The 576716-nt window shown below is 43.4% G+C and overlaps 7 protein-coding genes across 8 annotated transcripts; 2 read left to right on the top strand and 5 right to left on the bottom strand.

Moving 5' to 3' along the window:
- Positions 1-31671: 31671 nt before the first annotated feature.
- AFF3 (ALF transcription elongation factor 3) lies at positions 31672-364932 on the bottom strand (the record flags this gene model as incomplete). Its single annotated transcript, XM_082488937.1, has 21 exons — positions 31672-31793; positions 33143-33357; positions 33478-33527; positions 38229-38322; positions 40741-40812; positions 42854-42990; positions 45619-45682; positions 59421-59545; positions 62256-62457; positions 66116-66240; positions 68825-69877; positions 78846-79011; positions 111239-111279; positions 125937-125988; positions 158562-158613; positions 163798-163834; positions 169355-169441; positions 214513-214557; positions 308927-309739; positions 315066-315186; positions 364880-364932. The coding sequence occupies 21 exons, from the start codon at positions 364930-364932 to the stop codon at positions 31672-31674; spliced, it is 3726 nt and encodes a 1241-aa protein (XP_082345063.1).
- A 67428-nt stretch (positions 364933-432360) lies between these two features.
- LONRF2 (LON peptidase N-terminal domain and ring finger 2) lies at positions 432361-465822 on the bottom strand (the record flags this gene model as incomplete). Its single annotated transcript, XM_082482281.1, has 12 exons — positions 432361-432562; positions 432921-433070; positions 435056-435218; positions 438253-438411; positions 439235-439356; positions 440031-440145; positions 440514-440610; positions 442621-442846; positions 443315-443476; positions 444405-444527; positions 447849-447967; positions 465021-465822. The coding sequence occupies 12 exons, from the start codon at positions 465820-465822 to the stop codon at positions 432404-432406; spliced, it is 2397 nt and encodes a 798-aa protein (XP_082338407.1). The 3' UTR covers positions 432361-432403.
- Positions 465823-491541: 25719 nt separating this feature from the next.
- On the bottom strand, positions 491542-509881 carry CHST10 (carbohydrate sulfotransferase 10). 2 transcript variants are annotated; one of them, XM_082482448.1, is made up of 6 exons: positions 509755-509881; positions 504504-504638; positions 501637-501734; positions 498650-498884; positions 496010-496115; positions 491542-494136 (listed from the first exon to the last, which is right to left on the bottom strand). In XM_082482448.1, exons 2-6 carry the CDS (start codon positions 504613-504615, stop codon positions 493599-493601), a joined length of 1089 nt encoding a protein of 362 aa, XP_082338574.1. In that variant the 5' UTR covers positions 504616-504638; positions 509755-509881; the 3' UTR covers positions 491542-493598. The 2 variants fall into 2 exon arrangements, with proteins under 2 accessions (XP_082338574.1, XP_082338575.1); XM_082482449.1 differs by lacking the exons at positions 501637-501734; positions 504504-504638; positions 509755-509881 and adding an exon at positions 499462-499796.
- Positions 509882-530265: 20384 nt separating this feature from the next.
- NMS (neuromedin S) lies at positions 530266-545024 on the top strand (the record flags this gene model as incomplete). Its single annotated transcript, XM_082492501.1, has 9 exons — positions 530266-530338; positions 530534-530589; positions 530985-531035; positions 532112-532171; positions 534958-534993; positions 535433-535474; positions 536667-536697; positions 542828-542864; positions 544937-545024. 9 exons carry the CDS (start codon positions 530266-530268, stop codon positions 545022-545024), a joined length of 474 nt encoding a protein of 157 aa, XP_082348627.1.
- An 8526-nt stretch (positions 545025-553550) lies between these two features.
- On the bottom strand, positions 553551-553961 carry LOC309679331 (histone H2A-like; the record flags this gene model as incomplete). Its single annotated transcript, XM_082492614.1, has 1 exon — positions 553551-553961. The coding sequence occupies one exon, from the start codon at positions 553959-553961 to the stop codon at positions 553551-553553; it is 411 nt and encodes a 136-aa protein (XP_082348740.1).
- A 3755-nt stretch (positions 553962-557716) lies between these two features.
- Positions 557717-558136, bottom strand: LOC309679422 (histone H2A type 1-H-like; the record flags this gene model as incomplete). The annotated part of the gene is made up of 1 exon (XM_082492732.1): positions 557717-558136. One exon carries the CDS (start codon positions 558134-558136, stop codon positions 557717-557719), a length of 420 nt encoding a protein of 139 aa, XP_082348858.1.
- Positions 558137-563259: 5123 nt separating this feature from the next.
- Positions 563260-570831, top strand: PDCL3 (phosducin like 3). The gene is made up of 6 exons (XM_082490796.1): positions 563260-563354; positions 565247-565376; positions 566064-566154; positions 566830-566973; positions 567845-568053; positions 570436-570831. The coding sequence occupies exons 1-6, from the start codon at positions 563349-563351 to the stop codon at positions 570576-570578; spliced, it is 723 nt and encodes a 240-aa protein (XP_082346922.1). The 5' UTR covers positions 563260-563348; the 3' UTR covers positions 570579-570831.
- Positions 570832-576716: the final 5885 nt, after the last annotated feature.

Below are 576716 nucleotides of genomic sequence, written 5' to 3' on the forward strand. Positions count from 1 at the left end.
CTGGGGCGCCCTCTAGCGGCTCGCGCCCAGCGGAAAGTCGCGTGCGGCGCCGGCGCCGCCGCCAAGAGGGCTGGGGAACGCTGGCGGCGGGCACGTGACAGGCGGGGCGGGGCACGAGCGGCTCGCGCACCTCTCCGGCTTCCACCCGCCCGACCCCCACCGCCGCCTTGGGTGGGCTGCGGAGGGCGCGGGGTGGCAGCGCCCTCTGGCGGCCCGTGGGGCGCGCTGCAAGCGCCAGGGCTGCTGCAGCGGCGGCACGGGCGGACATTTCACACTGGGACGGGACGGGGGTGGAGAAGATCGTTGTACCGAGTGTACCCCGGCCCTCGAGCTGCCGGGAGCCATCGTCTGGCTGGCGGAGGCGAGCGCCGTCCGCCCGCCCGTAGTGGCGGCCGCGTCTCCTGTAAGCGCAGCTACGCGGCGGCGGGCAGGACACGGTGAGGGCGGGCGGCCTGCGGGGAAGGTTTGCTGCCCCCGGTACAGGCCCGCCTGGCTGGGGCCGTGCTGGGCCGTACCGGGCCGCGCCGCGGCGAATGGGGGAAGGCAGAGCTCCGGCGGGGGGCAGCGCCTCCCTCCACCCCCCATCCTTCCGCCCCCGTTGCCGCTCTCGGGCCGCCGTTCGGGGAAGGCCCGAGTTGGGCTGTCGCGGCGGCGGCACGTCCGGCAGGGCCTGCGCTAGGCCGCCCCGGCAGCGTCCCCCGCCCGAGCGGGGCCCTCGGAGGGGGTGGCGGGTCCCGGCCTAGACCTGTCCTGTCCCTGCCTTGGCCGGGTCCTGGTGGCCGAAGCGGGGCTGAGCCAGGTCCGGGCCTCGCCAGCCTCACAGAAGGGGTTTGTCCCGCAGGAAGAGGGCCTGCGTGTTCCCCTGACTCGCTGGATATGGGAATAACACCCACGGGCTCCTCGTGGGTGATTCGGCATGTTTAATTAGGTTTCTGAAAGAAGTGCAACGGTGCTACCTGCTCTTCCTTGGTAACTGTAAAATCCAGTGGCCGTTTCAGCCCAGTTTGACAAAGGGATCTCAGCCTCAACAATATGAAGCTTTACAAGTTTCATTAGAAAGAGCAGCAGTGAGGCAGCATGAGAGCCCAACATAACTTAATGGCTGAGCTTTCAAGTGCCAGCCAGCACGCTCCCATGCCAAACCAGTCACAGCGTGTCTGGGCCCTTCTCCAGTTCTTCCCCAGTTACAGCTCATGGGAGAGCATTGGGGATACTGTGAAGTGCGTCTGTAGGCAGGCTGGGAGGAAGGAAAGATCAGTTGTGAGGGACGACATAGGATATGTAGGGATCATTGTATAGGAAAGTGGGTGTTATTGTGGTACGGGAATGTAGGGGAAATATGACACAAATCCTTAGGAAACCAGGCCTTATCAGTTGTGCTACTTACAGAGAACTTGTTTGTTAATGAGTTACCTGTTGTGTTTATGCAATTTGTTTTATAAATAGGAAATACCCCCAGTCCTACAACTGTATCCAGTTAGATGCTATCTGCTAGGAGTCCCCATTGATACTGGGCAAAACTCAAGTTTGGCTATATGCACATCATTCTACCCACATGGCCTCAGTTCCAGGGATGAAGCTGTACATGTCTCTCTCTGTAAGACAAGTGTTCATGTGGAACCTGCTTTTTTCCACCTGCATTGCCAGAGTGGAGGAACAGTTGTCCTGTTCTGTGAAAAATGGTACAATTTCAAGTATTTTTGTGCTCTGTGCTGTGTGATAAAACCAAGACCTTTATGAATGTCCAGAGTTTTCCCCATAGCTAGTGACATACTGCTCAAGGTATCCAGGTAGGATAAGGAAAAGTCAAGTCCAGGTCTACCTAGGTCAGATGACCATCAGCTATTTTGGCCAGGGTGTTATTTCTTCATGTCACTTAGAAAAATAGTTATAGGAAACCCAGCACCTTCATGAGAGAACCACAAATATTTGGCTTTTTCTCAGGATTTTAATGAAACTCCTCTTCAAAATGTGAGTGTTTCCTGCCAGAAGGAAGCACTAACTAGGGTTTTGACCAGCTTTAACCTGTCAAATTATCATAGAATAATAGAATGGTTTAGGTTGGAAGGGACCTTAAAGATCATCTAGTTCAACCACCGTGCCATGGACAGGGACACCTTCCACTAGACCAGGTTGCTCAAAGCCCCATCCAGCCTGGCCTTGAACACTTCCAGGTATGGGGAATCCACAACTTCCCTGGGCAACCTGTTCCAGTGTGTCACCACCCTTATAGTGAATGATTTCTTCCTGGTATCTATTCTAAATCTACCCACTTCCAGTTTGACGCCATTACCCCTCCTCCTATCGCTACATGCCCTTGTAAAAAGTCCCTCTCCACCTTTCTTGTAGGCCCCTTTCAGATACTGGAAGGCCATTATAAAGTCTTCCCAGAGCCTTCTCTTCTCCAGGCTGAACAACCCCAACTCTCCCAGCCTGTCTTCATAGGAGAGGTGCTCCAGCCCTCTCATTGTTATGGAGACATTGTAGCTGGCTGCTTTCTGTCTAACTTTCATCAGCAATTATATTACCTGAAAAAAAAAAAAAGTTCTCAAAAATACATTGTTCAGACAAGTTATGTTATCTAAACTATATCCATTTCACTGGGCCAGCATTTTCCAGTCTTGCTGAGAAACACCTCTACCAATCTCAGTCCTTGCCAGTCTGGAGCAAACTAATGGTTAAAAGTACCGTGTGGCTGGATGTGTGTATTATTTTTTCCTCACAGAGCTATATCTCTAGGGGGCAGTTGTGGAGTAGAAAGGCAGAAAGACAAGTGGAATGAGTATTAATTTAGGCTAGCAACAACAGCTTTAAAATGGCTAGTCAATTATTATATTTTATTTTTAAATAGAAGGTGACATATAAGCAAATTAAAAGAGGAACCAACAATTATTTAGAGAAGCATGTGGGGACAACTATTTTGTTTTGTGAAGAAAAGCTGGGGTAAGAGTTAACAGTAAAAAAGCATGAAGTACTATATATACTTCACTATGGTACTACTATCAGCAAAGATTACATATAATTACTTAAAATAGGTCAGTATTAGTTTAAGAAGACACAGAAAAAGGAAAGGAATTAGCCTTAAAAAGAGGATAAAAATAGGAAAGTTTAGGAAAAAGAGCCAAATATTGACAGGAGTAAATGATCATCTTCTATGTCTTGCAAAGACCTCATGCAATTCATCTGCACGAGCAGTGTCCTGAGCTGACAGAGAAACATGTTAGGTTATAGTAGCCAGATTGGGAACCGGGTCATATGCTTATTCATTGTGTAAATATTTACAGGGTGAAGCCTGGCTCAAAGTGTGCTGACTTCAGTAAAAGCATTCTTGCTGTCTTCACCAAGTTTGGAATCAAATCTGGGGCTGGGGAGAGAGGCGGTATTCGGACAGGCCTCGTTCAGTGGGACTGTGGTCTTAGCTGGGGCACCTCAATGAGGTAAGCGTTATTGTTGAACAACCTTTACATATAAATCCTGCTTTCCGAGTCAAAATGTGCTCCAACATACAAAACGTACATCTGATGTAATTCCAGTAACTTCAGCACAAAGGAATTTCCAGGTGAAATAGGAGAGGCTCAGTGTCATGCTATTTGCAGCCTTGCACAAGAGACGTGACCAAGCAGTGACTGTGGCTGCGATGGCCTCTGAAAGCTGCTGTCATAAATATAGAACAACTCTGGGTCTCTTATTGTCAGAAGAGGCATGCAAAGCCACCCATGGAAGACCTCTCCCTGTGCTCATGCTTCTCTGGGTACCTTCTAGTCTCACACGTTTCCCAGAGTGATCTTGGGCTGTCATAATATGTATAAACGCGAAGGCCAACAGATAATCAATCCTTTGCTATTCCACAGAGAAAGGAGAAAACTTAGCATTGGCTATTCCATTGCTTGCTATTTTGCTGGTCTGTAGGTAGTTGTGTTTAAGGGGAAAAGTACTGCCAATTGCTTGACTGTACTAGAGCCAAGCTGATCATATAGTAAAAGGAGGCTCACCACCCTCATCCCACATCCGAACAGAAAGTCTAAATAACGTGAAGGTGACAACCAATTGCTACTCTCTGATTTTCCATCCCAGTCACCAGCCTGCAGCTTCTGTAGCTCATGTTTCGTGGCAGCGGTCCCCCTAGGGGCAAATAACTGAGGATGGCTGCAACGTGACAGCTAATGGACTTTTTCATTGTCATACGTTAGGTATATACTTACTTCTCACTCCATAGTTCTCCTGGTCAAGGAGCTCTTGGAAGAGTCACCTGTGTTCAATTCATGCCAGGCGGGGGACTTCCCAACACAAGTTCAGTTTTCAGCAGTAAACGCAGGGGTGATTTTTATTCTGGCAGCATGGTGATGAGAATAGGGGACACCAAATTCACCTCAAATTGTTGGCTGGGCTCTCTGGACCCATTAATACCAATAGGTTCAGCCTCGTAATTCTGCAGTTTGATCCACCCTCATCCCCGAGATGTTTTTCTGCGCGCAAGCCATGCGATGCTGTTCTGTACAGATGTGCATAATTCTCCCCAAACACCCCCAAATACAGCAAACCTGTGAGTCCTTCAGGCCCTGGCCGTCAACGTGGCGCTGCCTTATGGGCAAACACATGTGTGTACCCACACCCCCTTCCTTGCAGCAGCCAGCTGCACGCAGCTGGAGGGATTAAGACGGTGACGCTGCACCGATTGACCCCCAGCCAACCCCGCCATCCCCGGGAGAGGACGAGGCAGAAGGCAGGCTCCGGTCCCAGGGTACCGCGGTGCAGCACGGAGGGCTGCGCCGCCGCCGCCACCTGCCTGCCGGCAGCAACCCCTAACGGGGAGGCGGCGGCGTTGCAGGGCAGCCCGGCCCCGGGCGGTGCTGCATTGCGGGCACAGCCCGCCCCCCCTTCCTTTCACCAGGGCCGCCTTTCTTCCCCGGCGCAGCGGCACCTCAGCTTGCATCCCCCCCGCCCCGCCGGTAAAGTGGGCTTGGCAAGCCGCCCCCTCGGAGGGGGCTGGGGTGGGGTGTGTTCCGGAGGAGGGGAGGAGCCGGGGACGCGGGGAGGCAAGCTCCGGCCGGGGTGGGTGTGTAAGGCGCTGGGGTTGACCTGATGTCCTTTACTGATGCTGCGGGGGGGTGGTGGTGAGGGGGGGGCACGGTTAAACAGCCCCGGTGGATCGTCAGTCAGAGAGCCGGGAGGGAAAGGAGAGCACGTCTGTCTCTCGCGGAGTGGAGGTAATTAGGAACGGCAGGCACACCATTTCACAGCGCCTGCAATGCTGTAGTAACGCAGCCTGCTGTAGTGAAGCCCTAAATATTGACATGTAAAAGCTGCAGGATTATTGCAGTAGTTTCCTGACCGAGTACTATTGTTTCATGGTAACCGGCAAAGCTGCTGGTGTAAAATCTCATCTGCAGCATTTGGGTCTAGCGTTAATATGTTACAGAAGGCCTGTCGCTATGTGCACATACTTTTTAGCCATGATGCCAATTCTTGTTAGCTCCTAAAACACAATGCAGTCAGATATTTTTTAGGCAGAATATATGTTTTATTACAATCGTAATTAATCAGTTCTGCTAAGCAGAGCTGCTCTTGCTCCTTCAAGAATGAAAGAAGCTAAGGAAGGTTTCTAGCCACGGGTAGAAGCCCCTCTCTCTTGCATGATTTTTAAACACCGCAGAAGAAAGGAAACCTCTGCAGGATAATTTACACTTGCAAACAATCCTTTTATTTTTTTCTGAACAGTTCTGAAAGGATAAGACAACATAAGATCAAAACTTGCGGAGAGCAGCAGTCTACATTTGGGCCTGGCGTTAGGGAAAATGGCTGTGGGGGTCTTTGCACAGAAGGCGCTCTCAAGACAACAAAGATCTAGGTAAAAAATGGTGGGAAGCGAAAAAATTACAAAAACCAGGAAAACTTGGAAAGGCTGTGAGAAAGAATCAGAGCCAACAGTAGGCTCCAGGCATTTTGCTAACGATGGAGCAATACGGCTGTTATGTTACTGCTGCAGTCCACAAGTCCGGTGGTTGAAGGGAAAGGTATCACCAATGGATACGTCTCCTGTGTCTTCAAACTGCCCAACTACAAAAAGCAAAAATGCTGGCACGTGAGCCTGTTCTGATGGCTTTATTTTACCAACCTACTTTACCCCCCAGTAGTCATTTTGGAGTGGTGCAAAAGTGGCCAGAATGGACCAATGCATCAGGCCTATTTTGCACAAAGTGTGGATTTACTGAAGAGTCTAAAGATCCCTCAATCCTCTCCTCCCCTTGCTCGTTACCATTGATGGGTGCAACTCTCTTAACTGACGCAGATTCTGTGGCCACAGCTGAATGGTGAGGAGTCCTCCCCCAGTCATACCTCAGGGCTATATCTGCTCTTGGAACTGAGCAGACTACATAAAAATACGGGGGTTTTGGTTAATTTTGTGCTGAAGCAGTTTAGGACACGGCAGTAGAACTTATTTTTGATGAAAATTGCACATCTGCAAAGATTTCTACATCATCCTGTGTGAGAGACTGGAATGTCAAATAATTGTCTCAAAGTTGCTTGTGTGTGCTTTCCTGACAAAACATGGCAGAACTGGGAAACCCAGTGACATTGCAGCTTGCAAAGAACTTGTGCAAACTTGCTGTAAGCAACACCCTTTCACTTATCCAGCACCACCAAAACTGACCGTTATCTGGGCTGGGCTGACAGCCCACCAAAGACCTGTACTGTTTACCACCGAGAGTGTCAAATGAAAGCTGTGTTATAGACAAGACCTGAAGCACGTGACAGGTGAAAACAGAGGCGCATGAACGGCGCATGGGACATATGTGCATGTGCCAAATCCTAAATAAAAGACCATAGAAGCAAGCCTCAGTGCCATGTGGCCACCACCGAAAAATAGAGAAATGGGGACCAACAGGATGCCGCTGGATCCCTAGTGGTGACTATCTTGCGCTTATCTCTCCAAATGCCTGCTTGATTTCTTCCTAATGTTTCTTGTCTTTTCTATTGCTCTACTCTCCCATAACTATTCAACAAAACGGCATAATGAGTGGCATTTGACCTCGTTTGTGTCTTAATCTCACTCTTGGGACCACTATGAACCTTCCCCGAGCCTGTAATTGGATTGGGACCTTACAATCCTGATAGTGCTCTGGCACCTCCATTTCACTGCTCCCTCAATGCAATTTTGGTTTTGTGAAGAGCAAATATACATGAGTGGATTGCCACCTGCAGCCCTGTTTTCAATGAATCCAAAACCATGACTCAGTACTCCAAGATACTGTTAGGTAATGATATACTATCTATATATAGATATAATATAATGAGTGCCTTTATGCCGTTGACCTTTTCTTTTCATAGTCTTCCTAGGCTAACATTCACTTATTGATTATAAGTTCTGCATCTCCACTTCAAAGAGAAGTTGAGATGGAGTCCTTGATTTCAATTGCTCTGTTTCTTATTATAGTTTCTTCATTATTTCCAACTGAGCTTGGAGTGGTTTTGGACACAGATATTCTTATGGAGTTTTGCCAAAAGCAGGTGCTTGCTACAACACAGGTTGGTCTATTCAAAACAACAAAGTCACTGTTAGGCAACTGGAAAAAAAACCCCAAACCAACAACCAAACGCTAGGTAGGCATGTTGGATCACTATAATAAAGCTGTGTCTCTCACCTAACTCCCCAGTTTCTCTATATTCAGAAACATGGATCTCTTTTGCCAGTGACCAAGCAGATGGACACCCTGTTGACTGCAGGACTTTGCAGAGCCTTGTTGGCCTGTTTGCAGGTTGCGTGGGGGGGGGCGGAGTTCTTACTCTCTGAAATGTTAGTTCTCTGCTGTAGACTCCAGGTAGTCTGTATTTGTGTTAAGGCAGGGGAGGGATTTTTCTGTTACAAGGTCAGTTACCCCCAGTTCTTTTTTTCCCCTTTTCTGCTTGGAATCAGTGTCTTTCTTTTCCTCAGAATTTTTTGAGATCTCAGTTATATGGAAATCCATACATTTTACTTCCATTCAGTGCTGCCAAGGGTTTGGGTTTGGGTTTTGTTTTTTTTTTTTTTTTTTCATTGTGAACAGGGATTTAATGGATGCCATTGGCAGCATTCAAACAGACTTACATATTCTCTTCTCTCTGCACAGACATCAAGGTATTATTGCTGGGGTTCTTCCTCTATAAAGCCACAGAAAAGCTCAGCTTCTCAGCGGTGGAAATTAGTCAATACATTTGTTCTGTCTCTCAGGGTTCAAGGTACCTGAGCAATGGTAGTGCCACATTTGGAAAAACAAGTTAAGAGATTCTATTGCAACTTCCAGTTAACAGCTGAGAAGGATCCTGATGTAATTTGGAAGACAGAGTTTCACTTTGGCATATTTTTGCATTATATGTCTTGTGGTATCTCCAAGAATGCAAGTATTGAAAAATGCCATTGACATCAGTGAAGTGGATGCAGTGGATTTAGTGAATGCTGACACAGAAGATGGAATTGGAACCAGAAATGAAGGACTGAATAGATTTCTCCTACAGCTGAGGTAGCCTTGAATGTACCTGTTTCCACGGACTGTAAAGAGATCCTAGGGTGACTAGCTTATATGTAAATGTCTGTGCTCTGGAATATTTGATATTAACTAAGATGAATCTTACTCATAAAAGTCAGTCTCTATATATTCTTCTCACTTTTCTGCCATGCATCACAGTCTTCTTACATGAGGTCAGATTATGGGCTACAGGATCAGAACCTGTCTCTGTTGTATTTGCAGAAGATACAGGAAAAGAAGGGGTTAGGGAGAAAAGAAACAATTGGATAAGGCAAAACAAATATCCTTGCTACAAATCCAAGTATCGCATATAATGGCTACTTGGGAAATGTTCTGTGGGAGAAATTAATGAGTCTGAAATGAGAAAAACTTGGTTAGTAAGACAACATCTTCAAACTCAACTCTGGACAGTCCTGTGAATCCTGCAAGTCTCAGTGCATCGAAGGCGCATTAAGGACAATAAGGACCATTGATAGAATGGTTTTAGCTGCTCTGAGCTGTGGGGAAACCCACTGAGAGCTCCCGAGAAAGCAGTCTCTTGAATTGGTCAGGCCTGCTCTGGTTCTCAGCCCAGTGTGGATTCCCAGAGAGAGACAGAATTGCCACAACACTTAAGGAAGGGATAAGCAGGTAGAATGTGGATGGTAACATGAGGAAAAGAGGACAGCATGTCAGCAGGATGACATGGCATGAACATTACAACCAAACCAGCAGTAGAAAGTAGTAGAAAAGAAAAAAGTTTGTGCTGAGGCTAGAGGTAGGAAAAGATCTGGAGGATGTTTGTGAGCCAGAGGAAGAGACTGATCCATACAAGGTTTGTTTTTTTTGGGTGTAGGCAGGGGCCTCTGCAATGCTATTGGAGAGAATTTGAATTGCTTCAGATGATGAGATAGGGAAAATCATACTTTCTTTGAGGGAACATTGGAATCCTTCCCTTTTTGCAAGATTCCTGTCTTACTTTCACTGGATGCAAATTTGCCAGAAGGGAAAATGAGACTGAGGTGCCAGGCTGTGTCTAAATATTGTGGTAGAAGAGGTTTTCAAAAGTTCCAGTGAATCAAATAATATTACAGATGCATGCTCAAATCACACCCCCGAATTCCAGGCAGTTCTATGAGTCTGCGTGCTGCACAAATCATACAGCTGCGATGTACAGGAACAGGTCTGAACCAGATTGCAGGAGTTTTATTGTTCAAAAAGGCTGAATACTGGCTTTCACTCTTCTCCCAGAATGCAAACTCTTCAGATGTGAAACTAAGTGAAATTTGGCTTGGAGCTTCATTCTCTTCTTAGAGACCTGAGGCTAAGCGGAGGGCTATGAAAAATATTTCCACTCCTGCCTGTGATGATTTCCTCTGGCTTACGTATTAATAAAGTGTAACAGAATGCCACCATGAATTAGCAAAACTCTTTTTTTCTACTTTTTTTCCTAGCAGAACAGAGGATATGAGCATAGTGTGGAGCAAATGCTGATTTTTCCATGCTCAAATAGAGGTAAAAATTGTTTTTCAGAAATGCTGAGTACCTAGAACTCCAGCTGATTTTAAGTGTGTGGAAAGTTTGGGATGAAATGTAGTATCTCCAATCACAATTATAGACAAAGACAAGTTAGGCTGGGTATGTGGTTTCCTGCCCAAGAAAGGCACAGCACAAATTATTTCTTCTGATGTTTGTAGCTTATTAAAGATTTATCCATGTTTTGCGCTCCTAACTCAAATCACCATGTAAAAACACTATAAATGGAAGCAGCAAATGTTTGAAGTCAAGCCCAGTCTATCTGAACTTGGCATTCAGAAAAGTCAATGCACTTTAAAGGAAAAATAGATCTTTTTACATCTGGACCATAAAACAGCTTCAAAATCTTAACTTTCTGAACTGACCCCTCTGTGGTCATTTTCCACATAAATAAATGATTAGAAAATTTGCAAGAAAATGCATGAGTTGTCTCGTTCTCTTACCTGAACATATCTTGGGTAGGCAAGTGATAATGCCTCCAGTGTGTGCAATGCTTTCAAGGGAGGACTGGAAAAGATCCTCCAAAAGATTGCTCACTCTGGGTAATCTGAGAAAATTTTTTCCTTACATGACAAACAAAATAAAGTTAAGGCAATAGACCAGCAAGTCAGGCTTGCTGTTGTTAAGACAGAAAAGAGTTTCCAAGAGAACGCCATGTGGCATGTGCATCAGCACAGCGTAAGACTTGCCCATAAACCCTGCTTTAAAATCATCAGCTCTTAGCCTGCATTATTCTGGTGGTCAGAGGTAGGAAAAGGGTGTGTGCCCCCAGCTGACCCCTGCTTCTTCCACACACATCTGACCTTCTACACATGGGACATTTCCTGAGGGGATTCAGAACAAGTTCTTCGTGCTGGGTTTTCAGAAGTTTTTTTAAAAAAAAAGACTGCTGAGCCAGTCAGTCTCACCTCTGTCCCTGGCAACATAATGGAGCAGATCCTCCTGGAAACTCTGCTGAGGCACATGGAAAATAAGGAGGTGGTTGGTGGCAGCCAACTTGGCTTCATCAAAAGCAAATCGTGCCTGACAAATTTGGTGGCCTTCTGTGATGGCATTACAGTGTTCGTGGATAAGGGGAGAGCAAGAAATGTCATCTACCTGGACTTGTGCAAAGAATTTTACAGTCCTGCACAACATCCTGGTCTCTAAATTGGAGAGACATGTATTTGACCAATGGACTCAGTGGATAAGGAACTGGCTGGATGGTTGCACTCAAAGAGTTGCAATCAATGGCTCCATGTCCAAGTGGCAAGCAGTGATGAGCGGTGTTCCTCAGGGGTTGGTACTAAAACCGGTATTATTTAATATCTTTGTTGGTGACATGGATGTTGGGATTGAGTACATCCTCAGCAAGTTTGCTCACGACACCAAGCTGTGTGGAGCAGTTGACATGCTGGAGGGAAGTGATGCCATCCAGAGGGACCTGGAAAGGCTTGAGAGGTGGGCCCATGCAAACCTCATGATGTTCAACAAGGCCAAGTGCAAGGTCCTGCATGTGAGTCAGGGCAATCCCAAGCACAAATACAGGCTGGGAGGAGAATGGATTGAGACCAGGCCTGAGGAGAGGGACTTGGGGGTGTTGGTGGATGAGAAGCTTGACATGAACTGCAATGTGCACTCGAAGCCCAGAAGGCCAGCCGTACCCTGGGCTGCATCAAAAGCAGTGTGGCCAGCAGGTTGAGGGAGGTGATTCTGCCCCTCTACTCCGCTCTTGTGAAACCCCACCTGGAGTACTGCGTCCAGCTCTGGGGCCCCAACATAAGAAGGACATGGACCTGTTGGAGTGGGTCAAGAGGAGGCCCATGAAGATGATCAGAGGATTAGAGCACCTCTCCTGTGAAGACAGGCTGAGAGTTGGGGTTGTTCAGCCTGGAGAAGAGAAGGGTCTGGGGAGACCTTATAGCAGCTTTCTAGTATCTGAAGGGCACCTACAAGAAAGCTGGAGAGGGACTTTTTACAAGGGCATGTAGTGATAGGAGGAGGGGTAATTGCTTCAAACTGCAAGAAGGTAGGTTTAGAATAAATATGAGACAGAAATTTTTCATTACGAGGGTGGTGAGGCACTGGAACAGGTTGCCCAGGGAAGTTGTGGATTCCCCATCCCTGGAAGTGTTCAGGGCCAGGTTGGATGGAGCTTTGAGCAACCTGGTCTAGTGGGAGGTGTCCCTGCCCATGGTAGGGGGGCTGGAACTAGATGATCTTTAAGGTCCCTTTCAGCGTAAACCATTCTATTATTCTATGAAATGGCACCGTTGGGCTGAGAGGAAATTTATATTTTTGCCTATGGGGCTATAGTGATGCTGGTTTCTATATGGGTTAAGTCTCATTTTGTTTCCACATTCCTCTTTCCTTCTCCCCCTTCCCCATGTGCACACATGTGCTGACACACACACAGACAAATAGGACAGGGTGCAAAGAGGAGGTGTGGCAGGTGCCTCTCCTTCCAGTAGTAGTAATGAGCTGTGAGGTGGGGAGTGGAGTGCGTGCTGTATCTTTGTGTGGACAAACCAGATGGGGTCTCTGAAAGCTGCAGTCGCCTATCCACCATCTTTGGGATGCCTGGTGTAAGACACTGTCTTGCACTGTCTTCCAGTGCAGGGTCTGGGCTTAAAGCCATCCTTTATCTCAAGCAACCTGAAGCATATTTTTACCAAAGTGGCAAATCCAGGTGGGATGCTCTGACCAAGGTGTGAGAAGATCCTGTGGATATCCCACGTCTCTGCTCCTGTGCCTCAGCTGAGCTCTGTGTGTGTGAAATCTCCGCTGGTTGGATGGTAAAACTGGAAGCACAGAGAAGCGATAAGGAACAATGCAAGCGGATTCAAAAGGGATTTGGATCATTTAGTTGATGAGCCAGCAGATGGCAAATGCTGCTTGGTATAGAAAATGAAAAGTAATTAGTCTGGGAACAAAGAGCAAATGTAGGGAATGGGTGTTACATCCAACACACTGATCAGAGAGAGAAGGGGGTTACTGTAGAAAAAAATCATAGAAACCATCACTTCAGTGCACAGCTGCAATAAAAAAGGCAAACAAGACACTAGACCGATGGAACAGTGAGCTATAATGCACCACAAAACAGGCAATACAGTCCTCTGGAAGATGGTTATTAGGCCCCTCCAGAATACTGCACGGAGCATGGGTCACTGTCTCAGGAAGGTTATGTTTGGAGAAAGGTGCATTATAAAGCAACTAAACTCTAATGGTTTTGATGATTTCAGTTCTGAGGCAAAGTTAAGAGGCTCATTCTGAGGGGTCAAAGAGACCTTAAAGAGATTTAAAAATTATAGTAATGATCAGTACAGTTACCAGACAATACTTATAGTGCTATGAGATTATAAAAATTAAGGAAGCGGTAACGTGCAGAGAGCAGCAACTTCACAAACTGCTGCACACACACACACAAAATATGGTTACCTTCTGCCTTCACCGAGTTAGCTAAGGGTGAATACAGCTTCAGGAACACACAACTCAGTCAAATGAGTGATGCACAACTAGAGTGTGTGGAACTGTCCTGTGAAACAAGCAGGAGGACAGTAAAGGCCCAGGTAAAAATAGCAAAATGATTTAGGGGAAGAATCCTTCACTAGTGTTTTAGGGTTTGTTTTTATTTGGATTCGGTTTGTGCAGGTTCCTAAACCGTATCTGTCTGCTAATAGAAAGATCAACCCTTGTAAACAAGGCATAATGAATGTGGGTCCCCCCAACCCACATTCAAAGAGGAGAAAAGGGCAGGGGGAAGGTAAATGTTGCCCTGCCCTCTTGATCCTTGTCAGGATCATGCTATGTGAAAATAAGCCAAGGTTTAGTTGAGAGAAGAGTTATTGTGCTGCTTCTGAGAAGATGGGACAGCAACAGGCTGAATTTGAGGTCAGCGGGTAGTTTACAAGGCTAGGGAAGGAGGGGAAAACTGGAAGCATGTGTACCTGCAAAATGGGATGTAAGCATTTAAACTGCGATTAAATAGGTTTCGGGCACCTAAGTCTACCAGAACTATGCAGAGAATCTGTGCTTGGTTGTGTAGGCATCAAGAGAGGCACGGGAAGTAAATTTACTGCCATGTGCTGTGGTGCAGATACGGAACTGCTGCCACTGCAGCTGGGCTGAACTGGATGGAGCCTGCATCTCCTACCTAGCCCTGAGGTCCTTAAGCTGGTAGATATGGTTTTGAGCGTATGGATTAACTATACAGACCTTGATGGAAAGCCTAGGCTCCTTTCATTTAGTGCCATGGCCAGAGAAGAGAGTGTATCAATTCTACTAGAAAAGGGTAGTTCTTAGGGGTATATCGTCAGGAAACAGGAGGTTCATATGCACAAGCCTCCTACCAGAGAGCTACTTGCTGTGGGTTAAGCTTAGGTTGTGATCAGGCTTTGCCCTTTCTGTAAAAGGGAATGCAAGACAGTGAAAAGGAGCAGGCAAGACTGAGCTTGACTCTGGGGTGAGGTGAGGAAGGGAGTGAACTCTCTCACTCCATGTCTATAAGGCTGCAGCTCCACAATCATAGCCACCCTATCATAAAGGAAATTGTTGTGACAAAAATGCCTTGTGTTGATTTACTACAGGTGGTGCCATAGCTGTATCGCTAGCGGAAAAATGCAGGTTTCAATTTGCTGACATTGTTGCAGCTAGACAGAGCTTTTCAGTGCCTCTGAAGCTGATGTGGAAGTGGGAAAATAGAAATTGTGTAGTTCTTGTAGACCGATGATCTGGCCTTAAAGGGACCAGCATCAACTGCTTGCAAAGATAGAAGGACCTCAGAGGGAGATGTAGGATAATCTACCCCTGTAGAAACCTAATTTTAATTCTCCTCTAGTCAGGTACTGGCTTAAACTCTGAAAGCCTGTCTTTATACTTCTCCAAAGTTTAGCATAATTGTTCTGACCGGATATTCCTGTGATCCATATGGCTGTCGAATCCTTCTTTGAATCCTGCATAGTTCTTGACCTCAGTGCTTCCTGTGGTGATATCTTCCACTGTCCAATTACACATTATGTGAAAGAGAATTTCCTTTGATCAGCTTTGAATACATGAGCTCTCATTTCATTGGATGTTCCTTTATTCTTCTGTTATGCAGCAAGGTAGAGAGACGTGTCAGATACTACTGCTCTAGAGTATTTGGTATTTTATCTTACTGTGTCCCTTCTTATCTCTCTCCTTTCTGAGATAAACAAATCTCATTCTTTTCAATTGCTTTCTGTGTTAGTCCCTGCCTCTACCTCCACTCCCCACTTGCTTATTCTTATTCTTACTCTTTGACCTCTGCTTGTTTCTGCAGGATCTTTTAGAGCTTGGGGAGGGGCATGGACAGTATGCCAGAGGAGAATTCAGCACTGATTGGTATAAAGGGAGAATATTTTCTGCATTGTTCACCATCTCACTCACTGAGTACCCAAACATCTTGTTAGCCGTTTGGATTGCAGCTGTACCCTTAGCAGATGTCTTTGTTGAGCTGTCTGTAATGTTTTTTTAGGCAGTTGGTGCTGAGCTCATCACCTCAGACCTTAATTACTGTAACCAGCTCCTCTTTGGCATCTCTAACATTCATGCTGTCTCACTTCATTTGGCAGATATCTTGCTGCCCAGGAAGTCTGCATTATCCAAGAACCTGACCTTATCTCACATTCTTGAATCCTTTTTTTTCTACCATGTCAAGAAGAAAGGTCTTACCTTTATTTTATAAAGGCCTTTTTAATGCTTCCTTTTGCTATCTGTCTGCTTTTATGCCATCCTCAAGCTATTCATGGCTTCCTTTTCATGTATTAGTAGTTTTGACATGCTTTGCCCACACTGCCCGTGCAGTTTTGATGGTAAGAACTTTTCCATGCCATACAAGATTTCTTATTATTACCAATTTGTAGTCATTCAGATCATCCTTAAAGTCTAGTTTTCTGGTAATACCTCCAAGACACAGTGAAGGGCGGTAATGCAGGGTCATCTGGAATTCCATAGTATGCCTATAGGCCATGCTTGGATGTGAAAGCACTTGCAGCACAACGAAGGTGGAGCTCCCTTGATATTTAGCAGGAGGTGTATCCCTTCCAACCCAGTGAGCTCAGGTTGATCCATGGAGTTGTAACACAAGCAAAGACAATGTGAGCCTTCCCTGTCAAAAGAACCACAACTATTTTAACATGTATGTGTTTGCCTGAAGGTACTAAATGCTCTGACAGTGAGGCACTCCGTTTTCTGGCTATTCTTCCTTGCTCATGTGGATTGCTCCTTGGAAGGTCACAAATGATTCATGTAGGATTAGACAGTGACCTCCAGGGCTGTCAGGGGAGCCAGGCACTCAAACGCATCTCAGTTACACAGATTATCCCACTGCCCATCCTGTCATGACTCAGTGCGGCAAGCTTTCTGGGAGTTTTGCAGCTGAAGGCGTCTCTCCCATGCAGCTCTTGTAGGCTGTGTTTTTTCGTATAGGAACCTTCTTTGCAAAGTCCTTTCTTCTAGTGCTAAACCCCCAAGCATTCTTGAAGCAGAAAAAGGAATTGACTTTTAAGTGTTTCTTGGGTTTTTTTGAGTCTACTTCGTACTATGGTGCTGTTTTGCTGTGTTGGCTAGATAAACGAATGTGTCTTTCATATTAGTATGTAATACTGCAAATGAGTAAATTCTCAAAGGTAGAAAGTTTGGAGCAAATTAGAAGTTGACTAAGTGAAGTTCAGAAGGTACCAGAAGAATATTACCTGGGAAAGTGCCACTGAGATGATTTAGTGCTGAGGTTGTGATACATTGTGCTGAAATCCACAAAGCATTTGTTTCTGCAGTCTTACTTGAAAAGGAGCAGTAGAGATATTAGGATCTGTCCAGTTAATTTTAGAGAGGGCAACTAGGATGGTGAACAATTTGCAACACTACTTAAAATTAGGAAGACACTGGTTAGTGGAGTCTTTTTATTACTTTAATAAATGCAATGCAATCTGAATGTCATCTCTTCATTATGAGCCAGTTGTGGCTGACCCACATGTTTTAAATTGGCACTTGTAAGGCAAATGGAAAGGTGAATAGAATAGCTGAGCTGAGGAAGCAAACCCAGTTGGGTCACTTCTGTTTCTTTAGTGTAAAATTTTCAGAACACACACACAATAAAGGCATAATCAAAAGTGAATTTTGGAATGCTTTCAGGATTCCAACTGCCTTCCATCTTCTCAAAGCACCTATTCATGCTTTCACATGAGCTTTATGAAAGCGTGTGAAGTGAGTATCAATTTACCCCTATCTTATGCTTGGAGACAGACAATATAGCTTTATCCTCTTCTTGTGGCTTTGTCTGGATGATGATGAGTTTTCTGAGACTTTCCTAAAGCAGCAAGACAAGACAAAATAAATTCTTGGTGTACACCTCATTCACTGAGTTTAAACTTAAATCCTCCACTCTTGCCGTGTTTTAACTCAAACAACTTAATACACAGCAGAGGATACTTTGTCCTGTTTTGATTAGAAACTATTAGCTCAAGTTATATAACAGGACCTAAGCCTAGATCCTTAAATACCTTCCTAGTCAAAATTTATGTTCTGATGAAGCAAGAACAAGTTGTCTGCTCCATCTAAACCTTTTTGAAGCTTTTACTCCATGCAGCATCATGAAGAGAGCTATAAAAACAATCCACTGAGTCCAGATCAGCCAGTTTGGTGCCACTTGCCAAAACAGATGATACCTTGTTTATTGTTTTGTGTCCTTGACGTTTAAAGAACTTTTATAACTCTTAACTTCCTCTTGTTTCAGTTTATCAATGAGTTTGGGATGCCAGTAAGAACTACTCTATTGATCACCTCAAAGGACCATTTAGCCTAATGAATTTTTTCCTGACTGCTGCCAGTATGGGATGTGCAAGAACGGATGTAAGGATGGAGCACACATGTTGTGGTGGTACATATCCCAGGCCCTTGGCAGAGGGTGCACTGTGGTTGGTGCTGGGACTGTGGAGACTGTCTTGGGAGTGTGAGTTTCTACTGATTTGATTTTATGTAGTCATTTTTCAAACACCAGTATTACAAACAAGCTATAAGCAGCTGAGGTTACATATCTCAAGAACTATGACTTAATAGCACATATGCCTACATGTCGTTTAAAATAATGGAGAACACAATCCTACACATACAGATGTTTCTTTTTTTTTTTTTTTTCCTGTTCCCCAGAAAAGAATTTCTCAGGCCCAACAGTGCTATGGACAGCTTATGATTTACAGATCCCTCCAGGTGAACCAGAAAGTGGAGACTAAGCACAGGGAGTATATCCATTTTGAAAAACAGCTGGGGAAAGGGTACCCCCAACTGTCAGGAGTTGCATATATGGTCCTAGGAGACACTATAACAGCACAGCTCTACATGTTTGTAATTCCTTATAGTACAGAAGATTTCAAGCTAATAAACCCTATCCAGACAGTTATGTAGCCTGGTTTTCATTTTAAGAAACATCCACACATACTGCTGGTTCATATGCTTAAACTAATGAAAACCTGAGTCACGTTATTATGAACGTGAGTTTGATGCAAATGTGAAAGGACCACGATAGGGTCTGCATTTCAGCAGCGCTTGTTGCAATGTTTCCTTTTGTGTTTTGTCTGTGGGCTGGCATGTCTAGTGAACAAGATCACAGCCTATTCTATTTCAGAATAGCAATTACTACTGTCTACACATTCTTTCCTCAAATTAAGAGCAGAAACTCCCCTAAAATGCAAACTTTTCCCCATAAATTCCCCCCCTTTCTTTCAGTACACATATTCCATCTTCAGGTTTTGAGTTTTCTTCTTTTTTCTGTTTGGCTTTGCAGTTGGCTTTCATACCATTCAAAGTGAAAGCCCTGGGGCAGAATTTTTAGCAAGTAGCAGTCCAAGACCTGTGGTAAATTCTTCATTGCCCTGTGTCTTTAAATCAAGGCTGGGCGCCTTAATAAAAGGTTAGGCTTCTCTTCATCTACTTATTAGCCTTTGATAAAGGAATCCCTTGATGAAATGTTATGGCCTGTGTTTTCCTGGGAAGTAAGACTAGATCATAATAATGGGCCCTCCAGGTGTTCAGCTTGGTGGTGCCTGACTTCTTTCCTGACCTTGAATTACGCTGAGAAGAGGAGGTTTTGAGGAACAAGTCAGGAAGTAAAATTCTGCATGAATATTTTGCAGGATTACTGTCAAACCACTGAGGCGTTCAGGGAGAGAGGCAGTGCTGAAGCAAGCAGGTCCAACCTAGCAGAATTTAATGGAGCTGTGTGTGCTGTGTAGGACTGAACCGGCACTGGTTTGGGAGTCGGCAGTGGTCTCACTCAGAGCCTTGGTGGTCTCAGAAACACATAACTGTAGCTCTGGTATGTGGTATGTCAGCTTGTCAGCCGCTGCAGGCGATGCCTGGGGAAGCTGTCTCCATCCTTCGATGATGGCAGTGCCTGGGGAGACCATTCATTGCCTCTTCTCCTGTCTCAACAGGAGACTCCGGGCAGTGATGGAGAGCAGCAATGTCTTGTGTCAGCCCATCACGAATCATGTCACATCATAAACCAGAGGTTGTTCCTGAGCTACATTCCCTGCCCTCAGTAGCAAAAGCTCTCCATTTGTGTGTCTCAATATGCGATCGATGGTTACAGTCCATAAAAGGCACATGTTCATGTATGGTGGTGAGTCACAAAAGTGCAGAACAGTTTTGGGGAAGCTTGTTCCTTCTGACCTGCCCCGAGATGTTCAGCCAGTTCCTGCCCTGGCTGTCAGAGGCTGCTTGGGAAAATGTGATTTCCTGAGCAAAAAGTAGGAAAACATTCAACTCCCTGCTCTGCAGGTATTAATCGAGCAGAAAAGAAGCACCAGTAGCCACCACTTGCAAAACAGTCATGTTAAAACAGCAGCATTTAGGTTTTGGCCCAAAAAAGCATGCTGGAATAAATAGTTCTGAGAGATGGCAATCCTATGTGGGAAGAAGCTGTAGGAATTGGGAAATAATTGGCAAAAAAAATACGTGTGTGTGTGTGTACAGGGGAAGGCAAGATGGAGAGTGACTCGGTACTGGTATTTCTTGTGGTTTTACCATAATACTGGCCCATAAATTGTGAACTGCTGCTCTGCAACTGCTGAGGTCACCGCTCTCTTGGCACTACCTACAGATATTAGTGGTCTTGAGATGCAGGGGCTTCTCTTCTAAATATAAATAAAGAAAAGTTTGGATTGGATCTGTGCTCATCCTGTGCCTCACTAAAAGGTAGCAGTGACTCTGTTCTCCTTTCCCCAGAGAGCCACCTCTTTTCACATCTGGTTCTGTCAGACACCCCAGTTAAATCTGGTGCCTCGTTAATGAGACCTGCTTTGACGAACAAGCCTTTCCTCTTTCCTTGTATAAAGGTTTCAAACGAGCTCACCTGTGAATGAAGTGTGGAGAGGGGTAGGTGGCTTAGGCAGGAGCACAGGCGACTGTGATAGGACCCAAAAGCTGTAACACAAAACCAGGCGATTTTTCTCCTCAGAAAAAGGTTTAAGAAAGAGACAGATGAGGCGTAATTGAGACAGAAGGATGTTGATTTCATGGTTTATTGTCACATTAAAAAAGTAATCTTACTGATGAATTAATATTTGCTTTTTAATATAAAAGTGCTTATTCTTACAAATCCTTAAGGCTCATTCTGTTACATTACAGTAGGATTTTTCACCATCCCAGAAACTGTGCTACATGAGTTTTATATGAACTCTGGACATAGCAAAATCTCCAAACAGTAAAACAAGTCATTAATAATTTCATTGCCTTTGTATGCATGAACCTGTTTAATTGTGTAACATAATTTAACATGAAAACCAACAAAAGCAAAATTTTCTTGTAATTTGTAGTTTGACTCGGAACTGATCCCCAAAAGATTTCTATTTTGCTTGAGTGAATGGAACAAATACACTTGGTGTTGAATCTCAGTTTTTCACTCGTACAGCAAAAAGAAAGGAGTGAGACAGAGGTGTGTTACAGATGTAGCGTTTACACTATGTGTCTTACTAAAGAGAAGAGGAATGACTACCAAGCACAAGTACTGTTCATACGTGTTATATTTATTTTTGTAATGTCCCTATGTTGTACTTTTACTCAGGTAAAGCTCCCACTGAAGCCAATGTGAGTCTTGCCTGAGGGAGGAATAAGACCAGGGCTCTCACGGGGAACATTTTAGATTAAGTAGTTTATTATTTTTTTGTTTCACAATGGAAGAATGAAATAGGTGAAAGTTAGTAAAGCTCTTGCTGTTTGTATAGATCACAAATGGAATATGATTTCTGGCATATACTATGATACACAGATAAGAGTATACCATATTTATTTTTAATCATAATCAGAGCTATATTACTTGGATGGGCAGTGAATTTGCTACTTCTACTTAAATTTTAGATATCTATTTACTGTAAAGACCAATTTTTTTTTTTTTTTGTCAATAATTGGGCCAAAATGCAGTAACTAAAAAAATACCTAATGCAAAAGATAAAAATAGTTTAAAATATTCTGGAACAAGGGGGGAAATACTAACCGATCTAATAAATAAGGCAGTTTAAAGCATTTGTGACTGCTACCATGATATATGTACATACTTTACAGCATAAATTACTGTACAGAATACTCCATTTATTAACCTGTGTAAACAATATTGCCTGCTGTATGGGGACATATTGTGGGATTATGCTCATTGGAAAGATAAACCGCTATAGCTTTGGCTGGGTGGGGGAGGCCTTGGATAGCACACTCTCAGCGAGAAACATGAGCGATATTTTACGAGCTGCAAATAAAGCCATCCTGACTCGAATAATTTTACAAAAAAATCTGCTGACGTTTGTTGCTATAAACGAACTATGGAAATGAATCTGTGTGTTTTGTTACCAAAATAATTCTGGTCATAAGCTGATCTTTGAGTACCTCATTTGGCCAGGGATCCGCCCTTACAAGTTTGCTGTGTGAAAGGGGAGGTGGGGAAGAGTCCCAACGCGGCAGTATCCCGCCCTGTGCCATCTGCACTGCCAGCGCGCCCGTCAGGAGGACGGTTGTGGCTGGACCCCACACTGGGACCACCACATTGCCTTTTCAGCCACTGGTGCTAGGCACAGGATGGGAAATGGGGGAGGAATTAGGACTACTGCGATTATTTCAACTGGTTGGAGAAGTAATGACAAATTTAAGCATCCTGTTATTTTTGCTATCCTGTACTGTCTTCCCCACTCATTTGTTTCCCTCACCCACCCGCAGAGTGGTTTGGTTTTAGCTTCTGCATGGTGGCAACTCTATGGAAGACAGTCTCTGTAGGATGCCTACCGCAATGTGGCCCTGGTCAGCGGACACCACCACACACAGTCCATTTTTCCATTAATAATATGCCCAGGAAGGTAGGCAGTTGCCGCAAGCAATAAGTGTGTGTGTGTGTGTGTGTGTGTGTGTGTGTGTGTGCAGCCGTGATTTGTTACACCACTTATCATCTCCATCTGCCATGGTCAGCACGGAGCGATGTCCCTTCACAGGAGGACCAGGGATTAGCCTCGGGCTACCTGGAGAGCAGCTCTTACACTGCCTGGCTCCTCTGCCTCGGCTCCTACTCCGCCTGTTGCCATCCGTGGAAAAAATACAGCCTACCAATGGCACCTCAAGCACACCTTAACCCGGCTCCTCTGAAGATCTCAACACAACACCGCTCTTTCTGCCTCCACCGACAGCAAGGGACGCTGCCCAGCCAGCCCTAGGAGCTGCTATGGGACTGCTGGTCTGCAGGCAGGCCACAAGCTTTAGGTGGCCCCAGGTGGCCTATAGGCTGTTCCTTGTGGATAAAATTGCCATTTTCACATAATGAATTGAAAAACACTGTTGAATTTCCATAAAAAAGAGTGATATTGGCCTCATGTGGGCTCACAGCCAATCTCATCTCTTTCACCATCTACAGAAAAACTGTTTCTTCTGTTTAAAGGAAGCCAGCTCTACTTCTAGACAACATATGGAAAAAATGCCTGCGAGTGTTTAGTAAACTGTAAAATAATTTTTCTTGATATTTCAGTAATCTTAATAGAAGAAAGGTGCACATTCAATCCTTGAAGAACTACTTCTTTGGCTTTAGGCCCAGTGAATTAGAGAGTGTGCAAGAGATGGCCCAAGTCTAAAATGTATACTTTAAGCATCTCAGAAGTAAATGTATTTACCGCATACCTATTTTGCTGCATATCTGCTCCCTCCAAATGTGACCTCAGCCCTATCCTGCATCAGCACATCCTAAGATATTTACCAATTTCAGCAGGCAATCTCATTAGCAACAAGTATGATTGTAAACCTGGGGTGGGATTTGTAGGACTTCTATATCTGAGCTCATCACCTAAATTCCCTTTGTAGCCAGTGGACAGAAACAAGCACTTTTAGGGTGTGATTCATTGTGTTTATTTTAGACCTTTAGTACAAGATGAGGTGAAACCCAACTTCTGTGTTTAAATCAGGTCCTTTTTTCTCTCCTGTTCCACTTTCTCTTGCTATTTAACCCCAGTGAATTGTTACAAGGCTGATTGTGTGTCCTCAATGGCCTAAGAAAGGTCCTTGCACATGTGTGGGACCACCAATTCCTGCTGGTTCTATTGAAGGCCCATAAAGCAGCAATGGTCATTCAAACAGATCAGTAACACAACGTCAAACAACAGTGCTGGGCCAGGAGATGCCGCTGTAACCCCTCCCTCTACACTGCTGTTTCACATGGGGTATTTGGGTCACCAGCGCTAAGGGTTTTCAGTCCCCAGATTACTGGTCTCTACCATCCGCCTTCTGATGCAGAGCAGAAAAGCTGGTCAGAAATTGTGCATGGAGACATCAGCACTCACTGCCTTTACCTCAGGAGGGAACCGAACTCTCTTGCTAGGAATAGCGGGAGAAGGTGGGTGCCAGTCCCACAGGTGGGATGAGAATGAGAGGAAAGCAGAAGGGTCCTGAGCTGCTCAGAGCAGCTCTGCATTGCCCTCTGTCTTTTTTCCTGTGAGTAATTTCCGCTCTACCTTGTCCTGTCCTATATGTCAGAAACCCAGGCTGGGAGATGGGGTTGAGGAAGAAAATGTCTATAACTGCAGGAAGAGCTGACTGTGGGACCAGGAAGGCAAAATGAAAGGTCGAGGAGATAAAAACCAAATCATTATATTAATCATTACACTAGTTAGCTATGTTTGAATTTGCTGGGGAAAACCAGAAGTCCCCATCTTCTCATACAGCACCTTATGCAAATGGAAGACGGACTTGTCTGTCATGGGTGAAGGCAGACTCCCAAAGGGACCTTGACATCCAGAGGGACCTCAACAGACTTGAGGAGAGGACCTGGCTGAACCTCAAGAGGTTCATCAAGGCCAAGTTCAAGGTCCTGCACCTGGATTGGGCCAAGCCCCAATATGAATACAGATGGAGGATGTACTGATTGAAAGCAGCCCTGCTGAGAAGGACCTGGGGGTACTGGTGGATGCAAACCTGGACATGAGCCAGCAACATGCGCTCGCAGCCCAGAAGGCCAACCGTATCCTGGGCTGCATCAAAAGCAGCGTGGCCAGCAGGTCAAGGGAGGTGATTCTGCCTCTCTATTTCGCTCCTGCGAGATCCCACCTGGAGTACTGTGTCCAGCTCTGGGGCACCCAGTACAAGAAAGAAATGGATCTGTTCAACTGGGTCCAGAGGAGGGCCACGAGGATGATCAGAGGGATGGAACATCTCTCCTATGAAGAAAGGCTGAGAGGTTTGGGGTTGTTAAGCCTCAAGAAGAGAAGGCTCCGGGGAGACCTTATAGCAGCCTTCCAATCCTTGAAGGGGGCTTATAAGAAAGATGGAGACTTTTTACCAGGGCCTGTAGTGACAGGACGAGGAGCAACCATTTTCAACTGAAAGAGGGTAGGTTTATATTGGACATAAGGAAGACATTTTTAACAATGAGGGTGGTGAGACACTAGAACAGGTTGCCCAGAGAAGTTGTGGATGCCCCGTCCCTGGAAGTGTTCAAGGCCAGGTTGGATGGGGCTCTGAGCAACCTGGTCTATGGGAGGTGTCCCTGCTCATGGCAGGAGGGTTGGACTAGTTGATCTTTGAAGTCCCTTCCAACCCAAACCATTCTCTGACTATGATTCTATGACAAATCGAAACTGCAAATGAAAACATCCTTTTTCAATACAAATATTTTCCAAAATGGAAGTGAGAAAAACACTAAGAAGGGTCCGTCCTTTGGTAAATGTTATCTATGTCCAGCTTGTTCCTGCAGGAAGTGTTTCCTTTCATGTCTGTTGACAGGGTGAGAATTCCTTATCTAAGAACGCCAAGTGGAGGAGAAAAGGATAACTAGTGCTAAGGAAGGAAGGATTTGTTAGTATTCCCTGAACAACAATAGAAACATTTTGTTGATATGACTGGTGTTCAATTCTTGGTGAAGTGCTTTATCGACGACTTCTAGACGTAATGGCTCAGAACAGAGCTGGGATTTTGACCCGGAGATGCTGGCTAATAATGATGTGATTTGGGAAGGTAACACCCTGAATGTTGTGTTCCCAACATATCTCTGACTTTCCAGCTCAATTACTGGTAATGTGCATCAGACAGACACATATTTTGTTATGAAAGGGACTTTTTTTTAAATGTTTCATTAAGCGACTAGTCCTCCCTGCAATGCAGAAGAAAATTTCCATTGATTTGAAGTTATTTGAAGCTGGATTTGGAATAACAAATTATTTGAATACTCCTGAAGCTGTTATGAGAAACACTCATGGTACAACCAAGGAGGCAAATTTCTTTCACAGAAATACAAAGTGGCTCAAAGACATAAAAAGATATGAAATTCTTAGGATGGCTACACAGCACTTGGTTAACCTATGCTATTTATCCCATTATGTACTGTTGTGATTCTTGCTCTCTACCAGGATCAAAGTTATAGATACTCTGGGAATGGCAATTTCACCTAGGCTGTGACTCCCATCAGTGCTAAGTACAAGTTTTATATACTCTGGCGCTTACACTGAGAGCTTACATGGTATTTAAGGATTTTGAGGGTCTTGTAGCTCTGGACTCAGGGGTGAAATTCATCCAGTGTAGTTAGCAGTTTTTTCCATAGCTCTTCTACAGCACTTTCCTTCTGAGGATACAAAGTGATTTGCAAACATTAATTAATTCTCATAAAGCCCTATGAGGCAGATAAGTGTTAAGTATCCCTGTGTTAGTACATATGAGAAACATGAGACCTGAGTGCCTTATGATCCATGCTGTTCTCAATATTCACTCCCAAAAAGGAATATGTGCCTTGGGACAGGGGAAATCCCCATTTTTTTGTCATTCGTTTGTTTTCCTTGGACCCTCTGGAGTCTTTCAAGGGCAGCAGGGATGAGGCTGGGATTCAAGCTACAGCATGTGAGATTCAAGCTACGCAGATTGGAAAAGAGAGGGAGCCTTGCTGTAGTTGCTGCTGGTTTTGTTGGGGAAAGCAAGGCTCTTTATGCAACCTGTGGGTTACTTGCTAGATGCTCCCGCACCCCCTTTGAAAGGTGGCTTGGGCTGCCAAAGTAGAAAACATCCCTGAAAGTCCAGGCATACTTGAGGACTACCAAGAGCAATAGAGCCAGATGGCAAGTGGAGGCAGAGGAAGTACTTGAAGAAAGAGCCCCAGCTGAATCCCGCCCATCTCACCGAGGAAAACCAGTCTTTTTGAAAGAATGACGGAGCCTTGGATGCTCCAAATCTTAATGTTTTTCCTCTATGTAGCTTTAGTGAGTTAAGCACAAACAGGGCCTAATATGACTTTCCCAGTTTGTTAACCTTAAAAAGAATTTACAGCATGGCAACCAGTAACGCTGGAAATGGAGTCTTGGCCTTATTGAGGGCAAATGGCAGCTTTATGAGAGACATCGAAGTAACCAAATTTTCATGCTAACAATATTGGGTGAGAGTCATTGTTCTCCGGTTTTCGAGACAGACTAGACATAAGATCGTCTGAAAGCATTCTGACAAATTTATCTACGGTTACATGCCTTCCCAGCCCTTGGTGCACAGCACATAAGCTAATGTAACAATTATAATTATGATAGTGATCAGACCTATCAGGCCTTTTTAAGAAATGAAAAACTGACTAATTCTCTAGTTTCAAACACAATGAGTTCAAATATGTGATGTAAATGCTAACAGAAAGATACCAAAATGAGAAGCATGTTAGGTCTGCGCCAGCCAAACTTCTATTGTTATCTTAACACGTCCATATTCTTCAGGCATTGTTTGTATTTCTATTGTGCCACGAGATTTTATTCTTTAGTTTGAGGATTCTCCCTGAATGGGGGAGGAAAACGTTGCTATCGCTGTGAAAAAGAAACATTTCTTTCTGACATATTAAGCATTAAGAGGATTATGTAAAGGCAAGGCATATTGCAGAAGGAGATGTTCTTAATATAGCTTTGACCGTGAACCCATGACCCTCCACAAAATTTAGGAGAGTTAAAAAAAACCCTATTGCTTTGACAATCTTTTCATTTAAAAAAAAATCTTCTTGTAAAAAGATCAAGGAATTCATCCACTGTTATTTACATAAAAGTCAACCTTTCCTCCTTAAAATCATGAATCATTCAATGTCACATCTGCAGGATATCCGAGGCAGATGCCATTAATCCAAGTCATTTCACAAATTCCAATTTCATTTGGATTAAAACCTACAACTAAATCAGCGAATTGTATATACTGTACATGCGTTAAGGCTGGTGACTACTAAAGTCTCTTGGGTAGATAAACTAAGCACAGATTAGCCAGGTCTAAGTATATGTCCTCGCATAGGGAAAAAAATATCCTGACATTTCAGTGATGTAGATTTGAATCAGTAGCCATGAAAAATGGTTGAACATTTGTATTACAAAAGAGATACTATGGCACAGTCCCAAAGGTGCATTTCTTATAAATTAATTAGCTGCACTAATTATTTTGATAACAGTTACTGCACTTCTGAGGTGATATGGCTACTCAGTGATGAGTACTTGATGATCAATGGTAGGCACTAGTAATATCCTTCATGCTGAGTGACTTTTATTACTATTTAGATTTACAGTATATACATATGTCTTTGTATCTACACTTAGGGCTTGATCTTCTTAACCTCCTTTACCTAAGGTTCTCTGTTCACTATAATCTCTTCCTTTTGAGCCCTGTGATATTTGGGTAAAATAAATAGGCAAACAAGGGGTTTGGGTATCCTGCCATGCGACAAGGAGGACTATGCTTGGCCTTTGGCCACTCTTGAACCTCTGCATATGCTTTGTCACTCATGCCACCATGGAATACTATAAAGGACTAAGGCCAAGGGGTCTGTATGATCTTGCTGTCTGTGAGGATCCTATAGGCTGCTATTTGTTGCATCCACTTGCAATACATGGTTCCTTTGAATTAATTCCCTTTGCTTTACCAACCCTGGCTGATTCAGAAGCCTCTGTTTGTAAGCAAACCTCTGCCTCCAGGCATAATCCTTCTGGATTTGCACAAAATAACTTCTTACTTTCCCCAAATGAACCCAGACATTGCTATGGTGTAAAGGAGCCTGCATGTTCCTGGACTTTTACAACAGATTAAAACAAGACAGTGTCTTTCATGGAACATCAAAGAAGGACAGTCTGCTCTGGTCCCATCCAGAACACACAGAGCACTTTCAACTCATGGTGAAGTGCCTATGACTATTCAGGTTCTTAAGGTGGAGCATATGCTTAACTGGACCAGACCCAAAAGCCACATGGATTTTTCCAGAGCAGGCCCTAAGAAATGAAATGAAGTATTCGTTGTCGCCATGCTACATTCAGTCATCTAAAGAGCATCAACCATATACAGCAAATAGTCTGCACTAAAGATTATTCTGAATAGCCTCACCAAAATAGTATAGTTGCAAGAAACCCTATGGAGATAAGGCCAAAACCTCTAATCCATTTATATGTCTAGTTGGTTTAAGTGGCTGCTATTTCATCCTGTTACACCACCAGAAGTTAAGGCTCAGCGTGCTCATCAGACAACACAGATGATGCCAGCACAAAAACTGAAAACCAGTGTGTTTTTCCATGGAAGCAATGGGTATTTTAGCTGGAATAATTCAATATAAGAACAATTTACAAGAAAGGACAATCATCTACAAGAGATCCTCAGTACTTGGAAATGTTACAACAGGACAGCATTAATTCTTGCTTTTCTTGACATATTACATCCATACAAAGAGTTCATTGTGATTAAGAAAAATATCTCAATCTTAGTAAAATAAACATGCTTCAAAGTTCCGTATTTGAAACTCAAATGCCACATGTGCAATAAAACTAAACTCCATTTAAGGCAAGTAATATATGTCACTTCTAAAATTTCTCAACATTAAATAGAAGTAAGGGCTCCCAAACCCCCAAACTTATCTGAAGATAAACATCATAGGCACCGTCAAAGAAAAGAGAAGCTAATCTAACTGGAATTTCACTTTCCTGATCTGAGGAGAAATCCCACAGTACCTTCATATGGTATTGAAGCAGCTGACAGAATCCGTTGCTACTACTCTAGTAAATCACGACAGACTTCCACAGCCGGAGATCAGGCAAGTGATAAACAGAAAGGCACCGATCAAGTTCTCCACGATACTTGTGACCAAACAAATTGTGTTCCTTCTGGGGTGGGTACCAGCCAGAGTTAAGAGTGATGGGAGGACTTGGAGGATGTGTATTTTGTCATTTAAAGGCAGGTCTGTATTCACTCTTAAAGCCAGCCACAACGGAACACTCAAGTCTGTGCTAAGAGGTGACCACAGCCTGAGCTCAGGACTTCTTTTGAGGGGGAAGTCTCTGAGCACCAACAGGCACATAAATCTTGTCCCAGGATGGCTTGGGGCTGAGCAGTCCCTCGGTAGCTATCCCACTGAGCTGCTTCAAACAACAGGGTGAATGCTCTGAGTTTCAGCAACAGCTGGAGTTATGGTAAGCAGCCTTGACAAAAAAATGCAGGCACGTGGGGCTCAGTGTGCTCTCAAGCTCACTCTTTACCACAGGGTACATACAGCCTGTGTTATCAAAGATGTTTTACTAACAAAACGTGCCGCATTGTTTGGTATCCTTTTTTTTCAAAATGCAGGTCTTCAAAAATGGGGGAGGAAAAAAAGGTAGTAAGGATCAATCAATCAACCATTGATATCAGTAGCTATTTCTACTTGGTTTTTCTATTGAAAGAGTCTTTTGTACTCACATTTCCTTAATATATAAGTAAATTAGATTAGAAAAAACCAATCAAGGGTCCAACTAGTAACTCGGGCAAGAACAGTCCATTGAAAGTCACCAGAGCTCTTGACTTGAGTAAAGGCTGCAAATCTGATTGCAAAAAAAAATATATTTCCAATACAGAAAAAGAAAACTAAATGTGTGAAAACCCCTGAAAATGAACAAAAACGCACTGAATGCAAGCACAGTTGATATGAACTGGCCTTGACCTCAGCTGACCCAAATTAAACTCCAATTATTGTGGGATTAATTCTTCTGGCATGAAAAACACAGCCTGTCAACAGGAACTGAAAACATCCCATAAATCAAGAAACGTTAAAGCCTAGTTGAGGATTATGCATGAAGAGTGAGAGGATTATGATAGGAAACAGTTCTTAGCCTGATGAGCAGCAAACTCAGCTTCCTGGATAAAGGAAATTGCATGTAATTCTCCTGTACATTCGAGAAGAAAATGCTGCAAGCTTCTGCTAGATGAAAAAGATATGAAAGTCAAAATCTGTGGGATGAAGCCTTCCCATGCAAAGCCAACAACTGTTATAGATATCTCTCTGTCTCTCTGTGTGTACGCAGCTGAAATTAACACATTTTCTTTACTAAGTGGATTGCAGTCTGCCATATTTTTTTCATTTATCTATTTACTGTCAGTAACAGAATGCAATTTTCCACCATCTCTTTTAAGTTCTTGATATCAGCATATCTGTTTTGTTTTCAGGCTTTTTGTTTGATACTGTAGGTTATACTGTTGGTGAGGAGCTGAGCAAGAGGAAAAGTTATTTAAAAAGACAGGAGATAAAGAAATGCATGCAATTTGTTGAAACTTACTGCACGTGAAGGAATGCCGTCTCTCTCCAACTTAATGTGGACTACACAACTCTTCTGTGTGCCCCAGTGGGGAAGTAACAGGGAGATGGCACGTTAATATTGAAACGTCTGTGACGTGTCCGTGCTCGCAGTAAAAGTTCTCCATGTCTATGATTTGCCCTCATTCATTCCAGTTCAGGAAAGCCCTTGTGTATGTGCTTAAGCTTTGCTGAATTCAACAGGATTTCAGTACAAGCTTAAAGTTAAGAATCTGTTGAAAGCTTTCCTGAATAGGGATCTGTGCTTATTGCACTTGGTTCAATCAACCCATGAGATTTTGGTTTCTGAGTTTTTCAGCACAAGAATAGAAAGGGTATGTTTTGTGCATTAAGATCAGTTCTTTCTAGAATTTCTAGTGTATGAAAATGTTTGGAAAGTGGTACAGAACAATTCATTCTGGAGAGACATCATTGTATATTGCACATATGCACACGTACATGTCTACACTCAGAAAAAATTTTGCTCAGTATTGGAGAAATATTCACCTTTGTTTGGATCAATGCTGTGGTTGACTATTTCTGTAGCACAGTGTCCAGAATAACTGAATTATCCATGAAAGGTATACTGTCCATGTGAATGGCACACAGTCATTATGACAAGTGAGCGCTATTCCGCACCCAGTGAAGTCCTTGTTGAGTGTACTGAACTAAATGCTCCATACTGCTGTGCAAGGTGATAGGTCCCATCAATGCATCCAGGTCGTTAAAAAAATCTACAGGGGAAAAAAATTCAGCATCAGAAGCGCAAAGCTGTATTTGCTACTTGTCACCCTTTAATAGATTTTATTCTCTTGCAAATTGAGTCAAGCTGAACATTTCACGAGAATGAAAGTTTAGTGCTGGTGAGATTAATTTTAAAGCCCTGTGGTTCATGATGTTACAGGCTGATGCACAACAATTTTCTTTGTAAAGAACAAAACAGTGAGTTCTTTGGCTTTGCTTTTCATTAATTTCCATTGAGTCTTGATAAAGCAAACATAAGATGGGCAAGATTTATTCTGAGATTAAGGACAACTAAATCAAAAGGTTTACACACTAGTGTCTATCTATACACATGCTAGGTATCTACGCTACAGCGACAGACAAATAGAGGCCTGTACAACACGGTCATCCCAGCTTAAAGAGTAATTTGACTAACTAGCCACTAAGAACTAAATTCAATTGCCTACTTAGAGACATGTAGTGCCCATTTAAGATGCGTTCAGGCAGTTGATACATACAGCTGGGCAGATCTAACACAGGACATACAGGAGATTTCTGGAATGCCAGTGTAGGAAAGGATACCTTAAGTGGCATTTGGCAGCTATGGTTAGGCAACTGAATTTTATCCCTGTGTCCCCTTCAGGGTGAACTGAACAGCTCCCTGAGCTCTGCTGTTTGCATGGAACAAAGCTCCATCACCTGCAATGGGAGATTACCCGCCAACTCACATACACACACCTATGCTTAGGTGTCCTCATTTTGATTTTAATCCTGCCCACGTCACTGCCTTAAATACATAAATTAGCCTGAAAACCAAGGAATACTTTATCGTCAAGTCAGATGCTGAGGCACTTGCTCATGGAAACCAGTTTAGCTGAGAGAAGTTTGCTTTGAAGAGAGAGCGAGGCACCTCATTCCCATCTGTGTCTGCTTGGATCAGGGCAGGGCTAGGGGCTGTTCATTCCTTCTGCAGAAAGGAAGCATGCTCCTGCTTTGTGATACGGTCTGGCGAAACACATCCCATCCAGCTCCATGACTTTGGGGCCAGGAAGCTGCCTTGCCTCCCACAAATCTTTGTCTCCAGAATGACACAGATGGCAGTGAATGCTACCCACAGCTTTGTCTGTGACCTGTCTGTCACTGGTTCTGACCACCCAAATAAAGAAAAAAATTACATGCTTCTGAGCGAGACAGCTATCAAAATTGCCTTTTGGGGCCGTTTTTGAACAGACGTGGAGCAAACTGAAGAAAAAATCACCTCTGCAGTTCTACTTTGCAGAGAGGATTCCTATCAAAATAGGTCTTTTCCTGATCAAAATCATGTGACAGTCTTCCAGAACAGTCCATTGCCTTGACTCACCTCTGTTTTCCTTGGCCAGGTTGTCAGCCATCTCCCAGTAGTCATAGCTGTGCAGGATGCTGTTGGTGATGCTGACATGGTTGGCGGCCATCTGATGAATGCGCTGCGGGATGCTGATGATAGGAGATGGGGAAGGGGCCCCTGTGCTCCCCTGGGATCCTACAGAGCTGACTGGAGAAGGGCTAGGTGACATGGGTGATGGAGTTCCTGTGCTCCTGGAAACAGATTTTAATACATTTACTTAAAAGGTGTTGGGATTAAAAACATGACAGTATCAGAGCATAGTGCAGGTAATTTCTGACTGCCAATCTGATGTAAGTTTCCGTGCAACTTACTTTCCACTGGCACCCCAAGGAGATGGGTTCTGGGCAGCTTTTGATGAATTCTGCAAAGGAAAAAATAATTCACAATGCATAGAATTTGTATAATACTATGAAATGAAGAACATTAAATAGTACAAAAAGGAAAGAAATATAAAGAAAAAAATTGTGCAGATAAAAGTATTTGAGTCTCATGATGCAATAAACCCACTCAGCCTAGGTTGGTGTTGTGATGAAGCAGTGCTGCAGCACGGACTCAAATCACAGTCTATTAAACACCCCGGGATGGGGGATGATTAGGAAAACATGTTAGTTGAAACTGAAACTTTTCACAAAAATCCTGGGAGTTCAGAAGAATGTCCTGCCAGGACTCTTTGTGAGGTTTAGGCTGGAATTTCTTGTAACAGAGAAAACCAGAAGGATTGGCCAGCAGGTCAAGGGAGGTGATTCTGCCCCTCTACTGTACTCTTGTGAGACCCCACCTGCAGTACTGCATCCAGCTCTGGAGCCCCCAACATAAGAAGGACATGGACCTGTTGGATTGGGTCCAGTGGAGGGCCACAAAGATGATCCGAGGGCTGGAGCACCTCTCCTATGAGGAAAGGCTGAAAGAGTTGGAGTTTTTCAGCCTGGAGAAGAGAAGGCTCCGTGGAGACCTTAATGCAGCCTTCCAGTACCTAAAGGGGGCCTACAAGAGGGCTGGAGAAGGACTTTTTGCAAGGGCATGTAGTGATAGGACAAGGGGGAATGGCTTTAAACTGGAAGAGGGTAGATTTAGATTAAATATTAGGAAGAAATTTTTCACTATAAGGGTGGTGAGACACTGGAACAGGTTGCCCAGAGAAGTCGTGGAAGCTCCATCCCTGGAGGTGTTCAAGGCCAGGCTGGATGGGGCTTTGAGAAACCTGGTCTAGTGGGAGGTGTCCCTGTCCATAGCAGGGGGGTTGGAACTCAGTGATCTTCAAGGTCCCTTCCAACCTAAACAATTCTATGATTCTGTGATTTCCTCCCATTCTCCTGCCCCCAAAGACAAATGTCATTCTCCAAAGGAACTGCGGGACTGTGCAAGTCTGCTCAGCCTGGCTGAGGGTCCCTCAGCTCAGGTGGGTATTTTAACCACCAGGCTCAAGAATCTCTCTCGTGATTGCTCCTGTTGGAGCTGTTCCCCTTGGTCTGAATATGGCAGCATTCACAGGGCCAGAGAGACTGCCCTTGAAGACTGGTGGTTTTTCTAGCTGAAAGGTTCCCCAGAGGGGGACATTAGGTCATTTAGTGTGATCTCTTGTACACCTGCAGCCATTAAGACTCTCTCTGGTATTCTGTGCTTAGGCTAAATAATTTAATTGCTTGAGGAGAAACTACTTTGTACAAGCGTGACATTTACAGAGCAGGACACATTCAGGTGTCCACAATAATGGAAACTGAATAGCTGAAATGATTCTAGTAGTCAATCTACAAGAGCTGGTGGGAATTTACTAGCAGGTTCCTGCCCATTTGACCCGTGGAAAAACTCCTCTCCTCTCCCAAGTGCAGTGACTGATTTAATCCCAGGCCTGTGAGAAAGAAGGATGCAAAAACCAGAAGTCTAAGAAACAAAACTTTTCTGGTTCATCCCATCTGCAGCCTCATATTCAGCAATGGTCCGTTTCTAATTCTTCAGAGGCAAGTGACCTCCTCCCAGCCTTCCCTGAAACCATACATCCAGATAATTGTGTGCTGGGGAACAGCCCTTCCTTCTTGACAACCACAGGAGACCCAGTGAAATCCTGCAGCTCGAGATCTGTTTATGGATATCGTTTAAATGCAAGGCTGCAGGTGTTGCAAGATGCAGGAGTTATGAGCGTTAACAGCAGTACAAACACTCTTGGTCTCCCATGGTTTAGGAAGGAAAAATGATAAAGAAGGGGCTTCAGAGCTTCACAGATTTCAAGGTCAGGAGCAATCCTCCAGGACGCTCAATATGCAATTTCTCTTTTTCACCAATCATAGAAGTTTCACCAGAAGCTAAATTAATATTTATTTTTTAAAAAAAGTATAGCTAGTCATATAGAAACCCTAAGATGTTATTTATTCTCCTGGTTCTCCTGTGTCTAATGTTTAGCAGGCCTCACAGTTAGGAAAATGCATTGTATTTCAGGGTTCCAAGACTTAATTTTCTTAACTTCAGTGCTAGCTTTTGCATTTTGGTGGTCCAGTTCTAGCAATACTGCATGCCACCTGGTATTATCAGCTGTGTTTCCACATACACAGTGATCACATCCTCTCTTAACGTGTTCTGCAGTAAGCTGGACACATCTCCTGAGCCTCTCTTCAAAAAGTGTGTTTTCTCAGTTTTGACATGTCCTCTGAACTGCTTCTTGTGTTCCCACATCTTTCATGAGCACACCAACGATGGCTGTATTTTAGCAGTGATCACATCAGTGCAGTGTGTGCCTGGGCATTCTTCCTGCATTTGGACACTTGGCCTTCTACATACCAGGTAAGAGGTATGAAAAATAAGCTTGGGAGTGTCCCACAGGGGATTGTTCTTTGAATGGATTTTCTTTTTTTTTTTTTTTTCTTTTTTTGGCAGGAAAGGCTAAGGTGTGAAAGGAAAAAAATGAAAAGTTCTCGTTTAACATGCTAAATAGAGCCAAGCTGTGAATCCTTGGCATTTGCTCCTCTTACAGAAGATTCTTTTTTTTTTTTTTTTTTTTTTCTTTTCTGTCTCAGAACTACTGGCCTTCATCTTTCTAGTGTAATGGAAACTGAGTACATGTTATTTACTTACAGAGTTGGAGGCAGGAAAATAAGAAAATCGAAGTGGAGTCAAGGATAATTCCACTGTAAATGTAACAGCAGCCTCTGCCTTACTGTATAACTTTGTACAGATTTATTCTCCTGTTTTAGGTATATTACTCCAGCTTCCTCTCAGTTCTGCACCAGAAAGGTAGGGGTAAGGATTCTAAAGACTGTAATGTTGTAAGGAACCATTTCTTATCCCACTTTGCTTACTGCTACCCATTCTCCTGGTTTCTTTATGCTCTCAAATGGGTCTGGCCCCTGAATACCTGTGGCTTCTTTGTAATTCTCTGCTGCATTATTTTTTTTTTTTATAATGGAAATAAAATACTTAAAAGGAGATTTAAATAATAATTTTTTTCTTTTCTAAAAGTGTGTCTAATTTTCCCTGCAAATGTGTGTGACAAGGTTTAAAATCTTTCTTTGATTGATAATATATGTGGAAGTTCTTAATGCAGTCAGCATTTCACGTCACTTGGTTTTGAAAGCTTTTAGCTACCAAATATGAAATGAGTGGAGAATTGGCTTGTTTTCCACTGAAAATTATAGCAAATGGATTTTTTTCCATTTTTTACTCTCAAAGGTGAGAACACCTTCTAATGTGAAGCTACACTATCATTATATCAGCAGGAGCCCAGCAAAAAACGAAGCTCATCTTGGCTATAGCAGAGTATAAGTCCATTTTATGTTTGCTGTGAAACAGTTTCTGTCTGCTCATAGGAGACATTTTACATGGTTGAAAGCCTGACCATCCTGTTCTTAATGCAGGTATTCTCTCAACTGGTAAAGAAAAATAAAGTGCTGTAATAGGCACATATTTCTTTCCCCTGAAATCAAGTCCTTGTTAGAGAAACATAACATGTTGAATTATATCTTGCTAAATTTTTAGAAGCAATTACAGTGACTTCAATTTCAGTTTGACAATAACAGATCTGTCAATTTCTTTCACTGTCTTCATGTGTTTGGAATCTGGTCATGAGCATTCATGCTTGTATTTGAATTTTACGATTAACAAAATGTCAAAGGATGTTTTTCATTTCATGGTACCTCTCTCTGCAAAAAAAACCCCAACTGTTCAAAGTTGTCAAATGAAACCCTCTGTTCAAAGACAAATGGCTGTTTAGGTCTCCCAAAAGAGTTTGCCTTAAAGCTTGTACTTTGTAAAGCTTACAAAGCTTACATATTATTTTTTTATTCAGAGTGATAAAGGCCAGTTTTGTGTTTGGAGATGAAATACTGGATGGACTGACTGCTAGGTGAGCTCCACCTGAAAGGTTTTGTACCTGAGCTACTTTCAGAGAGAGGATGCCTGTCAAATAAAATATATTAAAATACTTTGAATGACTTCCTGTCTTATTCAAAATAACCAGGGTTTGGACCTGGCAGAGAGTGGAAAACGGAAGCAGTAGCAGGCAAAGCAAAGCAGGATGGGGGGGCCAGCAGTGCTGTGTCAGGTACATGGCAGGCAGTTTGGCTGCCCTCTGACGCTTTCATACAACTCCCGCTGAAGTCAGCGTGGGCTGTTTGCCAGTTCCTTGGGTAAGAACATGTCCTGACGCACTGTCCTACCTATCGATGCTGCTAAGTGGAAGCCCTGCAGCAGAGGACTGATCTAGATCAAAGTCTTCAACTCACAGGTAGTCTAGTGGGAAGTGTAATCCTGGAGGGGATTCTTAGAGGAAAATTTGCAAAACATATTTGCAACAGAGCTGGATAGCACTAGACAAATGACCAAGAATAATCTCAAAATACCTGTTTGTTAGTACAATAAATTTCTCATCCTTAATGAAGGGACATGGTGTGTATTTTGCAAAGAGGGGCCCTTGTGAAGACAACAGATCTGACTAGAGATCAGCTGTTGCTGTGGGAGTCTATGGTAAAACTCTACACAGGAAGAAGTAAGCCCAGCACAGCTACTCTTTCAGTAAGATGCTGTATTTCCCATAGTGTCACACTGATCTAAAGACCTGTCATAAAGAATGCACCTTGAAATACTCAATAAGCGCTTTTGAATACTTGACCGCGTGGTCTCTCTTGAGTCGGAACATCCTCCAGTACAGAAGGGCCAGGCAGCGGTAACTACAACAAAAGGGAGAGCAGAAGGTAAAGCATGCCCCTTGAACGGAAATCCCAATTAATTATCTTAAATTCTCAAACTAACAGAGTGGAAGGCTGGCATCACCTTGCTTACGGTTTTTATCACCATTGGTTTACAGTACTTCCCACTTTGATTGGATTCACGAGCAAGGCTAGGTATTACAGCCAGGACAGGTCACACTGACAAATGCTACCAGTGAGGTACTAAACAAACTATGCTCAGAAGGGTTTGCAGGGTTGGGTTCCCAGGCCTTGATTCTGACTTGAAGCCTGCACGCTTGACCAAAGGCCTCTTCTGTGAAAAGGTCATTGCAGGCCTGGTACCAAACGTACGCATTTTTTTGTATCTCTTTTTGTAAATGCAAAGGCAGCCTTTTGGGGTACCTTATCCTGGGACTTTATTAGAACAGCCTGGAGCCTATATAATGAACGTGAGTATTAATGGGTGTATTTTGTGTACACCCAGTGGTCTCTTCCAGCAGCTCGAGATAGCTGGGAAACAGGGAAATCTCTGACCTACCCAGATTTCACTGGCCCAGCTCCTCTGTGGGAAAGCAGAATGGAGTTTTTGTTGGAGCCTGGGGCTATTCCTAGGCCACCTGCCTGATTTGTTCCCCAGAGGAAACCAGCAGTGGGCTGAAAAACTCAACGTGCTGTACTGGAATTGTCTGCCCCCGTTAGTCTGCAGAGTGCCACACACCTTTAATGCTATGTAATTAAATGAGAGTAATAGCTATTAACTATAATTATACATCACAATAACTGTTAATCAGCATTCAGGACACACAAACTCTTTTCTTTGCTATTGGCTTTAGGTGTACCGGTCTTTTTTCCGAATCAAGAATTACCACCACCTCTTCCCAGCAAGCTTTTTGATCGGGAGGTGTGGGATTGCCCCACAGTAACGCAGCTTTCAAAGCAAAAATCTAGCGGGTTTTGCTTTTCCTTTGGCAGCAGAAGCCTTATTTTAAAAAGCGGTATTTAGTCTCGGAGCCAACGTGAAGCACCAGAAGCTGCCTTGAGTTTGGAAGCGCAGGGCGCTCCCCATCTGCCCGCGCCCAGCAGCCGCCCAAACCTCGGCAAACCCCTCGAATTAGCAAATTGCTCTTGAAAAAAACCAACCCAGCCCGGGTTTCTCAGCCGGTTTGGCATCCCGTCCTGAAAGCAGAAGGTGAATTTCTGTCTTTGGCCGCTGGAGGACAGTCTCTCCTTAGGAGAAGCGGAGCCGGGTTGCGCCGGCAGCCTGGCAGCCCGCCCGGCGGGCGCTGGGAGCAGCCGAGGGGGGATGCGGTGGCCTCGCAGCCACCATAACTCTCGCTCTGTCACCTTCACAGGTACAGCACATATGCAAATGGTGTCAGCTCATCTGCTGGCTGGCAGACGGTGAGTTAAGATTGCTATTCATCGCCCAGAGAAGGCACCGTCTGCTTTCCCCCGCGCTGACCTTTCTGCTGAAACAGATGCAGCGGCTCCGTGAATTTGGATGCGGTTCCGCACACATGCCGAAGCGCTCCGGCACTTCATAATATAGCTTTATTTTTTTTTTATTGTTTTTTTTTTTTTAACCGTTCTTCCGTCATTTTCCCACCTAAGCGTTTCTTGAAGCAATTCCCGTGAATGCATCCCGTGCTCCTCCGATGGCACAGTACACCAGTGACAAAGAAAGGGCATTTTTTAAAAAAATTGCATCCCGGAGTATTTTGTTCTTTTTTTTATACAACTAATTAATTAGGACTCCTTATTTATGGAGGCTAAAGATGCATTTCATTTGGATTTTTAACAGATGGCTAATAGATGTTAAAAACACACTTGCTGATTGTAAATGTCCACTTACTGAGAATCAGTAACCATGTAATAGGTATTTTATGTATTAACTACAAGATATTAAATTAAAATTTGATTTTAATAACATTTTAGTATTTTACTAGCAATCAGCAACCATCCTATAGGATCTAAGGTGCGTGCATATATATCTAGAAATCTCAATTTAAAAGGTAATCCAAGAGGCTTAATTATCACCATCACCGTATCTCCCTTCATATAATGTAAATATAATTTATGATTATTGAGCCTAAAATGTCAGCCACAAAAGAAATTACCAAGCTATTGGTACAAAAGTACATCACTCATAAAAACAACAAACCATCAGGCATTTAAAAATTAATTACGCTGACGTACCATAGCTGACCTGTCACAGTCAATAAGTATGAATTGCTTATTTACAGAGACAGAATGCAGACCTGGTACAGTGATACAAGGGCTGAAACTTCCTGGAGCAGAAAGTATTCTCTTAATTTCAAAAGACAACATAATCCTATCTGGCCGTGTCCAGCATCTGATTTTTCAAGAACCGGCTCACCGCAGAAAAGAAGCCTTTTGAGGAAACCTTGATCTACTAACCATAATGCTGCCAGCTGTTTGTCTTCTGGAGTGGCGTTGGGGCCTGAGTGGGTTTTTAGTCTCACTGCATACCTTAAGCAAAAGGAAAAGAGCCAATGTGAATGAACCGAGACAGCTTTATATTACTGATCAGAGAGCTAAGCTGGCCAATGTCATTCGATCTGCCCCCGTATACATATTTGCTGAAGTAACCAGACACACACCTGCTTTTTCTGGTTGTGTTTCAGAGCTATCGGGCTGTTAGCGGTGCCTCCCCGTACTCTCTAAACAGCAGTAACTCCCTTGAACCTCCATCAGTCCAGAGGGGAGCCTAGCTGGCGAGGCGATGCTGTCCTACCAAAATAACCTCTGCTGCTGTGGAGACCCAGTTACACAGAGTTCATGCAGAAAGGTTTTCACAGCGTTTGAAGGGAGATGACAGCCTGCCTTGAAGCTGGTGCTGCCCTCACCCTGCCAGTTCTGAGCGTGTCTACCCAGATTTGCTCCTCCAAGCAGAGCACAGCAGAGGGGGAACATGTGGCTCAGAGCTATTTTTGGTCATATGACATTACATTCAAATTCTATAAATATTAAACATCTACAGAGGTAGCACTGCTGTTTCAAGAGTGTATGTGCTATGCAACCACAAATTAGTTTCTGGAAATCTCAGCTTCCAGCTGAATACCTGAACAATGGACAAGGTTAGGACAACACACAGCACTTCTGGGCTCACTTCCAGAAAAATACCTGTTCCCTATAATTAGCTGCTTGTGTTTTTTTCTTATCTTTGCTTTCAAACTTTAATCCGGGTATCTGTGCAAAGATTTGGTGTGACCGTTTTGTTGCAACATGCATACCTAGCAAACCACTTATTTTTCTGAGATGCAGCAAGTGAGATCAACAGCAATTCACACTACAACACAACCACAGCTACACACAATATTGAAAGCTACGGATCTGCAAGCAAAATTCATTTCCAGAGTTAGGACCATATATTTACTCTCATGAGAAAAGACAGGGCAGACAAAGAAAGAGCTTTCTGCCTTTTGAAAAAAAGAAGGGAAGAATTGCAGAGATGGGAGGTACTAGGCGCTTACTGAAAAAAAAAATAATTGATTTTGTTTAATAACCTTCCAGTTAGAAAGCTGGCCTCAATCCACTGAAATGCATGAGAAGACAGCCCTCAGTGAAATAAAATGCCAATGGAATTGTTAACATGCGAGAAAATCTTCACATCAACACTAAGTCCAAAAGAATGCAATTGTTTTAGAAGCTTTGCTTTATTACGAATAGGATTAAAAATTAAAATGTTTTACTTCCTACGAACTTAGTCCTGATGAGAGCTATGTGGTTGACTGTCCTGCGGAACGATGCCATGGTCACCGACAGTGCAGCTTTCTCCGCTAGTGTGGCTGGGCTCGCTCTCTTGCGGAAAGAGTCACTCAGCTGCTGGGATGATTTTGACCTTTGTGTTTTCTACCGATACTGTCAATAATGTTAACTATTCATACCAACCATAATGGAGAAAAGGATGTAGCAGCCAAACTTTCTTCACAGGGACTGCAGGTGGGACTGAATTCTAGAGTGTCCTGTTTGGACAGCTGTGAAGGTGACTAAATGTAGGGGTAGCTTTAGTGTGAGCTGGACTGCTTTGGGGACTCCACTGGCTACAGCAGGAGCACACACACCAAATGGGCCTTGTGCATCCATTTTTGTATCACTGTTCACATCTCCTTTCAGGTAACCTTTAAACTGCAGTCTTAAACACGTTGCAACATTTTGCAAACTACCACTTCATGACAGTGTTTTAGTACTATGTATTGCTTTTCTCCTTTGAGTAGCATACGACTTACATCATGAAACTCTTGAAGTAATTTGCAACTCAAGCAATGTGAAAAGCTTTGGTTTCTGTGTTTTTTTTTTTAATTTTTTTTTTTTTTTTCATTCTACACAGTTTCCTGATTTAATTTCAAGAGAAATCACAGAGAATACATACACATTACATATGACTGACCAGGCCCTTGGGAGGACCTCACTTCTCCCCTTTTACTGTATCTAGGGAATTATATGATAGTGTCGATGAGCATGTTTGCACAAATGGAGTAATCCTTGAGGTCATTTCCTCCCTTCCTACCTGATGAGTTCAACTGTTTCTGAATACATTGTATAAGGGGATTTAGATTCCATTGGGCCTTGTTCCATTGCATTTCCACACTCAATAAACGATAGTGCTGCTTCTGCATAATTCAGTGCCTTTCCAAACTTTTCCACCTAGAGGGAAAAAATAAGGACACAGAGAAATAGTGTAATCATCAAGATATAGTTACATTTGATGGGTTTTTCTCAACATGAATTGTAAACTTGACACGAGTTGGTATATCTTCAGCTGCACAATTTTTCCTATGAGAAAGCTAAAACCCATCAAACCCTGTGCATCAGTGAAAATCATATGATACAGAAAGTAGAGCTGAAAAGGCTCTGAAGATGTTATTTGGTCCACGCTGTTGTGTCCAAAGAAGGATCGACTCTGCCTAGGACGTTGCTGACAGATGTTTATCAAAGCTCTTCCAGTGCTGGAAATTCCACAAACTCATCAGGCTTTTTGCTCCAGCTTTCATTAAAAAGGGTTTCAGACATCTTTGCAAATACAGTTTTTCATCACTCAACAAAGAAAGGTAATGATTATCTAGAACTAAGAGAATGAGCATTAAATACTTTGACTACTAACTCTTATTCAAAGGCTCATCTCGGTTCTCATGTCTTCTTTATCCCTACCATTTTCAGCACTGCTTGACCACACTTTCCTGTCAGGAATTTGCTTTCTATATCCTCCTCCTCTTTCAGGGACTGCTCTGCTCCCTCAGTTTCTTCTGCCATCCTCCTTCCTCGCCCCATTTCTTCTCCTATTTTCAGTACTTCTTTGACTCTGTGTGTATTTGTGTACTTACATGGATATACGTGCATATATGTCCTCAGTGACAATGTATATGCAAATGTGCACATAATGTTCATATGTGTACACTTACATACCACTTATCTGCTCTCAGAATTTCATTTTTGATGTGGATAGGGATGAATCATACTAATACCTCTCTGTCCTGACTTCTCTCTCCTTCAGCCAGAACTCCTGCGGTACGTAAAGCCCATTAATGGACTGGATGCATTTGGTTGAAATCTGATGCACACAGTGAAAGGTTAATGGACCTTCTTCTTTTCCAAGGGATAAAGATTTTAAATAGTAACTTTGGAATGCCACACTGGCTTCAATCTATTTTAGGTTCTTATATGACTCCCATTGTGATCATACCGGAGAACTTCACAAACTTTTTATTATATTTCTCTCCCTGACGCTCTTGTGCGGGTGGAAGCACTATTATCCCAATTTCACAGATGGGGGACTAAGGAGCGGAGAGACTTAGAGTAATTTTCAGGCTGCTCACTCTAAGTGCCTATGTTAGGTATTGCAGTGCCGAAGCAGGAGGTATCGAGCCCAGCAAGGTGATTCAAAGTACCTGGAGGCACTTTGGCAATATGGGAATTCCTCCAGGATCCCTACACGGTCCGGGGGGGAGAGGAAGTACCTGCAAAGGGCGATTTACAAGGTGTAGGTAAGGTGCTGGTCCACTGTGTAGGGAAGCTGAATGTGAAGGATATTTCAATCACCTCATGCTGATGGGAGGTTATTTAAACTTTGCCTAAGTGACTTTCATGCAAGAAACTTGTGGCAGAGCAGAGAATAAAAACATTTCTCTTCAGGCTAAGAATTTCCTTTGCATATTAAGTGATCTTTTCCATTCTGTTTAAAGCAACACACTAAAATGCACCATTTGTACTTCTCCACAATGTTTTCTGATTTAAGACTCACTTTGGAGTAATATGGAACTGAATAAACCATGGAAATTTGCGCTAATAAACTCAGGTAGGGTGTAAAACTCGGTGTAAGTGCCCTAAATAAAGGGCCTGCTTCTGCTTCCTTGGCCTTTTTACATTCCGCACAGCTGAGAAAAAGAGGTGAAGAAACAGAGGCTCTGAGCCACCTTTCTTCTTTCCTGCTGCTGTGACAAGGAAGTGTCTGTCTGACAGAGCAAGGCAGGACTGCAGCTACTCCCACCTGTGAGAGAGCCATATTACCGCAGGGTCCCACTCCATATATCATGTCTGCCATCCCAGACGCCTGATGTTTTTAAGGCTGTGCTAGCTTATTCATAGTGCTGGACAAATGTAGCCTTGGAGAAAGCTGAGAGATGGCCAAGCGGAGCTTTTCTGGAGCACTGTGTACTTCGTTGCACCCATTTGTTTGGAAAGACAACATCTCTTTAGTGCTCCGTATAACCACAGATGCCCTTTTTGTTACGGGCCACACTGTTAGACAGGTGAAAGCAAGGCCAAGAATCTGTTTGTTGCAACAGTCCTTTGTGTGAATGGTGTTCCTCTAGGGTCCCGCAGGTGCCTCGTGTGCTTCTGATTATGTTAGGAAACATCTGCTATGAAAACGGGATTCTTTCGGCACTGAAGAGCAAAGGCTCTTTAGAAAAAGTACAAACACCTCAGCCACCAGACCAAATTTGGGGATACAATTATGGAAACTAGCCAGCTAGTTAAACTGAGAAGATAGGTATGTGGATCCCTTAAACAGCCTCCATTACTATAGTTACTAATTAAAGCAAAGGAATAAATGGAAAGTTTTATTTATCCAGGCCTTTATCTCAGTAAGTCATTATTTGTTAAGTCATAGTTTATTGGGCTATGAACATTTGATTATATAAACATTTCTTAATTTAACAAGCCTAGCCATCCTTATAATAGATTTTATAATTACCCCAGCAATACTGCACTGATGAAGAAACTGCATTACAAAAATAATTTGGAGCAGCATAACTGGAAAGAAAATGTTCTCACCATTGCATCTGCTTTATGCTTCTTCCGTTTAGCTTCCTGCATAAAGTAATCTGCATTGCGTGGCCTACCAGGGAAAAATAAGAAGACATTTTATTATTTTCTGAAGTGCAGAATATTTTCAAGTTATTTTTCCCTTATTTTAAACCTGATTTGCAAACATTTTTTATGAAGAAAATACACTTATCATGTAGCCATGCTTCTTCTATTTCCAAATTGCTGCCTGTGGAGACAATAGCATTTATGGCTGTTCTCATTCTTTAGAACTCAGTGATTCAAGGCAAAAAAAAAAAAGAAGCTAATAAAATGCGTTTTTATGGATTATATAAACTGCTTCCCAAATTAGCACAGTTTTGATCTGCAAAACGGATGCAAGCATTAAGCGGAACAAGTTATTCCGTCTTCTCCTCTCCCTGGTGCTTGCTTACCTCTTTTTCTGCTCCTCTCTGTACATTGTCATTTGCCTTGGCCTCTTCCTCCTCTCAAAACAAGTGTGTGTTTAATCTCTCCCCTTTGAAAACACACATCGAACCTGCTTGCCTCTGCAACTACCATCTCATCCCCCTTCTCCCTCTTATCTGTAAGCATGCTGAGAGCGCTGTTTACTTTTGCTGCCTGGAGTTCATCTCTGACTCAGTGCTGGGCTGCCTGCTGCTATTCCACTGGCGTTGCTCGTGCCAATTTCTCCATCGATTTCTCCTCAAACAGATTTCCGAGACTCCATCCCTTCCTTAACCTACCTGACCTACTGACTGCAGGGCACAAATTCAACTGCTGCCTCTGTGCTGAAATTCACAAGTCCGTTTCTGATCCAGACTTAATCCACTTCCATTCAAAATGAAAACACAAACTGCTATCTCCTTGGCAATGTCTGGTCACCACCTCAGTGAGCTCCTCATGGCTGAAGCAAATTTCTTCATCTCCTCCTACAAGCTCTCCCTACTGCACCTTTCTCGGTCACTGTGGAGAATAGACATTTGCCATGTCATTTCAGGCCATAACCTTGCATCTTCAGGTGTCGCCTCTCATAAAAGTCTTCACATTTCCTGATCTTGCAGATTCTCCCAGTCTCATATATGTGGGACATGGCCCCTTTCTTTCTCTACTCAGCTAAAACACATCCTGGTTCTTCTCAGCTTATACTGTGGTTACCGCCATATCCTCGTCTCTCTCAGAGCAGGAAGTTTTGCCTTGCAAAATAGTTTTCTTAGTATTAGAAGAGTGTCGTCCCTTTGACCTTATCTAATGAAAAGGAGATATTCCTGAGTAGTGAGAGTATGAATTCTGATGTTTTTATCATTCATGCTTTTAAGTGCTTGGTGTTGTAGATGATATGGTATTATTGCCACTCAGCAATATGCTGTAGGTTAACCCTGGTAGGCAGCTCAGCCCCACACAGCCGCTCGCTCACTTCCCTCCAGTGGGATGTGGGAGAGAATCAGAAGAGTAGAAGTGAGAAAACTCATGCGATGAGATAAAGACAGACTAATAGGTAAAGCAAAGCAGAATAAAGAATTCATTCACTGCTCCCCATCAGTAAGCAGGTGTTCAGCTAGGTCTTCATCGCGCTTAGCGGTGACTTGGGCAGACAAACACCATCAATCTGAACGTCCCCCCTTTCTCCTTCTTCCCCTAGCTTTTGTTGCTGAGCACAACATCATATGGTGTGGAATATCCCTCTGGTCAGTTGGGGTCAGCTTTCCTGGCCGTGTCCTCTCCCAGCTTCTTGTGCACTGCCAGCCTGCTTGCTGGTGGGGTGAGGTGGGAAACAGAAAAGGCCTTCAGGCCATGCAAGCGCTGCTCAGCAATAGCTAAAACATCCCTGTGTTATCAAGCCTTTTGGACATGGACCCAAAACACTGCACCGTAAGAGCTACTGTGAAGAAAATTAACTCTACCCAGGCCAAACCAGTACACCATCCTAACTAGTTTTTCTCAGTGCGTTTGTTTAAAAAATGTTATGTGTCAGGTAGAGAAGATACAGATCTGAAAACTGAAGTCAGGGGCACGGATGAGTAAAAATTTCTTTCTGATAGCAGTAAGAACATGCTCAGATCCATAACTGAGATCAGTGGGAGCAAGGGGGAGCCTCTTGACGGAAGAGAACAGACTTATATACTTTCTTGAGACCATAAGGCTATTTGGCAGTGCATTTACTTAGTCTGTTTCCTTCTATTTATGTGCACGCAGTTTCAAGGACATTTAATTGCATCATGGAAGGTTAGCCAACCTTATTTTGATGAGAAGGAAGGCTAAATATCACTAGATGGAAATAAAATTCAAAGTCTGGGTGATTTTGAATGACCTCTGCCCCCCAAATTTTGTTGATATGCAGAAAAGCAGTTCATTTGCTCCAACTTTCTTTAAAATATTATTCTGCCTCAGAGTGGAATTTCTCCCCAGCTTACTCTACCCAGTAGGTTAGAAAGGGGACTAAAGACAGGCTCGTGCCCCAGTATCTCATAACCTACTGCAGCTGCAAATACTTCTTGTGCCCAGCAAGATGCTAACGTTATCTTAATAATCTGAACCATCTGGATTTGGTCTTGTTCAATTATGAAATATTGGACATTGAAACAGTGTTAGCTTGATATAGAAAAATAACTATGTTTTCAGAACCACTGAAAGAATTCTTAAAAAAATGTTAAGTCCTGTCTCTCTTCTCGTGCAATGACCTAGGTAAGATGGTTTACTATGAAGTGCCAAAAAGCAAAGCAAAGCAAAGCAGAGCAAATCAACAAAACAGTGGTCTCTTCTCTCTGAAGTGATCAAAGTGATGAACCTTTACGTGATCCTTTCAAACTCAGGTCATTAAAATATGTCCTTTGCAACATTCCCCCCCATATATCACCCAACACTACATGTCTAATTTGCTTGTTTGAAGCATGGTAAGAGGCTGTAAAAACAAAGTGAGATAACACAATGTAATTATGGTCTACTTATTAAATAAGTTAATTATAAAATGGTTTTCAACTTGTAGCTGGATTTATTCTCCTGAGTTCTGATTAGCAATGAGGGTATTAGCAAGGGGCATGCACATTACTGAACCAAGAAGCCTACTTTGAGGGCCCTGCTATGGGGTGGCTAACCAGAATGCAAGGTGCAAAAACTGAAGTCATTGGGTTGTACTAAGTCCAATTGTTTTCTGTGAAGCCTAATGTAAAAAAGAAACAATTAAAAGGCCATTTTAAAGCAAAGCATATATATTCTCAATGTGAATGTTTAGGTATTTCCATAGGAAGGCTACAAGATTGATTTACAAATCAGGGGATGCCAAACAGAAATTAAGATTCATTGGGAAAAAATGGATAGGGTATGTTTTCTTCTGGTTTCTTAAACAGAGCTTGTTCAGTAGCATTAATAAACACGCCAAGTCAAATTCTGGTTTCTTTATGCCATCTATGGCAGAAAATAAGTATTATGAAATACTATTCTTCAATTGATCACTACATGCTAATAAACTTCCTATTCAGATTACTAATGTGCATGTTGGGTGAAAATGGAAAGCTGAAATGTTCTATAGATTTAATGTATGTTTATGTACATTGCATACATTTCTGATATCATTTTTGTAACAAAATAAGGATATGCTTGGATTTAATTATTTTCTGATTTTTTAATGAGAAAGAAAGGTTTCAAATTCAGTTTTGTTTAGGTTCCCACTGCACTTGAACATAATTTGTCTTTTTAAATCCAGTATGCTAGTTTAAATTATTATGTTGTGAAGTAAAAAAGGGTCCTTGAAGATAACAGGTTACCTCAGCTCATGGACACATGAAGACATATGAGAAAGCTGATGCATAAATTAATTACTCAGGATAGCTCTTTTTCATACTGCACATTTCGCATCTATGAAGTTCACAAAAGATTGTTAATCATTCTGATTTTACAGACCCTTAAGTTATAGTGACTGAGAACCCTTATCCGTTACAAACGTGAGGGTTCATCCAAATTTCCTCTGCACTTTGGCCTATTTAGTTACATTGGTGATAATCTCAGACTGGAAAATTTGCAGGTAATCTCATTGGATGCTAATTTCAGATACTATATGTTACTGATGAGAGGCATCTTGAGGAGAAGCAAATCTATTTTGCCACTGATGAGATCCAGAAAGATCTGTGCCTAAACCCCTTTTCAGGTCTTTGGTCTAAAGTTTGTAATCCCTCTGCAGACCACAGCTTCACTACAGCCTGAAAAGCCAGAGGATAGAGAAAATTTCTACAGGTTTAGAATGGTACCAGACTACTGGTTGAACTGGAGGGGATGTGAGCTGCAGAAGAAGCACTAGAGTCTCTTTGTTAGGCTTACTGGTCGTGTATGTAAACTGAAGTCCCAGGGAAAGTTATTCAGTGACTTCTGGTTTTCAGATAATTGAGTCAGATTCTCCTCTTAAGTTATTTACAACGGTACATATCTCTAGGTGTCAGCACTGTCACTCCAGATTTACAAACAGAATTCAGGCCTCTTTAAAAAAAAAAATTAAAGAGAAGTCTGACTTCAAATTAACAGGTACAAACAAGCGGTTTATCTCTATTAATAATCTTGACTGCACAAGAAAGTCTTTTGTTTCTGTATATCTGATTGTTGGTACTTTTAGAAATATAGTCTTCTTCAACAAAGCAAAAAGGAGTTCTAATACACTGCTCTAATGCATCTCATATATCTCTCTGAAAGGCAAGAGAAAGAGCGTAAAGCATCAGTGCCAACTAAGTCAGGCCGCTGGTGAATTCTCCCTGGGATCAAGTGTCATTATGTGAAACTGGCTGCTCTCGAGGAGAATTTACCCTACTATGTTGATTGGGGAAAGCAATCAAGTACCGCTGGAACCATTTCAACGCATTCTCAGTCAACACTAGCCAGTCACCTAGGCACTGCAACAGAATCCAGCCTTTTACAAAATAACCCCCCCATGGCTAGATCTGATAGTACAAACAAGGCCAGGCTTCCTTTTCAGCAGCGGCATTCAAACCATTTATGACTTTGACAAGGGCAGCCTCAGTAGCATGGCTGTGGCTGAATCCAGGACGAGATTTATCAAACAATCCGCTACTGTCCTGAATTTCTCACTCGCCTTGCCACCACTTTCTCTGGGAGCTTGTTGAAAAACAGCAGGAAAGACAGCATTGCCATTGCTTGTTATGTTGGGCGGGATCCCAGCGTGAGGTGAGATGGCTGCGGGCATTGTAATTACTCCCCTTCCAGAAGCAGCCTTTCAGAATTTCCAGGCTGTTGAGCTCCTACGAGTGGTGTTACCATTACCCAGGTGAAATGCTTGTGTGTGTATGTTTCTCTCATCCTATTTAGTTCTATGCCATTACCGCACATCTCTGCCACCTTTGTCTTTTGCTGCCTTCTCTGAATTTAATTTACTCCAGTTTAGCAGATAATTGCAAGAATGTAAACTCGTGCAGTAAAAAACAGTGAAGAGAATGAAACAAAGTGAATCAATAAAAGCCTTACTTCGTACAGTAATTTATCAGCATCTACTGCAACATAATCTCCTCGGAACTCAGCAACCACTGGTATTTACAGAGTATGGTGTAGCTTAGACTCCAATATCCAATTTTAATTATAATTGCATTCAAAACCACATTTTTCATCTAATTTTTATATTTTATATGAACTAAATACTAAACTATAGCATTTTCTGCTTCATTTACATAATCTACCACTTGTACATTATTTCTTACTGTGGTATGGTGCTTTATGAGGGTATATTAAAAAAAACTAATAAAAGTTCAATTAAACATCATAAATGTAGCCAAGTGCATATTTTAATACCCTTCAGAGATAATGCTGCTGAAGTGTTATAAAAAAACTCACTAGTGCTTCCTCAATGTATAACAACTGTGCGTAATAAAAGCAGCTTAAATCATAATTCTAAGTACAGGACCAGTTTCACAACTTTAGTAATCTGGACCCTAAAAAAGTGGGTGTGCTTGAAAGCAGTTCAACAGCAAAATGAGCGACTTTACAATTTGATCAGGTCTACAGGCAAGTCAGAAGAAACTGGCGTAGCCAGGGTTAGCCCATGTCCAGTTTTGAAGCTCTGCCAGTAGGCCCCGAACTTTCAGTCCAAGTAGAGAAGAAAATCTTGTAAGATCAAGAAAACCACATAAAGTGAAAGGTAGGTGTATACAGCCCTGTCTATTTGCTGTTTCATACCGGGACATGTGTCAGAAGCACGTCTGACATGTTGGGTCACAGAAAAGGGTGGTCATCTTCCAGGAAAGTATAGAGCTGAACAGGTATTACTGCACAAAATAGTGTTCTCCCCTGATGTATTGTGGCCTCCTGCCGATTCCATAACTTAAAATAAATGCTGGTTTATGGGACATGGCACTGCTGTGTCTGGGGCATGGCACACATGGCAGCACACAGGGTGGGGGAGAGACCATGGCACTGTACAAGGTGGGTACGCAGTTATGGGAGTCTCATGCTCACCGTGGCAGAACCAGCAGGTCTGGGAAGTTCAGCAGAGGAGCATACAAGTGGAGAGGGCAAAGAGAGCATTTGTGACCCATTTAAATGATAGTGCTATAGGCATTTCAGAAAGACAGGAACAAAGGAGTCAGGCCAAATGCAAGAAAAATTTACTCAATCACACAACTACAAAACTACTACCTAGTTGGGCTTAGTATAACTAGGTCAAAATCTTGATTAGGTGAATAGATGAGTACTATAGATACCTCGAGAAGGAGCTACTGTTGCAGAAAACAGCAGACAAAATTGAAGCCCAGCACCTAATTTGAATGAAATGAAGAAAGATAAAGTAAGTGGGGTTTACTATTTTGGCAAAAATGCCAAATCCCCCAGACTAACCATGTCAATGTAGTGAAATACAAGAGACCATGAGAAAGAGTCAAAATCTACTACAAATTCCTGGCATCACCCAAATTCATTACTTCAAGATATCCATGTGAAATCAATAGCTAGACTAAAACATGCAAGGGCAAAGCATGCAAGCAAAGAGAGGAATGAAAGTAGTATTAACAATAGGGACTTGAGCTCCTGTATTAAAAGCAGAGGGAGAAAACATTACATCCTTGCAGATAAACTACAATTGTGTCTCTTTCAATGTATGTTAAATAGATATTCTGAAATGAACTCATTTCAGTCAAAGGTGGGGTGAAAGCCTTTACAGTCAGACCTAGGGAGAGAGGGCAGGATCACGGCAGTCCAGATCTATATTGTTTTAAAATACCATGGAACTACCCCTTCAATTCTCAAGAGGCAGCTGAAAACCAAAGGCAGAAAAATCTTGCTGGGAGAGGGACCACCTGGCAGCCAGCTCTGATGTTCCCAGCTCTGATGAGTGAGAAGCCAAGGTGTGGGTGAAACTGTTGAGTGACTGTACATGTGAAACCTGAGTCAATGAATGGGGTATCTACACTGAAAGGACCAAGCAATCCTGAAACAAAGACTCTGTCCAGGGCTCTGTTCTGTAATGCCTGTCTAAGAAACATCAGCAATCATAGGATTTGAAAGAAATCACAATCAGGCACTAGAAGACCAGGAAAACATCTGATAGGGATTTTGGGAATTCATATTCCTCATATGCATTAAGCCATCACAGCCCCTCTCCAGCTCCATGAGTCATTGTTGGTTCTCAAGATGAACAGGGTACTCCCAGGCTAAAAATGAGTTTGAACAGTTTACCTGTGATTCTCTAGGCTAAAGTGGTTATGATCATTTGCTAGTGTGGTTCGTTGTCACTGGAAGATGAAAATATCCTTTACATGTCTAAGGAATGATCAGGAAAGCTCCCAGGTTTCCTTCAGGGATCACAGCCTTTGCTCCCTAGGGCCATTATAGTGAGCCTTCTAGTCCAAAAGGGAAACTTCTGGGTAATTATATTGTGGAAAATGGACATGAAGCATATTCTTCAAACGTATATAAGATATTTTCCACTGCCACAGGAACAGCAAAGCCGACTTAGGAACTAAGCTGCAAATAGAGGCATTAGAATATCTCTTACACACCACACCTGTGAATTCTGGCATTGAGGGTGATGAAAACCCACATGGCTCTGTGATCCGGCACAAGAAGACAAACCCTGAATTACACTGGATGGACTCTTAACTCTTTAAGGAGAAACCAATGTTTGCCACCAAACGTGAGGAAAACAAGCTCTGTCAAGAACCAGAGCTGTGGCAGAACAGTAAACACCATGGGAGGTTAGATAAGCCTTCCTCATTCAGCACAAGACCTAGACTAGTCACAGAGCTGCAGGGTTTGGAAGGTGCTCATCACCTGCTGTAAGCATCTGCTCATTGCTGACCAGTTGCAGAGGTGAAGAAAGACTAGGAGAGACTGTCTTCCCCTATCTGACACATTCAGCTCTGCTGCTGGGACCTGGAGGAGAGTTCGCTGAGCCTAATTAGAAGACCCTTGTCCTGCCCACTGTTAGGATTCATTGTGGACTAAAGATGTTTTCTAGTCAAGCTGTAGAGTAGGAAAAAGGCACGTCAAAATCAGTTGATGTAAACAAATCCTCCTTCCTGAGTGGCAAAATTCAAATCCGAGTCTGTCAATAAAACCATTCCTTGGCTATGTCCGCGCAAGTGAAAGGCAAGGATACCAACTCTATCGTTTGATCATCCACGCTGTTTAATTGCTACCACTCTCCCTGGCATAGTTTTGAGCTTAGTCCCAGACAATGCCTGGGCACAGCTGTGGGACAGCACAGGCCAGGGGCTGTTCTCAGGAGGCAATGAGTGTTCTTTTTTTGGGGAGTGAAGACAGTTTAATCATATAAACATAAGCAGTGCTGGACCACTTGCCCATAGGAACAGGGGCACTGATGTAGCTTTTAAGGTCAAATGCAGTCCACAGCTTTGGCTTTTCTTTGATGACAGGGAATAGTGGCTATAAATTCTTTACCCTGTGAGAATCTCCTGCTAGAGCTGATTAAGCATCTGTTTCTCACCAGACCAAGATCTCACAAAGTGTCCCTAAAAAGAAAGAGGGCAGGTGGTCTTGCAGAGAACAGGCAGCTTAATTATCTAATCATGGGAGGCAGTGTCTCCTGTCTAAAAGTCTAACGTTATTTTCTCATGGGCAGTTGTCGTGGTTTAACCCCAGCCAGCAAGTAGGGCCAGGCAGCCGCTCACTCCCTCTCCCCCGTTGGGATCGGGGAGAGAATCAGAAGACTAGAAGTGAGGAAAAACTCATGGGTTGAGATAAAGACAGTTTAATAGGCAGAGCAAGAGCCGTGCACACAAACAAAGCAAACCAAGGAATTCATTCCCTGCTTCCCATGGGCAGGCAGGTGCTCAGCCATCTCCAGGAAAGCGGGGCTCCATCACGCCTAACGGTTACTTGGGAAGACAAACGCCATCACTTTGAATGTCCTCTGCTTCCTTCTTCCCCCCACTTTATATACTGAGCATGACATCATATGGTATGGATTATCCCTTTGGTCAGTTGGGGTCAGCTGTCCTGACTGTCTCCTCCAAACTTTTTGTGCACTCCCAGCCTGCTTGCTGGTGGGGTGGGGTGAGGAGCAGAAAAGGCCTTGGCTGCCTAGCAACAACCAAAACCATTAGTGCTCTACCAACGCTATTCTCATCCCAAATCCCAAAGATGGCACTACACCAGCTGCTAGCAAGAAAGTCAACTCCATCTCAGACGAAACCATGACAGCAGTGTATGCATGTGAAAATTCAGTGCCGCAAGTAAGAAGGGAAGGAGAAGAAGAACGAAATGGTTAGATGAAGTCTTGAAATCTCCCAAAGCCAAGAAACTGGGAGCAGTCCAAAGTAAGCATATGAACTTGTGAGGAACTTAGTGTAGAAGATGTTGGTCTAAATGACCAGGGATTGTTTAGATTGCCGATGAGAAGAAAGAGGAGCCAAACTCTATTCCCTAGCCGTGGTCCTGAGGATGTGCTCAGCACTACAAAAGTCTCTCTAAATACTTCAGAAGACCAGGAGTCTTTAAGGCATTTTAAGCAATACAAAGTGAGATGACTTCCAGATGTTGTATAGGAGTCACAACCCAAGAGCAGATTTTCCTTTCCACTATGAGGCAGAAGAACAAGGAAGAGAAGACTGAAAATGAGAGACTTGGAGTTCAAGCCAAAACAAAGAGATGTGCCAAGAAGTTATCTTTTGAGCTCTTTATGAGCTGTATGTATAACAGCTTTACAGGAATATTTTCTGGGTATATGGTTTACTGGTTGACAAACACAGTAGTGCTATCTAGCAGTAGGATATGTCCCTTGGACAATGTAAAGCTGGTGGGTGTGTGTAGCACCTAAATCCATAAAGGTGGAACACACATTCAACAAAACAGGAATTTAAAAAAAATTGCTGAAGAAGATGTATTATCTTGCTCCTATAAGGCCAGAAAAAAATGAAAATAAATGTAAGTGAAGAAACCCACATCCCAAGTTTGAAAGGGTAACCCACAATGCAAATGAGAAAATAATCCTGAGAGGCATGTTCTGATTTAGCCACGAGGAAAACCAGGAAGCTGGGTATGCTCGTACGCTCTGTTCTTTTTTATACTACACATGCAGTATTTTGAGGAGGGTGTGGGACTGTGCCCTCAGGCACCCACAGCATGTCTGTGCTTATCACTTCAAGGACAACAGACTTTGTTCCTAAATGCGGTTATTGGGAATTCTCTCGTTCAGTGAAATTACAGCAGGACTGAATTTGGCTTGAAGCATTATTACGTAGCCTTGAAAATGTTCTCTTCATAGAGTCAGAAATGGCCAAAAATCCAGGAAATCTTGTTAAGAATTAATACTGGAAACAGCATTGATGTCACTTACACATGTGGCATGCTGGGTACCTCGAAGCATATTTAGAGCAGGCAGTAAACAATGGCAACCCAGGGGAAGTAGGATTTTTCCTGCCTTTTGAAGACTGTTGGCTATATTTACTTTTATGTTGCCATGTATGTGTATACAGCACTCTGCCAAGCAAGATATACTTTTTATTGACCTACTTGTGTTCCAATTTATTGCTAGTGACAGCTGTTGTCAATGATCTGGAGAAAATAAATTGAGAATAAAGCAAAGAGACACTGATTGGTCAAAAAAAATTAGTTGTTGTTTTAAATCAAATATAAGGGATTTAGTCTCTTAAAAACTATAGCATCTGATTAAAATGAAGACTTTAAAGCCATGGCTGGATTACAGTAATTCAGAACTTCATGGATTATGAGATGAAATACTTCATAGGCATCATTTTGGACAAATGCTGCCATTAGGATTACTACATAATTTTAGACCTACTGTATTGCACTTCTTCAGATCCTCTGCTGTGGTACTATACGAATTTGAAAGACACTGGCTGCCATGTTTAATTTAATCCTTCTAACATGTGAGTCAAATTTGTTGACATTTAACATTTGCAGCCACTCTAATCTGCTACATTTCAGTGACTTCTCTGCACAGTAATTTCAGAATCAAGGTCTAGTATAGCTCGTATTCTGGTGGTGTTTCCTAGATACAGGTTGTGGATGACAGCTGTAGTACATGAAAATCTCCCTCCTTTAGTTAGCACAACAGGCATTTAACCGTTTCTGGTTTTTAAGGGCAAATTAAGACATATTTGATTCTGTGTTTTATCTTATTTGTTTTTTTAGATTGCTTTTTTTAATGGGCCACAAGTTGCTTGGGGACATTCTGCATGGAAGGCACTATACAGGAACAGTTTAATTGTGTCTCTCTCTGAAAAGGTGAAACAGTTTTATTGAACATGCCTGCCAGAGAAATCACACGTATCGCTAATGGAGAAAGCAAGTGATAAAAGCCTTTTAGATGATAGAGATGGTGAAAAAACCAGTTTTCTTATGACAGTATTCTAGGGTAAAACCAAAACAAACCAGTCCCCCTGTTTTTGATCAGCGTCTTGAGGGAAAATTGGATGAAGATACAATAGTTCTGTTGTAGCTGTTTCTGAATGTATTTTTTCTGATCCAAACAGATGAGCAGTCCTACATTTTTGACTTTTATCAGGCACACTGATACCTTTCTGCCTTGAATGTACATGTTTAAACTGCAGAAATACTGAGCAGTTGCAAGTAAATTATAGATTATGAGGTATTTTAAGAGAACAGTTTCAAATTTCCTCAATGGAGATTGTTGAATAAACGTACTGGAAGAGTTAAAAGCATGGATAGAGGTGGAGAAGGAGGGAAAATAAGGATATATACATAGGGGAGAGTTTTTTCCAAAAGGGGCAGAAAACTTGATTACATTTATTCAACTTACATCTCCTTATGACTGCCATGAATACACACAGAAATTAATCTCACCAGCCTTCTTTTCTTGACATATGAAAAAGTTGCATCCTTTTGAAGTCTATGGGAATTATTTACCCCTTATGGTAGGAAACCTGGACTCTATGAGAGGCTGTTGTCCCTCTAGTTGTCCCTGAGACCAGATAGTGTGAACAAACCTTCATACTACTACTATTACTATTATTATTATTATTACTATAAAAATCCCAGTTTTGGTAGAAAGCAGTTCCTGAGGAAACAAGGCTGTTATCCCAGGGTTTCGTTTGGTACCAAAGAGAGATGTTGTCGGTGAAAGTCAGGGAGTACAAAAGGCTTGTCAAGGTCACACAGTTTATGGAGCTCTAGGCAGTCTGAGGCATAGCTTGAACAGAACCTCTTCTACACCAGCCAGAAAAAAATCAGTATTTTCAGGCCAGAACATTACCAAACAAAAAGAACCTGGATTTTCTAGATACCAGGATTTCAACCTTCAGTTTCACTGTTATACCTTATCTAAATAATAGCACATCCTAAATGACCTTGGGAAACAAACCAGCAATTTTAATTCACCAAAAAGAAAGGAAAGACAATTACAAGCTTAAATTACTTTCAGAGGAGGACAGCAGGGGATGTTTGAAGGATGCAGTGGAGGTGGGGAGGGCCAAGTATCCCTCCAGGTACTCACGCTAACCACTGCTGCTTCCTACTTGCCCTGCCTTTGTGATACCTTTTTCTGAGCAGCAGCAGCAATGACAGCAGCAGCTGTCAAGGCTCCTCTCCCCTTGCTCCAAAGGGTGCACAAGTAGGGTGCCCTCTCACACTGCCTTGTTCTGTATTTATTAATAGTCTGATGCGTGCATAATAAATGCCAGAGCCTTGATGGTACCAATAAAGCCTTAATGGCCCTGTCCTGCCTCATATGAGGCCTCCACCCTCTGCCCATGGCTGAAAAGAAATCCATTTAAGCTTAGCTCTGGGCCTTCACTCCCTCTCCAACTCATTGGAAGCGTGCCTGTCTTCAGCCCTTCACAGCCATGGTTGTGCCTGGCCATGGCATCCATTGATCTGGACCCTGACCTGGGGACTGTCTTCCTGGCTGGACCTCAGAGTTGCCTCGTCACTGTGCGTGCCTGGCAGTCACTGGGCTGTGTCTGACCCTCACCGGACCTGATTCTGACCTGACTTCCTGGCCTGACCTTGGACCTGCCTCATCACCATGGACTTGCCTGAGGATCAACGCTCTTGGTTGAACCTGACTCCACCTTTGGGCCTGCCCTGCTCACCTTGCATGGGTGTTCTGGGACTGGACCCCTGCCTGTCAGATGTGTTCTGCCCCTTGGCTCCTGGGTCCCCATCCAACAGCCAGTCCTCACTACTCCCTGATGACTGGAGGCTTAATTTATGATGAAAAATTAAAGTGTTTATACAGTACATCTCATTCATGGCTCAATTACAGTATTACTATAATACTTCTGGCCATGATTCAGCTCCCACTGGACAAATTGTATTGTTCTGTCTTTAAATGCAGCAAACCACATTATTCTCTTTATTTTAAAGTCATCTGTACTTACATATCATCAAAGATAAGCTTTGTCCTTCTGCAGTCCCTGGGTGTGCTGGACAGAGGTGACCAAGACTCTGTTTGGGACTGGGGCTTATTGCAGAGAACATTTTCTGAATTGATGTGAATTGCTTTCTAGACAACAAACAGCAGAGAAGACATTGAGGAATTGGCTACTAACTTCAAAAAAACAGCTAATAAACTACAGAGCATCTTTGCATTGTGTTGTATATTGGCAGTTACTTTTCCTCCTATTTCATCATGGAGTATGTATAACTATCCTGTCACTGATAGCCACAAATTCACAGATATTGCTCAGAGCACTTTGTAAAGGGCTCGAGTTTCAGTGTGATATACAGAAGAAATGGAGCTGAACTGTTAGTAACTAGCAAAACACTCCGAAACACAGTTAAGTGACATGATGAAAGAATAGATCTGTTGTGGTCATTTAGAAGACCAAGTTATATCTACAGTCTTCAGCTTCCAAACTAGCATCATACCTTGCCTTGGAGAGCAAGGCTCACTTCTTTGACTCGTTTCACGCTGCACTGCTGATGTGCCTGTGTGGTATGAATTTGTAGCCCAAGGTCCAGGTTTCTGCCAGCTGTAGGTCCCTGATCAGCTTGAAAGATCACTGCTCTGCACCACAGTGGAAGCACAAGCCTTTTGGCAGGATCTCATGCATTCCCTCAGCTGCAGCCCTGTTCTTCATGTGGCCTCGTGAGCCCTTTGTCCGACCGAGTGACCTTCTGTGTGGGCTAACACACACTGGCACACTGCAAAGCTGAGGGCCCCGGGTTGCTTTTGGTTGATAACCACTACCAGAAAACACTGTTCTTTCTCCGTCAGGTGACAGACAGAAACGCAATAGGGAAATGGTGAAAAAGCTCAAACAGATAAAAGCCACTTGCTGGCTTGCGGTCTCTGACAGAAATTCGAAGGACCACTTGGGCATGCCAGTTAAGTGCCAAATGGGAAGATGGGATACGACAAAGCTAACTTTAGCATTTATAGTTCATGAGCTCTCAGCTTCTGTATGGCACATCCAGATCAGTTCAGCAGGCTAAAGTTTTCAGATGAATAACTGGATACATAAGAATTTTATTGCAAAGGTTGTTAAAATGTTGACCAAATGGTGCATTGCTAGGCTATGCAGAAAATCTCAGTGAAACGCATTTGCTAAGGGTGTGGATCATAAAGCAATCACCTTTTACTTTTGATTTCCAGCACATTTGCCTGTGAAGGAATTTAAATTGTTTTCAAGATACCCAGTGAAGAATCATATCATTATCATTCTGAATGGGTTATAAACATCTAGACTTATGTTTTAGAAGTTAAAATGTTTAAAAATTTACATGACTATGATATGTTAAAATGCCTTTTTATTGGAATATTTTTTCTGTAATTAATTTTATTGCAATTTACCAAAAGCATGGGAGATATTATTGAAGGACACAATTTATGATAACTTGTCTTTAAAAAAGTGTCCAAGATTAAGATTGTAGTTACTACTTCCCCCTCTACTCTCAAAAAATAAATATATTGGAGATATACATAAGTACTTAACCAACACCGTGGGGCTAGTTATCCCCACAGCAAAAGTGTCTGGAAGAGAGCACTGCTACAACTCAGGTAGTTTGTTTTCCTGAAAGCTGCTTAGGCACTAATACTTAGACTTTTGAAGCCTCTTATCTATCAAATAACAAATACAACAAATAGAAATAGGATAAAATTTATAAATGGCTTTTGTAGCAAGGAGAGGAGCATGGGCCTTTCTAGCAGCAGCAGCAGAGTGCCCTAACACCTTGACTAGATGCTCCAGCAGTGGACATCAATATGATGGTACCCAAATTGCTTCTTCTAGGTATTTCACACAAAGCCGAACAGCTTCAAAGGGAGGATGTGACAATATTCTGCCCTTGATCTTCTACCAGCAGTGTCCTGTAGGCTGGAGGGTAGGGTATGATTTTGAGAGTCGAGAGAGAAAGAGATGTGCATTCCCTCAATTAGGAGACCTAACAGGACCTTTACTGCAGCATCCTAATCACAGAACTCATGCATGAATGGGGCAGCATCTGCTCCTCTCTCTCCATGTTCTGAAGGCAGTGGCTACCTCATGGTGTAGTGATACAGCCTCATCTGGAGGGGCGCTCCGGACATATTAGTGTGAGCAAGACTCTCTGATAAGTGTCGCAATACCTGGGCACTGATGTACCTGAATTGTGAGGCTGGTGCTAAGCTGTTCACCAGTGTCAAGGGTAAGTAGAATCGTCTGAGAAAGCTGGTGGTAAGATGTGTAGGAGAATGTTTTCCCTGTCCTTGGAAACATTCAAGGTCAGGTTGGACGGGGCTCTGAGCAACATGTTCTAGTTGAAGACGTCCCTGCTTATTGCAGGGGAGGTTGGACTAGATGACCTTCAAGGGTCCCTTCCAACTCAAACTATTCTGTGATTCTGTGATTCTATGAACTTGTCTGCAGGCACATTCATGGTTAGGCAGTGGCTGAGTAAAGGCCTTGTCCAGTAGAGGCCTTATCCACCACACTTTTGGATGTAGGGGGCTTGCATTGTGCCCAAGCAATGCTCTGGAGGCCTAAAGCCATTCATTTTGGGGCTTTAGCTTTTACCTTTTGCTTATGTAGCCTTTGTTATTTGCCTTCTTTACAGCCTGCCCTCTTTCTTTTCTTCTCTGCCTTGCTAAACTCCAAACCAGAAAAACAGAACTTACAATACAACATTTATTACAATTTTTTTTGCATAACATTCTGCAAAACTATCACAGACTGCAATACAAAGTAAAAAATATACAGCTAGGCATTATATTGTGAACAACAGCATAAACTTACATTTAAGTCTCCGGGATGTGGCTGTGACTGGATTTCACCCTTATGTTTTTTGCTGGAGGAGATGGAAGGTAATAGACTGCTGCCATTAGGTCTGCTGGAGGAAGTTAAATCATCGTTGGAGTATTTGTGTTTTGATGCATCAGAGAGGGGAGAGACGGGTGACCGAAGCATTTTCTCATTTTTATTTATTGGTATTGCCAAGCTGGAAATGGAAATTACAGTAATGGTGTGTCACAAAGCTGGCTTTGAGAAAGGTAAATGTTTTATATATTACCAAAACTTTGAATTTAAAACATGCTGGCAGGATAAAGTCTATTGGTATCTGGAAACAAGCTTACAGTATTGGGACCAAGAGTTCATTTAGAAATTTGTATCATGTTTCTCCTCTTTCCCTTCAAGGCAAATTGTAATTCTGGAGTTAATATAAAGTCTGTATCAGAGTACTTGAAAAAAAAATACAGAGATAAATGGCCACTTGCTCACCATTTCTTAAGGGATAGCTGGAGACGAAGATTGGGCTCTGAAGTGTAAGTTCAGGTTATGGAGCCCTATTTCACCATTACAGGTGACAATTTATAAGCCATGGCAATAAAACCATATGTGAACTAAAACAGGAAATGTGTTTAAAGATGACTGGCTTGTCTTTGTGCTCAATGCCCAGCCTTTGGTAGCACTGTTTATACTAATCTAATACAGATTTTGAAGACAAAGAAAGATAGGCTGGTAGTGCAGACAAAAGGAAACATATGCAAGCAGTAGACGCAGAGAAATGTGAGCTGGTCTGTCTTCTAAAGAAAACTGTAACACAGACAGTATCTTCAGCTTTCATTTATCTGGGAGAAGCTTTGGATGAGGAGAAGTCAGACAGACCATAAAAATATGCCCAGAAATAAACTTCAGATGCAGTAATTTGAAGAAAATATTTATCTGAAAATCTTAAAGCAGCACACACAAAATAAAAGTTTTTTTTAAAGGAGACAGTTTGCATTAAGACTAAAACTGTGATTAAGGTCAGACCGACTACTTTAACACAATACCTTTCCCTGTCACATTCCCCTTTATTCAGCCTATTACTTTTTATGGACAATTCTCACTTCTTTATAGTTACTGTATCAGACAGTATACACTTAATGGAATCGCAAAAAAAGAATATGGTACAAACTATACTTTATTTCTGCACATAATTTCAGGGAACAGAGCTAATTAAATGTGCTCTTATCATACATTTGACCATTTATCTGGCAAGTCTTTAAAAAACTGTGAAAGAGGCATGAATCGTAATTCAGAATCTTTCCCGTTTCCTAAAGTGTAGTACCTTTAAAACACAACGTGAACTGTTTTGCTTTAATGACTAATGCTGTTTACGACAGCAAGATTCAGGGTGTGTAAGATGGACAACTATGCCCTTCTTCTCGCCCTAAGAAAAATAAGATCTTCAGCACTTATTTTGAACGTGCACTCTGATGCTGTCATTTCTTCTTTTCAAACACAAACCCATGCCTTGGCTACACATCACAGTCAAAGTGTGGGCCTAAAGCTTCCAAGAGAAGCCTCTTTGGAAGTGCACCCAAGCCTCAAAAGATTGGCCCAGAGCTTGCGAGGAGTAGCTGCAATTTCTAGTGCTGCAGGCCTTCTATGTGGCCTTCGGCATAGTGCCTAGGGCCCACCTAAACATACTGTGAGCAGTCAAACTGCAGCAGCACAATCATCTTATACTGAGAAGCCATGCAGAACGACCTGCAGTGAGCTGTCATCTGCTGGGACTGGGCAGGTTGTCCCAGAGTGGACAGTGAGGTGGGAGTTGGTCTCTTTTTCCCAAGTAATAGGCAATAGGACAAGAGGAAATGGCCTCAAGTTATGCCAGAGTAGGTTCAGGGTGGATATTAGGAAAAATTTCTTCACTGAAAGTGTTATCAAGCATTGGAACAGGCTGCCCAGGGAAGTGGTTGAGTCACCGTCCCTGGAGGTGTTTAAAAGACGTGGTGCTGAAGGACATGTTTAAGTGGTAACATGGCAATGCTAGGTTAATGGTTGGACTTGATGATCTTAAAGGTCTCTTCCAGTGGTAATGATTCTCTGATTCTATGAGTGTGGTATCCGGCGTAGGTGCAAGATATTTGGGATATCTCTGCCTGACACTACAGCCTTTCTTGTCAAACGGGGCCTTGCTTAGTCTGTGCCTCAGACTATAATTCCACAGTAGAAAATGTTCATGTCTGAAGGTGGTTTTGCTCCTCTCTTTGCTACCAGCCCTCAGCTGTGCTGAAAAAACTGTCTGTGTGGCTCTGCTGGGAGCTGAATAATAATCACCAGGCAAAAAAAAAAAAAAAAGAAAAAAAAAAAAGAGAGAGAAAAAGAAAGACTTCTGGTTTCAGACAAATTTCTTGAGTGAATTTACAGGAGACCCTCACAGGTAACTATGGTGGCATAACTGGAGGGGGAATATGCCAGCATGAGCAGCCACTGGTTGCAAGAGGGACAGGAGGTCCTGGTATCTGCGCTGCTGGTTTAGCTACAGCCTCAGTAGCCCATCTGCAGATGTGGGAATGTTAGCATTTGGTATCATGTCCTGCAGTAGCATAAACCACAGAAACGTCTTGGAAGCAGGGCAGACCAGAGAAGAATTAGGAGGCAAATATACATTTAAGACCGTCTTCTTTGTTTCTTTATTGTACAGTTGCTACCAGGAGTACTGAATATAATGTCAAGCAAAACACAAATTATTGTCCTGCTTCCAGGAAGCACAGAATTAACCCTGTGACATAGCAAGCTATGACAGCCATGCTATTCTCTGAAAATGAATGCGACGTAAAACATATGACACTGCGGTAACAGGAATGGCATGCCTGCATGCAATCACCCACAATAAAACAAACTGTTCTGTGTATTGTTTTCACTTTATGAAACATATGTGACATGTCAGGACAAAGAAATTGAATGCATATTTTTGAATAAGCACTATATATATTCGTTTTCTCCATGACTTTTTTTCCAGTATTAATGACAAGAACTGCTCAAACTCATCAGTGATGAGTACAATAGAAAAGCCTACTACAATAAATACAATTATTCTTTAATTTTAGTAGTTTCACCCTGATACTACTAGAAAATGATTTTTTAAAAAAATACTGATGACCAGCATGTACTAAGCAGCATGCAGCTGAACTCTGAAAAGATGCATGTCTAAGTTTGACTGCTGGAAGCCTCTAGAGAAACTCAGTATGATTGATCCAACATTGCTAAACCATGCCAGCAAATGCTAAATATTCATCATTTGTTTCATGCCCTGCATCCTTTGAAAATCTCATTGTTTTTAAAGTCTGAGTTCCTTGTCCTAAAATACTTCGTAATTATACAGAATAGATTGCTTGTAATCTTAAAAATATTGGATCTCAAATATATTCTGGAACTGAGTATTGCAGGCATTGTTATGAATATTTTTCTCAATCTTTTCCATAGAGTTTACAGATAATTGTATTTATACAGTCAAACTTTAAGTCTGAAACTCGTAACACTGTAAGGCTATAAGATGGTTGCCTATGTGAATTGGTACCTACAACAGAGTGTTTGGGAATATGTCTCGGACAATTGCACTGCTGTAGCTATAATTACTCATTCCATGAGCCTCACACTTGAACTCAAAATTTTTTTGTGCAATAGGACAAAAATGCAAGTATATAAATGTGTCAGGAGCTGCTAACTTGTTCATAAAACCAGAAGAAAGGAGAATGCAGTGGGTAATTTTTCAACATAAAATGTGGTAATTAAAAAATAAATCCCATTAAAGGAAAAAATAACACACAGCATTAAACTGCAACTAGTTGTACGACTCAGTGGTAAATAAGAAGGAAAATGCTTACCTATTTTCATTCATATTGCAATGATTTGCTGTTGTGATGCTGTGGGCTGAGGCAGCTAATCGTGAAGAACTCTCTCGCTCTAAGTGAGTCTTCTTGATATCTCTGCACTCTTCCTCATTCTCACACTGTATGAAGAGAAAAATAATAATCTTGTCGGTTTTGGATTTATTACAGATCAAAAAGTATTTCAACAAGTCAGGGGCTGGTATTTTCTGGTATTTCGGTATTAATGATGACACTTTCTTTGAGCATATACCTAACACAGATCAGAGGCGATTGGTCCATGTCTTAAAAAAATAAAATCTAAAGAGGCAGTGCGTAAACAAAGGAGTAGAATATAAAACTTGAATTGTTTCTACCACTTCCTGACTTGCACCTTGGCATATTTTTTCTTTGTATTGCCCTCGTTGCCCGTCTCGTGTGCACTTTTCTTTTACCTACTCCTTAAACCTCATACCTCTTTTGTCTCTCCCTCTCTTTTCTTGGCATCAGTCATGATGCTTATACTAGTAAATACAACAGATCAGCAACTGGTCCTGAGGCCAACTGGCATGGCACAGCCCAAACCCATGCACTCATCTCGCTCCTTCTTCAAAGCAGGGTATGCCACATTCAGATTGTCTTTTGGGAAGGGACCTTAGTCCAGTCCTGAGCGAGGACCAGACACTGTCTGGAAGAATAGAAGCTAACCCAGGCCAGAACCACATTAGCAAGCATGCTAACAGTTAACAAAGTGGATGACTGTGACACCACTTTGGACTGTGCCCTGGCCCTATCTTGCCTACTAGTATGAACATAGCCAATATTTCCTGCCACTGTTTAATTTCGTATTATGTTCCTTAGGTTCTATCTTCGGCTCCCAACGGCTCTTCTTTACCAACCTCCTGCAAAGTCCATATTCTTTTTCCACTTCCAGCACTTCTCCAATTTCCAGTGCTGTCTGAGTTTTACTTATATGTTGATTCTGCTGTATTTATTGCCTTGCTTCATGGCAACAACATTTTCTGTGCTGTCCACTGCCAGTGTTGCTGCTGCTATGGGGTTAACATTGTAGCTTACACTCCACAGGACTGAAGATCTTGCACCTCAGCGCCTAAACATCTTTCTCTGTCTCTACTTTGCCCATCTTCTTGAGATCATGACAGAGGTGGAAATGAAAAAGACCTCCTTCTAATTTTGCAGTTGTGTCTGATAATCCATTCTTATTAGTTTTATTCATGAAGTATTTTGGGAAGAGGGATCACATACTCTGAGTTTGCATAGCAGCTGCCCCATTGAGGGTCTTATTCCAGGCTGAGGGGCAATTTGGTACTCCAGGAATGCCTTGTATTTATTATATCACTAAAACCACCAACAACAGCAGTGCTTTAAGACAGAAGAGTAAAAGATAATATGTGCGACAGAAAGTCAGATTAAGCATTTCTAGAATGACTGCATTTATTTTGCTCTTCTATCGTGTCCTTCTGTTTCCTTCTGGGTGTGCAGCCTGGCACTATCACACTAGCATCTCCTATGGCTTAAAACATAAATATTTTGCTTCTGCCACTCATTCTTGACCTGTTCCCCATCATTTTGTACTGTGCAATTACTTCCATGCTACTTCCTAAAGAAAATGCAGACAAACACGTCCCAAAGCTTATCAGGGCTCTCTGTTATGGCTCTCCCAGTGGCCAGAGCAGGGTTGCCACCTTTCAGATACTAAAAAAAGAACCAGAAAATGCAAAAAGATAAAATGGAAAGACTGCTTTAGATAAACGATCCTCAGAACTATACAGATTAATCTGCACATGTACAGTAGCTCTGAGGGCGACAGATAACTGCACAGTAGAACCGTCCCAAAATTGGGCAGATGGCAATTCTAGTTCAGAGTGACTTTTGGGGTCAGATCACTAAAAATGGACCAGAAAGCCTCTTTGGTGGATAGCTTTGGCCATGGGCTGGAGGGGGCTTTCTCCTTGGCACCACTGGCGGCTCAGAAAGCGTGTGGGAGAGGCAGGGTGGAGGGGTGGATGTGACCAGAGGGCTGTGCCCACCTGGCTGCTGTGATGGTGCTGCTGGGGAGGGGGCGGATAATGGACTACACTCCCAGTTCTACAACTGTCTGAGAGCCTTGAGGTAAAAGGGGGCTACCGGCGTGCGAGGGAGGCAGGTTGCAGAGCCAGGCAGGTTGCAGAGCCAGGCAGGTCCCAGGTCTCTGCGAGTGCATCCCCCATGAAGCCAGGGCTGTCTGCTGGGACTGAAAGGTTTGGCTATTGTTGACAATCTGAGGGCAAAAAAGATGCCACCTCTCCTTTTTCCATACATGCAGTGATACCGTGCAGACCGTGACATGATAGCTGATAGTCATCCCTTTGCTGACCTAAGCATCACCTCCAAGCGCTCAGGTTTTGAAAGAAGCCTCAGGAGAGAAAACTATCCTACTAAAACGGCAGTGCCTTCACTAAGGCATGGAAAACCACGTGCCAGCAGTGAACGCTGTCTCCAAGCGTCTGTGATCCCTCGTGGCCAGGAGTTTCATCACCTCCTGGGATGGCATTTTCCCTGGGGCTTGGCTGATTCCTACGCGGCCAGTGGGGACAAACCCCAGCTCTGAAGTACTGGACTGGAGAAAACACCACCATTGAGCACTGGATGCAGGTGCAAGCGATGTTTGCTTCTCACTTGCCGGAGACCCCCCTACCCGCACTGATCGGCCCCCCCGAAACTCACCTTGCGTTTCCTTCTAGATTTCGGTAAACCCTTCTCTGCGGGGGGGTCAGCACTACTACCCTGCGGGAGGCTGGCCACCTGGTTTGCTCCGGCGCTCATGGCCAGCGGCTCTTCAGGCAAACGCTCTGGAATCCTGGACAAAAGAGCCAAGTCAATGTTGACCCACAGCGACTTTACCTCATCACTGTCTTTCAGAGGAGACAGGAGCTCATTCCTACCGAAAGGAACCAGGGTGTAAAACTGTTCCTCCAGCTCCTTTGCTATTTCACTACTAGTCCTGGCATTAATGGAGCCAAAGGCACTGCAGCCACCGTGGGGTTTGCCAGCGGCGCTGGTCCCCACGTCCTTGGCACGCGGCTCGTTCCCGGCCGCCGCTGGCGCCTTGGGCAGCGGGCGCTCTTCCCGCTCTGACTCAGAGCCCGAGTCAGAGGAGGACGACGAGGATGAAGACTCAGTCTCGATGAACTCCTTGGATTTGGGCGCCGTTTTGCTCGGCCCCCGGGCCCGACGCTTCTCGCCGGTCGCGGCTGAGCGGGGCTCCCCCCGGCGGTGCCCGGCTCTGCAGCCACTGCCGCCGCTGCCACTGCTGGGCCGGGCCCTCGGCGCCTCACCAGCAGTGCTTTCCAGAAAGCTGTGGCTCCCGGGGGGCTCCTCTGCCCCGGGGCAGTGGGGGCCGTCCCCAGCAGAGGTCCTCTCAGCCCGCCGTGGTGCCTTCTTCCCCGCTGCCCTCCTTGGAGGCCCACCTTCAGCAGCGGGGGGTGACTTTTGCCGGCTGGCCTTGCTGCCTGGGGCTTTGTTGGCAGTCCTGGGCCGCGGTCCGTCCCCGACGGTGGTGGTGGTGGTGGTGGTGGCACGGCCTTCCCCGCTGCGATGCTCAGCTGGGCCGGTGGCTGGGGTCTTCTCGCTTTCCTGCCGCTCTGCCTTCACACGGCCGTAGTAGGCATGGGCCTCCAGCGCCGTGCCGTCATGGTGGGTCAGGATGGGTGCTTTGTGCGGGGTGACTTTATTCAGCCACTTGTCCAGCTGCCACTTGTTGGACGAGGGTGGCTCGGGCTGAAAGGGAAACAGATGGCAACTAGCTTAGTGCTGAGACCCTGCTGCCCTCGCTGGGGGGGGCTCCCTCAGGGACACCGAAATGCCAGGTCCCTCCTGGTACCACAGAGATTTTGCTCTGCTCAGGGAGCCACCCCCAAACTGTGGCAATCCCCTGGCCCTGTGCAGTGGGACAGGAGTCGTGGGGCATGTCATGCAAGTGGGGATATTTTTGGTTTCTGAATGAGGTTGTGAAGGAGGACGGCTTCCGTGATTCATCATTTCTAAGGATGATTCAGGCAGTGTTACTGGCACTGGCTTTACTGGGAAATGCTCCCAAGTTTCCAAATAGAAGAAAATATTCTTCTATTTGAAGAATAGGGAGGAAAACAAGGCAGGAAAACAGGAAATACAGGAAAACAAGGAAAACAAGGAAAACAGGAAAACAAGGGAGGAAAACAAGGCAGGAGTACGTCTGAGGCTAAGGGAGGATACCTAGTAGGAAAGCTAGGGCTATGTATTTTGTGTCTTGTGCCATTGCAATAAATATGAAAAGTATTTTAAAAGTATACAAAGAGGTATGTAGTGGGGAGCTGGAGGGCTAACCTGGCGGTTAGTGTAATCTCTCTGCTATTGATGTTGCAATCCTGTGAGATCCCACAAACATTTGTTTTGTGGTGGTATTGTCAAGTGCTCATTTTGTGAGTATTGTGCGGCTGTTAGTTTTTCTCTTCATTCTTGTCACAACACGATCAAGTTATAAGACAGCATCTAAAACATAATGGTGTTTGGACAGTGAAGAAGTGGGATAATTATGATTTCAAATGTAACCACAGCTCAGACAATGTTATTTCAGAACAACGTGCAAGTGTTTTCTAGTGCTTCTTGCTATCAGTAATTTGAATGTAATAAAATGAAGAGGAAAGGCAAAAAAAAAACCCAAAAGAAATAAATGATGGAGTAGGTGGCCAGCCATAACCTAACGCCATAGAAGCCAATGTGAGAAGTCACTTAATTTCCTTAACTGGAAGCAAAGTTTGATCCACTAGGCTATTGCATATGAATAATCAAGAAGTGTGTCATCAGTCTAACATGGAAACCATCAATGCTCAGGAAGAAAGTTTGCTCAAGAGAGAATATCCACAGTCTCTAACTTAAAAGAGTCTCTTACTTAACTCCTTATTTAAAATAGCTGCCTGAGGGCAACACAGGTTTCCTGCATAGTGTCTCCAGAATCACCCACCGAGGGTTGTATTCACTCTACATGGAGCAAAGGCTCCTAAAATAAATAAAAAAGTTAAGCATTGGAATTCATATGATACAAATATTCCTTCTCGCAAAAGTGTCTAATTTACTCATTAACGAGCTAGCCAGCACCTATGGGAAGTTTGCTGTTTGCTGAATTGCCTTAAGTTTACTTTTTCTTAAGCGTACTCCCTAATATCTTACATGAGGAATTTCTTTCTTGAGCTGTAAATCTCAAAAATGGATGGGCAGTATTTCTCTTGGATGAAGATATAATTTTACAACTCTTAAGTCTTTATCTAAAATAAACAGCACTTTTTTTATTGCTGATGAAAATACAGATAGATTTGTTTGGTGCTGTTCATTGTGCACTGAATTTACTAGACATATAGTAAAAGGTTCACTATACATGGAAGCCTTCCCACTGTTTAATCACAGAATCACAGAATCATCAGAGTTGGAAGGGACCCCTAGAGCTCATCTAGTCCAACTCCCCTGCTAAAGCAGGATTGCCTAGAGCACATTACTCAGGACTGCATCCAGGCGGGTCTTGAAAATCTCCAGGGAAGGGGACTCCACAACCTCCCTGGGCAGCCTGTTTAGGTGTTATTAAGAAAAGGATATACATCAGAAGCATGTGGAGAGAAGTATACCTCTGCCCATAAGTATAGGTCAGCTTTAAAGTTCAAGAAAAGCTTCCAGCTTTTCTGTTGCATCCCATTCTGCCTCTTTATGTACCTTGTAATTCTTGAAAACAGTGGTTCACAAAATATGGATTTCAAGGGAACACAGTAAACCAGCAGAAAACAGTGATTAACTGCTACAGTGTCATAACTTGGCAATGTGGTACTTTCCCACAGTATTATGTCTGCTATTTAGGCAGAATAACTACAGCCCCACCAACCTATAACCAACTATGAAGCCTAATAAAATGATCAGCAATGTTGTCAGCTTTACTAATTCTGTCAGGACTTTCAGGACACTCGTTATTTTTTCTTAAAACCTCAGCTTTCAGAATCATGGGCTTAGATGCACATCCGGGAATTATTTAAATAAAAATTCAAAACCTTGTGGCTGCTGAAATACCGTTAAGAAATGTCTGCTAAGAAAACCTTTTAAGATGCATCTGCTGAAAGCAAAAAGCCTGCAGCACATAAGGTAAATTAAAAGAACCCAAATTTAAAAGATCAGAATTTTAAAACTTTTCTCAGTATTTTTGGGCCCTGATACAGTTTTGGAATATTTGAGATTTTCAGTGTCCAGGAGTGATGCCTTTTGGTAGTAATTTATTCAATTGATTGCTCTAATACTTTGAAATCACTTACAAGGTACCTTGCAAGACAAGAAAATCATCCCAAGAATGAGGAGCAGGCCTAATAAAAAAAGGGATTGGGAAAATTAACTTGAAAGTTTTTGCCAGTCCACTTTACATATCTAACTGCAATTATTTGTGGGAGAAAAAGAAAATCCCTAATTTTCCACTCCATACCACCCCCCTGAGTGGGTCACATAACATTCTATGGAAGAAAAGTTGGTTTGCTCAGTGGGACATTTTCAGCAGCGTGTAAGGATGGAAATATATACAAATATATATCCAGAGTGATCAGGTAGCAGAAGGGTCTCTGTTCCTTAGTTTTTTTGTGTCGTGGAAATATGTTGCCCTCCAGGCCTTGAAAAGAACTGGGCAGTTTTTAATTGGGGTAAACCTGGTGGTGCCCCTATGGGCAGTAGCAATGGGAATAACAGCCATCTGTGGTGAAGCTGACTTGCAATGAAATATGGGTTGGGCATGAAAACCCAAACCAGGAAACTTTACCAGACAAAGATAGTTTCAGGGACCAATGCATCACAGGCGTACACATGTTCCAGGCTTCATCGAGAAACAGAAGGATGCGATACACTTCCTTAAAAATTGTGGGTGGATTCATCTGCACAACATAGACACCTATATTTGAGCTAGTTAACGAGTTCCTTCTCCAGTCAGTGGACTACTCTTCTAGGGTGTGAAACGTTCCCTCTTGAAATAGATATCTGAAATAGGCCTGATGAGCCGGGCCCTAAAAACATCTATTCCTCTCCACCGACTGTAAAGGGGAGGCTGAGGTGATGAGCAGATGTAGGTATCTATAGTACAAGTGTCCAAATCTAGGTGGGATGACTCCCACACAGCACATCTATATATCTCAGATTTCTTCAAGGCTACAAGTGCAACCAGAGAGCATGCATCCAGAGTGCAACCACAAGTGGCATGCATCCAAAAGAAATCTTTGTCAAAATATTACCCAGAAACACTTTCTGGGGTGAAGGGCTGTTAAACAGTGGAAGTGTAATGGGGTCAGTCTACGCTTGTTATTAAAAAAAGGGACGGAAGGTGTAGCTAATACTATGGTAAACTTGAAGCATGACACTGCTTCCATTGAGAGATTAGATAGCCTATAATATGTGAATGTACTTAACCAATTGTGGGGTGGGACTGAGCTACCAGCCATCCCTGCAGTACACTCAGCCTGTTGTAAATCCACATACTAATTTACCCTTACGATAACTTGCTTGTGCTGCCCCGCCGTAAAAGACTTCATTTAGGGCAATCCCCATACAAATGTGATGCCTTTTCATTGTATTTAAGGCATAGATGATGATGATGATGAAGAAGAAGAGGAGGAGAAGGAGGATTATTATTTTTTACTACTATTACTACTTTATTGCTACTGTTAGCATTGCTGATAGCGTTTTATCAAATTAGAACTGGTGATTCCCATGTGTTAGGCACAGCACACACAAACTGTAAGAGGTGGCTCCTGCCACAAAGAGTTTTCTGGAGGGAAGGGTGAGTTTAGTTTGTAGTTATTGCCAAAAATAGTCTACAGGACAGCTAAAGCCCATGAACCCTATTTGCAAAGGTAAAGATAGTTTCTGCAGTTGGTCTAGTGATAGAATCTCTTTTTTTTTCCGAGTGTATCAGGCAGGAAATTGAATCATGGCTTCAGTTAAGATCGGAAGCAAAAACTTTTTGGAAAACGAGACAGATGATAGAGAATACATACCCCTCCCACTCCCAGCCCTAAAACTACAACTCTCCTTCCCCTGTCTCCCTAATGAAATCTATCAGTGAAGAAAGGCTGGTGAGGTGACAGGAGCACGCTCACCAGTTAGCTAGTCTGTTAGATACACACATTGTTCCTGTTTTCCAAGCTAAAGAGAAGAGAGCTAATGCCACACAGCATCTGAGGGAACAGCAGGGATTCACAAGTAGTGTCTCCTCAGCCACTGGTATTGATGTCCAGGCACTTGAAAGACTTGATGCACAATGGTCAGGAGGTGGCTCTCTGCTGATGAGAGAGGAAGGTGGGGAAGAGCATAACCCTACAAATCTTCACTTCAGTTTTGACCTGGTCAGTCACAACACGGGGACTTGCGGTGAAAGAGTATATCCTGTGATGGCGGAATAAGCATGGACAAAAAGTATATTTGAATCCTTGAAAAAGAGGAAAAAACTTTAATGGCTGGGAACTAGTCACAACAGCAGAGGCTGTAAAGGACGTTGCATCTGGTGTGTGGGGCTGGCGGGGGGCAGGACAGGACACCTCTCTCTTCTGGCCTGCTTACTGTTGACTAGCCGCTGATGCTTTGTCCCATGCGATGGCTTGTCCACATCCTTCCTGCCCAATTCCCCCCCTAGTCCTCCCTGCGTAGTGGGAACTCCTGGTTGTCTAACCAGCCTTATTAAAGGTCTGCAGCATAATTCAATGGAACAAAGAACAAGAAAACTAAATTCTTAGCTTTTGAAATGTAGCTCTTCCCATGGACTTGACACCCAAGGTTTTTTTCTACCATCTGAAATAATTGCAAGGACAAGATGTCATTGTTTTTCAGAGTCCTCATTTATGACGTTAATTAAGATCATGCAAAGAATTCATGACTTCAGCAAAGAAACAGGAGATAGAAGCCTCAGTCCCTTGTTCATAATTTCAGGTTTGGCAGTCCACAAAACTGTAACTATTCACATTAATGTCTGAGGCACCTTAATTTGTCCACCTCACTGAAACCAGTCTGAATGTTGTCTCCTGTTCTAGCTCAGCCATTATTCTTAGTTTACTGCAGACATAAAGTGTAGACAGCTGAGCTAGTCACTACAGGCTCTAAACAGTCAATGGAAAGAAACAGACACTTTTAGGGTGCAATTCATCTAATCTATTTTATATGTATGCTTTACAATGCGCTGATTTTATACTCTAAGCAACTGCATTTAGACACCTGAGAAAGATTTCAAAATGAGATGAGGAAAAAACACAGAAGAAATGAAACAGCAAGTGAATTTCTGTATAACCTCAAATGCAGAAGGCACACTGTCCTAGAAATAAAAATCTTTGAGTATATGCATATAATATTTCAGATTATGAAAAAAAAAAAAGAATGAAGGCCTCATAATGGTCTGCAGATTTCCACATCAAGTTACTCCCAACCTGGAAATACGGATATCCTGCGTAGCATTGTGCTGGAGTACTCAAGTTCGTTGTACCTGAATTTATCAGTGTATGCTAAAGCAAAAGCAGAGATGTATTTGCTTTTTCTATCTTATCCAACAGATTATATTCAATTTAAGACTGGCATTGAGTCCACTACTTAAATTTAGGTGTACAGGTCCTCCCTTTAAAGAGCTTCCAAGGACCTGTCTCTCTCCATTTACCGGGTAAGAACATGGCATGTACTTTAGAATGATGGACAGTGGGATTGAGTGCACTCTCAGCAAGTTTGCCGATGACACCAAGCTGAGTGGCACGGTCAACACACTGGAGAGAAGGGATGCCATCCAGAGGGACCTTGACAGGCTGGAGAGGTGGGCCCACGCAAACCTCATGAAGTTCAACAAGGCCAAGTGCAAGGTCTTGCACCTGGGTCAGGGCAATCAAGCACAAATACACGCTGGGCTGTGAATGGATGAAGAGCAGCCTTGAAAGGAAGGAGTTGGGGGTGTTGGTTGATGAGAAGCTCATCATGAGCTGGCAATGCATGCTTGCAGCCCAGCAGGCCAATTGTATCCTCGACTGCATCAGAAGTGTGACCAGCAGGTTGAGAGAGGTGATTCTGCCCCTCTACTCTGCTCTTGTGAGACCCCACCTGGAGTACTGTGTCCAGCTTTGGAGTCCTCAGAACAAGAAGGACATGGAGGAGCAGGTTGGAGCAGGTCCAGAGGAGGGCCACGAAGACGATCAGAGGGCTGGAGCACCTCTCCTATGAGGAAAGGCTGAGAAAGTTGGGGTTGTTCAGCCTGGAGAAGAGAAGGCTCTGGGGAGACCTTATAGCTGCCTTCCAGTATCTGAAGGAGGTCTACAAGAAAGCTGGAGAGGAACTTTTTACAAGGGCATGTAGTGATAGGACGAGGGGGAATGGCTTTAAACTGGAAGAGGGTAGATTTAGAATAGATATTAGGAAGAAATTTTTCATTATGAGGGTGGTGAGGCAGTGGAACAGGTTGCCCAGAGAAGTTGTTGAGGCCCCATCCCTGGAAGGGTTCAAGACCAAGTTGGATGGGGCTTTGAGCAACCTGGTCTTGTGGGAGGTATCCCTGCCCATGGCAGGGGGGCTGGAACTAGATGGTCTTTAAGGTCCCTCCCAACCTAAACCATTCTATGATTCTGTGATTCTAAGATGGCTTCACTGGGTGCATAAGTGTAAGTTAAAGCATTAATACAAACCAGACAGGACTTCCAGTCAGAGACATCTTATAGACATATTTTGAACATCAGTCATATGATGGGCGTGGGAAAGCACTGGCCCTTGGGGAAAGCACAGGTATCCTACTTCCCTGGGACACCCTGTCCCTATTCACATGTGGCCTCTCCCATATCCCATCAAGGCACGACCTATGAAAACCACTGCAGCCATCACACTTTTAGTCATTTACATTTTTGTATAAGCATGTTTCATACAGCATGTCCTAGAAGACAAGCCACACAAATATAATGCAAAGAGACAAGCAATCTGTTGGAGCAGTGCAGCTGTTTCGTGACAATGATCACTCAGGCTCTGTACAAAAGTAGTTCCACGGATCTCAAGAGGATATGTATAAAATGCTTAAGAGGAGGCACTTCCTCCACGTTTCCATGCCTCTCAGTCCCTTGCTCGACTTCATGAAGTCCATGACCTGCCTCAGTTAATTAACTTCCTGCATTCCCTGAGGAATGGCAGCTCTCAGGTCCAAGCAGCATAGGTATCTGCCTATATAGTAAACACTTCCCTCTTCCTGGGTACTATGCTTCTCCTCTTTTTATCTCGTATTTCCTTCCCCCCAACAATGATTCCTTCTCTTTCTTCTCTTTATCCCTTTTCTTCTACCTTCTGAGATCCCGCAGGGAGAGGAGAGACCGAGCACGAGATCTCTGCACTAATTCCAGCAGGGAACTAGGCAAAGAGAGAGAACAAGGTCTTAACAGGTCAGATGAGAGAGCTCAGAATGGGAAATAAGACATGGGGTAGCGCAGGGAGGGCAACAGGGAAAGAGAGTCTGGCAGGAAGAGAATAGAGACGAAAGGAAAGAGAACCAGGGAGAGAGATTTCGGAAAGAGACAAAGTGAGAGGAAAATTTACTGGAAATGGATCTGAAAGTACTGTGAAGGAAAGACAGAAAGGAAGTGTTAAATAAGGAAAAAAAAGTGACAGAACCTGAGAAAAATACATTAAGGAAGTTTCTGTGAGTGATGCATTTTGCCTGATAGGAAACATGGTCCCCCAAAGAACCGAGCAAAAGATGAGGAAAGGTTTGCTGGTCATTCAGGATAATTTTTCAGGGTGAGCGAATAGGGGAGGCATAGTTTTGTGGGGAGGAGTCTGGTGATTGGATGCTTTATGTGGAGTAGGAAAATACACTGACTGTATTTCATGTGTGTTTACAATCTTGCCGCTAGATTTTTGAATATTTTTACATACATTAATGTGTGTGATGTGGCTGTGGAATTCATGGTTTTATATTGACCAAAACATGTAAAAACAGCAATCCTGGTAGAAAAGCAGAGCAGAAAAAGCAGCCTTGTCGTGCTTGTCGTGTCTGTTGAGCACTCTGCAGAGGTGAAAGCAGAAGGTGGCAGAGCACTGGCAGCTTAATTGTAATTTGGCTAAGGCTTGTCTACATGTGGAAATTTTCAGTACTAGCTTTCCAGATGACAACTTCGGGCTTAATGTTTTGCACCGTGAGTAATTCAGTTTAGTCCATTTTGGAGGTGGAATAAAATAAATCACACAAAGGCAGCAGTAGCAGAGATTAATTCACTTAGAGAGTGAAGTGAGAGAGGTGCGTGAGTGAAAAACAACTGTTTTGCTTAAAAATCCACCCTCAAACTGATTTTATAATAGCTCCCCTGTGTAGGGAAGCCTTTCGTTCCCCTGCAGTGCTGGGAGCCCACATCAGGACTTAGGCACTACGCAAGCCATTGCTGTGGAGGCAGAGTTGCATAAAACTTCAAGCAAGCTGTGAGCCTTGCAAGGCGCTCCACTCATCTCCAATTTGAGGAAAATCTCACAGGGTTATTTCCTTCTTCATTTTTGTTTCAAATGCTTTAATCTGCCCCAGGATCCCCTGCCACTTGCATTTCACAGCATGCCAGGAGGAGGATCCCTGGGCTTTTCTCTTCCATTTTTTTTTTGTGCATCTCCCCACAGCCTCCTTTTGTTGGCTTGGCTGGAAGAAGGTCTGAGTGGGTGTAATAACGGATTTCTGCCCTAAATAATAAAGAGCAGAAGCCCTTACCTCTGGGCTGGAGTAATGCGAGGGCTTGCTGCCGTCACTCTCGCTGGAGCTGCTTTCACTCTCTGAGTCAGACTCTGAGCTGGTCTCGGATTCACTGGAGCTGCTGCTGCTCGACCCCTTGCTGGAGAGTCCCGAGGCTCGGGCGTTGGACGGTGGCACCACCAGGCTGCCAGCCCCACACACAGCCCACCGGGGAGGGGAGAGGGAAGAGAAGAAAACAAGAACATGAAAAAACCCGCATGTAAAAACCATGGCATTTTAGGGCGCGTACCTATCCGAATGCCTGTGAGCTTGTCTCTGCCGCTAATGAATGGTGAAGTGAGTTCATCATGACATTATTATAATGGGGGGGGGGGGGGGGAATATGGGGTCACCCTCATATCAATTTAAATCCATAGCCTTTGTCATCTCTTCATCATCTGAGGGAGGGTGAAATTTGCACTTCAGCTTGTCTCTTTTCTCATCCAACAGACATTTTAGGATATATTAAAAATATCAAACGTTAAAAACCAGTATAGAAAGCAGTGTTACACAGTCTAATGAACACTCTGCACAGAGGTGAGAGCAGGAGATGAAAAAGGTGAATGGTTAGGAAACAGAGTTGAACTCCACACAAAGTACCAGTCAGCTGTAAGTAGTAATAGCAATAGCAATAATAATAACAACAACAATAATACATCCTCACTGGATCTTCTGACCCCCATCTTTTGTTCTGCACCTACCCGTAAATGATGTGGTTACCCGTGTATACCATCTTGATATTGACAACTGCAAGATCTAAGACTCTGATCCTGCAAAAACTTGAAGAGCTCAGGCTTGTGTTTTTGCATGTCAGCAGTGCAGTGCTGTCAGCAGAGCTACTTGCCTTCTTAAAAGTTATGTTTGCATGCAAGTGTTTGCATTATCAGGCCTGACAGCAGAAGAAATGTATACTTTCCTGAAATAGTTGACCATGCATATTAAAAATATCACAGTCATAAAGACTTGAGTGTGAAATGTCCTATTAAGTCATCCAGCTTATTCCCCAGGCAATGGAAAATTGTTCCCTATAGCAGGGTGCATTTTCTAGTGAGTTGTCCAATTTGATTTTAAATGACTTGAATGCAGCTTTTACGTTTACCCCTGGGAAACTTCTCTGCAAACTAACCCAAATTCCACTGTCAGAAATTTCTCCCTACATTCAACCTGAAGTTGCCCTTTTTAAATTTATTGTTGTTACTTATTATTTCATCCTATTACTAATAGTTACTATGATAAATTATCCTCCTCCCTTTTTGCTTTCACGTATTTGAAGACTGTTTTCCTGCCCTACTTCAGTCATCTTTCAGACAAGGCCTTACACATTTACTTCTTCTGATCTTTCTTCATAAGTCATTATCTCCAGGGATATGGGATCATTTTTATGGCTCTTTTCTGAACTCATTCCAATTTGTCTATATCTCTCTGATAACAGGATGCCCAAAACAGAGCGCAGCATTATAGATGGGTTCTCACTAGAGCCCTACAATGAAGGGCTATTACCTTCCTGCTCCTTGATGCGTTGCTTCTGTAAACATATACCCGAGCTGTGATGGAATATATAGTCCATTAACACTCCTACAGCTCTTTCAACACTGCTTTCTCCAGAATTCTTCCACTGATAGCTACTTTTTAGATTATTTCCTTGCAGAGAGATTAGCTTGCTTTTTTTCTTCATACCAGATCTCATTTTCTTCTTTACCACACATGCTTCTAGCTCCTTTTGATTTATTTCTCTGCCCTCGGAGGTGTCTGCAGCAACTTCTAATTTAGTATTAAATGCAAACTTAATTAAATGGTTATTCACTTCCTTTTCCAGATCATTAATGAGACTGTTAAATAAACCCCACATGAAGCACACCAGTACCCTAATAACCGTCTCTTCCCAACTCCATTCACTGGTGTTTATCATTACCCATATTTATGCTCCATCAGTCCAGTATTGTGGCTAATGCAACGTGATCTTGGAGATGCATTTTGTGAGAAATAATGTCTAATAATTAATTACAGTTCTGCTATGTTGCACCTAATGAATTGTCTTTACCTGCTAATGGTGCCTTCCATTCGGGAAACTGGTACCTGACACCTGACACCAGCCACATATGACAGGCAATTTCTGGGGCTTTGAAAAGAGGCCAGGCCATCAGAGATGTGGTTTCAACTCCACGATTCCCCACGGCCACGTGCTTCCTGGCCCCATCCCTGCTTCCCCTAGCATATGCCAACCTTTTCCCACTGGACCATCTGTCTTGCACAAGCCAGTACTCCCACCACATCACCTTTACTTATAGCTACACCCCTTGCCTTTTGCTAGGAAGCGGCACAGCTGCCCATGGCTTTCATCGTGCCGCTGTTGGAGAGCTTTCTGCACCCTTCGATGCACAGCGGGGCCAGGCAGTGCAGAAAGCCTCACCTGTGATCTCACCTCACTAATTAAAGCAAGTAAAATAAACAGGAGAGGGAGGAGCTGAGAGCCGTTTACAGTTTTGACCCGTGTTTCCATCCTTGTAACCGTCAGGCGGTAGAGAGAGGCAGCAGTAAAAGCTCACGCTCCGGCAGGGCGGCTGGCCGCTACACGCATGTTCGCAGAAGTGCCTGCCACGTCTTGGGAGGCAAGAGGTCTGTCATCATGCATAGCTATTAAAGGTACCGACTACAGTGAGTGCCTTCAAAAACTCGCCCTTTGCTATTTTTGCTGTTATTCATGATGTTTCTTTGTCTAGCCAGGTAGGTGTAGTAAATACAAGATTTTCAGGCAGCCATTTGTATAACAGCATTAAGGCACTGAGGTGCCTGAAAGAGAAACAGCTTATAAGCTTGTAAGAATTTTCCTTCGTGGAGAAGGAAAATTGATGTTTTGTGCACCGCTTTGGGACAATGCAGTTTTCCACTTGTTGCCCAGCAAACTCTAGATATAAGTTGCTCACTTATATTAACAGGTTACAGTCAATCCCTTGCTAATAAAATAGTGAGAGCTATACAAAGGCCATTTTGAGTAGGTTTTCTGGGTTTGATTTTTTTTCTTCTTCTTTTTTTTTTTTTTTTCTTAAGGGAATATGAAAAGGTAACTGCCTTTTCTGACAGTGTAGCTTAGGGAATGCTTTTGACAGTGTCCGACTCTGATGGATTTCCAATCCTCTCCAAAACAGCATTGTGACTGTTGCCTGAAAAGTTCTTCAACATCACAAAACATCTGCACATTTATGTCCTGCCCCTAGTGACTGTGGTTTTAATTTTTAAACCATCATTTTTGTTTGGCATTGACTGAAGTATTCAGAATTGCTATATAGGGGATGAGGGAGAAAAAAACCCCACGGTAATATTTCTTTCCTGTTGTGACAGGAAATGTTTTTCTAGGCTGCTGAATAGGAATTGTTACTACAGCCATAGATATAAAATATAACTGTTGGACTCTTCACAAACATCTGGAAATCTAAGTTTGCTGCTCTAATGGTAGCCAATATACTACAAAAATTTAACATTACAATATTTTCCCATTTTTGCTGATACTGTTGAAGTCTCCTGTCCCCCTTCTACCTTTTCCATTTTTAAATATAGCATATTCGTATAAGGATCCTCATTATATTATAGTGACCAGGGTGAAAACAGTTACGTGTTTCTTCATGCATTCTTATTAAAAAACGACCATTATTTTAAATTGGTGACTTCCATTTTGGACTGTTCTTTCTAAAGTATGTAAGCAAGCTCATGCAGTCAAAATAAACGACCGATTTACATTTTAATGACTGTGACACATAACATTCATGCATATTTTGCTAGTGGCTTATGCCCCAGAATTAATGACTACATCATAGATATGATATTTTTATTTTAAGCAATTAAACAACAATTTGGGTAAGAACCACTTTTCTTTAAAGCTGTTGTGGTTTAACCCCAGCTGGCAGTGAGGACCATGCAGCCACTTGCACAGTTTTCCCTCTTCCCCTGAGAAGGGCAGGGAGAAGAGGGGAAAAGGAAGGGAAAGGGAAAGGAAAAAACTTTGGGGTTGAAGTAAAGACAGTTTAATAGAACAAGAACAGAAGAGGAAAATAACAGTAACAATAATAATGACACAAGTTGCTCTCACCACCCATTGAATTGGTGCCTTCCCAAGCAGTGATGGCAGATTCCGCCCCCCCGTCCCCCCGTCCACCCCAGGCCAACCCCCATTTTTATAGTGAGCATGATGTCTATGGTACGGAATATTCCATTGGCTGTTCCATTGTTCTGTCTATGCTTCTTCTCAGCTTCTAAGGGAAGCTGAAAAGAGTCATTGAAAAGTATGAACATCACCAATAATATGCATTATTGACAGTCCTTTCACAGCAATCACTGGAAAGAAAATTAACTCTTTCCCAGCTGAAACCAGGACAAAAGCCCTTGATCAGAACATGCAGGAGAGAGAGCAAATACCTTGTAAAATTTCCAGAAGTTCAGCAATAAGATCACTTAATAACCAACAGACCATCTGAACTTTCTGATCAGATGTCTCCCATCATCCTGGCTACGTGGGACTTGGGCACCTAAACACCATGCAAGTCTCCAACAACCTATTTTCCAGCACTACCTAGTGAACAAGTCACCCTCCTCTGAAAAACTGCTAGATACCTTGTAGCCTCAATTTTTCTCAGATGTGCAGGTTTAGAGACACAGTGATTTGGGGAGATTAATAGTTCTTCCCTGCTCAAATTAATTTGTGATCCAAGTTGAGAGGTAGTCACATCAATCCCTGGAGGAGCCTGAGGGGTCAGTTATGGTGGGACCAATTATTAGCTTTATCCGACTGCATGGCCACGGCCAGCCTTTAAGCAGCACCGAGGTGGTTTAAATACTTGTGGCGGAAGGTGCAGGCATTTGCTCTTCAGTCAGTGGAGAGAGATTCCCAAATCAGATTGCCTCAGTGGCCCTCAGGAGACCTTTTGAGGTTAATCATGCCGGATCTGAGTCCTATCTGCTGCTTACAGCTGCGCTACTGTCCATGATAATAAATCATGGCGTTCAGCATTGGCCACAAGAAGTCAAGAAGTTCCCAGGCAGCTAAGCATATGCTGCGTTGCAGGAATTCAGTCTCAATGTTTCAAAGGCAGACAGCATGGATGTCTGATCAAGGTACAAGTGAAACAGATGCAGTTCTTTACCAAACTGCAAGTATTTGGTAACAATATTAGAAGGATTCAAAAGAGAAAAATCCCTCCTGTGGTGAAAAATTTGTGATCCCAGTTCTTCCCTGCGTTACAGTTTGAAGGCACTTTATTCCTACTTTACGCAGGTATGAATAATTATCAAGAATGCAAGGCAAGGGAGAATTGGGCCTTGAAGAAAAGACTATGCAAATGCTCATGCTTCCAATTTTGGAGTACAGTCGGCATATGCAATTTCACTTTTTAAGAATTGTACCCAGAGCCTTCTTATCAAAAAGTTCAGTAACACTATCAGACACTATCTGCTGTATTTGTTTCTGTGTCTGGAGATGAGACAATACTTAACCACTGTCATCTGCATAGATGTGATCATCTAAACTACTTTTCTTCTAAATCTCACCCTACGGTATCACGCTCCAAGCACTGTGCAACCATAAGTGGCCCAGACTCTCCATAGGAAAGAGGAACTAGTGTGAAGAGCTGACTTGAATAAACAGACAACACTGTTAGGCATCACTTTGTCAATATCGAGAGGTAAACAAGGAAGAAAGTGATCTGAATTTGTTGATGTCACAGGCATTGGAGAAAATCCGAAGAAAGACTGTATGAATGCTTGCAGTACTTGAAATACCCAGAAAATCTATCACTGTCTGGAAGATCAAGGCCAATGGTGGGAAAACAGTACTCTGAAACAGACACCCATCCCTTGGCTGGTATAAACTGTCATAGCTCCATTGACTTCAATTAGGCTACACTGATTTAAATCAAACAGTAAATCTGACCAAGACTCTGAAATGATATTTCAACCTCAGTGATGAAAACATATTCCACGGTTTAAAGGAGCCCTGTTGGCAGAGTCCCTATTTTTATTCTAGATTAAAGTATATGAAACACCACTTCCTTCTTCTCTTGAAGCCAACTGAAATCCCAGCAAAGGTCTTTTACGGAAAACTCTTTATCCCTTTGTTGCAAGCAGCAAATTCCACATGGTGCTTCCTCAAAGCACAAACTGAGAACATTGTGCCAAGATCTGTATAATTATCTCTGCTGCCTGGCACTGAAGATATTGCACGTCTCCCATGCGCACAGTAGGGAATTCCTGTGTCGATAATTGTGAATGAATCACAGAGGCAACAGAAATGCCCGCTTCTTGCTGATGCCCCTGTGTATTTTTCAAATTTTGTTTCAGCAAAGACATCTGAAGCATGCTTATCACCGAGGTCTATCCTGGACTTGCAGATCAGGCCATCCCAATGTTGTAACAGAACATACGGGGATATTTTCTGAGGCAACTGTAGAACGCCAAGAAATAGCACCATAAGGATAGCCTACAGAATGAATGTGGACGTCATCCATTCGTTTCAGGCCAAAATCATGCTGAGAAAAGGGAGATGATAACATAAATGCTAGAATATGCACCCGCTTGAGGACAGCCAGGTACCCTCCTGGTTTAAAATACGAAGGCTGGTTCTGTATTTAACATACAGACGTTGAGTATAAGGAGCCTCTGCTCTAGTTTTAGCTCTGCCGTGTCAAGTCTGAATGACTAAATCAGCCAACCCTTCCAGGGCTCTGGTCACCATCCCCATCATACACAGGGATGACCGAACTTGCCTACCTTCAGTTTGTTAGAAGACGTCCTTCATTATTCTTTAAAAAGCACTTGGATATCCTTGTCCTGAACACAGTACAGAAGTGACACAAATTTATGTTTTTGTACCTTTGCTAACTGAGAGCATGAAACCAATTAACTGTCTGAGTTCTTTACAGTTACTGATTGTCAAAACCTATTGTTCACTAACAAAAAAAGCAGCTAGCCCTGCCGTGGTTTGCTGTTCGGGCCTGAACACACAAAAAAAATGAGGCTGGGCACTTCCCTTTCTCCAGGTAAACGATTTCCCAGGAGTCTGTTAATATCTTTAGGAAACAGAGAAATGTTTTCATACCTCATTCCTATAATGGATGAGGTATGAAATAGGAGTCATGATGAGTGAGAGTCCTGGAGGTTGTTCGGCTTGTCACAATATATAATGCTTCTGTGAAGGCACTGCATTACCTTAGCCGCACCACCTTTGCACAGCACAACTAATAAAGCACAGCTGCCAAGAACAGAGTTCATAGGCTCCACCTATATTTTAAGACTGTCCTTGGGAGTTGCTTAAATAGTTTGTGCTGACAAGACTACAAGTATCATCCGATAATGCAAACCTAAGGTAAATCAGGTCTCTTCAGAGAGTCAGGTGTGCCCTGTACGATTGCAGCTTAATTGCCAGAATGGTCACCAGGGAAAAAAAAAAAAAAAAATTGTTAGAAAAGGCTGTTTAGAAAACCAAGCCATGAATCTCATGCACACACACATACAAAAAACCCTCTGAAAATTCAGTCTGGCAAGGGGGGCTATCTACTGAAGGCTTGGTTGGTACTGGAAGCAGCAGAATGACAGTTCCCACCTTGAAGGAATATGGTAGGAAAGAGAAAACCACTGAAAAAAAAACTTTGGCTAAAAAGCCCCTCCTAAAATAAAATGCTAAATAACAATTAATAGCGACATCTCTGTATAAATAGCTCTATCAGGAGGAGCGTGGACGGGGTATCTGAGATGAAAGGGTCCAATAGACCTGGAGCAGCATTAGCGTGGGGTGAAGTGATTAGTCAGCAGGCTGACAGCTGCGCTAGGAGCCTGGTGCCAGATTCCAGTGTATGCTTTCCACTGCTGCCAAGTGTTTGCTTGTCGCTCCAGATAAATGGAGCATCAGCAGTGTTTTATTTGACCTGCTCACAAGAATAATAAAGCAACTTTGACTTCCTCGGTATGTTTGTCGTTGACCTTGCATCAGCTGAATATGAGCAGAGAGATTCCCTGGTCAAGGAAAGTTAACTCTTTAGTAAAAGAGGAGTGATAGAGTCTTGGTAGTATAATTAGTCTCTTAACGACTCAAAGTATGGTGACTTAAAAAGAAGAAGTGTCAGGCACAGCCTATACTGCCCTTGGAATATGCCCTTGGACCAATGGCCTGGAGAATGATGAACAGCTTTGTGAATAGTCTGTGAACAGCCACCCTCCTGCCTCCAGTGTGAAATCAGGAAAACATTTCTACAGAGAATTTTTGGTGGAGTGGGGGGGCAGGAGTAAATTGTAAGTGGACAAAGTTGGAGAGAAGATTTTGATTTTACCCTGAGACCAAGGGCAATGGCTTTTGTGTGTTTTCCTTCATACATACCCCAGGAGTTTTATTTTTCTCCCTTTCCTTCATCAATTTGGTTGTGTTAGGAACTTTCTATTTGAGATGCTCTCTGTTGTCTGGTCGAGGCCAGCTTCTGCTGCTGGGTGGAAATCAGACACAGTGTCTTTGAATTACACATCTGAAAGGGAACGTAGAACGTATGCTTTTTTTGACCTTTAATGCCTTTGATGTGTGAGGGTTCTCCTTCATGGTGGCTAAGGTGCTACAGAGTAACAGCCATACTCCAGGAGCAGCATTACTCAAAGGACTCTCTTGGGACATATACCCTTTCCTCTTCTCCTCAAGGAATCTAACCTTCACATCAGATCTTTTTTTTTTTTTTTCCTTTTTCTCATTCCAAAAGGCCCAGGGAACCAGGAAAGGAGTAAGAAACCTAGACAGACTTTGCAAGACGGAAAAAGGACTCCTTTGAGCACTTGTAGATATATGGTACAAGTGGCTGAGACTGTGGTCAGACATATTTTTTCCATATCCAATAATACTGAAGCTCTGGCTGTCTTCTGGCACTCATTGTTTCCTTGTAATAACTGTGCTCTTCTGGACACTGCTACTTTCCAGTCTTTCATCTTTTCCACCTGTCTCTCATCCCCTCCTCACTTTGAAGAAGTTCCTTTCCTGGCAGCATCAGGAGGTGCTGCATTCAATTGGCAGTGGTCTCCAGAGAGCATGAGTTCATTTGCCCAGGGGATATAAGAAGAAGGTAAATATCACTAGAGATGAGCTCTGTTCCACTTCCCATGATGTGAGTAAAAAACATGCCTGCGTTTCATTGGTTTGCATGACAAGCCAGAAATGGATTAGAAGCTCAGGGCTCAGCTGTCAGAAGGCCTCATTAGAGTGGGCTAATGGGAAAGTAAAGACGTCATAAGGCTCCGCACAAGTTCTTTTGGCCACAGGGAAGTGCTTGAGATGCCATCTGAAGAATGACTTCTGGACCAACGGCCCTACGAGAGAGAGGGAGAACTCCATAGGGGCCCCTTTGTCACAAAATCTTAATGTCACATATGACAGTAGGAGGGGAGATCCTTGTGCTTCAGCAAAATAAGAAATCAGGAAGTTACACCTGAAGTCAACGAAAATAGGAAGAAAGGCTCGAATTTGATAAAGGGTGAATGGAAATGTGAAGTGTAAAGAGTGACAAGGACTAAGGACTATTTATAAGTCCACTTGCAGGAGGACACCTGAAGACTTTAACCAAGCCAATTTTCTGACTTTGTGAACAAATAAGTCATGTGACTCATACAGTCAAGACTTCAACTATTGTGCAGGGCTTAAAAAAATTACTAACAAAGAATGTAGCTGAGTTAAATCGAGGTGGAATTGGAACCTCTTGGTCAGATCTTGATACAGCTGGACAGTGAGGTAGACGATAGTGGGTGTGTAGGCATACAGTTTTTCTGCCATTAACTTATGAGGGACTTAACTACCATCTAACTTCAGCACTCAAAAATGCCTTCTGGAGATTGCTACCTCTTTTAATTGACTAGAGGGAGTCTAGGATCCTAACCGTCATTTAAACAGTATGCCTGGCATGCCCAACACCATGCCCATTGTGATCTGGACGGGAAGCAAGGGGGATTTAGTTCAGACTCTTCTTCACAGTGTCCCTTTCAGGGTTCAGGTATCTCTCTCTCCACTTGTCCTAAAGATCGGGAGTGGTATGCAATATGAAGACCTATATCCACTCTCAACTTAGTACTCCGCTGTTTCATTAGAGCACTATTAAAAGCTGATCCCCTGTCGGATTCAACGATATCAGTACTAACCATCTCAGGAACAGACCCTTGATTAACAGTTTGAAGGTGATTCCAGTGGCTTGGTCTTTGGTGAGCTAGGCTTCAACCCACTGGGAGAGGTGTTGCAAAGATAAAGGTAATAAAGCACCAGAACAGATCATCAGTGAAGATGTGGAACAGCAGTCAGAGTAGTTTCAGAAACTAGGTTAGGCAAAGACCTGTCTGAAAAGGCTTAGGCAGGATTGGTCTTGTCTAGGTTTAAGAAAAAGGATTAGATGGGCTTGGATTTCTGTGGGTAAATGTAAAGATGAGGTTGCTAAGAAGCACACGCTTTGTGCTTACAGGTCAAATGACAAACATCAGAAAAGGGTGCCAAGTACATAGGTATCAGAATAGTCATAGCAAGGAGCAATGCAAAACGTTCTGTGGAAAACGTAGAGTGGCATTAATCCACCATCTTCAAAATGTCTCATCAGGAGAATTTGATACCAGTTCCCTGGAAATTAACCTGGGTGTTGCTTTTCTTGTCTCATCTATTTCCTAAAGCACGAAGTATAGCTGTATTTCTATCCAAGAAAACAGCAATTTTTGCTTCTGAGCGACAGCTTCATCAAGCTGCAGAAGACAACCACCACAGTGCAGACCAGGAAAATCTTCATCTGCATTGGTCTGCCATCACCTTATTCCAGAGTTACTGTTAACATAACACATGTTGTGGCTGGCCATCTAAACGCACAGCCTTTTATAATTTTCAGACCCAGTTGTACCTCGCTTCAGCACGGCAGTATTTTGCCTCAGTCAGCAGGGGCCTGGGTATGGTTCTGCCTTCCAAGACCTCTCGCTAAGCTCTGAGAGTCCAAATACAGATGAACTTGTGCAGATAAAATTACTAACTACCGTAATGGCTGTCCAAATGGGTGCAATAAATTTCAGCGTGAGACAAACTCTCTCAGGTTTTACTGACTCTTAATGTTGCTGCTGCCAGCTTTAGTGTTACTCTTTGACTCGAGCCATATTCTGTTGTCTCCCAAAGGTCTTTTCGGCCCGTCAGCTCTAATCAATATGCTGCCTTGAGAAGGAGCTTGCTTTAAGTAGGTTTGCTCACCATAAAGAACCATATAAAGAAAATTTGACTTCTACTCCTTGTCAGCATATATCACTCCCTATGCAGAGCAGCATTTAGATGGTCTGTTAGTGGAATCCAAGTGCTCTCTTTTATATGTTTCAAGAAATGACAAATGCCTGGAAAAAATGCATAGTTGTTCTACAGAAGACATTAGGCAGACTCAGGAATGGCAAGCAGAACAGCTAATAAAGCCCAGAATTATAGCAGAGAGGATGTTAAAAGCTAATTAGTTTGAGATTATTTGAAGACTTGTAAAAGGTTCTTCTGTTCTCCTTTCTGATGTAAGTACAGCCTGTTTGCCAGCAACATGCAAAACTATTTTAATATGTTTTTAGAAAGAGTTGCCCAGGGTTTGCTGTTTACCTATTATTGCCATACTAGCTCAAAATAAAGGATGCTTAAAACCAGTTTTCAGCTGTTGAATATTTGCCTGTGGTGAAGCCATAGGTTTTCAGGGGTCTGAGCCACTGGGAAAAAATACTTCTCCATTCTGACCAGGCTCAGGTTCTCGATCCCTTATTCTCAATAGCATCACACTTTACAGCTTGAAATGGAGTACCCAGAAGTCCTGAAGAGCAGGGATGGTCTGTCTAGTGAGGATATCAGGATGTGACCCACTGTAACCCAGCAACACAGGGTGCAGACACTGGATGAACGATTTTAAAATAGAAAGCAGCCCCTACTAGTAACCTCTGCTGTGTTTTCCTCAGGTATAATGCGGCCTGTGAAAAACAATAAGTATGATAAGCACAAATATATAAATCTATGTTAAGAAAGATTTATATAAATTGCCCTTTACAATTCAAAGGAAAAGTCAAATGTGAATTGTATCCTTTTGTTAGATGTCGTCCATGGAAAGCAAACTTGAGGTTTGTTCGTGCACACACAGATGATGAGGGGAGGCAGAAATAAATTACAAAGTAAATATAATTTTATTTGCTTTATTAGTCTAGAATATGGTACCAATGTGTCTGGACTCAGTGGCTCCCCAGCTGCACCATCCTGCAGGATGTTATCAATCCTTTATTTCTCTGAAATGTGCTACCAACTAGTAGGAAAAGCACTAGAACTGTATGACATTTTAATAAAAAAAAATTGGTCTTACACCATGCTGTGTCCTGATGTAGTTAAACTTATATCTTCCAATATACTTTTCAATTCCTATCTCATATGTTTTGCTGTTCATTAACTGCCATGCGTCTTTCCAGGTTTCTTATGAATTTACAATATCACTAAGGCGTGCCTAAATACCTTTGCCTATTCTTCAATGTTATCTTTTGTTCTCCCTGCCTCTCCCAGGGAGGCAGAAAGGAAATGCACACATGGCAGTGGGGAGAGGGCACAGGAACAGGGAGAAATATTGCTCATTGTTGCTGCTTCTCCCTGCCAGTGGCACAACAAGCTGTTGCTGCCTTCTTCCTCTCTCTGCCCCCAGGCTAACAGTCCCTTTCCGGCCTTCTGGCCTTACTGTAGTATCTCAAACACTCCTCTGACTGACTGAGGTCCTGCATGGTCTAGGACACGCTGCATGAAGTGGTGGGCCTCTTCAGAGCATGAATGTACGCTTAGCAGTGTGATCCAGCAGGGAGACTGTTAAGGGCGTAGGAGTCAACATGTGTTGCGGCTAGGAGTTTAGGAGTTCAGTGCCCAGCTGTGAGGATATACATTCAGTATTTCTTTAAAAGTGTATCAGGTCACCTGCCTGCAGCTGGGAAACAGCTGGGGGAAAGCGGAAGATTCTGCACAAGAGCTTTGCAGAGAAGATTTGAGACGGACAGATAGATTTCCAGGAGAGTATGGTTTTCCATAGTCAGTGTAGCAAGAAAGTAACTCTTCGGGATTTTTTTACCATCCTGACATGACTCTAAACCCTGCTAGTCAAGACTCAGCTAGGGGAAAAAGATCAAGTGTTGGGTCTTTGCCATTAGCTTAGACACTAGGGGAAAGAGCCAGATGACTTTGTTGATAACTAGCTTGAAGACCCCAGCAGGCCTTCAGACAGTTTTATTAATCATAAAAGTCATTAAAAATAGCCAATTCCTCAGGGGCAAAGTACAAACAAAATCTCAGAAGAATGAATCAGGGCAGGCATCTCCCGTTCCTAAGAGCACTTAGTTCGCATTCTGAGCAGGGAACTGAAAGCGAATACTTAGGAGTGAAACTCCCAAGCAATATAACCAATTGCTTTCTCAGGGAAGGGGCAAGCACTCTCTTATGGACTTAGACTGCAGCAAGGAAAGATATTGATGGGCTTTGTGTACAGTTCAGAGGCACTGAACTTTCAGACAGTTGACTCCGAGGCTTGCGTGTCACATCCAGAATCAGCAAGATAGTTTTCCCCTTTGCCTTTGCGCTTGGCCTTTCTTCTTTCACTTTTTTGCTTTCAGCTTGCCTCTCCCTTTTTCCCTTATCTTTCCCTTTCCCCCTTGCATTACCTTGCCTTTTTTAAATAAAATGGAGAGAGTTAACATGTATTTGCCTATATGCCACTGTCCAGTGCCTGTGCTCTATCTCAGCAGTCTTTAGCTGCCTTTGCCACATGAACCTGCCAGGCCCCTGAAAATGTCTTACACATCTTAGGGCTTCTCAAGTGACTTGAGATGCCTGTGGTAAGGTACCTGAATCCGATCTTAACTTTGTCACCTCACAGTTGTGAAGAAATCCTTTCAAAGCAGCCTGAATGTGAAACAAAGCATTGCTATCTTCCTAGGTCTGCAGACAACCAGAATTGATTCTAGTTTTATTTACTGATAAAAGGTATAAACTTTCCCAAACAAAATTAGCTTTATAGGGATGTTGCCCACAAAATGCAACAATAGTTTAAATGTAAGCATTCATTTTTACTGGAAAGATTTCAATGGCGAAAAAAACTGTAAATGAAGAACTGGGACATAAAGCAGGCAAAAAAAAAGAGGACGGAGGAGCATCATAGGCGGTGGGAAGGAGAGGAATTTTGCAGAGCCAGTTTTTCTGTGGTCTGTGGGGCTGGTGACCGAAACATGTACAGTAGGAGAATGATGCAGATCTGCCTGAGAAGGTGCATCCCTGCAACACTAGACATCATTTTTGGACTTCTGTGGCCCAGGCTTGGGAAGACTTGGGTGAGACTCCACGCACCAGTATAAGCAAAGGGGATCAGCTGTCTGGAAAGCAGCTTTGCGGACAAGGCCCTGAGGGTCTTGAGGGACACCAAGTTTACCATGAGCAAGCAATGCTCCCTCGCGGCAAAGGCAGCCAACAGCACCTTAGGCTGCAGTAGGAAGAGTGTTGCCAGCAGGTGAAGGGAGGTGATCCTTCCTGTCCACTCAGTCCTGGTGAGACACATCTGAGGTATTGGATCCAGGTCTGGGCTCCCCAGTACAAGAGAGACACAGAGCGACTTCAGCAAAGTGCCACGAAGATGGTAAAGGAATTCAAGCACCTTTCACAGGAGGAGAGGCTGAGATGACTGGGAGGGATAAATACTTGATAGGAGGAAGTAAAGAAGAGACAGGCTCTGCTCAGTGGTACCCAGTAACAGGACAAGTTGCAAAGGGCACAAATTCAAACATGGGAAGTTCCATTTAAATATAACAAAACCCTTATTTTCTGCTGTGAGGATGATCAAACACTGGAATACGTTGCCCAGAGAGGCTGTGAAGTCTCCATCCTGGGAGATATTCAAAACCCAGCTGGCAGCAGACCTGAGCAACTGCTTTAGCTATCCCTGCTCTGAGCAGGGGTTGGCCTGGATAATCCCCAGAGATGCCTTCCAGCCTCGGCCATCCTGTGATCCCGTGAGACTAGCTCAGGTACTACAAATTATGGTGCCCTCTGGGAAGACAAAACTCAGTGGGGTATGAAGCCCACCCAAGAAGATGGATAACTACGTGGGCACTGAATTGTTCCTGAGCTCCATTTGGCCGTGAGCTTCCTCTTGTTGTGTGTTTAAAGTTCACTCAGATGGCTGCATAAGTCATCGCCCCAACTTGACTGAAGTGTAGACTTGGCCTCAGGCACCAACATGACAGCTGAAACCACGTGCCAGCTGCATATTACATGTTGGCAGCTTTACCCCCTGCTCCATCCTTTTGCAGGCTACTCCATGCTTTTCAGAGTAAAATGGACTCTGGGGTTGTTATTAGGTTAATTTGCTGCATTTGGTGTATTTTACAGCAGGTGGAAGATGCAGCAGCAGCAGCAGCCGTGGGCTGGAAAGCTTCCTTCTCCTTCAAACGTTTCTGGATCTGTTTCTGAATGTGGTCAGCAATGTCTGAGGCAGCCTATCAGGTCATGCTTTATTTATTTAACTGTACTTTACAGCACCTCCCTCCTTCTATAAAACCTTGCTGTTAGGAGACTGCTTTACTTTTTTTTTTTTTTTGGAATATCTCTCAAGTGCAGTAGTCTAGCATCACTGCCCAGAGCAGCTGCTGATAATGCCAATGCACTGAGAGCTGCAAAATCCTTCCTTTTGAAATCAAGAATAGAAAAGATCATCATGAAATAATGGACTAATGTGGCCATTCTATCTACGCTGCTCATAAATTAGATTTTGAACCTGGCAATTGCAGGGTAATTAGGAGGAGAGTAGTTTTCCTGCAGGAACATATATTTCCTATTCTGCCTGCCTGACACACTCCAGTTTAATTTTTCCTTTGTTCACTCAGCTCAGAGAACGGCAATTACCAAAGGTGATAGCCTAGTGGCAATTTTTGAATCATGAAGAGACTGAGCAGAGCAATGAGAAAAAAAAAAAAAGACAGGTATCACCAGTAATTAAAATAATTTTGAATTAAAGGGACTATTTCAATAATTGCTTTTGTACTATAATCGTCACCACATAACCTATCCTTATGAATTACTAGTACAGTGAAATAACGCTACTGTGGAGAGTGAGCTTAAAAAGACAGCTTTCCTAAACATGTAACTTCATCAGTGAGAGATAAGCAACGTTTGGGCAGAAGTTTCGGAAAGGTAGGTGATGCCATGGCTCTGATCACTAACAGCCATGAGATTTTTTAAGCCCTCATTCCCCCTTTGGCCCTGTCAGAGAGGCACGGGAAACAGAGCAGGAATTCCCATCTCGAGTGGCCAGAAGAAGGTTTCACATTATTAAAATAGATGATTTCCTTCATCTAAGAGCCTCTGAGAGGCATAAATTACAAACAACATCAAAGCAAGTGAAAAGTTTTAGAGCAGACTGTCAAAGAGACTGCTGGGGTTTCCTTGGTAGATTTCCATTTTTAAGGAGTCTCAGCAATTTACTTTCTTTCTCAAAACAATTCCATATGTCTGTGGATTATTTACGGTTGTTTTGATTTTTGTTGTCAAGGGCTTTAAAGAAACAATATCACAATTATTTAACATGGGGAAATAAAGTTAGACAGACAGCGCCTGCAGTAACAAATTACCGGGATGATCTCATGGACTAAAACTTTGCAGACTCGTTTGGTGCTCTCCAGGGTTAGACAGCATGAGTCTAAATACAAAGAAAAGCAGAATAGCCAACTGGAAATAAGTCTGATGGCCTACCAGTACAGCAACGAATTATTCATGTTGCCATCACTTATTTTACAGGATGAAACACCATGGCCAGTGTGGCACAAGAATAAGGGCTGTGAGATACGCTGGCCCAGATTTGAAGTAGACCTGAGAAAACTTTGTTTAATGATTATTGGAATTCATCTGATAAAAAGCGCAAAGGCCAGCTGTGGTCTTAGATTAAAAGTCACCAGGGCAAGCTGTGAACGGATTCATATTAGCTTCCTAACTATGGTAAAGAAGTGACTATTATTAGAAAAGGCGTGGAGAGAATGTGTGCTGACGAGGTTATTAGCTAGTCCTGAGGAGGTGGCTCCCGCTCAGTGTGGGCTATAAGTGCTTTCCCTGCAGGGGAAGGTTGTCATTAGTCGCTGGGACACGGACCACGCAGGAGACTGGTGTGTCACACCTCAGCCTGTAGTTCCTGCCTGCAAGGCCACAGGTATATTCAGCAGCGCTCTACAAGCTAGATGCCATGCTGTATTGATCACATCCAGGAAATCAGGATCCATCCACACAATGAAGTAAGCAGGAAAAAGCATGGGGCTCTGAGAAGCATTGCCGCCTCTCTGGATCACACTGAGGAGAAGCGTTGCCATGTCTCTGGGTCACAATAAAGGCTGCGGAGGACCTGACCAAAGAAACCCTGGTCCTTGGGGCAGAGGCTGACTACAGAGGGATACTATCCAACCAAGTCAAATACTGACAGTGTGTGACCAAGCAGGAGATGCCAGTTTTAAGCTCTGCCATTATGTGGGCCTAAGCTTCTGCTGTATTGTGATAGCAGCACGGAACCAGGCAAAATAAAGATCCTTAGGAAGAAAGCACAAGTTTGAACTCTTTAGGTTCCTTTAAAGAAAGGATACCTCTTTATTTCACATGTGCAAGAACGCATAGGTGTTTGGCTAAAAAAAGAAAAAGGGAAAAAGGTTTTTATTAAATGTTTCCAAGCCTAGCAGCAAATGCCAGATTCTTGAATCTGTCGTTTACTGCTGGTGAACTATCCCAAAAGTTATTCATAATTCTTACCTAGTAATTCTTCAAAAAGTATTTTCATAAATGTTGCATCAATAATTTAAAACTTGCAACTGCATATGATTTTCAGAGTGACCTCCGATTCAAGTTGATGACCAAGAGAGGTTAAGAGCAGAAGACTAATCCTACGTGATAATCATGTCACATGAGAAGGAAATGCTAAACTGTGCATTGCTAATGAGTTTGCTCTGATGAGTGTACTTCCTTGGGCTGAACAGTAACAGCACCAGCCCTCCATGCACCCCTGGCAAGGACTGAAGAATACAGTCTTTGATTGCCTTACCCAATGCCTTGCGTTGACTTGAACGCTTGTGAGGAGCCTGGTTGAAACATGAGCTGCCGCCTTCTCAGTTTTTTCTGATGCAAAACTAACTGGATGTAGTTCCATCTCATGTCAAGCTTGTAATTTGAAGCTGATTACCTTCCGCATTGAATGTGTGTGTTTGATAACTCAAAGCTCTGATTCGTTGGTTCAGGTCTTGATTCTGACCTTGATTTGATAACTGTGTTGTCCACCGTTAATTAGTTTGTTGTGGTTCTGCTAATCTGGTGACGTATTTTACATTTTTTTGCTTATTTTTAGTACACAGGGCTGGTGTGTTCAGTCCAATTGTAACATGAGTCATATTAACTACATGAGTCTTATTAACTAAAGTTGTACGTAACTTAAATAAGATACTTCCCAGCCATGTGGCCTTGCAACCAAATACATAACTCTACCCCCTCCAAGATGGTATCAAGTTTAAAACGAAGCTACTAAAATGCTGTCTTAGTTAGCAATTAAAATAAACCCCCCTCAAGGTTGCAATACTACCTTTAACAAGCTTTTAACCAGGTGCAAGACAAACCTAAGGCAATCGCTTCCTAACTAAGCAAATCTTGTTTACATCTCAGCTTCGGAAACATATGTTGTTAATTTTTAGACTTTCAGTTGCCATGTGAGCTGCGTGTCACTTCTAAAAAAAAAAAAAAAGAAAAGTGCGACTTTTGGGGGTAATTATTTTTTCAGCACAGGTGCAGAAAGTGCATTTGAGCGCCCTAAACATTCACACAAGCTAAGCTTTGACTCAGTCAAACTGCAGCCTATCACAGCCTGAAAACAGTGTCATAAAATCTATTCTTTCAGGTGTGGTATGGCCTTAATAAAAAGTAGCTCAGAATTTCTTAACAGACGCTCATCTTTTCTCCTTCCAGATTTCACCATCCCTCCATGATCTCCCTTTTTACATTGGCCAGACTACCCACATGTTTCGCCACTTCTTCATCCTTGTAGCTCTTGGATTAACTGGAGAAGTGACTGGCGGGTCCGTGCAGCTGAGAAGTTTGCAGTTACCAGTCCTTTTAAGCTAACTTCCCAATTCAACAGCTGAACACTGGTGCATGATATCCCCATGCAGCTGAACTCCAAAGCCGCCAAGGAGTATGTTGTGCCACTGTAGTATGTCTTCTCCACGTGGAGCAGTGGGAATTCATTTGCCAAATGTTTCCTCATTTAACCAGAGAAGGTATACATACAGTTTGCTGTAATGTATTTAAAAGGCTGATGTGGTAAATTACTGACATATGAACAATTCAAACCAGATCCCCAATTTACTGCTGCTCCATGGGGATACCAGACTTTTGTCCATAAAAACAACCCTAATAATTTGGGTAGGGCTACTCTAAGGTAATTGCTTGGTCTAAGCAACCTGGGAGAACTTACACAGGCAGAAGAGGACAGCAATGTACAGGGGCCAGTGAGAGAAATTTGTCATGGCTCTTGCAATACTAACAAATGGTTAATACTACATTTTGACCAAGTGGAAGAAAAGAATAAAATACATTTGTTAGAAAATAATGTGATGTTGACTCAGATTAGCTAACTATATCGAATGCTAAGGCACTCGTCTGCTTTAACAGTGCCCTTTGGCTGCACAAATAAAAAGAATATGCATGGGGATAATGCAAGGCTCCAGGAGAGAGGCAGATATCCTTGCAACACAAGGGAGAAATTCCTGGATAATCAGGTGTCAACCTGGCCTTTTTCATCAGCATTAAATCCCTTATAATTATTTAGGAATATACATACATTTTTACACAATACTTAGAAAATATCAGCATTCTGAGGTTAAAATTTGGTGGCAGCTGACAAGCAGATAACATGCTAATGCAGAAAATGGCATAAAAAGAGAAGTTGAACCAGAGGTCACAGTACATCTCTGTACCAATTAGTGATAATCTCAGAGGAGTGTTTAGGTTTTGCTGTCTTCTCAAACTGTTCTCTGGGTTTGCACAGCCGACTTTGCAGTTGTTGCTTTCCTCTTCAGCTTTAACAGAGAGAGGTGCTGTGCTGTGAATTCCTCCAGCAGGAGGAAGGAAGCTGAGGGTGATCCGGCGGCTGGGGGACCCCCAAATAAGGTTCTTCTGAGAGCTCCACCTTTCAGCTTCCCTATTTCAAAAATGTAGGCTACTGCTTTCACGTTGGAAGCCCAGCACTCTTCTTTTCTGTACAGTGTACCTATTCCCGCAAGTCCTGGGAGGTGTGTGCATGAGGGGGGGTTGCACCAAAAAGTTTCAAACTGGAAAAATGAGTGTGCTTGTTATCAGATTCAGCAGACTGGGATTCTGCCAGGCTTTTACAAAACTGCTCATTTTCTAAGTCTTAGCTCTTTTAGCTGTTATTTTTTTTTTCATTGAGCAGAGGACAAGCTCTATCTTATTAAGTGAAAACAATAGAGTGAGAAGTTGGAAATTGCCAGGAAGCCTGGGAAAGACTGACACTCAGCCGAGACTTTATTCCATGTTTTCCTGTTGACCTCACAGGCTCTCGACACAAGAGCTCTGAGTACATTAAAGAAAGGCCACAGTCTCATTTGGTCCCGTGAACATTGGCAATATGTTATGGGGACAATATACAAGCTTGAAAGGGAAAAACCGCAGCAATGTCCCCATGCCCTGGAGGTTTTGTCTGGTGCAATGCTGTTTAACCAGAGCACTGTGAGGCTTTAAATGGCCATATAAGATTTATAGTAGGTCATGACCAGATCTCTTTTCAGGGCAAAGTTTGAAAAGTCCATTTGTCTCAAAATTTAAAAAAAGAGTCTGGTAATTCTCCAAGGTTTTTCCTCTTCCTTCAGGCAACTATTTTTGCCTGCCCAGAGTTCCTAAACCCTCCCCAAGAGCCCTTTTAATGTGGGAAATATTGTCATAGTGTCTGCTATCAAAGGAATAATACTGAAGATACAAATATTTACAAACCCACTCTAACTCCACATGGTCAGTATCAAGCTTATTAAGTTTTAGAAAAAGGGACATTACGACCTTAAAAGAAGTGGCTTCAGGAAATCAGTATTTGAGGGCATTATTAGCAGGGAAGAGTGATGGTTATTGTGGGAAACTGAATGGAGAAGACTCAAGGTGCAGGCAGAAATCCCCCGTGTCCGGCTGATGGCGTGGCCGCTCCACTGCGGGGCTGGCAGTTGAGGGGGAGCCCTGTCTGGGTTTTTGGCACTGCTGGCCAGCTGGGCTTCATCCCACCACGTGTCAGCAAAAGGCATACGCTGGTGTCCGTGGGGCTGCAAAACAAGACAATGGGCTGGCCCCCCACCATGGCTGTTTCTCCTGTGCAGCAGGAAGAGAGGTTGTCCCCCTCTGATGATGGGGGCCATGTCAACCTTTTGGCAGAGAATGGTGCCTGGGTAGCCTCTGCCAGGCTTCACACATGGTGCTGCATGCCAGCAGGACTTGTCTCCCTCTGCGTGGTCCTGAGACTGGGGGCAGCTGGAGGAGACTGGTGGGAGATGGGAGTCCCAGGGAGGGCTCCAGGCACCCTGATGGGGTCAGGGTGGTTTTGAAGAATGGAGAAAGGGCAGATTGGGCAAGCAAGATGGCAAGTGGCAACAGAGGCTCTGGGACAAGGTCCCCCTGGGAAACATGGAGAGCCGAAACTGTGGATATCTGGGGCCAAGTGAGGGAAGATGCCTGTGACAGAGGTTCTGTGTCTGATTTTCCTCTTTACTCTCTAAAGGGGCTGTAGGAAGGAAGAAAAGGAAGATGGGAATGGCAAGCGAAGTCCCGCAGGGCTGCTGGGAGCCAGGCACTGGCTGCCCCCTCTCCAGAGCCTGCAGAGCCAGCAGCTATCACTTGCCTGGGTATGAAACGACACAGACTTCCCTGGGCACACGCAATGCCAGGGCCAGTGCAGATCCTCGCAAAAGCATATTAAAGTGTCTTAAAGGATCATTGCAAAGCAAGAGATTTACTTGGCAGGCCTCTATGACTTTTCTGGGGTGATTTTTATCTGTTCTGTAAATCAGACTCATGGGATTCTTTAACCCTGCTCCCCTGTTTTTTTATTTGACAAACTGTTTGTTCATTTAGAGCAGTTATGCTTGATTGTGCCAGTAAATAATAAGTGAGAGCTATTTGTGAATTATTTGGCTGCTAGATTTCCACAGAGAAGGGTCTATTCTCTTCTATGTGAATGTCTGTGTGAGAGGCAGTCCCTCAGCATGAAGAAAAGTTATGTGCCTGAGTCAAGAATGAAAAAGGCCTTTAAAATCTTTATAGTGCTCTAATACAGAAGATACACTGGTATGCAAAGTAAATTTCATTAGGTATAAAATACCTACCTTTAAAATAAATAATTTTCTTTTTGCTAAAATGCCAGAGGATTGCAGACTGTATTAAAGATAGCATGTGTCTTGTTTAAATCATACCCCATGGAAAAATACCTAATTTAATTTAAGTAATTTCTATTTATTTCTGCCTTTCAAAATGATATCATTTTCAGGTTATAAAAATGTAATGTCTGAACTTAGACTCTCTACACCTAGTTTCAAGCAAGACCTAATTTTACATCTAAGTTGAAAACACGTGAGAGCCCACAGTCATAATATAATCTGGCCCCTCTCTGACTGCAAAAAGGGCAGCCTTCTATAAATAGAGTCCTTGAGAGAAGGAAAGTCTTCCATTTTAAGGAGGATTTTGAAATTTTGTGCCATTCCAGTCTGGAACAAAGCTCTCCAATTCTGAATTTTCCCATGAAACAGAACCCCAAAAGAAAGCAGTAATAATGATAAATAAAGCGGAAAGTATTTGTTCTGATCATTTGCAAAGAAAATGTCACCAGACAGACCTCCTGGAAATGCTGACTGAGCAAAAAACCTTGCAACTTTGGAAAATGAGCCATTTGAGATTTTGGGGTCTTGGTTTGCATCAAAAAAGCTCCAATGGTTCAGGAGCCTGACTGCCTTCCCTGCAGCCCTGCTCATCAGGTTGCCAGCAAAGGTATTGGGGGAGCTGGTAGATAGTCAGGCTGAGTTGAAGTGGAACCGTAACCAGATCCTCATATCTGAACTGCACACTGAGTGCGTTCCTTTAAAATAATTCACTTGTGCAACCTTTGGAAGAGCAGATAGGTAGTGATGTAATTTTTAAAAGCTGGAGGTATTTCCAAAGTGCTGAGGTCAAATCCTCAGCGGGTGAAAACTGGGATAATGCTACTGAAATCAGTGAAGCTATTTCATTTTGTACCAGTGAAAATCTGGTCACTGAAGTTTAAAACAGAGTGCAAAGTCTATGGTCAGCATATAGTAAGAATCATTGCTAGTGTGCACTGATCAGCGCCATTGATGAACCATAAAGAGAATTACTGTGGGACTCAAAAGGTTAAAAACAATTACATGATTTAAGCTTTCATTTCATGCAGAAAAAAATCTCTCAAATCAAACTAAACCAGCAACTTGTCATTTTTCTATTTACTTTTCACATTTACCATGAAAAAATGCTCCCTGCTGCCACAAACTACTTGAGTAAACCGAAAGGTTTGCATGCAAAGCCAATTTGTCAGCATTGGCTGAAAAGTGTATAAACATACCTCCTTCTCCTGATGTCTGCATGAAAGACTTTTCACATGCATGGAAAAAGTATTCCTTTTTAACCAGCTCAAGCCCTACACCTAGGTATAACACTCCTTGTTCGCCAAAAACTCCCAACAATTTTAATTTAGCTTCTGGGTATATCAGGAATTTGAGGTCAAGTCCATACTTTGGAAGCTCTGCAGGGCATAGAAGTTCTCTGAATGTGGCCTTGCCTTAGTGTTTAGATTTCAATGCACTGCACAGAAAGGAAGGAGTTGGGGATTTTTGTTTGGTTGGTTTTTTTATTATTATTATTTTTTATTTAAGGAGGAAGAAAAGAAAAAATTCCTTGGATGGGAATAGTCTTTTGCAGCCATTAGGACCACCAGGATTCTGGGAGTAAGACCGATGGGGGTCTGTAACGGGGCTGTGGAAGAGTATCCCCTTCAAATACCCCCTCCAATTTTCAATAGGAATTTGGTTACAAGTATATATGGTGGTCCTCAGGATACTTAAGTGGTATTTTTTTGGACCAAAATCATGGGTAGCCATGATATGGCTGGCATATATCACCCAGCATGCACTGATTCTTTCTGATAAGGGAGGAAGATGAAACCATTGCTAAAGGAATAAGAGTCTTGGAGGAGACAAAAATAGTTTTGTGAATGTGATCCTTTTCTCAGAAAGTTCTGGATGTGAGTCTTTCCCAAGGCTTCCTTAGCCAAGGACTTCTCTAGAGGTATTACCAAACACGCCTGAAACCTTTCAGCTGCGACATTTTTCGAAGTAAAGAATTTCTATGACATTTTGTGGATCACACCAAGCTATAGGACCCTACTGGACTGCTGCTGTACCTTCACACCAGCACATGTGAAATAGATAAGTGGGAAACTGCTCTTCCATCCTCAGAGCTCTGTCAGATTTCACAAATGTTCCCATTTTTCTCTGGGAGGAAACCCAGGCTGTTCAACAATCACACTTACATTTTCTTGCACTGAAATGCAAGAAACCTAGAACAGTGTGAACCCTTCCTCGATGGCAGAATAAATCCAACTCTTCTCCAAGAAGAGAAGAAAGGATAAAAGTTTTCCTGCAACCTACATCAAAATTGAGGAAGTTGTAAAAAAAAAAAAGAGGGGGACACCTGGATGGGATAGCATGGGGGAGCAAAGTATCTCAGCCCACAACAATGTGATCGCCTGGCAGGAACGTCTCAGGCCTGATTCAGCCACACACTAATCCCCACTGGGAAATCCCAGGGCACCTCTTTCTTTGTATGTACTCACCTTTTTTTTTTTTTTTCCCTGCAAAGAAACTGGCTATGGTTCTGCTTCTGCGTAGTGTTCTCTTCACCCCTCAAATAGCAAAGGGCCAGCCAAGGTACAGACCCACTGAGGCCAATGAAGATGCTGTACTGAGGAGTCCCTTGCCCACCCTGGGCACAAGCACAGCTCTTTCGTGGGACTGGCCTCCTGCAGAATTTGTCAGCTCCCCCTCAGGCAAACCAGGGCTCCCCTTTCCTTTTTCCCTCTGTTGTTGCCAGGGTCAGAACAAAACCAAGAGCAAGGAGAAAATGCTCTTGAAATGAAAACTAAAATGTACAGAAGACAGTAGGCAGATAGCCTTACCAGTGACAAAGGCACACCCAGAAGTTCAGCTGGGTTTTCTAAACCACCTTCGCAAGAGGCAGGAAAAACCGACTGGAGCGAGCATGTCATCCATGGAACTGATGCCAAAACACCCTGTTGTGCCTGGCTGATTACTGAGCGATTAAAGCTTGAAGGGGGGAATCTCCTTCCATCTGCTGCACGGACTACTGCCTCAGTGAAGGGGAACAGAAATTTCTCCTTTGCGTTTCTGCACCCGCTCTGGAGACTCCCTGAGCTACAGCTAGGACACAATTCACAAACACACAAGGGTCAAAAGTCCCAAGCTAATGTCCTGTAACTGAACCAGGCTGAGGTGCCGCTGCTTGCTATGAATTTTCAGCTTTTCTTAAAATAAGGTGGTAATGAAAGTGTGGTGATTTGCGGGAACAGTGTGGTCCCCTGATTCCTGCTATCGGGTCTGTGTAAACCTGAGCTCTCTTTCTTCAGATTGCCAGGAAATAGATACAAATGTATTTATAAGTTTTCACTTTTGTAGCATAGCACTAAAAATAGCATAATACATCATTCTTAGTACAGGTCTCTATTCTTTTATCCCACTGCTGAAGAAAGAAAGGCACAATGTTATCAACTAACTGTCCTCCTACCTCTTCCAATAAAGCTAGTTTCAGCTACTGGAGTTACTACCAAGGTTAAAATCCCCTTTGTTTTACACCACGTTCATTGCCTAGGGGGACTGTCATTGCCCAAATGGAGCATAATGTTCAAGTCTCATTGAAATATCGTAAGTAATATCAATAATAAGGAAAACAGAATTCATTAACAAATTCACTGCCCATAGCTATGTACTCGTGATATATGGGAGTGGTGTTCAGAGCATCAATTCAACAATACTTTAAGTCAGTGCTCCTTTGACCTATGCTGATGAAGATGGACAGGTTAGACAAGATTATGCCTCCAAGGGTCATAAAAATGTAGAAGTTTCCCAACTGCAAACTGATCTTTCAAAGACAATTACCCTGCACAATTTAACCAGACAGCCATTTATGCCTTCCAGGTTTCATATCATTAATGTTTGTTTCCTCTTGGATTTTTGCTGTTTCTCCTACTCGCTCTTTTTTTTTTTTTTCCTCAGATACACACGTTAAAAAAGCACTCTCACACTTCTTGTCCTATGTGATTTATTCCCAAGAAATTAAATTACATTTTTATAAGCTTGTGTTACCGCAAATGATAGCTGAAGATTTGCTGAAAAAATTAATTCCTGATCTGTTGCCGTGAAGCGTCCTCACTAGCACTGTACTGACTCTGTCTTTCAAAACCAGATGGAAGCAGTCCAACGGTATGATTAACTTCTTAGTCCCTGCAATTTCCTATTGCTATACTTGCCCTAGATTTCAGGATTGACCTCCTGCCTCACTGCAAAATGCACAGTTGCTCAGTTTGATAAATCACATGAATACTTTTTTGATCACAGTTATCTACTATTTACTACATACCCAGTGAGGTTAATCATATGCTGAGGCACTTCATATGCTGCACACATATACACTCTTCTTCCCAATAGCACTTTGCATATTCTTCATGCTGCCACCCAGCAATGGGACCTGCTTTCTCCTTACTAATGTGTGAAAGACCCACAGACCTGCACCTTGTCTCTTTTTCCCTCCACGTTAATTCTATAATTATCCACACACCGTTTCTTAAAAAACCAAGCAAGCCAAAGAAAATACATGAGATATTACTAGTCAGACCTCGAACAGATCATCTACCCTCAGGTATCTTTAGGGAGCTATTGAGAATGTGTGGGGTTGTCCACGGGGAGGTGGGAAATGTTTGGCTGTCATGATAGCAAACGCTATCACTTCCTTGAAGAAAAAACACATCTTAACTTTTCTTTTTCTTTCTCTAAACAGCAAAGGAATTTCAGTATTTAGTATAGTTAGCTGGGCTCAAAATTGCTAAAATTCCCTGGGGCAGCTCTGCTCCACCTTCTCATACATCCAAATTAAATCTCTGGTGCTATGGTAGAACAGCTCTAAACAAATACCAGCAAGAGTCAAGGTATGTGAAAACATCCAGTAACAAACAGATGAGTGCTGCCAATCTTGCTCACAAATTAAATAAACGGAAATGGAGTCCCAGTTTTACGGAGATATCTATTCCTTTTCACTCCAAGCCTTCCACACAGGATCTTCTTTTAAAGTTCCTTTTCACTAATTCACAACAGTATCCAATACTAGAAATACTGTCCTATATACAATACATATCATTGCTCTTCCTCCTTCAAGTTCTAAAACGAGGAGAGCTGAGGCACTTTAGACCATTTCTGCCACAAAACGTAGCAGCAGTCGCCCTTTGCTACCCTGTGCCATGTGGGAGGGCTGCAACTGTGGGACACCAGCATTTCCAAACAGCCAAGCTTTCATGTAAGGCATAAATAATAAATCCATATCCCTTGTTAGAGGTATTCTCTTTTTCCTCTCAAAGTTAACGCAGAAAGTTTAAACAATGTGCTACCACCGTGAGAGCTGTGTGTTTGTTTCTGTGGCAGTGAACACCACGCGTATACACTCTTCTCCGGCCAACCTTCGCCTCCTGTGGAGCCCATGATCTCAGTTCCGTCATTCTCTGCTGGGATCCAGCTCAGCTGTCCTGAGCCAAGGCTTCCCCTCGGCTGTCACTGATTACCCAGACCTGTCACATGAAGCCTTTCCAGCCAGCCAGCCAGCTCAGCCACGCCGCTGATAAGCTGACCATGTAGCTTCTCATGTGGAGAAGGTCTCACGGTGTGAAAAGCGATGTTATCGAAAAACTCCATCCAACACAAACATAACTATGTGAGTGACACAAAGCACATGAGTATTTTTGCTAGCTGTCACTGGATTATTTACTTACTTCAGGGTATCACAAGTTTAACTGCTTTGCTTAATCATAGCTCAAGCAGATACTTGAGAACAAGAAATCTTTGGCTCCGTCCACTGAAAATTTTAAGGCTGCTTGGACAGCTGCCTTCCCTGCTTTAAGCGATCTATTAAAAGTCTAAAAGTCTAAATTGCCCCTTATTGTTGCCTTAATACTTTACAGGCAGTCCCTCCCCAGGACTCCTAACCCAAATGGTGTATCTCAATGTGGCTTTGTCTGGAGGAGAAGAGCCATGCTACAGATCCCACTGGACGAATCCTCAATTCTGTTGTTGCTTACAGTTTCGGGGAATGGACTGGATTGTCCCAGGTCAACCTTTTCTGTTTGATTTTCCTTGCAGCGGAGGGCTAAATGTGTGCACGCACCCATGAGAGGCGGTGCAGCAGCACCTCTGCTTGCAAACGTCCCTCTCCCCACAGATGTGGGGCTTTGCTGCTTTGCACGACCTGCTGCTCACCTCCCCAAACCCTTTACACCACTCCAGAGGACAACAGGGAGTATTTGTTTGCCCTTCAGGATCTTAGGTGCAACTGGCCGGTCCCATTACGGTACACCAGCTCATGCCTGGCCCAGCCTGCATTTCAATGTCCTAACCGTGATCAAGCACGGATGGATGAGTCATGGTTACATGGAAATGCAAAATACTATCCCTTCTGCCTGACAGGAAGGTGGACTGAAGCTCAGACAGGCTGTGGAACTCACCGAACATCACGATCAGGGCTCGTCTGCACTGCCAAATGGATGTTAGCATTGAGACACCTTGTCTATCAACAGCCCAAGGTGGTAAATCAAAAAGGGTTATCATAGCCTGTATTTAATGGCTCAGGGCTGGATGACACGTAGATAAGTACCCAGGTGCCGAGCGTAAGCTGGTGAGTTGGACCCTTTACAGGACTTATCAGCTGGGATAGGCAGGCTCGCCAGCACGGCCATATGGCTGCTGGGCCGAGCGGGTTCAGCTCTCCCTCTGCCCCACATGCCTGTGCCGAGGTTCATACGGGCAGAGCTAGCAGGGTCTACCTGCGTCCTCCAGCTTAAGAACAGATAAAGGAGAACAGACCGCAACTGTGAATTAAGCGTGTCTCCTAAGTCCCACCCAAGCACTGCGGCGAATGAGCTATCTTTCCCTTATTACAACGAGAGAGGAAACTCGGCGGTGGTACGAGGCTTTCCTCTAAGCGTTCAAAACTACTCAGCAGACCCACTTGGCCTACACTGCAGCACAGAGAAATAAAAGCAGCTAAGGGAATAAAAGTGCCCTAGGACCACCGTAAATCTTTACTTCATGGAAAATCTTATCTTGCACATGAATATGAGCTGCGAGTAAATTTAATGTGTGGATTAAGTACTGTGCGGTCTCCCTCATGGTGGGCTTTTCAGCCTAAAAAGAACAAAAGAATAATAATGAGTGTTGTGTTTGGGTATGATTACAAACAGCTGTAATTTACAGCTGGACATTCTCCATTGCAAACGTATCCAGCAAGCAAGTGCTTCTGGGTTAGTGAAACACACTGCAAAAAATTAGCTTTTAACTTCAGCCTTAAGGTCAGAGTTCTGGGGCCATGGGAGTCAATAATAAAATCTATTTAGCTCAGCGGGATTAAGCAGGTTTAAGACCTGGCTTAACCACACTGCTTACTGTTAAATAACAACAGAACACACTGAATATTTTAGTTACAGACATTTTTCTTCATTTGAAAGCTATTCAGGCAGTGGATATGAGTCAGACAATTGAAGATATGCTAGCGCTATACCATTAAGGTATATGAGTTACGTCCTTGCTCTTCTCTGTCCCAGAAACTGAGCAATCTGTATAGTTAGACCACTTTACTGAAGAACACAATAAAATTAAAACCAAGCTGTGCTGTATAAACACCGAGGGCTTTTCACGAGAGAATGAAAAGCTAATGGGGCCAGTGCATCTTTCCTGACAAAATAGTCGGTGCATGTGCAGAGCAACCTGTCTTCTGGAAGCAGAAAAACTGTTTCAGTCAAGCTTCTGGGTCACTAATCTTTGTGTTTGCACATAAATCTGCTGGGGGTTACTGCGTCATTCTGAAAACAAGACTGAGTGCAATACACTAAAGAAATCAATGGCTACAGGTTTAAAAACTCTCCTTCCCCCCCCCCCCCCCCCCCCCCCCCCCGCTTCAGTGTAGCTAACTGATACCTTTTTATCAGAACCTGACAGCAAAAACTACAACAAGAACTGCTGGAGAATATAAAAAAAAAAAACAACAAAAAACAAACAAACAAACAAACAAACCCAAAACCACAAATGGGCAAAATTACTGAGAGCTTTATTTAAGCTGCCATCTCCCTTGGTGCTGGGAAGTGCTGGTGTGTGACCAGGAGCTCTTAGTTGCTACTGGGACACAAGTAATGAGCAGCGATATCACAGGCATCCTCACTTTAGCCAAGACCAGACAGAAACTGCCAAAACCCCATCCAGAGGGAAGGGAGGAGGGTGCCCCGATGGCCGAATGTTTGCAGAGCAGGTGGGAAAGCTAGTCTCCAGGCATGCTTTTAGGGGCAGAGAGGGGAATATCTGAACATAAATACTAAATCAGGGGTGCCGGGCAATGTTTTGGCCCTTTTGCCCTGAGGATGAGGGCAGCCTGCGCCCAGCTGCCTCACCACCCACGATGAGGTAGGGTCCATCTATCCATCACCACCACTTTTCTTTCTAGTGGGGACAGAAAGCGCACTGCGGGGTTTGTGGCTTGTCAACTACCTCCAGGGGCAGTCCTGCAGGAATGCTCCTCATTCAGTCCAGGGGAAGGATGCTGAGAAAAAAAAAACCCACCACATTTTCTTTGGTCACGCTATTGTCCCCACCAAGTGCAAAAGCTGCTTTGCCTCAGGGGCAAGCCTGCACACCTCCAGGGGAAGGGGCATAATGCTGACTCTGACTCCTCTTTCTTTTTGCATTTTTCCCAGTTACAGCAAATACTTGTGTGCCCTAAAACTGCGCCAGCCATTTCACCCGCGTCCCATACCTTTCAAGTCGGGAATTTTTTTCCTTAAGCGGGGGAAAAAAATTTCTAAACAAAACTGTGTTTGTAAACTTGGGGGGGGGGGTGTGGAAGGTCGATAATTTTGGCGGTCTTAGCCTCTGAGCAGAGAGAAATGTTATTCATCCATGCACAACATATAATTCAGCCTAAGTGACAGGCTCTGCTCTGGAGAAATCCTGGCCTGAGCTGGCTTCCAGAGTCAATTACCGCTTATTCCCAGGGAGGCGGGGGGCGGGGGGCCAGACGGAGCAGAGGGGGCTGCCAACAAGGCATGGGGAAATTTACTTTGTGTCAGCCGGCATGACACAGTACCTCATTTGTGGATAAATGTAAATCTGCTAGTTCTTTTTCACAGGCACTAAAATGTACAGTCTCTCCTCCCCCTTGCCTCCCCCCGTTCCCAAAACTGGAAAAGAAATCAGGACCGTCTTAGAAAGCTACCTTATATTTCAATCAATCCTCTTTCATAAAAGTCATTTAAGGTAAATACCTGTGCAGACCTACGGCCCAACTACAACATTTACTATGGCCCAAATCCTGAATTCCTCACTTGGGCAAGTTTCCCACTGAAGTTAATGGAGTTCTGCTTGAAAAAGAGCTAAGTAAAACCTGAACACTGTCTAAGGATTTGGTCCCCTGCTTATCTGCCTGGAGCACCGCTGCAGTTCCAGAAGAAGTGAAAAAATGAATTAAATTCCTCCAAAATACCAATCCCTCAAAACTTAAGGGGTAAAAAAGGGCATTGTTTTTGTGCATAAAATGTACAGAGAATCTCATCAAAAGAAGACTAATTCCCGGGGAAAGGATTCGGAAAAAGTCAAAGGAGAATATCTCGGAATAAATGAAGTACTTATTGCTGAAAAATGAGCTCAGATATATCTCAGCAAACTCTACAGCTCAGAATTTACTGCATCATTCATGCCTTCTCCAGTAAGTTTCTTATCTCTCGTTTGGTATCACAACAAGGGATTCTGCATACTCTGTATGAAATACAACAAGACTGTGATTTTTGCAGTAATAAACTCTACACATGCATGACAAATCCAAGCATGCAAAATGTTTAACATCCCAGTTCACAGATACTTTGGGGACAAAATCCGATTATGAGTTATATGCCACAATAAATAGGGCTCAACGTTTCATAAAGCAATTTATAGTTCATAAAAATGACAAAATGTACCTGTCAGATAGAACGCGGAGAGCAGATCTCTGTGCTGCCTGCTGGAAGAAAGGGCAGAGATGTTTATTTTATATTCTGACTTGAAAATTACGAGCACAATCAACACTTTAAAAAATGCGTTACACACATTTTTGTCACGTGTCCAAAATGTTAAAGTACGAGCAAAGTAGCAGAGAGTCTATAGTCAAATGGACATTCCAGCCTAGTAAACGTAAGAACACTTTGTTAAGTATGCCATAAACCAGAAGATTGTCAAAGCACCGCACGGTATTTGAGGTCTGAACTACTCTATTTAGATGATTTTTTCTGCGGGTCTCTGAAAACTCGGCAGGGCTCGGTTCTCTGCCTTCCCCTCTCCCCGCTTCCGCACTCCCACTCCCTCTCCTTTACCATTAGTCTCCTCCCATTCTTCCACAGAAACAAACATCACATATTTGGTTCCTTTTGCGATGAAGCCCGTAGCTATAATTATAAATTCTGCAAAGCTTGCCAGAGCTGCTGCAGACTTTTCATGAGCGCTGCCATATTAATCTGCTGGCAACTTTTGACTACACAGTGCAGAATTGACCTGTTGCTGGTTTGCTCCTCAGTTTTTGCCTAGTACAACGCTTTGGATGGGGTGGGGAAGCATGGTGCTTGTTCTTGTGTTAACCAGCAGTTCTGGGAATAGAAATCATAGCCTCTCAAGTTTAATAGGACTCCCAAGCCTATCCCTGAGCTAGTTTGCCACTTTATTATTATTATTCTTTCCCCTCCTTCAATCACTTCAAGTAGTGTGATTCATGGCTTCGGCACAGTAACCAGCTGCGAAGCAAAGATGAAATCCATAATGTTTTTTAAATCTACTCTAAAGCCTCCATTCTACTTGGAGTTGTCCTGAGTGTCCCCTCCCAGCTGTACCTGTCCAGGCTGTGCCTCACCTGGCACAGAAGGGACACAAAGCTAAGCAGTATGGAGAGTCCAGGGGCAGGAAGTTAAACACTGGTTTCCTCCTTGCAGTTACTGGTAGATATGTTTTGAAACCATTCTCTCTGGCTCCTTAGGCTGCTGGGGGGCTGCATCCTTACCCCTGAACAAGCCACGCGGCTTGCAGGCATCCTGCTCAGCACCAGAGGGCATAGAATCATAGACTCATGGAATGGATTAAATTGGAAGGGACCTTAAAGATCATCTAGTTCCAACAGCCCTGCCATGGGCAGGGACAGGGACACCTTCCACTAGACCAGGTTGCTCAAAGCCCCATCCAACCTGGCTCGGCATGGAGGTAGCCTTTCTGGCTAGTCAAATTGCTGCTGACAGGCTGCAAAGCAAAACTTGATAAAACCTGACTTGCGGTTGCAGTTACAGAGTGTTTCACAGAAAGGTGTGAAAAGAACCCCCGGGTGGATCCCTGCAGATCTGACAGGAGTGCAGAAATGCTTTGGGAAGGGTTTTGACTTGATTTTGGAAGCAGGATTTCTGCTCAGGGAACTTTCTTGGATAATTTGGGCCTCCTGGGTTCCCTGGGGAGAAGCAGTTTGCTGTGTATCACATAGCAAATTGTCAGGAGACAAGGGCTATGCTGCATCCCCTGTGGCTGGCATGGCTCGCAGGAGAGGTTTTTCCTTCGCATTGATGCTCTGCAGTGGGAGTAGGAACGTGCCCATGGCATGAACGTGCTGGTTTTAGTGTTAGGAAAACAATATGGGGAGCCTGGTATTTTTCACTGTCTCCAGTAGGTCATCCTATTTGCATACACTTTGGATACAATCCTGTCCATGCCGTCCAGGCCACTGGGTACAAGGGCAGGCCTAAATGGGAGCAGCCACTCTCCAGTTCAGCGGGCTGGCACCACCTTTATTCCCTCCTTTGCAAGGGCCTCCTTGCGACATTTTCATCCTGCTTCTTGTACACAAACACAGGAGAGACCCAAAATGGAGGTCTTATGGCTTATATCTCATTTTTAATGCCCTGGGCCAACGCAAGGTCATCTCCTCCCATGTCTAATCACCATCACTAGCAGGAAGCTACGTCCATCTTGAGTTTCGAGCTGCCCAGCTTCGATGCTGACCCCTGCGCTGTGTTATGCCTTTGCCTACAAAACTCAGGAGCTTCCTCTCACTATCAGAGCCCTTTTCCAAGGCCATGTTGTGTAGACACCATTCAGGTCACCTCTCCTTCTTCTTTCCTGCCAGCAGTCAGGGCTAGGCTTTCCCTCACAACCAGCCACTACGTGGCAGGGCCGATTAAGCCACTTTTAATGTTTCCCACTCTTGGCTCAGGTCACCACTGGTGCACATGTGGCTTCGCGATGCAACAGGTTGAGAGACTGATCCAGCTGCAAAATAACACTTTTTTTCCGTCTTTTCTTTTTCTCTCTCCCTCCCCCCCCCCCCAGGTTATTTGCAAACTGGATCTCTTCTCTGAGCTGCTTCCCCAGGGAGAGGGTGTCACATTGCAGGGTGTGGTGTGAGAACAGGAAGGGGACTGTGGGGACATCGTGCAGCTGAGTCCCTTGCTGCTGAGATGTCTGGCAGTGGGGTTGCTTTCACCTGACATGGTTCTCACTCCCTTCTGGGGAGCTGCAGAGCACTCCTGGAGCAAGGTACCTGGTGGCTTCAATAGCCAGAGGGCACTGAAGGACACAGGCCTCATGTTCCTTACAGAGACCTCAAGTGGTGACACTAAAAGCCCCTAACATGAGGATGTGGGGTGCATATCACTCTTGTATTTCCCTAAAATCCCTAATTTTGAGAGAGGGAGAAAAGCTGGATACTGTGTCTTCCAGTATCAATGAAAGCTGCCCTCAGGAGGGAAGAGGAGAAGACTCATCCGTGCTAACCCAGCCAGGCCATGCAGTGTGGGACTATGGCCTTAAGTATTGATCTTCAGTTTCCATCTTGGTACATCCAGCTGTTGACAGCTTTGAAAAGGTGATCCACTCTGGGCAAGAAAGTGGGTTCAAATGACAGGCAGGCAGCAGAAAGAAACGTGCAAGTGCTTTTCACTGAGATCGTTCTACTTTTTCAATTAGCTTCTCATTTTAAGTCCTTTAATGAACGTCCTTCTTCACCAGGATGCGATGCAGATTGCATGGGGCACCTGACTCTTTGCTTGGTGGTCACATATTCTATAAATGAGACTATTGATTTCTTTCTTACTTGGTTTGAAAATACAACCCTGTTTGATTGCATATTTGTGCGACCCCCTGAGTTGGTAATGGCCCAATTTCTAAATGATGGGGGAATAAGATCCAGTCGCAAGTTTACTCTTCCTCCCTGGAGAAACAGATCTATTGCCTGCAATGAAAGGCAGTTAGCAACTATCCGCAATTTTAATTCTTGCCTATATTGCTCCCCTCTCCTGGAGAAAGTGAGCTGTTGTAATTAAAAGTAGTTAGCAGTTCCCTAGCAAGTATAAATACTTGCAGCCACTAATTACAGTCTGCTCTCTTGTTCCCCTGCTAGAGGATTGGGCTGCTCAACTTAGGGGGAAATATCTGCCCTTGCTTCTTGCTAACAGTTTTTTTTGTGACCTCATTCAAACTCATTCATGAATCCCCATAGAGGGTCATGACCCATAGTTTGAGAAACTCCGGGCTAGAGAAACAGCTTTCTGTGATTTATTATGTTTCTAATATGCTGGTATTATCTATGTAACAATGTAAGCAAAAGGGTGGTAGTTAGTATCATATACTGCCTGCATGACTATTTTTTTTAATAGCTTGATTTTGAATGTGCTATTTAATTTGCATTTTATTTTACATCGTTAGCAACTTTACTAAGGCCAACTCATCATCCATCAAGAAAGATGAGAATATGCTCTACAGTCTTTATTATTCCTGGAAGTAAGTGACTATGCTGGTTATAGAAATTAGGGATAAGAAATAATTTTGAAGTTTGATGTTGCTGACAGAATTTAAAGATCTGCAAGACTCACCACTAAAATGTGCTTTATGGGAAGCTTAATATTCTCTTGATAGGTGATTGAGTTATACTTCAATGTGTTCACCAGTAATTAGTACAATCCTGAATTTTCAGTTCTTAGAATCAGTGGCGTTACTGATGGAGGAAGGTTCTCCTCAATATGAACGCGGATATTGGAGGTCAACCCACAACATAATAACTTTAATGCTGAGTAGGAAGCAGGAAAAGGGGAAAAAAAATCACTTAGGTGACTCAGGTACCTGGGCTTGAGAAACCAGCCACAGTAAATGAGATGAATTACTCCTTTTCACTACATCAAGAGTTGTAAATTACAGGATACTGGCTGGTAGACTTCTTTGCCCCCCACCTGAGTTGGTTACAGATACATTTAGGCCAGAGTTTCATTGATCTGCATATAGTTCATTAATCATTCATGAAATATTCTAGCTGTACCCCAAGACTACCGGGACAAAACAAGTTTTCAGCCAGCAGTTATCATGTTCAGGTTCTCAATCTCCAGAGACTGCATCTCCTTTCTCTATCCTTTATTGCAATGAGCCAGAGCTTGGGAACATAATCAGCAGATATTCAGGTTTCAGTGTGTGTTAAATGAGCTACCAAAATTACTTAAAGTGTCACAAGTTGCAATCTGTTGTTGAAGGGAAATCAAAGAGGAAATTAAATACATTCATTGTAATTGGGACTGAGCAGGGAGCAGAATGGGTTGAATACAGCTATTGAGCTGGAGATAGAGGTTTTAAGAGTGGTCCCCAGAAATCCCTCTTTTTTTTTTTTTTTTTTTCCTTTTCTTAATCTGGTTTGAACAGAATTGCTTCATGAACTGCTGGGCTTGCAGGCATTTTTGGATAAGAAGCAGATGAGAACTACTGCAGAATGTTCTGCTGGGCTTGGAAGAGTGTCTTGGAGGCAGAGGCTGCAGGCTGACTGTAGATACATTTTCCTATACCTCACCCACACCACACGTCGGCAAATAAAAGCCAATAAATTGACCACTGGCAGATTCAGACATTTTGTTTTCCACTTTTTCTGTCCTGTGGATTAATCGCTGTTATCGTGAGAGAGCTCAGTTACAGCAATTAGATGGAGTTACACCAGTTATACCAGAGACTTCACTGAGATGGCGCAAGTGTACATAAGGTGAGAATTTGAACCATTTCTTCGGTGACAGAGTAACAATGCATCCTACCTGTGCATGAGTAAATTGCATTGCTTCTGGAGCATCTTGTTTGTCTTCCTCAGGTGGTAGGTGTTGCCCTGGACCTGTGCAGCGAACCATTTATGCTTTAAGTTAGCACCTCCCATATTAGCAACCACTCAGACTGCTGGATGTCACCCCGTATTGGACTGCAGTTAGTGAGCTGTAGGTGCACTTTTTCCAAGCCAGGGTTAAGGAAAGATGTCATTAGTCTATACTGCCATTTGGGAACTGGACCAGAACAAATAATTCTATACCTGTCTTCTTTCATGCTTCACTCTTCATATGCCTTCCATGTTGATTCTCTTTTAATTTCCTAAGGTTTTGTATGGTTTTAGTTTAAACACAGTGAAGCCAGGAAGAAAACTTTGTGAAGGGCACAACTTTGTGAAGGGCACAACCTGACTGCATGCCATATCTTGGGCCACAGGACTCTCCACAGCTTTTTTTCTGCTTCAGATCTGGGAGCTGTTGTGGACCTAGAGCAAAACTTCTGGATAATCCTCTTTTGGTGAACCCACCTCAATCCAACCACAGGCATGGTTTTTCACCTTCTGTGTTAAGCTGAGAGTTTAGTCCAACTCACTTTATAGGCACCTTTGTGCGCTGGAAGTTATACCTTTGCTCGTGAGACGGAGATGCCTTCCAGCCTCACAGCTCCGCTCCCTGCGCAGACATTTACAGCCTGTGATCAAGCCGGCCACCAGTCCTGCTTCAGACAAGCTCAGTTCATTGCACGGATGTCTGTCACTCCAAGGCATGTTTTCCGAACACATAAGGCATCCTTCTCCCCTGTCTTGAAACCCTCTTCAGTTCTCCTTGTTCTTGAAAAGTGCAGAGCTGCATAGTGTTGCAATGATGCTCTCATCAGGGCTCAAAACAGAGGTAATGAAACCTTCCTGCACCGACAGACTTGCCCTGTTTAAATGCCCGTGAGAACAAGAAGTTGCCCGAGGAGCTCAGGTCAGGCAATTTATCGTAAGTGATTCCTAATGTGCCTTCTCTCACTGCATTATTCTGTACTCCTCACTGTTCCTAGGGGCTTTGTTGGAGGATTGCTTTCCAGTGTGGATTTCTGAGGGATTTAAAATCACTTGTAAACTGCAGCTTGAGTGTTTCTCTGTAAATTTGCAATATAAATGTGTGAATGTGATTTTCACTGTCTGGTTGATATTTATTTAAGATTTACAGGCTGTGAGACTTAAAAAGGTCTCCCTTCCTTCCCCTTTTGGAGTTGGTTATCATCAGAGCCACATCTTTTAAGAAACTATAGAACTCTTTCTGGATGTCATGATTTCTCCAGGCCTTTCAACACCTCGGTATTCATTTTTCACCCTGGAGTTTTTTTATTATATTTCTGGCGTACATTGTTCTTTCTCCTCTGCTTTGCCCAATAATCCTTATTAATCTTCAGGGGCAGCACAGCCTAGTGACTTGAACATGGCACCTGGGAGTGAAAGACCCAAGCGCTAATCCTGGCTTTGCAGCTGACTTGCCATTGGCTTCAAACAAGCCACATCTCAGTCTCGGTCTCCCTGTCAGTTCTACAGAGATAATAATTCTTGCTTAGCTCTACCTAAATACCTCTCAGGGGCATTGTATTAAGTAGTTAATACTTGTTAAGTGATTTGGATCTCCAAATTACTGTATAATCAGCACAGGTATTAACCATACAGAGAATTTTATATATCCGTAAATGTTGAGTCTTCTGTCCTGCATCTGCTCAGATTTCTCCTGCAGTCTGGCCCCAACAACAACACAGGGTTTCAAAGCAGATGAGCTTAATCTTTTTCAGTGGAGACGAGCAGAAGGAAAGTCCTTCATGCTTTACATTAATAAAATGGTTAATTTCCAATAACACTGGAGGAAGGTCTCAGTCATTGCAAGCGAAGCAGCGGTCACCTTGGGAAACTTCCTCTGTCTCCACCAAAGTAGTCTCCTTTTCCAGGAAAAGGTAACTTGGGTGAAGTGCTGCTTACACTTAAGAAATTGCAGGTAAAAATTGTCAGTGTTGTGCCATAGGCTTTACAAGATTTACTGGGAAGTCTGAAAGCTCAGAAATTAAAGTAGAATTTTTCCAAAAGCCCATATATGTGAAAATAGGGGAAATACAAGCCTAAATTCCCCAAATAGTGGTAACTCTGCACAGGAAGGTGCTACGTCAATTGACTATGATGCATTTGCTACAACCCAAGTATCTACTTGGATTGTGCTAGGAAATAAAAAAGAAGACAGGGGATAACATCCTAGGTTGATTGAAATCAGTGGCTAGAGTCCTGCTGACTACAGAGGAGAGAGATTTCATCCTAGGTGCAGGAGAAATTTTAGCAATGGTTCCCCGGTCCCTTTTTCTTAAATGCTAGTTTTGATGGATTGACTGCTGGCTGTTTTTCCTTATTCCTTATCGTGTTCTAATATAGCTGCTACTCCCTTTATAATGTCCTTTTTCCCCCAATTTCTTTTCTTCATTAATTTCTTTTTTTATTCCCTTAATCCCTTTCCCTTTTCATGTTCCTTTTGTTTTCTGACATGCTCTCAGCTGCCGCTTTCTCTGTTTCTGCTGCCATCCATCTTGGTGCGCCACATCTCCTTCCCACAGCTCCTCACGCTGACACCACCTCAGCCCGAGCTGAATGGCCAAGGGGACCGCAGTGAGCTTGACCTTCTGCCTTGCAGAGAGCAACAGGCAGCTCCTAGAGAGGCTGAGAGTCTGTGCTGTGTGCGTGCACACATGTGTGAGAGAGATGCAAGCGGGGTATGTTCTCCTCTTACAGCTTTTAATAGCTGCAGTATTACAAACGACACTAATTTGTGCTCTAAATTATTTGTGACTGCTGGTTATTTAACCGTTCTCTTACAGGCACGCTGGAATGAATTTGCCTGAAGGCAAGCAGACGCTTTGCAGCCACGCTTGAGCAGGGCGAAGGCTCAGGCATGGTGGCTGGCTTCAGCGAGGGCTCTCTGCGGCGGGAGGAGCGACGCGTGGGCTGAAGGGCGCACAAGAGAGGGACAAGGGAAAGCCCCCTGGAGGGACCTAATCCATCTTTACAGCCCAAATCAGCCGCCACTGCTGAATTGATTGCATTGGGATATGTTCCCACACCAGTCAAAACAGATGTTCATACAGTAATTCCCATTCACGAGGGGAAAAAAAACCTAACCAAAAATTTCAAGAAGATGGGATTAAAGAAGTAACAGTAGATACAGAGAGAAACTGTTGGACTTGGGAAAAGGTGATACCAGTGGAAAAGGGCAAGTTTGGGAGATTCGCTAGAGCTAAAACTTAGCTTAGTCATAGCATCCACATGAAGAGACAAGGAAGATGCCCTTGTCTTTTAAGTTTATTTTCCAGTCTATTTTTAGAGTTTTGCCATTGAGGATCAGGGAGATCAGAGTACCGGGTTTGAATATCCCCAAATTTTGCACACGTCCAAGAGCCAAACTGATCTCTAACCTTTTTCACTGTCATTCATGGTGGTGGCATTCAAATTTAGAGCTTGATCCTGCCTGCCAGTGCATGACAGACATTGAATCTGATTTTGTAAGATAGGCAGTGATGTGAGCCAGGTTTGGCAGGACAAGACTGAGCTCTTATTTTGTTTCATCTGACAGTTTCAGTGAGGCAATCTTGGTCTTCTTGTCATGCCTTGTGAAAGTGCAAATTTAGATGTCACAGAGATTTTAAAATCAGAGCTGGCAAACCACAAAAAAAAAGCTTGGCTCAGCTGGCTTAAGTCTTACTCTGGATTTTAGTTAAGTTGGATACTGAAAGGATTGCTTCTCTAATACACAGGAAATAATGGACTTAGCTGAGTTCAGTAAGGCTGTTACTGTGGCTACTCCTCCAGTCTGAAAACGCGCTCATGTTATAGTGACAGAGGGCTGCGCAGAGCATTTGGATTAAGTACGAAACCACCTAAGGTTCCAGCCATTCCTTAACCCAAAAGTTAATTTTCCCACATTTGCTTATCTCTGCTTTGTGCAGTTTTGGTTGCAGACTCACACCTGGCCAGACTTCATGAAATAAGTTTCCTGTGCTCGGTGGAGTGAGAGACTTCTCATCAGAAAGATTTTTTCCTCCCCCGAGTTTATCAGGGCACTTTTTGAGAGAGAAATTAATTTGCAGCAATGATGCAGGCTCTGTGTTTTTTTGTTTTTGTTTTTTTTTTTTTTCCTGGGCTGAGCACTCTCATCTCCTTTTCCACTCATTTTCCCTTCTGATCAAGCATCATGTATTGCAGTGATGAAGAGGTGAGCACAACACTAAAATGACTTAATGTGGTTAAAATATTCGGACATGGCGTATGTGAACGCAATTAGCACTGCCTAAAAATAGTTCTAATGATGAACAGGGCTATGCAGTGGCATGTTGTAATTTGCCCAATATAACTCTTCTCTCTAGATGTACCTGACTGCGCTCTGCTCGGCTGATCTTCGACTTCAGAAAGCGCTGTCCTAACAGGGGAGGTCTTATGGAAAAAAAGCTTGTAGCCACTTTGCCCCTTTTTCAATTTGTTTCAAAATTCATTACAGAATGCTTCAAATTAGCTGGAATATTACATTTCATATGCAGAAGTACTGCTTATATAAACTCTATTAAAATTATTCCTTCTGAAAGAGGGTGTACGAATCACCATTCATTTCAGGATAATTTTTATCTCTTTGTTGGTTTTCTGTCTATACCCAGAAATGAGAGAGAAAAGTCCTACAGTTTGTTAAAAAGATTGTCTTTAAATACATTCTATCTCTCTTGTTTCTGGCTACTGTTAAAGAAATGAAGTATGATTTTATGACTTAAAAAAAAGAAATCATTTCCTAATGCTATTTATGTAGGGACACGGCCACACCAATTTGCATTGGCCACATAGATGGACTTTCATCCTGTTGCAGTGACAAGATGGATCTGGCTGGCCCTAAATTCCTGTGCTGCAGACAATCCTGCCAGAAAGATGCATTTCCAGCGCTAAGCCCTGTCATCCCTCAGCACATATGTGACAAGGAGGAAACATAAGCACGTATGTCCCCACCGGAGCTGTGGGTGCACCATGAATTAGCTTCAAGCTTCCTGGCTCAGCAACAGCCAGGGTGATACTGGAGCATCAATGGGTCTCCTGGGGCCAGCAGCTCCCCCTGGCTGTCCCCAGGCTGCTGTGGGCAGGGGACAGCCCCCGGACCCCCAGGAGGCTGCCGGGCTGGGTGGGCCACTGTCACCCTGTGGGGCTCTGGGTGGTGAGCCAGACCAGGCTGCCGAGACTTTTATTTTACAGTGCTGAATCTGTTTGTGGTGAACTTTCTCAGGGCTGCTCTTCGCCTGAGGTCTCCTGTGAAGGGACATGGCTTTCTGTTTGTCTTGGCTTGCCTGCAGTGGGGCCGGTTTCCCTCACACTGCTCAGAGCCTGCACGGCCAGCCTGTCCCCATGCCTTCTTAAGGAGGGCAGCCACTTGCAGGGAAACGCTTCCTTCTCTCTTCCTCTGGTGCACGGCACGTAAGCACAATTAACGAACCCGAGAGGATTTTTCGGTGCCTCTCTGTGCACTGTACGTGGAGGGTGTCTTCAGCCCCCGCATTTACCTGCTGCGGCAGGGGGATAGTCATATGGTTATTTAAAATAAAAAATAAAATAAAAAAAGTACTAAAGTTGGGTCTTTCCTTTCGAGATACAGCAGGGGCTGGAGTGCGGAGCCATGTCCCTGGGAGTGTGTTCTGATTGCTTCTTCAACTTCTGTTTATACAATTTTACAAAATTTTGGCAGGAATCAAGAGCACATACCAGGGTGTTGGCTTTTATGAATCCCATGGGATGTGAAAGTCAAGCTGACTGGATGAACTTTGGTTACATATTCCAGACAAGCACAATGACTCTATTTATTCAGACTTGGCAGCCAGAATGCAGATTGACTCTGTGGGTAATAAATTTTCACAGCCACAAAACTTCAGCGGCAACCAACCTGATCCCGCGCAGAAAAAATGCATACAAGGAAGCAGACTTGGGTTGCAAAAATATGTTAGATTATTATTCCATGTATGCGTACCAGTCAGTTAATTTATTTGGCTATTGATTGACATGAATTGCACAAATGATGCCAGGGATCTTTTTCCCCTTAAAGGAACTACTTTCTATTAGAGAATTTTCATATTGTAAAGGGACAAGTGGGGGGGGGGGGGAGGGGGACGGGGAGAGAATTGTTCGTATTACAACTGACAATCTCCTTTTAATATTTCACCCAAGACTGATTTAAGTTATCCAGTGACCTCTACGGAGAAGAGCAGGGTATTATAATGGGGACCGTTTCATGTGCTATGCCACACTTCAAGGAACCAAAAGGCAATAACCACTACAATTCAGTACTCTGAACAATCTTAAGTACAATTTTGACATCTTCATGCTACAAAGCTTCAGATGCTTTCTGGGAGAGATGATGATGAAATTATTACTCTATGTGTTATAAATCAAAATGAATTGGCTCTTTAACTTGCAGATTTATGTTAACTACCTTGGTATCTGTTAATTGCATGCTCTTCAGATATTGATTGGGGATTAAAAAGTATATTTTCTTCAATCTGTGTGATGTAAAATATGCCAACAGGAAATTTTCCCTTTGCATATTAGATCCTATGATCACTGCCTGTAAAATTAAAATGATCAGTTTAAATGGATAAACTATGCTCATTAAAGAGGAAAAATACATTTATGTAATTAAAATTAAGAGACTAATAAGTGTGGATAATGTAATTACTGTGGGCGCGCACACACTCGGCTCGAACCCAGCCTCTTTTGCCTCTCCTGGGTCGGTGAATCTCACTCCCTTAATTGCTGACGCAGAGGGAAGGGTTGGGAATGCCTTGCCCGCTGTGGGTCCTGAAGCTCTTAATCATGCCTCTGTCTTGCATTTGGCCTCCCTCATCCATGGGTCACATTCCCTGGGTCAGTCGCAGCCCTCCAAATGCCAGCCCCGGGAGTGCAGGAGCACCTGTCCCCCTTTGCACCGCTTCAGAAGCTCTCCGTTCGCTGCTCGGCGATTTCAGATACAAACACAAAATCTCCCCCGAAGTTTTCAAAGCCTTTCCCCTAAAGTTCCTCCCTGTTCAGAATTTAGCAAAATGAAAAGCTTCCCGGTTCTTGTACCACTCACCCTCAGTTCTTTGAGAAATTGGACAAAAATGAGTCTGATTGCTCAAAGGTTAATTTATTACATAAGGAGTATCTGGGAATCACTCATGTACTGTTCCTATGCCTTCATCTTTGATTTCTTTCTTTCCTGTTCCTGAGCTCAGGAGGAGATCTGAGATTAAAGAGCCTCAGAATTAGGAAGTAAAAGGAAATGGGTTCTCCCACTGACATTTAGACACAGATCCATGTTGTAATCTGTGCATTTATTGGCAGAGAGGGTCTGTATTATTCTTTTTTTGGGCCTATTTCCTGCTAGGTGGATGGAAACGTAGTGTTTTGTTTATCCAGCAGGCACAGTTATTTAGGATTGTTCATTAAGCAAACCTGCAGGTCTCAGCTGAGGTTCTGCAAAGCATTTCATGTAGCAGGAGCCAGCCCTTGTCTCCAGGAGATTTTTATCTGTACAGTCAAGTTAGAAAAAAATGTGACAAGGAAAGGGGACCAAGTCACAAAGTAATTGCCGAAGGCTGCTCACGCCAGAGCCTGTGACGATTAGAAGTGAGTAGTGGGATCTCAGCTCTGCTCTTTCCTGCATGGGTGGCAAACTCAGTCTTGGCTCTGCAGAACTTGTTCGAGCACCGAGGCGAAAGACCCAGGCTACATCTGCTGTACCTTAAAGCTCCAGTTACTGAGCGAAGACCTTGCGTAGCACACATAATACTGAGCAATCCAAGCGCATGAAAGATATTAATAGTCCTAAGTGGTAGCGCTAAACCGAAGGTACCATGTGTGCATGCCGGAACCGCAGTACTTTTCCACTATCCCTTCTCCTCCTAAATCTACTAATGTTCTTTCACTTCCCGCACAATATACACTTTCACATGTCTTTTTCTGCTTGTTATGAAGCAAAACAGTTTCAGCGCTCGGGCTTTACCAGCCTCTTCCATACTGATATCCATTACGCAGGATCACACCTCCCTTCCTACCCAAAGGACAAGCCATCTCTCCAGATTGCTGGCTCTCCCCTCCTCTACCACCCAGCCCCTCGCTGCAAAACCACGGCATCTTGGTGTGCTGTTGTTATTCTTCAGACATCCCTTCTGTCCCTCACTTTACTTTGCCCTATGCTGTCTATGCACTGTAATTTAAACTATCTAGACAAGCAGGAAGAGTAATTAAATGTGAAGTGTTTCAGGATGAAATACATTAGACAAAAAGAAAACGTATAAATATGTAAATAATCGAATCTATGTGCTGAATCTTCTTAACACCAAGAAGCTTTCCTCAAAATAGATGAAATAATTGTTTAGTATAAATATTAAAAGGTTTTGATTTACCTGTTGTTTGGAATATATTGTAAAATAGAGACTTCTACTGACAAGAGTTAAAGAAAACCCTGGAAGAGCTTCATGTCTACATACCTAGAATTATTTGTCTCAGATCCTGAATTTCAGAAGTCTAGATAGCTCCAGTTACCCTTGACTGAAATAATCACATTTGAAACCCATGTTATATCCAGGTCTGGATCCATTGGTGAGATGCAACCAGGGGCAGTACTGCCCTCATATGCCCCAGTGAAGGCACAGGACATGTATTTTAGTGCAATAAGGAAGGGAAGCGGCTTTTGCCCTCTCATCCCCAACCAAATCACCCATGCCAGTATACTGAGAAGGAGAGAGCGTGGCATAGCTCCGCTTGGCCACGAGGCACTCAGCCGGCCATAGGAAAGTCAAGATCCAGCCCTATAGTAGTGGGTACTTAACTATTTAGACAAAACACAGCAAAGTTTTAAGGAAAAATTGGGAGACACCTTCCCCCAGCCAACAAAACCCAGCTCTCCTGACACACGGGAAACTTTGGCTGATGTACCTGCTCCCGATCAGGAAGTTTGGGGTCGCTAAAACCCAGGCAAGTGCCCTAATTGCTGTGCTATGGAGGGAACCAAACGCACAGCCAAGGCTTTCTCTCAGCTGTCCTTAGCTTTCTTAGCACGCATGGGCCACGCAGAGACAGGACCGAAAATACTCAGAGGAGAGGCGAGGGCTGGGGGGATGCCAGCGAGGCTCTAGGCAGGTAAGACCTAAGCAGCCCAGCGGCTAATCCCTGGGGCCAGCTCATGATTGCAAGGCTTGACCCAAACCCGTAATCCAGAATTCCTGTTTCTCCCCTCCTTGGCCTCACTTTAAAACAAAACAAAATCAAATCAGAAGCAGACTGATACAAAAACCTTCTGGGTCGCATCGAGGTAATAAATCAAGAGCGCTGCAGACCGTTCCCCACCAATCCAGCAGTTAGCACACGCGGGCTGGCTCTGAGCAGCAACATCTGTTACTCCAGTTACAGTACTGCCATGTATTTTGATAACCTTTATGTATGTTTTGAAAAAGCATTAGCAAAATATTTGCAGTAGTTCAATCTTGACATGAAACATGCTACAAGTGACATGTTAGTTGTCTGGTTCTTACCTGGTCATTCTCCTCTTCATCGCTGCTTAACTTGAGGTCATCTTCTAGCATTCTGGAAAGCAAGCAGTAGAATAAATTAGAATTTACCAAAATGCTTTCGATCTGATGTTTTCTCTGAGCTACTGTAAACATTTAATAATTTAAATAGAAAGGAAATATATTTTATCCCAGTAGATGTGACATTTTATAATTTTTCCTTATCCAGTTGCTATCAACTAACTTCTTAATTCATTTCCTACTATTATTGCCTAAGGGAAAATGTTTACCAGAGTAATAATGGATTTTGCAAGGATTCTTGTTATTACAATCACTGACAAACAATTTTTATATGCTAAAAATAATATTTTTGATGCTGACAGGTCAGTAGTCTCTCTGAAAGGAAAATTTTGCTCCATTTGGCTTTGAGCTTACAAAACAGAAGTAGATATTTACACTGGCAGTACTGCAGCACAAAATAAGTTTCAGTGATGTTTCCCAAAGGCCATTTTTACTTTATTGTGTGTTTGATGTAAAATTGACATTGACTGAAACAATTAAAACGAAAATATATTGTCTCAGTGCACAAGAGTCCCCACAAGGATTTCACTGTCATATAAACATAGAAAATAATGCATCTTTTCTAATGGGGATTTCATGCTCCTTTCCCATATCCTTTCCTCAACTTGATTCAACTGGCTCACGAAGAAGAGTTTGTTCTTACCACCGCGCGTCTTTTTTTTACAAGCCGGGGTTAAGTAACCAGCACTTAAAGGAGCTGAAGGGATGCAAAGATTTCCCCCGGTGCTTGAAAGGTCTTGAAGAATGGGACCTATTTTTAAAAAAAACACCTCCGTAATAATAATAATAATTCAGAAAGTTGCTAATTTTTCTTGCATTCTGGGAAAAGAGAATCTGTAATTTCGTCTCAACTCCAGAAGAAAGCTTGGTGAGCAGTTCTAACACATCCTGTGATGTGGGTGGTCCCTGGAGTGTAAATATATCAAGAAGACATATGTAGTAATTTCAAACCACCTCCTTGTACTTGTGCCTAGATCTTCCAAGAGCGTGCCTGAAAAGCGTGATTCTTACACGGGCGACATGGTGTGCCGTGTCTTAAAAGAGCACCGAGCCTAACCACCCTCTCCTCAGCTCCTCGCTATATGTACAGTCTCTGCCTGTTGCTGCCGTCACAGCTGCTTCCCTATTTCCTTGCGGCACCTTTTGGGGAACGTAGGTGTATAAGAACAGGATTGGGGGTCAGAGCAGAAACTCCCACTAGTTCATCTCTTGAAGACTCTTGTCCTGCTTTTTTCCCATGTTTCCTCCTACTTGTGCCAAGATTTTTCCCCTGTAAACCTGACATATCAAATTCAGCAAAACCTCATGGCAATGCAGACACCTCAAATATATATAGGACACCCATTGAGTTAGAGGGACTTGACAATCTCACAGCAAGACTTGCCCATGTTTTATCCGGAAATATGTCCACAGGCAGGAAAAAGCTCACTCTGCCATCTCCTGAGTCAGCAACTACTCTGGTGGCCATGTCCACGCAGCCACTGGCCCAGCTAACAAGCCCTGTTGACAAGTGGGCAAATGACATGGGAAATAGCTCCTACAAGTTAAACTATGTCAGAGGGGCAAAGCTTCCTGTAAACATTGCAAGATCCACATTGGCTTTGGATTCCACCACTTACAGGGATCCAAACAATCTTATAATTGCTCATTTTGTTTTTAGTTAGACCTGTTTAGGGCATCCCTGAGAAAATAGTGCTTGAAAACAGAAAGCTCAGATCTGGGATTGGGCGCTATGTAATTAAATGTGACGAAATCTGCACTGATAGTGATTTACCAGAGAGATGTGCTTGTTATGTGAAAAGCAGAGCACCCAGGGGGTCCCTGCCTGCTCTCCCTTGAGTTTGAGAGCGTGAATTTCTGCTGGTGAGGTGGTAGCTAAGTACATTATTTAAGATCGAGCAATTTAAATGGAAAGTTGGAAAATCAAAAGTGTATAATGAAATTTTCTAGGCAGCTCTTTGTATTTATGAGTGTCCTGGCTTTTTGTATCAACATAAAAAAAAAAATAAATGTGTATTGTGAATCTGTGATTAGAAGCAGCTATGATGCTTGGAAGACTTCAGGTTGTGTGGAGGTGTGAGTGAAGCTAAGGTGGGGCACCAGGAGTGCAAGAATGAGGCGTCCACGCAAAAGGAACAAGAAACCACAGCGCTGGCCCATCAACCTCTCCTTGCTTGTATGTTTTAGCCCGTCTTTATTTTCCCTGTCTGTTTCTCATTTCAGAAGCGCTGCTCTCCAAGAAAAGCACTGCCTGCCTGGGGCTCGTGGCCCCTTTTGGAACTACTGTCAGCGTACAAACAATCTCCTAATGCTGGGGATAGGAAAAAACAGGTCATCATAAAATGCTTGCTTGCTTACTTGCCTGCTTTTTTTTCCCTAGAGTGGGATCTGGCCTGCCTGATCCATGTTATTTGTCACAAGGTTGTATCAGGTTAAGACAGCTTGCCAATGTAGAGGACTACCTTGTAGAGGCAGGAGCTGTGCAGGTATAACTCCCATGCCTAAAACTCTTCACTGGTTCCCAGACTGCTTTCACCGTTAGGTGAGGCCCTCAGACCTGACCTACAAAGCTACAGCCAAAGCAGGACACACTGTCACCATTGACTTTAGCTTCACCCACCAGCAGACCTGGAGAGGGAGACTCTTCGGACACCGGGCAAGCGCTCAAAGCCCAGGCTGAAGCACACCCTGGGTGAGGAGGTATTTGTGTTAGAGGGACTCCAGTTTGCAGTAAGCGTCTTAAGGAAGCTAGATCAATTCTGAGTCTGGATGCTTTTGAGGAACACTCCTCCTCGACAGCTCATCTCCATCATGACAATGGTGAGGGTTAAAAGAAAAAGTCCATAACTCGACCAGCAGACCCCACTTGAAGAGAGGGAGTAAAGAAGAGAAGAAAAATACTTTAAACCCACAAGAAGCGTTACGTTAATTTGTAATTTATCTGAATAGCACTTTGGCACAGATTCAGCACAGAATGAGCTTTGGTACACCCCATGTTAGCAGAGCACTTCAGATCATGTTTAAATCAACCCTTGCTCGGGATGGAATTTCTTTATGTATTCTGGCAAACTAGTACAAGGACGGACGGACAAACACATAGAAGCTCATGTGCAAACACAGCCTTTTCAACACAGCCTATCTATAGCTATTCTATATGACACCTTTCACTGAATATGCCAAGTCCAGGCCAGTAAGTGACACTGTCCACGGGCTCAAAGATTTTTCTAAATGGATTCAGCTTTGATGTAAAAAGATGAGTAAATATAATTTTGTAAACAAAAGCTACAAAAATTAAGTGGTACTTGAAGCGGCTCTGAAAAACACACACCACCACTTAGGGCTCCTGCACTTGAAAAGAGCGGGTACGGTCAGAAAGTTACTTTGCAGAACCTAATTACACATTTTTAGTGAAATCTCCACGAGGTCATGGAGGCAGCGAGGGGTGGGAGGCTCGGGCGGGAGCGCTTGCTGCACTCTAATTAATGCATTTGTTCCTTTCTCCGCAAAGGACATGACAGGTAGAGACGTAATGAAAGGAAATGAGGATGAGTTTGTGATATCGAGAAATGCCTCAGCAAGCCAGCTGGTTTCTTTCTCCAGTAACCAATTAAGGGGTTTCAGCTTGGGGGGCTGGGACACTCAGTTACCGTGGGAAAGGAGGGAGATGGGAGGCTACTTACAGGTAATGGAAAATAGACAGAAAGTAGAGGGCATCAATATCCAATATCTCACAATTCCAACGTGATTACATGTCCAAATCTCCTACATAGCTTATTGGAAAGACTGACCTCTTTTATCTGAGGGGTGCTCACTGCATTGGTGTAGTAGGCTGCTGGGGGGGACACGACCATGTGGGGCACTGCAGAGGGACACTGTGGGACTCCTGCTCATCCCAGCATGTTGAAGGGCCAGGAGATGTTCCTGGTCAAAAGTACATGGGGTTTAAGATGGGACGTCATCGAGAGCTGCTCAGGAACCACCTTGCTCAAAGGGAATTGTTAAGTCGAGATGCAGCTTCACTGTTTTCTCTGTCTTTTTTTCCTGATTTGTTGTTGCTGGGAAGTCAAGTCCTAAGCAAGAATTATCTTCAGCCCCAGCCAGAGCCCAGGGGATAGCAGGAAGACATCTAGTTTCCCCTCTGGGAAGTAACATCAAAGTAACATCAGGTTTCAAGTGTGAGGGTAGAGCCAGGACCCAGGTCAGAAATTTTGAGTTTGAAAGAAATGGATATGAAAGAGCTGCTGGGGAAAGAGATGTGGTGGTTGAAGACCACCTCTGGGGAGGTGGTCTTCAACAGCTCGTTGGGTATCAGTTGCAACTTTTAATGTCTGGAGACAGTCTAAGACCCTTCCAGTATAGCCTTACTTAGGAGGGTATCTATTTTCCTCCACAGTGAAGACACAGCCCCACCCAGGAGATATCCTTCACATCTGCTGGTGCACATGAAAGAGTTACTTTAACCTCTGATATGTTTCACATTCCTTGGCCTAATTAATTCTTTCCTTCCCCCCTGCAAATTACTTATTGAGCTGTAAAACTCTCAAAAAATGCCTCTGTGCTTTTGTTTTGTGATTAGAGAGATTCCCTTTTGGCACATAAATCAAAGGACAAGAGAAGAGGCCCTGAAGATTCTCAAGAGAGGTTATGAAAATGAGGGGCAAACCCCTCCTTGTCTCCCTCTGCGAATGGTTTGCAAGCCCTGCACATGAATGTACGTATGTTGCAATTGTCATTTAAATAAATTCAGAAGGCACCATCTTTGCAATTTGTGAAAGATCTCATGAGTGTGTTAATCTGATCAAGTATATTGTTCCATTTTGATGCTAGGCAGCATCTCAGTCAGAATACCGTCTTTATTACGGACTTTTGTGATTTCTGCTCATTATGTAGGAAAGGAACTTCAGTAGCGGAAAAATGCTTTGATTTTAGCTGAAGAGGAACCCCACAAAGCAAAGAGTTGTGATGAAATATGAAAATCAGATAACTAAGTGCTCATACCACAATGTTTCATCTGAATGAGATTGTTTGGGAAAATTATCTTATTTTTTTAATGCACAATATTGACATTTAATTTTCTTTCCCATAAATGCATCCTGACCTTTCAAGAACTGGACATTAGTTTCAATATTACCAGAAACCCAGGAAGAACACAGATATTCTTCGAAGCAGCGGTATGCTAGAAGGCTCTCAGACTGGCTCCAGATGTTTAAAGTCACAACTGATGCGCTGATACAGAAGAAGAAACGTATTGCTTCACATTGTAGAGAAACAAAACAAAACCTTCCTGGAGGCACAACACTGTGCAAGACCTTTAACTCTTGTTCCCAGCAAAATGAGAGAGAATGCCAGGTGGGAATCTGCCATTCCTATCCAGACTGTGCCCTTATGTTACTGGGATTATTTCAGCTATGAGTGCTCACGTACGTGATATGACTTAACCTCTGATAAGACAAATGTACTTTTGGTTTCTGGCTGTCTTTGGTTGCTTTCTAAAAGAAAAATGCAAGGAAAAATGTGGCTGGTAAGAAGTACAGAGAATTCATAAGAAAGAGATAAACACGTTTCCTTCCTTAAAAAAAAAAAGAAAAAAAAAAAAAAAGGGAAACAAACATTGTTCAATTACCTTGGTTACTTGCACATAACAGATGGCCAGTTATATCTGCTACTTACCTACAGCCAAAACAGGTATTTCAAATAGCTTTGTTTACTAATCCTAAATAGAAGAGTAGCTGTTTTTATACAGTAGTAATTTTTAATTAATTAGAGTTTGAGTGCTGAAATTATTTTTCACTTTAGTGCCATAACTGATGCAAATGTTTCACTTTAAAAAAGCTCATGCATTTATATTATCTGAAAAGTGTTGTATTTATTCATGTTTCATATGAAATAAAGTCAAAAGCTTATGGATTGAGGTAAACAACTAGATCAAGAGGATATTTTATAAATGCTGTAATAGAGCTTTCAGCAGGCTTGTAAGACCTCTGCAAGCACTGCTTGCAGCATCTAAAATTCACTCTGAATATATGATGTTTAAGTTGTAAAAACCCCTCAACAAACAGTTTGTGCAAGTCCTGCTACACAGAAACATGTAGGAAAACACGATTATATAGAATACCGTCAAATCTAATTAAAAACAGAGAAAGAAGGCCAGTAAAATCAGGCTGGTGAAATATTAATGTACTTAATGCTGGAATGAAGCGTATATATCAATGTGAGATTTAATTCCAGAGTGTGGAATTTAAATGCCTGAAAAACAGACTCAGTCTATAGAAATAGAATTAGCAATTCCAATAAAAAATAGATGCTCTGAAGGAAAAGTTTTCTGTCCTTGGCTTGAATCCATCTAGGCTAGTCTACACCGCTCTCCAAAACCATTTAAACCGGCTAAATGCTCTGCTAAATTCCCATTACACTGATGGTCTCATTAGAAATGCGAGGCAGTCCTCTCCGAGTGGTACAGCCATTACTCTCTCCTACGAGCAGAAGTTGAAATAAGGTTTCCTCCACAGCAGCTGCCCCGGTGAGGGACTGCGTTTGCCCTGGTGATATTTTTCCCCCTTTAAAGAAAGGGAGAACAAATGCAGTTGAACCATATTCCGAATTTTATGACTCCTTGGCAGGGTGGCACGAATGTGCCCTGCAGTCCACAGCGCTTCCTCAAGACCAGAGTTTGGGCAGAAGGACACAGACGACCTCCTTAAAAATGGGAGAAGTTCTTCAGAAAAGCAGGGAAGCAAACCCGCATGAGCCCACTCCCCAAGGAACGAAGCCGCCTAAAAATGCAGGAATACTCAGAGAAAGGAAAGAGTGATGAGCGATGCACTGGCAGCTCATGCCTAAGCGCCAGCCTAAGTAGTCCAATCACTCTGAGGACTTAGCAGAGTTTCATGGTTAATCATGCTCCATGTCACAGGAGGAAACACATTCGTGGAATAAAAGTTTTGAATGCGCTGCTCGCAATTTTCCAATCCATTTCTTGCCTCCCTGCCCCTGTTCCCTCCAAGCTCTCTGGGTGCGATTAGCAGTTATTTACTAACTCTCTCCCTCTGATTTCCCAGCGATTGTGGATGCTGCCATCTACAAAATATTAATTTCAAATGGGAAATGAAATAAGAGTGCATGAACTGCGCTACTGCCTTGTGTGTCAGCTGTTGTGGCAGAAATCTTGGGGAAGTTAATGTTTGAGGCAGAACTGCCACTGACAAGTCTCCCTGCTGAAGGTGCAGCATCTGATTTGGTCCTTAGTGATTATTTCCTTACAAATAGCCTCTTTCTGCCTAATCCCCATCTTTACAAGCATCTGTCCTCATGCTGGAGTCATCATCCCACACATTTTTATTCTCGTGCTCCCTTGCAGATGACTGCAGTCATCCGTATAACGCTGACCGTACATTTAGCAACGTTCATAGCCGAGGCTGCGGTGGCGTTTGTTCCTGTCTCGCTGGTCGGCCGAGGGAAATGAGATCACTCAAGCTAGAGGTTCTCAAACTTTGCTCAGGTACTGCTGTGCTGAAATGGGAAGTGTCTTGTATCATCCAAGCGATGGGGAAAGCGGCAGCCCCGTGTCCCTGTGTGATGCCTTGGGCTCTGCCCTGCACACAGGGGGCTGGCGCCGCCTCCTCCTGCCGGGGTATCCCGCTGGCACTGACTCCCAGCTGACTGCTCACCTCCATCTCCCAAGCGTTTTCAGAGTTACAGTTTCCCAGGGTAGAGTCCTCACTTAAAAATGGAGTCAGGAGGACATCCCTTCTTCTGGGGTATACAACTTTGTGTTGGTTTCTTTCAAGCCTCCTTTGTTTAGGTGAGGCTGAATTATTAAATTATTCAGACTACTTGGTAACCTGCTCCATCCTCACTGTTCCTTTCTCTGTCATCCTCCACAAAGTTTTACCATCGGTGCATATAATTTCCTACCGCGTCCTAGTTGCCAGCTCCTCACAGAATGAAACCAGCTGTGGTTGATAAGAACCTACATTTCCTTCCTTCAAAGTAAAATATTGAACGCAAATAATTATGCTGTTATCCTCCAGTTCCTTAGAATTAAAGGAACCCTGTTTGTGCTCCCCCCAGACTTTGTGTTCAGGGAGAGGTATCGGGCGACCTGTCCTTAAAACTTAAACTTTCACACTCAAAGAATCATAGAATCACAGAATGGTTTAGGTTGGAAAGGACCTTGAAGATCATCGAGTTCCAACCCCCCTGCCATAGGCAGGGACACCTCCCACTAGACCAGGTTGCCCAAGGCCACATCCAGCCTGGCCTTGAACACCTCCAGGGATGGGGCCTCAACAACCTCTCTGGGCAACCTGTGCCAGTGCCTTACCACCCTCACAGTGAAAAATTTCTTCCTAATGTTTAATCTAAACCTGCCCTCTTCCAGTTTAAAGCCATTCCCCCTCGTCCTATCGCTACACGCCCTAGTAAAAAGTCCTTCCCCAGCTCTCCTGTAGGCCCCCTTAAGGTAATGGAAGGCTGAAATAAGGTCTCCATGGAGCCTTCTCTTCTCCAGGCTGAAAAACTCCAACTCTCTCAGCCTTTCCTCATAGGAGAGGTGCTCCAGCCCTCTGATCATCTTTGTGGCCCTCCTCTGGACCCAATCCAACAGGTCTATGTCCTTCTTATGTTGGGGACTCCAGACCTGGATGCAGTACTCCAGGTGGGGTCTCACGAGAGTGGAGTAGAGGGGTAGAATCACCTCTGACCTGCTGGCCACACTTCTGATGCAGCCCAGGATACGGTTGGTCTTCTGGGCTGCAATCGCACATTGCTGGCTCATGTTGAGCTTCTCGTCAATCAGCACACCCAGGTCCTTCTCCTCAGGGCTGCTCTCCAGCCATTCCCCGCCGAGCCTGTATTTGTGCTTGGGATTGCCCTGACCCAGATGTAGGACCTTGCACTTGGCCTTGTTGAACTGCATGAGGTTGGCTTGGGCCCACCTCTCCAGCCTGTCCAGGTCCCTCTGGATGGCATCCCTCCCCTCCAGTGTGTCTACCTTGCCAAACAGCTTGGTATCATCAGCAAACTTGCTGAGGGTGCACTCAACCCCACTGTCCATGTCGCCAACAAAAATGTTGAACGGTACAGGTCCCAGTACCAACCCCTGAGGAATGCCACTCGTCACTGGTCTCCACTTGGACATTGAGCTGTTGACCGTAACTCTTTGAGTGCAACCATCCAGCCAGTTCATTTTAGACACTGTTCAGCTTACTGCCTGTCTACTAGGCACCCTGCTTTTTCTTACATTAAAGTATATTTATTGACTCTAGTATTATTAACAGCTTTAATATTTCCAGCTAAGAAGGGGCTATTGCTAGATTTTTTTATTTTTGTTTTTCTTTATATACTTTAAGAAAACCCTTATTCTCATTGTCCTCAAACTTTCCTCTGGTATCCTCCACTCCTTTTATCCATCTTCAGTATTTTATGATTTTTCTTTCAGATTGATTGTTATCTTCCTCTTTCATGTTACAGGTATTTTATACTTCATCTCTACTGCACAGGTTGCTGTTTCATTTCTAATTGCTACTTTTACTTCACCCCCGAAGCTGAGCTAGCTTTCAGAAAAATCGGGGTTTTCCTTGATTGTGGAAATCGAGCCTTTTGCTAACCTAACAAGCTCTGCTTAAAAAACCACAAACTTCCTTGTTTCTAGGTTTTTCCACTCCATCAATTTCTGGACAACAATTTCTTCCACTTTGGGATACCGGCCTTTTCTTGTTGGGACTGTCCTTTATTTGTCCAGCTCGGACATAATAAAATCATGATCCAGTTAGCAGGCAACCACGTGCTTCCCATCCAGTGACTGATTTATCAAAGCAGGGGTGAGTATGTCTGGTGAAATGACCTCAGTGCTAGAAAAGTGCCACAAAGACCATCCACAACCTTTATTTTAACTTAATGGCCAGCCATGCCAGACCTCTGGTGATACCATCAGAACGGTATCCACCTGAGGAATCTGCCTTTGTTTTACAGACGGGTGCCCATGGAGTAGCTCTGTCCCCTCCTGTACCTGGAGCTGATATTCAATGACATTCTGGCTCTGGGATAAAGAAAATGGTTATTCTCTATCCCTAGCTGGAGCTTTTCATGTCAATGAAGGCTAGAGGAGGGGAGGAACACGCTAATTCTGTTCCTCCCAATGGCCCGTGCCTGACAGGCAGATACAGAGAGGCTATAGCAGAATATATATATGGCACTGAGCAGTGGGACAGGAACATATGGGAACTATACCTCCTCCATAACCTCCTGAGCTCCAGCCAGTAGAAGCACGGCTGTGAAAGACACACCAGGACCCCCAAAGTCTTCAGCATTTCCTTTTAAATACTTTTCCTAGCCATTTCCTGGAAAGCCACTATATGTATTTTACTCAATCCCGTCTGCAATACTTATAGCTTCATTTAGTTTTAATATAGTTATAAATGGGCTGTAGCGGCCTGCTTCTTTTAATAACTAAGTAAATGAAACCCTGTCTGTAATAATAAATGAACCATCCATCTGGGAGGCCTCCAGTAAAAATTTCAACAGGTATTTATTGCTCCTTTATGTAAACAGTACTCTGGACAATACAAGTGATTATACTCTCTGTCAGCCCTGTCAGGAAGGAGACAGTATAGTTTTGGAGAAAGTTCCATAGCATACACACTGAATTTACACGTTTATTTGACTAGATGGAGACAAAATGATTAAAACAAGCAAACAAACAGAGAAGAACCCAGTTGGCTACTGTGAAAGTCAGCCTACTATTTCATTTAAAGATATGGGCTGCAAGGATAAAATATAGAAAATTGTTAGGTTTGTGGTGCAACAGACTCCTCACAACCGCAGACGCTTCACAGACACCCCCCCCTAAACAAACCCAAATCCCATCCCCTGCAGAATTGGAAGAGTTTTTACTGTAAAATCAACACTTTATAGAGACTTTAAAATATATTGTGCCCTCATAGGTTCTCATGGTATAGAAGAGCAGGAGAATCCCCAAGCAGGGCACAAGGGGTACAAAAGGCACAAAGGGCAGAAAACTGCACTATCCATCCCTGGGGGTCATCCCTTTCACTCATGGACACTGTTGCTCGTACACTGGAAAGGGCAATAGCACATCACTTTTGCAGTAATGAAATTTTAATTAAAAAAAAATCTCATTGCCAAAATCATCTTCATACCACTATTACATTCTGGCTCCTAATTACATACCATTACATTCCGCTATTGTTGAAATAATACAATGTCAGAACATATTGTCAAATAATTAATTCAGTGTGTGGCAAGAGGGAAAAAAAAAACAAACAAAGAAAGGGCAGGAAGACCTGTAAGCTCACGTATGGCCAGGTTGATGTGCCATCATCACTTGATGCTGAGGAGTGGGCTGCAGAGAGTTCTGTGCATTAAATATGAAGGGGCTGCTGTGATTTTTGTCAAAATTTCCAGCCCTCAAATTTCTGCAGGAACAGGCTTAAACCTCTCCCATGAGCAGGTTTCTCAGTGCTTTTCATTTGCAGCCAAGCTAGGCATAGGGAAAACGCATTTTCTTCCTCACCAGGCAGACTAAAAAAGGAAACCAAAGGTCTCGGCCAAAACGCCAGGCAGCATTCTGCCCCCCGGGGGCGAATGGGTCGCTGCTCATTACGGACACCTGCACCCTGCGTGCCCAGCTCAGAGAAAGGGGTAGTGCTGCTCCCAAAAAGGCTATCTCAGTGGCCGGGGCGTTACCAACATTTCTACTAAACTTGACCTGCTAACAAACCTATCGGGAGACGGTGCGTTGGTGATAGTCTTCTCTTTTGTCTTCTCTGCTTCTGTTTTGATCACAAGATGCTGAAAGGGGAGAAGTTAATCCCAAGGGGGAAGACATCTCCGCATTGATAGCAGCCCCACCAAAATACAGGAGGGGTTGTCAGGTTTTCCTGCGGATGGGCTGAGGGAGGGAAGGGGCTGCTCCGGCAGCGCCGGGGCTCGGGGCAGAGGTGCTGCAGGGACAGGGGAGCTGGAGGCAGCAGGTGGCCTTGGACTTCACTACTATGGGGGAGAAAAACACGTGCGATCGGTGGGAGCAGTGGTCGGATAATCTCTTTGCTCCACAGGGAGCTGCATTGATGGGAAGGTTGCTCATGTGGGATCCTGTTAATTCAAATTGCGTCTGTAGCTCTGGTGGAAGTTTGCGCCTGGGTTGTCCGTGGGCTTCCTGGAACAGAGCCTCAGCTGCCCTAGGGTCTGGTGGCACCAAGCACCTCGGGACTGCTTGTTTCACTTTGAGATAATCCCTTCTAGGAGTCAAAGAGGGAAATTCCTCTTCCTTAGAAATAATCTCCTCTGGACATTGCAACAGCAGAAATAATCAACTGAGGGCAGCTCCTTCAGAGAGGGGAAGGGCTTTGCTCCCACCATTCATATCCTGCATGTGCTGTGCAGAAATACACCACCTGGACTGCAATATATATATTAATAAAAAAAAAAAAGCGGGTATTTTTTCTTTAAAAACACTTTTTGGACAAAATTATGAAGTTAGCTCTCAAACAGTAAACCATACTATATCTCCTTTCTAATGTCTCTTTTTAAATATACACCAGGGAACAACTCTCATAACTCACTCGACACACACTATCTTATGAGTTATAGGTCAGTCTTCTACGTACACAATGTGTGTTGCACTTCTACACACCATTATGAATTTTCCATCCCTCATCATTCATATCGTGTCAGAATATCTATTACAAACCCCTGTTTGCAAGAAGGGCTTCTATTTTCCCCTTTCATTTTATCACTGCTCTTAAATTTTCCTCTGGACACCAGCTTGGCAAGCTGGCAGTACCATGCTGGCAGTTTTTAAGAAAAAGTCACATTCAAAAATCATATGTCAGGGCCGTAATGTCACTTCCAAAGAAATATCCTTTTTTAACTAATAGGAATAGTGTATAAAAATGAATTAGACACAATTGTATTCTGATTGCCAAACTCTACCAACCCAGCTGCTAACTACTGCAACCATCCTGTAAAAAATAATAATCTGGAAGTCTAAATGATGTCTGATAATGCTTTTTGCCTTCCTAAATCTTTGGAAGTGTTGAGTCATCTTGAGAAAAACGACGACAATCATTATTCACAAAGGCTCGAGTGTGGACGAGGCTCTAACTAGAGTCTTGTGTGAGGGACTTAGAGCTGAGGGGAATTTTCTGACAAATAGTTCAGCCATCAAGAACAGTGTGAGGACTGGCCAAAACGCTTGGCAATTGCTAGATTTGAGAAATGCTTTCCCCTAAATAACTAAAAAAATTTAATTTCTATGTAAAATGACTAATTTCAACATTTCTGAAATGCTATGGTTTAATTTTCGTCTTTCAAAAACACTATTTCGAAATATGCTTGTATCTAGTGCTGTAATAAGCTGCCCAGGCACTTTCCGGAGCGAGGTAAGCTAAACGAAACGATCAGCCCTGAAAGTATTTTTTTCATTTAGCTGAGAAAATGAATGCAATTGTCTTTTTTTCAGTTGACCCATATGATTTTTTTTATTGTATCAAACAAAATATCAATTACCCACACTGATTCACAAGTTAATTTAATTCAGTTTGCAAAGCACTGGAACTAGTCTTGCTTTGAGTTTCATCTGCATCCACAAAACATACTGGCTTCTTTCATTTTTTCCCACTCGTTGCCTGTTAATTGAAGTTTTCTGTGAAATACTTTTTTCTGTCATCAGCTGTCAGGCTGCCATCCGTAGGAGCAAACTTCTATATCACAGCAGTGTTGTAAGGAAGTGTTGGCATGAACCAAGTGGGTGGGAAATGGATTCTCAGATTCTTACATGACTGAAATACAAGGGTTGGTTTTGGCTGGTTTTTTGTTTGTTTGTGTGTTTGTTTTTTTTTTTTTATTTTGGGTTGGGTTTTTGTTGTTGTTTTTTTTTTTTTTTTTTCCAAAATCAGATTGGAATTAAAAGCACTTGCTCAAATCTGCTCCATTATACAACTGGTTGGTTTGAATGTTTGAAATTTATGATTATCTGATAATGAGTTCCCAGGAACTGAGTTCTACATAATCTCCTACAGGATCTACCTACAGCTTCCACCTTTGAAAAAATGGCATTAAGTATCATTTAACTCATTATTTGATGCCAGATTGAGTCCAATCAAAGCAATCATTATTTCAGAAGTACTTTTGGGTGTGGAAATAAAATATGCAGGACATAATATTGACAGAGCTGTGGGTAATTATCTGTTTGATATTTAAATAAGAATAAGCTCTACAGATAATAATGTCTTAATTTAGTACAACTGCAAATAATTTGTGTCTGTATTATGCAATATATATTTAAAAAGTCATATATGCGAGGACACAACTTCTGAAGAATTCAGTTTAGTAGTAACAATGTTAATGGTCCAAAAGTGGATCTCCTAAACTAAATATATTGGGTTAGTTTCATCATCGGTGTCACTCTAATAAAACCAGTTTCATCAGCAATTAATTTAACCCACTATATTACCTTCAAGGCAAATGATTTTTTTACTGATAAGAGAAAATACTTCAGATGTACATGGTGTATCAGGCACGTAAATACTTCTAGTGCACTGAAGACAGCCAAGATGGCTGATGAAAATACTGAATAAAATAGGCAAAAATGTAGGAAATTGACAATAAAGAGCTTTGGAATATGTAAATAACTTTCCAGAACCTTTATAAACCTTTAGACTATCTCCAGCAGAGTCTTTATTAATCTAAAGAAATCATTCTGTATTTTTCAGTGTACTACTATCCTCACACGAAGAGCAGAAAAGTTTTTACTGTTCCAAAGATGCAGCAAACAGCCCTCACTACATATTTTTATAGATGTCTTGTGCCTGAAGTCTATATCCAATTTAAAGTAGTGCCAGGGAAGAGTCAGGATTGAACAAAAGGTCTGCCAGAATTTTCTTACCGATACTTTCTCCAACTCTTCCTCCTAGCTGAACACCAAAGCTCAAGGACTTACCTTATTACCAGGATCATTAACTAGTATCAAATGGGACCCATCCTATCAAGACAGGTACCAATTTATTATTGGGCTGTATTCTATCACACTATTTCCTAGTGAGAGATGTCTGCATAGGTACAGCGACGTGAAAGGAGGTGGTAGTGAGGTGGGGGTCGGTCTCTTCTCTCAAGTAACACATGCCAGGACAAGAAGAAATGGCCTCAAGTTGCACCAGGGGAGGTTTAGATTGGATATTAGGAAAAATTTCTTCACTGAAAGGGTTATCAAACATTGGAACAGGCTGCCCAGGGAAGTGGTGGAATTGCCATCCCTGGAGGTGTTTAAAAGAGGGGTAGTTGCGGTGCTTAGGGACATGGTTTAGTGGTGGTTTTTGGCAGTCTTAGGTTGATGGTTGGACCTGATGATCTTAAAGGTCCCTTCCAACCCAGGAGATTCTTTGATTCTATACATTTGCTAACACTCTATGAAGTCAAAAGTAAACAAACCCATGATTATTCCCATTCAATGGGAAAGGGGAAACTGAGGCAAAGAGATTCAGTTTTTTCCTAAACGCCACTGTTCAGTCACATTCAGAACTGGGGAAAGAAACTTCAGGTCCCAACTGGGAACCCATTGGCATTGGGTCTCTAAGGTGACCCAACACCTTACACTGTTCAGCATCTACTTCACCTTTGGAGCCTGTACTAGGAGGAAATTTTAAAGGAAAGAAGGCTGAAGACAAAGTGGGAAGGTGAAAAGGTGCTGAAACAGTATCCTTCTGTGTACAACAATCTCTCTTCTGTCAGGCACAGCAGAGCTAGTGGAGCAGAGTAAGTCAATGCTTAAGAGTCTGTAATTCTCTGGCAAATACGCACTCCTGCCTGAAACGGGACAAGCGAGTTCTACGTAAAGAGCGCATTTATTCATCTGTAAAATGTTACAAATAAAAAATAAAATTGGACCGGACGATTTGAATTTCTTCCAGAAGAACCCATAACATTTGACCTGTTTTGGTGTTTTAAATCAAAATTTGATTATTTTAAGCTATGTGTGAGAGATCATTCATTCCTAACAAGGATTTGTTATATTGCTTGTTTAGAGTAGGATTAAATAAACTTTTGACGTGCTGGGACTGCTAACTCTTGACGTTCTTTACTGCTATGCTCATGTACTTATTAACTCCTAACAGTCTTTGGTCTGGGCTGTAGTTACTCCTTCCCTATGTTCTCATGAGATCTGAAACTGCACTCAGAAGTGCCCTTTAAATACTTGGTTTTGGTGGAGTTTTTCTCCCATCCTTGTAAAAGTCATGACAATTCGCTGCTAATTATTTTCATGGGACATTAAAAAATACATTTCAGCAGACGTATGAAGCAGCGTCAGACAGATGCCTCCTGCACCCCTGCCTGGGACCACTGTGGCTGCGCATGGGATGCCAACCCCAGATAGGGTGATGGTGCCCAACCATCGGTCATCTGGTGAAGGGGTGTCCTTCATCACAGCGAGAAGGGGCGGGTGAGAATTGTTTTGGAGGAGTGCTCGCACCCTCTGGGCTGCTCTGGGGTCTGGTGGCTTGAGGATGAGGGGGAGTGGTGCCCGTGGCTTGCAGCAGCAACCCTGCACAGGTCTTGGGACTACTTTGGCTTCTGAAGCTGCTGAAATACCAAGTATAGAGACTTTTCCCAGCAGCCTCAGCTCTGAGGCTGACGAAGGCTTAACTGGGGACAAGCAGCAGTTGCTCCATTAGGGGTCCATCCCTGAGGAGTGCCAGGGCGATGCTTGGGGCTGGGGCAAGGGACACAGTCACACATGGCCTGAAGAGTAAGTGGCAATGACACAGGGGGCTTGAAAAGGTTGAACACCTGGGTGAAAGCACACACTGAAATGAGTGCCTAATAACAAACATGGATATTTCGGATGGAAACCCAGGCCATAGCCCTATTTTGGGGGTTCAGGCACAACATGAACCACTCAGGAGCAGGGCTCTCCCGCAGCTTTGCTCCGACACCATTGCTGAGGTGTGAATGTCCTCCAAAACCCAACAGCAAGAAGAGGTAGGCAAACGTGGGACACCCCACGGACCATCATCCCTGCACACTGGCAGAGTGACAGCAGCCATGCTGGCCCCCAGCTGCTCTCTGCTCTCTGCTCTCTGTCCTCCAAGGACTGTGCCTCACCTGCTGGGTGAAGATTGAAACCCAGGAAGGAATAAGGAGGAAAGAACTAGCAAGAGCATACTTTGTGTTTTTAATTATTAGCGTCTTCGGTGCTCTTCAAAGACAGTGATGCTGCCATGTCGCATTAGTTCCCTGTATAGGTAATGAATGGGAGCTGCATACTGTGAGCATTAGAGCATCAACCTCAAAGAGATTTCAGGGGAAAAAAACGAAAACGTTATAAGCACTGAAAAATAAATATATGCGGCCTGGGACATTCAAGTATGTCTCTTCTTCAGAATGCCGATTAATGTTGTATCAACTCATAATAAAAATAGCCCCTAAGGCTCATTTTCCTATTTGTAAAAGGGTAATAACGATTAGCTTCACCAATATTTGTAGCAGGCTTTGAGGGGGGTTGTGCGTTCAAAAGAAATACTAATGACCTGAGGAGGTCATTAGTTTGGGGATATTCTGCTAGACCGGCATCAAATGTCCTATGACACTTTCTGCCTAACAAATCATGCAGCAAAGAGTGGACTTTCATCTGCACGAGCTTCAGGCATATTTGAAACTACTTAAATGATTATAATTGCAAAGTAATTTTATTCCACTGTTTTATAGCAGTTTCCGTGCTCCGCCAAAGGCAAGACCAGGGAGCCCTCAAAGGACAGGAGGCTGCCGAGAGGGTTATGTTTTGTCAGGTCTTCCCCACTTTCCTGCACCAGAAGACTCACATCACCTCAGCAACCACCCCCATCACACAGGACCACCACCACAAACCCCACAAGCAGGCAGCGAGCCCCTAATTTATATCACTGGCACTTGGTCTCAGCACCTGATGAGGTGCTAACTATTGCAGGTCTGTGTGACATGACTATAGTCCTAGAGGTAATTTCCTACACCTTATTACCACATAATAATGGCCTCTTAACAACCAGACTAATCAAGAATTAATGAGGCACTAAAACATTTTAAGGAACAATGAAGGATTTAAAAATTTCTCTTATGTATTTTATTTAAAAAGCAATTCATTTAACAGTTACTGCCCCTACTTCGGAATCACATAAAAAGTCTTGGTACTTTTCAAATGTATAAGCTGAAAGGTTTTTTTCATTTATCAGTTATTTACTTATGTGGGGCTGCACATAACTGCAGAACCAAAGGAAACTTAAAGGTGGCAGAACCAGATTTGGGCCCTGTACGCTTCCCTCACGTCCATCTGTCTGTCTGCTCAGGCGCTCCCCTGCTCTCACATGGGAAGCCTGTGCATCCGACAGTGAAGTGCAACACCGGTATAGAACAAAGTCAACCCTAATTAATACAGCTGCTAAAAGGGGATTTTGCAGTATGTCTGGAAAGCTAGGACTGGCTTTTTTTTTTTTTTTTTTTTTTTCAGAAAGGGAGGATGCACTTTAATGGAGGAGCCGTCCTTGATGGAAGTGTTTGAGAAACTGAGAGTGAAATAAGCGGGGAAAAAAAAGTAGGGGTAATTTATGCTAGTAAAGGATTTCGTATCAGTGACTCAACACTGAATTAAAGCCTGAAAATATGTGCCTTTACCATCAGACTGGAAGGAATAATGAAAACCAAAACACGTTCAAATTTGACTTATTTTTTAAAACTTCCTTCTCTGGTGAAAGGGTGGGGGATATATCCTGGTTTGCTGAGAAAATCCCCAAATAGATCATTCTGTGACAGATAACTGTTATGATTATTAATTCCACTGCTGACATTGAAATTAAACTGATTCCCAACATAATGGATGAGTAAATAGCACATCAGAAATTCTCAAATGCTTCCACATTTCCTATGCAATCAAAAAAAAGAACTCCCTCATTAAATAATACACTGACAGAAAAGGCAATTTGATTAAATAAACCTATCTGCCAATCATGCTAGAAGTTATAAAAGGAAAGCATTTTGTAGCTAAGTAAAACTTTTTTCCATAATAATCTCTCTCTCTTTTTTTTTTTTTTTTTTTATTTTGTGATTCTTAAAAGAGAAGTAATGGAAAACTATGTACCCCAGAGGAAGATCAGGGCAATACCTGGGCACCTGACAAAGGAATTAAAAGTTAGTCTTCAGGCCAATGGTTTACCATGAAGAAAAGATGACACGATGGAGGAATCAGGGGACAAAGGAGAAAGCAGCAGGGGATGGGCATGTGGACTGATCCAGGAACCCGAACTGCTGTGGGTATATTTGTGTATCCCTTGTTACACACATCTCTTTCTTTCTTTTCAGTTTTTCAGGAGACATGGGGATGTGTTTTGTGGGGCAGAAGTGGAGAAGGGGAGGGCCATCAGAGGTGAAAAGCAAGGAGAAATGCGGCTGCAGGTGATGAACCTGACAAAACCGTGGATGGGACTGTAGGAGAGCAGCAGAAAGGGTGCAACAAGAAAGAAAAAGGAAGGAAAGAAAAGCAGAAGGGGTGGTGGATGGTGTGGGATGGACATCAGGTAACAAGGCATGGAAAGAGAAATCAGAGATCATCCTGTGCATAGGGTCTGAGGTGCCTGAGGATACATGGAGAGCGGGCAAAGATGTGGGGCTGCAGAGGTGCTCTGGGCTACCGGAGCACCTCTGCAGCACCTCTGTTTGTGCTACCGGGCTCCCCTCCGCCCCGTTCACAGAGCCCCCTCTCCCAAAGCAGCAAATGCTTATTCTCCTGTAGCAGCAAATGAGGCCACACGTTACCCAGATGCATTCCAACAACAGTGGGGTTAATTTTCCATGCTATTTAATTTCACCAACTCTGTGGTCTGGGGAGAGTGGAAGAGTTGTGTAACACAGTGTGATGGGTGGAAAGTCTCTGAACGTCACTGTGTCTGGTGGCCAAAGATGGGAACGGGGCCTGGCAGCTCCCTCTCCTTGGCTTTGGGAGGCAGCAGCTTCTTAGGACATCAAATACTTAATTAACTGAGCTGCAGAATTGCAGGACAAGTTTCATGCAGTTGCTTCTCTGTTGGAAACCAAGAGTGTCAGTCTGGACCGCTCTGTTTTTGGTGAGTCTTTAAAGCTAATACAACTCATATGGAAGATGTTCTTTGAAAAAAAACAGAGATTTATTTGGATAAAACTGTGAGTGGATGACAAGTGCATGCAAAGAAATAAGATGAGATTTTAATTTTTCTCAAGTGGAAAAACATAAGCGGCTTGAGCAAGAGGTATGTGCTTTCCAGCTAGGCACCAAGGCTTTTATGTTCTTCAGGGCACAGAAAGAGTTGTTCTTCTCATGGTGAATTCATAGCTCTGCAACGTCATTGAGCCAAATGGGATCATGCTAAAGATGTACTTGGCCACTTCTGCGAGATAAAAATAAATCAAAATAATTTCAAAAGGAGGGCTGTTGCTTTTTATAATCTTTCCATAACGCCTGGAGATGATGGTTATTAAGTCATCCATCTACTGTGGTCTTAAGGAAATATACGCAAGTGGGGAATAATATCGATATTTTAGGTCCTTCTACCAATTTAACCTTCCCTATCCAGCTTTGTGCCCACCTCTCACTGTTTATGTGTTATATATATCTTTGTATTTGTGTAGTTTTATGTGTTACATGTGATAATGAAACTCCTAAAATCCTATCTGGCTGACAAGTCTTCTGTAACTCTACCTCTAATTTTCCCTTTTCTCTCTTTTTTCCACTGTCTCCCAAGCTTCGGAGCTGGAAATTTGGTTCCTGACTCCTGGAACCACTCGGCAGCAATGACAGGAGGCTGCTGTGGGTGCTGCAGGGCTCCTTACGCTGGCACGCTTGCTGAAGAGTGGTATCAGCCAACCACTCCTAGACAGCAATGACACCTACGGGAATGGCTCAGGGAGAGGTTTCTTTCTCTCGGACACAAGGCCTGAAAAGGTGAAGCTCTGCAGAGGGGGCAAGGATGCCCTTCTTGAGTGACCATCTGTCTCCTGGCCTCGGTGCTGGACTGCTCGCTCACCGGAGCTGCGCTGGGATTACTGTGCCGTGGGACGTGAAGGTCAGCGTGCTAGTGGCAGCTGTGAGGGATGGGGAGAAGAAGACAACCTCTTCCCGGACAAACACAGGTTTCCCCTTTTTTTTCCCCTTGGTCTATCCAGGTGCAGTCACCCTGTAGCAGGTCACTTTTTTGACACACGTAAGTCATGCCGCTTTACTGAGACTGCTCGCAGTAAAGAACGTGGCTCACAGGGAAATGTTTTTTAACTGAATTGGAGATGCGCAGCACAGCATAAACATGAGCCTAGGTACTCACAGGAACTCTTGGTCTTTCAAACAATAATGCTGAAAGAAGTCCTGCTGGAAAGCGTCATGCTTGTCTCTAATTATTTGCGAGATCAAAACCTTACTCTGTGACAGAGGAAGAACCCAGGGTTTTTCAATAGCTTGTGGCAAAGGCTTCATCCTTTCTTCCACAGAATTCTACAGAAACGGCTGTTGCTTACAGTGATTGCAAGTATTAAAGTTTGTGTCTCATATTACATTTATTGTATAAGCTATGGGGAAAACATGTGGATTTTACATGAGCAGCCACACGAATTTTTTCCTAAGTCCAACAGTTAAAAACAGTGCAGACCAGAGTGATGACAAATTATTTTTGAGGTTACGTTCTGTGATGTTCTGGGGTTCCCATCTTTGCTGTACTGGACCTCTGTCTGAACTACGTCAAGGCAGGTCGCACGCCTGGGTTGCCTGCCTTATATCCCTCGGGGACTTCAGGACAGAAGGCCCCCTCCACCCCCCCCAAGCTTCAGCCATTATAAATGGCACAAAAATTGGTCATCAAACAAGGTACAAAAGGGTAATTTGCTCATCCTTTGTCTGTATCATGCTATTAAATACTTCCAAGATATTATTTGTGCTGATTTGTCTGCTTTGCTTTGATAGTAGGAAAGCTGATTGTGAATGTATAGGATTTTCACCCATAATTGCACTAAATTCTAATAAAATTAAATAGATGGTAAGACCACATGCTTATCAGGTAACAGATCAGTTCTGTGTTAATTTAGTATACCTGATCTATTGCACCTCCTGGAGTGTATCTCTGAAGAAATATGTCAAGAGATTCCTTCTCTCTACCTACAATTGCTTACAGTTTATGCCATGGAAGGGAGAATCAGTATAAATGAATCCTGACAAAATATCTTACAAAACTAATAAAAATCAGCATGCAGAAATTCCAGCTGTAATTGCACTATTTTGCCATAAAAGGTCTGTGGGCCAATCAAACCATGTTTTTTTTTTTTTCTTCGAAAAACTTAGCTTTTATCTTTGTAAGTCAGTGGTACAGTTGCCTTGATTTTGGAATGATCTGTAAGTATCACCCTTTTGAATCTCAGGAACAATGTACCTCATCTAAACCTTTGTCCTGATTCATCTCCAGCTTTGATAGCTTCGGTGTGTCACCCTGCTTGCTTGTCAAATCTATCATCAATTCTAAATTGCCAATAAATATATTCCACATCTCTTTTGGGAGATGAAGCTTGTCTGCATGCTAAACAAAGACCAGAATGCACAAAGCTGGAGATACACATCGAGATATAATATTCTCCCTCTTAAAATACCGCAGGTGAAATGATAATGTGGAAATATTCTTACCCTGAGGAAGGCAGACTCCAGTTGTAGCTTAGCAAATCAAAGACCAGAAAACTTGCTTGCAATAACATCCTAACAAAGCCAAAGATTTTTTCCCTCAGTTAAAAAAAAAAAAAATCCACACTCTGACATCTAATCCAAATCCAGAGATTAAGGCAGAAAAACTTCAATAATTTGTTTAGTTAGGTATGAAAAGTAATTTGTCGTGAAGCTGTCAGCTTGCTACTATAAAGGTTTAAAAAAATCATAGCTATTCATGGCTGAACAGTAGGGCTTTTCCACACAAGAAAATTCATCATCATTTCAGGTTTCAGTATCTTTTTGTATTTTGCGTGGTAAATAAAAAGTTGTCCACCAAGCTTGAAAAATCCCTTTTTTTTTGAGTTGGTCACTCTGTGGGAGAAACAGGCATTCCTCTAGATTCCCTTAATTTGGTCTTCATAGTTGTAGAATAAGTTAAAAGCAAAATGAGGGAGCTTCTCATTCCAAAACCCACTTTCTTGTAATTAAAAAAAATGTATTTGTGTACCAACAAAATAGAAAACTAAGGCACTTCAAATTCAAAAATCTTTCCATTCCTGGACGAGCTTTAGTGTTCAAATGTTAATAGGATGCCTGCATTTAAAAAAAAAAAAAAAAAAAAAGAACCACCATAAAAAAACTTGGCCTGTGTTCAGGCTCAAGAGTCTGTGAAACAGACTTTTTCCATACTATGACCTCAGTCTTAGGATTTCTCTTTTGCAAAATGTTAGTTATTTTTCTTGGCAGATGGCCAGAACCCTGTATCTCTCTTTCTCCCCCTCTCCCCACCCTCCAGGCACACACACCCCTCTTGTCTTTTCCATCACCCTGAGATTCAGCCCCGGGATGGGGTAACCCCCCCGCCCTTTGGCTGACAGGTCGTGGTGACGGTATGCAGAAAAAAAAATCAGATTATGGGAGCCTGGAAGTACCGAACGCTCCTGATAGCCTTTCTCATCTTTTGGACCCGTTCTATTCATTTTCCCTGCCTAAAACCCCTCGGCGAAGCCAGCAGCCCCCCGCACCCTGCAGTGGTGGTGCCCCCGCCGAGCATCAGCCCCGGAGGGTTTCAAGTTGCAGCGGTTTTCGCCCAGGGTAGAGAACTTCCAAAACGTGTTACCCCAGCAACCAGGAATTTTAGCCCGGCAAAAACACCACCACGCACATCACGACTCCAACGTGTGAGACGCGGAGCTTCCATTTATCACTTTCTTCGGAGAAAAAATACGGAGCAGGGTCATTAGTGCCTGCCTTCCTGGCGGCATCTCCGATGAAATAGTCTTCTTCCCAGGTATTCGCATCTCCTGATTTTCCTGGCAACCCCTCTTTAACCACCGTATTCAGAGCTAATATATAATACATTCAAAGTTCCCAATTAGTCCCTTACAAATGACAAAGTCCAAGGAAAACAGTGCCTAAGAGAAAAATAATACGCTTTCGGTGCAATACAGGAAAATATTTCCTCCAGCATGACAATATTTTAGCCAGTACAATCGGTCAGTTTTATTCTAAGTGACGTTAAATGTTACAGAAACATTTTTTTACTTGGTATAAAATTAGAAACAATGCCCAGCACCACAGTAATTTTGCCAGCGGGACAAAAGCTGGTTGGTGTTCCAAAGCGAGGGCGTCTCTCGCATTCAACCACTTTCCCCTTCAGCTTTGGGCCAAGGGTGGCATCAAAATGAGGGCAGCTTCCCTGGGCTAATTATTTTTCTCTCTGGTATGCAGAGTACAGGTAGACAGTAAAGGTGAAGGTGCTAAACAAGAGGGCCCGCATCAAGAGGACTTTATAAATAAAACTCTGCGCTGAGCCCGGCAGCGATAAGGGCGGTTATCTCAAGCTGTTGGCTATATCTGGTAAAAGAGAGGGCGAGCGTTTAAAAACAGAACAGGGAAGGCCCTATGTCACCCCATGGAAATCAATCACAAAACTTCCCCGGACCTCAGGGGTGCTTTTATTTAGCATTCGTCTATCCCCATTCCTGTTGACATCTCAGATGAAGCTTTTTTTTTTTTTTTTTCTGACTCGAACTCAACAGAAGCTAAATTTTGAACCAGGAAACCCACAGCTGCAAAGAAGGTCAGATTGGTCTTCCAGGTGTTTTATTTCTAAACCAAACAAACAAGCCCCATCTTGCCCGCTTTCATGGACATCATGTTTTTAAGATATTTTTATGTGAGTTTACATGGTTTTAAAAGATTTTTTTACTTGTATCTTCTTTGACTGCTATGCAGCTATAATTTTTACAATACTAATCCATTCTTCCTCCTTAACTTTGCTAAACCTCAAAGAGAGATTCAGTCAAGACCTGTGTGAGCAAGTATCTTCCAAGAAAATGTCTTTATAGCATTTGAAGAAAATAGATTTGTTGGTATCAACTTACAATAGTTTGTTTTGTGAGCTATCAGCAGCATTGTACACCACAAATCCAAAAAATCTGTCTGCAGAAAAGGTTAGGAATTGGCAGAAACGGTTCACATCAGCATTGTGACAATACCACAGTGGCTCTGATACATCCCACAGGTGAAATCACTTTGTTTCTTGGAGCGGGAAGTTATGGTGGAATTGTATTTTTTAACGGTCTATATATTTAATACACAGAGAAACACTCTGTATGTGGGTTGAGGGTAATTCATCAGGGGGAAGGGCAGAAAAAAGAATTTTTTCACAGGAATTTGAGAGCTGGGGAGTGTGTTTTAAAATTTTAGCTGTTCTTGTTGGACTGGCTGAGCAGAGGGACAGTCTGGCAGTGTTAGAGGCTCGCTCTGCAAGCCGAGGCTCAAGTAAACAGGTGGAATAGTGTAATGAAGCCAGCCTTCTTCTTCTGCCAGCAACTTGGTTCATGGATAAACACCAGACTTTCACTTCTACAGTTTTCAAGACCTCCATCGCTCTGAAAAACACTGCCTTCATTCATCATAGTAAGAGCTTTTTTTCTTCTTTTTTTTTTTTTTTTTTTTTTAGCATGGATTACAAGACTTCTCTCAGAAACATCACAGATGTACATTAAAAGCTATTGATGCACTGGTGTTTTCAGAAACAATACATCTTAAAAATTAACTTAAAGGATGTCACTTCATATTGTCTATGATCCCTTGCAAGTTGTATTTCTGGGCAGAGGAGGTTAATCAGGTTGGGGGCTGACCTGCTGGAGAGCAGCTCTGTAGAAAGAGACCTGGGAGTCCTGGTGGACAACAGGATGACTATGAGCCAGCAATGTGCCCTGGTGGCCAAGAAGGCCAATGGCATCCTGGGGTGCACCAAGAAGAGTGTGGCCAGCAGGTCGAGGGAGGTCATCCTCCCCCTCTACTCTGCCTTGCTGAGGCCGTACCTGGAGTACTGTGTCCGGTTCTGGGCTCCCCAGCTCAAGAAGTTCAAGGGAACTGCTGGAGAGGGTGCAGCATAGGGCTACCAAGATGATTAGGGGACTGGAACACCTCTCTTAAGAAGAAAGACTGAGGGAATTGGGTCTCCTTAGTCTGGAAAAAAGACGGTTGAGGGGGGACCTGATCCATGCTTATAAATACTTAAAGGGTGGGTGCCAGGAGGATGGGGCCAGGCTCTTTTTGGTGGTGCCCAGTGACAGGACAAGAGGTAACGGGCACAAACCTGAGTATAGGAAGTTCCACCTAAACATGAGGAGGAACTTCTTTACCTTGAGGGTGGCAGAGCACTGGAACAGGCTGCCCAGGGAGGTGGTGGAGTCTCCATCTCTGGAGACATTCAAAACCTGCCTGGACGCATTCCTGTGCAACCTGCTCTAAGGTGGCCCTGCTCTGGCAGGGGAGTTGGACTAGATGATCTCCAGAGGTCCCTTCCAACCCTATGATTCTATGATTCTATCTGCGGCTCATGAGCAGGTTGATACGCTCATGATGGCCCTCAATAGAGCCCATGGAGTTACTAAAAGAGATGTCACCAAATCATTGGCCAATGTTTCTGCTGCAGATGTCCTTGCCTTCTAAAATGCCCACAACTTGAGCTGTGGAAGACTGGGAAGTTGTCCTGGCAACTTAATCTGAAAGCTAAAAGTGGATTATACTCCATAAAAGTTTGGGCAGCCGTTTTCTTGGAACTGACTTCCACAGTTGCATGGATTTCACCCTTTCCATTGTCCTCCAGACCCATCTGTTAGCTATTTTCTGGTTCAATTGACTTGACCCATCATGGTCCTTTTGGCAAATAAACAGAAGCATATCAAAGATGTACTGCTGGAGGGTTTTTTTCCTCTGCAGCTTGCATGCTTTGCCCCTTCCCTATTTGCCATCCCTCCCTCTGGTTCAGTGAGAGAAAAGCCAAATCCTTCTGATTTAAATTGGGTGGCCCCTGTCCCAAGATTGAAACTCTGGGGGGAGGATGGGGATGTGGGGATGGGGCCAGGGCTGCCCGTGCTCAACGGGTCTGCGGGCGCTTGGGAGAGGCAGCAACTCCCGCTCTTCCCTTCTCCCTACACCTGGCACTCCTCAGGACATTTACCACTTACTACCCAAGTCTGCCTTTAAAAACGTAAACTATCGCTCATTTCCTTTACTGTTCTGGGTGAGTAATCCTTAGCCATTTTTACAGAACATTACATTTTTCAACACTTTGTACAAATATTAATGAGATAGTCTTCATGGCAGCCTAATTATTGTTTTAGATGGGGGAAAGCCAAGGCTAACTTTAAATAACTTGCACCAGGCCTTTCGGTGAAGTGAGGTGGTATTAAGGCTGTTCGTCCAACTCCGGTGCTCTGGTTGCAGTTGTTGCCTGAGAGACTTAAGGTCAAGACCACACGTCAGCCAGATGTGAGAGGCCAAGCTCCCTGGGGGCTAAGAGCGGGATGGTGCATTGGCAGCACTCGCTCAAGCTGATCTCCTGTATTTGAGAATGGTTCTCTCTGTTCTCTGGAGGCACCTTGTAACCCCTCTGCCTCGGTCTTCCCATCTGCGGAAGGGGAAACCAGCAGGAGGTTTTGGCTGTTGAATAACTATCTGTGAGTCACTCTGAAGATACAAGGGGCAAGACAGAACAGAGGAAGAAACAGCAAGAAGCCAACAGGCAACGCTCGTGCCAATACAGACGTAGGTTGCATCAAGCAAGAACAAGTGACATTGCTCCAAGTACCCATTTCCCATTTCCTTCCTCAAGGAGAATCAGGGTGATGAGAACGATTAGTGGCTGCTGGATGGGCAAGAGACTGTAGCGCTAATCTCTGCAAATGGGCAGCTTGGAAGCTGCTGAATTTAGTACTCTTAATGAAGATCCCCCTGAGCAAACTATTCTCCAATTGATGCTGGGGACCGGTGCAGGGAAGGAACAGAGCCAATATCTATTTCTTGCCTGGCAAAAGCAAACAAGCAAACACACACACACACATCGAGATCACTGCGATTTTCAGGGAGTATTAGTAAAGGACAAAACTTGCATAACTGCCATAAATTATAAAAGCCTCCCTCAATCTTGGTTAATTCTCTTGTAAAAAGGGAGGGGAAAATCTGGAGCAGCTCAGCATGAAAACAATTGTGGGAGGGATAATAAAGAGACAGCACAGAGGTACCTAGTTGCTAGCTCTGATATCATTAAGTAAGTGCACTAGAAATGTCGAGGTAAATGCATCGCAGTGAATCACAGTCAGGCATGATTAACCTTGGGTAGTCTGAACTGGAAATCATTCACAAACACAAAGGTACTGAAGAACATCACAACAGACGGCACATCGAAAGTCATCCCAAGAGCGGGAGTCTTGCCGAGTGCTTTGTGTTTTTGTGCCATTTTTGAATTATTGTCGTATTTTGCACGTGGGAGGATGGAAGACCTCAGACCCTCGGCTTGGGAAGGAGTTTCTCTGGCACCGCAAGGTCCTCTGAAACATGTGCACTTGTTGGAATCGTTTCTCTTTGCACAGAAGTTTTATAAAATTGAAAGTTTTAAGTGCAGCGTTCCAAGGTTTACTGAAAAGATCCAGTTTTTGCCAAAGAAAGACTAAAATCCTGTATCTGGAAATATGAAAGATCAAAAGCCACTCTCTCCATTCCTCCCCCACTCCTTAACACAGCCCTTCAAACTATAACTAGTAAAACTGGGGAAGAAATAATTTTAATAAAAATCAGGTGTTTTTAACAAAATCTGTGAAAGTTTTCTGACCGTGGAAAATTGAACCTTCCATCAGAAATACAAAAGAACAAAACATTGCTGGATATTTCTGAACAGTCCTAAAAGTTTAGAAATGTGCAGCGAAGCTGTAACCAGATGACCCATAGAGAGCTATAAATATTAAGACTACAACAACAAAAAACCCCTTCAAATCCAGAATTCTCATGGCTTTAAAAGCATTCAATTACAAGGAACATGAATCAACTTGGAGGGGGGGGGCGGGCTCCAGACGGCTTAACACCTTTGTAGTGCTTGCACCTTTTATTGCAATTCTTCAGTGCCAGTTCAGGTGATTATTGTGCACGCCGAGGAGGTGAAAGCCATAGGAATATTGTGCAAAAGGATACAGCTCTGCTCAAACTTCCTCCCTGCTTTCGCATCATTCGCATTCTCCTACATCCATCTCAGTTATCTTTAGCATTGTAATAACTGCCCTTATTTATCTGCCTCATTAGGATGTTGCATCAATTAATGTGTGTCATCTAATGCATACCGGTTTCTTAATGTTTAATATTATTATCAGTGGAGAACTATGTCATACCGAGTCTATCTAGGGAGTTAATGCATACAGGAAAAAACCCACCCTGTTCATAATGCTATTCAGAATGATGCACTTACTGTACCCAAACCCCCCTGAACAGACAACCACGCGTCCTGCGCTCTAGATATTTATACTCTTGGAGGTTATGGGTAGCACCTTTGGCCTCAGGGCTCCAGATCACAATGCAACACCTATTTTTGAGGCTGCGGAGCCCAGTGGACAAGGCAGGAGGAATGTCTTGAAGGGAGACCTCATGTAAAAGCTCAGTTCATGAGCGCCTCACTGCCTGATTCAGGAGGGTAATCAACCTGTCCTTTGAAGCTGCATAAATAATGTTTGGATGGAGGTAGTAAATCTGCACCAAGGATGAATTAACTGCCATTGAATCATATAAGCCTGGCTTGAGTGTGTGGCTTGTAACATGCCTGAGGAAAATAAAAAAGACATTTGCAAGAAAGAAACGTTAATTTGCTCCTCCCCATCTTTTCTGTTATTTTTATCTAGGCCAGCATGACTTGCTTTGTGGGTTTTTTTGTTGCTGTTTGTTCCATTTTCACAAGGAAACACTGATTCACAGTGAAATGAATCCACAGTTTCTCCTGGTCAGGCCCAAACGTGCCACCTCTCCTACATCAATGTCACTCCTTTCTAGCACTGCTGCCAGGAGAGGCCAACTGGACTCCTTCAACACTCTCAGCAGAGAGACACCTGGTAAGAGGGTGAAGGGTTTTTTACCCACAGGGACCCCCAGCAGCGTCCATGCTCCCTCGCAACACCTCTCCCCCTTGCATACTCCCACTGGCTCCCAGCTGCAGGCCTGGGCACTGCCAGGGCCAGCCGTGCCATGGCACGGTCTTCTCCATGTACGCAGGGGAAGAGCATGTCCATTACTACAGATGGAGCCAGGCACGCGTGCTCAGGCATCCATGTGCACGCACACCCTGCAGGTCTTTCTGGTTGTGCACCTTGTGCTACATCCCCAAAAGAACAGAAAAAGTCTGTAGTCACAACCGCCTGAGAACCAGGGATAAAAATCTGTCCTAGAAGAAAAGAGAAGAAACCTGGGGAAGGCCAACAGAAAGTAGCAGAAAGAGAACCGGGACATCAGTGTGCACCTACACATCAACATGAGTTAATTTACTTCACTGTAACACTCAGGTATTCAGCCCCCTATTCGTTACAACATACATTTTAGGTTACTAATAGCTTTTGCTTGTATTGCTCTCCCTCCTTTCTCGTTTCCAGTATTTGACCTCTGGTTTTCTCTTCCCCTGCTCTCAGTTTTGTACCTCTTTCTGAAAATGTGGCGTCTACAACTCCTTCTCCTCCTCCTTAGCCATACCCCTCTCATTTTCTTCTTCCTCCTCCTTTGGCACAGCACTTGCTGGTTCCCTTCCTCTCATCTCCTCCTTTCTCTCCTGCCTCCTTTTCCACACAAACAATTTCTCTAACTAGAAGGGTCTCTGCTTCTTGAACGCAGTCATTTATCAGTAGGAACCAGTCGTTTCTACTTCTAAAAATTGCTCTGGGAACCAATATCTGCCGTGGGGTAGCCTTAGCGTAGCGTTACACTTTAAAGATAAGCATTATAAATATACTATATCTAGTAGACAGAACAGTTTCAGAAGGTTGTACAAAGATCTCTTATTGGGCAAGGAAGTTTTCACACCTAAAGAGATTCTGAAGTCTGCTGTAACTAATACAGCACACTATATGACACAGTATGTAATCTCAAACCAAAACCATAAACATATTGGGACGTATCTCTGAACCCATATTCTGGGTTCCGAGATACCCCTATTGTGGGTTTAGATATCTTATGGGATTTTAATCCGATGAAGGAGAACAAAGAAAAGTAAAGAACATTCCTCACGAATAAAATACCATTGAACTAGAAAAACCACTTTGGAGGACGGCTTATGTTTTACATATTGCTAAATATCAGCAAAAATAAATGTGTTCATTTCTCCAAAATACCTCCAGATGGCATTAAAACCCTTCTTCTTTTGGTCTTTATTGCAATATAATTTTAAAAATGATAATTATTGGAATCATTCTATTAACCATTCCCAGCAATCATACTATCAGAAGGCATAAGGCTGTTAATGCTTAATTCATTTAATAAGTTTGGCTAAATATGCTCACATACTGTAATTACATTCCACAACACAATCTGCAGGACAAGCCATTTCTTACACCATGTCAAATCTTTTTCTAGATTCATTTCCAGAAGATTTTTAATGTGTATTTGCAGCAGAAATCAAAACATCCCACAATAAATCACTGTTATTTTACCTCCTTCTGTGACTACTTTTGGCCATGTAACAAATGGTGACACCTTGCGAGATTTACACGATAGAATGCTCTGAATTTAAATAACAGGAATCAGAAAACATAAATTATGGGCACGATGCACTCTAAAATTCACATGACTGACTGCTACAAGAACTTCCCTCCCTCAAATGGGATTAAAAAGGTGAATGGTTTTGCAGAAATTCATAATGCTCCTGCCTGGTAGTTATTAAAGGAATTCACTTATCCAGCTCCGTTTGGGAGACTGATGCTATTTATTTATTTTTTTTAACTTGCAGCCCATCTGTTTCATAGACTGGTTTATGTTGGCAAAACAATTCAGTCCTTTGTATACTAGAGTTAAAAATGGTAAAAGCTTCTATTGTTGCACTAGAGTGAAGGTGAACACTGATATATTACAAGTGCCTGTTCCTATCTATTTCTCGACTTCTTTTGTTAATTCAAAAACATCAACAAAATCGTGAGAGACCAGAGATAGCTGTAATTGGATTTCAAGTAATTCAGAGGTGAAGCTGCAGACTGCAGTCTTTTAAAATTACATCAGTACATCAAAGGCATATGTGACATGATGTTTTTTAGCAAGTGTGACAAACTCCGGCAGCATTAAGGTGATGTTGAAGTCAGGTTGTAAAGGCCAACTTCACACACCCACAAAAATCAGCTCATATCTATTCAGTGTGATATGGAGCCATTTCACTTGCAAAGATCTCTGACTTAGTAGCGTGCAGAAGTTCTAGGAATAATTAATGTTTAGTCATTATCTAAGAATCAGTGAAAGAGCTTTATCTTAACGAAAACAAACAAATTCTATTTTGCCCAACAAATCTGATAAAAACACAGCTGCCTTCTCCAATCTTAAATGCAAAAGTGACTTACGATGTATGGGTTGCGCTTTTCTCTGGACTCTTTGGCTCAACATCACTTTTCCCTTTAAAAGAGAAGAAGAAAACGACATCAGAAATGGGTTAATATGGAAAATGCTCACATGTGACATATGAACCCTTTATTCATTGCTAACACCGGCCACTCTTGCCACAGGTGCAGACCGCTGCCGAGGCAATCACAGGGCTGCGGGGGCACTGCCGGAGCATTTGCCAGTGGGGAGTCAACCCTGACTTGACTTTTCTTGTTGCTGCCACATGTGTTCTGGGAATGTCAGGCAAGGGAACTCCACGAGAGAGGCTGCTTGAAGGACACAAGCTTTACCAGGGACAGCAGACCTTGGAGCAGTGGAAAGGATTTCCCTAGGGTCCTACAGCTCTGCTATTGAGAGTGTACCCCATCCAACATGCACGTGCTCCAAAACCGTACACAAGAAAAGTAATTATTTCATACAAAGCAAAACAGCATCAGCAGGAGTTAATAAGGCAAAGATCAGGACACAGCTCTGCCAACAGATGCTTTTTTGGTTCACATTCATTTTGACAGATTAAGGATCTGTTCTTCAGCTCCTGTAAGTGGGGCTGGGGAAGCCCTCTTTGCTGCGTTGTATATTTTGGCTTAGGCACTCAAGCCCAGGAGAAGTCAGGTACCTAAAAGCTCGATAAGTATCAGAGGCCCAAGGGATGCCTCTTCACACCTCCCTATGACTCACATGGGTCCTGGCATAGCACGTTGGCTTGTGACGATCCCCCTCCTGGGTCCAAAATTTGTCCAACACAACTTAGTTACGTAGCAGACACTGGGGAAGCAGGCTGCTAGCTGATGGGGTGGTACTGCTTCTGCTAAGTCAGGCCAAGTCCTTCTCCCTCCTTTCTCCTGGCCCCCAAAGTAAGGCTGATGTTTGCTGTAATTATTGCTCTCTGAGTAACCTGAGACTGCTGCACTTCAGCGTAAGACTTTTGTTTAGCTCTACCATGGATGTACAAGGTATGTCACTCCACTTGAATCACCTTGAACTTGAATTCTGGACCTAGTGGCTGTTCAGCTGCTGCTCCTCTTGTCTGTTGCTGGATGCTAATAGCTGTCTACACATGAGTTTATGCTGCCTATCAGACAAGGAAGCGCAGAGGTTGAGTGTGACCAGTTTACTGATGGCTGTGTTTTTCTCCATTACCTTTTAATGATCTTCATTAAAGCAAAACCCACCTGTGTCTTCTGAAAAACATGTGAGAAGTGCTTGTTTTGGTCAGGCTGTTTTGGTGTTCTCTGATTTTCTGCTCATTGACTTGAGTTGAGTGGGTTTTGGATCAGCCCCCAACCTATTCCATGCACACGAGCAGTACGTATCATCCATTGGCTGCTGACGAAGTCCTCAACCTCAGTTTTCATACAGTGTGGGGGTGCCAGCAACAGCTGTAAGGGGCGCCTCTGGAAAACTTGCTGTGGCCTTCTGAAGATGCAGGATTTTGCTACCAAGGTCCTTCCACTGCTGTACAGAAGCAAGCTGAAGGACTATAGACAGTGACCTTCTGGAAGTGGGTATCTTGTAGAGGAGGTTCTGGGTATTGCTAACACTGTGCCGTGGTGCTTTTAGACCTCATCCTCCTCTCTGGAAGGGTTTGTGTCTACCCAACTCAGGTGCCTAAACTTTAGTGAAGAGGATGGGGGAAGCTCTGGATGACTTCAAAACCACCAATGCCTATCTTTGGACCTCTATGGAAGCTAAGCACCTACTGTAGGAGGGCAGCTAAAGGCACCTAAAATTTAGGCACGAGTGGGGCATCCACACAGGATGGAATACATCCACTACATAATCTCTAGGTCACTTTTCACTTTTAGCAGAGACCTCATAAAGTATATCCAGATGATGAACTCATGGGCTAGAAAGCAGTTGCTACAGTATATGTTTGTCAGCCTTAGGGTGCCTGGAGTCCTGGAGCTCATCTGCATTATGATAATTTGGAACAAGAAACCAATAGTAACAGTTGGCATATATTCAAAGATTTTCTATTTGTAACTTAGGCTTTTTATAAGTGATGAATTATTACCATGAACACTGGTTTGTTTGAGTGAGTGTGAGAGAGAATATGGATTCCTGAGTGCTTTGCCAGCAGAGTTCACATCAGTTCTACTTTCAGCAATGTATGTTAATGCAGCAACAAGGGAAAGAGCATAAGTACTGTGAGGAAAGAGAAAAAGGAATCTCTGTGATTTAGCCAAACTGGATATTAATGAATTACCCTACAGTAAGCATTTGCAGCTGCTTTTATGCTAATTGTCACTTAACATACTTCTGTGCAGAGCGGGAGGACGAAGCCTGTACAGATGGTAGAAACACATCAGTCCAGCCTACCAGAGTAGAAAATCTGGCCATTAATGCTTTATCAGTTCTCACCAACTTTGTTCTCACTTGACTGAATCATAAAAATTTTAAAAATGTGTATAGACTAAGCATAGTTGAATGTCACAGATACGGTACAGATAAGATTTTTGGGTAAGCATATGTAAAAAGAAATTACAGGTCACAACAACTTGGTTTTTTCACCTTCACTCTCGGTCAGACTAGGATTTGATTTCCATTTTCAATGTAACCTGCCAAATGCATGCAGGTACCATTGTGGGAGCCTGGCATTTGCCGAATTGCTAAATCCTCTCTAGCTCTGGCTTCTTCTTACCGGCAAATTTGTGTTGTCCTTTGTTTTTCTTAGTCTTTTTAGAACTGACAAAGAATATGCTACTCACCTCACTATTGGACTGCTGTTAACACCCTTTATTTCAGGTGCTAAGCACTGTGTATGTCTCCCGAAATGGGTGTGGACGTGCGTGTGTCTGTGTGTTGGTGTGTTTGCATACACGCGCCTTCAGAACCACATAGTGTTTCTGAAGATCCTCAGTCACATCAGTCCTCAGATCCTCAGTCACAGAGCTGGGAGTTCTTCGCTAGTTTCTACCTCATCTCACACAACTCCTTTCCTAATCTTTTTAGATGCAACCAGAGAAGACGTGTACAGATATCTCCCATTTCAAAACAAATTCCAAATGAACTTTTGTAGGATTTCCCCATTGAATAGTGGGTGGCCAGAGAAGGAGTTCTTTCCTCGGAGTTGGAATTTGGGTGAATCACCCAACCTAATCAGGCCAAGTTTCCCGTTCTGGGTAACAGAGATAAATAATATTTATTGTGACAGAGCAGTATCACTTCAGCCATTATGGGTTTTCAAATGCTCTGATTTTCTTATGGGGCAAGGATGAGAGAAATGCAAACGTTATCCACGAGAAAGACAGTGTTTGCAGCTGGAGTAAAACCATTGCAAGGCACAGGCTCAAGAGCCACTCCAAAGAAGACACAGTGCAATGGGAAATAACAGCTAATCGGGACTCTGAAGATGTGCATTTGGATAACACAGTACATAGACATTAGATTTCTTTCCCGCGTAGAGTCATTTGCTAGCTTTTCCTCACATCCAAATCCTTTTTTTTACCTGAATTTCCTTTGAGTTTGATGTACAGGATCGGTATGGTCTATGTTTCATTCTAACCGTGTCTTATTCGACATCTTATTCCAGCACCTCGACAGTAATCCTCACAGATACAGGTCTCAAAGACAGTCAAATTCCCTGTGCAATGTTAGGAAAAGTGTCTGGGTCTCTGACAGCGACCCTAACTTCTGCCACCAGCCAGGCAGTACAGTACCAAATGCAGCTCCAGCCCAGCTGAAATATATGCTGATTTTGCTGAGCAGGATGAAGGAGGAGATAAGAAGAAGCTGGAGGTGCTGTGGTGTGGGAGGGCAGATGGGGAAACTGGAAGTAAAGTGAGGTCAGAGACCACTGGAGTAAGGAGCAGAGGAAAGTTGTAAGGGGGAAGGACCGATTTCCTAATCCACGGGAAAGCAGATTTCATTAGATCTGCAGGACAACCTATTTTACTCAAGTGCTGAAAGAAGGAGATACTGAAAATGAAACTGTGACCGAAGCTGGCCAAACGCTGTGGCCTCTGATGTCATCGCGAAGCCCTCAGCTCAGCTGGTGTGTTTGTCATGCTCGTGACTCTGCGTGTGTTTGCATAGCCCTCTCTATTATGGCCCTTTTGTGCTTCCTTCTCTCATTACTGTATTCATTATTTTCTGACAGAACCTCATCCCCTTTGCCTTTTATTATTTCCTTAGTGCTGGTGCTCGCAGCAATATCAAACCGGTGGCAGCAATTAAGTGACACCACTGCATGCTTCTTCACAACATTGTCTTCCGCGTGCCGACCTTTCCTCAGCAAAGAGCCGCACTGTTTTAATAGCCTACATCTCGCAGCCTTGTCTCTCTGGATGTCTTCTCCCTCACGCAGTGGGTGACCAGCCACTGTCAAAGCCCTACCTACCAGCTCAGGGCATTTTTCATCTTCAGTTACAGCCCCGTAATTTGCAAACAGGGCTCTGTGCCGGCTGACCGGTCAGGAAGCTAGCAAAATAGTTCTTTTGGTTGAGAAGATTTTATGTTGGGAGCAGGATAGGATCGTGTCTTTTTAATATGCAAGACAACACTAACTACAGTCAGAGGTGTCAGGGGAGAGGATTAATATTTTGTTTCGCAGAACAATTCAATCTTTCCTTTCAATACATCTGCTAAGTTTTTTACTGTAACTAAACGTAATTAAAGTGCTGCTGATCTGCACCATGATTTGTAAATTGGAGTCCACGGAAAAACCCCAACCAGGAGCCACGCGAGCACACATCACTCCCCTGCCCACGCTGCTAGCCAAAAAGACCCAAGGCCATATGATCTTTGAGACTTTATCTGGTGTTAGTTTGGCAGGATTCACGTAGTTTATTACTGTGCAATAGCCACAAAATACACCATTGCCTATGAAAGATAAATGATAACAAGTCTTCCTGCAGAATTTTCTGGCAGTCTGGATCTGGATGTGCAACTGGGTCAGCTCTTTTCCGGCTTCCTAAAAAAGCCACTTTTTTGCCCTCTCAGTCTTTCTCATCTACATAATGAAATGGCCATAACGAAATGAATCCTTTTTGTTCTTCCCAGTCCACCAAAAGGGCTGACATTTTGATGGTCGCTCTTCAATTCAGTTCTCCACATTTGGCCGTAGCCCAGTACTGCCTGCTGAGGCTCTGCACTGTCCCAGTCTGCTACTGGTTCCTTACTCTATCGGTCACTTGCTTTTCGTAGTCATTGTCATCCCCTCCACCCAATGCAGCCAGAAAATGACTTGGTACTTACTTGTATTGCTGTGTCCTGTAGATCCCTGTTGCGACTCCTATAATAATAACAGAAAAAAGGTACGGTGTGTTATTTTTACAGCAATTTTTAGCTGCAATACTTGCTTGAACGTTACCTTAACAATCCAAACAGCATTGTTAATTGTTCATTCAGTTTCAAAGTAATTTTCAATTACAAGAATAAATCCAATATTTCTTTGAAAATCCATTAATTCTAAGGCTTGTAAACTTATTTCACAACAACCCTTTAATGGTGCAATTCCTTGTATAGCTATTACGACTCTCCTGCTCGCTATTCATTTATTGATCAGCCAAAACTCGTCTATTACCTTCTACAAGTTTAGACGAGAAGACAGAGGGAAGACCAATATTGTTTCATGGACCATTGGATTCCTGAGGTAGTAGCACAGCTGGTCTTTCCTTTTCACATGTTGATATTGACAGCACCAGAGAATGGAAATACAGACTTTAGTTCTGGGTCCCCGAGATTACAAGGTCAACCTTGTATCACAACTGCAATATCTATGAATACGGTGCAATAAATCAGACAATTTTTTCCTCACGTGCAAATGTTCACATATTTTACTCACAGAATTTGTTTGCATTCAGAAAAATATAAAGGAAGCCTATAAATAGAGGGGAAATACAAATATAAGCTATAAGAAAGAGATGTTTAAATTAAGGGAAAAAAGGACACTTTGCTATGGATGATAGCAGCGAAGGAAACCTGCATTTAACTCTGCTTCCGAATAACCCAGACACGCACAGGAATACCACCTCATATTCAGACTGCTCTCACAATTGCAGTAAAGACTGCTCGGAGAGGCCAGGCACCCACAGCAACACACGTGGTCATTTTTGGTGACGAATCGGGCGCTGGACAAGATCCCCGGTCCGCAGAGACTGAGCGATGAGCCAAATGCACAGCTCATCAAGAAAGGAGTTGCAAGGCCCCAGAGAGCTCAAGGATGCTCCGACTCGGCCGAGCTGAGATTTTGCCACTGAGCCGCTCCAAAGCACGCCTCAGGGGTTCGGGGCCCCAAGAGTTTCTTGGCATCTCTAAATGGAGGTTGGCTGGACCGCAGGCACTGGGGTCTCAAGGGCTTGGGTCGACCTGCACCATTTGCTGTGGAGTCAAGGCTCTCCAGACTGCATGGCTTTGATCTGTAGTTTTTACGCTATAATACACATCTGCAATTCACTGCCATCCTACACACCTGAAATGTGAGACATGAAATTTTTGGGCAAGCCCTAAGAGTTTCTACCTTCAGCTGCAGTATGAAAAGATCTGTACCGTGTTTCACACGCCCACAATAATTTCTCAATAATTTGAAATTGTCTACTTTTGACAAATTGCCTCAGCTTTTTGTGAATGCTTCTGATGAGGGGATATTAAAGCCTGTTTTTTTCTGGTGACTGCATATAATCTTAAGAAGTCAGGATCAACTTGCAGTGGTGATGTAGTGACACGTACACTTGAATTTAAATGCTATTCTAGTAGCCAACCAGGCTGCCAATAAAAGTAGGCTATCAGAGCATGTTCAGTTCCCAGAATAGTGAATTTATGTACCTAGAGAAGTTTGGGGGAATACAATAATTTTGGTGAAAATACCCCCGTGTTCAGAAAAGTGTTTGAAACTACTAAACAAGGATCGCGCTCACTCTTTTACATTTTCATTAACCTCAGGAAGAATGCACCCTCCCCTTTAACTGCCTAGCACAGTATCTTACCTCTGCCATTGGCTCTGCATGGTCTCAAATTTCACATCAGTAAAACATATGAGCTATAACATTTTCACTTTTCCTTTTAATTGATTCTTTCGAATGTGTCTCGATTCTCAACAAATTATTCTTAATACTAAAGGCTAATATAAAAATCTAATAGTGAAAAAAAAGAATGCTTCCACTCAGGTAGGAAAAAAGTACAACTTTATGCAACTTAAGAAGCTAAGGTGAAGTCTTCACTTCTGGAGACTATTTTCTAGTGCATTTGTTCCAGCTTGTTAAAATCAACAGGAAAGGAAAGAGTAATTAATTGAGCACTTAAAGAATAACACCGCTATGATAACTTAGCTTCTGCTGAGAATAATCACCCAATAGCTTTGTGACAAGACACCAGTTCTCCTGGATTGGATAAACTAATTCTCAAGTAAGAAAATGATGGCTGATCCCATAATATCACATACACATAACTAGAAATCAAACACCTGATCAAACTTTCAAGACATGAAATCACAGTAAAAATGAAGAAAGAGAGCAAAGCAGGCAGCAGAATTAACAGCATTTTTTCCAGCACAAGAGTAGAAAATTAATGCCTGAACATGAAAGCTCATTCACACAAGCATCAAGTGAGCTCTTATTTACCAAATTTAATTATTCATTTAAAGTTTATTTATTAAGATGTTTTTAATAAAATTACAATCAAATAATGCCTGATCATTTGTATGTAACAAAGCGTGACATACATAGGAGTAAGGAAAGCACACACAGCCCGTCACATCACACGCTGATTCAATTATCCTTAAGCTTTGAGAAACAAGAAATAAAGAGACTGTCATTGCCCCTTCCTACTAAATTCAAGAGTACAAATTAATTCCACAGAGAAAGAAAATTCAAAGTTAAGGATAAAATGTAACTTTATGCCTTCTATTACATAAAGGATAGTTCCCTAAATGTGCTCTCCCAGGGCGCTGTGCTGGGAAACCTACCGGGCAGTGCTGCACGTGTCAAACCTGACCTGGACTTTCCTTCCATTCATGTGCATCAACGCAGACTTCCCGTGTTAATGAGGTTTGATTTCATATACAGGTAAAGCATACGCACATACATCCCCCCCCTGTCCACCAGGCTCAGTTACATAGATGGACACATCCACACACGCAGTTTCAAATATGCAATTCTGTTATATTTGTGAAGTATAAACCTCAGTTATTTAGCTTTTATTACCAGGCTGATTTCAAAAAACAGTCTAGCTGTAGTTGCTGTGGCCTCTGCAACTTTAATAGCCTAATTAATAAATTTCAAGTTTCAAGCTGTCAGATCACTAATTACTTGAGTTGCAGGTTAAAGGCAGTGTGGCATGTATTGGAACTAATGATGCTGACACTCAGTTTTTCTAGACAGAAAAGTAAGCATGATTTACATCCTTGCAACAGGGCAGGAGTCCTACAAGCTTCTCTTTTTTTTCTCATTCCCAAAATGATGAGTATCTTTACACTTGGGAACTGTCTTCTGTTAAAAAGGATTGCAGCCTACTTGCTTCTCTGGCTGGAAGAGTCACTGCAAATGAACTGAACTGATTGCTCAACACTGCCATAAAGACTGAAAATGAATTCATGGTACCATGCATCGCTTGGAACTAGGAGATGAAGCTGATGCCCTGAATTTAGCCTCTTAGCCTCTTTGCTGGCCTTGGCCACCACTTAACTGGCAGCCCCATTTATCTGAATAGCGTGCAGTCCACAAGAGTTCGGTGTAGTCCTTAGGTTTTAAAAAGTTGGGACAGCTACGTAGCTTACCTGTGGGAAAGCTTCCTGAGAGTTATGGAGACATCCCCTATGAGCTCCAATAAAGATTTTACATCACACTTTGTGAAAGGCAATAGCTAGCTTACGAATGTTTCAAAAACATGTTTGAAAAATTAGGAAACCATTCTTTGCATTTTGGAGCTTGAAAAGCAGATGCCTTCTAAAGTCTGAGACTGTACAGATTCAGAGTAAGCCACAGAAGCAGCTTTTAATTAATTTTAAATATTTTAAAATAGAGGTGGTGTCTAACACTAACATGATCTATGGCCAGTAAGGCAGAATTTTTCCAAGAGTCCGGTGAGTTTTGTTAGGTACTTCTTCCCCATCTCACACAAAGCTAATTTCTGACCATGCAAACCACCCAGGCCACAATACAGTTGTGATGTTATTATATGTACAAAACTATGCTCATATATTATTAGATGAAATCTTGTTTATCCTAGGCTTAAATAAAATGGAAATTCTGCTTTGGTAAGAGAAAAGGAAACCACCTAGAAAAGGCTCTTTAAAAATGAATGGTAGATGTCTGAAATGGCTCTGCAGTTCAAACTATTAGAATATTTCCCAGAGAGATGGATGAACAGGCAGAGAGAAGATGAGAAAGTCAATATCAACCATTATTCACATATCTTTGCCCTATGGTCTGTGGTTCTCCTATTCCTATATTTATCACAATACATTTAGTGGTGAGGAAGTGCATTCACGATGGCCACACAGTTGCGCTGACAGGTGCATACCTTGCCCCTGCACGTCTGCACACGTGCCATGCAAGCATATCGCACGGTGATAATTATGGCAGAAACTGAAGAGCTGCAAGCACCACTTTGTTTTTGTCATCCGTATCTGGGCACTTCCCCGGCTTGTAAGCTGCTGTTCCATCTATCTCCTACGGGACTTACTCTAACGTAACAAGCCTCTAGCCCACCTACCATCTTTGATCAGCTGTCTACCCTCAACGAGTGAATTATTTCCTTCTTTTTCTTTCATAACAGGCCAGAGATGTTTTGGTTTACACCCTTGGTACTTCAAAATCATTACTCTCTCATCCATGGAAAAGCTGTTCTACTGTAGGCAAATCTTAAAGCTTTCTTGGCTTTGTGGTTATAATTATTCCCTGCACTAAATTTTGCAGAATGGACTTAAAAGTTACCAAAGGAGCTTGCTTTAACTGGAGAAAGGCTATAAACAGCATCAATACCATCTTTCAAGCTTGAACACTTCATGAAATCTGCTTGTGGCATATAAACAGCATACGGTGATGCAATGTGAAATTTTTTATTGGCTCTTGCATAGGATAGCTGATTTCATTCCCTCCTGACTTACCAAGTATAAATGATGTGGTTTCCCCAAGCTTGTGCCGATGAGCTTTACCATGCTGCACTGCATCCTCCCTGGGGTACACACAGAATAGTGGAGCCGGTTTCGAGGCACCATCAGCAGGACCACTGGCCTTGGTCCCTTCAGGGATCAAATACTTCCCTGGCAAATACTTCTGTGGCATCATGGCTGCCTGCTTCTCTGGCAAAGCTGCCCCTGAAGCCAGGTTGGTGGCAGGGGATGTATGCCGGCTCCGCAGCCTCTGACTGCAGAGGCCAATGTGTTAGTAAAGCCCATCTCAGGCCTCACTGCTTTCAACAAAAATCTCAGCTAGCAAAGCCAAATGAAGCAGGAGCAATGGATGCGAGTGGCAGCTTCTTCAGTCGCTGCAGCTGTGTATGCCCTGAGGTATCAGTCAGGAGCCTCAGCAGGTGCCCACAGAAGGCACCACATCTGGACACCCAACCAGGGACACCCGCAGTTTTGCCTTGTGGTGAGGAACCCATGACAGTGCTGCTGCCAGGAGATCTGCAGACAAGACCATGTAGCCCTGCAGAGGCTGTGAGCAGGGAAAAGGCAGGGGATACTGGCACACACAGGGAGAAGGTCGTCAGCACAGCATTAGCCTCAGTCCAGAGACCTCACACACTTAGGGCTTATGTAGGACATGCTTTGAGGTGCAGGAGGCATGGTTCTACATGTTGCGTGTCTTACCTTGTTTGGGAAGGGAAACTTGCTTTGTTCTGCCTTTCCTGGTGTGTGAATAGCTGAGAGTGGCGGAGGCCATGAATGGGTCATCTCCTGAAAAACAATATTGTACAGCAAACTGTTTAGAAAGTCAATGGAATAGGAGACGATGACAGTATATCCGTAGCAAGAGTGCCTGGGTAGTGGAATATTTAAGTTACTGCAGCTTCTAGGAAATGCCCAGTTTACATATAATCTAGACAATACATGAGCTACATTGATTTTTATCACAGACTCTTGAGAGCAGTTCTTAAGCACCGTTTCATTTTCCTGAATAGTTAATGCATCTTAAGTGCAAGGAGTTTGACTTCTCTGACAATCTGCAACCACATTTTAATCATGCAATGTATTCTGGCTGGTGAGACTAACAAAAGACCTTTTTTTACAAAAACCCAGAAATTTCAGTTCATGATCAAGTAATGGGGTACACACTATGGACTAATCACAAAATAGATTTCATAGACAGGGTCAGAATGATAAATGCTTAACACTTCCTCAATGGTTAATTCCTCAAATTGCCTTTGTCATTGTAAAGGAGTTGAATAAATTCCTAACTGCAAGGTATTTGTGCCTTACAGGACACAGACATGTGGCAAGCCCTAAACAAGGTGTCCGTACTCCACCTTTGTCTCCTTCCTGTGCTGTTTTGAAGGACATTTTTTAATATCTAAGAGACATACGTAGCTTGACCTGACTTGTATGCAGTCATCCTTAACACAGCTTTAGGTAGCAGGTAGACACACCTTCAATACTGTTATCATTCAAGCCTGAATGAACTGGTCTCCAAAGCAAGGCTGCTTTTGGGGAGGTGTAAATTAAAAACTTCAGGCAAGAAGTTTGTCAAGAGAGAGGTTTTATATTCCTCTCCAGTGCAGGCTGTTAAAGGACGGACATGTTTTTTGACATCTTCAGCACCAACAGCCATAATATTTGGTACGCAGCAACTTAACAGAATTAATATGAGAAGTAACACGGAGTGTGACAACCCTGAAGAGTCGGCCTCTAAGTTTCAAGAGCTGAAAGGCAAATAACATCCTGCCTAAGCAGGGGGCTCGCTGACATTATTAAGAGTTCGCCTGGCAGATGCTTTGCTGGGTTTTGATACCATTAGCTGACTGTGGAATTGTTTCACAGTGATATTCCAAGGAGTCGTGCTGAGATCCACGGTCAGTCCCAAAATAACACTGGAGTTATATCTCCATGACTCATTCCTTTTTAAAGAGAAAAGAAAATGTTCTTGCTTGCAAAAAAGGTGCGGGTGAGTCTCTTGCCCATCCTTCGTTAGCGCTGGTGGAAGTGCTTCCTGACCTGGCACGGACTGAGCTGGGGCATTTTTTCCATAGAGGAAAGTCTCCAGCTGTTCTGCCAATGAAAGGATCAGCCCTTTCAACATAGTTTATTAGTAATAAATGTCACCTTTAAAGCATTCTTGATAAACAGTTTATTTCCTAATAAAACCGGCATTCTTTTATTTTATTTGGGGCTAAAAAGTTACGTGATTTATTACACTTCTGTAATCTACGTGCGTGCCTCTAATCAGGGCATCATCTGGTTTGCAGTTTCAGGATCAGAATTGCTTTGCTTTTCAGTTCTTTGAGGCAGATTGTTCATCTTATGACTTCCTTATCTGATAAGTGCCAGCAATAGCAGTATATAGGAATGTTTAATTTACAGTAAGTTCTTTAAACTCAGGCAACAAAAACCACAGGCAACCAGATTGCCGTTTGCTACAAGTACCTGGCATGCGTGCTATTGTCTTCAAAAGATTAAGGAATTACATATTAGGAAATATTCCAACTGTAAACATTTATGACAATAAATTGATGAAAAGGAGATTTGCAATGTGGACACTTAATACTAAGGCTGTGATCTAAAAAGGTATTGCTTTCTCACCTGCTTTTCTCTGCTTTTCCCTTACAGGACCATTTGCTTACTTTCTAGAAAATGGGATGTTGTGCATATAGACTAAAGGTGTTTCCACCGGTAAAACACCGTTCCCAAACAAACAAAATGTTTTCCCCTCCAAGTTGAGGTGCTGAGCCCCAAAGTACACATAGGAATGAACTATGTGGCCCTTTCCTTTGAAGGGCAACACTTTACGTTATCTCTGTCAATTGAAGAATCAGGGCAGCCAGACTGGGAACATCTGGTGGCTTTGACCTAAACTTATCCTACTTGTGAAATAAGCTATTCAGTACTTATGATTTTCATTTGCCCAAGAAGCAGTTCCTCCAGGTTATACGGTGGCTGACCCCCACTGTCACCTTCAGGGAAACATCTTCTGAGAAGTCTGCTATATGCCACGCAGAAACCAATCTGTTACAGCAGCAGAGCTCTTCCCTCCCACCTTGCCTGCCCCAGCCTGACAATGATACCTTCATCCAGGGAAAGGACCAGAGGGCTGATTAAAAATAAGGGTGACCTTTTTTTTTTGACATGTCAAAATCTTTCATTTCTTCTTTTCCCCAAGATTATTTCTCATCCACACTTCAATGAAAAATGGCCTTAATGGTCTTTTTTTTTTTTTTTTCAGCTAGCTTCTCTTCTCTCTTTTTACTTTGAGTTGTGGTATATAATAAAGCTTTCTACATAATTTAAATTTGACGTAACCCTTTCTGACACAAAGATTTAGTAAGACTACTGATATTTGCCAGGGTTAATAATTGCCATTTTCATGAATATCTGAATGGGAATTTGCTAGAATAATATTTTGAGTTGTGATCATATGGTGTATTTATCACTACCCTTTGGAATTCAGATAATTACAAAATGAAATCAATTTAGAAAAAAAAAATCAGAAACCTAACACGAAAAATATTCCAAACTATAGGTTGTCACCACTGAGGAGTGGTAAGATTTAAACCCAGTAAAATATATTTTCATAAGAGAAACATTAAACTATATGTACAGCCTCTTTCTGGCTGCCAAGAACAGAATCTCAAAAATCAGGAGAAAGGATTTGAGTGTCCAGCAAGTGTCAACGCTTTGCAAGGTCAAGCAGAAACAAATCCAGAATATGTCCTTGTGCACCAAATCTCATGATTTTAGACTCTGTCTGAAGATATTTGAGACAGATTAAAAGAACTACTGGTGACATATGATTATATCAAGGTCTTTTTTTAGTACACGGTGTTAAATCTTTGAAAATGTAAGCGCAAAAGGCAACTATCTCACTAACTCAGAGGAACGGACTCAACTTTTATTGTGAAAATAAACTTTCATGCACAGCTTCTCTTTTCCGCCCAGGTAACTTGCCTGCCTTTGGAGTTTGGGATTGGCAGTATTGGCGTAAAGTACCCACTGGACTGAAAACAATGCTTCAAATGGATTGATGAAAATATAAATGTACTCAAGATCCTCTGCAACTTCAAATTGGTGTTAGAACATTGATTGACACAAAAGATTTTTTATATTAGAAGGAGAAAAGAGCAGGGATTTTTTTTAGCATAAATTGCACAAAAAATATGTCCGAAACACCTTGCACCAGAAAATGTTCCACCCACTACAAGATAATGGTCTGATTTAAAACCAATTTAGATACTTCTCCAAACTTGATTAAGTTAACCTTAAAGTCCTGAACAATGTTAATTAAAGGAAGCACTGAGAAGCAATTTGTGATCCAGAAGGGGGGAAAACAAAAATTTCTGGATCAAAGAACAAAGACTGGACTAGACTGCTTAAAAATACATGTAGATAAGCACATGTGCCCAACTGCAGGACAGTTTGTTTGAGATGATGATGACTGCCCTCCTCCTCCTGCAGGCAGATACACAAGACCTAGGGGTGGCTCTGAGACCCCCTCTTTTTTTGTTTTTTTTTTTTTTAACACACGTTTCTCCTTGTGAGGGTTGCCTCTGTGTTGTTTCAACATGACATCTTTGTGGCGGTGGCATTGGCACATTTCATCCACATGCATATTGTAGCTCTGCAACCACACTCGTCCCTGCCTGTAGTAAATCAGTTTTCAGCGGTTATACGTAAATGTCCAGTTTTACGTAAATGTCCAGTTTTACAAGCTATAAAAGTCCAGGCCTAGTTAATCTTAGTCAACATGCCAACTTGGCTTTTCTTTTTACTGAAGAGAAAGCCTTCAAATAAAGAAATCTATAGTATTGTGTATCCTTGCTCCAAATTCAGTTTCCGCAGCAACAATTAAGTAACAAGACATTTCTTGTGGATTAATGACTGCTTGGCAGTGTTTTGTTTGGGGCTTTTAACCCTAGCTTGTAGGTAATTTTTCAGGAAAAGTACCACGCAGAGGTAAATAATAGTATTCTCTCTAGACTTAAGGCAATGCTATTTGTCTATTGCCATCAGTCTTGCTGTGTGGCACATGATACCAGGAATGGTTGAACTGATTCAGAAAAATGGTAATTAATAAAAAGTAGGGAGACGAGTACCATCTAGATTTAAAGTCTAGCCACATGTATTACCTTGCTGCTCATTCGCTGCCAAAACCAGGACTTATCATAGGGCCATTAAGAAAATTGACTGTTTAATCCTTCTCTTTGCTTGTGCTCACCTAGCCAATTTTTGATTCATGATATTTTGTCTCTCCACAGATGATGATTTAAGAAATGTTTGTAGCGTCTCATAAAGGACCCTGTCAAACACCTTTTGAAAATTATTTTAGCTGGCTCAACTTCATCCACTGCTCTACTGACATGTCGCAGGAATTACAGGAGATTGATGAGACACAATTTTCCTTTGGAAATACTCTGCCGGTTAGCTCACGGGGACCGCAGAGTCTCTCTTTCTTTATAGTTACCTACGTTTAAATGCAGATTTTAGGGAAGCATTAGATACATTTATTCAGCTGGAAGTCAAGGCAACACAAAGCTAACACAGAGCTTTCCCTTTAGCAAGTGATCACAGTACACAGTTTGAGAACCTCTAATCCAGTTACTCTCTGTCTTCATAAAATAGATTATTTTTTTTTTAACACAGGAGACTCTCTTTTTAACTGCTGTCAGTTGGCAAAGATCCCTTTCAGTTCAGCGAAGCTACACTGCCACTAGCTGACAACATGGCTATGACTTTAGTGTCAAACATCCAATGCAAAGAGTCTGACACTGAAACTTTTGGGGACTATGTTGAAGCTGACAGCATTTCACTATGATAAGGTTCTCATGATGTGAAAAGTAAATTTTCTTTTTTCAAAAGTGATTCCTCTAGTATCTGTTATTGCTGCAACTTTTCTAACCCAAATCTCAAACATACATCTGTAAAATAGGAAGATAAAGCTGTTTCCTCTTGCTTCTTTATGATGTCGCTTATCCAAACTACATCTACTTAACTCTTTTTCTTCTTCCTCATAAGCCTTGTAGTTTCCTTTGAGCACCTGAGAATTTTTCTCTTTCCATTTAAGCAGCTTTTATTTTGTCACTATCCTTTTAGTAAGGTGTTATTCAGAACCACCACTACTCACCAAAATATGTTGCCATTTTCCAGCTTCTGTTGTTTCCTGGTTTACTTCCTTCCCATCCACTTATTTGGGTGGGTTTTAATTTATAGTTAATATTTATGTCACATATGATGCAAGATGCTTTCTAAACTTGAGATAAGTGACAAACGTGGTTTCACCCACCCACTAACTGAAGGATGAAATAAGGGAACTACTATGAGCTCCCTGTCACGGAGCTGAAAGAGCCGTACGGACACCATTTACGCTGAGCTGGGTGCCAGTTCAGCACTGAACCTCAGTCACTAGTTCTTCTGTCTCCCCTACTCCTGCTAAAATGATTTCAAGGAGTGACTTTTTTCATAGCAATCATCTGCTGCAAAACACATTCTACCACATTTCCCCTTTGGCTCCAGTCCCAAGACCCTTCAAATACCTCATTGCTTTCTGTAATATGAATTCCTTTCAATAGGCTTCACCAGTATAACATCCAAAGATATATGACAATCCAGGGCAGAGCGCTTGTCAAGGAATTTTTTGTTCTAAGCAAAGAAATAAAGGTAAATGGGTAGCTTTTGACTGTGTCATTTGTGCTGTGCTTTGTTCTTCAGACCTACACGGATGGGCATCAGCTGAAATTGCTTGACAGAAACGGGACTCTGTGTGTGCGCGCGCGCGCGCCTGTGGGCTCGGTTAGAAGGAAAGAAAAAAAAGAGAAATTAGGCCCTTGGAAAGGGAGAAGGTCAGAGATTTTGCAGACTGCAGCATTAAAGAATGTGTTCAGCATTAAATCTCCAGATGTTTGTTATCTACAGAACTAAACCATTCCAAATCATGAACATTTGCAACGTGATCTGTGGATCAATTCACTACAGCAAATCACAAATGCCAGTGCAGTAAGTTGCTGTTTGGAATACGTTATCTCTGCTTTAGTGGAACCATCCTGCAAATAACCTGCAACGATTAGTCAAGATTCAGCAATCTAGGACAGATAAATGTAAAAGAATGCCACTTACCAAATTGACTTATTTAGGTCCTTCATTGTATGATTATAATTCTTTAACAAAGAGTCTGGCAAATTTTTGTTCATTTGGGGGTGACCAAATGTGTTGATAAGCCCATAAGAAGCTACAGATATCCAAGAGAAATGTCAGATTCTAAGAGCAAGTGTTAACTAGGATATTACTCATACCGTGCTCTCTCATATCAGAGTTTAAGATAGAAAGATTTATCTCTAACTATCAGGAAAGGAAGAAGGTGTACCTTTACATAAAGGTAAATCATAGAACAGAATTTAGATGGTTTCCTTAAAATTTTTTAAATATTCTTCACCGAAATGAAAAAAAAAAAAAAGGATAAAATATCTCATTTAGTTGCAGTGATGAATATCTGTTCTTAGCTAAGAAGCTATGTTTTTAGATGAATGCATTGGGCCATATGATATGACAAACCGTCTGAAAACCAGCTTTGCCTGGGCAAGCTGAGATGATGTGGTTAATCAAGGTACAATCTTTATTAGTGCATTAACCTCCTGCACCCAAGGACTGTGGATTCTAATTCCTGAATTGCCATGCAAGACTGATGCAGCTAGTTTTCTGGTCTCAGTTGGCAGCAAGCTAACAGAAGTGGCTAATGAAGATGAATAGCTGCCTCTTGGGAGTGGGGGGAGGAGAAAGAGGAAAGGAAAAGACCTAGGATACTTCAAGGTCCAGATCTCTGCATGATTTCAGATAATAATGAAAAAGTGCATACAGCTGACATTTTCCGAGATCGTAACAAGCACGTTAATTCTGCAGGCTGTTAACAAAGCAATGGTAGCGGCCTCAGGATTACTCTGGAAACATTACAAGAAGCTAAAACAAAGGCTATTGAAAATAAAGACCAAGACACTGGGCTGGGTCTCACCCTGTTTTTGACGGATGATTGTATTAATATGGACAAAGGAGCAGACAAAAAAATGCCCAAAGCTACAAAACAGACACATTTACTGAGGAAAACATCTGCGGTTTGGAGAAGACAAAAATACCATCACGGTAAATATTTAGCAATACTGAAATATTTTTTCCACAAACGCATGTAATGTTCTAATATAAACATTCCTTTATTCCAGACAAAATTATGCTGCTAAATGTAAGGAGGTCATCAAAGCAAGATTTGTGGGGAAGAAAAATCTAGGTTTTTTGAAACTAGACAAAATTTTCAAGTTTCTTTTTTTGTGTGAGGCTGGAAGCTTTCTGATGGGTACGTTAGTAGTCCTGGTTCACCCCCTGGACAGAAAGTGAAATAGCAGGTCATCAGTTTGGCCTAATTTGTTCTTAGTTCCAGTCTTACTCCTGAAGACAGTTTAAGAGGGCTGAGGGTATCATAAAGACTTACATGGTTCCTGGGAACCCAAGGGCTCACACAAAGAGGGCTTTTGTGCATCTACAGTGGAGATTCACTGGTGGGTATGAATTGATAATTTTAGCTCAGCTTGTTCAGCCAACTGATTGAGTATTTCAAGCTTTGTCGACTTATGGGTAACACAGGAGTGCCTGTGTGCTCTGTGCACAACTTACAGGCAGATATTACTTGAAGTAAACACCTTGTGCTCTGGGTTAAGGTTTAAGGTGCTACCAGAACGCCTTTGGCTAATGTAACTGCAAAGGCTGCCAACCATAACAAGAAGAAAGAAAGCTTCTGTTCTGTGCTACTGCAACAAACTTCTTGGTCAGCGTGAAAAGAGATAGGGAGGGTAAGAAAAGACCATAGAAAGAAGAGAAGTCAGAATTAAAGTATTAGAAGTTAAATTGCTGCCAAATGTAGCCCTATAAAGCATAGCTCCAAGAAGGTTTGCACTTGTTTCTTAATGATATTAGATGAAATGTGCTCAATTTACAGGTGAAAATGACACCAGGCTGGCATCTCAGACTGTGGAGCTGAGCATCAAGGCAAGAGGCTCTCCTTCCTTTTTCCCTGCTGTAGCACAGAGAGGTTCTGCAAGGCAAAGCTGCTTGTAAATCCTTCCTGGACAACCTTGCAGGGATGTGGCTGAGTGCAATTAGCAAACAATTTTGTTTATGATGCTCTGCTGACTTGGGGAATCTATTCACATATAAGTCATTTATTCTGAATGAGTTAAGAAATCAGTATAGCACTCCATGCTTCAATGTATGTGAATTCAACCATCTGTTCTGAAGGATGCACAGCGTGCCTCCTAGATCTGAATTGACAGAAAGATGTTAAATCTTGATGGTTCATATTCTAGAAGGAGTACAGTGGCGCAATGTGATGGCTGAAGACAACAGAGACCAGTTCAGCTAAGAGTACAGATGTGTACAGAGTTGAAAACAGACAAACTCATGTCCACAAATGAAGAACACTATATATTCCTGGTAGATTGGGACACTGGACCTGGAAAGGATTTAGAGATCACCAGAGGACAAGCGACTGAAAATAATGTCGCAACATCTCATGCACTGGTCCAAAGTGCTTGCTCCGTCATTGTGTATTTGAAAATGGAGAAGTAGCACAGTAAAATTGGTGAGGCCAATGCTGGAGTAGCCTGTTTCTTTGTCCCCATTTCTTCAAAAATTATGGAAATTCTGAGAAGGTGAAAAAAAGAACAAAAAACCCCACAGATATTTCGAGAGATCAGCCCTGTTAGACTAAGAAGTACTATGCTTGATCTGCGTAAGTATCTTCACGGGGGGGAAAAAACTTCTAACATGACTTTTAGAAAACTTATTTGTAGCCAACTGTCAATTGTCCCAAGGTAAAAGGTAGAACCTCTACTGAGCACCTTCAACAGGATTCACAAGAGATGACTGAAAAAATCAAGGTTGTTCATGCTTAATAGTTGTCCATGTACACAAAATTTCCAAATAGGTCTCAGTAGAAAATACCGTCACTTCACAATAATAGAAAACGATGAAAACCACTAACTTCTTTTATCATAAGCCAATGGATAAAAGGACAAAAAGGCAAATTGGAGTTAGGCAAAAAAGAACAACTTCTCATGAGCTGGTGGCTCACTGCTGGAATGCAGTGCTATGGGAATGACTGTCTTCGTCTCTTGGAGTCTTAAGATCAAGAAAAGACGCTTTTCTGAATGATATGCTTCAGCCAAATACAAGATAATGGGCTCAAAACAGGGGAGAGTGGCTGCAGTTATCTGGCTTATTACACAGGTCAGAATACTAGTCAGACTGGCTGATAAAAGACACCATTCAGACTCACATCTAAATGTACCTAAGTGGGATTCTTGTTCTTTATTTTTGGAGCTTCTTTTTCAGTCCATCAAAATCCTTACCATTTCTAGCTCTCAATACAGGCTTTATAAATCAAGAAAACATGTGAACCATTTGTATTCATGTGTGAACGCCAGGTACTGACCACAAAAGCAGTGTTTAAGAGAAAGGGATGTTCCATTGTGTTTTAGAAAAGATAGAAACAAAAGTTTGCTCTTTCCTTGTGTAACAGTAATCTATCACCCGTAATTGTCCCCTGCTGCTTTTGATTGTATAAGGTCCAGGTGCATTACGCTTAACCTTGGGGATTTAACTAAGGGGTCAACAATGTGAGGGCATCTGCCTGACACACTTGCTATAGTCAGCGGAAAAGATAAAGATACCAGCGTGGGGCACGTCAGCGGACCTAAGATCTGGAGCACCCTCTGGAAGTGACTTTCTATATCGTCTATAGATGCTGTACTCAGTCCTAAAGTGCCTCAGGCTGTGGGGGTGTGTGTGTGAGTCTGGCCTTGTGCTCCTTGGAGCAAAGCTTTATTTCTTACATGCTTGTATGGCACCTAGCACAGAGATTTTGATCAGTGCTCTCTATTTGCTATAGTAACACGTATAAGTTGAGGGAGAATTCAGAGATGACTTCCTGGCAGGGCTATTATTTCAGCTAGGCTGCCCTGACACTTTTTCTTAGACCATCTCTTAGGTTATGTCTCTATCTCCAAACCTGAGAGTGTTACCACGCTTCCTATCTTGGCCATCTGCATAACAGGATGAGAGTCAAGCATGCATAAGACTTTTCTTCCCTACCCTGCGTTTCTTGAAAACATAAATACTCCACATTACCTTTTAATACCTTCACATTAAGAAGACATTGCTGTTCCAGAAAGGTCATCTGTGATAATCTAAAATGTCTTCCTAAAATATATAGACAACACAGTATTAGGTTTTCCAGTTTTAACGTTGAGGGTAGTGAGAAGGCTAGACAGCTGCTATCATCTTTCTTCTAACAAGTCACATTTGGATTTTGTCTCATCCTGAAAGAGCAGTTGGATGGCAGAGGAAAACCTAGAAGCTATGCTAAGGCACGTGCAGGACAGTGAGGTGATTTGAGAAAGCTAGCATGGTTTCACCAAGGGCAAGTCTTGCCTGACCAACCTTGTGGCCTTCTATGATGGAGAGACTACATCAGTGGATGAGGAAAGAGCTATCTGGATTTTTGTAAGGCCTTTGACATGGTCCCCCCAAAACATCCTTCTCTCTAAATTGAGGAGAGATGGATTTGATGGGTGGACTCTTCAGTGGATGAGGAATTGGTTGGATGGTCGCATCCAGAGGGTAGTGGTCAATGGCTCAATGTCCAGATGGAGATTGGTGACAAATGGCGTCCCTCAGGGGTCTGTACTGGGACCAGTACTGTTCAATATCTTCATCAATGACAATAGACGGGGGATTGAGTTCACCCTCAGAAAGTCTGCAGATGGCACCAAGCTGAGTGGTGTGGTTGACATGCCTGAGGGATGGAATGCCATCCAGAGGGACCTGGTCAGGATCGAGAAGTGGACCTGTGTGAACCTTATGAGGTTCAACAAGGCCAAGTGCAAGGTCCTGCACCTGAGTCAGGGCAATCCCTGGTATCAATACAGGCTGGGGGATGAAGGGATTGAAAGCAGCTCTGCCGAGGACTTGGGTGTACTGGTGGATGAAAAGCTGGACATGAGCTGACAAAGGGCACTCGCAGCCCAGAAGGCCAACCCCATCCTGGGCTGCATTAAAAGCAGTGTGGTCAGCAGGTCAAGGGAGGTGATTCTGCCCCTCTACTCTGCTCTCGTGAGACCCCATCTGGAGTACTGCATCCAGCTCTGGGGTCCCCAGTACAAAATACACATGGACCTGTTGGAGCAGGTGCAGAGGAGGGCCACAAAGATGATCAGAAGGATGGAACACCTCTCCTATGAGAACAGGCTGAGAGAGTTGGGGTTGCTCAGCCTGGAGAAGAGAAGGCTCCAGGGAGACCTTATTGCGGCCTTTCAGTACTTAAAGGGGGTCTACAGGAAAGATAGGGACAATCTTTTCAGCAGAACCTGTTGCAATAGGACAAGGGTCACTGGTTTTAAACTAAAAGAGGGTAGATTTAGACCAGATAGAAGAAATTTTTTTATGATGAGGGTGGTGAAACACCGGCACAGGTTGTCCAGAGAGGTGGTAGATGCCCCATCCCTGGAAACATTCAAGTTCAGGTTGAACAGGGCTCTGAGCAATCTAGTTGAAGATGTCCCTGCTCATTGCAGGGGACGTTGGACTAGATGAACTTTTACGATCCCTTCCAACCCAAACTATTCTATGATTCTATGATTCTATGAGCTGAGGTGCCCAGCCTTGATCCCTGGAGTTGGGACCAGGGTGTGCAGAACAGTTACAGCAGATCCATGTAGGCACAGCCACTACTCAGGGTTGCCCTTTGTCTCTTGTTGTCTACAATAACATACATGACTTCCTTCCCCTGGTAGGCATAGAGGAAAGATGGTCTCCATACTACCAACCTCTCACTGTGGGGCTTGGGGAATAAGCCCTGCCCAGAAGTGGGGGTCAGGTGCAAACATCCTCCTTCTTCCTCCAGGGCTCCCTGGGCAAACAGCCCCGGATTCCCCTGAAGAATCAGCCATCCATGCTAGAAAAAATCCAGTGAAGTAGCAGAGTGGGGCTTAGTGCTAGAGCCAGAGGCTGGTGGGCCTGCTCCAAGGCTCTCCGCAATGTAAAAGGCTGGATACATCCTCCTGCACTTGGAAAAGTGAGTTAATAGCACTTCCTTTTCCCCATGTGTAGTCCCATTCCTATATGCATATGTGGTTATAATCTCTCTGGGATGAGCACTACTTTGTAGCATGTATGTGTCAGTATGAATACTTAGGCTGTGATTTTGCTCAGAAGTTAGCAGCAGCATCAGGTTTTATTGACTTTTACAGTGGTAAAAATCCCAGCATGAGTGGGAAAAGATTTGGAGGACCAGGCTAGTCGCTCCAGATAAATTACTGGATAACTTTGGAACTTAATCTGCAGTAAAAAATTCACAAAGCTTGCACAGTATAATAGTAGAGGCTCTCTACTGGGGATATTTTATCCTCTACCAAGGATAACACGTGTAGTTGAACCTCCTCAAAACTCATACTGCACATTGAACTGCTGAATTTAGCGATCTGTGAATTGACAGAAACTTTTGTGGACAAGATCATCTTACAGTATTTTAGACGGGTGAAGTGATTTCCTTTTCTTTTTGACATCTTCCAGTGTCGATGTTTGAACGATTTTGTCCAAATATGTGTCAAAAGCATATGGGAGAGGAAAAAAGGAAGAAAATATGTACTGGAAGACTCCTCAAAATAGCTGAAGAATTTAGCAGAGAAGTCTCACTTGCTGTACTCTCCATCCAAAGTCACTCAAGCACTTCTGAGACCCCCATCCACGCACACTGCGACCCCTGGCTAATGCAAACGGCACTCAACAAGGCTGGAGGTTTCATTGTTGGGAGCAGAGGCAAAAATAAAGCCTGGAAAGTGATAAGACCCAAGTCCTGCTGTTATGTTCCAGTCTTTGCATGGCTTATTGAGGCAACAGCAGATAATCAGGGCCTTTTTCATCACAGTAAGGTTTTGGTAAGCAGGGCACACCGAGCTCCGGTTATAATGATTTTCATCTGTTTTGCAGAGTCAAAGCAGCCAATCAGCAGGTACAAAGAGACTATTTTTCACATTAATCTGTGGGCTGGTTTTGATGTTTAGGAGAGAAGGCCTGTGATGGGGCCAAGCAGAGCGTGAGTGCACAGGGCACTGCCCCTGCTTGTAGAGCGGGCACAATCACAGTCCCTGCACTTCAGAGGCTGCAGGTTCCTACTGCGGCAGCCTTGGAAAATAGATCCAGACCTGCACCCTGAAAACACCGGCAAGGGTGGGGAGTATTTATCAATGCTTATAAATACTCAAAGGGAGGGTGCCAGGGGGACGGGAACAGTCTTTTTTTCAGTGGTGCCCAGTGATAGGACAAGAGGTAACGGGCACAAACTTGAACATCGGAAGTTCCATCTAAGCATGAGGAGGAACTTCTTTACTTTGAGGGTGGCAGAGCACTGGAACAGGCTGCCCAGAGAGGTTGTGGAGTCTCTGACCCCGGAGACATTCAAAACCCGCCTGGACGCCACCCTGTGCAACCTGCTGTAGGTGACCCTGCTCTGGCAGGGGGGTTGGACTAGATGATCTCCAGAGGTCCCTTCCAACCCTGACAATCCTGTGATTCTGTGAGAGGGCTTGAGGCCAGTCCCTGGCTGCTGTGTAGAAAAATGTTAGGCTTGCCAGCAGCACAGTTCCTCTGGGAGCCTGTGCGAGGGCATTATGCATAGGCAGGGAGCCTGCCCGGGCTGCTGCTGCTCACCATCGTGTTCTAGGGAGCCAGTGCCAGGAGCACGAAACAGCACTCACCACTTCTCCCTGCTACCTGGGATGGCCTTTGGGAAGCTGCGGAAGGCAAGGAGTGACCCTTTGTCCCTGTTGTCCCTAGGCAATCTGTCATTTCTTGTTAAAACTGATTTTAAATAGTGCTTCACTCGCTGCAAATACACCCACGGAGCAGTGAAGGAGACCTGTTCCTTAACTGTGCAATTCACTCTTATCTAGCATTTATATTAAGAGGGTTCTTCAAAGCTATCGTTGTCTCAAGCTCTGTCTGCTTTAAGCCCTGAAACAATAACATTTAGTGCTTATTGTACACACTGGCTTTCATTTGCAAGGTATTCTGCAAACTTGAATTAAGCATCCCAGCACCCTTGTAATCTCTGTAAGTACCATACTATTATTACGAGGTAAAACACATAAAACTGGAGTTAAGGTTGAAAGAATCTTGAGTCAGAAAATCCCATAAGAAAACCCTGTTGTTTCCCTGTCCCAGCACAAACCGTACTGAGGATGTCAATGCCATTCTGTGACTCCACTTGGAAAAAATAGTAGAAGGTACGAAAATATACACTGAATCCTTAACTCTGTTACTAAAGCACATATTCTGGCTTCATCCACTATACTGTTCATTTCATTAAGAAGCAGAGTAACGCTGGTATCTTATTCATTATCGTAGGCATTGTCTGCATAAGAAATTTGCATCTATTTAAAAAAAGCAACAGTTTTAAACCACTTTAACATAATGCGTGTTAGAGATTGTATGACTGCTTTGGTTTTAACTAAAACCAAATACATTTAGATTCATCTAAATTGGCTAACGCCAAATTAAATGAATGGAAAGAATAATAAACAGAACTTTGAAACAGTTTGTAAGTAGACTTGGTTAGGAAACAATTAAACTGATGAAACACCCCTATGCACACAGAAAGCCTGCAAGGACTCGTGTATTCATGCTGCCTCACCGTTTCTAGGTATTCTCTGTCGATGTTGTACCAGACTCTCAGTACGACGACAGCTTGGGTTTACAGCTAGAATGTTATGAAAAATGACGCTAACAAAAGTTTTTACAACTCTCTAAAACATTCCTCAAGATGTTTGCCAGCAAACAGTAGGTGATTATGAAATTATAGGCTGCATCGTGACAGAGGCACACAAGGAAGTAACACGGTTACAAATGCTTGTTTATTTTTGAGCTCTTAACTACACGTGATTTACTTATCCACTTTACAGCAAAATAAACATCCTTTTGCTGTCACTTGAACAAATGAGGATGTATATATTTTCTTTTTTTTTTTAACCTCATAGAAATCGTGTGGAAAAATTAAAGTAATACATAAAGAAAAAGGAAACAGGTCACACCACTACCCCTTTTTAATTATGCTACCTATTTTTTTACAGAGCACAGAATCAGGAACAACTGCCTTAGCACTGGTAATCTAAAATATTAAAAGTCACGAAGGTTTGTTTTGTGGCAGAAAAAGTTAATTTATTTTGACTTCTCTTCATAAGAACCATCAAACTGCAATAAGAAGGTCCACATAATGTCTATGTATCACTTAATTCCTGCTTAAGCCTTCAATGATTTCCCTACCCAGGGAAGGATTTCACCCCTGTTGATTAAAGGTAATCCATTAGGTCAACTTTTTTTTCACTTTGAAAAAGTTTCTTAGTAAAACAAAGCAGTGGATACATCTTTCAAAGCTTTAGTATATGTAGAATCCCATTAGAAGAAAGATCACAACATAGAGCTTTTTTCCCTACCAGCAATAAAAGCATAAACAAGGAACACCCTCAAAATGAAACCGAGACAGTTGGAGATTACTGTGATGGTAAAAGAGTACTGTAATCGTGAACATTTCATGCTTTTCATGTGAGAAAAATGGGATCCTGGCATTATGCCAGGTGGCTTAAAATAATCTGCACGGGCAAAGCAATGGCATCCAACCGGTGTATGTTTCGAGAAGAAATGATGATCTAGAGGTGACTCGACTAATGCAACTCCGTGTTCAGAATACAAGACATAAAAAATAGCAGTGGTACAAACCCAGTCCATCCCCAGTGCTGAATTATGTCAACCAAAGGGACCTCTGGTTACAACAAGGCAAAGCAGAAAGGCCTGCCAGGGGTTTTGCCGATTATCCAGCAAGTAGAAACACTTATAATACCTGTGCGCAAGACAGACTGAAGTTTTAAGACAGAGCATGTTATAAAGCGAGATGAGAAAAGATAAAAACCGTACTTTCAAATTAATCCTTTAATGCCAGCTAGCAATAAAGCTTTTAGTAGAGTCTGTTTGGTTTTATTGATAGGTTCAAAGTGTTGAATCCCTATCCATATTTTAGTCCCAGTGCCTAGATTCACACCTCCATCAGTTTCTGATGCTTAATCTCATTAGTACAGCTATTTGTATTGATATACCCAATAAGGTTGCTAATACTACCATAGCTAAGTGTTATTTATTGTATCTGTATATACAACAATATTAACACAGTCAAGCATCAGCATCGGCACTTGAGGGCACCATTAAATTCACCCAGTGTTCAGCGAGAGATTTAATGATGGATTTAATAGTATTAAATAGGAAAAAATGCCCTTGGCCTTTACATTCTCATTTAAAAACATATAAAAAAGTAGTAATTCAGGCAGTTATACTTCTTTCAAAGATTTTCCTTTAAATCACGCTCAGCAATATAAGATCAGCTGTACTTTGGCTCTTGTTGTATCTTGACCAAAGACAGCAGCCCTTGGCCTATCAGAATTACCAAACTGTTGGCAAATTCAGCTCAAGTTCCTTCATCAAATATGGGCGACTTTACTGATAAAACAATGAAGACAAAGACTGGTGGAAAATTAGCTCAATGGTGTTGCCCGTGAGCTACATTACAGAGACTTCTGTTAGCAACAAACGTAAGCAGAGCCATAAAATAACTGGACGTTAGGTTTTTATGCCGATTTTTTTCATGGAATATAAATAGGCTGGGGTGGGGGGTTTTTGTTTTGGTTTGGTTTGGTTTTTTTTTTGTGCCGTAGTGTGCCTGCTGAATTTTCTTATAGGTTTTAGCTGCATTTACCTTGCTTTCTTTCAGCCTCCAGCTGTCTGTTACTGAATGGACCTACCGATGTTCTCTATCCCATCAACAAGAGAATTTCACCCAAGAAAGGCACGTGAATGGCTTTTTTTCTGTCTCTGAAGCAAGCGCACCCTTTAGGTCGAAGGAACTAGGGCTCAGTCCAACACCGGAAAGTTTCTTCACACGCTGCCCAGCTGAGTCTGCCCCCTTACATTCAGTTTGAAACCACCAAGTGGGTGGAAGAAGAATGTTGGAAGACAAAGATGCTCTCTACGTGACCCTTACCAGCAATGAAAGGGTCACCTAAGCACCTGTGAGTTCTTCTTAAGCTTGGAAATTGTGGGCCATATGTGCAGGCTCTCAGTGAATTCCATATGTAGAACTGAATTTATATTCCCATGAATGAGCAACTGTTCAGTCGAAGGCTTTCTTTTACATATTTCCAGTGTCTATTATGAAAAAGATTATACAAACACTTATACTAGCAATATGAATACTGACAATTAAAAGATAACAGTAAAACCATCATATTTGAATTTGAAACCAAATTAAAAAAGTTTTTTCAGCAATTTTGGCATTAAAGAGAATATGGATCAAATCAAAATTATACTTCCACACATGGGTAATAACACTTAAAACTAGATCCTTAGCAGCAAATCATGCAAAAAAACAACAACAAAAAAAGCCCAAGTGACTGCTTATCAGGGAACATTCACATTTTCCTCTGAAATTTCCCTGCTTGTGAATAGTTCTACCGACACAGCTACTGGGGCATTGTGAACAAACTCGCTATATAACATCTCGCAAGATAATGCACCTAGTTTAAAGCATGAGTTATGCAACAGAGACAAAGAAAGGGACAGGCCATTCCCGTTTCCTCACACATCCAGACACGCTGGATTAATTATAGTGTTATATAAATGTGGATGTGTTTGATTCCACAGTGCTTTCCAAAACAAGGGTAAAATATCGCTGATGTTCAGCCACATCACTGGTGGGAAAAAGCCATATACAGTACACAGTTCACTGCACAACAGTAAGGGGGTGAGGAGTAGGTTAAAGGAAATATTATCCAAGGATGAGAAGAAATCCCATTTCTTATCAGACAAGCCCCCAGGTCTCTGATGTCATTTCAGAATACGGGTCTTTGGCTGTTACAGATACAGCTAACATCCTCATACGATGAAGCATATGCTTCTTAGTTTATCTATTTCAGAGAAATCAGCCAATACAGAAAACTAGATTCCTGTTTGTGCCATTAGGGCCATGAGTCCTACATCCATTTGCACGTTCTCATGATTTTGGTGCATGAGACCTTGGGTGGATCCATAGCTAAGGCTTAGTTTATGCACCTGTAAGTGTGGTGCATATGTAATATACATATTTTGCACAGTGATTTTGGATAATGAGGAAGTAGTTTTTAATTAATTTTCAAAAAAAAAAGGATCTTAAGTGGTAAGATTTGCTGAGAAAGTCCCAGTACAGGTACCACAGAGCTGTCTTCTCTTGCAATCAATGATGAAATTTATTTTTTTTATCATCTCTAACAGCAGGCAATCCAGTATTAGGCATTCCTGAAATGGAAAAGCACTTTGCCATCTTTGGATGAGATACTCGTGGCTCTAAGCTTTACTTCTGTCTATGAGTGCTCAGAGACAGCTCCTGTTGAAGTCAATGGAAGCTGAATGACCATAAATAGGAAAAAAATACTTTTACTAGTGGCAGTAAGGATTTAAAAATGCTTAAGTAGGCAAAATCTCTTCCTCAAGCTGGCTGCTAAAATGTTACATTTTAAGAGATTGAAAAGGTTCATCTAGAATTTGTTCTGTTGGTTAAATAATACTTACACAGGCTTTTGCATGCCGATTATGTATCAATTATTGTATAATTGCATCATTACTTTAATTAGATTAAACTACATAATTGGGATGTCTAATTACAGAATGAGGGGGGAAAAAAGGTAACTCACCCGACATTAACTGTGCTTCTTGAAGAGGGGCTGCCCACACATATTTTGCTTCAGGGGCAAGTTTCTGGTGCAGGAGACACTGGTTTCCCCTACAGCGGCAACACCTGAGGCAGCCCCAGGTGCACCATCCCCATCCAGACCCTTTCAGGAGCACCAGCAGTAAGGTTGTTGCAGGGAGGCCATTTACCACTTGGTACCTTCATCAGTGAGGTATGCCAGAGCACTGGGCTCCAGGTGGGCAGGGAGGGGAGGTGGCTCATGGAATCTGTGTGGAAAACTCTTTGTGAAAAACCACAGTTAGTGCCGAAGAAGCTGCTCCTCTCCTCCAACTGCTGGTCCACAGAGACCCCATTCTTGGCAAAGAACAAGCTGCATTTTAAGTTCAGATGTGGGAGGAGAAATTTTACCCAAAGAACACCAGGGGATAACTTTATCAGGACCAGCTGACCCATGTTCAACTGCTGTTCACATGGAACCCTGCTCCACTTCGGCCTTCAAAGCTCTCATTTGAATATTTGCTACTAGCACCACCACTACCCTGATTTACCAACTGGAATAGAGGATTTGGAGAATTAAATGAGTAAACAAAGCATTAGGAAGCACGTCTGAGTACCTCGGCAAGTGAAGGTGAACAGGCTCTGCCTGGAGGATACTCTTTAGTAACCCATGGGAAGCAGGAATACAGTACAAAATGCAAGCCTGCATAGGAATAAATTGGCTTCTAACCATTTCAGACTGGACACCTGAGCAATTTTGGGGGTTCACTTGAATGTACCAGTCCTATACACATTAAATGACATTTCACCATCTGACTTTGTTGTGAGTGAACTGAGATTTTGGGGAAGAAAACAAGCAGAAGGCTAAACTGATGGAGTTGGAGATCAATGTGAGATCTGCAGAAGTTTCCATCTGCAGATTGTAACATAATCTAAACACAACATTTCCAGTGCTGAATTTACATTGTGTCTGGTCTTTATTGAAAGCTCTCAGAAGAATGAATTCTATAAGGTGGTGAAGTGATTATAATATTTTTCCCCAGATATACAGGTTTTAAAGTTTCACTGCTGTACCTTCAGAAGACATAGTACGAGCCTGTGAGGAACTCTATCCTGAAGCTGGAATGGCCTAGTGAGGCGGGGGAGACTGCTGTGGGGAGAAATGCCTCATGAGAAGAGAAGCTACAGCTCTATAATCTTTGGCAAAGGTACCTCAGATTTGGGACCCCTTTTGAATTTAGGAAAAAAAATTCAGATGAGGCTGAATTTTGTCCTTTGAAGAATGAGGCAGGAGGTGGGTAAGCCAACAGGTCCTGGATCTCTCCACTGTTCTCTAGGAAAGGCTCCTTTCAGGCTGTTGCAAGCCATGTTGAAACGGCAAGATGAAGGGTCTCTCCCAGGTAGGAATACAAGGTCTCTACAAACAATGTCACTTTGGGATGTGAAACTACATGATAATCATGAACAGGAGGCGCAAATGCCTCGTTACAGTCTAGACTCCTGATCTGGACACACTCAGGAAAGCTCCCCACGCAGACACTGAAAGAGCAGTTCCTGCCCCAAAGAGCTTGCACTCCAAATATGAAACCCAAGATGGATGCAGACAGAGGAAGCAATACAAGGAAACAACGGCTTAATTTTGACTAGCAAAATAGTCTTCATCACACTAAGATTATGTAACAGTATTTTGGCAGCCCAGCTGCTAGTAGGCATATTTGCTATTTTCGTTTGTTTTTCCTAGAAGTATCGCAGCGCATTTAACAAGTGGGCTGATCAAATGCATCATCCACCTCTGCTTCCTAACTAAGAGATGATAAGTAAATTGAGGGCAAGACCAGCAGGGGCCAAGAAATGCCTTGTTTGACAATGAAGGAAAAGGGATGCCAGCAAAAGCATTCCACAGTTGAAGCTGCGGATTGGCTCAGCGTTCCGTCTTTCTTTTTTCCCTGGCAGCTCGGGCTGAAAATGAAAGTGGTAAGACCAAAAACATCATGACATGGGCTGGTGAGACCCTGCTGTTGGGCTCCAATAGCAAAGCTGGTAGATATATTCTAACTGCGCTGATCAGAGCGAGCTGCTGGGAAGCAATCCAGTCCATACACTTCTTACATTCAGCTTTGTAGAGGGTTCTGCACTTGGCGCTAAGATGCTTTGAAGAGCGTTGGCCAAAATAACCTTGGACTATCAGGCGTTGGCTGGCACCAGGTGTCAAATTTGGCTCTGGTTCTGGGAGACTAAGATTCACAGAAAGGCAACAGACAGGGCTGGCAGATTCATCATGCTGGAGAAACAAAATTATCCTGATCCTGCCTACTTGAGTTTTCTAAGAATTATGGGCATCCAGAGATTCAGTGGGGAAGCAGAGAATTTATTGGAGTAAACCATCCAGGTTTTTGTAAATTAAGTGCATAGCAAATAGAAGTTGGTAACATGGCTCTTCCTGGTCATGGAGATTTTTTTTCATCCACAAATCCCTGTAGAGCCCTGAAAAGCGGAGTTGATGGGGTAGGGCATTTTACAGACCATGCTAGCGGGTGGCAGCCAGAAAGCAGCATCATCTTGAAAGACATGGGTCTCCTTGACAATATGGAAACCCCCCTTGTTCCCCAGAACCCAGGTAAAGTGTTTTGTGGCTGTGGCAGCACAGAACTAAGGTGGCCTGTCAGCACCTGTCAGTCCTAGAATGGGGACTGGGTGGTTTGCAGTTTTGTGCCTGCCGGTGAGTCTCAGAGGGAGGCTGTCACTTCACCTCCTGAGCTGACTACCTGGAGATGAGCGAGATGAGAGGAGCTATGGCAGCTGGGAGAGGAGGCCGATGGGGAATGCTGCTGCACATCTGGCCTGCTGGCCAGCAAGGACAGCCTTTCCAAAGCAGTGAGACCCAATGGATCTGTAGTCCATTTGGAAACCATCACTGATTTTTTTACAAACCAGTGAAATCACATACAATGTAGGTATGGGACATGATGTGGCATGTGAGTTGGAGGCTCATCTTCTATTTTGTTCTGGGGTATCTTCCATTTTTTTGCTGGAGTTGGGTGAGAAGTAAGAGCTTTTGCGGTGCCCACAGGTGTGTTCTCGCTGTCCTGTGGCACTACTTTCATTAATTCTTTAATCTAAATGTGGATTAAGAGAGAATTCTGTCTTTTGCAAGGAGGAACAACAGGTGATTAACTGAGCCAACTCACCTGTGTACAGCAGAAATTTCCCATGAATGAAACAATCATCCAGTTAAGCTGATTCTGACTATCAGCTCAGCCAATAATGGAGTTCATTGGCCATGAGGGGATGCAATCACCTTTGCAGGGGTTTCTATGTAGACCACAGGAGCTAACAAGAGATCAACTGGCAAAACTGCTCAAATAAAATATGACGTTATGGATAAACAGATATTAAAAGAAAGGCTGATTCCCTGTCCATGTTTGAGGTAAAACAGAATCGATTTTCTGTTCAGTAATTTTACTTCTCAGTTAAGCCTCTTTTAACTAACTGAACTCTCCCAAATTAACAGCATGTTTTTAAGACTGTAGTCCGGTCCCAGAGTGATAAGACCTGATTGTTTATAATTTATGCCAAGGAATGGTATGCAGAGAGGCTCCTGCTGACACTTATTGCTATAACACCCAAGACCAACTAACTTTGGTATTTCCCCATTGGAGAGTTAGAAGTGGAGAAGCGTACAGGGGTCAAACCTGTGGGGAGGAGCAGACAGAACAGGTGACACAAAACTGACCGGCAGGGTATTCCATCCCATCTGCCTCATGCTCAGTATAAAAGCTGAGGGATCAAAGGGTCAGCTCGCTTTCTTCAGTGGCTGGCATCCGAGGAGGACTCTGTTTGTTGGTCTGCCTTTGATCCCAAGCTGTACGTTCCTGAATCCAGATCTGGAATCCAGTTCCCCTTCATTGCTGAGTCCAGTCTGAGACTTCCCCTGTGCCTGCCGGTCATGTGATTGCCACCCTGGGAGCTTGATAAAGTTTTATATATATTGTATATATGTCAATATTTTCCTTGAAGTCGTTTAGTTTCTTTTAGAGACTCATAAGTCTCTTTCTCTCTCTCCCTCCTCTCCTTGGAAAGAGAGGTGGGGGAGAGCATCTGTCGTTTGTTTCAGTGGTGCGTCTGGCCAAACCACGACATCCCTAAACTCCTTTCTTCTCTGAATTGGAAGGAAGGTTCCTCTGGACACTGGCACCACTTCTTGGAATACAATAAGTTGCATCCATTTTAACAGTGTCTCCTCAAAGAGATCAGAGCTGGAGGGAAAAGGAATTAGACCAAGCTGGTCAGGTTGGATATTCATCACTCACTACTACCAGGGTCAGCCAGAGATTATATTCTCTTGAGCTTCCGGAGGAAGGAAAAGATAGTTTCCAACAGAAGCAATCAAAGGAAGAGGATTTAGAGACAGTCTGATCAGACTTCTCAGATGCACCAAAACTGTTTCCATGCCATAGCCCAGTGGTGCAGAACAGAGGAATTGTTAGTGGGAAAACAATGCTAATGCTTTCACTAATTATTGCCTCGCTAATGTTGGAGGAATAGAGCTAAAGCTGTTGTACGATCCAAAGGCCCAAATGTTCAAGGCGTATTGTGTGGTTAGAAGCAATGGAAGAGTAGCGTGAGGCCACTCTATCCTTTCCCTTCCCTTGGAAGTTACAGGAAAGCAGGAAGGGTGTAAATGGAGCCATACGGTTGTTCAGGAATAGCCCTGTGTGTTCCACGTGTGAAATCTGCATAGGCAGTTGTTCAAGAGTGAACAGGTAACTATCAGTTTTCAAATGTTGTCAAAATTATTTGCAGGCATTTTTTAGGGAAAGTACATTGATTGATGGTGAAGTTAAACATTTTGGCCTTCACAATTTCTTTTCTTGCATTTACAACTTTATCTATTAAAATTTCACAGAACTAATTAGTCCCATTATAAATTAATTATTCGCACATTTTTCCTTAAAAGAATAGGCTTTAGAGCACAAGAAAGTCTTACATCTATTTTTAACTCTTCTACAGCTTAAAAAATAAGAGAACGAACTTCTTTCATGTTTCTTGCACTCCTCCCCTCCTCTGGAGCACATGCCTTTAGAAATAACTGCCCTGATACCACATGCCAAATTATTTCTTCCGAGGGAGAGGTTAGATGAAATCCCATTGATTTACTGGTTGTTGTTGTGTGGGTGTGTACCAAAGAACAGCATTTTTAAAGGCTTTTAGCATGCCAGCTTTTATCCAAAACAGCTTAATTAAAACCTGATATTATAATAGTACCATTTGCCCCAAAATGAACAGTAGCTATACCGACCGCCACTGCATTAAGTCTGGTTAATGAAAGTAATTACAATATGCTAGTAACAAAGGCATGAGGGATGAGGATAATAAAGAGCCATTTGCTGCACGCGGGGGTCTGCGGAAGCCCCCGGTTCCCCCCTTGCCTGGTGCTGACAGCCCCTCCACGTGCCCCGGCTCCACGTGAGCCTGTGGAGGCATCTGGGGGGGGCGAACACGTGCCAGAGCCACCCCTGCCTCTGGGGAGCACATATGGCCCTGGCAGACAGCTCTCCAAATCAAGGAAGCTCGGGAGGAGTGGTAATGAAGGGAATAAACGCTGGCACTCAGAAAAAAAAAAAAAAATGTTATTTTGCTGTGCGGAAGACGCTCGTGAGCGATGCTGCCTGTTATTACCAACTGCGTTTTTCTGAAATAGACTTGCCTTCTCCAGGCGAGAATGAATTGAGGCTATGAAGTCAGTTCGGTCCCATAAAGCCCCAAATCTTGCACAGCCTGACCCAAGCTGGGGCGAAACTGCCTCCAGATTTGGAAATGCTAATATAGAAAGGAGTTCGGAACAGAACTATGCTGAAGCAGGAATCACGGATTATTTTGAAGAGAGAAAGAAATTGGTTTTAAAGGGAATTTTTAGATCTTTCCCAAAATGCCCTAGATAGCCCCTGCTTTTTGTTGTTGGTGGGTTTTTTAAGCCTAGCTGTCATAGGCCATATCTTAAATACATCACCACTCAAATTACTTCTCTGATTTTTGAATCCCAAGTGAACGGAAACGCACAGCTCCCTGCATGAAAACAAATTGTGATGAAGGGGGAAACTAGAGATTAGTGCTGATGCATATGCTTTAGGTTTCAACCCCAAATTCAGTTAATAAAAAATCTGTTATATTTCTCTGAAACTTAACAGACGAAACCTCAATCAATAGATATCCAAGGAAGCAGGATAAGATCAATAACAGAGCTAATTTTGCAGAATTAAGGAGCAACATGAAGATTTTTAACGAGGAAGCAGACACCTTTGCAATAACTGCACTATGATATGTTGCCTAGCAACAAGATATAAAAATGATGTATAACGCCAGTAACTTCTTTCACATATGAAAACAGCACCCTACCAAGACAGCTTCATAATGTACTCTTACAAACTAAAAATCCATAGAGACCATTAAAGCCTCCATCTTCTGTAATATACTCTGTTAAACAATCATGTGTTTTTGTTAATGCAGTAAAACACTGAATTTATTTAATGATTACCCAATGATACATCAGCAGCAGCAAGCAGGAATGTTTCTATTTTAAGCCTGCAGAATCCATCCCAAGATATCGCGCTTTGACGGAGAACAAATGCAACGAGCCAGACCCGTGCAACGCCTGGGATAGCCGGGGAGGGTGGCGCACCATGGATGTTTATGGGGGGGTGAATTAAAATCACTCTCTGTCTGATAAAAAAATAGCATTATTGGAATGCATTTACTGCTTCTAACAACTTTTTTTTTCTGTGGCTCGTAGCTTAACACAATATTGCTCATGGAGCACCTCCTGCTTCCCAGCTCCGCAATGGGAAAGGCGAGGAGGGTGGTAGGGTGTGCCAAAGAGTGGGTCGTCACTGAGTAACATCTGCTATAAGTACTGCTGTAAAGACGGTTCGGCAGGACAGGGGGAAGGAGAGGACCGTCGGAGGGCAAGCTGCCGGGTGCTGGTGGGGCCATCTGCAGCCCGGGCGGTGGTGGGGGGAGCATCTGGCACCGGCAGCCCCAGCCCCGAGCGGGAGCAGAGGCGGCGCTCGCCAGCCCAATTACGAAAGATGGTCTGCAGCCAAAACACAGGCCCTGCAGCCAGACGGCTGTGCCAAGACACCAGGTCCTCGTCTCTGGGAGGGCTCGCGGGGGAACAGAGCGAGCGGGGAAGAGCGCCCTGCGCCCTGGGGAGGCTCCACCACTTTCCCTCTGAGGCATCACACCCGGCAAAGCAGTGGGAAGAACGCCCTTAGCAGAATAACACAGGAAGTAAAACCAGGCCAGAAAAAACTCAAAGTTTAGGATGGGCAATCTGAGCTACAAGGCTCGTTGGGAAGTCATGTGAGATGTGGCTGGGAGTAACCAGGGTCTGGCTTATGGGGTAGTTTTGTCCAGGTCAGCGTTACACCAAGAGGAAAAAAGAGACTTTGCTTATCTGCTGGGAATGGCCACTTAGCTCAGGTTATCGCCTTCCATGGGTCCTGAGTGCTCATGGTGGCAGGTTAGCTGTGAAACAGCCCTGCAACCCAGTAGCAGCATGGCTCCTGTGGGAGAAGTCCCCCTCCCACCCACTGGTCCACCCCTCCCTGAGGTCCCTGGAGGTCCCTTCCCTTCCCTGGAGAGTCCCCTTGCCTCTCCTTTTCGAGAGCTATGTGCTGAATATTTCCGGACTGTGATACCTGCAGATTATGGGAGGTACATGTTATGTATGTCTGGAAATGAAGCAGATGAACACGGCGCTTAATCCTTCGCTGACCTCATGCCTTGAATTTTAATCTTTGCTTTGCGACTGACTTGCTTTTTTTTTACCTTGAGCAAACCACAACAGCTCTCTGTACCTCAGCCCACCCATCTGTTCAAACGTATCTGGCGATGTGACCCTCTCTGGCTGACCCACATTTTATGGGATGGCTGAGAGTCTGCATTAACTCATGATTAGATACTAGGACACTTTTGGATTAAAACAATAACTATCTTGTTGCACAAAATAAGCATAAATCATTCTTGCATTGAACCGTTGAAAGTATTTAGAATATATGAAGGATCATATGTTCCACAACCGCAGCAATGCCAACCGGAACCAAAATCCAGATCATTGGGATTTCAGTGTGGTGAATTATAGGATCCCAGGTTTTGTCAGGAGGAGACTACAGAGACGAAGCAATTGAACCTGGACCCTGGGTAAGTAGGGAGAGGGTAACATAGGCAGGGGGGAGCAGAAATGGGCACAGTCCCATCCAACTGCCACGATAATTTCTGCCGCAAGCCTTTGAAGGCGAAGTGCTGAGAGAAATTAAAAAGTCCCATTCTTCATGTAGTACCGGGGACCTGCAAAAGTCCAATGTCAGGAGACAAAGATGATCAAAGAGAAGCTTTTGCGGTTTTCTTTAATCTAAGTGAAGGCCAACTTTTGAACTCCAACAGAGAATTTCACTGGAAAAGGTATTATTCCAGGCAGTTACGTGGATTAAAGGTAACTGGAAAGATGGAGACATTGCCAAGATATAGAAAAATATATAAATATGTAAATGCATAAAGGGAAGTCAAGTGTGACTCCCTTTCCTAATTGCCTAACATGATTCCCACTAGATGCATAAATTACAGCTCCTATTAACAGCACTATGAATAATAATCAGTTTACTTTCTGGCTTGTATCTAAATATACTTTCTATATGATTTCATCTTTTATTCAGCTGTTTAAAAGCAGAACATCTAATTACAGTTCCTATTAGTCTACATTAATTTTTTTTTTTTGCCACAGAGCATGTGTGATGACTGATTTTCTAAAAACAGACAGAATTTTTTAGCATACGGAAAAATCATGTTATTATTAATACATTCCCACATGACTCTACATTTCAATTCCCTTAATTATTTAGTCATTGCTGATTATGTCTTTTCACAATTCATTATCCCATTTCCTGCAACGTGGGCATTTTATTCATTAAGTGTCAAAATGAAGGGCCTGACCTCCAGGAAGATAATCAGGAAATAAGTGGCAGATATAAAAGGTCTGGGTTTCCCTTAAGTGCTCACTTATTTCAGTAGCTATGCCATGTTTTTAGTAAGCGGTGACAGAAACGAACTGTTGTTGGTAATTGCGGCGAGGCGCGGGGCCGCCAGTCTGCGCGCGCTCGGTTTTTCCCCACGCGTGCCGCTCGCATCAGCTGACGGCTTCTGCTGTGCAGTGACAAGAATGGGACGGCGGGACAGCAAAGCGGTCTCGCTTGTTGCGTAAGGGCGCAGAGTAACGCCGCCCTTCGAATATTTAGGGATGGAGGACACGGAGAGCAGGCAGGCTGGCTGGTGCTCTGCGGCTTGGGTTGACCTCAGCGGTGGGGACTTCGCAGGCTCTCGTCAGCCTCAGGTGGCTCCTGCTCCCCAGGAGACCTTCAGACCACACTAAATTTTGGGAGGCCACGCTGCCCACTCCCTCCTGTTGAAGCCGGACCGCTGGCGTGGCAGAAAAGCCCAAGCCAGCAGCCCCGAAGGCATGGCGAAGGGTGACGTTTCCAGCTTCAGGGTCAGGGCACGGGGCCGGAGAGGGACAGCCCCCAGGTTTCAGGCCAGGCGTTGTGCTTCAGGCTTCCACTGCATTAAAAATAGGTCCACGCTGCACCCAGACGCAGAAGCAGGTGCCCCTGGACTTCTGCACGAGCCCGGCCCCAGCCGCTGACAGGCATATCAGTGTCTTAAAAACTGAACGCTGATGGAAAGATGATGCCGGGTGAGCATCGCTCCCTGGCTTCCCACGTCCGCTGCTGCACCGACCCGTTCAAAGCTGAAGCAGCTCAGCAGGCAGCCGTGACCCTTCTAGGCTGTAAAAGCCCACAGTGTAACCTGCGAGGGAACGGGGATGTTGCATCACCGCACCTCTCTTCCCTCGGCCACAGGTTTTCGTCAAATTCTGTCACAGCAAAAATAGTGTCGTAACACGACCAAGTAACAATTATTCAGCGCACATTCATACAGTAACAATTAAAATAAGAACGTAAAGGTGATTTAATTAGCCTGGATAGCTGCTAATAATGCCCCGGTAATTTTGCAAAGTTGTGACTAAATGTTTGTGGTATTTATAATATACAATGCGTGCATATGGATATCCCCATATGTGTGCGTGCATACATATAAAATGCATATACCATGTTTTATTTATGGGGTTTCCATCAGCAAAAATTAATTTGAAAAGCTTTAATAGACATTACATTAATAGACAGTAGTTTCCTAAATAGCCTCATAGCTAGGCAAATACTTTGCCTAATGCCATTTCATTTTCTGCCAGCTGCATGTGATTTGCTTTTGATCCGGCACGCGCTTCGTTATACATTATTAAAGAGCCAATCAGCGTGCCCCTGGAGTTAGTATCCTGCCCCCTGCTTATTTTTTAACAAATCTCCTCTTTTCTTGCGTACCACGGTGATTAATCATTTCAGCTAACGGCGCACTGTTTATGATCTGAGTCAGTGACTTCAGACCATCTTAATCTCCTGTTAGGCAGGTTTTAATGTGCTGGGAATTTACTTACAAGCTTTTATTTATAGCACAGTATGCTCTCAATTTCATACAACAACAAAAACAAAACCTGCAAATAGCACTCGATTTCTGCTTCTAATGTTTCTGATGAACTTTTATAGGAGAGAAAAGCACAGCCAAACCATGCAACAGAAGCTAAAAAGGCAGAATGATAAATGCTTATTTTTCAAAACTGTCTCGGTTTTTATCCAGTTGTCTAGAGAGAACCTGTTGCCTCCCAATGTCTCTCTGCAGTCAGATCGTTTCTAGTCTGGGTTATTTTGTACCCTCTGGTTGCCTGCAACAGTGCTTTTAGATGACTCGCTTATTAAAGCTGAGTCCTCTGGGGCTTCTAAAGTCCTTATTTGCAGCATCCTTATTTGCAGCATGGTTGGTAGAGAAGCAGCTTTGATTCTTCTGTTAATATTACAAATATTTCCAGCTAACTTTAAGACCTACGCTGAAATGGCTGACCTCTTTTCTATGTTATAATAGCAGTTCAAAAGACTCCTTTATTAAGCCAAGTGCCTGACCATTATTGTTTTTTATTGTGCTGTAGTTTTTTCTAATATTAAGGGAAATGATTTGAGGGGAGAGATAAAGCATCAAATGGATTTAGTTATCAAAAACTTTATGGTATCTTAGCTTGCTGCAGGAGTAGTCTGAATGGATTTTTTGGGAGGATTTTTATTCTTTTCCAAGCAAAAATTATATACCTATTACAATACTTGCCATCACATGGGCAGTGCCAAGGACTACAGGCTGGAGATCTTAAACAAATACTGAACAAGGCAGAGACAAGGTGTCTACAGAGCCCAGCCAGGATGACACAGAAATGAGGTTACAGGGTCAGGATCTGCCCTGCCACTTTCCCAGAGCACCCCCTTTAGGGCCACCCTATGGAATACCGCATTTCTAACGCCTCCAGATTTCCTCTTCTGTTTCCCTTTTGCATCAGAAGGAACCAAACCACAGACTTTTCCACATGGGGAAAATAATAGGCAGCATCTAAACATTGGCATAGGGGAGGGCACGGCAGCAAAGGCCGCACGCAGAGTTTAGGAGATTTGTGGTTGATGATACAAGGAGACAACTCTGTGCTGCTCTGGGCAGCAAGGACACCAAGCTCCTTCTGGTCCTCTGGGATGCAGAAGAGCCAGGATCCAGCTGCTTCCTCCCACTGGTCACTTCTCCAATATGGCGTTTACTTTTGTCTTTCTTGCATGTATTTTTAACCTCATATTTTTTCATCCCCACTCATCTCTGTCCACATTTGTTCCTTTTCCTAAAGCCACGCTGAGCATCCCATTATGGCTCCTGAGCTTGTCTATCTTGTTGCTGCAGTTTGGATATCAACAGCTCGCTTTGCTAAGACACTTTTTCATGTTCTTGAGCTGTTCCCAAAGGCAGATGATCAGTATGGACTGATGCTTGTGTTCTCCAACTATCTTCTTCTAAGCAGTGCCAACCGAATGGCTAGGGGGCCCAATCATAATCTGACAGTACTATTACTTGTTTGTTTTGTTTTTTTTTTTCTTGTTGAAAAGTGTCCTCTTTACCACTTTCCAACAACAAACTTTAATCCTTCTTAGCTTTAGTCGTAAAAACAAATATTCACTGTCTATTTCAGCAAATCAATTGGGATCTCTCTGCAGTCAGTGAGGACAGAGGCACCTCCAGAGGAAAATTTGTCCCATGCTCTCTCCTGTGACTACCTAGGGAGATTAAATTCATATCTTAGATTAGATACCAGTCTTCAAATAACTACAACAAAGTGAGATAAATGCCATCTCATCATCTAACATTCACGCAGTAGAAAACATCTTATTTTAAAGGCTCTCGTTTACTTTAGACTTTGGTAAACCTGTATAATTTAACATGTTATGTTTAGAACAAGGAATGTGTTAGCGACTTCACTTTTACAAATTTAATAGAAAACTATCAACTTGTGTAGAACCAGTGAGATGAGTAATAAATGTTACAAGAACAGCTTTAGGCATTGCATATTAATAGCCGTGGTAGGACTGACTTGCAGCGCCTTGGTTCTATGATCAGCAACAAGATAATTAGTAAAATTATCCTGCAAATTCATTATCTTGATTCCTTCCACTTGTGCATTTTATTCATTACATATCAAAATGAGGAGCTTTGCCTCCAGACAGATAATCAGAATGTAAGTGTCAGACACAAAAGGTCTGAACTTTCTTTAAATATGCTTTGGTAGATGTGACCTTAAATAGTCTCCGTGATACTGAGGAATTTACAATCATTATTCCAAACAGAAGCAGCCCTGTAATTTTGCAGAGAAATGGTTGTGCATTTTATAGGCTTGCTCACACCTTAATTCTATTTTGAGATAAATGACTTAAACATCGGATAGTTCTGAAACATGACAATTTCTTTCTGGCTTAGTCTAAATTCACCTGTTGTGCTGTGCATCGCTCTCCGTGCTCCTTGTCCTCCTTCTACCCAGATCCAAGAACCAGCTGAGCTAGATTGGGACTCCCTTCAACCCGTGCATCCAGGGGGGTTGGGGCTGAAACTAGTGTGCAGGAAAGTTGCATGGACTGATGTATGCAGGTCTGTTGCCCTGCCAGAGGACACAGCCAGGTGTGAGATCAGGAGTACCTCTTGGCTGCCACCAGTTTAGATGGAGTCAGATGGACCAACAGCATCCCCTTAAATGAAGTATTTCATTTTGCGGATCCCTATAAAATGTTTCGCTTTTTAGAGCCGCCAGGAGGTTCGTGCATCCCTCCTGCACAGAACTAATGCAAAGAGTTTAGCTGTCAATGCTGTGTCTGGTTTTGCAAGGGGTGTTGAAACTGGCTGCCTCCGACATCGAGCGCAGGGCTAGGTGCCTGCTCCTTCTAAGAGTCCGTGAACGAGAGCAGGCACCAGCATGAAGGTGATTCACAGCAGGAGCCTGACTTCTCACACACCAGAAAAATAGTGCAGCGCTTGGCTGGACTGACCCTGCAGCCATCTGGATTTAGAAACAGCAACAGAGCAGTGGAGAGACGTGAGCTGGAGAGGGATGGCTGGGATGGACGGGTGTATGATCAGCTACATTTTACCTATGCTGGCTTCAGCATTTAATTCCCCTTATCTTCTCCTCACAGAATGCTCCATTTTCATATACTTTAACACACTTTAAGTTGTAGCATTCTTAAAGTGGTTTTATTTTGGGATATGAGCTTTGTAAAAATGCACCTGCCAAGCCAACAATGCTTTAAAATCTTTGCTTTGTATTTTAAAGACACCTAAGCTTACACTTGTAAGACCTGATTCTATCATTGCTGCAACTAAACTCATGCATAGTGTGAGACATGGCCTTAAAAATTTAGTAAGAGCGGTATCTTTTGCAGAAAAGTTGAGGGGACAGTGCAATCGTTCCACCACAATTGGGTACCTCTTGCTGCCCCAAATCCTGCGTAGTTCCTAGCATATACTCTGCAATGATTACCAGTCTGATGGCTCTTGGCCAAAACACAAGCACTTGAACAGACAGAACAAGATGCATCATGGATCAGCCCATTTCTGCATGTGTTTAGCTTGCTAGTACTCGCATACGCTATTTAGCTGGCATGGCTTTTTCAGTGCCATATGAATTCCGAATTAGCTTCCGCCAAGTGAAGCGTGTGAGAGGGGACATTCTCAAGCTGAATTTGCAGCCTTGCACATCTGCAAAGTTGCTGCAGCCAGAAACGCTGCCAGGGGCTACGTGAGAGTACCCAAAGCACCGGCATCCCTGGGCAGGCTGGCTCCTTCCCTGGCATCATGGGTTCAAGAGCCGGGACATGGAAACCAAAGTCTCCCGGTCTGTGTCTGTCTCCACTGAGAACTCCCTCTACCTGTCCTCCCAACCTGTGTGGTTTCTGCTGGCAAACAGGGACAGAGAGGGGTAAAAAACCAGACTCCTGCTGGTTTGTTTTAAATCAGAACTCACTGAAATTACCAAAAAAAAAAAAAAAAAGAAGAAAGAAGAAAAAAAAACCCATGAAAGCTTAGATGACAAGATATGGAAAGGTACATACACCACAGAAACAATAACTGATAGGGAACATCCTTTACAGAAGGGAATGTTTGATGATTCGGGGAATCTGCCTATGTATAATTTATGATTTCCTTATGGCTGGTTTTTACTGTGTAATGCTTTATACTCTGTGTGCTAAGAAGACAAGGAAAAGAAGTTAATGTCTGTCCACGAAAAGTCAATAGCTAAAGATTATCTGCACCTGAATAGATCTTACCCAAGGAAAACAAAAGGTTAAGGGTAATTTGTTTTTTTTCCCTGCTTCTCCACGGGGGTCTAGATTTGGATAGCGGAAAATCCCAGACAAGAGAAAAAAGATATCAGGTACTAATCCTGGGTCTTAAAAAAAATCACAGAGCCTAAGTGACTCCTGTGAGACTCCAAGGGCCCAGAGACAAAGGCAGCTTATTTAGGAGAAGAGAGCCTGGGGGCAGCTCTCTGAGCAGGGAGACACCAGGGAGGATGAAAGAAGTTTCTGCCCAGGAGGGGAGGGAGAGGGAAAGCCAGGCTGAGCCTGGAAGACAGGGTGGAAATGTCATCTTAAGACGCAAGGGAGATGAGGAGTGACAGCAAAAAACGATGGGGAAATTTAGACGAGGCAAAGCGTGCAGATCTTTCCTTGCTTTGTCTAGACATGCACACTGCTTCTCTGGTTAATGGGGAAAAGCCCCAACCACCTATTTCTTTTCGAACAACTGCAGAACCTACAGTGGTCACATAGCCTGGAAAACGTGATGCATATCGCAAATTTAGGCAGCCTGCTCAGGCTAAGGGGAACTTGCACGCCTGTTGGCCCTGTGTGGTGGGCCCAAACACAGTAGGATGAAGAGCATCCATCCGTTTGGGAGAAGTCTGAAGCGTCTGGAAGCACGAAATCGAGCTCGTGCCCCTGTTCCCAGGAAAAAAAATTTCTTCAAGCGTTGTCTCTGTCTTACACCGTGAGGCTGCTGCAGCTTCCAGCTTCCCCATCTGATGAACAAGAGAGGGAACCAGCTGCCGCGGCAGCAACTATATTTAGCAGTCTATTCTGCTATTGATGCACATATACCTGGTTCCTATTGACTATAATGAGAATTATTCTGACAAACCACAAGGAGAATAGGCCTTTTAGGATTCAGTTTGTACTAACGAAATGTCTAAGGAAAATTACCCTCTTTTTGTCCATGCTAAATTATTCCAGCTTTTCATTAATACTCATTAAGTTTCTAAGGGTTGGCATTTTTAGTAAAAAAATAGTTTTTGCTGACAGAAAAAAGCCACCCAGATAAATGAAGAAAATGTTTACTCATTTTAATAGGCATAATTTTCTCTTTTGGTGCTCAATTCAACATCAGGATCTGAAGTCAACAAAGGTTGGATCAGGGTCTACAATTTTTTTAATTGGGCTCTTCTCATTTACACTGGAATATGTTGAAAACTCAGGGCTATAATGAACCATTACATATGCGTACATGCAAGGCTAAGAAAATTAATAGCGTCTTGAATTTGCTCGGTATTTATTCAGCATTCATGAGTAAATAACAAATAACTTGATAATATTAATGAAAAAAAGCCTGTGGAAAACCCACGCAGCTGGAGAGAAACTTTTTTACTGCGTGAAGCCCACTTTCTCTCCCACCAAGCTATTGTCATTACTCTGAATAACTTTTTTTTTTCCCCCGAGGGTAAAGTGACAGGCTTGCAATTTCGATATAAAATTGCATGTTTTTTAACTGAAGTTTGTATGTAAGCCCTTTTATGTCTGGGTGATTTCATGTGTAGTCAATGTTATTGCAAGGAATATGTATTTTTAATTAAATTAGTTCTGTTGGCAAAAATTAAATTTTCAGAAACTGTCAGAAATGTGACGGTTTATCACCATCTTCATTACGACCTGTGCAGTGGTACTGTTTGGATGACTGAGTCAGAATCCCATCATTTAAGGCAACATCAATAATATGCACATGAAATAGTTGGGTCTTTTCCAAGTAAGTCACTTTTGAAGCACACCTGATAGCATTTTACTTCCTAAGCTACTAAATCCAAAATAACTCTAAGAATGACACAATGTACCATACACAGTAAATGGTATTTAGCGCTAATCATAAAGGACAGATACTATGGCATTTCGGTTCGTGAAAACTTGATCAGTATTCAGTCAGTCTCTCTTAAAATATTCTATTAACAGCACTTTGCATCCTGCAGACAAATGTCTGTGTATGTTCTTGTCTTTCCTTCAAAAACATTTACCTTTCACATTTTCAAAGAAAAAACCCAACCCAGTATGTCCCAAGGACAACGAACTACAATGGCAAAAAGGTGCCAAAATACACAGAATAAAAAACGCTAGAGATTTTCAACCACGGTTTTTGCAGTGTGGCTCGTACGGTATTCTCCGAGGTCATCGAGTTCTTGCACAAGGCAGGAGGAAGCCCAGCCCCTTGTATTGAAAAGTTTGACCACACCTCTCCTCACACACCGACAGGACCACGTACCCGAGCGCTGGCCCACAGCTCTGCATACGGTGTAGGGGAGAACTTTGTAGAGTAGGGTAGATGGTTGGACTCGATGATCCCAAGGGTCTCTTCCAACCTAGACAATTCTATGATTCTATGATATCTTTAAATCGCTGCCACTGGCGCGTTTTTGACCAGGGCCAACTCCGGCAGAGAATATCCCCGTATGCCCAGCGGCCTCTCCCAACAGGCAGCGTGGGTGAAGCCGCTCTGCTCCGTGGCTGTAAGACAGTTTAGCTCTTTGGACACGAGCCATGCTACGCTGATTGGCCTCAGGGTAAGAGAACAGCTATTAGTCCATTTTACTTATTAGTGTAGACATTGCAATGGAATATTCTTGAAAGCGATTTAATTTCCTTTTAGCAGACTCCTCTTTTCTCCCGCAATTTCCTTAAAGCCTTTCTGCCAAGTGAAGCTAACTGCAAACTCACGTGTTGCTCCTAAATATGATTAAATATGATTAACAAAAGAATATTTGTCTCAGCTCCCAGATGAGGAAAGCTGCCTCTCTCAGATATAAACAGAGAGCTCACGCTTCCTGGGTCAGGCCAAAATGTGACGGTGGTGGGAGAGTTCCCGCTGATCATCTCCAGTTGTGGAGAATCAAGCACCACAGAGCAATTTCCTAGATGTAAGAGCATGTCTACTGAAAATTTTAGTGTAGGGGACAGGAAAAGGTGCACCGCCGAAGTGCGTGTGTAACATCAGCCCCTGAAACCCACAACTTGATCTCATGCAGGTTTTCGGAGACACATCTTAAGGTGGGGATGGTGGTAGGTCTGTCACCCTGTGGGCTCACAGGGCAAACCAGGGCTGTGTCCTTAGGCGTCAGGGACTGTGGGGCAATGGTTGCCCGGTTCTGCAGCCAAAGCTGCAGACTGCAGCCCAGAACACATGCACACTATGGGAAGCCCTCCGTCTCTCCCTCCCCTACTCTACAGCCGTCTCTGGAAACATGGCGAAGGAAATGGGCTTGCTAACTTGGGTGGGAAATATATCCTATAACAGCATCTAGTTGCATTGCCTGACGAGTCTTCTTCGTTAATGCCCATTTAATCAAGGAAGAAACCCCTGTCACCACAGGGTTTACTGGAGGATGCCGTCATCTCAAATCACACCTCCTTTTTGGTCTCGCTTTGTTTTGAGTGACTCTTACCAAGGGGGTAGAAAGTAGGCTGTTCTCTAAGGGTGGCAGCTGAAGGCATCAAACCCCAGGCTTCCAGCAGTGTAGGTACCTCCTATTACCCAAACTTTATTTTTCTTTCATTAGGACTGATTGCACTGATCCTTTCTGGTATTAATATGCATAATCCTGTTGGCCTCAGAGGAGCTGTGGCAGAGATACACAAAATGAGGATCTATCTGGCCTTTTGCCATTGATAACAAGGCATAATTTCTCTGTATTGGAACAAGATGGTGATTGTGCCTCTTTTCCAGCTCTGTGAAACACTCTAAACAGAGGGAAAAATTAGTAAGTATTTTACTGTATTATTTTTGTATAGCAGAGAGGCTGGATAATTCATTCTGGATTCTCTCTTGCCTTGTCAAATAACAGGGTGTATACACTCACTACAAAACAGCAATTTTAAAAATTAATTCCACCACGTTAGCATGATAGTGTTTCACCAGCTCTTTTTATACTGGCCTGCCTTTTCCTAACACAAAGCCTTCTTACATCAGCTACTTGTGTTCTAAGAAGAATATGGGTCTCTTTCCTCTGTACCACCCTATTTGACTCAAAATAGATTAGATTTTGCTGTATTTGAAAATGTCGGTGCCCCTGCACGTGAGTGGCACAGGAAGTGCCTCCATGTTCTGCGTTGGGACCTGGAAGACCGAAGGGCTGATTACCTTTGAGTGGCCTTTGTCATAAGTCTTACTCCTCTCTTATAAGAGTTTCTAGCTTGATCTCCTATTTTCATTAAACTATTTATAGTTTTTTACTTTTTAAGGTGATATTTTTTTCAGACACTGAGATTTATTAAGTTCAAGGTTTAAACACACAGCGTAATTCAAACCTCAAACTCCTTGAAGACACTGTTTTCAACAACGGTGACAGCAGGAAAAATCTTAGTGTGACAATTCAGGGGGGCCGTCGATGTACAACTAATTAATGGTTGGTTGACATTAGCATTGTTGGTATAGTATTTTAGTGCCATTTCACATGGTGCTCTGTACCTCAGACTCTGTATGTTAAGGGCCAGGGAAGCTGTGTTTACATGTCTGGGTTTAGGGCGTTGTCCGTGAAGGTTTATTGACAGTTGAAAACCACAACGTGGGCAATAAAAAGGATGTGCCATACACGGTGCGCAAACCAGGAGCAGTTTCTCTTCGTGAGCTGACAACAAGTCAAGCTGACAACCACCTCAAGAGAGAGACTCTGATGATCTGAGAAAGCCTCAAAAGGGATAAAAGCTTGAAAAGTGAGAAATCTCCCCCCAGCCTTTTGGGTGGAGAAAGAGGTAATAAAGAGACCTTGGCTGCAGTGGACACACAGAGAAAGTCCAAGCCACCCCATACAGGTGGTGTGTCCTGAAAGCTGCCAAGGTGTGAGGAGTCCAGGGGATGATGGTGCACAGAGGTAGGCCTCCTCTGTAGTCATTGCAGCTTACATGGACAAAGCCAAAATATCTTTAGCCAGCTCTGGTACTGCTGCTAATTTTGCTCTAGCAGCACAAGGTACCGTATGGACTGCTAATTCTCACTGAGAAGCTGGAGAAGCTCCAGGCAGAGCTTGCTGAAGCTCCATGGTGCTGCCATCCACACCACTAGCTGTACCCAGGCTGGATGGAGGAAAGCTGACCCAGGTAAATCACTGCAGACAGCAACTGCTGTAGAAAAAATACTGTACAAACAAGCTGGATGTCATGGTGTGGTAGGAAGAGCAATGTTAATCAGTGAGTCGTGGAGGTTGGATTAGATAGCTTGAACTGTGGCTTAATGTTTCTGGGTTTTAGTGCCTCGGGTGAAATGACACATTTTCCAAACACTCTTGGGTATGCTTTTTCATTTATTTGAGTAAGAAAGACAAAAGGAATAATACTAAAGAAATGCAATGAACAGCATACATCAGCCAAAATAATGCTTTAATTGCTCTGAAATTTAGGATAATGAAAGCAAAGCAGTGCTGTGAAAGTTCTTCTGAAAGATTGCAAAGAAAACAAATGATATTTTATGCCTCTGATACATTTTTAATACGGTTCTGACACTTTAGAGTACTTCTGTATTCAATGAGACTGAGCAAGAAAGGCAGTGTCAGCAAACTGGGGCTGCTTCTAAGTCTCCATACCTTCTCTCTCCCCCACTGCCTCTCTTTCGCCTGAAGTCGCTGTGTTCCTCCTGAAGGTTTTCCAGGAGTTTCCCACCGGGCTTACTCACAAAAGCCAAGCCGAATTTCCCTATGACGGCGCCATGCTGAGGGCGGCCTTCTCACCTCCCTCCCAAAATTTCCCAGCAGATTCTTTCCAGCAGCGAGACTGCAGTAAAAACGCTCTGCTAGCGCAGAGGTGGCTATTGCACCAGCACCGTGCAGCAAAGTGGGTCTCGTTCCACCTGTAGGCTTTTCCCTCTGCTTTGGAAAGCAAGAGGAGTGTTTAGAAATATGCTGCTGATTACCATATTTGTGTTCTGTAATTCTTCACATGTCCGACTCCACCAGGAGCTTAACTGCAGCCAGTGGGATCTTACAGTCATTAACATTTACAAGGCAGCAGTTCACAGTTGTTGAACTAACAACCTACCTCTAAGAAACTGATTTTTCTCCCCTCTAAGTATTGACACGTGCTCCACTGACTGTGATGCTTATTCACAGTGACAGTGTGTTTGGTAGGATTTCATGTTTTCACAGGATTTGTCTTGTGCAGACAGTTTCTAATTTACCTCTGCTCTTGTTTTAATTCAATCAGCTGATGGAGTGCAGCTGATCTCACAGCACATATGGCTGTTCAGGTTTGAAAAAAAAAACCTGAATATTTGATGGGTTGATCCTTAATGCTTTCTGCTAAAGAATTAGCAAGCCTGCTAATGAGCCAAGGGATCCCAAGTGGGGAAAGGGAAAAATACAGAATTAGATTCTGTTTTCATTCAGTTTTTTTACGTTGCTCAAATAAGGATCACTGTGCTTTACATACTCTGATTAGTTTCACAGGGTAGAGAGAGTCAAGTAAATTACTCATCAAAGCCATCACGCTTAAAATGTCATGTTTTCCTAAGTGGATGTCCTGTGGCCACGGGGAGTCACAACCTATTTGCAAGGGCACCTGCGGGTGCTCACCCCTGGGCAGGAGGATGGTGTCACCAAGCAGAGTTGTCCTTCACAGGGAGGGATGTTCGCAGCTAGAGTCTCAGTCCTTTCACTGCCTGCTTTTTCTATCTTCCCTGAAAGAAACTTATCTGCCCTCCACCCCACACCCCATCCTGCCTCCCCACTGCTCCACGCCATCCCAAGGGAGGTGGCTTCTTCCACGTTAACTGGCCGTGCTTGGTTTTCCTCCAGCCCTTTCTCTGCGTTCCTGTTGCTCCATCAGCTTCCCGCTGTCTCCGCATCCTGCAGCCAAACACTGTTTGCAGGCCAAACGCTCAAACTATGCCCGTCCCTCCCCAGTTCAATGACACCTCTCATGTCAACACGAAAAACCCCCAGGGAATTCACAAAGAACATCTTCAATAATTAAAAGCTCAGCTTGCCCGTGGGTTTCCTTTCAACAAAGCTACCGCAACTCTAGGAAATTGAAGCTAAGACTGTAAGAATAGCCAGATCAATCTCCAACCACTTATCTTACAAACCAAAAACTGCCTGCACTCAACACACTCCCTTTCTCCTTAAATCCATAGCAAATATACTCAGAGCACATCCGATATTCGTTGCCACAGTTAACTTAGTGGAGAGGCGGGACTCTAGCTGCTCCCATTTTTCGCGGGTACTACAGCAAAATAAATGTTTGCACCAAACCCCATTGGTCGTAACAAAATACACGGTTCCACACACTGACAAAATCAAACAGAAATCAGCCAAAATTACTGATCTTGCTTAGCAAGCCTGTGTTTTAGCGAGGTAGTGAATAGGTTGGCTTTGGAGGTGTCTCAGGACTTCAGGTAGCAACTGCTCCGGGCACGGTGGAATAAAGGATATTTGTGTAGTCTTAACTCTTATTTTCCACTTCAAAGTTTTCTACCATGTCTTCCACCAACAATGCAAAAGCTTACAAGGAATTGCCTGTTACAGCTACCGCCAAGTAATGAGGCTTTCTCTCTTGATTTGACATTACATCTGTAACTTGGTCTTACTGGAGTTATTTACATCGAAGGCTCTCTTAGAAGTTTCTCTATACGTGACGTGCGTGCCTGCAGCTGGACAGAGAAGTCACTACACTTTGAAGAAGTTGCTATAAATTAGTGCATGGGGTTAGATGAGGTTCAGGATTCCTGCAGTGATTATAAACTCAGCAGGGGTCCTTACAACAGCTCCGATCTCGACAGGGTTACTGTCTTGTTAATCAACCTCCTTCAGGACTGGAAGCGTTTCTGCGTCTCAGTTCTTGGGGGCTTTCTCTGGAAGCTGCAGTTTCGTGCAGAAGGATCTGTCAATTTACAAAGTCTACAGAGCTCTCATACATTTGGTAAAACAACATCAAAAAAGGCTAGGCTTAAGCCGTGGCACCCTGCGTTGTGCCAGACAGCACAAAGACTATAAATTCTTGTCGCACTTAGTGCAAAATAAGATTTGGTGATTTTGCCTAAACTGATTTTGCAGCTCAGGTCCCGATGTTGGCTCTGGCCGTGCCCTGAAAAGAGAGGGCGACAAGATCTGTGCACGAACCAGCATTTGCCTCCTCTCACCCGCTGGGGGAAGGAAACACAGGGAAGCAGATGGAGCAGACTTGGGGGACACTTTCTTCCACCCTTGGGGTAACAGGGACATGCCGTGGAAGTATCTATCCCTTGGAAAAGCCACAGGCTGACGTGTGCAGGGAACATGCTATCTAGAAAGAGACGATGTTTTCTGCTTTGTGTTATGCAAGAGACAGCTAAATTAGGGTGCAATGTTCCTTAAAAGGATAAATTTCAAGCATCTTCTTCCTTTTGCTGATGCTCCATACAGTAGAATGGCCCCTCCTATAATAAACATGTTTCAGTGCACCAGCAAAGAGCCATCTTTTCTCAGGGGAACACAAGGATTGCAGCTCCTGTGGCTTTTCATTGTCTGCCTTTGGGCACCTGAACGGGATCTGCATATATTCTGTCCAAAAAGAAGCTAAACTGTGGCTTTATTATGTGAATAGCACCTCCAACAAAAACATGGAAATGGCATTCCTTATGAACAGTCTGTTTCAGAAAACCAGAAAATCTGTGTTAAAACTGAATGGATCTGTTCAGGACAAAAAGGGCACGGAGAGGGCTGGGAAAGTCTGGCTGCCAGTAATTTACAAAGTGAGTAGCAACAGCACATTGTTACTGTTGCTGTTTTAACTAATTATCAGTAACGACAGTTACTGCTGATCTGGATTTGTATTGCAAGAGCACCTAAGCGCTGCTTTGTACTACACAGCAGTTCTCTCATACAGAAAGTTCACTTTTCAGGGCAAAAGAGAGCTGATGGATATATCTGACCTGACCAGGCACTACAAGGGACAAGTGGGACAACGGTGTTCAAGCGTGAGAAAGAGTGGTATAGCCTTGACCTCACCACTGTTTTTCCACAGTCTTTGTGAAAATGGATGCTCTTAAGAGAGGATCTGAGAGTAGGTACGGAGCTCATTAGGAAAGCGTTCAAGGCTCTTCCCAGATCTGATGGGAAGCATGGGAGAAATCAATTGACATAAAACTTAACAACATTGTGATGGAGGCTTGCATCACCAGGTAAACTAAAGTGGGACCTAGTATATTAGCACAGACTGGTAGACTTGAGGCCCTAAAATCAGAGACAAATAGCTGTACTTGATGTGCGAGAGAAGGAGGTGACAGTGGTGAGATGTAAAGACAAATGTCTTTGGGCGAGATGTCAAGCTAGGAAAATGATCTGCACAGCAGCGTGAATGGAGGTGGGTAACATTGCGTTTGTCAAAACCAAGGCAAGGACGTTGCAGCAATCAAGATGTGGAATGAGAATTTGGACCTGAGGCTCACACTTTGGTGAATAAGGAGCTTCAGCTCAAAATGCTACAGAGTAACCGTCTGCAAGATTTACGTGTAGTTTTAGACACAGACACAAGGGAAGTTCAGTATAGAAAGTGATACCCACGTTGCAGACCTGGAGGATGGGCAGATCGGAGAGGTTACCTATCATGACTGAGTGTTCACGTGAGGACAAGAACCAGGGGACGAAAACACTACACTCGCTATTTTAGCCGTGCTAAGCCTCAGCAGATAGGGAGGCACTGTTGTGCCTTTTGAGCTGTGGGTTGTTTTATTCAGTTTTTAAGCAAAGTGAAAGAATTTGTGAATAAATTCTCACAAACAAAAGGGTCCTATCCATCCATGCATGTCCTGAATGTTTCATCGTGAAGTTTCGCAAAAATATTTCTGGAGGAACTGTCCCAAGGGAAAAAAAAAGAGAGAGCAGCAGCTGCGTTCACTAGTTTGGAGATGCACCTTACCATCCCTACTCATACAGTGCATTTTTCTTCTCAGCTGGGGTCTCTTACATATCCACGTTCCTCTGCGTGGAAGGAACGATGTCTCTTCTACATTGTTTGACTAATTGCACAAGCCAAATTGCACAACCTAAGGAGAAAGACCAGCTTCTTTGACTGTTCATTTTAAAAGCCTTGCATAAAAAAGGGGTGAATAAGCCTCACATCACATCACATACTTAGTGCATCATGAAAAATGTAAAAAGCTCTCATGAATTATACTATCTGCTACTAATTTGTAACAAAACAGCAGGGACTGAGGGGAAGGCTTGTTGAATATGCGGTTCAGAGCCACAAAAGCCTACTTTGTAAACGTTAGCTAAGTAAAACCTCTGCCAGTGAAGTCATAAGCAATCCATCATCATCACCCTTCGATAAGCTCTTTGTCCAGTTTAAGAATTAAAAGCTGTATTTAACATATTCAGGGAGAATGGAGAAATGCCTTTAGAAACAACAGGCTTAATGCACTACTAATCTCTAAGCCAAATATTTATAGCCCGGTAGTTTATAAACATTCTGAAATATTTGGGTAGTGGATATCCAAGAGGTGGAAGCACGCACAGTAATGGGGAAGTGTTACCATTCCATCTACCTTGTTTGGTATTTCGATCACCATCATATCAGATTCATAAGCATTGCAAATTATTGAATTATCAGTTTAGAAAAAGAAGCAAAACCCCCACAAGTTAAAATATATGGAAATGTTTCACTGTTTATAAATTTGACTGCCTCAGAAAATAATCAATATCAAAGTTGATTCAAGCCAAGATCTGTCTGGATGTGTATTAATTTGCTCCATGAAAATAAACTAGAAATTACTAAGATAAAAGAAATAATAATGAAATATGGAAATAACTACGGATTTTGCACATTGTCATTATATAATGGACATAATGGACATAATGACATTACATAATGGATTCTAATTAAATCCAGGTGGAAAATGACCTTCCTAGACCTCCCTTCAAAATTAAGATTTTTGACAGTCATGATTAATGGAAACATGCACTTTGCATGGTTTGTAAACCTGAAACATCATTGTATATTTCAGTTTATAATTTATCCCATTATCTGCTTCTGCATGCATGAAGGTCAGCCGCACTGGCACAAAGTAGCAGTGAAATCCAGAGGCTCGGGAAGGTTGTTTTAACAGATTTTTCAATTATTTTTCACGAGGAAATAATTTTGCCTGCTTTTTTCTTAGAAAGATGACAATCTAAAAGAGTAACATTTTTACCAGCAGTAATTGTAATATTCTTGTTATTCTCTTGTCTTTTTAGAGTAAACAAAAAGGCACTGAAAAAAATGTTTTTTTTAAGGATTCCTACCCGCAATATTTCTTCAATGCAGCTGTTATCTCCTGTTCCACTGTCCTGTAAACAAAATGAGAAAATTGTTTGTTTGTGTTTTAAAAAGAAATAACAAACAGCAGGTTTGAGGACATGGTTGTCACATGAAATATATTCCAACCTCTATTACGATTTCAAAATAAGGCCAAGACTTCCCAGCACCTGAGAAGTTGCACTGCTTAAAATTCTCAAATTATTCCCCATCAGCACCACAGAAAGATGTAATATTTGCAGTGTTCACATACGATTGCAACATATTTGTATAAATTCATAGCATTTTGTTTACGCCACTTTTGGGTGCGGTTCCTGCTGCTTTGGATATATTGCCTATGAGTAAGCGTAAGGAGAACAGTTGTTGCATGTACATAGATCCAATATGTGCGTTTATTTCTATGAAAAGAATAACATCTCTCCGCAACCTTTGTGCAGGAAAGACTCTGCAGTGACACCGCCTGCGCAAAGCCTAAGGATGTATAGTATCACAGTATCACAGTATCACAGTATGCTAGGGATTGGAAGGGACCTCAAAAGATCATCTAGTCCAATCCCCCTGTCGGAGCAGGAACACCTAGATGAGGTTGCACAGGAAGGCGTCCAGGCGAGTTTTGAATGTCTCCAGAGAAGGAGACTCCACAACCTCCCTGGGCAGCCTGTTCCAGTGCTCTGTCACCCTCACTGAGAAGAAGTTTCTTCTCAAATTTAAGTGGAACCTCTTGTGTTCCAGCTTGAATCCATTACCCCTTGTCCTATCATTGGTTGCTAAATATATAGGGTAGAGGCACCCGCGATGCTGAGGGGAGAGCTGCAGGGGCTGCAACACTGCCGCCAACACTGAGCATGGGCTAGGCAGCACAGCAGCCCTGAGAAGGCTGCGATTTCCTAAAATGCTGACCCTAAACCCACCCATACGCTGCGGGACCGAAGGAGCCGAGGAATTCAGCCCTCCTCAATGGGATGGCTTCCTCCGGAGCCATTCTGGAGAGGGGAAATCAGAGGTTTTCCCCTATGGGAACGATCCAGACAGTGCCTCACAGACACACTCAGCTTGGTTGTTCCTTAGGGCCCAAACTTCTGCGAGCAAAGACAAGGCAGCGCGAGACACCAGTCTGCCGTACTCATGCCCGCCTCCCCCCCCCTTCCTGCCTGCCCCCTGCCCGCAGTTCACTTGCACTGCCCAGCACAACTGGGAAGAGAGGGCACACCAGGGATGGAAGTACTGATGGTGAGGGGCATCTCCTGCAGCTCTCCAAAAGATACAGGTGGCTGCCGCGTCAGGCTAGTTTTCTGAGGATTTGCTTTCACCACACTAAATTTCCTGACAACTCCCCAAAGAAAGGTTTTCTTCCTTTTGCAGAACACAACTCGGGTGGCAGGAGACTGGAGCTTGAGGTCTTCCATGTGGGAAGGGGGGATGGAAACAAAACCGATACAAACAATTAGTGTCCCAAAGAGCTAGCAGGGAGGTGAGCTTGGTCTTCGCCTCTCATTTTCAAAAAAACCCTGGAGCTTCTGAGTTTTCAGGTGCTCACCTGGAGAAATATCAGAGCAATTTGATTTTCCAAAGTGCTGAGCTCTTCTCAGCTAGAAATCAGACTTCTCTACCACACCTGTATTTGGGCACCCAAGAAATCCCAAGGCACTTTCAAAAATGGGTACCTCTGTGCCTACCAGACCCAAATGATCCCACTAGTCAGTTTGTGCAAGTCCTACTCCCGGACACTGTCACTGTTGCTCCCCAGCCCGAGCTGACCTGAGGAGGTCTGGATCCACAGCCACTCGTATCCTACCAGCTGTAACCAAGGTGAGAAGTATGGCAGCCATACGTATGCAAGGGAACATTTTTTTTTATGGCTGGTATTTCACACCGATTCATAGAAAATCGTAAGTGCTTTATTGTCAAGCACTCCTGCTAAATCTTTGCTGAATATGGCCCTTGACTGTTAAACAAATGAATGGCATTAACTTTTTTTTGGTGCAACACAGTCCGTTAGCTTTACAGTTCACCAGGAGTTACGCCACTGATTTCACAGGGAAAGGAACTAAGCACACTCTAAAGTCAGCCTCTGGAGAATTACTCGTATCTGATGTAGTGATGCCGAAGAGAGGCTGCAGCCCTGTGCAGATAGCCCTGTTCTGGTCTCGGCCCTGTCCCCGAGGAGCTGCACAACGCCAAGTGCCACCTTTCCTGCTGCTGGAGCAGGGGTGCGAGTGCAGTAGTTCATGTTGCCAGTGAAGCTAACAAGACAAGACAGAAACACCACAGCAACCTATGGATATTTAAGAATTTTAAAATTCATATCAGCTAATTTTTATGTCTCTCTTCCCTATGGGTTTCCCTCCATTGTCTCCTTCTCCGTCCCAAAATCCTGGCCTATGACTTGTTACCCCATTAACAAAAGTGGAGAGTGTAAAGCCCTCATCGTGAGCGCCTTGTTTACGGAGCAACGAATTTACTGCCTGACCTCAGGTTTGCTGTTCTTACAGAAGGAGGGAGGAGATGACCTGCCATCTTATCCTGTATGCAATACATGGATGATACGGTAAAACGATGCTCTTTATTTTTGTGTGAAGGCAAAACTACTGGAGGTAAATTTGGCAATAAGCTATTTCAGAGTAGGTTTAGAAACAAGCTTCTGTTAGAAAATTAAATATCCCTCCTAGAAGTGTAATGAAATAAGTCTGCAAATACTCATCAGCAAGAAATTACACTTTCCATTACCACAGATCTAAAACTATAGCTATTCTCCCTACCACATCATATCTCTGGGCAGAGAGTAAAAAAACTTTTCACATCTCTCTCTCAATAACATCAAACCGCCTTTCAAAAGGCAAAAAAAAGCTGGAAACACAAGACCAAAGACAAGATATGCAAAACTGAAAACAATATTTGGAAAAAACCTCAATTTCTGTTTCCCTCTTTGTCCTTCGTCTTTTGAATGCCAAATAAAAATTTGTTAATTTATTTTTGGTTTGAATACTTTTAAAGATCTTACATTGCTGTTGATACCAAACTTTCTAGAATAAGGGTGGGGAAGAGAACACGCTCTGCACACAGCAAGCAACTTCAGTTTCATATGGCCTGGGGCCATACTATGGTTTTCTTCATGGTATCAATGCAGAGTGTTATAGTGGGACCTAAGGTATGTCTGACAAGTGTCTGTAGGTGTTGGTATGGAAAAAAATCCCCATTCTTATTCTAAAAGCTTCCTTCTCTGCTACACCTCTACTCGTGTAACAGAGGAAACCTCACTGCCCGTGAATCTGGCAACATGAATTTAACTTCATGGTCATATTTTAGTTTAAAAAAAAAACCCAAAACAACCAAAAAAGATGGTAAATGTTTCTTGAAATCTGAATTAAAAGAAGAGATTGCACTACCTGCAGACAACAAAGTCTTGACGTGCTATTTGCATCAGTGGACTTGCCTGATCCAAAGACTGTCGCCTCAGTGCTGGCTGCGTGACGCAGCACCTGCGTAAGGCTGCTGTCGGCAGTGCCGGCAATCTGTGCAAAGCAGTCCCTCCACCCTCCCGATAACCTGCATGCCACAGTGCACTTGTGCAATAAACATTTTAATTACTTTAAAAAAAATAAAATTAAAACAATATAAAGGTTTTGAGGCTGCTGTTCCCGACTAAGCCCAGGAGCTGCCACCCTGTATTTATCCTGACATAAACGAACCCAGCGCATTTGCCTCCCTTTGCATTTCGCGATCTGTCGTAACAAACTCGCCCTACTGAACCTCCAATGAACCACCAGCGAAATACTGGCAAGTCTCAGGGAGCTGCTTGGGGAAGTGGGCTCCAGCCTCTTCCCTCTCTGATGCTGTGCCCGTCACCTTCGCTCCTCAGTCAGCACAGCCTGAAGAACGCCGAGCATCTGCACACACGTGCGGCTGGCGAACGGGCTGGCAGGAGGATGCGAGGAGCTGCCGCCGAGGATAACGGCAGCGGCTGCTGAAGAAATAGCCGGGAGCATCGCACTGCTGATAAGACGAGCAGCTAATTACCATGCAAAGCACAGAGAACGGTAAGAAACAAGGCTGACTAAAGGCTACATCGAATTCTTCAGAAATGGGATGTCATTTCAAAAAAAGCCACATCTGTACAAATTTTATTTCAGAGCGTTACTTTATTTTTTCTTCCCTTACCAACAGCTTTCACATGGAGATATATAAAGAAGCCCCTCTGAAAAGAATTGCCTATCTGTGATACTTCTCCCTCCTTTCAAATCTTTGTGTTAAGGAAAAAAAGAAAAAATCTTCTCCAAGTATCTATTTCCATTTTAGCCTAAGAGATTTTTACGGTGGGAGCTTTTGGTGCTGTTATTGTTTGGATTCTGTTACGTGTTTTTACATAGTCTCCAGAAGTTATTGGATTCGGTCTCCAATATAAATCAGGCACGATTAGGATCTCCAGAAGGCCGAGGTACGTACTCAGCATCTTCCACTCAGCAGAAGCCAGGCTGGCTGTGTCGACGCTTGAACGCCGGTCATCTGCAACCAGCGGCATGGTAGCGGCCACCACATGTCCACCCTTTGGGTGCCACCCCTGCCTCCAGGGCAGCTCTCACCCCTGTGCTGCACAGGCAATGCACAGCACCACCTGAAACAGGACTGTGGGATTTCCCCTGGGGCCGAAGGTGAATGTTCAGGCAGGAAATGTTGGCAGAGAATACCCTAAATCTGTGGTAAAAAAAAAAAAAAAAAAAGAAAAAAGGGAAAAGAGCCTATGGAAAGCATATTACAAATGCTTCTTTGCCAGACCACGAAAGTATGGAGATACACACACACACACACACACACACACGCATATGTGTATATAATACTTTCTATACAATGCATTTGCTAGAAAGGAACTTCCAGTGTGAAGAAGAGAAGCCAAGTCCTTATCTTTTTACTTATTCATACGTGTAGCCTCTGCCTGTTGGGTTGTGGAGGACCATTGCCCTCAACAAAGTTTCCCTTTGATCATTTCTCTGAAGATATCTTAACACCTTCAAGTCGTGGAATAAAATGTTGAAATTTAACAGTGATATGTGCCTGAGACTGGAGAGGTGATTTCTGAGGTTTCTGTGGAAATATAGCCAGGCTGTGTAAAGGTATTTTTTGGGAGAGGTCATTTGCAGATGCCCAGGAAGGGTTTTTTAGACATTGAGGGCTTAACTTGCTGTTGATTTCCTTACATGTGCTACATCCTCCAAAAGGCTCTCTGTGGGATGGCTGTGCTGAACCCACACTGGAGAGAAAAGGCAGGACTTTGGACCTCAGGAAAGGTGGGCTGGTTAAAGGATCTGAAAGCTTTACTTTGCACTCGTGCTGTTTCTTACCACTAATTTGGACTGCCAGTGGCCATGGTCTGTTGATACAGTAGTTTTCTCCTGAGCTCTGCACCGCTGAGAGTAGCTGTTTCTCTTTTACTATGAGGAATTGTTGATGCTTCCTTAGACATGGAGGCATACAGGAGGGAGATGGGGATGAACAGCAGAATTCTCCTCAAGCTCTGTGTCAGAAAGTGTTGCACTAATTAAAGTTATTAAATCCATCTAAATTACAGTGACTTTTAATAAACTGTTACCCTTAATAAGCCCATTCTCTTTTGAAATGGAGCCTTCATATTTATTATGGGGATTATTTTTCCTACCATGGGATCTTGCAACATTGTTCTTGGTTCAAAAGGGAAGAGGAGAAAGGTTAACAAAGATTTTATTTCAAGAAAAAAAATGAATAAAGAGCTGGCGATGAAAGTCATCTAGCTTTGCTTTACTGAAACTCTCTGGCTATACTAGTTGGGGGTTTCATTGCAACTGGAATATCATGATGCCCCAGTCTCGTACCAGAAACAGGAAGATATTCTGGCTAATCAAAGAAGATGAATCAAAAATATCTGCAGAGAGAAACACCACATGGTCCAATCGACTTACCATGCAAACTAGAAAGGAGATGCCAATCAGACAAGAATACGTTTTGCTCTTCATGAGTGGTACTCATTCAGAACAGCCTGGTCAGCAGCTCACCCGTAACTGAGGCAGGACCGCAGCTTTTGGAGAGCAGAGCCTCCAAGAAGGAAGACTGCAGAGGAGTTTATATCCAGTGTACTGCCAGCCTTAGGCTGTGCTGGCCCTATATGCAGGCCTGAGGGGCCAGAGTGCGAGAAAGGATCCTGCCTCTGAGGTTCAGGCTGACATCTACTTGAACATGGATTTACTGTGGACGTATAAGGAAAGGCATTCAGCCTATTGAATTTTTGGTTTTAAATAGCAGGGAGACGAGGTTAGAACGTAACTCCTCCAGCGCATGCCTATGGCCTGCCCCAGAGCTTGAAGCGCCTCCTGCCCATGTAGCACCTGACTTGAAGTAAGTACGGAAAGCCTGGGGTAAGAAAGTGAGGTGATGCCAAAGGGCCGCCGTCTGGATGGCTGCTGGGAGCTTCACTAAAGTTCAGGCACCTACAGCTCAGTTTCGAGTTGATTTAGAAGTGCTGGGTCCAGCCATATATTGAGAGGTCATCTTCAATCTGATGAGATGGTCTTAGTCCAAGTCTCAGTGTCCACACCACACAAAGTCAAGAGAATTAAAGGTCAAGAACCCTTCTGAAACCTCCCCACCCTCTCCACCCCTAAGGGCTACCGAACAATCGATGACTGGAGCTGCACCGGAAACATTTCATCTAATAAAAGATGCTTGGGAGCCTCAAATGAAACCTACTGGCAGATCAGTGGAGCAATTTTACAGGCTTTCACATTATATTCATAAAAATAAAAATCCAAACATGCTAGAATTACACTGTGACCCAGAACAATAAAGGGGAGCTGTAATGGAGAAGAACTGCATTGTTCTATTAATAAAATATAAAGGTTTTATTGTTATTGGGAAAGATTGATTGTATCAAATCAATACCATGTCACAGTATATTAATGTTTTTCTTCACTAATGAAAAAATAGGGTCTGATGTGATTACACTCTCTTGCTACCCATTTGAAAAATATAATGGGATGGTAATAATGAAGATTGCAACTTGCAATTTTACTCCTTGCTACATGCTCGATCCCGGGAGGCGCTGAATAAGTGACCTCAGCTTTCAGTGAAGTCAACAGGAGCTGAAGGCAACTCGCATTCACCAAACTGCTGTCAAGAACCCCCTGAAGGGACTCCACAGCCCCTCTTCCCACCCCAAAATTTGGAAAAAGCCAGTGGGGACTCTGGAAATGCCTTCAGCATACTACACTTTCTGCAGCACTGTATCTATGCGCTGAATGTTTAAACTGACTGCTCGCTTGACACAGTGGTCTATTTGTTGGAAAGTTTCCATCCTGGACACCAGAGGCTGTTGGTTTTGCAGTAGGAAAGGCATTTTAGTGAAGATACGGGCTTCTCCCCTCAGCCCACGCGGTCCTTCATCAGCCGACCCAAGGACCCTGCCCTGGGAGCGATAGAGATCAGCTTTTCTCCCCATTAGATGCCTGTCCTCCCTGCTGCACAGATGGCCAATTAGTGTCAACTGGAATGTGGTATTTTTAGTGATGTGGACACTTGTCCGCTAGGACCTGGACTGAGACCAATCGATTGCATTTAATATATTGTCTGTGTTTGTTCGGGGAGAATATATAACATCTGTAAAGCAGCAACAGTTGGAAAAGCAAGTATTATGGAACTGTTAATCTTTTTGTGACGTTTTAATATGAATATACCATCAGCTAGTATAATATTCAATAAATTAAATGGATTATTTTGCCAAGAGATCCTTTAAAAATGTTAATTAACAATAAATCAATAAAAACTATTCAACATGAAAATCAATTACATCCCTGTTTACATTATTTAACTCCAAACATTTCTGGTTTGTGTGCTTGTAATTAGCAAGCTATAAAAGATGCCATAAATAGGCGCATAATGAGAGGAACTGTTTATAAATGATAATTGGTATTCATTCCCACTGAGCTAAAGGTTATGTGATTACAAACTATTGCGCAGAAAGGGTTAAACCTCTTACAGATAGAAGGTTTTACAGTACACAGCTCTGCAGAAATGTCTCCCACAAAAGGCCCCTGACAGAAGAAAGCCCCTGTACATGAGTGTTTGATGGAAAGAGAAACATCTATCAAGCATTCCTTAAAGCCTATTTACACCCATTTACAAACGGCTCATGGGTAAAAATCTACCCATGGGGCAGCGCTGGAAGGAATAAGAAATGGCGCCTGGCACAAGGAATTCAATATTGATAAAACACCATCATCTCAACAACTTCTCTACTAAGCCAAAAGGAAAGATATTAACATTTAAATGCTATTAACCATGCTATGACCATCCTGCTATCAAAGCTGAGGACAGGACAAAGGACACAAAGGGTGGTTTCTGTCATGATGGGTAACAAAGATGTTGCTCTACCCAACACCTCGCTCAAAGATTAGGGCCAAAGAGGGTCTGGCTTTCACAGAGGGCTAAAAGAGGATTACAGGATCTTCATGTGGCAGCTGAGAGCCCAAAACGCTGAGCAGCAGCCTGTACCTCCACAAGGTAACACCAGACTCTTTCTCATGATAGGCTGCTACACAGAGCTGAAAAAATTGTTTCCTAGGGAGAAATGACGTCTCATCAATCCCTGTTCCTGAAAACCGCCTTCTCAATTTTAGAGACTGAGATCTGATCTAGACTTAACAGATTGAAAACCCCATGATCTGGAGACCAGAGTAACATTTGGCTTTCTACTAAAGCCTTTTGCTAGTCCAAGGATGTCACCAACATCTGACAGTTTTGGCTTTGACGTGTCTGCTCCCAGCAAAATAAATATCATCCTTTCACTACAAGTGCTTCCATGAGGGCAACAATCATCAAGAACCCTTTATGGAGCAGGTCTGAAGTATGGACAGACCACTGAGCATCTAGCAATAAAGCCAGCAGAGTTAAACAATCTATTTGCAAATCCAGAGAGAAAACACTTTTTCTACCTTGTCTTGGCTGATGCATATTTCATTTTTTTTCTGGATCGTGACTTAAAAGTGAATTAACTTTGGCCTGAGACACTTACATTGCACTGCTTTCCTTGCTTTGCACAAAATACAATTGTTCAATTGAAAATATGGATCAGGATTGGGAGTTTAAAAAAAAAAAAGTCTATTATGTGCAGGGAACAGAGCATCATATGCATTGGTTTGAGAATGACTGGTCAGTCTCATTGCTCAGACTGCAAAAACATATTCTGTTCATAGCAGTTATGACCTGGACACCTATTTGCCCAAGAGGGAAAATTTTAGCCAATTTGCTATTGGATACACAAAGCTTTATCAATGAAGATGAACAATTGCATGCATCTGCATCTTTAAATCAATCCCTTGACACCTCTGGTTAGCTCAGGTGGATTCTCTTAAAATCCACACGGAAGTTGATAAATAGCACAATTCTCCAAGCTGCAGCAAAAATCTCAGCAGAGCCTTACTGTGCTCTCAGCATTCCTGAAAGCCTAAAGAAAAATCCAGCCATACTGTGGTCACTGCCAGACTGATGGAAACACACTTACTGCAAAGCTATTGAAAATAGTACTCTCCAAAGGTTTTGCAGAGTTAATAGGACAGGTAAAATCTCAAATAAAATGTCAGTGCAGAAATGTCTTAGGGCTCAGACATGTCCAGTTCAGGATGTACATGACACCTTGTATATATCAAGGTATACACATATATGTATGTATACACTGTACAAAAATCCTCTGCAAAAGTTTCTTGATAATGCCCAAACCAACCAAGCAAGCGTCCAGTCTTATCAACTGTAGCCTTAATATGGGGATCAAGAAATTCAGCAAATATAAAAAGTTGCAGAATAGACAAATACCTTCCTTACTTTTCCCATCCTCTCTTTCCCAAATACCACCGAAAGTTTTATTTTCCCATCGATTCACCGCAGGCCCATATTGGTCCTCTTTGGTGGGGGACAGAAAGCCTTTTGGCCAGCTAGGAAAGAACCAGGCACCGCTGTGCTGCCGTGCAGAGGACTTACGTCCAGAAGCCAGGATACCTCCACATCCGTAAAACCGTCTCCCCCAAGGAGTGGCAGCGGCCCAGCACTTGGCCCCCCTTTCCTGTGGGCTCCGTGCCAGCACCCTGCTGTTTGGGCAACCACAGGACCAGAAGCAAGAGAATAAACGATGTCCCAGGTTTGGGGAAGGCTGTAGGTAGCTCCCAAGTAGTCGTATGCTACTAGTTAACATTTTTTGATGGAAGCCACACTGGACAAAAAGTTGGCTTAAAATTATCTTAGTCCTTTCTCTTTTGGCTTTCACTTCTCCCTTCTTTCCATATATTTTCAGGTTATCTCGTTTTAAAGGGGATATTGCATCTGAAAGTCACAACGCTTTCTGATCTTCTTTTCGCCTGTTGCTGTTACAAGTGACAGTGAAATACAGCAAGAAAGTTAGAAAGAAAAAATGGCCTCAAGTTTTTCCAGATTTTGTGTCTCTGAAAGGCTTTGCTTGTCCTTCCAGTAGCGTAGGCATTTGCCAGTTCCCAGCGCTGAGCTCTCCCACACAGCTAAAGGCTAATGGAGCACCGCTTATAAAGCCCAGAAATACGAAACTGTATCGATCACGACTATTGGCCACGTTAATCAGGCGCAGTAACCACTTTTTACTGTCACATTAACAGTTTTCTTTTTAATAGAGAAAATGAGCAGCCGGTCACTTTATAATAGTGCAGTTTCATGGGGGCACGACCGGTGTATGGACTGCAAAGCTCTGGCTGGTGCCCACAGAGAACTGCTCTCTCAGCAGCCTGACTGCCAAAAAATGATGTTAAATCCTGTAGGCACCAGCGTTCGTGCACACGCAGCACACAATATAGTGGGGGGAAATAAAAGGGAGACGTGGACAATGACAGTAGAGGTTAATTTTTACTGGGTTGCGGACCAAATCCGGTACTATGTTGCACGAGAGGGGTTTGTGAATTTTTCTCAGGAAGGTGAGGTTGCCCTTAGGTTTGGTTTGGGTTTGATTTCCAAAACTTTCATTAGAAAGCTTCAAAAAGATGAGATGCCTCTTGGTTTCCTATTTTTGGGTTTTTTTGAACAGATGAGGTGATCCTCCACTTAAAAACAGGTTATTTTGTCTCTAGAGGAAGAAATGTTGAATGTAGCCCCATTTCATTTTAAGTGGAAGCTAAATGGAGAGAAATTCTGTAATACTGCTACAGCTCAGAGACATTTCCATCTAGGTCAAGTACAACAAATCTGCATTTTTTAAGCGGCAGAGCCAGCTCTCTGTCCCTTTAAAAACTTGAAGGCCTTGTGGCACCCCAAATTATAACAACACGCACAGAAAACAGGAGTACAGTTAGAAAGCCTTTGAGCTGAGAAGCCACATGCTTCTCTTTTGTTATGTGAGCCTGATTAATTTATTTCTGTGGCTTTTATTCATGTTTCAGGATGTTGAATCCTTTAAACTTGTTAGTATTTTCCTTTTTTATTGTTCTCTGCTGCCTTTCACTGTTTTATTTTATTCTTTTGTTCCCCGGTGTAACTGAAGGTAATGCAGTCCTGGGCCTATTACCCTCCATCTCTTTGATCTGGCAGTGGATATCAACAAAGAAGTTATTTGTTCTCAACACATTAAACCCTTCTGTGTAGCTTTTTACAAATTCTGTTATGCAACTTTGATAGGGCCTGGAACCAGTCGTCAGGTACCGAAAGGCAGGGGAGCACAAAGACCCCTCCAAAAGTCAAGCTCTGAATGGTGTCATCTTGCTGTTTCACTTTCAAAGGTGGCTCACACGGGCTTGCTGAATAGGAGTCGTCTGACAGCAGACGTCTGAATTTGTATCGCAGACTCTGAGACACCTTTATAAGAACTTTGAATATCTTAGTTGAGTCCTGAGGATCAAAGCTTCCTATGTAACAAACCTATCACGGTTTACCCAGGGAGATTTTCAGCACGGGTAACAATGGCAGCTGATTTGCCTCGCATAACAAGCTACCGATAGAATATAAGGGTTGTGATCGATACTTTAACTAGCCAGATAAAAATCTATCTGAAACTCGGGAATTACGTTAAGGCCTCATAATTCACTTTATAAACCATCTCCTAAAATTTTAGGACGCGCATGCATCAAGCGTCGCTTGAAATACATTAAATCTTGATTTTTCAAATCAGAGTACTAGAATAGTAAGTAGAATTGGCAGCATAAATGAATATAATGCATAAAACACAAAAAGATCTTGGCTGGCTTTTGTATACAGCATTAGAAACAGAGAAACACACATTGTTTCACAGTGATCTGCATTACATGTATTTGTTACGGGTTTCAAATACTCCAAACTATTTGTTTTGGATGAGAGAGGATGCTCTGCATTTATGATATATGATACCACATTGTCATCAATTGTCATGCTTTGTTTATAGGACTGAATAATTTGTAATCATCAGATTACTATGTTTAGTCTGCACTCTGGTTTTCAGAGAATGTGTATTAAACAGATCGGATCCTTGTATCTTTTATTTATTTGTTTGTTTGTGAAAGGAATGATGAGTGGCTCATTCCCCTGAGAATTAACTATTTGGCGAAGAGTTGGGAGTTTCAGGTACTGGTTGTTCTTGGAGAGGAGAGAAGGGCAAAGCTGCTATTGGGCTCTGATTTTCATCTCTGTGCCCATATTGCCGTGCAGGGACATTAGGTAATAATGCCAGAGAAAAATGAAGATGCAAAAGGCCACCCATATTCTAAGGGCTTTCCGGCTCCCCTTCCCCAGCCGTGCTTCCGGCAGCATTTCCTGCACGTTCTATCTGCAGGTGTCACTCTGAGTCACCTGCAGCCCAGCTAAATATTGGGGCAGGTAGAGGAGGAGGAAGCCCCACCAAAACATGGATGCTCCTGTACCATTTGCAGCAACAGGTACTATGTGAGGAACAGAATGAAATGTTCTTGGCAAAACCCTCTCTCTTTCATGATCCTTTTTCTGCCAGAGAAATACAGCTATGAAACAAGATACTCTAGCAAGGGTTGCAGGCAAAGACATTTAGCTGCTTCTGTACAGGGGAAGGCACAGCCCTGGGAGTCGGGAACCGACTGGGCGCTGTGGAAAAATCCACACGCAAGAGCAGTCCCCGCCTAATTTAAATTTTATATACATTTATACTATAAACACAACAGGATTTTAAATAACCGCAGATGGGAAATCAGTCAGCAGCTATGGGCTGAATGCCTGTAACAATCCACGGGGAATGTATAGGCACAAATCACCTATGCGGGTCTCAGGCACCGTAGAGTAGCAGTTACAGCTCACTCATTGACCAAGCTACCTTGTTGACGCCACTATATATAAACTCAAGATACAAGGAAACAATGGGATTACTCACTCCTAGAAAATAATTACAAAACCGAACCATTGCCTTTGCAAAAGCGTGGTATTGGTTCATTTGCCACCCAGAATATCTGCACTTCTCAGCTAAAGAAGAAAAAAACAGCAAGAATGAGACAGAAGCCAAGCTTACATTTTCGTCCTTATCTCTCTGTACCGACACTCTCTCTCAGAGGTCCCTCCTTGCATAGCAGCTGCTGAATTGCTACAGTTTACAGTCTGGCATATTAAAATAAACCAGCACTGATTTTGGCAATTTGCAGTCATGCAGTTGCTGCTGCTGCATAAACAGTTGATGGATCCCTACAGCAGAGGCGGGAGCTCTTCATCTCTGCCCACTTGTGCATCAGACCTCTCAGTCTGGACAAGTACTGACCACAGCAGAGACTGCCATGTGAACACACCCAAAGTCACCCTTTATGTGTCTCTCATTGCAGCTCGATCAATACTATCAACGCGTAAGATGCGGCTTTCCAAAGTGGCATATCCTGCCTTTTGGTCGGATGGAAAGGGTTAAATGGGGATGTCTTGATTGAAAATAGTCTGCGATAATCTGCATTTTGCTTGCATGCACGTTACCACGAAGGCTTGTCTGGCTCTTTACAAGCACACAATCAGAAACACGTATGTGAACAAATGCATATGTAATATAGTACATCTAGACACGTAGTGGAATTTATAACTTTAGATATGGAATATGGCTACAATTCTATTTGGGCAACATTATATATTTTTAGGAAGGACAACAAAGAGTACATTTTGTAGTAAAGGGCTGGAAGTATTCCCACAGACAATCAGGGTATCAACTGAAAAAAAGAAAAGTCCTAAAAATCCCTAAAAAAAAACCTTAAAAACCTACAATTATTCTGATAATAAACAAGCCTGTCCACAAGATCCCTGCTTTTCCAAATCAAGCCAGAAGACTTTAAAGTGGTTGCTCAGGCTCAGTCCTTCATGAGAGAGGAGACAGGGCACGGTGCAAACTGGAGCAGTATCCTCAGAGCTTTCATGCACAGAAACTGGGTCCAGCCATGGGATGCCACTGAGAGGAGGTCTACAAGGACTCTACAGCAGTTCTCCAAACAGCAGTCTGCCAGTGGTGCCCAGAAATACCACTAGCACGCTTTGGGAGGAAGGGTAGCCAAACCTTTCTGTTTGCCCCACTGATTACCTGGACGCAGTCAGGTCACAGTGTTACAAAATGTTCCCACAATTTGTTTTCCTACAAAATACGAAACAGCAAAAATTCTGTGGAATATTTTGGTGGCTGACTAGCAATTCCTTCAGAAATCAAAAAGATAACTAAAGTTGGGATCTCATGTTCTAGACAATCAGCACCACCTTGCTCATGGAAAAATCAATATGAGAATCTGTAGAATTAGATGTAAGGAAATACTTTTTCCTGCACACTGCTACTTGCTTTACTTTCAGCCGGACTTCTTGCAAGGTATGGAGGATGGCTTTGGACAGGGGAAGAAAAACAAGCTCAAACATTCCCGCCTCACATCGCAAAGAACAAAGCAAGGCTGTACGCCATCTTGTTTTGCATGCTCTCGTGAAAAGCTACCTGAGCAACTGCTGTACTCCCCCAGCAAAGCAAAATAAATCTTTGACTGGTTTCACCCAAGTGAAACAGGTCTACTGCAGGAAGAGTGGAAGAGGGTGAAATTACAGTTTGCGCTCAGTAAGGGTCTAAACTCTAATGTTTGATACAAAAGCGGTGTGTCTTCTAAGACAAACCATAAAAATGCCATCATTGTAATAGTGTGTAATTTATAAAAATATTTTGACATTTTTCCAGAGATAGTCTGTTTTCTGGTATTTGCATACCTTTGACTCTAGAGTATAGGCATGTATAAGCACTGAAGAAGGCAAGACAGCAAGTAATTATTTACTGATTAAGGAGTGTATGGGCTTGAATTTGGAAACATTAGCATTCCTATATCACCCTCATCCTTCCAGAGGAGGAAGGAGGAGACGTGATCCAGAAACTTTTCAACTCATAGAGATTCCTAATTCGTGGCATTAATGCCATAAATTCCTCCTCCTTGCTCTTTTGACTTACTGCTGTCTCCTGGTACGCCCAGGTCAGCCAGGCTCAACTCACATTTACTTCGCGGAGGAGGTAAAGGTTACACAACTCAAATTTTTTTCCATTTCTAAGAGAAATGAATCCAAACTCAGCTAATTTGTATACAGCTGCAGGCAATATAAACATGGCTGGTTAGAATTCTTTATATAGTATAAGCCTTTGTACTCCATACTTCATGGAAGTTAATAAGTAGGTGTCAAACTCTGAATTAAAATTCCCAGAAGAGGACACAGCACAAAGGACAATAAAAATGATTTTTAAATAATCATAGGGATAAATAGCATCCACTTCTGACAAATGTAAGTGCTGGCATAAAATGTTATTAGGCTACAGAGATTTTCTTTTGTTCAGGAAGTATGTTTTATTCTCCAGCAGTGTCATTCATCATCCTAATGAGCCCTCAAAATGTAAATTAAATAGCAAAGACTGATTCATTCAAAAACATCTTTGTGCTGTGTGTTAAACCATTTTTCTACTTTTATCCTTATATATTGGTTCATTCTTTCATTGCAAAATAACCCCTCAGCCCTTGTATACTTTAATGGCCAAGTTCAAGCAAAGCATATTTTCAGTAAACACTGTTTAGTCTTTGGTGCTTTTGGTAGAGTAATTTAAAAAAAAAAAACACCTCATTTAAAAACGTTGTGCCCCTTAAATTATATTTGATCCGGAAAATCTCAGAAACCTGTGCGTGCATGTGGTTTTTGTTTTATTCAGCGTCACTCAGTCCAGGGAAACCCTCAATGGAAAAGGATTAGTAGAAATTTCAAGCAGTTCTAATTTACTGAACTGAATACATTAACAACTAAGCAAACACCATATTTTTTGGTAATGGTAGGAAAAAAAAAAAAAGAACCCAGGGTCATGAGCTAAATTAGTTCAGATTTCTTGTTATCTGTTGATAAGGACATTACACATTCTTACCAGGAATGCAGAAAAGAGGTTTCATACTTGACCTGAATTTATGCATGAGCACACACACAACAACAAGAGTGACAAGGAATAGGGCTTCTCTGGAGCCAATCCAAACAAAAATATAACAGGAATGGAAAAAAACAGCAAAAGCATGTCTGGTTTTGGCACGATTAGTCTTCAGTTATCTTGTTCTCTGCCTCTTCCTTTCTCCTTCCCTTTCTCTAATGCTTCTGTAAATCATCTTCAGCTTATTTTGTGTGTATACGTGTTTGTGTGTGTGCAAAATGAAGATGAAAATATTAATAGTGAGAGCAAAGTTTGCCTGATGACAAGAATGCTGTTATTAAACTGCATATGGAAGATTTAAAAGCCACAATCTTCAGAATAAATTACCATAAAATCTCAGCATTCGGTGACATTATGCTTTTATGAGGTCAAAGTGTTGGAGAGAGCCACCAGGGGTTACAATGAAACCATCCAGCTGTGAAAGAGGTAAGTACATGTACGGTGTCTTGCTGCCAGGGATCCAAAAAATGGCCCTAGACCAATACTTCTTTTATTGCAAACCCAGAGAGAGATGAGTGATGCATCGATGTAATTGAGTTAGGAGAACCTAAAGACACGGTTAAGTGTTGCAACTTTTAGCTAGAATATCTTCGATGACAGGTGACCTTTTGAAGGGTTTCTCCTAAAAAAGTTAAAATGGTGATTTATGGAAGTTCAGCGATGGTTCCACCGGGCAACTGTTAAAGAGACCATACATGTAATTAGGTTAAACGCAACTAAGCAGAAAGAAGAAAAAAAATCAGGATTATGGTATGAAATATTATCACTTAAGAAAATTAAGCATCATGAACCCTAGCTGAGAGAACTTAATAAACCATCTATCATTTATCTTTGAGTGCTGATTCAGAAATCAGACCGGCATTCGCAACTGCAGTGATTGATTAAAATAAATGCGTACAGTATAGTAGTTTATAAATGAAGACAGTAATTTAGAAATTAAGGACAGACTTTATGCCTGCAGAATAAGTTGCTGAAGCTGAAAATATATTTGAAGATACTTCAAATATACTCAACTTGTAGGAAAGAGTCATATGTTGCAAAAGCTGGCTGAGTTTATGCTTTGCTCGACTAGTCTTCAAGCAGAGAGGAGCCACCAGACGAAAAGCCTGCCTTTCACGTGTTGTGCGTATACAACACACCTAGGTACACTTCCTCTATTTTGATTAACTGTCCTTTTCATGAACACTGATGTATTTAAGTACCTATTATTACCTCATTTTTTTTTACACTACAGTTGAAACACAGATTCACAGATCCTATATACTGCTGCAGGTGAGAGTTTCTCAAGTCAGTTGTCCAAAACCAAAGCATGAAGAAGGAATAGAGGCTCCAAAAAATCTTCCTGTTAGAACTTAGGCCACCCGAGAAGTCAGAAAAAAAGAAAGTAAGCAATGGAAACTCTTTAATCTGACTCCCTTTTTTTCTCTAACAACCAGAAAACAGTGAGATTATGCATTTCATCATGGTGTTAAAAGAATAGTGCAAATTCACTACTTGAAAGCTCATCCACAATACCACAATTTTATTTGCATACTTTGCAATGAACAGGGCACGGCTCTGCAGCTTTCCGTTTGTTTGTTTTTATCAGTTTGCATTTGATTTTTAAAATCTAACAGAAATAGCCACAAAGGAAAAGTTAACGGGGCTGATCTGCCCTTGAGTCTTCCCGGCTTTTCTCAGCATCATTGAAGCCTCAATGCTTCCTGCAGTGGACGGAGAGGCTGCCTGAAGGTTGGCCATCGGTGCTGCGCAGAATTTGCAGCCGCTGCTCTTCTTTGGAACCTGCAGCGATTTAAAACATACCCCAAAATAAATGCTGTCAACTGGGACTCGGGTACGGTCCTTACAAGCAGCGGACTGTTTTGCTTCCTACCTTGCACTCCCAGAAGGGAGGTACAATGCAAGGAGCCGGTTGCTAAATTTGAAACGATGTTTGCTGTTGCTAATTCAGGCACCAAGTAAATCACAGTCCACAGCTACGAAACAGCCTCCAGCTCCTGGCCGCACGCCACGCGCACTAGCTACAATGAGGAAGGGCTGATGATGGCTTGGATTACCCTCGGCTGGCAGTTGCCACCACCACGTCTTGGACGGCTCAGTGGCAAGGTGAAACCCGGAGGCATCGCATTTTCCATGATGAGCCAGAGACCAGCAGCAGTGATGAAACGCTGGGGCTCAGGAGCCATCCTCTGGACAGCAGGAGGATGGTGTGCTGTAGTCTGATGCTTTCATCAATTGCTCCAAATTAAGGAGGAGGACAAAATCAGGAATGATTTTGTCAGATTAGCTGATGTTTGTAATGATCCGCCCCCCAACTTCTGCTAACCCTGGTTCAGCTCCAGCTGCTTCCCTGGTATTTGTGGGGTGGACAATCAATGTCTAACAAAGGACTTCTACACAGGGACTCTGTGGAGGGGTTGGCAATCATTGAATCACTCCAGGCTTCAGCTGTGCTCCAAGATCTGCAGTGACAGTCGCAGACAGACGTTTTTAAGGAAATGACAGGACGGTAGGCTGATGGCATTGGGTTGGCAAGGGGGCCATATCCTTGCAGGATTCATCTCACTTACAATGGTGACAATGTTGACAACAATGATGGAAGTGAAAAAGATCAAAACATGAAGGAAGTAGCAGAATTAAGCTCATTTGTGTAAAATGTTCTTGTCTCCCCTGAGCACATGCATTCTGCTCCTCAGCTGGTTTCATTTGCTGCTGCTTGCTGCAGGGGAGCTATTGGTGAGCCTGACTCTGGCAGCATTAGCTACGGCTCCTCCATTCACTCGAGGGTTTTTTTAGACTGTACAGGGTCAAAAATGGCTAGTACAGAGAGAATTGGGAAGAAAAGAAAGGGAGTTAGAAGAAAAAAAATTCTTTATATAGTGCAGTTTACCAGTTTTTGCTATACGGGAAGTTACAAACCTTCTCCAAATATCCTTGTAGAGCACAAAGGAGTTAGAGGCAAAACCCAGCAAGAATGGGTAAAATATGAATGCTGAAGAAGAAAAAGATTTTAAGAGTCCTGCAGGATGCAAATGGCCATTGGAGATATCGGACTCCATTTTCCTTACTGCTTTTTATCCTGTACTTGAAGTTTTAGAAGCAAAATGAGTGCCCAAATAATGTGTACGTAGTTAATTCAGTGATAAATGATGTCTGATAATATATTCCTTGAAATAACTTTAACATGTTTTCTGTCTATATATGCCATTTTCACTGTATCTATTCCGTATCTCTTGAAGATTTTTACATCAGTCAAGTAATCATACGATCACATATATGCAAAGCCATGCTTACAAGATATTGCAAATATGTACCTAGTGGTTCTTAGCTCGGCCAAAAATATATGCTCCATTATTTGAGAAACAGTTCCCGACCACATAATGAAATGCCAAATTGCAATGCATAAATCTAATGAGAAAGAAATTAAGATTGTCATTAAGACTGCCATTGCCAAAATTGAGCTACTACTTTGCTTCTGAGAGCTTCGTTTTCAACTAATTTGGTTCTAACTGGAGAAGTAATCAGAAGGCAAGAAGCGGGTTCTGTCCCCCAAACAGTTGGCCATTAGAAAAGACACCGTGCATGGAGAGGAACAAAGCATACCAGAAAACTGAAGGGACTGGTGACTGGCTCAGATTTGTCAGCCTTTTTAGCGTTTACTTTTAATATAAATAAACAAATAAAGGAGACTACTGTCACATCTCCAGCAGATGCTGTAGGCTAGATGAACTCCTTGGAGATCCTGATTAAGGAAAGAGGGGTGATCTTGTGGGTCATTTCATCAGAGATGTCCCATTGTCTGTGGTGGCAGGGAGAAGGGCAGGAGACATGATGTCCCTGCTGGAGCAGGGCATTCAGTCCACCATGGACAAGGCTGGAGAAGAGGGCGGGAACAAACTTTGAAGGGGAAAAGAAGAAATGTAAATTTGACCTGGGAGACAAGACAGCCAGACGGAAGATGGTTTTTGTGAGGGGAGTTTGTAAGAGCGGAATGAGAAGACCTTGTCGTAGGCCTGGAGATGAGACACACCAAGCCAAGAAACAGGCAGGGCTAGATGTGCTCTGTGAAGGCAGGACCATTCTAAAGCATGGACGAAGAGAAGCAGTACCTGGGCTCGCTCTCAGGTGCACGGGGTGAGAGGAAGGGAAGAGTCAGGTCGGTGCTGCAGTAACTGCAGCTGAAGCACATCAGAAGCCTCATTTTTTTTCCTGGCTGGCTTCCACTTACTGCCTGACAGATTGCCCAGGTTTTTGCAAACTAGTTACAGGATTTAATAAAAAGCATAGTTTTACCACCGAGTCATTAGCAGAGTCACTAATATCTCCACCCCTGTTGAGCTACAGGTCATTCACTGAGCAAATCCCTTTTCTCCCACACGTGACAGTACCTACAGCAAAATCGAGCCCTTTTAATCACAACACTGATAAAAGCAGAAGCATTTCTGATGTTGGCTGCGACCCAGTCCTACAGTCATGCTCGTATGTTCGTGAATTTCATTAGAGGTGATGCATGAAATCACTTAGTGTACTTGACTCCTTTAAATACCTTGACAGAGAATTAGGTAAATTATGGCTTGTTTTCTGTATAAGCAAGAGCCATAGGGTTATTTTAATATACACATTCACGTGTATTAAATTCATATGTATGCAATTAAACGTAATTGTTTTTACAAATTTAATTATATGACTCTCGTACCAAATATTTCATGTTAAAAACAGGCAAGAGAATACACAAAATGGTATCAAGTTGCCTATTGTCAGAAGACTGTGAAAAACAATCTGTACGGCGGCTTTTAAAAATGCCAGCAGTATTTTTGATAAAATTATGTATTAGTTCAAGGGCCACTCTCTTCTTCAGCGCACACAGTCAAGTCTTCTGGAATTCATGACCACTCAAAGCCTTTAATGAAAGCTGAGCACATTAGTCAGAATAACCTAATCGCTCTGTCTTTGAAGATAAACTCAGCTTTTCTTGCTCGTTCCCACATACACTGAAACGCAGAGACACTAGGAGTGTCATCATCATGTAAGACACTCGCTATTAAATCTATTCGCGATACAAGGCTGACCTGAGGTATGTTTCAGAAATCTTTCTCTTTGTCTGCTCTAATCCATCAGAATCCTTTCAGCTAAAACTACCACATTTATACATCAAACCTGTATTTTTTAAGTAAAGCTGTCACTTTTAAGGCATGCATCTTCTCAGGAAAATGTCAGGGATGTTATACTTGGGTGTCCTTCTGCCCAAGAGGCCACCGGAGCCTGAACAATGAAGCAAACACGACAGCTAATCAATAGCAGTCACAGCACTATTTTTTATCCTCCAACATCTTCATTTTCAACTCGGTACACATCATTACAATAGGAAAACAGGACAGTCAATCTCCATTAGGTTCAAGCACCGCATGAAAGAATTAATTTGGCTGCCATAAAAATGATGATACAACTGCATGCCCTTAAACCTTTAAAATTTATTCTAAATTTACAGAAAATACTTGGATAGGCAGATTGCCTAGATATGAAGGCTGGGACATATTGACTTGTTTTTTCCTGTTGGCACAACTTATTTCTTACCGTTATGATTTCTCTGAGCATTGGAACACATCCTGCAAATTTTTTTAAGGCTTTGGTATAAAGCAATTTCACAAGTACCTGCGTAACTAATCAGATTGAGGGTTCACGATGCCAATTTCTCAGAAGTGTGTCAGTGGCACTGAGTCTCGTTGCTAGCGCTAAAAAATATCCTTTAAATTTGGGATTTTCAAAGGAGCCAAGGGATTTAGTTGTCCATAAGCCATTCAAATACGAGTGATGAGGACCAAGCTCCCTTTGGCTATTTTGACAAATCCATTTCAAGTAACGACTCATTTTCACATTTAATTTGAGTTCAAAGGAGTCAAAGTTACGATGCTCCCCCCCCCCCCCCCCCCCGCTGACTGCTTTCAGCAGCTGGCACTGAACACTGACCTTATGTCATCTGCACGTGTATGCATATATGCATATGAATACACACGCAAACACATACAGGCAAAATCACCGAAATGGGCCGGCATATGGCAAGGAGCCTTGCTGGCGCTCCAAACACATACGCTGGCACTCGCCACAGAGGGAACAGGGTAGAAATGAAAAGCCTACAGAGGCTTCCAAGTCTCCCTTCCTGTATGTCTGTTAACATCCTTCTATTTCCTATATTTAACAGAGGATGCACGCACCAACAGCTCGGTCCAGTACAAGCTTTCAGCACCTGACACGCTACACTGCAGGGGGAACGTTGTTCACGCAACCAGCATCAAAATAATTTGGTGTCCAGGGCTATTTCGAAGTAAAACTGGGGGAGCTTATAGCTACTAATTATGATGTGGTTCTGCTTGGGCAGACGTGTCGGTTTTAACTGAAAGTGGAGAAATCCGTTCATTTATAAATAGCCCCATGTTTCAAAGCATCAGCAAATTTTGAACCTATTGGTAAATAGATTTTGGTTTTGTCGTGGAGTAGCAAGCAATCAATACTCAGTCTATAGGCATGAACGCTGAGAAACAGGCCTTAAGTAGAAGTGAAAATGAGAAGAATGTTCCCACCAGAAAATTTATTCCAGATCTGCAATGTATGCCATACTTTCCAGCGGTACTTTATTTAAAAATTTCAAAATATACTTGATTTTCAGCACATTTATATCTATATGTATGACATTAGAGATATAGGACAGGCAAATAAGACAGAGCTTTTCAGCGCTTTGGAGGAGCAGCACATCAGGAAAAGCCTCTGGGAAAAAAGAGTATTGCAACATTTGGAGAGCAAAGCTCTATCATCTAGCAGCCATTCTGAATGTTTTTTAGTCTATTTTCTCTCTTTTGTCCTCTGGCAAGATTTTTCTCAATATTAGATTCGGCATGAAAATACTTGTAGGTTAGCCTCGTGTACACTGCCCTGTTTATAGCTCCGGGACACTACAATGACTGTCCTGATGGTTTTGAAACTTCTGGAAAGTTATCTGCTCCCACATCCTTCTTCTGTAAGGCACTTGTCTTCTAGCTGTACAGCTTGAAATAGGTTTGTGGTTTTGTTTTGTTTTGGTCTTAATATTATTCATCCCTAATTATGCAAAGAAGTGAAGGTCATGATCAACCTGCGGTCTACATGAAGTTTATGCAATGACTAAATTTAAAACCATGCGTGCATTTTAGTTTTCATCTGGATCAGAACTTTTAAGTAAAACTTGTCTTGTTTTCATACAAATTCTGAAAATGTAGTTTAATTATACTGTCTTTTGAGGGAAAGTGATTTTCTGGTTTACATAGATGGAATGAAGCTATGGAATTCCTTTTCTCTGGAGAAAATTAATCTTTTGGCAGGTCTTAAGAAGGAAGAAATGTACAGTGAGATAATTATCTCTGGATGATTTAATGATTATCAAGGGATGCAGCTAGAAATGAATGGAAAAAAAACACAGAAAATCTATTTTTTTTTACATTAGATGGGCTTGTTGAACGCTTCAGCACCAGGAAACAGGAAAGAGTGAAAAGCCCTTGGAGGGAATTTTATTCACAGAAGACCTATGACTTTACTGAAGACTCACTGCAGTACCTACCAGCTGATAGTTGGAGCTTGTGCTGGCTTTTCACACCTTTTGGTCTACATCCTAAATATGTACAGGGCCACTGAGCATTTTTTTTGCTCTTGAGTGTGGGGGAGAAGTACACTTCCATCAAGGAACCATAAACATCATTAGTTCTTGCTGATGGCAGACTGTCTATCTGTATGAGAGATGCCAACGGAAGCCAGAACAAACCTGCTTGAGACAAGGATTGAACAAGGTGGCAGCTGAAGGCATGACAACCAAGTTAGAGCACTCACTATCAGTTATTTTTTCGGTGAAGTTTGCTGAAGACTGTTAAAGATTTAAATGCAGCTGTGGCTTAAATCACATTAAGCTAGTTTAGAAATGAGCACGTTTATCCCAGGTAGAAAAGGAACTGCCAAGAAATAGTAACTTTTAAAACTTCAAACCATGGCTTGGTTGTTGCCAGTTTCAACAATTTTTTTTTCTGGTCTCAAACATTCTGCTACTGGAAAGGTCATTATTCTTCTAAGATAACTTCCCTAAGGAGCTTCACTGTTTTTTAAAAATATGCAGAAGCAGGCACCCCCTGTATATGCATTTCAAGTTTACATTCCATTTTTTACGCACAGGTGAGTAACACCGGTGGTGTCCAGTAAGTGGCCAGGATAGGAAACAGTAGGAAAGCTGATTTGCACCTTGAGTTTTCCACTTACCCCTTTCATTCCACCTATCCTGTTCATCCTTGTCTGTCTGCTTAGAAGGGATAGCAGAGTCACATGAAATCTTCCAAGCCCTATACTATCTGTTAGTCCGCCTTTGCCGAATCCTGAGACCACTACCCTACAATTCTGAGCACATGAGCACGGTGTGGCCAGGCTGGAATAGACCCCCCTGACCGGCCCCCTGGTGTCCACCTGGGATGAACCCGCACTTCTTGGTGCCTGCTAAACTTAGGCTTTCCAGACCATCTCTGTTCCAATCACAAGATTGGTTTAGGGCTGCCTGTCTTCCAAATCTTGATACAGTGGGCTCCTCAGTTTTAGCACAACTGAGAAATAACTTGTTCTCTGCTGTACTCTGTCCAAACACTGTTTCGGTGAGATCCCCCAAACTGGAAACTCCATGTTGCCCTCAGAAACTCCCCTGAATCTTACCTTTCTCATCCAATTTTCATATGTTCAAAGCTTCCAGGGATAAGAGAGAGAAACTTTTCTTCCATACACATGCATAATTCCTGTTAATGCATGCAGGAGTTAGATCTGCTTATTGGATGAAGTATGTAACCTGTTGTGTACTTTTTCATTTTCTTTCAGGTCACTCATCTCTTCCATCCTTTTATCAAAATAATTGGTAGCAACACAAGACTCAGAACCATCTTAGCTGTCGCACAAAGTGGATGTCAACAATATCAGTATAAAAAAAAATACGTTATGCTGTTTCAAATGCAGAGATAGTATGAAAAAGAACACACAGTGGTGTGCTATGCATCATTTAAAGCCAGACATACTCTTCTGCCAAGATCCTTGTCACTGACAGTGTTAAATGTGTAGTTTTTCCCCTTTTACTTTTTACAGGGTTTAAACTTAAGGCTTTTTGGGTTTGCCTTGGGGTGTTTTTTTTTTTTGAAACAAAGGTCACTTACTTACCTACAGATAAATAAAAATTCAAGCATCCCCAGAAAAATCAATAAAGGTACTAAAAATCTAAGTTGATAATAAATTTTTGTTCCCCCTTCACATAGTTCAGGAATGTCAGTATTTACTGGAACCACTGTAATATCAGATATTTCAGAAGAGTATTGATTTTGCCACTGAAGTGTGACTAAAGGGATAAATAAACTGCTCTTGGGGTCAATCGATCCATTTATCTTTGCTGTTATTTTATAAAAAGTCAAAGCAGCGCAAACTTTGATAAATAAATGTTATCATGAAAGAAATGCTATCAATATGAAGATTTTGAGAACAATGTGAAAATATCCAGTCTGCCAGCATTGAGCTGCAAAATCAGGATTATATTTATGCTGCTTTGAGTACTAACAATGAGGACAAAATACGTCTTTTCACCAGTGATGTACAATGCAGAGTTTACAATTCTGAATGTGGCTCAGTGAATTAGGATGAGTGTTACCACATGTAAAGTAGAATATTCCATAAGATAGGAAATACTGACATGATGGGAGAAGAAAAAGAAGAGCCTTTATTTTTGTATTTGCAATGAATCTGAATCACAGCGGTACTGATGCATTCTGCTATTTAAAAAAGAAAACATTTGGTAACAGCTGATGTATTCAAGTTGATGAGATAAGTAATGAGAATGCTCTGAAGTGACTTTATGTAGCTTTAATTGTGAGCAGGATAATAGCTACTTCAAGAACTCACAATGATATTATAAAGATTACAGTGCAAAAGTCATGCAGAGCCTGCCACAGTGTGATTATGATGTGAATTTAAGGTGGTAAGAGAATATTAAGACAAATATGAGGTTTGTGTAAGACATAAGAAAGTGCTGTCATTGTGAGAAACTATGAGTCTACTTTGTAAAGCTATACATGTAAATCAACAGAAAAAATGCAATGACATCAAGATAAAATGACAGAGAAGGTGTATAACCCTTTTTTATATGATACCTAGGTAATACGTGGGTGTTATCCATCTGAATTAAAGTATTTAGAAACTAGACAGCTCAGCTCCTGGCTAGTCACTCTCTGCTCTGCTCACAGTCAACAGAAAGAAGCAGTCTCTCTCTGAGGGCAGTTCCTCTTCCAAGGTCTGCGCCTAAGAAAGTCTGGACGAATCGTCCTCTAGAGGTACCTGTTTTGGTCTTTTGACTATAAAAGTAGTCTAGGCTAGACCTGGACATGCAAATTTTAAACACTGTAAGTGAAGGGAAATGAATCCCATGCAACATGTTAGTGGTAAGAAAGACAAACTAATTCACCTAAGTGAGAGATCAGTTGGTAGATGTTAAAAAAAAAAGGTTGTCTTTCCTGTAGTCATCAAATGAAAAAAAACAACAACAAACAAACCAACAGGGATGCACACGGACATAGAGATGGTTTTAAACTTTAGGCAGTTTGAAATGGTTGCGTGAGTTTGAATGAAGACATCATCGATGAGACAGGAACGAATCTCTTCTTGTATTGTTTTTTTTTTTCTTAAAATCTGGGTTAATGACTCCCCAGCAGGCTCCTGAGAAACCCAAGGGAGAGCTGCTGAAGACACTACCACCCTTTTGCCAGTGGAAAAGCACAGGGCGTCTCAGAACAACCAAGGTCTTGATTTCACCTCAAGCAGCATACTAAAACTTGCAAGGCAGTGCCCCGCTCTCCCTGAAGAGCGAGCATGCAGAGAAGAGCTCCGTATCTAAGGTACTACAGCTACAGGGGAGAGACTGGGAGACACGGAGAGGGAGAAACAAGGAGAGGCAACTTTATGAAAACTTCACCGTGAACAGCCACAGAAGTCTACAGCGGGAGGCAGAGGTGCTTTCCTACAAAAGAAAGAGGTGAGACACAGAGATTTTTTGAAAGTCTGCGGGACTACAAAAGCACAGCTAGTGAAATAAAAGCTGCTGATGGGAAAAAAGGACTGTGTTGGGCGGTTAATGGAAAGAAACTGAAGGGCATGAAGAAAAGGAGAGCTAACAAAAGCTGACAGACGTTAATAAACAACCACATTTCCTTTTGGTTTAGCATGTAAACTTCTATTGAAAGAAATACATTGACACAGTTCAGGATTGCGCTTTTTCATCTCCAGAAAACGAACTCTGATTAGGTATCTCAATTGAGATATGGTAAGTACCACTGTGCCCTGGTTCTGGGAGATAGCCCCTATGGCTTCTCTGAGTCCTTCCAGCCCTGCTGTCTAAGGTAGCCCTTATGAATCCCACAGCCCTAGGTAGCCGCGCCACAGACAGGTCAGGGCACTGAGAGCTGACATCCAAGTTCCTTCTGATGACATTAGGGCTCGACGCACCCACCCAGCTCTTTAGATGACCATCTAGAGACACGAGGCATACACCATTTGCCTCAGAAACCTAAAAGGAGAAGATCCTGGAGTTCACAAGGGAACTCTGTACTTTACTTCTGGCTTTGAAAAGTGAGGCTAGAAACCCTAACTTACTGCATAGGCTTTCACAGTGACAGAGACTTAATGAAAGCCAATGAAAGCAGCTACTGCTTTTTGCTGCTGAGTGACAAATGTCACCCGTGTGCAGGTGACCTCCCCTTGCGGAGCAGAGATGACTACCAGATGACTGTCACGTGCGGTTTTCCTGCAGTGACACAGCCACACACCAGCTCCCGCACGTGAACTCAGCTGGAGAACTCAGGAGGGGAAAATGATACTCTACTTTTCAATAATGAGGATCAACCAGCTTTAGGGTCCATCTCAGGCACTCATCGTGACCCTTCCGGGTAAAACATGCTTCAAGAAACACTGTTCACGTGTCTGAATCCGGCCACGTGTATAGCTTCAGGCTGCTGAATCAACCAGGGCTGGGTGCTAAAAAAACCCAACTACAGCCAGTCCTTATGTATTCATCTTGTTTAGAGACTGACAAAGAGCATCTTAACGTTGGTCGGCAACACCTACCAGTACTTTATTTCATTTACAGTCAGAAGAAAGAAAAGGAGACAGAAATATTGTGCGCAGCATATGTGTGTTTTACTGTCTGTCCCGCCAGTAACAGCTGCCAAGCGGTGATCTATTTGCTTCAGCAAACCATTAATTTTCCAACTGTAACTGGAAACAAACAGTAGAGCTATAACATCTCCCATGTTCCAGCAACAATATTCATTTATGGCATAGGAACATTTTTTCAGGTATCAGGGTATATATTCAGTATAAATATGTATCTGGTATAAATTGATTTCTTTCCCCCAATTTTTTGCTTTCCACCTGTTCACATATGACACAGCACATGCTTCCTATGGCCTGGGATGCTGTTTTGGCTCACGAACTGGACAACTGTACAACTCTTCACTTTCTGTGATGCTGTTCTGTGAAGATCATATGTATGTTTGAAAAAGATGGCAAATCAGCCACACCTCTGAAAGGAAAAATCATTCCCACAGCAGCTCTATGAGATACGACTTCACTGCTGTGCTTTGATATAAACCTGGCTTAACACCAACAGATTGTCAAACGCTTGTTGTTGCACAGCTTTGAAGAAGCGGCATGTTTCTGAGCAAAAACATAAAGGACGGGGAAGGCAACTGACTCAAAAGAGGATAGAAATTCTGTTAGCGGGGGAGAAAAGAGCCACTGACGGGCAGAGCTCTGCAGACGCACCCTGGGACGGTGGCAGAGGGACGGCGGGATGGGGTGAGGGCGCAGGTAGGCTGCCGTGAGCTCGCCCGCCCCCAGCGATGAGAGGCAAACCTCCCTCCCCAGCAAGGCAGATAGCAAGTCTCTGCTGACACCCCCGGAAGATGGAGCAGGGGCAGTGAAGCTGCCTCGCCTGCGGTGTTTTGACATATGCTATACCCGTCGGTTATTTTTAAATCATGTCGTTTGACAAATCTGCTGAATTCATTCACAATTTCTGATCTGCAAGCTGAGTTTCTCTGTGACTTCCAGGAATCTATGCAAATGGTAACATGATTTCTGGTTTGCTCTGTATTTTAAAATCTCTGCAGGTTGTGACTCTTCTTACTTATCTGTTCTATTTGCTGGCAACTGTGTTAAAGGCTGCAATAAACAAACTAAATAATTAACTCATCCACTTTCTTACACTTTAAGCGATGCATTATTTAAGAGCCCAGGCATTAAAGTCTCAGTCCCGAAAACATGCCCTTGGGATCAGTTGCTTTGAAGTCATCTGCAAACTTAGGCAGGTGTACAAACACTTGAAAGACCAGATCCTAAAAAAGTTCATCTTTATTGCAATGGTGAGCAATAATCATAACGAATCTGTTTGGTATTCTATCATACGTTAAAATATAGCACCTATTCAACTGCCATCAGAAAAGTAGTTGCGTTTCAGTGTTGGTATTCTTTTCATTTGATAAATGACTTTGCTTTATGCATTTGCTTTATGCAGTGAGAGAATATTAAAATAGACCTGGTTAACATCATGTTTGGAAGCGTAAGGGAATTGTTCTTTGGGAGGTTTCACTCCTGCCAGTATTAAAGTACTACAAAAAGCAAAATGAACATATGGTTAAGCCAATTTAAGTGCACTTCTAACGAACAAATGAACCCACTTAACTGCATCAGCTAAAACCAAAAATCCCCAAATCTTCCCTTTTAGCATTGTCTGGCCACGTTACCATCATGATCACCATCTACATAATTGGCTTGATTTCTTATATCTCAAATAGTAAAAATCAATTAATTGGGAAGCTTGACGAATAATACATATTGCTTGACCAAATAATAAAAAGCAGGTCATCAAGGATCTGGCCCCGGTTACCAGCAGAACAGCACAAGGCAGAATTTTGCCCTTGCATACACGGACTGCAAAACCCATGGCAAGCGTCCGAGCTATTTAGGAAGGATGAAATCTGTCCTTAGATCCACTCAACTGGCCACCCACAGGTAGGGTTTATTTTGGCTCTTTCCTTCTTTGATATAGCTGGTGCTGGTTTTCTTTTAGTTAGCAGCAACGCAAAGGCTGCTTAACTTGTTCATACCACTTCCAGAAACTGAAGAGCTTTTCATTGCTCCTGGCCATTCAGACAATCTCCCCCCTTCCCATCCAAAGAATCATGATATCAGCACAAATTCCAGATAAAACTTAACCATGACTGATTCAGTTTCCTGGAAAAAAAACAGCACATGAAGGAAGCAGCAGATGTTACTCTGCTGAATGACAACTTGTGTTAAAACGTGAATATTCAGAGCACTTATTTCCTCTTGGTCCCAAGCTGATTCTAGGAATCCGCTCAAGGGTCTTTAAACAATGAAATTCAGTGCCATGACTTCAAGGATTACTGTGCTTTGCCCATGAACATTTGGGCAACAGACGCACAACAAACTCTGGCTGACCAAATGACAGTTAAATATTTCAAGGGAAGAATAAGAAGAAAAGCAAAGCAAACCAGCTCCCTCCTCAAACCCCAAAGAGTCCGACAGAAGCCCAGCATGTAAAAATTATTCTGAAATGCATGCTACTTCTGAAGACAAGACGTATATAAGAAATATAGCAGGAAATTAATCATCAAAAGCCTGTTTTGTTCGGTAAGGGCTGCAGTCCCTTATACCTGCAATTCATCCCTCCCTCCTTGCTAAAGGGGAATTATCTTCCTCCTGCAGGATGTCACTTGCAGGTGGTAAAGACTCACTTACGCTGAAGTATCCACGCTCACATCATCTTGATTCACGTGAGAGTCACTGGAGAGAAATGTGCACTGAGAACATGTCACTCATCTGGCCTGTTTTAGCTGTCTCCTTAAGTGAACTGAGACCGATGCGTCCCTGTTTCTCTCCTGTGACAGCAGCAAGGAGAGTCTAGACAATTAGCTCAGATGTCGACATTGAAAATACACATCTGATCAGATGAATCCCATCTGTACAAACCATGGTGGAAAAGAGGAAATGGGTTGGTTTTTTGTGTGGAACTATTTGGGCAATAAATTCAAAAAGAAGAAACTGGAGCCCCAGCACCATGTGGGGCAAGCAGGTCTACTGATTTACTGGCCATTGGCTATTCCAAAACCCACCAAATCTGTATGACATTGCAAGGCACTCACAGATTAAGCGAGTGTTGTGAATGACTGTTGTTAAAAAAAATATGTCTGTAAGTACACAAAACAGTATTAAAATGCCTGCTTTAAGTGTTTTTGTTAAGACTTTGATGGAAAAGGGAAGTTTATTTGGATCGTTAATGACTTACCTTTGCACGCAGCGGGAAGAGGCTACAGAAACCTAAGCAGAAGTTGGCTTTGGCCAACAAATGAAAATCACCTCTATGTATAACAAGGCCTAAAAGGTCTCCTGAGTATCACAGTCTATTTATCCATCTTTTCTGGAGCGCGTGTGCCCAAACTGTTTGCAAGTTGCAAGCTGTCCCCCTCGCCAGCCACGCAGGTTCCTGACGTGGCACTGGGTCTTTAGGTCCCACTTGCAAACCCGCAGCCTCCTAGCTGCATCTATCTGCGGGTGCCAACATGTGACCTAACCACATCTCTCTTATGAGGAAAGGCTGAGGGACTTGGGTCTTTTTACTCTACAGAAAAGAAGACTGAGGGGGGATCTTATCAATGCTTATAAATACTCAAAGGGAGGGTGCCAGGGGGGTGGGAACAGTCTTTTTTCAGTGGTGCCCAGTGATAGGACAAGAGGTAACGGGCACAAACTTGAACATCGGAAGTTCCATCTAAGCATGAGGAGGAACTTCTTTACTTTGAGGGTGGCAGAGCACTGGAACAGGCTGCCCAGAGAGGTTGTGGAGTCCCCCACTCTGGAGACATTCAAAACCCGCCTGGACGCCGTCCTGTGCAACCTGCTGTAGGTGACCCTGCTCTGGCAGGGGGGTTGGACTAGATGATCTCCAGAGGTCCCTTCCAACCCTGACCATTCTGTGATTCACCTGTATTGCTGTGGAGCTGAGAAATGCTGCCTCTCCTCTAGCTGAGGCTCCTCTGTGTGTTCTGGCCTGTTTAGAAGAAGGGCACAGAAGACAGGAAATGAACTTCATTGATGAATCTAAGTATCCCAAATCACGTACATCCATTGAGCAGATGCCACTGAAATGATTTTATTTTTGCTCAGGCATTTAAGCTGTTCAAAGCACATCCAGTTCTCCTCTCCACGAACAGGAAGAGTGACAGTTTATGAACTACTCATTAACCAGGTCAGCTGAACACCCTTTCCAAGTGTGCGCAAGTCAATTTGAGTTAACTGGATAATAATCATACCTTAACCATGTTTGCTGGCCTCAGATTTTATTTGGTCTGGTATTCACTTACAGACATCACAAATAATGAATGACAGAGCTTGTAAATACTGAAGTCTTAAGTAATACCTAGTATTCTAACATAACACTGTAAATCTGAGGTGTTTTGGCTTAATGTGGCCTTAATATTTAGGAACTTTCAAAGTGAATGGCAATTGAGCAGCATCACTAAAATAGTGATGCCTCATCTCTGGAAGTGTTCAAGGCCAGGTTGGATGGGGCTTTGAGCCACCTGGTCTAGTGGAAGGCGTCCCTGCCCATGGCAGTGGGGTTGGAACGAGATGATCTTTAAGGTTCCTTCCAACCTAAACCATTCTATGATTTTACATAATTAATAGAAGTCATACACAAAGACAGTGGATAAGAAGAGACAAAAATTATTTCATTCCACCATCATCAATCTTAGGTGCAATTAATTTTTTGCTGTCTTATGTTGGTCTTTTCCCTACCTTTTTAACAAGTTGACAGATTGATCTAATTAACCTGGATTGATTTGTACATTTGAAAATCCGGTTTTCTTCTTACTCTGACATGTTCTTTCTCCTTCACCTCTCTAAGGTCTCTGGTCTCTTTCACTGCCTTCTCCTCTTCTTTTCTCTTCCCTGCTCTCTCTTGGCTTTCTCATTTCATCGTTAAAATTCCCCCAAAACAGGATTTCAGGTAGGTTTAACCTTTACTAATTGTAAAAACTGCTGAATCAGAAGTTGTCGGGAAATTTTGATTTAGCATTTCCACATTCTATGGAACAAGCAGAACTACGTACTGACATTGTAGCTGAAATGCCAAAATGATGGTATTTATGCCTCTAGAAGCCAGGATTCCCTAATTCGGATAATATTATATTGTATTTTTATAATACAGTTTGTCTTCAGCAATGACAGTTATACAGTTTTGAATAATAACAGACATTTTTTAAAGACTATGCTAATCTCTTATCTTCCCATTTGTTATTTCCTTGTCTTGCCTGTTACTGTAATATAATAGTTATGTATTATGGACATAAAAGGCTCTATTCCATCATGAGATGTGCACTTCAGACAGATTGTCCCCACTAACCATTGCCAAACAAATTAAACAGCACAAACATGTCCCCGGCCATAAATCTCCTATGCCTCCCCTTCAAATACTTCTAGAAATATGGCTTTCCTTCTGAACCATGTGGCACCGGTGGACCGGGTGGCATATTGCTCATTGGTACTTGCAGCAGCAGACCCAACCGAGACCGAGGAGGGTTGAGAGCCTGGGGGCTATGCTCTGGGACTTCAGCCTGGGCCAGATTCAACACAAATGCCATCTGCCATCTTTCCTTCACATCTCACCTATTCCTGAGCAAATATGGGCTGGTGCCCTGAGCAACATTTTATTTCCAAGAGGCCTTGAATGGGACACCTGTACAGGCGACACTTGGGCTCAGATGGGCAACAGTGATCCAAGCAAATGGGACAGATGTGGATTGTAATGGGATTTGTGATTTGGTAATCGGAATTCAGAAGCTTGATGTAGGCCTCCTATATCAGAGGCATTTGCCCATTCCCTGTCAATGCAATTTTCAGTTTGGACATCTGGGTCTTCCTGGAGTCCATCATATAACAAACAAGGAGACCCAGAGGTGAATCAGCAGCTGGTGAGAAGAACAGTGAGCTCTTCACCAAGAGGAGCAGGTCCTCACCTGCCAGCTGCATGACCCATCCTGCCGTCAGCCTCAGGCAGAGACACGACATCTCTGGTGCAGCCACCTTCTCCCCTGCCTACCCTGCGCTCTGCAGCCTCTGCCCGGCCTACAGCTCCCTGAGTATGCTCCTTCCTACCTGACTGAAATGCCTGAATAATTACATCGCAGGCTGCATGGCATAATCCGAACTCTTTGTAGCTGTTTCCAGTCCTTCTTGTTTCTCCCCTGTATCACGGCTAATTAACTTTATATTACAAACCAGCCACTTCTGAAAGATCTGTTAAGGTTCATATTAAATGCAAAATTTCAGCCTCCTTCATGTGCCCTTGATAAAGATGATTTTATAGCCTTTATGTCAGATGTTTTGGGCACTAATTGTGCCTTCACTTTACTCGGGTAAATGAATTTGCAAGAATTTGGGTTGGGTTCTTTTCCTCCTGTAAAGTAACAAGTACCAAGTGCCTGGATTTTATTTTCTTTTTTACCTTTATTGGACTATATTAGATACAAACAGACCCATTACTGTGAAGTGCACAAACCAGAAAAAATATTTCTAAGTTTAAATCCAATTATATGATGATTTTCTGAGCATACCATTAAGCCTATTAGCAGCAGGACGAAAAAACATATAAATGCATAAGTTAACAAAGTGTAATAGACCAAAACAAAGCGCAATAACTGGACAAATTAGAATATACAAATACAGCTGGTACAACTAAATGATCCAAGAAGGTCCTCACATTAAAAACAGAGAGAACCCAAACCATCAAAAACCCACTAAGAGCAGCCTGTCACTCAGACCCAGTCCATACAGGCACCTTGGTCTCTCCACTACGTGGGAGCCTGGGGTCTTTAGAGGGATCTTTTTGAAGCTAAAGTTCCCAGTCCCTGCACACACTGCATCCTTTTCACCCCTGGGTGTGCCAAGATGACTGGAATTGGGCTGCTGTGCTCCCTCCAACCCCCATCACAAGCATTTCCGTGCCCCTTGCCTTGGGGAAAAGGGATGTCCCCCATTTGAGAAAATGCTGGCTTGGTCTATAATGGGATTTAGGTATCACCCAGCGTGGGTACCACAATTGCATTGAATTGTCTCTGGCACCTTCCCATTCAGGCTCTGGAGACGTGGCATACCCCGTAGCCCAAGCCAAAGCCCTGCAATGGGCTTCCCAGCCCGCTATTCCCGCCTGGCAGTCTCACCATGAGGAGCCTTCTTGTAACAAACCTTCAGGGCTGGTACCACAAAACACGTGACCTTCAGGAGTACGGGTGCTTCCTTTTAGCCAGTGCCTCCATGGTGAAGATGCTCTGCTAAGGCTAGGGAATGTGGTGCCAGCAGTCTGAAAAGCCACTCTTCAAGAGAAACAAACACAGCGGGGACAGATTCAGAGCCATCTGCCCTCAGTGAAGGAGCAGTGGAGAAGAAGCTGGCAGAGGCTGCGAGCATCTAGCAGACAGATAACATGGACCTGAAAACCTGTCAGAGCAAGGAGAGACTGGAAAAGGGGCTTTCCCTTTTCTAGATGAGCACTCTCGGCTCTCACCGTTGAGCTGCTGCTGGAGAGGGAGTGAGAGAAGGGGAAAGGTGGTGACAGGGAGCACCTCAGGCAGCTTTGCCTTGGAGAAGGAGCTCGCCAGGGCCCGTAGTGGCTCAAGCAAGTGAATTCGGAGTAGCTAGGTGCACCTACCTGCAGCTCAGAGTTAGAGGCACAAGCCTTGGGGAGGAGAACAGCCCCAAACCACAGCCCTGTTTGTAGGCTTTCCAGCTGGCTAACTTTGGTAGGGCTTCTGGACCCTACTCCCAGACACATGGGTTTCTCCATGCTTTGTGCTATCGAGATGTAATATATTGCTACTAACTTGAAAAGCCACACTATAAAGCAACAGTTATTAGCAATAGAAATTGTGATGTATAAAAAATGCTATGTTCTCCTTATTACAGAGGAGTAAACTTTGATTAGTGGAAGCGATTAGTCTATAAAATTTAACTTGCCATTTATTAACTTAACAACCTAACAACCTGGCGTTATTAAACACTCAGGGTGGGAACCACTGTGACCTGTGGAAAAGTATTTGCCTGCAAAAGTGCAGATCAATAGTTCTACATTTAGCTGAAGTTTTATGTATTATGCCAAATACAGTTCATAAATGTCACTTCATAATTTGCATTAGTACAAATTATTAGCAAAGAGTCACACCCCTGGCTTGCCACACTGAAATACATTATTAGTTGTTTTAGCAGGTCTTCTGATTTATACTTATGCTTAATGATCCTGTTAAAAATACAACAAATAACTTTTTTTAGAGCCATTATTTTTTTCAGGTACCGTCCAGTGAGGCAAAGGTTAATAACAGGCTGAAGTTTTAAAATGTTAGAAACTAAGCTGAATACAGGAATAAACAACAATCAAAATCCATCAAGAAACCAACTTTCTAGATATATAAGACCACAGAATTAATCTAAAAATGTGACAGAATAAAAATAAAAACTTGATTGATCTCTAAAAAATGAAAGGTCATTTTCTGTAAATGCTTTTTACAATTTATTGCTTGAAACAGTACTTTCTGAAAAAATAGTCATAGTGATATTTTACTATGCATTCAAGTGTCCTATTCTAACTACATTCCTTAATTATACTGAGGTTACAGACATTTTCAGTCTCTTATCCAGATAAAGTATTCGGGGCAGTAACATTTTCGAGTTATGTATTGGAGATAGATCTGAACTTCAGACTCCACGTAGCATAGTGAGCACATCTTAACAATTTTAATTGGCCACGATATCACCGAGAGGTCAGCAGTGACATCTGTATCCCGAAGTTTATGGCTGTCATTTTATAGATTTTGATTTAGGGTTAGCGCTCACACAGCAATTAATGATCAAACTGTGATATTTAAACTACTGGTCTCAAACGCAGGCGCTCTTCCCGAGCAATCGGAGACCGTGACAAAACCAAGCAGAAGGTCACAGCCTGCTCCTCCGTGCAGACGCTCCCCTCTCCCTACAGCCGGAGGCTGTAATCCTCCCGGTGTTTGCACTGGATGTGTGCAAACACAGATCTCTCCTGTCCTCCATCCGCCTGCGGTGGTAAGCACCAGATGCATCCCAGCCCAAGCCAGGTGTTGGGAAGGGGGAGAGAGAGGAGCTAACTAGGGAAACCTTCAAAAGGTTATGTTCATGATGACAAATGTTGTGCAAAGGGTCGTAAATGCACTTTCACGGAAACCCGCAGATAGAAGGGACGGTAGCCAGAGATTCTTGGGATGGTGCATTCCCCATCATTTAACACCCGTAATGGAACAGCATCCTCGTATTTCTCATGACACTGTTATTCTTCTTAATGGGGATTAACAGCTTTTCGTGTTACTTCCTGCCTAGATTTCTCATGAACTAACATCCCCACATCAGATACTATATTAGCCAATAATAAGAATAAATGACAGACTGCATAGTTTCTTGCCTGACAAGGGTGCTGCATTATTCCACCACACAAAGAGTACAAAGAAATTTCTGGGTTTTTATTTATTGTTTCGGCTATTACATAAAAATATTACAGAAATAAAAACTCTGAAGAACTAGTATGGTGTGGTACTGCTCCAGTCATAATGTGCTAGTACACAATCAATTCTTATAAAAGCTTTTCTCTTTCAGAGTAGTTTAGTTGTCCAAAGGGAATAAATAATTTACTGCTTGTTCAATCCAGTACTTCTCTCCTATTATTTTAAAAAATTTATTCTACTTTGCGTTTACCACATAAAGTGTTCTTTGTTTACTTTTTGACCATTTTAAATCTGTTTCCTCTTTAAGCACATAGAGGATACCCTTGGTCAAGTGAGCTTACACACACAACGCTGACGGCTTGAGAAGAGTTCAGGTGTACTTTTTATTTTCCTTATTTCTGAAGCCAGCATGGACTACCTGGATTTAACTCGATGTAAATTTTCAGGATTTCCACATTTTCAAATGAAAACCTTACAAAGCTTATAGAAACCGACAAGTATTCTTACTATACCTAAATACAAGCCGGTGATGTCAAACTGGTTCACAGCTGGCTAGAAACTACCCCGCAGTTGACGCGGCTGTCAGGAAGCTGCAGAGAAAGGTCAGAGCAGCTCGCCGACACTGGAGGTGACCATGTCTGAAGGAGGACCACGCGGTGTTGGCCAGCAGAGACCCCTGCGTGGGGCTGCATCGACAGTGCCCACGGTCGACCCAGTCGCAGCTGCATGGAGCAGCTCCCCCATCCCCTGGACAGAGCATCCCCAGCACTTTCCAGGACCTAAGATTTCTTGGGGAGGAACAACCTTAAATACTCAAGTAACTCCATTTTTTAAAGGATGATATTATGCTCTAGGCGTTTACTTAGTGCTTCCTTCTCGCAGATTTTTTCACATTTTTACAGATTAAGTACTCTCAGTAGTTCCCCTTAGAAAAAATACAGTGTTCCAGTTGGAGACAGGCCTTAATTTATCATTAAGAAAGAAAAAAAAAACCAACCAACTTGTGCAAGTTTTCTACAGTGTCTTCCCAAATCTTTAAAGTATTTGAGGAATAACCTTAAAAAGATGAGAATGAAAATGAATGCCTGAAATAGCACAACAAATGTCTGTATTAGTGCTACCTTCCGCTGAGAAAACCACAAATTAATTTCTACTTTTAAATTGTCTTTTTCAAACCGGTGGGGGAGAAGTCAGTATTTACTAGCAAAATGAACAGTGTTTAGAGGATCAGATTTCCAATTCAACTTTTCCATTTCACCTCCTCCCCAAACAGACATGTAACAGTGAATCTAAAAACTCCTGAGACAAATTCCATGACCCGTATAGCCTTCCCCTAAAATCCTTCTAGTGAAAATGCAAAATACACTCATTTACTGTGTTTGGTGTCACGTAGAGATTCTGAACTGCATTCAAATCTCAGACGTCACAGTGTCTGAGAATAGCATGGTTCCCTGATTATAAAAGGGATCCATGCTAGTGCATCACTTTGAAACGGGCAAAAGGTGTATCAAACTGCCTTCTAAATATGTTATCTATGTTGGCCTTGCTGGTGGTGTGATTCCTTCCCAATTTCTGCTCCAGTGATCGCGGGTGACTCTCACGGTCATGGTAAGTGGTCTCTAGGTACGTTTGCAGTATTTTCACTGATGTCTTTTTCAGCTGAAAGTGTGATGAATACAGTGACTTGTGAATGATCTTGAGGGCTGACACTCATATGTTGACCCTTAAAACTTTGAAATAACTAGAGTAAAATATTTAAAGACAGGAATGAAAGATAATCTCTCTCTAAAATACAGTTAAATGACAAGTGGGTATTAAAAAGCAACACGTGTGGCCATCATAAAATACAGTGTCATTGATCCAACACCGGATTAAATGTAGCAAAACCCTACCACTAGTACTGGAATGAATACAACGCTAGATTTAGTTAATGATTTCCCCATTACATTGCAAAACCCTTCCATCAGCAGCTGAAATTCCAGATCAGTTTTATGGCCTGCCTATGAGACCACAGGTCCAGGTCACATCGCTGGACAGAACCTTTGGACCATTGTTTGGTTTGGATCTGGAGGTTAGTGAAGAGCAGTAGAAATGGAGGTGTAATAAGTTTCATCACCTTAAGAAGCACACTTTTCCTCATAAAAACCTGGGCTTGTTTTCTGCGACCTATTGACAGGAACATCATGCTTGGATCATACTGCACAAGGGCCTATGGCTATTCATGCTACTTCTGCATGGAAATTCAGCAATTGATCTGTGAAGTCTTAGACAGCCTGGGTCACATTCTTGAGACAAGAGATGGAAAATTTTAGGACAGAAATATTTGACTGCACTGAAAAATTCAATGTTGGCCTTCACACAATTATTTCTAAACTCACTAAATTGTTTCAGGTAAAAAAAAAAAAAAATCAGGTCTACATTTACAAGACCATTGACAGGAATCTGTTTACCATTAGCCCCAGTTTTTGCACACAGTATGTATGAGAACCAGGTTCACATCCACTCGCTAACTTGATTAATTGCAAGAAGGGATTTGAGCCCAGGTCATCACACTTTTTCTCCCTGGTTCACTGCACATTTAAGTAGGGCGCAAAAATTGAATATCTCCCATAGAACTAACTGGGTGAGATTGGCCCTGCTGTGCGTGTCGCGTGCTGAGTTGATGCTCTTCGGGAAGACAGGAGAGCTACATTTAGATCCATCTTGGTCCAATAACAGCAAGGCTGAACTCCCACTCAGCAATGTGGAGATGGGACACGTGCAATTTCTCCTGTTAAAGCTGTTCCACTTTTTTCACTGAATACTTAATATGCAACAAAAGAGGGAGCAAGTAAATAACTCCCTTGCTTGATGGGGAATTCATTCAGGACACGGGATGCCTGGGCTCAATTCTCTGTGCCAGGGACCAGTCTGCAATAAGAAAGTAGAGCAGAAAGGGTGGAAAACCTTTCTCGGTCCTCTCTGGAGTATCCTACAGGTTTGCAGTCAGAACAGTCTTGCAAAGGCTTTAAGGTAAAAGTACCTGTGCCATCTCTTCCTTGTTCTGTTTTACCAGTCTAATTTGACACTGCCTCTGCTTTCAGCACCAGCATGTTCTACAGCAGCATTTTACCTTTGGGCTGGAGCAGGATTCTTTTTTCAATTTCAGCTAATTCTTAAACAATTTTTAATATATTTTTTATTTGGCTAGAGAACTGAAGCAGAGCACACACAACTTACTCAAGGCCCTGCCCTTTCTTGAAATTTTGCTTCTGCTGCTGACTGATGATAGTGGAACTGAACCTTCCGAGTTTTAAGCAAAACAGATCAGTTAATGGTTATTTCCTGAATCGATTTCCTTTAATTCACTACAATTGGCTAAAAGTACCCCAGGAGCACTACAACTGGTATAGGGATGGGAGGAGGGAAGGGATTGAGACACTCCAGGGAGGTCTGCCCATCACCAGCAGGAGTTAACACTGACTCCTCTCACAATCAAAAAATAATTGTAAGTTGTTATGCTTATTCAGGAATGCCTGAGATCATGCTTGTAGGCACCCACATGCGCAGGATCCTCGTCTCCAGGCAAAGCATCCCTTCCTGGAGGTTGATACCATCCCACTATAAACCTCCCTGGATTAGATATTTATGTGCCCAGCTCTGGGTAGATCCAGCACTGTCAGTGATGCTTGACGTCCCCCAGAGAAAGTGGCTGGCAGTGAGACACTTCCAATGCAGCTCCCTGGATCCTGGACTTTCTTTGCTTCTGCTTTTTTTTTTTTTTCTTTGTGTTAGGAACTTCAGAAAAATCATCTACCCGATTGTTGTCAAATGCCAAATTCAGCTCTGTGAATTGATGCTATGGGTATGGTTGAAGGGGAACATTTGTGTTTGGGACTGAACAGAACCTCAAAAGATAGACTGAATAGACTGACACAGAGACACTAATATTAACTATATCCTCATTGAATGTCTTAGGTGCCTTAAATTTCTTGTTATCACATGATGTCCACATTCAAAGGTAGGTGCTTACTCAGCAAACTTCTTAAGACAAGACATCCAGGAAGACAAAGTCAGTATTTAATGACAAGAAAAAATTGTGTGGCTTGGTGGTCATGACATTTATCCAGGTGTGAAGACGTCTGGTTTCTGATTTCCCTTCCAACGAACAGTTAATAAATGGAGTGTGGGAAAGGATCAAAAGAAGAGATTACAACACCTTTTCTTGCTTTTCCTGTGGTACCCTATGCATATAGAAATACATATGGACTGAGAATCGACTGAGAGCAGCCCTGCAGAGAGAGACTTGGGGATACTGGAAGATGAAAAATTAGGTATGAGCTAGCAACATGCGCTTGCAGCCCAGAAAGCCAATCATATCCTGGGCTGCATCAAAAGCCACATGGCCAGCAGATCGAGGGAGGTGATTCTGCCCCTCTACTCTGCTCTCGTGAGACCCCACCTGGAGTACTGTGTCCAGCTCTGCAGTCCCCAGCACAGGAAAGACATAGAGCTATAGGAACAGGTCCAGAGGAGGGCCATGGAAGCAGTCAGAGGGATGGAACAACTATCCTATGAAGAAAAGCTGAGAGTTGGGGTTGTTCAGCCTGGAGAAGAGAAGGCTCCAGGGAGACCTTATAGCAGCCTTTCAATAGATAAAGGGGGCTTTAAGAAAGATGGAGAAAGGCTTTTTACCAGGTCCCATAACGACAGGGCAAGGGGTTTTAAACTGAAAGTGGGTAGGTTTAGATTGGATATAAGGAAGAAATTTTTTACTCTGAGGGTGGTGAGACACTGGGACCGGTTGCCCAGAGAGGCTGTGGATGCCCCATCCCTGGAAACATTCAAGGCCAGGTTGGATGGGGCTTTGAGCAACCTGATCTAGTGGAAGGTGTCCCTGCCCATGGCATGGGTTTTTGGACTAGATGATCTTTGAAGGTCCTTTCCAATCCAAACCATTCTATGATTCTATATATCTATTCATACACATATATAGACATATATTACGTAAATGTATATATACATACATTTATGCATCCACATATATGAGGTTTTGGAGTCACATACAATGTACCTATTTTTCATTAGACCTGGATATAGAACTCCCTGACAATATTTGCTACCTTGAAGTAGAAATCAAATAGCTTTAATCAACTCTGCTCTTTCTGAAGCATCTTAGGAACATCGCAGCACTTCTCCCACAGATTTCTGTCCTTCTAGTGGTCATCGATGTAGCTCCCAAGGATCACATATAGGCATGTGACAATCTCAAAGTCAGCACTTGATTTCTTTTTAACAGCACCCATACGGAAAGATACACCTGGACCATCCCAAGAGTATGATGGCTCACTAGGGCTCCCCATGTAACACCACATGCATGCTACTTTATGACCATAATGCTACACTCTTCAGAGAGGTCCCGGTCATATTTTTGTCATCAGATGCTGGCTGTAGCCTTCCTGGATGTCCTCTCTGGTGCCAAATGAGCATTTCTGTGCTTCCATTACTGGCTTGCTATTGCAGCTCTTTAATTCATCCTGTCACTTTCTCCACTATTATGGCTTTGAGAGTTTATTTGCTGCAGGCAACGGAGAGCTTGCACAACAGTGTGACATGAAATGCAGCACTAGGCTGCTAGTACCTACTGTTGGTGTACTGCTCCAGTCCAGCAGCGCAGTCTGTGTGTGTTTATCTCTTCCGTTTGCCTTTTCAATATATTTTCTTGGCAATCTTGACAGCTGCTTCGGCTTCGCCATTAGACTGGGGGAGATGCTGAGAAGGCATGATATGGTTGAAGCCTGCTGATGCTGTACACTCCTGACATGCAAACGAAGGTCCGTTATCTTTAACAACTATTTCTGCAGCCCTCTCCCAGGCAAACTCAGCCTTATGGCCGTCAGTGATAGAAACTGCTGCTTTTTTATGTAAGGGATCCATTTCCCAGCCGTAAACAAAAGCACTCTGCATTCATTAAGGCAGGAGGGGAAAAATGAAGAGAAGACGAGCTGTGGGGTTTTGTTTAACCTTGTTCCTCAGGGACACCGGCCTCCTTACAACTGCCATCCAGTAGACCAAGCGCTAAGTAGCTCAAAGCAAGATGGCTCCCTGAGGGAACTAATGGAGCATTTACACAATGAGGCTGCTGACAGCCTGTCTGTATTAATACTGGTTAAAACAAAACTTGAGACCCTCATAGAGCACAGGTTAGCAATTTAGAGGAGTGAGCTGACAGTATTGGAAAATAAAGAGAAAACAGAGAAAAGAAGAGATGCAGTCTCAAAAACATCGTTTTTGCTGAAACGCTGCTAAATATCAATAGATTTCGAGGTCCATGACAGAGTGAGAAAATGAACTTCTGAAAAATTGCACTTGTTCAAAAACCAGCTCGGGACCATTTCTTGTGAGAGGAGACCTACGTCCCTAAACAGAGACCTAATGATTCAGCCATCGCCACTACTAAAGGAAGAGTCCTTTGTATCCGTCAACTGACATGAGCCATAACCTTCATAAATGTCTTCACCAGAGACGTCTTTGCTGCGGGTGTGAGCGTGCATGCCCTCCTCTCCAGGCTGCTGGAGGCCAGGAAACTGCTGGCGGGGCTGTGGGGCACCTCCTCGCCTCTGCACCTCCCTGGCCACGGGGCCAGCATCTCCCTGCCTTGCCAAAGCCCTTCTGCAGCAGGGGAAGAATTCTTCCTCCCTCCCAGCGACAGGCTGAATTAAATTGAGGCCCTCACCCTAACTGGCACTCAAGAATACTCTCCTTTCTGGTACTGTGGTCAGCATTAGCTTCAGGAGAAGAGGGCTATGTTTTAGAGAGGGCAGGGGACGCTCTTAGACAGGGTGCACAGGTCAACCGTAATTTTAAATGGCTCTGCTGGGAATTTAGCAAACCCTCTGTTGTGCAGCCACTCTGTCCTCTGCAAAAGAGGGAGGCCTTTCCACCGAGAGATACCAAGAGATGACATTAGTTTGAGCAAACAGATTTTCTCTAGGCTTCAGTTTAGTTACCAAGACTAGAAGAGAGATCAGCTTCAACGGGGTATTTTTATCTGTTGAGCTCCAAAAATGTTAAACTTACGTTGAACACAGAAAAGCTTTAAGAAGCTTTTGTTTCAAATAAATGAACAATGCTATCAGAAATATGAAGAACTGCATTCTGAAGTATGATATTGCATTTCAATTCCCCTGTCAGTTGGGGATCCTTCATGATGAAAAGTTGTTTATAAATTCAAGGCAATATTAAGACATTATTTTTCTTTTTTATCAAAAGGAAGGAAATATTTACATTTATTCTCTTTTACATGTTTATAAGTAAAAACAATACACATAAATACTGTATGGGCTAAAGGGCTATAATTCTGCCATGCAGTTATCTTTTATTTTGCATGGTGATTTCGGGCTTTTTTCCCAACTGCTGCAAGTCATTTTATGGATTTAATGTTGCCTAGGTAATCTTAAAGGTTTTAAACTTTTCTTTTTCTGTTCTGCTTTAACACTGATTTCATTGTAATGGCATTTTTTTTTTTTTTTTGCTTTACATCTGGGTCATATGTGTCATATGGAATGTGTCACATCATTAGCTTATTCACTCCAATCTCTGTACGCTTGCTAAATATACCTGAGAGAAAGTCAGCATGCTGTGAGGACAACAAGATGACAGCACAAATCCACATTCAGTTTTGCTTAACTTCAGGTACGAGGACACATCTCACAAGCTACATGTGAAAGGTCACATCTAGTGAGATCCTTCATCTCTCATTCCTTCCATCCTCCCAACCAGAGGAGATCAGGTTGGTTCACTTGAAACTAATGACATGAAGACTTTGTGCTAGTCCTGCTCCTATCCTTGACACGTGCTCATATGAAGAATAAACCAACAATTTAGTTGAGATTGGAAGCGTGTTTCCTTACAGCCTTACTCATAATTCAGAACAAAACGCTACTTTAAAAAGAACCCAACAGGGTCCCTAAAAAATCTAAATGTCAGTGTGCCTACGAAAAGTGTAATTAAGGTCTTTGGATTTGTAATGCCATACTGACAGGCGAGCAAAACGTGTCCTGTGAAGTGTCAGCAGAACATCTTTGACATAAGTCAGTGACATGCCCTTCCTTGAAATACAGTGTTTAGTTCTTGCTGTCTACCTCTGGGTTACGTGAGAACTTGTCAGCTCTGAGGTCCCAACGGTTGTGTCTTGACTAAAGAAGACCTGTTAATGCCCGGTTGTGGAATATCTTTTGCTTAGATTTTTTAAACACCAGCCAGTGCTTAGATTTCTAGTGGAAACGTAGGTATGTAGGGAGAAAGGAAGCCAAAATATTCTCCAGAAATCCCTCTGATAACGGGGAGATCAGGACTGTGAAATGCCCTGAGGAGCACAACTGCCTTACAGTTACGACAGACACCAAATGAGGGTAGAGTGGAAATCGGAGTTGAAATAGCTGATACAAATGATAAGAGGCATGGGTGGACTTCCAGATGAAGACGAATGGAAAAGATTTGAATGGCTTTGCTGAGGGAAGAATGGGTCACAGATTATTGCAGCAAAAGTCAAATGGATGCTGCCATTTGCCTTTTCTTGCAATACCAACATAAGGGAACAGTTTATGACACTGAAGACGGATTTAACTTTTATGTGAAACGTAATTAAACTGTGGCATTCACTGTCACAAAATAATGAGAAAAGCCTGGAGCTTAGCAGGATTAAAGAGGGACTGGACCTTTATATAGGTAACGAGAACACGTTCTGTTACCTTAGTTGGTGCACAGTTTTCTTAACGAGAAGTGTAAAGCCTCACGTTTCAGTGTATAAGGCAACTAGAAACCTCGAGACTGGGGAGGCAGTGCTCCCCCCAGGCAGGTTGTTTTGTACCTCAGTGCCTTGCCTTGAGGCCAGAGGCAGGATGCTGGAGCAGATGGGCAGCTGGTCTTGCCCAGAATGGTAATTCCTACATTTCAGTGTTTATATGTAAAAAGTAGCAGCTCAGTTATAACCAAAACAAATTTGAGTGAGATCAGTTGATAAAGCAAATCCAATCATAAAGAAGAGAGAAAGTATTATGTGTATGCAGTAAATTCTTGTACGGAAAGAAAATAAATAAAACCAGTTAAAGTAAATACAGCCCAGTAAAACTGAATAATGTCCAAAGTGCTCAGATATAATTCTCACAAATGAAGGTGTCTTTCTGTTCCGGAAGCCTGTGCTGAGGCACACGGAGTATAATATTTTCTCCGACAGTAACAAGCAATTGTCACAAGACCATGAGGCATTTTTCTGTTCTTTCTAAAATTCGTAAAGCAGCAGGTCCGGATTGGGGAAAAACACTCTTAGCCACAGAAAACTGCTTCCCCAGCCGGTGCAGATTGCTGCAGAGCCTTTGACGTCAATGGAGCCATACCGATTTATACCAGCTGAGGATATTTCTGCTCAGTGAAAGCCTTCAGTAAGATGGCTTGTCCCCCAACTAATTTTATTAATTCTTATAATTATGTTTATTCTGATGTTGGTGCTTGAATGTGAGAAGGAATCGCTGAAATTTAATTTTACAGCTCTGAAAGACCATTTGTTCACATTCTCTGAGTTGTGAAATAGGTTCTACTCTGCTCCCTAATCAGTTCAAACAAACCTGGAAAAGAGCAGAACCTTGTGTTGTTATAGTTATTTGCTGGTTTACCTTCCTTCTTATTATTAATTTATAACTTAAAAACTAGCTTTATTCCCCCTCCCCCACCCCCTACCCCCCCGCTTTAAAGGTAAATTTGCAAGTCACTCATACAGGATATAAACTCAGTCCTTTGGGGATTCTACTTATATTTTCTTTATCATTAAGAATATTTATTATTTGCTCTTTTTTACTAATGAATAGATTTAAATAAACTTAAATTTGTGGATCGTTTTTACCGTCCAATTTTTCATCTTGAGACTACAGAGGTCATGGCCACGGGAATCTTCAACGGACTGCTGCTGTACATGTCTGAACAAAATGACATAATCTAAGCAATTAAATCTTGGAAAAGAACCTGGAACAAGGCAGTGAAATGATATAACTCTGCCTCTCCTCAACTGGTGAAGGGCAACCTTTCCAAGTTGAATTTCCACCATATTCCCTGATAGTTCTCTTCTGATCGCTCTCCCATGTAACACTGGATGAGTAAAGTGAATTGGCTTTGTACAAAGAATATTGAAAATACTGGTCTGTGTCTTCTGACAGCAATCTGCGACGCCTGTTTCTCAGCTCTCGCTTTGACTAAGTGTAGCTATAGCTGTGAACAAATTACGTTGGAGATTTGTAAATCCTGAGATAAATGGCTGTATACAGATGAAGGCAAGCAGTACCAAAATTAAAAAGAAATGCGTTACAGTGGTATGAATGTGCAGTGCAACACCACCAACAATTTAGTTCCATAAACCAGATTTAAATAGAGCAATCGATGACAAAACCAAAACCAGGCAGTAAAAGACCCAAGCCAAGCCCAACAGCTCCCACACTCAGAACAAGAAGCCTGGGGTTTGCAAGAACCCTATGCCTGCTGTCTGCCCAAATTGACCAGGGTGGGAGAGCAACTCTTCGGCTGATTGTTTGTCTTTCAAAATTGATAAAGGTCAGATTGACTGACAACCTTCCTGGAGTTTGAAAGTGAACAGAATATTTTTTTTTTTCCTCCTTCCTCAAAGAACGTATTGTGAAAATCAAGTGCTTGAGCAATTACTTTCCCAAGGAGGGTACTGTGGCCTTCAATCAGCTACCAGCCACTCCGAGGTGACTCACTTCATGTCACTAGAGCTTTTTCTTTTCACAGTGACGCAACTCAAGTTCTCCATGTTACAGTAGTTTTAATTCACAAGAGCCTTGCAGCTGCTCATGACATACAAGGTGGCAAGTGTACTCCCCATAAGGAAGTTCTGGAAGTGAGGGACTGCCTCATCCCTAAGCACTTCTGCTTGTTAGGATTTCAATGCAGTTATGCCATGCAAAAAAGTACAGAAACATGGATAAAACGTGGGAACCCCCCCATACTAGGTTCTGTGTGTTGGTCCTCTGAATGCTGCATAATATATGTGTCAGATGGCTAGAAATCTGAAATATTTGGCCCCTGAAGCCCAGATCTGAGCCAGGAGCACTGATGGATGCTCTTGGCTCTCCTGAGCCAGTCAAGAGGCAGTATGGTATCCACTGGCACTGTGTGCTTCATATGGACCACCAGGGTTGAAGGAAAAGCTCCTCCAGTGTCTCTGTGTCCATTGGTCTCAGAAAAAAAAAAAAAAAAAAAAAAAAAAAGAGAGGTCAGGGGAGGATTTTGTCTTCTCTCCCTGCTGAGGAGAGTCAATACCCTGGCATAGCCCCCAGAGCCCTGTGCTCTGTTACAGGGGAGGAACAAGGAGGAGAAGGACATTCTTGTGCACTCTGTAGCTGCAAATACTCTTCTCTAGCCCCAGTGGGCAGTAAGAGATATTGCCACAAGGAGCCTCCGATGAAGACTGCATAGGAAGGGTGTGGGGAAGGGAAGGGAAGGGAAGGGAAGGGAAGGGAAGGGAAGGGAAGGGAAGGGAAGGGAAGGGAAGGGAAGGGAAGGGAAGGGAAGGGAAGGGAAGGGAAGGGAAGGGAAGGGAAGGGAAGGGAAGGGAAGGGAAGGGAAGGGAAGGGAAGGGAAGGGAAGGGAAGGGAAGGGAAGGGAAGGGAAGGGAAGGGAAGGGAAGGGAAGGGAAGGGAAGGGAAGGGAAGGGAAGGGAAGGGAAGGGAAGGGAAGGGAAGGGAAGGGAAGGGAAGGGAAGGGAAGGGAAGGGAAGGGAAGGGAAGGGAAGGAGAGGGAAGGAGAGGGAAGGAGAGGGAAGGAGAGGGAAGGAGAGGGAAGGAGAGGGAAGGAGAGGGAAGGAGAGGGAAGGAGAGGGAAGGAGAGGGAAGGAGAGGGAAGGAGAGGGAAGGAGAGGGGGAGGGGGAAGACAGTCAGAAAGACAGGTCCAGTGCTGAGACTCTTCACTCACTGCAAAGGTGGGGAAGGAGATGTGAGAGCAGGGGGTGAGAGGGCACTTCCATGGGGCTTCCTGAAGTCACCTCAATGGAGCTGGTGAGCCTGGACATCTATGTTTGCCAAATCAGGGCCCCACCATTCAGTGCCTAACACTGCTGCTTGTCCTGTTATGCATGTCTCTTTTATTTGGGCAGTTACGTGGAGAATAAAGCTGTTTCAGGAAAGATACAGGCAGGAGCAATTATCTAAACCGTGCCAAAGCTGGTCTAGACTCAGTTACAGATGATCAAGGACAATGCGCTACTTCACAAGTTCAAAAGCTTTGATTAATATTTGCAGCTACTATGCAGCTACAATGCAATACAAGTCTAGCCTTAGGGCTTTTGTGTTTCTTTAAAGCATTAGACATTAATAGGCTAAGTTTACCACTGGGATACAGAGCACTGGCCCAGCAATGCAGCTCGAATGTATTTATTTTCCAGTCTATGGTTTTCAAGTACAGTGTATCATTTCTACAAGGTTTTCATGAGAGCCAAGAGGTGTATATTATAAGCAACAAATTTCTATTTCTAATAGAGCTCGGTTCAGATTCGAGAATGATTTATCAGCTTTCCTCAGCTTTTCCTTGTACTTTGCTATAGAGATGAGAAATTTAGATTTAGATTTAAAATTCACAGGATAGCATAGAATCACACAAACATAAAATGGTTTGGGTTGGAAAGGACCTTAAACTTCATCTAGTTCCAACCCCCCTGCCATGGGTGGGGACACCTTCCACGAGACCAGGTTACTCAAAGTCCCATCCAGCCTGGCCTTGAACACTTCCAGGGATGGGGCATCCACAACTTCTCTGAGCAACCTGTTCCACTGTCTCACCACCCTCAGAGTAAAAAATGCCTTCCTAGTATCTAATCTGAACATACCCTCTTTCAGTTTAAAACTGTTACCCCTTATTCTGTCACTACACTCCCCGATAAACAGTCCTTCCCCAGCTCTCCTGTAGGCCCCTTTAGGTATTGAAAGGCCTCAATAAGGTCTCTCCAGAGCCTTCTCTTCTCCAGGCTGAACAACCCCAACTCTCTCAGCCTGTCTTCATAGGAGAGCTGTTCCATCCCTCTGATCATCTTTGTGGCCCTCCTCTGGACTTGCTCCAACAGGTCCATATCCTTCTTATGTCGGGGGCCCCAGAGCTGGATGCAGTACTCCCGGTGGGGTCTCATGGGAGTGGAGTAGAGGGAGGGAACCACCTCAAGACCCTTGTTTTCAAAATCAAGATTTTTTTAATCTTAAATTTACCAATGTTCCTTCCTGCTTAAGGTCAATCATTCTGAGGAACAGCGAGTATCTGCCAGCCGCTCTGGACTACCTCATTAAAATGAAAGCATTTAACTCCTAAAACCAAAAAAAAAAAACCCCACCCAACAAACAAATAAAAAACAACCACTTTTGAGAGCATACCTATTTAGTGAAAAAGCAGTAGGAAAGACATTTATCTAAATAAGTGACCCTTAGCAAGATGTTTATTGCTACAGTTATTGTCAACAATAACAGAAATAACAAGAACAATGCTATTTGTCACCAGCCCATGAAACAGGGGCTGCCCCCTCCAGCAGAAGACAAAGACAGTGTGCACCTATCTGTAACCCGTAAATTGGATGTAAAGTATGACCGATTCTAAGATCCATGAAGCTTCATGATTAAGTCCAGCATGCTGGATCCCACCACAGTCAGCTGGCAAACATCCAGAAGAGGCTGTCTATTAGAGTTATGATAAATGGCCTAACACGATCACTGGATCGTTCAGAGATTAGCTCTTGTTCTGAATGGTACAGGACCCACAGGCAGGAGGAAAACCAGAATAAAGATGACAGAACCTGGAAAGAGCTGTTTACTATTCGAACAATTTACAAAGCAGATGTTTCCTGGAGGTAGAATCAAAGAAAGCTTGCCACACATAACAAAAATTGTTATTTCTGTCATATCGAAGCACTATAAAAGAGTTCCCACTGGAATCAATTTTTTAATAAAACACTTAGAATAACATAAAAATTTGAATATTACAAATATAATGCCACAATGTGCTCTGAATATTAATTAAAGCTGTGTTAAAAAACCCCACACAACCTCCTTTCTTACCATCTAACAAAACTGAATAGGAAAGAAAAATATTAAAACAAATAGAATACTAACAAATAGCATATGTTGGTTGTGATAGAAATATTAATGTACTATTTACAGTGTCATTTATTTTATCCTTGCCCAATCCATTTATTTTTGCTTGTTATGTTAGTAAGGCTAGACTTTAGTATGGAAAAAAATAATTGAAAAGTAAAGAGGAGAGGGGCATTTTGAGCTTATGCCTCTTTCTACAACATCTCCTTGAGACAAGAGTCCATTTCTGCTTATTCATGGCACTCTTCTGTCGCATAGACCTGTTTGTTCTTGCTGGAAAATCTGAGGACGGTAAGAGCAGAGTGACTCAAGTTTACATGATCAGATGAATTTTTTTCTTTCTCTAATGGAAGACAGACATTAACTCATTCAATTCACACAGATTTATTATGTTCAATAATTGTCTGTTATTATTACTGTACATTGTAATCTATTTCTAATGAATCCCTCTTGGTTATGGTGAATCAAGTCTTGCATAATAAATTCTAATCTGTTAGTCATTATCTTTGTTAATATTTTACAGTCTACATTTATTATTAAGATTAAGAAATAGTTTGTACAGGGCTTGGTATTTTCACCATTTTTAAGTGGTATCTCTTCTAATTAGTGATCTCTTTGAATTTGCCTTTGCCTTCTATATTAGTACCAACCACACTGGAAACATCACTGTTTTCAGCCTTTTTTTAAAGTCTTCTGCTGGGAAACACAAGTAACAAAATTCCCATGTATTTTTTAGAACGGCTGTTTCTTCGTGTGCCGTATCAGCTCATCTGATTGATGCTGCTTGGGTTCAAGCCTGCGGGCAGATGCATGGGACCGGACCTGACAGGAGCAAAAGTGGCTGCACACAATCACATCTGGGCATTCTCCAGTGACTTCTCTTTCTCAGTTCTGGAAGACAGAGATTTCTTTGGGGGAAGTAGTAAATCTGCTCAAGCTGTAAAGCTGCTTCCCATCTACTAGTTAGAAGCTTTTGGAGTGTGTTCTCCAGTATCCTATTTGTAATACATTTTACAGTTACAAATGTCTTGGCATAGAGATAATAACTGGGGAGCTATTATCAGGTCTTGTAATCTCATTAAAAAACAGCCATTGCTGGCTTGATGCGAGTTAGCCACGGAAAAATCCACACGCTGCGTTAAAACACTGAGGAATACAGTGCTCAGCCCCCATTTAATTAGATGCATGGTAAGAGTTTGTTTAATGTCATGCCCGTGAGCGTTACTGCATTGAATTGAGGGAAGGGGTGATTTCAGTCGGCTGAATAATTCCTGAATAGTATTATGTGCCTGAAGAACCCCCTCGAGTACTTCATTGCCCATCCTTATGTGGTGGTGAACATCTCCGAGCAGGCTGTCGTCATGGTTGCTTTTGGTACAATGGACCAGCAGTGCCTTTGCCAAAGCTGTTTGTGCCTTCTGTAGTCTTTTTTGGGGCAAAGAGTTAAGGGTGGATGAGCGACCCTCGCTTTTAGTCCCCCTACAAACGCTTATTGGTATTTGGCAATTATATTTGGCAATTAGAGCCGGTTGGCAAACTTCTGATGATAAGCAATGGAAAATGCTGATCTGTTCAAGCTTTTAATAGGAACATATTGGGTTCAATTAAGTATTTTTGGAAGCGTTCCTTAGGGCACAATGGACTTGTGGTAAAAAATTGTAAGCTTTTGCAGTAGATGAGCAATTAGGTACTCACCCAAGTCGCCACTCTGCTTTATTGGGGCAGAATCTGATCTTTTATATATTATGCAAATACCTGGTCTGATCTGATAATGTGTAGTAGTGAAAGCATTCTGCTTGGAGGAAGTCAAGGATCTCTCCGTCACAGAGATCTTCAAAAAGTCTCAAAGTGAACCTGTCACAGTATCTGTAGGACAGCAGGACCGCTGTCTGTCTGCTTCTAGGAGCACTTCAATGAGTCCTACAGGCCATCCGTAATTTCTTCTGGATGTCTTTCTGAAATGTGATCTGTTTTTCAGAGCCCTACCTTTTTGTGGCATTTGTCAATGCTTTTTATACTGCTGGAAATAATTTTTGATTTTCTTTTCCCAATCTCTCAGAAGAGATCGTTTTCTTCAGTTTTGATTGCTCTCTCTAATACACTGTGTAGAGCAGCTTTCCATTCAGCAGTTCTAAAATGTTCTTTAATATGTGGTCAGTATATAACCATTTCTATTATTCCCAGTGTGTTCTTCATAACTGATATTCAATGAGCATTATTAAAACAGTGTGAGAAGGATTATATTGAACAGCTAACTCCTCGACAGCATCTTCCCTGCTGGAGTGTGGACTGTCCAAGTTTACACACTGCATTGCAAACGTTCACAGCAAAGCAGTAGGAAGTAGGAACGGGCAGCAGGCAGAGACAGCTAGGAAACACCGGCTGTCCTTCAACATGTAAAATATCCATCCCCAAAATCCGACGTGTCAACACTGGTTTACCATGGTTATATCAATGAAGAGGAATTAATGAGAGACACGAGTCAGGCCCCTTCCTCCACTTTGCTGGTGACTCTGATCCCTGATTTATGAGCAAAATTCACTGTGGTGAACTTAATCATCACCAAAGGGAACAGAAAACACCTGGCAGTGGAACAACAGCCTCAAGAAGTCGTGTTCAGCTGCCTTTTGCTGCACCGTGGTTTGGGCAAATACGCTAGAAAGGTTAGCTTTGAAAGCAGCACACAGCCAAACTCGCATTGCAGCCATTTAAGCAGTAGGTCCTCCAGCTGAAGGAGTTTTCTTTTCTACGAATGTACGACACCCAGGTTATGATACTTCCATAACATAAATGTTTACTTGGAACAAAACTAGTCACAGCTGCTGCACTGGTGGAAAAAGATCAGCCATGGAAACTAGGAAAAAACAAACAAGAAAGAGAGCAGATAGTAAAGTGCGCATAGCCAACAGATTTTCCCTAACTGTGGAGCCTTCTCTGGGACTTGAGAATCATCCAGAAGGTCACAAGTCTCCTGAACTTGCTGGGAAATTGTGCTTGGTCTCTGCAATTCAAATGATGGTTATCTTACTTTAAGAACAAAAAATTCCAATAAATGGTTACACAGCTATTATCAGTTCTGTGAGCTTATCCTCCTTTCACAGGAAAACTGACAAACATATGAATGGCATGAAGGTTCGATGAAAATTCAGAAATTAAAAAGTATGCATTTTTGAAAGAACAGATTATATACAATTTTAATATTCGGGAAGGAGGGGAAAGATGTGAGGCACAAAACTCTACGGAGGAAGAAAGAGAAGAGCACAGAAGCACCACCCCAGACAGAAAAAGTGAAACAAAATAGAAAATGCTAGAGCTGTACAGCTTCTCAGACAGGGTATACACCTGGTGGAGCATGAGAGTTAAGAGAGAGACTTCAGAAGAAGACAGAGGTTTCCAACTCCCTTTGAAGCGGGGAAGAAAGACAGAAAAGCAAAGAGAGAGACCAATGAAAGATTAGAGAAAAAGAAAAAAAAAAAAGAAGGAAGAGAGAATCAGAAATAAAGAGTGGCAAAATTCATTCCCAGGGAAAAGAGAAATAAAAGGGGAATAAGGCAGAAAGCCAACAAAGAGGAGAAAGTGAAAATAAAGGAATAAGAGGGAAAAAGTCACTCATACACGTGCCTACTGAAAGCCATTGAAAATACAGTTCTAAAGTCATCAGAGGAATCTACCGGGAGACATCAGATATGTGTCTGTATAGGAGAAAATTGGGAGATCTGCTTGCAGTTGCGAGATGAGCATGAGGGATATCATCGATAGCCATGGGAAAGAGGACAGCACATATGGTTCTACGGTCTTCTGAGAGGAGTATCATATTTCCCCCTCTGTGAGAATAATGCACTCACTGGTTGCATATACGGACACACGAAGAGTATGCAGATGTGTGCACACATGCATACACAAAGTATAGCATTTAGAAATGCTTGGATTAGTTCCAAGGTAGTTGAACAAAATGAGGCTAATAAAATATAATTAAACATTAATTACTGTAACTATCAAAAATAATTGACTTGTACAAAGCACAGCACTCCTATTAAAAAGGGACCTAAGGGTAATAAAAAACATATACTATTCTGTAATGCAGACATAATAATTGCTATGAAGCAATTAAATTTATAGGCAACTGTTAAAATTCTTTTGTGACTATTTAAAAGTGTAAGCACTGGACAGATTTGATCCAAAATTGTCTACTATAAGGCAGTCTTGGTATTAATAAGGAGTAAACATTACCATTTAAAAATCAAACCAAAGGTGCACCGCTGCTTGAAGTAAATTTGAAGTAAAACTGGGTGGAGCTACCATAAAAATGCTGCTGCACGTGTCCCCACAAGTCACCCTTCTTGCGTCAGCTTTTCTTTCTAAAAATCTTTTGAGAACGAGAGCGCCAGCGCTGGCAGATGAAAGCAGGAGAGCTGAGATCTTCAGCTGGTGTGAAGCTGCATCACTTCACTCGCTTCCTCATGCTTTGCTGAATTTCTCACAGTGAAGGAAAGAACCAGCCTCAGTGCAGGCAGAACCCGGGGAGAGACACAGACTGGTTGAACCAAGGTCACAGCAAGTGAAAGAGAGCCTGAGTAAAGGAGAGTATTTCATCGGCACGTGGGGCCGAAGTGGAGCTGTAGACAGAAACAGTTTGTGCCAAGGACCCCCGTACTTGTATTTCAGGGCGTTTGACTTCAGACTAGCGCTTAGTCTGCTCCTTAGAGGGCCCATTAGTGTCTGGAGTGCATCAGATGTGTTTCTGGAATGAGTTTTTGGTTCACTTTAATCTGAAAGGAATCTGGTTTGCACACTAACTCTGCTCTGCCAGGTGAATCAAAGTCTGATAAGTGGGGATGACCAAGAGATCGACTTCAGATGCAACTCCTAATCTAAAATGGGGCATTAATGTAGACACACCTGAAAAACAGCTTTATGCTTTTTTATTTTAACTTTTACTTTCAAGGTGCAGGATAGGTCTTTTGTTCCCTTGTGAAGAGCTTGTTCTCTTAGCTTGCCTTCAGGACAAATAAAAGTTGAGCGATTATATGGAATGCAGTCTTCTTGAGTTAGGGGCAGTGCTAACAGCAGGGCACGATCAGAAGGGGCAACGACAACGATGAAGATTGCATGGGTACATTTTGCAAAGACGAGTGACAACACCACACTGCCGACAGCGCTTCTGTGTGTTCTCACTCTAGGAGTCCTTATTCACGCCCTCTGCATCGCCTTCTCTCCTCCTTTGCTTTGGCTGAAGCCAAAATTTACTAGATATTTGGCTGTTCACCTCTCATCTTTTGCATTTAATCTCATCTATTCTGTTTACTTGGAAAAGTTTTGTTCTAGTCTGCATAGAATAAAAGAGTTGGAATAGAAACAGACAAAATGCAGAGCACAAAAGTTAATTTTCCTGAGCTCATCCTTGATCAAGGAAACAAGAAGCATTGAAAATTTTAGAAAGAGGAAAAAGAACACTTTTCACATATTTCTTAGCCTCCGCTCCCTCTCTACTGCGAGTGAATTGGTAACAGCTTGATAAGTTAGTGACTTCACTCATTTTGAGAAAATGTTGGCATTCTTACATAAAACGACTACTAAAAATGAGTCAATTTTTTAAGGCAGATGTAATATATCATTGTGAGTTGGTGGAGATGCCGTGACATGAAACATATTTGGCATATGGCACCTTCACTTGTTCTACATGAAAAATATTAAATGTAGCAAGGTAAAGTCAGTTGAAATTGTGAAGAAATGACACTGCCATCTGAGAAACTGTCATTACTATGAGACATTATCATTGCTATGTTCAATTTACTACAATCCACCAATCAAACTTACATCTACCAACCCTCTCTGCTTTTAGGACATTCATTCATTCATTCATTCAAAGAAAAATGTGCCATCCCAAGAACCAACCGAAGGGGCTAAAAGGATCCTGGGTTTGGTTGCATCTCTGGGCCTCAGTTCTAAATCATATCATATCATCATATCATATCATATCATATCATATCATATCATATCATACCATCAGAATGACAAGAAAGTAAATAGAATTCTTTTTTATTTCATCTATTCTCCCCCAATTTTCCATGTCATGCTATGCTTTCTGGGCATGCAGCAGGTTGGGCTGCTCCTATGCTATAAATATTTCTCTTACATAATGATTAATCAGCTAAAAAGTCAAAGAAAGCAACTATTTTTAGTATAATATTGCTAGTCATGTTTCTGGGGTGTTATTTTTTGCTTTTAAATAAAAGGACTTCTTCATTCTGCAGTTCTTTCCCATCAATGTGTGGGACTGTGCCAATTCAAGCAACATTTCTGTATAAAGAACACTGATTAATGATCCAAATATCCAGGCAAGCTTTATTGTCTCAGTGTTGTTACTCGAACTGCTTGCAAAGTTTCTGCAAAAAGATTTAAGCTATTCATATATCATACCTAAAGTATTTTTCAGATTTTCTTTTGTTTTAGGATCTTTCAGCCCAAAAAGAATGAATCAAAGAATTTTCAAGAAAGATGCTATTGTTAGGCAAAAAACCTGATTTGTCATCAAAAAAATGTTTTTAAAAGAAATTTTTACTAGCTTTCATTTCTACTGGATATGGACTTGGCTTTCTAAATGTCTTCTGCCAACTAAACAGAGACAAGAACAATTGCAAACTGGCCTATGGAGCCAATCCACAATTACTTCAATCTGGAATTACACAGTTTTAATTCAAAATGAGGCTTTAATTCTTTACTTTGAGAATATTTTTTATCATTACAAATGCAAACTGTATCCCCAAATCCTGTATTAAAAGCAAATCAAGGTAGTGAATTTTGAACTTAAAAGCTGCAGGAATTAAAGTGCTTTCTTTGTTGATGGAGAGAAGACAGAGTGGTAAAGCAAAATGAGTCTGAAAAATCTGAAACCCAGAATGAAAAATTTAATGTTAGATCACTTAAGTTCATGTGGTTCACCTAGTTTCAAAGCAGAACACTCCTCTTGAATATATTCCAGTTCTACCTTAAAAAAGATCTGGTGGCAGCTGCAATCCGTGGGCCCGTGTGCACTGGATCTGGTTGACCACTAGTGGGGTTTGGTGCCATCTGAGATGCCCCAGCTTCTGACTCTCATTACAGGTGAAACTGGGTACCATAGATCCTGTGTCTTATTTGCCCACCCCTTGAGGACACCTCGCTGTCTTACATTTCAAATGACTTCAGGGATTCCTACATGGGGCACATTTCACCCCCACTGGATGTGAACTGGTGGATGTTCATAGCATGGAGCTGTGGACGGAGAAAAGAGCTAAGCTCTGTATGACACAACAGGCCCACTCTTTGCCCCAGAGTATGGGGCTCTGACTTCAGGATCTTTTGGTTTCACACCAAAAATATAAGGGTGCTTCATGCCTCTGAGGGATGGACACTAATGGGAGGGATGAGAGCGCGCCCTCTACCCTACAAAGGTGCACCAGGGTTAGAGGACAGAACCCAACAAAACCAGCCCTACCTACGGGCAACATCTGCTCCTTAATAACATCCACATGTCTTAAAACACCACAAAATGAAGCAATTTTTTTTCAAAATCAATTTGGTTTCTCCTCTAGCATACACATAATCTTTGAGCAAAGGTCTGTTTCTACAGAACATTGTGGTCAGGAAGGTATTGAAGCCTTTCTTCATTCAATAAATCAGTCTCAGATTAAATTTACACCTGTATCATTCCCAAATGTTTATCTACCACACAACTTTCGTTTTTTGTTAAATATTATGATACACAACAAATGAACGGGATTTTCCTGTCTTTATTTACATGTAAGACTGGGTTTAGATATGGGAGATTAAATACACTGGGTGAAAAAAGAACAATGGATGATGATGGTGACGACAAGGGCAAAATAATTGTTTGCAGCAGCAATGCAGTATTTACAAAGCAGGACCTCACCAAAGATAGCTTGTGGTATTAAAAGGATCAAATGGTTCCCGTTAGGTGAAGAGTAACTTTCATACAAAGCAAGATATGAGTGGCAATGGGTTGCGCTGTCTGGCTGCCAAGATTTATTGAAGATAAAGGCAGCAAGCTAAATCATTTTCAGGGGAAATCCACCTCAGGATCTGGTAAGTTCTTGCTGTGTCTGATGTGTTTTCTACATCAGAAGCACAAGAGACAAGCCAGTCTTTGAAGAAGAGAGCAGTCTGTACAATACGGAGGAAGGCGAGCAGCGGGACACTACGGTAGCCCTGTCAAAACCAGAATTTTCCTGCTAATACAAATCCCATCTGGCAGGCCGGGCACCTATGTCCTCTCATCCTGCCACAACCAACTGAGGCTGCAGCTCAAAGACTATCATGCCAGGCAATATGGAATTTTGTAATTAGTTTTATGGAGAAACCCAACAATCAGAAATTCTTTGTCTTCTTGGTAGCAGTTGTTATTCTTTTCCCAGAGAAACTGGAGACAAATATCACTTTCAGCTATGTTAAATTCTTAAAAGAAGAAGCGAGGAAACTCCACAGAGTGCAATGAAAATGTTTTAAAAATGCAAATAAGGAGTGACATACAACAGAGAAGAAGGGGAAAGCTTTTTTCCCAGGGAACATCAACTCCATTATTGAACGTAATCCCAATACATTTATAATAAACCTATTTCCTTGAACAATTCCTCTTCTTTTTGAATGACCCTTTAAAAATAGCTATAGATCACAGTAGTACTATACTAAGAGTTGACTTCTCTATGTGATTAAACTAATTGTCTTATTAAAATAATTTTAAAATATATACTTCCCACAAAACAGGGCAATAATAAAAATCGGGTTATGTGAGAAAAGCCTTGTATATCTGTCTTAATCTCAGCAAATTTAAACCTGCTGAACCCAAGTCCTTCTCTTCAAAACACACGCAATGAACAAGGGAGGTTTTTTTAATTCCACGATTAACAAGAAACTTCTTTCTTCAAAACTAATTTCTATGCCATTGCTGCTTATACTGAGCCTAGACGACTGCATGTTAAATTTTGCCAGTGTGGTAAAAGTGATGTCAAGAAATAAGAAAAAATACCATCATCGTGTTCATTTAATGGATAAAACATGAAGTGAGCAGCAGCGGAGATAAGCACCCTGGAGGCTGTTTGGTTTGTCACAACGTGCACACGCAGTAATCCCTGACAGTCCTTCTTGGTAAAGAGGGCTTGCTTTTTTTCCCCCCCTTGCTTTTTGCTAATGCAGAGCAAAGCTGTGGTGATTGCTGCTTACTAATGCATTAGACTTTTAACAGTGTAAACATGAAGGCAGTAATTCAGAGAACACTAAACTTGACAGACGTAGCAGACATGTAAAGTTAATTTGATTTACAGCATAATCAGGAGCAGAGTTCTCTTGCTTTTCCTTCCAATCTAAATCTGAGCCCAGAAAAATCAAATTTCTGCCTCCCCACAAATCCAAGCAGCTTCCACTCCCTTGTCTTATGTGGATGTAAGAAGAGCCAAATTCGACCCAGACCTCAATGTTCTTCAGGGGAACCAGTAATTTTGCTTCCCAACTTGTCTACATTACGCTGCCATTATCATTGTCTTCATTTGTTTACTTCAAAAGCATTTCCAAATGCACCAGGCGCCTCCCAAACAAGCAGACGCCACCTGGATTCGAGACTCTCACAGACTGAAGGCAGGAAGACAAATCAGAGGCGAGGTAGCAGGTAACACAATATAAGCACACACTTGAAAAAAAAAAACCCAAACAACCAACTCCACTCATGCTACAGCCACAATCAGTCAGCTCCTTTCCTCGTGTCAGGTGATGCCATTGCAATAAACAGCTGATTCTGCCTCTCTTATGACTGTTGGCCAGTTTCAAGCTTGATAGCTTGGGCCCCCTCCTCCTTTGCTATAAGGGGCTGTCTCCATTCCCCACCCCAAGTGTTTCTCTGTGGGGTGGGGAGGGCATAGTCACTGCAGGCGATTCCAGCACTTCAGAGGGTTGTGTTTGGCCTCCACAGAGGTGCAGGGCCTGGTGGGGTGGGATAGGATGTGGAGGCTGGATAGAGAGAGAAACGCTTGGGGTGGAGAACGGAGACAATCTCTTGTAGGAAAGGAGGAGGGGACCTGAGCTATCAAGCTTGAACCTAGCTGATTGCTGTGAGGCCAAGCACACACAGAGCGGCAAGCTAGGGCTGAGTCTGAACTATTTCCATGGAGAAAATTTCAAAACCACTCAGTCCTTTGCCATGGGCCTAAACTCTTCCCAGTAGTCTGGAGAGAAGGCACAGGTGGGATATATGGTGCTACCGTGCATCCACCCTGTGGTGCCTCGAGCTCACTGCCCAGGAGGGGCCTCATTGTGTTGGATACGGATTGATAAAAGAAGAGCTGATGCCACTCATCCTGGACAACATGAAGCCAATGTGGAGGGACAACCGAAGCTCCCAAAATACAAAAATCACTGCCTTTCTGATCTTCTGTAGAGCATGTACATAATAGAAAGCAATTGCCTAGCATTTCCCCTTTCCCCTTCACTGACTCAACACGCCTTTGCCCCAAGTAGATAATCCGCCTGCACGAATTTAAGCTCCTGTGAGGCAGATAGCACAGGAATAGGGAGTATGCTCAAACACATCCTCTCAGGTACTGCTGAGATGATTTACAGGGTCAGCTTCCCAAACTTTTATAGGCAACACTTCGTGATGATTCCCAGGTCAAAAGCTCCCCCATCTCCTACAGCACCCAATGCAAGAGGTACTCAGAAATAAAGGAAAGCAAAACTTACATCTGCACATATGCCTGCTAATGATTAGACAGGTATCAAAAGAAAACAGGGCTAAGCCTGGAGTATTTTACCAAAGCCAAATGCTTTCAATACGGCATAGACCTCTACCAGAGGAAAACACCAGACAGGGAAGACACTGAAATAGAAGGCTGCAAAATGAAAAACACAGATAGCTTTGTCTAATCCAGAAGCGTCATCATGGAGGACAATGACTGCCCCAAAGGGGACTGTGAGGAAGACAGTGCTGGCACCACCGCCCCAGAGAAGCACGAAGCCTATGTGGAGAGACAAGGGACTCTCCTGAGACACAAAAATGAAACTGTTCTGCATGCATGCTCTCCATCCTGCTGTATGCAACACAGATGTGGACCTTTGATAAAGCTGCCAGGCAAGGAGTCCCAGCCTCTGAAATGAATTGTTTATGGGCAGTCATGGAGATGGCATGAGAAATGAGATAATCATGGAGAGAATCTGTGTGAAGGAGAGTCCCTGGCATGGTAATCAGGAGGAGGCGCGAGCTGCTAGGCATGCTTGCCAGATGAAGAACAAGCACTTGCAAAAAAGACCACATCCTTTGGCCAGAAAGGTTTGGCCTGTTAAGTGGTGAGATGACGTGGCAGAACATTTAGGCAGTGATTTTAAGACGTCGTGTGCCAAAGCTGCAGCCAGAGCTTTGCTAAACGAAATGCAGGAGCTCACTGCAATGCCCATTAAGCTGTGACGGTGCTATCAACCTCCCTGCTGTCTCCCTGGGCCACCTACAGAACACTTCACCTCCCCACCAGGCAGGTACCATCCACTTCAAGAAGCTGTCGGGAGAGCCTGGCCCCCAGGCAGATGGGACTGGTGTGACTGAGCCCTCTGCCCAGCTTTGAGGGGGTCACTCCTTTTGGGTCACCCCTCCACCCCCCCCATGCCGGCACTGCCTTAGGGGGGGCCACGGGACGTATCCCAGCCTGGGAGCCACGTGCAAACTGCACTGGGGCTGATGCAGCTCCGGGGCCACGATTAACCGACTCTGTGGTGACACAAAGAAGGAACGGGACCCCAAAACCCAAAAGCAGGCCTATCCCTTCACCCATATCAAGTCAGCTCCAGAGAAACTGTACACAGTGCTTGACACTGGCCAGCCCAGGGTTTCCTGTGGCAGGCAAGGGTGCCGCCGGGGGTGGGCAGGGGCGAAGTGAGACCACCCCCCCCTGCAGAAGTGGGGCGGCGAGGCCACGGACATGCCATCCCCATCACCTCATGGCAAGAGGTGTTAGTGGGCAACTCCGGCAAAGGCCCGAGCGGCGCTTTCCCAGCACAGCCCCCAGGTGTGCGCAGCCATCCCAGGCAGCAGCCAGCTGTTCACACACACACGCCCATGCACACGCATGATATGTTGATTTCAGCGCAATAAGCGTTTCCTAGCCTGAAGAGAAATGAGATCTCCTGCATTGCTGTACATGTGGCGTTTCATTCATCAGTTTTTCCAAACGGAAGACTTGTCATATAAACAAAATGAGTGTGTGTGTGTGTCATTTTACTGCTTCTGGATGCCCTGCGAGAGAAACATAGCAGAACGCGTGCTATTTATCAAAGTCCTGATGGGGAGGAAGGTATTTTTGTTGCATCCCCTAAATATCCTCTGTTTCTGCTACTTTCTCTTCTCTTAGTGACAGCAAACATTGCGTGACAGAGACCAGAACATGCTCGATGTTTTCCCATCTCCAATCTAGCCGCCTTCTTAAAAAAAAAAAAAACAAAACACATGGGTGAGATTTTCAAGAGCACTCTCACTGAATTCAACCTCCCTCCGCTCACATTTGAGTCAGTGGGAACTGAGGCCAGTGCTGAACCTTTTAAAATTCTTACCATGTATTTACATTATTCTTTTACAGGTTTACTTTAAATAATAACCGTGTATAACATACGCCCATATATACGCAAAGCACACTTTCGCCTTTCCTGGCACGGAACTTTAGAGATAATGATCCTCCAAAATGCTTGCCTTTGGAAGCCAAGCAAATGTCTGCTACGTGGGGTTTGTCTCCATTTCATGAAGAAAGGAAGTGAAGGAAAGGAACTGGACAGAAACCACACCATACTGTGGAAAAGGTGATCAGGAAAGGAAAGAGACGGTCTGAAGGGTAGTGATGAATCTTTGGCTCGTCTGTAAAATGCATCATTTTTGAAAAACACTACTCGAAACAATATGCATTAGGACTTTCAGAGAAATTATCTCTTTCGACCACAGGTATCTGACACAGACATAAGTATGTTTCAGATTACATTAGTTCACTTAAGAGGAAGCTGTTAGAAGTACATCCATATTTGATAATAACTATGGAGCCAGTTTTATACATACCAGCTGGAGCAAGCGACTTGAATTAATAATGTACATTTCAAGCTTCAGCTACAGCTCAGGGTCTATCTGAAGTGGGACCGTGTTTTCGGAGTGCTGCAGTTGGTCTCACAATAGCACATCACTTTTGAAAAACACTGTGAACCTCAGACACACATCTCCCAAGCAGAGGTCCCCAGGCTTGCTTGAAGCTGGACTGGTTTCTTGCTAGACTGTGTGGTTCCCCTAAAGCACTCCAGGAGGGGGAATGATGCTGCTGGGCAGATGAGCTGGGGGAAATCACTACTGGGCCTCCAGATGGGCCAGGGACTTTTGGAGCTGCCTGTATCCTGGTTGGATATTGCCGCGATATGCCAATAGAATATCTACGTTATCAGAGGTTTAAAAAATCCGTTCTGAATAGAAGTACAAAAAATCTTTGAAACATCAAAACTTACTGCAAACTGGAAACTCGTGGTTTCACCCAGTCCTGTCTTCAACCAGGTTGATACCTGAAGTTTGATACTTCAACCAGGTACACAGAGTCTGATTTGAGATGGGGATTTCTGTTGTGTTTCTGAGGAATTATTTGAGATTTCCAGACCTTCTTCTGCCAGTGGAATTAAGATATCACTCCTTAAAGGGCCAAGCTAATCACATCAATTGCAATGTACAGAACAAGTGCTGCCATGTAAGACGACAATAAGCCACCTGCTATTGCTTTGTCACAACATACCAGTACAGCTGCATCATTATTCAGAAGTGGTAATGACTGTCATACCTGGCCTTAATATCATTACCAAAATACAGTCTTACACACGCTGTGAAAAAATCGCATCAACTCCATGTCTGCCCAGAAAACGACCCAAAGAAAGATGTACAGTTTGCAACCCCTTCAAGTTTCTTGACATACCTTATCTATTTTTCGAAAGCTCTCCAGTTCCTTTGACCTTCAGATGCCATATATTGATTACTCAGTGAAGTTAAACCTGCTCCTCTCAGCATCCTCCACCCGCGCTCATTCCTGGCAGAACTTCTATCATCTCTTGTCATCAGCTACACGAGCAACTCTTGAAAGTAAGCCCTCTCCTCTGTTTTGCAGCTTATCTCTACATTAGTATTAACTGAATGCAAACATAGATAAAGGAGGGATTTTTTTACAGATGCCCTATTAATAGAAGCTACTTATTCACTGAGTGCAAGCTTTCTTAAAACAAGCTCTGAAAGGATCGTTTCCCCCATCTCTCTCTGCTGAAGTGCTGCTAATACTGCTAATTCTGACTAGGTGATTTTACCCTTGCTTGAATACAGCACAAGTCTCGTGTACATTTGCAGGGGGATTAAACAGGTTTAAAATTATGTTTAAAAGGCCTCCTCTCAACTCGGCTCAGGGAAGGATGAATTTTATCCACTACTTTTTTTTTTTGGTAGTTGTTTATGTGAATATTCACAGGTTTGGATCTTGCCAAGGTTGCTAGATAGCCTTTGACAATTTTGTAGCATTCAACATTTTTGGAAAACATTACCTGGGGTGATATATATTGCAAAAGCAGACACTCTCTCAACTTTCTTCTCCCTGTCTTAATTTAAATGCAGTTTTGATTGAGTCTGGTCTTACGTGTTATTAATTACAAAGAAACATTTTGTTCCCTCCTTTGGAATTTTTTTTTTTTTTTTTTGCTTTTCGTTGAAACTAGATGCTTCTTTTGTTTCCTATTTATGAAACGTTTTACAGAAAATGATTGCTTCATGTATGGGTCTTTGGTGGCACATAGAGCTTCTGCAGATATTATTTTAATTAGGTTGCTTGGTTCCATTTCATTTTTAAATGGCTGTGGCAGGGACCTTGTGTTGTGATCTGCTGAATGGGAGGGAATGTCTGCTGAGAATTCTTCCCTTCTAGAAGTAGTGTATTAATGAGACATTTTCTTAATAAGAGCCCTGCATCAAGTCCTGTAATCAGAACACAAAAGACACCCAAACCAGCAGAAACATTCATTAATTCCAGAAGCCGCCATTTCTGCATTGCATTTAAATATTATTCCAAAAGTAATTTAACCTTAGTGGTGATTTGGGGTGAAAGGATGTTTATGTATTACAGTGAGAGATACAGTTAGTCAAATTTATTGTGTCATATACCGATTGGTTTTCCTATCTATGAGGCTAGTCTTTCTTTAGAAACAAAAAACCAAACCCTGTTAAATATAGGGCTGCAGTGCCTTGGAGTAAAGAAGCAATTTAGTACAGGACTTTAAAATTGTTACCTGAATATTCTTTGGTTTGCCCTAAGCAACACTGAGAAATTAATTGGTGCCTGAATTCATACAATAAATTGAAATCATTCTAATTTAACACCTGTGAACTCATTATTAAGTCTTTCCAAGCAGAGAAATAAGTCTGTTATTCAACACTTCTGACAGAGTGGTGCAATATGATCACACCATCTCCATCCAAACTCTCCGGTATGAGAAGCCCAAAACATTAATTAAAAAAAAAAAAAACAGTCATATACCTCATCATACTACTGTAGCTAGAAGATAAAATCCTCCAGGGAGATCGAGAGACTGATCTACAAACTATTAACGCAGGTTCTCCTTTCTATGTTCACCAACCAATTGTATTAACAGCCCTTATGGAATTAAAAGCAAGCAAAGAATAGACAACTCAGAAAGGTATACCTGGTATTTCGGAGCTACATGCCATTATTTGCAAAGCAAGAAGAGCCTGATAACAGAAATACTCTATAGTAGTGTTATAATCAGCATTGGATTAGGTTACTGTACAGAAATAGTATATTTTTTACTATGCGGTAGCGTATATACAATAGGTAAAGTAAAAATTCTATTAATTTTCACCAATATGTTATGAATGGGAGAAGAAAATTACATTTTTATCACAAGATTTCATAAGGGTCATCTACTTGCATCTACTCCAAAACAGTCACTATAATAATTTCTTGCTTCTGTGGGCTCACAGCTTTTCAAAATATTTACTATTTGGGCTAATATGGTTCACATTTGGCCTTATCTGAAAAGTTGCTTCAGTTAAATCCCTTAAGCTATCTTTAAGCCATGAACAAAAGTGAGGAAATATAGTTTACTATTGTCTTCTGAACAGGGAGAAAGCCCTTGAAACACTGGTAAACATGGTGAGCATTTTTATCAGTAAGTGCTCCTGACTTGAGGAAACTACAGTCAAAGTGGTTTAGAAGAGCACACTGAGGAGCAAAAAGTACAGCATTTCCCAAAGTGTATGGATATCCACATACAAATACCGTCTGTCAAATGCACCCAGTAAAAAAAAAAAAAAAAAAAAAAAAAGCTCAAAGTATGTGCAAACCCACCGGTAAAATACATTTCTCAGATCTACAGAAGAGGTGAGCAAGTCAATCAGCTGCAGAGCGAAGACTTATTTTCTGCAAGCCAAGTACTCCCTGTCAGTCTCTCTTACGCTCCTCTGCAGCCATCAAGGTTCATTTGAACAATCTGATTTGTGCATGAGGCATTATAGATCAAATTTGCCAGTGGTACAGAGTCTCCTTTATTTATTCTTTACAGAAGAAAATAACTACTGAAATGACCTAGAAGTTCCCCTTCTCTCACTCAAACAAAATGAATTTCTTGGGAATAATGGGCCTGATTCTCATTATCACTAAACCATGCCTCTCCTCCTTCATCTTGACAGTGAATCTCTTTCCAGTGAATGTAATGGAATTTAAATTGCAATTTCTACACTAATTTTAGGGCTCCTTTATAATGGAGATAAAAAGCAAGATAAAGGGGCCTTACCATAAATAAAAATAAGGCCATATATAGTTCACGTTGATCCACCCACTTCCCACCTTTTGTTTTTTCGGCGCATCATGCGAATGAAAATGATTTCCTGAATTAATATTTTTAAAGCCTGAGCAAGGACTTTCGAAATTAGACCCTCAAACTATGTGGGATCTGGCGGTTTTTGGTTTCGTGCCTGGGCGCTTAGCAGCCCCCTGAGCTCCTCCACACGCCAGCTGTGGCACTCCTTGGGCTGCCCTCCTCCTGTGCGGAAAAGAAACTCTTAGGCTGTGCTGGACCCACAGAAAGCATCTGCAGCTTGCGAGTAACTAAAGCAACAGCAAGAGCTGCCGAATTGACGCAAAAAAGCAGCGATCCCCCAAACGTAAACCCTCTCAGCATTTCCTGCCCTTTGCAAAAACCTCAACGTTTCGCTTCACACCAGCAGTGGTCACTGGGTGCGATGACGAATCGACAGAAGAAGATCAGGTCAATAATCAGATGAGTATTTAGTTTCCCAGTTTTGGAAAACCTGGGCCTGGCCTTCAAGTGTTAATATCGTACAGCAGCAAGTGCTGCCAGTATTGATGGTGCTCCACCACTCTGCGCACCCTTTCCTCCAGCCGCATGGAAAATGAAGTACAAACCCCATGAGTGAAGCCACCTTTCTCCAGCTTTTCCAGTGCCGCTACAGGAGCGGGTGCTGAACTAGCAGCAGAGCACTGACACGGTCAGCAACGCCTTCATTGTTTCTGCAGCCCGACCACCAGCGAGGACAGAAATAACCGCCTGAGGGGGAATGGGGCTGGTCAGCAATGTGGTAGTTGGCTTTTGGGGCTTTTTTTTTCTTTTTTTTTTTCAGTTTTAATTGCCCCTGCTACTTTGTCCTGTTCTCCCTCTTCCATTCCATCACGCCCTTAACAATACATGAAGTGCACCAATGGATGCAATCTGGGTGGCCAAAATGCTAGGACTTGATTTACTAAATTCATTCCAGAGGACACTGCCAACTGAAATAGAAGTTTGTTTTTTTAAAAAATGATGATTAAACATTGGTTTTCCCCTAAAGCTTAACATAGGCCTTACTGAACTGTGACCAAAGGCATACACTTCTCTCGTGCAGCTTGTATCCCTCTTGTCTTCAACAGCTACAGCTTTAGGTCTCCTCTGCCTGATGTGGCATTTAGGACTCCTGGCCCCAAGAATCAACACTCCACCTTGACAGGAGAAGGCAGCCACCCCAATTCGGATGGAGGACTCCAAACACGATGACTTCTTTTCTCCGTATGAAAGAAAATGGCAATCACGGTCCACTCCATGTAACGCAAATACTGTCCTGAAGCTCCTGGAAAGGTGCCAGTGGGTTCCCTCGGGGCAAAGTTGGGGCCTTTCGTATTAGCTTCCTCTTTATCCAAAACACCTATATTCTGGGTTTACTGCAAGAGTAGCTCAGCAAAAGCTCAAGAAATTAATCACTTTCCAACTTCTCTGTTAATTATTTATTTTTCATTGTCACTTTTTCTTTAGGAGAAAATGGGTGCATTAAGGAAGGGAATGTCTCATCAAATATACACAATGCAAAATTCAAACACAGAGACTTATGACTATGGGAGAACATAGATGGGAAATAGTCAAGTAAGAGTTTAACAATGATACTGAGTTTAATTCTGCAAGATATCCTAGATTTCTGATGGGAATACTTCACAAATGAAAAACACTTTTCAATTTAAATTAAATTAAATTTCCAATTAAGTCACAGAGAGCTGTACTCCAGCAGGAAAACCTACTAAAAATTACATATTTCTTGTCCATGAATTAAACATTTAGTATAGTTCAGTCTACAGTGACCCAAGATAGGAAGGACAAAAAATACCTTCTGCCCCCCCCCTTCTATTTTAAACCATAAGTTTTATAATGAAATGTTTCTGACATCAGTTTAAGCAAGACTTTCTTCATTATTCAGAGTTATATCTGTAAAGTTTACTTCAGAAAACAAATCTGATAGTCAAGCTACTTGTGTCATAGTTTGATACGTTCATAAATATTTAAGATATTTTATGCAATATGCCCATCAAATGACAGGCCAAAATAGCTTCTAAGACTTTACCATGAATTAAAAATGTGAAAATAATGGATTTTCTGGGTTGGTAGCGGAAGTGAAAATTGTAAGGAAAACTGTTCTCATTTCAGCTGAATATTTTTGGTTTGTTGTTTCTTCAAAAAGGAAAGAAGGAATAGTAAATTAATTATACTATATCAATCAAAACAACTTATTTGATTTGAAAACAAATTTTCTAATTTTATGATAATTTTATCCCTTTGAAAAGTAAGGAATGAAGAAAAATTCTGAAATGAGGGAATTCCTTCACATTAAAAATTTGAAACGTTTGACTTCTTTGAAATTTTGGAATTAACTAATTCAACATTTCTCTTTTTTCATTTTCTCCAGTTAAAGTAGTTCTGTTTGTCTCTACACCAACTGCTTTGGAGAATCTACTGTTCACAGAAAGAAAATTAGCCTAGGTCTATCAAAAACGTGCCAAAGTTTCTTAAAAAAACCCTTGAAGCTATTGAGAAATTTACTTTTGCCCTCAGTTGAGCCAAGAATTCTCCTCTTGACTTCACCTGCTCAATAAAGATAACGTGCTTTTTCTAGAAAGGACTGAGAGCAAACCTGCTATTCTGAATTTGTAAGCTACATCGATGTAGATTTTATGCATTATGCACTTTTCTATGATCTGTTATTTTTTGAACTGTAGCTCCAGGAGTCATGTAGTTGTGCAGATCATCTGGGAGGCAAAAACTCGTGTTATCCAACGGAAAAAAATCCCTACAACCATCTCGCAGTGCCAATGGAGCTGACGAGATAACCAACGTGGTAAGAACGAGCACATCCCATATGCAGTGGGATGCTAGAGGTGAGTCCCAGGGTGTTTCTGTGTGCCCCTCCGTCAGGGACACAGGCTGTTTCCTTTATCCTTAAATGTGTGGTATTTGCGAGAACGGTGGGACAGAGAAGCAGGAGTGCAGCAAACGTCCCACTTTGTCATCCCTAGCCCCGCGGGACTGTTACCAAGCTGCTACTCGGATCAGCAGGGACTGGACATGGTTTCCTCTCCAAATTCCTGACAGAACACGTTTCTCAACCATCCTGGTTTTGGGGTGTTGAATATAGATCATCTTTTTCCCTTATCTTGGCTGACAGCCAGTAAGTTACCGGACAGCGGGAGGTAACATCTAAACTGTGTCTTTAAATCTTCTCTCTGCTTAAATGGGAAGACCGTATCTTCCCTATTTTCACACCAAGTCATCTAGGGGGATCAAAGATTTCGCTGCCTCAAGTGCTTTACAACCCCACGCATTGATCCAAATGCAATACCAGACCTTTGGTTTTATATGGAATATAGTTGAAAACATTTGCCAACACAAACGTGAATGCTTTTTTATGTAATAAGGAAAAGGGATAAAAAGTTGGAACAGACGGCATCCCCGTGAAGATGCCTTTTAAGAAAATTTTGTCACTTTGAAGTGTGATTACTTGAAGTATTATTATAGTGTGATTTCACAGTGTAATTAGTATCATATGCACCTCTTCTATTAAAGCACCCTCTGTAACATATGCTGAAGTCATAAGTCATAATTCACTGTATCCCATTTTCAATTTACTGTGTCAGCAAATTTCAGTGACATAATGCTACAGAGCAACATTTCTGTATATTTATTACTGTAATCACTACACTAAAGTGCGAAGACACCTTGCTAAAACCTATAACCTCTTGTAAATGGTGCTTTTTTTGAGGGGAAAAAAAATCCACTGAGTGAATAATATGCAATTTACAGCTACAGGCTCAGTGACTACTGTTCAAAACTACAGTAATTATTTAGGTATGCAACATGCTTGGCACAGCAGCAATAGAAAACAGACACAGAAAGCAAGGGATTTATTTGACTAACTGTAGACATCTACATGTAAACTAACTGCTCTACATTCCCTTGCTTGTTGATGGAGAGGGTTACATGCTTTTAAAGATTTGTCTTCTAAATGGACGTTTGGGAAGGTCAGATTAATGGCACCTAAAAATAGCCCATTTCTTTCAACTGAGTGCAACGGGAGCCTTGAGTCACTAGTTCACATGACCACGTCTGTATCAGAAACATCTAATGGTAAGTCCACCCAGACGACAAGAAATGGTCAAAACAAAAAGTCAGAGAAGACACATTTTAAATGTAACTTCAGTGGAAAATCCAGACCTTCCTCACTTCCCAAGTAACTTCATTATGACTCTTGTTGCTCTCCCAACTCTACTTCTCACGAAAACAAGCACATGACATGGAAACATGCACTTGACATAGACAAGAAGTCAGAAAAATCCTTTTTATATTCCAGTAGCAATAGCACCTGAGCTTCCTGACAGGAGATGAAGTACCCTTCTGAAGGAAGTCAAGCTTAAAGGAAAATATGGGGAACTGGAGAGATTCACGGCTGCGTTCTAACACTTGGGCTAATGGGAACAACATATGCAGCTCAAAAGGGTAAAATCGGCCATGCACAGGCATTTTGGAAAGCTCAGAAAAATGAAGTAAACTAGGAGTTTGTAAATTTTAAGACGTGCCCTTTATTCCAGTGCCGATGCCCTGTAGTCGCCCATCATGCACTGGCAGCAGACAGGCAGTGGTAGCCCAAGGTGGGCCCTGCCACAGCACGCTTTACCCATCATCGGATAAAGCACTGTGTTTTCTTGCCTATCATTCCAGTTCCTCACCAGAATCCACTGCATAATCCTCTTTCTCTTTTTCTTTTTTTTTTTTTTCTTTCTAAGTAAACAACTACTTGCCAGCAGGATTTCCTGCCAACTATCCCGCCCTACCCATGCCCACACACCAACTCCCAGTATGCCCATCCCCATGATATTTAAGCATATTCTTCAACTGAGAAACAATCCATCAGTCAATTCTTTTTATATTTACAGATTTACTGCTTCAGATAGCTTAACTTTGAGATATCCTCCCTTTATAAGTAAGGTAAAGTTTATCTGCACCCTCTTGTTTTCTCATGATCTTGCATTTCTTTTAGTTAAATGCAAGACTTAAAGGTCAAAAGAGAAAGAGGAAAAGTTGAATTGCAGAAAATAAAGGGAGAATCCTTCTCTTAAGTGAAGACTATACAATCCACTGAACTCTTTCTATTTGGGGAAGCAAAAGCAAATTGCTCCTCTCAATAAAGAATGCCGAATTTTGCATATTCTTTCAAGGCCTATATCTGATCTCACTGTATTCTGGGGCCATGTTTGCATTGGTTTCAGTGATGCAGGATAAGGTCTCAAAAAGTTAACCAAAAAAGGAGCAAGGATAGCCTTGCCTAGATTAAAAAAACAAAAAAAAAACAAACCCAAAAAACAACAAGGCATAAAATATTGGTGTGGAAACAATCCAGTGCGAAACAGACTATTAGTCTGTAATTGTAGGGAGACCATAAATGTTTCATTCAGTAGGCTCTTAGCACAGAAGTTTTAGTATCAATAACTTATGTCTTCTTTTTATTCTGTTTTCATTTGCACTGCAATTTTTGGCCAATTTTTCATTATGCTTGGTCGTTTTCTGTGTTGATTTGCAAGAGCGTTGCCTCATTAACAAATTACTGTAAGAAATCGTGTATTCAGAAAGGAGGTTTTAGCATCCTTTTATAATCTTCCCACTCTTTCGCTTTCTTCCTATTATCAAAATATTGAGGAAACAGGGTGTTAAACTCTGTGGCATTTACAAACTTCAGTAATCTACTGGGCTCATATATGAAAATGAAATAATTGAGGAAGGAAAAATAAGCTTCCGAAGTGTTTATCAATCCATTATATTAATGCCATCTGTCCCAAAGCTATGATGTCAGACGTTTTTTTTCCTTCTTCATTAAGGCATAGTTCGTTTACACGAACTGCTGCTTAAGATACTTGCTGGAACACTTAACAGCTCCCTCATTTGTTTGGTAGTTTTATAGGCCTCTTGTGCTGGAGCAGAGGTACAACAGCTTGCAATGCAGGAAAAGAAAAGATAAAACTACCCCGCTGTGCAGATTTAGTCAATTTTCACTGGCTCTCGCACAGAAAACAAATTGCAACCCCTCACAAAGAGTTCTCTCTCTGCACTGGCAGCCCTGACAAATGCAGACAAAAATGAGTAAATCAGGCAACTTCACATCAGGAGGAAAAAAATGGCTACTGCTCCAACAGCTGCTATCATAATTAAGAACAGATTTCATCACTAAACTCTTGCTGGTTGTGTCTGCAGCAAAACAAATACACAGATGTGGCACATTTGCATACTGAAAAATGTGCGCCATGTAACTGAAACAAATTTGCATTTTCAGCTCTTAAATATTCACTTTTTAATATGAAACAATGGGGGTAGTTTGCATGCTAATCCTCTGTCTTTGCTCATCAAACTCATTCAGTCAGTATATGAAATATAATGCAACAGCAATACCTAATAACTCCACGTTTCAGTCATGCAATCCAATACCAAAATTTGTTATCATGTCCAATAAAATACAATTTTGAATCACTTCCTGAACTGTCCTCTAGCGCTTCTATCTGTAAATGACATGTTTAAAAAAGAAGATAAAAAAGGAGGAAATGTGAGAGCAACTTCTTTTAATCATGACATGCGCTAAATTTACTGCTCCTTCATTTATTCACACGTTTTAAAAGGTCACCTTGCATCATCTAATAGATTAGAAATGCGACCCTTTTAAAGTAAAAAGCGTATAGCATCATGCCCTACAAAAGGAGGGTGGGATCATTAATGCAACAGAGACTGAACCCTCACAACTGCAACATGTCCATCAGAAGTTGCACGCAGTATCTTGAGAGCCTCTCTTATAACACATAAAGACCCTCTAGCTTCTCTTCTCCTCACTCCAAAGATACATCTTTCTGAGCTATGGCTATTTCACGGCCAACTAATCCAGCTGGTTTTATGCAAACTCTCATAACAGTATTCTGGCATTGTTTCTCGTCTGTAAACCTGTGATAATTAAAGAAAGCGAATGTGATTATTGAGGTCCGTAGACTGTTTAAAGAACAAATCTGTAGATTTGCTGATAATCTGAAGAACAGTTTCACCTTAGGTGTATTTTAAGCCATTCAGTCATGCCACTGTGCTTTCCCTTGTGAATACATTTGTTCAACTTAAATCCCTCTGCAGAATTAGTTTGTTTATTTTAAGTATTGTGCAGAACTAGACGATTAAGCTTGAGCGCAGTTATTTTTCAGAGACATGGATGCATGTCTGATCAAAGAAGCCTGAATAGAACTCTTACCGTAGGTACTCAAACCTCTACATACTGAGGCCTCTTTTGGTGCTCATTTCAGAAGCTGAATATTACAGAAGCTTCAGAAACTGTGTATTACAGATGGCAGGATTTAAAATCTGCACGTTTCAGTGATATGCACCTTTGGGGTTGGGACTTGTAAAGAGTTCCTGTAGATATTTGCACGCGCATCTTTGCATGCTTACAAAAGAAGGTTATTGCTTAAGAACCAGTTGCTAGACAGTGGACACCTTTATAAGGCAAATAATTAATGCCACTGCATCATCACTGCTATTTCACGGAAGTACAGAGCTATCTGCGAATGGTAAATGTCAAGATTTTAATGGCAAACTAGTGTGCAAAGAATTCAAATGAAATACGGAGAGCTGGTCATGCCCTCCACAGGCTGGGGGAGAAGGTAACCAGAAAGGGAGCCCAGGTCTCCTGAACCTAACCAGGGCTGCAACTCAGTGTCCTCTTGCACAGGACTACACTGATCCTGCACTACCCAATCCTTTTCTTTCTTGTTTTATTTGTTTGTTCGGCAAGGGACACGAGAGGTGCCACACTGTCCAGGTAATGTTGTGTTTGAAGACATGTGTGATGCCAATCCTGGTGTGCTGGGTACTAGACCTTACATGCCGATAACCTGTCACTTACAATAAGTGGGCATCAGACTTGATGCACAGGTGCACAAGCAGGTGGTTCTGTAACTTTGCATGCTTAGAAAAAGGAGGCCAAATTAGGACTTCTGCAATCAAGGCTGAATCTGTTCCACAAGCAAAATTCTTTGGCATTTTAGAATGGGCCCTGTGTTTGAACCATGAAATACCTTTGCAATGAAACTTGTTGGCCTGATGTCTTGAAAAGCGCAGTTTTCCAGATCTGTGCGTAACTTTATTATTCTTTCATAACAGTATTTTCATCTTAAAGGATGGCTCTTAAAAGCTGATTCTTAAAAGGAAAAGGGTACAGAAAGCTTTCGATATGGTGAAGGGTTGTTCCCATCTTAATGGCAAACAACATATAACAATGAATAACTAATTCCAGGATTTGGGGGACTAAACAATATCAAAAGGACCTGCTATATGAATCAACTATGTTTTTCGCGTATCTTTTAGCTGTAGATGTGCAGCGCAAGTGACATAGGAGAAACAGCAAGAAGCTTATTTTTGTGCACATCTGGATTCTGTTTTGGTTATCAAGTCCTCATTCCTGTTTGGCAGAGGTTCTCAAGGGGAACTCAGGGTCATGTTTCTTTTTTTTTTATCCAGACTGTGGTCCACTTTATCATAAAGGTAATATCAGTCAGCTGTTCACGCCTTTTGCAGTTATTCCTTTTCTTTACTGTTTTCTTCTTTTAGGCAGTAAAAAAAAAAAAGATAAAGAAGTAGCAAACAATCAGAAAGTGTAGCAAAGGCTATAAAATCAGTGAGTTTCCTTTCCTTTATGTATTTAAAATTATTAATTTCTTAGCAACCAGTAAAGTAATGTCTGCAAAGCTATCTCCCCGCAGCACTTAAGTGCAGTATTTTCCATTATGTTAGAGCAAACAGGACTTGGGAAAAATTGGTGCGTTGGTTTTAATATTAGAAATCAGATAACTGAGCTCTGCTCCAGGACACTTGTATGAGTATTCCCTTGTGCATCAACAGCAGTCAGGGAATCGTTTTGCTTTTGAAGGACACAAGGTTTGGGAGTTGGGATATGTATAGTCTAGATATATCATACCAACGCTGTTTGCATGAAAGTCAATGAAAGCGTAGTTCAAATCTAGTTTCACACAACTTATAAACTAAAATCCTCATGTTCTTAAAAACATTAATATCTCTAAACTCTTCATCAGTGCCAAGTTTGTTTTGTCTGTATGCAAAGAATTAAAGACCAGGGTGGAGGCATGGGCTAGGCAAATCTGGACATTTTTTTCAAGCCTCATAATTTACATGCATTTTGAAATCGGAAAGAAATATTTGATTGCAAGTTATTGGGTCGGAGGTAGCCTTCAGTCGCCAGGTATTGTTGTTATAATGGAAAAATGGTAGCATTAGTTTAATGTATTGTAATAGCACAGGGTAATGATCCTTAGCTCAGTAGTACTGAAATACCTTGACAACAGCAGTTGAAGTCAATGGGAGCATTGCAAGTGCATATAAAAGTGCGGTCTGCAGACCATTAGGCATAATTTCATCACATCTTTATTGGAATAAAAATTGCACTTAAGCTTCTGCTGTTGTGGTGGCACTTTAGAAACGCTGTGTCCGTGTAGATGAACTTTTCAAAGACCCTCTGTTAAACCAGAGATTAAACTACAGTTTGGGTGCACGGACACTGGGAACTTACTTGGGTGACTTCTTTGCATCTAATGAGTGACGAGCGAGTGAAGAGGTAAATCTCCAGTGTTGGTGGCATGAGGCCAATTTATACCTGTAGAGGCCTTGGTCCGTGGTATGTACAAATGCAACACACATACATTTTGAGCTAGTATAGCAACTGCCTTTTCAATCTCGGCACCGCCACGCTGACAGAGCAGAGACATTTATAGAAACCTGCCTCCCCTTGAACAATTCCACAGGTCTACTTATTATGGGAGATATGAGTTATACATGCAAATAGCCCCCTTAGAAACCATGACCCTAAAGGTACGCTACGTGCTGACCCATGTACTCTATGTTTTTGCTGAAGGTTTGAAAACAGATACAGCTCTGCTAAGAAAAGTGCCAGAGTCTCCAAGCTGGTCACATAGTAGTTTACCACTGCCTCAACTGCTTAGGGAGCACTGCCACGGGCTTGCTAACAGCAGGGGTTGCAGACAGCCCTGGGAATTCCCAGCTGGGCACTGGGATCCATCCCAGCTCGTCTCTGAGGGTAGGATGTGGCTGACGCCAGACTTCCCTGCTCAGCCTTCCTCGATGCAGAAACCAGCGTACGTGGTGGTGGGCTGATGTAGCCCCTGACCCAGCTCTTGGCCTCCAAAACCAACACAAGCTCTGAAGCTTCCAATAAAAATACCCTTTCCTGGTGTTTTCTTGGAAATGCTTGTTTTTCTGGAAATAAAACAAGTCAGAAAAACTTTAAGTAATTTACCATTTTTCTGAAGCCTAGGGGTAAATAATGGCTGCTAATTTACTAGCTGACTTCTGTGAGAGGCAGCAAAGAGAACACCATCCTAAAAAGTCCTAACAAAAAAATACATCTTCAAAGAAAAAAATCTTAACAAAATGCTTACATTACCAAAAGCCAAGAAGGCAAAGAAATTCCTCTAGAAAATAGCCTCATGCCAATGTTAAAAGTCATGACAAGCCAGGGATAAAAGAAAATGAGGAGAAAGGAAAAGGAAAAGGCTTAGCTTTGTGTGGTCTCTGGAGGATGGAGAAGATAATTGTCAACATCTTTATCATCTGGACACAGCTATTTCAACTGTGCGAAAAAGAGAGGGCCCAGTGACCCCAGACTTAAATTAGCACAAGGCCATTAGGCATGTCCCCATTACTCGGTGGAACTACTTTCCATTTTTATCTTTCAGTAACACACTTGGGATTTTTAACACCTTGTGCCTTGAATCTCAGCCAAACAGTGCCAGCAGCCGGGAGTCGCCGCAGCCTGCGCAGCAATGGCACCTGTAGCACTGCCAGCCCCTGCCGGCTCGCTGTGGGAAGCGAGCTGCCTTCAGTGAGCAATTACAATTTCCAAGTCTGACATTAGCTCTGGAACAATTACATGCTTTGTGAAATGGGTAAATTTTATTGGGGGGAGGGGGGAGGGAACCAAAACCCACACCGCACCTCTTCCCAGCTGATCTTGCCAAAGTCAAAACAATTCCACCGGGAAAGGGTTGTCCAAGCTCCTGAGCAGGCTCCAGAGCGCTACTGCAATTCTCTTGTCCCATATATGAGGAGAAACCCAACAAAACGCTATCGCAGGGCTGCCAGCTCCATAGCCAGAAAGTCAAAAGTAGGCTTGATTACATAGGGAGGCATCAGTTTGTTCTCACATTCACAGTATGTCATACCAGTAGGGAAAAAATTGCAATTAGCTTGAGCTGCACACCATTTGCTTTAGCGCAGCTTACTCAACACAAATGTCTTCATTTATTTCCTCCCCCTGTAAGACCTCTGGCTCACACTAGTGGTTCCCCTCCGGTCTTATTCTGCACAGCTGCTGTATTTCTTTCCACCCATCTCACACATGCACCTGAACCATCCAGCCAGATTCCTTCAAGGTCCTGCCCTTCTCTGGGACAGAAGTGTCCTTTCAGCTCCAAAGAGTGTCCTTCATTATCGTTAAAGGAAATGCAGCGAGTCCAAACTATCTGCTGCCCCTTTGGAGGCCTTTTGTTGGTCTACCTTCTCCAGCAAGCGGAGCACCAGACGAACATCTCCCGTACCAGCCAGGCTGCACTTTCAGCTTCACCTTCTCCATCCTCTCCTCCTTGTCTCACTCTTCCTCCCAAGTGTGGTCTTTGCTCACCTTATTAAGATTTCCTCCTCCTGAACACCATCAGTGTTTTTCCGTTTGGGTACATCTCTCAGCATTGTCCCTATCTCCTTTCTCCAGGTGCGATAGGTTAATTTAGTTTCCAGGTTCCTGTTAACCTTTCCTGTGCTTTTCCAGGGCTGATAGGCTCTATCACAGGACACTTCTCGCTGTGTGCTTCTACAGCACCTTGCATAATGAATCCTGACCTCAAGCTTTTCAAAAACATTATCAGGAATTTAAGCTTCTTGTCAAACCCACCAGAAAACTATCCCACTGTACATTTGCTGAAGAATACGTGGGAAAGGAAGAATACACAGCGCTGATCTGTCAGCACGGCTCTTGGCGCCATCCTGCAGTTTCCCTCTATCTTGTGCATTTAACCCTCAGTTGCAGTCATGAACCTCAAAAGCCTACCTGAATCAAGACAGTCTCATTTTTAATCTGAGCATATCACAGTTTAATCAATAATTTCTTGTGTGTGCCTACTACTTGTTACTTAATCTGTGAAACACGGTTGGGGGGGGGGGGGGGGAATCCAGCCTATAAAACCTGTTGGTGTAAAGATAAGCACTTTATTTAATATCCAATTAAATGCGGTCACCGGAGAAATCACAGCTTATGCAACTTTATCAGAAAAAGATTAATCTATTTCAGGCTTAACCCAAAATGTCATAAAAGAACTCATGAATTTAGATAGGAATCCACTTATTATCCAAAGACATTTTCCTATTGAGCAAGAACAGCCTAAATTGCTGCCTATATTTATACTTGGTTCAATCAAATTTCTGTACTCAGTAGCTGTCATTGATTTTTAGGACAATTATCAAACAAAAATGATGAACAAACTGAAGGAACATTATAGAGTCTTTTTCAACTCTGCAGTAATCATTAGAATATGCACAGCCTGCTCATTGATAATGGTTTAACGGCTCACAGGGTGACATCATCACATTTAAAAGATAGTCACACCCGGAAGGCAGAAGATATTTTTTTTTAATAGCATTACAATTTGCCATTTTAAAGTTAATTGTATTTTGCTTGGTGTTTCAAACCGTACAGGCTGCACTGAACTTACTTTGTTCATATTATGTGATCATGCCCAAAACTATGATTTTAAAATAAGGAGGCAAATAGTTGAATTTATTTATTTATTTAAATTAAGCAGACTTTCTTGCCTGTTTAGAAACTGATACTCTTCAGTTCATTAGCTGAATTTCCCACAGGGCCTGCAAAGGCACATTTCATTTCTATACTGTTTGAATTGTCTAGCTGATTTATTTTAGAAAAGTATTCTATATTAAAATTATTGAATGATAACTATTTGGTTTCAACTTTCCACATTAATTATTATCTTCAGTATGATGCACATTTCACAGATAGTACAGAAAAAAAAAAAGCGTATAGGTGTATTGGTAGAAGTAGCAGAACAGCTGTCAGCTGCTGGGGTGCAACATTTTTGATTTCTGCCTGCCAGGTCAACCCAAGGCAAAGGGTTCAAGTGCAATCGCTAAAAATCACTATTAAGCAGTGATGTTTAATGGCCTACTTAAAATGAGTTCAGTGATGTAACCCCATTCCACTGAGTGCAAAAATACCTATCTGTAGTCAGTGCATAAAAGGTATCATCTAAAAAAGCTGCAAGTGTATAACTCACACCTGGTTACAGCCCATGTGCCGAACTGCATCTCCCCCTCTACACTGTAAATTCTGTTGCGGTGCTCTACAAATACGGAGCTCCGCATCCGTTTGGCACGGATGTCAATTTAGTACAAACTTTGCAAAAAATCTGGAGGATCATTTACATGGACGGCATCTTCCTGTCACTGAATGGCAAACCTAAGCTTCACAGAAGAGGTAGCGGATGTCCATGAGTTAGACCAGCCCGTCCTCTGAATACATAAAAATTCGGTCTAAGGAAAACAGCAGCTCTATTTTGAGAGCCAACTTCATAGATGAGAGGATGGGAGCAGGAAATGTGATCCAGTCCATTTCAAGAGAAATAAATTAGGCTGCACTGGGGGCTGTTTTAGGACAGAGGAGAACCCCCCAGGCACCAAGGAGCCGAGAAGGTGGGAGTTGCTCCCATGCCGGTACACTGCCAAGCCCGCTGGCCCTCCGCTGCCACCAGCAGCTCCTGGAGGTGGAAGACCGCCGTCCCAGCCCATGCATGACCTGCAGGGAGCTGCCAACCCTCCGTGCCTGAGCTCGCTGAGCTACAAAGGCTCTGCTCAGCGGAGCTCTGCCGTGAAGTGGCAGCAGCAGGATTTGCTCCTCCGCGAACCTTCAAAGATTTGTGGCAGGTACTTTTTAGTTGAACTTCCTCTGTGCCAGCTCTTCATCCTGTGCTCTTTATATAGCAGCAATTAGCATATCTGAGAAATCCCCATTCGGCGTGTTTTATGGTCTCCTCTCTGTGTATTGAGATAGTTCTGTAAGTTATGTGCAGGGATATGCCATAATTCCTAATGTACAACTGTCAGGAAATCACTCACGTAGATTTATTCACTGAAGAGTTGGTGAGGAAACTGATTCTGAACGGGGAGCTAGAAATTTTAATTACAAGAGAGAATAAATGGCTCCAGCACCTCAGACTGGTCAAGAAGCTCCTTTGATGCTCTAAAGATATGTCCTGAAGTTAATAGATTTATGCAGCACAGCGTTTCTGAATTCAAATGCCACCTTCTGCCACCACACAATTACTATTGCTGACTCCCTTCAAAGTAATAACCATATCAAAAAACAACCACAAGTGTTACTTCTCCATTTCTGGAACAAAACAAAGACAGACTGATGAAAAAAAGACCGTCTTCTCTCAAGCGATATCTTCTTGACCAAAGGAAGTTCATACAATGTTGAAAAGAAGTATTCATCCCTGTCAAATCCTGATCTCGCTACCACCGAATGCAATGGCAAAATTCCTACTAATTTCTAGTGGAGGATGTGCAGTGAGTAACTCAGATGGGAGTGGTAAACCATAAGTGACATAATCACTCAGGAACTGTCTCTGCCTCAAGTGACCTAAATGGTAGGAAGAAATACAGCGAGGAACATTAATTCAGAGTTTAGCAAGAAGCCTTTATTTACATTTGTGACCAACTTCCGTTTCCAGCGCAAAGGCTACGGAAGAGTTTCATGGGCCGCTCTGCTACATGGAGAGCTGTAGCGCAAATATTTGAGCATGGAATTGGGAGTTCGGTCTCTTCAGTTCTGCCCTCTGCTTTGACACCTATCCAGCCTTGCTGTGCTTGCTCTGGGCCTGTGGCCAGGCGCAAGCGTGCCCAGCCTTGGTCTGGGGACAGGATGAAGTGTGCCATCCTGTCCCAGCCTCCCATATCATTTTCCAGCTGGTTCCTCAGCCCAGACCACCAGCAAATGAGGCCAAGGGAAAAATGCCTGGTCTGTGGCATAGCTGCTGGTGATGCCATCAAGAAGGTGTCCCCATCTACCTGCACCTCAGCTAACTCCTCTGTAACCAGATTTAGTATATTCTTTTCAGAGTTGTCCTTTTTGCTTATGAATAGCTTTGAAACTCCTGAATGGAAGAGATTACAGTGGTAAAAGATGCAGCATTTTTGGTTTATTGACAACGCAACCAAGTATTATCAGAGGCTATAAACCCTCTGAGTGGGGAAAAAGGAAGAAAAAAAAAGAGAAGACCTGCTCTGTTTCAGAAGACTCCAGCTCTGTGTAAGAGGCTGTTCACAGACATTCAGCATGTCCTATGTAAATGTGAGGTTTCACCTCTTCCACCTCCCACAGAAGCCATACCTACATCCCAGCCCAGCTTTGTGCATATTGCCATAACACTCACGCGGGGATGAATACTGCATTTTCCTTCTGAGACAGAGTTATCACATCTGTGAAGAAGGTGATGGTCACCATCTAAATTTTTGTCCTCATGGGAGAAGACAAGCTTGATTCTTCATCAGGGGTGTCCTCTGGACATTGGTTCATTCCTATCTGGGAGCAGGAACTGCATGGGAATGAAGGGTGCTCCCAGAGGCTTTCTCATGGGAATAAACACACTGCAGCAAAAAACTAAAGTTTTGGGGCCTGCTCAGCCATCTCTAAACTACTGAAAGATCTTGCATGCAGACTTCATCATGAATTATGACTGCTGCTTATGGTATTTTTCAAACTATCCATCTAACATTGCATTTGGTCCTCCCATGAGGACAAAAATTTAGACCATGACTAACCCCTCCTTCTCGGTGGGTTCCTCAAAGCATAATTTCATTCTTTTCGCTTTATGCTCCCACATAATTCTTTCCTCAGACTCCTCCACTCTGACGGGGCACAGCTCATTCTTATGTCCTCTCTATCTATGTATGTTTAACTTTTCGTGCATTCTAAAAATTTGCAATTTGGTGCAAGGAAGACATTCATTATCTGCTGACGGTATTTTTGAAACTGTCCATCTCACATTGCACTTGGTCCTCCATCCCATGCCTTTTTTCTAGACAGCATACCTCTGCACCAAACTGGTACTTCTATGAAATCAGAAATTAATCTGCTAATAAATTTTCTTGTATTAGATGTCCCTGAGATTGTAATTAAAATCGGAGAAGGCATCTTAGAAAATAATGCATAATGGCCAAATCATGGCCATTCTAAATACTTTGTATTAATATTGGTTTTGACCGCGTTTGCAACCAATAATCTTGCAGCTATCTTCCCCTTTTCTACTTCAGGTCTAGAAGCTGTAGCAGTCACATAAAGCTGTACCTGCCTCTGCATCTGAATGCAGTAGTACAACTAGCTTTAAATAAATGCAAAATTAGATTAACAATAGATTACGCTGCTGGTATTTAAATACTAATAATCTCTAGCACGTGCAAGAAAAAAAAAACACATCATCTTCAACATCTCATTTCAGAATAGTTACAAAGCAGAGAGAGGGTTTGAAATCCCATCTCTCCTCAAACATGTGTTAGTGATAAGAGTTGACAAGAAATACTCTTGGTTTTCCTCTCTTTCTAGATACACAAGCTTCCCTTACAGCCATTTGCAGTAAATGCAGAGGAATATGAATAGCAATTTTTGGTTCTGAGAGAAAATGTTGGATCTCAATATTCCTGACCCTGTGGCTCACTGGCCTGAATGCTTTTTGTGTATTTATCTTCTGAATAAACCGCGGTGTAAAGTCACCTCACGCTGAGCCTCCATCGCTCAGAGAAACGTGTTGGTGGGGAGGGAAGAGAGTGGGGCATGTGTGAGGGAATTTGGGAAAGGAAATGCTTATCCTCAACCGTGTAAGAAGCAACCTCAGCCTTTCTGGCATGCTGGCTTTAACTCAAAAAGTAAAAAAGGTACTGTATTTCAGAACATGCGATTGTTACATGTAAAATACAATTAAGAGATTTGGAAGTACATGAATATGTAATGTACACATTTCTTTACAGATGCATTTTTCTCCAGACAGGCCGGTGCCTGCTTTAATTTGGAAGCTATCCATTTTCATACAAAGTTAACCAAGAGTGACAGGAAATCAGACGCCTACGTTATTTATCTTTTCTGAACTTAAAAAAAAAAAAAAAAAGAAAAAAAAAAAGCCTTCTGTTAATTACTTTTCTAGGAAGCTATTTTGTGATACCACAGGGATAGATCTTCCATATTCAGAAGTGCTACGGAAATGACAACTTTACGACGTGCAGGGTGAATAAAGTATGTTACATGCAGATATTTAAGGATATATTTGTCTTCATTTACTGTAAGTGAATATGTGACCAACAATAAAGAATTTAACTGCTTCTGGCCTGGCTGGGTGCATTTACAACAATTACTGGAGGTCTGACCTCTTTAACCTTACACATCAAGTGGCACATATACATTATTTATTTAGCTGGAATTAACAGTGATCTGTGAAGCTCGCTGTATTTTCCTTTGGTTCTCTTGCTCATCAGTCATAACTGACCCCCATGAGTCTGTTCAGTGGTGACAGTTTCATGTCACTCTGATTCATGAAAGACTGGGGAAACTACAAAACAAAGCAGTAAAATATTTCGCATGGATATTTAAAAAAAAATAGAAAATCATCCTAAACCACCTTTACATCCTACATGATCCCTTGTAGATTGCTGTGAAGACGAAGAGTAGACAGAAATGCTCTACCCTGCTATAATTATTGGAAAGGAGAATGTGAGTTGGCATTAATAACTGCTCTGCAGGAGCAAGGAGGGCTTGGGCTCCACACCTGACCGCACACTGATACAACGCTCCAGTGTTGTGCGATGTAAGGTCTGAGAAGCAGACTGTGTCTAAGTATTTCACTGGTAATCGGAAATCCACCGCAAGCCCACCCTTGCTCTCTGTCCATACCCTAACCCTTTCTAAGCGCGCCTTTGTTTAAGGAGCCACGAAGCAGATGGGGAGGAGATGCTCAGCCGAAACCTCGCGCGGAGGACAGCTTCTTGTGCTTGCAGGAGCGCCGTGCCGCAGCGCGCCTCCAGAAAAGGACCGCTTCCTCCAACTGCTGAATACCCTTACAGATCTGGGAGGAATCCATGTTAATGGGGCCAAAGGTGGAAAAGTGATAGCAATGCCATGTGTCTTCTGAGGCGCATTTCACAAAGGAGGTCTATTAGACTACTTTGTTTCTGGTAGGGAGGATTTTTATTACATCCAGTTATCATCATCATAAGCACTACAATGGATTAAAAAACAAACAGACAAAATGTGCAATTAAAAACTGTTTTTTGTAATTCTAGAAATCTTATTTCCTTCATCAATAACTTTAGCGCTTACCAATAGGAACTAAAGAAGCAATTATCCAGGGTTGTGGACATTTTTATGTATGCACTTTTGTATCAACTGCAGAGCCAAACCATCCACTCCGGGGGGGTGGGGAAGGCAAAAGGAATACACTTTTCTCACAATGAACCACATTCTTATATCCACTGAGCTCTCCCTACCCCAAAAGTGGTTACTTTTCCAACTTTTGAAAAGATGGAAAGACCAGTTTTATCAAAGGGAGGATCTGACTTATGAGAGACCCCAATGAACTGCTCAAAATATTTTTTTCAATAATTAGGAAAAAAGCAACCTAAGGGAAAACTTGTAAAATGGCAGGTGCATACATTAAGGAATTCCCTTGACAATCGTAAGTTTACATCCCATTTCAAGAGATTTTTCTCTGATGATAGTCATCCTACCAGTGAAAAACAAAGAGGAACAACAAGTGATTCACCATAGCAACAAACGCATAGCACACACCATATGCTAATCAGTCCATACAGGAAAAATTAGGATCTATGTAAATAAATCCTTTATTTTCAAAAACCTATAGATAAATTTAGCTAGTGCTTTCCCAGAAAAAAAAAAATAAAAAAAAATCATGTTTAATTCAAAAGGGAAAAGAAACGTGTTTCATCGAGGGTAGAAACAGTAAAACTAGGGAGCTCTAAAAGTCAAGTAAAGGCGTCTAAACGGTATTTTCCTGCCACAAGAGCTGCCATGCAAGAATAACCAGAGAGATTAGGCCCACTGTGTTCAGCGAAACTGCCTGCACACACAGTCACTGTGTGCCTGGGCGACTGCAGAACGTGAGAAAGGCAGGGGCTTGTGTCACAACTTGAAAACTATACTGAAAATCCATCTTTGCGCATTGTGGTCTCCACTGTGTTCGTTAAGAGCGTTTCAAACACCACTCTGTCTATTTAATACACTCTTTCTTTTCAGTCCTAGTCTGTTGAACTCTCCTACATAAAAACAGGCAGTAATGCACAGCCCTCCCACAGACACACTCGAAGGTCCTGAATAACCCACGACTAGCAGGGATCTTTGCACCACACTGCTCTTGTTGTCCGGTTCTTCCTGTTTAACGTGGGAAAACATCCTTTATTTGTGAGGAAGGTCAGTGGTACCATTACGGGGATGAATTGAGCTGTGTCTTCTTGTAAATGCAGCTTGCTAACTTGTTCCCATGAACATCTGGGAAAGAAAACATCTACAACCGGCTTATACTTACAGTACTTACAGTACTCGAGTGCTGTGATTGCTAACTGGCTTCTCAAGTACTGCAATTCTTCAATAAAGCTGATAGATGGTAGAGCAGAAACAACACACTTAATTCTGCGCTTATGTCTCCAGACTCTTTGGGCGCATCCTAGAATGGTGCCGGAAGAAGTCTGGACCTTTTTGCTAATGCATTCAGTCCCTCCCTCTCTTTTTATCTAAAAGCATCTTCAACTGCTCTTCTATTCTCATTTCTGCCTTTCTGGGACAGAATGGAACACCCTGGGAAGGAGAGAAGAAGAACCTGGCTTCAACTCTTACTCCTGCACCAGTTCAACAGGCTCCGTCGCAGTGAGGGGATGGTGGTGCCATGCCTCTGAGGAAAAGCACTTACTCAGATCTCCTCTAAACCCTTTTCCTTCCTCGTGAGACACTGTCTCCCCTCTACTTTCCTATAGATCCAGATACGTGGTATTTCCAGGGGAAGCACGCACTAATCACGGCCATCTTCCCAATTTATTCTACACTGGTGCTTCTGTTGCCAAATGAGATGTAGCTGCACTTGTTTTTTCACACATGAACTTCCACCTTCAATTTTAAACTGGAATGGATCTACTTATCATATGTGCTATGCACCAAAGCTCTCCTTAAGAGAGTTTGGGTTTGAACGAATTGCAGACATGAAGCCAATATTTGGGAGGGTTTTTTCAGAGGAAGGGAAGAAGGGGAGGAAAGAGTTGTGGGGTTTTTTGGCTTTCCATTAAGATATGGGGATAGAACTGATAGGCGAAGAAAAGATTGCAGATTTAAAGAACACTTGCTAGTGCATGTGCCAGATGCTGATAGCTATATATAGCCACTCGAATGAGAATGACTGCAGAGAGTATCTTATCCAGGCAAATAGTATTTTGCCTGAGTAAGATCAGGGCAAAAATGGGAGGGGGGAGGGGGTAAATCAGCATTTAATTTATTGTGCGTTACTTCTGCTGCAGAAGTTGTGTAAGTACTCTGTGAAGTGGAATGTGTCCTCATGATGACCTTATCTACATTTCACATAAATGTGTTCCCAAATTGAACAGAACCAAGTCTATCCTTTTTGCCATTAGACTGCTAGTCATTCTTGAATACAGCCTCGATTTCTTTGCTCCATAACCCTTAGAGAAGTAAGCAAAAGACAACAGATAAGGCTTCTTCAGTGTAATAAAAAAGCAGCATGCAGCCTATAAGATGAATTTCAACAACAGAACTCAGATATCAAGAACATGATTTGCCATCTTAGGTTTTTCTTATTGTCTCACTCAACAAAATTTTAGAAAAGAGAGGCACTTGATTTTCCTGCCTCTTTTCTTCTCTCCCTGGTATCAAATTTCTCTTCCTTTCTATCCAATACAGTGGGTTTTTACCTACAGCAATATAATTTCTGAGTAGTTCAAAATGTGAAATAGCAGTACTTGAGATGACGAGCTATCATTTCCACAGAGGAGTATGATAATTTTGGAAGGACCAGGAGGTTGGGTATGGATTCTAATTAACACTGATGAACCTGGCTCCTAAAGATTAAATTCCCACATGAGTAACTGCTACCTTTCTACACACAGGTCTATCCAAGTTATTCTCATTAAAACAATTAAAAAAAAATTATAAGCTTCAGTCTGTGTCAAGATATTGAAGGCTTTCCAAAACTGATTAAAAATATTAAATGAAGTATTGAACTACATTAAAAATCAACCTTTTTCATGTATTGAAAAGTAATGGTCTATAATTTCTATTCAAGTGATTTTATTTCCAGTGAATAATAATTGTACTGCAGCCAACTTTGTGCCCTGTTTCTCTGAAAACCTCAAGGGATGTAGAGAAGAGGATTTTGTGTCCTGCTGAAGACACACACTTTGCGTGACATTGCTTATTCTTCAGTTCTTACAGGGAAGCTTAACTTTGTTTCATTATGTGGTTATTTTTCTACTGATGGTTCCTTCAAACTGGTAAACACAAATGAAAGTGCACAGGTATTAGATATACTGATAGACTCCAGAAAGTAGTACAAGCTAAATGCAAGTGCGTGGAAACAGAGGGCTCAACTTGGTCCTATCTCACCATTCACTTCTCTGCTTGGTCAGGCTAGCCAGCTTCTCCCCTGCCCTCTGCCCCCTAGTTTTTCCTCCTTTGAGTCTCATGTTTTATCTCACATCGACACCCTGCACTCACATCTTGCTTCCCCTCTTAGCATCTTTTTCCCTTACAGACTCCTGCAGTTTAGTTTTCAGTTCAGTTAAGCAGCTGTAGAACTTGGCTAGGCCAAGTTGAAAAGTATAGGCTTTGGGCCATGGTATCAGTGTGAACACATTTTAAGACCTGGGGAAAAAAAAAAAAAAAAAAAAAAAGAAGCGTGATGACAAAATTAGGCCTGCAGACAGAAAGCAATGGCTGTAAAAGTGGTCCAGAGGGTGGTGATCAGTGACACAAAGACCTGCTGGAGGCCAGCCGCTACTCTCACAGGCAGTACTGGGGCCAATACTCTTTAACATCATTAATGACCTGGACGATGGGGCAGAGGGTGCCCTCAGCAACTCTGGAGATGATACAAAACTGGGAGGAGTGGCTGATACACCAGAGGGTTGTGCTGCCACCCAGAGGGACCTTGACAGGCTGGAGAAATGGGCCGAAAGGAACCTCAAGAAGTTCAACAAGAGGAAATGTAAACTCCTGAATATGAGGAGGAATAACCTTAGCACCAGGACGGGCTGGGGGCTGACTGGCTGGACATGAGCTCCTCAGGGAAGCACCTGGAGGTCCTGGTGGGACAACAAGCTGACCACGAGCCAGCAATGCCTCACGGTGCTGCCTACACTAACCCCCAGAGCACACCACCCTACCCTACCTAGCCCATCTCAGCCACACACATATGTCTGCTGTTTTAGCAGACATAAAGCTTCATTCCACCACCTGCGCTCCAGATACCCTATCCCCAAGCTCTCCGCCCCTCTCCTGCCTCCCATATTCTCCTGGCTGCTCTTAGGCAGCTTTCTGACACTCTCATTTCTGTTTCCATATAGCTTCCCAGGCACTGTTGTAGCCTACTTTTCAGCCTGCTTTCCTTCACGATCATCCTATATGGCATCTCTACTCTTCCCATGGCCACTAGGAATATAAGGTCTTTCCTGGCCATCACCTTTAGCCCCCATCCTGAAGAAGAGAGACATCGATTTGCCTGCAAATGTTCACAGGACCATGACAGGTTTTGTGCTGAGAGCAGCTTAAAACCTCTGTCCCTAGTAGGGGACAGCAAGCATTTGATGCAAAGGAGAAGTTTTATGAGTTTGAAAGCAGAAATTTAAAAAAAACACATGGAAATTCTTACAAAACTGTACTAGGAGATGCACGATACAAATAACAAGAATGGAAAAACATTTTGAAATAAGAAGAAGTATGATTAGAAATAAAAGGGAGGATGGATTAGGCAACACTGACCGAAAAAACTTTCAGTCTTGGTCAATATCTCTCCCTGTAGCAATACAGTTACAAGTTTCATCTTGTGCCGCTTGGGATGGAAAATGTTAGAACAAAGGAAATGTCAGGATAAAGGAAGAAAAGCTGGGTGCTTTTATCACCAGGACTCTCAGCCGTCCAACATGAGACCTAAGTGTTGTCTTTCATTAGCTCCAGTTTCCAACCCCAACACCTATCATACCTAGTATTTTTCTTCTGATTTGTCCATAATTTTTTATAATCTCTTAGCTTTTTAACCTACCAGGCAATGTCTTTGTCCACCTTCTTCAACTTCAGTTAAATGTTTGTGTTATGTTATCAAATACCATTTCATTAATACTGCCTCCCATAAAATCTGTAAGAAGCTGGTGAACGCTTTAGTAGCTACCCTGCAGTCCATTCTCTCCTACCACAGCCTACGTTGCCATCAGTATCTAAGCAAGTTAGTTTAAAGCAATCTCAAATACGTCTACACATCTAGAAACTGCAGTATAAATTTACCCTCATGCATTGGCATGGATTACATACAACAAATGAAAGCTTTCTTTCCTGAGGTAGGCGAATTTGGAATGCAAATGGTAAATCCTGAATTTCAGACAAACAAATGATCGCCTAACGAAACTCCTTTCCAAACTAGTCCTTAGAGTATTGCATACATGTAAAGGGGGAAAATTTGAAAGACCCAGACAATTGCCACAGGCATCTTTAATTCTAACAATACTTCCCACTTGCAGATAGAAGCACAAGTCTGAAAGAGGTAATAATAGCTAAATGGATATTAGTATCTGCCGTTACCTGATCTATGTGCACAATTACAGCAGTTTGTGAATGCTAAATTTGCTTATCAATTCTGGCTTAAGAGCCTAAAACAACCCCTTTTCAAGAACAACATATCACCTATGTGTTGTTTGGAACTGATGGAACTTCAACTTAGAGAAAAACCACATGGGTATAATGCCTAAAAGAGCTGAAAGAAGTAATTGCTTCCAGAGAGATTTCTTTCCCAAACCGAACCAAAGGGGGAATACAACAGTCAACTCCATTTCTGAAAAACAGGCATTAAGAGGCCAGAGAACTCCACCAAAAATTAGATTTTTCCTCTCCTTTAACAACGCTAGAAACAAAAATGTTAAGACTAAAAACATCTCAAGACACACCACAGCTGTCAAATAAGAGTAAACAATCGTTGTCTCTGCTCTGAGAATGTCACAGTGATTCAGCCAAATAGAGTCGCTTGGTCCTATAAATACTAAAAATGTTTTATAAATTAGGAGCTCTGCCAATTTGCACAAGAGGATGATGTGACCATCTTTGTATTGGCATACAGGTCTCTGACTACACTGCAGAAAAAAAAAAATCACCAAAATTCTGCCAAAATCAACCATTTCCTCCCCATCAAAAAAAAAGATCAAACAAAAAATCACAGACTGTATAAGTGATAAAGCAAGGTGTCCTACTGGCATAGAAGGAACGTGAAATAAATGAACATAAAATAAGTCCAAGCAGAAATCTTTCATATCTACTGCTGATAACAGAAATGTTGTCTAGAATCATTTTCAGACAGGTTCTCATACTTGAAGCATGGCTGAGTTTCTACAGATGGTGATTCTTTAGGAAGCAATCCTCAGTCTTTGCAGAAATTGTTTTGAAAAAGAAACAGATAATATGAACTAAAAGAGTCTCATTGCTGTATTCTTATCTAGTCCACAAATTTCATATTGTTTAAGTAATTTATTTAGATTCTATAACGACTTTGGCATCATTGAGGATGGCAGAACTCCTTCTGATCACAAGCATTTCATTTATTCATTGCCAAAGAGAAAGAGGTCAACGAAATTTGAACAGTTAGAAGTAATACACCTGCCTAGCAAAAAAAAAAAAAAAAAGTATCCAGACTTTATATGCGAACACTCAGGAAAAAAAATCAGTGAAATAGCATATACTACTATAAAATGTGCCATTGTAGGAAGTGTTATGGTCCTGAAGACAGTGAGCATTTCACTGTTGAGATATCTTTATATTACTGTGAGGCGGCTATTTGCAATATACTATGTTGATGTTAAAAAAAAATTCAACCTGCAAACGAATATGATAAAAATGTGTAAAGAGACAGATGCAATTTGCAGCTCTAAGGTATCATCCATCCATCCAAGGAGGTGTGTCATAAAAAGCATAAAAACACTTACCTCTTCTTGCTTAGGAATGCTGAACTTAGCTATCTTTGACTTGGTCCTGGCTGAATCAGGCTTGTTAGAAGGCACTCCCCTATACGACTTGGTCGTCTCTGCTGGTAACTTCAACTTTGGAGAGGCATCAGGGGCCTGGTCTTGACCGTCCATTGGCCTTACATAAGCTGTTGGTTTCTGCTGAACCAGACTGGGCTTTGAAGCAAGAGAGGGTGGGAAGTTTTGGACACAGTGACTGCCACCATGCTTTGCTGGCCTCTCTTGAGCTTGAGCTCCTCCTTCCGAGCTACAATTGAGCTTTGCCGGGTGCTGCACTCTGTTGACGTTGTCTCCTAGCGTGGCCCTCAGTGAGCTTTGCTGGGCAGTCTTGGAGGAGGAGGAGGAGGAGGAGGAAGTGGTGGGACTCGATGCATAGCGTTTTAGTTTCTCCAGACTGGATTTTTGGTTTGCCAGTTTGAAGTCACCCTTGTGTGACTCCAGCGATCGGTGCCCATGCTTGCTCACTCTCTGCTGGTCATCTGAAGTGGCATTGTGCCCAGCTTTCTGCCAGCCCATGGTGGTGCTTTTGTTCTGCTGGGCTGATAGGGCTGCTGGTGTGGAAGAAGTAGTGCTGGAAATGGGGGGAGGAGGCAGTGGTCTCGAGTCTGCTACAAGATGTTCATCGGGCTTGGGGAGAGACGTCTGAGGAACCCCAGGTTTTGGAACCCCAACAAGATGGCTCTGGTTTGATCGGTCAGTTAACAAGTCTTTCATTTCATCATAGTTGCCCAGCGTATTCTGGATGCGATTCGAGAGCTCATCCCCCTTGTTAGTCTGCAAGACAAAAATCCGAGTGTTCTGCAACAGTCAACATAAGAAAAACAAAATTCCCTGCATGCTTCTGCTGAAATCCTTACTGAAGTAGCACTGCCTTATTCAGCAGCGGCGTTGAGGGATGAAATCGAAAATCCTTATTGTCTCTGAAGACACTTGTCAACATCTTAAATCTACCCTGAACTGGAAAAGCTATAAAGGGCCTTAGAGTATATAAAAAAAGAAATCTATCACTGGTATCATGCTGTAGTTAAAGTATATTACCTGGAAACTAGAAAATTTATTATTGCAACTACACAGAATGGTTTGGATTAAATCTGACCATGATAAAACTTTTCCTGTAGCCCAGAGCAAGCTCTCCTTCAACCATGAATGAAAACACTGCATTCCCAATTTCCTTCTCTGCCTGCCTAAGTTTTCACACGGCATCTGGGAAGCCACACAACATCCAGTGTAAGCACTGAATGAACTCACCAGTCTAAGCCAACCAAATACTCTGAGGTGACCTGAAGACAGTTCGTGGGACAACAGGAAAACTACAGATGATTATGTCCCTTCTTTGAAAGTACTGACAGGCTGCTTGCTCCAGGGTACTCTCCACTTTTAAAAAAAAAAGGTGAACAGAACCCCCCAAATTATTCACATTGCTAAGTGCTTGCTGTGTGCGACAGGGGGAACACAGCCACCCTCCCTCCCCTTTAATACTAATCATTGTCTTTAAAATCATCCATTTACTTCCTGGCTGAAAAGGCAGAAGCTCCACAAAGAAATAAAACAAGCGAAAAAAAAGCATACTGGAAAAGACTGAAAATTCTTGCTTTAAAAAGCCACTGTAAGCAAAAGGGTGTATCATTAGCATTTACACAGCAGAGATTTTTCTGAACCCTGCCAAGATTCAGGCATGTGATGTTCTTTGCTTTACGTTTTCAGAGAGGACAGTAATGAGCCAGTGGTGTTCTTCTTTCTCTCTTCCAGACATGGGGTCTGGATGGGAAAACTCCTATTGGCTTCAGAAGGCCAAGCTTTCATCTCAAGACTCTCTGTTTTAGAAGAAAACGGAAAGAAGGAGAAAGATGGGAGTAAAGGGAGTGGAGAAGACCCCCTTAAAGTTATATAAAAAATACAAAAGATACAGTAGCAACATCAGTTACTGTGGAAAATTGGGGATATTTTTGCTTCTACGCCTTCAAATAAAATTGAATCACTCAAACAAAAATGTAAGGGAAACTCCCCTAGTTCAGAATCTTTTTTTTTTTAGGGTTTCCTATTAAAAAAACCTGAATCCAAGCAAAAATGCCCTGTAAATGAGTGCAGTGATTGCCACATGCTAACTTTCAGAGGACTACAGTGGAAGCATTCCTAAGTCAGACGGTAGAAGCGGTCCTGTCTTGCTTGAAACTTGTCCCCTCAAATTTCAAGGACCCTACCATGTAAGTACGTAAAATACATTGCAGCGAGCTTTTCGATATGCATTTGTTACAATGCTAACAGAGTTGAATATATATCAGTAATATATATCGAAGGGAAGTGGGAAGGGAAATACTCAAAAGTGTTCCATCTGCAACATTGCTTTGCAAACTTGGAATAAGATGGCTCAACCACTACAGCCTGATCTTCTCTCTGCATATGCAACTGTTGTTGTCACAAGAGCAATAACCTGCTATGAAAAGAAATATGAAGCATTAATTCACAGACAGCAAGTGGATTAAAAAGAGAGTGTTCCTTCACTTCATAGGGATCACATCGATGTCCCAAAGAAGAGGAAGCTATTAATGAGGCTTCAAAAGTGAGAAGCATCACATACCTCTGAAAAGAAAGAAGGTTGGAGATATACTCGTGTGTCTCCTGTGATCAATTAAATAGCTTTTACACTTGGGCATCACTTTGACCAGCAGAATTACTTCCCAAAAGGCACAGAAAATTTTCCTTTTCCCCAGTGGATCTCGTCTATGCTTCCAGTGGATCTTCCAACTTGTGTAGATACCTTGCAGAGAAACACGTTTCCAGCTTCCCTCTAGGGAGGAAGATCTGCCCTTTGGGCCTGCACCCAGCCTGATTGAGCCAGCCTGTGTGTGTGAGGTTTCCTTCCCTGCCAGGAGCATGGCGACAAGGACCACCAAATGGAACAGGGCTCCTGACGCCCACAAGTCTCCTACAGCACAGACGGTTTGTGGGGCAGCTCTCACCCCACCTGCCTCTCGGTCCATGAATGTAGGGGAATTTATGTGCAAGTTTTGCCCTTGAGTACAACTTCCCTAACAGAAAGTTCATTCTTTCTGATGGCTGCTATTTGGATGGGAAGTAAATAAAAGCCTAAATTCAGATTATCTGTAGACTGTCGCTAGCCCAGAGAATTCAGCAGATTGTCTTCTGTATGGATGTGATGGGAAGGTCACGCAGAGACACCTCGTATTGAGAGATCCCTGTTAACCACAAGAATAATTGCAGCAAACCTGTACCACGGCACATGCTGGCAACCGGCTGGTGTTGTTTATTCCTTCTGGATACACGGGGGACAACCTGAGGTGAGAAGATTTTATGTTGAGCTGATCTCATCCAGAAGAGTTCACCTACATCCTTTTGGGAACAAGATGGAATCTGAGGTAACTTGTTATGAGCTTTAGATGTAACAGTTTGTCTTATTATTTGCTCTGAAATATTGCTGGCCTTATTTAATCGTTCACATAGGGAAAACACGATCACAAAATGAGTAAGTAGGAAAAGCATTCTGTGCAAACCTTTCTAACTCACGGTGCTCTGATATTCTTCTGTAATGCATTAGAAGACTGCAAGATTCAACACTTCTAAAAATAAACCTGCTGGTTGCATGGGAGGGCACCAGAATTTTTATCTTCATTAAAAATACTGATATGGCTAATGAGGCAAGGCACTCTGTCCAGGAAATATCTGGAATGAAACTCCTACTTTTTACCCCCTGTAAAAGACATTTTAAGTAAAAGATACCGGATTTCCCGTAATCCTTCATAAAGGGTTGCTATGGATACTTTGAATAGGATAAGGGGAACCCGAAGAGTCAGGATTTTTCAGAAAATCTGATGTTACAGGAGTAGTGATACATGTCAAGGTGAGAGAGGACATAAGATTTAAGAGATTTCCAGTCTGCCTCTGATTTTCAGATACGGCCTTCTGAATGGCAAATCCTTTGGCTTTAGCTCATGTTTCTCAAGCTGTGCAGAGGAATACTGAATGTAATCAGAGCTTGCAGTGAATGTCTGCTGTAACTTCATTCCCCTCTAGAAACACCTAAAACTTGACCATGATCTTTAAAGGCAGTAAGAGTGTGGGTTTCAGTTTTGCTTTCGCAGAAAGATTTCCTCTTTGCAGTCAGCCTCTCTCCACGATAAGCTCAAAAAGCCCAAGCTGTGGCTCTGCACCCTCACACTGAAGGTTCACAAATGCTTGGAGGAGTTCAGACAGCGCAATGGTCCATTGCTAGCGTACCCACGACATTCAGAGTATACCACCACTGAAGTTTCGATGTCCGATACTGTCAGAATGACTGCTCATCCCAAGCAGCTGTGACTGTCATACTGACAGAGCTGTGGGTGAGTTATACTGCTGTCCTGAGCTTCGCCTTTCTCCATGTCTTCTTGACCAAGCCAGCTGTAGGATGTATTTCTGCAGCACCTTCTTCACCTCCTTGTCCAAAACAGGGACATAGAGTTCAAAGATGAGAAGCATGGATGGAGCCATTATTCTGATCTCCCCATAGGACACCCACTCAGTATCCTCTCTGCTTCTAGAGATGGCAATGATTTTTCATCCACTCCTATTAAAGTTGATGGAATTATACTGTGGTTGCATAGACGTGCCTTCAGACATCATAACCCAGAAAGTAGCGGTGCGTCTGTGATACACGAAGTCTGTGCCATGACAGTCAGTACATTGGCAGACAAGTAATAATCAAAGTGCACAAAATATTCCAACTATACCAATTCTATAGGGGATTTGAGCTTCAGTATAGCCAACTTTATGTCCCACAGACAAAATGATATCAGGGACCCAGCAGAAGGACAGGCCCTTTTTGTGAGGGCTGTATTTGATTGGACCTACCAAATGGAAAATTTTCAAGTCCCCATTGCAGCAGAGCCCTCACAAAATGCCAAGACACAGCTTCCTTAAGCTTTTCAGGCTTTTTTCCATGCATTATCCCTTGATTGGTCTCACAGTAGACTTTTTCAAGTAGAGCCTTGAGGAGTTCAAGACATTTCCCATGGTTTCTAAATGCCTTCCTAATGAATCTGAAATTCGGGCAGCTGGAGGTCAGCTTCAAGGCAGACAGAGCTGTCTTCTGTCAAGGGACACAGTTGGAAAGTAGTAGGGCTTTCTTTTTTATTAGGGATGAGGAAGAAACGACAATCTAGAAGAACAGCAAGCTAAAAGCTGAGCCTGGAGCGTGGGCAGAAACACGGGAAGCAGGGAAGTCAGGTGCAGAAGCCCGACTCCTGGAAAACAGCACTAAAGCACCCAAAGCATCAAGGACAAGCAATGCTGCGTGAAGGGAAAGGCTTCACAACATGGTGGTTCTAACAGTAACTTGGACATTACTGGAAGGGCACAGCAGATGATACATGATGATGCTTTGATGCGTGCCGGGAAAATCCCTGGGTTAGCTGGGGGAGAGGAGCAGCCCCCGTGGGATACTGCTCCCTGGTCCTGTTCACAAGGGCTTGGTTTGAGGGCTTCTGCAAGGTGCAGAAGAACCTGTTTGACCCTTCTAAGAAGGAGCGCGGAGGGACGGTTTTGCCGCATCGCACTACTCTTACTATGAGGAACAAAACAGGGAGTTGAGACTCATAAGTTACTTCTGCCTTTGGTGAGGGCGAAACATGTCTAGCAGACAAATTTTGTTGGTAATGCTTACAGGGGAAAAAAAAAAGTAAACACCAAGATATTTCATTGCATTAACCTTGGCCAGAGCATAATGTTTACTGTATTGCTTGACCTTCACACACAATTCTAACACAATTGTTTTTTTCTAAGCGTTGCAAAAACAGGGCACCGTCACCTTCACCTCCTAGTTTTAATTCCACCTCAAATATTGTCAGGTTATTTCTAGTTTATTTCATTCTCATGTGCTGCTGAACATTACAAGAAGCTTTTATATATATATATACACACACACACGTATATATAAAATCCGATTCTCAATGAGCCATAAATTTTCTCTGTGAATTTTCTGAGGCTAGCAGTTGTGGGAGGGCGCTGAAACCCGGATAATGCCTTCTGCGGGCTGCATTTTTGTACTGTGGAAGGAATAAATAAATAAATAACTAAATAAGCTGCCCAGCTGGGAAGCATCTACCTTGTATGGTTCACTGAAGAGGGAGTAACTCGTGTTAAATGCGCCATCCTCCTGCTGGGCCTCCTGATTTCTCCTTTCCCATTCTTTCCTTCTCAGCACGTTTCTATCCGGCTCGTAGACACTGCAGCAAAAAAGAGGAATAGCTTTTTAAGAGTTAAAAATTAGCGGGCAACATATAAACCAGCATGAATTCAAAAGTGAAGAACTCTGGTTTGCAGACAGATGGCAAAAATAAGCAAGAACATGAATGCGATGAATGCCAGCCCAAGCAGGCTGGGGAGGCTCAGGTCTCTGGGAATGCTGGTGCTTTCTTCACACAGAGAATAGATAATTAAATTCTTACAGAAGAATAAAAAAGAAATCACAGGGCAGGATCTAGTCTGTGCAGAACTTCTCTGCTTGATATGTGACAAAGGAAATATCTAAGCAACTTTGACAAAGACTGAAAGTACTCTTAAGGCAGATGGTAATTACAGCTATGAGTAAATAGAAATTATGAACATATTTCCACTTATGACATATCCTCTGAGTGTTGTATGAGAATGCTCCTTTTTTCACATGGATGTGTTTCTGTAGTGATTCTTTCATTAACTAGCTCCCTAAAGAGCTGTTAAAACTACATGCTGTAGTGGTTGCCACAGTTAGGCTGCTTCTTCTGATCTCTGTTAATCAGCCAAGTCGTGAAACTACTACTGAAACAATTCCTCTTTCTGATGGATTCGACACTATCACAACTTCAGAGCATGAATAAATGAATGCCGGCACGATAGTGTACGTATGGCTGGTAGAGTGTAGCTGGAGAGAGAATAAAATGACTGCATTACACAACAGTATTAATTTTGAGAAATGAACTAGACTTCAATGTAGACATCCAGAATAAAAATTAACTTCTCCCCCCCCTCGAATTCTAGTTCAATGCATGACAACATAAACCAGAGAATCTTTTCCCTGAATTTCCACAGACCAACACAGGGTTGCACATTTCAGTCTTTTATGTTTTATTCTCCCCACAAAGGAAACCAATGTGTCTAATAAGGTTTACGTGTTATTTCAGGACAATGTGACGAGTATGCTGATTGCCTATTTTGCTTAGCTCAGCTAATGCCTTTCTTCTGGCACTGTAAATCTGTAAAGCAGAAATATATATTAATGTCATGTAAGTGCACCATGTGTTAATAAGAAAAAGGTTGTCTTGCTAACCGGTTTCCCAGTTAGCAAAACATATGTTGCATCGGCTACCCACGTGATGTTACCTAGTACGCCTCAGGCAAGGCAGTCAAAAGGCCAACAGCTATCTGATTCTAATTCAAGACTTGAGTGAGCTGAAAATACATAGGATATGTTAGACGCTGTTAGTATTTAAAAACAATGCCTCAGCAGTCACCAAATGAACACAGAATCTTATCTTTACTTGTCAATGCTGCTAACTTGAACTGGAGTGCGGCGGACCCTTCTGATGGGTCTGAGGGCCGATGCCAAACGTTGACCAGGGGTCTCAAACACAGGGGGTTATTGTGAAAGTCAGGGTTTCAGTACAGCAGGTTGGAGGCAGCTTCCAACCCCCAGTTTGTTTATTCCACTTACAGGTGGTTGAGGGTTTTTTGGGTTTTATTCCTTATTTTTCATGAGCAATTTCATGTTATTCATGCCAAGACCCTCTCTTTGAAAAGCAGCGTAATGAGGAGGTAATGGCAGGGGTGGAGTTTTGGGCCTGGAAAATACTTTCCTCCAGGAAGAAGAGGATAGCGAAGGCCTCCCCACAGGGTACCTGTGAGCGGAGATCATCTGCTGCACACTCTGCCGAGGCCAGAGGCAGAGCAGTTGTCATTTACTGCTAGGCAAGCAATGGTCCTCAGTTACTACACCATGCTATCTGAGCACGCTCCCATCAGCTATGTCATGGTAAAAGACCTCCTAACAACAACCTTTGTGCCTAAAGTAGATTTTCTGCCACCCTGAATAGCTGTTGTTAGGTTGGGGGTTTTCTGGAGTTGCGGGGATCAAGTTATAACTTCATCCTCAGCCACGTTTCCCCATCCAGACCCTCTTGACTCTTTGACATGCTTTGCATTGGACTCTAGCCTGCAGTCAAATAGAGATGGGCGGCTCCCCTGAGATTAATTATAATACTGATCTCTACCCGGTTTCTAGGAAGTAAACAAGTGCAACATTCTTCACTAGGCCTCATACAAATTTTAAAATGCACTGCTGTGATACTCCTAAAGTGGAAGGGCATTTTTATCCCTTTATTTGATGGAGACATATTTGATGAAGACATCCAAGATGTCAGATCTCTGAACCCCCTTCCTGAGTGAGAAGTTCACTGTTGGCAATGCAATGCACAACCTGTGATAATTCAGAATGATTATGCAAATGGCAAAACTGTGTGACAATGCCTAATATGCCAGCTATAAGCAGTAAGTTAGGAAGAGCTACAAGTTGAGAATGTATTCCTTTGGTAATACCAGATGGCAAAATCTCCAGCATTTGTGAGGCTGCTCCTTATTTGCATGAACATTGCAACCGTCACATTTCCTTGAACGTATGTCACCAAATGTATTTATTTATTTTGGGTCAAGGAGAATACTGCCAACTGCTTTCACTGTCTTTATTGCAACCACTTTAGTTAATGGAAAATTATTCTTTTTAATAGTTTTCTTCCTTCTTTTTTTTTTAATTTGTAATTTAAAACAATCTCAAATATGCATGTATCTTTTTAATCATTTACAGTGCGTGTCTTTTCCATCGTTAAACCATGAAGAACAAGTTCATTAAAATCTTAAGATTTTTTCCTCATTGGGGCATGTGTGCATATGTGGGTGACGTATGCATATATGTGTTATATGCACACTTGTACATCAGTTTATTGAGGAAGAGTTTTGCTAATATGGGCCAAAATGTTGAAGCAGTTTTGCAAGACTTGGAAACCAAAGAACATGCAACCATTCATCTCTCAAAATCATTTATATTTGTTTCATACAGGTCAAACTCCAACAGGATGAATTTTAATTGTTTTTAAATGGTATATTGTTATTTGTAAAATGCTGCATCCGTTTCAAATCCATGCTTAAACTGACATGAACTGAAGCATAAGCAACAAGACAACACAAGAGTTATATAGGAAAAAATGTTGTGTTGTAACAATTGCACTATCTCAAATTCAGCACACTGCTTTAAAACCACACTGTGATTTATCTCAGCCCTAAGATCTGCCAAGAGACATACTGGACTTACCAATGAATTATGTCTAAACACCAGTGTCTCAGGCTCAAAGCACTTTCAGCACACCATCACCACCACACGGTCACAGCAGCCCTACCTTGTCTGCACCTTCGAGGATGCTTCGACTAGTTTCACTCTCAGGTATTTTACAGGTCAGAATCCCAATGGATTGCCAAACTTCTCAGAGTAGGTGTGTTCAATACGTTTGGATCTGTTGTGATGCCTTTTGGAAGATTACCTGGATGGCCACCCACTCTTTGGCCGTGCACTAGGTGAGCGTGATGTGACTCCCCACGAGACGAGACTGGAGAGCCCAGGCACGCTGGTGCCTGATGGGAGGGCAGCCGCGGCACCAGCCTCCCCACAGTACTGACAGAAATGTCCATAGCTCTCTTCACGCTACTCCTGACATCAGAAGGAACCGCTTCCTTTAGTCCTTAATTAGAAATAGTCATAGACGGCTCAGGGGACAGCCGAGGAGCAGAGCAATAACCTTGCCTGAAAAACCTGGGACTGGATTTAATCTCCTACAAAGTCCAAAGAGTTATGTAGTCGCAGGCTAGGCTGAAAGCAATCATATAAAAAGCCTAACGTTTTAAGCGTTGAAGAGTCTCCTTTTCCTTCCTTTGTTTTGGTTTTGGTTTTTGTTTTTTTTTTAAAGCACACTATTTCTGACTCAATTTACCTCCCTCAGACATCACTACTTGGAACAACTCGAATAAAAAGGTCTAATCTCCATGATGAACTGCATGGAGACACTGCACCAACATATTCTCCTGTCCTTCAGTTTTAGGGAACGCCTGAGTTTTGCATTCAGCGGAAGATGTCCTTTTCCACAAACTAATGCACTGCACCTTCACTGAGGAATTACGCGCCTTCGCAGACGTATGGTGTGCATTAACGATGCTGCTTGACCTTTTCAGAAACCACAGAATCGCCACATCACTAAGGGGGGGAGATTCAGGGAGGATACCGTTATTTTGCTACGAGATCACCAGCCTCGTAACAGCTGGCATCGTTGAGGCTGTAAAAGACACGGGTAGGCAAATTGAGGGCGAGATTGCTGGTGCTCCCCTCGCCTCCCATCAGTTTATTTTCTGGCACAGGGAGAGGGCAGTGACTGGGGCTGCCCTGCCGGCACCACGGGGGAAGGCGTTACCGTGCCTATACACACACCTGGCGACAATTACCAAACTCGTTAAGAGTTTGCAGGAACCTGCAATCTCGCCTTTGCCTTTCCAGACCTCCCAATATCATTTTCCAGTCCAAAGATTTAGTTCGTTATTCTCGGAATTGTGAGGGCTTTGCAACACCCCCGCCCACACACACCTTCCTTCTACCTCCCCGTGCACATAAATATTGCGATACAGATGTAGCAGGAGTAGCTTGTTTATTTGCAGTTAATGTTTTTGACCCAGGAGGCTGTTCTCCTTCATCCCAGCAGCTGAGTGTGGCACTTCGCACAAAACTTTCAGAAGCTGAAGTCTAGACATATTAATAACAAAAGCAGAGCTGACACCTCATGCTAACATGCCGCAATTTCTTAAATTGGCAAAAACACAGTTCCCACAGGCTTCTGGCAGGTCTTCGCTAGGGAAGACCTAGATCCCATTTGCAAGGGCTGAGCTTTTTTCCCAGATCTTGTCAGCTTCCTCATTTGTGCTCACACCGACCCTTCTTCTTCCATCATCAGATTAAGAAGCTGCGTGTACAAAACTCCGTCGGGCCGCAACACCCCCTCCCAGCGTCATGGAAATGATACCATCCCCAAGCTGCCAGGTGGAGCCCCTGAATATCCCCTGGGACTGCACTGAGCTGATCATATTCCAAACAAACAGGGAAAAAAAAAATACGAAAAAACCCAAACCAAAACCACAACCCGCACCATAAGTGACCAAAACATACAAGTGTTTCAAGAATAAAATTAGACCCGTGAACAAGTTTTCTGTGAGGACACATATATCTTTGAAATTAAATTTTAGCACACGGTCATTTCTGAATTATGAACAAAGTTGGAACGACTTCAAAACCATGAAAAACAGGCAGTAGGTCAAGAAAATAAATTTTAAAATGATTATTCTCAACATTTCCCCACAAATTGTGATCTGGCACACAAGTCAATATACTAAATTTCAGGCTGAAGCGAGGACAGTTTCTTAAATATTTAATAGTCTAATTCTCCCCTGAATTACCACATTTATGCCAAAGCAGCTAAACAGAGTAACTCCAGGGAAAAACTTACACAACACAATAAAAAGAACAGTCCAACCCTGATGCAGGACAGTGATTATGAAACTGAATTCAGAATGGAAATTGGATTCCGAATTTAAACGTGCCATCGTTCCCGTATCGCTGCACTATTTTAAACTACAAAAGGACGAACCAGCCTGAGACCTTGTAAAGGCAATAGCCCCAAACTTTTTTAGAAAACAGTCTTAATTCTGACAATTTAGGTACAACAATTCAGGTTATTTTGCTTGCTGAATTGCTGTGCTTAACACGAAAGTGCTATCGTTTAATGCCTGTTGTCTATTTTACTGCTCCTGTCCATGGTGTTGCCTGGCGGGTTTCTTGGTACCAGTTCTATTTTCAGCTCAGTATAAACAATGCCTGTTTGGGAACTAATTGCTAATGGGTTATGGGGAGCTCGCCCTTAGAGAGGGCAACCTTACGTTTTTGAGCATTAAATATTTTCCCTAATGACGTTTGAACTATCAGTTCAATTATAACAAAGGGGCTGCCGTTGGTGAACAAGTGGCATAATCAATAAAATACCTTCCTAGGTTGCAACCGACTTTTTTAAGCTAGCTTAAACAGCAGAAGTTAATTTGAGGATTTTTACAGTATTTTTTCCCATTTACAAACAGAAATGCCGTGGGGTAAAGCAATTACTCTGATTTACTGTTTTCACTTTGATTGAACATAAAGATGTAGCAGGGTCTCAAAAAAGCAGTAACTTAACAAACTGTGCTCCTATCCACAGACAGATAAAGTACCTACTTTGCTATTTCAAAGAGTTTACCTCCAGGCAGCAGCACAGAGCAAACATCAATCAATGACATGTGTCTAAGATGAGATTGATGTTTACTCTCACAGCTTTTCATCCTACATCCAATAAATTATTTTTCCTTCACCAAAATGCCTGGTTAAATTTCATTTTTCACTTTGCAGTATCAGTTTTAAAACTTTAGCTTCCAGCAATTTTAAAGCTAGGATTCATTGACGCTTCAGCTTTTACAGCCTGTTTATGATTTGTATTAACCATGAAACACTACCGTCCAAACATGACTATGATCAGGGGGAGCTGAGCTGGGCTGGCTGCTCGTGCAGTGGCAGGTGCCGGCTGGAAGGTGTGAGATTGCTTTAATTATCTGCCTGGAAACCCCGAGTCTGAAAACCGGGAGCTGTATTTTCAGGGGCAGATATATCGCATGTACCAAACGAATGCATATACACATATCATAGCTGCAAAATCAGCATCTGAGCGGTCCAGGCGGGTCTTCTGAGGACTCAGGCTGGGCAACTGGGAGGAACCAAGGAGAGACTAATTGGGGGGTGCAGTTGTTATCCTACAGGCACCCACATCTGACATTCACAAAATGCGAGTGCTTTGCATGCAACCTGACTGAATTTTAAATATGTATTGAAATATGGAGAAAACCTAGGGTTGCAATTGAGACTGGGATCTAGGTTATTGAGTCAGAGCAGTAAACATCACAACAGAGGAACATTAAAAAAAAAATCCAATTTAGTTCAACATCTGCTTGTACAAGAGCACCTCCTCAAGCTCCTCACGTTTTCTTCCCTCAGTGAAGTCTTGCCCAATGAGAGAAATTGAGACATAATTAATTTATTTTAATTTTTTATTTTATTTTATTATTTATTTTATTTTTTTTTTTTTTTTTTTTTTTTTTAGTTTCACGAAAAATAACTTCATCACATTATAAAAATCTACCAGTCCGTACCTACGGTATACATAGTTATGAAAAAAAATCACCATTCAGTATTAATGGATAATTCTATATTCGGAGCCTTACTATTTTCTTTTTGCTATTAAGTGCTGGTGCTCTCTTTTACAATCCTAAAACTGCTAGCAAAAATACCAAAGATGGATGTAGATCTAATAATGACACTGAGCCAAGCCAGAAACAGAACGTTACTATTCTTTTCATTTACACTGTTCTAACAATATATTGTTTGGAAGTATATTCACAAGTTACAAATTCATCACTATTAATAATCTTACACCTGGAATGGGTGTTTCTCTTTCTCCACAATCCAAAATGACATTTAAAACCTCCAGAACTGAAATTGAGAGCTTAGCTGTCAAGAAACAGTCTCTGGAATGAGATAGGGGGAAGTATTCCTTTTCTATCCTCATCCCTATTTTCCAAGTGGAGAGAAAAAAATTACCAAGACTGAAGAGCACAAACCAGACAACGCACGGTGAAGCCCTTTCATTTGATTTCGTTAACGTTACTTTTATGTTGTAATTCAAAAACACAACAGCTGAGGGGATCAATACGGAATCTTTTTTTCTGCCTAACCTAACACTGCTGAATTCCCTGGATTCACACGGCCTTACCGAACTTGGTGACACCTATATCTGATCCAGTTTCTTCTTACATTGCTTCCCTGCCAGAGATGTCAGACACAACGCCCTACTTGTCTGTTTTTCTCCACACGGATTTCTGCTTTCCGTGGCATCCTTATGCATGGGAAACTGTTCCAGTTATCATCTGCCAAGCTTGTGTGGTTTTTTATTTCTTGAAACTTCTTCTTTAGGTTTCTTACAGTCAGAATTAGTAAAAATGATAGGGTGGTTTTTTTTTTGATCAGCCATCCAACCCATCTCTGTAGAGGATGTGCACGCATAGGCGAATTAGTCATATAGTGTTGGTGCATATCCTAAAGAGTTTACAGACTGAAGGTTGCAATAAACTGAATTTACTCCTATCATTGCGTGATTTCAAGGGATGTTCTGAACATTTTAAACACAATGAAAGAAATCTGGCCTTTTAAAAATCTATTTGAAATTTTGCAGTAAGTGTTTAATACTTTATTCAAAATGTTTGTTGAGCTTCTTATTGATGTGTTTGCTGAAAACTGGATTTCAGTCAATTAAGATCTTCAGCGCTAGTTTCAGTAGTAAAGGAAATGAAAACAAGTATCCTGAAAATTGTGAAAAAAAAAAAAAAATGTTTTGCCTCTATGATCTTTTTCATGAAAAAAAGTCATTTTTCAGAAAAAAAAAAACACCTCCTTCCTCCCATTTTTCTCTAGCAACTTAAATAGCCTATGCTTTCCATGGGGCTCTAACTAGTGATCCATCTACCCACAGCTAATTGCAGCATTGAGAAGTACATTGAGGTATACTTCACATACCACACGAAAATTGAAAGCTCTCTAACTGGTAGAGAAATGTTATCACGCAATTCACCCTGGTGCGACTTGACTTAAAGTAGCACAAGCAAAGATTGTAATGAATCATTAAGGCCAGATCTAAGAGCACTTTGCCACTACAGAGATAACAGCAGTGTCTATTAGAAAACATTCCTGGCACAGCAGCAAAAGGAGCAAAACTTTACAGACTTCCATGGATGACAAAGATGAGTAGTTTCAATTTAAGTCGTTAAATGCTCTTGGTGCTGCTAAGAACCCCTATGAAATATGAATGAAAGACACATAGAGATTCAGTACCTAATGTAAAGGTTGTGAAAACTCTTGGCTGTATTTATATTCTGTGCACTTGATTTTCGATCAACATTCAAAACTATCAGACGTCCAAAAGTCACCACAATACAGCACTGAACTACAGGACACAGGATCGCAGCTTTATTTAGTATTGCACTTTTACAGAAAGCCAAAGTACAGTATTTCATTATGAATGTGTCAGCTGTTAGTAACCATCAAATCTATGACTCATGAAAACGTCTATACATGTTTTATTAACAAAGCAACGTTTCCAATTTGCTCTTACTATAATGGATAATGACTGAAGGTTCATCAGGGTTAATCAAGAAAATGATGTAAATTTTATATCGTATTATGTTTCACTTGGCTTAAAATGGATCTTGGGTGACAATCTTTTTTATGTGTTTAATCGTGATTTACAGCATTATGGAAACCACACAACAGCCCTGGTGTGAAAAAAAAAATAACGAACAAGTCAGTGCATAAGTCATCAGATTTTTACGCGTTTGCAGAAAATCACTTCTTGGGATCTTCAGCGGACAGTCACCGAGTTTGGTTTCTGTAGAAATAGAATCAATATGTTTTGAGATGCCTTGCTTTAATTTATCTTTCTTTCATATTTTATAGATAGATGGAGACCTTATTATAGCATTTTATACATTACAGATGAGCCACCACTACCTACAGGTAAGGCTGAACTGAGTTTTAAACAGATGTATGTTTGCACGTCTACATGACAAAAATAATTTTGGACGATGTTAATAACTGAACATGAAGATAAAGCAACAACCAAGTAGTTAAAACCTACGCCAGCTGTGCAGATGCAAAAAGAATCAGCCACTGTAAATGCCCAAATAATAAATCCACTAAAGCCTGTGCTTTTCTGTCATGGTTTAGGCTGAACTGGCCATCGGGCGAGCAACAGATGCTCCCCCCTACCTCTCTTCAAAGAGAGAAGCAGGAGGGAAAAAGAGACTTAGGAGTTTAGAAGAAACTAAACTACTTTAATGAAATATTAATAATAAAATAAAGTAATGAAATATATACAAAACCGTATCAAGCTCCCAGGATGACAATCACGTCACCAGCTGGCACTGGCGAAGTCCCAGACTGGACTCAGTGATGGATGGGAACTGGATTTCGGATCTGGATTCAGGATCGGGATCAAAGGCAGATGAAGAGACGGAGTCCTCCTCAGATATTGGCCATTGAAGAAAGAGGGCTGACCCTTTGATCCCTCAGCTTTTATACTGAGCATGAGGCAGATGGGATGGAATACCCTGTGGGTCAGGTTTGGGTCACCTGTCCTGTCCACTCCTCCCCGCAGGTGGGACCCCTCTACGCTTTTCCGCTTCTGACCCTCCAACGGGGCAAATACCAAAATTAGCTGCCTTGGGTGTTAGAGCAGTAAGTGTCAGCAGGGCAGAAGCCTCTCCACATCCCATTCCTTGGCATTAACTATAACCATAGGTCTTATCACTCTGCGAGCGAACAGTGTCTGCACAATACGCTGTTAACTTCAGTAGTCAGAAGAGGCTTAGCTAAGAAGTAAAGTTACTGAACAAAATTGGTCCTGTTTTACCTCAAACCAGGACATTTGCTTATATGAACACCTGAAATGTAGCTCACTATATGAAGAAATTGTGATTGATTGTTTGTAGCAGCGTCTATAAGCATTATATCTTACTACGGGGAATTAAGAGATTCCATCTTCATTCTGCTCAATTGAGGCAGAACAATTAGAAAATGGAACAAAAGATATACATATGTAGAAAAACCTAAACCTAAACCTAAATCACAATCTATATCTATCTACGTAGTGCCTACATAGCTTGCTTTCATAGAACAAAAAGGACTTTCACAGAACAAAAAGTAAGAAGTCTGGGTTCAAGCACCTAAGAAAGTTGTGGTTAATATATAACTTTAAGCTACAAACAGTGAAAAAAATGCTTATATCGAGCATGTTTAACTCTCCTTTCACAAGTAACTACTACTAGCCAAACATACTGCATGGGACCATACAGATGGCTACTTCTCTAAAATACATTGTATACATTTAAACTCCAGCAAACTGCAAATTTCTTCCCGGTTCCTTCTTCTGAAAATGGAGAAGGTAATGGTTTATGCTTGACCAAATAACAATATCACCGTATATCCCTGGGACCTGCACAAGAAAAGTGCACAGCACACAAACCATGTGACTTTTAGTTTCTTATTCATTCTATCCTGCTTGCCCTGTGCAGCTCTGTCGTATTTTGATGTGTAAACCCAAGGGACAGGCACTCAAAATTAGGAAGAGACGACCTTAGCCAAAACCAGCATGCCCGTGCATAAAAGAATAATTTATGTTCAAACATGAATAAAAATGCATACATGCTAAAATGATGAAAAAGTTACAACTTTGGTGCCCTGTGACTGCTGTAATTCATGTACACTGCTTGCACATGCTAGTCCCAATTCATTCTGCCTAAGAAGATGACTATATCGTAAGTCTTGCTGCCCACCTTCAGGGCTGCACAGAGAAGCACCCGTGCGCTCCCCTCCTTAAGCGACATGCAATGGGAAGTGGGGTATTTTATCTATCATTATAGAAAAAAAATAATTTGAAATAAACGTTTTTTTTTGTTTGTTTGTGCCTCTCTTGATGCTCTGCTTCTGCTTAAGAGTGGTGGTGACACGGCCATGCCACAGATCCAAAACAAAATGTAACATGTCAGGAATACATGGTGGTAACACGGCCATGCCACAGATCCAAACCAAAACGTAACATGTCAGGAATACAAAACCCTAAACACAATAAAGTGCAAAATAAGCTCCTGTATTTTAACTTGCAGAAACAGCATGACTGTTCCAGTGCCTCATTTTCAAGTAGGTTAAAATGTCTTTAAATATTTCCAAATCTCAAGGAAATGACACAAAAAAAAAAAAATGACAAAAGATTACCCAGAAGCTTTAATGGTTTCGATAGATGCAGAAGCCATTCCAGAGATGCTGGTGCAGGGACGGTGCCAGAGGCAGATGCTGTCTGTTGGAGGGCATCAACCTGGTTCCAGTCCAAAGTGGGGAAGCGAGCCACCTGATGAAGTAGGATACATCGTCCCCTTGCTAACAGCTGCCTCGCCCTGACTACTTTTTCTCAGCAAATTTTAGCTTTAGCAGCAACAACAAAAGCTTATAAGAGAGAAATGTTCTATTTTCACTCTATACTTTATTTGAAGTCTGAGTTCATAAATGCATATTCGTGTCACAGCAAATTATAAGGACATCATTTACCTGTAGAGTGTAAGGTGTAAAATTACTCAGTCTTTCATTTTGAAAGTGGTAAGAAGTATCTAAATTCTATATATCATTGTAAAAGCATGAGGGGGGATCTAAATTGTATGTATTATTCTAAAAGCATGGATTTGGGAGATGTCTACAACATTTCTATTTCAATCTTCTGTAGCCAAGATCCCCTTTTATTATGCTAGAAAGCTTAGAAAACTCTTTTTTCCTGCAAATTTTTTAAATGTTTCAAAACACTGGACTTCAGTTTGATCTTCTCTCATTCCAGTGTTCAAGAACATCAAATTTGTGTGTCCTCCCAGTGAGCCCACTGAAGCTGGGTTGATGGGAAAAAGGAGGACTAAAATCTTTCTCTGACAGGTTGTGCAAAACAATGGCAGAATTTAATTTTCTTCTGTTTCACTAGGGTAACAGAATACAACGAAAAGGAGTTAAAGCACACATAAAAAAAAAAAAAAAAAAAGGAGGGGGGAATGGGGGAACAGGGAACAAGGATGAAAGAAATTACCCTGATTTTCCAGTTCAGAAAAGCCAACAAAATGATGATGCTTAAGACAAGAGATCTTTTGGATTGTTAAAAAAAAAAAAAATCCATACAGGAGGAACCCATCCTGCATCTTTGCATTGGCAGATTATCAACCTATGATCCCACAGTCCCCTGGGGATGGTACAGGATTGGAACGGATAGGATTCGGAAGACAAGGCAAGCTCTGCCCTGACCACTATCCATGAAGTTCACTGAAACTCATGCTCACGTTGCTAAAAATGCAGCTCTTACAAGAATGCTAATCATGCAGTTTGGATTTAGCTGCTCACATGCTTTCAGGATCTCTAGTCTTAAAAGTGATGACAATCAAAACCCCCGCAGTAGATACCCAAATTCTTGTTAAGAAGTAACACTTGAACCTCGTGGAAGGTATTTAACATTTTAAAGACACAGGATGACTCTGGTAGATCTAATAGCACATTTTTTTCCCACCGAAAGCCAGAACATCTCCGCAGACGGGAGAGGTGGTGTTCCCGGAGTGGGCGGTAACACAAGTGAACGGTGGGGTTACTCCATCAGTGTTACTTGCTGGCACAAACCTGAAATAGCACTGAACAGAAAGGTGAAAGAGCTGCTGGCTGTCCCCTCCCACCCTGCTGGATGGGCCCACTGTGGGGATAAAATGACACGGATGAGGGCGGGAAAGAGCACGAAACTAGACCACTGCGGGTGAACTTCATTTTTATTTGAAACCAAACAAAGCACGGTATAATTCACACTTGGTAACTGGAATATCCCAGTGCAAAAAAAAATAAACAGAAGCTGTTATTAGCAAGAGAATATTTTGTTGCTACCATGCCGTGTTAAGCAGAAAACTGCTACTACATTTAGCCTTCCTTAAAACTTTCCTAAGCAGGAATCCTGATACAGCTTCTCAGTAACATAGGAAATGGCAGAGAATTATTTCCTTCTAGGTAATAGAAAGCAAAACACTTATGTAAAGATACTCCATTTGGGTTTTTTCACACCAAAAACAGCAAATAAGCTCAGTGAATTTGTTCAGTTTTAAATTTGGGGCTCTTCCTTGGAAAACTGAAATAATTGTAATACCCGTGTTCTATTTTGCTGTGAACCAAAATAGTATCTTACTAAATCAATGACAAGGGTTTGTCAAAGATTTCGCAGCTTTTATGTAATCCTAAATAATATTTCGCTGTTCCCGATGTGGGAATACCTAGCCTCCCTAATTTGATACTAATTACATACCATGCGAAAGGAAAAGAATACTTTATTAGAATCTCAGGAAAGAAAACCATGAAAGGGATAATGCACTAAATTAAAAGGAATTGACCTGTTGGGTAGACATAAGTATTAAGATGAAGATAATATTATTTGAGCTTACCCATTTCAAATTAATCTGTTCTCTAACAATTTAAAAGCCTGGGTTTACCATCTTATGACATACCTCATTCTATATACACAAAACAGAAAAACCATACTGCTCTGTGTACCTTCCCAGGGCCAATCTAAAAAAAGCAGAAATTCCAGAACTTCATCCCCCTTAATGAATCTACTTTGCCTGAACGCTTGCAAAAATGCATAACCCTCAAACGTTAGCTGATGCTCAGAAAGCACTTTATAGAGTCAACAGCCTCCCCCTTCCAATGTGGGAGCCATCATATTGCATAGCCTATTTGATGTCCATTGTCACGAAAGCTTGCAAAGAGGAGCAGTCTTTCTGGGATGCAGTTTCAAAGCCACACAGAACTTAGAGCTAAAATACAACAGCCATGTAAAAACTAGATCGGTCTTTGGGAGGAGGTATAAGGTTCCCTGAACCTGGTATAACCCAGAAAGTATACTACAGCAGAAAAACCCACTGAATGATTCATGGTCCCATTTAGGTCCCAGTTTAGCAACCCAAGCACATAAAACATCTCCTGTCCTCCCGGTCTTCCTTTCACTCTGTTCCTATTGCCCATGTATTTTTGATAACAAGCTTCATCCCAAACTGACCTGCAGCTGGGCACTGAGGGAATGCACACACTGGCCTGGGGACCTCTGCTGTAGGAAAGGTGGTGTAGCCCAGCAGAGAAGAGACAGATGGTTAAAGGAGTGAGGTATGAAAAAGGACAAATTGGGTTTGTCTGATTTAGAAAAGAGAGAACTGGGAGACATACGATAATGATCTTCCTACCTCTAAAAACTTGTTGCAGAGAAGACAGCAATGAATTGTGTTCTCTCTCTGCTAGGTCACGCGACTTAATTTGCAGCAGAGGAGTTAGATATGATTTGAGAAATGCTATCTAACTTAAAAAGGAAGGGCTGGAAGAGGCTGGCTAGCTACTCCACAGCATCCGTCATGGCTTCTTTATTTCAGAACAGGTTGGTCAGTCCTCCTCCCGACCCTGTCCCGACCAGCAGACAGTTATGGTTAAGTTTGTTCCTTCTCAGCCAGGTTTAATACAACAAACAAACACAAATAGGAAATCTTCATCCACTGAACAACACAATTCCCCTCCCTCCTTCCAGATGAGCAACAGTGCCGCTTTACATTATTGTATGGGATGCTTCTCCTCCATAAGTAACTGCCTGTTAGCACTTACCAAAGTAAGACTAGTTCTCCCCAACAATGAAGACACTTCTCCAGGAGGAACACCCATTGAACACAGATTACTTCTGGGCTAGGGACCTATGCAAGTCCCTCTGCAGCTGCTCCACACGTAATCTTGAGCAACTTGTATGTGCTATAAAGGTTAGACTCTTATCTGTCAGGCTGGCCTAAGTGTGCTTCTCCTGCCCTAGAGCCGGGGGATGGAATAAGGGCTTTACGCAGCCCAGCATCTGGAATAAGTTTTTTGGTTGTGATTTTTTTAATATACGGGCTAAAGGACAGAGAAACTTTCCTTTTTTCAGTCGCTGAATTCAGAAACTGATCTGTAAGATGTGAGAACAGGAACATCTTTTCCACCATCTCCAAATGAACCATGCCTAGCTGCTACACAGACATGCAGGGCATGCAAAGGGAAACATGCAAAAATCAATTCTAAAATTAACTTGCATTGTTGATCAAGAACATAAAACAATCTCTGACAATAAAATTTCCAGAATGCTACTCATGGCAGCTTATATTTGCTATTAGAAATTTACTTTTGACGCCTCAAACTCTGTGATGCACAAAAGATCTGAATCCTCTTTTAGAACAGGAAAGGCAAGGGGCGAACAAGATGATTTTTGTGACCAAACGTCGCAACTGCTCCCTTAGTCACCAAACTCAAACTCTTAACATCTTCAGATCATGTGAATGGCATAACTCTACTCATGTGGAGTGTGCTATTTTAGTTTAACCCGCATAAGAATGGAATAAGATCTTAATTATGGCCAACTGTACATATATAAAGCCAAACACTAAGCACCAGCCATTCAGAGCCAACTCAGGAAGATTCTCATCAGTGTGGACTTTGGGGACACCCAGGACGTGTGGTTGAAAACCACGGCTGGCAAGAAGCTAGCCACCTCAAAAGCTGAGTCCTGGAGCTTAAGTTCACCATAGACTGTACACTAAAAGGAATACTTTTTCACTTTCTCTCATGATTTGCAGCTATGAGGCAAACACAGTCTAACAAATTCACTTTTGGAATAGGAAGCCATCATATTTGAATTCTCCTACCATGTCTTGCAATTAATGCTACATCAGAAGACATCGTACAAAAAATAAATTAAACAATGCTGATTTCCTTTTCATAGGCAAGCTGAAAAAAATTACAACTCCCTCTGCTCCCCGCCCCCCACCCCCCAAAAACCCACTTTTTTAACTCTTACAGGTTTAGAAAAACATCAAGAAAGAGGAAACCAAGCTGTCGGTATGGTGCAGATATACTATACTCTATTTTGGGGTCTGATGAGATGTTTTCTATAATGTGAAAATTATGGCATCTTTTGTCATTTAAGGTAAACCTTTTTTTTTGTACTGGTTTGGATATTTTTGCTTACCTGTTCATGGCATTCTATCAGGTGCCATCATAAAAAGAAAATACTGTTTGCAATATTTATTTGTAGAGACAAACATCAATGCTAAGCACTTAGCAGTACATTATGTTTTTTTGAGGATGCACTTGGGGGAATCAAAGTATTTTATTGCACAATAGATATTATTCTGTTTGTACTTGCATTCCTCCAAACTTAAACCATTCACAATGTTTTATTTCTGAGCATACATAACCAGGAACACTGACTGGGGTGATATTGTTAAGTATTCAAACAATTCCTGCACATCACTTACAAAAAGAATGCCTTTGGGTAAATATCTTTGCTTTCTCTTTTTCTTTGCCTTTCCTTTGTTGATGCCCTTATATGACATGTTCTTGGAAAAATGAACCACATTTGCTCCATTTACTGTTTAACAAAAAAAAAGCATGAAAAATGTTGTAAGATATAAATAAAATCTAGTATTTGTATTGCACTAATTTGTCAGGGGTTGAATAAATGTTAATTATACAGCTTTTTAAAAATCAGACTTGTTAATGTCATTTTTAATTTAGAATGTTACACTGTAAATGTTTTCCATTGTGTTAATTTACACCTGTTATTAAAGCCTCCATTATTAGGTTTACACTGGAACAGCTACTTTGTGCCACTGAAATTTGCTTAAAACAGCAGAAACAATTACTAATTAGAAGGGCATGTTTACTTTAATTATATTTATTTCCTAGTCTAGTTTTATATGTAGCACACTATGAAAGTGTATGATTCAATTAGCCAAACCCATTTATCTTAGGCAATTCCTCAAATGAGCATTGCTCAGAAAGACAGCAAATTCTTTCAGCACTACTTTGCCTCATAAATTTCATAGGTGACACTAATAAATACATATGGCGACTGGGTATCACTTTCTACGTGACCTCACCGCTTTCTCCCATTTTTGCTAATGCTTATTCAGTAATTGCAGATTACCCGAATGACATTTCATTTAACGACAAGCCCAACTGCTTTAATCAAAGATTTAAACCAGTGACATGGAGAACCGTCTTCAGCATTCATAAACTCAGGATCAATACAAGATAAACATTCAGCTCATTATTCAGTTATCCGCACAATGTGAAACTACTACCGATACTCATCCACTGATACCTAGAGCCAGTCTTATGTATTGCACAGTGCTTTGGAAATTTGCAAACCAAGTGCACTTTAAACTTCTGGGGAACAAAAAGTTAATGTCTTTATCCTTTACAAATATGATTCTTTGAGTAGTTTTTCCAGTGAAAGTTGTATTATCTATCCACTCTCACCGATTAAAAAGAAGGAGAGCCATTAAAATTCTTTACAAATTACTTCCCTGAAGCTCGTTCCTAGTATTATGTTTTAAATCTGAAGTGAGGATTAAAAAAAAAACACAAGAGTTATGTTTCTAATTGATAGCTGCTGCTCTTAATCTCTGTAAATGATACTGGCAGGTAGTACGACACACTGTTGCTCTCGAATAACATTATTTCCGTACTTCTAACAAAATCCAGTACTCTGAAAATTAAAACGGAAAATAAAATTGTACAAGCCAGGGGGAAACCCCAATGAGTTGTACGTCGCAAGGCTCCCTGCCTCGCTCAGCCATCAAGGTTAATGCATTTATACTATCTCACTGTCACTGCCTGAGCATAGCACTTGTATGACATTCAAAGAGCGCAGCTGATGCTCTCCAAGTGGCTGTGACAGGGCTACAGCTTCCCAAATAGGGGCAACCGCTGCCTGTGGAACGATGGGCAACAGCTCTGCGTATCAGCAATGCTACCTATAACGATCAAATACATGAATTTAGATCATCACGCTTTGAACTGCTTGGGCCACATTTTATACCTTCCGCCACAAAGGGAATTCATTCCTAGTTAAATTTCTCAGGATCGTATAGAGCGTAACAAGAATGTCGAAAAGATAAACTCTGAATAAGAATTCAGCCAGTATCTGGTGTGGCCGAAGACCACAGACCTACCTTCTCCTAATCTGCTGCAACGCAGAAAACAGTGTATAAATAGAAAGTCTGATGTAATTCAGAAAAAGCTGCTATTAAAAAGTCAGCATTTTTAAAAAGCTAACAGAGACGTCTCTCAGCTGAGGCAATTATTTTGTAGGTTAAGAGGAGAAATAACGGCTGCAATTGAAGATTTGTCTTCACAGGGGTTCTCAGGATAAGTCAAGGCAAATCAACGGAGGGAATGAAGTCAGTTCCCAGTCAGGTGAACACATGTTATGGCAGCTTATCCTTCCGCCAAGAGGAAAAGGGATCAACTGGACTGATGTAGGATGACTTGAGACCAGACCGAGCATGTCCATGCAGGGCTTTAACACGCTTTAAGGTTTGCAGCCTGACTTCACGCATTTAGTGCCTCCCCTCCTCTGGCGTTGCCTTTATCCATGCCACGTGGTCCCTGGTAACGAAGGCTGACTTAATGGACACCATCTCTGACCTTTCACTAATGGCACCTGCTCTTTCATTTACATGTGGGGCGCGGCGAAGGGGAGGTTATACGAAGTGCACTGGCAATTTCCAATAGCTAACTATCTTTAATAATGAAGTGTAAGATAACAAATCAAGTCTGAGTCATAACTAATTAAAAGAAATGGGAATTGAAAATGAATGTAATTAGTCAAAATTTCTGAACAGTGCCTTTATTATAAAGTCAATAATGAAAATGGAGAAATCAGTGTTTTGTAACATAATCAAGCCCATACACAAGCAACTTCTGGCCTTTCTTCAAGTGTCTTGGTTTTGAATATCTCTGCTTTCAGAAAACTTGGATTACTATAAATGTTCAGTGTTTTTTTCCAAAGAAGAAACTGATGAGATGGGCTTAGCTAGCTTTGCTGGGACATTGTCAGGAAAAGCCAACCACAGTATGTTGCTACTGCCTCTGTAATCAGGCTACTCTCTTTGCAACAGCAGGAAGAGGCAAGATCAATTAAAACTGAAATAATGCTGCTTGCATTATTTTGTTGGAAGTCAGAAATACATGGACTTGTATGGTACATAGAGTTGCAAAGAATCTGAGTTCCTAAGTGCTGGGATATACATACACGCAAAGCAGGTATGTGCTTTTTAAAAGGGGGCCTGTAGGTGTTAAATTAAGCAGACTTCAGAAGAATTGTAGTTTCTAAGAGAAATATATTGATTCACTGTAATATTTTCCCTCTGACATATACCTTCTTGTAACCATGGGTTGGCTCTTTCTAGGCTTGTTCAATACGGATCCCCCAAAAGGCGTTTTCTTATGTGCAACAATTGACTAAAAGAGCAATGATACTGCTTTTCTGACCAAATATTCATCCTGGTCTAATTCTTTTTCCTCCACCACAACATATTTTGCCATAAAAAAAAACCCAAACATAGAAAAGCCTGGTATTTTCCCCAATGTTTGCAATGCTGGCCCAGATCAGAGCTTTTTGATTTCTTTCAGCCAACATCCATCAGGTAATTTTACTCAGGCTCACTTAGTGGGAAGCAGCGCATCAGTCCCCAGCTCTGCCCAGTCAGCCAGGCACTCTGCCTTGCTGGTGCAACTGGGAACCGGATAGGTATGGAGCGCTGCATTTACACTCATCTTCTCCTCCTCCTCTTGCCCCTAAAATAAAAAGATTGAGATGTGACTGCCTTCTCCAACTGAAGAAGGGGATGACCCAAAGGTATTGCATCCAGTGGAAACCCACCACCGTGAACAGCCAGATGATATGTGATGCAGTCATATGTTCTTTATTACTCCTAATAGAAAGCAAAAATATTTTGACTCAGACACAGAGCGCGAAGGGGAAATGCCCTCATCCTCAATTCGGGGCTGTCGGATAAGCGACGACTCCATTAAGCCCTGCCTGTTGTCTGACACTATCTGAAAAGCAACACTGCTGCCCGGGGAGCCTGCCTGGTGCTCACTCCTGCTGCTGTTCTGCAAAAGGTTTCAATCAGTACCGACCTCAGCATGGGAATATTTCTCCCTGGGTGGGAAAGGAAATATCACAGACCTAAAGCCCTTCTCTCTCCGAGACTGGGGTGAAACTGCCATGCCAGATTCACCTCCCATAGACCCACCCAGGAAAAGGGTTATTATCAAGGAGCATCACGAACTAACACAAAGACACTGGTTTCTTGAATATTTGCAATGCATGAGGTCTACACTGAGTCTTTGCTGCTGGATTAAACACCGGCTGGATGGCCGGGCCCAAAGAGTGGTGGTGAGTGGAGTTAAATCCAGTTGGCGGCTGGTCACAATTTGTGTTCCACAGGGCTCAGTCCTGGGTCCATTCCTGTTTAATATCTTTATTAATGATCTCGACGAGGGGATTGAGTGCAGCCTCACTAAGTTTGCAGACGACACCAAGTTGGGCTGGAGCGTTGATCTGCTTGAGGGTAGGAAGGCTCCACAGAGGGATCCGGACAGGCTGGATCGATGGGCCAAGGCCAATGGTATGAAGTTCAACAAGGCCAAGTGCCGGGTCCTGCACTTGGGTCACAACAACCCCATGCAGCGCTACAGGCTTGGGGAAGAGTAGCTGGAAAGCTGCCCGGGAGAGAAGGACCTGAGGGTGTTGATTGACAGCCCACTGAATATGAGCCAGCAGTGTGCCCAGGTGGGTAAGGTGGCCAACGGCATCCTGGCCTGCATCAGGAATAGCGTGGCCAGCAGGACTAGGGAAGTGATTGTCCCCCTTTACTCGGCACTAGTGAGGCCACACCTTGACTACTATGTTCCGTTTTGGGCACCGCAGTATAAGGCCATTGAGGTTCTGGAGCATGTCCAGAGAAGGGCAACGAAGCTGGTGAAGGGTCTTGAGAATAAGTCTTACGAGGAGTGGCTGAGGCACTTGGGGTTGTTTAGGCTGAAGGAGGCTGAGGGGAGACCTTATCGCTCTCTACAACTACCTGAAAGGAGGTTGTAGTGAGGTGGGCATTGGACTCTTCTCACAAGTTACAACCGATAGGGTAAAAGGAAATGGCGTCAAGTTGCACCAGGGGAGGTTTAGGTTAGACATTAGGAAAAACTTCTACACTGAAAGGGTTATCAAAGACCGGAACAGGCTGCCCAGGGAAGTGGTTGAATCGTCATCCTTGGAGGTACTTAAAAGCCGTCTAGATATGGTGCTCAGGGACATGGTTTAGAAGTGGGCCTGGTAGAGTTAAATAACAGTTGGACTTGATGATCTTAAAGGTCTTTTCCAGCCATAACGATTCAATGATTCTATGGTTTTACACCAACTTCGTGCTACCAGTAGCAGTCCACAGCATGTGTGTGTGTGCACAAACATGCTCCCCTCCGCAGGCTCGCTAGATACCCTGAGGCAATGCTGCTTCATACACACACACACACAAACTCACACAGATGCAGCTGCGCATTATGCACAACAGGGAGAAAAAAATACAGAAAACTGGAAGTTACAAGGGACTGAAAGATATACTCAGCATCCACAGGGATCCAGAAAGCCAAAAAAAACGGCAAGAAAAAAAAAGGGGGGGGATGGGGGGAATATCTGAAAAGTGGCTGTATTCAAATATTCCCTACACAAATGATTTTTTTACTAAAACTATCGCGTTATCTTCCAAAGAGATAACACTTCAAAAACGTAGACCTGAGTGATACTGTAGTGATAACAAAGTTACTGAAATACAATATTCAGGCTACCCTGGTCCAGTGGAGCTAAGATTACCTTTATTCCTGATTTACTCAAAAAAAAAAAAACCAAAAAAGCCAACAGAATCTTGCACACAGTTGAAGGCCACTTTAAAATAGATATAAGTGCCCATCTTAAAACCATTAACAAACCTCTTTTTTACCATAGGATTCTGGCTAGCATGGACAACTGGGCAAGCACCGTGGACTCAAGTGATTAATAATGCATGAATTCCTCCAAATCAAAGGTAAAGCAAGCAAAAAAGACAAGCAGAAGGAGAAAGCATCTTAAAAAAATTACCAGAGAGCTAGTTTTGGATCTAAAGGCAGCACCAAGCCTGCCAACTTCTCAAAGAGGCTGCCAAGAAGCCAGATGCCATAACTGAAAGGATATTATCCAGAGTTTTACATCTGAGTCTCATGAGTGCCTTTGAAAAAGGACAAAAAAAATGGATGCTGGCAAGAGCTCAACTGTTTAATTTCTATCCCCACCCTAAATATTTATTTAAAAGTTAAATTGAAACCATTGCAAAAATTAAAGACAGGATGTGTAAATACAATGTTAAGTATTTACAATGGCCCACAAGGGCGAGCTAGCCCTACCAAAGTACTGGAAAACCCTCTGGGAACATGAATTAAAGACCCGAGGTCATCCCAAACTCCCTGTTTGAGCTGGGCTTCAGAGAGCACACAGTTTCCCCAAGGAAGGGGATGACAGAGTTTATAGAAGTGGTGCCTGCCCCTGCAGCCAGGGTGGGCACAGGAGGACTCTACGCAGCTCCTCTCCCACCAAGTACAGCAGGCACAAGGCTCATCCCCATCACACTATGGCTTACACCTGCCGCATTGTGGGCCCTACGTGTGCCCCAGGGCAGGAAAGCTCAGCCTGGAGCTGGCACGTGGCTGTCACACCAGAATGATGCCTTTGTTTTGGCTATGCTGGAGGCATGTTTGATCATATCGTGGAGGAGATGCTGACCACCCTTGAGACAGAAGCCAGCTGTAGACCATCAGAACAGTTTAGATGGTCTACAGCGTTCTCCATTCTCATACCTGAAGAAGTCAATGCAGTGAGGTAGGTAAACAGACTGCAAGTAACAAGCTGCAAAAAAAAAAAAAGAGCTGAAGAGCCTCTGATCAGCAGACAGCCCAAAGGTTGACAACCTCTGCTCTGCAGCAACATCCCGCAAAGTGTAAGGTAGCACTGACAAATTGCATCCAGCCCCTCTAACAAGAAAGAAAGTGACCATAATATTTGGATTTTTAGGATGAGTGAAAGAACACCTACAGAGATCTCTATTGAACATGCAAGCCCACCCTCCGATTTTGCTTAATGTAGCCCCCATTTCATGAACGCACAAGCATGCACATTTAAAATACCTGAATAATTCAATTTAAATCACTGGAACGCCTCCTGTGAATCAAGTTAAACACTTGCACAGGGTCCTCTTAGGTCACAGTCTTGCACTGTTTATGCAGAAAAAAAATTGTAACTGAATGGATTTGTATATCCTGCCATCGCTTGGCACTGAGCATTGTATCCCTTGACGGTAACTGGCATCTGTCAAGCACTCTCCTATAAAAAAGTTACTCAGCTGCACACGTTTGTAATATGCAACTGCATATATTGCTCGGGTAAAGGAGAGGCAGTTATTTTGATTTCCGCCATAAAATACAGCATAAGTGTAAACTATGAACTGCAGAACACACACACAAAAAAAAAAAATGTAATGGCTTTTTCAAATACTGGCCAAGTAAGCAGCATTTTACAAGACAAGAAACAAATGTTCAGGTCAAAGCTGCAAATGGAAGTGACCAAGCCTGCACTGGACTTGAAGGAGCACAAGATCCCACCCGGCTCCAAGACTGTGACAGGTCAACGTCTCATCTTATTAGACACAACTGCTCTGTCTCTCCTTCTGGACTCTCTACTGGCTCATTAGGATTCGTTAGGGCTTTGTGCGTTTATTTTTTTAAGAAAACACCAGGTAGCATGCAAAAAAAATAAGTGAAATACTGAATTAAGCTAAATCCCCCTTTTAGCTAGTTCAAGTCATGTTTAGAATGTGAACGCACCACTTTGCATTTACCATGAGGCTCCTCAATTAGTTCATAGACAAGTTAACCTTCTATCTCCCAGCAACTATAATTCATGCTCATTTTATACAACACAGCATTCTGCTGGCTATTATCCATCATTTACAAGTGTTATTTGTCTATAAAAATGACACTAAAAAGTTGAAAAATGATTCTGCTCTGCCTGCTTCTGGATGTGTTTTAACAAATGGCACCAATGCAAAAGGCTCTAAGTCATGTAAGAAGCAATTAGTCAAAGAAGCCATAAATATTTTTTAAAAAGGATATAAATGATTGCTTGCCAGATAGTAAAAGCTCTAAAGGTTGCTACATAATAAAAGACTGAACCTACACATACATATCTGAGTAACTTTACCCCTGTGCACAATCCCATTCGGATGAAGAAGGTTACTCAAGCGAGTAACATTAGCCAGGTGAGTGTTTGTCCTAAAATAGTTAAAATAGTATTCTTCGTTATTTATCGTTAATGAAGTTAATCAAATTCAGCGCTACTTACTCGTGCATGCATTAAATAGAAACCTGAACATGACATGCATATTTATGGAACAGAGATTGAAAGATCATTATCTGTAGGGAAGAAAATCCAGCAAAGAAAAGGATGCATAAAATGTGTCTGTTATCTTATTAGAACATAAACTGTTTTGCTTAAAACATAAATATTTATTTTAATTAATTCAATTAACCTAAATAATAGCTTCCACACATGACAACTATAGCTAATGTATGAATTTCATGATTTCTGATGAAGCTGTAGGCCACAGTCATAGCTACCATCAACCAACTGGTCTAATTTCATGGAATTCAGCGGAGCTCTATCAATTTATACCAGTGCGTGGCTGGCCTGTAGCTCCCCACTAACTGCATCTCTTACATTGAGCTGAAATATAAAATGCTCCATGCCACAAGGAACACAGAAGAACAAAAAATAGTTTTGTTTACTTTTCAGTGAACAGACAAAGCGAGCATTCCCCACTTTCATCTTAAAATTCTGAAATTGCAACCAAGTTTTTTTACTTTTAAATTTACATACCCATATACAGGTTTAGAGGCCAGACAGATGGGTTTGGCAATCCCAGAGCGAGAAAGAAGGATGAAAAAACTTTAAAAGTGCAACTATTAAATATTCATGCCACTGGCATTCTGTACCTTCAGTGAAGTTCTTGCTCTATATATGGAATGAAACCTATAGTTAAGCACATGACTCCACTAGCTCTCAGTTTTGAAAGAGTTCTTATAATGTAAGGGGGAAAAGACTCTCTAGGTTGCTAAATATACAGCAAAATATATTGAGAAAATAGGGAAAAGAGACATATTTCTGCATGTTCCTTGGCCTTTAAAAAATGACAGATCAGTTTTGGTTTAAAAACTACCGTATTGTTCAAACACCTGAAGAAAAAACAGTGCATTACCTTCAGTCATATTTTCAAGTTCTAAGGTGATTTTATGAACTCCTTTTTATTGCCCAGTTTAAATATTCTAATTGGCACACAGCACACTTGCAGTCACTAGATATCCATTAGGCTCTAATGGGTTGGAAATGGTCTACAGTATTATGGGGCTGGCAGACCTACCGCAGTCCCATTTGCAATGACGCAAAGTAAGTGGGGAATAAAAACACAACAGTTTTAATGACACTGCAAGAATAAAATAAAAAAAAATTTAAAAAAAAAAAAAAAGGCAAAACCAAACGCTCTTCCTCCAGTTCCTCCAGCATGTATCCTTACGGATGGTTCTGCACAGGCAAGGGCCAGTCTCCAAGAAGCATGGATGACCAAAAGAGGTCTACAAGAGTGCCCAGGTATTGGGTAGGAGAGGAGAAGGTCTGTGGAGAGGAGAAGGTCTGTGGAGTGGCACAGCTGCTGCCCAGTGCGTATGCTGGGGCTTGCTTCCACTCCATGAGCTGTATGCCCACCGCTGTATGCCCACCATTCCTATATGGTGCATTTACCCAACACATAGTGTAAATGTCCTCTCGGTGGTAAGTGTGAGCCTCTGCACACCCAGCAGTGAGGGAACCAGTTTTCCGTGGGCTCTGAGTCCCGGCACGCCATGCAGGGAAAGAAGGGAGAGCGATACACTCTGTCCACAAGAAGGGTTTGTCTCGTCTCTCCACAACCCCCCCCCCCCCCCATCACAGACAGAGCATTTATGTGCCTGTTACAAGAAACAATAATATATTTGTGCCAAATATGTTGCTAACCTTGTTCAGGAAGGTGTTTGTTTGTTTGTTTTTTTCCCACAAAAACTGTCCCTGCAACGCCACCAAGGCCAAATTCTCAGGGACCCAATTTCTGGCGGTTTCAGGAGAACAAGAAGTTCATGAGTGTGAGGGGCATGAAAGGAAGACTGAGATAGTCTGATACGCCTATTCAAGGAAACAGCGAAGGCTGGGCAGCCGTGTTTCTGTGAATGAGAAAGCCCTTCCCACTGCCACACTAGAGCTGTGTAAATGCCAGCCTGAAAAGAAAAAAAAAAATACCCATCCGAGTTCCACATGATATTTTTTAATTCCATTCATTTCCATGTGAGAGGTTTAAAACACCCCATGTTTTATGATACCTAGGAAATATTAATAAAAGCCTAGAGAAATCTGGAGATCTTTCTGCTACAACATAAATAATTCCCCTGCCTCCACTCCCGGGGAAGCACAAAGGCCACATGAAGATTCCTCCCCTCCTTCCCTCTTCCCTCTCCCCAGCTTTCCAGGGCACTTCAATGCGCAGGAACAATCATGTTCTTCAGCAGACTCCTTTCTTGGGTCGAAATAACCGATCCCGCACATTTAATGGCAGAATCCTCCTTTTATCCTCTAATTACGAAGCGGTGCCTGTCGAAATTAAAGCGGCGTGCTTGTAAATATTTTCAGGCACAAAGGAAAAAGCAAAGCCAGCTGAGCGATTTGGTGAGAAGGGAGGGAAAAGTATCCCGGACCTTCTGTATCCTTTAGTTACAAGTGATGAGACCGTTTTTATTTGGGTGGTTTTACACAATAAATTTTAAAGAGTAGTTGCTTAAGTACATCTAAAGGTTAAACCTTCAAGCAGCTAATCTGTATGTAAGAACAAGTAACTGTCAAATACTTAACCTTTTACAGATTAAAACTGTCTGCCTAACAGATGTGAAATCATCACTGTTGTAATTGTTATAAGTAGATATCTGAGCATTTTCTGGAGATAGATCTTTTTTTTTTTTAAGCGGTAATTTTATGCCCCAGGTCACTTGCGTGTTCACGGCTGCGATAAAACCACCGCCTTCCATTAAAAGTTATATGCCAGGACTTTATAACCGCTGTACTGGTTTCCAGAACCAACGTTATTGGTTATAATGGGTAGTTTTAAATTATTATAAAACAAACTTGTAGGTTATCTGGAAATGTTTTATTGTTCAGCTGCTGTAAGTGGTTGTATAAGTGAATTTTCACAACAGTATGTCCGGTCTATAGGAGGAGAAAAATGCTTCGATTTCCGATAAGCTGTAAATGTTACTATAAAATATTCCTCTTCGACAACATTTGATGGAAATACACTCAGTTATTAGAATATGTCTAAAATACCATTGCATTATGTCTATCAGTTATAAGTATTAAGGGTATAAGAGAAAAATGTTTCTTCTGTGGTAAGTGAGCATGGAAACGGCATTTTTTCCCATATGCTACTTACATATAGCAGGGCAAAGTAGCTTGAAACCCTTTAGATACCACTAAGCAGTTACCTGTTCCTACACGGGTCATGTGTAGCCATCATCAGGCCAGTGTCCTGCAACCAGACCAGACATCTTCCTCTTCAATCACAGCATAACGTAATCATTAGACTATCCAGCAGCCAAGTCAGCTTGTAAATCCAGTGTGTTACATGCAGATATACAGAGTTTGCGGGTATAGATTTTGGCTCCGCCCTTGTCATGCTGCTGAACGTGAACTGGGAAAACGGAGCTGCCTCGGACTGAGGTCCAGGCTTCACCCTCCTTTCTCCTTCAACTTTTTGCAGCTTCATATCATTTTAGCTGTAAATACCAGAGGTCAGGATTCTTCTGGTGCGAGATGCTGCACCGAGCCCGGCGCAGGCGCAGCGAGTGCCCTTCACAGACTGCAGCTACCTCCCCCACCGCCTTTCCTGAAAGACCTCATTTACTCCAGCAGGAAATTTCCTGCAAGTATGTGTTTTGGGCTCCGCGCCAGATACTCAACCTGCACTTTTTTTCCATCTACCAAGTAAATATGGTCCTGAGACAAGAAAGATTTTTATTTTTTATTTTTTTTTAATTACTTTTTAACCCAGGTCTGTTGCACAGATTGATACGTATTGCACAATCAGCAGGGCTTCCTAGGGAAGCAAAGCGTCAGAGCGTGGTGTCTCCCCATCATCTACTCCCTCTTCCCCGGCCGTTACTTTGAACCTGCTAATCAATTTCAACCAAATCCGACAGAGGTTTCAAAAAAGTCCTGCTGAAAATCAGCAGCTGTTTATGCCGTGCTAATAACTCGGTCCTTTCTCCATGCCAGCTGATGGCAGCCGGCCGTCCATCAGCACGCGACCACCGTGCAGTTCAGGCACAGCTCTGAAACCACCCCAGCCGCTGCTGCTTTACCCCCAGGTCAATGAATGGGAGCACGAACGAGATGCAATCACTGGCATAGAGTTTATGCAGTGGGGCTGTTGGGTCACAAGACACAAAATATGGTCTAGTTTTGGTAATTCCACTGCTCAGGGAAGCTTCTTCCCCTACCTAGATGATATAGTAATAATAACAACAACAACAACTATTATTATTATTATTATTATTATTATTATTATTATTATTATTATTACTATTGTTTAATAATAAACCTGAGTTCTAACAATTGTCACTTAGACCCTGTAAGTTTTCAAAGCCCAATCACTAAAGAAGGAAAAATGAGATTTTTTGAAGAGCAACAAAAATGCCTACAACAAGCACGCCCTCTCTTGCAAAGTACTCTGCAAATGACCCCACGCACCGCAACTCGTCTGAAAGGGAGATGCAAAAGTTGGTGCATCACCACCACCCGTATGAGAGGTCATTTCCAGGACAGAATGAAGCAATACGCACTGACCTGCACTCTGCCTCGATGCAGTTTCCGTACAAGTTTATTTGTGAGCTGAACTTGAGCAGAGAATGCCAGCTGTGCCATATTGTAAAGTGGATTTGTCATGTGGATTTATCCATACTTTGTCCATTAAGTCACCCTTGGGAACGAGCACTAGTTAGAACTCTCTGATAAATGTGAAGGGTTTTTATACAGACGGGGGGAAAAAAAGGAATGCAGTGATTCCCAGAGACTGGAGGAAAAAAAGAGAGGTATTATTAGCACATTGAAAGGCATCTGAAATATAAATTATTTGAAAGCACATCACTTTATATATCCTGTTAATTACATGGTTAATATTATGGAATCCGACAACTCCCCATAGACACCAGGACTATTGATGAGTTCCATTTTATGTTAGAAATCTTTCTCTTCTTGTGCAGAATTACCTCTTTAACCTCTTTCAGTCCAATAAATTCACATTAAAATGTGACCAGGAGTGACAACCTTGGGAGAGGACTAACCTCTCCCTCTATCATGTCATTTTAGCCTCAGTCTCAAATTGGTACTGCACTCCCATAGCTATTAGCTCAGCTCTTCTCCTGCCTCCTGAGTAGATGAAGCAGTATGTCTAATTAATTTACAATCCTTAAGTACAAAGGTAGCTACCAGCAAAACTACATTAAAATCAAACTACCAATAAGGTAATTGTAAAATCATAATTTTCTGGGATGTTTTCACTAAATACCATCTCAGCTTTGTAGCTGAATGTTTTCCAAAGTCTAGCCTTACAGCTATGTGAAAGTCAAATATTTCATACATTACGGTATATCTCGCTCCATAGGAAAAAAAAAAAAAGACAGATACTCTTTAATACAATGAAATGCAATTTAAAGCCAAGTCAATAAGATACTAACCTCTTACCCGCAAATGAAGGCTACGTTATACATCATGGGTTAAAAGTTAAGAATGAAGAGAATGGTTCTTGCCACTCATAATTCAAAGACTGTTGTCAAAAGCTTTCTGTTCATAGAAATGCTATTGGTTTTATTCAGCTGGCAAAAACTGTGCAGTATTCTAAGTAGCTCAGACAGATAGCTTTTTTAGCTATACAGTTCAGAGCCAAATTTTCCTGAAGAGCATAAGGACTTGATTTTGCTAATGTATACATGTTACGCTGTACCCAGTTCCAGAAATAACCGGCGTCCCTGAACGCAGGCTGGGGTCTAGGGAGGATGCATGCTAACAGCCAGATTCCCTATTTTGCTTTGTACGCAGAGAGACCAGACACAACCAGCGAAAAAAAAAAAAATTGTTGCTGCACTAAGAAGCCCTCTGACAGCCCGAAGCTCCAGGAGGAAGCTCTGCCGCTGCCCAGCTCCCTACCTGCTTCTCACTGATGAGAAAATACTGAATATCGGGGGTGGGAGGCGAGGGGCACACTGCAGCACAGCAGCACCGGGTGAGGTTCTCCCCTGAGCTCCAGCCACCCTCGTGAAACTCCCATTTCTGCCGGGGCCAAACAGCTGAGGGACACGAGGGACGACTAACCTGCTGCAAGGCAGCCATCCTCTCCTCCCCCTCTTGAGCCTGAGGAGAATAGCGATGAGGTGTAACATCTGAAGCCCCCTTCACTCCCCCAGTTTCTCTGGTTGTCAGACGAGTGATGCTTGCCAGCACGCTGAAGGGCGTGGGGAGACTTTTTTCTTTCTCCTTCCCCTCAGTAAACCCCTTTCTGGAATCGTGCCGTTCCTGCGTGGTCAGGGGCAGCAGGAGAGCGGCCGAGCGCATTCGCCGCGAGGAGCTGTTAGCATCTCCCGTAAGGAGGGCAGCTTGCCAGCCTCTCCGAGACAGCTATGTGGTGGCCTGGCCTCAAGCAACCCTCGTTTCCCACCATCACATTCCCACTCTCTGTCACATACAGGGAACCCTGTACACCGCATCCCCCTTCTCCCCTATGGCCACACCTGATCGCCACAACACATTCCTAGACTTGGTCCTAGCCCTCTGGGGTCGATGGAGCTTACGTAAAAGACTGATAGAGGGAGCAGAAAGCTGGGCCAGCGAGGGGCTTCACTGCGACAGCCCAGAGGTGGTTGCAGAGGAACAGCTGAAGCCTTAGGTGTGAAATCTCATACTGTTCGCTCCGTGTTGTTTGGTGTGAGTGGCCCTGAGGAACGAGTGACTGCAGCAGGAACAGATAGAGATGTTCTTGCCGACAGGAACGGAACAGGACGCGTATTTGTCCCCATCTTCTTTCTGGAAGGAAATCATCTGCTACTGCTAACGCTGAAATCTGTGCATCGTCCTCGTGTCTGCACCAGGTTGAGGGGTATGACAGAAGTTGCCAATTACAGATAAAGGCTATCTTGAAAATTTGGATAGAAGCCACTAATTTTGACTGCTCCACCATATAGTGATACTTCTCATTCTTACAAGAAACGCCTAGAATTTGGTACAGGCATTACATTAGCTGCATTTTAAATCTATATAAGCAAATTCAGTTAAATAACTGCACATATGTGTATAATTTTCCACATACCGATGCCAGCACCCTGCAGACTGTACAACAGGCTACTCAGTTTACATCCTCATGTATTTTGCTTGCTCACATATAGGCAAGCCCGTAGTTACTGATATTCTTTTAGAAATCTGACCTGCTGTCGACTGGGAATTACTATATGTGTCACCAGAAAATACTGGATAGAGGATGGTTCCTGCATGAGCGCATGAGGACACACATGCCTTTACCCTTATGCGCTGCACATGCCTTTTCCCCAGGCACATACCTGGCAGGTGCAATCCAGACCTTCATTTGTCACTCCGACATCAGTAATGGGCTCTCAAGAAATACTCTAAATAGATTAGATTAGATGAGAATTACCTCCTGTCTTTTCAGACCATCTTGGCATTAACAACAAAACCGGGTATATTTTCCACGCAAACATGCTTTCTCTGAAAAACTAAAAGATAGGACAAATGTTCTTGTCTCCTCTGAAATAACGTTTACCAGTCCTCGCTAGAGAGAAGCAGCTGGCTTCAGTTAATCTGGTGGGATGACATTAAACTTAATAAAGGTAATGACATTAAGATCTAAACCTCCTTCTGAAAGCCTTGGGTACAGGGATGAGCTGCACAGCTGGGTGCAGAGTTAGGGGCACCCAAAATGGATCTCACGGGGCTGCGTTGGGTGCCAAAGCTTTGAGGATGGGGAGAAGCTGGAAGCCAACAGCCTGCTTCTCAACGCCCAGGGGCTACGCTGGGAGCCAAACCCTCTGCCTGCCAAAGGAGAATGTCGAAGATAACTTACGGTTATTAGACTCCACCGTGAAAGCAGGACTCACAGCCCTCTCGGGCATTTATGACGGACGAGGGCACGCCTCTCTTTGAAAAGAAAAGCAAAGGCCACAGCCAAGCACGTTCTTTTGCTAACATCCTAGTGGTTAAAACACCAGCATAAGAAAATGGGAAGCCCCGCTCCAAGCTTGGCCCCAGTACGGATGTGGGAATGGAGGGATCGCGGGACCAAGAGGAAAGTGGCTGAAACATTCAGCTGGAAAAGGGGAGTCCTGATTTCTCTGGGTGGTATCATCCCAAAGCTGTGCATTTTGTGATGTGCAAGGAGTGCAGAGAGCATGTGGCCATAGCATACCTTGGACTTCTCCAGGCCCTTATGTACTGGGATAACGAGTCTGCTGATCCACAAACTGCCTCTAGGCATGTGCACTAGCAAAACTGGAAGTAAGTCTAACTGTGCTTCTGCCAGAAAACAACGGCATCTTGGGTGCCCAGCTGGGTTACGCGGGGTTTCTGGATCATGGGTTTTGCTATGTTAATTCTGCCTAAACTGCGCACATAAACCACTACGTTGCACCTTGCTCAAGAGCTGAAAAGACTGAAGCAAAGACCTGCTCTGGTGGCACACCACCAGCTAAATTAATCTCCTGGCATAAACTTGCACTGCTTGTTTCAGTGAACAAAATCAAAATCCAGTCTCCAAATAACTCAGAGGAATTTCTGGCTGATGTGACAATCGTTAGGCATATTAAATGACAGATATAAGGAAAGTGATTTTTAGTGGTTCAGATAGATAGGCGGCTAGTATGTTAGTACCGCATCCAGCTTCCAACCTAGGTATGTCTCCAGCCTGCTAACAAGCACCCTTTGTGGATTACTTGCTGTACCTTGACCTTCCAGAACTGCTTGCCTTTTCTTTTCACCAGAGACCTGAGGTTCTTCCGTGCTCCCTTAGTTTGTACTCCCCATAAGCAATAAAACTATGTCTCTTGCCTTCACTGACTGAATTTCTCAGTAATCGCACACCTTAGATTACAGACTTCAGGTTTAGATGCATCGCTGTATGAAGTACTGTACAATGAGCAATCTACTGACTTTCTATCGCCCTTAGGAAACACAGTTTCACAAATAAGTCTGGTTCCACCTCTCTCCTTTTAAGCCTGTCACGTGCCCATGCCCACAAAAAAAGGTTCACCTGTCTCATCCTCTGGGAAGTTTTGGGTATGTGTACACAGCACAGCAGGGCAGAGACCCCAAGCTAACGGAGACCAAAGCAGGGCTTCACATATAGCACCATGCAGCCCTATAGGTTTTGGTCTAGGAGAAGTATAGCTGTACTCAGATGATGCTGAGCCCAAAATAGTTAGTCTTTCCTCCTGAAAAAAAAAAACAAAACATGGGACAAGCTGATCGACTCAGATGTTCTTCCCTATGAACACAGCTGAACTGCTTACAGACCTACTGACGTGACGTTCGGCGCAACTGGTGCCAAATATCACAGAGCATTACCGGAGGTAAATACAACCCCAGTGTTAATAATAATAATAATATCATTTGTTTTTATCATCACCCAGTGTATTTTCAAAATGTCTTTCAATGCATCTGGCCCGTATCAACTGTATGGTAATTGAGTGTTGTCAGTAAAATTATGTAAAATTAATTTTGACACCCTTTCTCTGAAGTGTCTGTTCTGTTCTTCTGTGCCCTTGGAATGAAATGTTTTGATACCAGCGATTTTCTTCAGAGAAAATAGCTCCCCAAGCTCCTGTTGCTACCCCTCTAGCTGCAACAGTGCTTAACGTGTCATATCCAGGCTCTACCTCATCCTCTGATTTCTGCTTAACAAGCCCACAGTTATTTTCAAAGACCCTCTTCTATGTCTTTTAGTTATTAAGAGAAGGTCTGTTTCTGTTCACTTGTGTAAAAATATGACTGATGCTAAGTTTCTGGTGTTGAAACCATGTATCACACACTAAGAAAAGCATCAGCTGTACTCTTTACCTATCAGGAAAAGACTGATATCACATGTACTAAAGACTTGACCCAAACATGTCCCGTATTTGGTTGCATTACTTTTGTTTCATCGCTGAGAGCTGAATCTTTGCAAGTAGATCATATTCACGAGTGTGTCACGCCTCACGATGTCATTGTGCCAGAGACTCATTAAAGATCTACTCAAAGCTTCCTTCCTAATTTATATTTCTTCTATGAGTTGCTTTGATTTGAGAAATCTCTTTTGCAAAAGGAAAGCCGTCCATTGTTTGGACTCTAAAAGGAAATGTAGGTGTTTAATTGGTGGATGTGGTTTTCATTATACTTTCCATCTCCACCACAAACCCTCTTCATAAATTGTGACAAGTCTGTTGGCAGCCTGCTGTATCAGACTGGAGGTAGCTGACTTGATAAGCTTGTCGCCCAGCCGAAGAAAAACATGAATTCCCTCCAACTTTGCTCAGAATTGCTAATTAGCTTAAAGGCAGTGTCCTGAATTGGCACAGAAAACCACTGTGAGAAAGTCCTAGGGAGATGCCAGACTATAACTCAATAGGGTCTAGTAGTATCTTAAACGCTTTCTGGTTTATTGAAATCAAGCTACCATCTTTGCTCTGAATATGCTCCTTATTTAGACACAAGTACAGTGATTTACAATCCAGTAAAGTCCCCAGCTTCATTTCTATGCAGCCCGTATCATGATGGTAAAGAAGGTTCATTTGCCAGAGGAAGTAAAGAAGGAGATGTTTTCATTTTTCGAAAATCAGTCACCGAGTCTTACAGGGCTGAGGTTCTTTCCCTCTCAGACGAATGCAGAGGTGGGGGTAAAGGAAGCACCGACCCCGTCAGTGTTGCAATTCTCTGCTGCCTTTTCTCAATGGGGCTCATTCCTGATCCCACTCAGACCGAAAAAAAACATCAAACCCTTGTGCATACACTTAGCATTTCCAATAGTAAAGTGGCGAGGAAGCATTTCCAATAAGCAATTTGCGTGTGGCCACCCTGTTTTCCACCACGTTGGAGATACTCTGTGCCAAGCTAGCTGGCCTACAGGGCAGAGAGCAACCCTTGGCTCATTTTAGTATCTCCACTGTGACCTGAAGTTCACCACTTTTAAACATCCTCAGAGGTGGCAGGACAATACGCAATCACAGTGTGGGACTACCAGGCTCCCATCTCTCCCTGCCTGAGATGCCCTGACCTCCATTGCCCTCAGGAAGGTCCTCACGCATTCACAGCTCTTAAACTAAAGCTCTCCTACAAAAGAAAATGTTTTGATGGAAACTGAGAGGGCACTCAGGATGCTTATGCCCTGAAGTGGTAAGAGCATTTACCTGACACACACAAAACCTTTATGCAAAGAAATTGGAGAATAGATTTGAACTTGTAAGAATTTGAGGTATGACTCGCAAAAAATGCCTAAGTGGACAGAAAGAGCACCTTTGTGGGTGTGGGGTTGTTTATATTTTCAGGGCGGTATCATGGCTTGAATGAGTATGGGCACGCTGAAAAACGATGCTCAAGCTTTAGTCTCCCATATGTCCCACTCCCACTGGACATGCCCTGGAAATTCTGACGTGGAATGGGGAAGTCAGCAGTTTTGCCAGGACTCCCAGGCAAGTCAGTCACGGTGGAAGCCTGACATCCAGAAGACCTGGAAAATGGCCAGTTTGTGCACACCGTGTCCATCCTGTATGCCTGCATTCAGGTGCATCACATTTATTATGCATGTGCAGATCGCCTGATTTATTGCCATGGTTTATTACCAGACGCAGCGAGGCCAGCAGCGTGTTCAGAACACGTTGGATTTACTGCACGTAGGCAGGACATCTGCAAGTGCACACAATCACCTTTTCTCCTGAGACTTCCAAGGAGGAAATACAGGAACCATACTTAAACTTCTGGATTCGCTTTGGTTCTGTACTTGTCTGCAGGCAGGGACAGACTTCTGGGATAAAGTAGATGCAGCTACTTTAGCATACTCCGAGAGTGTGTTGTGAGAAAACTTGATTGTACTTTTCAATCCTGGAGAGGGAACTGTGAGCAGATAAAGGTGAACTAGCAGCGTTTCAAGAGAGCCAGCCTGTTTCTCTACCACACAGCAGACACATTAGCACCTAATGAGATATGATGACTTCAGCTTTAACAGATGACTTTTCTTCCACCAACCAAATTATAGTATAAGCACCACTGAAATTTTATTAGCTGGTTTTGCGTGTGAATATGAGTTGAGGAAAGGAAAACGCTTGAGTTACGTATTTGTGCAAAACATCAGAATTCCATTTTCCTTAAGGATTTCGATGAGAGGTACGTTTCCAAGTCATCTCTGAAAGTGGGAATTAGGGTATATTTGACTGGCATCCAGGTGGGAGCTCCAAGACTCGCTCTGATCCGAAGCAGCAGTACTAGAGTAGTATGCCATAGTAGTACTGTAATAGGTATAATTAATTAGTTCCCACTGGTGCCATACGTATTCTGATGAGGTGCTGCATTGCCTTGAAGAATACCCGACACTTATCAGCGTTCCGGTACACTGAGCTCTGAGGAGTTTCTCTCCTCACTCATTCTGGAAGGGCTCCCAGGAAAGAGAGAGGTTACCTGCATCTCCAGGTACGGTCCCAGGGAGCACTCCCACACCCCTGAGACACTTCTTCAAGTACCATCACTCCTGATCCTACCCAGGGCAGGGGGTTTGCTTCATTCACCCAGCCCGTGACTTTCTGCCCCAGAACAACGTCTTCTCCCTCCACCGTAGAAGCACCTGGCTTCCCCGCCATTCCTGCAGCTGAACCTGTCACCTTCAGCCTGATTCTGTAGCAGTTGTTTTAGGTAATCCTGTAGGTTCCAGTATCGTGCGCGTGGAGGCGGCATTTCTTTGTGTCAGGCCGTGGAGATTGCTCAAGTGCACTCCTTGCCTTTGATCTCGTACGACCTCAGGCTCCAGCCCTTCCATGGCTACCCCCCTGGCACCAATATACACCATCCTACCCCAGGGAACCTCCAGAACTTTTACACCTTGGGATTATGGTAGCTCTAAACTGCAATGCATTACTGACTAAGACTCAGCTTACCCATCTACTGAGATCTTTGGGCAAGGGCATTTTTCTGCTGCTACGCACATCCTCAGTTTGCACAACTGGACTTCACAGATGAGAGCCAGCTCCAGCTGAGATGCCGCAGCAAACAGCATTTCCCAGGCAGGATGCTTTGACTACAAGCCCTTTTTCTTTACAGCTCTTCACTGTTCCCACTTTCCTCACCATGAAGGCCCTTTGTGGCCTACTCCCATCATTATGAAAAGTCATTACCAAAAGTTACTACAAAAAGGCTGACTCTAGTCTTCTCTTGACCCATTAGGGCAATTCACTCCCCAGGTTTCCAGCCAACACCTTCAGGGTATCCCTGTGCTGTCACTCATGCTTGGGAGGAGTCCTCATAAACATGCACAAAATCACTTCATTGTTCTTTTTGAGGTTCTTGAAAAGAAAGTCCTGGGTTTTCCCATCACGCTCACACTCATGCATTTGGCAGCACTGTCAGGCTGGCGGTCTGCTGTGACCGCTGTTTATTTTGGTGATTAAAATACTCTTGTCTTTTATTTCTAACCAGTTTTGCCTATATCATCATTTTCTTTTGTCTTTCACTTTGTCTGCAAAGTTTTTGGTTCCATGACTGGCTCTTTGTCCCGTATCCGAACAGCACCTAGTGCAGCAAATCTGGGTCCCTACTCAGATGCAAAGTCCAATGGTGATGCACCTGAATAACAACAGCAGAAGCGCGAACTAACATAGCTGCCACCCTCTCCTGGAGTCAGCGCGGAGCACTAGCCATTCCAGTCCATCAACGAAGCATGGTTGTGATGGGAACACGAGGAGTTTCACTGTTGTTTCTATTGGGGCAAAGAGTTTGGACGTTTCCTCTTCCGGGAAACCTTCATTGTAGTTTAATTTCAAATCCTCCATGCTCCAGAATTAACTGCAATTTTCACTATTTGACTATTTTCCTTCCTCTTTTTAACCCATGTGATAATTTATTCCTTTTTGGCTTTTTTTTTCTCTTTTAGCTATAGGTTAGTTTGCTGTGTGTGAGTGTGCCACAGAACTCATTTTTCTAGTTACTTTGACAAACCTGACATCTTGCAGCTGTTACACATCTTGTTTCAATTACATCTCTAGATAAAAAGAATTCTTAGAGCCTGAAGGCTGCAGATGGCTTCCTGGTGAGGGGTTAACTCCAGCTTCATATTGAAGCCTTTTGGGGGTCCCTTTTCTTGGGCTGTTCTCTTCAGTCTTCGTCTCTTGCGCCCTTCTAATTTTGCTGTCTCGCTTACTATAACTCACATTCCTCTCTGGTCACAGGAGAAGAACTGGAGCACCAGTGTCCACCCCTGCCTCCTTCCCACCCAAAGATGCCTCGGGGGAAGCGAAGTATCTGTCGCTTGAACCTTATCTCCACATATCACACAGGCTGCTTACGGCAGAGCACAGCTGAATGAGCACAAATCAGTGGAGTGACAACTCGGACCACCACTAATCCCTAATAAATTCTGGACTGTCCCACAGACTTGGGAAGCTCTTGACAACTGGTGATGCTCTCAGCATCTGGCAAACCACTTGTGTCTAATTGGGTACCCTGAGATATTTACACTGTGCTTAATGGTTACAGAAGAGATTGATCACCCTATTCTTGGTATCTATCCAAAAAGGGTATATAAAATCCTTTGATCTTGCTAAGGCAGCAAAACATGTCTAACCATCAGTTATGTAAAGGTGGTTGTTATTAATTTGAATACTGCACAGAGAGGAGAGAACAGAAGTACCATATAATGAGATATATTAAGACTACAAAAGAATTAAGTGAAGCCGTTATGTTATGAATCATGATTTTATTGTTTAGCAGTCAGCTCTTGATGTAATTCAGATAATAATGAATGGGCTAATTCCTTCCACCTTTATTCAGGCAAAACTTCCACTGACTTCAAAGAGAAAGTTGTCCAAGTCAGGACTAGAGACTGCTGCATCTATCCCATTATTTGCAAATGCTTTTCTGAATATAAAGTGTTCCTTTATAATGGGCTATCGCCAATAACAGTAACATTTACATAACAGAAACCACTTACATAAGTGTCTTTCGTGTTCAAAAAAGACTTTTTATTCTTATTGCAAATTGCCACGTTGAAAGTTCTTCCGCAAACCCTAATATTTATTAAAGTATAAGAACATCCAGAATTTCTCAGTGTACCATTTTGATCGTCTTTCCTTCTGCTCAATATTTTTCATTTCATTTTAACATACATTTTTTTCCTCAGGAGAATGTGTTATTTATTGATTATTAGCAAAGAGATGATTTGTCATTGCAAATATTTCTCTTTATCATAGAAAACAGAGTGCCAAAAATGGGAAAATGTGCTAAGCCTTGTTACATTTTAACAGATGCCAGGAGTATTTGAGGAAACAAATGAATAAATAGTCCCGCATCACTGTTTCTCTCGCTCTGTAGTTCTATTTATAAGTTAATGCCCTATATAACATTTCGAATTGGTACTTCTAAGTAATTCTTAAAGTAATTGCTCAAAACTTGAAAAGTGTGCTTAAGTGTAATACTTTTTGTTTTGCTCAAGGAAGGGAGAACTCTTCAGGTTTTTGACAAAACCAGATTTTTTTTTCTCGGATTATAAAGTATGCACTTCCATCTGGAACTTATTTTGATATTGTGAATCTTAATGCCTCAGAAAAGCACACAGAACAATGGACGAGCACTACTTGATTGTTTTAAATTGAAATTAATTAATTGTGAAACAGCTGCAATAGTCTAAATTACTTATTTCCCTTTTGGTGAAAATGAATTTACAGGCATTTGCAAAGCATGCAAAAATAGAGAGCGAGACAAGAAAGTCTGTAAGAAGGGAAGTCATGTAGAATTGTCTATGATCTGTATTTCAAGAAAGTAAATAATTAATAGCTCCAAGGAAGCATATTAGAGATTGCTCTTTCTATTATACAGTCACATTGAGCAGTGAAATAATGCTTTAAATCTCAACAACAAATACAGTACAGAACTCAGTAGAGTTTACCTTTCCAGATAATCATTTTTTCAGCTGAAAACAGCATTTTTTTCCACATTACAACCAGACTGTGACTTGAAAGAAGCTTCTCAGTCATTTAGTCAAGACAGATGAGGAATGAGTGTTAGAAAAGCTACCAAGGCATCAAAAGATCTACAGTCAAGGCCATTAAAGAATAGCAAGTCTGCTCTAGTTCTAATTCTCTGCTAATGGGTTTCCTTAAATGTGCTTTACATCAGCTGTAATTAGTTCAAGATATTGCTACTTATATACTTCTAAGAACAACAACAACAAAGGTTGCATTTCTGCCACATTGTATGTAATCACGTCCGCGCAGCCCTGCACCCAAGCTAGTAAGTTCTTGGCCAATGCGAAGCCTTGAAGAGCGTCGTAAAGAGACACTCTGCTTGGATCCACAAAAGCCAGTGCAGGTCCTGAAGCAACAGCATTTATCTGTGCTTCCCTTTACTGGGGTTATCTCAACGCCATTTTACCTCAGATGTTGCAGAATCGACTGTACTAAATGGCCGGGGATGCATTAAGTCACATATATCGGAAATACGTACGTGTTTCCTACCGATGCTATGATTTTGGAACAGATTTGCATCGTCAGTGGCAGTGACAAAAAACTCCAACCCAAAACCCTTGCCCCGTTTATGATAGAGCATGACCGGGTTTTGAAGGTACTCACTCCCTTCTTAGAAAGAGGCTCATCCATCTGAGAGAGCAGCAGTCTGGCTCAACGACCTAGGAGAAATGTACGGTCCCACGGCCCTTTTGGACCCATCAAGACAGTGAAAGGGGTAGAGATCCACGAGCACGCTGGTATACCCCAGCACGCAAGGCCACGGTGATACCAACTCAGATCAGTTGGGATCGCGGCGGTTTTCTTGCAGGGAGCCTGAGTAAATGGACTGGTACACAATCACCTTTTGTACTAAGAAATTCCTGACAGTCTTCAGGCCTAGCCACAAACAAAGCACATTGTAACATTAATTTACTCTTTAAACTGGCGACATTTAGTTAACTCAAGGTCATCACCCCGCAGAAAATGTTACACTCTCCTTGCCAAACACAAATGAAGAAATGCACACTTGGCTTTTATTGTTGCTTTGTCCTTTAAAAACAGCTGATGACATGACAGGTTCCCTCCCTACTTCAGAAACAAAAAAATGTAAAAAAGTGTCTTCTATTGGACGCATATCAATATAATTGTGTTCTCCAGAGTACCTCTGTCAACAAAATCTGTTCGTTTTTTCTGGGCTGAGGTTCAACCATCTACTGCAGTTGCTGTTCGAAGACAAAGGAGCACAAAACCATTAAAATTACATTCTTCCCTCCTAAAATTGAAGACCTGAGAGATGCACCCTCCTGGTCAACCAGAAGCGATCAATGACAGAAAGAATCAACTTTCTCTTGGTGTATCGCTAGGAGGTAGACACCACTGAGCAACATCAGAACAAAAGCTAAACCCCCACAGAGGGGGTTTAGGATATTTGCCAACAGCTGTACGTCACAACAGGCTCCCCAAAACCTTCACAGTGACCAAAGCAAAGAAAGCTAGGATAGAAACAGGGAGATGGACGGTAAGAGAGACCACTGCTGGGGTGGCTTCTGAATCTGAACTCTGCAAATACATACTTCACCAATGCTTTTTCCTCCTGACCCATCAGTCTGTCATATTTGCATTTTTCTTATCACCATTAGGTCATCATCACACCCTCACACCTAGACTGCACCATCGTGGCAACGTATGGACTCAGAAGACCACCGGTTTCTCCCTAACAGATTTCAAAAGTGATACATGCAACAAGAAGTGATCACAGCTCAAAGCAATCAAAACATACTCCGTGTAAGAAGATACCACCTTCATCCTCTGTTTGTCCACTCCTGCCATTCAGTCAAACCAGGCTGAGCCACAAAGGACTCTTTCTTTGGTCCGAAACATGTGAAAACAACCACACGGAAAGACTGGGTTGCATTAAGATGCCGTGCGGCTTTGTTAGATACAACCCTCTTGTTTTTAGTTTTAAGTACTTACAGTTGTGGATCTTCTTTATTGAGAAACAAAACATAGCAACAAAAAGCTTCTTAGCAAAGATTTCTGGTCCCTTCTGCATAATTTTAAGCGTTTCCTGACTGCTGAGACCACCACCGCTGCATTGGAACTAATTTATTTAAAAAAAAAAAATACATAAAGGATCTCTGAGGATAAGTTTAAATTGCATTCCTACTATCATATTTCCCAAGATACATGCGTATCCAGGTCCTTGGTACATGCATGCAGGTTAAAATCTTCCTAAGAGGATAAAACATAGTCAACTTAAGTTACTAACACGTACTTTTTGTTTGCTTAAGGTATTGGGAAAGCTGAGATACCAAGCCGTAAGAGAGGAACACAAGTTGCTATATTATGCATTTTTACCTTTGAAAAGACATAGAAAATGCTTACCACAGAGTATTAATAATTGCCATTGTGTTCATTTAACTGTCGCTACAGTTCATTCACTCTTTCTCCTAAATGTAAATTCATTCAAAGTTACCCACAAATTATTCAGAAATTATATAGTTTATTACCTGAGTATTAAACAACAAGTGTCTATTTTTGCTCTCACGGGCCCTTACGCAGCACCAGCAAGCATAACTTGTGTCTTAACACTGATTTTAAGAGACAGAAGACCAGTACGTAGCCCCCTCCCGCTAACGACGTGAACAAGGTGGGTTCAGCCAGAGCGGGGACCGGTGGGCTTCCCGGGAGCGCCCAGCCGGCCAATCCAGCCCCCAGCAGCCGCACTGAAATGGCAATTCCCATTCCCCAGCAGGGCAGGGTTTGCGAAGAGATCGTTTTGTTCAGAACCAAGGCAGCTCGGTTACAGCTTTCCATTTTCCTACTTTCAGTCGCTCACAAAGAACTCGTGGTTTTCCACTGGAATTAGCCTTACAGCTAACCACACCGCATACAGAGACATTTTACCTGGGTTTCCTAGAAAATACTCGTTTTTTGAAATCTCATTTTCTGACGATGTCACTTCAAAGTTACAACTTGATCAGTCTGTTAGAGGAGACACCACCTCACAGAGAATTTAACCTCCCCATTTTCTAGCTGTACGTAGTATCAGTTTTTCTTCATTTCTATTGATTTTATTGTATTACTCCTATTGTTACTGAAGTTATAACCAGAGTTTAAGGTATCTCTGAACATCGGCTGCAAATAATTGCTGGAACTCTTTTCATCTATGCTGTGTTGTTTCCTTGTCATAAATATGATGCAAATGGAATAATTTGTTATATCAGATTAAAAACCTTGCAATAAACAGTTACTTTCTCTAACGAGAGTGTTGTGGAATTGAATATGATACTATTCCTAATATAAGGATGACAAGATGTTCCCACAGCCAGTATTTCTTCTGTGTCTTTTGTTGGTGGTGGTGCTTTATGGCCTATATTTTTCTTCCATTAGTTTTAAGAAACCTGGTATTTTCCTTGAAATATTCATACAGAATTGGAAATGCCACCACGTGCTTCATGCTCTCTTCCCAGTCCTTCTCCAATAACCCAGTAAAGCTTCTGCTTCGACTTCTGATGGAAAACATACCTAGAGGAAGACAAATCTAAGAGTCTGAGCATTAGGAGGAACGCCCACAGGGCTGTTCTCCGCCTGCATCACACAATTGGGCGCAGGTGCTCAAAAAGTCCTCGGGGGGTGGAGAGATGAAAGCACGCTCACTGTCCTCCTCATGTATCAAAATTTCATTTATCAGACAAAAACAAAGCAGAAGGTTAAAAAAATAATTATTCTTTAGAAAAGTGGCTGAGTACTGCAAATCAGAGATGGTGGGACAGGTCTTCATCTGCTGTAAACTGGCAAAGCCTCTGGACTCGGTGGACACTTAAACCAAATGAGGAGAATGTGGTACATTACATCCAGCAAATGAGCACTCATATGGCACGACAGATGTATTTTTAAAATATTCTTATTCAGCTGATGTTTATAAAGTATTATGACCATGAAAAGCTTGCTCTTATTATTTATAAGGTTTAGTACATACAATTTGTTTAGTCCTGTGAGAAAAAAAACCAAACCTCAAACGATAAAAGTAATTCTTGACCAAAAGGGCTTCTAGCCTAAAAAACAGGCATCAGGAAAAGAGAACATGCTGTGAAAGCAGGAGAAGGGAACAGTGTATAGTTATTACTCATGTTATTGTTTGCTCACAACTTGTAATCATCACAGGAAGAGCAAATTTTTAGATGGCATCTCAATGAGGAGAAGGTGGTAACTGTGAGTTGACACTGGGAGAAAGGCAGAGTGGGAAACACCACAAAGATAGAAATAAAAAGGAGAGAAACAGCCTTTCAAGCATTACTGGTAGGAAGAAGCCAAGAGCTGGAAGGAAAGAAATAAGGGACAAAGTCCAAGACACAGGCTGGAGTAGAGCTGTAAAGGAAATGGGAGATAAAAGACACTGATTTAATTTTTTGTGAGAAGGAGATATTGTTGCCATGTATTGTCTTAAAAAGGGTAAGCTGGTCCAGCCTCTGACCCTACTGAGCAAATGGCTGGTGTGACCCCTCTCCCCCAGAAGAGCTACTTGCTGTTATCTGAAAATAAGCATCTTGATACTTTGACTGAAGAAGCATTTGTAGAATTAGCTTTCTAAAATTGCCTCCAGTAAACACTGCGCAGCATGAGAAAAAAAAAATAAAAATATCTTGACTTACACAAATATAAAATGTAGCGACTAAAAGCTAGACAACCTGGGATCAAGAAGTTACAAAAGGTTCATTTATAAAACTGCTGGATGTCTGGCCACTTTTTGTTAATAGCAACTTCCAAACAAAACTCTCATTGACTTCAAATGGAGCAGGAACAGACCCAAAGATAGCAAATGAACTAGTAATTCAATACACGGTCTGTAAAACACACTGGGCCACCTTACACTGTGGCATTTGATATTGATCTCAACTTGGAAGCTACACAGCTATACATTTTTTGCCTGACTATCCAACCCCTACAAAACTGATGCTAACTCAAAATATCCAGAAGTATCAGATAAGTGCCATATAAACCAATTACATACTTGGCTTCTTTCACCTAAACAAACACTGGTTTGTTTGTGGCTAACAAACGTATTACACTCAAAATTATTTTCTTGTTTGGTACAACACAGTAAGTGCTTTAATAAATCTGCTAATTGTTTTGAACGAACAGGGAAAAACAACTCGGTCTCTGCACGCATCTTAGATAAGCATGTGAGGAGAGCATCTACCAAGTGGTCTTCACCAGGGCTATCTCTGTGCCTAAACCTAAGCCCAGAGTTAAGGACCTGGCTGTTTTCACCTAGATTTGTTAAATAAGGTAAATAACAACACGAATGCCTGTAATGCAGAACTAGCCCTGGCACTCCCATTACGTCCTTTGGCCTGCTCATTTGCTGCTTTCTGTCATGTCTAGTATGTTTTCTGCGGTACAAGAGGCATATAAACCACCCCTAACTGAGATTTTCCATCTCTCTTTGTCTGGTGTAAATAAATGCAAAGCTATAAGGCACTGGAGAATCCACATCCTTGAGTCTGGACAAGTAAAACTATACAAATAAATGCATGGAGAAAGGAAATCGGGAGATGGGGCTGTGGTTCAAAGTCATTAGTGCCATGCGTTTGGGCTGCGTTAGTCAGTGGTAACAGCACCGTGAGTTAAGTTGGGCTGATCATCCCAAAATGCTCCAGAAAAAGCTCACCAAATGGGCGTGAGTTTTGTTTATGCCACAGATTGGTATGTTTTCTTAAAAGTTCTATTTGAGTTCGTACTCAGCTCTCACTATTTGAATTATAGTAGTTTTCTGGGAAGCAGAAGTGTTGTTGGCATCACTACAGCCTGGAAAAACTACTGTTTAGTAGAAAACAGCTCACAGTATTCTCCCATTGCAGTTTACTAGTTAAATACTGTCTTACAGCCATGACACAATATATTGTTACATTTTCTATGCTACAGCAAAGTAAAGACATAGCACGTATTAATTGGAGAGCAAATTCATTAATAGTATAAAAGTAACAATCAATGAGAATTGATTAGCATGCTGCTGTTCATCTGGAAATCCCTTTTCATACCCTTTTGATTTTCCAAGAACATACCAAATAAAAAAACCACTTTGGAACAGCGCATTAATATTTAATTACTGCACTTTTAAGCAAAACGTTCACCAAATACTGCAAAAAGCAGGTTTTCAGTCATAAATTAAGTGCGCAAATTGCCATTATGACTACATTCAAAAGAATAAAGGACAACATTCATTCTCGCTGCAGAGAAAATTAAGTCTCTTAAGTGTTGCTCTTTGCCATAAAGTACTTCCTATCTATGTGGTATATTTTATTTCCCATTTTGGCAACAACTGCGCTCCTCTGAAGGCATCCTGACAGGCCTTCGGACCTTAAAATTAACATACCAGCTTTGTTTCGGTCAGTTTAGTACATCATCCAAATCAGGTCTCTGGAGCGTGCCCATAGCCTGCCCGTTGGGGCGCGGGCAGGACGGGGGGGGGGGGGGGGGAGCGCACACCCTGCCTGCGGTGGGAGAGCGACCCAGGGACCCCTGTGCAGCCGCCGCAGCACCCGGGCACCGCTGGCCGTCACGACGGACTTCGGAAGCTTTCGCTAAGCGAAAGTTAAGTTTTTTATTCAATACTGCTCGTACGACTTTGCAAAATGACTCTTCTGAACCCTTTGCCAAAACAGCTGCTTCACGAGAAACTTCCAGCCCGTGATCTCAGCTCGTCCAAGCCAAAGCCCGTCAGCGAAACCGGGTGCCCCAAAAGGACGCAGACATGCACCGGCAAACACCTGCAACCCCCCTGTTCCCCCAATGAGCTCCGCTTAAAGTAGGTGTGACCCCCCCCTCGCTAGGCACTGCTCCGGACATTTGTGGGTTCAACCCTTACCGAGGGGTGAGAATTTAGGAACGAATGCAGGCCTGCCACTGTGCCATGGCTTTTAAGGCGTTATTTGAAGCCCTTCTGTTGAACCTACCTTCCAAACTGCAACAACTACAGAGGAAAACAAACAAGATGATCTATGAAACCACAAGATCGCTTGTAGCGCAGATACAGGCTTTTTAAGCAGGAAATTCAGCTGGAAAATGGTTGATGTCTTTTTGGACCCGTACGGGAGCTTTATGCCCACCGCGGTCATTAGAAAGCGGCTCTGCCGTAGTCGAAAAGCATGCTAAAAAGGTTATGAAAAGGAGCAATTGCCTGACACAGCCTAAAGCCCTCACTTTCCAGAGTTACATTGTTAGCTTTTCAAATTCAATATTAACTCCAATAGCCAGCTTGCCGAAGAGACTAATGAACAGCATGCTTTTGCTGGAAAAAGAAAATTCCCCCAAAGTTTGTCTTCATTCAAGAAGAAAGGGAAAAGCATTCAAATGTGTGAAAGTATTATTACTCCCCTTCTTGTTTAACAGCAAAAAAAACATGTAATACGATTGTAAAAACGTGCGTATGGACTGAAAACTTAAAATCAGGCCAGAGATTAATGTTATGGTTTGGATATAAACTGAATATTGGTATTTATAATTGAAACGAGGACATAACCTTAACTTGTGTCACAGGCAGAACCGCTGTAATTAAAAACTTTTATGGGGTAGTAACTAATTTTGTATTATACGTGCTCTTTAAAGTTCCCACAGCAATATAAAACTTTTATTAGGCTGGCTGTTATCAACATATGCATTTATAAGCACCCTGCATTATGCAGCGCAACGCTGCTCTCCTCATCCCGAGGTCTTTGGCAAGAAACGGCTCAACTAACGGGACTCGCCGGTCCGCCTGATTTCGTTAACACCTGCCACCGACGAGATAAGCCGGCGCTGCCGAACGCGCACCCTACTGACAGAAGATATAGATCCCTTAACATGTCAAAAATATATATTAAAAAAAAAAAAAAACCAAAGAAATTGCATACTGTTAACTGATTTCACGCAAAAGTAATCTCAGCTCCCCAAACTACCGATCCAGCCGGATGGACACAAGCTGCTATCATTGCCCCGGCTGATCGCAGCACCGTATCCAGCCCCGACAGGCGACCCGCCGCCCCGTCACCGCTCGGTCCCGGGGCGGCGGGTCGCCCGCAGCAAACTCCGGGACTTGGCAGAGGGAGGGGGGTGCGGGGACGGGGACGGGGACGGGGGGGGGGGGGAGGATGGAGGGCAGCGCTTCCCACCTCCAGCCGCTAATGACATTTCTAGAAATTGTTTCCCCTCCTCCCTGGCAGCCCCGCAGCCGCCGTCGGGGCGGGCAGGGATGGGGGTGCGCAGGGGGAGGTCAAGGGCATGCGATGGGGAAGGGAGGGGGAATAAAAGGGGGTCCAGGGGGGAGTTGCGGGGCGAGGAAGGGACAGTGGTGTGTGAAAGGGGTGTGCAGAAGGGATGGGGGGGTGAGCTCCGGGAGCGCAGCCCGGGGTGCCAGTGGCGGGTGAGCAGAGGGCATAATTGGGGGGGGGGGGGGGCGTGTGTACGTGTGAGTGCAGGAGACACCCCCCAAAGCCAAACACCACATTCACCTCCTGCATCGACCCTGGCAAACGGGGACACCCTTCCCTCTGCCCCTCCCGGGCCACTAATGCTGGGAGAGCAAGTGGCAGAGGAGACACCTCCCCGGGGCACTGCACCATCTCTTGCTAATGCACCCGCCGCCCCACTTATTGCCCCCCCCCCCCCCTCGAGCCGCTGCACCCCTCCCCCTTATTGCACACCCACTATTACTGCACCCCCGATTTATTGCACCCCTACAGGTAAGTGCACACCCAGCCCAAATTATTGCAGACCCCTAATTATCGCACATCCCCCAGCTATTGCACGCACCCTGTCATAGCAACCCCCTGTTATACCCCCCCCCCCAGATCCTACCCCCCACCCCCCCCACCCCAAGGTCGCTGCCCCCCGCGCCGAGGGGGGGGGGGGGGGGAAGAGGCAGAACCCCCACTCACCAGAGCGAGTCCAGGTCCCACTCCTGAAGGAGAGCTAAGTCGAAGCTGTCCATGGTGAGCGATGTCAGCGCCGCCGCGCTGCAACCGCACGGCGTCCGGGGCGCATCGTAACTGCACCGCGGGCAGGGCGAGGGCGCGGAGCACCCCCGGCGCCGCCGCCGGCCCCCCTCCGCACACGCGCGGGCGGGGAGGGACACCCCACAACCACCACCACCACCTTCACTGCCCCGCCGTTTTCCCTTTAAAAAAAAAAAAAAAAAAAAGCAACCCCCCTCCCAAAAAACTCCTCCCCCCTCCCCTCCCCGTGCCACCGCTCGTATGCAAGCGGCGCGGCTCGGCTGTGCTCGGCTCGGCTCGGCTCGGCCGCCGCCGCCGCCGTGCTCCGCTCCCGCCCCGCTCCCCCGCGCCTCCTCCCTCCCCCCTGCGCGCCGGGAGCGCGGCCGAGGCGGCGCCCGCCCCGCGCCCGCGCAGCGCCCGCCCGGCGCGGCGGGGGAAAGGGGAGGGGGGCGGGTCGAGCCCGCCCCACGGGGGGAGTTGGTGGGAACTTGCAGCGGCCGAAGTTGGGTTTGGGGCTTCCCCCCCTTCCTCTTCCTCCTCCTCCTCCTCCTCCTCGCGTGCTCCCTGCCCCGCGGGGCGCGGGCCGGCCGACTGCCCTCGGGTGGGCGGCTCACGCGTGGGAGGAACACCGGGATGGAGAAATGGGGACAGGTTTGTTGCGGGACGGGCCGTGGCTCCAAGTGCCGGCAGCGCGGGGTACCAGCGTGGGCCCTCCCTGCCCGCGGGGCCGGCAGCCTGTCAGCAGTTCACGCGTGGGGGGGGGGGGGGCGGGTCCGTGGCCGGGTTAATGCGGTTTTGCACCGATTCCTCCTCGGATGTGGAATAAGCTGCACCTGTGCAAATCACAGCTCCTGCAGGCTCCCTCTACGTACTGGGCTACCTAGACCTGCACGGCAAATTAAAGGTCCCTGGGATGCAGGAAGCCTTTAAAAATGGGCGATCTCTGGTTAAAAATCAAAGTACCAATCGTCAGCGCTTGCCACCCAAGGAGAGCAAGACGCCTCGCACTGTCCAGCCTGCGTGAAGCACCGGCTGTCATATCTGGCTGGCCGGGGGAGGCAGGCTCTCCTGATTTGTAGTTGCTGAATCACATTAAGAGAGGTTAACGCACATTAAATACTTTCCAGAATATTGGGCTTTTCAGCTAAGCGGCGAGCAGCTGCCAGAGAAGTGCCATGTCATCGCAGACGGGGAGAAGAAACGTGCAAAATCCGCTGATGAAAAGAGGGGCCTGTTCACGTGACGGTGCCGATGTGAATATCCACGGGGTGATCCCACGCTGGGAGATCCCTGCTCTTGGACCCCAACCCAGCCCAGCTGGCTAGTGGCACCCCGACCTGCCTCTAGCCCTGGGAGCCCGGAGCAGTGCACAGGCGCAAGTATTTATGCAGGTTTCTGGACCGTTTTTGTGGCTGTATGTTACTCGTTCCTGAGTTAATTTTGATTTAATTTAGAGCTGGTAACCCTGCACAAGCTGCGGCCCCACCTTTGACTGCGGCGTAGGCACCCTCCAAGGGCAAGGTTTGGAAACCCCTACGTTCGCACGCAGCTCTCGGCAAGTCATCTGAAAATCCCGAGCCACTCCAGAGCTGCTTCTGTTCCCTTACTCAGCCAAGGTGGTGCTGCCTCCTACTGCCAGAAGTCCCCCGACCCTGTGGATGTGGCACATCTTCAGCCTGGAGGGACCCACAGGAGCCGGCTCCTGCCAGGTCTGTCTCCTCACATTCCCCAGCGGGAGGGAGAAGGACACGTCCTGGGCCGGGAAGGCTTGTGGCACCCCCGTCTAATCAGAGCAAATGAAGATGAACATGAAAAAAATCAGGTCAGTTCAGAAGCCAGGCTTGGTCCAGTATTGGTGGACACATAAAACTACATGAAAACAGCCTTTTCTGTCAGCTGGGGGACAGCTCAGCATGGCTGAAGGTTGAACCAGCAAAGAAGTTGACATTCTTAACAAATACATTACTTATGTGCGAAGAAGTGAAGGGCGGCATATTTACACTGACCTTTCTAAGCCACGGCCTGTGCTGCCTCACTCTTCTTATTTTCAGGGGGGATTTTGCAACCCACATTGCAGTATGGCCCCGATTCCTTCCCCGAGTCCCAGCTTACACAGTGATTTGCAGAAGTGCTTAAATCACCCTCGAAACGGTGTGTGTGGCAGGGGAGGCTTAGGCTGTCTTTATGGACTAAATCACTGGAGGTAGACCCCCTTTCCGTCAACGCTGGGGCTGGCTGTAGGTTGTTCTGTAAAGTGCGAGCTGGACTGCGATGCTCACAAGTGGCAGCTCACAAACGCATGGAAACTGGGAAGTGACATTCTGTAGGCAAAATTCATCATCCAAACTGAGATCAATAGAAAAAGTAAACAAACAGCATGAACAGCACTGAGTGAATTAAATTTCAAACAGTAATACATAATGATAGCAACATAGGCAGTATGTTTTATGTTTTTAATATGTTAAAACATATTAACATAAAACATATTAACATTAACATTTTAACACACGAGTTTTTGTTGTTTTTTTTAACATTTCTTGCATGTATATTATTATTGTGGTGTTCTTTTCTTTCCCATCATGGCCGTGATTCTCTTCTCATGCAGAGCAGAGAACGTCAAGACTAATTGCATTGAAATTAATGTCAGTTGAAAATCTCGACTGCTTTGGTTAGCTGCCAAGCGCTGCAAGTTTCCCCTTTTCTCCTCTGGCCTTGATGGCATTTTTGAATCTCCTCGTATGTGAGGCCTCACCTACAGGTTAACCTTCCACCCCTGATTTCCCTTCCTCTGTGATGTGCCCGGCCGGGCAGGCTTCCGCCTTTGCTGCGCTCCTCTGCTACCAGAGAGACTCTGCCTTCACCGTGGTCGGTCCCTGTGGCCGGAGCCTCCTCTGTGCTCCACACTCTTACTCAAATCCTTTCCGCTTGCCAGCCATCCAACAACAACCTCACCTGCTGCTTTCTCACTTACAAATGTTCCACGGTAAGATCGTAACCGTAACGTACAATAAATTAACACGGGCTGTTTAGAAGGAGTTCAGGCCCGTGCCTGAAGGAACTCTTTCCATGCTGCCTGTTGCAACCCACGGCTTCCCCGCAGCCACCGGTTCCCCCCTGTCATCCCTTGCTGTGTGACTCGTCAACATATTTTCAGCTCCTGTAGGGAGTGAAGTCTGCCTCTTTAGGAAAGCGTGGCATTATATAAATAAAAATATGCCGGCTGCTGTCTAATCCTGCTCATTGTACATATATTTTTAATGATTCATGTAGACATGGCTTGCCCCCTTATTGTGCTCTTTCCTCTGTTAACAACTCTTCATTAAGAATAAGCAAGCAACTGTGCCCAGTCAAGCAGACTTTCTAAGGGCTGAAGACCTGGGAACAATATGTAATTCAAATCCATTACATAAAGAATGCATGTAACAAGAAAGCTGAACATCATCTTAAAAGTTGACATTTCCCACTTCTCAGACTCTCTGTCTTGAGTGTGGCATAGCAACTGCCTGAGGAAGAGTAAAGATAATTTTAATGCAACATAAAATAAGGGGGAGGTGAGAAATACTACATTCTTAGTCAACTTCCTCTATGCAAAATATCGCCATAGTATCTCTTTGGTATAACCTACCTTTAAAACACGTACCCAGTAAGAAATGAATTCCCAGAGAATTCGTAAGACCTTAGCTGAATGCTTTCAAAGAACAGGAGGGGAGGTGACCATTTTTTTTTGCCTGTGGTTTTCAGCACTTGTGGGGGCAGCCACACAGCCATGTATACGCAGCGTGGTCCAGGTTGAGGCCGTGCATGTCCCACCTTGCGGTTTCGGGGACAAAGTGGGGGCGGTTACATCTCATCACTTCTCACCAGTAAATCCGTGCCTGCTCTACTCTGAACAGCCTAATCCATCAGCAATTCCTCCGGAGGGCAGATTGCTACCGTACTCAAGGGGAGGGCTACCAAGCACAGTCACACTTGTTTGGGTGCGCGGTGCCCTTCTAGCACCCGCTGTGAGGCACTCTTCCCAGGGCAGCTCCAGCAACTGCTCTGAGCTCTTGTATCCGCTGGGACGCGACAGAGATGGTTCCTCAGTGGGAGTTTACGTAAAGCCCAGACACAAATCTCTTCCAAAGGATGAAAAAGCCAAGAAGCATTATTTAGTCTTGCTCCAGCAACTCACCACGGTACCGAGTGGCACCTACTTCAGCTGGGCACCGGCTTCGCAGGGGCAAGGGATCCTGGATTAGAGTAACCATTGCAGAACCAGCCCCTCCGTGCTTTAGGATGTGTTTTGTTTGTCCAGGGGTCTCTAAAGTAGTCTGCTGAATATACCTTGTAATAGGTTTGCTATTTAAATTTAAATACAGTGTTCTACTTTAATTAGATTCTTATAGGCTTAAGTGTAAAGGAGTTTTAAATGTAGCTCTTTTCATAACCTCAGAGCCTAGAGCAAGGCAGACCCACTGGATTATCTAGTCCAGCCACCTGCATATCACGGCCCATCCAGTTTCACCGTTTTCCCTGTGTTCAGCTCAGTAACTTGCACTTTAGGCAGTTGTACAGCCCACAGTTTAGTACTCTTAACATAATAAAATGTACATTTCTGAAATAATTTTACTCCCCGAAAAGCTTTACTTTGCCCCTGTATCCATATGTCTTCAACCCGATAATATCTCATTAAGTCACTGCTAAGTTCCAGCGCGGTGGCCGTTGTTGCTTCAGCAGAGAGCGAAATGAGCTCTGAATTGGGTTTCCCTATTCATTTAAACTTGCAATCTGCTTTGAAATTCCTTAGGATGAAAGCTGTGTTTATGTCTGATCGCTAACATATGGCCTAACCTTAACTCTGACTCAGCACGTATAAGTGCTCCTCGATTCCATGCTCTTATATACCCCTTTATTGCGTTATTATATGCTATATTTGTTAGGTGGTTCTTCTCTAGTCACTACAGAAGATGCCAAAAATATTGTGAATGATTTCTCTCCTGCAAATATCATCACAGTCTATTTATACACTGTAGCTTCTGAGATTTGATAAGACCGGAGTGTAATATGGCATGGATACAGATGCTGTCAAAGTTAAGTTAACCCAACATATTTCATCGCCCTCCCACTTAACATGCGTAATACTCAAATGGTTGCAAACTATCGCTCTTTTAAAGAAGCAAAATATATGGATTTAATATTTAATGATTTAGCTTGGTAATTAATCCAAATTATTAGTTAACAATAGCTAAAACAGAGAACTATAATGGATTCTCTGGATAATGAAAATATTTATTATTTTAATAAGTTGCATGGCTGGAAGTCTAAGTCAAATCTTAGTCAACTGGCCACATATTGCTCTTGATTCACACATAGGACCCCCACGGAGGTAGGTGGATGGCTGCATCCCCGAACGAAGAAATATAAATCGCTGCTTCCGAGTATTGATGACAACATCTATTATGTCAGCCGCAGAATTGATCCATCTTAAATCATGAGCCAGGGCTGAAGGAATTATGCCAATTAGAGAGACACAGGGTTTTTTTTTTCTCTCATTTTTTTTCTTTGCTCTAATTTTTGCCCCACACAAAAGGCTTTGAGACCTATTTGTATTACGAAAGTCCTTTTGTCGCCTGAGACCCAAAGAAAGATTTAAAAAGAAAATGTAATTGCTGAACAGAAGCGCTACGAGGGCCGTTCCAGGCTCAGGGGAGGGGAAGGTCAAGTTTTTAACCTGGAAACAAAAGGACTGAACCCAATGCTATGAGTGGGCTTTCCCTGGGGTCTGGGTTGAACAAAGCCCTTTTGCTGGACAGTGGCTTTCTCGGCGATGGGGAGGGCACGACCCGCTGGCGATGAGCACAGCAGGTACACGCCATCCTCTGAAGTGAGAGCCCAGCGAGGGGTCTGCAGGTTGGGGTCAGGCATGGGGGGCGTGCGGGACAGCGAAGAGGGTGTCCCCATTGCCCATGCCTGCTGGTCACCCCCCGACAGATGTCAGGGGCCATCTCGCAAAGCAACCAAGGGAGCAGTGGATAGAGATCCGAGCTGGCCACCGCTGCCAGCAGCACACGATGCCCCTTGGACCTGAAAGAGAAAGGTTTTTAACCTCTCCCTCATCTTTCCTCCATAGATTTCTGAATTTGGGAGCAGTGTCAGATTTGGTTAAGCGATTGCTACATATTCCCTTCTATCTTATGCTCCTGCCTTGTAAACGGCTTTAATAAATGCCGTGATTACAATTCTTGGCGACTGCGCTGGTTTTCAGGTTGCATCCCTGCAAGAGCATCTCTTGGAGCAGTGGCTCCCTGAAGAAAACCTCCGCGTGACCGAGGTTGCTGCCTGACTGCCTTCACCGAGCAGGCAGAGGCAAGCCAGAGACAAAGGCAGGGATTGCGCTGTGCATGTTCTTCATCTCCAGCCGCTGCCTGCACAGCACGGGCAAGCCACGAGTGAAGCCAGCGCCGAGACATCTGGGAAAGCTTATGGTGATATATATATATGTGTGTGTGTGTTTTGAGATAATTAAATTTACAAACCAAAACAAGGAGGAGAAGCAGGTGGTCCTTGCTGAAGAACCACAGGGGCTTGTGCGTGCTCTCCAGGGGTCTGCTGTGAGCTGGGGTTAGGTACTGGCAGCCGGGACCTGCTGTGGGGCACGGAGTGGTGACAGGGGTATGGCAAACATCACATTCCCGTGTCAGCCCATTGTGGTGCTGAGGTCATCACCTCTGGTGTCTGAAACAGGCTGTCCCCTGCTTGTTCTCCCAGGCAGGTCACCTAAACTGGGCACAGAGGTTGCAACCACCACCTGGCTTGAATACAAAGCCCCAGCAGCTGCTCTTCTCCAAACCCAAGAGAAGGTGCTCAGCTTGGGAGGCAGGTCCTTTGCCTCCCACACCTTGCCTTGCAAAGCAAGGGTTTGTTAGAGTGGAGGCAATAGTCCAGCAGCATCGTTTGGCAGGAAAGCAGGTGTGGATCTGGGCTTCCCAGGGGGGTTACTCCTAGAAAGGGGAATCTAGTGGTGAGGAACAAGAGACGATGGTGGTAATGATCTGCCTGGGTGACTAGACTACTATTCAGAAATAACAGGCACTTCAAAAAAACCCGAACAGTTTAAGGTGGGTTCCTTTCATCGGTTGGTAACACCTCGGGAGGTGACAAAGAACTTGCCATGGGTGCAAGTCAGCCAGCCCATTACTGCGATGTCAAAATGTTTCCTCTCCCTTCTTTTAGCAGCTGTGGGTACTGGTTGGTCCGTGGGCTCGCAGGATTGCTATTTGGGTCCAGAACAGCCCATCCGACCTTCCCTCACTCTTTTGATACTCAATGAACTGCATGCTCAGGAAAGCCCCAGTAAACATCTCTCAGCTGAAGCCCTTTGTTTCTGGGCTGCCGGAAGTGTTATCCTGGGGAATGTTTTGTGTCATGAGGGAAAAAGAGGGCCTTTTGGAAAGGCAGTAAGGTGTTTAAAGCAATATTTCTGGATGACTTAGTGGGTTTTTTATGTACAAAAGATTGTATATCCAACTTAAAGGGCACAGACCTTAGAGAAATTCAAAGGATCTTTTAAAAAGAGGTTAAATATATTTAAAATTTATGAGTGTGCACCCATGCAAATTGGAAAAGGAAATTAAACTATATCTGCAGAAAAGGAAAAATAAATCTACTTACATATGATGTAATTGAGAAAGTCAACTGTACCTTTGAATGATGTCTGGACGAAAGGATAAGGTAATGCTGAGGAAGGCTTAATATCTGGGCTTAAAAAGCCACATGGGGCCATAGGGGAAAAGGGTTTGCAATATACTTGTGTACTCATTATGAAGAGTTTCCAGTAGAATGAAAACTATATCTAGCTGGCTTTCGACTAAGAGAGAAAGATACACAGACAGAGAGAGCAGTACAGTTTTTTCAACCTCATCAGTGTTTTCTGTACAACTGGACCCCTGTTCCATGTAACTAATTTGAAACCCTACACACCGATATTTTTTCCTAAGGCTGGTTAGTCTTTGTGGCTCTCTATTTCCCCTGCTGTGCAAAATAAAGTTCTAGTCAAAATAACTGGGTTGAGGACAAGGGTAAAAAGTGATGGGAGAGAGACGTAAAGCAGAAAGAAAACCATCTGTGTGGATATTTCAGGGAGGTGTAAAGCACCAACCAACTTAAGAAAAGCAACAAGAGTAATTCGCAATGTTTTCCTTTAAACTAAAGGTGGCAGTTGTCGGTGTTTCAAGCCCGACGTGGCACAGGGCTTCACAATCCGTGTGCCACGTTAAAAGGAGCGGTGATCTCAGCTCAGTTCCTCGTGAGGAGGTACTCGCCGAGCAGTGCCAAACAATTGGGTCCCTGGGTAATAATTTTATTGGAGAGGCCAAGAAGGGAATGGCCGTGGAATTAATATTGCTGCGCTGTGCTGTTCTGATTCTGAGGACTTTGCTTTATAATGCTGACACTGCAAACCCCTTAATGAGCACTAAATTCACTTAACAGAATTCTAACTCCCCCAGATTTCTGATATAGCTTAGCACGTCGGCTTCACCTTAGAGTTTTCTGTGTTTCTCTCGTCTATGCCATCAACCTGAGCATCCCTAAAGCCAGTATGCCTTTTTATTCACTCTACCTGTTTATTCCTTAGTATATTTACCCTTTTATTAAGAGCTTCCACTTGGTTAAGACTTGTTCAAGTATAAGCTCAACAGGAAGCATTTTCCTTTATACTGTAATAACTCTATATTGTTGCCTAGAGGGTGACAGAAAGTAACGTAAGATTCATAAAAATATAACTGTCTGAGCCAAGTAGATAGAATTATGGTAAGCATTAAACAAAGCGTATTTCTCTGTCCTATAGGGTGAAATCAGAACATCTTAATGTTTTCTTTCTTGGGTCACATAATTCTGCAAAAGAACACCAAGAGAAATGCCAGACTGCTTCTGCTCGATCGTTACGTTCTGTACCAGCCTTTTGAACAGGTTTGCAAATAAAATTACTTTATTTCATTATGTGTCATTTTACATTTTGCCTATGCATCACCCCACTGAGACCATTTGGTTTAAGACACTTTTTTTTAAGCTATAAGCAACTGGAATTTTAAACTCATTTAAGCTGTAATTCAGGATGCTTCTAGTAGCCCCTTTTCAAGTTTAACCGTTAAACGAGTACATCCTTAGAAAATGAAAAATGAGTCTTATGCCCATTCATTTTTCTATGCAACTAATATTAAAAAACCCCAAACCTCCTAAAGGCACACTGCTGTGGAAATTTTAACCCTATTGGAACCGGCACGGTGTTTTCTGAACACAACTTGTTTGTTTGTTTGTTTCCTTTAAGCGGGATGAGGGAAGCGTAGACTCGCTAACTTTCCCTTCGGAGCCAAGGCGGGGGTGAAATAGCCCATACATCTCTGACTCTCCTACAGCAAGGAGGTGGCTGAGCTCGGTCCTCCAGAACACCGCACTCCTTGCTCCTCAAAGAGGGGGACAGCCTTTTGGACCTGAAATCCCGTAAAGCCCTATGTTCTGTGTCAGCAGCTAGACCAGCTCCATTAGCATCAGCAACAAGCTTTTGGATAATGTGCTCCCATGCTGCAGAAGAGCTACCCGCGTAGAGCAGCTGTCTCCAGTGAAGAGGAAGCAAAATTATAGTAGTAGCAGGATAAATGCCACGGGCAAAGTCACGAAGGTGATATTTGTTAGCAGTTGCGGGTTGGGAAAGAAACCTTGCACCTAAGAGACTGAAGGAATAAAGGATGAGATGGTCTATTATAGTATTTTCATTGTTTCATTTCAATATTTAGTTAAATTAGCAAGCCTTAAATAAGACGGAACTGGCTATAGTTGCGTTGAGTAGACAGGACAGAGTTGAAAACTCTAGGCCGTTTTTTGCATCTCTAGACTTGAGGATTCTGATGTTTTCTTTGTTCTGGTTGCCTGGTAATAATTTAATATTTTTATTTCTATATTTACTTTAATTCTTAAAAAGCCAAGAGGTGGAGATATGTTGACAGACTGGAAAAGGAAGCTATTATTAATTAAAATTATTTTAAGTCTAAGATTAAAATAGTGCTCCTGCATATAAATTTGCTTCAATGAGCTGGACCCACTGTAATGTTAAATCACTGCATAAATTAGGAAATGTAGTAGACATACTGTCTGGGGACTAGATGGTGCCACCATTTTAGATGCTGCAGATTCTGTTTTCCCTATATCCTTCCTATGCGCACACGCGGCATAGATGCCACTAGGTAATTGTCCGTCTCTGGTACAAATTAATTTTTTTCTCTTAAAAGAGACTAGTCCAGAGTCCATGAAAATCAATGGAAATTTCCTGACCAGTTTGAGTGCAAATTGGACCAGGCCCAGAAAGAAACAGAGTATGGAAATTTGGGAGGCAGCGGTTATCTCTGTTGTTTGCTGGTAGAGCTGGAAGGGAAATCTTGCAAAATACCATGCAGCCTGCTGTTCATTATGTCTAACTAATACACGCATTCACCACCAGCAAGTCTCCGAACAAATCTAGCTTCATCTGAAAAATCAAGCAAGGAGGAAAAGAAGCTACGATGCAAGACAGCAAGACGTTCCTGAATTTTTGTTATTTTGATGTCACTTCTCTGTAATCGCAGTGAATGGTGGCGATGTTCTGTCCCTAAGTGTTCAAATTAAATTGTAACACTGCCATCAATTTGGCATATTAAAACCCGCATGTTTCCATCTGCTCAGTGACCTGGAGTGGGGAGGACCGTGGCAATCTCTGCAACGACAAGCAGTGCCCCTACATGGAGTATGACAGCCAAGGAGGGAGGTTTCCATTGGGGTCTGTACATGTCCCACTGCAGCAGCAGCCCAAAATACACGTGCCCCTCCAGAGCCAGAGTGGAAGACTATGCCAGGCCCACGCTGTGCTGAGATGGGGGTCAGCAGAGCGACCATTATGGCTAATCCTGGGGCCAGGATGTGCTGATTTACAACAAAGTTTACCATGACTTGCTTCAGCTGCACACAGTCTCCAGGAGACCATGCGGCACTTCAGAAGAAGTAGTCCATAACTTCTCCATCCTGTCCTCTTCTTGCCTATAATAAAACACTATCAGCACTGAGGTGAGGAGGCTGTTCCTCTCCCCTCTCCTCCATAAATGAACGCTGCACTCTGATGCTGAGCTTGTCCATGGGAGGGGAAATTTGGGGCGGGGGGAATATGAGGAGTAGGTCCTGGATCCTGGATCTTACTGCAGCACACCCAGCAGTTCGGATAGAGAAATCCAGAGGCAACGTGGAGTCTGCCAGACCCTGTAGAGTCAGAGTCCGGCTGCAGAGACCTGAGGCTCACAGGGCTACCGCAGTGTCAGCTTCTAAAAGAGCAAATGGAGAAGAGAAAGCTATCCTTGTTCCTGGTGTGACATCCCCTCTGACTAACTTCCTCTTCAGAAGTGATCTGCATTCCCACATGGTCTGCAAGGCAACCTGTAAAATAAGCTGGGAAAAGTCCTAACGAGAAGGCAGAGCAGCAGAAAGCACTGACAAATGTACTGTAGCAGAGCGGTCGGCAAGGGCTTCGTCGGATGCTGCAGGATTGCCTTTTTCTCTGGCACCAAGTGCAGATGCCCAGGCAAGATTAAAAAAACAAGCAAAACCACTACATCCCGACAATACTGATGCATGAAGGAGTTTATCGAGTAGCGCAGGAACTGACTCTTACTTCATAAAGGAGAAGACGTGAAGTAGTTCAACTGAGTTCAGTTGAGTTACACCAGAATATTCCTGCGCAGACAAGAACTGATGAAGACCTCACAGAAATTCATATATACATTAGAGATGCATAGATCTAGTTCGATATGTTACCATTATATCAATTTGCTGACCAGAGGGGCAGCCTGATCTACCCTGGGTCTTTCCATTCCAGCCACCCAGAGAGCAAGCACAGTGTGCCATCCCACAAAGGAGAGGTGTAAGACGGCAGCGTAATTCCTCACATTCGTGACCACAAAGTCATGATGTGGAGTGGGCGCTGGAGACTTTGCTGCTTCTCTCCTTCTTTTCTGTGGAGGAGAGCTGGGACAAGAGTCTTGATGGGATCGCTAACAGCCTCTCCGGGACTGGCTATCATGTTGTAAGCAGGGACATATATCCCCCAAACTGTTTATTTGCGTGACTGCAGAGGAAGAAGAGGATTTGCCCCAAATGCCTTCTTATTTATGTTCTCTCCTAACTGTTTTATTATGCCTAATTTGTCATCCTTAGAGGATGCCTCTTATCATGTGCAAATTCTTTTGAAATTATTATACTGACACAGAAATAATAGATGCCTGATTTACATTGTAATCTTCCGTAAGAGAGATATTTGTATTTTTGAAAGTGTTATGATTTTAGTTACTTCTCAGTGGGGTTTTTTGGGGCTTATGATGTTGTATTGCAATGTACAGAAAGGAAGAGGAGTTCAAGCATTCATTAGAGACACCTCACGACGAGATCCCAAATCCTAGTCCCTGCCTAGGACACCGCAGTCATCAGTACAGACAGCAAAACATTAAAAAGCTCTTAAGTAAATAATGACTGCAATGATGATATAGTGGGAAAAGGAGTAAATTTTCAATTCGCTAGGGTTAATAGTGATAGGTGCTATTTTCTAAACAAAGATTACTACCCATTCTCCGGAGCACACATACACTTAATACACAACTGCAACATTAAAGCTGAGATAAGGAGGCAGATAAAACTCACAGCAGGAAGCTCCATACAATGCAGCATTTACAGACGCGCTCCCACTGCACTGTTTCAGCCCCGTGCTTTGGCACTACTGCCTTTAAGCCAAGAAAGCAAATCAGCCCACCTCCACCACGGAAACGGACCTCAGCCCTCTTCACGCTGCAGGGCTCCGGCCCTGAGGAAGTTATCACCTCTCCTGGAACGGACCCAGCTAATGGCTGCTCAGAAAAGCACATCTTTGTGGTTTCGTTTTTTTTTTAAGCTCTCTTGGTCCTTGACGTGTAGCAGTTTTTATCTCACGGCAACATTTAAAATGTGTCTTTTCCAGGTGAGGTTGCCTGTGTGAATTTGGAAAGGAAGGCATCATGCCCTGCCCCATGCTCTGCGCTGCTGAGGTCAATATTTGGAGTGAGGACCTGTATTTTTCTTTATGACATTCAATGTCACTCTCTGTGCGGGTCCCTTCTGTCACCTTAGTGAGGAAGAAAACGACTTGGGGAAGTGAAACTCATTTAGAACACTTTCTTTTTTTCCATGGGATCAACTCTTTTGCCTGGCAGTAAATGCGTCCTCTCCCTACAAATGCAAACAACAATACTGAAGAGCAAGGGCCAAAATCGAGCCAAAGAGTAATTTAAGGTCAAATGGAAGGGCAAATGCTTAAGTTTCGTTAATACTCTTCCCACTAACTACTTACCCTGCTGTGCAGCTCCTCCTGCACGTAAGAAAGGTATGAGATACCAAGGACAGGAATCCCATCTCTATTTCTCCAACAGGAGATGCATTAAACGCAAAACCGGCAGCAGTTTAATTTTCACTGCAGAATAAAAGCTCTTTTTATCTTTCGTATAGTTATTTAATGTCCCTCCTTTGTAGGCCAGCCTTCAGAATCACGGCACAAATGATTTTACTGGCTATCTGACTGTCATTCTCTTTAACACAGTCTGTGGTTTGCTAGTTGATGATAGCTTAAGCGGAATTTAATTGGTAACATATTGTCAGTTGAATTAGAGGCCATATGATACAGATTTAAACCTTGGTAATTTTTGCATAAAGAACAATCTGTCAACAAATCACAGCAAGGAAAACAGCCATAAATCAGTTTGTCAGGTTTATTAGTAAATGCAGAAGTTTTGTTGTCTTGTTTGACTAGAGCCTCTCTTTTCTAGCTGCCAGAAAATGTTTCTCAAGGTGCAGGTAGCTTTGTAGACGTGCAGATTTTATGCTTCTCATGCACAGGGATGTACATAAACATATGCAGGGATGTATGCAATTGCGGAGCACTGGAGATAATGACCTAGGCAGCTCCTCCAGCCCTGTCTTCCTAAATAGATCAAACCGCAGCACCACACGTAGATGCGCTATAGAGTCACATCCACGTACATTTAACCATATAAGCTGAGGCTACATTCAGAGGAGGACGCTGCACTTTCTCTATGCCTCTATATTTCTGCTGACTGATTTTGCATCATTATGCTTCCCCTGATAGATTCACTTTTTTTTTTTTTCTCTGAAAATTGATGATAAAATTTTCCTGGCTCGAAGCTGGGACATTGACACAGTCTTTTTCTTTTTTTTTTTTCCTGAAATCGTGCCGTTCTGAAGCCATTTTTCCAGCTCTGACAATATTCATCCCTGTAGAGCGTTCCCCTAGTATGGATTGTACCACAAGTGATGGAGCTGGCTTCATGACACGAAGCAGAGGTAGCTTTATATTGCAAGCCAGATGAAGCACAGAGAAGGATGGGTTCGCCTATAGGGTCTGGAGGAGAGGGGCTGTCTCCCCAGTCTGCGGAAACATGGCAAGGAGCCATATCTCCAGCGAAGCCCTTCTCAGGGCTGTCAGAAAGGCGCCCTGTAAATCCCCTAGCAGACACCCCTTATTTTGGGGTAGACACCCACTATCGGATATACATATACACCCCGTTCCTCTCCGCCACTGCACACTTACTGGCACCAGTCATCCCCGGATGGTAGCCTACATCTACTAAGCAGAAGACATCCTCTACCCTACAGGGGCACGGGGGTCTCCCCTTTGGTTTGGTTCTTACAGGATTAATTTTTCTTAATGGTCAAGAATATGCATAGTAAGAGAAGGTAAGGCGCTGATTGAACAGATATCCAGTGGGCGTCGTTATGAAAAAGATGGGAAATCACAAAAAAGTGCCCCATGAATATTTCACTTAAAAGGATGCCTTATGTATTGCGATTACCCTTGGGTGACAGCGACTGACAGAGCGTGTCTATCACTCACGATAAAAATTGCAGGATGATCTGCACCGCTGTTCATAAGCATGATATAAGGTACAGTAGTTGTTACAGCAGCATAATGTTCCCATGCAGTAAGAAATATACTACGCAGAGACATGCACATAATTAAAACGATGCTCGCTGGCTTGCTAGCACCGTTTGCCAAAGAATAAGTTGCATGCAAGTGGATTTGCATACAAATGAGATACTGTCAGAACAATAATGGGACTTTGATAAGACCACATACTCATGTCATTAAGTCACTTCAGTAGCTAAGGAATATTTAGTTAGCATTAAATGAGGATAAAAGTTGATCATTTCCCCTTCCCTCCAAATTAAAACAAAAGCCAACAAGGTACATCCAGTTAAAAATAGTAGGACATTTTTAAATTGAAAAGATACCACTGTTAGTGCCATCTTTTAAAAGTTTTATGATGTACTGTGGAATTAAAATTGTTATTTTTAACACAGAAACAAAACCTATTTATTGTTAAGAGCTATTTTCCCTGAGACTCCACGTCACCCGCCTGCTTGGTAAGCGCAGCTGTAGTATGGTGTGTGATTTTTTAAAAATAAATAGAACTTTTAAATGTAGACATTTAAATCCATGCTTATATTTAGCTTTATGCTTAAGTGTAATTAAATCCGTGTAGATTAAATACCTACTGAAATCTGCTAGTGAATCAAGAGCCTTCAAATCCTCCTATTTTTTTGCTGTACTTGGGGACCTCTTGGAAATGCCTGAAGTTTGGACTTGATCCAGCCAGGCTGAGATCAATGGGAATTTTTCCATGGACTTCAGTGAAAACAGGTCCTTTGGGAACAGTCTGAACTGAGATGTATTGCTCTGCTTAGCCAGTTAAAAAACCCCACCTTTTGGAAGACCATCTTATGGCAATCTCAAGGTCTGTACATCCTATGTGGTTTAGAAATAAACAGGTTTACAGTCATTTTGATGGTTTTGCCTGTAAGTAGTCAGAGGAAAAGTTAAGCACTGAAGTAAGAAGTTTTCAAAGGAGAAGTCAAGACTTAAAATAGCCTTTTGCTGGTGGTGAGAGACCTGCTAACCCTGTATGGCAGGAAACGGTCTTGCACATTCGTTAACTTCTTTTCTAACTTGAAAAATGGTGCAGGAGTCACTCAAAGGAGGGTAAAAATTAATATTAATGATTTCATTTTGACAGGAATGAACTCATTACCATGCACATTTCCAACGTTTTTCAACAGTTAATTTTAGCTGCTGAAAAAGACCTCTCTTGCTAACTGAAAATATGGTAATTTCACATTAAAAACTGTGTATTAAGAAGTCTTTCTTTGCCAAAGTTACAAGCGCTTGACAGGGTTTTATAAACCACACTGAGCACCTCACAAACTTTCAATCACACGTTATGAGAGGACTAAAAAATCCAAAATTAAAATCAGTTGCCTTATTCAGTTTTTGTAATGTGTAATTTTTTTTAGTTACTGCTATTTTGACAAAACAGCTGAGACGTATGGACAAAATACATTGGCCCATAAGATTCTCTGGATTTTTTTAAGACAGAAAATACAACGTTATGTTATAATAACTGTCACTTCCAGTGATAAAAGGTATACTGTTTTATTTACAGAGAGAAGAATTAGCAGTTATAAAAAATAAAAAGTAGCTGATGCTACTAAGACAAATTCACAGTAAGATGAATGCATTCATTTAATCTCCGGCACATTGATTCTCGGGCACTACTTTTATGGTTTGCCAGCAAAACCTGTATGTGGACGCTGGTGGGCTCCAGAGGGGTCCTGGGGAGCTCTGGGTGACGACATGTATTTCTCTCCTTTTTTGTTCAAGATAGACAAACTCACCCAAAGATTTTGAAGATTTTGAAACAGTGCCACTAACAAACTGGCCGTTTTAATCTGACAAAAATCTTCCAGAGGAGTCTGCAGCGCTTTCGAAAAGCACGGCATGAAGCCTTCCCCGCTTCGCCCTGCTGTCGCAAGGGCAGTTGGAAGGGATGGGGCATCACACCAAACGGTGGGGTTCGCTCCTCCATCCCCGGTCGCTTCCCCTCCCCTGCTGCCCTGCTGCCGATTCTCCCTCCTTTTCAGCTTCCCAAAAGCTATGCTTTAACTATCCGCCTGCAGAGCCTGGGGCAAGCAGTGCAGCAGCCCTCTCTGTGCCACGTGTGAGCTATGTACTGATAAAACAAGGCAAATAACTCCCTCCCAATGCTGTCAAGCTCACAAAATACACAGCCCGCAAAACAAAGGAGATTGCCTTTATTTCCTTTCCATTCTAATCATCTTCAGGGCTATTTGTAACAATAGTAGGCATAACACTGCCAAGCGCAAATGTGATTTCCAAGTTGGAGTTCCTTTCAGAAAACGGATTAGTTCAATTTTCCAGATGTCAGACAGGTGTGCAGTTAAGTATACGCTGGAATTCAGTTTTGGTGATTAACACTCATAACGACTGTTTGGCTATGACAATCAGATCCTTATTTTCAAAACCTACCATTTATTGTTCTAGTACATTTACTTCACTTATAGCCACCAGCCAAATCCAAGATCAGCTAGAAGGAAATTAAGAACCAATTTATTATGCTTGCGCTGTTTGTACAACATTCATCATGACTAGGAGAAAGTGACTGAGAAAAGGAAAAGTAAAGAGGTTTTATTCCAATACAGAAAGAAATGAAGACGTGTCATTCAGTTCCATGTGGTGTTGTTGGGAAAAAGATGAAAGAAAATGCATTCAAAATTTCCCCATATCACCTGCGTCCCTTGGTCATTCACTTCCAGAGCAACCTTACCCCCACCTCCAAAAAAACCCAGCATCTGCAATTAAGTGGGTTGGCCTTGGAGTTATACGTTATCTTTGTAAGGAAAGTATCTCTTGCAAGGAAAGTAAAAATAGGGAAAAATGTTTCTGTATCAGCTTCTCTGACAGGGCAACCTTTGCTCACGCTGGCTTCTCAGGTTCCCTTTTGAATAGGCTGAACTTGGGCAGAGGAATTATGGGTCGGGACCAAACACAGGGCAAGCTGATTGCAGCACTAAAAGCTTTACTCCCGCGTCTGGATTCCACCCAAGTGTTTTGATTCTAGGTGTCTCCATATACCTTCTTATATACTGGATGGAGTTACTACGAAGTCATAACACTTTAAGAAATTAATTAATTTATATGAGCTAAAAGCAAATAATTTGGAAAAGCAGTTCTGTGTGGCCTCGATGTAGCAGTAGTCTTGGCTGCCGTGCTTGAAGGCACGTAAATGCTATGTCATAAGTGGGAGAGTCAAGTGCTCTGGTTTATCTGTTGCATTGCTGGTATTGATCCCGAAAGTATTGTTCAATGATTGCTGGTTAATTAGGTGCTGTTAATAAATCAATAAACTGCTTTGATCCTGATTTGGTTTTTCCTGCAGCAGACATAATCTATCTTTAGCCGTTGTGGATAGGCAACGAGGTTGTGACCACTCTATGGAGCCTGAGAAAAGAAGTGTGCAATAGTCGCTAATGAGAATTTTCAGTATAATAAAACATGTCTCCATCCTAACAGTGAAGCGAGGATGTAAAACTTACATGTTATAAGTGGGCACAAGAAGGAACCGGGAGATAACAGAGGTCAATATGGCTTGCTAAGCATGGCAAGTATTTTTCCAGGCTTATTAATGCTACTGAGATCCTGCTCAGTCTGTCAGCCTCACACTGTTTTAAATCTACTTCCAGTTCCCGGCAAGAGGAGAGTTCCTTGGGCACTTTCTTGCATGCTTCTCTCTTTCACAAACACACCTACACAACATCTTGCTGGTTGTCAAGCCTCAACAGCCTTTTCTGAGCTTTCATAGTACTGCTCTATTTCGCAGATGCCAAAATACCTTAGCTTGACCTAGCCCCTCAGGAGGTTCTTTTAAAATTGCCTTACCGACATTTTAACAAGGACCTTTGTATAAAGACCAAGTAAAGACCGCTTGGTGCAGTTGTTCCACTTTGCAATTTTTGTGCCCAGATAGTACAGTATTATACTTTTTTTCAGTGAACAGAATTAAGACTTATACCTGGCAAAATACCAGATGGAGTTAAAAGAAAAAAAGTGACATTTCCTTTTCCAGTTGAAGGTAGGCATTAGAAAATAACCTCTTCAGCTATTTTTCACTCATTTTTATTAATTTTGAGGATAGTGTCAGATGAAACATGGACTCATTCTTTTCTGGGTCAGGCTCTGTGAGAGTGAATTAGTGTAGGTGGAACCAATAATAACTCTAAGGAACACTGTGAAAGCAACATCATATAAAGGTCTCTTAGTACCTTTGAAGACGCGTTATGGGTCAGATCTCCTTCGTTATCGCTGCTTGTTTGAACAATATGAGCAGAACTGGGCCTAGAGAGACCTCTCCTGTCACAGCGTAGGCCCATCTTAACCTCAGCTTGCAGTATTGCCTTGTTGCGCTAGCACAGCATTTGAGACACGTGCTGGCCCAGTTCTCAGTGCCTGGCCCTAATTGGCAGCCAAACCCCAAACAAACTCAAGGCTCATGGGGAAAGGGGATTCTCTGTGTTGAGCTTCGGCTGTCACTGGAAAAAATGGGCAAAGGCCTTGGGAATTTGAGAGAGCCTGAAAACTTGCCCACTTTTCCCAGCAATGTTGAGTGGTGCAGTAAAGGGCAGCAGCTCTCCTGAAGACCTTTCCTTGCGTGGTACCCTGGGAGCCCTACACCTGCAGTATCACCAGTAAGAATACTGTACGAATTGAGCTGGTTTCCAAACAAAATGCTTTACTGGACTGAGCTTGCCCCCAGTAAAGCATGGGAAGACCTAATATGTGCAAGGGGAAGGAGAAAAAGGTGAGTAGGAAAGACGGAAAGGGAAAGAAAAGTTATGCAATAAATTTGTTTAGCATTTAAATATCACAGTGGTGAATATAACCTAGACGGGAGAAGCCCATGGGGCTTTTCACACATTTTAAGGTGTGAATCCACTTAAACGATTTGCTGGAACATGTCCCCAAAATTTACTTATCTCTTTAGCAAAGGCAAACAACGCTAAATACTGAGGCTTTTAATCAAATCAAACAATTAAGAGAAAAGTATTCTTAAGCTCACTGTGCAAGTTGAACCAATTATAATCCCAAATCAGAATGGTGAAGCCAGTGTTAATTAGCCAGAGAAGGGAGTCATCAGGTCAAATTTACATCTCAAAGACCTACAGTAGAATTCCATTAGCAAAAAAGAAAAATAATATAAGTTTTTCTAAGTTCTGAAATAATCAGGATTTGGCAGTTTGAGTTGTTTTTTTTAAAAAGAAGCTAAATGTTTGGCTAACTTTCTCCCATTGAAATCAACTTTTTCACTGACTCTCCTGGAAGTATAATCTTGGCAGTTATAAATTCTCATGGAAGTGAAGTGTTGGCAAATAGTAGGGCTACAAGTATGATTAGGAGACTGGAACATCTTTCTTATGAGGAAAGGCTGAGGGACTTGGGTCTCTTTAGTCTAGAGAAAAGAAGAGTGAGGGGGGATCTTATCAATACTTATAAATACTTAAAGGGAGGGTGCCAGGGGGGTGGGAACAGTCTTTTTTCAGTGGTGCCCAGTGATAGGACAAGAGGTAACAGGCACAAACTTGAACATAGGAAGTTCTATGTAAACACGAGGAGGAACTTCTTTACTTTGAGGGTGGCAGAGCACTGGAACAGGCTGCCCAGAGAGGTTGTGGAGTCTCCCACTCTGGAGACATTCAAAACCCGCCTGGACACCGTCCTGTGCAACCTGCTGTAGGTGACCCTGCTCTGGTGGGGGGGTTGGACTAGATGATCTCCAGAGGTCCTTTCCAGCCCCTATCATTCTGTGATTGTGTGACTCTGTAATTAATCTATGAGGTAGCAGTACACAGAGAGAGACTATGAAAATGTGGCTGTTCTGTGCTACGCTTTCCAACTGTTTGGTAAATAACTTTTAAAGATATAGGAAATGTTTTAGAGTTTCCAGTTGAAAGTGAAAAACTAAGCCATTAACTGGGGAAGTTAATACATACTTTTTACTACAAATTGGTGCACGTATATACATTTATTTAAAAATTAGTTGAACGGTAACATATAGGACAGACTGAAATATATATATGCATATGAATCACCTTCTAAATTAAGTGAACAGTAGCAGAATTCTATTTTGTAGGTCAATTATTCAAAATCAGGAACGTTTTTTCTAATGCTGCCAATGTGTTGGCATAGTCCTCTTTAGGTCCAAATCTGATTTTCAAAACATTTATTCATAAACTTTTGCATTAATTATTTAATAAAAATAAAAAAGATCTTTGAACAATAATCAAATGAATATGCCAATATTGGTGCTGCCATTCAAAGTTTTTTTGCATTTAAAAGTGCAATGGCTTTTCCCCCCAGTTTTCCACCAGGAAAGCTGTTTTTGTAAGATCACACATTCATTCAAAAACATAGTTCAGACTCAGTGGCTGGCTGACCCAACACCCTATTCACTTAAAAAAAAAAAAAAAAAGTGTTTTCATGTTTGTTTCTGTAGCTTGGATCTAGGTCTTTATCACTTTGCTCCCTTCATCCTAGTGCTTTATTCAACCTGACAAAGCTTTGGGGCATTTTTTTTTTCTTTTATCCAGTGCAGCTGAGAAAACTGTCTTACAATGTGTCAATTTTAATATTTGCTTACTCCACCGATGCACAAACGAGTATATCAAGGTCTACCTTTGGGGAAGCAGCAAATGCAGTTGCTGATGCTGTACTACACAGTGCTTGTCACGGCATCTGGGTAGCTGGACTTGGGGCTGATAAACCTACCTGCTCCCTCAGACTACTCATTTCTTTCTCTCCTTCACCGTCCTCATAGTCTTCATCCTTCTGGCAAGACTTTTGTCATGGTTTGGGCTGAACAGGCCACTGGGCGAGTGACAGATGCTCCTCCCTACCCCTCTTCAAAGAGAGAAGCAGGAGGGAAAAAGAGACTTAGGAGTTTAGAAGGAACTAAACTGCTTTAATGAAATATTAATAATAAAATAAAAAGAAAACAATTAAATATATACAAAACTGTATCAAGCTCCCGAGATGACAATCACGTCACCAGCTGGCACTGGTGAAGTCCCAGACTAGACTCAGTGACAGATGGAAACTGAATTCAGGATCGGGATCAAAGGCAGACCAACAGACAGAGTCCTCCTCAGACGTCAGCCATTGAAGAAAGAGGGCTGACCCTTTGATCCCTCAGCTTTTATACTGAGCATGAGGCAGATGGAATGGAATATCCTGTGGGTCAGTTTTGGGTCACCTGTCCTGTCCGCTCCTCCCCACAGGTGGGACCCCTCTACGCTTTTCCACTTCCGACCCTCCAAGGTGGCAAGAAACAAAGTTAGCTGCCTTGGGTGTTAGAGCAGTAAGTGTCAGCAGGAGCCTCTCTGCATCCCATTCCTTGGCATCGACTATAAACATAGGTCTTATCACTCTGCGAGCAAACAGTGTCTGCACAATATGCTGTTAATTTCAGTAGTTAGAAGCGGCCCAGCTAAAAAGTAAAGTGACTGAACAAAATTGGTCCTGTTTTACCTCAAACCAGGACACTTAGTGGGCTGGGACTCGTTCTGGTCTCATAGGAAGGTGTAGGGACCAGTAAATGTTTGTAATGTTTGGGTTGCTTTCTGAAATCCTTTTCCACCAGGTTCCAAAGTGAATGAGGATTGCACTGGGAAGTAGGCCTCAAAAAGGAATTAAAGAAAATGATTAAGGGGTTCAGTGCATTTATTTTCACTACTTGTTGTTTCTACTTATTTGACTAGAGTTGAAATTGGCCTTAATTTTCTCTTAGTTCATGAAGACTGCTTTTCAGAAGAGCTGAACATGCCATCTGCCACATGTGGAATGAGGGGACTTGTGGGACCTTCTCACCTTGGAACACAGGGCCTAGTCCAGCTTAAGCTGGGTTCCCAAAACCCAAAGGAGTTTAAACTTTTCAGTGAGCGCCCAAAAATTTCCTCAAACATAGAGAGGGACAACAAGACTTAGTACCCAAGGGGAGGATACATTAAGCAGCTTTTGTTTGTTTGTTTGTTTTTCCTTGAAATTGTGATATGGAAAGCACTGTAGAAAAGCAAACTACCGCTGTCACTGCTCTTCTCAGAGCCAGTAAGGTCACCTACCTTTTTTCTTTGAGGCAAAAATACATAGCTATGCTATTTTTTTTTCTCTGTGGCTCCTACAAAGACTGTTGTCATATCTTATTTTATACATAGAGCAGACATGAAGTTTTTATTATTAAAAATTGTCTTTATAAATTGGCCGTGCAATCAGATGACAGTTTGGTACCTAGTCATAACTTTACCTGGTCCATATTACTGATTATTGCCATAAAGATGAAAATTAAGGAAATTTACTAAAGATTTTACTCTTAAGGAATATTTTTTAAATACCACTCATGACTTTTCCGCTGTAATAATGCATGAGCTTTCATCAGTCACTTGAATTATCTGGTAATTTGGTTAATACTTGTGAAAATATTTCTTTAACAGAAAACCAGGTGAGTTATAGTTTTAAGATATTCTTTAGTGGAGAGAATTTCACGTTTTTTACTGTTTTATTGTTTGCTCCTTTATCTCATTATATCAAATTTACAAAGTTGATCAACGTCACCTTGGAGGACAGGATCTGACAATTTTTCAGAACACAGATTTTTAGTAAAAACTGCTTCTGCTGTATTGACAGAAATATTTACAAAAATAATGACACATACAAGTCAGGTATGATGTCTTGCAAGAAACTACTAGCTAGTATAACACTATCCTTCTCTGCAGAGAGACTTGCGCTTGCACACACACACATGTACTTGTATGTTGTGCATATGCATCTATATACATTTATGTACTTTGGGGATAGGGAAATTCATCTATATAAATATATGTATATTATCCTTGCTTGCAATCCTGTCCTTTTTAAGAATTCAGTATGAAACTATTATAAGATAAAGGTTTAATTTTGTCATCAGAAATTCTATGACATGCATAAAATTAGCATTTACAAGATTTTAGGTTGGTTGTAAAATTTTCTGTTGCTGAAACCTGGCTATGTAGAAGTAATTATTTTTTTCCCAATTAGATTTGATAAAAATGCTTTTTTTGATTACAACAGTATGGGACATTTGATGTAATTTAAATGTGGATTTCTGAGGGGGGGGTTTACTGTCTGAGATAGAGTTGCATATTCTTGAGCGAGCAAACTATTATACAATGTTATGTTTTGTGCTACTGTGTAATGAAATGCTATAATTGATATAGGTCTTTACCACCCTGACTATCATACAGTACAATATAAAATAAATTACCAGAAAAGAACAGCATTTTTCTAATCCTATATGCTTATATAAAGCATTTTGGATTGTCACATTTTAGGGAAGTGACAATTATTCTCTCCGTATTCACTTGATTCATGAATAGTGCAATTTTCAAGCATTTGGATTTGGTTAACAGTGCTCAGAGAAAAAGCCCCATAACAAATAGTCAAGTGGCTATAAACCAGATCCTTCCATGCTGACAGACTAATTAATCTGATCAGTCTTGAGCGCCAGCGTTTGTCATGTGAGCAGTCAGCATTCAGTGGCAGCCAGCTACGGCGGTCACCTATAAACACTCCCCAGTTGCCTTGGGGCTTAATGCCGTTCTCACCAAAGCCAAAGGCAAAATCTTTACTGATCCCACTTTTTAGAAAATCAAGTAACGTTGGCTCAGCAACTGCCACCTTCCCACACAAAAGAAAAAAAAACAAACAACAACAACAACAAAAAAAACAAACCAACAAAAATAGCAAAATGGTAAGCTGAAAATTTGCTCCCCAAAAGCTGAATCACTGGGTTCCTAAGGATGGCTGCATGTGATTTTGCCTGGCAGGAGTCTGCCCACCCAAGAGCAGTGCGGGAGCTGGAGGAGGAACCTGAACCCGACCTCCTCTTGACTTCCTTGGCAGGCACAGAACGAGCTGTACAGAGCCTCGCAGCCTCCTGTGGCCATACCCAGCTCTGTTAAGAGTGCAAATAGGTAGCTGGGAACTGGACTATTATGTGCATAGATGTTAAGTGATCACGATTGAATGGTCATGCTGTACTGTGTTAACAGCTCAGATTTTTTACAAAATCTATAAGAAAAGTGCATTCAAAACAATAAACCGAAAAAAAAAAAAGCCTACAGCCTAAAATGCTGCTCATGGAAGAGCAAATACTATAAATACAGATGATGTGGGAATTTTAAGTGATTTTTAAATTTCTCCAATTCATGAGCAATCTTTCTCAAAACTCATGCTGCAGGTCACAGCAGCAGGGTGGTAATTTTTTGCCATTTGCACAAAGCATCGTGTACTAAGGCAAAGGAAGCTGGTATTAAATTCCTATCATCCTGAGAACACAGCAAATTTCTAGCAATATGCTACTAGGAATAATATGAAAACCATAAAATCAAGTTATAATTTTTGCATTTATTTATTTATTTTTACAAAATTCTCATTAAATTTCATACCGCATTATAAGCAGCAATTGGTGCTATAGAAAAGCAACAACCTAGAGCATCAGATATTCTCCAGTGGATCTTTCAGACCCAAACCTGCTTAGCTTTTAAGATTAGACAAGATCAAGCCTACTTAGACAACGAAGGCCATCTGTTTTCAAGGATCCAGCTGCTATCCCTTCAAACACAACTCACTGTGGACTCCTGTAATTTATTAATCCCAGGATAAACCTGCAATATCATTATTTGACTTCTTTATACCATTAGCTTGAACATTTTATCAACTGCTGTGCAGGTAACAGTCAAAAAGCTAAGGAGATTTGTCAACCCTCATAATTAATATCTCCCTTCTTTTAAGTTATCGAGACTCCAGTTTAGCACAGACTTAAGCCCTTTCTGTGTGGGCAATTCAGAGGAGAAGATTGAAGTCTGGCACATGTTTACGATCCTTTCAATACCCAGGACCCATGTTCAAGACGTTGTTTGTGCAAATTTGTTTTTGATATCGGTCCATACCTGCGCACACACAGTTGTGTGTGCGTGGACACACACGATGCTATTTTGTTATTTCTAAATTTTTTATTTCTTCTTCAGAAAGGGGAAAGCTGAAGGCTCCACTCAACCCAGGTGAAACTGTGGAGTTTTTTTTAAACCAAACAAGTCTGGAGTTCTCTCAGCCCCTAGGATTTATGTGCTGGATTTAAAAGTGAAAAAGGTTTTTTCTCAGGCAGACAACTCCGAATTGGCTAAGTGACTGGATGGATGTTAATAAAACTTCCCTTTCGTCTGCAAAATGATCGTGTCTGGTCCCAGGTGGAGTATGATAAATCAATGCAAAAGCTACTTTTCTCAGAAAGTTCTAAGTGGCTGAAAATAAGGGTTTAGAACATAAGTGCCATGTTAGTTGTGGTTTCAGAGTATTACTACCATGATGGTGTAATCTGCCTGCTAAAAGCATATTTAACAAGATAAAATAAATACACCTTTTTATATATGCATGAATATATAGTTGGCAAATCCAGAACTCTGAAGCCCTTACAGTGTACTTTCCCTGGAAGGTCTGAAAGAGTCCCTCATTCAAGTTTCTCACATAATTATGTGTCTCCTACAACCACCATGAAGAAGACGCACAGAGCTATCAAGCCTTTTTGCCTGAGCAGAGCCAGTGGTCATGCTCTGCCATGCTCTCTGCCTAGAAAACAGCAGGAGGAAAGGGTGGGTCAGAGGTTTCCATTTTCAGGCTTTTAATTTCTGGTTCTTCCCAGATGTCTTTTTGAAGACATGGAAAGCGAGCTTTCGGTAGTGCTTTGACTTAGATATCTTCTGTCTAATTCTTTCAGACTCCTTGGTCTGTATGCAGGTGAGACACTTGATCTCATGGAACTGCTCTTACTGTCACACTCTTGGCTATCCCCTCTCTGCTAGCCCATCCTCCTCTCCCAGCCCATTTTAACATGGTCAGATCTCATGACACACTGGACATCCTCAGGCTGAGGAAGCCAGGGCACTCTAGGCATCTACAAACACAGTGACATGGCTGGATGTTTCATTAGCAGTGGGAAGTAGCTTCACCTTTGCAGGGGGCTGAACAAAGTGCTTTTAGATCATCTAAGCTGCTGCCAGCACGTGCTCCATTCTCCGAAGTTATGCTATATCATGCAGCATTGCAAACTGTAAGGGTTAAAAATCTTGTATTTTTATTAGAGTCCATTAAGGAGTCTATCTACTTGTTTGGGAACTTTTTGAATTATATATTCAATTTACCGCTGAAACAGTAAGTGCTAGAATTCTCTCTCCTTTCTCTCTCTCTCTTTCTTTGACTGGCACATGGGATTTTACAAGAGTACATGATTCTGGGAGCTAATGTTTTGGATGAACTCAAAATACTGAAGAACTGACTGTAAAAAAAGCGAAGATCTATATTGATAGTTAAGAATCCTCCCAAATTGATAAAATAATTTAATTTGTGGTTAGGTCACATTGCTTCGTGTCCAGTGTAATACAAGACAACATGCAGGATTTGCCATAGGTTATATTGTAAATCCCTAAAAGCAGCAGGGAAGCAGCCTCCATACTTTTACGCGTCATTTCCCAACATCAGATGTTCTAAAAAGTTTTCACACAAAGTCAGTGAGGACCAACAGATATACTTCTGTTGTGAAAGAGCAGCTTACAAACCATACTATATAATCTTTATTGTTCTAATAATTGTGGATGCTTACATTTGTCTGTTTAAGTGGTTGTCAAAATATAGTAAAAGAGAAACTAAACCCCAAAGATGTTTGGTACCAAAGGTTAATTTTAAGGTCTCCAGAAACTGGCTATGAGAGAAGTGACATAATCACTGCTGTTGCCAAAGTGCCTGGAAGTGTGGGAATGTCTGACCCGGAGATGTCTGAACCACCCCTGAACACTAACCAGACAGTCACTCGTGACTATCTATAGACATGGTCACATGAGAGCATGAGGAAACACACCCACAGAGCACCTATTGGTGGGCTGCCAGCTCTTGAAAGGGTTTGGTAATACCCAGACAGGACTAAAGAACGTGCCCAGCTTAGGAAGAAAACAGCTGCGGTGGAAGGACACCTGAAGAAGACAACTGCACCACTATAAGCTAACTGACTTGATGGACCAAACATACTGCTTGCAGAACGACGGTGCTGTAAGGCCATAACGTACACCAGGAGGAACACCAACAATGGCCATGCCTTTCATTCGGGAGGTCACTATGAAATCCTGCGTTCAGCCAGCAGCCCAGCATGGAGAGCAGAGATGCTGTGAGCTCCATCTTTTTTCAGCAGCACTGGTCTGAGCAGAGTGTGGATAAATGTGGTTCAGGATTTTTCTACACCACTGGGACTGAAATCCAGCAGGAGGTATCACCTTCACATGTCTCCTTCTAAGCTATCAGTCTGACCTTCCTGTAGAGTTAAGGGAACAAAAACAAATAGACCTAAAAAAAGGGCAGTGATTCATCTACCCAACACAGGCATTTAAGACAGGGGAATCAGCCTTTTCTTTGCCAGCTTTTTCTCCCCACGGTGAAGGGAGCCTGAGACAGACCCCAAAGACGCATTTTTTGTCAAAAAGGCCCAAGACTGCTTGCCCTGCAAACAGGCAGTGTCACACACTGGGGCAGCATCACAGCAACGCTCTATCTCAAAACATTTACATTGCCTCTGACTCTTTTAACACAAAACCCATACCTTGAGAAATAACGAGTAAAGCTGTGGATTTTAATCGGGTAGATCGGGGTATTCATGCCTTCCTCACAGGCCATGAGAAGTTACTCCCATGGTTACTTATGGTTACTCAGTGACTGCATACATAACCCCAGCGCCGACGTTTCCTGGCTTTCCGCTGCTTGATTTCACCGCCTCCCTGTTCATTTAGTACCACACCTTCCCTTCAAAACCATCTGAAAAAAACCATGCTAGAGCGGGGAGGGAAGCTGGTCTCTGTGAGAGATACCTTATATAGACGATCTCCAGATGCTCAGCACAAGAGGACAGGTTTTGAAGATTACAAGGGAGCCTTGTGGCTGTACGGGGGACCAACCACACTTTTCCAAGTCCTTTTCTAAAAACTGCTGGATGATTCCACTGTGAGAAGATAGACTGCAATCTATCAATAACTGCATCTAAACTTTCTCTCCCAAAAGGCTCCAATGGGTGCAGTCTTATAAAGGTGGGGGCAAAAGCAAGAATTTTTCCGGTGCCCAGGGCACCTTAATAGTACCTTTGTATTTACCCGCCCAGTATCCTATACACATAGCTTAGAAGGTGTAGGTCAACGTAGCTCCACTGGCTTGCCAAAGCAGTGTTGATTTACTCCACGTAAGCGTCTGACTCAGGAGCCGAAAGAGCAGATGTACAATCAAGCAATCTTGTTCCCAGGTAGGTGATTTCTGCTACCACTTAATAAAAAAAGCACTAGGAAAGCTTATTTGTTTTATCTTTCGGTGATTATTTTGCCTGGTAATTGCAAACATCCTGTGTTAAGTCTGACAAGAATTAACTTATGCTTTGGCAAATGCTGGTGCTTTCCTTCATGTTCCCCCCTGATAAAGGTAGTCTGACTTTGATATTGCTTAAAGCAGTCATAGGCTTTGTTCTTCAGAAATGATAAAGCATTTCTAATTCTGAGTTTTATAATACTACAATATGGAGAGACAGATTTTATCTTAATAACATCTATATTATGATAAAGAACCAGCTACATGACAGGAAAGCGAACATTTCAGTTCATCTACAATTCTCCATCACATCAAAAGACACTACATGTGAGAATGATATGCTAAAACTTCCCATTATGCAGTTTGGAAACACATATATTTATTCCAAAGGAATCGGTATTGTTAAGAGTAACCTCAATGGCTGATCGAGATAATGTTTCACAGCCCAAACTGATACTTTAATTACAGTGTAATAAGATATTGATCTTATTTCTGTACATCTTCTAAGATATTTCTGGGAGCAAGATGCTGAATGTAAAGAGCTGTTCCTGATACAATAATTGCAAATAATAACACAAACGCTATCCCTCCTAGCTATGTTGTGACACCTAAGCTGTTGTTAGCATTTTATGCAATCAGCGATGAAATAGGATAAACTCAACAAGAATTCTGTTCCCAGAAAAAGGGTAATAATTTCTGTGAAGGAACAGAAAATAGGTCTGAAGCATTCTTCACCCCAAAAAGAGAATTAGTATTCTGCATAGAACAACATAATAACCAAAGTCCTCCGCACCTTCCAGAAGATGTGAAAATACAGAGGATAAACCGTATGCATGTGAGCTTTCGCTTAAGATGCACATTGGTAACTCATATTTTTAAAAGCCCTCTCTCTCACATATGCACCTTCATTCATATAGCTGAAATATATACTCATGCGTATTTATGATGGGCCCGATTCTGCCTACCTTGCTCATATTGAGATGCATCTTACCCTGCAGTAGTCCTACCAAAATCAAGCAGAGATAATGCTCTTCAATCTGAGTATGGGTGGCAGATTCCACCTATATATAGCATGTCTATATTTATCTCCATTTTAAGTGGTTAATTTAGCTCTGTATCACTGAATTAAATATAAATTATCTGCTAGCACAAAAGCAGCTTGGGAGCAATTACAGTCCCCTATCTACCCCCACCCCAAATACGCTAAATATCAATGTGCAATATGCAAATCCTGGGGGTTTTTTTACACTAACCAAGTCGAATTCTTAATACCAGACAAGAAGAAAATCATAGCTTAACATACACCAGTAGATGTAATAAATAATGAACAGCACTAACAGCTTAACATCATAAGGAAACAGATGGAAAACTTCCCTCCAGAGATCATTGCATCTAGTATTAGAGAATGAGTTTCTGGACGTGCACAGGGTGAACAGTTCAAGTCTGAATTACAATGAGGTTGGTAACACTTTTTTATTATAAATGTAGGAATTTCATGTCTTCCTTTTAGAAAGTACTGCTATTATAGCATTCATCTGTTTCACTAAGATGTGAAAAGCAAAAGGCAAAATCTTAAGCTGCTAAAGCGTGCATAGCACAATCAAATCAAGATCTCGCTCTGGGAGTACCTTGGCTGGGTTTGCAGGATACAGCAGGGCTACAATGCCATCATCTGTCCAGGAGACGAAACAGAACCCAACGTGGAAGCCAACTCGTTACTAGCGGTGTTTATCTACGCTACTGAAAGACGCTATTAAGGCAATAGCTATTGTATTTGTAGGTCAATGACTATTAGATGTTTAGAGAATTATAACGAGACAATGTCCAATCTGTTTCTCTGATAACACTTCCTATTCCACATCAAGTGGCTTGGTTGTATGTTCAAAGTGCCTTTCAAACTGTGAATACAAGAAATTGAGATTTCTCTGGAAAGTGAAGCACATCTGTTTAGTTTGAATACACCGTGCTGGAGAAGTCAGACAATTATCACATTTGGCACACATTTGTTTGACTTTTTTTTTTTTCTGTATGTGGTGTTCAAATAACATACACGGTGTCCAAATAACATACACACACTATATCACTGGAAGCAGCCCAGCTAAAGCAAGCCACTAGCCCTCATATTTGAGAAGTCGTGGCAGTCTGGCGAGGTTCCGGTCAACTGGAAAAGGGGAAACATAACCCCTATTTTCAAAAAGGGAAATAAGGAAGACTCAGGGAACTACAGGCCAGTCAGTCTCACCTCTGTGCCTGGCAAGATCATGGAGCAGATCCGCCTGGAAACTGCTGAGGCACATATAGAAAACAAGGAGGTGATTGGTGACAGCCAGCATGGCTTCACCAAGGGCAAGTCATGCCTGACAAATTTGGTGGCCTTCTACAAAGGGGTTACAGCAGCGGTGGTCAAGAGAAGAGCAACCAATGTCATCTACCTGGACTTGTGCAAACGTTCGACACAGTCCCACATGATATCCTGGTCTCTAAATTGAAGAGACATGGATTCGACAAATGGACCACTTGGTGGATAAAGAACTGGCTGGATGGTCACACTCAAAGAGTTGCGGTCAACAGCTCGATGTCCAAGTGGAAACCAGTGACGAGTGGTGTCCCTCAGGGGTTGGTACTGGGACCTGTACTGTTCAACATCTTTGTTGGCAACATGGACAGTGAGGTTGAGTGCACCCTCAGCAAGTTTGCTGATGATTCCAAGCTTTTTGGTGAGGTAGACACGCTGGAGGGGAGGGATGCCATCCAGAGGGACCGGGACAGGCTGGAGACGTGGGCCCAAGCCAACCTCATGCAGTTCAACAAGGACAAGTGTGAGGTCCTACATCTCGGTCAGGGCAATCCCAAGCACAAATACAGGCTGGGCGGGGAATGGCTGGAGAGCAGCCCTGAGGAGAAGGACCTGGGTGTGCTGATTGACGAGAAGCTCAACATGAGCCAGCAATGTGCGATCGCAGCCCAGAAGGCCAACCATATCCTGGGCTGCATGAAAAGAAGTGTAGCCAGCAGGTCAAACGAGGTGATTCTGCCCCTCTACTCCACTCTTGTGAAACCCCGCCTGGAGTACTGCATCCAGCTCTGGAGTCCTCAACAGAAGAAGGATATAGACTTGTTGGAGCGTGTCCAGAGGAGGGCCAGGAGGATGATCCAAGGGCTGGAGCACCTCTCCTATGAGGACAGGCTGAGAGAGTTGGGGTTGCTCAGCCTGGAGAAGAGAAGTCTCTGGGGAGATCTTATTGCGGCCTTCTGGTACATAAAGGGGGCCTACAGGAGAGCTGGAGAAGGACTTTTTACTAGGGCATGTAGTGATAGGATGAGAGGGAGTGGCTTTAAACTGGAAGAGGGTAGGTTCAGATTAAACATTAGGAAGAAATTTTTCACTTTAAGGGTGGTAAGGCACTGGCACAGGTTGCCCAGAGAAGTTATTGAGGCCCCATCCCTGGAGGTGTTTAAGGCCAGGCTGGATGTGGCCTTGGGCAACCTGGTCTAGTGGGAGGTGTCCCTGCCTATGGAGGCGGGGGTTGGAACTCAATGATCTTCAAGGTCCCTTCCAACCTAAACCATTCTATGATTCTATGATTCTAAGAGGTCATGCTTGAATCCTTCAGCTACGCTGCCCTCGAATGGCATTCAGGCCCATGGAATGGCTTCTCTGAGTTTCTAATAAGAATTTGTACATGTCTGTGCTGCATGGATTGCAACAGATTCTACCTCCTTTATCTGCCATCAGGAAGGTCTCCAAGTATGGTGCAAAACTCCACCTCTAGACAGTCTCTCTTTCAAGTGTCTATTATAGCAGCATCTATTTGCCGTGTATGCAACTACAATTCATATTGAGTTTTGTGCAAATAGTAATAAATGAAGCTTCTCAAGAAGACGGAATTTTTCTCCCTGCTTCCTTCCTCCATCCTCTTCATACCTCACCCATTTTACAGACCACAAAAGAAGCACAAAACCTAAATGCTCTGCTCAGGGTCTCAAAATCCATTTCAGCAGAGCATGCCCAAGCCAGCTGAGCTCCTGTCTGCTCTGTCAGCTGTTAGATAACATTGCCTCCAACATCAGATGGATGCAGAGACCACTATTATGGCTGAAGATATATAAACATAATTGAAACTTGTATTGATTTTGAAGCCAAAACTTCTAGATGACTAAAACTCTGGGGCAACGGTGGGGTCAGCCAGAACACCTTTGGTAATAGGGTGAGGAGCGGAAGCTGATATTCTCCTGACAAACCTGCTAAGCTTATAAATGTCTAGCACTCATTATGTTATACACAATGCTGGCCAATAATTTCAGGTTGCCGTTCCAAGACACAAATTACTTCCAAATGTAGGACTATACAGAAATAAATGGAAAAGGTCCAACATCAGAATGTAAGAGACACGAAAGAGTTATTTCAATAATAAGACTACTCGATAATTTTATATTTCACAGTTTGATAGTGAATCAAATAACTCTCCTCTACAGCACCTTAATGTAAAGGCATCCAGATACAATCCATTGCAAACTGAGAGCTAGTGATGTACTCACAAAAACTGACTATAAAAAAATGAAATAAGAAGTGGAATGAAGAAAAAAACAAACCTAACCAAACATTTTCTGGGATGCTGAGACAGCTAAAATCTCTCCCCTGCATACACACCTGAAGAGCATCTGGAGAGCTGCAGGGTTGCAGGGCTGTGGAAAAAGAAAGCCACTTGCAGAGAGAGTTCAGCGTTCGCCTCCAGCCCCATCACGGGAGGCAGCATTGGCAGCGATGAGCTGCAGGCAGGGGCACAGGGCACGAGGCTGCCAAGGACAACAAACCTGCTGTGATCCCCCGCAGCCCACCACCTCTCCTGCTCCAAGCACTGGACAAGTGGACACATTGTGGCTAGGAGGGAGAAGGAGCTGAAACGGGAATTTTGCAACCAGAGTTGAAGACAGGTGCCCAACAAAAGAAGTTGCCCAATTTACCCATCTCCTCTCACTGGCAAAAGTGGGACTAGTAAGCCCTCATTCAGGCTTTCATCCTCAATCTCCATCTTGTGTTCCCCCATCTTCTCCTGCTAAAGGAGAGGCCTGGCCAAGCGTAGCTCCACTTGTGGGTAACACTCAGTCCACTTCAGTGGCTGAGAAGCTTGGAGCCACATCTGCTGTTTCTCTCTAAGTAAATGAGAGGTTTATACCATGAGTTTCCCCTAAAACTAAATGCAGTCAGCGAGCTTTGTACTAAACCCTGGCGTGAACTTCAGGATCACATTCAAGATCTTGCATAATGAGGTCGTCGATCAGCATCTTCTTAAGGTCCTGTCTTGCCTTTGACCTTCACCAGGTTAAACCAGCATCTTTTCTGTGCTCATCACCTGAGGCTGTAGAGTGACTCCAGGTCATCATCTTCCCAGCATGCCAGGGTTTCTGGTGCATCAGCTAACTTTGGATGACATGAAATTTCTTTCCCGTTTCCCCTGGTTATAACCAGCTTTGTCTGCCAAGCAAAACCTGTGTGGTGTTGCTGCTGACAACTAGGATGATAACCAAATAAGCTAACATGAGGAAAAAAATGTGGAATATGGTGAGAAGAAGCATGCCGGTTTGGTGCTGGAAGCACAGATTCACTTCTTCCTCACTCTTCCCCTGCACTTGCTTCCATTTGGCACTCTCTCTGCCCCCTCTCCTTGCTTTACTTTTGTTTCTCCTGTGAATTCAGAGGCCAGCAAAATTATTTAAGTGCAAATTTGGGGACTTTGCAAGAGATCCACAAGAAAGCGATGCTCAGGAACTTGTCCAGAAATCTTGCTTGGCACGTGAAGAAAAATTTCTCCTGGTGCATTTGAGGCTTTTCAAGGAAACCACATATTTTGCGTCTGAGGTTTGCTCATGGCCTTTATTTTTTCCTTAGGCTATGACACATTACCTGACAGTGGCTGGATTTATCGTTTATTAACTTAGACCCCTTTAAAAGTGAGGTACTTTCTATACAACTTTGGGAAACCCTGGAAGATGAGGAACAGGAACAACCAGAGAGAATGTTAGGGAAAGCTTTGAAGGCTGAAAGAAAACACTGCATCTGGTTGGGAAGGGATCTTGACCCTAAGCAGAGCCTTGTATCACCTGACTTACTGAGAAAGTGAGGTCTAAACCACTAACCAGCTGGATTTACACCCTCCAGCATACATTACAGCAGTCAAACACGTGCATGCTGTTAGGCTGGGGCTATGGGGGCTGAGAAACCAGGTCAAGGGCAGATACCAGAGGTTGTGGTCATGTGAGTAGTTTCTCTGTGTGCAAACGCCAAGACTGGTTTCTTCATTATTTTGCAAAAAGATGACAGGAAACGTGAAAGACTGAAAAAAGCAAAAGGGAAGCCAGCAGCACTAACACATATTTTTCTTTAAAGAAGACCAAATTCAAAGAAATTGAGACACTAAGCTGCTAGACTTCAGTGCAACGGCAGGGAGTGGAAGAGTTCAGGTTGTGCAGCATCACCATCTCATTGCTCTTTCAGAGGCAGTCTTGGGCATATCTGCAGGAGTTCATGTCAGCAGAAGTAACTCTCACCCTTCTTGCATTTTCCCATTAAAACTAAGAAGGTTGTGTTCCCATTGTTTTTCTATTTCACTTACTTATTTAAATACTGACAAATTAAGCACAGTTGAAAACAGTTTTGCACTACTTCGGATCCAAGACATGGTGAGTATTTGGACAAGGGTGACCTACTTCATTCGGAGCGATGGGTGTTTATCCAGCAGCGGGGTTCTGACCTGCTTTCTTGCTGGAGCAACACGGGCACACTTTGTTGTGTATGTGCTTACGTTGGCTTCGTAGGTTCAAATCAACTGAAAGTGTTTAGCAGCCATTAAGTCACAAATATTCCATCCTCCTATTAATAAAAATAACTGCCTACAGAGTTACCCATTTTCAAAGCTCTTGACTACTATTATCGCTATTATTAAATATTTATATTGCCATACGGCCCTGAGGGAATAGTCAGGATTAACTCCCTGTAGCGCTAGGCCTTCCACAAGTGCACAAGATGTAAATATTAGTTCATATAAGTATTTACCAGCGGCGTTACTTCCCAGCTCACTTTCCCGACCACCCTTGCTCCTTCCACCCAGCCGACAAACGCTGCAAGAAACACCCAGCCGGAGAGGGTTATGCACCACAACCCTCCAGCCACGTCATCGGCTGCTGTCGCGCTGCCCGTCTCCTCTCGTTCTCCCCAGCACCCCCTCGACGGCACCCCAAATGTCACCGCTTTCCAGTCACGCCTCTGCCATTACAGTCTGCCGCGCTCCCGCAACACCCCACCCTCCGCCTCTTGCTGGGGGCTCTGCAACCATATGCCGCCATTGATTTATTAGCCCAAATTTCCCGAGGGAGCACGGCGTACCCATCTGATGCCCCTGCATTTGAGCCTCCGAGTCACAGGTAGTCGAGCAATGTGTGAAAAAAAAATCATCACGTATTCTGCCAGCAAAGCGCTTCCCGTGGAGCGCGCAGCCCAAGTTGCTCGCGTGCACCACTTATCCCACTATGTCTATAGAATAAATTACGCTCCAGAAATTTGCTCTCAATGGCCTCTTTCAGATAGTAGCAATGAGTAAGATAAAACCTGCCACTTTATGTCAAGTCACACTCGTCGAGTACAGATTTAGTAATAGTAATACTTATCTTTTATGTAGCACTTTACATTTTCCAGTTGCTGCACAGAGATTAATTAATCAGTTAGACGTATATAAGCCAGGCCTGAAGCACATATTGGAGGACTGACAGATGCCTGCACTGCTGTGAAAGCACAAAGGCGACGGCCTGACCTGCAGACACACAGGTGTGTTTGGTTGGAGTGAGACACCGGCACGAGCCCTGTGATCTGCTCGGATTTAAGCGGGACCAGGGGGGCTCCGAGGCTTTGCTCCTCTCCTTCTCACCCGCTGAAAAAAATAAATGTAAGCAAATACCAACCGTTCTGCCACACATCCTGCAAACCTCCTCTCTGGTTATTTGAGCAGTTACCATTTCCAAGGCTGGGAAACGTGATACTAAGATGGATGGGTTTACATCCCGCTTTTCCTTAATGCTCGCTGCCTGTGGCGCCCCAATGAGAGCTCCCTTTGCCATGGCTTAAACGTCCTCCCGCTCGCACCCGCCCCACTTTTGCGGGTCTTGTTCTGAAATCTCTCCGTGTTGTGGAGAGGAAGGTGATATTTCTGATGGCAACGTGGGAGAAGGCCCCCACCGCACAGCCACGCTATGGACTGACAGGGCTGAGGCCAACCTGGCTGCCCGGCTGCTGTTCCTGCTGCTGGAGGAGCGCTTCAGACATACTTTCTAAATTAAGCCAAGCCTGGATAATTGGGAGTTGGAACCAGCTCAAACATGAGCCAGCAGACGAGGGATCATGTTGTTCGCTGAATTGCTTGTTGACAGTGAAGAAAAGCATTTGCGGTGGAGGGCTGCTGCCCTCCAGACGGGAGCGTTGGCCAAGCGGAGCGGCTCGCAGTTTCGTGAGAGCAGCAGTTTTTGTCTCAAACTGGGTTTGTGCAAGTCTCCTAGCTCCAGACTATGCCCGAGGCAGCACAAAGGCAGTCTGGTGACGTGCGCTGAGGACGTGCCCAGCGCTACATCTTAGTTTGTCATAAACTTAAAAAAAAAAAAACACCAAAACAACAAACCCGTACAAGAAACCGCTGACATTTTTATACTTAGGGACTTTCCTTTTTGACATCCACCTTTCCTGACATCTTCAGAAAATGTAGGAAGGCATTAATATGCGCATGCAGGATTACTCCTACCCTCATGCCTGTCATATACTCGCTATGTGAAGAAAAATCTTACGCTGAGCATGTGTAAGATGCTCAGGTGCACTGAAACTGAAGCGTTCACGAAACTGCAACACAGGCCTTGAAAGTGTCAGTTGAATTAAGAGTCAAAAGAGTTTTAAAATTAATAAATGCAGGGCTTCTTTTATTTGTCTTTTAGTTTCTGAGTCCTTAAGTCATAATTTCAGGATATTTATACTCAGCCGAAAGGACTAGGAGACCAACTGTTATTTGAAGTGAAAGATGAGATTCTCTCGTAATCAAAAGACTCCAGCAACTGAGATTTTTTTTTTAAAGTCTCAATTAGCCCGCGATTCATAAAAAGAGCTGGCAACACTGCTATGAGACATTACATTTTCCATGTTTTGACACTGTGCTTGTTTACTTCTATGTGCACGTAAACTTTCTTGCATTTAATTACAGAGGCACCTGCGTCATCCACAGGCACTTTCCCATCTTGCATTTACTCTCCTGAAAGTGATAGAGGCTACGGAGCTGCTCCAGTTGTTAGTGGTGCCCAGTGATACTGCTTGTGGAAATTGGTGATTTTGTGCTAAAACCAATGTTTAGACACTTTAAACTGTGCTGTAAGGAGACTTTCCAGTGCTCCAGGTGCCTTGGGGTGCCTTCTCATCTCCACATACTTGGGCTGCCACTGCAGAGATGTATCTCCTCCTCTTTGCTGGGCCTCAGACAAACCTGCTGTGCACGTTGGAGAGCTGAGTCAGGGGGGCTGGCAAATGGCTTTTGTCTCGGTGTTTCTGAATTCTCCCTCGTCTTTGGAGCAAGGGGATGAGTGCGTGCTGCTGTAACAGTAAAGATAGAAAGTTAAGTGCCCAAAAGCCTCCAAAAGAAAAATAATAGATTGTAAATATAATGCCTTGCTGTGCCTCAAGTCTCCCCTTGTGTTTGCTTAAGCCTTGTGAGGTGTGATTTAATGCTGAGACCCGGAACCTGTCTGTGACCTGACCTGTGGACATCTGCCTGTGCTTCCAGGGGAGGGACCGTGTCCCAGCTCAGCCCCTGCGGCTCTCAGGGGGACACCTGGAGTGTTGCTTTGCTCTGTGAAGGCATGTGGCTCTTGAAAGCCCAGGAGGTTATGCACCAGTCTGAGTTCCTGGTGCTCAGCCTGCATATGCTGGCTGACCCTTAGCTCCTGATGCCTTGGAGGAGGCACAGAGGTCTAGACCCGGCACAGCTGACATTGGCAGGAGCTGGTCTAAAGCCTTGTCAGAACTATCAGATAGCTGGTTTTAGTTTTTCACCATGTAACTGATTCCTTGTTGCATCTGGGCGTTCAGAGGAGAAGCAATCATTTTTTCCGAGCTTGCTTTAATCACGAGTATTGTTGTGGATGGAAGATTAAAACCTGCATGCAGGTCTGTGACGTGACATTTTTCCAGAGTCAGAGCTCCAAATCAAAACCCCTTAGGATATATTCAGAAAGGACCATGTTGTGACTGTTGTTTCACGTATGGAAAAAAAAAAACAACCCACACCAAAATCCAGAGGGTCACTTTTAGAAATATCACTGTGTTTCAACTATGTCTAGCAGAAACAAATGTTTCTTCCCTCTTTTTCCCCCCATGACGAATGCCCCCCCCAAGACTGTCAGTTAGATTTTGTAAAGTCCTTATTATCACACTTCACTACATATCAGGATGAATGAAGAGAGCTGTGCAAACACTGCAGATATCTTTTCTTTATTACAGCTGCAGCCACTCCCCAGAGACGTTATTAATGTCCACGGCTCTCGAGGAGAGGCGGCGTACGCTGGCATCTGATTGCTATTCAGATCAGCAGCCTCCCTCCGTCTGTCTGTGAACCAACACATTAGTAGGTACATAAAGGGCTCTCGCTGTGGGCTGAACAAGTTCCTAGGGCCTCCGTCATGAAAAGATAATGGCAGCGTGATTGCCAAAATTTTGTGGAAATTGTGCTAAGCCAAAGCAAAACAAAACCCAAGGTAGGGGATGCATTTTTCCCGGGCAATTTATTATTTATCACTGCTCAGCAAACCCCTTTGTTCTTGCGTATGGCAGTTACTCTCTATTTATAGTTCACTTGGGTGTATAATTCAAAAAGAAAATATATGATGTTTTTTAAGAATGTAGGGGTAAGTCTCATTCCCTGGACCGGGCCCAGGCTTGGCAAGGGGTAGCTGCGTGAGAAATGAAGGTTAAAAAAAAAAACAACCCACAAAGTGTATGGCCACTGCTGCCTTGGGGTTTCTGCAGGGAGAAACCTGATGCGTGGAGTCAACAGCCAGAAGTATTTAATGGATCGGGGAAGGCTCCTGTCCTGCCGAAAGCGGAGCTGCCCGCCAGCAGTTTTGAATTACACATTAGCTTGTGGCAGGAGCAATTAAGCAGCCACAAAAGGAAGCATCCCGTGAACAGGACCTGGGTCAGAGCTGTGGACCTGCCTCGATGGTGGCTGAGAGCCCCGTGGGCTGTAGGGTGAGGAGCCGCCACTCCAGCCTCATGTCATCTGCTTGAATCCATCATAAATTAATCTGTGATGAATCAGGTCCCGTAGTGTCCTACTCCCAAGTGTTTGGTGTGAAGGGAGCAGAGGAGCCCATATCCATACGTCTGCCAGAAATCAAAATTAAACCAGGCACTGAAACTGGAGCAGTCAGGAGGAAATATTCTATCCTCTCTATTGACTGGTGCCATGCGTTCATCACTGAATATTTCTTTAGAACAGGCCCTCGGTGTGTGCATAGGTCAAGAATGAGAAAAACTGTAGTATCTTCTCTTTTCTAGAGCCCCCATGATAAGTACTAATCATGAATATCAGCCTGGACCTGCTTTGTCTCATTAATGTACATATCACGGAATCACGGAGTTTTCAGAATTGGAAGGGACCTCTAGAGATCATCTAGTCCAACTCCCCTGCTAAAGCAGGATTGCCTAGAGCACATTACTCAGGACTGCATCCAGGCGCGTCTTGAAAATCTCCAGAGAAGGGGACTCCACCACCTCCCTGGGCAGCCTGTTCCAGTGCTCTGTCACCCTCACCATAAAGAAGTTTTTCCGTGTATTTGAATGGAACATCCTATTTTCTAACTTGTGCCCATTACCCCTCATCCTGTAGGGACGAGGACATAGGAGGAAGCCAATCTCCGGAATTTGTTGACGTAATCATATCTTTGCCCGGCTTTGTGCATCCTGACACCAGAGCTTCGCATAGTGTATAAAGCTCCCTAGCTTAACACAAGCACTTCCTTTCCCCTCGCTGCCCACTTCCACGGCCCGGAAAGCACCGCCAACTGCAGTGCTGATGGAGGTTACATGAGACACTGTCAAGGCACCTGCTTTATGAACTTGCCACCACCTGGGGCTGCCACCTCCTAAGCCCCAGGCAGCCATGGACTTCCCCCCTCACTTGCTTTCCTGCCAAAGGAGGATGGGGAGGCACACTGCTGCGCAGATTTCCTTCTAGCCATTCTAGACGTTACGCAGCAAGAGGCAACTTTCCTCCCATTAAAACAAAGCTGAAGGTTGCAATGAGCTGTGGCAATGACCCGATTCTCCGTAACATCGCGGGCTGTCAGGGCAGAGATGTAAACAGCAGCTGCTTCAGAGGAAGGGCTCATGTATACGATCCAAGATAGATATCTGCTTTTTGGTGAAGGCAGATCTTTTTTCCATGAATCAAAGTCCTGCCCTGTTCTGCACCAATATAAAACTGCCTCTTCTCCCTCTCAGTGTATGGAAATATGCTCCTCGTGGGAATCCTATGAAGACTTTCAGGAAATCTGAAAAACCTGTTTTGTCTGCCTCATGACAAAGATACACTGCCTCTGGATGCTACCAAGAAGTGGCTAGAGGTACCGGACAGATAATATTTTCATTTGCATATCCACATCATGAAATCACATTACATTTGCCTTTAAAGGCCGTGTGAATCTCCTTCCCACCTAGCAAGAAGCACCGATGTACAAAAGTGACCTCATACCTGAGGATGACAGGTTTTGAAAGAATTCCTCTCATTGTAAATAAAGAGCTACCCATGTTTCCAAACAGCAATAAGCAACACACAGATCGTGGTGTTATTTGCTCATAATATAAATTGCAAAAAATCACTGAGCCCTCTTGGAAAATTATTTTGCTCAGAGAACAATGCATTTTCATGGAAAAGTTTTATTTGTTAGGCACTTCAGTACAATTACCTGACCATGTACAGTGTGGCTGAGTTGCACTGAAAATTGATACTTTCCATAATGGTGTCTCATTACTGGTGATTCATTGGAGAGGTGCTGCTGTGATAATTAGTGTTTTATGGGCGAATGGGCCACACATTCTTTAAGTAGTCCACTTCCCTAACAATGATTTATTTAAGTGGTTGGTTTCTGATAGTCATGTAAATAAATACACGCTAATGGAACATAGCGACGGTGCTTCTGTTGACAGGTTTCTGTGTCTTACCATAAAGCAGCTGAAGAACTAAATCTGCATATACAAATCCATAATGGTTAGGGGCTTTTATGTGTTTTTGCAGGAGCAGTTTTCACTGAATGCACAAAAAGATGTAAATTTCTCATCTCCTTCAATTTTTACCTCCCAGGCTGGCTTCAAAGCTTACTTTTTAACTTAGATATTTGGAGACGTTGGTGTTGGATGAATGCGCACTATGATGCATCTGTTGACAGCCTACTGCTGTTTCGGAGGCTGGCTTCCCCCTCCCACTCCATTAACGCGCTTTGTCTGCGAAGTGTGCTAGATGCTTCCAGCAATGCCCTACCGAACCAATTCTGCGTGGTCAACAAAAGCAGGGATTTTAACACTGGCTGTAGCGGGTGATGGGGCAAAGGATGTGACACATCCTGTCCCGGCTGCTTCTGCTCCAGTGGCTAAGGTCACCATCCCAAAGCACTTGTCACCACTGCTTTGCTCAAAGTTACTGGCCCCTTGAATTTACCAGCCGAGCTACCCATGTGAAAATGAGCCAGAAATGGTAGATCTCTGCTAAATCAGCTTTTGAGGCTGACAGGGGTTAGGGAGCGCACACAGGAGAAGAGAGCTTGCAGGTCCAAGGGCGGCATAAGCTGGGCATCTTCTTCAGGCAGAACTGCTGCAAGCAGGAAAAAATAAAAGTTAAAAAAAAAAAGAAAATCAGCTGAACCAGCAGCTTGGCAGGTTTTACTTCCCGGCCCTGGGAGCCCCCCTTCGGATCCGTGCAAGCTCTGCCTGAGGGCTCGCGGGACAGGGTGCAGTGAGTGAAGCTGGCACAGCTCTTCCACTCTGTCATCCTCTGATCAACGTGAGACAGCCAAAACAAGGGCTCACAAGCAGTCCTCATTCAGTCGGCTCCAGAAAAAATGCAAATAAGCTCAACAACAACGACAACAAAAACCCCAGAATTTTTCTGGTGCAATTATGGTGCCTATAAACACAACTTCAGCTTCAGTCTCACAATTTATATTGCTTCTGGAAACTCCTGAGACATGCATAATCTTATTGAGTAAAATCCTAGCCCCACATAAGTAATTAGCAAAACTCCTACCCATTTCTATGAGCAGAATTTTGCGCACCATGAGCAGTTTTTGTTTAAATCCAGGATTCAAGCATGAATATATAAAATTAAGATGGATTATTATGGCTGTAATAAAAAAATATACAAGTACATTCATATACTTAGAAAAAGGAAATAAAGGAAGAATATTTGCTAATAGAATACATAACAGTTTACATCTGCTAGTATAGTTGCAGGGAATTAGACCAGATGTTGAAAGTCTGTCATCTTTTATTTTGAAAGATATTCTTTCAGTGTCTATAATCTGGTGTGTCAATTAAAATATGTTCAAGAGTAAATTTCTTCCTCAGCATTATAAACGTACTGTGACAGGGTGGCTGAGTCATGCTTGTCTGAATCGCTTCAGATTTTCTACGTTCCTTCAGCCAGACTTAATTCCCCGCGGACACGAAGAGGACGAGTTCCTTGGCCGCGCCAGCTGGGAGGGCACGATATGGTTTTCAAAGGCTGGCAGGCAGAGCGGGATGTCCTTCCCCTTAGTTTGTCACAAACCTGTGTTCTCTCCAGGGACAGAAAGCTGTTTCTTCTCGAGGTGAGGATGGCGGCAGGCTGTTTTCATTGCTGTCTCTTAAAGCCTAAGATGTTTGGTGAATGTGCCCTCTGACCAGATGGAGCACGGCGAGGGACCACCTATTTTAAGACAGGTTAGATGTTTAGCCCCTGCACCTCAGCTCACCACAAGATACCTAAATATCTTTGAGGCTTTCAAACTGCGGAACTCTACGCAGCCCAAGACTCATTGGCTTCCCCCTCCCAGAGTTAATTCTTTGAAGGCTCGCTACTTTAACCGGCTCTTTCTTGTAAAAAAACACTTTGTTGTGATTGTGACATTTGAGTAAAATACAGATAAGTCTGGTAGAAATTTGGAGTGAGGTGCTGACCCAGACACAGATTATTGTCGCACAAAGCTCGAGGTAGAAGCACTTGTGTGCAGACACACGTGCAAGGCAAGCAGCACAGCAAGGTCTCCACTTGCAGCCGGTCCCTTGTCCCTAGCCACCTCCCAGGCTCCAAGTACAACTTTATGTCTTTCGGTAGCATTTTCTATTAGTTTTCTTATCGCTTAGCAGGGGGAGCAAGCGGAATGTAAGAGCTCAGCCTGGAACAAGGGTGACCACCCTGACCACTAGTTTCAGCAAAACTGTGCATGTCCCTGAACTCATGCACGGGTGCTGGCAGTGGCTGGGTCACTCCAGCAGAACTGGCTGCCCTCCTTGCAGGGTCACCTACCACCTCCCTGACCCGCTTCTGGGTCTGCTCCATCTGGGCTGCTCCTCAGAGATGCTTGTCTTATGAGGAACGACTGAGGGAACTGGGGTTGTTTAGCCTGGAGAAGAGGAGGCTGAGGGGAGACCTTATCACTCTTTACAACCACCTGAAAGGAGGTTGTAGAGAGATGGGGGCTGACCTCTTCTCCCTGGTGACAAGTGATAGGATGAGAGGAAATGGGTTCAAGTTATGTCAGGGGAGGTTTAGATTGGATAGTAGGATTTTTTTTTTTCACTGAAAGGGTTATTAAATGTTGGAATAGGCTGACCAGGGAGGTGGTGGATTCGCCATCCCTGGACATGTTTAAAAAAAGGGTAGATGTGGTACTTGGGGACATGGTTTAGAAGTGGTTTTGTCAGGGTAGGTTAATGGTTGAGTTGATGATCTTAAAGGTCCCTTCCAACCTCAACGATTGTATGATTATGTGATTCTTCAGCTGTCAGTAAGGAGGCCTGACAACCTCTCCCGAGAGCCGTTGGCACAGCATGGTAGGGCTTGCTTTGTGTCTAACCTACACCATCTTTGCTGAACTATTGGTCTGATCCTAGTTGTCTCCTCCGCAAGGGGCATGAAGGGCAGATTGGCTATCTCTCCTGAGGCATCTCCACACCCATTTCTTTCAGACGTGGCTAACGGGTTATGTTTTCCTGGCTCTGCCTTTCCCAGTGGTCTCTTCTGAGTTGTCTCCAGCTGGGTCTCACCTTTCTTCAAGTACAGTACGCCAAACCTGACATAGCCTTCCAGCTGAGACCATGTCAGTGCTGAATAGAGATAAAACGTTACTTTACATGTTCTTATGTACACATGGGAATATGAGATTTATCTTTTCCACTACAGCATGACACAGTAGCCTCAAATTCAGCCTCTGATCCACTGTAGTTTCTAGATTTTTTTGATTTACAGATTTATTTTTTTGCAGAGCTGCCCTCCTCTGGCATTTGCCATTTATACTTTGGACATTTCTTTGTCAAATTACATATTTTTTTCTTTTTCGTTTTTTTTTGGGGGGAGGGAGGGGTGCATATCTCAAATATATGAAGCCAGGTGAAGCCTGCCCCCAGCACCGCAGAGGGTGCTCGCCCCTTGCTGCTGTCTCTAAATGCGACAGGCTCATTTGCGAGTCCATCATCGGCACTGTTGGCTTCGCTGCCAAAGGCACTGAGCAATCACAGGGCCACAGCAGCCTCCTGCCGAGCCCTTCTTGATCAAAACTTCCCTTTTGATAATGAGCTAATCACCGGTACTTTCCCAGTAACGTTTTCCAGCCCGTTTTGTGCCCACCGTGCAGTAGATCTGTCTAGACCACACACTCGCTGCGCTTGCCTGTGAGCGCTCTGCGGGAGACGCCGTGACCAGACATGCATTTGCTTCTGTCAGCGAGATCTGTCACCCTGTCACATAAGGAAATAAGACCGGTTTGACAAATCCATGTTGGCAGCTGCTCCATCCCTGCTCCCTTCCAGGTGTCTGATATTTGCTTCAATATTTTTTGCAGGAATTGGTGTTGCACTGATGGGTGTACACTTCCCTGGAGCCTCCTGCCCCCTGCCCTCAATGACGGGCACCCTACCTCTCCTTCTCCGGTCCTTCAGAACATGGGGCAAGAGCTCAGCATTTGCAAATTCTTACAGAAAACCTCCAATGGCTATGAAATTTCAGTGCTCTCCCCCCCCCCCCCCAGTTCTTTGAGCATCTTAAGATTTAGATCATGAGGTCTAGACAAATTTGAAAGCACCATATTTATTTAGAAAGTATGTGTTAACCTGGTGCTTTGAACTTGGTTGGAGGGCTTGTTTGTTTTCAGTGTTATATTAGTTATATAAATCTCTTTTTTTATGTTCCTGCATGAAAACTTTGCTGTCGACTAAGACTGTATACAAAGCCTGAGTCACTTCCTTCAAGGCACACTGTGTTAAAACATGGGATGAGTGTCTGAGATCTCCATTTTGTTGTGAAGAGCTAAAATAAAGAAATCTTCCGAGAGCAGCTGGCAGAAAATATTTGTAATGAGAGCTGCCAACTACTAGAGGAAAGTGGCTTATTTATACAGGGGCACCACTGAGACAGACTGAAGAGACAGACTGCGTTGGATTTCGAAAATGAAAATCACCCGAGTGGACGAGGCTGTAAAAACTATATAATATAAAAAATGAATCTTGTAACCCAGCAGCACCTGCATCTGGCAATCTCATTCATGCCTTCTGCAGGAGATAAACCTTCTTGCTCTATCAAATAAACCCCATAATTACATTGCTTAAGTAGGATATTAAGTGGCATCATATTAAGCCATTACATGACCCTTGTCATCATCAGCCCTGCCAGGCAGTGAGGAGAGCTGTTGCTCCCTGCTGGTTTCTCCGGGTATCTATTTAAACACTCTGCGGTAATTAGAAACATCTAAATAAAGGCCTGCTCAGGATTACAAGGGCTGAATGGAAGAAACCTTTCTTTCTGGTGGCTACAACGCCCTTACCTGCTGCCGTTGTGTGTGCGCACACATTCTTGCCAGCGTCCCTCATTTGATGTGATCTGAATCTCTACGGGGTAAGAAAGCCAAGAGGTTCAAAGGTGGCATCCTTTTCCTCCTCTGATTGATAGAGCCTCTGCCACTGGCGAAGAGGCTCTTTCCGCAGGGCTTGAAAGACAAATCTGATAATTCCCTCTGCTTTACTCCTTTATGCCTTTCTCTGAAGGGAAACCTGCAGGTTTCAGATGCCAGCTTCATTCTAGGCATCCTTCCTAATTACCTGAACCGCCATCATTAAATGCAGCGCGTATATTGATCACTATCATGAACGTTGCCTTTCTAATATTCGGTGACTGTGAATCAAACTGTGTCACAGATGTGGATTTCAGTCACAAGGTATGTCTGAGTGCACCCCACAGATTTACCTTCCTTGTAGTTGAATCAGAAAAAAAAGAAATCACTCAAGTTTCTGTCCTTCAGCCCTATCTAAGGTAGTATGACTAGCTCAGGAGCACTACTGGGCACCTATTCCTGGCAAAGATTTCAGCTTCGGGTGGGAGAAACCCCTTGGTGACCATGAAAGGTGTTTCAGAACACGCTTCCAGACTGGATTGCCTCCCAGATTTAGGAAACAGATGGCCTAGAAAGGTTTACGTTCATTTTTCAAAGCACCAGCTTTAGCATTTGTCTTTCGCTTAATCGTGTTTCAACAGAAAATGTCTTCACTTTCCACAGGAAAACTATCAAGAAAGGTTTTCCAGCTCTGTGCTGTGCTGCCATCCCTGCTCCTCTCTCCCTCCCATTATTTACCCCTCCGATGTTTGGGCTCAGATGCTGCCGTGCTTTCCAGAAACTGTAAAAACTGTTCACGAGCAAGCTCATAAACAAGCAGTACTTCATGTCACCGTCAAATAATTCCAGTGGCGGACACAGTGTGTAATAACGCTTTTTTTCACTGGAAGAAGTCACAGATATCAAGGATCTTTGTCAAAATGGAGGTTTAAAGATTTTAAGATACATAAGGAGAAACAGAAGTTGTCCACTTCAATAACAAAAGCAGCCTTATATTTTTTAGCCAAGGGCCAAAGCACGATGGGTTGAGACACGCAAGTAACACAAATGATTTTGCCTGAACTATTTGATACAGTCATGTGAAAAGGGCTCATCTGAGATGTATTTTGGTATTAATGCATTGCCTGTTAACAACCTATTCCACTGTTCTCCTCTTTCATGACGGGGTCGTGTTGTAGGTTGGGAGGGTCTAGTTTTATCCATGAGCTGGTCCAAACTACGTATGAGGCACTACAAAATTTGGCCAGCGTTTTACCCTGGGTACAGAGCACATCTTTTGCTAGCAAGAAGAGTCATGTGTGCAACCACTAAAAATTCTCAGTGCCTGGCCATGTAATTTATCCACTAATTGCCTAAGTAGGTGGACAATTGCACCCTCCCAGCGAGCCTGAGGGGGATGTGAATGCTAGGTTAACTGGTAAACCTCTGGCCTTTTTGGACCAGAATACTTATTCCAAAACAAACACACTCCAATAGCTCCTCTGGAATCGCTCACCAGGTGGCTTTGCTTTCCTGAAAAAGATTATTTCTCCCAAATAATCATGGCCCTCTGGAAATACAGTGGGTTTTCTTCAAATAGCATGCCCTAGTGGGAACTACTCCCAAGCAGCTATTGGCAGATGATGTATTCTGCAGCAGTTATTATAGCCAATTTGCTCAGGGAGAGAAGGTCAGTAGAGGTGTTGACTAGGAACGCTCTTGGACCAACTTACCTGCAGGTGAAGGAGCAATTTTCTTTGGCATGGAGTGGAAGATTTCACCTAAGCACTTGCTGTACGCACACAATTGATGCTGAAAAAAAAAGGCAAAGTCTATTTTTGTCTCTTGTCGTCTGCACCTCAATCACAGTATAGAATTACTCTGGTCCAGCAATTGCCTGCCCAGAGAAGGGCCCATATTCATTCCACCTCCAGGGTTTCCATTAACACAGCAGTTACACTGTCATTTGGGCAGAAAGCCCAAGTCAAAGCACTGCTTCATTTGATCTGCATCTGTCCTAAAGTAATATCCCTCTGCTCTTTCCATCCTGTTTCCCTCTGAGGAAGCGGACTGCTGTTTTTGTGAGGAATGACTGCCTCCATTTGACAGCAGAACACTTAGAAGCGATCACGCTAAGCAGGCGGCACCGCTGCTATGAATTACCATCTACAGCAAATTACAGTGACCTCCCTACCTTTCTTTCCCATTTCATATGAGGACCTAGAAAGGAAAGGCACCCTTGTGTGCACGGTAATCATTCAAATACGCTGCTTTTCGGCAATTCTTTCAAGGTAACGGAAAGCAATTTTGTTGAAAGAGGAGAATGCTCAAATAACATGGATCCCACTCTCCCCCTGTGTTTGGCACGGTGGGATTTACAGGCAGCCCCTATATTTCTGGGTGATGGAAAATCTGACATTCCTGAGGTCCCAGTTCAAAACCGGCCCTTTTTTACCATGAAATTTTACTGTCGGGATATCAGCTTAGTATTTCATATAACCTCTCCTTAAAGGAATTTATAGATCTGATATTCTAGCAGATGCATTTACTTCTAGTAGCGATTTCACACATTTTCCCCAGTCCATGTGTCTTTTACGTTAAGAAAAGGCCCCAGCTAGGATAAGGAACCTGTAACATGGTAAGGTGGCCACCCTCTGCCAACCTAAGAAAGGGAAAAATTCAATGTTGATTATTATATATTTTTTGCTGTGGTACCCTGAGAAAACATGAACAGAATCATAAGCACGTCCTTGTAAATCCTTCTAATTAAAATGCCTTGATTTGCAAAGGTCGTTCTTTGACAAGGAAATCGTAGGATAGCACCTTTAAAATCTAGGATTGCTGTGACGAATTTAGGAATGAAAAGCTGTTATCTCAGTAGATTCATTTTTTAAGATGGATGAGGGATATGTTATGTGGGGAACATTTATTCTGAACGACCTTAGGTTTTCTCTAAGGAAGAAATGATGCCCAGCTCGCAGGTCCTAAAAGGAGGTCTAGTTATCTATTGCTAATGATAACAGTGACCTCTTGTGGAAATTTCTAAAACCTTTTCTAACTCAAGTTATTTTAACCCGGTTGAAGTTTTGGATCTGCTTTTGGCATTTCCAACACATTTGTTACTGTTCATAAAAGAATAACCAATGTAAGGCAGCCCCTTCTCCCTTGGCCAAGTTTATGGCTAAGCCCCTAATTTCCGTGTACCAGATCTTTGAATTAGAAAGGAAATTTCTACATGTACGTTGTTATATTAGAAGAGGGGAGTTGTTGTTTTAAAAGAGAAACGGATGGGCATTAGGTTTACTAATTAAGCATCCTACCGTATCCAGAAGTCACAAATAGATTTTGGTATTTCCAATTAAAGCCATTACACCTATTTGAGCAAAAGCAGCTTCTTTGTGCTTCCTTAATTAAAAATGCCACTAACCATGAATTTGATGTCTAATGAATCAGTAATAACTGCACCTGGGCTATCAAATCTGTCTTTTGACTTCAAAGCCTTTTCAGACCAGTCATTACTTCAGCCACAAAAGGTATCTTCAGACGGGTGTCGCGGCATGTTTTGTACCATACCTCTCTTTTTGCTTTCCAGCTGGACATTGTCCCATTTTAGACTTGGGTTTAGCCTGCATGCCATGGCTTCTCAAAGCCATAGGCAGGTGTCTGGTCTGCAGCTTGCATTCATCAGTGTTTTAAGCGCAGAGCCTGAGGTTTGTACCAAAGCAGGTGAGTCACCTACACTCTGCTAAAGGGGCTGGTGGCTTTTGCAGAAAGGCAGGATGAATAAACACAGGGCACCAACATCTAATTGTCACTGGAAGATTTGCCAGACCTCTGTTGTCAAAAACTGTGTACCTTGCAAAAGGTACGCCAACAGCTAGGAAAAGATTTTTTAACCTCATAAATAAGATGAATAGAAGAAAAAGGAACTAGTGGCTAAGGATGGTGGAGACACAGTCTAGGTAAGGTCCTAATTTTCAATAAGGATTTTGATGATCACCAGAGGTTAAATGTGATATAGACAAGGAGACTTGAAAAAAAGATCATGGATCTTTATTCGCTTAACTTTAGAGATGTCAAATTATCTCACTCCTGAAGGAGTGAATGCACACTGGGGTTTTCTTTATGGTGGATGGTTTTTTTTAATGTATCTATCCAATTAGGAATGTTACTGTCTGAAAACAGTGTAAAGCAATATTTAAGAAGAGAGAGAACTTTTTAGATACCTACAAGCATATCAAGCTGACCTTAACAGCATAAAGACTTTACACACTGAAATGAAAGGATAACTAAAGACGTGGCGTTAAATGAATAATGGGGTAAAATCAACACAGACTAACCAGACTGCTGCACCTCCTTGGTCTAAGAAATTAATTACTCATTTGGTTTTAACATGGGATCCTAGCAGGATCAAGGAGATGGTGATGAATGAACAAATCATAAGGCTTATGGGATGCACTAATGTGAAGCTAAAGAGGAATTATGTGGCTGGAGATGGGAAAAAATACCTAGTATTTTTTCTCAGGAATCAGTCTTGGGACAAGTCCTTCCTGTCCAATAACTCCTGAGGTTTACATAAGTATGGGAGTGTTTTACAAAGGTGAAAGGCATTGGTGCAGAGGAAGACAAGGATATCGTGCCTGAAGACCCACAGGACTGACCCGAATGGAAATGAAACTCAGCCATGTAAAATATATTTGGGAACTAGCAATGAAAAGTTATCTGTAAGATAGGAATTGACATCTGGAAATTATGAAAGGAAAGAAAGAAAGAGCGAGTTTATCATGACCCACCCATGGCACTGGGATCCACTAAGGGGAAGATTCAGTCTTGAGGGAGGTATGTCCCGAGGGAGGCATGTCTCATGCAGGGGGGGAAATACTGGCGTATAATACAGTGTGTATTTCTTGGCATGCAAATTCAAAAGAGGATTAAATGCAGAGGTAGGCTACTTTGGCCATGGGAGAAGAGGAGAAAGCTGTCCTGCTCCTGCCAGCAAAGGGAGGGCTGAGGAAGGTTACGGTAACTTGGCACAACTAGAGTGGGTCTCAAGGACATGGAAGAGAAAATCTGCAAAGCGTACACCAGCCACTGAGCTTAGAAACTTTTTGCAGTCTTTGCTTTGACCAGTCCGTGTCTGCAGTAGGTGAGGGATCAAAGTCCCACGATAACATGAGCAGCCTGAAGGGATTGCAAACAGAATGTCACGAAGCAAAAGAAAGAATAAATAACCCTTCCATATACATCATGGGGTAGACATAAGCAACAATTTACATTTATGTAAAAAAGCAATCTGTTTCATGAACAGCAAATAAAAAGGAGCACACACTTGGCTGAAATGAGCATTCATTTGAAATGTGAACCAGTGTTTATTAATGGAGTTTTGGCACACGCCACCAATCTCAGTTATTAGCACTGACTGAATGATGCCAACACTATACAATAATCCCATAATCGGAGGGCTTATAGCAGAGGATAGGAGACATAGCAAGCTTTGCAAAATGATGCTGTAGTTGCTTTCTTTGGACAGGGGCTACTTATTAACACGAATAACATCAAAAAAAAAAAAAAAGCAGAATGATGTCATCCTTTTAAAAGAAAATAATGCAATAGTTTAGCTCTCTGGTGTTGACTGTCCTCTGTAGCTTTTTTCAGGACTCTCTGAAATTTAATTGACTGGTAATGGATTTTCTCTTTCCTTTACTTATACTTTACTTATACTTCACAGTGGAAATAGCACATATACACAAATACATCGTCAGTAAAGCAGATATAGCTGATAAACAGCCTAACCACAACATACTCATATTTGTTTTTGTACACATTGTACTGAGCATTGTGAAACTGGGACACACAGTACTTAAAGCATTATACTACACCAGGAGACCATATTCCATTACCGTTTCACATGGAGGAGGAAGGGAAAAAAACCCACTGTTCGTTTCGCTTGTTTTCCTTTTTCCGTAATTACTTCTTAACATTCATCACTTAGTATAATTTCAAAATTTCCACAGGTCTCAAAACCTCTCTCTCAAGTTTCAGAAACAGCAGCATGGCAGCAGCCCAGCCAGGTGATCAGTATTTCACCTAAGCAGTGTCACTGTCCCCACAGCTTTTGTTTGAGCCCTCTTGTCATTAATTCAAGTCCCTGGCCTTTGGATGTTTAAATACCTATCCTTAAAGTGATGCACGGTTGTTTACAGTAACATAATTGTCCTCCTGGACAATGTCTGAGCTGTGAAGTTCTCCTTGAGAAAAGAGGCTGAGACACAGCATCCCCCGTGATTCCTGGGCTGAATTGCTCCACCAGCGTGAGGTGGACCATCAGGGCGCTGCACCGCCAGGCGACACTCATTTGTCAGAGGAGCACTGGGTAAAGGAAAAACGGGGTGAAGGGAAAACTGTCGTAGCCTGGGCGAGGGGGCAGGAGGGACGCAATGGGCAGCATCGCCGGGCTCCTGCCTGGGAGCCTGCAAAGATAAAAGCAGTGCTGAGTCACTCACAAGTCCAGAGGCCAAATACTGCTCTGGTCACACTGACCCCCCCATCCCTGCCTCCAAAGACAACGTGTTTGCCAAGAGAAAACAGTGGTACAACATGCAATTGCTGCCGTGGCAGTAAAAAGGGGGGGAAAACCAGCAGAATTAGGGCAGAGGAAGATAAGAAGGGTCTGCCCGACTGTAAGAGACAAGAAGGGAAGGCTTGTTCATAGGTCCTGAGGCCAAAAAAAAACCAAAAAGTGATGCTGCCAGCAGTTACAAGGTCCGTGCTGCTCTTCGTTGCTCTCCTATTTAGCTTTAAAATTGCAGCGCAATCTCTGCTAACAAGAAAGAGAGCAGGCGCAGGCAACGCGGGGCCGGGGAGGAGCTCTGAGCCCCTCGCCGAGTGGCCTGAGCACAAGACAAGAATGCCAAAAGCCCAGACTCGCTGCCGGACCGCCTGCTACAACCGGTGCTGGGTGGGAGCGACAGCCGGGCCCTTGCTGTGAACCATAGGGATTAGTCATGCTCTGAGGGAACAAGATGACACGGCAGATTTACTACTAAAACAAGTAGTTCCCAGGGCTCTCAGAACCACCCCAGCCTATTTTCCTCAGTATTTGTTTCTTCTGTTTGATCGCTAGTATCTAAAAATGCAGATTTTTCCCTTCGTGGGAAGGGGAATTGGAATTGAGGGCACCTCTCCCCTCTGCTTGACCACCAATTTTCATCAAAGTTACAAGAACGGAGACTTCTGTATCGCTGGGAAACCTTGCTGAAATCACCAAGTGCCTTAAAATTTTGTGGTGGGAAGGATTGTTTCTCCAGCCGCAAGACCTTACAGAGTCCCACTGTTGCTGTCATTGCTGGCAACGACACTCAGGGCCCTGTAGAAAGATGGGAGGGACGATACCGTGTTTTACACGCTCTGGGTATAGTTTAACCACAATAATAAGTGGCAATTGCAACATCGCACCGTCTCTGTCAGCGGCTGGTCGCGGTTCAGTCCCGGCCGGCTGCAGCACAGGGCAGGATAATGTATTTACCTCCCAATAGCTGTAGGGAGAGGAAGCTGGTTTCGGTCATCTGGCACTGGGCGCTTACTGGTGTGGCTGAAAGCAGAGGTGCAGCGTTGCACCCAGGCATGGTCTCCTATCTAAAAATCTAGCAAGAGAGGTTTCCCATCCAAAAATCTAGCAAGAGAAATGAAGCATTAAAAGGACCCTCGGTGTCTCTTTCCAGAAGCAATCGGGGACCGAGTTTCTCCGTTGGCTGCAGAGTGGGACGTGTGGATGCAGGCGGGTTTGCAGGGCTGTTCCTGAGCTGCTTCAGCCAACTCGTGGGGGGCTCCTGTCTCTGAGGAGAAAAGAGCTGAATTTTCCCAAAGTACAAATACTATACTGAAACTCCCAGAAGTCCCGAATGACTGCAGCAGGGCTCTCCCCCTTGGCACCTGGGGGTGGTTAAAGGGTAGGGTTGGGGTGAGATCCTCGGGTTGGCTGGGTGCAGCGCAGGTGGAAGGCTTTTTCCTATGCAGGAGCTGAGAGCTAAGCCAAGGTGAGAGAAGACGGAGTGACAAGTCAGCCTGGTGTTCCTGTTAGATGATATGGAAGGAGGGGAGCTGGGTAACCAGCGGTAACCAAAATAAAGGCTTACTGTGCTGGCACAGTACACACAGGACAGGTATACACAGCTCAGCTACGCACAGCTCCGTGACCTCCTGGGCTGTTCAGGAGGGGCTGGAGCGAACGGAGGAGTGGGGTAACTCAGGTTGGGATAGCAGTGAGGTGGCTCAGCAAAACCACCCAAGTTCTGGCTTCTTTTCAGACACCCTCCTGCTCCCCTCCTTACCTGCCAACTCCTTTGCCAGTACAGGAAAGAGAAAGAGAAACAGAAAAGGTGTAGGGAAGGAAGAGCAGGGAAACTTGGCAAAGGATTGCTAGATTTAGAAGATTTCAGAAGGAAAGCATTTCAATGAATTATAAAATCATAAAATCATTTAGGTTGGAAAAGACCCTTAAGATCATCAAGTCCAAGCGTAAACCTAAGACTGGCAAGTCCCACTACATTGTCTCCCTAAGCTCCATGTCTACATTTCTTTTAAATACCTCCAGGGATGGTGACTCAACCACTTCCCTGGGCAGCCTGGTCCAATGCTTGGTAACTGTTATCCCTTTTGGTGAAGAAATTTTTCTTAATACCTAATCTAAACCTCCCCTGGTGCAACTTGAGGCTGTTTGCTCTTGTCCTATCCCACGTTACTTGGGAGAAGAGACCGACCCACACCTCGCTACAACCTCCTTTCAGGTAGTTGTAGAGAGCGATAAGGTCTCCCCTCAGCCTCCTTTTCTCCAGGATAAACAACCCCAGTTCCCTCAGCTGCTTCCCATAATACTTGCTCTCTAGACCCCTCACCAGCTTTCTTGCCCTTCTCTGGACATGCTCCAGAACCTCAATGCCTTTCTTGTAGTGAGGGGCCCAAAACTGAACGCAGTACTCGAGGTGAGGCCTCACCAGTGCTGAGTACAGGGGGATGATCACTTCCCTAGTCCTGCTCACCACACTATTCCTGATGCAGGCCAGGATGCTGTTGGCCTTCTTGGCCACCTGGGCACACTGCTGGCTCATATTCAGTCGGCTGTCAACCAACATCCCCAGGTCCTTCTCTGCCAGGCAGCTTTCCAGCCACTCTTCCCCAAGCCTGCAGCGCTGCATGGGGTTGTTGTGACCCAAGTGCAGGACCCGGCACTTGGCCTTGTTGAACCTCATACCATTGGCCTTGGCCCATCGATCCAGCCTGTTCAGATCCCTCTATGGAGCCTTCCTACCCTCAAGCAGATCAGCACTCCTGCCCAACTTGTCGTCTGCAAACTTACTGAGGGTGCACTCTCAGCTGCCACCTTCCAAAGGCAAATTGAAGGGGATTGAGATGTATGGTTTTAGTCTGATTAGCGTCTGTATTTTGTGGCCACTTCCCTCACAGATAGCAGAAACTTCTTCTACTTCTACTGCTTCAGGCAGATTTCTCTCTACCATCTGTTCCGTGTTGCTAGCTGTTTGGCTTTCTAAAGCTGTGGGCAGAGGAAATGGCAAAATTGCCTGTTGAATAGAAAAAAAAAAAAAGGCTAAAAATATGCTTCTATCACATCATGCAAACTCCGATGCCAGCTGAAACATCTCTGACTTATCCTGGAAAAGACCATCAATCCAGTCTCCTTTGGAGTTGCCTGGCTGCTTGGCTCACTTGGGCCTCCATGAACCCACCAGGGACCTTGTGCATGGAGACGCCTCTTTTCTCTTGATAATGCTGAGTCATTCATGGTTATATGGGTGAAGGCTGATGATGAGGAATTACAGGAGGGATCTAGACTGAGCCTGGACTGTCTGATCTGATAAAGCTGTGTGCCAGCACTGTCGGCACTAGCAGCGCAACAAGAGTGGAAAAAAAAATATACTGTGGGCTTGGAGGAAGAATCCCTTCCCTTGTACAGCTTCTAGTGACTCCCATTGGCGCCTCTTAGTTCCTGTATTGGAAGAGAGAAATGGTGAGCTGTTAAGGCCACCTGCCCATGACTTCTTCCAAAAATCTACCTGCACTAGCCCATCCTCCTCCACCTGAGACCTAAACAGACCAAGCCCCTATGGTTTACCTTTAATCTTCCAACACAAGGGCTAGGGAGCACAAAGGGAAACTAGTAAGAGCCTAGTCCAAAATGAAAAGCAGTCCTTCCCACACCCTCCATCCAGCCTGTGGACATCCTCACCAAACAAGGCTGTGGATCCTAAAAGTTCCCACGGGTTCAAAAACGTGCCATAAAAAACATGGAAGTGAGATCTACTGAGGGCTCCGAAACACACAGACATCGCATCTGTCTCAGGAAGTCTCTTCAGTGCTGGAGGCTGAGATATGAAGTATGGCCCTGTTCTCCCCTGGGTTTTTTTGGCTGCTGCTGCAAACAGGGCACTGGCCCAGACAGGCTTTTATCCCAGTCCAGACTAGTGGCCTTATGCTCCTTTTCAGTGCAGCGTACTCCGGGTTCTTTGGTCATCATCAGCCCTGTATGCGCGAGCCTGGGCTCGTGTCCTGGCCCCATTCAATGGGAAACGTGACAAACAGGCAAACCCCTTAGGACACTTCCTTGTCATTTCATCCAAAATTTATCACCACTTCTGCAATCCTCCACTCCTTCCCTTTCCCGCACACTAAGCAGACCAAGACCTTATATTCCATTTAGGGAGATCAAGCCAGAGCACTGTAAAGCCTTGTATACGTGCTGGTCTAGGAGATGCCTGCCAGGATTCCCTATGCCAGTCACCAGTGTCATATCCGACGCCAGCCGGAGCCAAACTGCTCCTTCACAGCCCCACTCCCAGCTGTGCTCACCCCCCCCACGCCCAGAGTCCCTCATTGTGAAACTTCTCTTACCTAAAAAGAACCTTCAAGGCTACATCTATACAACCAAATTAAGAAGAGCTGAGGAAAGCTTTAGGCTCCTGCCAGATAACGTTACCACCACCACCACCCCCGGCTCCTCAAATTTGCAGCCACAGCTCAAGGAGTTAGCACAACACAGGGAGCATTCCCAATAGGTACTTTGTGTGAAGCTGCACATTTTGGGTGGGAAAGAGGGTTTAACACTGTGGACACACACAGCCGCTCTGTGCCAGGCAGCGCTTGTGCCAGGGAACAGCCTCACACGTAGTGTATCAACACAGGCAGAGCCAAAAAACCTCCCCACTTTCCCTGTATTCCTTCTTCCACCTCAAATGAATGGAGGCGGAGCGACAAAGCGTCCTCAGCTAATCCTCCCCGAGTCCTGCGCCTCCCTTCCCCTCTCGGTGGGGTTTTATTTGCAGTGGCTGTTCCTTGGTTTCTGCCCGAGCGGGTGCATGTCAGACGTGAGCCACGCGCTCCTGTTCCAGGACCGGCTCCAATCCCATACGTGCTTGCAAGCAAACCCACTCAAACGCAGGGACAGATGACTCAAGCGAGAACTCAGAAATATTTAACTCCTCTGTGCCAACAGATTTTCCAGCACTAAACGCAGAAGCAACAGAGCGCTGAGTGAAAGGCAAACTGCAATCAGCAGCTGGGTCTCTAAAGAGGATGAGATAGCTCAGCTAAAAAAAAAGAGGTAGACCCAGGCTGGAAGAACATCAGCTCTTACCGACGTCTTGGTACACATCCTCCAAGAGAAATTACCTGTTATTACCCATAAAGATAAAAATCAAGAAGCCTCTGCACTGTAGAATCGGCACGTACTGACAATATTTGAAAAGGTCCAGCCAAAGCTGACACGTACACAGAGTTGACTGCTGCAAAATAAACAAGAAAATTACTTGCTTGAAAGCACCATCTGGTAAGGAGGCACCTCTGCAAAACGAGGAGCCTGCGATTCAGACGCAGAGCTTCTGAATGCGGTCCCGTAACTATCTATGCAGCAAACAAAACACTCAAATGTGCGAAGAGTGGGAGGCATGTTTTTTTACAATTCCTTCATTTAGGAAAGTGTGATTGGTTTGCACTTCTCTAGCAAAAGAAAACATACCAGAAATAATAGAAATTCTAAGACTGGACTAAACAAAAAAAAAGAGGAGAAATAAAAAGACCTCTGTGCACGATTGATTTGAGGAATTTGTCGATGCACCGCTGCACTGAGGTCACAATATTGCAGGATTAAAGAAGGCATTGAGAGTTTTTATGAATGCCATGTCTATACCACATTATTTGCTAAAGGTCAGAGCCTCCCTCAAATTCTATATACCACAAGTTTGGAAGAGGAAAAGAGAAAGCTTTCCAGGACATATAGAAGCCTCAAACTGAGGGATTTGGGAGAAATATCTTGCCAGATTCTTTTCATTTTTCCCGTTCAAGCATTTCTTATACTTTTCAAGTGTCTGGTACTAGTCGGTGTTAAGAAAGGACATTAGGCCACTTGGAACATTATTCAATTCAAATGGAGGATTTACTCTGCCACTGGGACTGAACGTTCTTAATCCTGAGCTTTGTAATTACACCTGGGGTGGGGGCAGAGGGAGCAGAGAGCTGATTTGTAACAGCAGTGATTGAGAGATTAAAAACTTACTCTAAAGTAACTTCAACTCTTCCAAACAGTTTTCCCACACATGCACTTAAGCTTTGGGGATGGTGCATCTTCAGCAAACCAGGCTGGGTATTTCAGTATTAACCATTCCTCTGGAATCACTATGGTCCCACCACAGAGCACAGTGCTTGGGGTTCAGGTGCTCCCTCACGTGTCCTTCTGCACTCCGCTTCCAGCAGAGGCCAAGGAAACAAACAACCAAGAGGAGTGGGGAGGAGGCTGGAATGGAAACGCACATGGCACACATACGCAGTGAATTCTGGCTCTGGGTAAGTACCTTCTGCTTTCTTTGAATAACTCTGAACATCAGTCTCCATTGGCAATTAAGCTTTGGATCTACATCCTTTGGGTCCTACTTCCACACAGGACCTTGCAGATTTACTTAGATAGCAGCTGATCTCAGAGCACTCCACATGGAGAAGCACCTGTTGATGAGACCCAAGAGAACAGCATTGCTTCCAGAGGCTCCAGCACAGCGTTTGCTGAAAGCACAGGCAGGGCTCCAGGCAGCTGCCTAAGGGTGTCAGGGATGGAGTCACCTTTTAGTGAAGCCCTGATGCAGCTTAGGCTCTGGTGGCATGTACTTGAGTTGCAGAAACCAACTTTAACTTGGCAGCCTTGTTACACATCTTAATATAGGACCTTGTTCTCTGTAACACAGAACATCACTAGTAGTTTAACTGGAACTGCTAAAAGACGTGTTGGTGGCAGGCTCAGATCTCCATGCAGCCGCATGGGCATAGGTCTTACCTGAACACCACTAAACATTAACATGGGATGGGGAAATTCCATTGGTGCTGGGCAAGGACCCGTGCTGGGTGGACTTCTATTCAGGCAATGGATGATTTTACCTCCTCTGTCCAAGCCAAATAATTTCAGATATAAGAAAATGAAGCTGGCACGGAGCACTTAGGCATTTCCTAATACCATGACTATTTAGCCACAGCAAGTCCATCTGCTAGAAACCTTCTTCTCTTAGCCAACAAGGGCAGCCAGCCAGCACTATGAGGTGCCCCAGCCACCAGCAGAAAACATGAGGTATTTGCTCCGGGGCAGGGCTGAGCCTAGGCTCAAAGTTGGGTATCTTTCCTCTTATGACGAACACCATATTACATATTCCTCCCTCCTTCTGCTTTAAAAGTGTCTTTCTTTCCCTGCCAGATCTACTCTGACAGGACATGAGGGGTCCTGCTGCCTGAACCTACTCTCCGACTGCAGCTTTGGCCAAAAAACTGGCAACTGGAGCCACTGGGCAGCAAAACTTTACTCAGTTTATTTCTTACTTTTTATTTCTCTCCTCCTTTGAAAAAAAAAAACCCAGCAGATCAGTAAAGGAAAAAACAAGGGCTCGTGATGAGAAGGGGCTGGGAATGACAGGAGAGACCCCAGCCACGATGAGTGGTGGGTCTCCCACGGGCTCTGTGAGCTCAACAGAGGGTGGGAGAATTTCGTGCCACTGTGAATGGGCTGATGGGCTGAAGGGGCTGCGTGGAAGTGCTGTTGTTATGGTTAAAGAAGATTATGCTCTTGGGCACTTGCAGTATACCGTCCTCAAGATAACCATCCTCAAGCCTGCACGGACACCAGGCATATAACTTGAGAAGTTTCAGCTCTGCCTCTGGAATATATTGGGTAGAGGAAAGGGGACGAGAGCTGTTTCTCTAACTTGGTCTACGGTGAAGTTAACTGGTCTGGCCCCCAGAACCAGCTTCTGGTCTGGCTTCTGTGTTCAAAATCCAGGTCCTCCCAGGGAAAGGGCTCCAACGTGGCTGTTACACACAAAAAAGCAGCAAATGTCTATGAGAATAAAATGTAAGCGACATTTAAAAGTGAAGACGTTTCTTCCATGGATGCACTGAGTCCAAAATTTAGCAGACAAGGCTGAACCCCACATATGGCAGAACAGAGCTATAAAAGTTGTCAGCAAGTGATATTCATCTCGATTTAGAAACAACTTGTTCCTACCGTGTAATGTAAACGCGATTAAAAACACGCTCGTCTTTTAGCTGCAAGGATACTATACGCATTTGTTAAAGGAACTAAGGAGAGTGCTGGCACGGATTCACATTTTTTTCCCCCCTCCCCCGTAGATACACAGTCTCAGATTTTTTTGTCCAGATTACTCATTTTTCTCATTCTATGGCTCAATAGCCGAGTGCTTCCAGCAAGTGCCCGGCCTTCCAAATGTAAGTGCTGCCGGACAGAATTAAGCAGCGCTATTTTGAGTTCCCGGTTTGATGAAGCGGAAAGTAATGCAAAGAGGACAGCAGACCACTAAGGTTTCCGTGCTCTAGGAATGGCATCGCTCTAAGGCTCAGGCAAAGGGGCACAACCTGACACGCTGCCCTTCCAGGGCTCCACATCAGCTCGCGAAGGATATGCAGGGTGAGAAAAAAAAAAACAATCCTATTAGTATTTACTAACTTCATGCAGTTATTTTGCTTCTATTGCTCTCAAAGTCCTGAGGCGCACGAGGATCTGGGTAATAAAAAGGAAAGGTGGATCAGTCATCTTTCCCCACCTCCTTCCTTTGGTGAGAGGAGTGATGCTGAAAGAACGCTGTTGTCCAGCATAACAAAACAGCTCCGGCAGCACTTAACACACATACTTCAAGACACGCTTGCAACTTCTTTTAAAAGAGCAGTCCTGTAACTGACGTTTGTTTGCTCGGACATTCAGTGAATACAGGCACAAAGGCAGCATGAATAAAGCCAAACTCAATCCAATTCCCAAAAAGAAAAAAAAAAAAAGCCAATATTAAATATTTACAAAAATGACTTCAAAGTGGTTTTGCTCAGCTGGCAGCGAGATGTAGCTGAGGGATGAGATATGGTCTCCACGATCTGGCTCAGCTTTGCCCTCCACAACTGCATTTTGCTGCTGCTGCAGCAGCCTGGCCGGTGTCCCACCACCCTCTGCACCGGTGTCAGCTATGCCCAGCACCTCGCTGGGGAACATCACCTCCACCTTGCAGCACCACGAAGGTATTTTATTTCAGCGGGTTTAGCCACCAAACCCGTTTGTGTCCTTAATCCTAACCATATTTTTCAGCATTTATTCTGTGGGGCCACTCAGGTCACACTTAGGGCTAAAAAAATATTCAATCCAAGAAGCGATGAAATGAAAAGCCAACTGCGTGATCCCTCTCCTGTCTGTCACATTCCACTCCTGGGGGAGTTAAGGATTTACCTCCCTCATCCCACCTCTGCTGAGGGCTCCTTACCTCCCTCCCGTTTCAGAGACCTCCTGCTCCCTTTCGGATCCCCCCCAGCCACATTCATACCCAGGGCCACAGGCTGCCCCGGTTCCCCACCAAACCCCACCGTGCTGCGTCCTCTGCAGCCTCCCCCATTCTCTTGCGCTGCACCTAAGACCTCTGCCATGCAACTTGAGAACCCCGACATCTAACCACTGCTTCTAGGACGCCACTTGCTTCTTAAAACCTCCCAATTCTCATTCCCTGGGCTCCTGTCGGGGAAATCGAACCATCACCCCCCTCCTGACAGCAGCACATCAGCACCTTGTTGCAGTTTAGACTGCATTTACTGCAGCTCCAGCTCTCAGCCCTCACAGAGTGATAAAGCTTTCCCATAAACTCACGCTCTTATAAATTCAATCGGTTTTATTCCAAATATCACATAAATTAAATACATTTCCCATGAATATTGCAAATATACATGAAATGAACATTGCAATTTTTAAAAAAAGTTTTGGCTTTGCTTATGCAACAAGAAGGGCCAAATGTGGTTAGAACATGAACGTCTGTATTTACTAGATACAAAAAAAGGTGCAGATTAATAATTTATATTTATACATATGTACACACTCCATTTCATAACTAGCTTTAAAACAGTAAAAAATGGTTTCAAGTTTATCTACATTAAACATACTCGTTTAAATCTGGTCAGAAGCCCCAGATAAGAGTTGATACAATCATTTCACAACTGCAAAATTAAGGCGCTACCAAAATACCAGTTCCACTAGTGTAAAATGTAATAGGAATAGAGAGTGTACAGCTTTCTATTTATCAATTTAAAAGTGGACTGGAGAACGAGGAAAAAGGAGCAGTAAGAAACATGACAAGATCTACAGGTTAGAAGTACAAAGAGATCTCGATGACTATCAAATGAACATATTAAAATACAGTAGATAAAAGGCCTCAGTGGCAAACAATTAGTATGCTTCTGAAAGACAAAAAAAGGTTAAAATATATATATATATATATCATTTTGCAGCTTGAAGCTTTACAGGTGAACAACAGGTGTAGAGGTAGAGGGATTTTTTTTTTTTTTGGCCTCTTTATGATGTATAAAGAAGGGCCACATTCACCACAGTGAAAAGACTCATCATATATCCCAGCATCCTTGCTTGGACAGCAAGCAAGAAAAGTGTAATGAGCTAGAAAGGCAACGAATCCTGTCTATCTCTTCCAGGAGCTCAGCTCCAATGCTTCCACATGTACCTTGGCGACAAGTTACACCTAAGCGTAGATCGGCCGTAACGTGGACATTTCCTCTAGAGAGAAATTGAGATAGCTAGCTTTTCCCATGAGGTACTACCGGATGCTGCAGAGATTATATGGCAGAGATAATTTGGTAACAATGAAATCGGTACTTGCCTTTAGAAAGCAAGTACCACAGGGCAGTGGTGATTCTTTTTTTTTTTTTTTTAATTTATTAAAGCTTTGCTATTTGATCAGCATTCAATGTTTTGGAAGAAATGTCAGCTTTGGGCTGCTAGTATGATTATTTGCATCCATACACAGACAATTTCTACGTTGTTATCATTTATCCAAAACATCAGTCACTGAAATATTCACAAACCGCTTTAAACCTCGACTAAAAAAAAATCCCTCTACAGTTCAGCTTTCTCTTCGATAACTATCATTCCACTAATTATGCAGGCCTTCATGAACACAGTAATGTCACTTTCCATGTAAAATGTGTCTTTACACATTACAGAACAGCAGTAAACAGCCTCTCTCTTGTTCTGTAGGGTTTCCTCTCAGAAGTACCTCAAAAGTAGATATCTTGAAAAATCACTTTCGCAAAGAAGAATATTCACATTAGTTACTGAGGCAAAGCCAAGAAGACACTAACTAGCACCTTGATATTTATTTTTTTTTTCTTAAACGCACTCCTATGTAAAATTAAGCACATGTAAGATCAGGGACCAGCAATATACAAATACCATCAGTGTCCCCTTGCAGCTAAACTAGCAATACTCAAAACTAGGCCAGACACACGAAGGAGCGAGATGAGTGAGTCTAGAAGAAACACACGGCATGGAAAGGGCTGGGAAGAACAGGAAGCTGAACAGAAAGGATTGCGCAATCAAATACAGCCCATCTTCTGGTCGGAGAATTAGTTTTGCAAAACCACCCTTTGGTGGCTCAGCTGACAGCGGGCTGCAGACCTACTGACTTCTGGCATTTCCTCCCCCACATACAGAACAATTTCTTTATACTTCAGTGACTTCCTCTTCTTCATCTTCAAATCCCGGAGGAAATGCAGTCAACTTGATTTTTGAGTATTTTGGTGACGGTAGCAGAACTCGCAGAAGGCTACTGTAGAGGTTATGACATCATCGGGTGTAAGTTATGCACTTCACAATTCAGAGAATATACTTACAAACTGTTTAAATAGAAAAGGCGTGTTCAAGGTAGAGGCAGTTACAGTACATTCAGGGTATGTTACAGAAACCATTTGTGGTAGCCATTTGCTGAAAGGAAAAAAACTCTGTATTTTTGTTTCCCAGACCACACAGGTTATGACTACAATACCCAAAGAGAGCAGGTAATATATCTTAATCACTGCATTTTAATGCAGTCTTCTTCCAGAACTCACGTGCAAATTGGAAAAAAAAAAAAAAAAAAGTTTAAATACATCTTCATTGACAAATAAGGACAAAAGAACTAAAAAAGAAACCAGGCACTTTGACCATTTAGGTAAACAGCCATTTCTTCTTACCAGACTTCTGCACATGAACAAGTCTTTACATTGGTTTTGCTATACTTGCAGCACATGGAGATTCAAGTCAACTTTTTTTCCCTGTTGGTAGCATCAGTTATACTTATAGGAAACTATGCCAATTGAATTGGTAACACTGTTAGTTTTTTCATTGGCAGTTGAGCAAAGGTTGATCATTTGACTGACAAGCGATCGATTTAATAGCTATCAAAGTTAGTTATTAACAAAACAATACATAAAAAATAATCAAAAAGACAAATGAAGGTTAACACCTGACTTAAGCTTGCATTGAGACTTGCCTTTATAGGTTCGGTTTGTGCCTCCTTTCACGGTGTTACTGTGAACTGATTTCCATCACATACAGCAACTGGTACTAAACTACAATACTTTCGGTTTGAAACGTGTTCAGTAGATATCACTCCAATGTAACGGGAGGTTGGCATGACACCGCAGGCAGAAAGGAGATGGAAATCTCCCCGCGCTTCATCCTCGCCGGTCCTACGTGCAGAACAGGGATTCAGAGCAAACTGCAGCATGCCTCCCTCGTACTTGGGGCGAAATCATTATTTCACAGCAGAGTTTATCATACTTTTGGGAGCCGGTCTGATTTGAATTTAGCGATAAGACCAGCTAGGATTACTTTGATTCCTCTTTTCAAATAAACCAAAGTACACCTTTTCAAACATTTTGTACATACTCAATCCGCTACGACACTTAAATCACAATAAGAGGGATTACCTAAGGCTACTAAATAGTGTACTTATTCAGTAGCTATTATTCTTTCAGATAAAAATCCTCAGATGCCTTGACCACAAACGGCTTAATTTTTTTTTTTCCTCACAGACTGCTATTCGCTGAAGAGAGAGAGATATGTGGGTGTATGACAGACTGCCCACCGATTCACTAACAGAGCGCACTGTTGGTTATAGTCTTCACGCACATTTCTGCAAGGCAGTGTAACTCCTCTTCTGTTCACTACCTTCAAGAAAATCTAGGAAACGCCTCTTCAATCCACTGTCCAGTTTCCTTTTCCTACCAAGTGGAAATCCAAATCACATGCAGGCCAATGGTGCTACTCTAGTACTTAACTCTCTTGCAGGCTACAAACTCTATCGTAGTACTCTGAAGCAATTATCCACATCTATCAGCTACACTCTAACTGCAGCACAGCTTTGTAGAGGCTCAGATTTCACCAGGACAACAGGAGAGAGTGCAATGTTTGGTGAATACCCAGGATAACAAACTGATGCAATCGATGGATGCCGGACGCAGTCAGAAAGGGCTGTTCCTTTTTGAAGGAATCTTTAAAAAACCCAAAAAACAACCCCTCCCCCTTTGCCCTCCCCCAGAACCACCTGTCGTGAGATGTTTTCGGTGCCCACTCACAACTGAAGTCCATGTTATCTGGGTCTTTTGCGAGTCACAAATATCAACACGCGTCTGATGGCGATAAGACGATCTTTAAGGGAGGTCATAGCCAATATAGCCAGCTGAGCTCTGTTTTCCAGAGGCAACACTGCCAAGAGCCACCAGTACCAGGCAGGACCACTGGGGTTGCTCTGCAAAAGGATGGAAAGACATGCAATCATGTATTCACTGGCACTGCCCCATGAAGACCACTTTCCTTCTCATCTTCTATTTGCTAGTAAAGTCACCACAAAACAGTTCAAGCAGCAACTAAATACTTAATTTCAGGTTCTGCCCTTGTCTATATATAGCGTTAAAACTGATCTCTTCAGATATCAACTTACATTCGCATACTGTTTTCCACTGATTAATTATTTTCTATGCTTCATGCTAATAGACCAAAACTGGGCAAATAAGACCTTAGAAACCACAGCAAAAACCTGTCAGAAAATAGTCTTCTGTAAAAATTCTGTATAGAATAAGGCTGCATAAGTAGGAAAGTTTTATTACCTGTGGCTCTGGTTCTTTTCCTGGCATGGACCCAAAATGATTGAGAATTTGCACTTTCATATTGTCTTTAAGAGAAGTAAACCAGGCAACGGCTTGATCGTAAACTGAATCATGAAGGCGGACAAGTTCTTCATATTCCGGTCCTTCAACCTTATTGTTAAAAGAAGGGAGATGGAACAAAACAGGTTGGATACTGTGGAGTCCATATGCCTCCCCAGAAGCAAGCGAAGCAAAATAATCCAGTGACTACAGCTGTTCCAATGTCCTTATCTAATCAAACTACCCAAGTCTCAGATTTCAAACCTGTGATGCTGGAGTCTTTTTACCCTCCCCTAGGTGTTCTGAAGTGACATTTCTTGGAGAAGTTACTGCCTGGTTCATATCCATTCCTACGGCACAACAGAAGAATCCGCTCTCTAAGCCTGGGACATATTAATCATCTCACACCCACAACCTCGACTCCCTGTCACAGAAGGACCTCTGCACATTGATATATCCTCTGGCAAAATAAAAGAAACGCTACTGCCACCGAGCACAGAGACAAGGGGTCTACAGCATTTAGAGATCAGCAGTATTTTACATAAGTGTTCGGGTCGTGGTAGGACAGCCAAGGAGGAGAAGGAGGAGGAGGAGGGCAGACACCTGAGCAGGCAGGAAGCAGGGAAAGCAGATGCTTTCCCAACACCAGGAATGGCCATAACAAAAGACCTTCGCCGAGGCAAAGAGTGCTTTAGTCACACAAGCCTGACTATTAGCCATTAGGGAAAAGAAAAAAGCATAAGCAAACCCCACTACAAACTGGTGATTTGGGTTTTTTGTTTGGTTGGTTGGTTGGTTTTTTTTGGTTTGGGCTTGTTGTTGGTTTTATTCCTGTAATTTGTACACACCAATGGTGTGATTCACCTGTGCTACTCAGATGCACATCTGAGCTAGCTGCTCTGGAAGCCCGTCAGAGTCGAGGAGAAACGGTTCTAGATGGCAATTAATCTCATCTTAAGGTAGGTATCTAAGACAGAGGAGATAAAATAGACAGCTTTGGACTGAGATTTCTCACCATCAGATACCACATGAATGTAGGGTGCTGAACACAGACATCAGCCTCTAAAGTGAGACAAGGTAAATCTCACCCTAATTATGAAGAGGTGGGTCTCTGGCACCATCTAAAAACAACGCTTGGACACCCGTGTTCCACCGCTCTCACTGGGGACTGAAACACATCAGAGCTCTCACTCTCAGCAGACTCCCTGCTCCGACCTTTCACAGGGGAAGGCACCTCTGTACGATTTGCCTTTCCTGCCCTGGAGAACAACTGCATCATCCTGCCCAGGCTAGAAAAGCCCTACTAAGACTTTACAGATTTGTATTTCAACTATGAGAGCATGCTGAAGAGCTCTATGACCAGACTGGACTTCATCAACTGGCACTCAGTGTTAAGAGGGATCAGGATTTTATAGACATGCTCTGAAGATGATCCAGGAAGTCATCATTAAGCATGACCAAAAATCCACCCTCTGGCCAATACCCATCACAAGCACCTAACTTGACACAGGTTTCATAAGAGGACTTGTTTTTAAATAAAAACTACTCTCCTCTCCGTATTTCTCTGCTCTCAGCCAGCTCTGATGTATGTTTGTACAGGCATGGTTAACTACATGTCACTAATATCTCATTTTAAGAGCGGACTCCCACATTTGTTTGAGGACCTGTTCTGTAAACCAGAGCTCAGAGGTCATATGGAGTCGGCCAATTGCCTGGTCAATGTAAGAAGAGAACAGTCAATTCTCTAACAACAGGGACACGTGTTCTTAGAAGGGTTTCAAGTCTGTACCAGTTTTAAAACATTACCCTGACCTCACCTACACATCATGTCAGACCTCAGCACCTGAGTCTCAGAAGCTACTTTGAGCTCTACGAAGGGAGTACAACACTTGAAGCAGAGATAATTATAAGGGCAGAAAGGAAGAAAGGGAAGGAAGAGACAAAGTTTGTTCCATGGTTTTCAAAATCGAGCTTTAGTATTTATAATGATATTGGTTTAAAAATAAGGCACAGCTAGCTTGAAATGCAACAAGGAAAGGCTATTTAAGTGAATCCAGCAATACATGGGTATGAATAACTTTGCACCAATAGATCACCTTTTTATCTTCAAGATACTCGATGTTTGCTGTGTTATATCCATCTCGCTGGCCATGGCTTAAGACCCTAAAACGACGGACACCAACTGTATCAACAACTGAGCGCCCATCAGGAAAAAACTTTACGTCCCTGATCTCTAATATACAGCCATGATCTGCAAATCTGAAATGACAGAAGGGCATAAAAGTGGAAGTCATCAACAAGTGTTTATACACATCAGGACAAATACTGGGCCTAATTCACCACTTTTTATTTGAAAGAGGATCCTGCTTTGGTGACAATACATTTCTGCTTATTCACATAAGCCACACAACCCCCACCCTTTCTGTCTTCCCTCAGAGGTCCAGGACAGCAGCATTTTCGGACTGTAAATTTTTAATTTTTTTTTTTTTTTTTTTTGGGGGGGGGGGGGGAGGGAGAGAGGGGAAGGGAGAAGAAACTAAATGGAGCATGTTTCATGCTGAGAGTTGCCAGCTGCTAGTGGCAAATTCACCTGGTTTGCAAAGAAAACAAGATGGATAACGATACCATAAGAAAGTCCAGAAACTGAGGAACAAATGGAGGGCTGAGAGGGCTATCCTCCTGCTCCGAGCTGTAAGCAGAGGACTACAGGTTTTAGAAGGAAAAGGCTTCTATATAGCAAGATTTTTCTTGCACTTGTACCCTTTAGGTTGAAAAAAAAAATACCAAAAGCAAAAAAACTCCCCCAAAAACTTTTACAAAAACACATTAGTACCTGCTATATTTAAAGCAGCTACAGGATTTAATCACGTCCTAGAAACAAGTATGCAAGAGATTTTTACTCAGCATTATCAGGCTTACCTACGCTACATTTCTGCAGTAGTGAGTTCACTAGGGAGACTGATTGCACAGTGACTCTTCACCACGCTGTGTTCATCTGCCAGCATTTGCCGCTCCATACCTCAGCCTACTGCTAACCAGGAGATTTTACTGTCTCTAGTCTTACCTCAAGATATCCAATCCCTGCAGGGTCTGATCAATGTTTCATCAGGGAAATGCTTGTTTTACCAGGGCTTGGCCATTTCTTACATCATAGTGATGAAGAAACAGCGACACTGTGGGAAAATGAGTCCTGTTTCTGCTCTACCAGAAATCATGGGTTTGAGAGGGGAAAAAAAAAAAAAAGCTGACCGCTGTGAACAACCGTTCTCTCCCAGCCATCGTACAAAACAAGCTGAGGAAGAGCAAGAAGAGTACAGCTGCACACAGCCAAACCCTGCCACTCTACAATGGGATTACAACTGAGTTTATTATAGCAATATTAGACTAAACACTATTTAAACAGCTACATAACAGTTTTTTAAACTAAGGATTTTAGCGACATTCACACCAAGTTTAAAAATTAATGTATAAGTGATGGGGTTTTTTTGTCATTCTTTGACAAGTTACTTTAGGATAGAAAGTTACTTTAATCAAAGAGAGACAAGAAAGCAAATAGAGATGGGTATAAATGTACTGACACGTTAGAAGTTTACAAACAATTCTTCTCCCGGTTTTAATTTAAAGTGGAGAAATAAAAGAAAGCAAGGTGATGAACTGAACAAATCTCTTGTCACTGTGTTTTTCAAGGGAGGTATGAATCTCAGCCTTCCATATCCATGTCTTAGTAGATGAGGCAAAACAAGTTTCCCTACTTTTTCTATTCCCAGTTGATTTCGTAATTTTGAATAAACAAAAGAACTTCTTTACTTGTGTAAGAAGCTACAACAGCATGCCAGGTGTCTACAGATGAAGGCTTCCTGTGCTTTAGTGTTTGATTTAAGAAGTTACCATGCTTAAAAAGTTTAATTATTTCAGTAACTCAAAACAGACAGGACATAATATCTAACTGTACTGATTGCATTTTAAAATACCCTTTATGCGACTATTTAATAGATCAATTCCTGTGTTTTTTGGACTGTAACCCCTTGCCCCTCTGTATTAGATCTGACAAGTAAGTTTGGCTCTTCCACAAGCCTTCACATATGTAACAGGAGTTACCACTGGTGTCCTAGGGTCATTTTGTCCTCACACTTAGAAGTATTTGCTTCCAGAAAATTGGTAACAGGCCTGGAAGGGACTGTGGAGCATCAGCTGCTATTGGGGTCTGAACTCCACTGAAAGCAGCACCAACAGCATGCCAAATGACATGAAGCACAGCCAGCGCCAACTGGAAGCTGTAGCATCTCCTGTGTTCTTACTGCCACCTTACTGTCCAGCCTGGGAGAGGAAAAAAAAAAATCCCTGAACTGGACAAGGAAAGACTGCCAAGTCCTGGTATGAGTGCCCTCCTCTCAGCTCCAGTGATGATCACCTACAAAAATGCTGCTCCTGAGGATGCCTGTCCAATGTGTTCTTAAAAATTCCCACACTAGTCATCTATTCGACAGTCTGCATCACTCCAATACATCTTCTGAAGTCAGCAACTATCTATTACATCTTGTAAGGCAGACCTTTCTTAAGACCACCTCATTTGTTTCCACGAGCGTATTCTTATCCCCTTCACCCAAAAAACTATTATCTATAAAGACTTAAAAACCTGAGGGTTTTATCTAATGATTAGTATTCAGTCTCCGCATAGGGAGCTGGAAGCACACCTATGTCAGAATTCACCAAAATGAATTAAAGATAAGATCATATAGAAAGACAACGTAACCCACTCACTGCAGATAATTTAGACATTGCAATACAGCAGTAAAGACAAACATCAAAATTCAATGTTCAGCAGCAGAACAGGCTTCTCAGCCAAGGGTATACTTTGCCTCATTCAAATGATAGCACCTATGCAGGAAAACTATGTAAGGTTTGGATATTTTTTTTAGTATTAGTTTTGTTTTTTAAAACTGAGCAGGCAGAGGAGCAACCTCATCCAGACAGTCAGCTTTCACTAGAACAAACAGGTTAGAAAGCTTTCCAACCACACAGACAATTAAGTGCTATTTTTGGAGCCTGTAGTAGCAGGATGAGTTGTATTCTTGCTATCCATCCAACAGGGGAGCAATAAAAATTACATCTTTGTGTCAAAAGGAATGCTTAATATATGAAACCAAAAAGCCAGCCACTTCTTTATTGGTTCATACAGGACTGGAAGGAACCGCAGTGGTTTGGGGAGACAAGTATATTGAGCTGCAGTACTCCATTAGCGTCACAACAGCCTCTGCAACAACAACAGGACATTCTCAGCTCATCTCCTTACCCTTTTAATTCGTCCGCTAAGCACATGCCAAACTGCTTGGTACCAGTTTCCATGCATCTTCTTATCATTAGACGATAACGAGGTTCAAAGACATGGAGTGGGCAAGGGATGGTAGGGAAGGCCATGGTACATACGAAGATGGGAACATCTTTATTCAAACTGTAAGATAATCGTTTAAAAAAAATGAGCTTTTTTCTGGGTACTGCTATATTCAGCCTAAACTCTTAATATGACACTGAGTCCAGCAGTTTCTTTAGACTCATGCTTTGTAAATGTCTACCTGGTTGAAGTTTGTCATTTTTACAAGACAAACATATTTCAGGACTCTCTGTTAATACATTAAAGAAACAATCCCCCTAATCTACTTTCATAAAGAGTCAGGAACTAACAGCCAATTTCCCAAATGTGTGTGTATCAATACTTAAATCCAAGTAGCAAGATTTTGGTGATAACTTTTAATAATAATATAGTACCTAAGAACTAACCATGTTCAAAGCAAGGCGGTAGACAATTCCCAAGCTCAGTAAAGCCTTTTAATTTTGAAGAAGCCCACTAATCCTTATATTATTTTTTCAGGCTTAACTGCATGGTTTATTTTTCTTTTTAGCTGAGTCGTAGCGTAAGATCCACAAGTCCCTGGCAATGCTGAACCCTTGAACTTCTCCTGACCTGAAATATAACTCATTTATAATCGGACTTCTACTCCCAGAAAACCCCCATTACAACTTTTAAAGCTATTATATTGTTTCAGAGGAAAACGCAATTATCTTTATGTTAAGAATATAGTTGTGCCTCTCTACCATCCAAGCATATTGCTTCTTGTTTATCTGCAACAAACATGACAAAAATACAAAACATCTGGCAGGTTCATTTACAAATTCATTCATTTTATGCATTTTCATCAGCAAATTAAGCTGCTTCAGGTAATTTAGATTAAAAACACATTTTTGTAACAGCTGTCAGTAGTAAAATGAGAGCCTACTTTGACAATTCCTTCATTTCTTCCTCATAAACTTTCTTCCTTTCAGATAGTTCCTCTGGCAAGTAACGGACTATCAGTTCTTCTGTAAGGACGGTCTTCTTGTACGTTCTGCTTGCCAGAAACTGCAAGGAAGAGTCAACTTGTCAGTCTGATAACAAGAAGTTAGCTAACATCCCCATCCCATCCCCTCTCCTAAGGCAAAAGAGGATGTTAGTTTGGGATTCCTCCTCCTTTTCAGCTTCCAGGTATCAAAACTTCCATTTTAGGATATGAGGTTCCCTCCAGTGCCCATTTAACTATAACCCCATGCCCTTTTTTTGGCAGTTGTACTACCACCAAGAAAAGGCAGTCCCTTCTCATTTTTGCAGAAGACACATATATTATTTTCACCTAGAGCTGCCAGGTTACTGCTCCCCAAGAAGTACTCCACATACGAGACACGTTAATGTCTGCTGGAGCAGAAGTTCTGGCCAAGGAGCGAGCATTCCTCGTTCACCTCAGACAGAGATACAGACTGGAGAGGTGGCAGGAACAGGGCTATGGCTGGGACTCCCCAGGCATGAGCCCGACAGGACACTGGAATCCTCAATTCCTTTCAGCACCAGCAAACCACGCGTGTCTTCCAAGGAATGACAAAATATACTCTGGAGCAAACGAGGTCTGTGCACAGCCTGATGCTGTGGGCACTACTGTGTTTTTCTGGGTTGTGAGTAGAGCACAGAAAATCCCCACATATGTGTTTTCGAAAGAACACAGCTTTGTATTTCTGTGTTAATTACAGCAGGGACATACTTACTTCTGACAGCTTTTCTTTGCAGAGTGGGCAATGCGGATTATGGTCAAGGCAACGCTCAAGGCATTTGAGGCAAAAGGTGTGTCCACAGGGAGTGGTAACAGGTTCGTAGAACAACCTGAACATGAAAACACAGAACAAAAAAAGCTAAGCTGCCAACATAAACAATGCAGATTCCCAAACTGTGGAAAGGAGTGACAAGATCCAGCCACCTCTTCCTTTCCAGCTTTTGTGTAAATCACAGGTGACAGTTTTATCTAAGGATATGCAAAAGGTTTTCATTTTTAGAAGTGGTAAACAATGGAGGAAACCATGCATAATGGAGAAAACCACATCTGTAAAGATTCAACAGATGCAAGGTCCAGGAAAGAAGAGAGCAATGACTTCTTAGACATTCACTGGCAGGTTTCCCTTCTGACACCATGAAAACTTTTTTCAGGAGCTACAAAGGCTTTGTGGTCCTAACCCAGGTCAGTGCAGTCGTACCTCATGCAGAGGGAACACTCAAAGTCCGATGCATCCACCAGAGTTGTTGGTATTTCACCTGAAGTGATGGCAGTGTTTTCAGGTAAAGCATCTGCATCTAAGTAGGTAAGAAGATTACAGTAAATATTTAAGTATTATTGCAATTTCAGATGCTGTTTAAGTTGTTTTTCCATACAGAATCTAATTAAACTCTTTTCTTTTTAGAAGTTTTGCTCCAAACATATTTTCCATCTAAGTTTTAGACTTTCTGGCAGGAAATCTTTTGGAGAGCAGAGGATGTCTGTGGCCAGAGAAAGCACTTTAGAGCTGAATACCCATGATTTGCTTCTGCAAAAATGGTTGTTTTCCTTTTTTTTTTTTTTTTTAAGTCTAGTTTTTAAAATACTCTGCTATTGCTTTCCCACCACCACTCCCACATCAGCCAGGCCAGATGTTTTAAAGTACATTAAGTCCAGAATTTAATTTGTTTACACACAGTCAAACTATTTCATCAGTGTTTATTATAGATTTCTCAGCAGGGGTGATTTTTCTTACAAGTATAAAAAAGCTTACGTTCTAGACTAGGCTGCTGTGGAAATCCCATGGTTCAGACAGCTTTAAAGTTTAAGGACTACTGGAGCTGCATTAGCTAATACTGATTTCACTCGCTCAGCGCTCTGCAAACATGGAGACAAAACACTTCACTTAAAATTCTGCCCGCCCTGCTTTTTTTGGGGGTGGTATGTATCCCTGTAGTTAACATACTGAAAGGGTATGGGCTTCAAACTTCACAGCAGCAGCATTTAAGCTCAAGAGCTACCAGCTTGCGCTTCTGATGACATTTATACAAGCAGACTCTGCAACTTCTTTTACAATCTGCATCTTTGTTGCTCAGTGATGAGTTGCAACAGAGCCACGAATGCTGCCTCCACATCTTAAATTCTTGACCATTTGGAAAAAAAAAAAAAGCACAACCAAAAAACCTCAGCTTTTTACGTTAAGTTAAAATATTAGGATGTTTTGTTAAAGGATAACTTATGCTCAACATCTGGTTTATCTTGAGCACAGACAGGATAGGGGAGAGGGCACTGGTGTGGTGTGGCCTACAAAGGAAAACAGCGTTATCTTTAACCTACATCTCGCATGTTAGCATTTACTAAGAGCCAGAACCTAACTGTGTTAATTCTGCAAATAGCAACATGGCATCGGGATCTAGCACAGACCAGAAATTAATGGTTCTGGGTAAAATGCGATCTCTGGCCTTCGCTGTGAAGATACAGGTGGGTCAGATTTCACAATCTGTTTACTGAGTCTGCGGTTCACAGACCAGTACAGAGTTTTTCCCTTCACAGCAACGTGATCAGAAACTGGCCATACATCGATCATTTGCAGAGGTGGCAGACAGACAGCAGTACTCGAAGACTTTAATATTTCAATGGAGACGTCAGATTTGTCAAGAAGGTATTGTTGGATTTTTTTTCTTCTAAGGGAAAAAATGCACACTAATATAGTACAATTTTAAAAGCCCCTTTTAACCAATTATTTCACTGCTCAGTGCCATACATTGCCTTCAGCATTTTTATCCCAGAGTACTAAAAACACTTTGGAGGTCTTTGTCAGAAGCTCGAGAAGCATACCAATTGTAAGCACAGCTATCAAGTGACAGAAAACTGGGGGGGCTTATTACCCTGCAAAAGGCTTCTTTGTTTGCTTGGAAAATTTCATGTAAAGTTGCATGTGACTGTTTCTAGTGCCAGTTCAAGATTAGTTTCCAGGCTTACTGCATCTTTCCTTCATATAGAAGGACAATGAAGTTCAGCTATACCTCTGAGACCTAGAAAATGGAAACAGCGCCAGCAACACAAAGACTAAACTGTTAGTGGATCACATACTGGAAATGGCCTACTTGAGAAAGAGAAATACAGTGTTCACTGAATTAATTGAAACTGCTCTGGAATAAGGTAAATAGGCTGTTACAGCAGAAACAGACACACCAGACAACAAAATATGATCCCAGTCCCTGTAGGGACTGTTTCATTGACACCTATAAAAAGGGAGGAGAAAAAAAGTAGTTTATAATTTTTATGTATGTGCCAAAGAAATCCCCTTTCTAAGCCACAACACAAACCTTTTTTAGGAATCTTATTGGGGACATCCACGCTTTGTAAATCCCTCATATCACTCGACAGCTTTCTTTTTAAGCCAACCCCAGGTAAACTGGAGAGAATAGCTCCCAAAGACTTCTTGTTGTCTTCAAAATAGAGATCCAGAACATGATGGGAAACAGAAGAATCAGTACTTCTAAATACATCAGATTCTTGGGACGGGGTTTTTGCTAACCTGAACACAGTATCCTAAAAAAAATTAAGAACAGTTATATACAGCATTAGACAATTTTGCTTTGTTTTTTTTTCCTATTAGCTATATACATCAGCAACAGATCAATGTCCCTACAACGACCTTAGCAAGGGCGAAAGGTCCATATTAAAGAAGGCCACCCTCCAGTCACACAAAACAGGGACACTCCTCTTCCTACAGCTCCCATCTCTAGAAATTATGTTCCGGAGTGCATAAAAAGCACAGAGCATGGAAAAGACCCCACAAATATAAGCACCCCCCACATGAAGGCACCCCATTCTTCAGAAAACAAAGAATTTCATTCTCTTATTTTTCTGAGGAAGTACATCCCAACAAGAGATCCAACAGCAATCGAGAAAACGGGCTTACCATGAAAGTAAGTGCAGACAAAGACAATGTCACACAGACCAGACAGATCCTTGTGTCACTTTTGGTATTTTTATGTTGAATGCTTTTTACTTTACCTTTGAGGACCCAGCAATAGAGCTATCTTCTGCAGCTGACTGTGTGTTTATGCTACTCAGAAATGCAGGTTTCAACCTCGTATGGGATGTTCGACTAGAGAAAGGTGCTGTTAGACTATCATGAACATTTTCAAAGGCTGGGAAAAACATCTCACACATTATCTAGTCAATTAGAGAGAAAAAAAAAAGAAAAAATAATAGTAATTACGACACAGATATTTATGTCTGTATGAACACAAACTTCACAGCTTCTGGATGCCAAGAAGCTCACAACAACCAGGACATCCTAGGACATCCTGCATTCCCCAATGCCCACAGGAAACTTGAATGGCAGTCCCCACCACAACCACAGACAGATCCCAAGGTGCTCTTCTGGTGTCCACCTCCCTCCCCGTAGGCCTCTGCTCCTCAGGAACACCCAGGGCAGCAGTTTGTTGCATCCTCCTGCCTCCATCCCTCTCTACTAGGACCCCTGCCTCCAGACCATGCTCTCTTATCACAACCGGTTAACAGAGATGTGTTCAGTTCTCATCCTCCGTATCCATCTCCTCTATCCTCAAGCAGGTTTCACCTCTAGCAAAAAGCTGTGTAGAGCCTGTTCCTCCTCTCACCAGTCCCCACCAAGCCCCTTGCCGAATCCCCATTTCTTTTTATAAAAACCTGCCTCGTTTTCGTAAAGGGGTAGGAGACTGCAGGACTTTTCCAGGACAGGGCAGCATACAGCTCCCCCTTCTCAAACCTCTGCCACTTCCCACTTAAAAGTGGTTTTCTGATGGGCACTACAATTAGCAGCCTCAAGCCTAGGAGATCCAGGTGTACTCAAATCCAGCCAACACACTGCAACTGTAATCTACAAATGGCAGCAGCCAGACCTACAGATTTGCAGTGGAATCCACAAATATACAATCCTTCTGGCTGAGGGAGCCAAGAGGCACCTAGCACAACATAATGCTACTAAGGTTTACTGGAGAATCTACTGAATCAAATTATCCTTTGGCTGTTTACTAGCACGTGAAATAACAAGAATTTTATTTAGCTGCAGGAGTAAGAGCAGCGTGATGGCCAAGTGGCCAGTAAATACATTTTATACCTTTTGGGCTTCTTTCTTCATTGAGCTCCATTCAGGATTTAAGGCAACACAATAGAGAAACTCCTTCAATGCTTCCTCAGTCCTTTCCAATCCAGAAAGAGCTTTTGCTTTCACATAATGGCCCTGTTCACACAAAAGAAATGTACAAATCTAGAGATCATTTCTGAAGTGGCAGCAAGAATCCAGCAAACAAACTTGGAAGTTCATGTCATTCTGCAAGTGAAGAATAAGATGCTTTTGGGGTAACAACCTCTTTGATCCACACAACTGAAGGAAAGTCAGTCCCTTTTGCTGAAAGAAGATCCCACTGCTGCATCACCCCTTGCCAAAGTCCTCAGGGGGGACCTGATGCATATTAAGGAGGGGCATCCGTCTCCCTGGGGACTGAGCCTACTACATATCCCACAGGGCTCGATACCCCAGAGAATGGTTCGCATACCAGGGCAAACTTAACAGTAATGAAGCTGCATGGGAAAGGCAGTGGCATGGGCAGGCTGGAGGTGGCAGCTGAGGGAGCAAAAGATTTTAGGTTCAGGACACTCTCACTTCCTCTGGGTGTCTTACCAGGACAGAAATGATTTTGCACCTATTTTACTTGGCTAGAGAAGACCAACAACGTTATGAATTTAAGACAACTTACCAATGCTTAACCTGAAACCTTTTAGCCCATCCTACCTCTCCCATGTCCTACAGTAACACATCCATGGCCAACAGGTAAAGTAATCAGCTCAGGGACAAGTTCTACTTTACCTGTTACTAGCAGGAAGAGAGGAATGCCTCACCTCTGAATTTCCCTGCGGATATCAATCTGTAGTTCAAATGTGACTATGAAAATTACTTCTTTAATGATGAAAAGAAACTAAGTGCACATTTAAACATTTGCTTCTTGCTTATTAGACAGAAGTGTGCTCTGCACGCCCACCTCTGATCCACATGAGTATCCCTAGGCTGTGCTGAAAGTAAAATTTCACTAGTCTTAAGAGACTGGTTAGATGAGGAGATACACTTTTCTATTCTTCATACGAACGTCAAAAGATCCAGTATCACATAACCTTCCCAAGCAGGTACCTGCCTCACTCTTTCAATATAGCCCTTCAAGCTGAGGCACAGTAAGATCTTTACCTTTCTACTGTCAGGAAGAAGGGGGCTTGTACCAAAAGCAAGTAACAGGCGCTGCGTAGGACAGGTTAATTAACATATGTCATTTGGTGACCTGAACAAGAAGTCTCAGTACACACCGATCTCTCAAGGTGAGATACATTTTTCTTTTCCTGAATGCAGTAAGAAGAGAGGTACTGTGAGGCCTGACCCTGACTTTCTTATTTTGATGCTTGCACAGCCTCTGTAAAACCTTTTTAGAGAGGTCCTAACATGCCTGACATTGTTGTCAAGACTACTCTGCTGCACTGGAGAGGCGACAAGGTTATTTGGCCTCGTCCTTTGGTGCTGCAAGAGCAATTTCCTTACCCAAGCGGCAAGGGAGGACTGAGCTGGGCTGTCTACAGACAAAAAACCTGAAGATCCAACATCAGAAGTTGGGCTCAGGGATTAGAGGCCCCTACACTTCAGACTACCGCTGCCACCTTCCCTTCCCTATTTTCATATGGCACTGACAAGTATGGGATCGAAGGGTGAGGTCCAGGCAGGACCTTGTGCGGCAGGCAGGATCCAGGAAGGAGGGCATCTGTTTCTGTCCGCCACATGACAACTGGAACATGGACAACTGGAAACTTCTCCCTGCGTCAGAGAGTCCAAGGACCTGGATTTCATAGCAACTGAAAAGAAACCAACCTGTCTATTGCTCTAATGACTACAGTGGGCCCAAGAGCTTCACCAGTAACTCAGCAAGCCATTACATTTCAGTAATCCACAGGCCAAAGGTACTGGTAGGTGAACACTTGCCTCCAAGGAGCTACTCCCAGAATGAGTTTAGTTTCATGGTCAATTTTTTTTATTTTTTTTTTTTAACTACACAGCCCATGTTTGAGCTAATCTCTGCCACTCAATGAGATGCCGCAAGATACAAAACAAAGCAGATGCCCAGAATTCCAAGAGAATATGGATTCTGGATCAGCACAGCTTACGTGGAAGTTCTCATACACACAGGCAAGCACAAGTGAAATGCGTCTGTGATGCTGCTGGTTATGCCATGATGACAAATTTCATTTTTAATTAGCATTCTTCAGAGATGTGATTAATGAAATCTTTATCCGCCTACAACTGACACGCATCACATTTCCATGGATTCAAGGCAAACAGAGAAGACACTTCAAGAAAACATTTGAACGTGCGTAATTCATCTTTCTCCCTCTGCACAGAAACCCAGCCAACGCCACCCGAGATGGATTCCCGACTTGATGAGAAATGATCCTAGACAGAAAGGCAAATTGGAGGCAGGGGAAGAATATGAACTGCCTTCAAATAAGAAAGGTTTTAATGGGTGACAAGACAGATAGCCTTCAGAGACAAGTATCTAGCTTGTCAGAAACTAGATGCTTCAGACAACACCTCTCCAGTCACCCCACATCTTCCCCGACTGGAAACGGAGAGCTACCTGCGGCCCTCTGTGCTGAGGCAGGTGGCCAAGGGGTTCATGCAACACCTCCTTAGTCTTCGCAGGGAATCCAAGGTCTGCCTAAAATCCTTCCCCAATTCCCCGTGCTACCCTCTCTCCAGGTGGCACTCAAGGCTTTATCTGGTCAAACCTGTGCTGCAGTTTTGCTACTGATGGGTCAGGGACTGACTGGAGGTGTAATCCTCGGTGGGGCAAGCTGTTGGACACCCAGTCTAGCCTCAGGCAACCGGTGGTAACAATGGGCACCATGTGCTTCTTCCATTTCTCTCTTGTAACATCATTTCTAATGCTTGCTTCAGACTGCCCACAAACCAGTGCTCCTTGTAGCACCTCCTCTTGTTATGAAAAAAAAAACCAACATAAAATCCCAACTTCCACTATAAATCACCATGACACAGGTAGGAATCACAGATATGAACTCTTAGTATTAAAGGGGAGGAAAAAAAGTCCTGATATACAGTCCGGGGTGCTCCTCAGGAATACACATTAGCCAGCAGGCCATCAAAACCACTCACTACCTGGGACACACCACCCCACAGGGAACTGCAGGACAATCCAGGCTGCCAGAGCCTTATGGACCCAATTCCGCTGCCAAGCTGCAGCACTAACCCCAACAGATCAACAGGTACCAGCACAAACAAAACCACATCATTGGCTGCCCACCACTGAAATCCCACTGGCTCGAGATACGCTAAGGACCTTCCAAGACTTGTCCTGTGAAGAACTTAGCTTTTGGTAGACATTCACAGCCCTGATAATGCCACAATGGTCTTCCAACAATGCCCTCAGCAGCACTGTCCCCACCACAGAAAAAAGCCCTGAGAATGAGCAGTTTTCATTTTGGCCTTTACAACATGCAAGCACCGTACCGCAGGCCAGTGGGGTTTGTTTCGGCAGAGGACATCGGCATCGTGAAGAGCTTGCTGGTAGTTTTTCATTGACGTACAGAGTTCTGCTCGCTGTGCTATTAGTGAACACTTGCAAGGAGCTGGAAAACAAAAAAGGTTACAAGGAACTCCATTAAAAGAAGCACTAGTACATGTTAAATGCAGTAACCTAATTTCCAGCCAGAGTAAACTAAAAAGCACTACTGTACAATGGTTACCTTTGTACGCTCCTGTAATGGAAAAAAGGCAATTCCTTCCTTCTTTCCTTCCCAAAATATATTCCTCTCAGCCTGGAATCAACCTCTGCATTTATCTAGCATGACAGGTTTCATATTCGCATATAGGATGCCACCTACTCTTTCCCTCACTTTGCTTAAAGGACACTTAAAGAAGCAAAAAGGCAAAAAGCCCCAAGTGTTTCTCCCCACAGTGTGGCTTTGCTTGAAAGAAATCACCAACGCAGGACTTCAGCTAAAATGTTCCTGTAAGCCACTCATTAAGAAAAATGCATATAGCCATCACGTTTCATATCCACTTGCCACCCATGTACCTTCCCCTCCTCAGGGCAGGCAAACCTCTTGTGACCACACACATTGCCTCTGTACACATTCATGAACCGTTCTGTTTGTGTGGATTATGAACATCTCAAGCATTATTATTCCATCCTTTCCTAAGGTCTCTATAACACATTTTAAGATGGAAATCTAGATCCAACGTAAAATTTCATAGAACCACAGAAAAACCATGGCTGATCCATGTTCGGCTTGTCCACCAGGACCTCCAGGTCCTTCCTGCAGTGCTGCTGTCTAGCCCAGCCCATCCCATCCTGTTGCACGGGGTCATTCTGTCCCAGGCACACTTGCTTTTGCTGAAGTAGGCAAGACTGGTCGGCCCATGCCCCAGGCTGTTGGGCTGAATGGCAGCCCTGCCCTCCAGCACATCAACCCAACTGCTGCTTCTTTTCCCAGTTTGGCGTCACAGATTAACTTGCTGACAGTGCACTCTGCCCACTTGTGGAGGTTGTTAATAAGGTGTTGAACTGCATCAGCTCCATTACCAACACCTGAGCAACGCCACTGGTAGCCGTCCACCCAGCAGCCCTCAAGCAATTAACCACCACCCTGTGCCTGTGAAGGTCCAGCCAGTTCTTCACCCATCCCACCTCTACCTCCCCAGCCTGGCCAAGAAGATGCTGTGGCAAGCTGCAGCAGGAGCCTCGCAAAAAATTGCTAAGCTCCAAACAACACTCTTCCCTTTGTCCACCAAAGCAGTTATCTCATATCAGGAGATGAGATTTAGGTGTGATTTGCTCTTGGTCACTCTTGTCCTTTGCACGCCAAGAAAGGCCTCTGGAGGGCTGGAAATTGGCTGCCAGATGGTGGCAGCCAGGTGCAGTAATCTTTACCCAAAAGTAAGGTGGTTAAAACTGTCATAACTGGGATTAAACTTTAAATATGTTCCAAGGTGTGCTGAGACACAGTACTGCCTCATTTCTACAAATTTTAAACTTCACCCCCAAGCTAGCTCTCAAGGCTTTTCTGGCAAGTGTGTCATGGTTTCAGCTGGGATAGACTTGACTTTCTTGCCGGCTGCTGGTGAAGCATCGTGTTTTGGATTTGGGATGAGAATAGTGTTGGCAGCGCACTGGTGGTTTTGGTTGTTGCTAAGCAGCCAAGGCCTTTTCTGCTCCTCACCCCACCCCACCAGTGAGCAGGCTGGAGGTACGCGAGAAGTTGGGAGGAGACACAGTTGGGACAGCTGACCCCAGATGACCAAAGGGATATTCCATACCATATGATGTCATGCTCAGTATATAAAGGAGGGGGAAGAAGAAGGAAGGGGGAGATGTTAGGAGTGATGGCGTTTCTCTTCCCAAGTAACCGTTAGGCGTGATGGAGCCCCGCTTTCCTGGAGATGGCTGAACACCTGCCTGCCCATGGGAAGCAGGGAATGAATTCCTTGGTTTGCTTTGCTTGCGTGCGTGGCTTTTGCTTTACCTATTAAACTGTCTTTATCTCAACCCACAAGTTTTTTCTCACTTTCACTCTTCCTGGAAGTGTTCAAGGCCAGGTTGGATGGGGCCTTGAGCAACCTGGTCTAGTGGAAGGTGTCCCTGCCCATGGTAGGGGGGTTGGAACTAGATGATATTTAAGGTCCCTTCCAACCTAAACCATTCTATGAGTCTATGAATTCTCTCCCCCACCCATACTTGGGGGGAGTGAGCAAGCGGCTGTGTGGTTCCAGCTGCCGGCTGGGGTTAAACCACAACAAAACGTCACCTCCTATAGGAGCCCTGCATAGGACTCCTGTCTCCATACCTCTCCTGCTCCCTCCAGCCTGCTTTGGCTTCACTGTTCACACCTCACTTGCATGAACATCCTAAACACATCCTCAGTAAGAGCACATTGCCCATGCAAAGCCTGGGCACACACCCAAGCGTGCATGTACACACAATAAGCTCATAACTGCTAGAGGTGCCACTGCTCATTAAGTTCAAGCACCTACCAGGAGGGATGGCCTGAGATCACGTCTCCCTCCTGCCACCGCCACCTCCCCGCAGCTGACACCGGCGCTTGTGCAGCAAACCAGGTCCGCGTGGTTGCACAGAGAATCAGAGCAAGGAATCAATTGACTGAAAGCTAATCCAATAAAAACAAATAAATAAAAAGGTTTAAGAGGATCAGTTTCCCCTCAACTGGTTCACTGTACAGCCACGCAAATACCAGCATCAGGACAAGGGATGAGAAAGAAAGAAGCAGCAAGGACTGCTGCCTTTTTTGGCTGTAGTGTGGACTGATGCCAGATACACTAATTGCCATATGACATAACCAGGGGTGATGCTGCCCCACTGGTCCCAGACACTGAAGGCTGGATACTACACCTAAAAATAAGAAGCTCTGCAAAACCTAGTCCACTGTGTTTTTTTTTTTGTTTTTGTTTAGTTTGTTGGTTTGGGGTTTTTTTTAAAAGTATTACACATGCAGATTGCTGCAGTGATCCACACTTTTAGTTGATAGTTCTTAGAACAACTGCAAATTAAATGAAATTGAAAACAAGCCAAGAGCTTCAGAAGCAAGCTTTTTCATCCCCCCCTTTCAGAAAATGCTCAAATAAGAAATTATATAATTTGGCTATCATTTTAGCAGTCTGTGTCTTCTGCTTGCATTCAATATGAACGCATACTCCCTATTTCCATCATCGCATCTGCTGCAGGGTATTTGTGGGGAGTACGCCAAGGGGGGCAGATGCAGCGAGCAGAGGTTGGTACCTCAGCAGCCAGATGGAGCGCTGGGTGAGTGGGGTATTTTTCAGCATCACAGGGCAGGGGGGAAAGGAAGCAGGGCAAGATTGGGGGGGGGGGGGAAGGTGGCAGGCAGGCCACCTTCCTGTTTCTGTTCACTACCCCATGTTTCAGCCATACTGATGCTTCCCAGCCACTATTCAGCACGGCGCCCACTTTCAGCAGGCTCGGAGAGAGAACTGCATAGGCTCTTTTTCGGGATCTTGTCTCAGCTGCAAAAGTTTTAAGCAAAAAGAGCCACTGCAGAGCACAGTGCTGTAGGCAAAGGCTGCGAGTCCTCCCAAAGCAAAGTCCAAAGGCTCTCACTACACAAAGGGAAAAGAACAAGCTACTGAAAAAAAAAAAAAAAAACCAAAAACACACAACCCCAAGGCAAATTGGAAAAAGTGACATGTATTCAGGACTAGTACCTCTCCTTCACTGAGTCTCCATCAGAGAGAGTAAGGTACAGCCCATCTTAATGAGTAACTGGCAAAGAATGTTTAGTTAACTGAGAGAAAGGGGGGTAAAAAAAAAAAACCAACCACAAAACAAAACACACAACAGCTTTGCTAAAGAGAGCAGTATTTATGAGACTATAGTATAACAGGTTTTCTGTATGGAGATAAAGTGGCTAGACGAGACACCGTAGCTGGAACAGTGCCCAGCCGCCTCCATTCAAGCTCACCCCACTTGGAGACACAGCAGCACAGCCCAAAAACTCTCTGGCTCTGCGCCCGACCCACGCGTCCCCTCGTCCCCAGCAGAACCATCCCAGGAGGGTCCATGGCTGGTCCCAGGGCAAGGCTAGATGGAGTGAAACTTCACATGCTGTCAGTGGAACCATGGTATCAGCCAGCTGACTCCAACTTAAGGTACACGTGGAAGTGGGAAGAAAAAGTGACTATCTAGCTACAGCCTAAATAACTACAGGATTTCTATATGCATCATGATATTGAGTGGTTTCATGCCACTGTATGTGCTGTGGTGAAAAAAATTAGACACAGAAGATGGATGGAGATGGCCTGAGGACATAAAGTGCTTGTGAATGCTGCTAGATGCCGGTATACTATAACAACTGTCAAAGTTTTTTTTGGTTTTTTTTTTTTGTTTTTTTTTTTTTTTCCAAATAAAAGAGTCACACAATATCCAATAGCTTGTTTTAAAATAATGCCCCCATTCTTTCTTCTGGAGGTTAAAGAAATTAAAAAAAAAAAGATTTCTTTTATGAAATGACTCATTATTTCAGGCCAAATTAAAAAAGAAAAGCGTAGAAAATTTTGCTGTTTCTACAATACCAGCAGATGGCATTTCCTGAATCAAACTCTTCTGGGAGCCTGCAGCTGCACAGCAAAATTTATGTCCTTGTCAGCATCAGGGATCCACTGCTGAGGCTCCCAGGATCTGCGGCTCCGGGCAGCTGGGACACAGAGACTTCCTCAGAGCCGCAGGTCCTGGGAGCCTTCCCACACGGCTCCCTGCCTCCCTCCATCCCAGCTGTAATCCCATGGCACCAGACAAACCCTGGCCCAAGCAGCGCCCAGAGCCAAGGGGCTTAGTCGCCCTCCGCCTCCTGGACCCTCCTTACGACCACCATGTGTTGCTGGTTGTTAGCTTGGATTTTCCAAAATCATTAACTTTCCACTCACGCCACCTTTACACTCATCTGCAGATGTTAGATGGTGTTTTTAACTTATGTAGAAGCTAACACCCAAAATTACTTTCCCAGATATGCCCAAGCATTCAAGTTTTTTAAAAAGAACAACAAACCAAAACTATGCTGCTTGAGTTCGGGAGGCTGACAAGAGAACGGGACTCCCCAAAACCTCCTTGTGCCAGGAAGGTGATTAGAGCAATTAAGAGAATTTGCCAAACTGACCATAGATGATGATAAAAGTTTTACTGTAATAAACTACCACTGAGATTTATTCCAGGAACTCAGCACAGAAAGAACAAGTTTAAAGTTGCTAGAACTTCCTAATCCTCCTTATCTGACGTTTCTTCCTAGAAAAGCACGTTTTATTAACATCTATTTCAATCCTGAGCATATTTCCCAAATGCCTAAGCAGAACTAAAACAGTATCATCGCAAAAACACCTTTCAGTTTTGCTAGTAGGAGTCAGCCTGCGCAGGACTTCAAGGGAAATTTTGCCCACATTTTAAAGAAACTTCTGCCCCAGGAGAGAGGAAGAAATTTGGCTTGCTTTGTTATGTTATGTGTTCAATTTTGAACAATTCAGTATTGAAAGCCTTTTCATAAGCTTGAAAAAGAATATGAAACATTTATTTTCATTTCAGTGAAAAATTAACAGGATTTAGTAATTAACTAAATAGTAGGCTAGCTTTTCTCCTCCAGACTTTGTGTAAGCATGACAAGTCCACACAAAAAATGGATGCACAGGGGTTCTTGGGAGAGAGGTGGGGGGAGGGGGAGGCACAGAGGACGAAGCACGTTTGATAAAATAATTAGCAGAAGCAGTAAAAACATTCCAGGACATTCAAATAAGCCAGAAAATATGAAAGCCAGGGTCAGCTTCCCAAAACTGATTAAGAGGGACAATGAACATGATGGCACACTTGCAATCAGCAAGCCCACGTTTTCCCACTTATCTGTCTGCCTTAATTGGATTAATAACCGGGTTTTTTAAAAAATTAATAGTCTGAATATCATGGCTTCTCCTCCCTGCATTTACATCGCTGGCAGTCTTCAGGAGGCGAAGTAACCGACGACCCTGGAGGAAGCGTGCAAGAGGTTTTAAGCACATAGAGGATGCAAAGAGGGAAGCCACCTCCTCCTCCGTAAGCCCACTTGGACAACCAAGCACCCTTCCACTGCGACGACAAAGCAGGCACTTGCAAACAGATCTCTGCAGGCAAACCTAACACCTGTCTCCACTGGGTGACCAATGCCAGCAGACATAAGCAGCGTATGAGCGTACGAGTTTAGGAGCTCCTGAAACAGGCTGTGGCGAGGAAGAGGAACAGCAGCACGGGGCACCACCATCCTCTGCTGGTGGCATGTACCTCCAGGCAGCAGGTGGTTTGCACGTGCAGAGGCCTCCTCTTCCTCATCCACACTCACGCTGCCCACAGCCAGCGTAACAAGACACATCGCCTCCTCGGACGGAGTCTATCTCCCATCAAGCTCTACTTATTTTCTTTTATCTTCATGCAGATGTGAAGTAATTTCTTCATGTTTTTCTTCCTACAGAAGCGGCCATTACAAAGTTCAAAAAGCCACCCCAAGCCAAAGTTTTCTCTGCCGTCACCTCTACGGGGAGGCTGATTCAGATGCCACCAGAGAGCCACAGTATGGCTCGTCTGCACTAAGCGGCTACAGAGCTGGTCCATGCCTGCTCAGGATTTCACCTCTACGTGCAACTGACGCGCAGAGCACACCAAGGTGAAAAAGCAGATGAGACCTGTTTTAAACTGGTGTGGACAAATTGCAGCCGCCACTTCACTAGCAGAATTGAAGCGGCAACCCTCTCCCCTTGCCTTCGCTGAAGAAGTTTCTTCACCCTAGGTTTCCTGTAGCAGAGTCTCAGGCAAAAAATAAATAAGTAAAATAAAAAAAAAAAGATTGATTCGAAGAGTACAGCAGCAAGGACAGCTCAAGCAGGGTGCCTCCAGAGAGGGACCCAGAACAAAGAAATTCCTTCGCAATTATACCCTGACAACCTGTGCATCTGCCTTGCACGCACCCCTTGGCCCAATGGCAATTTCTGGTCTGAGGCCTTCTTACTCCTCACTGGATTCTTCATCTGCCTCCAGGCAGGCCGGTAACTGTTCTATCTTGCTGGGGTTGCAGCATCTGCTAAGGGTTGTAGCTTCCTTATCTCCTGGTTTGTACCAGTCTCAGGGCCTTCCTTTATGTAATTAAGTTCAACACAAGTTCAACTTATCTAGGTGAAAGTTCACAGCTTGTGGCCTACGGCTTCAGCAACGTTAGCTACTAATGCTAAGTGAGTTCTATATAAGTAGAATGCCAATGCAGCCTAACGCTAAGTCATTCACTCTAAGTGATTAACTTCATTTAAACCAAACCACTAATGTTCCATATTCTTTTACACCTTCCCACCCAAAGATACAGGACATCCTCCCACTTGCTTCTTTGCTCCTGGGTGCTCTCTGGTCTGGGGGACAGGGAGACACACCAGGAAACTCCCTCGTATTATCACTTTGACTGAAACAAGAGACACTGGTGACAGATGAGCTAGATTATTCTTAAGAACATACAATTTTAAGACTGAACGAACTTCTCTGGGCCTCTGTATTTTGCTGTTCAAGAGCCCAAACTTACAAACACAGATTTTCCTGTGAGCTGGACAAAATGCTTTAGATTCCCAGCAGTTTTATTTCAGGCTCAGTAAGTCCTCAACTAGGAAGCCGCATATGTTATTTAAAGATGGACTGTCATCACCACTAAGCACAGCTAATCACTGCTCCCATCATTACCCAGGAGGAACACCGTAAGGGAAGATATATGCTACTTAGAAGAAGAGCTGCTACAAAGAAGGTGCAGCTAACTTTCATGCTGTACCTCCAGCCTCATGAGGCAGAAGCATGCCAGACCAATTACATTAAGCTACGGTTTAATTTGCATTTCCACAACTGCAAAGCCAACGACAACCTTCTTTACAAACCCAGTGATGAACTGCATGGTACAGCAAAAGTCCTCAATTCAAGAGCATCCCAGCATAGACCTAAGTGTAATATATTAGATCATTGCTCTCTCCTATCCAAAATCTTCATCTTTCAACACTTTGCTAGATGCATGCTACTCTTTCCAGTTAAGTAGTATGAATCAACATCTCCTCCCTATATTTTCAGTTCCCACTCTACCCTTTGGACATTTGGGCATTGCTTTAGGTGACGTACCCCAAGTCCATCTGTGGCTGCTTGGCACTATAATAAAACTATAATAAAAACATTAAGTACACAAACGTGACTCATTTTCAATGTTTACTAGTTCTCCCAGCATTTAGTTCAGGGTTCAGGTGAGGCTTCCCACCAAAGTCTCAATCAGAACTGAAGCATCCCCTCAAACTTCAGGTACAAAGGCTGTCCCAGAGCAAGATGTCTACAGATTGAACTATGAAGACATAAGCAGCAAGCTTCAAAACCAAAACAAAACACTCCAAGAGGTCAACCCCGTAGAGAGTAAATTATCCATGAGCAAAGCAATGTGCCCTTGTTGCCAAAAAGGCCAATGGAATCCTGGGCTGCAGAGGGAAGAGTGTGGCCAGTAGGTCAAAGGAGGTCATTCTCCCCCTCTACTCTGCACTGGTGAGGCCACAACTGGAATACTGCGTCCAGTTTTGGGCTCCCCAGTTCAAGAGGGACAGGGAACTGCTGGAGCGAGTCCAGCGAAGAGCAACTAAGATGATTAAGGGCTTGGAGCATCTCCCTTATGAGGAAAGGCTGAAAGAGCTGGGACTCCTTAGCCTGGAGAAGAGAAGGCTGAGGGGAGACCTTATTATGGCATACAAGTATCTAAAGGGTGTGTTGAAGGAGGATGGAGCCAGGCTCTTTTCAATGGTTCCCAGTGACAGGACGAGGGGCAATGGGCACAAGTTAGAACACAGGAAGTTCCGTTCAAATACACAGAAAAACTTCTTTATGGTGAGGGTGACAGAGCACAGGAACGGGCTGCCCAGGGAGGTTGTGGAGTCCCCTTCTCTGGAGATTTTCAAGACGCGCCTGGATGCAGTCCTGAGTAATGTGCTCTAGGCAATCCTGCTTTAGCAGGGGAGCTGGACTAGATGATCTCTAGAGGTCCCTTCCAAATCTGAAACTCCGTGAACCCCTTGTCTGATCTCCAAAGCACCCAAGGAAAAGTCCTAACACCTCCAGAAAAACAGGGAGCTGTGCGAGGTGCACATGAACCTGTGATTGCAAGGAGACTCCAAAGACAAGTTGTGCTTCACAGCCAGCTGGGACCAGCCAAGTAGGTCTGCCATGATCATAGTTAACAAGATCAATTTACAGCCACATATTCTATCATAGTGTGACTTTACCAGTAATAACCTAGTTGCCGTCTTTGTCACGATCAGCTACATATCTACCAGTTACTCTTCAGGTCTCTATAACCTTCTCTTTTTCCAGTTAAAGCTTATTTCAGCCCAGAATTTCTGACTCTGACTCTCTGCAAGTTGCAGAAAGGACCTTCTTGTTTCTCGGTTATTTTCTCACTGCTTCTGTCCTCAAATAGAGCTGATCGCTTAATACATTCGTAAAAGAGAAGAGGAATGGTGCAATATCCTACTAATTTTAAGATTAGGAAGCGCAAGTCAGTTCTGTAAATGTCATCTTCCAAAAGCAAAAGACATCCTGTTATACTTCATCACTGCAAAAGAAAAAGAGAAGAATATTCTGTTTGAAGAGACTTCAAAAATTCATCAGACTTCCTGATGTGTAGGTATAGTTCGTTCTCTAGGACTGCTGAAGTAGTTCAATTATTTACAGGAAATTACATCTGGGTTACATACATGGGAAGGGGGGAAATACTCACCCTATCTGAAGCGCTACATAACTCTAAGTTACATGAGCAATGTTCACTACTTAAAAAAACACACCCAAAGACTGTTTACTGTACAGCATGATGCCTCCTTCCCTTCATGCCCATGATGTCCTCCTGCCCGCCATGACCTTAATCTTGCAGCCCTGCAAAGCCTCTGCTTTCAGCAGACCCTCTGCAAGCAGGCAAAACTTCCAGAGATCCAGCTACAGGATCTGAGCTTTCAACCACAAACTCTCTACACATCAGGAGTAATAAGAGCTCCTGCTCCAAAGTACTTGACGCATTTCTAGTGGTATCATATATGCAGCATTTACTACTATTTTTCAAGCACTATCTCAGTAAAAAAAAAAGAGGGGGGGGGGAGGAAGGGGCTGAGGGACAGAAGTCTGCAAAATATTTTAATTTAAAAATAACACTCAGACTACTGCAACAGTCTCTAGGTGACCCTGACTCCTACTTTTACACATTTTTCTGCCCCTGTAAAACAGAACAAACAGGTTTTGGAGAGACGCTTTAAGCAGATTCCAAGAGGTGCGGAGGGATGAGAAAGTTCCTTTTTTAGCACAAATCCTCTAAGCAGCAAGCACCTACTATTTTTTGCAGCATGTAATTTCAGAAAGACTACCTCTCATTCTTCCTTAGAAGTCGCACTTCCCTTTCAGAACTACAAAATTAAAATATTCTTCTGATAAATTATTAAAATAGTTGAACCATTTGCTGTTCCAGGAGTCATGACAGCTGTCTACCGTGGCTTTTTTTTTTTTTTTAAGCAGCTGGTACAACAGTAAAGACTGACTTCTTTACAACTGGAAACTGGAAAGCGTTCCCAAGACCCTGTGAGGAAGGAAGATTTGGTCAACCTCTCTTTTTACCACATTAGGAAAAGACAATCGCCTTTGCCTTCTAATAATCTTCTAGCAATAGCATACAAAAGAAGCAACCATTGAAGTGTACTTATTAATTCACATATAGGTGCACGTGGGTGGTCTCTAGCAGTTTTCTTTGAAAAACACAACTCCAGTGCAAGTCCACCACTAAGGAACATGAGTCCTTAGCAAACAGCGGCAGAATTAATAAAGTGCATACTACGGCATCAGTCACCTTTATAAAAATTTAAGCACAGCTTTCTAAAGAGAGTTCAGGAGCTTCCCTTTGCAGGCAGAGACTCTTTGCTTCTTCTGACCGTGACCCATGACTAACACAGAAACCCTTCAACCATCAGGTCTGCAGTAGAGTAGCATGAAGAGGATGTCCCACTACCCCACCAAGAAATTCCGATTATCATCTTCCCCCTTACCTGAAACAACTCAGAAGTAGGCTTGGAAGGAAAATGCCCCAGCAAATAATTTTTTTGGGGCATGGCAAAACACTTGCCCATAGCTATCTTACTCATGGCTGTAAGAACTCTGCTCAACTCCTAAGAATGCTTGGTTGAAAGTTTACCTACACCATGTTCTCAGGGAAGCAGTGCGACCCCACAACCTGGCATCTACCTAGTAGGAAAATCCACAGCAGTTGCTCTTGAATCAACTTGCACTGAAGGTCTGCAGCTTCAGCAGCTTGAAAGCCAGTATGGAAGGTCAAGAGATGCAGCAAGACACACTTATTTTCTATGTGCAACACCGCTAGGGTTTTTTTTAATCTATTTGAGTCACCAACATAAAGGGGGGGCAGAAAAGCCAAAGATACACATCAACTAATCGCCTACCTAGCCGCTATGCCAAGAGTAGTATAATTGAACTCATTTCCAAAGACACCAATGTGAACAACTGTCTTTACAGACCAGAGGAGAAAGGATAGGACAAGAAGGCCACCATCATTTACAGACACTCCATATTGAGGTCAAACCATCCCACTTGCTACCTGAGCAAAGCTGTGGCCGCAAGCTCAGGAACATGGAGGCAGCACCAAGCCCCTCACCACACAAACTCAATGCTTGGCACAGTGGGACGATGGGAGTACGGTGACCTCGAGCAGGTGAACGCCCAGCACACTACCTAAAATGGCCCAGTGAGCAAGGCTGAGGAGCAGGAATCAGCACTGACACCGTCCCAAGAGGCTTCATCTGCTTGAGAAGAGGTGTATTTTGGCCTGAGACCTCATCCTTGCACGCCCGATGCTCTCTTCATGACTCTTTTCTACTGCATCCTGCCCCCTTAATTCAATTCTTATGAGGGGAGAATTTGGAAGGCGCCAAATAAGTTTCCATGAATTGCTTGACCGCAAAATAAATTAGTGCTGAGTGGCCACATTAAGCTTTCTTTTGGATCAGGCCAATTTATGGTGAACCTCCACTGGGATGAGAGGGGTGAAACCCCCACCCCCACCCCAAGGTCTGGCCAAGAGAGGCAGATCCTCCTCTTTCCATCAAAGCTCAGGAAAGCTCCTACATTTGTTTCTAGCAATGCTCCAAACACCACCCTGTGGGCTGGGGGGGTCAGCACATGGCCCTCCACCCCAGGAGATGGGAGAAGCAGCATCTCCCTCGCTTGCCCTGCAGCATGCTACCTCCGACACCACCTCAGGCTTCATACAAACCCACCTCCTCTCTTTGGCCTTTCCTGCACCATTCTTTACCCACTGGAAATGGGGATCCACACAAAGCCCCTTTTGCACATATATCCACCCTTAACTCCACTGTGTTTTAAAAACTCTGATACAGCTGAGCTTTATTTTCCACAAACTTTTTCTGAACCCCATGGGGAGAAAAAAAAAGATTAAAACGCTAGGCAATTTCAGCAGCTACATGCATCAGCTATTCCTCCTCCCCGGAGAAACCTCTTTCTGCTCAGACAGAGCCCATCACACCATAAGTAAACACAACCACTCCGAAGGATCGCTAGTCACTTTTACTGCTCTCCGGAGAAGGCGATGCCTCTCAGGCTTGACCGACTCCAAGGGGACACTCAGAAGTGGTGGGCAATCACATGCCAGAGCCAACATGCCACATGTGGAAACGAGGTGTCCTGGCACACACCAGCGTCCGTATACGACGTGTGCCACGGTGTTGGGAGCCAGACACCGCTGCACAGCAGGCACACGAGCGCCTGCTCTGTCGCGCCGCGGGAGCCGAGGCACGGCCGCCCCTCCCCAGCCGAAGAAGCCGGCTCGGGATTTGGGTCAGGCGGGCGCAGCAGGGGTATGGCCCTTGCCGGCAGAGCCGCAGCCCTGCGCGCAGGCTTGAGAGACCACCCAAGGTCTGCCACCACCGACACAGCTCGGGAACCAGAAACAGCAGCAAGCAAGCTGGGCTTTTTATCTCCAAGAGGGCATCTTCAGGTTTACTTACAGGAAAGGTGCAGGATGCTAACGGGCTGTCTCGGTAGGGCACAGAGAAGTGCCAGCTGAAGGCACAAGCCACTGCTGCCACCCAAACCCTCTTACAGTCTGTGTGTTTGCTTACAAGCACACCCTCACCCCGAGGAGAGTTTGGTCTCCTTCACAGACGTAAAGCATCTAATTTTAACACCAGCGGACTAGAAGAATGTGTAAAATACGCTCCTACTTGGTCTGCACAAGACAGCATTTTTTGATAAATACCGTTCCCTAAAAGTGGACTTCATTGTGCTTCCACCCCCGCCGTGATACAGTTTTTGGCCGTATAAAGTTACACACAGTATCTGGGAAAAGCCCTATTCATTATCTTCTCTACGAAGCAATGGCCACCTGCTACCGCTGTAACTGGGAATTGCTTTCTAGAAAGAAAAAACCCAAACCAACAAACCCAAAACACACTCCCAAAAGCACATCCTCAAAATACCCACATTAATTTGTCACTGAAATCTAGCTTCCTCTAGTTTCAGGCACACAGCTTAAAGAGTCTGTAAGCCTGGACGCACAGAACAGGCACAGTCCCTCCAGAGAGCACCTCCATCGGAGAGCAGTAGGTGAGAGGAAAAAGAGTGCAGAAAGCACCTACTGCACAAAAAAAAAAAAGCCCCAAACCCAAACAAAAAAAAAAATCCCAAACCAACCCTGCACAAGTATATGATAATATATTTCAGTTAACTGACCTAAGAGTTCATATAATCAGAAGACCAGTTAGAAGAGAAGGGATGGCAGAGAGGAAACCCACCTCTGATACCCCAGCTCTTTGAATTTCATCCGTGTGGGGAACAGCCCTGAGAGCAAGATTTGGACAATACTTGATATTATGATGGCTGAACAGCATAAAGCTTGGCACAAAGAGCGATCCAGCTGGAAACAAATGCTTCCTTTCAAGCAGCCTGACATGTGCTTGCTTTGAAGCGGTGGTAATTAGATACCTTGCAATAATGAGGGATCTATTCCAATGTCTATGGCAGCAAAAAAGCCAGTGACTTTGTTTATAACAGCAGAGAGCACCAAGCTGTGGGCATCTGAAGAGGACTAGAAGGATCAAATAGTAAAGCCAATTTTCTTAAAAACAACAACAAAAACCCCACACAACACCACTTGAATCCATAGCAGGCTCTATCAGTGAACACGGGAGCAGCACTGGCATTGTAGATCTGATAGTTAAGGACAAAAGATGAATACACTTGCTAAGAGTAAGCTTTTGCAAGACTAACTAGTTCAACTGGAAAAAGTTGACAACTTGAAGGCATGCAGACCTCTCCCGAGACCTGAAATAAGGAGCAGATATTCCAGATTGTTCTGGAAATAAGTGTACTGGCTACGTGACAGGAGCCTTTTATAGTTTACACTTGAAGCACCTCAAGAACTTAAAGCGCAAATCAGAAGACAGAAGGTCACAACCAGAATGAGAGAAGTGATCAGTAACTGGAAAACTTGCTTTAATATTACGTTACACAAAGCCAGTTGTTGCAGATGAAGCAGGAAAGTACTCCACAAGAAACACCAGTAAAAAAAATCCCATCCTGCCAAAAAGCCTGGAGTTTTACCTAGCTTTATACAACGATTGTATAATCAATGTGTTCATGTGCCTTCAGTCTCTAAAAAGAAATTAAAAGGATACCCACGCTCTTGACTCTATAGTAATACATAAGCACTTGGAGGTTAAAAAAAAGCAGTTATTTTCTCACACATTAAAAGTCTTAAATACCTGACAGTGGCTCATAAGCATTTCAAGTCGCTCATATGCTAACACTTAAGAGGTCCTGAACAGTTAGAAAACAGCTATGTTGGTTTTGTTTTTTTTTTTTCCCTCCTATTTACTGTGATACTTGGCTGGAAAGCAAGAAGGCAACTCCAGGAAGCCACAAGGCAGTACCTGACGAGCATGTGATAAGAATTTCAGAACACGAGGCTCAGACATCAGCTCGACCTGCGAGAAATGACATGGGCACACACCAAACACAGAAAAAGGTGAAGGGCTGGGGGGTGGGCTGCCCTTCAGCAACAGGAATTTGGATCCACTATTGGGAAGTTATAATACATCAGCCCACGGTTTTAGGATTTCAAAAGCTAGCAAGATACCCGCGATTATTTTTAATTAGAATTAAAAAAAAAAAAAAAAAACTATTAAGCAATTTTAGCCTCAGTGTCAGAGTGAGGAGTTTCTGAACAAATTCCCAGCACGCTTGGGAAATCACAGAAGACAGAAATAAGGACACTGCAAGGGAGTTACCTCAAGCCCCTGACGCACAGCAGCCACGGCTGGAAATCCGTGCTGCAGGGACAGGAGGAGGAGGAAGGACAGGCTGTGCGAGAGTGCTAGCAGCACGCTACTGTCTTCCCTCTCACCCCTGTGCAGACACAGCAAGAAGCACACAGAACAGCGAAAAACAGCTCTCTAAAAATCCCATCAAGCACTTATTTCATTGACGAGACACTATTTTCCCCAGCAGCGGGACCCCGAACCCAAAACTTTAAAAGGCTCCAGTACTTAAAACTCCCTGCATCCACCAGTGACCTACATCAAGCCTCTCCCCTCCCCTCTGCTTCACCTTCCTTCTTGAGCTCTCCGTCCTGCCCTACTTTAATAGAGATTACTTCAGCTAAACCACGTAATAGTTTTAGGGGGAGACTCGGCTAGGGCTGAAAACTTGTCACATCTAGCTGGAAAAGTGGAATGAATAGCAGAACGAACATTTTCCACAGCCAGCATCAGCTGCCGGTCAATAGTACGCTACACTATCCCCAACTCTTGTATTTGGGATGCCTACCATGCAGCTGCAGCAAAAAACGAGAGCGAGTCAGACACTAGCGTAACGGTGTGTCTCTCTCCGCAGCAGCCAGCAAAACAATAAAAAAGTAAAAATTCATAGTCGTTTGTCCCTAGATGTAAAAACTAGGGATGAGGAAAGCGATTTTACTGAAAGTAGGGAAGGAGCTCTTCCACAGAGGAGAGGCATGGTTTTCTCTACATTTGTCTTCCGAAGAAGACTTACCCGCAGCATTTCGCCTCCGTTAACACGACCGAGAGGCTTTCTGCCCCTTTCCTCCCCAATTAAACCGGACATCCATCACGCTCAGACTGGAGGAGTGGCAGGTCCCAGGTGGATTTGGCCGAGATCCCGGCTCTTCCCAGCTCCATGCCCCTCTCCAAGGCGTTGCAGATACTCCAGGCGTCGTAGATGCCGTACCACCCGCACAGCACACCAGCGGGGAGCAGGCGGGCACACACACACACACGCATTACTACAAGGCTACAACCGAGCCAGCAGCATCCACCTACTACCGGGCGCAGAGACCGAGTACAACCCAGTTTTGATGAACTAAGGCTGCCACGGGTTTGGCGGAGGAGGAAGGCGGCCCGTGCCATTTTTATTTAAACCCAGGCTCTTCAGAGAATACTTTACAGACAGAGATACCCCATGCCTATAAAGAGGTTGCGCTCGAAACACGGGCGGACTATGTCCACAAGGCAAAATGCAGGTTTCTCCTCAAGATCTCGCACGCTATTAAAGGAAATTTTCTGCTCTTTTTACGCCTATTGGCATCTCATTGAGCGTTTCCAAAGGCTGAACTGCAGGCAGCTGAATGAATCCGACCCACGCAGGCCCACGTCTCCCACGGAGGAGGGCTCAGCGCGACCGCCGCTGCGCCTCCTCTACTACAAGCCGGTTTCCCCCACAAAAATAGGAAAGCGGGTTTTCTAGAAATACTGCATAATGAGTCATCGCCCGCAGGCAGCGAAACGCCGGGCACCTTCCGAGCAAGGACGAAAATAACAGCGGGACAAAAATAGCCATTCACTTGGGGAGGGAGCGGGGGGTTTAAGACCCGCTGGGAGGTTTAATTCTCAAAACTTCCCCCCGGGGTGCCCTCTCCCACCCATTCACCACTAATCCCCCCCCTTTCCCCCCCCCGTCCGGCTGCTGCCGGGGGATGGGGGGAGGGGGCGGTGGTCTCCCTCCTCCTCCTCCTCCGCTCCCTCCCGCTCCCCCCCCGCCCCACCGCTGCTCACCCATCTCCAGGGCCTGGTTGTACTTCTCCAGGGCGGCCGGCAGCTCCTGCCGCTCCCGCAGCGCGTCCCCCTCGGCGCGGAGCCGCCGGGCCCGGCTCTCGGCGCCGAACCACTTGTGCAGCAGGTTGCCCAGCACCACGTTGACCCGCGGGCGGGCGGCGGCGGCGGGCGATGGCGGCGAGGCAGCAGCGGCGGCCGGGGTCGTCTCGGCGGGTCGTCGCGATCGGTGGCAGCGGCCGCAGTCGCCGGGCTCGGCGCAGCGGCGGCAGTGGGTGTGCCCGCAGTGCAGGGTCACCGGCTCGCACAGCAGCCGCCGGCACAGCGGGCAGGCGAAGAGCTCGGGCGGGCGGCAGCACGCCGGGTCGCCCAGACCCTCGCCCTCCGCCCCGCCGCCGGGCCCGCCGCTGCCCCCCCAGGGCGGCAGGCGCAGCTCTTTGTCGCGGATGCTGAGGGCGAAGCTCTCCGCCAGCTCCCGCAGCTCCTCGGGCCGCAGCCGCCCCAGCCGCCCCGCCGCGCCGTAGGCGTCCAGCGCCTCGGCCATGCGGCCGGCCCTCGCCAGCGCGTCGGCGCGGCGGAGGCACAGGCCCCGCTCGGGCTGCGGCAGCCCCGCCAGCTCCGAGCCGTAGATCTCGGCCGCCAGCTCGAAGTTGCCGCCGCGGAAGGCCTCCTCCGCCACCTGCAGCATCTCGGCGCAGGGTCCCCCCCCCGCCGCCGCCGCCGCCGCCGCCGCCGCCGCGGCGGCGGAGGCGGTCCCGGTCCCGGCGGCGGGGGGCAGCGCGCAGGGCCCCGGGCCCAGCTCCATGCCCGCGCGGCGCCGCCGGCCCCCGGGCCGCCCTACTCCATGCCGGGCCCGCGGCGCTGCCGACTCCGGCTCCTTCCTGGGAGGGGACGGCGACGGAAGGGGGGGAGGGCAGGAGGGAGGGGGCGGGTCACATCGCTGCAGCAGGGGGGCGGCTCCCGGGCGGCGGTGGATGGGGGGGGGGGAACGGCGGCGGGGAAGGGGTGGGAGAAGGGGGGGGGGGGCGGCTCGCACCGCCCCCGCGGGCCCGGCTCCCGGCTTATGCAAGGGGCGGCCGGTTGTGTAAGCCGCCTCCGACCGCCCTTCCCCGGGGCGGCGGCGGCGCGGAGGCAGCGCTCCCTTTCCTCTTCCCTCCCTCCCGGGTCCGCCCGCCGCCAGGTGCCGGTGCCGCACGTGCCCGCCCGCTGGCCGCGCCGCCCCGCCCGCACGTGCGCCCGGCGGCGGCGGCGGCGGCTCTGTGCCTGGGGCGGGGCGGAGGGGGGTGGTGGAGGTTTCCGCTGTGCGGCTCCTGCTGGGTCAGCCTCTTCCTTCCCGTTTCCTGGTGCCCGGCATTAACCGCTTCCTCGCCGGGACTAGCCCCCCCCCCCCCCGCCCCTCCCGCCGCTGGGGCGCGGCCGCGGCGCCGCTACCGCCGCCGGGACCCCTCGGCGCCGCCCGGTCTCCGCGTATCGGTTATGGTTGGGTTGGTTCTGGTTATCGGTGCTTGAGAAAGCGAGCACGTGTTCTGTCTTAAATTAAAATAAATAATAATAATAATAATAATAAATTTAAAAAAAAAGTCCCCAAAGCCCACAACCCTCAGAGAAAAAAAAAAATAAAATAAAATCGTTTTCTGTAAGCGGCAGCGCTGCCAGCTCAGCTTGGGGTCCGCGCGTCCTGCTGGGCGCTGGCGTGCGCAGCGGCAGCAACAATAAAGATAATGCAGCTGGAAGTTAGTTAATCATGCGTGAGTCAGAAAGGAATCCGACTTGCTCCGCAGGAATAACAGGAGCAAAAAGAAAAAAAAAAAAAGAAAAAGAAAAAAAGCAGCAACGTTTATTTTAGACACGGCTGTAAACAAACCGTTCGGAGGAGCGGAGAGACGGTCGGTCCAATGAGGAGGTACCCGTGTCCCACCCCTATTTTGGATTGTGGAGGGTATTCTGCTTTTTGCCTCTCTCCTGAAGCCCCCCAATGACGGCCTCTTAGCCCCTGTTAGGAAAACCTCATTCCTTAACTATTATACCAATTAGTCTTTATAGTATGAAACTGTATCAGCTTTCTTAGTCGTATGAAATTGTATTAACTTGCTTAAGACATGCAGAGTTTGCATCATATACTGCATAGTCATGCAATATTCATGGTGAAGTAAGCATGAGCAAAGGACCCCAGCTCATGGCAAGGAGGAGCAGGACAGACCCCACCCTGAAGGTAAGGACCTTTGTTTCTCAGAATCTCAAAGTCGTCCAGGAAGGATAAAGGCAACCCCCGGGGTTGCCCCGAGGTAAGGCCAGCATCACAGCCGCTCCAACGCCTCTGTCGAGCCCTCCCCTTATCTGGCATCAGAGATAAGTAACTGTGGTGGGACCAACTCCAGGGACGTCTCGATCAATAAAGCAGGAGGTGGATGATGGCTGTAGAAGTATAGTTGCTTTGCAAAACAGTGTGTGTGTGTTAAGTCATTCCACGACTTACCCGTTTTGCGCTACTAATGTTTCTAATAGTGGTTCTTTGAGCGATGCTCACTGGTCCGACACTTGCACCACCCTCTTGGCTCACAGTTTCTGTCCAGAAGTTGGCCTCGGCATCCCATCACTATTTCATCATTCCCTTTCTTGATGTTTTTGCTTGGAATTACAATGGGATTGAATCCCATTGCTATTTTATCAAAGTCAGCTGGGAACATGATTCAGAGCACACAGGACAAAAGCAGTGCAGCTCCTTCTGCTCTCCTGTACGAAGGACTAGCCATGGCATCTTGGATGGATGATGAGAATGTGGACTTGCCACTTGAGCCACCCCCCAGTGTTATCCTCTGGTTCCCGGGGCCCTGACAAGGAACGGCAGTGCTTTTGCCGATTGCTCCTGTCCCGCTCCCCCGGGCAATAGGCTCTTTGGCTGGGAAGTCTCCAGCAGCCCTCCTCACTTTCCTGCGGAAGGAGGGAGCAGGCGAGTCCATCCTGCCACACTGCTTCTCCACACGTGTCTTGAAGTTGCTGCGTGACGGCCCTTCACCTCCAGTCATCCCTTCTGCCGAGCAGCTCAGTGGGCACCGGCTCAGGCGGCGGTATTGAACACGGCCCACTCAGCCCCTCCATTTGCTGCAGTGCTGGTGCCGTGCCGTGCCGTGCCGGCGTGCTGGGATGGCTGCGGTCCTTTCCTCATCAATGCTCAGCAGGTGCTTCTAGCAGAACTGACCGCGAGGTGAGGCTACTACTTTATTTAGCCGCGCAATCAATAGCCTCTCGGCACGCAGCCTCTATTTTTTTCTCCAAAACATTTATTTGCGAGGGAACAAAATTACCTCGCTGCTGTTCAAACTGACTCAGCATGCCATCTTTTTCCTTCCTCCTGTGCACAGAATTGCTTGCCACCACTGTCTGAGCACCCCTACATCACTGCATCTTCTCCTCAATGCCTATTTTGGGTGCTATGTTCTTTCGCAGGCCTTCTTGCTCCGCAACACACTTCATTTGTATGTCTGGCCACGGCGTTACCCTGCACTTGCATCTGCTGTTTCCCGATCGGAGCAACAAAGCCGCTTTGATGGAATTCCCTTTTGCAACACCGATAAGAATTCCTCGAGTCCGAGTGTTAATACTTTGTGGGAAAGAATGATATCCTAAGAAACAGCAAGAAACAGAGCAAAAGAAACTAAAGTAAAATTATTAATAACGTGAAATTAATAATTCTATACTTAAGAAGCTCATGCTTCTCACTGAAATTATTGGTAGCGTGCCCAGATTATTCATCCAAGGTCAGCGAACGTGACATAGGAGACTCCTGCCAAGAAGTTCCAGTAGAACAGGTGCCCCATGACGTGGTCGTCTGGTTTATGGCTTCTTCTTGGATGAACTACAAGCCACAAAGCAGAATGGATTTTTCATAAAGCATCTGAAAGCCGACTGAAATGCCAAAGTTGATTTATAATTTTTATTAGAAGAAAAGTTGTAGCTACTGCCTAGGATTAAAATGTTGCTTACTGCAGGAGATGAAAAACTTCTGCTGGTTTCATCATCTTAAAGAAAAAAAAATACCCTGTCACTCAAAATTAGCCACTATGTGGCAGGTTGTTAGAAGTGCTCCCCGTTAGCAGTATTGTTTTCGCTGTTAATAGTGTGCTTCCACTCAGGAGCGGGCTCATCCTGCTCTGTCATGCAGGTGCAGAAGTCCATCCGCTTTGCGAGGGGACAATTAGAGGTACTGACTCCACTGAGTCACCGTTACACACCTCAAAGTCGGCGCTAGGTATCCTTTCAGTTTGTAGCCTGATTTTCAACTTCTTCCCGAGGCCCAGCTCTCCCAGGGATTTCCCCAGGGTAGGACTTTACTTGAAGGGGGAAGGAAGAGATGAAGCAGCTTTGAAATGGCAACATTTACCTATTTGGAGGGCATTTTAATTCCTCCAACATGCTGCTGTTCCAAGGTAGTTTGAAGTGTTAAACTCTGGTTTGTCTTGATGATCTTGTGGAGGAAACCTGTCTTTTATTGTTTCGGAATAAGTTAATGAGAAAAGAATGATAGGATATAATCAGTGCACAGACAGACACACGCGTACCAGACTAAAATGTTACTGACGTTGTAAAGTCAAAGACACAAAAATTAGGATACAGCATAATTAAGGCTGTGTATGCTCGTTTAACTTGTCTCCTTCATGCATTAACCTGATGCAATTTTAATTAATCACATACTATTTTCTCTACAGGATGCATGCCTTTTCCAGTGCACAGGAAAGCAGCTACTCAGCTAACGAGCATCCAAACAATGATGTTCTCACCGGTCACCGTGCGGTCCCCCGTACCTTTTAATTTGTATTAGTCACACCTTGCTGCAGTAGCGGAATTATACATTTCCTCATGTGCTTTTCTATAAAATTCAGGGCTACACCATTGCAATAGTTGACAAATACGTGCACATTTTCTCAACTGCTTTTCTCCTTCCTTAATCACTGCCTCATTTATTACAGGCTTCCCAGCTTTCAAAAGGAAAGGTCACTGTAGGATTATTACCACTGAAGTCTTTGTCAGCTTAATGAATTTGCCCCAGCCCAAATAACAAAAATACAAATTTTTATTTTTATTTTTTTTTAAGAACGCCTTTTTTCAGAACTATCACTTTTATAAGAAAGTTGCAGGGTAATGCCAGTGATGAAAAATGTGCTGGATAAAATCTATTGATGTAAACATCATGATTATTTTTTCCCTAGAAGATGTTTAATATGTTAATCCAGCTGCTGTGAATCACAGGAACTGTTTCTGGAGGTTCTCATGCCTCCTTGCAACACCCCAGCCGGGGAGACGGATCTTGTCCTTTCAGCATGACACACATGTATCGTGTACAAAAGATATTCTTAACTACATCCTGCACAGGCTGATTGGAAGATTAAACAGCTCAATAATTGTCCAACAAATCATTAACACATCCTACGATGCAAAAGGAGCCAATTAAAGCGTACTACTGGATTCCCTTCCAATATCTGCCGTGCGGAGCAAGCAACTCCTCACTCCAAGATAAGCACTGTAAGAAAATCCCCTTCCCTAACTATTATAGCAATCAGTCTTTAGAGTATGAAAGTGTATTAACTTTGTTAATATATATATTGCTTCACATTATATGCTGTAATGTAATGAGGTAGCAGCATTTTACTGGAGACTTTGGTATCGTTCACGCTTAAGTAAAACTAAAAGACAGCCCATCCCTGGAAATAAGGACTTTGCTTCTTAGAAGCTTAGAGCTGACCATGAAGGATAAAACGTACCCCGGGACAACCAAGATACCACCAGCATCCTCCACATCTTTGAAACCCTCCTAGCATGGTCTGGCCTCCTAGATAAGTAACTCCAGCAAGATGGACTCCAGGGACATCTGCACCAATAGACAAGCAGCAAGAACGCTGCAAAAATACAGCTGCTTTGCAAAGTTTTACTATGATTAGTACTCAGTAGCGTGGGTGTCAGCGATTAGTCAAATCGTGTGGTACCTGAATGTTTGAAGGATATAAGAACCCTGTGTGAAACCACGTTCAGGGTGCCCCAGTTTGGCTGGGACACCTCATGCGCATGAATAAATATTGACTCTTGTCATTCTCTACGTTGCATCTCGGCCTCTCTCCTTGGTCTGCACGGGCCAGTTGCGAATTTTTGTGACAGCACCTATTTCCTAATCGGAGGGTGACGCCAGCAGCAGCGCCCGGTGAGCTGGGGAGCGGCTGCCGTCCCAGCACACGCAGCTGTGGACGTGGTTAGCTCCTCTGAGGGAGGTCTCTTTCCACATCAGTTGCTTTGCTATTTCCTAGTACAGAGTCGGGGAATTTTTCAGTCTCATTCAGCAAGCATCAGCTTGGATTTTCAGAACATCACAAATATTTTCCATCGTGCTGGTTAGCATGCCTGAAGAAATAGCAAGACCTCTGTTTTTCTTGGTTGCTGGCACCATCAGGGCTTTTGGCAGGCACTGGGTTGGAGCGGGATGTCCTCTTCTTGGGCGCTGATCTCCATCCACCTCTGGGTAGCCGAGGTCATTTTGCCCATCAGGCAGGAGGTGAAAATCGTTGGTGAAAATGGGTGGTTACACCTGTGTTGCAATCCCTGTTTGAACCGTGGTTTAGCAAAGCCCCACTCACACTCCTCTGGACTGGAGCACCTGGATCGGGCTGAAAGCTAACGGCCCAAGCATTTGCCTCACATGGGTGGAAAGTGCTGTCACTCCAGCTTATGTTGCGCCAGAGCGTCCTGAAGCTCAGTGAGATGACACACTCCACGGCAAGGGACTCTTCTGGCATCTGGCGTCAAGCTCATTTTAAAAAGCAGGATAGCACACTGCAGCCCGTAGCGTCCCAAATCCCTTCTGGTGCCAGCCACCCACCTGGGTGGTCATCCAGCTGAATGGTGGGCACAGCAGGTGGCATCTCTGTGGGTACAGGAGACACCTATTGGCATCCAGGGACCTCTCCCATTTCTGCAGCGCTGCACAAAGCTTTTTCAGGGAGATGGGCTGCCTTGAAATACGGATGGGGACCAGCATTTCTCAAGGTACACTCTTTCCCGGCCCTACTAGGACACCATTATCTTCTCAGAAGTTTTATGTCGCTCTTGTGATGCTTGACTTTTGTGTACACATAATCTTACATCTCTCTCTTCACATGGCATTTTTTTGTTAAGAGACATCTTGTTAGTGGAAAAAGGACCCACTGAAATGTAGCACTTGGCCCCATTTCAGAAGGGGTTCCCCTATAGTTTTACAACGTTGGGGTGACACTGCACACCAGCAAGTCTTCTCTGAGACTGTGCTCCGGAACAGATTTTCTCGGAGCCTGGCGAAGGACATCCCGGTGTTGTGCTTGAGCATCCTATCTGTGGTCACGGCTTCCCATGGTTGGTGTACCTCCCTCATTAATAGCGGCGTGGGGGCTTTCATTTTGGGACTGCTGCCTGGGATTCACCAAAGGCAAAGCTGGACCTCAAGCATGAATTTCTTTCCCCACTTTAAAATTCTTGGTCGGTCGCAATCCAGCATAAGAAAAATGAATAACATCAATTAGACACGCAAGAGACAGCGTTTTGCCTGCGAGAAGCTTTCTGGTCCTGTTTTGAGCGCTTCTTTACTGTGAGTCAGCCTATGACACATTTTCATGAAACTCCCAGACTATGCTTACAAAATTAAATGTGGGTCAGATGGAAAAAACATTATGAAGAGCTGACAGTGTTAAGTCGGAAAAGAGATGACGTTCCTACAGGTGGAGAGCAGTGCAATGCCTTGTTCTGCCTGGAAACTACTGATCGTTGTCTTCATCTTCCCGCTCAAGGAATACTTGGGAGTCCACACTGCAGCGATCCAGTTCCAATTATAAAGTGATTCCTGGTGAGGTGTTCAGTGTAGGCTCCTTACAGAACACCCATCACCTTGAACCTCATGGCTATCGCCGGCTCAAGCATTAGAAACCTCCCAATCACAAGCCTGGTCCTAAATGTCTTGCAGCCTACAAAACACATAGGCAGGTTGGAAGATAAAATTTGGAGAGAACATAGCAAAATAATAATAAGTCTGCTGTTCTTTGCCAGTCAAGAGCAGACAGGACAAGGCAAGTTTCCACCTCCTAAACAATGAGTGTTTGTCCGTTTGGGTTTTTTTTTGGCAGAGGCAAGTATTGGAAGGAGAGTGTAGTGGTTTTTCATATTTTGATTAAATGCTGGGTTTGGGTCGCCATAGCAGATCAGGCTGCTTCAGCGGAAAGGTCAGCCGTCCTGTTCTGCAGGGTGTGGCCAAAGGGATGAATTTCATCAGCTTGTCCAAATCAGGGCACCTCTATTTCTGAGTCAGAGCCTTCAGTTTTTCTGCTCAGCAAGCCATGCCATGGAAACGTGCGCTCAGGAAAGATCACTGGATGGTCACTGGGGGACTTGGAGAGGAAGCAGGCTCCAAACATCTCAGCCGAGAAGGCAAACTGGATGTTTGCTGCCCCAGGAATGAAAATCCATGTGCCAGGACTCTCCTGGAGGGGGAAGAGGTGGAGGATGCCAAGACAAGATGAAGAGTGAGGTTATGTGGCGGGGGTCTGCAGGGATGATGGTGTCACCCAGACAGGTGGTGTGGTTGCACACATCTCCCCACGCTCAGCCATCAGGACCCAAGCACGCCGACCTGCTTCCGTCACTGGGGACTGGGGAGGGCAGCAGCACTGCAGCTACCTTCCCACCAGAGAAATGGCCTTCACCAAGGAAGTGTCCATTACCTCAGAAACCAAAAAGCCGGGCAAGCAGAGCTGACCAAAGCCAAGAAGGAGACTGAGGGAGGTTTCTGCTTACGCAGAATAGGTGAGGCAGTAAGAGGACCTGAAGCAGCAATAAGAAAGTAACGAGCAGGAGTCTTGAAAAACTGATTAGTGAATCGGCACCACCAGAAAAGAGACCAGAGCCAGAGAGCAGCTGTTTCAGTCATATGGCAACAGCATGACTGAGACTGGGAAAATAATAGAGGAGTGTGAACAGACATGAGATCTCATCTGGAAAACACAGTGTAGGCACAAATAGAAATATTTACACAAAACCTGAACATGAGGGCCAAACCATAGGAAACAAAGATTACAGGTCTGAGTAACAAGAAGTACGGCGATACAGATGGTTGTGATCAAGTGTGAAATGATCTAGCCTTTTGGCCATGGCTAGGTACCCATCAAGGAGGACGCATCGTGACTTATTTTAGCTGCAGGGAGAAAGAAGACAATAGCTGAAGCTATGCTTGGGACTGACATCGCCCAGAGGGGCGCTGGAGAGGAAAGCCAAGAACAGCTCTGAGGGACAGCATCCTTCTGCCCCAGGACTCAAGGGATTAGGACCTGAAAGAAAGTGGAATCAGGAGGCAACGGTCACAAAACTTCCAGGGATGACAGGACGTAACAGCAAAACAAGCTGTGAAGGGGACAAAAACAGATTGGAGGGGACCTAAAGTAGAATTAGAGGAAAATAAAAGTCATTGGCTCTGGGTAGCACACTGACAGCATTTGGAGGTGAGGAGGGAGGCAGGAAGGGCAGCGCTCTGTTGTGTGACAGCTGCCAGAAGTGACATTTTCCACGTAGGCTGGTGAGAAGCTGAGGGGAAGAACGAGGTACAGGGTAAGAGAAGGCAGGAGGTGAGAGGCTGCAGTCACTGGGGGAGGAGAGGCTGAAGACAGCGAGCAGTTTTAAGCTTCCACGGCAGCAGGGCCACGGGGGGATGAACCAGAACGGGCTCTTTCAAACGGATGGGAGGTCTTCTCAAACGTCTTTTTGTTTTGAAGAAATGAGGGAGATTCTGAGTGGAGAGGATTTTGAGCAAAAAATGCTGAATTCAGCTGCAGGACCAGAAAGACGGAAGGATGGAAGAAGAGGAAGAAAAGGTAAAATGCTTGCTTTGTTCGATTTTTTTTTTTTTTTAACCTACCTCCACTGGATTCATGCATTAATTACTGAAAAAAATGATTTGGAAAGAAGCAAGAGGAGAAGGGAAAAACACTTCTGTGATTCATTCCAATCGCAGTGTGTTAGCTAGTACACAGGCAAACCTTTCAGAAATTGAAAGAGTACAAAAATAGGGGTAGGGAGTTTGTAGGCATTTTGATTCAAATTATTTTTTAATGAATGCAGCAGGGATTAGAATGAGTGAAAACACGTTCAGAATCTCTTCCGTCACGATATTTAGAACTGTTTCCAGCAAAATTTACTCTGAACAGCTGGCAGAGTTGTGCAGAGCCAGATATGGCTTTCAAATGTGTGTGAAGCTCATGTATAAAGCTCATTCTTCTACTCGTGCAATCACGAGTAAAAATGTTGTAGTTTCTCAGTCACAGAAACACATGGTACTTACTTTTATGAGCTATAGGGAGATGTATTTTCAATGGCCATCCCTATAAAGTCCTGATACGGAATAGCCACAGCTGACCGCTAAAGCTGGCCATTAGTTTACATGTTACCCCATGAATAAGTCCGCTTCCCGCCTACTCTCAAGCAATAGTTTGTGCATGATACATCATCTACCTTTAATCTCCCTGCATACATCATACATCTATTTTCTGGTTTTATTTAACTCATAATCAGCAGACTCCACACCACTCTCGTCTCTTCTAGCAGTCCCTTCTCCCCCGACTGCTTGGCGCCGATCCTCTATAAAGATTATTTAGATGGTGTCTTTCAACTTATTTTTCTAGGTGGGGCAGCGAGCCCAGCCCTTCAATAGACTCAGCAGATTTCACGTACTGTGGAGTCAATGGTAGGGTAATGCAGGCAGGCGTCACTGATGACTTACAACCACATTCGAGACTAATTAGTTCCAAGGTGTGCCATATCTCGCTAGGCAGTCAACTGGCCCACCTCCGACTGAAATTCAAACTGGTCGCTAAGAAAAAGACTCACGGTGCCTGGAAACCCAATCCTTGCTTCTCTGGTTTGTCAGGTCAAAGAGAACAACCAACAGCGCCGTTAAGTGTGAATAGATGCAGGCGATTTACAGAAAGATACAGACTGCTGCTACACAGCTGCAAAATTAAATATCTTCTGGATGCTGTGCCAGGGGTTTAGATTTACACTATGAGGGAATAAAAGAGCTCTTAACGCCTCTCTCTTTTATTCCAGGCTTGGGTCAGCCTGATTTGTTTCTTAAAGCAAATTTCTAGAATGGGATTGAGAAACAAAACAATGCATTTTTTTTTACCTTTATCCCTTTCCATTTCTCTTGAGCCCGCATAGCACGGGACTGGCATACAAGGTCAAAGAAGTGGAAAAGCTGACAGTGCTTTTGCATTGCGTGCCGGGAACAGAGCCTTATTCCACGGAGGGTTACAGGAGTGGTGACGTACGTGAGAATATTAGGAAAGGCAGAAACCCCACTGCTAGAAGTCAGTCCCAGTTCTTGCCACCTCTAATGATTGTTATGGTAAGGTGCAGGATCTTTTGCCAGCATCTGTGCCAGAACGGACATCACATCCAATGTCCTGGCTGTAGCGAACTGCAGCCTCCCAAGTTTGAACAGATGAAGCTTGAAGAAAGTTTATAGTAGAAATAAATAATAAATATTTAACTGTGATGATAACGGAATTACCTGTGAAGGTAATTAAAACTAAGACATTTTACTAAACGCTGTGATGACTTCTCCATTAATGGACCATTGTAAATTTGGGTCATATTCCTTCCTCCTCCCCTTTCCTAAACATGTACCTGTGGTCAAAATAGAGTCAATTCAGGAGTATTTTTTAATGGCTGTGTGATGTAGAAAGGCAGAAGAGATGATTACAGCGTCTTTGTACAACCTGTGAACCAGTCGAGGAGACAGATCCCTAACGCAACTTTTTCCTAGCTTCTCTGCACTCATTCTGGTTGGAAAGTCTCTCTTGTTTGCCCATGTTTGGGCGAAGTTTCACTTGGGGCTTGCACAGCGGCATTAATATTGCTCTGTCTTCACCAGAAATCCCTGAGTACATGCCTAAATAACAAATACTAGGCACCCGAGTGGTGACAACGCTTGACTCTCTGCCAGAAGATCTGCGTAAAAGCAGGGCAGCTTAAGGGTATTCTGATTTAATTTAGAACTCAAACATAATTTTTCTTCATTAACAAAAAATACTCTCTTTGTTTTCAGAGTCTGACCCTGCCTCCCCTCCCAATCCATAAAACAAGCAAAAAAAAAAAAAAATCCATGATAGACCAAATAAGCAATAACGACTGAAGCTAAACATTACCCATTTCTCCATGCACATTTTATTACCTTCACACAAATACCTTAAGGCTTCTGCAGCTGTAAAAGGATTATTAACAGAGTGGTTTGCGTTCCTACCACACACTGAACGCCCCAGTTGCTATGTGGGTGTCAAGCTGCAATGAAGGCAATGCATAGCAGCCATCGAACACTTACTGTATATCTCTGAAAGGCACAACACACACGCAGTGCCGATCAGGTGTGCCAGAAGTACTGTCCTCCGGTAAAACTGGGTCCAGAGCAGCGGTGCTCTAGGTTAAAAACCTGCCAGTGAGTCAACAGCATGAGCTGTCAGGCCAGAGGAACTTCCTGACAAGTGAAATTGCTGTTTGTGTTTTGCTCAGTGCGTCACACCCAGGGTATGCTACTTGGAAAACACCGTGTGAGCGGGAGATCACATTGCCCGGGTACCAAGGTGCTGGTGGAAAACAAGGTAAGGAGGTCAAGAGTACAGCCAAACAAGCATCGCTTCGTGTCCTGGTGTGAGGTAAAACAGGACCAAGTTTGTTCAGTCCCTTTACTGCTTAGCTGGGCCTCTTCTAACTACTGGAATTGGCAGCATATTGTGCAGTCACTGTTTGCTCGCAGAGTGATAAGACCTGATTGTTTATAACTTATGCCAAGGAATGGGATGCAGAGAGGCTCCTGCTGACACTTACTGCTCTAACACCCGAGGCAGCTAACTTTGGTATTTGCCCCGTTGGAGGGTTGGAAGCAGAAAAGCGTAGAGGGGTCCCACCTATGGGGAGGAGTGGACAGGACAGGTGACCCAAAACTGACCCACAGGGTATTCCATCCCATCTGCCTCATGCTCAGTATAAAAGCTGAGGGATCAAAGGGTCACTCTCTCTCTTCGATGGCCGACATCTGAGGAGGACTCTGTTGGTCTGCCTTTGATACTGATCCTGAATCCAGTTCCCATCCGTCACTGAGTCCAGTCTGGGACTTCCCCAGTGCCAGCCGGTGACGTGATTGTCATCCTGGGAGCTTGATACAGTTTTGTATATGTTTCATTACTTTCTTTTCTTTTTATTTTATTATTAATATTTCATTAAAGTAGTTTAGTTCCTTCTAAACTCATTAGTGTCCCTCTCTCTCCCCTGCCTCTCTCTTTGAAGAGTAGTAGGGGGGAGCATCTATCAGTCGCTCAGTGGCCAGTTTGTCCCAAACCACAACACTTCATTTGTACCTCAAGGAAAGGATTTTGAGTGCAAGGAATTCTAAAAGGGGCCTTGCTTGCACACTAAGGGGGGCAAAGAGAGTAATGTTTATCAGGCAGAGAAAAAAGGCTAGCAGCAGATAGGATCGCATAACTGTCCCTTTCTATCCCACTTGCACTGAATGGCATTTGGCCAACATTTCACCTTCTGCAGAGGTCACTTCATGGAACTACAAGAGGCATGTTCCATGGGATCCTCCCACTTCTGTTTTCAGGTGAAAAAGGAGAGAAAGATAAAGGTAAGAAGCAAGTTGAGAACTACACTTACTGTCTACTCAGACCTTAATATCAGAAAAATGTGGGTTGGAAAGGATCTTTGGAGATCATCTATTCCAAACTCCGCTCAACACAGGGTCAAACTCAAAGTTCGATGAAGGCACTCACTCAAGAAGGTTGCTGTGTACAACTGAGTTTCACACACCTCCAAGGATGGGGATTCCTCAGCTGCCCCGGGCACCTGCTCCAGCACTGACCCACTCTTGCTGTGAAGAACCTCTTTTCTTATATCCAGAGTTTGCCAAAACTTGTGACCATTGTCTGTCATCCTTGCAGCTCCAAGAATGTTCCATCTTTTCTATAGCCAGCCACCCATTAAGTACCTGAAGAACATAGTCTATGCAGCTGAGGAATATACAGTATACAAAAGGGATAGGAGGAGGCAAGTTTATATACTGTGTGCTCCCCAGCAAGTTGGACCCTAGCCTGTGCTGATGGGATTGTTCAGCCCTGGGTGCTGAACCCTGCACTTCTTGTTGAGCTTCATGAGGTTTCCGCTGGCCCAACCCTCAGGTTTTTCAATGCTGCTCTACCATCCAGCATAGCCTTCTCCTGCCCAACACACAATTTAATGCCATCCACAAAATGGCTGAAGGTGCACTCTGGCTCATCATCTGAGATCAGTGATGAACATATTGAACAATATTGACCACTTGTATTGACCTTGGGACACTCTGTTTGCTACGCTGCCACCTGGACATTGAGCCATTGATTATTACCTTTGAGTCCAGCACTTTGGCCAACTTCTAATCCATCTTCCCGTTCCTTCACCCAGCCTGCATTTCCGCAGATTTCAAATGAGAGTCCTGTGGGAGACCATATCAGAAGATGTTTTAGAGACAAGACAAACAATATCCGCTGCTGTCCTCTTGTCTCCAGAACCAGCTGTTCTGCACAGAAGGCACCCAGGTGTGACGTGCCCATGGTGAAGCCATGCTGACTGATCCCGACAGCCACCTGGTACTTCATGAGCCTGAAAATGGATTCCCAGGGCGTGTGCTGTGCAATTCTTGCTGCCTAAGGGATGGAGAGGAGACTGCTGGCCCTGCTGCTCCCTAGAACCTCATTCATTAGCATTAGCCTTTTTCCCCATCATCAGGCAGGTCTCCATGATTTTCTACTGATGATTGGCAGCAGTTTTGTACTTGCATCACCCTCCAGCCCCAAGCATTTGTGAGGAACACTTGTGCAGTGTATGAAGACTTGTGCAGTGTATGAAGACTTGTGCAGTGCATTGATACATGTACCATAACAGAACATAATCACACAAGACAAATTCTTCCTGGAATTAAGATTGAGATTCATGGATTTCAGTACTGTAGCTTTGGTGCATGCTCTTCGCATACTCACCACCAGAGTGAACTAGTGTGACTGTCCCTTGAGAAACATACCAAGCCCATTTGTGTACAACCTTATCCATACCAACACCCTTCTCCCCAAAACCAAACTCGAGTGTCAAGGCTGCAAAGTCACAGTCAAAAGTCCAGTAGCAGGTGTGAATTTACAAAGAGAGACCCTAAGGCTTTATTCACACTGGCAAGTGATGGGGCCCAACAGGAGCCAATCTGCAGAGCCAAGGGCACTGAGGAAGCTACATCCACACTTGAGGGGTTTCTCTTCAGGAGGACACATCAGGTGCTCACGTTCAGCTGAGGAGCCCAGTTTTTACGCACCAGGAACAAGGCATTGGAACCACAGAATCAAAGGAGTGGCCAGTCCTAAGCTTCGTTCCACAGTCACACTCCTGACCCGTGCTGTAACTTGTATGAAGACATGCACTGGACAGTCCGTGATTTCATAGCCTCACAGCCAGCATTAATACCAGCTGTCCTGGCCTCTAGGGAAATGTGCCTTCTAGTGCCGGCTCCTTAACTTGTCCCCTCACATCTATGCGTTATTCCTGTCTCTTCTCCTCCATGGCTGGGCAGCTTTTCCATGCTTCATTTTGTCCTTCAGGTCATATTGGTATGACATTTCCCAGAGCAGGACTCGGAAACTCCCCATCTTGTCTATTCCTGTAGAGTTTTCCAGCTAGTAATTATTTTCCCAAAATGTCTGTGACGTGAAGGAACATGTATTAATCCTGCTTTATAACTGGAGATCGGAGGTACAGAAAGCCTAAGGAAAAAACACCCACCCGTTTTGGAGTGTCAGCTGAGGCACCTAATACCTGATTTAATATTATATTCAACATACAGCCTTGACTGACTGCAGTTGCAGCTGTGGACAAACAGGGCTTGTGCAAGTCATATCCCAAGACCTGCGGTGAGAGAATGAGGAACCTGTAACAAGTGACATCACTCGTGAGAAGTCAGGCTTAGATGATGTAATTACCTTAATGCAAAACTTCTGTAGTAACTGCTGGCAGATTTTAAGATTTTTTTTCTTCATGTAGTTCTCCCCTCCCTCAGTACCCATCTCCTACCTTCTGCAAGACATAACAAAGCAGAAACACAGGCACCTTACTCTTCTTCAAGACCCTGCTCAAGTCAGGAGCCCCCATCTCTCCAATAAAATGAATGAGACGCGAAAAAATAGCATGTGACAATGTAACAAGAATAACTCCTATGCTAAGAAGCCTGGGTGAGAAGGGCAGGGGAAAGCCCCTAATTTTGGCATTTCCCAGCCTTTTGTGCCAGCTGTTGCAAACTCAGCACTTCTTGAAAGTAAACTGCTAGACATAGGCCAAAAGCAAAAAAAAAGGCAAAAAGCAAAGCAAGTCCCGTCAGCCCCAGCATCCTTCACAGGTTCTTAGTGCAAGTCTTGCACAGTCAATCCCTTACTTCTCCTCCGTCTCCCACCCTGTTGGATCTCAGTCCTATTACTCTTCCCTCCCAAGCTTCCCTGAAGTGTTCAGTCTCCTTATCCATGCCTATATCCCAGATTCCCCCCCCAAGTTACCCTTGCCCCTCTAGTCTCCAGTGGCACACCACTCAGGCCTAGCACCTGAGGCTGCAGCAGGCTGTTGCACTGAGGAGCAGTGATTGATGGAAGAGCCCTCATCGCCATTTGCAGGCCAGGACAAGTCATAACCTCTATGCAGAATTTAGCCACCAAGGTCAAGGGCTTTTCCCAGTTTGCGTGGCCTGAATTCTTCAAAGACTTGTGATTTCCCCAGTGGTTTTATCACAAACAGCAAAAGGCACATTTCAAACAACAGAGTGACTTCACCTTCTCACCGAGTTTTAAATCCTTCATCCCTTGCAAGAGATCAGTGTAGCACTCCAAGATTTATTTTTTTTTCCCCATCAAGGGCACAACGCAACCTAAATAATTTTCCTAAAGGGTATTCCCAGAAATGGCATAACCATTTTAGCTCTTCGAGACAGTCAGCAAAGTTAGAAGTAATCAGAGCCAGAGGTTTATAAAGAAAGCATTTAGGAAACCTAATTGCAGCTGGCACTATCAACTCTATATCCGGTAAAAGAAACTACCTCAGCCAAATGCCTTAAACCGCTTGTAATCTCCGAGTTGAAGATGAGGATCCAGTCACACTTGCAGAACTCACCTCAAAAAACACAGGCATTAAACAAAGCAAAACTCAAGTAACCCCATGAAACCCTAGGTTCCCTGACTCTCACCCACGCCTGCCCTCTCAGGTCGAGCAGAGGCTACGCTAAATCTGTGCCTTTAGCTCAAGTGAAGTGCCTACCAGACTCAGTATGTTTCAGAATAATGCATTATAAAGAAAGCCCTCAACTACATGTTAAAGTTTCAGGTGGCTAATGAAAGTATCGCTTACAGTCCGGAGCGTTAGGATGCTGCACGGATTGCAAACACATATATGTCTGATAGTTTGTGTGTCAGGGCAAAATTAAAAGAATGCATCAAATTAAGCTCCTGACAGTACTCAGTGTAACTTACATTAGCTGTAAGCACTGGCAGCCTATGTGCTAAGTTCACTCTGCATGACTGAACCCAGAGGTTACAATTGTCTTTTAAAGGTATCTGCTGATAATAAAGCCATTAATATTTTATTCCTGCTCTATCTCCTACAGGAAATTTTCACCTTCTCTAGACACGTTACAAATATCTTCAGTACTCCCAGCCTTATAAGAAAAGTTTTATTTAGAGCGCAGTCACCAATAAAGCTTGTGTGGTATGTTGTTCCCCCAGCCATGGCTTCTTCACGTCTGATGATGGCAGTTCCCCTCTGCAGAAAGCGCTCGTTATTCTCCCCTTCAGGGACGGGGAAGAAGAGGTGGATTGAAGCTTCACGATTCGTTTTCGGGAGGCGACACCTGCTGAGCAGGATCGGCAGAGCCTGCAGTGGTGATGCCTTGTAGAGGTCCTCCTGAGCAATGACACCACATGGACATCTGTGTGCACTGTGCCACGCTGACAGTCGAGTCAGTCTGGCCAGTTAAGGATGGGATATCTGGATTTGGAGCAGAAGTTTAGTTTCAGTGTGCTGCCCAACCTCTCCCTTGGATTACGGCCAGGGATCCCAAACCCTTTAAATTAAGAAGTTACTCCATGATACTTTTTACCTTCCCTCTTATTTCCTACCAAGTCACTTCTGTTTGTGTCTGACACCTAACTCAAAGACGGAGAGGGAGGAGCACTGTAAGCTTTCCACTAAAGAAACAAAGTCAGGGAACTAACTCTGCACTCACGGCTCCTTACAAAATTCGACATTTCTTCCATCATCTCCAAATATAATTAACATGTGCCAAAGAAGATAAGGAGGCAGGAGATGGCAACAGCTCCCCAGCCATAGCCCATCTCTTGGCATACAAGACCGGGCTGGATATACACGGCCATGTGAGATTGGCCTCACCTGCCTCTGCTGATCCTTCTCCTCCCAGTCAGAGCACCGAGCGCTCACACACCAGCCCTGCTCTGCCATGCTCGCAGTCACAGCTCACTGGTCTGAGAGAAGAGATGGGACCTGACGGAGCAGCTGGGATGGGAAGTCAAGGCCTCTGCTGCTTTGACAGACAGTGGCATAGCAACCTACTATTATTTTCTATACACCAAAATGAGGACGCAGAGCCCCAAGGTAGGAAACCTCCTCCCAGTTCCCAGCCTCGGCTGGCTCCTGGCCAACTCAGACTGCTTCATCTTTGTGACTGCATTGTCTTCTGGCTCCCCTCCTTCTCTGGATGTGAGTTTCTCCCACTCCTTCATTTCCCCCAGTACAGTTTCAGACAGCAATTATACCCCCTCTCCTTTCTTAGGCTAAACAAGTTCTGCTCACTGCCTGGGAGGTGGGCTCTTCAGTCCACTTAAACACCAGCAGCCCCTCTCTGCATCTCTGCTGGATCCCCCCAGTCACAGCTGATGAGAACTGGAAACAGGGTCAAGGCGAGGCCTCTCCACAGCCTTAGTCACCATATTCATATTTATTGGCCATTACTGGAAAGATTTAGCTGGATGCGTGCAGGATCAGGTGGTAGCTTTCTCAGAGCCATGTTACACTGATGGTTTTCAGTTCTTCATGAAAGCCTTCACACTGTCCTTCTGGTCTACCTACAGTCCAATTACATACTCTCCAATGCAAAGTGTTTAAACCTGAAACAATTCCAACTAGAAGCTGTAGAAAAGAGCCCCCAAAATAACAGAGGTATGAAATCTCTGCCAATACTACTTCAGAATGTGAGAGGAATGCACAAAGCAAATCTACCATGCTGTATTTTAAGCCCCAAATCCATCAGTAAGAGGATTACAATAAAAAAAGTATCACTATCTACCGAAGTGATTTTTCTCTGACTGGCAACCAATCATACGATAGGCCCTTACATGGAGATAGGAGCAATGCACGTTAAGTTGTTTTCCATCAGAATGGCATTTCCAATAACCTATTAAGTCAACGCTAAACCCACAAAAAGCAATTACAATTTACTGCAGTACCTTGCTCTCACACAGAGATGTATTTAAATGGTGTGCTGAGATTAAAACCTGATTAAACCACTGTTGTTATCACTGGTCAGCTTCCAGAAAAGTGAAATTATGTTTATACTGTCTAGTAGTCAAGAGGAGTAAAGCAACACGCTGCCACTGTCTAGAAAGCAAGGAAATAACACCTTTGCTCCATCTTTTCTGCGCAGTCCTGTAATGCTTGATGGGCCAGAGATCTAGCCTCCCAGAACCTATCCTGATTACACCAGAGAATAGCAGGCGCATGCATGCATGCAAGCGAGACACCAACGGGAAACCCTACGCACTGCACTTGACCTTGGCCAAAAGGCGGGGAACCCAAGTCCTGAAAGCAGCCCAGCAAGAGTATACAAAATGGAGCAAATGGTGTGAAACTGCGCAAGGGGGTGTAGAAGCCCCTTCCTCCTGCTGCTTCTTTCACCCTGCCCCTAATCCCTCTCCTCTCGCACGTTTCTAAATCCATAATTTTAATCATAAATTCATACACTGATGGGTTTTACAGCAAAGAGCTAGACTGAAAAGATAATGAAAGGAAAACGGATGCTGGCAGATGAAAGAAGCTTGTGAAGTGGACAGAGGCATATGAATAAAGGTCCACTTTGCAGTCCTGTTCTCTCCAGAGTGTTTGGTGAGTCATCTTGCTCATTGCCTTTTCACAAGCACAAACGGCACAACACTGCAAAGAACAGTCGGGAACCGAGGAAACTAAGTGCAAAGAGTACTCTTACTCTACAAAACACTTAAAGTAGAATGAAAGTAATAGGTGCATCCAAAGTGAAGCTTTGCAGTACGGCAGATTTGAAATTTTACTTGCTGTAAAACCTTACTGGAAGCCATTCAAAACATAAGAACAAAGATGTCAAATACAGAATAGAACAGTGATAATTTTTCCATAAGTGAATTCCTGATCAACACACGAAACATCTAAGAAGTAGCTCATGCAATCTTGGTGTTTCACAGTCACCAGAAGTCATTCATGATTAGTAACTCCCTGAATTTTCTCTTTGTGTTCCTCAAAATTATGGAGAACATTTTGTACTTCCTACAGCCTCTTCTGCCCTTCTGACAGAAGAATGACAGGTCATACTGCGGGGTGTAGCATCCAAAGACATGCAAAAGAAAACTGAATAAAACAGAAAGGCTGTAGACAGGAGGAAAAAACAATCTACAAGACTAAGTGTTCCTACTGCTTAAAGCACAGTCGGTGCGTAACATGCAGTTGTTGAAAGAGCTAGTTACTCCACAAGAGCTCTTTCTTCTCCTTGTATGCTTCCAGCATAGCTATACATTTTTCGTGGATGAGATCCATTTACTTAGGCACGATTGAGAGCCTTGGCTAGGTTCTCAGTATTACATCGCTTTCCAGAGCATGTACAGATGACCTATGGTCGACATTTACCCTCCTATTTGCAGATTTTCTTTTGTCCCACAAACTGCTCAAAAATGACTTGTACGCATCCAGGGTGGTCAATGTATTTCTGGCAGTTAGGGTGGGTACTGCATTTCCAGGTGTGGAACCTTCAGGATTACTGTTTCATTACTTCCTTTCCACTTTTTTTTTTTTTTTTTTCCTTTCTGTGATTTCAGACAGACACCTGCAGGACATGATTTCTGCTTTCAGCCTGCCACGCACGTGCTGTCCCATCGGCAGCTGCTCCTCTGGCGTGCACATACACCATACGGGGGAGCGTGATTGCTCCTCTGACACCTCCCATAAAGCTTCAGCGACTTTCCTTCAACATGTAAGGGGGACTTCATGGGTCTTTAAAGCAACTGCCCATGGCTTTTTTCAGTGTTGCTCTCGCAGACATTGCCCTGCCTGGATTTACCAGTCTGGAATTTCTATCAGCGTGGGTCCTTTTTATGACTCAGGTCAAACACACATCTTTTTTTTCCCCTTCACTCCTGACTGGTTTAAGAGGAAAAAATGATTTTACAGTAGCTAGCCCCAAACAGCACCATTTCCATGCTTAAACCAGTCTGCTGCCACCAGCTGCATGCCTAACGCTGCTCGCTTCATAAGGGAAACGTCTCCTACTGCACAGCAAAGCAGGCTGCGGGCCTTTCCAAGCTGCTCTGGTGGCAACAAGATGAGGCACCTTGGGCTACAGGCACACGCAGGAAAGCAAGACGACAGCTCAGCTGCACACAACTGCATTAAAAGCACAAAAATAGGGATTTATACAAGGCAGCACCACAGTCGGCTGCACACACCAGTGCAAGCCAAGCTCACTCCTGCTCCAGGAGGGAGGCACTCTGCTCGCCAGCCCGAGCACTGCAGGCTTTGCTGCTAATAGGATAATTTCCTTCTAAAACCTTCCCCACAGCAGCGGCCCAGGAACACGCACGGCTAACTTAGGCTGAAAGGGAATTTTCCACCACCCGCAAGCCTCTTTCTACCTCGCATAAATCTTCTCAAGCGCAGGCCACAAAGAAACCGCACCAGCCTCTGGAAATGACATGTAACAAGCAATTAGCCACGCTAAATCTTCAGGGCCCAACTCCCGTGTCAAGTTGCCTTTACACCCTCACATTTAAAGTAAGCACACGTTGAATCTCCTCCTCCTTCCAGGTCCCTTCACATTGCCGTAATAATAGGATGGGGGCTTAGTGTAACTCACGATAAGGCCATTAAGCAGAAAGATCATTCACCCTCTCTCTGTCAATTAAGGGATATCAGATACAGGCAGATACACTGATGAGACATCCTTTTTCATCTGAGAAAATAAGCTTAAGCAATCCCTATATAATCACTCTCTTCTCAGCAAACTTTCTGGAGCACAGATAAGATCAAAGGTGGCTTTCCCAGCCAACAAAGTTATTAACACCTCAAGGAAAAAGTAATGTTACACAAAAGCCAGAGCTGTCTGATGGCTTCCTTGATCTGAGGACTGAGAGAAGCGGTAGCAGCAGGGGGCTGTTACCCTCAGTACAAACAGGGCAGCATCGAAGCATGAATAGGAAAACAACATGCTTATCTGTGAAAAATATGTATTTTCAGGACACTTTTGAATTGCTACTTCTTTGAAGGAACAGTTCCCAAAATAAAAAACTGTACACATATTTTTCACTACATAAAAACATCTTCACAGCACGTGATCAGAAAGCACAACGGTGATAATGCACTGTGGCAGAAGTTAAAAGAAAAGAGGTCAGGCATTGCCCTTAAAACTGGTTCACAAGCAAGTGAATTCTGGATCCATTTTCACAGAATCACAGAATCACGGAATTTTCAGAGTTGGAAGGGACCTCTAGAGATCATCTAGTCCAACTCCCCTGTTAAAGCAGATTGCCCAGAGCACATTACTCAGGACTGCATCCAGGCGCGTCTTGAAAATCTCCAGAGAAGGGGACTCCACAACCTCCCTGGGCAGCCTGTGCCAGTGCTCTGTCACCCTCACCATAAAGAAGTTTTTCCGTCTATTTGAACGGAACTTCCTGTGTTCTAACTTGTGCCCATTACCCCTTGTCCTGTTACTGGGAACCATTGAAAAGAGCCTGGCTCCATCCTCCTTCAACCCACCCTTTAGATACTTGTACGCCATAATAAGGTCTCCCCTCAGTCTTCTCTTCTCCAGGCTAGAGTCCCAGCTCTTTCAGCCTTTCCTCATAAGGGAGATGCTCCAGTCCCTTAATCATCTTAGTTGCCCTTCGCTGGACTCGCTCCAGCAGTTCCCTGTCCCTCTTGAACTGGGGAGCCCAAAACTGGACGCAGTATTCCAGTTGTGGTCTCACCAGTGCAGAGTAGAGGGGGAGAATGACCTCCTTCGACCTACTGGCCACACTCTTCCCTATGCAGCCCAGGATTCCATTGGCCTTTTTGGGAACAAGGGCACATTGCTGGGCCATGGATAATTTACTGTCTACCATGACCCCCAGATCCTTCTCCTCAGAACTACTTCCCAACAGGTCCACCCCTAACCTATACTGGTGCCTAGCATTCTTCCTCCCCAGGTGCAGGACCTTGCACTTGCTTTTGTTGAACCTCATTAGGTTCTTCTCTGCCCAGCTCTCCAGCCTGTCCAGGTCACGCTGGATGGCAGCACGGCCCTCTGGGGTGTCAGCCACATGATACCCAGTTTGGTATCATCAGCGAACTTGCTGAGGATACACTCTGTCCCCTCATCCAGGTCATTAATGAATATATTAAACAAAATTGGACCAAGTATTGACCCCTGGGGGACACCACTGCTTACAGGCCTCCAACTAGACTCTGTGCTGCTGATCACAACCCTCTGAGTTCTGTCACGCAACCAACTCTCAATCCACCTCGCTGTCGCCTCATCTAGCCCATACTTCCTCAGGTTCCTAATGAGGATGCTATGGGAGACAGTGTCAAAAGCCTTGCTAAAGTCAAGGTAGATGACATCCACGACTCTCCCCTCATCCAGCCAACCACTTATAACATCATAGAAAGCTATCAAATTGGTCAAGCACGATTTACCCTTGGTAAATCCATGTTGACCACTTCCAATAACTTCCTGTTCCTCAACGTGTTTGGAGATGACATCCAGAATGAGTCGCTCCATTACCTTCCCAGGGACAGAGGTGAGACTAACCGGTCTCTAGTTCCCTGGGTCGTCCTTCTTGCCTTTTTTGAAGATCGGAGTGATGTCAGCCTTCCTCCAGTCCTCAGGCACCTCTCCTGTTCTCCGTGACCTTTCAAAGATGATGGAGAGTGGTCTAGCAATAACATCCGCCAGCTCTCTCAGCACTCGCAGGTGCATGCCATCAGGGCCCATGGACTTGTGAATGTCCAGCTTGGCCAAGTAGTCTCTTACCCGGTCCTCCTCAACTAAGGGAAAATCTTCCTCTCTCCAGACCTTCCCCTTTGCCTTCAGAGTATGGGATTCATGAGGGACAGCTTTAGCAGTGAAGACCGAAGAAAAGGCGGCATTCAGTAACTCTGCCTTCTCTGTGTCTTCCACCACTAAGGCACCTGTCTCATTCACCAGTGGGCCTACATTTTCCCTAGTCTTCCTTTTTCTATTGATATACTCAAAGAATCTCTTCTTATTGTCTTTAACTGCAGTGGCCAAGTTGAGTTCTGATTGAGCTTTGGCCCTTCTCATTTTCCCCCTACATAGCTTTGTTATATCTTGATAGTCCTCATAAGTTGCCAACCCCCTTTTCCAGAGAATGTAAACTTTCCTTTTTTTCCTGAGGTCCAGCCAAAGCTCTCTATTTAGCCAGGCCGGTCTTCTTCCCTGTCTGCTCGTTTTTCGAGACACGGGGATGGCCTTCTCCTGTGCTTCTAAGAGCACCTGCTTGAAGTATGCCCAGCCTTCCTGGGCACCTTTGCTCTTCAAAACTGCCTCCCAAGGGACACTCTCAACCATGCTCCTAAACAGGCTAAAGTCTGCCCTTCGGAAATCCAAGGTGGCAGTTCTGCTGGCTCCCTGCCTTACTTGATCAAGAATTGAAAATTCTCTCATTTCATGATCACTCTGCCCAAGGCGACCTCCAGCCTTTACATCCCTCACAAGACCTTCTCTGTTAACAAACAGTAGGTCCAGTAGGGCACTTCCCCTAGTTGGTTCCTTCACCAGCTGTGTTAGGAAGTTGTCTTCCACACACTCCAGGAACCTCCATGACTGTTCCCTCTCTGCTGCGTAGTATTTCCAGCAGACGTCTGGGAAGTTGAAGTCCCCCACAAGAACACGGGCAGATGATCGTGAGACCTCTGCCAGCTGCTTATAGAATACTTCATCGGTTTCTACATCCTGATTGTGAGGTCTATAACAAACTCCCATCACTATGTCACCACAGAGAAGACAAAAAGAATCCCAAGACCTCAAAAAACACCCCAGTCAGCTGATCTCTAGAAGTGTCCTTAATTTTATAAGGAACATGAAGATAACAGACCCACAGAATACATTTTAATTCATTATTTTTGTCTTTGTTAGCCAACATCAGAGGCCAGACTCAGAGCACTAAGGAACATGGTCCATGAGGAACACGTAGCTCCACAGTGAGCAGAAGCAGTAGAACTCAAGTTTCCTGTCTGCACAGACTCTCTGATGTACAAAACCCGTTTTCTCTCCTATTTTCAAGACAACTACTACAACTCACTATCCCTAAGACCTCAACTTTCCTCTGTAAAACGTGGTTAAAATGGGCCAAAGGATTCAAAATCTGCTGAGGAGAGACAACAAAAAGAAACATACATGCACAAAGTATGTGATTTTTGTTTTCTGAAACTATAACAACAATAAGAAAAGAGATGTAACAATCTGGCCCAGCAGTTCCCAAAATATGACATAAGTATCATCTGCAGTTTGAAAGCGGTATGCAAATGACATCCTAACAGCCAAATGACGTTCATGCCATGCCACTGGGACTGAATTTGTAAAAGCCTTGTATAGAGTACAATTAAGCTAAAACAAAACACAAGCATTTAATTCATCATAACCCGCATGGCAAGATCCTCCTCCCTGACGCAGTATGCTCTGGCCACCCTACCTGCACCGGACTGACATAAGGAGAACCCTACCATGCCGTGCCAAAGGCTTTCACGGCATCCAAGTTTCTGCAAGTCATACCAAAATTGCACCATCATTACCTCAGTCACGTGAAGAAAAAACCCACACTTCTAGAAAGAAAATATAGCTCAGGAGGGTATCATTGAAAGGAGAAACTTTGTGTTTGAATTGAAGAAATGGTAATGAGTGTTCTAGTTCCAGCCTGAAAAGTGCAGGAGCGCAGAGCTGGGAGAGCAGTACACGCCTCTGCCTATGTAAGTCCATAGCTCTGTTCACATTTGCTGTCAGATGTCGGAGAGAATTCAGTGCAGAGAAAGCTATTAGAAAGAAATAGTATTACTTAATATTTATGTAGCACTTTCCACCTGACAACTTTTAAGCAATCGCTACACTAAGTAATTTAGCAAAAAAAAAAGAAAAACAGATACATTGGCATTCTGTGTGATCAGTAGCTTATGCTTTCAGAGGAAAACAATTCTACTTTATCTTTATTAGAATTAAACTTTAAGGCCTGAATTCACTATACATTATTCACACTGTTACATTTTAAATTGGCAGAGAGGTAATCAATCAGCTCATTAGCTCCAAAATGCATTTAACAGTACATTTTGCTAAGTTCCCATATTAAGAAAACCACAGAAAAACCTGGAGCTGTTAACATCCTTTTATCATTGGTTAAGAACTAACACGTTAGGGCACTGTAATTGTTGCTAAAAAAAAAAAAAATTTAAAAATCCCACCTTCCAGCTTTGCCACCTTGGACTATTCTCTTGCTAATGATGCCCAGTTAATGATTCTCCCTTCTTTCAATTAGTCTGTTGAGATCTCTCTGAAATCACTTCCAGCTACAACAGGGCTTCCTTTTTGTGGGTAGCAGCACATTTCAGCTTGGCACAGCTTTCCTTTTTCACAAGCGCAAGATGCTTCCTTGTGTTGATACAGGAAGCTATCAAAAACATACTGTGGCTGGATTTAAGAGCAGATTCCATAGCACTGGCCATCATTAGCATTTCTAGCCAGCAACGCTATGCTGATCTGAAAATTAATCTTTTGGGACTAAGATTTAAAAAAATACAGTTCACATGCTCACTGTGACAGAGCAGTTCCTATATTTCAGATACGTGGTCTCTCTCTCCCATGACTTGTGGCATGAGGTGGCAGCGCACTCATTTTTATTGCTGGTGAACTCAAAGAAGAGACTGCTCTTTACGAGACACAATGCAAGCACAGGCAAATATGATGGCTGCATCCATTCAGTTTCATTTTCCTTTTTATAATGCATAAAATGGGTACACAAATTTAAGTGACATTCATACCCCTGGCAAGTTGCCAACTCACCCCATTGGTAACACAAATGTTGGGCATTTTTGAGTTGGGAGACCATGGCAATGAATCACTGGAAAAAAACATTCTGTCTCCTTTAGCAGTAGGGAGATGAATTTTCAGAGGGGGGTAAATTTTCTGTTGTCTGAGGTACTGAACATTGAGCAAGGCTGGAGATGAGAAAAAGGCAGATCGTTGATCCAAGTAACTCTAGCAGCTCTTTTACATGATGTCCCACTTTTGTGGCTTCTTTTTTAATCTTAACTGTTAGAAGACAAAAAAAGTTAAATTGTGTGATATTTAGAGAGCATCTTGTGACTTCTGTATGTGCTCCCACAAATACAATTATTACTTTATCTTGATTTTCCTTAAAATTTCCCTAACAGTTTCATATTTCTTCTATGAGCCATTTGCATCTGGTGTTCTCAGATAACTTATGTAGCCAGGAGTTAAACCATATTTCAAAAATCAAAAGTAGAATTATGAGGCTCAACAGACCAGTAGTAAGTACAGTAAACACTCGACAAAAATACAAAGACAACTGGGCTCTGGAACCAGTCCCTTTTTTAACACCTCTAAAGCTTCCATCTAATTAAATTCATTTTGTGACAAACAAAAATGGGATTAGATCAGCAGTACTGTTATTATGGCAGCCACATGACAGAACCTTGATGATTTTACTTGTCAAGCATTTAATCAATGTTTAGTCCCGTACTGGCCTCTCTTTTGCAAAGCTCATGGGAGACTACATGCCTTACTCATGAACATGAATCATCAAGTTCACCGCATGTCAGAGTTAACCTACAGTGAAATTGCCATCTTTATAAATACCTCACACATTTTAAAAATGGCATTCTGCCTGGGAGAGGAAGATCATAGCCCATTCGCTCTCCCTCTTCTTTCCTAGAGGGATGAGGGGAGAAGTAGAATTCTGTATTTCAAATAACAGAGACATCATTCCTAACAGATTGCAATGTCACATATTGAAAACATGGTCAGTAAACAACAAATATAAGCCCCTACTTGTCCATATGACAAATATTTCACTGAAAAATGGAGCAACATCAAAAAGCTAGAAAACAAATGGTCATTCTCAGCTCTGTCAGTGTTGCAGCTGGTATTCACGCAGGTTTAGATTAATCCATGAGACACTTGTTCAGAGCTTATCGTAGGTGTCAGTTAAGCAAGAAATCTGGCTCCCGATAACCAAAGAGTTTAAAATCGCCTTCAAACCGCGCATAGAGGCGTCTTATGTCTCTCTTGCTAATTCCTGAAAAATACCGCTCTACTTTTGTTTTGTTGTACACTGTTATGCCTGGTGGAATCGTGGGGTATGACACCAGATGGTCTATGCCAGCTGCTTTCAAGATATATGGAGCATCGTCCTCCAGGGTTTCATGGTGTCCGATCACACTATACGTGATTTCACAGGGGGCGCAAAGTTCCACATACGTTACCCAATGAATGATGTGGTCACCAAACTGAACATCCAGCCATCGGTGATTAGGATCACCTAGATAGCGCACAAAATCCTCAAACTGCAGCCCTTTGGTCTCTGTGCGATTCTTTCTATATTTACGAATGATGCCAGGAGCAATTTCATGCCGGTACCAAGGTTCAAATCGAGGGTTGTGCACAAACTTGTCTTTAAACGCAGAAATAAGTCTTTCAAATGGATCTCTAACAATAAAAAACTTGAAGTATAAACTCAGTCTAAACAGAGGAAGGAAAAAAATAAAAAATTAAATAATTAAGGAAAGTGTTTAGCAAAGTGTTTAAAAATGTGTTTAGCAAAGACTTACAAAATGTACATAAACTCTGACCACAGACACAACAATAGTCCACCAATATTATAATCAATAGGACTAGAAATATAATTTCTGTCTTTTTACTGAAAGTTTTTATGTGCAGTATGAAGAGGAAATAGTTCATCCTAGTTTTCACATTTTGTTCAAATTCAAAGAGCTTAGTTTTTCTCAATCCATACACACAGGAGACAAAAGATGCTGAAAAGATGCTGAAAGCTCCTAGTTAAAGATATTTTTAATGCCTCATGATTAAGCTCAAGAAGCAAAACACACAAAGACATGGAAAAAGTGGCTTGGTGTAGCTAAATGCATAGAGGGCTGCATTTTTCACTGGCAGGTAGTTAGACAGATCACTGTATAAGTAAAAAAAAAATCTGGTATTTTATTTGATGTTTTGTCATGCTTTCAATAATGGCCGAGAACATTATTTTCATGAGACCAAAGTTTTCAACAGAATTTCACTAAACTATAATATTCTGTAGTCAGAGATTATCTGTAGGAGTAAATGGAAAACAAAGTTTATTTCAGTAAATAGCTGAGAAAGGAGATACAGAGACCAATCCTCACTGAAATAGTTGGATGGACTCTTTCCAGCATCAATAGGCACTTGGATCAGCCTTCAGGTTCTCCTGACTTACTCCTAACCAGGCAGGGCTAAAGGTCAGTGAACTAGATCAACAGATCCACACCATCCCTCTCTCTACACCTAAATTCTGATAATTTATTTCAGAATTCCCAACCAAACCCATGTTATGTGTCTCCAGCACAACTTCTGTGGTGGGCTGACCGCAACAACCCGAATCATAAGGGCATTCAACTTCAAGTACCCTAGCTATGGCTCATTCCCCAGGTGAACAGTTACTTTCTATGCAGGGCTTTTCACAGGAAGGGAGAACAGATCCACGTTCTCAAGAACACGCTGATAGTATTTTCTCTTGCACGCTACCAACACAATCAAGTGACCCCATTTCCACAGGCACAGCTGTGATAAATGTACTTGTACCGCTGAATGCAACAAACCTCGGACTGAGCTCTACTGATAGCTGACACCACATGTACAAGGGGCTGACTCTTCAGAATGGCTTAATATGCACAAACACTATGCCAGCACAACCTTACAAGTGCCCACTGTCATCTTATGTCCTGTTCTCTCCATGCTACCACCCCTTACAGGGATTATATATGGCATAGGCTTTAGTAGAGATGAGAGCAGACAGAGTCAAAAAATCTAGCCAACGTAATTTAGAAGGCTCTACTGCAGAGAAACATTTTCTCTGCTCTGAGAACCACAAGCACCCAAACAGGAAGATAAAGCGGTTCAGCTGAATGGGCAATACTCGCGGGCTGAGGAGCACTAAAGTTTTAAACTTATCCAGTTCAACCCCAGTAAGTAAATCTGCCTGCAATGACAATCTTACATGTAGGCAGTAAGATTTACTGTACAAGGCATCAGGGTGGACCTTCCAACTAAACCTTCCCCTCTGAAGGTGAGCTATGTAACAACTAGGTATACATTGAACTACAGAAACCCCATATCCACAGGGAGTCGCTTGGCTCACCTAACTTTATCACCAACAACACTGGTGTTCTCCTTCAAAGCCAGTAGCGAGGTCATCACAGAACATCTGTGAGTGTAACAGAATACTGGTGTAATACAAGTGGTGGAGCAGAAAACTCACTATCTTCAACTCCAGATGTGGACTTCAACTGTAGTCTTGACTGCTCGCAACACCCCTGACTCCAAACTCCTCCCGCATGCCTGGGAAGTCAGCTCTTACCGTTTTTTAATTTCAGAGTCACTGAAGGAGGACAAGCGTGGAAGGCCATTCTTCTCATGATCATGTACAATATTTTCTGGGATCTCTTCTATGGAAGAAAATGCTCCTAGACAAATCAAAAAGAAAGAGCAAGTGAATCTTTCAAGGGGGAAAAAAGTGAGCACAAGCAAGCACGTGCGCCTTTGGCTGACAGCTTTTTGTTTTATCTTTCTCTTTTTTGTATTTTTAGCATTTACGGTTACTATGTTTAAAACTGTTAAATGATGAGAGATTCTGATTGCAAAGCTGAAAAACTGTTAAAATTCTTTAGGGTACGTGACATCAAGGTCCAAGACCAAATGGCCTCAAAACTCTCAGAAAAGCACATCATGCAAATTTCATCAGCAATTATGTCTAAGTCTATAACTTCCCACCTCACTGTCCCCATTCTCTTTCCCTCTGCCCACACATGCAAATGGAGGAAGACTTTGAGGATTAACTCCAAAGAAGGAACCAGCTTTTTGGCTAAATTTCTACTGCCAACAAAAAATAAATGCTGTGGGCTGCTTCTGGAACTGCTTCAACACAAAAACTCCTTGCTGTCAGGATTCATGAAGTTCTTTTAATAACTATACTGTGATGAAACAAAAATTCCAATCATACAATACTACACAGATTAAAAAGCACTAAAATTAACACTAGAAATCCTTCAGATATTAATTTCTGCAAGAACATTAAAAAAAGTCACTGTATTCTGATGCATTTATTTTAAGATTCTGATCCCAGAAGCTTTTATGGCCTTGAGAAATACCTCATGCGGGCCCCTTGGGCTTCAGGAGTAAGCTTTCACACAACAGCACCATTTCAGAGTACCAACCTACAACAAGAACAGGGTGCTACAAAACAAGCTCTTTAGGTGAAAGCCTCTACAGTCTTCTCTGTTCCAGAACTGCAGTGAATAACCCACACCACTCAGCTCCTCAGTTTTCTTTTTTTTTTTTGGGGGGGGGGGGGTGGTGGTGGTTGTATTTTATTCATTTCAGTTTTCTAATTATATTTTTTTGTACTCTGGTGAATTACACATGGACAACAGATGTCAGATTAGACGGCCTCAGAAACTGAAACCCTGCATTCATCCAAACCAGAGATTCAGTACAAGCAGTAGCAGAGTTAGCTCACCCACAGCGCCACAGCTCTGCTTCTCTATCCTGCACCTCCAAATACCACTTAGGTATTTGGATGTAAAGTATTCTCCCTGAAGTATCAGTCCTGCCTGCTGAACTACCCAAAGAGGAGAAAGTTAGGTTAACTGCAGTGGTAGCCTTCATAAGCAGATACTAGTACCCCGACAGGTCAAGGCAGAAGTGACCAGTGTTTACACGGAAACAATTTGCTATCATTACCCACCATGCCAGAACTAGGAAGCTCAAGGTGAAAGGTTCCCTGCTAGTAAGACAGGAGTTATCCTCCACTCAACGCAGCCAATACATCCCTGCCTCTCCTGAGCTATTCTTTGCATGTTACCTCTGTTAAATTCTGGTAAGAACAGGTACTTCTAATGCACTCATATAGCTTCATATTTAGTACGTTCTTAAATGCGTCTGCAAGCTACATTCCAAGACACATGCCCATACCTATGTGCACGCATATCTTTGCTGGATTTTCAGCTCCCATCCATATATCAAAGTTAAAACTAATATTAAAGTTTTTAAAGACACACTTCTCGCTACAAAAGTTTTGCTGAGGGACACAGCTTGTAAAAAAGCTGGGTTCACAATGTCCAGGTTTTGCCCGCATCTTGGTAAGCTATGCCACCTGCAAAACCACAGGAGCTCAACTGACCTGACTGTATGTAGCAAATTCACAGCCCTGATACACAGACAGGCAAGAAGGACTCATGTCAAACAAAAGTGTGTTATGTTAAATACGATCTAGTTAAGTTTGTGTGCAGGTAGTGGTTCAGTAGAAAAGCCTGAGGAAACGAGTTATTTTTATTGACATACCAGGCTACTAGAATAGGATGGTAGGCTACATATAGACAGGCAGTGTTGACCTTGTAGATCGTTATTCAAACACACTAGTCCCTTTACTCCTTTTACAGCCTTTTATAACATACCTTTATTGACCAAATTATCACATTAAGCACCTCAGAATCTTTATACCTCCTACAATGGCTCACTGATAGCACACACACAAGATTTCAGTAGTACAGATCAACAGCAACCACCAAGTTTTAACTAGCTTTCTTCATGGCTAAAAAAAACCCCACCTAGTTAAAAGTCAGTGGCTCCAAGTCAGAAATTTTATATTATTGCTTCTTAGGGAATTATGACACCTTGTAATTTACTTGTTTCAAATTCTATAAACTAGTGCCACCCCTTCAAAGCTAACAAATCTACCTACCACATGCATACAGGTACTCTTTCATGACTCAAAACACTTCTGAGCCAAGCAATAACAATATTTATTTTCACAGAAAGAACAGGTTTATTTTCTTTAAAAGGGATGTTTTGAAAGGGCTAGAAGTAACAGTGAAGAATGAAAGGCTGAATGTGTGTACAGAAAAGCAAAAAGAATCCATTTTTGTGTTGTCCCAGTTTGACCAGTTCTGCTCTTTCCTTCTCCTCAAAGAAAACCACACACCCACAGCAGAGTAGATACCATTTAAAACGATCAAGACTTTTTTCCACTGAGTGTTGCCCACTTTTGGCGTCTGACAAAACAGGATCTTGTGCTTGTCACACACAAATATCCGGTCCAAGACGAATTTGGAAACTGCAGTGTGAGAGAGATTTCTCAATGTAGTGTCTCTGCAGACATTCCTGAGAAGCTCAAGTCTTTCCATATGAACCAGGGGTTGGCGGATCAGATTTCCAGAAAAAGCTTTTCCAGTTGGCTTTATGAAATGGAGAGGGGAAAGAAAAGAAAAAAAAAAAAGAGTGCAAGAATTTAGTTTTCAGATTAAATTCTAAAGTATAAAAATCCCCGAACCGTGCATCCTAATGACTCCCAAATTAATGATTAAAACACTGCTATGTATTAACTAAAGAAGTAGCACACAGTTTCCTTCCTGTGCTGCTGCTGTACACATTAGTTTGACTCTTAACTCATTACATAGTAGTAGACAGTAGTAAGAGCTTTTCCATCAAACAATTTAAATCCGCTGAAGAGCAGCAGGGTCTTATCTGCGTGGATACAACATGCCTTGACCAAATATTGGAACTCCCACAAAGCTTCAACAGCAAGTAAGAAAGCTTCTGAGGGGTTGGGACGAGATTTTCAACAGAAAGTAAGCTTTAACCTCTGAGAAGATGTAGCCTAGGGATGCTGATCCATCTGTTTGGGAAAGAAGAATTTAGGATAAAAATTCTTGTGTTGGTTTCTAGCACCTGTAGGCATTCAGTGTTTCCATTTAATCAAGCTGCCAACAAAATTAAGTGGACAAAATTCACACAATGAGCATCAGCACTTACTGCGGCAAATGAGAGAAGTAGGCAGGATTCCTCTCCCCAAAAATGGATGAACTGTTTGATATGTCTCATTTTTCTGAGACTAAGACAGGAACCACAACCACCTCTTCCTCACAATTAGTAGGGAGAGAGAACAAAGGAGCTTGTCTGATTAACAGGTAACAGGAAATTTTAAATTCCTCCTGACAAATCTTCCCCCTTCCACTAATTTATTTACACAGCTGGCAATCCCCAATATCAGTATAGACTAGGTGGACGTACTGATTGAGAGCAGCCCTGCAGAGAAGGACTTGAGGATACTGACAAAAGAAAAACTGGGTATGTGCCAGCAATGTGTGTTTACGGCCCAGAAAGCCAATCATATCCTGGGCTGCATTTAAAAAAAAAAAAAAAAAAAAAGCATGGCCAGCAGGTTGAGGGAGGTGATTCTGCCCCTCTACCCTGCTCTCATGAGACCCCACCTGGAGTACTGCGTCCAACTCTGGGTCCCCAGCACAGGAAAGACATGGACCTGTTGGAGCAGGTCCAGAAGAGGGCCATCAAAATGGTCAGTGGGATGGAACACCTCTCCAATGAAGAAAGCCTGCGAGAGTTGGGGTTGTTCAGCCTGGAAAAGAGAAGGGCCTGGGGAGACCTTATTGCGGCCTTTCAATCCTTAGAGGGGGTTGATAAGAAAGACAGAGAGAGACTTTTTACCAAGGCCTGTAGTGACAGTACAAGGGGTAATGGTTTTAAACTGAAAGAGGGTAGATTTAGATTAGATATAAGGAAGATTTTTTTTTTTTTTTTTTTTTTTACAATGAGGGTGGTGAGACACTGGAACAGGTTGTCCAGGGAAGTTGTGGATGTCCCATCCCTGGAAACATTCAAGGTCAGGTTGGATGGGGCTTTGAGCAACCTGATGTAGAGAAAGATGCCCCTGCCCATGGCAGGGGGGTTGAGCTAGATGATCTTCAAATGTCCCTTCTAACCCAAACCATTCTGTGATTCTATGATTTTAGGTACAGTGTCCAAGCTACACATGAAAAAGGAATTATTTTACTTTTTACTTTTTGTCCCAATCCTCCATAAGGTAAAAAACCAAACCAAACCAAAACAAAAAACAACCTCATTCTGCTTTTTCTCTTTGTTATTCTCCTGCAATATCTCCTGGTCAGAATGTAATCTGAACATCCTGAGAGACTGCTTATCTGTCAAACCAATTCCTTTTGCGTGCAACCAGGATTAATATTACTGTTCTGCATTTCATGCTGTCAAGAAGTCAAGAGGGAATAGTTTTAGGTCCAGAAACCTTATTATCCTCTTCCATATAAGTAAAGGAAGATACTAAAACTCACTACGCAGACCTGCCAGCCTTCCACTGAACAAAGTGCTTCTCCCAAGTATTTTGAGGATAACTTAAATTTCAGTTTTTTTACGTAGGATAACAAAGTGTCATGTTTATATAGAAACTTACATTCCATGCTGCATCACAAAAATACTTTAAACCTAAAATGACTTATGTAACCAATGGAAAAAAATGGACCTTAGCCCACTGTGCAACTAGTCTCAAATTTAAATTTGCATAAGGGATTTTCAGAGTTTCTTTGTAAGTTAGCAAGTACCACATTTGTTCTGCTTTACTGCTGAAAGCACAGAACTATGCCTCTAAAGGATCAACTGGTATTGAATACTATTGTGTTCGTGTTCTACTTTGGAAAAATGCTGAGATGTGAAGCACAAAGAGCGCCAAACATGAAAAAGAAATAGAGACTGATAAAAAGAATCAGAGAGATTGGGCAGAGAACTAAGAGAATAGACAAGACACAGGCTTGCCCTCAAGAGCCACAAACCTGATGGCTACGGCAAGGCAGAGTACAAATAATCCAAAATTGGACCATTATATTAAAAAAGCTAGCAAAAATGACTGCCCTGACTTGATAAAGGAGTACTGTAATGATTTTCTCCTAGAAATGGAAACACATTAAGTTGAATCATCCAGATGAAACAAGACAGCAGGTTACTGTAACAAACTAGCTTTGTGAAGCTAAAATGAATTCTGTTGGCTCTACCTAAATAGAACAGTCTGAATAAATAATTCCCATCTAGCAATTCCTTTTAACAACAGGAAGCCCTTACTTAATCTCTTCTTTTCTCCCACTCTTTAATACATGTAACCCTTATCTCAACAGTATGCACCTGGAATTCTTCAGGCCAATGTTTTTCCTCTGGCACATGTACCTCCTCCACTTTTGTCACAGCTGTCAGTATCAATGGCTCTTGCTTGGCACCATAGCCTAAAGAAGGAAGAGAGATAAGAGTATTATAGAAAGGGGGGGGGGCAACTATTTCTGCTTTACAACTAATACAACTGAACATCACTTTCTGTATTAAGCTTACAAAACATTAGGATTTGTTTCCAAATGGGAAGGTACTAGACAAGACATGAGATAGACTATGAATATTTTAAAGGATGTACTCTGTGGGAATTTTGGATGCGCAGCTTCAGTTGAGTTTTATCCGAAACACATCTATTATCTTTTATTTGGGTCTTTTTTAAACAAACTGTGCAGAGAGACATAGAAATCATAAATCCAAATATCACAATAGGTGGACAATTGAGTATAACTATATGGACTTGACAGTATGAGACTTTTATTTTTCAATTAACTTCCCAAAGCATGTCCAAACAAAAAACTTAATCTATCAGGTTTCTCCCTCTGCTCATATTAGTAGATAGGTTTCTTTTGTTGTAAACTGTTAGACATTACTAGAAGAAAAGTGTCATTAAGGACCACCTTTTATTTCTTTCGTGCTCTAAGTAAACACCTCTAACCTCTAAGCAATAAATACAAGATCCCCTCTTCCTTTGTTACTGGACTGATGGCCTTCCTCAGAGACTGTCACAACGAAAGAACAAACTCAGCTGATACTCTTGTTCTTTTTTAATGATTTTAGGACAGCTAATAGTTTGAGACAAAATTAAAGCAGGCAAGGGAAGAACCCTTTGCATCTTTTGCAATTGGTATGCTACAGGAAAACTGAAAAATAACACAAGGCTGTAGCTTTACTTTACATGGTACGGAAAGATCAAGAATAATTTGAAGCAGCTTTCCCTAACCTCAAAACAAGAACATGATTTCTCCCCGAAAATTTATTTCCATCCACATTGGACTACTTTTCCCTTCGTATATTTTCTTCTATGCATAAACTTTCTTCGCCTGCATCCACAGTGGCTTACTGTTCTATGGTTGAGAAAATGCGTGTACTGCCTATGTCCTTTTCTTAAGGGAGTACTCTACTCTGCCTACAATGGATTTTAGCAAAGGGCACGCATGAAAAAGCAAGTTAAAGCTGAAAATAACGTAAGCATCCAAACAATCAGCTACAGTAAACATTGTGCAGAGACTTACTTCACCGTATCCTTTTGTAAAACCAAAGTAATCTGACTCAGTGAAAGAGCAGTTAAAAGTATCTTTCATTATCACTGGGTAAAAGCATGCCTGCAGATGCTACTAGAGATGATGGACAGAAACTTGCTCCTTCTCCTTAAGAAGTTCCTATTGCTCATGCACCCAAGATGTCAATAAAAGGCTTAAACAAAAGAACATTAGGCATCTGCTGGTTTTGTCCTAGCTTCTAAGTAGATGCATCCAAATAAGGAAATTTTCTGACAAGCCATATTCTATTCAGTCTAGAAGAGTTCCTCCAGAATTGGCCATCCTGTTCAGACTTTCCGCAAAGTTCTGTTGGTATATTCAAATTACTTCCCTTCATTACTCCCAGTACAAACAGTGGTATGTCCAACACATACATACACTTAACCACAGTCATGCCTTTGCAGGACTGGAGCTTAAGAAATTATAAAATCTTCTGCTCAGAGAGCTATTCAAAGAGGAAGGAAGATTCAGCATAGGGAAAAAAAAAAAAAAGAGAGAAAAAAAATAAAAACTAGCAAGCCAAGATAATAAAAAGTAATCCTTCTGACAAATTCTGATGGAAAGAACCACTCAAAGAATACGTTAACTGGTAAACAAGAGGTGGCATACAATGAAATACTGGAAGATTTAACTGCCTAACATAAGACCAGCTTATTTGCAGATGTACTAGGCCTCAAAAACAGCTGGGACCAAGGAAAGCTATGTTAGCATACAGTTCCCATCTGTAAAACTTGCTGAATAAATCTCCACACAGAGGTATGCTATTTAAAAAGGTACACCTAATTTATTTACCCAATATCAAGTCATTGAAACAAATGGCACTAGTGATGTCAGTGCTTCAAAAGATACACATTTTCTGCATATCTTCGGAAGATGCAGAAATACAAATCTCTTAGGACTGTAAGTCATGTCATCACCTTCACCCTAAACTCTCTGTAGGATGGCTTTGTAACAGTAGCTCCTCAGCAGACAGAAAACTGTAACATGCTGTGTAGTGTCATCGAATGGCTTAAATTCCTCATCAGCTTAATACCATCTGGGCTACTTAAGCTAAGCGAAAGCCTATAAGCTGTTTGTCAGTCAAACAGCAGAGGATAAAATGGAATGCAAGAAGCAGGGCAGAAGTGGCTAAGCTAAGTGCATTGCAAATGAAATAAAACTTTCCATAAGTTTTACATAATACTGCAGCCACAGGACAAGCAGTCACAAGAGAACAGAAACTAGTATCATGTGAAATTAATGAACTCTTTAATTCTTTGTGAATCTCCTGTCCTACCAACAGGTAGTTGGGCTCCGTTGTTTTGCATATGACTTCTACTCCTAGTAGATCAAGATACTGAAACTGAGTGTATTTGAAAAAGCGGACCTCACAAGACAGTACTGTTACACATGAGCCCCTCAGTTCTTAACCACCAAAAAAACCAGACATGCTGTTAGTTTTGCAGACTTCTACCAAGAAAAGCAGAAACTGAGTATCAACACTGTCACTTCTTCAGTAGAATTGAGAACAGAACAACTGATTTTCTAGAAGTGGTAATGTGCTGAGAATTACTTTGCACAGAAAGAGTATTTTTGTGAAGCACTACGCAATTTTCTGTTTCATATCAAACATTAAATTGAACTTACCGTCTGGGTCTTTAAAAGTCAATGTGATAAACTTGCTAGCAACCATGAACATGAATATCACCCAAAAGCATGCAGCTAGCAGCAGCCACTGGTGGTGCATGTTGTCAGACATGAGCCATACAAAGCTGTTACTCCCTGTTTGAAAGAGGAAAGATTGACAAATTAATTATTTCTGTTCCAGTTTAAAGAAATACTTCCCATAACCAAAATGACAAAATTCTAATAGATATGTGTCATAAAATATAGCGGTAGATTTCACTTTTCTTTTTGTCCTTTTGGCTATTTTAACCAATATTAAGGCTGAGGCAATGTAACCACTGGCTGCTATCAAAGGGAGGCTTCGCTCCTCCTTCACCCCCATGTAGACATTCCTAGTCCCCTCCTTGTGCTGCCAATAGCAGTGTCTGACAGCTCAGGGAGACAGACCAGCAAACCCTCCCCCCCCCCCCCATTTTTTTTAAAGCATAGTTTATTCTTTGATTTAACTTTGCAAGATGGCTCATTGTAGGAAAGGAAGGGAGAATGAAGAAATCGCCCGTCGGTGGTAGCTAGTCAGCAGATCAACCAAGCTGTAACATTAACAGTATTCTTAGTTATCCAAAGTCAGCTCGTGACATGCAACATGGACTCCTCCCCTGCCCAGCCTACATGAATTACAGCCTGGAAACCTCCAAGACAGAATACTAAGCTTAACCTGACAAAATATTTAAATATATTAATGTCTCTTTTTATCTTGTCACTTTTAGCGCCAGCAAAATATTAACCAAAGGTTCTGGAAGATTTTTTTTTTTTATTTCCATCATGCTAAGCAGTATCCACATAAATAATAAAAAGGGATTTCTTGCAGCAGTGCCTACTACCTATAGCTGCATCCCTGCAGGTAAGTCTTAAAGACAGGACTTCCCCAGGAGGGCGGGAAGGGTTACCCATACAATTGAGACCGCAGATTTAATGCGCAAAGAAACCACAGGTACTGACTGAATCCAAGCAGAGTGAGGATGAGGATACTGCACGGTACTACAAACACATGGTGCCTGCCCTACCTTGCAGTTTGTAAGTTTGCTGGAGTGCTTCGAGCAGTTCTTAGCTTGATTTTAGAAACTGTTAAGATGCAATATAAGAAAACCAATTACAAAAAAAGATTTAAGTCCCCAGCCATTAGAGAAACATAAAATTTTATGCTACATCTTTTGCTGAATTTTCAACTTCTGGTGGGCAACGCACCCAGGGAAGCACTAGGGCTTACACTGAGTATGCGAAATTTAATCTTCCATAACTTTAAAAAAAAAAAAAAAAAAACCACACCACAAAAACCTAACAGCAAGCACCACTACCTACCTACCAAACCCTACCTGAGACTCCTCAGGCTTGAATATTTACCCTGCAAAAACAAAACGCCATTATCTCAGTTGTTGCTAGTGACATAACACACCTGAGGGTCTGAACTCAGGTGCTGGGAAGTTCAAACATAAGCAAGTACTTACTTTTGAAGATACATACAACACAATTTCAGAACACTTTACCAAAGAGGATCTAACACAAAAACCTCACAATGAGATCCTCTCAAACAATCATGTAAGGTTTGTGCTTGTAGCCTCAGGAAGAACAAAAAAACAAAACCGCTGACGTAACTAGCAACAGGATCAAACTCAGTCCTAAAATAGCCACATGCAACTTCAATAAGAGTCACATCTGCATGCTTTGTTATCACACTTTCTATACAGCAACTTGAGTTAATTGCCAAGGAATGAGAGAGATGCCCTCATTCCCAGCTAAGATGATAAAAACATGCTAGTAAATACTTCTAAGCAAACTTTGTATGAAGTTTTTCAGTCATATACCAGTATTCCACCTTTTTCTTTCCCACAAAGCTTCAATAACAAGTGAGCCTGGTTTTAAAGTTCTTTCAGCATGTCCACCTGTGACACCAGTACTAATGCTACAGGTGCTGATAGCTTTTCCAACTAGCTTTTGCCTTCCAGCAATGCAAATATTTCCAGGAAGTGTTCTCACTGTAGCTGACAGAAGTGAAATGTCTTCAGGGTATGCTGAAAGCCTGTGCAGGCAGACAAGCAGTTCAAAACAGATTTGGGATCCTAAGGATGCATGTGAAATAGGTGAGAGGAGGAATTTTTCAGTTTGGCTTGAGAGGTCCTTTTTTTCCTTCTTTTATGATTTCATTTTCAAGTACTTCTCCTAAAAACACTTTGTTTGCATAAAAAGATGCATCAGCTGTCATTTGGGCAAGTACAGGTGTGGTGACTTCTATGAAGATGATGTTTGTCATCTCCCATTTTCTGCTGCAACTCCCCAGCTACGAACTGAACGTGCAATGCCCAAGACACAATATATTCCTCGACATCGAAAACTGTTTGCCAGGAAGGGCAAATAATATGGCGTGAATTCTAGAGCACTGACCTCTTTCCAGCTAAGTACTTCAAAAGTTATTCTCATCCTACCACTGCATTAGTGCAAAATTTGCCCTAAGATTCGAGCTGAAAACCACCAGGTCTCAAATGTCCTCATTTTTCAGTCTGCCACAACATCCACCATCTGCCATTTAGAGCACTGAAATTTATCACCTTTGCTTTCAGCTTTGGAAAATTTTTCAACTCTCACAGATGAGAGAAATGCAAAATAGATGTCAGGACACAAAACGTAGCAGTGACATTTTTACTTTCTGGGTAGCTCTGCTAAAACCATGAGAATCACTCAACATTCAAAATACAATTGAGCCTGGCTTCAAGGGAGTAGACTGACAGAAGCTTGCAGAGAACATTCTGCATGAGGAAAAACTCTTTCTAAGCATCAGGTATGAGCTTTTCAGAGATAAAATGAATGGTCTGGGCCAGACCCCTCTGTCTAACCCAATATATTTGTTCTACATAAAGAATGGTAGAAACAGCCTCCAACATTCGTAGCATCCCTGCTAGTCTGACTGCTTTTATAATGGTGATGGATGCACACCGTTCGGTAAGGATTATTGATCTGTATCCCCTTATGTAATTTATGTATTGGATTTCTAAGAAGTTGTGTTAAATGACATGGGAAAAGTAGTCTCCACACACTCTCTGACCTGAAAAGCAACACAGGACCCTGCTGCCAGATCCTGCTCTAGGGATAGGAGAACAACATTTCAGCCAAAGATCATACAAGCAGTATACTGCTCACCTCAAGGACTGGACTCAGAGACCAGAAAGGGAACAGAATTGCAGTCACATCCATAACAACCACCACTATTACCCTTCAATACATAGAAGCTAAGAGGAAAGTACTAAGCAGTTTTGTCTACTCCTTTTTTTATGTGCACAGCAAATCTGCAACCATAATCATCGATGTAAGAGTCTTGTCAGAGGATCTGTCATAATGTAAGTACAATGGCTGGCACTGTTACTCACTTCTAGCATCCCAAACAAAACTACATCTACATCAGCAGCTCATTACCTATCTCAAGAAGCAGGACTAATCAAAATTATATACAGGAACAACTCAACCATTATGCTTCCTTAAATGCAATGACCAGTAATGGTTTTCAAATAACGTGTTTATGTTGTTTCCCTTTCTTTAGCTACTTCTTTAATATTTTATTACTTTCACATAGGGTAATCGCACTTACTGCATTTCTGTTGCCTCTCCTGCTACTGGTTATCTAGTGAATACATGTACTAGCTTCTGTTTTTTCTCTTCAATATTTCAGCTTCCAAATGTCTTTTACTTCTTGCCTAAAACATTTTTTCTTTACAAGCAGAAAAAAACAAGGAAGCTGCTGAAGGTTCAGTCCACTTTCTCACAATGAAATATGCCGGGATTTTTCAGGGTATTTCTTCTCCCGCATATTGCAATTCCACAACTTTTAGGAGCATGAGATCCCCCAAACCCCTCTCTCCATCCATCCCTCTGTCCTTCCCTCCCTGGACTACTTATCCCAAAGACAAACAGTCACATAACCCTCAGATCAGCCAGATGCCAGTTTTGCATGAGAAAATAATAGGATCGCAAACACACACACACAAACACGAACCAAAGATGAGGACACAAAGCGTGGCAGGTTTGACCCATGGCCCGTGAGTAACCCGTTACCTGGAAAACACACTCGTACTTTGCGGAAGACTGCTGTCTTCATGTGAACGATGGGACAAAGAGCAGATGATTTAAACAACATTAAAACTCAGTGCACGGCCCCTGCTCTGCAGCTTATGCTGCTTGGAGAGGGGCTCCTTGGCAGGACAGTCCCTGCACGCATCAAGAATGACAGCGACACGACAGTAGTCTCAAACTACCAACTGCCTGCCCATCAGCACATGACTAATGATGTAATTTGAAATGGAACTGGTAACGAAGGCCAAACAACAGCTAGCTGGGATGCCTAATCAAGGCTTCTCCCTTTTTGTTATCTTAAAGTTAAGAGATCAGGACATTTTGTTACACTTTAAAAAAAATATTCTGGACTAAAATCTACCACACGCTCCCGTGGTAAGTTGTGCGGTGCTACCAAGTGTCATACCGTACAGTCACTATATATAACAGGCGTTTCTGAGAGCTGGTTCTTTTCTAAACCTTTCCTCCCCCGACGGCAGGACCAGGCCTGTCGACTCTGCCCTTCCAGCTGCCGCCGGAGAGCGGAGCCCCGGCCCCCCCCTCCCCGAGCACCCACAGCTCACCTGCCGGCGGGGAAGAAAACCAACTCGGGCGCAGCAGCCCCCGCAAGGTAACAACCCACCTCAGCCCGGGGCAGGCCCTGCCGGCGCCCGGCTCCACGGCCCCCCAGGCCGAGAGCGGGACCGGGACCGGGACCGGGACCCTGCCTCCCCAGCCAACCCTCCCTCCCCGCCCTGAAAGACACCGGCTCCAACTCCACAGGACACAGCTGGCAGCGGCTCCTCCTTCCCCAGCACCGGGGCTACCTGGGGGCTCCATTCACCGCCCAAGGAGGAAGGGATAAAAACAGAGGGATCCCCGCCAGGAAGAGGGGACACGGCCGCGGTCTGACCGGCACGGGATGAGCCCGCTCCCGGCGCACGGAGGGGGGCTGCACCGGCGTAAACTTTTCCCGTTCCGGAGGAGGAAGCAGGGCGGGCTTCCCCTCAGTCCCCGGGCAGGTAGAGACAACAGGCGCCGTCCGGCTTCCTCCCCCGACCGGCTGGAGGAGCCTCTCCCTGGAGCTGCCGGCCGCCAGGCCGCCCTCCCCGGCCCGGCCCCGCCCCGCCCCGGGGTAGCGGGCCTCCCTCGCAGCGCCCCCTCCCCGACTTACCGACCCTCCAGCGCCGCTCACCCGCAGCCTCGGCCCCCAGCGGTGAGGCGCCGCTCCCGCCGGGGGCCCGCCTCACTCGGCGGCGCGGCCGGCCCGCTCAAGCGGCCCCGGCGGCGGCTGCTGCTGCTGCTGCATAACCCCCCGCCCGGCTGCGGGCGGCGGCAACGGCGCCTCCCCGCCCCCGCTCAGCCCCTGCTGCTACTGCTGCCGCCGCCCGGCCCTGCCGCCGCCACTGCCGCCTCCATTTCCTCCCGCCGCGGGCAGGCCTCGGCCGCGGCCGCGCCCCCAGCCCCGCCGCCGGGAAGGAGAGGAAGGTGAAGGCCGTCGCGGAGACAGCTCCCCTCGGCTCGGCTGAGCTCTGAGGAGACGCAGCGCCGCGCCCGGCTGCCCGGAGGCGGGAGAGAGGGAGGGATAGAGGGCGGGCGGCTTTCCCCGCCCCGCCTCGCCTCGCCTCGCCTCGCCTCCTCTCGCCCCGGAGGGTCGGCCTCAGACATCGGGCCCGGCTTCCTCACCGCCGCCGGCCCGGTGGCTTCCAGTTTTGGCAGTGTGGCTGGTGGTTCTCGGCGGGGCCCACAGCCAGCGCTCAGGTGGACTCGCGTATATACATGTGTTTGGGTTTGGTTTTTGTGGTGTTTTTTTTCTTTATTATTTTTTTACTGTTAAAAATATCTTGAACAGGTCCCTGATGCTCCTGTTTCAAAAAAAAAAGGCTGAAAATGTGACTTTTGTGCACCTGCAGGACTCCGATACTCACAAATCCCATCAAAACCCAGAGCTGGCGATGGGTCTGTTTTTAACAGCTGTTTAAACAACTGGTTGCGGGGACATATCGCAGTGTGCGGCTGTAGGGATGTGTTACAGCTGAGGTGGTGTTTTTCCGAAACTCTGCAGAAATGAAGCTGAAAGGGTGGAGTAGGGCCCTTTGGACAGTGCTTGGAGGAGCGGGCGACACTCAAGCAAAGCCACACCATTTTAATTTTAAAGCTCACTGAAGACTGATACCGGGAACACATCCTCCAGTATGAAATCAGGTGGTGCAACGCAAAGGGTGGGCTTTATCGCCTGTCCCCCAAAGATGTGCTCCTGTTACCCAGCACAGAAACTGTCCTGTAGTATGTCCTCTTGTGTCTGGTCACCAGCATTGATTTGCCTACTGGGAACTGGTAAACTGGGGGGGGGGGGGGGGGACGGGGACACGGAAAATCCCATCTTTTTTGCAAAAAATCAGAATAAGTAGCATCCTCCAGGCAGTCCCGTTTGTCAACCCAAACTAGTCGTACAGGCATGCTGTGTGAGAAGCCCTTGCTTCCAGCCTTCATCTCTCTCAGTGTCCTCTTTCCAAGTGTGTTCTGTCCGTGGAAACAGTTTCCACAGAGTTTCTATGTTCTGTCCACACAAACAGGATAATTTTGAGCTCGGTGATGGGAAAGGTGGGAGTCCTGAAATCCACACAAGGAAGAAAACATGACTGAGAAATCTTAAGTGGATTTTTAGCTTTTGGGGAATGATGCCTGAATCCCAGGCCAGGTGGCATCATGTCCATGCTACGCAGGGTTGGCCCCCTCTGCGGTAGACTTGCGGTTCACGGTACACAACACTTCACTCTCATTCTTCTATAAGGTCTTGTGTGGAGAACACAAAATTGCCAATTATGGGGTTGGGTGAATAAAGTAAATACCTAAATAATGTCCAGTCCCTTGAAGCTGATTTGCCATGGAAGACTTGAAGCCTAATAAAGTCATGCCTAAACTCTAGTAAAATCTGTTGAGCACAGGGAAGCTTGCTGCAGGATCAAGGCCAACAGTTCAAGACAGGACAAATTCAGAAGAGACAGAATTAGTAGAAGTTTCTGTCTGTCTCTTTGTGTCCAGTTACCCATTAATGAAAATAATCCAACAGAAGTAGAGTTTAAAATGCTTTCAACAGCTAAAAAATGTATTGTAAATACATTACAGCCCAAATCAAAACTGATACAAGCAAGTTTACACTAGTGCCCCTTATAGAACAAGGGAAAAGAAACTGAGGTTAGAACAGGCAATCTTAACTTAAATACTCACCTCTTGTACTTCCCAACCTCTCATTTTATAGTCTGCATCACTGTATGGAGCTTGAGTCTGAGTCTCACTGACACAGACGCGCGTGTAACTTGCACTGTTTCCAATCCTGAGTTGCAGGTAGTAGTGTCCTACACTACTGTGTTAGATGCCTCATTGAATGACCAAGAGGCAGCACTCCTCCCTGTTAGAGGAGGATTTAGTCCCTCTGATCCATGCCTTTCCAGATGTGACTACCACGGTGCGCTGTGCTGGAGCCTGACCAAGGAAGCCCCAGGACACTGTTGGTATGGACACTGGTGCCAGCCGACGGAGCAGAACAGGCTGATGCAAATGCATTAACAACCATGCATTCAGTGCTATGCTGATGGCTGCTTGCAACCAGTGAAGCAACAGAAATGTAGATCTCATTGGGAAAGGGGTAATGGATTCAAGCTGGAACACAAGAGGTTCCACTTAAATTTGAGAAGAAACTTCTTCTCAGTGAGGGTGACAGAGCACTGGAACAGGCTGCCCAGGGAGGTTGTGGAGTCTCCTTCTCTAGAGACATTCAAAACTCGCCTGGACGCCTTCCTGTGCAACCTCATCTAGGTGTTCCTGCTCCGACAGGGGGATTGGACTAGATGATCTTTTGAGGTCCCTTCCAATCCCTAGCATACTGTGATACTGTGAAAACAGTAATCAGAAACCCAAGTTTTCTGTCTGACTCTATGTTTGTTTCTACCAGCACCATGGCATCCTTGTGCCTCCCTTCCTCTACCTGTGAAGTAGAAATGAGGATAGTGATAGTTGCCTTGTTGGCAAAGCACATTAGAAATCTGTGGCTGTCACCAGTTTGAGTCTTCCGCAGGCTAGAAAGTTGCTTCTTGCTTCAGAGTGATGACTACAATTGCAGCCATGCATAGATTTATTAATAAGCGGTCTCCAGCTGTGGAACCAATTCCAGCAGATTATCAGGCTCAGCCCAAGTATTTTAACCTTTCAAGTATGTTGTTACTGACATGTATAATAATTAATCCAGTATAAAAGGAACCAATTTGACAAACTAAGCACAGTTAATAAGCTTTGTTGTCAGTAATTGGGCCTGAAAGTGTCTGATGAAGTTGAAGAACGTATTGCATAGGCAACTGTACAGTTGGATTATACAATTGCTGGTTCAGGCCAACGGAATTCTTGCTACTAATAATGCTAAACTATAGTGGGGTTTAGTGCTTTAAATAGGCAGCAAACCCAATGTTTGAGTCTGGGTTTTTTTTAATACTAGAGAATTTTCACACTGCCAGAGCAATATAAAGGACAATTGTGCTGGTGAAAAGTCGCCCTACTCTCTCTGAGACATTCTAGTGTGACTGTGGCTTCCTCAGAGATATGCCGCTGAAACCAATGGAAGTGATGCAGCCCAAGGACATGGGCCTAAACTGGAAAATTTCATCTTAATAACACATTCAATGTTTATGCCATTAAAACGGGGGTTTACGTCCTAATAACTCTTGTATATCTTTATTCCAGGTTTGGTGTTTCTCCTGGAAGAGTCTTACTTGCAAAAGATCAACATATGCAGCTTGGCCAGTCAGGAGGACCTGGTGTGGCACCAGACACCTGAGCTGCGAGAGCAAATTCAAGCATTTTAAGAAATTATTATCTGCCAGTGGCAAGCTGTCTTGACTGTCCTCGGTATGAGTTAATTCTAAATAAGAGTTTAAGCATACCAGAATGTTTAAATGAGCCCCTGTCTTGGACAAGATAAGTAATCATCCATACCACGGTTTGCATTTGAACGCATCCAGCCTAATTACACTGAAAGCACCCTCATTTTTCTTGACCTTTCAAGCTCATCCTATTCAGCAGAAGCATAGGCTTGCCCATATTGTTTAACTATGTTTATTTTTTGCTCTTTGCTGTTATTTCAGGTTTTAATCCAATGTCAATTACTAGGATAAGTCTTGGTAGCCCTTTTTGTCGTGCTTTGCCTCCATAAGAGCTAACCTTAAGACCAGTCACCTGTTTAGCATCAAGTACTCAGGAAGAATAAATCTTATTTAAATCAGCAGGAACACATGCTTTTCCTAGTGCAGTGCCATTATTGGTGAAATCACCGATCTGCTTCATGGCTGCATTTCTGAGGCATGACTGATCACTAAAGGAGCTATTTTATGTACAAACACCTTGCTTTGCAACTCGTCAGACATAGCACCTCTGGCATGTAATACATTTATTAGGGTGTGATCTTCACAGAATCATGGAATGGTTTGGATTGGAAGGGAACTTAAAGATGATCTACTTCCAACCCTGATTCTGCCTCTTTCTGCAACTTGTGTGAGCTGGTTTAAATGTGGATCTGGTTGATACAAGATAGAACATATAGAATAATTTGTGGCCTCTACAGTCATTAAGAGACTCTGCAACAATCAAAAAAATGAGGCTGAGGAATACAGGGGTGTACAGCCTCATACAGGTGCAGGGTTTACTAGTATGGTCTAAATATAATACATAAAATATTATATAGTTCCTGGATTGTTTTTTATCTAAAATAACTTTAGCAAGGAGTGACCTATAAAGTGCATGTCTAAGATAGCTGGTGTATAGGAAAGACTGAGGTGTGTGAAGGAACTGGGCGGGGTTTAGGGCTGATATCTGCAGCAAAATCAGATTGGCTGTAGTAGTGGCAAGATCAGATCCATAAGCAGCAAACAAGACTTGTTTTCAATTGAAGATTAAGCCACTTTTTATTTCAGTGTAGAAGCAAGTTTTATTTCATGATAAATGCCTTGGAAATTGTTAAATCTGTGTATGTCATTACACCATTTGGTTTCCTTCTGAGTAGGAGACAAAAAGTTTAGTCTGAGGTAAGTAGGTCATTAGCTGAAGCATCTGGTTTACCTTATATTCTTAAGACGCTTATTCTGAGCTGGTAGTTTGAAAGGGAAAACAGCTTTGTGGGGTTTATTAACAGCAATGAGCCAAACATATTGCCAGGACTGGGCTAGAGTAGCTAAGAACTACATTTAATTATCAAATCAATGTCAATTAAAATTGAACCCAATAATTCAAAATTAATTATATAGGTCATAAAATGAGTGCAGCCAACAAGCAAATTATCATGTCAATGTAGCAAGATAAGTCAATTCTTTAAACAAAAGTCAGAATAACAATTGAGTTTTAAGTCCCAGTTATGGGTGTTTTCCAAAGTAGAGAAATTAAGACAATTAACTGAAACAATTGGTATTCAAAACAAATTACTTCAAAATAACCTGCTACACTCTTTTAACCCTCCTCTTTCCCCATGGCCTGAATCAGACAGCTGGATTTACCAACTTTCATTTCTCTCTGTGGCTGAGAGTCAAACTGGGAAGCAGCTGAGTCTTAAATTCACCTGTTGCATCCACCACGGGACAAATTAGTTCCAGGTTATTTCCAGGTGCCAAAGTTGCTGTGACACTGCCAGTCACATTGCATGTGTGACTTAGGCTCCAATGAGGGCAAGCTGCATGTGCCCCTGCCATGCCGTGCCATGGTGTGCCTTGCCAGGATTGGAGGAAGGCTGACATCACTCCGATCTTCAAAAAAGGCAAAAAGGAGGACCCAGGGAACTACAGACCAGTTAGTCTCACCTCTGTCCCTGGGAAGGTAATGGAGCGACTCATTCTGGATGTCATCTCCAAACACGTTGAGGAACAGGAAGTTATTGGAAGTGGTCAACATGGATTTACCAAGGGTAAATCATGCTTGACCAATCTGATAGCTTTCTATGATGTTATAACTGGTTGGCTGGATGAGGGGAGAGTCGTAGATGTCATCTACCTTGACTTTAGCAAGGCTTTTGACACTGTCTCCCATAACATCCTCATTAGGAAGCTGAGGAAGTATGGGCTAGATGAGGCGACAGCGAGGTGGACTGAGAGTTGGTTGCGTGACAGAACTCAGAGGGTTGTGATCAGCGGCACAGAGTCTAGTTGGAGGCCTGTAAACAGTGGTGCCCCTAGGGGTCAATACTTGGTCCAATTTTGTTTAATATATTCATTAATGACCTGGATGAGGGGACAGAGTGTATCCTCAGCAAGTTCGCTGATGATACCAAACTGGGTATCATGTGGCTGACACCCCAGAGGGCCGTGCTGCCATCCAGCAGAGAAGAACCTAATGAGGTTCAACAAAAGCAAGTGCAAGGTCCTGCACCTGGGGAGGAAGAATGCTAGGCACCAGTATAGGTTAGGGGTGGACCTGTTGGGAAGTAGTTCTGAGGAGAAGGATCTTGGGGGTCATGGTAGACAGTAAATTATCCATGGCCCAGCAATGTGCCCTTGTTCCCAAAAAGGCCAATGGAATCCTGGGCTGCATAGGGAAGAGTGTGGCCAGTAGGTCGAGGGAGGTCATTCTCCCCCTCTACTCTGCACTGGTGAGACCACAACTGGAATACTGTGTCCAGTTTTGGGCTCCCCAGTTCAAGAGGGACAGGGAACTGCTGGAGCGAGTCCAGCGAAGGGCAACTAAGATGATTAAGGGATTGGAGCATCTCCCTTATGAGGAAAGGCTGAAGGAGCTGGGACTCTAGCCTGGAGAAGAGAAGGCTGAGGGGAGACCTTATTAATGCTTACAAGTATCTAAAGGGTGGGTTGAAGGAGGATGGAGCCAGGCTCTTTTCAATGGTTCCCAGTGACAGGACGAGGGGCAATGGGCACAAGTTAGAACATAGGAAGTTCCGTTCAAATACATGGAAAAACTTCTTTACGGTGAGGGTGACAGAGCACTGGAACAGGCTGCCCAGGGAGGTTGTGGAGTCCCCTTCTCTGGAGATTTTCAAGACGCGCCTGGATGCAGTCCTGAGTAATGTGCTCTAGGCAATCCTGCTTTAGCAGGGGAGTTGGACTAGATGATCTCTAGAGGTCCCTTCCAACTCTAAAACTCAGTAATTTTGTGATTCAATGACCAATCTGATACCAGTAGTGCTGCTGTAGCAAGAGTTGGAAGAGCTGTTGTCTTCTGCTTATCACCCTGTTAGAAACCTGACCAGTTTGGGGGCAAGCAGAAACACCTGAAGGAGCATTGAGGGGTGACTTAGGTCACAAGAGTGTGAGAAGAGAAAAGGAAAGGTGGAGGGAAGCACAGAACCTGGGTCCCATTTCCTGATGAATGCGTGCAGGATCAGTGTGGAACAGCTTTCACAGGGACATTGAGTTCTTCAAATAATTTATAATTTGCTGGTTGGGGCTGGCTTTTGGGAGGTGGCAGATGTGGTATTTATCGGGAGGAATTTGAACATTTTTTTTGCCATATCCCAGTAGCCCAATAATTAGCTAGGAACTGCACCACTTTTGTGAAGGCAAGAAAAAAATGTTCATGCCAGAAATTCTAGGGTATATTAGTCTAGAAGGGTTATCCTAAAATGACAGGCATCACTCTACAATCTAAAGTCAGGAAGGCAAGTCTGTGAGAGTTAGGAATTTACTTCACATCTCTTCTTGGCACATCCCCCTGGCCAAGGCAGTGCAAAGGCAGTCTGTGCTCCAGCCACAGGGAGTCACTCCCCAGGGTTCATGTCCTCCTGCACGGTGCAGCCCCTGTGCCTTACCTTGGTGCATAGCCCTCCAGGTACATGTTCGTCAACCAAGAGTAATTTTGGAGCTATTTATGTCTGACTGTTTCCAATGGAAATTGAGAGCCTTTTTTTTTAACAGAATCTGGAGCCTATTCCATAGTTTCCTTGATTCTTTATTTAAAAGAAAAAAAAGAAACACAAGGATGAAATTCCTTGTGTTTTTTTGGGATTATTCTGCTGTCTTCCTGAATGTGAGCTGTTAATGATGTTACCATGTTCCCTTGAACTCACCGTGCATGTTCACGTGCTAAAATATTAAAAAGAAAAAAAAGGGACAGGGAACTTCCCCAGTCAACATGTAGACAGAAATAGGGATTGGAGGAAGAGTTAAGAGGGCGAAGTTGAATTGTTTCGAAGAATGTGGCATTTGGAGTTGCAACATGGAGGTCATCAAAATTCTTTGACCACTGAAATTTCCATTGAAGTTTCTTGTCCTTGAGAAATAGACATCAGGCCCACAGATCTTTAGCTTTATCTTGACTTTCTGTGGCAAACTTTAATTTCCTTCAGCTTAATGTTTCCCAATATATGAGTGCACAGCCAGTCTTGGTCTGCAACAGTAAAATCTTGTTCTCGCTAAGGCAAGAACACATGGGAGATTGTCTATTTGAAAAGCTTGTTTTTAAAATGAGTGTATTTTAACCAGTTATGGCAACCACCACCAAGGTGAATATATGAGGGACTGGGTAAACGTAGAAAAGTTTTATGACACTACTTTCAGCCTCACTGCAAAGGAAAAGGCTTAAGAATATAAGATGATGTCAACATTTAGTATAAAGCTTTGACATGTCCTCAAGTATAACTGATGGTCATCAGCCAACTTCTCCATTTACTCAACTCACCCTAAGAGCAGTTGATGTTTTGGAACTGCATCATCACCAACCGTTCATGTAACCTTGTGTCAGGACCAGCTGTGATAGATCAACCATGAGAAACATCACGGCTTATCCTCAGGAATTTTCTTCATCTAAAAAGGAGGAAAATGATTTTACATCTTCTTGTTACGTATTCAACTCAAATGAAAGAGGTTTAATGAGATGAAATGTGTGTTCACAGCCAATCTCTCACAAGTATTATAAGATACTCAGTTATAAAGCACACAGTTAAATGAAGAAGTCACAGTTGCCATTGCAATTGGTATTTCATAAACAGCAATATTGAAGGTGCCAGTTTTAATCTTATACTTCAAACAAAAAGTCATTGTTGTTTAATGTGTTAGCCTATGCTTTATATCTGTCACTGTAGTGTTCAAAAAGGTATCAGGATGTGTTTTTTCCAGCTGATGTTGCTCTCAATTGCCAAATCTACAGCTGATCTCAAAACAATGAAATTAATTTAAAAATGATCAAGCAAAGCAAAAACGCCATTTTCAAATGTGAACGAAGTATTATCACAAAATGTGGGTTTTTTTAGTGGTCCAGGATATCATCTCAGAACACAGATCCTATTGACACAACTCTCAGTTGCTACCCAGTTACTTTACAAATACTGGGGATAGCCCAAAACAGCTGTATTAAGCATTCGTCCTCTTGCAATCTAATGTCATAAACTCTTATTGAATACCATCTTTTTTGACCATTCAGAGCTAAACCTCTCCCCTTGTTAGGCTGTCAGCTCTTGTTGCAGGGCACTAGGTCCCCTGTTCATCTTCAGGCCCTGTGATTCTTACATAATCACAACTATTTCTTTTTTTAGCATAAGGGACACCCCAGCCCTGCATTTGGAAGCATCACACCATTTAGGCACGTTTCCCCAGCAACGCTGTCTTGATTTTAATTTGTATCTTCAGAAAAGAAGGAGGCTGACATCCATCCACCCACTTACAATTCCCTCTAGACATTCAGTCCTTTTATTTTTGACATCATTTAACTAGTAGGCTTTCCTTGCTTTGAAAAAAGCATCAGAGCAGTTAGCATGTGCTTTGTTGCAACATCCGTATTTCCTAATTTACATGCAGCTTCCTTGAGGACTCACTTAATTAAGGAAACCATGTCTCTGAGCAGTGACTCGTTCGTTGGTCCAGGCAACGCAAAGAGAGCAGATTATTTTGTTCTCCAGGAACAATAACAACAGCAACACACTGGGCTTCATTCTCTTGGATAACTCATGGTGCTAGATTGTGCCTAGCACTGTTGTTGTCTAAATGCGCTCGTTACAGAAGGTATTGGGTCAAATCAATTTCTGCTGTTCTCTCGATGATGTTGCTGGAGTTAGAATGGGGAAAAATCATTTTGGCTATGTTTTCCCCGTTCAGAAGACCGGGACCTCTGCTTGATGGCTTCCTTCTTTGTTTTATTATCACACTGTAGTCAGCACGAGGTTTACCTGCATGCAGCTTTCATCTTATCTAACTCCCTCTTCCCCCCAGAAAAATCCCTTTTTTTTGGCTAGGATTTCACAACTAGATAAATGAAACGCACATGATGAAAATAAAGCTGCTGTAAAAAAATGCTTGTTAATGGTAGTTTGATACTGTAGTTAGTTCAGCACTGCCTTTCAGAGTTGCAAGGAAGATCATGGACTGTAGTGGCATCATTGTTATGTGCCAAAAACTCAGCAAATTACTAGAACATGTCAGGCTACACTGTAAAGTGTTTGTGTATTTTTTTTTTAATGTAATACCAGCAGAAATTGTACACACAAATATGTTTCTCGGGTAGAACAGAGGACATTTAAACATATTTTTCAATTGTTGTCTTGGATTTTGGAACTATATCCAGTATACTCTCTAGAATTTGGTTTTGAAATTGTATTATGCATCATGAAGCTTTAATATAGTCTTTATTGGCTTCTTTAATGCTGTACTCATATATCTTACTGCATTTTATCATAGATTAATTGGGTTTTAATTTTACAACCCTCCTCACTCTTCCATTAAGCACTATCCTCTTTAGACACTGTATTGCTGACCAGGAATACATATGATAACTTTGTCAACAGAAATAAAAAGAAAATTTAAATTGCATAGAATTAATTTTCCTGTCTCAGGACTATTCATCAACTAAATAAGCACAACATGCTCTCCAGTTTCATATGACTTCATGAGAGTCACAAACCTCTAACCATCTCAAATCTCTGAGGTTAGCGGTGATAATCCAAACAGGATTCACCAGTTATTGCACCATATCCTTTTATATTAACAAGTGAGGAGATGCAGTCTCAATGTGTCATCTCTGTTAAATTCTCTCCCCAGTGAGATGTACTTAGAAGAAGGTGGCTGACATAACCATTGATGTGGCTGCCTGTTTTCTTTCTGAGTTTTGGCTTTTCCTCCTTTAGCAATTTGGTATTTCCAGGTAAAAACCCTAAGTACTCTGCTTGTTAAGTATGGTGTCATACAGCAAATTATACTGTGGAGGAAGCTCTGTCCTCTCCAGTTACTTGCAGACAAGAATGCTAGAGAGGCTCCAGCCTCTCCTTGTTTCTGGTAGTAGGGCTGAGACAGTCAGGTACTGGGTTTGACAGAATATGGAAGCAAAGAATCATCTAGGTTGGAAGGGGCCTTTAAGATCATCAAGTCCAACCATTAACCTAACACTGCCAAAAACACCACGAAACCATATCCTTAAGCACCACGTCTACATGTCTTTTAAATACATCCAGGGATGAGGACTCAACCACTTCCCTGGGCAGCCTGTTCCAATGCTTGACAACCCTTTCGGTGAAGAAATTTTTTCCTAATATCCATCCAAAACCTCCCCTGGAGCAACTTGAGGCCATTTCCTCTTGTCCTATTGCTTGTTACTTGGGAGAAGAGACCAACCCCCAACTTGCTACAACCTCCTTTCAGGTAGTTGTAGAGAGCAATAAGGTCTCCCCTCAGCCTCCTTTTCTCCAGGACAAACAACCCCAGTTCCCTCAGCTGCTCCTCATAAGGCTTGTGCTCTACACCCTTCACCAGCTTTCTTGCCCTTCTCTGGACATGCTCCAGAACCTCAATGCCTTTCTTGTAGTGAGGGGCCCAAAACTGAACATAGTATTTGAGGTGGGGCCTCACCAGTGCCGAATACAGGGGTACAATTGCTTCCCTAGTCCTGCTGGCCACACTATTCCTGATACAGGCCAGGATGCTGTTGGCCTTCTTGGCCACCTGGGCACACTGCCAGCTCATATTCAGCTTGCTGTCGACCAACACCCCCAGGTCCTTCTCTGCCAGGCAGCTTTCCAGCCACTCTTCCCCAAGCCTGCAGCGCTGCATGGGGTTGTTGTGACCCAAGTGCAGGACCTGGCACTTGGCCTTGTTGAACCTCATACCATTGGCCTTGGCCCATTGATCCAGCCTGTCCAGATCCCTCTGTAGAGCCTTCCTACCCTCAAGCAGATCAACACTCCTGCCCAACTTGGTGTTGTCTGCAAAGTTACTGAGGGTGTACTCAATCCCCTCATCCAGGTCATCGATAAAGATATTAAACAGAACCAACTCTAGTACTGAGTCCTGGGGAACACCACTCGTGACTGGCCACCACCTGGATTTAATTCCATTCACCACAACTCTTTGAGCCCAGCCATCCAGCCAGTTCTTTACCCAGCGAAGGGATAGAGTGCTCCCCTGCGGAGTCAGAACTTGGTTTTCTTTGTGAATAGTCACTCTGAGTGACCTAGCTCTCCGCTCCATTCTTTGTCATTATTTCCCTCAAGTCATGTTTATTCTCTCTCAATTTCCCCCCTTCTTTTTTGGCTTTGGAAGAATTAATTCTTTATTTTGGAGCTTTCAGGCCCATCAGAAAGTGCAGCAGTTGCCATTTAAGACAGGCAAAGATGATGCATTCTCAAGATGTGTTATTATAAAAGGGAGAAGAAAGCTCACCTCATTGCATTTCACACACACTGTTGCTAGCTTTGAAAGATATTCATGTGCCTAACTGTCACAGGGAAAAACTGCCCAGTTCACATAGTTTAAACCAAATCAAGACTGAAGAGGTTTATTGATTTATTAACAGCATGTAGTTAACCAGCAATCAGTGAATAATATATTCAAGATCAATACCAACAGATAAACCACAACACTAGACACTCACAAACAGTTACTGAAGTCCTACAAATTTTTTAACATTCTTCTATAACTAATTCCCAAAAGTTCAAGTCCCGCACAGGGAGTGACAAGTGTGCACACCCCTCCCCTGTGTATGGGGCTCCCCTCCTTGCCCACCTCTTCTTTGGGGAATGTGGCTGCTCTGGCTGTCTGTGACCCCCGCCCCCCAGCTGCTCCTGACACCCCTTGGACCCCCATGGCACTAAGAAAGTCCTGTGGGGCCACAGGCGCAGGGTCCCTCTGTGCTGCACCCCCCTCGGGTCACTCTGCTGGGTGCCGTCTGTGTCCCCCGTCCCACATGGATGCTGTACCCTGTGTGCTGGGCAGGGGCTGTGGTGGTGCGGGGCCACCACTGGCACTGCCAAACCCTGCTCTGCTCCCATCCCCATGGCACCCAATCCCCAAATCTGTTACAAATTTTGGTGCGTCATTTGTCCTTCCTTTCAAGCTCTCTCCTTCTTTGTTTTAAAACATTCTAATTACCTGGTTACTGTTAAATCCTTATGATGGTCGTCCTCTTCTCTAGCAGCAGCAGTTTGAGCAAACACCCTCTCAGATGGTTTCTGGCGCTCTGCTCATGCATGCTGTTGACACTTACGTTCCTGTCTTACCAGGCCATTTTGCCAAGGATGATCTACAAGAGCAATCCCACACACAACATTTTGCTGGCAAGAAATACTTATTAAGAAAAGAAAGTAAATGCAGATGGGGAATAGGAGCTATAAAATGTCTTTATTCCTGCCACCACCCTGTCGTTCTCCCTCATTTGTCTTGTCTGGCAGCTGCAACATATTACAGGAACTCTTTTTCTAGACATTTATGTCTAACACTGGGACTGGATCTTTGGCTGGAAACTTTGGTCCCTGTTGGGCTCAGCAGGGGCTCAGCAACACGCAGTCCCCAGAGCAGAGACCAAAGTGAGCAGATGGGCTTGTTCATGGAGTCTTTCCCCAAGCAGGGAGAACCCTCTCAATTCAAGGTTTTGCCTAAGTGGAAAAACTCAACTCAAGCAAATAATATGTAAATAGGGTGTCAATGGAGCCAAATTCTGTAAGACAAAGTCCTTAATTCTATGCCTAAAGCCACTGTGCTTCTGCAAACAGACCTTTGGGAAAGGACAACAACTTAGAAAACTGCATTCAAGTTTATTTGACGAGGAGATTAAAAGCTTTAAAAAGACATTCAACTGCAAAATGGAGAGTCCCCTCTGAAGGAAAGACTGCTTTTTTCTTTTGTCAGTGACTCCTCTGGCCAGCTGCTTACAGGCAGACCAGGCAGATCTTTGGTGATCCACCTTATGGAAGGGACATCTGTGCTCCGTGCATGGAGGGCTCTGGGACTCAGGTGTGGAGAGAAACAGCTCCAGGGGGTGAGACACACTTCTCAGTGGAGGCTACAGGGGAGGCATCCCTACTCACAGGCAGTTTTGGACCCAAATCCAAATACTATGAACAGGCTTAGTATTAACGGCTCTTAGTTTACTGTTGTTTACCAGTCTGGTCTGATCGCTAGACTTGGGAGTGGCCGTTTCCATGAAACTTACAGTTCCAATATTTTCAGGCAAATAAAATGCTTTAAAAGCTGAAAAGTTTTTGCTTTTTGCTGCATTAAAGCTTTTGCCAAGTGATATAATCTAATGAGATAAGAAAATACTCAGGCCTATGAGTGTCCAAGCATAACCACTTCGTCCAAAGAGCAGAATAAAAGTTAGCTCAAGTCTTACAGCTGTCAGGAGTCAGAAGACATACAAGAGTTCATACAAATGAAATTTTACATGTCAGGGAGGCAATCAGTTCATTTTCAATGCCAGTAAAATTTTGTATAAATACATTTGACCTGAAACAAAGTGAGAAAATTAATTGCTTTCATATTAAATGAGTCAAATTAGTTAATAAGAAAAATACAGGTATCTGCAGCAATAATTGTAAGTGACAGTGTTTGAGTACTTACTCGTTTTGAATGGCACTCAACTCAGGTCTCTGACAGGAGTTAAGTGCTGCTAAATACGGCTAAGGGAAGCAAAGCTTTGGGTTAAACTCCTTGCTCCTCACTCAGTGATAGCTGCATAACTTGAAGTGTCTGGAGACCTGAGCTCCCAGTTATTTACACACTCAGCTCCCTAGATGGGTTGTTTTTTGTGTATGGTCTTAAAGTCAGGCAGAGGACAAGCAATATCACCAACACAGGGTTACTGGGTCATATGAGATTATGTACGTCATACATACATTAATGTAGTCTGGTGGTTTCTTTTCTCTGGCTGGTGGGTTTAGAGTGAGGGGTGTTGGAGGAAACTTGGTTGGGTAGTAAAAGCCAGCTCTTGGTGAGACAAACATTTATTTTAACATAACATATTGTCTTCAAGTATACTAATGGAGATTTAGGTGTTTGGGTATTTGCCAGAAATCTGAGACATATGGTATATATGGTGTTAGCCTATATGCTTTACTCTAGTAATCACTGTAAGGTATCCATTACCACAGACTGTGGTAATCCTTCTATAAACACAAAATTATGATTTAAGTACAACCATACTCAAAGAAAATTGAGGCTATGAATTAAATCATTCAGATTTAGGAGGCATGGATGAACGAGTGTCAGCATTATAATTCAACTATTAAAATCAGATCTGTTCAGCTGGTGATGGTAAGGATGTGTCAGTCACTCCAGTATTGGACTGGGAGACCACCTGAAATTTCTGGTAGGGCACAAGCTAAGAAGCCAGGAACAAATCATTCTGGACAAATCCCTGATGAAAGCTCAACCACAGATATTGATTGAGTTATCCCACCAGCAGCCTGAGCAGAACTGCATGCTGCTTCCCTGTTCAGCTGGGAAAACACCAAATAAAATCAAGCCAAGTGAAAGTTCCAGATTGAAGATCTTTTCAAATGCCTTGAAGTATACTAATTATAATAAACTTTCAGGCCACGGTAGCCCAATATAGCCCATTGCCACAGTACTGTTTTCATACAGCACAACCTGGTAGATGCAAATTGCTTCATTTCAGAGGAATTTCCACTTCTCTGACTGAACATAGCAGACATAAAATCACGTTTAACCAAGAAACTATCCAAGAGAATGCAAACCTTCAGATTCCTGGTCTAGTTCCCTAACTTCTCCATTCCATTTTCATGTTCTTGGTTATCTTCTTGTCTTTGAACTCCTACCCTTTGGGCCATGCTTTTACTGATCCCCCTGAAATATTTACTTGCTGGCCTAGTCAGCTTTGAGACCATGGCTTTATAGCTGTAAAGTATAGCAATCCAACTACAAACAAAAGCATAAAATGAACTATTCTGTACTTATTTGACATTCTGACAACCACATCAACACCTATACTAGATGTCAATTTTACAAAAGTGTGATGTGTGCTGGTAAAGCAAAGTTTGGGCCCACAGCCTTGAGTGCTGAGTGGAGCCTTGCCCATGTAAAAACAAAAATCATAGAATCATAGAATGGTTTAGGTTGGAAGGGACCTTGAAGATCATCAGGTTGCAACCCCCCTGCCATAGGTAGGGACACCTCCCACTAGACCAGGTTGCCCATGGCCACATCCAGCCTGGCCTTGAACTCCTCCAGGGATGGGGCCTCAACAACTTCTCTGGGCAACCTGTGCCAGTGCCTTACCACCCTCAAAGTGAAAAACTTTTTACTAATGTTCAATCTGAACCTGCCCTCTTCCAGTTTAAAGCCATTCCCCCTCGTCCTATCGCTACATGCCCTAGTAAAATGTCCTTCCCCAGCCCTCCTGTAGGCCCCCTTCAGGTGCTGGAAGGCCGCAATAAGATCTCCCTGGAGCCTTCTCTTCTCCAGGCTGAACAGTCCCAACTCTCTCAGCCTGTCCTCATAGGAGAGGTGCTCCAGCCCTCGGATCATCCTTGTGGCCCTCCTCTGGACACACTCCAACAGGTCCATGTCCTTCTTATGTTGGGGACTCCAGAGCTGGATGCAGTACTCCAGGTGGGGTCTCATGAGAGTGGAATAGAGGGGCAGAATCACCTCCTTTGATCTGCTGGCCACACTTCTCATGCAGCCCAGGATATGGTCGGCCTTCTGGGCTGCGATCGCACATTGCTGGCTCATGTTGAGCTTCTCGTCAATCAGCACACCCAGGTCCTTCTCCTCAGGGCTGCTCTCCAGCCATTCCCTGCCGAGCCTGTATTTGTAAAAAATAAAAAAAAGAGACGATCTCTCGCTGTTTGGACTACTTGTCTGTGGTGGAAAGGTAAATGAATGTTAACTAAAACCACATTAAATACAGCCTTGTATTCAGCATAAATAGGCACTGTCGTATTTAATAGAAGACGAGTACTGGGAGATGTCTGCAGGCTGTATGGCAGGTTTGCCTAATAAATACCCTCCAATTTCTGCAGCTTTTGTCATCTTTCCAAACAGGTCGTGGGTTGGGCATAGAAAGCCCTCAGAGCAGGATAAGGCTTTATACCAAACGCTGCTGAGTTGCAGAGGGTGAGAGGCATGCAGGAGCAAGAGCAGACAGTTGGGATGCACTTGGGAACTGCATGATGGTGACATTTTGCCGACTCTGTCTTCACTGTCTGTGCTAACCCGCTGATTTCATTGCAGAGATCATTTACAAAAAGGAAGCCAGCCCTTCACCCTTACTCCTGTTGAAGCCAAATTTTCTTCTTATTCTTCATTTATCAGTCACAGCATGTTTTATTCTAAACTTATGGGTGCCATAATATTGCTGTTGCTAAATATATGCCAAGCCTCCTGACTCACCATAAAAAATCCTCTTGTTTCTCATTGACCCCCCACCAAAGCTTCATTTCTAACTCATTTGTGAATCACTGTGGGCACTTAACCTATTTCTCTCTCTGCACGGAAGAAGCCCAGGACCTTAAAGCAGGAATTTCATTTGTGCAGTGAAAGTATGGCTCATTTGGGGGATATGGTGTAGGGGAGAACTTTGTAGAGTTGGGTGGATGGTTGGACTCAATGATCCCAGGGGTCTCTTCCAACCTAGACAATTCTATGATTCTATGATTCTATGATTAATGTTGCTTGGTGCTAATATATCCATTGGCAGAACTGCACCTTAGCTAACACCTATGAAATGAAATGTAGACTAGCAAAGAAAGTTCTGATTTAAGGAAGGTGAATGTGTTCATAATATGACACACTCGTCTATTTGAAATTTTAGTTTTAAGCACTTTTCCCCATTCTTCCCTCACATTGCACAGTCGCTGATAAAATACTATTTTCAGTTTGGTAATAAGTTTTTTAAATGGAACTTGCATGACTTAATTTTTATCTCATCTTTAAGTATAAGCCTCACTTGAAGCAAATGAGTAACTCCACAGGCTTCACAGGACCAACACATAGGCAAAACTTGCTGAAGGAAACCACAGAGTACATTCAGGGTACTCACTGGGAAAGGGTGAAATGTAGCAGCAGATCCTTAATTGTGCATGAGAAGGAGGAAAGAAATGTTCAGGTAGCACCTGGTATTTTATGTCAGGGAGGGATAGATTTTACCCACCCAAAGTGATCACACACCTCTTTCCCTATGCTATTGCAAAAAATTCCCACTCCTAAACTCAGACATATTTAAATACTTTGAAAAGGGCTATTATTCGACAGGCTGTGTGGGACAGAAGTGGGAATTTCAGCAGATAATGAGGAGCCTGAGAAAGAAAGCATCAGACACTGCCTTTCTTACCAGACAGGGAAAGCCAGAGAACCACATCCCAGTACAGTGAATAATCACTTGCAACTTGGTAAACAATTAATACTATTCTACTTGAAAATGTAGCAAATGATTAGGGTTTAAAAGTATTAGTATCTAATATGCTAGTATTAAAAAAAAATAGTAACAAACACTGAATCTAGAATGGCTTTCTAAGATCCCATGTTTCTGCAGCATGGGAGTGATTTGGGTGCAAAATCTGCAACAAGCATGGCAACCGAAACACTGGTGGGGAACGATAATTTTCAGTTTGGTTAAAGTAACATGTCAAAAGACAGAAAGAAGATAGGTAACATGAATATGTGGGATCCTTCAGAGTATCTTTACCTTCTGTCATTTTACTGTCTACCTCTGATGGGCCCAGCTCACGCTAGTGGGGCTCTGCTTTTGCAGTTCTGTGACCACACTGGCTTAAATGAAATTACACCAAACAGGAACCTGCTTCTTGCTGCCATCAAAAATAAAATGCCCTCCTCCTTTTCTGAGAGAATTTAACAAACACTTTCACTCCAGGATTGCATGGGCTTGGACAGAAAGCAGGGTCACCATGGAAAAGGGGCATGGGCTTCCTGGAACCTTGCATCTCCTTGTTACTGAAAGCCTGGGAGGGTTTGCAATGAGAAACCATCACCACAAAACTGACTGCAATCTGCTTTAGCTCCCAAAAAGGGTAAAAATTCTACAGTCAGAGGGAATAATGTCTTTGAATACTATCCGGTCTTGAAACTCCCATTTCCAGCCAAGAGGAGTGAGAAGCTGACAGCTGAGTGCCTGCTATAGCAATGTCTGACCTCTCCTGACAGCTCCCCACTCAGATTATTGCACCCAAAGGGCTGTGATGAGGCAAAGACGGCCGCCTCTCCCAGGGGAAGGAACAAAGGGTGAACTAATGGTGCCGGGGTCACTCAGCTGCTCCTGCGCCTCTTTATGTACTCAGAACACACAGTCGTGGAGCTGACAAAGTCACATGAAGTCTGGCTCCCCTTTTCTTCTCTGCGAGAAAGCAGGTGCGTCTCCTCTCTGACTGCTCGGAGATGCTGAGATGCTCCCACCAGGAACAGTCCTGCTGTCATCCTTTTAGCGCGCAGCACAGCCATTGAGGGACATAAGGAGGCGAGGTGGGCTGCTGTGCCAATAATAACCTTCTGCAGCTTTTTATGTCTTATATCCCACATGGAGCCATTGCCTGCCAAACATCTCTACTACTTATGTGAGAAGTTGGACAACTGGATATGTATTTGCTTCAGCAGGCCCAAAAAAGAGGTGGTGAGGACTCTGCCTTTCTCCATCTCAGATCCAATTAGAAAGCATTGCCCTTAGAACTAGCACAGAAAAAACAGGAAGCGTTTTCCAAAGTCAAACCCAATGATTAAATGTGGAAGAACAGAGAATCACCTTTCCGTTATGAGCAGATCTAGGTCTTGTCTACAGCCATGCCTGCTATGAAATGAAATAAGAGGTGGATGGCTCTCCCTATTTCACATGAAGGTAAATATAATTAGATGGGCCAGGACTTGTTTGCTATGAAAGTTCACATCCTTTCTAATTAGAAGGCAAACTTTATTTCCCCAAGCTGTTCCGAGGAGAAATACTTTCCAGGGATTCAGTAAGCCCTGCTGCAAAACGGAATTTTCAGTTTAAAACGAAAAAAAACCCAAACCTGCAGCTCCGTCCCTTCTGCCCGCACAGCCTCTGCTTTCCTCCCCTCCCTCCTGCCCTTCTGCCACCTCTTCCAGAAAAACAGCTTTGACAGAGCTTTCCAAAGCTTCGGCGGGACGGGGCGCCGAAGGCAGGACCTCGCGAACCGAACGCCGGTACTCCCGCGGGCGGGGGTTTCTCGGTCACGGCGGGCCGGGCCGGGGGCGGCGGGAGCGATGCGGGAGCCGTGCGGGGAAGCGGCAGGAGCGGTGCGGGTGTCCGACGGCAGGGAACGGTGAAGGGCGGCGGGAGCGATGCGGGAGCGGTGCGGGGGCCGGCGGCGGGGGGGCGGCGGGAGCGGGAGCGGTGCGCGGGGCCGCCCCGGCGCCCATTGGCTGGTCGGCGGCCCGGGCTCGGAGCGGCCCCATAAAGGCGGCCGGTCCGGTCGCCCATCCGCCTGCCCGCTCGCCACCGCCCGGCCATGCCCCCGTCGTCGCCCGCCCTGCCCTGGCTGCTGGCCGCCTGCTGTCTCTGCTCCCTCCCGCGGGGCTCAGGTACGTCCCGCCCCCAGCGTGGGGACGGGGAGGGGGACACACGACACACACGCTCACACACACAAGCGGACCCCCAAAGCTTGGGAAGGGTCGCCTCCCCTCGAGGGGCGCCGTCGGGGCTGGGCTCCCCGGCGCCCCGCGGCACGTCGGCACAGTCGTGTTCCCCCCCCCCCCCCCCCCGCTGTGTCCCCGCAGGGTTCCCCCAGCCTTTCTCGCGCTACAGGGACGGCGTGGACCTGCCCAAAAGCCAGGTATGTCCGGCATTGCCTTCCCTGCCTGCCCCTCGGAAAGCGAGGCGCGGTGGTGTAGGGCAAGAGCCGGTCCAGCCCGGGCCGGCCGAGGGAAGGTGGGAAACGAGACAGGAAAACGAGGTAGGAAATTGGGAACCGGCTGGAAATACGCTATGAAATCCCTGGGGTGGGTGGTAAAGACAGCAGGGAGGCTGAAGCCCTTTGCTGCCCGGGGGAGGTGGATGGGGACCGGTCCGGGCAGGGGTGTGATGCACAGCTGGGTGCAGAATGAGGATACCCGGGCCAGCAAACGCCCGGTGGGCTGGCAACCAGCCCATCCTGACCCCCCGAGCTCAAATGCGGGTCCCAGGGTACGAAAGCCCCGCTGTTAATGTCTGATCTTTTACTTTTTAAAGCAACTGGCACTGTGTTTCAGTCAGTGGATGGAACTGTCTAATCAACCCCAGGTAAATTGACTTTGGTAATCTGTTTGATCTGCCGGGTCTTTCTTTCAGACATACTAATTGCCCTGTGTAACCCTCAGCATCCGTGGCTGCAGGTGGCAGAGCCTCCTCCAGAGAGCCAGCGGCTCTGGAGAGCAGATCAGGTTTGCTGGTGTATGGGCTCTCCTCCCCGTAGAGCTAACTCGGTCCTAGGCACAGGAAAAAATGCCCTTTTCTTCCCATCGCAGTGGCAGCGCTGTCAGTGCTGTTGGAGTTAAAGGCCGGTCCCGGCACTGCGGTGGTGGGTGGATGGTGCTCAGAGGAGAGGGGATCGAGGGGGTGGTTTCACAGCTCACTTCTGCTGTGGTGACTGGATCGGACCTTGCAAACACTTTAGACTGCTGAGTAACTTTGAAAGACCAGCCCCACTGCATTGTATACTGAGCCCAAGGGGCATTTCCATTTTCAAAGGGGAGAGAAAATCTTTGTAGGATCAGCAATTATGAGGAAATTTCCAGCATTTTGTGCTGATATTTTTTTTTTTCTTTTGGAAGTCTTTCAGTTTTGTAAACCAAGACTGGTGGAAAATAGTTCCCAGAGCCAGTTGTTCAAGCGTCTTACATTTTACCTCCTTTGGAGCTTTAGTTATTTCTTGTCTAATCTAATTGCATACATCAGCGAATCCTTGTCTTGTGGCAGTGAGTATGGGACGATATATTTCAGTATATGGGTAAAGATTATTGTACTGATTGACTGAAATACTTACCGATGAAATTGAGCGTAGATTAAATATGCCAAAATCCAAACGTATTTGTAGAACACTTAGCAAATGTATTTTAAATAGAAGAGGCTGATTTAGGTCTCTTTATAGCACAAGACTATATTGTAGTCATTAGCAGTATCGTGTGTATTCTCCTCATACAAAATACTACTCTTTCAGCTCATAGTAGCTTCAGTAAGTCTTGCCCTGCTCTGAGTGGTTTTGGTGGAACCGTGCTCAATTTACATTGCACTGGGATCAGAATCAAGCCTGTTCTCTGTCAAACCATGGGCACCACATCCTCCCAGTAAATGTATTGAAGCACTGTTTGGTTTTGCAGATCTCCAGCACTGTTTTGGATCTTTGTTATTCCATATTCAACAGCATGCATACAAATGAGGTAAGGTGTAATTGCTTCTTTCGCTTCAAAGCGCTCCCTTCCTCCTTAAACTTAAAAAGCAACCCCTCCAAAGCCAACTTCTTGACATTTCTCTCCAAACAGTAATGTATAATCTAATATCATCATGGTTTAGGAGATGTAGGAGAGTATCTAAAATATTTTTTATTCTCCTTAGTAGTTTGCATGTAATTCTTAACTCCATTAAATTATATATCAAACTGCTGTTTTTTTCACCAATTCAGAGCTCAAGAACCAAAGCGTCCACTTACAGATGGGGTCAGTATTTTAACCTGACCCTCACTTTTGAATAATACAGGGTTGAATATGCTAAAAATACATGCAACATTGGATCAACAGCATACTGAATGCCTCATGCTGATCATGGAGCAATATGAGTTGCTTTACTGATTTTAATACTTTACTTGAGCTTGGTTTTTTTGTATTTCTGAATCAGATCAAGAAGATTAAGTTGAGGCGTTATTGAGTGTAGCTCTTCCTCATTGGTGCAGTCATATTAGGACCTAGCTCAACGTCAGTTCTGCTTTATATCACTTTTTTATTATCACTGGTTTATTAAGAGCCTTTCCCATAAAATTCACTTAGCCCCTGGGTATGTTAAAAAGGCCAATTTACTTGTGGAGTTTGAGTCCTCTGTTTTTTGAAATCATGAGTAAAGCCTTCAAGACAATAATAGAAAGTATTTTGATGTGCATTTCAATATCTCTTCTTGCCAGTGTCTTTGGCTTATTAGAATTCCAAGCACGCTTTCCTAAAGCAGCCATAAAACTCTACAACACAGAAGTTGGTTGTATAAAAATTTCTAGCATTTCAGTCTTTACTGAACTAAAAACATTTATTAGACATTTTTGACTCCTATACTTCTGCAGCTTAGCTAATGAGGGGGCATCCAGAATCATCAGGTAACTTTGAATGGAGCCCTATTCCTGGTTACTATTTTAGTTATTAACTTTGCAAAAAATTCACACATGTGTCCTCAAGATTAGGAGCTGGATCTCATACAATATCCTTTCAAGAGATATGACTAATATCAGCTACATATCTGCAATATGATTTCTTAGTGTGGTCTGATTAAATGGTAGAACAAATCTAAATGTGAGATAGGGAAAAAAGAGCTATGCAAAAAGTACAAATTTTTTACCAAGCTGGTCAAATCTCGTACAACATGCAGTTGTATTTTCTTAGCCTGTGAGGAATCTTGAGAAGACACTGCAAACACGAGTCTGTGTGTAGTACACCCAATGAAACAGTTGCGAAATCCTACTCATTTCAACTGGACTTCAACTTTCTGCACAATCCCATGTTTGTGTGGATTTCTGAAAACATCCACGTTACATAATATGTAGAGAAGGTAGATGACGTTTCAAGAGGAGGAGTGATGCCTCGGCACTTTGAAAGACAAAGTCAATGGGAATTTTAGCATTAATGGGATTTGAAGTCCGTTTGAGGAACTTAAAATCTTTTGGGAGAGCCAACAGACTATTTGGTTTCAATGTCTGATCTTTGGGTAAATTTTGCATTTTCAAAGGAATCAAAAAGGACTGAATATCTAAACCCAGCAACATTGCAGTCACCTCCATAAGGATTTGAAAGTTCCATGCTAAAGTCAAGCCAACACACGGTTTAGAAGCTCTGTTTTTGCCATGTTTCTTCTACAGAGCAAACTTTAATCTGTTATAAATTAGCTAGGATATTTGAAACCACAGGTAAGTAAGTCATGGGTCAGTCTATCTTTGATCAGTATGTAATAATCATCTTGGAACAAAGCTAGTGTTCACAGTATCTCTTTGTTGCAGTCTCCTCCTTTGCATCCTTTAAAGCAGCTTGATCAAGCAAGCACTTTTTTCTTCTGTAGTATTTCATAACCCTGTAAATTGATGTCAGTTGCTCCATAAATCATTGCCTTGAGGCTTGAACAAAGAACAGTTTAACAAGAAGAAATCCTCATCTCATGCCCTGAATCCCGATTCCCTCCTTCCTGCTTCTATATTTGGTCCTTTAAAATTCCTCCTCTCCAGTTTCCCATCCACATGCTTTTGCTGTGTTCTCCTCCCCTGTCTTCACATCCTTGCTCATTAGATGTGCTGGTTTTTCAAGCCCACCCCAGGTAACTAAACCTGTTCACTGATGTGACTGTGGCTGCGGCGCACAGAGCTATTCCCAGCCGGGATCCGGCAGCTGTGCCGTGGGCAGGAGCGCTCCCAAACCAGATGTACCAGACTGTACGTTCAGAGCTTTGTTAGAGTCTGAGCTCGGTCTGCTGCCATGAAGTCATGGGGAAGCTTCTATTCCTTGATGTAAGGCTGAGTGGAAAAATGAGCAATTTCCTGAAGAATAAAGGGTGCAGGCGAGAGCTTAAAACCAGCAGTCATGCCTGGGTTAAAACCCAAGGCAGCCTAAAAGGTGGAGAGCAGCCACATTTTAACAAGGTAAGAGCTATCAGTACCATTCAAGCCTGAGGAACAGAGCTGCTGCATCCACTCCTGGTGGAGCTCTGCTTCGCCTCCCAGCACATGGCTGCACTTTGCTGTCCGGTGAGGGAAGCGTGTGGAATGATGGTAACCAATGGGGTAACATTGGTTAAGGCAAGATTTAAAAATCAGTCTTCAAAAAGATCCATTTTCTGCTGTTCTTGTATCTGTCTGTGATATGTGTAATATTCTCTCCCTTCTCGCATGGAGTGGAGCAACCTCCTCAGTGATGGAGGATTACTGTAACAAACCCAATAAATGACAGTGACTTGATTAACTTACGCTATCCACTTGCAGGAATCACAGATTGCTGCTGCAAAGTTCACAAAGAAGGTATGTAAATGTGAAGACAAGTGAGTAGCTATGGACAAGGAATTGCAGCCCTTTCCCTGTTTCTTTTGCTGCTTTTTCCAAGTCAGCTTGGTTTTTTTCGGTGGTTGGGAAGTGAGATGTGCTGACCCTGCTTCTGCAAAGCAACCCACCACATGTAAAGCTTTTATACACTTTTCTAAAGCCTGTGAATTGTTAATTATGGTAATTTAGTATATTTACACTAGGCAGAATGGATGGTTCTTGACAATGCCCTCTGGGTATTAATTTTTAATCAGCATTCCAGATGAATGAGCATTGGGGACTATTAACATCTTGTTTGCATGCTACTGAAAGTGGCCCTGAATTATTGATATTCTGATGGAATGACACCGAAATTTATCAACAGATCTATGGAACTGAGTTTAAAGTATTTTGTTATTGTTTGTGTTGTATTTTGCAGGATAGTCATGGGACTCTGGGACGGCCTTTTTTCCTTTTCAGGGTATCTGAATCTCTTACTTTTTAAAGATTCTGAATCACAGATAATGTTATATATCTATAGATGAGCAGCTGTTTCACGGAATCACGGAGTTTTCAGAGTTGGAAGGGACCTCTAGAGATCATCTAGTCCAACTCCCCTGCTAAAGCAGGATTGCCTAGAGCACATTACTCAGGACTGCATCCAGGCGGGTCTTGAAAATCTCCAGAGAAGGGGACTCCACAACCTCCCTGGGCAGCCTGTTTCCCTTCACAAATTCCTGTTGCACTTGTTTTGAGTAGAGACCAAATATCCCTTGCTTGAAAGGCTAGGGAGCCGTTTGGTTAAAAAGCTCTGGTTCAACTAAAAGATGACAAGATAATGAGATCTGGGGTAGTAATGGATTAAATACTTTTTCATTTGAAGAGGTGACTCTGCAAATGTTTTTATCTTGAGCCAAATCATCCAAAGACAGAAGTAGTACATGGCTTGAATCTCTTGAGACTGCCAAGATGCGCTGACACTAAATTCACCAGATAAAATGTGTGCGTGAGCTGAATATCCCCTTGGTCTGAAAGGTCTGGCCAGTAAGCAATGGCACACTGCATAGCAGGGTGAAACGGCAAAGCAAAATTATGGACATCATCACTTCGCTCATTTTTTTCACCCATTGGCTTGCTGAACTATGGCATGGTCTAATGCAGGATATGCTGGTTTAGACGCACTCTGTGATTAACACCAAACTAGTTTTTAGTAACATCTTCAACACATTAAAAAACCAAAAATAGTTAAAGTAGGTCATAGCAAGTAACCAGAGTCCCAATTCAGCTGTCATTTACATTGTAGCTTACTTCAGATGTGTCCAGCCAGATACTTTCAGCGCTGGTATTAATATGCTTTTATTATTGTTATATTTATTATTTTATCTTAGGCATCTACATAGTACCCCAGTGAATTGGGACCAAGACCCTTAATATTTAAATAATTAAAGCCAGGCTGTTCAGCTGTTTGGACAGAGGCTGAATGAATATTTCTCATATTCAAAGGCAAAACCAACCCTGCATGGATCCCCCGGTATTTGGCATGTTGTCCCTTCAAAGGAAATCTTACTGCAGCCTTATGTACTCTGTTTGCATGAGGGGAGATGGATTTTGGTGTGTTTATAAATATGGCATTTAGTACTTCTGCACATCCATCTAATTATTATATTTTTCAGCCTCGAAATGGAAGAACTATCGAAGGCAGTGGTAAGTAGGCATCCAAAAGTGACAAGAATTTGTTCTGTTTTTTTTTTTTTTTCAATAATGATGATCCTCATGACAGAAGGAATTACTGAGAAGTATTACAAACCTAGCACAAACCTAGATGCCCATGTGGATGTTTCATATGGTCTCTGGAAGGTGTCTGGGCAGAAATGCATTTTTTTTTCGTGCTCAGAGACTTACAGTGTACGCTGTTGAAAATAGGATTGTTTTTTTCTCTCTTTAAGATTCAGTAAGGAGGAGCTTTCATCCTCTGCAAAGTGATAGAAATGGTACAGAAATTATAAAGTTTGAAAACAGAGGGTGTAAATTGTACCTGGAACACAAAAGCTAGACTCCTGTCTTTTCCGAGACCTTCAGTCACCTAATCCTGCATGAGAGCCCACTAATATAGGTCTCTGCATACAGGTAGAAGTCATCCTCACATCAGAATTAGGACCTCTTTTGAGGTAAACATTAACTAGAAAGAGCAGGGGTGGGGATGTAAGGAAGGAAGATAATGAGATCTAATAATAGCACCTAGCACTTGCATATCCATCTTTGAAAGTGCCCATTAAAGGTCTTAGTGAGCTTTAATGGGAAATGGACAGTGTACGTGTGCCCTCTTTCAATCTCTTTTTCCATTTTTTTACTCTATAATAAAAAAGCACCATTTTCTGTTTGCAACAGAAGAATTACTCCCAACTGTTGACTGAAAGGGTTGAGGTTTTTTTTGGGGACAGAAGGTTAGGAAAGAAAAACTGTGAAGAAAACACAATCCTGTATATTCAGGATTAAACCATTTCAGAAAGAAAGGAACCAAAGACTTGGGAGAGTGTTGTAGAGTGGCATCGTTACTTCCTTGCTCTGGTCTTGGGCACTGCCCTGGGGGTCCATTGCTTCTCATGGACCAATGGAAGATAAGGGGCTATATGGACCTCTGGTTTGAGCCAATGCAGCTGTTCTTGCGTTGTGAGGTACGCATGTGTGCAGGAAGTGTTTCATAGCTATGAAACCTGTAGGGACAGGTAGTGCTGCCCAGATCTGTTAAGAAAAACTGGAAGCATGAGCTGACAACCATTAAGATAAGCCAAACAGAGAGAGAGTCCCTATAGCTTTTGGGCAAAACAGTTCAAAACCAATTACAGTAAACTTGCTTCACAGTACTCTATGTGAAGTACTCTGCTCTTTTAGCAGAATTGCTATATTATCAAACGGATCTCATTAAATGGCTAGTGTAGAAGCCACTGCCCTGTAATGGTGCCCTAACCTTATATATAGCAGTAAATTTTATCCACAGCCAACCGGGCTGCAAGATGCATGCCATGCCTCCATACCCTGAAAGAAGGACAGTGGAGTTCGGACATGGTAGAAAGACGACTGTGTGAGGAGGGAGGATTCATGTTTGATAACCAATAACAGACCTGGGCACCTATCCAAACTTCCAAACTCTCACCCATCCTAATCTTTTGGTGCTAGAATTTGAAGCTAGTTAATTTCTAACTTTGGGAAGGACCAGACATGCATAACTGAATGTGAAGTCATATTCAGATCAACATCTCAACACAGAATATGATATCGTGTTAATTTGTTTCAGAGTACCATGGAATATGAAGCTCATGGGTCAATTTACCGGCTTGATGACTTGGTTTATACAAAGAAAAGAGACTTCCCATTGCACTGGCTGTCTGTTATGTGACTCAGTTGTCTGGAATTTGCTGTTCCATGTAATAAACTTGCAATCACTAATTATTCTTCTTGGCCTTTTTTATTGAAGCAGGTACTACATTTCATTGGGTTGTAGTGTGGCATTGCCTGGTTCCAACTGTATTCAAAGGAAATCAATCATCTGAATATAATTTTCAAATCCAACAGTGCATTTTATATTTATAACATCTTCTTTAATAGGGTTATGAATGATATGCTTGCCCTTTTGACTAGATTAATATATCTCCCCAGCATTTCAGAATACGCATCCCAAACAGCATGACAAGATATTAAAATCTGATGGACATTTTAATGATTTAATTCTTATTTTGAATAACTAAGGGGTCAAGTATGATAACTGATGAATCTAAAGCACTTTGAAAGAAGTGGAACAAGTACTGTGGTTACACACAGGCACTATTTGATCAGATGATTGTATTTTTTTTCAGCCTTGCCTTCCTGGCTATCATAAAGCACAAATGAGTCGCTTATGAGAGATATTCTGAACGTCTGCCCTTTTTACTGAAATCATGGACTTAAACCTGTGGTGCAGCCAATTGTGCTTGCACTGTATGGAGTGGGGTGATGTGTTTTGGTACGTGGAGACATTTATGGGCAGAAAACTTGAAGTACTAAGCAATTACTTAGGAAGAAATGAGCATAGTAAAAGCCGGGATCTGGGGATACACACCAGGTTGGGATTCTTCAACACAGCATTGGCTGACTCAAGCCCTTTGTTATCTTCCCTTCCCCTCCTTGGCTACTCAGTCCTAGTACCATCGCATGGTACCATCTTGGTTATGCTGGCGCAGCTACATGTGAACTGGATTTGGGAGCTTTCTGTCTTTAAAAACAAACCCTGGGAAACCTGTGGGTTTTTTTACTGAGTTTGGGCTGTATTAACAGAAGTTTGGCTGGTAGATAGATGGAAGTGATGAGTTATTTGGCAATTGTTAGACCATGTCTAGAGTACAGTGTCCAGTTTTGGGCCCCACAATGTATTGTGGAAAGGAAGGGCATTGAAAGGCATGGAAAAACTGGAGGGAGTGCATGGAGAGATTCCAAGGTGGTGGGGACTGGAGGCCTTGACCCATGAGGAGATGCAGGGGCTGGTTGAGCCTGGAGGAGGGATGCCTTCAAGGGCACCCAACAGCCCCTCCAGTGCCTACAAGGGGTCATCGAGGAGACAGGGTCCTCACAGTGTGGGGTGGGAGGACAAGTAGCACCATGCATTAGTTGAAGCAAGAGAGGTAAAGACATCCAGGCAGTGCAACAGGTCCTCCAGAGAGGTTGTGCTGTCCAGTCCTTGGAGGTTTTCACAACCAGAGTAGACAAAACCTGGACTGAATTCCTGCTTGGGATCAGACTAGAGACCTCCTGAGGTCTCTGCAAGCCTCAGTTATTCTGTGCAATGAGTGCAATTTCATGATACGAATTTCAGTCTCTAACAGGGTCAAGCCCTGGCTGAACTGTATCTCTTGTGCCTGCACCTGGGTAGAGAGTGCTGATGGGGTGAGGGTTTCCCAGGGAGGCTGATCAGGGCAATTAAGGCCTGTTTGTGCCCTCACGGCACACTTTCGTTGTTGTTCACTGTATTGTCAAATCCTGCTCAAAATTATTAGCCCATGGAAAGACTACCAAGCAGATTGTGGCTCTTCCAGCACCTCAAGTATTTGGAGCCAGCTGAGGTGTCTCTCTGGAGGAAACAGCTAAGCCAAAAGCAAGTGGTGAGGATGCACCGTGGTAGTGCAGATAAATATGAGATAATGATACAAAAGCACAGCAATGCCACTTCTGGTCTGTTTCATCTCAGAGACCAAAGCTGAACAGTATCAAGTTTTGCTCAGTTCCACGTAAATATTTCATAGAATCACAGAATCACAGAATGGTCAGGGTTGGAAGGGACCTCTGGAGATCATCTAGTCCAACCCCCCCACCAGAGCAGGGTCACCCACAGCAGGTTGCACAGGAATCATAGAATTAGAATCATAGAATGGTTTAGGTTGGAAGAAACCTTAAATATCATCTAGTTGCAACCCCCTGCCATGGGCAGGGACGCCTCCCACTAGACCAGGTTGCTCAAAGCCCCATCCAGCCTGGCCTTGAACACCTCCAGGGATGGGGCCTCCACAACTTCCCTGGGCAACTTGTTCCAGTGCCTCATTGCCCTCGTTGTGAAATTTTTTTTCCTGATATCTATTCTAAATTTACCCTCTTCAAGTTTGAAGCCACTATCCCTCATCCAATCACTACATGCCCTTGTAAAAAGTCCCTCTCCAGCTTTCTTGTAGGTGCCTTTCAGATATTAGAAAGCAGCTATAAGGTCTCCCTGGAGTCTTCTCTGGGCTGAACAACCCTATTTGTACTGGTTTTGTCTGGGATAGAGCTAATTTTCTTCATAGTAGCTTGTATGGTACAGTGTTTTGGATCTGTGACCACAATCATGTTGATAACAGGGGGATGTTTTAGCTATTGCTGAACAGTGCTCACATAGCCTCAAGGCCTTTTCTGTTTCCCACCCCACCAGCAAGCAGGCTGGGGGTGCACAAGAAGTTGGCAGGGGACACAGCCGGGACAGCTGACCCCAACTGACCAAAGGGATATTCCATACCATATGACATTGTGCTCAGCAATAAAAGCTCAGGGAAGAAGAAGAAAGAGGGGACGTTCAGAGTGATGGCATTTGTCTTCCCAAGTAACCATTAGGCGTGATGGAGCCCTGCTTTCCTGGAGATGGCTGAACACCTGCCTGGCCCATGGGAAGCAGGGAATGAATTCCTTGTTCTGCTTTGCTTTACCTATTAGTCTGTCTTTATCTCAACACATGAGTTTTCTCACTTTTACCCTTCTAATTCTCTCCTCCATCCCAACTTGGGGGAGAGAGTGAGCAGCTGCGTGGGGCTGAGCTGCCAGCTGGACTTAACCTACAGCAACACTATACCATAGGCAACTCATGCTGTGCTCTCACGATCAGCAGTGGTTTCCTCCACCCACAAGAGGTTTCAAGAATAACATCTATTTGGGCCTTGAAACTGGTTAAATAAGACTGATAAATAGTTGGTGATTTTCAGGTGAGGAACCAGCTTAGGTTCCTCAGTCATATTTCTGTAGTAACTGTGGTTCCTCTGTAAAATGCACAGGAGAGCTCTTGTTCACTGCTCAGTGGAAACCTTCGCTCCCTGTCACCTGTGGAATAGGAGAGATTAATAATATTGAAATGTAAAGGTCACCCCTGGCCTGAAACCCTTTCTGACCATCCCACTGCAAATCCCACAGCAGAAATTGAGGAGCCCAGACACAGGTGACAAAGGACAATAAGAAGCAAAGAAAAATTTCCACAAGGAAAGGAATTGAAAACTCAGTTCCCATTGTCAGCAAGAGAAGAGACAAAGAGTGACACGGCGGTGTATAGAAAGTGATGAGTATGTTTAGAAGAGTAAATCCGATGCTTATCCATCCTCTTACAATAAAAAGGAGCAAGGAGGGAGACTCAATTACACTGAGAGGCAGTACGTTTAAGCTGCAAAAGGGGATTTTATTTCTAACACTTAATCAACTCCTGAAACCAGTTGCCACAGCTTGGAGCACGTGGTTAGAGACAAAGGCAGGCACATGCGGGAGCGCACACGTGTATGCCGCCTAGCTTGCCTCGAAAATCGCTTTAGGCTGGCCCAGGACCCCCTGCACTAGAAGCCCGGCCCCCTCGAGCTGGGCTCGGCCGGGCGCTGCTCAGCAGAGCGCACAGCGAAGGACCTGGAAATGCGCTCCCCGGGGGGGAGCAAGTGCCCCCCAGCCTCACGACATGCCGCTCGCCAAAGAGCCAGAACACGAAGCACAAGAAGAAAAACCTCTCGGTGCTTTACTTCACTGTCTCCGGTCCCTTCGTGCTCCGGTGCCTCGGACAGCCTCACTCCCTTCTCGGCTCCCACAGGGAAGAGCACGCTTGCTACGTCTCCAGGAGACGGCAAGCTGGGAGGGACGGCAAGGGCTGGAGGACAACCAGCATTCAGAACGGTCTTGGCAAAGATACATCTGGAAAAAAATATGTAGGGCTCTCTGAGGATGAAAGGAAGGTATTACACGTACTGAAGAATAATCAATTGCAGCTTTGCAGTAAAGGGGGTGGGTAATTGTAGACAGCCAAATATCACAGTGTTGGGGAGAACACAAAAATATGATGTTGAATGAATAAGAAGCTGTAGAGACTCTGACGTGGGATGTATTGCACTACTGATTGTAGGGAAGACTTCATGTACAGAGTAGCGCTGGAGAAGAAAGAGGGGGACCAACAGGAGAGAGCCCAGCAGAGAGGAAAGGCAGAGGTTAAGGAAAGTTGGTACCTTGAATGAAGTGGCGCTGATTTGCGAGAAGGAAAGTTTGAAAAGGGGAATGATAAAATGCTTCATTTTAAGCTTACCACTCCTGGCAGTATCCACCATGCCCATGGATGGATACTGCCGGGAGAGGTAAGCTTAAAATGAAGAAAGATTCACATTAAATCTGTCAATCAGGAGAAGGAAGCACTGACTGATAGGCAGAGTTACCTTTTATTGGTCATAAAAATTCTCTGGGGGGACTGACTTGGAGTCTAAGTTACAAGAGTCCCAGCTCTGGAATAACTGCAAGCAGAATTTTCTCTCCTCAGTGTTAGATCATGGTGCAACGTTTATTCCTAATTATGTTTAATTTAATGAAAGATTAGTACCATTGTTTTGCAGAATATCTAGCATATTTCAGATAGAAGTTGCTCTGGCTGCTTCTGGAGAAGTGGAAGATTCAGTCTTAGAGAGCCCAGCGCTTATACTTAACATACTTTTGCCTCTTGATAACGCTTGTCACACCGAGAGCTGTGACAAGTGGCACCTGCCTCCCGGAGCTGTACGTGCCTGGAGCTGCAGGGCAGCCCTGGGAAGGACACTGTCTTTGCTTCTGGAACGCTTGTTCCAGAAGGAACATGCCGGCATGGAAAAGGAAATAAATATTACTGAAAAAATGGAAAAGCCCATTTGGGTCCTGAAAACTCAAGACTGCACACAAACTGGAGTTCTTTGAAAATGTGACAAGAGGATCCAGATGACTGGCAATAAGGGCTGACAAATGGCCAGTGAGATGACTGCCATGTACGCGTGACATGCAATACCAGCTAGGAACTAAAACCACCTGAGCTGACTGCCTGTCTCATCTTCACAGTTCTCAGCTGGTAACGGGACAGAAGTAGCTGCAGAAATTGCAAATCTACCTGCTGGAGGCTTAAAACTATTTGCTTAACATGGCCAGTTGGGTAGATGGCAGGCTGGCCAAAAGCTGCCAGTGTCCTGTTCCAGCTTTCCTGGTGCACGTGAGGCTGCCGAATGAACTCCAGCTACTAGATGGATATGCTTATTATTCTAAACACAGCAATGAAGTGGTTATGTCTTTGCTGGGATCTCGGAGTCAAGCAGTGACTGCAGGATCTCTACTGGCAGCCGAGATGGATGCTTATGTGGAGATCGCTCTGAAGACTTGTCTTACCTGTTCCAGACAACTCACGCATTGCAATTGCCACCCCTCTACCTTATTAAACAGGTTAAAAAGCATGTATTTGACCGGGTTGGGCTGCATAAACTGTCTCTATCTACGTATCTATCACCCTGATATATTTCTGCACTGAACAACTAGAAGTAGCTGCCAAGTCTTCTTCTCCAAGCATTTCTGAATTTACTTCTTCCACAGCGCAGGAACAAAAATGTGACTGATCTCGTAGCCAGTTATGATTCACCATATAAATTTTGACATTTCTCTGGGGCAAAGAACCTTGTACACCAAATATCATCTGTGTATTAGCCTTAAATCTGCTGAGATATCAATAGAGAAAGTCTGAAGGGGAACATATGGCAAACTTGAAAGGAAAAAGTTTATAATATCTTTATAATATCTTTACCACAAAGCCTCTGCACCCAGAGGTTTCTGTACAGCGGTTCAGGTAATGCCTGCTGAATTACTGCATGGGGGGATGCATGCTTCTGGAGTACAGCTATCTAAACATCCACCAGAAAAAGACCTAAATATGGACTAGAACTTCCAACAGAAATGCAAAAACGCAGAACACGCATGAACCAACGGCAGAGCACAAAGGACCAGCAATCACGCATGACCCATCAGAAGAGTAACAAAATCCAGGAGCCTCATTCAGCATAGAACTGAGCTCACGTTTCCTCTCGTGACCCCGGAGTGCAAGGACGTGCTGCAGCCACCCACCCTGCTGGGCAGCGTGGCCTCTCCAGGTACTACATCAGAGACTCTGCTACATACATAAACACCAAATATAGCCTTTGATTATAACTCGGTAGTCATATACCACATCTTTTCCTTCATTTCCACAGCTGTGTATAGTCTGTAGAGTTCCACAGACCGTGTATAATCTAAGGCACCCCAAAGTCACTCTTTTGCCACTTGCAAGAGAGCTGGCTCTTGTCGTCCAAGAGGACGACCGTGTTTAGCCTTGCAATATTGGGACCGGTCAGCAGAGGGCAACGCCAATATGAAATTTGTGACGCAGGAAGCTGAGGCAGATCGGCCCCTACACGGGTGCGCTGTGCTTCATCCGCTCCTCACTCGGGCAACAAATGAGTTCGGACTTTACATAGCCCTTGTGCGCACCTGGACAAAGCTCGCCGAGGCCATAACTTGGGACGTTTCTTCTCCATATAAAGAAAGCGGAGGTGACAGGAGGTGGCAAGCACATAAACGCACAAATCTCAGCGCAGGGTGAACTGCAGGCACTCTGCCCAACTGAGACATCCATCAACAGTGTCAGTCCTCTCGGCAGGTAGAAGAAGAAGAGCTTTTCCAGGCATTGCTTCATCTCCATGCTTCCATCTGCCCACAGCTTCATTGAATTGTGGAGTGCCACGTACACACATTTTCTAATGTGTGTTATTGAAAACATCCATTTTCCCTGACAGACAATTGCACCACACCACAATTGAGTTAGGAAAGTAACACTACATCAAGACAAACGTGTTTTGCAGCACCAGTAACAAGAAAGGTGCCGGAGGAGCTGTGTTTTGAAATTTTTCATTGCTTTGTTTTACAACTAAGTCACGTACCAGCCTTGGCTACAGGTGACTAGACCTAAGCTGAAATCTGTAGCATGAGATATGAGAGAACTAGTCATGTGCAAAACTACTATGCAATTAATGACTTGTTTTACCAAAGTAAATGAGCACTCCTGTGATCAACACAACTAGCAAAGTTATTTTTATCAATCAGATTTGTACTTCGAGGAGGATCTCCTATATTGTATTGTAAACTTGAACATAGGAAGTTCCATCTTAACATGAGGAGGAACTTCTTTACTTTGAGGGTGGCAGAGCACTGGAACAGGCTGCCCAGAGAGGTGGTGGAGTCTCCCACTCTGGAGACATTCAAAACCCGCCTGGACACCATCCTGTGCAACCTGCTGTAGGTGACCCTGCTCTGGCAGGGCGGTTGGACTAGATGATCTCCAGAGGTCCCTTCCAACCCTGACCATTCTGTGATTCTGGGATTTAATGAAAGATAGTTTTTATTATCATTTCATTAGTATAATTTCATGCTGTGGCCCTTATTTCTGTCAGGGCATACACTGGAGCTCTTTTTTTTGCAGACCTACCTATTTGCATGCAACTGGTAGGAATCAGCTTGTGGTTTCAGCTCTCCATCATATTTGCCTAGAACTGCTCCACAGATTCAGAAGTTAATAGATGAGGACAGATGGATTAGCAAGCAAACTGTGTGCTGCCATAAATGATGTTTTCTTAGGAGGAAGGCCAAAAACTGAAGTGAATAAGGCAGCTGAGTATGGAGTGCATAAAATGGGAAATTGGATGTCTGAGCTCTAGTTCTGGCTCTCTTCATATATAATGGTAACCCTACATTTCATTGAACCACTTAAGGGCATGATTTCCATACTTACCAAGGGCTTTGTTGAGCAGGGGCTTACCTGTAGGTATGAAGTTAGGCATGTGCACTACCTAAATGGCACCTTCCCACCTGACTCAGCTTCCCCCTTTGTGAAACAAGGGTATGGTTACTTAGCCTCAAAGTTTTGCTATGCTACCCAGTTCATTTCTCTTCAGAAACACCTTCAAAATCTGCAAAAGTGTCTATTAATCAACCTGGATAAACCCCTGACCTTCCAAGGAAACCAAATGTTGATGATCTGGATATTTGTCTGAATTTGTTCCTGATCACTATGTCTAGAATAATTACATTAATTACTGTAACAGACTCGTCATATTTGTTCACAGAGTTTACCTTCTAATCAAATGAGAGAATTTATCCTTACATTTAAATTTACCCTCAAATAAAAGCGGTCATCTAATTACCTTAATGCATCAATATTTATTTATCAGCGTAAGTAGCCCTACCCCAGTAAATGTTTAAGTACTTCTCAATGTCCGTTTTGCAAAACTAGGTGCCAAAGCCCAGTTCTGCATTCGACCCGCTCAGACCGGTCACACCTCTAATGAAAAAAACTTTTCTCGTTCTATCCCCAGGTTTCTGAGCATCTATCATTTCTCTGCTGATGTGTTACAAAGCAGCAGTGAAGTGTCATAACTGTTTGTTTCCTCTTCAGCAGCAGACATTTGATCTCTTGGTGGCCCCTGCCAGGGCTGGTACAAAGCTTAATGAGCTGCATTCACCTTTAACAAGCGCTGTGGAAGGAACAATACGTCTGGAAAATATCAGTGGTCCTCTTGAGTAGGTAATGGGACAACAGGTATAAAGGCACAGTCAGAACGGCTGGAAAGTACCCTGACATTCGTCTTGCTTGACAACCTTTATAGCATAAACGAAAGAACACCACCCAGTCGTTCCTGCCATGAAGGGAAGTATCATTTGTTTTGCTTTATTCTATCACAAAACGCTACTTCACACAAGAAATTTTACGTTCACTTCCTGCATAAAGCTGCTCTCTCCTTCGCTGGCTACGTCTCTTTCTATTTTTACAGCACTTTCATCTCCGTTCTCCCATGTCATAGTTTCTCACAACTTCAGCACTGTTTCTCCCAACAACAACTTCTACTTTAGCTCTTCTTCCCTCCTCCCTTTGCCCTGGCACGAAGTGTCCTGGTACAGACAAAGGAGGCAAAGGATATGCTCTGAGGAGGAACATGCTGTGAAGCAGGTACCAGAGCAAGTTTCTTTTGAGAGGAACTGTAGATTGTTAATGTAGTGAAGGTAAGTTCAAAGGCCCTGGATGTGGAAAAGTCATTTTACTTTTTTAAAAATTACAAAGCTGACATTAAAAAAAAAAAAATGTATCCACAAAGGAAAAGAGATGGATTACAGAGGGTAGAAGGGGGAATAGACTCCTTCTTGAGTTCTTAGTAACTTGTATACTCGTTTCTACCATGGACCAGTACTGGATTTGTGATCTGTGTTAAAAGAGAAAACATGGCTTCACCAGTTCCTGGTTCTTTTGCCACGATTTCAGAGGAAGGAAGACTAGGTCTATCTGAAGAGAGAGTGATCTTCAAAGAGAAACAGCTTAAAGACATGAGGAGTCCCAACAGGCACATCTTTGACTTTCTCAGAAGAATGCTTCAATTGGCAGTATTAAGTGATGGTGAAGCACTCAGTTGTTCACAAGGATATTGTTTTACCGGGATTTAGTATTGCTGCCGTTGTCTTTTTGTGGAAGACAGCCCCTTATGCCCATCAGGAGGGCACAAGGGAAGTGCTCAGCCAGAAGCAGGCCAAGATCCACATCTCAGAACAGTTTCACACCAGTGTATCTCCACCAATGCAAACAGACTTAAACCTAAATAGTAGTGAGACTCAGGGCTGTGTGATAATACGTAGCAAGAAGCTCCCAGACTGGTAAATAGGGAGCACACTGAGGCAAGCTGCCCAGGTCTACTACTGAATAGTGTCCCGGTGAGCAGCATACATCTACAGGGTACCCTGGACAGGTTGGGTTCCAGGTACATTATCTAATGTGTTACAATGACCCTGAAAGGAGATATCAATAAAGGAAGATTAAATCTCAAACAAGTAAGGATGTTAAAACTTGGGAAGGGAGAGGGACAGGGATAAGTGACAGATGCTTAATGTTTCCTCAACAGATGCATGGACTATGTTTGCGTTCCCTTACAGCAGCGAGCACCTTCCTCGGTGAATTCAGCTAGTGAAGTATGATTTAAGCCTCATCAAGCAACTGCATGATGTTTGAATGAATAGAGAAGCTCATAAAAATATCTGTTTCCTAGTTCAAGCAGCAATTTTCACTGTCTTCTGGGCATTTCTGAAAGACTCAGCTGTATCTCAGTTTCAAAAGAAAAAGTCGGCCAAGTGCTGTGACGGCTTGACACAGCCCCTCACTGTTTGCTCCTTTGTGTCATTAATTCCAGCTTAACCAGTGCCCTGGATTCAGTGCATGCTATGAAGAGAAAGAGCCAAGTTTCTCCTCTGACCTAGATGAAGAACAGCTATTTTCAGGTTGCTAACTTGCACTTCTCTTGTGTTCTGTATTAGGCAAGGTAGACCTGTTGACTCTGCCTTTTATTGCTACGTGGGATGATACTCAGAAGTGTACTCACAGGCTGAGATCACAACTGGACTAGACATTGGAAAAAAAAAAAAAAAGGAAAAAAGAAATGTCAGTGTCCCCATTGGTTTACCGAACCACTGAGTACCAGAGTCAGGCTCCCTCCTTCTGTTGCTGTGGTTGCTCTGCGTGGCACCTTCACTTGCCATGAGACCTTGGTGGCAGTTCAGATTCAACATGCAGTGCAAAGCAAGGTGCTGGGATAACACACCTCCAGGGCAGGCTGTTAGCAACAGAGCTTGCTAATGCCTTGGGCTGACAGCAGCAAGTCTGAAAGAAAGTATAGAGGCCATATTGAGCTGTAGGCAGCTTCATGAAAACCTCCCAAATCAGGGGCACGTGTAGAAAGACACCTCAATTGCGGTGCTCTGGAAGAAGAGAGGTAGACCCAGATCAGACGACGTTTGAGAATACGTGTGCAGCTTCCTTAGTTTGGCAGCCAGGGAGCTTGCACCCTGGGAAAGGATGCAGCTAGCAATGTTACGCAGTGAATGCTCTTTCTGGGTCTGCCACTTGAACAAATGCATTTAAAATCTAACTCAGCCTAGTGACTATGTCCCCCATTCCTTACTTTCAAGGGAGATCAGAGCACAGAGATAACACAGGGTCAGCTTGCACATTTTCCTGGTTCGTTGGTTACACATTTCTAAGAGCGTGACTGACTCCTCTCCCCAGCTGCCAAGTTATTTGCAGGCATAATAAACATTAAAATAGTTACTAGCTGAGTTTAAGTGAACTTGTCTTTTTTTGGGGGTAGAACGATTAAGAAACCCCACCATGATACTGTTGGCAACAATATTCTCACAGATGCTATGCACAGCACTGCAAAGAAAGCCACGCAGATAGTTGGAGCAAGCTGGAAAGAACACACTTTTCATTGCAATGCTGGAAATGGCTGTGCCATTCTCTCCTACGCACTCTCTTCTTATAACCCCTTGTTTGGGAGTCTAATGAGCTGCTTGTATACACAAAGCAGTAATTTCCAGTAGTTCTAACACTCAACAGCCTCACAATAGTCACTGAACATTAGCTAGTTAATAAGCAATTTGCCCCCTGAAGTCAAGGAAGCACGTAAGTTGTGACAGCAAGGAGGGCTGAGGAATAGAGACGGAGGAAGAAGTGAAGCTGGCAGCAGTGCTGGAAACATTAGCGGAGTCTGACCCAGCACCAACCATGTGCTTCACATATTATCAAGGTATTTCTTTGGGGTACAGTAATGTACAACCTGGTAATGAACAGGGCTGAAGATACACAAGCAGACTGAATATATGTTTTATTGCGTATTCAAACTGACAATGGATTTTTTTAATAAAAGCTCGAAAGTACCCCATCGAAGCATGCATAATGTTGTAAGCATGTCCGTCTTCAAAGAAAGACAGAATAGCCTTCACAGCTCCAGAAGAGAAACAGAATTGGGAGAATTAATGAGTTCCCCCAAATGAATATCTTAACATCAGGCATTATCTTTTCAGTTGTCTTGAGAACTTACAAAAAAGCAGGAATGAATGCACTGCTGGTTCTACATTTAGAAGTACAACAGAAAAACTGTAGCAGTGAGCACAGAGGCCAGGAGAGCCACAGCAAGGAACCAGGAACCAGTATGTCTGTAGGCCAGCTCTAATCACTAAAGACAGAGCAGAGCTGTATGACTACTGTTGGGACCCCTGTGTATTCCAGGGATGCTCTTTCCCCATAGCTCTCCCTGGACCTGTCAGCTGCCCGTGCCACCGCCCCATTCCAGTATTCCTCCAGTTTGTTCTTATCTGTTGAGTTTTGCCAAGAAAACGAGGATGAGCCACTGCCAAAGGTGATGCCTCTCCCCTCCTTGTGGTTTAGCAGAGGTGAGCTGCAGACCCCAGAGCACCTATGGGGCACTCAGCCCTGGCCAACCACATCTTCCCAAGTTTGCTGCTTCTGGAGCAACCGGATGCCTGGAGCCTGCCATCATGCTTAAACCTGTATAAACTTTCCAGTAACGCTAGATGAGTTTAATATAAGATGTATTAAATTATTTATTTGTCATCAAAGACAGACAGATCAACCAGCGCCACCCCGATGGCTGCTTTCCCTCTGACTGGGTCTCAGGCTGAGCCCTGTACCCTGGGCAGCAGCAGCACCTCTTGGACAGCTTGTCCCAGCACAGGCCATACAGCTCCTCAAGATGGGGGACAATCCCTTACACAAGCCAGGGTCGAGCTTTGCTTCCTCTGCAGAAAAGCTGAGACCTGGGGAAAGGCCTCCATTGATTTTCCCTTTTTTGGTGTTTTTTTTCTATAGGCCATAGGGATTTGCTGAAACCTCCTGTTCCGTGGGTCATCTCAACTCATATCTGGTGTGATACAACTTCGCTCCAGGCAGAGACCTTTGGAATTACCCATGGGGCTTTCACAGGCACAACCCACAGCGCAGAGGTACTGAAGGAACTCTCTGCCTCAGCAGCTCCAGCCATCATCCCACCCTCGGTCTCTTCTTCCTGCCCCCATTCAAACCCTTGAGCTGCGCCAGCACCACTGTGAAAGGCACACACAAGTAGTTTGATGTGAGTTTTGCTTTTTAAAAAGAAAAAACAAAAAACAGAAAGGTTTAACACATGAGCCCAGCAGCAGCCTGGTTTGCAGCAGTGCCGTAAGCAGCTGTGTTGGTACCACAGAGGAGCAGCGCAGCACGGCAGGAGCTGCAGAAGGCCATGCTGCTGCAGGGCACCCGTGTTGCGGGTGGCTGGCTCGGACAGGGCAGGAGCAAGCCTTGGAGCCAACACAGCGTGAAACGTAACCATCAGCCTGACAGGAAACTGGGGACTGTTTTTCTTCAAATGTGGCTCACACAGTCGGTGTTGATGGAAACTGCTGTAGAAAAACATGCAGCAGCCCCCCGAGGAGCTGCTCTTGCTTTCCGAGACAGCAGCTTGGAGGGTTTGATTTATGGTGCAGGTCAGTACTTCAGCACCGTTTCACCCTCTAGATCTCTAGCCAAAAGTTGCCCTGTTTACACATATAGCAGTGGCTGATCTTATGGCTGCCCTCAAAACAACGTTTGTCTCCTATCCACCCTATAAATCACTTATCCTCAGTGCCCATAGCAGCCAGTTATACTGCAACTGACCCAATACCAACGCTCTTCTCTCTTTGCCTTCTCATAGCATGGCCCCTAGTAGGTGTTTGCAGCTTAGTAACGTGCTAGAGGTTTCACATACAGGAAGTCCTCTAGCTGCAGTCCCAAAATACCTCATTCCTGGCTTTTTGTCCTTTGTTTACATTACATAGCCTGCGTATACAGAGGGGTGAACTCTGCAGCCCATTCTTCAAAAGGCCCCAATTGTCACAAGACTGGAAAACCAGGGAGATATTTGGGTTACACCGGAGAAAGCGGCAGCATAGCATGGATTGCTATGGGGCAGACATGGGAAACAGGCTCCCAAACCTTGGGCTAGTATGATCAGTCTTGAGGCGGTTCTCAAAATAGCCTTTTTACCTGGCTGGATTAATATATCTGAACCTGATGAACACTTGGGCCTTCCTGTTCCACGTTATGGATAGAATAGTTAAAACATCTAATAATATACTTATAAAGTTCTTAAGTTTGAGTGGCATCCTGCTGGTGAAGCTGGTAAACAAAGTCTTCTGAAGCACAACAAAAAGATTAATACTAGTGTGTGTCTACCACACTGTTGCAATCCAGAGTACAAATCTAATAGTGCTTAGATAGCCTTTCAAGCTGTGTAGGTGGAAGATAAGAGTTTTGGAAGGTCCTGGAAAAGGCCTCTTTCCAGATTGCCTTTTAACACACAGATTTCCTTGATCTGGACCCTAATGGAACCAGCCTCAAAGCATCTAAGGAGCTTCTCAGTACCAAAGAAGTAGAAATTATATTTGGATTAATTTTTAAGAAGAGTTTCTAGAAGATCTTTAAGGCTTAAGCACTGACAAGGTTTATATACCATCTGTCGAAGACTCCTTGGGTTACACTCCATCAGTGCAAAAACTCAGAGGACAACTCCAACACTATCTTTGGACCAAGGTGTGTGCAGTGACACTCTTAAGTTACAGTACAGCCCTACCTCCATATCCAAATGTTAGAGAAGATAAATTATCAGCTTTACTGTCATTATAAGGCAGTCCAGTTTAAGTTTCTCAGGTGCATCTACTTACACCAAATAGTTAACTGTGCTCACGATAAGGTCTGAAGTAGTCAGATGAAGCAGACTTCTACACATACTGAATAAGGAGACTCCAGCCACGCACATTGAGGTACAAGCTTTAAAGACCATAAAAAAAGTTTCCTTAGATAACTGCACTGTCAAAGAAAATCTTCTGTTTGGTGCACCAAACATTTTGTAGAAGGCAATAAGATGGATATGAGCCTTTGCACACTTATTTATTCATAGTAGTAGTCTGTTGACTTTTTTCTTTTGAAGGATATAGCTAGGGAAACCCAACTAGCAGCCCCATCTTCAGCAGCTTTTCAGACATGTGCACAGGTGTACACACACACAAATTTAGACTATCAGCCAATCGGCATGAAAAACTGAGCTGTGGAGAAAGCCACTGTTAGCACCATAAGGTCAAGAGCCTTGTGGCAGCTAGAACTCCTGCGACTGGACATATTTGTGGGGCGGTTTAAGTGAGGTGGTCTTCTTTGGAAGAAGTTCGGGAAGAATGTTAGGTAACACCCCTCCTTGAGCGATGGTCACGCAGGAGAAGAGCTTGTTCAGCTCATCATCATTTCGCACAGCCAGCTGGATGTGCCTGGGCAGGATCCTTGTTTTCTTGTTTTCCTGTGCGGCGTTCCCCGCCAGCTCCAGGATCTCCGTGCTCAGGTACTCCAGCACCGCAGCCAGGTAGACGGCTGCACTGGGACCGATCCTGTGATTATAGTTCCCCTTTTTAAGGAGCCTGTAGACACGACCCACGGGGAATTGCAGACCAGCCTTGGCTGATTTGGTTTTCTTTGGCACAAGGAGGATTTTCGTAGTATTCTCACTTCCAGACATTTTAACATCAATCTAGTGTAAAAAAAGAAAACAAACCAAACAGACACAGAAACTGAGCATTTAAGCCCTTCCTTTCTCTTCATTTCATTGCCTTTCTAATTCACTCACAAGTCAGTTTTCCTCTCTCAGGAAGTTTGCTAGCTTTTCATACTTTGACCTGAAGGAGCAGATGGGTCAGGTTGCTGCTCTAGGAGAGTCTGACAAGTTTCCAGCCGAGAGGCACCTACAAGCTCAGTGAGAGCAGCAGGTCAGCCATCTGCTAGATTTCCAGAACTATTCCAGAGAGTAAGGTAGAACTTAGGAACAAGGTCTTCTGACCTAGTATCAAAGGAGGACTGCTGTTAAGGAAAAAGGTTAAGCAAACTAGGCTTCAAGATAATTACACGTGTTCAGAATCCCTGCAGGGAAGCTGCATTGAACTTACCCCTGGTAAGAACCTAAGCAGTTTCTGCAGTGACCTTGTGAAAGCCGGAGCTAGAAATTCATACCTTTTTCTGAAGCAAGAAAAAGAGACAAGAACTTCATCTACTGGAAGCCACTTCAAATGGATGTTGTCTTCCACAAGTAAGGGGACCTACTTCTGCAAGGTAACAGGCCTCAGTCAGGAACAAGACTTATGGGAAGAAGAGAAGCTTTCTTTTACACCAGACGCTGAAATTGCTCTGCTCAGCACACTGTGCATCAGGCTACTACAAATGCACAAGAGCCATCTTCTTGTATTGCATCCATTCCAGCAAGCCCCATTACTTGTTACTGACATGAAGTCTCTGGTACTGAAGAGTACTAATTACTGTTCAATGCATAACACAAAGCAACTAGCAAACAAACTCTGCTTTTGTATATAGACTTGTTCTCAAGTTTTAATCATTAGCTGCTTTTAAGTAATTAGGAGTTCTACCCAGATATGGGTAGGAACTAAATCAAATATAAAATTAAAGTGCTTAAAACTACAATTAAAAGTTCTTTTAGGAGATTTTCATGGCCATTAGCAAGATAAGCTTTTAAAAATACTCCACACAAGTAAATAAATTAAAAAAATTAAAAGCCCCCTTAAGAAGCCTTATAACAAACACATAACTTACAAACCCATTATTTCACTCAGGAGTTTATCTAACACAAAGAAAGCATCCTAGCACTTCTTAAGAACAAACTCCCACCTGAAGAAGTTACTGACTTCACCTCTTTTTCCAACACTACCCCAAACCACAACTCCTGGCAAGAGCTGCTCCCTTTTAAGCTCCACAGTGGTAGCCATCTCATTACCAGCTCTTGCATAATTTAATTCCACCTGGGTGAGCAATGATTCAGCCACTCAAAATAAAAAACAATCAGGGTCTCAACACAAGGGCAACTCAGTACAGTCCCCGAGAGCACGAGAATTTGTTACTACTCCTTGTAGAGCTGCTTAGTACCTTGTTAGCCGATCTCCTCTGAAAACAAGCCTAATATTTACTGTCTCAGAGAACTGCAGCATCTCTGGCAGTTCGTTAATAAACAGCTGGAAGGAGGCACACCTCCCCTTGCTGCGGTCGTCAAGAATTAAAGCCAGTGACCTGTACCACTGTCCTTTGTGCCGCCAGCAGCGGCCAAGCTGCTTTGTGACCACGCTGCAGAGCCTGGGGAAGCTCAGGACCTCTGACAGTGGGTTCTCTTTCTTCTGGGACTTGTCTCCATCTGCCACACAGCCCAGTTGTTTTTTTTCCAAAGTCATAGATAGCTGTGTTGCAAGGCAGAATACGTCCTTTCTAGGGTCAACGGTGTGGTGACAGCTGAATAATTTTTTTTTTCTTCAATACACGAGCGCTGGAAAGTTGAGCCCTGGACCAACAGAAACTTTTGCTGAGCAGCTGGGTGAGGAGACACCTACCCTCTGTTACCGTGAAGCCAGAGGGATGTTTTCAGATCACTATGTTATCTGGTTAATTTGCAAATGGGTTGAACTATTGGCTAGAAGAAAGTAAACAAGATTGTTCTCGATCAAAGAACTACTTAAAAAATTGACTTTTGAATTGGTCCAGTACTGCAACATAAACTCTGTCTTTGGGTGTAAGTAGAGGTAGGGCCAAACAGCTCACTCAGTGTCTTTTATCATACACAAAATGGCAGGTGAAAGCATTTCTGGAAGCTCTTTGAGCACTGCCCATGCCTTGTAGGGTCTGTTTGGTGTGGTGCAGAGCTGGCTCACAGGAGCAGCTTGCATCCAGGAGCAGCACGATGACTGACACACGGATCTCCAGATTAGCAAAGGGTACTGTAAGCGCCATGCTTAAAACTGCACAAAATTAGTACCTTGCTTGAGTCTTCTACTGTTACTACAAACCGTTAGGTTTTCACTTGGTCCAAAGAAATAATAATTCCAAGGCCTGCTTTCCCTTGTCATGATCAAATGGAGGAAATAATTTGAGTTTCATGTGCTCATTTCTCATGCACCTCCTTTTTTTCCCCCCATTTACGGGTGTAAACACTCAGCACAAGGCTAGTTACATATAGCACATCTTTACTATATGCACAAAGCCTAAGGTCTACTCTCACCCATTTTTACTTCTCATTGCCACAGCATTCTCCACTTTTTCTCCCTTCACTGAGTTAATTGCAGGCCAGCCAAGATGTCACCAAATTGCTCTTGAAAAAAAATGCAGCATGCAATGACTGTTCCAGCTGCCCACCACCCTGAAATCACAGTGGCCACTCAGTCAGGTATCCTCTCTTCCCGTTTCTGTGTAAGCACAGCTTGGTGTGAGTCATTAACTCAGTGGCATACCGCTCTGACGTCCCTCAGCATCACAAAACCTGGCGGGTAGGCTCTGACACCCTCATGCCTTCAGGGGACAAAGGAGCTAGGTCAAAATCAACAGGACAGGCAGATCTTTTTCAAATAAAAAGTTCATGCTCCAGCTACAGTTTAGGAAGCTGGTCCTAACCGGCTCTTCTCTGCATGAGACGCTATGAAATCTGTGAGATACTGCTTCGGGGGCAAACTGATCCTAATGTGGCTACAGCAGATCACTGGTTTCCAATTCAACAGCAAACCTCGGCACCCAGTACGAACAGAGAAACTGTGGGGACTTTGCTGGGGGAAGACTTTCAAAGACTGGGTCAGCAAAGGCCTGGAAGCTTGTTCGGATATGGAGGCTTTTTCTGCACTGATGGACAGAAGCAAGACAGTCACCTCTACCAACAGCATAAATATTGCACCAGATTTTAAACTGACTGCAACTATCTATGGTTGTTACGACAAGATGTAGGGGACAGAGGTTTAGTGTCCTGTCAGAACAATCTAAAGAGAGGTAGTCGTTGACTACAGCTTTATGAGCAATACAACTTTAAAGCACAGGGTTACTAACTTCTGAAGCAGAGTTAAACAACCTGTCCTAATTGCACTATGGATCTGTGATAGAGGAAAAGTTCACATTAACACAAATGGTAGTGTGTGTCTTTACTCCTCTGCCTGCTCCACAACAGTTACCTATAACAGGTTTTCAAAAGTAAACATGTACTTGACTAAGTTATTTGGGTGGTATCATAGACATCTTTTTTTTTTTTTTTTTGGACATCTGCTGTCTTCCTCCACCCCTGGAAGGGAGCAGAGAAAAGAAAGAACAGTGTTGCATTCTAGGAACTTTATTAGAAGCTTTAAAAATGCATTAAAATTAGCAGGAAAAAATACTTGACAAAGAAGCAAACACATGCAAGTTACTGCTACCGAGTCCCACCATCATCCATAAGTGCACAGACCAGACCAGGAAAAGCAAGTTTCACTGGCTACCACCTTGTTGCTGAGAAGGAACAGCATCTCTAACAGTTTTTTTGGGAAGGAGCTGGGAAAGGATGTTTGGCATAACCCCTCCTTGAGCGATAATCACGCGGGAGAAGAGCTTGTTCAGCTCATCATCATTTCGCACAGCCAGCTGGATGTGCCTGGGCAGGATCCTCGTTTTCTTGTTTTCCTGTGCAGCGTTCCCCGCCAGCTCCAGGATCTCCATGCTCAGGTACTCCAGCACCGCAGCCAGGTAGACGGCAGCACTGAGACCGATCCTGTGAGTATAGTTCCCCTTTTTAAGGAGCCTGTAGACACGACCCACGGGGAATTGCAGACCAGCCTTGGCTGATCTGGTTTTCTTTGGTGTGTGTCCAGGTTCGCCAGCCACTGCGTGTTTCTTTCCACATCCAGACATTCTGACGGCAAGCAGACGCAAAGGGTTGGAGATCTTCAAATTACCCAGGTTAGAGCAAGAGAAGATGACGGTAAGGCGAGTTACACTCTCTGCTCTTCCACATGAAGAGGAAAGCTGCTTCTTTTCCTGAGGAAAGAGAGCACCACACACCACAGTTCATTAATAGCAGAGCTAAGATTTTAGCTACTACTACCCTTTTACAGGCTACCTTTTAGGAGAGGGGCCTCATAAAACCAGAGTGGTTTGACAGCCTGTCAAGAAAGGCACATAAGAAGAACTCAAAAGAAAAGAGGTTTTTCCCTGCTGCTTGGAAGGTATTCAGGATCGAGGCACAGTGGGTCTTCTTCAGTAAGATTTTCTTAAACACCCTAACTGTTACCTCAAAGCTAACTTAAGTCCAAGGCTGCCTCTTCTTCCAAGAGGAATCAGTATTCTAATATCTAATTTGATAATGGAAGACCTTTCTTTCATTTTAAATCTAACAATTAAAAAATTCCTGCAGCCCACAGCATCTTATACCAAAATACTCCAAGCGGTTTTCATACAAAGTTCTAAACTAATTCCCCACAGGATATTCTCTGGCTCTTATGGGAGTACTGGAAGTGTTTTGCACCAAGAAAAAGAAGAATTGACTTGGACAGCACAATGCAGACTAAGGAACAGAAATTACCATATATTTACTCAAGATTAAGGAAATCCAGTCCAGTTAGAGTACTTTTACAATTGGAGTGGCAAAAATACTAATTTAAATAATATTTCTAATATATGAGTGGATAACACAGTTTCTTTCCAGCACAGCTGTTTGCAATACACTAGAACATCCACCCCTAGATTAACATGTGGGGGTTTTGTGTAGTTTTTATAGATTTAAGTATTAAAGAAAAATCAGACTAAGATTTAGAAGGGAGGAACAAGAAAAATCCCAGTCCATAATAAAATCCAAGCAAACCAAGCCTTATCTCCTTATCCCTATTACCAGACAATAATTTTCACATTCTGATTACTCACATTATAGACATACTGTGCTACAAATACAGTTAACTTACAAACTAACATAAAGCCCACAATACCCCCAAATCTTCCATTATGCTTTACAAATGAAAAACATATCCCATTACCTTCAAAAATTCTTATTTTGGCCTAGTCTGTGCTTTGCTACAGCCTGCACTCAAAAACAAAGAAGCCACATAACCTCTTTCCTCCTACCCCTGGGGCAGAACCTTTTTATTAGCAGCTTTTTCTCCTCATCAGTGGGGCACCTGGATACTTAATGAGTCATTCTCACATGTGGTTCATCTTCCTTCTAACCCCTGACTGGGGGGAAAAGGAAAAAATACGTTATAGGTGCCCAGAAGCAAATTCTCCGGGGGTAGAAGCCAGGCTGCCTCCCAGAGCTGAGCCACAGCTATATTTCAGTCTCACTGTGACACTGCCAGCTCTCACCCGCTCTGGCTGGAGTATTTCTGTCTGCACACAGTGTAAAAAACAGTCCTCTCTTTCCTGCTGAAGCTCGATTAAAAAAAGTACATAGAGGAGATGTGATTTATAAGTACGATGTATTTTTAGTTGGCTGGGAGGGGGGAAACTGTGTATTGCTTTATGTGTGTCTTGGGCAGAGAGAGTTACGCTTCATTCATGTTGTGTCCGAGCCCCACCAAGTGATGTGATAGGGCGGCTCCTAAGATTTGGGCTTCTGCCACTTCTTCTGGTAACTCTCTGCCCCAGCTGGGGCTCAGGGTTTATTATGGGACCAGAGGGGTTCTGGTGCCAAGGGTCCTTGGCTAGTTCCTCTCCTGGGCAAAAATCTCACCTAATGCAAATTAATATTTTTTAGCACCTTTTAAAAAATAAGTGCACATTCTCTGCTCACACTCTGTTTTCTGGTGTTCAAAATAGGCTTCAACCAGCAACAGACAGGAGCCATGAATGTGAATGATATTTCTGCCACTGAAGATGACTTAAACCAGCATGTCCTCCTGAGACCTCAGGCTCCGACAAAACATTTGTACAGCAAAACTTGCACCGACAGTTCTGCTTTGGTTCTGTATGCCGGGTACAAACTCCAGGTCAGAGCCAAAAGACTTTGGAGCACCTGCAGAAGACTCCGAAATTGTGATCCCGAAAACTTAATCTCACATGCTGCCCTGCTGGAAGGCTCTGTAGCCCTTTAATTTCTGATTTAATGTTCTCACATCATCTATGTTTGTGGCTCCATCTATCACTTAGAAAGCTACTTTTCCCAAAAGGATGAGCATTTGGGTGAGGCTGAGTCTTCCTCCACCTCGGGGCCCTGGGAGATGGGTATGGGGCACCCTCTGCACGTCCAAATACTCACCATAAGGACTGATGTCCTCTAAAAGCACAGCTGTCCATTTCTTTTAATTCAGAGGCAGAAAAGGTGGCTGTGCCTTCCCTTCAGTAAACCAGACTTAGCACAGGGTAAGCGCCCCGGCACGTTTCAGGATATAGAGGTCTTAACGGGATGTCCGCGATGTTATAATAATGGGGATTCTGAATTTCCATTTCAGGCCCTTGGCAGAGCGAAGACACAGAACAAACACACTCCTAAGGCCTGCTGGCAGGTTGGGTGTGGGGATTTTTCTGGGGACTTAGAGCTGGGCTCCCCCTTTCTGGGCGAATGTGCTGACCATCAGGCTAGAGCATAAAACGAGGGGGAGGTGGGAGCAGGCCTCTTCCCCCTTCTCCTCTGTTGCGTGTCTTTGAGAAGAAAGTGCAAGCTCTGTTCAATTATTTGAAAGGGTGGAGAGGCCCATTTTTAGGGAAAGGGGTGTTGATCCCAGATGAATTGGCATCACCACCCTCCACCACTCCTTTGTTTGCTGAGTGATGCTTTAATACAGGCTCAAAAATAAAATAATGGTAACTATCTAGACACAAATTTCTTGTAATACTAATTGGCTATGACCCAATCCTAACAATATTTGAAGTATTGATAATTATGTCTGATAAGAATAGACAATATAGGTCTGATAATTTTATGGTTTTTTGTTTTGTTTTGTTTTATTTTATTTTTTAACAGAACAGGGAAAGAAAAATGAGGAGAGAAGCCAGAGGAGAAATAAAGCAGGGTATGAAATGCAAACAAATAAAAAGAGGCTCAGTGAAGTGGAAAGGGAAGAGTTACAGAGAAAAAATAAGTCAGAGTGCCCCAAAACTCACCAACAGTATTTGGATACTCCTAGGGAAGTGTTCCCTAGGGCTGACAATTTATTTGGGATGTTTCTATGATGGTGCCCAGTTTGGCTTATGCATTCAGGTTTATGGTATTTCCAGGACACTGGCTGGCGAGCTTGAGGAGCTGAGGCCGTGCGAGCTCAGCACGTTGCCTGGTTGACATCCCATGTCTCATGGCCACGCTGCTTCCCCTGTGTGCTCTACAGAGCCACACCATCCAACAAGGATGAGCCCCCCGAGGCTGGGCAGGAGCAGAGGGGCTCACAGCTCTGCCGCCACACTGCAAGGGTGCTCCTGAACTCATTTCAGCAGGGCTGACCCACAGAAAATGTGCTTTCTCTTCCTGCCTGGTTGCTTCACGGGTGACAATGGAATGCTGGAAGGTGCTGTTGTCCCAAATCTGGGTTCTTTACCCAGTGCGCAAGCCAATAACACACAGAGCAGAGGTATTTCCAAGTTTATTCCATTAATGCACAGAAATGGGATGCTGATCCCAAAACAGGAGCACACCTTAGTTTCAAAAATCTCCACTTTCATACACTGATTATTACATATTCAAACAATTAATACTTTTTCATTGCTATTCTCTTTAATGATTGGTCAATATTTCTTTGCTTCCCATGTAAATTAGCGCGCAGATTCTGTCTTCTTCTCCCATTGTTCTCTTTTGAGTAAGTGGTATCATTTGGGTAGGCGGTCAACGAGTCAGTGGTCGCGATCTCCCCCTGCCGAAATTACCTTTTACGTACTTCTCTGATCTTGGCAGTTCCAAGCGGTTTTGCTGACCAGGCCTACAGTTCCTCACTCTCTTGACATGAGTACCCTGCTTCGCAACAATGCTACATTGCCTGCTGGTCAGTTCCTTAATTGAACAGTAGATAAATCATGTCTAGTTACTATTTCTCTATATCAGGTAAATAATTAAATAGGGTTGGGGCAGTACAGAGGACTTGAGCAGCAGCAGGTTTTCTTAGTTGCTTCAATTACATTGTACGTTTAATTTTACTAGTTAATATCAGTTTTATTACAACAGTGCTAGAAAGTAGCTCATTGTTTCTTTTTAACTTCTTTTAACGAGTTTCAGCATACACTAGATGTTTTCCAATCTGGAATCGAATTCCTCGTTTCCCTCTCCACCGCGCAACAATTTTTCCCAGGCTGTGTTTCGAAGGCTGCTTTTGGCAGTCACGATTTTGTAGCCCTGGCTGTGCTGCTGAAAAAAAAAAAAAAAAAAAAAAAAAAAAGGAGAGAAGGGGGAAGGGGAAGGCAGAGCTGCGCCCCAAACCAGGTTTGCCCCGGTGGCGGGGGTACAGCCTGGGGGCGGGTGTCCTGGGATTCCCAGGGGTTCCTCTGCCTTCCTCGGCTTTACACGACACCCCTCCCGAGCTGATGTCGCTTTGAGGGGTACGCGGAGAGGGTCGGGGCTGCGGTACCCGGGTTAAGGCCCCGCCGAGATGGGTTTCGGGCAGGGCGGCAGCCCACAGGCCGCCCCCGCTGGGGCCGCGCAGACTCATCGCTTATGCGAACCACCTTTCTACGAAACCCCTTCAGAAGCAGCCGCCGGGGCGGCACCGCTGGCAGGCCCGGGGACCAGCGGAGTGGCCACCACGGCTGCTGGAGGGAGCGCCTGCCCGGTGCCTATCGGCCCCGGGCTGCTCCATGAGGCACCCAACGCCCTTCTGCCCGCAACGGGGGGCGGGGAAGGAGAGTTTCTACATCACGCTGCTCCCCACAGCGTGTACGCCCAGGAAACCGAACCGGAGCCCCCGACCCCCCCCGAGCTCCCCGGACACACTACTTTCAAACGGGACCCTTCCCCCCCCGCCCCCGGCAGCTCCCACAAAGCCGCGCCGGGCCGGGCCGGGCCTTATTAGGCCTTACGGGAAGCAGCAGCAGCCCCGCGCCCGCCCCGCTGGGGAGCGCCGCCTCCTCCGGCCGCGCCGCGCACGCTGGGACCGGCCCTGCCCAGCCCCGCCGCCGCCGCTGACCGGGCCTCGGCCCCGGCCCCACCGGCAGGATGCAGGTGAGCAGCCGTGGGGGGGGATCCGCGCTCCCGGGCCCTGTGCGGCCGGTGCTGGGGGGGGGAAGTCCGCCGGAGCCGGGCACCGTGCCGGGTCACAGCCGCCGGGGCGGGCAGCGCGCCGTGGGCCGCCCTCACCGGCGGAGCGGCCGCGGCGGAGGGGGAGAGGTAAAGCCCCGTTCCGTCCCCCTTCCTGGGGGCGGAGGTGTCTGTCGTGTGGCGGTCTTGTTATGAAGACCAATGGCTTGGTTTTGTGGCGGTTTGTTGTTTTGGGGGGGGTGGTGGGTGTTGGTTTTTGGTTTTGTTTTGGCATTTTTTTTTTTTTTTTTCCTGAAGGCGATATTTATTTCGGTAGTGTAGTAAGCAGATGGGCGGGTGGGTGTTTTCAGTGCTTCATCAGTATGTTGATAAACGACAGTGGATGCTGTGAAATGCTGTGTCCAGGGGGAAATGACCACAGCCAGCCACACGCACATACAAAACAAAAGTCTCATGTGCTATTTGTTTTGCCACTTTTTTTTATTTTTCCTCTCCCCAGTAGTCCAGAAGTACTGTGTTTTGGCCTAGAGAAGAGATACGGTCTCGAACAGGCCCAGTGTAAGCTGTGTTGATATGAGCCATAGCAAAGCAGTAGGTGGTGTATTCAGTTTTCAAAGTGACCTTAGGTCAAGACAGTAAGGAACCAAAATCGGCCTGTGAGTGCTTATCGCTGAACTTCCCATGTACTTAAAAAAGTAAAATGGTTGTCAAACTTGGAAAAACTTCTACTGAACTTCTCAACGATACGTGGGTGCCTGTTGGCCTTGTTTTGCATGATTATTGCGACTGTTCCACAGTAAAGTCTCTTTAACTTTCAGAAACAATCTGGGCACAGATTTAGATCTGATTCCCTAGCGATGGGCTTGTCTGGCAGAGACTGTGCTTGCTTCTCTCGAAGCACTTGTGTAGTCACACTGACTTGAATCTACCAAGGAGACTTCCTATATATCCTGAGTTGGGTCCAGGCTGGCACCTGCGTGTCTTTTCACCAGTGCTTCCTGATGCAATGACCACTGGTTTGGTGGCCTCTTGTTCTGCTGAGGCTCTGTGAGTGCTGTGGCCAGCATACATCCCTGTCACCCAGCTGATTTCCTCCCCTTTCCTTTCACCTTGTGAAAGATGCAGTGATGCTTACAACACTTCAAAATTCTGTACCCTACCAAGACCTCCTATATGTACCATGATTGAGAAGGAATAAAATCATAGAATGGTTTAGGTTGGAAGGGACCTTGAAGATCATCGAGTTCCAAGCCCCCTGCCATAGGCAGGGACACCTTCCACTAGACCAGGTTGCTCAAAGCCCCATCAAGCCAACTTCTCTAGGCAACCTGTGCCAGTATCTCACCACCCTCACAGTGAAAAATTTCTTCCTAATATCTAATCTAAACCTGCCGTCTTCCAGTTCTAAGCCATTCCCCCTTGTCCTATCACTACATGCCCTAGTAAAAAGTCCTTCCCCAGCTCTCCTGTAGGCCCCCTTTAGGTACTGGAAGGCTGCAGTAAGGTCTCCCTGGAACCTTCTGTTCTCCAGGCTGAACAACCCCAACGCTTTTAGCCTCTCCTCATAGGAGAGGTGCTCCAGCCCTCTGATCATCTTTGTGGCCCTCCTCTGGACTGGCTCCTACAGGTCCATGTCTTTCCTATGTTGGGGAAAAAGTCAGTCCTCAGGGTACTGGTCTGGGGCTGCAAAGAAGCCCCAGCATCAGGAGGATGCAGACTGTGATTTTTCTGGCTCCATCTAGACAGTTACCAGTTTAGCAATGGGCTGTGTCTCTTGAAAAACTTGCCAGTGTTGAGTTCTGGAAGTAGTAAAGTTTACCTTGAATGCATATCATTGGTTTCTTGTTCTGTTCTAGGACCCAAATAAAGACACGGAGTGGAATGACATCCTACGCAAGAAAGGTATCCTTCCTCCAAAGGAAAACCTGGAGGAACAGGAACGCGCAAAGGAAGAGGAGCAGCTTGCCATCCTTCAGAAGTCTCTTGGTGAGTGACCAGCCAACTTGGGCAGCAGCAGTCGGACCAGTCTAGGAATAGCTCCTGGGGGAAGAAATGGCCAGCAGGAATGTTTGTATGCCTGTAAACCAGTGTGTCCTTTTCCAGGTTTGTAAGGGGTACCAAAGCTGCTTCTTGTAGAGGGCGATCATCTTTTAACAGTAGCAAACAAATATGTTCCTCAACACGTGGATTTTTCCAGCACAGGAAAGCTTTGTTCTTGATGTCAGCTCTGTATTTTTATAGAAGTAAATGTTTGAAAACTGAAATAAAACAGCACGAAAGGAGTCTGCCATGTGAATGTGCAAGTAAAAGTATCTCATGACGTTACCTGTTGTATGCTTCCTCCTTCCTCTGTTGATCAGGCATCCCTGCCGTGGTGTGCGTGTGTGCGCATGGTACATCTTTGCTGCAGCCACCAAACTTGAAAGCTAGTGCAGGTACTCATGTGCTAGCCTAGGCAGCCTTCGGCTCAGTCTTTTACACCATTGTCTTTCCATCTATATGTCTAAAGTGCATAATATTTTCTAAAAATCCAGTAACAATAATACTTCAAAAAAGCCGTATTTTCCCTAGTTAATCTGTCCTTAAAGTAAGTAAATTCTGTTGGACTGACAAAAGCTGAGTTTTAATCCTGGAACGAGTTTTTTTTCTGATTTGATGTTTCTTCCATTTTAGTGAAAACTTACGAGGACATGACTCTGGAAGAGCTGGAAGAGAATGAAGATGAATTTAATGAGGAAGATGAGAAAGCTATTGAAATGTACAGGTGAGAGCAGCATGCAGAATTTGGCTTTAATGAAAATTGGAGTTTTTTTCTTTTATATGCTGTTAGATCTTGTTGACAAGAGGAAGGATGTTGTTAGGCCTGATGACTGAAAAAGTGGGTTGTGATTCTGGTCTCTTGTAGAGCTTCTAAGTGTCTTTAATAGGATAACTGGGTTTAAATTCAGTGTCCTCTATCTACAGCCTAGTTTTGCAGAGATAATGTGCACCTGCTGAGTGCATGGCTGGGGATTCTGAGAGCTTTGAAAATCACCTCCAAGATTTCTCAATTTTTGCATGAATGAGATTAAGGTGCTGCAGATTTACATAATCACAGTGTTGGTTTTCCATTATCTCTTTCTCTCTACCATGTCTCACGTTTTTTGTCATTTAGTTTGGTAGTGTACCATCTACAGAAGAAATGTCTACTGAGGGCAGAAATGAGGAAAAAAAGAATAATCCATGAAACATAGTTGTACTTTTTGCATGTTGGTGGTTTTAACTTGTGATGCAAATAGAAGAGTATCTGTTGACTGTGTCAACTTGCTTTTGTTGCTCTGGCATTTGAAGAAGTTTGTAGTGTGCCTCTGAAGTCTAGGTTCCAACCAGCTCCTTTAAGTGTTGTTCTGTCAAAAATACATCTATTCTCAAAATCTCTTTCCCGTTTCTTGCTGTTCAGGCAGCAAAGGTTAGCAGAAATGAAAGCAGCTCAAATGAAGAATAAATTCGGGGAAGTTTTAGAGATTTCAGGAAAAGATTATGTTCAAGAGGTTACGAAAGCTGGAAAAGGTATATGGGTAGTCCTGCACCTCTACAAACAAGGGTAAGAATTTGTTTTTAACCTTTAAACCTTTCATTGTCAATAGCTGTAGATACTCTTGACAAATGTGAAATTATTGTGGAAATTCAGGAACTGATTCTGGAGTTCTAAGAAATAATACAAAAAAAATGTGATTAGTAATTTCATTACTGTTGACTCAGGATTGCTGAACTTGGCTCTAAACCGATGTTACCACAAAGTGGCTTTTTTTATATACAGCACAGTGTGACTTGTACCATACAGCTGCTATAGAGGTAGCTGCTGCCACTGAAATATTCAAGCTTTGGAAATTATTCCGGGTAAAGTGTGAGGGACTGTGCATTAGAAGGATCACTGTGTGTCATTAGCCTGGTTTCTTGAGGCATAAAAAGCAAGTCAACAAGGTTTCCAGTCCTGTCAGCATGATGGAAAAACTTGTCATAAAGGTCTGATAAGTTGCTAGAATTTTCTGGAAAGGGTTAGAAAAACTTGATTTTGTTCATTGTCTCTAATTGCCTCACGGGAGTTCATAGTCATTTGCATAGTTTCTTTCAGGAGCTGCTTTTCTTTCTATTTTGCCCTTGCTTATGCAATTTCTAAATATCATAACTTCATAAACCAATTTCTCTGTATGATACAGAGGAAGATTGTATTGCTAATATCTTAAAACAAAAAAAAACAAGCCACCACCCACCAAAGCCTCCAGAGATGCTGTTTTTCTTTTGAATGGTGGAATACTGGATGACAAAAGTATTCAAAAGTTGCTTCTGGTACACTTGTCTTTCCATAAATGCTACTCATCGAGCTGATGCTTCTGACCTTTCTTCTGGAGCAGATTACTGTCTAATTTGTCTTTTATTTTTTCCTTATGTGTGTCTGTTGCTGTTCTTCACAGAATTCCACTTTGTGCCTTAATTAATCAACATATGAGTGGGCTTGCAAGGAAGTTCAGGGATGTGAAATTCATCAAAGCTATCTCTACCACCTGCATTCCCAACTACCCCGATAAGAACCTACCTACAATATTCGTCTACCTGGAGGGAGACATCAAAGCTCAGTTCATCGGGCCTTTGGTGTTTGGTGGCATGAACCTGACAAGGGACGGTGAGTGTCTTCATCTCCGATCTTCCAAAAGAAAAGCAAAACTGCTTTGCTGGAAATGAGAGAAATGAGGCTTAGGAGGAGAAGGGAGGTACTAAAAATGAATTTTTTGCACCTTTATGGCTCAACAACATATTATTAAGGCTATCTTGTAAAAGCAGTGAGTGACTGAGTAAGCCAACATAGATATTTATCTCATGTGTGTGCAAGTATTCACACCCTGTGTTGGGTAAAACATATTTTCCTAAATATATTAAAGGGTAAATAGTACCCATGCACATTCTTTGGGGGTCTTGTACCTGAATGACTGACTGTACCCCAGTTACTGGATAATCCATGCACTTGATAACTGATGCTTGCCTATTGTCTTGTAGGGCTTCTTGTTTCATTTTCAAGCCGATGGCATGTATTTGTTTGTTGTACCTTCCTGACATGCAGGCTTCACTCCTTATTAACTTTTAAAGGTAGCCCGTCCCTCTGCCCAAATGAAGCTGCTACTCTGAAATTGGGCTGCTTCCTTTTCCTCTTGTTGTCTACTGGGGCACATTAAGCTGCTGCCTCGGTGATTCAGGGGGCACAGGACTCTGTGGGGAGAGGCTATTACCTTTCCTGGAGGTTTTGTTTTTTCCCTAGACCTATTTCTCCTCGCCCATCTTGGCACCCTGGGTCATGCAGCCTCGTCAGCATGAGGTGCTTCAGGAGATGAGGGCGGCGATGCAGGTCTTAGGTTTAGTAAAAGCTGCTGTTTGGAGGTGGTTGGTTGGGGATGGTATCCTACAGCCACCCTTAAAGACAGAGGTCAGTGGTGGAAAAGGCTCATCTTGGAAAGCAAATGCAACTTGGATGCAACCTAGTGCATTTTACTTCAGTTAAAAGGATACTCATCAACTTTCCGAGTAGGCATATTGGTCCAGATACCTTCAAGCTCTTTCAAGGTCAGACTTTAAGGGCATCTTAATCTGAGGTGAACCACAGTTAAGCAGCATGTCAAGGTCCCTGCTGAATGATGTCACTGCCTATACTGGGATAGGATGCAAAGAGTTTTTTTACTAAACCTCTGAAGTTTACAGGGTATCTTGAGCGCTTGCCATAGAAAACGCTCCCCTGACTTGGGCTGTCAGAAGGAGAAAAGCTCACCAATGAGATTGCTGATTTGAGAACTGCTAACTCTTACTACAGAGGTTGCCTAATTATGCACTGAAGTGAGCAGTGGTAGCAGAACCTACAGTTAGCTTTCTCCCATTTTTAGCACATAAATAATTGATTTGGGGGTTGGGGGGGGGGTGTCCAAAGGTGACTGAGCCAGCTTAATTCAGTCATCACAGAAAGCTGGGCACTGAAATTCTGCACTTTCTTTTATTTCTTTCTTCCTTCTCCCCTAAGCCTAGGTGACTTCCACTGGAGATTAAAGAAAGTGTGAGGTTGTATTCATTACTCTGTAATGTCTGAAGAAAATTAGATTTAATGATAGGGTTGCCAGCAGGACTAGGAGAAAGGTTTCAATTGAATGTGTTGTATTGACTTTCTGCTACTTCTGGGAAGCAATCCAATTTGGGTCTATATAGTAATGGGCCTACTACTGGTGGTGGAGTCTCTCTTACTGTCTTGCTAAGGAACTAATAATCAGTGCATGGCATAGTGGGAAAGGGGTGAATCACATTTACAGACTACATCTCTGGAAAAAATACCTGTAATTCTGATGTGTAAATGGAATTGCTAGAATCTTTTTTTTTTTTTTTTTAACCCTCAGCAAATCTGCCATTTCTGACTCTGATGAAACTGGTGTACGATGGAAACAGCTGTAACACATGAGCAATATTCCTTCACTAGCAATAGATGTGCAAACCTGTTTGTTTTTTTTTTTTTTTCTGCCCTTATATGGGTAGAAGGAGGTGGGATTCCCTTTCACTGGGAGAATTGTCTCATCTAAAGCTGCTGCTCTGTATCAATTACCTGTTTTGCACTCGTGGTGCTAAAGGGAGCAGGGATGCCAGCTGTGGGCTGCAGAGCAGTACCCTGAGCTCTGCTCCCTGAACTGAAACCTGTGTCAGCACTGGTGGCAGTGAAGGGAAGACTCTGCTGGAGCAGGTGTGGGAGAGAGGGACTGGGACGCATGGGTGGAAGGGGAAGGGGAGGGGGAGGAATAGGGCGGGGCCATGGTTTTGGTGGTGGTGATGGCTTGGTGATAAGAGATATCAGCTGGGGAAGTGAGGGACAGTGGGGAATTGTGGTGATCTGAGGTCCTTTTTTACCTCTGAAGGTAAACTAGGAAGTGCAAGGTGCTGTTGTACTGAAATAAATAAACTAACCTGTGTCAGAAGGAGTCAGAGCTGGAGAAAGCCCAGTTTGCTTCCCCACATTCATGTCTCATTTTCCTCTGTGCAGAATTGGAGTGGAAGATTTCAGAGTCAGGCGCTATCAAGACAGACCTGGAGGAGAACCCCAGGAAGCAGATCCAGGACCAGCTCATGTCCTCAATCAGGGCGTGTGTCCCAGCCAGGGAGGAGAGTGACTCAGAGGATGACTAACAACTCCTGTGTCTGCATTAGGATTGATATAGCACACTTGCAGCCAGTGTTCCCACCTAGAGCACTGGAGACGCTCATGAAGATCTTGCTGAGCCCCAGAAGGGTAATATCTCAAGACAGCCATTTATCTAGAAACTTCTAGAAACAGAAAAAGGCTTCTTAAAAAAAAAAAAAAATACCTGAAAGACATTTTATATTACGAAGGCTGAGTAAATCTTACTCAAAGTTTTTAAAATATAGACATCAGTAGAAACAGAGGTCTCTTGTTGTTATTTTCATAGTAAATTGTTGACTTCTTTAAAAAATCTTAAATACGAAGTGGTCTTAAGTGCACTGGTTTTGACAAGCTTAACTTGTGTAAATCGAATCTAAGTAGCTGGTCTTAAACATAATTGGTTGTAGCACGTAGTTGGGCCCTCTGTCAGCCCATTGTGCACAAATGTTGGACAGCCTGGAGAGCTAGGGGAGGTGACCTGTGACTTGGGCGCTGCTGAAAGTGACGTGTGGCTCTTTGCAGAGGTGTGCTGGCAGGAGGGCCACCACAAGGCTATGAGCTGGGATACCAGACGTCTCAAGAAAAGAAGTCTCGGTGACGGCCAGTGTCTCCTAGGATCTGCTGAGTCCAGAACTCCCTTTCACATGCACCAACTCATTTAGCAGCCCCCTTTCACGGACCCTGAGCTTCCTGCACCACACTCACCTGCTGATGAGGAAAGGAAATTGAAGATGGTGGTGCTCGAGTGTAAAATTGCTGACTTCTTTCACAAAATCAGAAGTCTGATGCAATACTACAGTAGTGCCATTGCCAAATGGGAGGGGAAATGATATTTGAAGAGCTGATGTCTTTCTGTACTAAAGTTTTCCATCGTCTTCTAGGTACGGTAATAATAATCAGAGCCTTAGAAGAGAATGAACTGAAATACCACCTTAATTATAGATCTGCTGACACTCAGAGCTGCTTGCTTATTTTGGGTTGGATTTAACGTCCACCTACACTTTCAATTTGTGTGCTCTTGGGCTAACAAGCTCCAAGAGCTTTTGCTAACAAGGTTGCCCCAAGGACATTTTGTTGTATTGCTGATGGATTCTGTGGGTGGATGGTACAGGATGCAATGCTCAATAAGCAGCAAGTTTTATTTTAGTTTCTTATTAGTTCATAGCAACTTTTAAGCATATTTCCTGCACTTGGTCTCCCCAATGAAATCAGTGTGTAGTTCAAACAACAAATAACTGTTCCTTAAACTTCAGGTGAAGTTGTAAGATCCTGATGGAGAGCTTTGTCTTTGAGATCTGAATGGTGATTTGAGTGTTGCTTGCATCTCTTTTTTCATGTGTGTGTGTTTTTGACAAAATAGCTAAAATGCCAATACTGAGCAAGTGAGTCAAATGCAGTGGGATACAAACTGATAAATACTGAATATTGTTGTTGTACATACCACCACACTTTTCTTGACACTGGACTATCCGAAATGCTGTCAGACTTGATGTTTTTCTGTACTTACCTACCTGTTACTACAATCTAGGAAGAGGACAATTCTTTTTCCTCATAGAAGTCTGCTTATTTTGCTTATCTTTTCCTTCTCATTTAACTGTGCTTTGTAGTGACCTCTGAGCATGTGGACTTTTGGAGGAAACTGTCTAGAGGAGCAGCTTCTAAAGGGCATATGGTCCAAAGAGCTAGGCCAAAGCTAGCCTGAAATAAGGCCCTCTGAAATCTGTGTAGAGTGGATGTCATAGCCTCAACTTCTCCCTCCAGATCTGCTGCTGTTAAGCTGTCTGAATTGCTGATGCAGACACAGCTGCCATACCCTTCTCAACTTGTTTTTAATTTAAAGTTTATCAAACCTTCTAGGAAGGGGAGGTGGAATCTGCAATCCATCTTATATTGCTGCTGTGACAACTTCAATTTGAAATCTAATTTAAAAGTAGGTGATGCTTTGGATACATTTTTACTTGTATTATTCCCTCTTTTATTGTCTTCCACTTCAGTGCCTCTACAGAGGCAGAGTAGCAATAACGTTGCAGCTGCCCTTTCACTGTCTTCTAGACTATCAATGATTTATGGACTGCAGCAGGAGAGGAGCTCAAAGCAGGATGACCATTGCGTTTGGATGGGGTTGCTGAGGGCTATGTCCTGTGGGGTCTTGGAAACAGCTAGGGATGAGAACTCCTCCAGTTGTCCCGTTGCTTGACTGGCTCCCTCTGTCCTTTGCATCCTGCACAGGACAGCACAGGCAGTGAGACCTTGAGCCAGAATAACTAAGGACAGAGGAGTCTTGTCCAGAGCTTGATCCAAAGCTTGTTCAATCAGAACTGGTGTTTCAAAAACAGACATCACTAGGATATTAACTGTAGACCTACTACAGCTAATGGATAGAGAAAGCTGAAGGACAGAGTGCATCTTTTGACCAGACCATACCAGCTTGCAAGGACCTTAGCCAGTGGCTCCCACCTTAGTGTATATATGGCTTGAACCCCCTTCTGGAAGGGGGGTGCTCAAGCCCTCTACTCCAGAAACTCTGCAAGTCATCCTTAAAAGCTTCCTGCTTGCTTTTGTTCACACTGGTACAGTGACTCTTTTTCCCTTATCTGCAAAGTAAACCATCTTAGATGGGATGGTGGCCTCTCACCAGAAGAGCTTATGCCTGGTGAATGAGGCACTGCCCCTGGTGTAGGTCTGAGCCCCCCAGGCAGAAGTGATAATTGAACTGAATTGCCGATGCCCTTGGTGTGTGGTGCGATAAACCCTTGGATAAATAAAAGGTAGGTGGGACTTTGGGCTGTTTCCATCACAGCCTTCCCTTCTAGCAGGATATTAAAACCACAGCTGCGTTCGCCTTTTGTGTGGAGTCCAGCAGGTTGTGTGGGCTTGGGGACCACCAAGAGGGTTGAGCTCCCAAAGGGGACTGGGGCTGTGTTATGGGCATCTTGTTGCCCCAAGCTGCTCAGCTGTGGTGAGCAAGATCCCCTGTGCCTGTGAATGCTACTACCTGTGGGTGCTGTGTCAATGTTTTTCCACTACAAGGAGTGAAGCAGTCCTGCCCAAGAGATTGGGCAGGGGAGGGTGAGTTTGCCTCTTCTGTCCTGCTCCCTGATGTCTGTCAGGACTACAGCAGAGGCTGCCTTGCCATTTAATAGGTGCCATTGAGCATTGCCATTCAGGAGAAATGGAGACAAAGTTTGACTTGTACTGTATTTTATCCTGAGCTGCTTAATGTGTTGACACGTTGGGGGTTGCCATTCAAGGATGCTGTGCTGAAAGGGGCAGATGTGAGAATAACTGAAAACCAGAAGAGGCTGAATGTTCTGCCCAGCTGCCGAGACCCATGTGGAGCATCATTTCAGATGGTCTCTGTGCTTCTTGGTATTTGGCTAAGGGTGAAAACAGCATCTTGTACTCTTCTTCTCTTTGTTGCCAATCATGTTGCCCTGCTAAAGGCCTTTTGTAGAAATTAGGTCTCTGCAGGAAATGGATAATGAGATCTGTTTAACCTTTCGGCAGCGTAGAAACTACGGAGGCAGACAGTTAAGGGGAAAGAGCTTTAGCTTAAGAGGAAGCCGGCTGCTAAAGAGCAAACCAAACCAGCCAATTAATATACATAGCGGAATGAGGCAACATAATGGGGGAAAATAATTGGAGAGCAGGACTCTCATTTGCAAAGATTTGGGGCACTGTTGCTAAATGCACTGTCGATATTTTTGCAGCCTGTCAGCAGCGCGTGTCAGATCAACGCTTACTCCTCACTGGCGTGAGAAGGGTCTTTCTGTCAGCTATCGTGGGAGAAGGCAGAGGCAGCGATCCTGTAGGTGAGGCTTGTACGAGTTACTGTCCTGCGTGCTGCTGTGAAAGCATCCCTGACTCATCCCACGCTGCAGCGGTGCCAGCAGGTGGGGGGGGAGGAGAAGTAACCCTGGGCCATAGACAGGGGCAGATGATTTGCCATTAGTAGACAGTCACTCTGGAGGTTTTTTTTTTTCTGTGAAATGTAAGTGAACCACTGGTAATAAAAGGAGTTTTCTTCACAGTACAGGCCTGAAGTCTGCTGCTTACCCAGGGTATGTGAGCAGCCACATTAGGTTCGTAGGAGGCTGCTCTGATCCAGATAAGTCACCGCTGTGATTTTCTTTTACCCAGACCCGCTTGCACTCATAATCTGCACTCACCAAACCTGGAGGGTAACGCGTTGTGTCCCCTTCAGATGCGGAGAGAGCGCCAGGTGGTGTGCGAGCAGGGCAAGGCTGTGGAGGGGCAAGTTCTCCAGGTACTTAATCCCACCATGGTTGAGAGCCTGCATATAAGGCAGAAGCATCTGCAGGACTTCGATCGCAGAAGATGAAACGAAGGAGTGTCCTTTGAATACCCATGCTGTGCCATACCTGTTTTGGTCAGGTCCCCCTTTCCCAGGGCTCAGCTTAGCTTAGCCTCGCCTGCCTCCTCTTTGGGTCTGGTCCATCACCTCCCTTCCCAAATATGGTCAGGTGGGTATTTGGTTGGTCTTACTGCTGGGAGTAGTTTAACTTGAGATGATTTACTACGAGTAAGCTGGGTGCGTGTTTCCACCTCTGCTGGATCAGGGTACAGAATAAGCACACAGCGTTAGGCCATAAGTTAGCATGACGTCCGAACACAAATATTGTCTTTATAGAATTTGTGAATAAAGTAGCTCTGATCTGCAGCAATTCCCGTGGAAGTCAAGGTGTACTTCTTAATCCTGTATTATGCACTCAAGTTCACAATAATTTGTCTTTATTCTCTGGAAATCTGGGGAAGTTTCCTATTTCACAGGCTGTGTAGCAATGGGAAACAAGACTTGTAATAGCAGCCTCAGTAACTTAATTTGGCCAAGCTCTTGTTTTGTGAAGGGGGTAAAAAAGCTTTTGCTACATATTTGTTGGGATCAGATCATGTCTAAAAAACTTTGCTCTCACTGAGATCAAAGGGGAATGCTTTCCCTTCTCCATTCTTTTAAATCACTGCACTGGTAAAACTAATCTATTCCCTGTCGATTGTTGGGAAGGCAGTTGAACTCATTTCTCGTTACAGCCCATTATAAATCACTCCTCATTTCAATCTCATTTAGCTAATTCAGTCATCAAAGGATTGCAGGAGGCATAAAGTATTTCATTGATGCATTTAGCTCTTCACAGAATTATAAAAGGTATTGAACTTCCTAGGTCTATCTGTTTGCAGATGGCTCTTGTGATGCAGGGAAAGGCTTCGTTTCCTCCCATGGAAGACAGAGCCATTAAAAAAAAAAAAAAAAATCCAAGCAGCAAGAGATTCTCTCTAGGCTTGTGTGGGAGATTGATGAACGATCTGACTTGTTTTCATATAACTTGTTAAAACTTTCATCTCTTGACACCCTGCTGAATTTTTCAGGACTTTACCAGCTTAATTTTAATTTACAGAGGAAATTGACTGAAGGAATTGAGGTCTGATTAAAAAATGGCAAAAAAAAAAAATCAAGTAATTCTGGGGTTGTTTCTATTTAACACTTCAAACGTTAAATAAGCAAGAAATTATATAATCTAAGGCAGAACAGTCCATATAACAGATGTTAATGGACAATTAATGAGATGAATGTAATTATGCATATTTGTAAGCCTCTGGCTCCATGTATCTACTATAAGAAGTCATATTTCTTCAAGTATATTGAACAACTTAAATACAAAGATGCTTCTTATGGAGGGAAAAGTTACAGCATTTACTAGCGAGAGCAAGTCTTAATTTTCCAGGTAGCTGTTGCCTACCCCTAAAGCGACACTGACTCCTGCTACAGCACCTGTCTTCCCGATCCCACTGCCCTACATATCCATGGGAATACTTTCATTTACAAGGAGGGCGGCAGAGCCAGCTACTGAACTTTTCTTCTTGCCTGATTGCAGTTTATCCTTCTGTGAAATAGTACAGACTGTCTGGGGGTGTTGGGAAACTTCATTAATTATCTGCCCATATGCAGATGATTTCTGTTATGTAAAGCTGAAAGTGGGGGTGTCCTGGATCCTTTAAGTTGACTCTCTCTTTTTGTGGTTTAGTTGTTCCTAGCCTCAGGTGATTAGAGGAATGATTGTGAGGGTCACCTCCATGGCAGGAGAAGAGCAGCAATAGACCCTTGCAAAGACTGATCTCTGCCACAG

Source organism: Vanellus vanellus, assembly GCF_965231255.1.
Source record: "Vanellus vanellus genome assembly, chromosome: 1".
Lineage (NCBI taxonomy): Eukaryota > Metazoa > Chordata > Aves > Charadriiformes > Charadriidae > Vanellus > Vanellus vanellus.

Coding starts and splice junctions, on each gene's coding strand:
- CHST10 (XM_082482448.1), bottom strand. CDS start 504,615: ATGTCTGACAACATGCACCACCAGTGGCTGCTGCTAGCTGCATGCTTT. Junction 501,735..504,503: donor GACTTTTAAAGACCCAGACG/GTAAGTTCAATT, acceptor TTCCTTCTTTAG/GCTATGGTGCCAAGCAAGAG. Junction 494,137..496,009: donor GACTCTGAAATTAAAAAACG/GTAAGAGCTGAC, acceptor TCCTCTGTTTAG/ACTGAGTTTATACTTCAAGT.
- PDCL3 (XM_082490796.1), top strand. Junction 565,377..566,063: donor CATCCTTCAGAAGTCTCTTG/GTGAGTGACCAG, acceptor CTTCCATTTTAG/TGAAAACTTACGAGGACATG. Junction 568,054..570,435: donor CATGAACCTGACAAGGGACG/GTGAGTGTCTTC, acceptor TCCTCTGTGCAG/AATTGGAGTGGAAGATTTCA.